At 50.9% G+C, this 538,049-nt stretch overlaps 21 protein-coding genes and 1 long non-coding RNA gene across 50 annotated transcripts in view; 11 read left to right on the forward strand and 11 right to left on the reverse strand.

Annotated features, from left to right (window-relative positions):
• Positions 1 to 28,061: 28,061 nt before the first annotated feature.
• On the reverse strand, positions 28,062 to 36,476 carry LOC122385972. The gene is made up of 2 exons (XM_043374762.1): positions 36,117 to 36,476; positions 28,062 to 28,472 (listed from the first exon to the last, which is right to left on the reverse strand). The coding sequence occupies exon 2, from the start codon at positions 28,437 to 28,439 to the stop codon at positions 28,074 to 28,076; it is 366 nt and encodes a 121-aa protein (XP_043230697.1). The 5' UTR covers positions 28,440 to 28,472; positions 36,117 to 36,476; the 3' UTR covers positions 28,062 to 28,073.
• A 10,786-nt stretch (positions 36,477 to 47,262) lies between these two features.
• On the reverse strand, positions 47,263 to 55,338 carry LOC122386054 (pre-mRNA-splicing factor syf1 homolog). 3 transcript variants are annotated; one of them, XM_043374876.1, is made up of 3 exons: positions 55,019 to 55,338; positions 49,320 to 51,553; positions 47,263 to 48,008 (listed from the first exon to the last, which is right to left on the reverse strand). In XM_043374876.1, the coding sequence occupies exons 2-3, from the start codon at positions 51,513 to 51,515 to the stop codon at positions 47,631 to 47,633; spliced, it is 2,574 nt and encodes an 857-aa protein (XP_043230811.1). In that variant the 5' UTR covers positions 51,516 to 51,553; positions 55,019 to 55,338; the 3' UTR covers positions 47,263 to 47,630. The 3 variants fall into 3 exon arrangements, with proteins under 3 accessions (XP_043230811.1, XP_043230902.1, XP_043230979.1); XM_043374967.1 differs by lacking the exon at positions 55,019 to 55,338 and adding an exon at positions 54,850 to 55,012; XM_043375044.1 differs by lacking the exon at positions 55,019 to 55,338 and adding an exon at positions 54,939 to 54,964.
• A 39,868-nt stretch (positions 55,339 to 95,206) lies between these two features.
• LOC122386411 (single-stranded DNA-binding protein 3-like) lies at positions 95,207 to 145,920 on the forward strand. The gene is made up of 14 exons (XM_043375623.1): positions 95,207 to 95,567; positions 105,468 to 105,540; positions 110,629 to 110,690; positions 115,755 to 115,839; positions 116,374 to 116,418; positions 127,493 to 127,582; positions 128,294 to 128,398; positions 138,932 to 139,006; positions 139,282 to 139,330; positions 140,025 to 140,054; positions 142,130 to 142,344; positions 142,660 to 142,776; positions 143,106 to 143,282; positions 144,880 to 145,920. The coding sequence occupies exons 1-14, from the start codon at positions 95,509 to 95,511 to the stop codon at positions 144,988 to 144,990; spliced, it is 1,293 nt and encodes a 430-aa protein (XP_043231558.1). The 5' UTR covers positions 95,207 to 95,508; the 3' UTR covers positions 144,991 to 145,920.
• LOC122386479 lies at positions 128,314 to 138,597 on the reverse strand. The gene is made up of 4 exons (XR_006257389.1): positions 138,461 to 138,597; positions 130,369 to 130,562; positions 129,189 to 129,267; positions 128,314 to 128,431 (listed from the first exon to the last, which is right to left on the reverse strand). It is a non-coding gene; the product is annotated as an uncharacterized LOC122386479 (long non-coding RNA).
• LOC122386180 (protein HGH1 homolog) lies at positions 145,885 to 153,296 on the reverse strand. Of its 5 annotated transcripts, none has more exons than XM_043375424.1 (8): positions 153,172 to 153,255; positions 152,886 to 152,926; positions 150,113 to 150,198; positions 149,038 to 149,491; positions 148,352 to 148,473; positions 147,849 to 148,039; positions 146,305 to 146,438; positions 145,885 to 146,060 (listed from the first exon to the last, which is right to left on the reverse strand). In XM_043375424.1, the coding sequence occupies exons 2-8, from the start codon at positions 152,909 to 152,911 to the stop codon at positions 145,937 to 145,939; spliced, it is 1,137 nt and encodes a 378-aa protein (XP_043231359.1). In that variant the 5' UTR covers positions 152,912 to 152,926; positions 153,172 to 153,255; the 3' UTR covers positions 145,885 to 145,936. The 5 variants fall into 5 exon arrangements, with proteins under 5 accessions (XP_043231359.1, XP_043231443.1, XP_043231279.1 ...); XM_043375508.1 differs by having other exon boundaries at positions 153,202 to 153,250; XM_043375344.1 differs by having other exon boundaries at positions 153,208 to 153,249.
• A 12,154-nt stretch (positions 153,297 to 165,450) lies between these two features.
• On the forward strand, positions 165,451 to 173,404 carry LOC122387088 (trafficking protein particle complex subunit 1-like). Its single transcript, XM_043376967.1, has 3 exons — positions 165,451 to 165,624; positions 172,068 to 172,277; positions 172,718 to 173,404. Exons 1-3 carry the CDS (start codon positions 165,526 to 165,528, stop codon positions 172,844 to 172,846), a joined length of 438 nt encoding a protein of 145 aa, XP_043232902.1. The 5' UTR covers positions 165,451 to 165,525; the 3' UTR covers positions 172,847 to 173,404.
• A 735-nt stretch (positions 173,405 to 174,139) lies between these two features.
• Positions 174,140 to 178,630, reverse strand: LOC122387014 (elongation factor 1-beta-like). Its single transcript, XM_043376842.1, has 3 exons — positions 178,224 to 178,630; positions 174,629 to 175,023; positions 174,140 to 174,400 (listed from the first exon to the last, which is right to left on the reverse strand). Exons 1-3 carry the CDS (start codon positions 178,487 to 178,489, stop codon positions 174,246 to 174,248), a joined length of 816 nt encoding a protein of 271 aa, XP_043232777.1. The 5' UTR covers positions 178,490 to 178,630; the 3' UTR covers positions 174,140 to 174,245.
• On the forward strand, positions 175,382 to 189,088 carry LOC122386593 (NADH-ubiquinone oxidoreductase 75 kDa subunit, mitochondrial-like). Of its 10 annotated transcripts, none has more exons than XM_043376404.1 (15): positions 175,382 to 175,551; positions 180,540 to 180,706; positions 182,330 to 182,437; positions 183,102 to 183,239; positions 183,643 to 183,728; positions 184,296 to 184,437; positions 184,696 to 184,917; positions 185,134 to 185,220; positions 185,560 to 185,676; positions 185,981 to 186,110; positions 186,624 to 186,775; positions 187,001 to 187,382; positions 187,728 to 187,903; positions 188,182 to 188,316; positions 188,769 to 189,088. In XM_043376404.1, the coding sequence occupies exons 2-15, from the start codon at positions 180,548 to 180,550 to the stop codon at positions 188,922 to 188,924; spliced, it is 2,190 nt and encodes a 729-aa protein (XP_043232339.1). In that variant the 5' UTR covers positions 175,382 to 175,551; positions 180,540 to 180,547; the 3' UTR covers positions 188,925 to 189,088. The 10 variants fall into 10 exon arrangements, with proteins under 10 accessions (XP_043232339.1, XP_043232592.1, XP_043232067.1 ...); XM_043376657.1 differs by lacking the exon at positions 175,382 to 175,551 and adding an exon at positions 178,365 to 178,436; XM_043376132.1 differs by lacking the exon at positions 175,382 to 175,551 and adding an exon at positions 178,837 to 178,951.
• A 260-nt stretch (positions 189,089 to 189,348) lies between these two features.
• LOC122387141 (propionyl-CoA carboxylase beta chain, mitochondrial-like) lies at positions 189,349 to 201,263 on the reverse strand. Of its 2 annotated transcripts, none has more exons than XM_043377089.1 (8): positions 200,965 to 201,263; positions 194,139 to 194,378; positions 193,548 to 193,694; positions 192,986 to 193,105; positions 191,624 to 191,811; positions 190,956 to 191,161; positions 190,426 to 190,634; positions 189,349 to 190,111 (listed from the first exon to the last, which is right to left on the reverse strand). In XM_043377089.1, the coding sequence occupies exons 1-8, from the start codon at positions 201,151 to 201,153 to the stop codon at positions 189,791 to 189,793; spliced, it is 1,620 nt and encodes a 539-aa protein (XP_043233024.1). In that variant the 5' UTR covers positions 201,154 to 201,263; the 3' UTR covers positions 189,349 to 189,790. The 2 variants fall into 2 exon arrangements, with proteins under 2 accessions (XP_043233024.1, XP_043233103.1); XM_043377168.1 differs by lacking the exon at positions 200,965 to 201,263 and adding an exon at positions 195,622 to 196,007.
• On the forward strand, positions 196,638 to 199,772 carry LOC122387233 (E3 ubiquitin-protein ligase CCNB1IP1-like). 3 transcript variants are annotated; one of them, XM_043377390.1, is made up of 4 exons: positions 196,638 to 196,715; positions 198,323 to 198,614; positions 198,773 to 198,982; positions 199,235 to 199,772. In XM_043377390.1, exons 2-4 carry the CDS (start codon positions 198,429 to 198,431, stop codon positions 199,598 to 199,600), a joined length of 762 nt encoding a protein of 253 aa, XP_043233325.1. In that variant the 5' UTR covers positions 196,638 to 196,715; positions 198,323 to 198,428; the 3' UTR covers positions 199,601 to 199,772. The 3 variants fall into 3 exon arrangements, with proteins under 3 accessions (XP_043233325.1, XP_043233242.1, XP_043233393.1); XM_043377307.1 differs by having other exon boundaries at positions 196,670 to 196,794; XM_043377458.1 differs by lacking the exon at positions 196,638 to 196,715 and adding an exon at positions 196,918 to 196,952 and having other exon boundaries at positions 198,322 to 198,614.
• A 30-nt stretch (positions 201,264 to 201,293) lies between the features above and the next one.
• LOC122387386 (peptide methionine sulfoxide reductase-like) lies at positions 201,294 to 218,914 on the forward strand. Its single transcript, XM_043377577.1, is given in 7 exon segments — positions 201,294 to 201,376; positions 201,494 to 201,566; positions 215,345 to 215,520; positions 215,776 to 215,890; positions 216,388 to 216,524; positions 217,491 to 217,598; positions 218,294 to 218,914. Coding segments are annotated over 6 exon segments (699 nt in total). The 5' UTR covers positions 201,294 to 201,376; positions 201,494 to 201,518; the 3' UTR covers positions 218,409 to 218,914.
• An 8,350-nt stretch (positions 218,915 to 227,264) lies between these two features.
• LOC122387456 (GTPase-activating protein skywalker-like) lies at positions 227,265 to 258,821 on the forward strand. The gene is made up of 12 exons (XM_043377707.1): positions 227,265 to 227,419; positions 240,592 to 240,877; positions 250,708 to 250,940; positions 251,730 to 251,877; positions 252,243 to 252,434; positions 252,695 to 252,819; positions 253,084 to 253,233; positions 253,941 to 254,090; positions 254,419 to 254,552; positions 254,808 to 254,916; positions 256,077 to 256,320; positions 257,516 to 258,821. Exons 2-12 carry the CDS (start codon positions 240,610 to 240,612, stop codon positions 257,812 to 257,814), a joined length of 2,052 nt encoding a protein of 683 aa, XP_043233642.1. The 5' UTR covers positions 227,265 to 227,419; positions 240,592 to 240,609; the 3' UTR covers positions 257,815 to 258,821.
• A 766-nt stretch (positions 258,822 to 259,587) lies between these two features.
• On the forward strand, positions 259,588 to 271,540 carry LOC122387979 (ORM1-like protein 2). 2 transcript variants are annotated; one of them, XM_043378819.1, is made up of 6 exons: positions 259,603 to 259,828; positions 261,354 to 261,375; positions 265,449 to 265,644; positions 267,493 to 267,644; positions 268,305 to 268,715; positions 270,464 to 271,540. In XM_043378819.1, exons 3-5 carry the CDS (start codon positions 265,474 to 265,476, stop codon positions 268,438 to 268,440), a joined length of 459 nt encoding a protein of 152 aa, XP_043234754.1. In that variant the 5' UTR covers positions 259,603 to 259,828; positions 261,354 to 261,375; positions 265,449 to 265,473; the 3' UTR covers positions 268,441 to 268,715; positions 270,464 to 271,540. The 2 variants fall into 2 exon arrangements, with proteins under 2 accessions (XP_043234668.1, XP_043234754.1); XM_043378733.1 differs by lacking the exon at positions 261,354 to 261,375 and having other exon boundaries at positions 259,588 to 259,695.
• LOC122388103 (pigment-dispersing hormone type 1-like) lies at positions 271,528 to 362,096 on the reverse strand. Of its 3 annotated transcripts, XM_043378930.1 has the most exons (7): positions 361,945 to 362,096; positions 360,230 to 360,291; positions 280,341 to 280,449; positions 280,220 to 280,291; positions 278,238 to 278,347; positions 272,245 to 272,383; positions 271,528 to 271,911 (listed from the first exon to the last, which is right to left on the reverse strand). In XM_043378930.1, the coding sequence occupies exons 3-6, from the start codon at positions 280,414 to 280,416 to the stop codon at positions 272,249 to 272,251; spliced, it is 393 nt and encodes a 130-aa protein (XP_043234865.1). In that variant the 5' UTR covers positions 280,417 to 280,449; positions 360,230 to 360,291; positions 361,945 to 362,096; the 3' UTR covers positions 271,528 to 271,911; positions 272,245 to 272,248. The 3 variants fall into 3 exon arrangements, with proteins under 3 accessions (XP_043234865.1, XP_043234950.1, XP_043235030.1); XM_043379015.1 differs by lacking the exons at positions 280,220 to 280,291; positions 280,341 to 280,449; XM_043379095.1 differs by lacking the exons at positions 360,230 to 360,291; positions 361,945 to 362,096 and adding an exon at positions 331,026 to 331,043 and having other exon boundaries at positions 280,220 to 280,360.
• On the forward strand, positions 299,739 to 303,678 carry LOC122387727. The gene is made up of 3 exons (XM_043378190.1): positions 299,739 to 301,150; positions 301,255 to 301,993; positions 302,290 to 303,678. The coding sequence occupies exons 1-3, from the start codon at positions 300,678 to 300,680 to the stop codon at positions 303,394 to 303,396; spliced, it is 2,319 nt and encodes a 772-aa protein (XP_043234125.1). The 5' UTR covers positions 299,739 to 300,677; the 3' UTR covers positions 303,397 to 303,678.
• Positions 320,090 to 359,336, forward strand: LOC122387517 (probable chitinase 10). Of its 4 annotated transcripts, none has more exons than XM_043377824.1 (48): positions 320,090 to 320,206; positions 331,063 to 331,252; positions 332,634 to 332,810; positions 333,236 to 333,439; positions 334,321 to 334,607; positions 334,825 to 334,983; positions 335,405 to 335,554; positions 335,731 to 335,986; positions 337,264 to 337,494; positions 337,857 to 338,102; positions 338,940 to 339,113; positions 339,953 to 340,221; positions 340,587 to 340,808; positions 341,472 to 341,667; positions 341,996 to 342,151; positions 342,513 to 342,686; positions 342,982 to 343,335; positions 343,702 to 343,917; positions 344,201 to 344,353; positions 344,589 to 344,936; positions 345,247 to 345,426; positions 345,557 to 345,771; positions 345,992 to 346,270; positions 346,532 to 346,717; positions 346,889 to 347,293; positions 347,472 to 347,648; positions 347,795 to 347,899; positions 348,137 to 348,350; positions 348,486 to 348,700; positions 349,013 to 349,291; positions 349,464 to 349,649; positions 350,679 to 351,065; positions 351,310 to 351,513; positions 351,865 to 352,542; positions 352,794 to 352,935; positions 353,121 to 353,263; positions 353,515 to 354,087; positions 354,319 to 354,543; positions 354,735 to 354,917; positions 355,155 to 355,289; positions 355,482 to 355,696; positions 355,980 to 356,113; positions 356,411 to 356,622; positions 356,862 to 356,997; positions 357,231 to 357,373; positions 357,612 to 357,797; positions 358,143 to 358,268; positions 358,535 to 359,336. In XM_043377824.1, exons 2-48 carry the CDS (start codon positions 331,069 to 331,071, stop codon positions 358,697 to 358,699), a joined length of 10,584 nt encoding a protein of 3,527 aa, XP_043233759.1. In that variant the 5' UTR covers positions 320,090 to 320,206; positions 331,063 to 331,068; the 3' UTR covers positions 358,700 to 359,336. The 4 variants fall into 4 exon arrangements, with proteins under 4 accessions (XP_043233759.1, XP_043233846.1, XP_043234001.1 ...); XM_043377911.1 differs by having other exon boundaries at positions 337,860 to 338,102; XM_043378066.1 differs by lacking the exons at positions 347,472 to 347,648; positions 347,795 to 347,899; positions 348,137 to 348,350; ... (1 more) ...; positions 349,013 to 349,291; positions 349,464 to 349,649 and having other exon boundaries at positions 346,889 to 347,137; positions 350,928 to 351,065.
• Positions 362,097 to 362,196: 100 nt separating the features above from the next.
• On the forward strand, positions 362,197 to 459,339 carry LOC122387793 (transmembrane protein 198-like). 3 transcript variants are annotated; one of them, XM_043378307.1, is made up of 7 exons: positions 362,197 to 362,465; positions 396,615 to 396,687; positions 431,989 to 432,192; positions 445,556 to 445,666; positions 455,894 to 456,346; positions 456,787 to 456,920; positions 457,238 to 458,791. In XM_043378307.1, the coding sequence occupies exons 3-7, from the start codon at positions 431,997 to 431,999 to the stop codon at positions 457,460 to 457,462; spliced, it is 1,119 nt and encodes a 372-aa protein (XP_043234242.1). In that variant the 5' UTR covers positions 362,197 to 362,465; positions 396,615 to 396,687; positions 431,989 to 431,996; the 3' UTR covers positions 457,463 to 458,791. The 3 variants fall into 3 exon arrangements, with proteins under 3 accessions (XP_043234242.1, XP_043234419.1, XP_043234333.1); XM_043378484.1 differs by having other exon boundaries at positions 362,428 to 362,462; positions 396,613 to 396,687; XM_043378398.1 differs by lacking the exon at positions 362,197 to 362,465 and adding an exon at positions 379,752 to 379,882 and having other exon boundaries at positions 457,238 to 459,339.
• Positions 423,468 to 425,126, reverse strand: LOC122387914. The gene is made up of 2 exons (XM_043378611.1): positions 424,595 to 425,126; positions 423,468 to 424,301 (listed from the first exon to the last, which is right to left on the reverse strand). The coding sequence occupies exons 1-2, from the start codon at positions 425,098 to 425,100 to the stop codon at positions 423,812 to 423,814; spliced, it is 996 nt and encodes a 331-aa protein (XP_043234546.1). The 5' UTR covers positions 425,101 to 425,126; the 3' UTR covers positions 423,468 to 423,811.
• Positions 459,340 to 466,376: 7,037 nt separating the features above from the next.
• LOC122388263 lies at positions 466,377 to 469,145 on the reverse strand. Of its 2 annotated transcripts, none has more exons than XM_043379216.1 (4): positions 468,864 to 469,145; positions 467,549 to 467,678; positions 466,963 to 467,249; positions 466,377 to 466,768 (listed from the first exon to the last, which is right to left on the reverse strand). In XM_043379216.1, exons 1-4 carry the CDS (start codon positions 468,896 to 468,898, stop codon positions 466,588 to 466,590), a joined length of 633 nt encoding a protein of 210 aa, XP_043235151.1. In that variant the 5' UTR covers positions 468,899 to 469,145; the 3' UTR covers positions 466,377 to 466,587. The 2 variants fall into 2 exon arrangements, with proteins under 2 accessions (XP_043235151.1, XP_043235235.1); XM_043379300.1 differs by having other exon boundaries at positions 469,009 to 469,027.
• Positions 469,146 to 471,785: 2,640 nt separating this feature from the next.
• Positions 471,786 to 473,462, reverse strand: LOC122391537 (glutamate receptor 2-like). The gene has a single exon (XM_043385606.1). The coding sequence runs from the start codon at positions 473,460 to 473,462 to the stop codon at positions 471,786 to 471,788; it is 1,677 nt and encodes a 558-aa protein (XP_043241541.1).
• A 24,068-nt stretch (positions 473,463 to 497,530) lies between these two features.
• On the reverse strand, positions 497,531 to 520,041 carry LOC122388359 (sodium/potassium-transporting ATPase subunit beta-2-like). Its single transcript, XM_043379426.1, has 6 exons — positions 519,571 to 520,041; positions 503,906 to 504,049; positions 500,807 to 500,926; positions 499,860 to 500,152; positions 499,377 to 499,551; positions 497,531 to 498,433 (listed from the first exon to the last, which is right to left on the reverse strand). Exons 1-6 carry the CDS (start codon positions 519,656 to 519,658, stop codon positions 498,330 to 498,332), a joined length of 924 nt encoding a protein of 307 aa, XP_043235361.1. The 5' UTR covers positions 519,659 to 520,041; the 3' UTR covers positions 497,531 to 498,329.
• Positions 520,042 to 520,297: 256 nt separating this feature from the next.
• The window catches only part of LOC122388439 (condensin-2 complex subunit D3-like), a 22,929-nt gene continuing 5,177 nt past the window's right edge, over positions 520,298 to 538,049 (forward strand). The window contains exons 1-14 of one of the 2 annotated variants that reach the window (XM_043379548.1): positions 520,298 to 520,369; positions 525,042 to 525,252; positions 525,683 to 525,853; positions 526,527 to 527,863; positions 528,280 to 528,447; positions 529,462 to 529,638; positions 531,747 to 531,913; positions 532,120 to 532,273; positions 532,806 to 533,045; positions 534,515 to 534,692; positions 534,975 to 535,179; positions 535,917 to 536,091; positions 537,240 to 537,353; positions 537,624 to 537,795. In XM_043379548.1, the coding sequence (XP_043235483.1) occupies positions 525,048 to 525,252; positions 525,683 to 525,853; positions 526,527 to 527,863; positions 528,280 to 528,447; positions 529,462 to 529,638; positions 531,747 to 531,913; positions 532,120 to 532,273; positions 532,806 to 533,045; positions 534,515 to 534,692; positions 534,975 to 535,179; positions 535,917 to 536,091; positions 537,240 to 537,353; positions 537,624 to 537,795 (3,463 nt within the window). In that variant the 5' untranslated portion in view covers positions 520,298 to 520,369; positions 525,042 to 525,047. Of the gene's footprint in view, positions 520,370 to 525,038; positions 525,253 to 525,682; positions 525,854 to 526,526; positions 527,864 to 528,279; positions 528,448 to 529,461; positions 529,639 to 531,746; positions 531,914 to 532,119; positions 532,274 to 532,805; positions 533,046 to 534,514; positions 534,693 to 534,974; positions 535,180 to 535,916; positions 536,092 to 537,239; positions 537,354 to 537,623; positions 537,796 to 538,049 lie in introns of both variants that reach the window. The other variant, XM_043379623.1, reaches the window with a different exon arrangement.

The raw sequence follows: 538,049 nt of genomic DNA on the forward strand, positions 1-538,049 counted from the left end.
ACACCAACAAATACATCAGATTCAGAATCGCTTCAAGAGCTCCCTAAAGCCAATTAGCCAATTACCTAAAGTTCAATTAGCTGTGGGCGGGGAACACCAGCACAACAATATTTTTAAGTAGCCACCATTCTAGTACCTTTTTATCCCTCAAAAGATTGGACGCGCCAAAACTGCCCCGAGCTTTCGTCTGATCGTTAAAAAAAAAAAAATGGTCGCAGTCGATTCGTCGGATCAGTACCTAACTACAAAACTACAAACTAGCCTCAGCCCCATGGTTACCGTCACAACTAGCTGTACAGTGCAAATGTAGATTGTAGGGGAAAGGGAGTCAGATGAAACCGTCTCGGGCTTTCGCAAAGAAGTCGCGCAAAAAGGAGCCGATTGCAACGAAACTTCCGGTGCGCTCGAGTTAATCACCTACATAAAAATAAATCGATATCCCTGATTCAAATAAAGATGACCTTGGTTCACTTTTTCATAACATGCTTTTAATTTAGGCATATGTAGGATAGTTTTGGAGCTGATTTTGAATTTAGCGCCCATCTGAACATTTAAGAAGTAGTTGTGTTGCTTATACATATGTATAACATGTTAGGAAGCAATCAGTGGTGGTCATCCACTATGACTGGTCGATCTGACCTGACCTGATCTACCCGAAATGCATGGAGTCATCATCTTCGTTCAAAACTAAGATAACATTCGTAATCAGAACCTCGAAAAACCATCACAACTTACATTCGCAGAGTTCTAGCAGGTCCCGAGTTTCCTTACTTATTGGCGATGACCTGAGTCCTGAGATGATCCGAAACCTTGTAAATGGGTATCATCGGCTTTCTCTCGTCACGGGTAGCATGCTCTTTTTTCCGCAAACCTCTAGATCGATCAGGGGTCGAAAGCATACCTCAGCGGTACTTTAGTATACGTTATACGTTAGCGACTGGGAACCCACCAATAGAAGTGCTACAGTGAAGCAGAAAACATATTCGATAGCTCTTTCAACGCTCTTTCGCTAGCTTCGCGTCAAATTTCATCTCAGGTCTATGTTTTGCCCGTAGAAGGCAAACAGCTAACTGGACAGATTCTGCCGAAACATTTGCTTTGCAATAACTTTAGATTTCGTGAATTTGTATGGTATTTACATATGTTGTCTTATCAGTGATAAGACAACATATGTAAATACCATTATCACCACCGTGTTTATCTCTTTGAGACGCGTCACATGAGTTAAAATTTGACCAATCAGAATTAACGTTAAAACGACCTCAGGTCACCGTTATGTCCTCGATCGATCGATCGAAAAAGGACCTCCTGCTGCATATGAATGGATCCGTGTTGTTGAGCTGAACAGTGAACACCTTCCAGGTGCTGTCATCGCTCTACCGCGTCTTCGTCAAAAGTTGTAGAAAAAAATGTTGGTGGCCATCGATGGACATTTCCACTAAGCACCTTTCGAGTCATCACTCGCCATAAGTTGCACCCTGTCCCTGGCAATGATGAGCTGATTTGTCATGGCTCCAAAGATATTTTGCTTTTCTGACGAACCTTTTCAAAGCAGGAGGCATTCGTGCTTTTTCTAATTTCTCATTATTTTCTAATGATGAGGTCACGTATTTGACCTGCCTCCAGATCATAGATGTAAATCCTCAGAATCATGAATTGCTGACACATATAACCCCATACATTAGGTATGCAGTGTACCAAATTTCGAAGTTATGGGAGAAAAGCTACAAGAATGGCGAGAGGGGAAAGTTTGAAAGAGGTATACCGTATAACTGAACTTGACATGGCGACCTGACCTTAAGTGACCAGTGATAATTTTTACGCAAGTGATGTAGGTAGGTATACCTACCTAATAGGTTATACCATATTTCGCGGCGCTGCGCGCCGATTTCTTACACGCGCACACACATACATACGCACGCACAAAACTGGGAAGTGTGGCAAAAAAAAAAACACCCCTACCCATCGGGTGAAGACTGGAAATCCGACCCCCCCACTCAAAAATCCGTGGCGACGCCCCTGGTGCCTGCCTAGACCAATGTCTCCCCCTATATCCTATCATCCTCCCGGCTCTGAAATGGTCTCATTGGACCGAAAGGGCCTAACCCAACAAAACAAACAAACAGCCGTCACCTGAATTGATATCCGTCTGATCACCTGTAGATGCCTTCACGGCTGATCGCGTACACTGTGTGTTGAGAGGCGGGGGTCAGTACTCAGCAGTCGGGCAATCCACCCGGCCGGCTGGCGGCCGCGTGGCTAATACCTAGGTCCTATAGCTCCTTAGAAGTTGACCCTAATAAGTTGACCTCTCCTCGACATTTAAATTATTTTAATAGCCAAATATAAATATATTGATATTTCGACCAACTTCAGAATACGACAGTGTACACAAGTGTACGAGAATACAATAAATGATAAATGATTCATTTATTGTATTCTCGTACACTTGTGTATGTACCTACACTGTCGTATTCTGAAGAAGGCCTGTTGGTCGAAACATCAATACATTTAGATTTGGCTAGGTATTAAAAAATAATTTAAATGTCGAGGAGAGGTCACTACTTCTTACGTAGGTATTATATCTCTAGAATATAGGACCTATGGTTTGCGGCAGTGCGAGTGTAACGTTTCACACGCTGCCCACTGCCCGGGTCAAACGAGGTCACATGTTTACTAGAGGTTTGCAGGGAATGTTGCTGTTTTGTACCGTCTCATGGCTACCAAATTATATTTTTATTACCATCGCTCATGTTTCGTAGATTCAAAAACTGCCGTGCAAGTACTTTTCCACTTGACCCGCAAATGACCTAAGGTCATCGCGTGACCTTCATCGCGTGACCTTACGTGATGTAAAATGGGTAATGGGAGAGTAGATTCAGATCATGGCGAGTAGGTATACAGTAACTACTAACTACTAACTACCAACTCGGCTATTTCGTCTATAGCCGTATCATGGCAGGTAAGAAGGTAAGCATGATATGCTATCTAATTAGGAGCTATGACGTATAGCTGATATTGCCTGCCCCAGTGCAGTCCGTATAACGAGGAAGGCTTGTTGTCGATTGCGTGCCATCTGGAGGCTGATCGGACAGATATTCAGCAGGCGAGAAATCCAGATATCCAATGGTCTGACCTACTGGCCTATACCTAAGGGGTTGTGGGAAAAGCGGCAACACGAGAGGATTTTATAAAATTTCGGCCGCCAGCTGCCGGGCGCGTCACTTCGGCACTAACTGCAGCGCTCCAAACAAACAATTCTATCAGCTTTTAGGTGTCCATGCATATTGTACTTTCCACATGCCTGCATGGTCACCATTGTTTTTATTATCCCATCAGTCATCGTATTCGGTGAAAATAGACCCGAAACCACTAACAGAGTAATTGTTTCAATGCAATTCCCACAAGGACGAACGTAAATAGCTAAAAGCCCCACACACATCATTCCTTTCACTTAACAACAGGTCAATTTTGATTACACCCACATTGGCTAGGGTAGGTAAGGTGGCAATTTTGAACACTTGAACCTAACCCTAGTAGCACACAACATTGATACAACATTGAGATATGTTGAAATCAGGTTGATTGTCAATATTGGTGCTTCAACACGAATTCAACCTTGATTCAACGTTGATATCACGTCGATATTTGGTTGTGCGTTGTCGAATCTTGGTTGAAGTTCAACATTGTAGTTCAACATCGATACAACATTGTCCCAATGTTGAGTTCACAATATCGACAGAGGTAGAATTTCAACGTTGTGACTCAACATTGATACTACATTGTCACGATGTTGATTTCACAATATTGATAAAAGTAGAGTTTCAACATTGTGATTTAATTACTATATTGCCCCGCAGTTGTGTTGACACTTGACAGCATTAAAGGGGGCAAATGCCCCCTCGGGTGTAAGGGGTCCCATGGGCTGGCTCGACAGGTCCTAAGGCGTCAATCGGACTTTAATGGGATCACTGAGGTTCCAAATAGACGAATATGGTCCTATAGAAATAGTACCTATTGGTATTTTATATAGGCATATACGTCTTGAATATGATATAGAGAGTTATAAAGTGAATCGATCCTTAAATAAAGATAGCTCCACTTCATAAAATCATTTTATAACATCCTCAATCTACGTTGAATTAAGCAGCATTACTGCATCGGCATTATTTTATTCGGGTGCCACCGGTGCCATTCAAGTATCACGGTATTTAGTGCCTTGGCTCCCACCAGTCGTGCGCTGTGCTCTTTCAGAGACCGTACCGACTGGAATCTAGCGACCGCTGACCGTTTTGAATACTGTACGCGGCCGGCAGCGGGCGGTCCCATCCTCGCCTCCGGCTAAAGAGGGGGAGACCGCGACAGGGGACCGCGCGTCCCCCGTCCCGTTGTGCCGGCTCGCAGAGTGCGGACGGGTGCGAGCGTGTTGTGTCCAGTGTCGTCTGGCGTCTCCTCTTTCGATCCGACCATGTAGGTTTCCGCCAGTTTCTGCTGGGTGACAATCAGTGCATTTATCCTAGTTATTGCAGTGATAAGTTAAAAAAAAAAACTGGCGCTGAAACGTTCTCTTCAAAATGGTGGCGATCACCGTCGTCACTCACTTGCAAAGAGAAAAAGTGCTGCCGGTGGCGTCATGTAGCGTCATGACTTGAAACAGGGCCCGGTAAGTATAAAAGAATAGATTCATGGTAGTAGGACGTATAGGTATATGCGTGATGCTAAATGCACTTACATAAATATCTATTATCTGAGCTGAAAATGACTGAACTGAATTTACTCAAGAGCCCAATTTATTACAGTTGTTACATAGGAATCTCCGCTTTGTTTCAGGAGTGCGAGGCTCGACAGGCGACTCAACCCCCACGGCCCTGCCTCAACCGCTCAAGATGTGAAGATGGCGGAGACTGAGCGGCGGCCGACGTTGTGTGACGTGATATGTGAAGTGTAACTGACTCGAAAAAAAGTGAAGAGCTGTACATATATCATAGAAATACATTTTTCCCCGAATATTGACTGTGACGGACGGTGACGCTGGAATATTTTAGGTAATTACGGGATACGGGATTTCGTACACAAATAGGTCTCTCCACAACAACATTGAGACAATGTTGTATCAACATCGAGACAATGTTGAATCAACGAAGAATCAGCATCGAGACAATGTTGTATCAACATCGAGACAATGTTGAATCAACCAAAAATCAACATCGAGACAATGTTGTATCAACATCGAAACAATGTTGTACAATGTTGTCCTGTCAATATTGATACGATGTCGAAATTCAACATCGTATCAATGTCGAAAGTGGCTAACAGAATTACATCGATACAACATTGTTGTCAATATTGATACAACATCGATACAATATTGATGTGCTACTAGGGAATATGTAGTGCTGTCTATACGAAATATCCTTTTCCGTTCGGGAGAAGTGATTCGTAATCGCAGTGCTGCCAGATTTGGAGGATTTCCGCAAATCTGGAGGATTTTGAACTCTATTTGCGGACAAATTTCGCTTTTGGAGGATTTTTGATTCTGGAGGAAAATCTGGAGGATTTGTCGCCCGATTATTATATTCAATTTCATGGAAAAATATAACACATTCAAGACTAAAAAGGCATTTTCCTGCCCAGCGTCACCCTACCCGTTAGGATATATCACGTCCTTTATCGCCGTGAGACTGCAGAATGTCTCAGTCTGTAGCTATATCTACGAGGGTGCCAAACTACTGGCGGATCTAAGGGGGACATTTGGGGCAAATGCCCCCGACCCCCCTGCAGCGCCCGATATCGACGAAAATTTTCTTTTTTTAGGATAAAATGAAAACTAAGCAACTTTTATAAGAAAAAGTAGCTTTTAAACTGCACAGCAGTGCAAAAGGATTCGAAATCCGATGAGTTTTTAGAATTTGGTGAAACTTTTTGGGGGTAGGGTAAGGTGCCTAATTAGCGACCCTTTCCGATTTGCGACCAACCTCCCTACAGAAAAACTGGCGGGAGAAAACAGGGTAAAGACATCGTCAAAAGGTCAGCCATACTTCGGTTATCAAATTAAATTATTTTACGGTTGTCGATGTTTCTGGTGGGACGTTTCAGGTGAGTTTAAATGAAAATGACGAGTTTCTTATCCAAAACGTGTGTGTTTGGGCCCTCTCTGATGAAAAGCAATGCACATTAGGATGATGCACCTTTTTTATTCTGAATCGACATTCCTTTTTCAATTGATTGCCGTTTTCCCATAGAGAATCGCTTAACTGTGCACAGCATGGCGGTTAAAAATGTGTCGCAACTCATTTTTCCTATTTGCGCCTGACATGGTCGCAAATAGCTCAAGAAGGGAAAGAAAGGGGAAAAGAGAGAAATGAAAATGAGGTGTTGCTGAAGCTTGCAATGTGTGGCAGGGGATGTCAAATGTCGTCACCGACTGCAGGGGTGCGGAATTCAGCGCGAACCTCGAATATCATACGAGACAGCCCGCAAAATTTGGGTTTCCGCCTTCTTTTCGCCTTCGGTGCATCACGTGATCAGTTTTTACTTACATAAATGTGTTGGATACACGTTCCTGTTCAAGTGATTGAGTGCTTTGCGTATAGGTTACCTTTTTGAGATAATATTTCATCTTTTCAGGCGTCGCATTTTTTGCCGTTTTTAATATGGGGAAACCCATAAACTTATTAGCGACCCTCCCCGGTCGCTAATCGGGAAGAGTTCCCTATTAGCGTTTTTTGCAATGGTTTGCTAAAATGCTCACTACAAATAAGTTAGTGAATATTGGGGCAGAAAACGACTACATTTTAATAGAAAAATGAACGACCTCTCCGAAAATCAAGCCAGTAATACAGTGGCACCCACAGAGCGTGAGCAATGACGGTTCAAATTAAGGGGGTCGCTAATTAGGCACCTTACCCTATAGCACCCCGCAGCGTCCAAGACCGCCTTTTTATATCTACCAATAGGATTTGGAGGAATCTGGAGGATTTTTGTAGCTGATCTGGAGGATTACAGCCTTCCCCATCTGGCAGCACTGCGTAATCGTTCTTTTATAATCATATTTCGGCAATTCGTCCTCGTTATATGCATAGAATAGCGGCAAGAAATGCGAGCGGATATGCGTCTTCTCATTAGCTATGGACGTGCCACGGTAAAATATTTACCGGCGGGCACCTGTCCCCGGCCTGAGCCGACCCAGGCTGGCCGCTAAGGTCAAATGGTCCACGCGGCTCCATCGACATACGGTCCCTCCCGGCGCGGCAGCCGAGAGCGATATTGGCCTGGCTGGGGGGGTGCGGTTATTTTTTCTCATCTTAGTTTGCTATTTTGGCGCGATTTTGACAATTTCTGGCGCATTCCACTTATTTACTTTAGCGGCCATCGGGCAATGGTTTACTAACGGGAGATGTGATGAATTGCAGCAGCAATACTTGAAATATAAGGGAGAAGTGAAGCAATTATGATACCTATTATTTTTTATAATGACAGAAGGAACGTGGAAGAAAAAACATTTTGTGCAGCATGTGAAAACAAGAAAATAGAATGAAAGAAGGGCTGCTACTTTTCATGCTCCCGAAACCAGCCATCTCATCATCATAGCATGGTAATGATAGTTAAAGTTTATGTTAAAAAGAGAATAGAAGGAGCTGCTGCAAAGGTCTTTGTGATGCCTCAAATCTGTAAAGTCAAGTCAGGCATGCTCTTTCAGACTGAACGTTCAAGTTACGAGACCCCATCATACTCCAGTGGCTGCATGGTGCTTGAGCTTGTCAAATACTTAAATGTTTTGCTCAGAAATTGTTTGCTTTATTGGTTTCTTGAGTTTCACCAGATAAAGATACAAGGTTGGCTGATTTTGTGTTAGTTATCCATATTAAAGTGCACTGTTTGTGACAAGATTATGGAAATTGTAACCTCAATAATGAAATTTCATGCTGTCAAAGCTATGATATGTTGCCTTGAGTTTGAAATCAGGCAAACATGAATTGAAGCTGTTTTCTAAAAAAAAAACTGCTTTTTAGTAACTTTCACCCCATAATTTGTATTATTCAATCTCAGAATGGGAGTAAGGCTGAATGACAATTATCTTTTGGGAAATGCTCTACAAAACTGCATTGCTTTTATTTCTGTGGCATAATTTTGTACCTAATACAAAGACTTTCTCTGGTGTAGTTTGTAAGATTGTTTGAACTTCTACTTTCTGACCTGTTTGGTCCCAATAAATCCTGCAACCTATTTGGCTTATTCAGATGCCCATCTCTCTTGCCATTCCTACATATTTCATGTCAGTCTATTGCATAAATATTGTGTAGTTAACATACTTCATGATATACAAATGAATGGTACCTATAGAAGCTCGATGTGGGTAAATGAGAACCAATGAACCTGTTTTTTACAATGGCATAAAGTCCTCTTGTCACGGTCATGGATATCACAGAAGATTTTGCTGAACTGCGCAAGAGAATCCTGTGCAAGGAAATGTTTTGCATGATTTAGCTTAACAGCATAAATTTTATTTTCCCAGTTGCATTGGAGCTCTGCTGGAGTTTGCTGATGACAGGATGCTGAAGGGCTGAAGCTGGTAGCTCTGGCAGGAGTACAAGTGTCCACCAGCTCAAGATCCGACGCCGCCGCGTCGCCGCCGTGCGGCACTCCGCGGAGACGGGGACGGCGGTCATGGTTGAAGACACCGCATTTCCCGCCTGGACTGACCGGTCGGAGACTAGTAATCCCTCCGGTGAGCCGCACACCGTGGAGCTACTGCACCGCGCGTGTCCATCCGCAGCTCAGTGCCAGCAACGGTGCCGTGAGTGCGACATCTGCGTGCATATGACGCAGTGCGACTGTCACGACTCGCGGCTCAGTGTTCTGTCTGTGACAGTGCGGCTCGCGCTCGTTTTAACGTGGTGCTCTGTTGTATATAACCACCTTGATGGAGACCTATGTGCTGCCGCTTGAGTTTCAATGTACAGTTTTATGCATCAAACTAGCGTAAGTAAATGGCTGTCAGAGGTCAATTTGAAGCGCAATTAATACCCATAACCCAGCTGGGTTGAGCGAGTCATGTGACTAGTCCCGATGAACGTACTGTTTCGATGTCGTCAGTCGAAGACTTTTGTAAACCATTCGTTTCGGAGCTCTGTGTTGTGTTGTTCGGGACCGCAGTTGTTTGAGCAGTTTGCTTTATGCGTCGTACGCTGACAGAACGCTGGTCGTACACAAGTCATGTGTTTCCTTTCGCCCCTAATGTGTTACTGCGGTACCTATGCAGTGGAAATGTGTCTCGAGACACTAACTGGTCGCACTTGGTTGTGAAAATGACACTAGTTGGTCGCACTTGGTTTCAAACTGCGCTTGGAAATCGTGCAATTTTATTTGCATTTTGCAATGCAATTTTATTGCCGTTACCGTATTGGTAGATAGTGTCAGAAGTTGGCCATTTGATGCGTTGTCACTTGTCAGGCGTTGTTGCCTTAGTACTGACGAATTGATGGGCCGCGTTTGTGTTCCTGTTAACCCGCGCCCCGTAGGGCTACCGGCGGACCCTACCACCCGTAGGGGGGGGGGGCGTTTCGGCCCCCCCCCCCTAAGATCTCGGAAAGTTACCGGCCGATTTTCAAAATTCAAACGGCGTTCGATATCCCCACCCGGGAACTACCTTGTGACCAAATTTCATTGACCTAGGTCAAACCGATGACGTCACAGGTCAGGTCAAAGGTCAGATTTTCACCGTTCACAGGCAATTCAAGAAATGTGCTGTGAAAGCGAGTAAATTGGTAATTTATTGAAAACCATCGATGGTACATTGTTCGTCAAACACATACTTTGCTATCTGAGGTCACTGATACCAGGTCAGGTCACAGCGAGGTCAGGTCACCGGGGGTCACAATATGAATGTGTCGTGTGATACATGTTTTATGGTCCATTTTGCATGACAAATGCGATTATGTGGGTTAGGCAGCCTTTGGGGCCAGCCTAGGTCACGTTTTGGTGAAGGTCAGGTCAAGGTCAGGTCAAATTAGGTCAAATTTCAAAGTTGATATTTTTGCATAAAATGGGCATCGATTCGATGCAGCTCGTCACGGGGAGTCTAATGGTGGTCTTCGTTTTGCTCTACGAGTTCTAGAATTGCCAAAAATTGAGTTTGAAAATTTGACGTCATCATTTTTGAACAGTTTTTTCGCTATAACTTGGCCAAAAAACGAGGTATCGATCTGAAATTTGGTATGTAGATAGAAGACGGTAGGCACTATCACATATATTCCGGTTTTTTCGAAACTCAAAAAACTTTTTGGATTTTTTGGCTAATATATCCAAAAAATCGCATTTTTGATTTTGGGGGGTTAAAACTCAAAAATTTCAAAAATCCGAGATAGCAGTTTTGTAGCCCTGTCAATTCTACACCTTTTATGTCTTGATCGTTTTTCTGTATCTTCAAAGCTGTAGTCCTGACAGGTCTTCTCGCGAAGGTCTTTTTTCGGTCGAAAATGACAGAACATGACGTCACTCTGACGTCATTTGTGGCCAACCTATCATAGCCTCTGGAAAAATTTTTGGTCACAATGTGTAAAATTGATGCCCGGAGGGGTCCTGAAAGTTTGGTGGCGATATCTCCAGCCGTTTAGGAGATATCGACCGAAAAGGACAGGGGGGGGGGGCCGTTTCGGCCCCCCCCCCCCCTACGGGGCGCGGGTTAAGAAACGGATCTCAATATAAGGTGATTCAGAGGTAGGAACCTGAATGCATTCGTTCAGACTTTTCATTTTATATAGGGATGCACTGCTTCTTGAGCAAGAACGAGCTGGTTGAGCGAAGCGCAATCGATATTTGTTATCGTGGTTGTAGACTGTGGCCATTACATCACTATTCAACTCCACGCACCAGCATTATTTAAACTGCTTGAACCTATACTTCATTTCGCTAAATTTCGGGGTCGTCAACCTTGAACCTACGGTCCGTGGCCGTTACGTTTGGCCAATAACTAGATTTTATACATATTAACTGGTTCATATAATCACAGCATGATGCCCCGGATAATTTTTATTTGATTCACTGATAATGAATGTGTCCCAGTACCGCACAAACTGAGACTGAAACTGGACAACTCGCTTTTCGAGGCTCAAGTTAATTATCTTCAGATGTTATGGTATGGTAAGCATTTAATGATCGAAGAAAATGGTCAGCGTAAGCAGTGCTAATCGAGTATTATGAGCTTTCAGTTATTTCAATATTTGTTTAGGCTATTATTCTTGTGGTATCTCATTCTCCTGTCAATTTCCCGCGGAACATATAGTATTATCTGATACAATGGCGGTAACTACATATTTTCTGCCGGTTACTGTTATTATCATTGATTCGTAATATATATTGGCATTCAAGATTTAAGAATAAAAATCTTTTAATGCATTCCAATTCCATCAAAATGGTAATATGCAAAAAAAAGTTATTAAAATTGCAGCAGTTTTGTGAATCAAAAATAGCTGTAAAATAGGCCTGTATAACTTCAACAACAGTGCGCCGAGAAACGTCTAAAAGCGCTAAACAAAAACTAAGATGTAAAAAAATAACTGCACCCGGCTGGGGAGGCTGGCTGGGGTCCGTGAATTAATACATCCTCCGGCTGCATTCCTGCTTACGTGCCACGCCATCAACCTTGCACGTAGGCACCGGATAACCGTCTAGGGCGTCCTTCTTTGTAAACATCGGGTGTCACCACTAAGCTAGTATTGTTTGCCACATGCTTCAGCTTTTTTTAAAGAAAGCTCATCTTTTAATTATCTGGCAGCGCTGTAGCTGCTAGTGCTGGAGCATCCTCAATCCTGAGCACTGCACTTCCACATAAAGTACCCCAGTCTCTCACAGTCTGTACTTAGGTATATTTTGCAATATAATGATAGAATTTAGTAAATATTAGCCGTTTTCACGACGGCCATCTGGACTCTGGTAGGCATACATTTGGTGCAGATTTGGTGCATATTTGGTGCAGATTTGGTCAAATCAGGTTCAGTGTGTTTTTTTAAGTTATCGTTTCGGGCTGTTCAGATGTGTATATGTCTCATTTTGCAAATTATCACGTTTTTTTCGATAAAAACACCGAAAAGTTCATGTTACAAAAAAAAAATAATGTAAAAGAGATTTGGTGCAGATTTGGTCAAATTAGGTGCATTCGCCGGATAGCCCGTCGTGAAAACGGCTATCCTTGGCTCTTGGTTACCTAAGCCAGAAAAGATTGAGACATTTGACACTTCGACCTTCAGATTTCCGATGACTATTCAGCCATACAAATTCAAGGTAGGTCAAGAAACCAGGTTTCTTGACAACAAACTCGATGCGAAGCTAGGATGCGAAGGTCGAAAATTCGAAACGAAAACGATAAACGACTAGTAGCCGAAAAAAAACGTACCTACCTTGAATTAAGATGTCTATAGTTCGTTTTTTTTTTCAAAAGGACGCTGGCTCCAAGTATGTTTTTCGAACAAGCACGTGTTTTAGCGAGCAAAACGAGCAAAAACTGAACCTGAGAAAATCGAACGTCGACTAATTTTAATATGTGATTTCTTCCCGATAATTTCCATATGTATGTTTTGGAACCATATATGAGAACAGTGGTGACGTCATACTGTCGAACATGTATTGCAATGTAACTTATAACTATCATGGACGGAACCGCTTACTCGATTATAAGCTCGGCAACAGTGAAAAGCTAAGTTTCACCCAAATTCGTGGACACTTGTCCCATTGCACGGACATTTGAGTGCCTGCTGCCACCAGTGACGTCATCATAGTATGTTCATTTTTAAGAAACAATTTCCAGCTACTTACCGTGCACAATTTGAAATCGATTATTTTTTCGGTAAGAAATTCTTGGCCAGACACTGAAGCTGCCAAAACTCACGTGAGAGCTTCGATATTGAACTTTGAGCCAGCGTCCTTTTGAAAAAAAAAAACGAACTATAGTCGTAAAAGCTTGAAATCATATATTCAGCCATACCTCTTCCATCAAAAACATACACGAATAAGGCGAATAATGAATTGCCGGTTGATAATTATTAAATATATATTAAACCGGGAGTAGCCAGAACAAATCTTTTAAACGTCTCGCCTATCGGCTCGACGTTTAAAAGATTTTTCTTCCTACGAGCGGTTTAAGAATTGTATCCCGTAACGCCGATATGTTTCGGGCGCTTAAAGGTAAAAATTACATTTTGAATAAAAAATACGACATAATTCAGCCTTTACGAAATGTCTACTAATTAGGCGTTTAACAGTTTATTGATCGTCTAGACGTTTAACGAATCAGTTAACCCTCGCATGTGTAGGGGGGGGGGGTCGGATGGACCCCCCCCCCCCATGGTTTTTCGCGAATAACTCGCGTAAAAAGCGGCCGATCGCGACGAAACTTTCAGTACCCTCGCATTGATCAATTTGACACCTACCCTGAAAATTTCATGACCCTGACCCAAATGACCTTTGACCTGTGACCTCTTTTCCGAGACCATGTTTGGCCAGAATCGCGATTCGGCGTACGTCGGCTCGCATTAGCCGCGCGTTTGCAAGCTTTTCGTGGTTTCAAACGTTCAAACATGTGATTTGATGTTGCTCCCATGCATTATGGTGGGTGTCAAGGTCACCTGAAGGTCAGGTCAGGTCATTGACCTTTGGTGACCTCGGGTGACCTCGGTTCACTTTTTCGAGTTTTACATGTTTCTAGGCTAGTTTTTGGAGCTGAATTCGAATTTAGCAACCATTTGAACATTTACGAAGTAGTTTTGGTGCCTTCGTAACATGTTACGAAGCTGTCAGAAGCGGTTGACACGTACTACGAATACCCGTCACGACGCCTACTGATTGACCTGACCTGACCTGACCCGACCTGGTCTAAATGCTTAAAGACATCATCTGTGATCAAAACTAACACGATATTCGTGATCAGCACCCCGAAAAACCCCTTAGCAGCCACACTTTACGACTTTCTAATAGGTCCCGATTTTCCCGACTTTGGGTCATTGACCTGACCTGGAAGGTCAACCAATGACCTAGGACCTTAAAATTGGGTATCATCGGCTTCCTCTCGTCACGGGCAACACGCTCGTTTTTTCCGCGAAGCTCTAGCTCGATCAGGGGCCAAACGGCAAGGGGGGGGTCCAACCGACCCCCCCCCCTACACATTAGAAGCTGGAAAACGCCGCACACATGCGAGGGTTAAACGGCATATGATCATTTTCTCTCTTTGCACGTGAAGCAATTGTAAACACAGTCAGTGTCTACGGTGCGGGCTAATTATATTTATCCCGCACCGTAGACAGTGTTTACCATTGCTTCACGTGCAAAGTAAAGTGATTCGTTAAACGTCTAGACGATTAACCCTCGCCCGCACATGCCATTTCCCATCCTAGAACGCACATGGAGGGGGGGGGGGTTGCCACCCCCCGCGCCATTTCGTTCCTGTTGGAGATAGAGCTTAGCGGTAAAGACCAAGAAGATTCTTTGGGAAGAGACAAATCCAATTATACCCAGTTTTACCTTCTCAGGTCAGTCATTGACCTTCCAGGTCAGGTCAAACTAAAAAATATTGCTGTTTTGAGTCACCGTTGGATATCAATTGCGCTGCTTATCATATACCGATGACGATGCCGTTTTCTGGTGCCAAGCCAGCTAGAGCCTCTTTGTCACACTACCCGACCAGGTTTTTGCTGCTGAGGTCATTTCAGGTCAAGTTAGGTCAAGGTCAATGATATGTGTTTGTATGTCTGTGTGTGACTGTGTATATACTGATGTGTGCAACGGTTGTTTATGTGTCCATAATTCCATATTACATGAAATCATGATCTGAGAAGCTTTTACCAAAAATGCAGTCAAAAAAAAAAAAATTCACAAAAAGTAAATTCAGCTTGCCTAAAACGCAATTATCTTAGATGACCTAGGTTGACCTTGACCCTGACCTTGACATCTGTACATCGTCGAACAGCATGTTCCATGATAGGTGGGAGGTAAGACTGGCAAAAAAGGCAGAAATCAGGGTGTCAAAAGCTCACAAGGCCCATAGCCAACGCAGAACGTTGATAATTGGCCATTTGGGTCATGACATGACCTGAAAAACAAGGTCATATCTCCGAAACCAAAAACCACAGAAGCTTGAAATTTTCAGTGGACATCAAGAAAGGATAGAGGAGCAGCTCTACGAAAAATCAGCCTTCTAGCTCTAAAAATATTGAGTGCGGAGCAGAAAGACTACCTGGGGGGGTGGCAACCCCCCCCCCATGTGCGGGCGAGGGTTAAAAAATTGTTAAACGTCTATGTAAGACATTTCGTCTAGTCTGAAATATGCCGTACTTTTTATATAAAATGTATTTTTCACCTTTATCCCGCGCGGGGCTGGGGTCTCCAGCCGAACGCGCGGGGCTGGGGGGGTAAATTTTACCCCCCTTGTTATCTCCCGAACTAATGGTCCGATTTGGAAAATTCAAACGCCAATCGAAAGATCTCATCACGAACAACTAACAACATGTACTTAATTTTAAGTTTGAGGTCAAGGTCAAGGTCAGGTCAAGGGTACAAATTGCAAGTTCCTACAGTATCGGCCTTGCACCGTAGTTGCCGAAGAATGGAGTCATGGACTGAGACTGATCGCCCAAAACGTGTTCTTAGGCTACCAAGACAATATTCTTTACATACAATATCATTCAGAGGTCAAGGTCAAGGTCAGGTCAGGTCAGGTCAGGTCACCAAAAACAAAATATAGAAAAGGGCATGTGCGACACATGTTTTATGGGTCATTTTAATCATAGAATTCAATAGGCACACTCAATAAGTGATATGGACCACCTCTGGATGAATTTTAGGTCGAGGTCAGGTCAAGGTCAGGTCAAGTGAGCTCAAATTTTGAAGTTGGTTGTTAACCCGCGCCCTGGTGGGGTCTGTTTATAACGCGACCTGGTGGGGGGGGGGGGCTATTTTTTGCCCCCCCCCCCCTCGTATCTCCGAAACTACTGGACGGATCCGCAAAATTCAAACGGCGTTCGATAGCCCTGTCAAATTTGTCGAGGGAAACCAAATTTTATTGACCTCGGGGTCACCGATGACGTCACAGGTCAGGTCAAAGATAAAATGTTTCACCGTTCACGGGGCTTCTAGGGAAAGCGCTATAACACCGAGTAAAAGCATTTTGTCGAAAATCAGCGATAAGACGTCAGTTGTCTAGTACCTATGTTGCTATTAGAGGTCACTGGTCATACCAGGTCAGGTCACAGGTCAGGTCACCAAAGGTCACCAAGGGTCACCACATGAACCCAACTTTACTAAGGTTGTGCGATGCATGTTTTATGGCCAGTTTTTCATTTCCAACCCAATGGTGTTGGTTATAAGACCATCAGGTACGGTTTAGGTCACTTTCTGGTGGAGGTCAGGTCAAGGTCAGGTCAAAAAAGGTCAAATTTCATAGTTGATATTTTTGCATAAAAAGGGTATCGATTCGATGCAGCTCGTCACGGGGAGTCTAATGGTGGTCTTTGTTTTGCACTACGAGGTCTAGAATTGCTAAAAATTGAGTTTGAAAATTTGACGTCATCAATTTTGAACAGTTTTTTTCGCTATAACTTCGCCAAAAAAAGAGGTATCAATCTAAAATTTGGTATGTGGATGGAAGGCGGTAAGGACTATCACATACATTCCGGTTTTTGCGAAATTCAAAAAACTTTTTGGATTTTTTTTACTATTATATCCCAAAAATCTATTTTTTGATTTTTGGGGGTCAAAATCAAAAAAATTCAAAAATCCGAGATAGCAGTTTTGTAGCCCTGTTAATTCTACAGCTTTTATGTCCTAAACATTTTTCTGTATTTGCAAAGCTATAGGCCTGACAGCTCTTCCCGCGAAACCCTTTTTTAGGTCGAAAACGGCAGAACATGACGTCACTCTGACGTCATTTCCGGCCAACCTATCATAGCTTCTGGAAATTTTTTTTTGTCACAATGTGTAAAATTGATGTCCGGGAGGGTACTGAAAGTTTGGTGACGATCGGCGCAGCGGTTCTGGAGATATATCGAAAAGTCTGGAGGGGGGGCAAAAAATAGCCCCCCCCCCACCAGGTCGCGGGTTAAGGCCTAAAAAGGTGTCTATCTGATGCAGTTTTTCACGGCAATTCGAATGGTGCTATTTTTGTTTCCGTACGAGGTGTAGAACTTCCAAAAAAGTCATTTTTCAAAAAATTTGTGTGTCGTGACGTCATAAAATTTTGAATAACTCCCACATTTTTGAACCGATTCTTCTAAAAATTGGTATGTAGGTGCACATAGACCACTTCTCTGACATATATTCCGGTTTTTTCGATACACTCAAAATTTTGGATTTTATAATCATTTTCCCAAAAAAGTCAGTTTTTTGGAAAAATTTTGATCAAAATCCAAAATTTTCAACAAACCGAGATAGCCATTTGATAGACAAAGTAGAATTACGTATATCCTTTTTTTGTTACGTCTTGATTCCTTTAAAAATGAAGATGTTAGCGGCGTTTGAACTTTTGCCGTTTTTGAGGCGAAAATGGCGAACATGACGTCACTAAAACGTCAATTTCTCAAAAATTTTCCGACGGATTTCGCTCAAATTTTCAGAGAACGTGTCAAATTGATTTAAAAAAAGGTACTGAAAGTTTGGCGGCGCTGCGCGCCGCCGTTTTTGAGATATTGCAAAAATTCGCGAGGGGGGGTAAAATTTACCCCCCCAGCCCCGCGCGGGTTAAGCGCCCGAAAGATATCGATTGTACGGGATAGAATTATTAAACCGCCCGTAGGTAGAAAAACTTTTAAACGTCTCGCCTGTCGGTTCGATGTTTTAAAAGAGTTGTTCTACGTATATACTTGCGTTTTAATATATATATTAATCAACGACTGTTAGCTTGTTCACCCATAGGGGCATTCATTCCACGATAGATCGTACTGCAGGCCCGTCACCCTCATCTCTCAGATTTTAATGAAAATCCGTCCTAGGGGTAATCATAGGCCCCAAAGACGCCTGGCAAAATATCAGACTTCTCAGATCAAAACTTTTTGAGTTATATTGCATTACATTTTTTTAACTTCGGTTTGTAACGGTGAGTTTGATGGCCTATAACTCAAGAACAGATTAAGCAACCAACAAACAGTAAACAACACTAAGCTTGCGATGAATCAAAAATTAATATTACCATTCAAAAATTCCAAAGAAAAATTTTCTTTGTTGAGCAAAAACCTTAATCTTTTTTCATTTGCCTCTAATGACCTTTGGGACCAAAATTTGTCACATTTTTATTTTTTTCAAAATAAACTTCATGTCATTGCAAATCGACATGCAAAAAATTAGAAAGGTGTTCTTTCTATAAGTTCCTCATTTTCCCGCAAACAAAATGGTTTTCGGAGGGGTTGATACGACCCCAGCACGCCGTTTCGCTTCTAATAGATCTAGAGCCTCGCGGAAAAAACGAGCGTGTGTGCCGTAACAAGTCGCAGCGATTGGTACCCGATTTTAAGGTCTCAGGTTAACCGGTAGCGTCTGAGGTCAGGTCAAGTGACTGAAGTTACGGGTTCGGTTTTTAGTAAATAACTTCGCAAAAAATGGCCGCAGAGCCGCGATTTTGGCATCATTGTGTTCGCCTAGCTCAGGTGCATCGAATGGTGTACTTTTTGCTAGGGTGAGGTCAACTTAAGTAGTTGACCTCGGGTCAAGGTCAGGTCAGAGCCCCTCAGGTCACGAAGCTGGGTAAAGGGTATCATATGGCATATCATTCGATTCGGAAGGTCTTCCCGAGTCCATTGGTGACTTTCCCGACTCTCTAGCTCCATTTGATCGGGAGTTATTGACGAAAAACTCGTACGACCCTAGTGACGTCATAAATGACGTCACGGAAGGTTACCAATGCAAAAGAAAAGCATTGGACTTTGCAAGAAGTGCATGAAATCACGATACCATGTACGTGGGATAGTTTAAGATCATTCTCGGCAGCCAAAATAACAGTTTTTATATTTCCCCATTGACTTATAACAGTGATGTCACGTGACCGACCTGACCTCTTGTAACCTTAAAAATTCCCAGATATACAAGTTGTGAGACCTCTGGAGGACACCTGCGTCCTGTAACTTTCATCTCGGACAGCTATGGTCGTTGGCGTCCAAAACAATGTCAGAACCAAACAGCCTTTTCCACCCTCGCGCTTATAGGGAAGAGGGTTGGATGAACCCTCTTTTCACTTTTTTTCAGATGACTCAGACTTCAATTGAAATTTCAGTAACCCGTGATGTCACTAGGCAGCTTTACCACGCAATTTGTAAGCTCCCCTCCCGAAATCACTATTCGAAACCGTGATCGTGACGTAAAATAAATACATTTATAGAAAGAACACCTTCCTAATTTTTTGCATATTTGTTAACAATGAGCTAAATATTTTTTTTAAAGAAATAAAAATTCAAAAAAATTTGGTCCCAAAGTCCAAAAAATACAAATGAAAGAGAACTCGATATGTCATATGTCAAAAAATAGCGTATTTTTCGAAATTTCAAAAATACATATTAATCTCTGTTTCATTGCAAGTTCAATGTTATATAACATTTGGCATTTGAATAATCCGTCTTAGAGTTACAGCTCGCCAAACATAGCGCTGCAAAGCAAGATCCAAAAAATGTTATACACCATAACTCAAAAAATACTTATCTGATAAGCCTGAAATTGTTTTAGGTGGATTCAGAGCCCCTGATTACCCATGAGACCAACTCTCGTCAAATTCCGAGAGATGAGGGTGTCAAATTGGAAAAAAGTGGTACGATCTATCGTGGAATGCCCCCATAGCGACCTGCCATGGGTCGCTTCTAACAAGGCAATAGCTATTAAACGTCGCTGTCAACCAATGCTCCAGAGAGCAGTGCTTGTTTGTGCGCTAGGCGGCTGCCTGCGCCCTGCAGTGTGTGCTCGGTTACCAAGACAACGCGGTCGCGTGATACTCTACTTGTTTACTTACCTTCTATATACCTGTCTCGGCGGCCCCGAGGCGAGTCTCCGGAGGCTCGCGGGGCGGGGGGAGGGGAGGGGAGTCGCCACCGGGTCGCTGCGCACCAGCCGTAATCAGAAGGGAACGGGAGCGACCGGCGCTACTCCAATCTGGTCGGGGGCAATTACACGGCTCTGGGGCGGGCCGGCGGCGCCCCGGGTCCGAAATGTCAGCCGGACGCGCCGTCAGAGAGCGGGCAACTTGGGCTGGCGCCGCACACTTCCGGCCGGGGGCGCCGGAGAGCGCGCGTCCGGCCCCGTCGGCCGAGCTGGGGCCGACGGACGAACTGCGGCAGAGGCGCCGGCGGAGAGTCCCCGGTGAACAGACCGCCAGCGGCCGACCGGCGCGCCCCGCGACCCGGCACCGCCTATTCAGCAGACTGTCACGATATATTAACCGCAGGCTGCTTGAAATAGACAAACACTATTCGTTAGTATATGTTGGTGCAGCCTGGCGACTAAAGTCACTACCGCTTGGTGACTGTAGACTTTAACGGCTGCCGCCTGGCGACTACATATAGTGACTGCAATCTGGCGGCTTTAGCAACTGCGGCGACTGTGCGACTGTAGTGGCTCATGGCGACTCTGGTGACAATAGCAAGTCAGCGACTACTGCCTCGCGACTGTAGCGACTGTAGCACTAGCGACCGCAGCCTGGCGACTGTAGCGACTGACGACTGTAGCGGAGGCCGCCTGGCAACTAGCGGCTGTAGCGACTACCGCCTGGCGGCTGTATAGTGATGCTAGTGACTGCCGCCTGGCGACTGCAGCGACTGTAGTGACTACCGCCTGCAGTGACTGTAGTGCGACCCATTGGCCATATTCACGTGTGACCCCTGACCTGCGCAGCCATCCCCGCTGGCTGTCTGTACGAGTACCCTGTCCGGTGGCCTGTGCAGTGCCCAGTCTCTCCCTGGCTACCCCCTGCAGCCGGCCGGACAGCCGGGCATACTCCGCTCGCCAGCAGCTCAGCGCCTCCCCGCGGCGCACCATATCGGCACTCAGAGGTCCCCCGCCGAGCGACCCGAGCGGCCCCGTGCCCCTGCGCTACCACCGACCCTGTGCCCCTGCGGGGACCCCCGACCCTGTTCCCTACGCTACCACCGACTCTGTGCCCCTGCGCTACCACCGACTCTGTGCCTGTGCGCTACACCGACTCGGTTCACCTGCGCTACCACCGACCCCGTACCCCTACGCTACCACTGACCCGGTTCTCCTGCGCTACCACTGACCCTGTGCCCCTGCACTACACCGACCCGGCTCGCCGGGTGACCCAGGCGGCGCTGCTCCGGCCCCGACTGACCCCAGCCGACCTGTTATCCTCCGGCGGCGTTGCAAGTGGATATAGTATTATACACGCATGTAAATACCCTGAGAACTTACGCTATGTGGTATGGTGACGAATGGAGAACTTACAACCAGCACAGCCCCTGCATCACTCCATCTAAATATTAGTCACAGAATGTCGGTCACACTAATCAATACGTGTTTCATTTACCTACATATATGTATCATTTTATCTGTTTATAGGTGACAGCCTGGTCAGTGGCTACCGTCTAGGGGCCTTTCTTATATAAGGTATATGTTAAGTTATACCTACCTAAGTACCGAGGCAAATTAATGAGAAATGTATGTGTTTGGTAAAAGGACTTGTTTTCGCGTCATATCGCTGGACGCAAACCGAAGACCTATACACAACAACACAAACACATGCACCGTTTAGGCTTTATCAGCGTCAGCACTGTGTTCCTTATCGACCGGTCCTATACCTCGGTCCCCGGTCAGCGCGGCGGCTCGCGGGGACTCAGTTTGGGACGCCGTGAATCAGCGCAGTGCGGCTGTGGAATTTGTTGGAACGTAGTGCTATGCGATTGCTGCATTTCTTAATGTAGCCCTGCCTATATGAAACACACGCATTCAGTGGCGGATCCAGGGGGGGGGGCAAAATGGGCATTTGCCCCCCCCCCCCCCCCAACGGCATAATTTTAACATTACGCCTATGGACGATGCATGGAAAGAATCGATAAATTGTTATGGTTTGCCCCCCCCCCCCAAAAAAAAAAAACTGAGCTGGATCCGCCTCTGCACGCATTTGCTATTAGTTTAGTATGAGAGTCGTCTCAGTGCACCATAGAACAAAATTGCATCCCAATAATTAAATTCCTGGAAGCTTTACTTTACTGTTACAATCTGTTCCTCCCTAGAAGCAGGGCTGGTCATTCATTTCGCCGCTCTGGCACGTCGTTGCTGTGAAGTGAGTCGTCTTTCGTGAGTCCGCTCCTGCAGTGGGCTCTGTAAAGTTCCGCCGCGGCGCCCGGCGGCCACCAAGTGCCCCTCGGAGTGGCGCTCCAGGACGTGTGACGGTAGGCGCCGCGGCTCCCAGCGGGCCCCGGGGGCACGGCTGGCGTCCGCCGCACGTGCCGCCATCGACTGGAAAGTCGAGAGGTGGGCGGCCATTGGACGGCCGGCCCGGGACGGCCTGATCAGCGCTCATGGCGATATCGGCCCGGGAGGGGGATCAGAGGAAGCCAGCCAGTTCACGGTTCGTCGGAAGGTCATCTCAGGCTCAAAAGAAACGGTATATACCATTCGAAAGCTGACGGAGAGCTGAATCCAAAAATGTAATTTTTATCAAAATCGATCGATGGCCTTTTTTGAAAATTGCGTTTTTGTAAAAACTTAATAACCTTTTATTCAACGGGCTGTGCCGGACATTCTTGAAAACATAAACATGCATTATTGAGTTCCAGTGAAAGCTGAACGCCAAAAGAACAATATTTAGCAAAGCAATATTTCCAAACATTAAAGGCCGCCGTCCACTGCGACGGAATTCCGTCCGGAGTCCGTCCGGAATGTCGCCGCATCCGGTCCGGATGCGGTCCGGATGCGGTCCGGATGCGGAGAGCTAATAAATGTTTCCTATCACTTATTACCAAATAAAATATTGCAAGTAACCAGCAGCGAATACTCTTGCCATTCTAAGGAAATAATTTTTACTTACTTCATGATGATCGAGTTCCAATTCTTCGTACAATTCACAATGTTTGCTTCCGATACGGCCCCAAACCACGTCTGTTCCGGACGTTCCGGATGCGTTTTCCGCAGAAAAGTTCAACGCGTCGGACATCACTCTTCCGTCTCCGTAGCAACCGCATCCGAAACGCATGCGGAGAGCTGACGGAAAATCAACAGCTGATTGCCGTTCGGATGCGGTCCGGACGGAGCGCACACGATTTCCGTACGGACCGGATGCGCCCATAGGGTTCTGTGTTAAATTCCGTACGGACCGCACGCGTTCCGCACAGTGGACGGCGGCCTTAACCCTCGCACGACCAGGCCATTTCTCATAACACGAACGACCAGGGGGGGGGGGGTTGTTACGACCCCCCCCCCCTGGCGTTTCGAAACGGAAGGTCGTAGAGCTTAGCGGAAAAAACCAACGGATTGCTCTCAACGAGATCTCGCGATTGGTGGTATATTTTTTGGTCCTAGGTCAACATTTGACCTACTTATGACCGGTCAAAGGTCAAATTTTCCGAAAAAAATCAAACTTGTTCAACTTTCCGCGGCGATTGCGGCAAAACGGTGGGAGATATCGACTTGAAACCTTCACTATCGTGTTCCTTGATCAATTCTCTATCGTTTGGTATGTATTTCGTTTCCCTAGCTCTAAAAATGGCGCGTTGGGAGCGCCGGAAGTCGGCAAGGTCACAGTCGGCGGCAGAAATTCGAAAAATCAAAATTTAAATTTTTGAAATCTGATTGTATTTTTGGATTTGGGAGGTCCATTTGCTCCCTATAGAAGCTAATATTGCTGCATATTCCCATTGAGGTGACAAGAATTAGCAAAATAGTGGTTCGGGCGCTTTTCAAAAATAGTACCGGACGCTGTTCCTCTTGTGACGTCATAGCTCCGTGACCTGACCTGACCCGGTCAAGTTTCTTATACCATATGATAGCCAATACTTGCCCCAACATGCATGGGAAGTTTCATCACGATCCATCAACCGATGTCCGTACCACCGGCAGGAAACCTCGGGCGTTGGCACTCAGTTTGTGAAAATCCGGCCGGAGGCTGTACCTCTTATGACGTCATAACTCCGTGACCTGACATGACCCGATCAATTTTTTTCGGCAAAAGATGCGCAAAGGTTGCCCCAGAGGGTATTGAAAATTTCAGCCCGCTACGACAAGCCGTTTAGCGTGCACTTCGAAAAAACCTCAGGGGGGGGGTTGATACAACCCCCCCCCCCCCCTAGGCGTTCTAGGGTTAATATGCGTCTCCCACAGCCGAAAATAAGGCGCAATCACACATCTCAGTGTCACGATGGACCAAAGTCAGCCACACAGAAGCGTGAAATGACCCTTATCGACTCGCAGACCCGGCACTCTCGGCCCGCCTGACCGGCCACGAAAAGAACGTTCGGCTCTCGTTCTACTAAACAAATGTCATATTTGTCACTTTAACTGTCCACATCGCTATAAAAGTTATTCAGGATACCTGGGAAGAAAATTCATTGTTCTGCTTGATTTACAACATGCTTTAATTTACATTTTTCTTATACATGTTTTGTTCCATCCAGCTGCGATCAGTGCCCGCGCAGGGGAAGTGAGCGGGGTTTCACTGTCAGAGGCTGTACTGGTGACAGCTGCTCGGCCGTGCGACCGGTCAAAGGTTACCCTGCCCCGCCGGGCGCTACCCCCACTCCACCCGAGCTGAGGCCGGTGCAACCTCTGACATTTCAGCGCGGCCAATTTTCCTTATATGGGCATGATACCAAGCTCAATTGAGCAAAGTAGACATGAACAAATGCAAATTAATGCATGATGTGAAGATGACAGAACAATGAATTTTCTTCACAGGTATCCTGAATAACTTTAACAGCGATGTGGACAGTTAAACTGACAAATTTGACATTTGTTTAGTAGAACGAGAGCCGAACGTTATTTCCGTGGCCGGTCAGGCGGGCCGAGAGCGCCGGCCGGGTCTGCGAGTCGATAAGGGTCATTTCACGCTTCTGTGTGGCTGATTTTGGTCCATCGTGACACTGAGCTGTGTCATTGCGCCTTATTGTCGGCTGTGGGAGACGCATATTAATGTTTGGAAATATTGCTTCGCTAAATATTGTTCTTTTGGCGTTCAGCTTTCACTGGAACTCAAAAATACATGTTTATGTTTTCAAGAATGTCCGGGACAGCCCGTTGAATAAAAGATTATTAAGTTTTTACAAAAACGCAATTTTCAAAAAAGGCCATCGATCGATTTTGATAAAAATTACATTTTTGGGTTCAGCTCACCGTCAGCTTTCGAATGGTATATATCGTTTCTTTTGAGCCTGAGATGACCTTCCGACGAACCGTGAGTTCCCAACCAGCCGATGGAGGCGTCGATCAGTGTTGTGGGCACGTCGGTTTGGCCCGTCTGTGACAACTGACAAGCGCATTGCACATGATATTACCTTATTTAGAATAATATGAAAGATGCATCTAACTATAAATAACACAAATAACACAAGTTTTTATTTCTTGGCTCGGCCTGATTTGTAGTGCGTCCATAAAGGAATGCGTACCACAATATTGGTGCTTGAATCGCATGGTGCATTATAATCGCTGACTAGAACATGTGATTTATTATTGCTTCACTGTTTCTCGTTGGTTAATTAGAGTGTGATGATCGTTTTAGCAACTGATCGCTTCGGAAAACCGATTGATAAACATTTTGGGCAGTTGATTATGAGATTGAGGACTGTTTTTTTTTTTACGCGCTCTGGGTGCTTGTTGCTTAATGACCATTGATCCAGCCAGCTAGAAATATGCCTGAGGTTTCATGGTTGAAACTGTGATCAACCGTTGTAAAGAATCGCTAACATCGTATGACGTACTGGAGTAACGATACATGCTACATCACTACTTTGCGGATTGAGCAACTAGTTCGTCCATATTCCATCGTCATTCTTAGTCTGATTATGGCGAAGCAGTTGTTAGATGCTCGACATTTTCGGTACAATGGGACCGACGACACCATTTTAGCAGGGTCTGAAAGCGTTGGCGCGAAACGTCCTTATAGGGCATTTATCCCGCCCATTGCACGGACAGATTGGTGCACAATTTTAGCAATTCAAAAGACCTCTTTTAATAAAAAGCTGTAAGCATAAAAGCTATAAAAAGCATAAAAGCTGACACAATTCTTTATGCCGGTCTCGAGGGCATAACGGAAAGTGGCCTGGAAGGTGATATCAAGTTCACTTTCGTTGTTGCATAATGCATTGCTTTTCGTTTGGCAGGAGTTGCCCTGAAAACGCTAATGGCTCAAAGGTCTCGTCGGTCTGTGTCTCATCACGATTCTCTTGTGACGTGCGATTGTCCTCACATATACCTAAACTGAGCGCTGGAAAGGAAGAGTCAGCTTCCAGTGAACAGACAGTCCTCGATATGGTTATTGTTTGCATACAGGGTTGCATACCTATAAAATTATATAAAATATGTGTAGTATGTTTGCATATAGAAATACATGGAATAGCTAGAGCATTGGCATGCAAATTGTATAAAACGATGAAACATGACGTCGAACTGATCCGAGCTCCCGCGGTATAAGATTTTTCCTTATTTCCCTGCTTCCTTCCTTCTGTACCTAGCAAATGCGGCAAAACATCTAGGTACAGGTTTTCAATGCATGCACAACGGGAATACATTAACTTCTAATGGAAGCAAAGGTACGTTTTATTTTTATCACAACATGTATTACATGTATTCCAAATCACGTAAGAACAAGAATAGGTGATGTGATGACTGATGAGCCTTTTTGATTTAGTAGGTATAGCTAATCACTACGATTATAGCTAATCGTAGTAAAGGCCACAGCAAAACATCTCGGGTCAATTACAGCAATGCTGAAACATAATCATCCTCACACAGAAAAAAGATAATTATATAAATGGATTCATCCAGGTACATGAATAAACATTTTTACATAAAATTATTCGAGCGGAGCAGGCTTTTTCAAAAAGCGGATGGGCACACGCACACACACGCGCCGAACATATAAACATGCTTCCACACATAGAAAGCACAGCGATTTTGATACGATGTTCCCTGGAGTACACCACAGTTAGGTACGCGGTTCCGAGTCGACATCAGACAGACAGCCTGCTACTGCGGCCCCGGCCGTCTGTTACCAACCGTTTGTCTTGTCCCACCGCTGTCTCCTAAGTGGCGACCGTGTTCCAGCCTCCTATCCTGCCTACCACAGCCCTCCTCTCCCCGAAACCGTCACACGACCGGCCTCTGCCCCCCCCCCCCCCCCCCAGTTAGGTACGGCCCTCGCGAGATTAAGCGGTAGGTTTCGCACTTTTACATTTCCGGTTATATCTCAGAAACTAATCGATCTACGATGAAGCCATTTTACGCTATCATGGCCGGCTTGTGAACCAACAAGTCGATGGCATCTTCAACACTTAAAAGCTTAAGACGAGGAAGATATAGCCTGAAGTACACTAAATTTTCTAGGTGCAAAACCTACCGTTAAAACCCGCGAGACCTGTACATACACGCCCTGCAGATGAACAGAAGCATCTTGCACCGAAATATCTACGCAGGTATACTCGTAGCTGGCAATTTACTTTGTACCGGACACCCAATAGGATCATTATGCCGAGTAGCACAAGGTTTGGGATGGGAACTTGTGGTGCAATATAAATTGCCCTCATAGCTGAGTTTCTATGAATGTAAGCTGTCGATTCTATCTCGTTAGGCATTTTAGTGCAAGCTGCTTCAGCTCTGTTCGGGACGCACCCGTCTCGCAGCGCGCGGACAGCCGGCCCGGCGCGGACAGCCCGCCCGGCGCCCGGCACGGACAGCCGGCCCGGCGCGGACAGCCCGCCCGGCGCCCGGCACGGACAGCCGGCCCGGCGCCCGGCACGGACAGCCGGCCCGGAGCCCGGCACGGACAGCCGGCCCGGCGCGGACAGCCGGCCAGGCGCGGACAGCCGGCCCGGCGCGGACAGCCGGCCCGGCGCGGACAGCCCGCCCGGCGCCCGGCACGGACAGCCGGCCCGGCGCCCGGCGCGCGGTCACACGAAGGTGACCTTGCTGCCCTGGCGGGTGGTCTGCGGCACGGCGTTGGCCATGTTGAGCGCCTGCAGCGCCAGCCGGTTGGCCAGCCGGCCGCGCGAGGCCGTGTGGCCGCTCTGCTGGCGCGCCGTGTGCAGGTAGCGCCGGTACATGTTGGCCTCCTGCTGCTCCTCCCGCTCCTGCTTCATGTACTTCACCATCATGATGACTATGCCGGCCGAGTAGAAGGAGAGCACCACGATGATGTAGATGAGCGCGTGCCGGCTCTCGATGTCGGCCAGCAGCTGGCGCCGCTGGGCGGCCAGCAGCGCCGCCGTGCTGTTGACGGCCGTCTCCAGCGGCGCCGTACAGTTGAGCGCCGACATGACGCCGGGGCGGGCTCGGACGCCGCGCGGGCTCTGCGGACACACGGCAGGGGCAGAGAGGTTAGTCACGGAACGGACTGACGCACTGCACGTGGCTAGTGCTGGTGCGCCTGACGTTCATTGATGGTCGTCGACCTCTCTCGGTTACGGGTGCGACCTGCGGGATCGGGATCAGGCAGTGTGTGTCCTGTGCGCGTGGACACCATCCAGAGGTGGCGGCCGGGGTCACGGTCAGGTCAGCCGGTCACAGCGCCACACCAGGCGTCTCAGCTAGGGAGGAAACTCAGTCAGACTTGACTGCACGAATCGACTATGTAGGAGGGCGTCTCTGAGACAGCTGAGGTCACAAATAACTATCGTGTTGGTGGTGGTGACACTCATGAGACACGTGGTGCATGGTAATGTCAGCCCTCTGTTTTACAATGCCGGGCATGACGAGTCACACTCACATTGTAATCCATACCTGACTTGAGAGACACTTTATGCGCTGACGCTGCTAGACACGCTATTATACTAACAGTGTGTCTGTGTTGAAAGTCCGCGGCCCATCACCATATGCTGAGTGTCAGAGGTGGGCTGCATGATCCCATTCGCATAACCTGGTTTACATATTGTTACATAAAGTCCTTTACCATCCCGGATGGCCTGGCAAGTGCAGTTCTCTCTTGTCAGTTTTGGTGTGGAAACGAAAACAATAAACGACTAAAGTTCGTTTTTTTTAAGTTTGACCCTCACTGTAAACGTCTTTTTGAACATAGCACGAGAATTGCTAGCTGAATTACTGAGAAAACTGGTTGGCGCACACTGATTTAACCAGATTTCACAGACGATCAATTTCATCAAATTTATTTACTATTTCACAGACTCGTAAATCGTATCTGCCAATGCCTACAGCCTCACAGGGATAGACGACTTCTCAGGAACTATGTCTGAACTAATAAATAAATTGCACGGCGCTTAACATAACGTTAAATCGTCGATGTTCAAAACTTATTTTTGAAAATATTATTCATAACTACAATACAATGTGCGCTTACCAGTTTTCTCAGTAATTCAGCAAGCAATTCTCGTGCTGTGTTCAAAGAGACGTTTACAGTGAGGGGCAAACTTAAGAAAAACGGACTATATAGCCGAAATAATGTACCTTGAATGAAGATGTCATAGTTGTAAAAGCTTGAAATCATATCATAGACCCTACCTTGAGCTAGCCTGCTAATATACTCGCAGTAAGCAATCGCCTTGTAGCGGGTAGGGCAGCGCCCGATGGAGATTAGGACCATGCTGACAGAGGAAACAGCCCTTTAAAACTGAAACGTTCACTTCGAAAACATTAACGCAATGATGCTATTTACCCAAAAAATATGTGTTCTTTTAACTGGTTGTATGCATACCTGAACTATTTTATGGTTAAATACGATATAATGATGCTGAACTTTTAGCCGGTAGCGAAGAGAGATTGGCGCTTATTGTTGTATTCAGCTGCTTCCGCCCAGATTTGGTGAATGGTTATTTCGTTAGCCGTTTCCAATGCCTGTCATTTGTACCTGCTGGCTGTCACCACACCACTGCGCCGGAGCGGGGCTGGCCAGGTAATTAAATCAGCCTGGGCTCTGACGTGTCTGATGGACGCTGGTGGCGGCCGCGGACCAGTTCTCACCGGATGGTCCAGTCCACGGAGCGTTCTCACCGGACGGTCCAGTCCGCGGACCAGTTCTCACCGGACGGTCCGGTCCGCGGAACGTTCTCACCGGACGGTCCGGGTCACGGGACGGTCTCACTGCCCACTGGACGGTCCGGTCCGCGAACCAGTTCTCACCGGACGGTCCGGGTCACGGGACGGTCTCACCGGACGGTCCTGTCCGCGGAACGGTCTCACCGGACAGTCCGGGTCACAGGACGGTGTCACCGGACGGTCCGGGTCACCGAACTGACACCGGTCCGGGTTGGAGCTGTTTGACGGACTGAGGGTCTAAGTCCGGCCTGCTGGACGGGTTACGGTTTGTGTTACGACCTGCCGGACGGGTACAGTTTGTGTCACGGCCCGCTGAACGGTTTGGGGGGTCACAGGGCGAGGAGATAGGAGACCGGGTCAGCCACAACTGCGGACAGCTGTACGGTCACAGCCGTGAACGGCATCCGGTGTGCGCCTCAGCGGCTGACCCTCCCAGTATGGCGCACCACGAACCGTGACCTTTACACGCCGACCCGGCTCCCTCGGCGCGATTCTAAATCATGGCTCCGCCGGGCATCGTTTGCTACAAGACGCTGAACTAGGATATATGATCTAACACGGCCGAGAAATTTACGTACAATTTACGCACCCCTAAAATAAGCTGAATTGTAGTCGTATGCATCACTCGAGACCTTCGTGATACCGTTGATTTAAAAATCAAAACACTTTTAAGCTAGCTGCTAAGTGTTTTATTTGCGCACCAGACTTTGTGCTTAGGTGTGAAGTGTTTCTCTCCACAAGCGATATCGTTTAGATACAGGGCGAAATTAAATACCTGTCCTGACTTCTGTTGGTATTAGCAGACGCAGAGGGCAGAGGAGAACACAATCCAGCCTCATCACAGTCCGCGCACGCTACACCCATCTTCTGTCAGGAAACTGAAGCACGCTACGGTCGATGCAGGATGATTAAATATCGAGCCCGTAATCTGTCGTAATTGAACCGTGGCGTCACTGAGCTGTCGACTCGGATGTCATCTGGCCGTACGGGATGCGTCGCCGACTCCATCCGAAACACATCACCGACTCCGTACTTGACGAGAAAAAGACGGGTCACGGACTCAGGACGTAGCGTCCTCCGACTCAGGACTTGACGTGTCGCCGACTCAGGACGTGACGTCCTCTGACTCCGTCCGTGACGGCCAGGTGATGTGCCACCGACTGGAAATCCAGGAGTTCCAACGAATACGGGCCGCGGGCCTGAAGTTTACCTAAAGTTTGAATTGCATACCTACCTTTTTACTGTAATCGCCATTCAACTATGCATTGATTTGCAAGCGGTATTTATAAATTTTATAACGTTTCAACAAAGACAGAATGTAACAGCGCTAAGAAGTAACCGTTTGCTCACTGTCTTCAAAAAGTTACCTAAACCTTAGTCTAAACTTCAAATTTTAAAGCAGTGTGTCATAAGATTATGCCTTTTCGCTACGCCATCATGCTGCTAATTTGATTACTTCGCCACTTTATTACAAAAATTATAATTTAGTCAACGCCCATTTGCATCTTGTATAAAAGCTGATATTTAACGAATATCTCAACTCTCAGACGTTTGCGCCTCTTCGTTTCTTTTACACCGATTCTTTTACACTCAGTCTGCCCATTCGTCACTTTCAATCAATCGTGTGTACCGTGCTTACACCTTTATGGGCGCCGTCATCCATAATTCTAAAGCGCTAAAATCCGACGCAAAAACATGAGCGAAAGCTGCGGAGGTTTCATTCTGCCAGTTTCCTTTCAGGCGCCTGTAATGCGGCACAGTACCTATCCTTTTCAAGCGCCTGTAATGCCGATGAGTATTGAGTATCCTTTCAGGCGTTCATGGGTAATGCGGCACAGTATCCTTTCAGGCGTTCATGGGTAATGCGGCATAGTATCCTTTCAGGCGTTCATGGGTAATGCGGCACAGTATCCTTTCAGGCGTGCATGGGTAATGCGGCACAGTATCCTTTACAGGCGTTCATGGGTAATGCGGCACAGTATCCTTTCAGGCGTTCATGGGTAATGCGGCACAGTATCCTTTCAGGCGTTCATGGGTAATGCAGCACAGTATCCTTTCAGGCATACATGGGTAATGCGGCACAGTATCCTTTATAGGCGCCTGTAATGCGGCACAGTAGGCACAACAGCTTTCTCGGCCAGTTTCAGTTTTCAGCTCAAGTAACAGCGGCGGGGCGGGGGGGGGGGGGAGGAGGAGGATATCCCGGCAGGCGGCGCCGTATTCTTGCTGGAGGTCACAAATCCATCAAAATAGCACATGCAACCTACCCCACACATCTATGATAAGATACTGGTGGGCCGTCTTGGTTTTCGCTCCCCGACGCTTAAACCGTTTCCTCATTTTTTTTCTAATTGATAGCATTTTCTAAAATGGCGTTAAATGTACATTAAAGATGAACTTGCTGTGTATGACATGCTGCAATAGCTACTTTTGATGAGCACTAACTGAAACAATTTTTAAATGTTGCCACTTAACTACGTTCATTGCAATTAGTGGAAGGTATGATTTATTTGTACTATGTCATGTAAATAGGAGGGCAGATATATTTTGATGTTTGAGTACATCTTCCACAGTTACAAATTATGTTATGGTAAAAATTATCTTGAAAAGGCAGCACTAACTAAACCATACGCACGCATAAGCTTAGCATATTGCCGTGTTAGCCCACAGAGGCGTGCCAAACGGAGAAATCATCTGAAACGGTCAATATCGTGGTATAACCCTCCTAAATTCATTAAAATTCCTCGATCGCAGTCATGCTGAGAGGAGGACAAGGCATGCGCCGCCATCAGCCTTCAATCGGATGACATTTCGGGATCAGCCGTCTCCTGATGGTCAGCGATGCCCACCGTTTGACGCATCTGCGCGACGGCCATTTGTCGAGAACGGGTCGCAGCGCTCCGGGTCGACAGCACCGCATGCCGATATTGATTTGATCTTCAGTGAAGCGCCGGCCGACCGAGAGTGCCGCCGACAGCGGCCGTCACGCGGGCGGTCAGCTGTCGGCTTCGTTAGCGGCCAGCTGCGGCAGCCGGCGGCGCCGACAGATCGATCGAGCGCGCCGGGTCGTCATCTCGGCGGGCGCGTCACCGGCCTGCACGGTGTATCGGTGCACGAACGGCCGGCCGTATCGACCCCGCGGCACCTGAGCGCGCGCCTCGCCGCCGCCAGCCCCGCGGGAGCTCGTGTCGCAGAGGACAGCCGTAGTCGCCGCCGGCCGCAATCTGCCCGCCGGCTAATTGTAATGGATGCCGGCAGTGCCGGCGGCGACGGTGGAAGCGGCCTCAGGGGAGCACCGCGGGCGTCCCCAGTACCGCTCGACGTACCTACATATTTGTATACGTGCGGTGCTCCTGGCGGCAGAGGCGGCGATCTGGTGCAATAATGAGACTCCGAGAGTGGTTCCGATGGATGCAGTGCACTGGGGCGGACGCGCAAACATCCATCTGCGTGGGTACGCTAGCCGCGTAACTGGGACCATTGACGACACCGGCCACCAACCGCCGGGGTTTAATCAGGTGCACTTCACGTACGCATTTCATGACCTCGTTCGGGGAAAGTTCGTGGATTTAACGGCGTGGCTCTGCTGTGCTCTCTCTCTCTCTCTCTCTCTCTCTCTCTCTCTCTCTCTCTCTCTCTCTCTCTCTCTCTCTCTCTCTCTCTCTCTCTCTCTCTCTCTCTCTCTCTCTCTCTCTCTCTCTCTCTCTCTCTCTCTTTCTCTCTCTCTTTCTCTCTCCATCTCTCTCTCTCTCTCTCTCTCTCTCTCTCTCTCTCTCTCTCTCTCTCTCTCTCTCTCTCTCTCTCTCTCTCTCTCTCTCTCTCTCCCCGGGGCGGACGCGTGGAATACGCTTTCTCGCGTCTCTGGTTTTAATGAGAAACGTGCGAGAGCTTTTAACTTGCAAGAGGCACTGTTCTGTGAAATGGGCGCATAATATAACCACGAACTCAGGACACTTCCAGCTTCCCGCATGATGATATGAGACTCAATCGTGCTCCTTCGGAGTAAGTTTTAAAAGTTGTACGCCCGAGGTAAGTGCCGCTACCATTCGGACGACTCGGAACAAGATTCTGAAAAGCGTCTGTTGGGGATCACGAAACGTTTTACTATCACCGCATTTTTTCGAGATGTAGCACAAGGCTTGGTAAAATTATTCAACTACCTACCTTCTAATGAGGTGATTTGGTAGCTCTACTCGTAAGTGTTCTTCCAATTCCTCCAAAACAAACAGAAATATTATATATGTAGCATGAGCTTACCGGTTACCCCTTCACTGTCAAAGCATTTGGAAGCATCTTTTAATGTTGTATCTATAGACTTACAGAGCTTCATTAAAGCCTTTTGTTAAAGATCACGTTCGTTTAGAGTCGATCTCGATAGCAAGCGCTAAATGACTTTCTTGAAGAACTTATGGCGTTCAAAGATTACCGGTGCAAAGTCCAGTTACAGGCCGAGCATTAACCTTAATTGCAGATCCGGCGAGTTCAATATTTCTTAGCCCAGTCAGCCGGCCTGCGTCCCAGATGGCAGACTCTGCAAAAGTAATCTTGATTGGAACATTTCACACAACCCGACTGTTGGCTCAAGGCCTGGCTGTTAGCTCAAGGCCTGGCTGTTGGCTCACGGCCTGGTTATAAGAGCATGGTCTAACTGTTAAGCACGACCTGGCTGTTATGGCACGACATTTTAACGCTCGGCGCTTGCGATTGCCAAACATTCTAAAACTCAATAGCCTGTGTCCTATAGCATTGTCGTTTGCCACTTATCATCTGCTGCATATCACCACAGCCGTAATTGTTGGTAATCACATCCTGTTTCGCTCAGATTTTTACCGAATTATTTAAACATCGTCCTATCGTGCCAAATTTCGTGGGAGGAACAACCGCTCGCGCTGGCAAGCTCATCCTATTTGGTTGTTCAGCAACGCCGAGCATCGACCGTACGAAACTGCCACTGTGGGCTTGATAAGATTGGTATAAGTCGACAATCACCGTTGGCTTGTATTAACCCTTAACCCCACACGGCCCACAGGTCACAGCTAACATTTGGCTGACGTTCAACCTCAGTGTCCGACATTGCCCGACAGCGGCTCCGCAGATAATGACGATTAATGAACAGAACATCGTTGAGACTGTTTCTGAGAGGTCCCGAGCACCTCCAGACGAACAATGGATCCCTGAGTCGTTAAGCGGCAGTGAACCGCTATCGGAACGCTTATCGAGGGCTCCAGATATCGCTCTATTGAGTTAGGAACACTACGTGACAGCGATATCTGCAGCACCCAATAAGACTATTATGATTTGTGCGCAATGCACAAAACACATGCGGTATCTGCCACGTCAGTTTATACTGGCCACGCGTCTACGTAATCCAAACTGGCCACGCGTCTACGTAATCCAAACTGGCCACGCGTCTACGTAATCCAAACTGGCCCCGCCTATCAGCGGGATGGGCGTTAGGTAGGTATAGACATGATATTGGATTTTGCGGCCGACAGCCACCGATGTGATAACAGCGCAGCAGCGCCAAACGAGTGTTGACAGTGGTGTCATGCAGCGGCAGTAAACACGGTCAACAGGTCATCTATGCAGGCCATTGCATCACAGAAACAGCAGCACAGATATGTCGGCCACTGCCCATCGGGGGTGCGAAAGTAAAACGCAGTATCAGTCAGCCGTCCTTCTATTACGGGATAAACTCAGTACGCATATTTATCACTTAAATAGGTATGTGTATCAAAAACCTGTCGCATGAATCCCGACAGAGAGAACTAAGATTATTCAATAGGCTGACCAAGACTACCTACTATGCTTAGAGCTGAATGCGTAGGAAAATGCTTTATTTTATAGCCGTGTTCAAGGAAGCCCTCCCTTCTTCATCTCTCGTTTTTTTAGTCACATATCTGGAGAGATCCCATTCACGGAGATATGAAGTATTATCCACTCACCTTACATCTCGGTTGGGTGATCCCTGAGGCCTCCGCCGCTGCACCGGCGGACGATCTGCCAGAAGTGTCAGTGGCCACACTCTGACAGACGGCTGAAACTGTCACGGGCACCCCGGGCTGTCACGGTGTCTATCCCCGGTTCCTGGAACCGTCACTGCCTCTGTCACCGTCAACTCTACGGCGTACCATCCGCGCGGAACCGAGGTGCTCAGCGACACTCCTACGCTCTTCGCCTGGTCCGTACGGGGTGGGGTGCTGCCCCGGATCTCAGCCCTCAGCCGTCCGCCTGCTGAGGCTGCGAGCTACCGCGCAGTGCGGCCGGCACGCCGACTGGTGGGCTCTAGTGTGGGTACCGACGGAGTGCGGGCTCCGACGGCCGGCCGACTGGTGGGGCGCCGCCCGCGCGTGGGTATACCGACGGAACCCGACGGCCGGCCGGGCGCCGACGCCTCGCACCGCGGCGGCCGGACGTGCCACACGGGACGGAAGGGGCAGCGCTACGGGACGGACGGGGCAGAGCTACGGGACGGACGGGGCAGCGCTACGGGACGGGCGGGGCAGAGCTACGGGGGACGGACGTGGGAGACCTAAGGGACGGGCGGGGCAAAGCTACGGGACGGGCGGGGCAGAGCTACGGGACGGGCGGGGCAGAGCTACGGGACGGACGGGACAGAGCTACGGGACGGGCGGGGCAGAGCTACGGGACGGGCGGGGCAAAGCTACGGGACGGACGGGGCAGCGCTACGGGACGGGCGGGACGAGACGACAGGGAACCAGCGGGAGATAGACTAGCAGGACGGGCGGACGTACCGGGCGGGATAGACGGACGGACGAACGGGCAAACAGAATTATCAGATGATGATGGACAGAAGATGAAAAGAACAGAGGTGCTGCGAGAAACCAACAGCCAGACGAAATGACTAGTGGGGTAGAGACGGACTTAAAGATAAAGAGTGGTCAGGATCAGGATTGACTGGACAAGCTTGTCGATCGGAAAAGACGGGCGGAGAACGGACGAGTATGCACGGGTAAAATCGTGAGCAGGCACAGCCCGGACTGGCGCTGCCGGAGCCGTCTGTCGGTCGCCGGCTGCACTGGAGCGCAGTTACGCCGGCCGGCGCCGAGTGCCCTCGAGACCCACTCGAGAGCAGGAGATCAGCGCTAATGTGCGCCGCTGTACGGGGAGACCCTGAGATCAGACCAGCAGTGAGCTGCCGCGCGACCGAGAGCCGCTGAGAGTAGACAGAGCTCAGAGCAGCTACAGCGCTACCGTGTGAGCCGCTGCAGGGAGAGCCAGAGCGTAGACCAGACTGCAACGCTTCCATGTACTGGGCAAGGGCCGCGTAAGACATACCACACACGAACACGCGACGCAGATACGCACATACAATCACACTAAGCAACCGTCAAGACAGCCGTCTCATATACAGAGTGGCACGCCTCCATATGCAAACAAGGCCGCTGTGACAAACGGGCCCGTTGGTCGTTGGCTCGAACGATCGGGTAAATATACAGACGGGACCACTGGCCGCCTCAGAACGACCGAGCTCAGCCGCCCTGCCAGCACTGTCGGGATTCAGAACTGTTCACAGTCGGTCGGCTCTCGTAGTTTAGCTGTCTGCAGCTGGCTGACGGCTTTACCGTTAAGGATAAATGTTTGCATAGACCTCATATATAAATATTTGATAAATATTAACAATATCAAATATTTATTAGGATAAATATTTGATATTGACCTCACCGTATGATAGCTGATTTCACAAAGTAGCATCGTTTGGAACTACACACGAAGGTAAGAGAGTTTTGTTCATCATTGATCACTTCTGTCTTTTTCTTGGTCTGCAAAGTACCACGTCGGGAAAGGTTTAGCCGATGTGATCTAAGTATGGTAAGCAGTCCACACGTGGGAACTGGGCGTTCCATGGTTTCAAAAATCAGAGCCAACGACGGTTGCGCCGATTGCGTGCCGCTCAATTTGCCGTGCATTATCCAGTTGGCCCTACTTGTTATTGGTTCATATATTTGCTTATTAATGTGTATGAAAGCCTTCAGAACTGTCGATACCCGGTCAAAAACATGCAAAGAACCTACAGCTCTAGTAAAATTTGGTAGAATAAAATATAAATAACACATAACCGTTACGTGGAAGTAATTTGGGTAATCCCAAATCTAGCAAAACTATTCTATAAGAGGGCGTTACAACTGAATTCTACGATCCTGGCTTATCATCTCCAACTAGTCTCCCTGAAGCCAGTTCCAGACAGGCAACGCGTGTCCGTTCGGCCATGTAACCAGCTCCCGGACCTGGGAGATTTTCTCCGCACGGCCGGTCGCACTGAGTGGCGACAGATTCCAATTTACCAGTGCGCCGTGCAGATATAGCTACGCCTACATAGGCATCGCACATCAGGAGGCTGGAATTCAGATCAATCAGTGGTGCGGAAACGATTCAGACGTGCGAAGTCGAGCGTCAGAATCCAGAGCTAGCCCTTATACCGGTGCTCGTACTTGACTGGATGATCTACTAGGTCGTTCAATAAGTAAGGTAAAATCACACGTATTTCAGTCCACATTTGGTGCAACGACACAAAACTAGCAACATATGTTTATTGAAATATCGTCTACAAATTGGCTATAAGCATTTGTAAGCAGGTCTCTTCGGCCAGCCTCCCCAGCCTTCGGAACTGGCACCTACATCCAATCGCCGTTCAGGCGCACGCGCTTATCCTAGCACTCCACCCGGCGTTGAAATCCTGCTTGGAAAACTCCTTATTGCTACTCCAAAGCCATGTCTTGATTATTTTATTGATTGCCTGATCAGTTGAGATTCCAACGTACACAGCAGGTTTTCCGGTGGTCCAAACAGATTCAAAAGGGACGGCGCCAGATCACGGCTGTACTTCAGCTTTCCTGTACTGCTAAAGCAAAGGCGATCTCACACTGATGCCTCGCTGGGCGTCTTTCTGTTGTTCAGCGAGCTCTTTCTGTATTAACCTCGTGATGACCTTGTAAATATCAAGCATATCTGATGATGCCTAGAACTGTTTCGACATAACCCTGTTAAGCAGTCACGCAGATGCTTCGGGTCTCCATAATCAGCTCCCCGACTTTACAGATTGTGCTGTGCCAAGTCCAGAGAGCCGTGCGGGCACAAGTCTACCTGCTCTAGAACTTTGTCTCTTACACTGCTGTGTTCTTGTTGAAATCGTACCAGCTGTTCACAAGCAAGCATTGCTAATGGCAAAAGCGTCATCAGCGTCAACTCACTCATTTTGAGGTGAATTTTGGCTCGCGTGACAAACCGGAGATTTTTAGAACGGAACTCTGCTGCATCAATGTTTTCACACCTACCGTGTTCGGACGATGAGCCAAACTCCCAAAAACAGTTTGGATGGTTGTGTAGAAAATTGTTCAAAGATTCAGATGGCATATTTGATTTTGTTTGAATTCCTCATATAAATGAACTATGGTACATTTTACCTTACTTATTGAACGACCTAGTATATTGAAGGGGAAGGCTCAATACTATAAGTTTAACATAAATTTTCCAGGATACTCAGTGCTGTCAGAGTAGTTCAAAAAAGTTAATTGAGGTGACAATTTTTAAAACACCATCTTCTTGGTGAGGGGTCATCAAATTTTAATTGCATTCCATTTAAATCATACATCTTGGCCAGTCTCAGTTCTCCCCATCATCTGTCTCACTTCTCCTGGACGTGTCCCAGTTCCCCCCCCCCCCCATTGTCAACTTTTCTAAAATATAAATTTGAAAAGCAACACGTGAACAAACACGCATAAAAACCGTAAAGAATAAAGTAAAAATAAACCGTTTACCAGTAAATGCAATCAAGTTACTTGAACCTAAAATATTCATTTTTTACGAATTTTCAAAGATGATGTCAAAATAATGTCCCACTTCTCCCCGGTCTCCCCTATGCCTCAGTATGGCCCATTTCAGTCGCGGCGGAACACCTTCAATTAAGGGGGGGGGGGCACTGCCGACTTTTGGTCCCATTCTTTCCATGCAACGCCCATAGGGCTAATGTTAAAATGCCAAAATCAAGGGGGAGGGGGCACGGTGCCCCGGTGCCCTCCCGTTCCACCGTTTATGGCCCATTTGGCCTTTCGGTATGTATGTATGAAGAAAATCAATATGTCCGGCGAGTCATGAACACTTGCAGTGAAATAAGATCGTTGGTCACCTTCTGCATCATTATCTCATTCCGTTCGATGCATCGTTGGATAATGTTTGCATGCAGGGGCGTCGCCGACGGGGGGGTCGGGGGGGTCGTGACCCCCCCACTCTTGAAAACTGGGGGTGTCGACCCCCCCACTTTTTGCGATGCTGAGTATGCTTTTTTAGCTTTTATGTCAGTGAAGCAGGCGTCAGCAACACCAACAAATACATCAGATTCAGAATCGCTTCAAGAGCTCCCTAAAGCCAATTAGCCAATTACCTAAAGTTCAATTAGCTGTGGGCGGGGAACACCAGCACAACAATATTTTTAAGTAGCCACCATTCTAGTACCTTTTTATCCCTCAAAAGATTGGACGCGCCAAAACTGCCACGAGCTTTCGTCTGATCGTTAAAAAAATGGTCGCAGTCGATTCGTCGGATCAGTACCTAACTACAAAACTACAAACTAGCCTCAGCCCCATGGCTACCGTCACAACTAGCTGTTCAGTGCACATGTAGATTGTAGGGGAAAGGGAGTCAGATGAAACCGTCTCGGGCTTTCGCAAAGAAGTCGCGCAAAAAGGAGCCGATTGCAACGAAACTTCCGGTGCGCTCGAGTTAATCACCTACTTGAAAATAAATCGATATCCCTGATTCAAATAAAGATGACCTTGGTTCACTTTTTCATAACATGCTTTTAATTTAGGTATAGGATAGTTTTGGAGCTGATTTTGAACTTAGCGCCCATCTGAACATTTAGGAAGTAGTTGTGTTGCTTATACATATGTATAACATGTTAGGAAGCAATCAGTGGTGGTCATCCACTATTAGGTACTGGTCAATCTGACCTGACCTGATCTACCCCAAATGCATGGAGTCATCATCTTCGTTCAAAACTAAGATAATATTCGTAATCAGAACCTCGAAAAACCATCACAACTTACATTCGCAAAGTTCTAGCAGGTCCCGAGTTTCCCTACTTATTGGCGACGACCTGAGTCCTGAGATGATCCGAAACCTTGTAAATGGGTATCATCGGCTTTCTCTCGTCACGAGCAGCATGCTCTTTTTTCCCACAAACCTCTAGATCGATCAGGGGTCGAAAGCATACCTCAGCGGTACTTTAGTATACGTTATACGTTAGCGACTGGGAAGTGGGAACCCACCAATAGAAGGGCATACAGTGAAGCAGAAAACATATTCGATAGCTCTTTTAACGCTCTTTCGCTAGCTTCGCGTCAGATTTCATCTCAGGTCTATGTTTTGCCCGTAGAAGGCAAACAGCTAACTGGACAGATTCTGCCGAAACATTTGCTTTGCAATAACTTTAGATTCCGTGAATTTGTATGGTATTTACATAGGTTGTCTTATCACCACCGTGTTTGTCTCTTTGAGACACGTCACATGAGTTAAAATTTGACCATTCAGAATTAACGTTAAAACGACCTCAGGTCAACCGGTCCTAATCGAAAAAGGACCTCCTGCTGCATATGAATGGATCCGTGTTGTTGAGCTGAACAGTGAACACCTTCCAGGTGCTGTCATCGCTCTACCGCGTCTTCGTCAAAAGTTGTAGAAAAAAATGCTGGTGGCCATCGATGGACATTTCCACTAAGCACCTTTCGAGTCATCACTCGCCATAAGTTGCACCCTGTCCCTGGCAATGATGAGCTGATTTGTCATGGCTCCAAAGATATTTTGCGTTTCTGACGAACATTTTCAAAGCAGGAGGCATTCGTGCTTTTTCTAATTTCTCATTATTTTCTAATGATGAGGTCACGTATTTGACCTGCCTCCAGATCATAGATGTAAATCCTCAGAATCATGAATTGCTGACACGTATAACCCCATACATTAGGTATACAGTGTACCAAATTTCGAAGTTATGGGAGAAAAGCTACAAGAATGGCGAGAGTGGAAAGTTTGATAGAGGTATACCGTATAACTGAACTTGACATGGCGACCTCACCCTAAGTGACCAGTGATAATTTTTACGCAAGTGATGTAGGTAGGGGTATACCTACCTAATAGGTTATACCAAATTTCGCGTCTTACACGCGCACACACACACATACGCACGCACAAAACTGGGAAGTGTGGCAAAAAAAAACACCCCCACCCATCGGGTGAAGACTAGAAACCCGACCCCCCCCCCACTCAAAAATCCGTGGCGACGCCCCTGTTTGCATGCCTTGCTTTTTTCAAAGGGGCCATTAAACTTTGTTAAATCATCGGATACCATAGGGAACAATGGGCCGTTTTTTAAAGAGTGGGCATTCGACGAGCCTAATAAGGACGGCTGATCCTTCCTTCCTTCCTTCCTTACACCTACAAATGCAATCACCAATTATTATGGTCTTGCGGATTGAGTATTGCGTGATCCACAGAGAGCATAGATCCTTGTCCTTGCTTTACATCCAGATCCTGAGACCACAGATCTAGGATAAATTTACAACGTGAGATCCAGTGGCATTCTACGTCCTAGCATTTAATTTGCTTTTAGATCTGCTGAGAGCTCAGGTCCAGGGTTGTGCTTGACTCATGAGTCGAGTCAGAAATTTGACTCAACTCTGACTCAAATGAGTCAGATTTGAGTCGAGTCGGATAAAAGGTTGAGCTGTTGAGTTGAGTCAGAGTTGAGTCGGACAAAAATATTAAGGTGTTGAGTTGAGTCAGAGTTGAGTCAGTAAAATAACTTTTGATATTGAGTTGAGTCAAGAACATTTAGGAACATGACTCAGCTGACTCAACTTTTTAGAAACAATATATAGTATAAGTTTTTCACTCTCCCCCCGCTTAACAACTTACGCCTGGCCCTGCTGCCGGATTTTTTCACCCCCCCCCCCCCCCCCCGCTCAACAACTTTTTTGTCTGAGTCAATTTTGAGTCAACACACTTGACTCAAAAAAAAATTTGAGTCAAGTTTGAGTCAACTCATATTTTCATTGAGCCGCTTGAGTCATGAGTCGAGTCAAGGGAAAAAACCAGCTCCTTGTTTGAGTCAGAGTTGAGTCAGGGCATTCTGAAGTTGAATGATGAGTCGAGTCGGCAATTTTTTTTTTTTAGTCGAGCACAACCCTGCTCAGGTCAAACAACCCTATCAATGCATCATGCACATGTCTGTTACAACACACTAAAACTATCCCGGTTCCTCACCAGACATGTGCATGGATCCGAGTGATGGATCTATGATCTCAGTGGGTCTGGAAGCAACCTGCAGGTTAGGATCTATGATCCTACCGGATTCGGCGTAAAAAATTATCGGATCTATAAGCTGAGCTCAGATCTGACGAAATCCCAAGAACATGGATCTATGATCTGAGTGGATCCTGCATATGGACAACATTTGAAACCATGTTTCCAAGGGTTTCTTTGTCAATAAGTGCCACAAAGCTTGGATTATGACATGCAATCTCATTAAATCACTAAAACAGAACATTTGGATTTTTTTTTGGGATTTGTGCTGACAAAAAATGAGAAGCTATGATATCATTGGATCTAAAAAAAAACTATAGGTAGGTACCCATAATCGGAGCCGCATCTCCCGATAAAGTAAAAATCTGGATCTATGATCCCATCGGGTCCGAGATCAAGGTCCGTGAGATCAGATCCCAGATCCATTTTCTCGGATCCATGCACATGTCTGCTCCTAACGTTTCCCGCCTGGGCGCGTCAATTGGTAACGGGCAGTGGATGGGCAGTGGGCATTCAGCGCTAGCACTGCAGTAGCTCGAGCGGCAGACCGCAGTTTGAGGTTCACGCTCTCGCCCCTAGATGGCAGTAGCAGTGAATGCCTGTAAGGTAGGCTGTGCCGCATGACATCTAAGCTGAGCGGCGCCGGCCGCGGCCGCCCGGCGTCAGTGAGGACTGGGGAGGGTGAAATCGAAATGGGTAGGGTAGTGGATGGCTCCGGGTCCCCGATATCTCTGGCAAGCATTTTGCAGTCGAAGAGGCCCAGCAGCCTGAACACTGCCTCATCTGAAAGCATGGAGGTTCGACTAGCATTGAACAATCGAACAAACAACTAACAAGCACTGAACGAACTATGCAGGACTCGTTGTTTCGAGATAGTTAGCTCTAGAAGAGAGAGAGGGAGAGAGAGAGAGAGAGAGAGAGAGAGAGAGAGAGGGAGGGAGAGAGAGAGAGAGAAAAAGAGAGAGAGAGTCTTGTCCGTGAATTGCGATGCTGAATAATGATGAACCATTTTCAGCAAAGTAGGTACCTACTATGATTTCCCTGATTGCCAACCTTAGAAGGGACCCCAGTAAACATGCCGACGTCGGCCGACGTCGGGGTGACGTCGGCAACTCGGCATCGGCATGCCGATGTCGGCCCGACGTCGGTCCAACCTCGGCACGACGTCGGCTGGATGTCGGATATGCCCGCATGTTCCGACGTCCAGCCGAGGTCCAGCCGACGTCGGGCCGACGTCGGACCGAGATCAATTGCTGAGGTCCAGCCGAAGTCGGGCCGACGTCGGGGCGACGTCGGACCGACATCGGCCGCTGTTTTGACCGTTAAAATAATATAAAATACATGTCTCATGTTTCATAAAGAGCTTCTGTATTCAAAATATCCTCAGGAAACTCAAATCTTCCTCCAACTCCCTGATCCGGGCTGGACGGGAAACTTTATCCCATTTGGGATTGCCCGTAAGCCGAGCTCGCCCGTAGCCGGGTGCGGTGAGTGCTTGGGGGCTGTTCGGCCTATCCTTTGGTCAGGCTCAGCCCCGGCAACTCACCAGGGCCGGGCCCAGTTCATATAGAAAGGTCAGTCGGCAAGTGTCACTTTGCCAAAGTGCCACTTATCAAAGGGACACTGGGAAACGTTGGTGCAGGTGTGTAAGAGTGGCTATATGAATCCATTGTGGGGTCGCCCTTTCCAATAAGTGTCACGTAACAGCAATGGGACCAGGGACTCTATATGAACTGGACCCAGGGTGCTCGCCAAGAAGACCAATGTCTCCATCCTATGATCCTTCCGGCTCTGAAATGGTCTTGTCAGACCGAAAGGGCATAACTCAACAAAACAAACCGATCTCGTTAGCTGGCTGCGTGGTGTAGTGGTTAGCGCACCAACCTCGTGTTCGAATGACATGGGGTTCGAATCCCATCGCCGGCTGATGCTTTTGGCGTGTTGTCCCAGTAAACATGCCGAGTCCGACGTCGGCGACTGGGGGGCTCGAATCCCGCCGCCGGTTGATATTTTTGGCGCGTTGTCCCAATAAACATGCCGACGTCGGCCCCGTCGGTCCAACGACAAACGATCTCGTCAACCTCGGCAAACGATCTCGGCCCGACGTCGGCTCGACGTCGGCTGGACTTCGGCTGGACGTCGGAACATGCGGGCATATCCGACGTCCAGCCGATGTCGGGCCGAGGTTGAACCGACGTTGGGCCGACGTCGGCATGTTTACTGGGACAGGATGCGTCCTTTTTACCCTCATAGCCAGCTCATCCTCATCCTTCACCGCCCAGCACCCCTCCCGTCCGCGGTCATTGACAGGATGACGTCGCCGGTACTGCAGGCAACTGATACGGACAGCCCGTACTGCAGGCAACTGATACGGACAGCGGGCCACAGCCCGTACTGCAGGCAACTGATACGGACAGCCCGTACTGCAGGCAACTGATACGGACAGCGGGCCACAGCCCGTACTGCAGGCAACTGATACGGACAGCCCGTACTGCCCGTAAAACATCACCATTGAAATCGCAATAAAACTATTCGATCGTGTTAGAAGTCCAACTTCAAAAGTTGACCTAGAGCAGCCTGACATTGACCTAAATGTCATCCAACTTCGATCCAATTAAATAATCGATCTATATATACCGTATTGATGTTACCGGTTAACTGAGAATGGCACATGACACATGCGTCACGCGTCGCATTCCGGAGCTGGTTGTATGAAGTCCTTGGTGACCCGACCTGACGTGACGCTTTATTTTGCATGACTAGCCTACCGACGCGTTCTGGGTTATGCTGTCATTCAACCTTTCGCCACCTGGGCTCCTGAGTCAATAATGTAGATTGTAGATAGTTGTAATATTGATTATTATTTTTGGTCTTTCATCTGACCTGATATTGCGTTGTGGGTTACCTAAACACAAAATTGGCGACAATTAGTTCAGTCTTGTTGGGAATGTCGTTCTTTACACATTTCCACAGACACCCTTAGTAGCACAGAGCGAAGAGTCTGACCCCACGACCGATAAGGTAGGGTACGCTGTGCCGCACGAACTAAGCGGGGCGTGGGGTCAGGTGGATAATGCACTGCAGCGTTCTGTTGAAAGTCCCGGCGGGACGCGGGTCAATCCACAACACGATCATTTTACCATACGGCATACCATAGACCACTGTATTGCTCAGATGAAATAGTCTATGGGCTCAGTTATAGCAAATGAAACGTGTCACAGTAAAAATCAGCGGCGAATTCATCCTATCGCTATTAGAGGAATTCCATTCCACACATTTTAACGCTCTTGCTACGCAAAATTACCTTTTTTGTTTATTTTTCAAGTAGAGGTTTATCTTTCAAGTGGACAAACAAGCAACAAGGAGCCTAACTTGAGAAGGCAACTAAAGTAAGCGCATGGACTACCATCACCGTGGCCGTAAATCTGCAGCGGACCACGGAGATTACGGCTGAACTCCCACCTCAGGGAGACAACTTCGGCTGTAAACTCCAACTCCGCTCGACATCCAGCCAGTTACCGGCGCCGGCCATCCAGTTACTTCACAGCCCACACCAACCATTGAAACTTGCCCAGTTTTCAGACACGGGAGTCGAGACGAGTCCCATTTTATAAAATAATTCGACAGTTGAATGAGCCTCAAAGTGTGATGCCTACCATGTGGTCATTACCCTCGTAGTTCCACAAAAAAAACATCCAAAGTCTAACAATAATCAAATGAGATGAGCTCGTCAAATAACAAATCAGAGAGTAATGATTACATTAAAACAGCCAATGTGATGCATATTTGTATATTAAATATAAATTCGGACCATCTCCACTCTCCATCAATGACCAATCGTCACACCAGCCAGCCGATAAAGGAAAGCAAAACAGTACCTGGTGGTTCGCTCTCATTGTAGACGCCCGGGCTGTCTTCACTATGGGTTCCTGTCTGCGCCCTCGCCGCGACCGGTCAGTCCCGCCCCTCGCCGGGCCGCTGTGCGCCCCCGCCGTGCCCGGTCAGTCCCGCCCCTCGCCGGGCTGCTGTGCGCCCCCGCCGCGACCGGTCAGTCCCGCCCCTCGCCGGGCGGCTGTGCGCCCCCACCGCGACCGGTCAGTCCCTGCCCTCGCTGGGGTGCTGTGCGCCCCCGCCGTGACCGCTCAGTCCTCCTGCTCCTCCTGCTTCCTGGCCAGGCTGCCGAACACCTGCGCCGGCACGGCCTGCTGCGCCACCTCCTCCTCCTCCTCCGCTCCCTCTCCCTCCTCTTCATCGTCGTCGTCGTCCAGCTGGATCTCTGCCGGGTTGGCCACGCGGCCGCCCTCGGCCACGGCTGTCTCCTGCTCGGAGCCAGAGCCGCGCACAAACAGGATCTGACCGGCGCCGGCGGCGGCGGCGGCGGCGGCCGGCCGGTCGGCCGTCTTTTGCGCGGCGCGCGCCTCCAGCATGCGCATGCCGTCGTTGAGTCCGGGCGCCAGGTCTGAGATGGTGCCAGACATGGAGGAGGCGGACGCCAGCATCGCCGCGGACATCATGTTCACCTGGCCGGGGAGAGCAGCACAGCACGCGTCAGTCTCAGTGTCACAGAGGTGGCCACCCAGCCCTGGGTTAACAGCAAAAGAAGGACCACAGGCGACAAAATACAAATAAACTATGCCTGTGCCGAATTAGTGGTGATGATCACTCAAGCCTGTGTTTCAAGCAAACAATTAACAATGCAACGTCAGACATGCAATTGCAGAGTGGTGAAAACGGACAATATCGGGAGAACCGAAAAACCGTGGCCGAACCATTGCAGGCTCCCATCGCTGTACCTACGTATTTTTAGTAAGGCTGTTACGAGAGGAAGCGGCGGCATCAAACATTTGTCCCAAACGCAAACTGCTCTTATATAAAGACCTCTGCGTTCCAGATAACGAGTTTTGGTACCAACCAGATGTTTGTGCACAACTTCTCAATGTTCGATGATTGAAAGTTGAAAGACGATCAGAGCAGACCTCAGTCGCCGCGACCAGTCGGTCTGCTTTAAAGTTAAATTACTTTGGTGAACACGTCAGACAGTATTGGCCAACTGGGAAAACAACTTCTGTTGCGCTGGTGACCGACTAGTCTGGTCCAGGATTACTTTACTTATAAGCCTGGTCGGGATTGCAGATAGGTTCATGGCCATCGGAAACCAGTGCCATCTACAAGGGGACCGTACCAAAGACAGGCGACCTCTGGCCCACTATATGTAGGTGCCAGAGGGACCCCTGACCGGCACAGGCGACCTCTGCCCGGCCCGCGGTACCAGAGGGACCTCTGGCGTCGGTACCAGAGGCGACCTCTGCTTGCCTGACGGTACCAAGGGCGACCTCTCCCTGACGCGGTACCAGAGGCGACCTCTGCCCGGCTGTAAGTACCGGATGCGACAACTGCCCGGAACTCACGGTCGAGTTGACCACAGAAGCGAGCAACATTGTACAATGTACAGCATTGAAAGAGATGACATGAAATGTAGTATGATTGCTTGACAACGCACGGTGTGAATAACAAGCCATAGAATGGATGCTACGCAAAAAACAACGATAATGTATGAAAAATGGTGAGCTATCCAAAATGTGGTGAGAGGAAAAAATTATTTCGTTTCTAAGCGCTTCAAACTAATGCAGGACCACAAATAGGTTGGATTTTAAATGAAATTCGTTCAACATCAAAATTACGAAAACTGCAAAACCACACTGATGGTGAGACAAATCGAAATGACAACCCGACAACGAATCAAATCTAACGCATCCCCCGGCCCGGACACCACCCGGTGCGCCCACACCCCTCGGCCCACACCGCCGCCGAGCGGGCCGCCAGCCGCTCACCTGAGTGTTGTAGGTGGCCTGCACGGAGCGCTTGATCCGCAGCATCTCACGCATGGTGTCCTCGTTCCCGTGCGCCACCTCGAACTCGCGCCAGGTGCTCCAGAACTGGGCGGTGGTGCGCGGGTCGCACATCTGGCTGCAGTGCGCGTAGATGGCGCGCGCCCGGTCGATCTCACCCAGCCGGCGCTCCAGCTCGGCGAAGCGCATACACATGTCGCGCGCCTCGTCGTCGCGCAGCTGCTCGATGGCCTTCTCGTAGATTTCGCGCGTGCGCGTCACGCCGTAGATCTCGGCCGCCTTGCGCGTGTAGATGTCGAACATCTCCTTCTTCTCGTTTTGCGGCACGGCGGCCGTGGCCCGGTCGTAGACGGCCATGGCGTGTCGCGCCAGGCCGTGCTCCTCCTCCAGCTTGGCGTACAGCATGTAGAGCGCCTTGGCGAACTGCTCCGGACAGTGCTCCAGACACTGCTCGAACAGGTCGCGCGCCCGCTCCAGCTTGGTGCCGCCGTAGCGGCCCACGAACTTGGTCAGGTACGTGTTCCAGATGTCGTACACGTACGGCCATTTGAACAGGCCGATGCCCTTCTCGTAGGCCTTGAACGCCTCCTCAAAGTAGTTGCTCTCCTCCAGGAAGAGGCCATAGTTGATGATTATACGCGGCGTGGCGATCTTCAGCTCGATGATGCGATCGTAGACGGCTTTGCAGGTCTTGAACGTGCCGAAGCTCTCCTCGAGATCGGCGTACATGGACCACAGCTTGAGCGACTTGTGGACGCGCATCTGCACCGTCTCGGACTGGTCGTGGTAGGCGACCTTGTGCGGCGGCGGCGCCACGGCGCGCTGCATCAGCTGCAGGGCGCGCTCAAACTCCTCGTGCCGGATCTCCATTTCGGCCCACTCGCACCACACGGCGGCCAGGTCGTCGACGCGCGTGTAGCCCACCTGGCAGCCCTTCTCGAACACCACGCGCGCGTCGTCCAGCTGGTCGTTCTCCTCGTAGAACTTGGCGAAGGCCACCCAGAGAGTGTGCAGCTTGCCGGTGGCCAGCTTGGGGTCCACCGTCTGCACCGCCTCCGTGTACGTGTTGATGATCTCCCGCGGCTTGCCGGCGAACAGTTCCACGCGCTTGTGCCACTCGAGCACATTGTGCGGGTTCTGTCGCAGCAGGACCGAGTTGAGCAGCAGCGGCCGCCGCTGGATCAGCTCCTCGAAGCGCGCCAGCCGCAGCTCCAGCTCAATGTCATCCTCCTCGGAGGGCGTCGCCTTGGCGGCCACCTGCTCCATGCGCTTATTGAGGCTGAGCTCCTCGAACTGGGCGTAGGCGTCGAACACCTGGGTGAAGTCTCGGACCGTGGTCACCGTCTGGATGGCCTCCTCGTAGATGTCTCGCGCCCGGTCGAAGAGCGCGCTGCGTATGTAGTAGTCGGCCAGCGAGCTCCACAGCTGACCCAGCTGGTCTGTGTAGCGGCGCAGGCCGCCGCGGATGATGGCGTTCACGTCCAGCGAGGTCACCTTGTGCGGGTTCTTGCTGATGAGCTCGCACAGCTCGTTCCACAGCTGGTGGTTGGACATGCCCTGCTGCGACACAAAGTGCTCCTCGTTGACGATGCCGGCCAGCCGGACGGCGGCCTCGTCCAGCCGGTCAATGGAGCGCAGATAGTCGATAAACTCCTCCACCTTCTCCGGGCAGAGCTTCAGGTAGCGGCGGAACACGCGTACCGCCGTCTCGGGGATGTCGTGCCGCTTGACGAACTCGATGTAGAGCGGCCACAGCCGGTGGTGCTGAGTGATGGGCAGTGCGCGCAGCGCCCGGTCGAACACGCGCCGCGTGCGCGTGATCTTCTGCTGGTCGATCAGCAGCTGGCAGTAGTCCAGCCAGATGCGCGGCATCTTGTGCATGAACACCAGCGCGCGCTCGAACGCACTGTTGACGTCGTCGAAGGCCGGGTCGGTGATGCAGCGGTTCTTGAGCTGGCGTCGCCGCAGGCGCAGGTAGCTGTGCCACAGCTTGTAGCTGCCGGGTAGCTCGCGCAGCGCCCTCTCGTAGAGCATGTTGACGGCCTCCCGCGGGGCCTCCTTCTTGTGCTCGATGTAGCGCAGCCAGTGTTTGACCGAGTAGGGGTTGCGGAGGATCTCCTCCTCGTACGGAAGGTCGTCATCCCCGAACAGCAGCGGCGCCGGCTCGGCCACCGGCATCTTGGCAGCACACCGCTGAGACGTGCTCGGTAACCAATCTGAAAAAAGAGTGCTGTCAGACAGCGGCAAACGATATAGACATCACCAGCATTACAATCCCCAGAACTATGATTTAACCCTCGCCCCGTTGGGGGGGGGGGCAATTTGCCCCCCCCCCCCTGTGGTTTTTACTGAATAGCAAGAAAACGGCGGCGCGCAGTCTACCGGTTGACCTCGGCCGGGTCGGACGCGCGAGGGGTCGCTCCGTGCGCGTGTGTGGCGGCCGCGGCGGCGGGCGGGCCTGTGCGGCTATTTGTGGCGTGCTATCGGTAGTGCCATGACCAAAAAACGCAAGGCGTGCTCCCCGACACAGGAGGGGCAAAACGATATGTGTGCAGAACTGAAAGCGTTTATAGTGCAAGAAAACGCAAAAAGTGTAAAGGAGATTAAGGACAGCAACGAGAGGCGCCTAACGACTTTGGAAACCTCACTCTCCTTTGCTATGGACTCGATGGCAGCTGTGTCTGAGCGGCAGAGGACAGCCGACTGTAACATCGTGGAGCTCCAAAAGGAGATAAGTGATATGAAACAACGTCTTAAGCAAATGGAGCTCCACGAAGACCGCCGACAGCAGGAGAAAAGGTTAGTCTGTCTCATTTTCTCCGGGCCAGCTCTTCAGGCTCGAACCAGCCGAGAGGACTCAGCCCTGCTGATTCGTGATGTGGTTCAGCGGTACCTCGGGCACAGATTGGATAGTGCGCAGGTCAGAACTACGTTCAGACTCAGAAACGGTAAAGTTCTCGTCGAGTTTACCTCAGCAGGTCCCGGCTCGGACAGAGACCTTCTGTTCAGGGCAAAGTCGAAATTAAAAGGTTCCGGCCTGTTCATCGCAGAGTCGCTGACTCCAAGAAGACAAGCCATGTTTTCTGAACTGTTGCAGCTCAGAAAGGAAGGAAAGCTCTTCTCAGTATTCACCAGGTCTGAAGAAATCCTCGCGTGCAGATCCCGTGACTCTGCCCCGCTCCGGATCGCGGACCCGGAGGCGGTGCGCAGGCTGTCCGAGCCCGGCGCGGGCCGCGGGCCGGCGCAGGGGCGAGCTCAGGTGAAGGGCCCAGTGCGGCCGGTCTCTGCGTCTGTCGACCGCGTGCGGCGGCGCGCTCGGGGTGCGGACTGCGGACGGTGCTTCGCCGCCCGGTCTCGGCGACCCGATCCTGGAGGTGGCGGCAGCCAGCACAGCCAGTTCCTCTGGCCCGTCTCTCCATGACTCATTTTCTGGGCATCGACGTGACGATGCCAGCACCGGCAGTGAGTCTAATCGGGTGCGACATCGATCGTCGATTCTGGACTGTGCAAGTGAGCAGATCAGCCCAGTCCAGCTGTCGACTCCTCTAGAGATGACTCCAGCAGCAGTCGACACCGACGCGATCAGACGGGGGAGAGCACTGGGACTCCCGTGGCAACGGCGGCTGGCGGCGGTGCGGCCCACTCAATGAGTAAGGAGTAATGGAAGTAATGGAAGTTAATGGAAGTACCCCTTTTTCCATATATTCAAAACTTCAAGACTTCAACAAATCAGTAGGTGGAACTATGGTCTTGAGTACCCAAGTATAGGAATGTTCCCATTTTTGGGAACGGAGTTCCCAAATATGGCAACGGGCGTTCCCATTTATGAGAACGGAAGGTACTTTTTCGGCCGTTCGCCCACTTAAACTCATTAGTGCATCACGTCTCAAAAAAGTGCACGTTAATTCAAGTATCTACTAAGTCTCTATAAAATTATCTTTAATCTGACCGTTGAACAAGGAAATTGACCGTCGAATGATATTTTTCATGATTTTCTGAAATGACGGAATGGTGAAAACATGGGTTATACTACATTTAACATGCAATTTTAAGGAAAATGAAGCATTTGTTACATTTTGAGGTCAAGTAGGTATAATAATTTTCGCCTGGTTATGAAGTTTCATACTAGCTACACCAGATGCTGACATATGCAAGCGAACACGCGGACAGTCTCGAGGTAATATTGTTGACTTTTGGTGTCGGGGCGCACGACCGCGTGGAACGTCAGTGATCTTACCGAACTACTGTTGTAAACTCAGTTTCAGTGGTTTAAAATTATTCAGCTGTATTTTATCAGCCCGGAAAAACATATTTTATTTGGATACTAGCTGTTTAGCGTTGTTTTATAAGGAGCGTCATGAGCGTGGTTTTTGTCTTCCGTGTTTCTAAGCATGATCGTTTTGGGGGAATTTCACTTATATAGGTCGCTCTGTGTGGCTTATTTATAATTTTTATGCTGCTTTTGATCATTCCTCGTGCCCATCCTACCAGGCCTTTTGCCACTTACACTCATTAAGAAAGGAAAAAACTAGATTTTCATTGGGACTAGGTGTTTTGAGGGTGTAACATATTCAGCGTTCCCATTTTTGGATACTTCCTTGTGCTCGTCAACCATCGGTGATAAACAGACAGGTGCTTGACATGTCTCCACTGGTCTCCACCCTCGGCGCGGACGGTGGATATAGGTATGGAAGACCTTGTTGAACATCGCTGAGCGTTGTGAATTACCTACGTAATCCTGCAGAGGGGGGCGTGCCCGCTGCGAGATCGACGGGAATAAGAGCGCGGAAGACCCGGCGAAACATGCGGCGGTCTTGCCGGAAAGGTCATCTGATGATTGTTGCGTTAACAATAATTTGCGGCGTTGGACGTGATGCTTGTTAATGAAAAGAGCTCCTGAAAGGCACCGGTGAAATCGTTCCCAATTTTGGGTACGCCGTTCCCATAATAAGGAACGCTTGCGCCAGTGTACGAGTGTTCCCAAATTTGGGCTCGCGGCCCGGATGATGGACTGCTTTAGGAATAGGGGAACGATTTGAAACTACGATGGGCCTTACAATATCAAAGTCTTTCCCAACAATATTGAGACAAATATCAGGTGGTTCACGATCGTTTTATATTTTTTGGACGTCATTTAACGGTTCTTTTCCTTGTTTTAGATAATGCCTACATGGCGTTCCGATATTTGGGTTTATCGTTCCCAAACATGGGAACGAAAATACGTTCCCGAAAATGGGTACGCTTGACCATAGTTCCGCCTACTGAAATGAATCATTAACCACACAACCACTTTTCATGAGAATATATGCTGTTAGTGGAACATGCTTACAATAGTAATTCGTATTCATTTCGGGCTACACTGAGGTAACAAATTGAAATTGTTATTGTAACCACAAATTGTTAAAATTGTGGTTTTTAACGATTTTTTACCTGAGTGTAGCCCGAAACGAATACGAATTACTATCATTTCCTGAGGAAGATTAGAAATGACACTTCGTCAATACATACTTACAAGTTAAATACAAAAATGTCGCTTATTAATTGCTTATTTAATATTTATATCAACTTCCTTGCATGAAAATATGTAAAAAAACTTATTACTCGAGCTAGCTTGCTGGGTTAAGGGACACGCGCAATAAAACGCCCTTCCTGCAGAAAAAAGCAAAATAAAAGTGACCTACCTCTGTAGCCTCTTCACCTTTCGGCTTTCGGACTCTTTACGGCCCGGCCTTGCCTATTCCTACCGGCACCACTTGGTATCTGTACGTGTTTTTGTCAGGATTTATGGAAGCAGGCTGCTAGCGTCTCTTGGCCTCTCATTGGTAGACAGCATAATGCACATGACATCCACCAATGGAAAGCCAAGAAACAAGCAAAGGCTCGCAGCATGCTGATGAATATTCAGTCACCGAGCAGTGCTCTCATTTTATACATATTCTGCGCTTTGAAGACAGTAAAAGAGCGTAACTCTAAGGTAATCGACTACTAAATGTTTGATCTCACCACTCAAATTCAGAGTGCACAAGACCTTCTGGCTCTTCTTTATTATTTTTCTTGCACATGACAAACATGACATGAACCTCCTGTGCAGAGATGGGTGTGGACATGGTGCGGAGAAAGATTGCTCCGCTTCTCCATTATTCCGCTACCTACGGATCTACCTTCATAACTTAGGTACTTTATCCATGCGACCCGCTATATAGCCGACTAGAATGCATTTCGGCTCTGCTTTTCCGCTGCCAAGTGCCAACGACATGCCTATCGAGCTGTTTGCACCACCATGTTGTAGGCAAGACGTGCATGTAGGCACTTCGCCGCACCTGGCACCATAGGCGTCGCCAGAGATTTTCGGTTGGGGGGCAAAATTAACTTTTGTTTTAAAACTTTCCTTTCCCCAGTCGCTAGCGTCCTGGGCTCACCTGCATAGTGCATGATTTATGAACAACTCAAACTAGAACCCTGAGAGCATCAATCTGTCAAAGTTTCACTACTAATATTCAGTTGTTTCACCCCCAAAATACCATTTAAGGTTTGAACCTGCGAATAACGACTTAACTACGGGCATATGCATGGGTGTAGGAGCGCCAAAAATATTGGTGAAGGACATAGGTGTAGCAACGTATCTCTTTGGTGAAGGATACCTTTCACCAAAGTTTCAGATTGGTGAAGGATCCTTCACCAATCTTGGACAATGCAAGGGAGGGTCTTCACCTACCTAGTACCTATGCTTAGAACTACTGGATTCGACGGTTGATCAAATGTCTGTTTTTTAACCCGCGCCCGGCTGGGGGTCCTGGATTTCCACGCCCTGCTGGGGGGGTGTTTGAACCCCCCCCCCCTTCTAACTCGGCTCCTGGGCCACGTAGCGATACGCGGAAGGCGGCGTTCGAAAGAGCGCCAAAAATAATGACGAAATCACTTAGGTCACTTTTTTGGTCAGGTCAAAGGTCAGGTCACCAGAGGTCATTGAAGGCAAAATTTCGCCGATTTCCAGGTCGAATGTCGACAATTTCCAAGAAGCCAACGCATAGCTCGGGAACCAATAGAGCTACAGCGCCACGGAAAAGCGCATTCGATAGCCCTATTAACGCCCTTTCTGAGTAATTCCCTCAGATTTGACCTAACGTCAACGGTTTTGCCTGCAGGGGGCAAAAACGGCCAAAATAGACGATTTTTCGGGAACAGTTTTTCTGCAATAACTTTTGACTCAAGCCTTGCACGAGCTTTCTTTTACCGACATCGTGTTCCTCTTGTCAAGACGCATCGAATGAACTATAATTTGACATTGAAAGTTCAACTTAAAAATTTGACCTCTGGTCAAGGTCATGATTTGACCGGACATTGTCATGTTGCATATTAGTGGATCTGTATCGTCGAGCTGAACATATATAAGGCGTTTTCATCGCTCTAGTATGCCTCTTTCAAAAGTTAGTCGCAAAAAACTGTTAGATACCATTCGTGACCTGAGATGACCTCAGGGGCATAAACAGGGGTCACGGGTGCCGTTTTCATGTTCAGTGTGTCAAAGAGTTACTTGTAATTTAGTGTTTGAGAGTGTTAAGAATGACTTTCGTCCGAAAAAGACGGTTTTGAATTTTCTCCCATTGCCTTAAAATACCTAGAGGTCGCAAAATTGACCCGACCTTAGGTCACCGATATGAAAATTCCGAATTTTGTACATACTGTTGCACTTATCAATTGCTGAAAGCTTCAAAGCGATCCGTCACTTGGTGTAGCTATGGCATACATTGAAACATTTTATGATGTGTTTATGAGGTGAGGTCACTTGTAGCGACCTGGTGACCTGACCTTGAAGGACCCTGGTCTGAAATTTTCACAAAATGTATAACATTGATAGATGATAAGGTGCCGCCGTTTTTCAGATATCCGCGAAAAACCGCAGGGGGGGTGTTCAAAAACCTCCCCCCCCCCCTCCCAGCAGGGTGTCGTACTGGCGCTGTGGGTAGCGCGTGGCTGGACGGACGGTCCGTGACAATCTATTGATCTGTGGCTGATCTATTAGAGTGTCCGTCCGAGAGCCGTACGACGGCTGACAGAGCCTGGGGGTCGCGAACTGGTGTGGTAACCGTTACGCCCACCTGGGACGCCCGAGTCGGTACGGCACTTGCGGTGTCGTAACCGGATCGGCGGGAACCAGCAGAACGCTGTTGGACCGGCGGTGAAAGTCGGAACCGAGCACTCGCCCACCAGTGGGCGTCTGGTCGAGCAGGTCTACCCGCTAAGGCAGCCTGAGCACGAACCAGTGGCAGGGTCCGATCAATGACCGTGGTCCGACCAGGGTGTCAGCGCAATGGCCAGTCAGAGGCGTCTTTAAGGGCGCAGAAGCCCACCTCGGTCGACTGTGGCCGGTGCAACCTAGTCAGGTCGTTTGTGTGAATCTCCGTGTTCTTCCCTCGCCTCAGAGTAGCCGCTCTTCTCCAAATGCCCGAGCCGTTTTCTATGTGTATTTGTCTTGTAGCGAACAGCAGAGTCGAGAAACGAATTGACAATGTCGCCGAAAACCGCGGTCACATGCTGGCCGTCCCTAGTACTACCAATATGCCCGCAGGCGCGGCGAGAGACAAGCTTAACGTATGAGTCACCGTCCGGCTGCCGGGAGAGCCCCTACCGCGACCTTTGCTCACAGGCATGACGTCACGACAATGGGTTCGTAAACGTACGGGCAGCGGCCGCCTCAGGGGTGCCGCCGTGACCTTTGCACGATATGTTCTAAAGCGTATGGCACAGCGGTTACTAGGAAGGTTGAGGCCAGCGGCAGGCCGGTTTACAAATAACAAACAAACTTGACGCGCAATTGACAACAGGTAACAGATTGATTAATAAAGCGGCGACAATATAAATGAAAATGACAACATGAAATGACAAATCGCATAGATGACAAATCGCGTAGATGATCCCTACAGTACCCCCTCGCCAGACATGTCGCGGACAAAAGTGACATGGCGATATCTTACCGGAGGTCGTATGACGCGGCCGGAGCGGGTCGTCCGTAGTATCGGCTGAGGCTGCAATGGTGCAGCGTCAGCCTGAGCGACGGCTGCAGGGCGATTTGGTGCGTCACCGTAGATCAGAAGCTCCGGGCCGCTGGGCTCATTGCTGAGCGGTGGCGCGGCCGGCGGGCCGCTGGACTGAGTACCGTGCGGCTGCACAGTCGGCAGGTCAGGCTGTCGATGACCGGATTCGTCTGGCGTCTCCAGGAAGGCGGCCTTACACCGGTCGATGCTGATGACTTCCTTTTTCTGTCGACGGTCGATGGTGATGGTTTTGGTGGTCCTTTCGGTAACCGGGAACGGTCCGTCGTATGGAGCGTCCAGCGGGTAGCGGTGACAGTCCCTGCGCACGAAGACGTGTGTCGCCGTCTGGAGTGCCGTCGGGACGTACGTGGCGCGCTGGACCGGACGTGGGAGTGTCGGCCGCACCTGAGACATGGCGCGCTTCAGGTCTTGTACGAAACCGGCCGGTGATGCTGCTGAGGCTTGGCTGCTGATGAAGAACTCGCCGGGAAGCCGCAGTGAGGAGCCGTACACCAGCTCGGCTGACGTCGCCTGCAGGTCCGCCTTGATGGTGGAGCGTATGCCCAGGAGCACCAGCGGCAGCACGTCCGTCCATGACGTAGCCTGGTGTGCACGGAGGCTGGCCTTCAGCTGGCGATGCAGGCGTTCCACCATACCGTTGCAGGCCGGGTGGTAGGACGTCGTCCGAGTTCGCTGGCAGCCCAGGAATCGCTGTAGCTCCGACCAGAGGGCCGACTCGAACTGGGCGCCTCGGTCCGTCGTGATGATGGACGGAACGCCGAATCGGGCGATCCAGTGCTCGAGGAAGGCGCGGGCGACCGTGGTGGTGCGGATGTCCGGCAGAGGGATGACTTCTGGCCACCGAGTGAACCGGTCGACGCACGTCAGGAGGTACGAGTGCCCTCTTGACGGAGGCATCGGGCCGACGAGGTCCACGTGGACGTGGTCGAAGCGTTGCTGAGGTGGCTGGAAGGTGCCGACGTCAGACTTGGTGTGCCGGCCGATTTTGCAGCGCTGACAGGCGAGGCAGGTTCGGGTCCAGCGGCGCACGTCGCGATCCATACCGGGCCAGACGAACCGCTTAGAGACGAGCTTGACGGTGGCCTCGACGCCAGGGTGCGATAGGTCGTGCAGAGCCTTGGCGAAGGGCCGGCGCAGCGCCTCTGGGAGGACCGGCCGAGGCGATCCGGTGGACTCGTCGCAGAGCAGACGGAGTCCATCGCCGACCGGGATGTGGCGCAGGCGCATTGAGGTGTCTGAGGTCTCGAGGTCTTCCAGCGAGCCGTCTTCGGACTGGGCCTTGGCGATGGCAGTGAAGTCGGCGAGCGGGGGTCGCGGCTGGGCCACCATCGAGACCGTGCGTGACAGCGTGTCGGCGACCACGTTGTCCTTGCCAGGCACATGGCGGATGTCCGACACGAACTGGCCGATGTAGTCCAGGTGGCGGACCTCTCGTGGCGAGTAGCGGTCGGACGAGGAGCCGATGGCCGTTACCAGTGGTCGGTGGTCTGTGAAAATGATTGCTGACCGTCCTTCGATGGCGTGCTTGAAGTGCCGGACGGCCAGGTAGATGGCGAGTAGCTCGCGCCCGAACGTGCTGTATTTCTTCTCCGCAGGCTGGAGCGTTTTCGAGAAGAAAGCGAGGGGCTGCCACTCGCTGGCGACGTGCTGCTGGAGGACGGCGCCCACTCCGCAGTCCGAGGCGTCGACGAAGAGGGCGAGCGGCGCGTCCGGGACTTGGTGTGCGAGATGTGTCGCCGTGGCCAGGGCGTCCTTGACGTTCTTGAAACGCTGCCGCGCCGAGTCTGTCCACGTGACAGGCGCTCTCGAGCGTTTTGCCTTGTGGGTGATTAAGGCGTGCAGAGGCTGCAGGAGCTCGGCTGCCTGGGGGATGAAGCGGTGGTAGTAGGCTACCATCCCCAGGAACCTCCGTAGCTGGGACTGAGTGGCCGGTTCCGGGAAGTCTTTGATGGCATCGACTCGCTCCGGCAGCGGGCGGACGCCGTCGGCGTCCACCGTGTGGCCGAGGAAGACCACTTGCTCCTGCCCCAGGACGCACTTGTGCCTGTTGACGACGACGCCGTAGGTGTTGAGACGCTGGAGCACTTGGTCCAGGAGCTGTAGGTGGTGTTCGGCAGTCGGGCTGGCCAGCAGAATGTCGTCCAGGTAGACGAAGCAGCCCGGTATGCCACGGAGGACCTCATCCATGAAACGCTGGAAGGTCTGTCCGGCGTTTCTGAGGCCGAACGGCATCCGAACGCATTCGTAGAGGCCGAACGGTGTCGTGATGGCTGTCTTGGGGACGTCGGCAGGTTCCACCGGGATCTGGTGGTAAGCCTTCACCAAGTCAATGGTGCTGAAGACGGTGCACCCATGCAGGTCGGCTGAAAAGTCCCGCAGGTACGGCAGCGGGTAGCGGTCTGGTACGGTGCGGGCGTTCAGCGCTCTGTAGTCGCCGCAAGGACGCCACTCGCCGGGTCTCTTCTTTGGCACCATGTGGAGTGGAGTTGTCCAGCTGCTGCTCGACGGTCGAATGATGCCTTGCTGGAGCATCTTGTTGAACTCAGCACGTGCGATTTGAAGGCGCTCCGGCGGGAGGCGTCGTGGCCGCTGGTACACCGGTGGACCCTTGGTGACGATGTGGTGCGTCACGTTGTGCTTCACCGGTGTTGGTCCAGGTTTTGGTGAGGTCACATCCGGGTACCGGGCGAGGACAACTGCGAAGCGAGCAGCAGCCTGCTCCCGGACGAGACGCACTCCGATGGAGCACAGCCTTGACCGCTCGGCGCTGGCGCAGACGGTGCCGTCCCGCAGGAGACGCTGGTTGGCAACGTCCACGACGAGGTGATGTGCGGCCAGGAAGTCGGTGCCCAAGATGGGTGTGGTGACGTCAGTGACGAAGAATCGATGTTTCAGGCGGTGCTGCTGACTCAAGGTGACGTCCAGCAGGCAGGTGCCGTGCACCGCGATCGGTGAGCCGTTTGCCGCGACGAGCTGCTGGCCGACAGGAGCAGGGGTCAGCGTAGACCCGTTGGGCAGGCAGCGGCGAGGCAGCACGCTGACCTGCGCCCCGGTGTCGACTAGAAATTGCCGGTCCGTCTCCGTGTCCCTCACGAAGAGGAGTGGCGCGGCAGGAGGGGCGCCCGTGCTTTGCGCCATCAGCACGGGGCGCCTCAGTTTTCCGAGGCGATCCAGGAGCACGGCAACTTGCATCGGCGCGCTTGGGCGCCGAATCGCTGGTGGTACCAACACAGCGTGTCGTCGTGCGGCGGCGTTGAAGGACGAGCCGGTGACGGGCGGCGTGACTGGCGAGACGCCTGGCGCGGCCGGGAACGGCTGCGGTCGCGTCGCACGGCGTCCTCGAGTCGTCGGTTGCTGGCCTCCAGGCGCTCCATCTTAGCGACCAGGGAGGCGATGACGGTGTCCAGCGCAGGGGTTGCAGCTGGCGCTGGGGCTGTCACTGCAGCAGCGATGGGCGGTGCCGGCTGTGTGTACGGCTGTGCCGCGATCGCTGATAGCCGTGGGTCCGGTCCGCTAGCTTCCAGGTACCGGTCGGCCGCTTCTGCCAGTGCGTCAAGCGTGCTGTCGGCTGGCAGGAGGGCGAGGGCAGCACGGACGGGCTGCGGTAGCCGTTGTTGAAATAGGGTACGGAAGAGCTCCGTATCAACCGGGGCGTCCCCGGCTGCGGCAAGCTCGTTGCGCATTGAGCGTAACAGCGCCGTCGGCTTCTGATCGCCGAGCTGCTGGCGGCCGAGCAGGGCTTGTAGTCGGTCGGCGCGTGACTGTGCCAGGCGGGCTTGGAGCGCTGCACACAGCACGTCAAAAGACCGAGATGACCGGATGACGTCCTTGACCTGGACGGCGATGTTGGCGGGGAGGTTTGCGACGAGGAGCTTAAACCTCAGCTCGTCGGAGTCGACCCCGCTGACGTCGAAAGCGCACTGCACCTGCAGTAGCCACAGGTCGGGCTCTTCCGGAGAGTATGGTGGTAGCCGGAAGCTAGCCATGGGCCGATGAGTTGACTCGGAGGCTGAAGCTGGAACGCTGGCTGGGTCTTGAGCTGCGGCGCCGGACTGTGCGCTGTCCGCCGGCATGACGAGAGGCTAAGGTCGAACAACGGAGATCACGTCGGGGTCACCAATTGTCGTACTGGCGCTGTGGGTAGCGCGTGGCTGGACGGACGGTCCGTGACAATCTATTGATCTGTGGCTGATCTATTAGAGTGTCCGTCCGAGAGCCGTACGACGGCTGACAGAGCCTGGGGGTCGCGAACTGGTGTGGTAACCGTTACGCCCACCTGGGACGCCCGAGTCGGTACGGCACTTGCGGTGTCGTAACCGGATCGGCGGGAACCAGCAGAACGCTGTTGGACCGGCGGTGAAAGTCGGAACCGAGCACTCGCCCACCAGTGGGCGTCTGGTCGAGCAGGTCTACCCGCTAAGGCAGCCTGAGCACGAACCAGTGGCAGGGTCCGATCAATGACCGTGGTCCGACCAGGGTGTCAGCGCAATGGCCAGTCAGAGGCGTCTTTAAGGGCGCAGAAGCCCACCTCGGTCGACTGTGGCCGGTGCAACCTAGTCAGGTCGTTTGTGTGAATCTCCGTGTTCTTCCCTCGCCTCAGAGTAGCCGCTCTTCTCCAAATGCCCGAGCCGTTTTCTATGTGTATTTGTCTTGTAGCGAACAGCAGAGTCGAGAAACGAATTGACAATGTCGCCGAAAACCGCGGTCACATGCTGGCCGTCCCTAGTACTACCAATATGCCCGCAGGCGCGGCGAGAGACAAGCTTAACGTATGAGTCACCGTCCGGCTGCCGGGAGAGCCCCTACCGCGACCTTTGCTCACAGGCATGACGTCACGACAATGGGTTCGTAAACGTACGGGCAGCGGCCGCCTCAGGGGTGCCGCCGTGACCTTTGCACGATATGTTCTAAAGCGTATGGCACAGCGGTTACTAGGAAGGTTGAGGCCAGCGGCAGGCCGGTTTACAAATAACAAACAAACTTGACGCGCAATTGACAACAGGTAACAGATTGATTAATAAAGCGGCGACAATATAAATGAAAATGACAACATGAAATGACAAATCGCATAGATGACAAATCGCGTAGATGATCCCTACAAGGGCGCGGTTAACACACTTTGACCATTTGCCCCAGTAGTCAAAATTCCTTAGCCGAGGCCCTGATTTACATCTTGCTGTCATGGCAAGATGCACAATTCAATTTTAGGCAGGCATTGAAAATTTGACGGTAATGGGATGATAAGGGCGTAAGATATCTGCGAAAAACAAGGGGTTGGCGAAATTCGCCCCCCCCCCCCTCCGCTTGCACTGTGCGTGTTGGTTGGCACGGTCCTGTCCCTTTTCATAAGGTTCAGGTGGCATCCTTCACCAATATTTTTGGCGCTCCTACACCCATGCATATGCCCGTAGTTAAGTCGTTATTCGCAGGTTCAAACCTTAAATGGTATTTTGGGGGTGAAACAACTGAATATTAGTAGTGAAACTTTGACAGATTGATGCTCTCAGGGTTCTAGTTTGAGTTGTTCATAAATCATGCACTATGCAGGTGAGCCCAGGACGCTAGCGACTGGGGAAAGGAAAGTTTTAAAACAAAAGTTAATTTTGCCCCCCAACCGAAAATCTCTGGCGACGCCTATGGTGCCAGGTGCGGCGAAGTGCCTACATGCACGTCTTGCCTACAACATGGTGGTGCAAACAGCTCGATAGGCATGTCGTTGGCACTTGGCAGCGGAAAAGCAGAGCCGCATGGTGTGTCGTTTCGGGAACTAGCGACCCGCGGCCGGGCGCCGCTGAGAGGTGTCCGCCATAGGGTTTTGGGGCTATTTTTTCACGTTTCGGTCTGAATCGTGAAAAGTACTGGTCGTAGCAAATATGTTCCCTGGTTTCTGAATTTTCAGCCCACGTGGAATGCGATAGGACAAGAGTCATTTTCGTACTGACAAAACTGTGCCCGCGTTTTTTGGTCAAAGTAAAAATGTTCAGCAGCTTTTAACACGTGGGCCGCCGCAAAACAGGGTACACCGGAGGACTTACGATTCGATATCTCCTAAGCCATTATAGATAGCAAATATGTTCCCTGGATCTATGTAGATAATACTTTAGAGAACACTTCAGGCCAAAAATTGTTTCTCGACAACTTACACCCAGCCCGCGTTTTTGGCTTAAATGCAATGCAACACGGCAGCCGACCTTTAGGGCTCAGTTAGCGAGTTCATTTTTTAGCGAGCACTTCGAGCATTTCAGCGTTCGATGAAATGACATATTTTTTCAACGCAGTCGTTACTTCATTTGCATCTAAACGCGACCTATATGATAATGTGCCGGTATCGTCACACTAGAAGGTGTAATTCATCGTAATTTATAGGGCTAATTATCGGCGCACAGCAGCAGACGGACACCGACTGCCCCACCATCTAAAGGCAGTTTGGCGAAGCAGTATCGTGAATCACAGCCGCGAGATGCCCCTAGCGTAGAACACCGTCTGTTTGCCCAGTTTAAATACGTGATGTTTGCCCTCTGTCAACCCCTCAGTCATGGCGCTATGTCCGTGAACTTAGCGACGTATACGTATACGTATTCAGCGACGAATTCCAAATCACTTCAGATTCAGGGCATGGGTTAAGTTGACCATGCTGAACACGAATATGACATTTATTTTAACTTTTGAGCTGATCTTCATGGATAAAATCCGGTTTAAATGACGGGGAACCGCATAACGTCGCGAAAATAAAAACCCACGAATTCCGAAGTATGTGCAAAATGTAGAGCTCATCCAGATCTAACGTCCGTGGCAGAATCCAAGCTCGTGGCTCTTTAACTTCATGGTTAAAATCCGGTTTAAATGACGGGGAACCGCATAACGTCAAGAAAATAAAAACCCACGAATTCCAAAGTATGTGCAAAATGTAGAGCTCATCCAGTTCTAACGTCCGTGGAAGAAACCAAGTTCGTGGCTCTTTAACTTCATGGTTAATATCTGGTTTAAATGACGGGGAACCGCATAACGTCGCGAAAATAAAAACCCACGAAATCCAAAGTATATCCAAAATGTAGAGCTAATCCAGATCTAACGTCCGTGGAAGAATCCAAGCTCGTGGCTCAACGCCTTCATGGTTAAAATCCGGTTTAAATGACGGGGAACCGCATAACGTCGCGAAAATAAAAACCCACGAATTCCAAAGTATGTGCAAAATGTAGAGCTCATCCAGATCTAACGTCCGTGGCAGAATCCAAGCTCGTGGGTCTTTAACTTCATGGTTTAAATCTGGTTTAAATGACGGGGAACCGCATAACGTCGCGAAAATAGAAACCCACGAATTCCAAAGTATGTGCAAAATGTAGAGCTCATCCAGATCTAACGTCCGTGGAAGAATCCAAGCTCGTGGCTCAACGCCTTCATGGTTAAAATCCGGTTTAAATGACGGGGAACCGCATAACGTCGCGAAAATAAAAACCCACGAATTCCAAAGTATGTGCAAAATGTAGAGCTCATCCAGTTCTAACGTCCGTGGAAGAAACCATGTTCGTGGCTCTTTAACTTCATGGTTAAAATCCGATTTAAATGACGGGGAACCGCATAACGTCGCGAAAATAAAAACCCACGAATTCCAAAGTATGTGCAAAATGTAGAGCTCATCGAGATCTAACGTCCGTGGAAGAATCCAAGCTCGTGGCTCTTTAACTTCATGGTTAAAATCCGGTTCAAATGACGGGGAACCGCATAACGTCGCGAAAATAAAAACCCACGAATTCCAAAGTATGTGCAAAATGTAGAGCTCATTCAGATCTAACGTCCGTGGAATAATCCAAGTTCGTGGCTCTTTAACTTCATGGTTAATATCTGGTTTAAATGACGGGGAACCGCATAACGTCGCGAAAATAAAAACCCATGAATTCCAAAGTATATGAAAAATGTAGAGCTCATCCAGATCTAACGTCCGTGGAAGAATCCAAGCTCGTGGCTCAACGCCTTCATGGTTAAAATCCGGTTTAAATGACGGGGAACCGCATAACGTCGCGAAAATAAAAACCCACGAATTCCAAAGTATGTGCAAAATGTAGAGCTCATCCAGATCTAACGTCCGTGGCAGAATCCAAGCTCGTGGCTCTTTAACTTCATGGCTAAAATCCGGCTTAAATGACGGGGAACCGCATAACGTCGCGAAAATAAAAACCCATGAATTCCAAAGTATGTGCAAAATGTAGAGCTCATCCAGATCTAACGTCCGTGGAGGAATCCAAGTTCGTGGCTCTTTAACTTCATGGTTAATATCTGGTTTAAATGACGGGGAACCGCATAACGTCGCGAAAATAAAAACCCACGAATTCCAAAGTATGTGCAAAATGTAGAGCTCATCCAGTTCTAACGTCCGTGGAAGAAACCAAGTTCGTGGCTCTTTAACTTCATGGTTAATATCTGGTTTAACCCTCGCCCGCACATGCCATTTTCCCATCCTAGAACGCACATGGGGGGGGGGGGGGTGGTTGCCACCCCCCCCGCGCCATTTCGTTCCTGTTGGAGATAGAGCTTAGCAGTAAAGACCAAAAAGATTCTTTGGGAAGAGACGAATCCAATGATACCCAGTTTTACCTTCTCAGGTCAGTCATTGACCTTCCAGGTCAGGTCAAACTAAAAAATGTTGCTGTTTTGGGTCACCGTTGGATATCAAGTGCGCTGCTTATCAAATACCGATGACGATGCTGTTTTCTGGTGCCAAGCCAGCTAGAACCTCTTTTTCACACTATCCGACCAGAATTTTGCTGCTGAGGTCATTTCAGGTCAAGTTAGGTCAAGGTCAATTATATGTGTTTGTATGTCTGTGTGTGTCTGTGTGTATACTGATGTGTGCACCGATTGTTTTTGGGTCCATATCACATGAAATCATGATCTGAGAAGCTTTTACCAAAAATGCAGTCAAAAAAACTTCACAAAAAGTAAACTCAGCTTCCCTAAAACGCAATTATCTTAGATGACCTAGGTTGACCTTGACCCTGACCTTGACCCCTGTACATCGTCGAACAACATGTTCCATGATAGGTGGGAGGTAAGACTGGCAAAAAAGGCCGAAATCAGGGTGTCAAAAGCTCACAAGGCCCATGGCAAACGCAAGATGTTGAGAATTGGCCATTTGGGTCATGACATGACCTGAAAAACAAGGTCATATCTCCGAAACCAAAAATCACAGAAACTTGAAATTTTCAGTGGACATCAAGAAAGGATAGACGAGCAGCTATACGAAAAATCAGCCTTCTAGCTCTAAAAATGTTGAGTGCAGAGCAGAAAGACTGCCTGGGGGGGGGGGTGGCAACCACCCCCCCCCCATGTGCGGGCGAGGGTTAAATGACGGGGAACCGCATAACGTCGCGAAAATAAAAACCCACGAATTCCAAAGTATATCCAAAATGTAGAGCTCATCCAGATCTAACGTCCGTGGAAGAATCCAAGCTCGTGGCTCAACGCCTTCATGGTTAAAATCCGGTTTAAATGACGGGGAACCGCATAACGTCGCGAAAATAAAAACCCACGAATTCCAAAGTATGTGGAAAATGTAAAGCTCATCCAGATCTAACGTCCGTGGAAGAATCCAAGTTCGTGGCTAAACGCCTTCATGGTTTAAATCCGGTTTAAATGACGGTGAACCGCATAAGGTCGCGAAAATAAAGACCCACGAAATCCAAAAATTGTGCAAAATATAGAGCTCATCCAGATCTAACGTCCGTGGCAGAATCCAAGCTCGTGGCTCTTTAACTTCATGGTTAATATCTGGTTTAAATGACGGGGAACCGCATAACGTCGCGAAAATAAGAACCCACGAATTCTAAAGTATGTGCAAAATGTAGAGCTCATCCAGATCTAACGTCCGTGGAAGAAACCAAGTTCGTGGCTCTTTAATTTCGTGGTTAATATCTGGTTTAAATGACGGGGAACCGCATAACGTCGCGAAAATAAAAACCCACGAATTCCAAAGTATATGCAAAATGTAGAGCTCATCCAGATCTAACGTCCGTGGAAGAATCCAAGCTCGTGGCTTAACGGCTTCATGGCTAAAATCCGGTTTAAATGACGGGGAACCGCATAACCAGCGGCGTATTTAGAAAATCGCGAAGGGGGGGGCCAAGGGTTTGGAGGGCGCCACCTCACCCAAGGAGGGCGCCATACGGTCGCGAGATAAAAAATCACTCAACGGGGGGGGGGGGGTTGGGAGGTGTTTTTTACCATGCCACCAGTTTTTTTTTTCGCGTAACCTCGTATAGGTCGTGCTGCATTGATTTTGCATCGTGTGTATTCTTTATACTCCAGGTCACAAAAGGTCAAGTGGTCTTGAAATGCTGCGCCGAAGGCGCGCGAAATTTTTGAAAACAACCTTTTCCTCCGCTTTTTAGGCACGCCTTTTATACGATCACTGTTCAAAGCTCCTCTCGCTCTTTTACCAAATTTGAAGGTATAAAAAAATACCTAAGGTTTGGTCGGGCCGCTGCCACACAAACTGTATAGAAAGCTTGGCTCATGGGTGTCGATGTATAAAAGTTTATTGGCGGTGGCATATCTACGCACCAGATCACCGTATCGGATTGATACCGGAGCGCGAGATGCGTAAACATCATCCAAATTACCTCAGACCAGCCTTCATAGCCTTCTCACAGGTGCATACAGTGTACCCACCCAGTTTCAATCACCGAAACTTCAGATGCCTGCTGTTGCGGCCGAACCTGTTGACAATACTTAATCGTAATACATATAGATGCCATGATGCACGTAAAGTAGGATCAATCCGTTAAGACCAACGACGTGTTTTATGCATCGTAGAGCGTAGATAGTTTTGGTAGGTATAGGTACTTCATTCATTGTGCTGAATGCACGTTCATTTGTGGCAGTTTTCACAGGCAAGACATCAACTATGTGCAATAGAACGACTAAGTTGAAGAACATGCCAAAGGAGTAAATAAATGATAGGAGGGCAGCGATCAACGGATGTTGCCAATAGGTAGAAGGGCTGCGATCCACAGGAGGGCGCTAATAGGTAGAAGAGCCCCGATCAACATCCCGAGTTTCGACAGTAGGGCACCGATAGGTAGGAAGTTGGCGAGCAGCAGGAGGGCGCCAATGGATAGAAGGGCAGCGATCAACAGGAGGGCACCAATAGGTAGGAGGGCCCCGATCAACAATCAACAGGAGGGCGCCACCAGGTAAGAGGGTGGCGAGGAACAGGAGAGCACCAATAGGAGGGTGGCGATCAACAAGAGGTCGCCAATAGGTGGGAGGGCGGTCATCAACTGCAAGTCGCCAATGAGCGGAAGGGTGACGATTAAAATGGGGGTGGCAATGGTGAGGAGGGCGCCTTTGCTCAAGAGGATGACACGAACAGGACGGCGTCTGTGCGGAGGGCGCTGGTCAACAGGAAGGTGCCAGTAGATAGGAGGGCGGTGATCAACAGGAGGGTGCCAGTGGTTAGGAGGGCGGCGATCAACACGAGGGCGCCAATAGGAGAAGGGCCCCGATTAGCATTCAACAGGAAGGACTAGGGAACCAATAGGTAGGAGGGCGGCACTGAACAAGAGGGTGCCAAAAGGGAGAAAGGCGGCCTTCAAAATTTCACATGAGGGCGCAATAGGTAGAAGAGCGCCAATAATTATGAGGACGCCGATCAGCAGAAGGGCGGCAATGTGTAGCAGGGTGGCGACCTACAGGAGGGCGCCTTCGGGTGAGAGGGCGCTTATTTACAGGACAGCGGCTTACATAGGCGACCACCGTTACGCTTAGAGAGCTACAGCCTACAAATGTGGTTGGAGGGCGCCCGAGGGAGCCCTCCAACCGTATTTGGAGGGCGTATTTGGAATGGGCGTCCTCCGAGGGCGCCCTCCATCCGTATTTTCCCTGTAAACACATTCGCGATTGGAGGGCGCCCTCCAGTCGCGATTGTTTTTCGATTCGATTATATCACAATTGCATTTGCGATTGGAGGGCGCCTTCGGCGCCCTCCAATCGCAAAGGGCGCCTTCGGCGCCCAAGGGGGGGGGGGCCATGGCCCAGTGGCCCCCCCCCTGCCTACGCCCCTGCGCATAACGTCGCGAAAATAAAAACCCACGAATTCCAAAGTATGTGCAAAATGTAGAGCTCATCCAGATCTAACGTCCGTGGCAGAATCCAAGCTCTTGGCTCTTTAACTTCATGGTTAAAATCCGATTTAAATGACGGGGAACCGCATAACGTCGCGAAAATAAAAACCCACGAATTCCAAAGTATGTGCAAAATGTAGAGCTCATCGAGATCTAACGTCCGTGGAAGAATCCAAGCTCGTGGCTCTTTAACTTCATGGTTAAAATCCGGTTCAAATGACGGGGAACCGCATAACGTCGCGAAAATAAAAACCCACGAATTCCAAAGTATGTGCAAAATGTAGAGCTCATCCCGATCTAACGTCCGTGGCAGAATCCAAGCTCGTGGCTCTTTAACTTCATGGTTAAAATCCAGTTTAAATGACGGGGAACCGCACAACGTCGCGAAAATAAAAACCCACGAATTCCAAAGTATGTGCAAAATGTAGATCTCATCGAGATCTAACGTCCGTGGAAGAATCCAAGTTCGCGGGTTTTTAACTTCATGGTTAATATCTGGTTTAAATGACGGGGAACCGCATAACGTCGCGAAAATAAAAACCCACGAATTCCAAAGTATGTGCAAAATGTAGAGCTCATCCAGATCTAACGTCCGTGGAAGAAACCAAGTTCGTGGCTCTTTAACTTCATGGTTAACATCTGGTTTAAATGACGGGGAACCGCATAACGTCGCGAAAATAAAAACCCACGAATTCCAAAGTATATGCAAAATGTAGAGCTCATCCAGATCTAACGTCCGTGGAAGAATCCAAGCTCGTGGCTCATCGCCTTCATGGTTAAACTCCGGTTTAAATGACGGGGAACCGCATAACGTCGCGAAAAAAAACCCACGAATTCCAAAGTATGTGCAAAATGTAGAGCTCATCCAGATCTAACGTCCGTGGCAGAATCCAAGCTCGTGGCTCTTTTACTTCATGGTTAAAATCCGGTTTAAATGACGGGGAACCGCATAACGTCGCGAAAATAAAAACCCACGAATTCAAAAGTATGTGCAAAATGTAGAGCTCATCGAGATCTAACGTCCGTGGAAGAATCCAAGTTCGTGGCTCTTTAACTTCATGGTTAATATCTGGTTTAAATGACGGGGAACCGCATAACGTCGCGAAAATAAAAACCCACGAATTCCAAAGTATGTGCAAAATGTAGAGCTCATCCAGTTCTAACGTCCGTGGAAGAAACCATGTTCGTGGCTCTTTAACTTCATGGTTAATATCTGGGTTAAATGACGGGGAACCGCATAACGTCGCGAAAATAAAAACCCACGAATTCCAAAGTATATCCAAAATGTATAGTTAATCCAGATCTAACGTCCGTGGAAGAATCCAAGCTCGTGGCTCAACGCCTTCATGGTTAAAATCCGGTTTAAATAACGGGGAACCGCATAACGTCGCGAAAATAAAAACCCACGAATTCCAAAGTATGTGCAAAATGTAGAGCTCATCCAGATTTAACGTCCGTGGCAGAATCCAAGCTCGTGGGTCTTTAACTTCATGGTTAAAATCTGGTTTAAATGACGGGGAACCGCATAACGTCGCGAAAATAAAAACCCACGAATTCCAAAGTTTGTGCAAAATGTAGAGCTCATCCAGATCTAACGTCCGTGGAAGAATCCAAGCTCGTGGCTCAACGCCTTCATGGTTAAAATCCGGTTTAAATGACGGGGAACCGCATAACGTCGCGAAAATAAAAACCCACGAATTCCAAAGTATGTGCAAAATGTAGAGCTCATCCAGATCTAACGTACGTGGCAGAATCCAAGCTCTTGGCTCTTTAACTTCATGGTTAAAATCCGATTTAAATGACGGGGAACCGCATAATGTCGCGAAAATAAAAACCCACGAATTCCAAGGTACGTGCAAAATGTAGAGCTCATCGAGATCTAACGTCCGTGGAAGAATCCAAGCTCGTGGCTCTTTAACTTCATGGTTAAAATCCGGTTCAAATGACGGGGAACCGCATAACGTCGCGAAAATAAAAACCCACGAATTCCAAAGTATGTGCAAAATGTAGAGCTCATCCAGATCTAACGTACGTGGCAGAATCCAAGCTCTTGGCTCTTTAACTTCATGGTTAAAATCCGATTTAAATGACGGGGAACCGCATAATGTCGCGAAAATAAAAACCCACGAATTCCAAGGTATGTGCAAAATGTAGAGCTCATCGAGATCTAACGTCCGTGGAAGAATCCAAGCTCGTGGCTCTTTAACTTCATGGTTAAAATCCGGTTCAAATGACGGGGAACCGCATAACGTCAAGAAAATAAAAACCCACGAATTCCAAAGTATGTGCAAAATGTAGAGCTCATTCAGATCTAACGTCCGTGGAATAATCCAAGTTCGTGGCTCTTTAACTTCATGGTTAATATCTGGTTTAAATGACGGGGAACCGCATAACGTCGCGAAAATAAAAACCCACGAATTCCAAAGTATATGAAAAATGTAGAGCTCATCCAGATCTAACGTCCGTGGAAGAATCCAAGCTCGTGGCTCAACGCCTTCATGGTTAAAATCCGGTTTAAATGACGGGGAACCGCATAACGTCGCGAAAATAAAAACCCACGAATTCCAAAGTATGTGCAAAATGTAGAGCTCATCCAGATCTAACGTCCGTGGCAGAATCCAAGCTCGTGGCTCTTCAACTTCATGGTTAAAATCTGGCTTAAATGACGGGGAACCGCATAACGTCGCGAAAATAAAAACCCACGAATTCCAAAGTATGTGCAAAATGTAGAGCTCATCCAGATCTAACGTCCGTGGAGGAATCCAAGTTCGTGGCTCAACGCCTTCATGGTTTAAATCCGGTTTAAATGACGGGGAACCGCATAACGTCGCGAAAATAAAAACCCACGAAATCCAAAAATTGTGCAAAATGTAGAGCTCATCCAGATCTAACGTCCGTGGCAGAATCCAAGCTCGTGGCTCTTTAACTTCATGGTTAATATCTGGTTTAAATGACGGGGAACCGCATAACGTCGCGAAAATAAAAACCCACGAATTCTTAAGTATGTGCAAAATGTAGAGCTCATCCAGATCTAACGCCCGTGGAAGAATCCAAGCTCGTGGCTCTTTAACTTCATGGTTAAAATCCGGTTTAAATGACGGGGAACCTCATAACGTCGCGAAAATAAAAACCCACGAATTCCAAAGTATGTGCAAAATGTAGAGCTCATCCAGATCTAACGTCCGTGGAAGAAACCAAGTTCGTGGCTCTTTAATTTCATGGTTAATATCTGGTTTAAATGACGGGGAACCGCATAACGTCGCGAAAATAAAAACCCACGAATTCCAAAGTATATGCAAAATGTAGAGCTCATCCAGATCTAACGTCCGTGGAAGAATCCAAGCTCGTGGCTTAACGCCTTCATGGCTAAAATCCGGTTTAAATGACGGGGAACCGCATAACGTCGCGAAAATAAGACCCACGAATTCCAAAGTATTTGCAAAATGTAGAGCTCATCCAGATCTAACGTCCGTGGCAGAATCCAAGTTCGTGGCTCTTTAATTTAATGGTTAAAATCCGGCTTAAATGACGGGGAACCGCATAACGTCGCGAAAATAAAAACCCATGAATTCCAAAGTATATGCAAAATGTAGAGCTCATCCAGATCTAACGTCCGTGGAAGAATCCAAGTTCGTGGCTCAACGCCTTCATGGTTTAAATCCGGTTTAAATGACGGGGAACCGCATAACGTCGCGAAAATAAAAACCCACGAAATCCAAAAATTGTGCAAAATGTAGAGCTCATCCAGATCTAACGTCCGTGGCAGAATCCAAGCTCGTGGCTCTTTAACTTCATGGTTAATATCTGGTTTAAATGACGGGGAACCGCATAACGTCGCGAAAATAAAAACCCACGAATTCCAAAGTATGTGCAAAATGTAGAGCTCATCCAGATCTAACGTACGTGGAATAATCCAAGTTCGTGGCTCTTTAATTTCATGGTTAATATCTGGTTTAAATGACGGGGAACCGCATAACGTCGCGAAAATAAAAACCCACGAATTCCAAAGTATATGCAAAATGTAGAGCTCATCCAGATCTAACGTCCGTGGTAGAATCCAAGCTCGTGGTTTAACGCCTTCATGGCTAAAATCCGGTTTAAATGACGGGGAACCGCATAACGTCGCGAAAATAAAAACCCACGAATTCTAAAGTATGTGCAAAATGTAGAGCTCATCCAGATCTAACGTCCGTGGAAGAATCCAAGCTCTTGGCTCTTTAACTTCATGGTTAAAATCCGGTTTAAATGACGGGGAACCGCATAACGTCGCGAAAATAAAAAAACACGAATTCCAAAGTATGTGCAAAATGTAGAGCTCATCGAGATCTAACGTACGTGGAAGAAGCCAAGCTCGTGGCTCTTTAACTTCATGGTTAAAATCCGTTTCAAATGACGGGGAACCGCATAACGTCGCGAAAATAAAAACCCACGAATTCCAAAGTATGTGCAAAATGTAGAGCTCATCCCGATCTAACGTCCGTGGAAAATGACGGGGAACTGCATAACGTCGCGAAAATAAAAACCCACGAATTCCAAAGTATTTGCAAAATGTAGAGCTCATCCAGATCTAACGTCCGTGGCAGAATCCAAGTTCGTGGCTCTTTAATTTCATGGTTAAAATCCGGCTTAAATGACGGGGAACCGCATAACGTCGCGAAAATAAAAACCCATGAATTCCAAAGTATATGCAAAATGTAGAGCTCATCCAGATCTAACGTCCGTGGAAGAATCCAAGTTCGTGGCTCAACGCCTTCATGGTTTAAATCCGGTTTAAATGACGGGGAACCGCATAACGTCGCGAAAATAAAAACCCACGAAATCCAAAAATTGTGCAAAATGTAGAGCTCATCCAGATCTAACGTCCGTGGCAGAATCCAAGCTCGTGGCTCTTTAACTTCATGGTTAATATCTGGTTTAAATGACGGGGAACCGCATAACGTCGCGAAAATAAAAACCCACGAATTCTAAAGTATGTGCAAAATGTAGAGCTCATCCAGATCTAACGTCCGTGGAAGAAACCAAGTTCGTGGCTCTTTAATTTCATGGTTAATATCTGGTTTAAATGACGGGGAACCGCATAACGTCGCGAAAATAAAAACCCACGAATTCCAAAGTATATGCAAAATGTAGAGCTCATCCAGATCTAACGTCCGTGGAAGAATCCAAGCTCGTGGCTTAACGCCTTCATGGCTAAAATCCGGTTTAAATGACGGGGAACCGCATAACGTCGCGAAAATAAAACCCACGAATTCCAAAGTATGTGCAAAATGTAGAGCTCATCCAGATCTAACGTCCGTGGCAGAATCCAAGCTCTTGGCTCTTTAACTTCATGGTTAAAATCCGATTTAAATCAGGGCCTCGGCTAACATGTTAACTACTGGGGCAAATGCCCCAGTAGAGTCGAGGAATGCCCCAGTAGTGGTCAGGCTTTGCCCAACCTCCACAAAATGAGAATATATCAATATTAACGTACATTCTTTCATTCGGGAGCGGTTGAAGACGTTTGTGGCAAGAAATCAGGGGCGGCGGAAGAGGGAGTGCACGGTGTGCAGCTGCACCCTCAATTTCCATCCAAAAACATAGGCGTACAGCCCACCGCTAAAGTAATGTAGGGTTTTACCAATCTCAACGATTGGCTTTGACTGGCGATTGTTTAATGCGGAGTGATCGAAAAGAAGATGTCAATAGCTAAAATTGCAGCTGCAAGGGTGACGACTGACGATATATATAAGCTACATTCAAAGTTTTATTGTAGTCTGACTAATCGTTCCTAAGCTTCAGAAGCAGAACATACCCATGACTGAAACCGCACATTACTTCTGCTGTGGACTGTACAATGGCAAGCATATCTTTTGACACCCCATAATCCATCTTCGTTGGAAAGAGCGTCAAAAATAATGACGAAATTACTTCAGCCACTTTTTTGGTGAGGTCAAAGGTCAGGTCATGGTGAAGGCAAAATTTCGCCGATTTTCAGGTCGAATATCGACAGTTTACAAGATGCCGACGCATAACTCGGGAACCAATTAGAGCTACAGCACCGCGGAAAAGCGCATTTGATAGCCATATTAGCATGCTTTCTGGTTATTTCTATTAGATTTGACCTAACGTCAACGGTTTTGCCTGCAAGGGGCAAAACGATAGGCGTTATCACAAGTGTATTCGCGGCCATTGGGGCGACGTAAGAAAAGAAGAAACCAACTGGCCCCAAGAACTTTAAACTATCAGTTAGCATGCACCTTTTCCTTGATGTGTAGAGAATTTACCATTACTTGTTACAGAAAATTGCATTTAAAATCTTTCATTTAGGTATGCTTTTTTCATCGTTTGCACAATATGTTCTTTTACTAAGCTAGAAACACTAATTAGAAATAGTTCCCGCATCATCAAGAACAATAGGGAAGGCTTGAAGTGAATAAAATAATTTAAACGGTTTTGTAATCTATGTGAAGGCACTTCTAAAATTGCCTGTAGAAATATTGAAGGCAAAAGTTCAACTTTTTCACAAGACGGATGTCTATAAACCTATTTAACTTGTGACAACTCAGCCGGTATTTCGTCGCCTACAGCCCAGCTTTCCCTAGTGACCGATAGAGGCGCTGCTATCGATGTCCGCCCGTGCCGCCTAACGAACTACTAAAAAGACGATTTAGGGGAAACAGTTTTTCTGCAATAACTTTTGACTCATGCCTTGCACGAGCCAAGGCCCAATGCAAGCGCTTTCTTTTATCCGACATCGTGTTCCTCTCGTCAAGACGCATCAAATTAACTACAATTTGACCTTGAAGGTCAACTTGAAAATTCGACCTCAGGTTCAAGTCATGATCTGACCGGAAATTGTCATGTTGCATATCAGTCGATCTGCATCGTCTAACCAAACACAACTAAGGCATTTTCATTGCTCTAGCATGCATCTTTTTCAAAAGACTGTTAGATACCATTCGTGAACTGAGATGACCTCAGGGGCATAAAAAAGGGTCACGGGTGCTATTTTCATGTTCAGTGTGTCAAAGTCACGTACAGTGTTTTATAGTGTTTAGAATAACTTTCGTCCAAAAGAGGTGGTTTTGAATTTCTCCCATTGACTTATAATAGATCGGTCGCAAAAGTGAGCTGACCTTAGGTCACCGATATAAAAATTCCGAGATATAAATTTTGTACATGCTGTTGCCCTTATCAATCGCTGAAAGTTTCAAAGCGATCGGTCACTCGGTGTAGCTACGGCATACATGGAAACATTTCATGAGGTGAGGTCACTTGAAGTGACCTGTTGACCTGATCTTGAATGACCTTGGTCTGAGATTTTTACAACACGTGTAAAATTGATGGGTGATGGAGCGCCGCCGTTTTTTTAGATATCCGCGAAAAACCGCAGGAAAAACCGTAGGTGTTCAAACACCCCCCCCCCCCCCAGCAGGGCGCCAACACACTTTGACGATTTGCCCCAGTAGTCAAAATTCCTTAGCCGAGGCCCTGATTTAAATGACGGGGAACCGCATAACGTCGCGAAAATAAAAACCCATGAATTCCAAAGTATGCGCAAAATGTAGAGCTCATCGAGATCTAACGTCCGTGGAAGAATCCAAGCTCGTGGCTCTTTAACTTCATGGTTAAAATCCGGTTCAAATGACGGGGAACCGCATAACGTCGCGAAAATAAAAACCCACGAATTCCAAAGTATGTGCAAAATGTAGAGCTCATCCCGATCTAACGTACGTGGAATAATCCAAGTTCGTGGCTCTTTAATTTCATGGTTAATATCTGGTTTAAATGACGGGGAACCGCATAACGTCGCGAAAATAAAAACCCACGAATTCCAAAGTATATGCAAAATGTAGAGCTCATCCAGATCTAACGTCCGTGGTAGAATCCAAGCTCGTGGCTTAACGCCTTCATGGCTAAAATCCGGTTTAAATGACGGGGAACCGCATAACGTCGCGAAAATAAAAACCCACGAATTCTTAAGTATGTGCAAAATGTAGAGCTCATCCAGATCTAACGTCCGTGGAAGAATCCAAGCTCTTGGCTCTTTAACTTCATGGTTAAAATCCGGTTTAAATGACGGGGAACCGCATAACGTCGCGAAAATAAAAAACCACGAATTCCAAAGTATGTGCAAAATGTAGAGCTCATCGAGATCTAACGTACGTGGAAGAATCCAAGTTCGTGGCTCAACGCCTTCATGGTTTAAATCCGGTTTAAATGACGGGGAACCGCATAACGTCGCGAAAATAAAAACCCACGAAATCCAAAAATTGTGCAAAATGTAGAGCTCATCCAGATCTAACGTCCGTGGCAGAATCCAAGCTCGTGGCTCTTTAACTTCATGGTTAATATCTGGTTTAAATGACGGGGAACCGCATAACGTCGCGAAAATAAAAACCCACGAATTCTAAAGTATGTGCAAAATGTAGAGCTCATCCAGATCTAACGTACGTGGAATAATCCAAGTTCGTGGCTCTTTAATTTCATGGTTAATATCTGGTTTAAATGACGGGGAACCGCATAACGTCGCGAAAATAAAAACCCACGAATTCCAAAGTATGTGCAAAATGTAGAGCTCATCCCGATCTAACGTCCGTGGAATAATCCAAGTTCGTGGCTCTTTAACTTCATGGTTAATATCTGGTTTAAATGACGGGGAACCGCATAACGTCGCGAAAATAAAAACCCACGAATTCCAAAGTATGCGCAAAATGTAGAGCTCATCCAGATCTAACGTCCGTGGAAGAAACCAAGTTCGTTGCTCTTTAACTTCATGGTTAATATCTGGTTTAAATGACGGGGAACCGCATAACGTCGCGAAAATAAAAACCCACGAATTCCAAAGTATGTGCAAAATGTAGAGCTCATCCAGATCTAACGTCCGTGGAAAAATCCAAGCTCGTGGCTCTTTAACTTCATGGTTAAAATCCGGTTTAAATGACGGGGAACCGCATAACGTCGCGAAAATAAAAACCCACGAATTCCAAAGTATGTGCAAAATGTAGAGCTCGTCGAGATCTAACGTCCGTGGAAGAATCCAAGCTCGTGGCTCTTTAACTTCATGGTTAAAATCCGGTTTAAATGACGGGGAACCGCATAACGTCGCGAAAATAAAAACCCACGAATTCCAAAGTATGTGCAAAATGTAGAGCTCATCCAGATCTAACGTCCGTGGCAGAATCCAAGCTCGTGGCTCTTTAACTTCATGGTTAAAATCCGGTTTAAATGACGGGGAACCGCATAACGTCGCGAATATAAAAACCCACGAATTTCAATGTATGTGCAAAATGTAGAGCTCATCCAGATCTAACGTCCGTGGAAGAATCCAAGTTTTTGGCTCTTTAACTTCATGGTTAATATCTGGTTTAAATGACGGGGAACCGCATAACGTCGCGAAAATAAAAACCCACGAATTCCAAAGTATGTGCAAAATGTAGAGTTCATCCAGTTCTAACGTCCGTGGAAGAAACCAAGTTCGTGGCTCTTTAACTTCATGGTTAATATCTGATTTAAATGACGGGGAACCGCATAACGTCGCGAAAATAAAAACCCACGAATTCCAAAGTATATCCAAAATGTAGAGCTAATCCAGATCTAACGTCTGTGGAAGAATCCAAGCTCGTGGCTCAACGCCTTCATGGTTAAAATCCGGTTTAAATGACGGGGAACCGCATAACGTCACTAAAATAAAAACCCACGAATTCCAAAGTATGTGCAAAATGTAGAGCTCATCCAGATCTAACGTCCGTGGCAGAATCCAAGCTCGTGGGTCTTTAACTTCATGGTTAAAATCTGGTTTAAATGACGGGGAACCGCATAACGTCGCGAAAATAGAAACCCACGAATTCCAAAGTATATGCAAAATGTAGAGCTCATCCAGATCTAACGTCCGTGGAAGAATCCAAGCTCGTTCCCCGTCCAAGCTCGTTTAAATGACGGTTCCCCGTCATTTAAACCGGATTTTAACCATGAAGTTAAACAGCCACGAGCTTGGATTCTTCCACGGACGTTAGATCTGGATGAGCTCTACATTTTGCACATACCTTGGAATTCGTGGGTTTTTATTTTCGCGACGTTATGCGGTTCCTCGTCATTTAAGCCGGATTTTAACCATGAAGTTAAAGAGCCACGAGCTTGGATTCTGCCACGGACGTTAGATCTGGATGAGCTCTACATTTTGCACATACTTTGGAATTCGTGGGTTTTTATTTTCGCGACGTTATGCGGTTCCCCGTCATTCAAACCAGATATTAACCATGAAGTTAAAGAGCCACGAACTTGGATTATTCCACGGACGTTAGATCTGGATGAGCTCTACATTTTGCACATATTTTGGAATTAGTGGTTTTTTTATTTTCGCGACGTTATGCGGTTCCCCGTCATTTGAACCGGATTTTAACCATGAAGTTAAAGAGCCACGAGCTTGGATTCTTCCACGGACGTTAGATCTCGATGAGCTCTACATTTTGCACATACTTTGGAATTCGTGGGTTTTTATTTTCGCGACGTTATGCGGTTCCCCGTCATTTAAATCGGATTTTAACCATGAAGTTAGAGTCAAGAGCTTGGATTCTGCCACGGACGTTAGATCTGGATGAGCTCTACATTTTGCACATACTTTGGAATTCGTGGGTTTTTATTTTCGCGACGTTATGCGGTTCCCCGTCATTTAAACCAGATTTTAACATGAAGTTAAAGACCCACGAGCTTGGATTCTGCTACGGACGTTAGATCTGGATGAGCTCTACATTTTGCACATACTTTGGAATTCGTGGGTTTTTATTTTCGTGACGTTATGCGGTTCCCCGTCATTTAAACCGGATTTTAACCATGAAGGCGTTGAGCCACGAGCTTGGATTCTTCCACGGACGTTAGATCTGGATTAGCTCTAAATTTTGGATATACTTTGGAATTCGTGGGTTTTTATTTTCGCGACGTTATGCGGTTCCCCGTCATTTAAACCAGATATTAACCATGAAGTTAAAGAGCCACGAATATGGTTTCTTCCACGGACGTTAGATCTGGATTAGCTCTAAATTTTGGATATACTTTGGAATTCGTGGGTTTTTATTTTCGCGACGTTATGCGGTTCCCCGTCATTTAAACCAGATATTAACCATGAAGTTAAAGAGCCACGAATATGGTTTCTTCCACGGACATTAGAACTGGATGAGCTCTACATTTTGCACATACTTTAGAATTCGTGGGTTTTTATTTTCGCGACGTTATGCGGTTCCCCGTCATTTAAACCAGATATTAACCATGAAGTTAAAGAGCCACGAACTTGGATTCTTCCACGGACGTTAGATCTGGATGAGCTCTACATTTTGCACATACTTTGGAATTCGTGGGTTTTTATTTTCGCGACGTTATGCGGTTCCCCGTCATTTAAACCGGATTTTAACCATGAAGTTAAAGACCCACGAGCTTGGATTCTGCCACGGACGTTAGACCTGGATGAGCTCTACATTTTGCACATGCTTTGGAATTCGTGGGTTTTTATTCTCGCGACGTTATGCGGTTCCCCGTCATTTAAACCGGATTTTAACCATGAAGGCGTTGAGCCACGAGCTTGGATTCTTCCACGGACGTTAGATCTGGATTAGCTCTACATTTTGGATATACTTTGGAATTCGTGGGTTTTTATTTTCGCGACGTTATGCGGTTCCCCGTCATTTAAACCGGATTTTAACCATGAAGTTAAAGAGCCACTAGCTTGGATTCTTCCACGGACGTTAGATCTCGATGAGCTCTACATTTTGCACATACTTTGGAATTCGTGGGTTTTTATTTTCGCGACGTTATGCGGTTCCCCGTCATTTAAACCGGATTTTAACCATGAAGTTAAAGAGCCACGAGCTTGGATTCTTCCACGGACGTTAGATCTGGATGAGCTCTACATTTTGCATATACTTTGGAATTCGTAGGTTTTTATTTTCGCGAGGTTATGCGGTTCCCCGTCATTTAAACCGGATTTTAACCATGAAGATCAACTCAAAAGTTAAAATAAATGTCATATTCGTGTTCAGCATGGTCAACCTAACCCATGCCATGAATCTGAAGTGATTTGGAATTCGTCGCTGAATACGTATACGTATACGTCGCTAAGTTCACGGACATCATGGCGCTGGGGTCGCGGATGAATGGGCGACCGCCCGCCGCGCGGGGAGGGGGCTGCTCCCCTGACCCGGACCACACCCGGACCACCACGGCATGGGGACGGTCCCGCACTCGCGTGCCTCACGTCGCCGCCTCACACCGATCAATTACGCTGGTTTTGAGGAACCGCCCATTGTGATGGTGGGTGATCCAACTCACACCTAGCCAGAACCCCACTGAGGGGGTGTCACCCGTGTCAGCTGGCTCAGATCCATGATATCCCCATACCGAAAGCGACGTTCCAAAGAGCAATATGCCTTTAAGTTTAGTGGGTATTATTGATGTTTAATTCGAGAATGTATGCATGCATGTAAGCACATACCTACATGATGTGTTTAAGTACCTGCTCCAACTGTACAACTTTGGCCTCTCAGCTCGAGGAATAACCTTTTTTACTTTAACCCGCGCACCGACGGGGGTCTGCGCCAACTTAGTACCGACGGGGGGGGGGGCGGATGACCACCCCCCCCCCCTGAGATCTCGAGAACGAAGCAAGATAGCGACAAGCGGTAAACGGCATCGGATACGCACGGTCAAGATCTACAATTTTTACTAAGGTCATTTTCAGGTCAGGTCAAAGATGACGTCACAGGGGTCGAAAAAGTCAAAATGGCGGCGCTAAATATGGAGAGAGTTTTTCTCGAATAACTTTCGAATTAGTCAAGATAGGAACAAACTAAGGGCATCATCGTGATCCTCTCGTCAATCCGCATCGAATGATATATATGTTGACCTCGAAAGGTCAAGGTCAAAGGTTGACCTCAGGTCACGTGACCTCGAGGTCATCATGTATATCATTCGATGTGTCTTGACGAGCTGAACACAATGAGACCATCCACGCGTCTGTATCTTGTTCCTGTACGGAGTTATTGGCCAAAAACCTTTGGTGACCTTTGATGACGTCACATGACCTCACAGCTGCCCAACAGCAAAACAGACCTCAAGGTAGTGAAGGTTGATCGTATATGAAGTCATGTATGGTATATGGGGCCATTCCGACCCGTTTTAGTGGTAAAAACAGGGAGTTGATTTTTCCCCCATTGACTTATAATGGGGAGGTCGCGAAATTGACCTGACCTTAGGTCACCGATATCAAAATTCCGAGATATACAAATTGTAGCTACTAATGACCTAATAACACCCTGCGACTTTCAAAGGCCTCCGACATCTACTGTAGCTCTGGCACGGTGACAAAGTTGCAAAAAAGTGACTTGAGGTTGGGTCATTCAAAGTGACCTGGTGACCTGACCTTGAAAGGTAGGAGGTTCAAACTTGCACACCATGTGTAAAATTGATAAGGGAATAGTCATACCAAATTTCGCGGCGCTACGCGCCGCGGTTTTCCCGATATTCGCGAAAAACCTCAGGGGGGCGGATATCCGCCCCCCGTCGGTGCGCGGGTTAAAGACAGCTTTTTAGTGACTAAACACTCGCACTTACATATAGCGGGGTCGAACGAACCCCCTCCCGTTTTTTCGCCAATAATTCGCGCAAAAAGTGGCCGATCGCGACGAAACTTTCAGTACCCTCAAGTTAATCAATTTTACACATACTCTTAAAATTTAATGGCCCTGACCTCAATAACCTTTGACCTGTGGTCTGATTCTCGAGACCATGTTCGACCGGAATCGTAATTGGCGTATGTCGGCTGAGGCTCACATTATCCGCGCAATTTCCAATCTTTTTTGGTGTGGGTTTCAAGGTCTCGTGAAGGTCAGGTCAAGGTCATTGACCTTTGATGACCTTGCTTCACTATTTCGAGTTTTGCATGTTTCTAGGGTAGTTTCTGGAGTTGATTTCGAATTCCCATTTGGAGATTTATGAAGTACCTAGTTTTGGTGCCCTTGTATGCTACGAAGCTGTCAATAGTGGTCAACACCTGCTATGGATGGCCGGCAGGTAACCTACTGGTTGACCTGACCTGACCTGACCCGACCTGGCCTAAATACATTAAGACATCAAAGGTATGTGATCAAAGCTAACATAAACTACGTGTTCAGCACCCCGCAAAATCCCTTTTTCAACCTCACTTTACGAACTTCCAGCAAGTCCCGATTTTTCCGATTTTTGGGTCATTGACCTGACCTGGAAGGTCAACCAGTGACATAAATAAGACCATAAAATTGGGTATCATCGGCTTACTTTCGTCGCGGGCAACGCGCTCGTTTTTTTCTGCGAAGCTCTAGCTCCATCACAGGCCAAACGGCAAGGAGAGTCCAACGGACCCCCCCCCCCCCCCATATACGTTAGACGCTGGCAAACACGAAAACGGGCGAGGGTTGAAACGAAGGAGAAATATACGAGCGAACGAACCGCGCAAGCGAAGCGAAATCTTTTTAACCCTTGCCAGCACAGGCCATTTTGCGTCCTTCGACGGCACACGACCCCCCGACCCCCCTCGCGTTTCGCCCCTGATCGAGCTAGAGCTTCGCGAAAAAAAACGAGCGTGTTGCCCGTGACGAGAGGAAGCCGATGATCCCAATTTTAGGGTCCTAGGTCATCGGTTGACCTTCCAGGTCAGGTTAATGACCCAAAAGTCGGGAAAATCGGGACCTGTTAGAAAGTCGTAAAGCGTGGCTGCTACGAGGGTTTTCGGGGTGCTGATTACGAATATCATGTTAGTTTTGATCACAGATGATGTCTTCATGCATTTAGGCCAGGTCGGGTCAGGTCAGGTCAGGTCAACAAGTAAGGGTATTCGTAGTAGGTAGGTGGCAACCGCCTCTGACAGCTTCGTACCATCTTACGAAGGTGCCAAAACTACTTCGTAAATGTTCATATGGTTGCTATTAAATTCGAATTCAGTTCCATCCAAAACTGTCCTAGAAACATGTTAAACTCGAAAAAGTGAACCGAGGTCATCAAAGGTCAATGACCTGACCTGACCTTCCGGTGACATTGACACCCACCCTAATGCATGGGAGCAACATCATGTCCCATGTTTGAACGCCTAAAACCACGAAAAGACTGCAAACGCGCGGCTAATGCGAGCCGACATACGCCGAATCGCGATTCCGGCCAAAAATGGTTTTGAAAAGTAGGTCACAGGTCAAAGGTCATTAAGGTCAGGGTCATGAAAATTTGAGGGGAGGTGTAACATTGATTAACGCGAGAGTACTGAAAGTTTCGTCGCGATCGGCCGCTTTTTACGCGAGTTATTCGCGAAAAACCTTAGTGGATGGTTGCATACACCCCCCCCCCCCCTCCTTGTGGCGGCGTCCGTCGAGGGTTAAGCAGTCGAAAAAAAGCACTTTTGGACAACTGACATGCGCAAGAGACGTGGAAGAACAGTAAAAACAGCTGCAATGCGTTCAGTTTTACATTAGGCAATCGATTGGGATGCCACATGAGTTTTACCGGTCAGGTCATGAGCTCGACCTTAAAAAATGTTCATCTTTGGAGGTCAAATTACACACCATTCTACACCATTGGACGAGAGAGACATGATGCTAGCAGAGCTGATTGTTTTTAATGCCTATGTACCCACAACAATGACAACAATGCACCGCTGGGCTACGCTTCGCTTGCGTTCCAGGACCGTAGTGACGTCACAGGAAGGGACGCGGGCGGACCGCTGATGACCCGCCCGCTGTCAAAGGGCGGGCTGGGTTTGACGGGCGCACAATAGCGGCCGCGCGCGTGTTCCTGAAAGCGATAGCGAAGGCACGGGCGCCGGAAGGGTTGGACGCTTTGACCCTCTCCCAGACCTCCCGCTGTTACTGCCAAGGTTACTGCTACTGAGGAGGAAAATAAGTGACGGTGGTATTCACACAGGCTTTTCACTAATTTCTGAGGTTTCACACGTGAAGTCAATAATTCTCGTCTCCTACATAGAGATACTTGCACGAACACTAAGGTAACCGGCCTGTTAGCTTGAAACGCCGCCAGGGAAAAACATACTGCTCCATGGTATAATCTCTTCCACGTGTGACCGGTCTGGAGCCTTTTCGCATTAGATCGATGCGTGTTTTTATCGATATAGGATCTCCATCGATCTTAGAATTTGCGATCTGAATGATGGGGTGGAGCAAGATTAGAATGGGTCTGAGGCCAGGACAGTAGAATCGGAGTTGAACCCAGAGTCACCAAAATCTTACTAACTCCGACTCCGGAGTAGAATCGACATCGCTAACTGAATGGCTCAAAGTTATACCCGAAGCGGAAGCCAGTCTGCCGAAAAATAGCCGTTTTCACGACGGGCTTTCTGGCGAGTGGACTTATATGGCAGTGTATCATGGGCTGGGCTAGGTCACGGGCTGGGCTGGGCCCTCAAATATAAATAATCGATGGGCTGTGGTGAGTGTGGATGGGCTGGGACAAGGACTGTAAAGGAGGTTCGCGGCTGAGCTAAAAACAAAAACTAGCTTATTACTGCGCAAGACTAAAAAAACGAATGAAAGCATATATGTGCAATGTGCATTGTGCATGCTGCTCCCAAAAGATTGTTTCTTTGCGCCTATTGGTGACATATGTAATACCTGTTTGGTGTCCATGATCCATTCATTTTTGACGGGCTAGTCCGGGCTGGACGGGCTAGACCGGGCTGGGCTTCAACAATTTTACTATGCATGGGTTCGCGCTGGGCCGGGCTGTCAACCCATGGGCCTGGGTCGGGCTGGACTGGGATTTTGCGGCCCGTGGCGAACACTGTTATATGGACTAAATCTACAAAAATCTCTTTAACAGCAAATATGTTCATATCATGACTTTATTTTAGTGTTTTAACCCTATTCCTGGCGGGCTCCGCCGGGACAAGAAACTGGCGCGGGGGGGGGCCGATTCGGCCCCCCTTCAGATCACAAAAACTACACATCGCAGCGACAAACGGCGAACAGCGTTTGATAGGTCGTTTAAAGATCTACAACTTTTACATTAACTATTCTCAGGTCAGGTCAATATTGAGGTCACCAGAGGTCATCAACGATAAAATGTTTTGGAATTAGTTACCTATATAACTTTTAAACTAAGAAACATAGAGACATAAAACCAATACATTTTTGTTGCTCTCGCCGAGGCGATGCGAAATAAGTATGTGATGACCTTCACAGGTCAATTTGAAATTTGACCTGAGGTCAAGGTCAGGTCATTCATCAATGAGGTTGTGGGGTATGGTCATGCTGCATACCAAACGACGCGCCTTGACCAGGCGAGCAGTTTGGTACCACTTACAAGTCTTTAGCACCATCATGTCGTGATTTATTGACAGAAAAACGATTTATGACGCCACATGACCTCAGATGACCTTTGCCGGTGCCCCTGTCAATTAGCGGCACCAGGATTATCACCGATGAGATCATCTTCCATAATACTGAAAGAAGTGGGTGGTTTTGACTCGTTTACACGAAACAGGAGGCGTTTCAATATTTTCCCATAGGCTTGCAACGTAAAGGTCACGAGTCTGGCCTGGCCTCAGGTCACAGATATGAAAATTCTGAGATATACAAATTGCACATACTGGTACCCTAACTTAAGCCTGAAGAGAAGAAATTGATCGGTCAAAAACTCTAGCTCTGGCGTGGTTGCAAACTTTTATGAGGTAGGGTCACCAAACCGCCTCTAGTGACCTGACCTGAGGTCAGATCAACTCAAAATTTTCAGAAATGTTGCGTAAAAGCCTTTTAGGAAAAGTCAGAAAATTTGAGCTTCCTAGCTCAAAGCGTTTGGGAGAAATAACCAAAAAACCTCAGGGGGGCTCCTGAGCCCCCCGCCAGGAATAGGGTTAACCCGCGCCCCGCTGGAGGGGGGGGGGTAGAATCTGCCCCCTCCAGTTTTTCGCCAATAACTTCTAAACACGGTACGCCAGCGACGTCAAACTTTCAGCACCTTATCAAACATCAATTTGACACGTTCCCTGAAAATTTGAGCGAAATCCGTCGGAAAAATTGAGAAATTGACGTTTTAGTGACATTATATTCGCCATTTTCGCCTCAAAAACCGCAAAATTTCAAACGCCGCCAACATCTTCATTTTTAAAGGAATCAAGACGTAACAAAAAGGTTATACGTGATTCTACTTTGTCTATCAAATGACTATCTCGGTTTTTTGAAAATTTCGGATTTTGGCCCAATTTTTTCCAAAAAGCTGACTTTTTGGGAAAATAATTACAAAATCCAAAAATTTGAGTGCATCAAAAAAACGGAATATATGTCAGAGAAGTGGTCTATGTGCACCTACATACCAATTTTTAGAAAAATCGGTTCATAAATGTGGGAGTTATTCAAAATTTTATGACGTCACGAAACACACAATTTTTGAAAAAAAATGTTTTTTTTAAAGTTCTAGACCTCGTACGGAAGCAAAAATAGCACCATTCGATTTGCCGTGAAAAACTGCATCAGATAGACACCTTTTTAGACCTAAACAACCAACTTCAAAATTTGACCTCACTTGACCTGACCTTGACCTGACCTCGACCTGAAATTCATCCAGAGGTGGTCCATATCACTTATTGAGTGTGCCTATTGAATTCTATGAGTAAAATGACCCATAAACATGTGTCGCACATGCCCTTTTCTATATTTTGTTTTTGGTGACCTGACCTGACCTCACCTTGACCTTGACCTTTGAATGACATTGTATGCAACAAATATTGTCTTCGTAGTCTAAGAACACGTTTTGGGCAATCAGTCTCAGTCCATTCTTCGGCAACTACGTTGCAAGGCCGATACTGTAAAAACTTGCATTTTGTACCCCTGACCTGACCTTGACCTGACCTCTGACCTACTTAAGCCAAAAAATTTGGGCTCTCAAGATCCGCCTTGTTGAGAGCTTTCGATTGCCGTTTTCCCCGCCTTTCTTCAGGGGTAGTTGGATGGACCCGCGTCCCGCCCCCTCGGTTTTTCGCAAATAATCTCGCTCAAAAAGCGGACGATCGCGACGAAACTTTCAGTACCTAAGAGTTGATCAATTTTACACATACTCTTTTTCTTTCATGAACTTGACCCAAATGACCTTTGACCCCTGGCCTTTTTCTCGAGACCATGTTTGACCGAAATCGCGATTCAGCGTACCTATGTCAGATCATATTATCCGCGCGTTTCCAGTCTTTTTTGTGTTGTAAACGTCCAAACATGTCAAATGATGTTCGTCCCATGCGGCATGCATTACGGTGGGTGCCAAGGTCACGTAAAGGTCAGGTAAGGGTCATTGATCTTTGAGGACCTTGATTCACTGTTTCGAGTTTTACATGTTCCTGGCATCCGTTTGAACATTTACTTAGTAGTTACGAGCGAGCGAGCGCAGCGAGCGAAGTGAGTTTTTTCAATATAACGGAAAAATCTCAGTATGAGCGGCCCAGCCCGGCCCGGCCCGGCCTGTAACGCTTTTGAGAGGCTTATATCTCAGCAACCGCTAGACCGATTGGCTTGCGGTCTTTCTTTTTTTTTTTTTGCTGGGTAGCCCCATCCCTTCTACCCCGTAATTGACTACTTTTGATACATCTCAGTGACCGTCGTGGCACGTGCCACGTGAAAAGTCAAGGGTGTTCAAGCTGTCTTGCAAAAGTAGTGATTTTGAGAGGCTCGTATCTCAGCAGCCGCTTGGGCGATTGTCTTGCGGTAATTTTTGTAGGGTAGCTGCATCCCTTCTACCAAAGGTCGGATACTCTTGATCTATGTGAGTGACCCCCACTGCACGTGCAAAATACAAAAAGAAGAGGTGCCAAATTTGTTCCCATTTGCATTCCCAATTTGCAGGATCTAGTATCCATTTTGAGTCTCACAACTTGTATATCTCGGATTTTTCCTAAAGGTCATATGAGGTCAGGTCATTTTCGTGACCCCACCATCATAAGTCAATGGGGAAAAATGAAAACTGCTATTCTGGCGCCGGGAACGATCTCCAACTATCTCAAGCACAGAATCGTGCTTTGATGCACTCCTTGCACGGTAACATGCGTCAGTTTTGCAATGTTGCCTTGCGCGACGTCATTTATGACGTCATTAGGGTCATATTAGTTTTTCGTCAATAAGTCCCGATCAATTTGAGCTAGCGAGTCGGGAAAGCAACAAATGGACTCAGGAAAACCTGCCGAATCGAATGATATGCGATATGACCTACTTCGACCAATGTCGTGACCTGGGGGCGCTGACCTGACCGTGACCTGAGGTCAACACCTTAAGTTGACCTCACCGAAACAAAAAGTATACCATTCGACGCGCCTGAGCGAGCGCGAACACGATGCTGCCAAAATCGCGACTCTGCGGCCGGTTTTTGATAAGTTATTCACCAAAAAACGGAACCGTACCTTGGGGCACTTGACGGTTTCTCATCAATATATTATTCATTCTGAGGGATTACATATTTTTGTTAGTCTACGACAACTGCCAATAGGAATCCGCGCGTCTGAATCTTTTGTCATTTTTCTTCTGATCGTCGACATATTTAACGATATTTATCAGCGTGTTGGGGTGGGCCATCACCGGCCATGTAATAAAATGAATACTGTGTAGGAAGGGGTACCTAATGATAAAAATGTTGCCCTCTGTGACGCCACTGTAGCTCTCGGGCGAACAGTACAGTATGGCCACAGAGAAAGTCACTCAAAACCCCCTGCCAGACCAACACCATCCATATGATATTCAGGTCGACGGCGAAATAAAATTGACCGGGTAGGTACATCGTTGATGTCCTCGATAGCATGCAACTCGGCATCAATCTGCCTCAGGGGCCAGGGCAGCCACCAGGTCCGGGGTCTCGACGTCCTCAGCTCCCCTGACGCAGGCTAAAATAGTGGATGAGCGTTTGGCTAGAAGGGGGCGGATAAGCTCAACTGTCAAGTTAACCCGCGCCGTGCTGATGGTTATAGTTTTCCTGTATGTTTGATGCAGTCTTGCAATGCAATCCAGCCATCCAAGAAACTTTGCGCGAGACGTTTTCTTGGATGGTTTTCTTGGATAGCTTGATTTCACCGAGGGCTTCTGTTTTAAAGAAAATTTGTAAGCTTTGCTGAACTGTTAAGTAATTAGAACTGCCAGTATTTCAGTATTTAACGTGTAGTTAATGTTACTGTATTTTATTTATGCATATTTCGGCCTTTTTTAAGCAAATAGCGAACGATATTAAGAAACATACAGGAAATAATAGGTATCTAGGACTCCAAGGCCGTATAAGTTTTAGGACTCTACCATGACGAAATCTAGTAATCTTGTTCTATCTTGTATGTTCTAGTAATCTTGGACGAAATATTTCTATCTCGAGTTTTCAAAGAATTTCATGCACTCGGCCAAGGCCTCGTGCATGAAATCCTTTGAAAACTCTCGATAGAAATATTTCGTTTTCGCGGTATCGTCCAAGAATGTATATTCCGTGTCGTGCTGAAGGGGAGGGGGCGTTTTCACACGTCTAACTCGGCTCCTGGGCCACGTGGTGACACGCGGTAAGTGGCATTCAAAGCAGCGTCAAAAATAATGAAGAAAATGGTTCATCGTTTTTTAAGTCAGGTGAAAGGTCAAGTCGCCAAAGGTCAAATTTTGCCTATTTCAACATTTTTTCTTCAAAAAGCGGCGCATAACTCGGGAACCAATTGAGCTACCCGACTCAAGAACCAATAGACGCAGCAAAACGGACGATGAGGCAAACGAAAGAACGCGACGAGACACTTACGATGAGCACCTGAAAGTTGAATTCAAGTTCAAGGTCACAGGTCGGGTCAAGGTCAGATCAAACACATGAAATTGGGCTTTCAGTAGCATGGGCCCAAAACACCTCTGGTGACCTGACCTTTGACCTGACCGAAAAAGTGACCTAAGTACAAATTTCGCCATTATTCCTTACGCTTTTTTCGAACGTCGCTTTCCCCGTATCGCTACATGGCCCAGGAGCCGAGCTAAAAGGAGGGTGTTCAAACTCCCCCGCCCACCAGCAGGGCGTGTACCTAATTCCAGGACCCCCAGCGGGGTGTGGGTTATGAAATGCATGCATCATGGTCGTGAAGTAGTCACAAGACATTGCCAAGATTCCATTCAAGATTTTGGAAACCGTAGAACCAGTATAACGCCTTTTGGGGCGACTAACGGAGTGAGCGAGAGGATGACCCTTGCACGTGCGAAATTTCGAGGGGGTACCTCCAGCTGACTTGTGCACGGCACCCTACTAACCGGTCTCTAGCGATGTGCCAAATTTGAGCACAATCGGCCCAGCCGTTCTCGAGATCTGGAAGCGGCACCCTGCACGTGCGCACGTGCAAAATGGGTCCCAACTGACTTGTGCACGGCACCCTACTAACCGGTCCCTATCTGTGTACCAAATTTGAGCGCAATCGGTCGAGCCGTTCTCGAGATCTGGAAACGACCCCTGCACGTGCGCACGTGCAGCAGCACCCCAATTCTGGCACATGGATGTGCATTGCCTAGTGGGTGCCTACCTACATGCCAACTTTCAGCGCAATCGGCCAAGTAGTTACCGAGATATTGCAACAATTACAAAAGTGACACCTCTTCGTTTTGCATGTGGCACGTGCATAAGGGGTCACCCACATGCATCGGGAATAGTGCAATACTTGGTAGAAGGAATGAAGCTACCCTACAAAAATTACCGCATGTAAATCGGTCAAGTGGTTGCTGAGATATAAGCCTCGCAAAAGCGTGACCACGGCCGGCCGGCCGGCCGGCCGCTCATACTCAGAAATTTCCGTTAATCTAAGGAAAGACTACGCTCGCTTCGCTCGCTCCGTAATCAAAAATCGAAGATGGCAGATGGCAATTTCATTGTTCATGGTAGGTATTGGCAGTCCAATGATGTTTACGGCATGTCTGTATGTCTATTCTGTGATTTTATACCCATGATTTTTTTTTTAACATGTGTCGTTTTTTGTCGAAAACTCAAATCATGACGTCACTAAAACCTCGATATCTTAAAAAATTGGACCGATTTTTTGGAAACTTTGTCACAATAAATTTCTACAAATTCCCTACATGTACCTACCTACACAAAATTTGGCACAAAAAAAAACATCGTCCCTATGCTAAAATTCTGCACCAGCAACATTCCAAGTGTTCGTGCTTACAAACGAGCCAATTGTCTATATGGACTCTCAGCTGCTCCCGGGTCATGCGCAGCGCCTCGCCGACTGAGCGTAGCCAGCCAGGCTGAGGCGACAAGCCAGCCCGTCACCGCAAGAACGGCGCTGCCTCCCTCCCCCTTCTCCCGACTCCGTCCCCCGACCGGCGCGGCATTCCTCAGGCCACAATAGTGACTCCCCTCCCTCAGCTGACCCGTCCTCAGGTGCGGTGTACACTGGACAAATACCTCTGCGGGGCTGACGGGGTCCATGTTTGAACAAGGGATTAAGGGAAGCCTTCAAACATCTCAGACGGAGTTTTCGCCGAAACTACCAGCTAGCGCCATCCACTGGTGAACGGCGGTACTAAACTTCATTCGCTAGTTCCCGAAACGACACACCATGGAAATGCATTCTAGTCGGCTATATAGCGGGTCGCATGGATAAAGTACCTAAGTTATGAAGGTAGATCCGTAGGTAGCGGAATAATGGAGAAGCGGAGCAATCTTTCTCCGCACCATGTCCACACCCATCTCTGCACAGGAGGTTCATGTCATGTTTGTCATGTTTCACGGTTCATGTTTATTATAGGTATCTTGGTTCATGTAACCTATACCTACTAAGCCTCTCAAGTTCATTTACCCAACCCCAAGACCGTATATCGACGATTACTTTCTTCGCTCAAGATCAAATATTTGCCTATATGAGACCCCCGCCCAAGGATGCAAAATGAGCTTTATGCCCCCTGCCCAGAGTCTCAATATAGACCCCTGCCTCTAGTCTGCATCAGTTCTGCGCTAGATCTTGCAGCCCACTCGCAGCCTATTTTTGTTGGGTTAGGCCCTTTCGGTCTGACGAGACCATTTCAGAGCCGGAAGGATGATAGGAATTAGGGGGAGACCTGGTCTGGGCAGGCACCCGTGAGTCACCGGGGCTGAGCCCGTCCCGAAAGACAGGCCGACTAGCCCGTAGGATACCTACGCACTGCACCCGGCTACGGGCTACGGGGTGCGTGCGCTCCCTCGGGAGTGGCAGCAGTGCCGCTCCAAGGGAGCAGCCCGCATGAGATAAGCTGCCTGTCCAGTCCGGAGGAGGTTGCGGCGTGGAGGAGAAGGATTTCAGTATCCTGAGGATAGAAGCACGGAACGGCGACTCGCAGCCAGTGGCGGATCCAGGGGGGGGGGCGCAAAATGGGCATTTGCCCCTCCCAACGGCATAATTTTAACATTACGCCTATGGACGAGGTATGGAAAGAATCGATAAATTGTTATGCTTTGACCCCCCAAAAAACTCTGAGCTGGATCCGCCTCTGCTCGCAGCCTACGTCGATAAACGCTTATAAAGTTGTCATCGATATATTTTTTTGGTTCAGCACTATTTCATGCTAACAATATTCTCTCGCTTGTTTTCTCACTTTACTGCTCATTGTATTTCAATTTATTTTTATTAGCCTCCTTGCTCAATCACTCGCTTCCAAAATTTTTGTTCAAGGAAAACAAACTTGTTGAAATATTCCTAGTGCTGTGAAAGTTTCATGAACAGCTGATTGCATTCACTGCCGCCCCGGAAAAACAAAAATCAATAATCCGCCATTAGAGATCATGCGGAATATTCTGTAGTATGTGAGAATCAGGTTGTGCAGGCTGAGTGGGCCGGTTGGTTCAGGCTAAAGCTACTTCAGATGGTATTTATCAATCATTGGGCGCTGTTTGGGCTGCTTTTATTGGACAGTGAGCGGCTGTGACACAGCTCTAGTGCTTGTTCGTCGATAGTGCATTTGTTGTTAGGAAGCGGCGGCGGCCGCTGTCCGTGATAAGTGATTTGGTTCTCCGCAACCGTGGAAAGGAGTGGAGATGTACGCCAAAGGGAAGGGTTCAGCCGTCCCTTCCGATGCACAAGCAGAGAAAAGTGAGTATAAACGCAGTTTTTTATTGCTTCAGCCCCGGCCGCGGCTTTTCGATAAACCTGTGCGCAATATTTTGCCGCGTTTGGGTACGGTAGCTTTCTGTAGTGCCCTACAAAATCGCTGTTTTTTCGCTGCTTGTTTGAATAATCAGAACACTGCCAGATATATAATTATGCATTTTCTTTAAAAGGCAAATTTCCACACAGATCTGATGACACCATGGCAGAACTAAATCCCATCCCAGGAGATCAGGACAGCTTGTTGCCTACCATGTGATTTGTGTCATTATTCATGATTTTTTTATTGCAACTCGGTTACATTTGAGGGTCTTTACATGCATTGTAATCATTTCCAAACTGTCACTTGTCTAATGCTTTTTGGAGCGGTTCACGTTTGATCAATTGCATTTGAACTTATGTATATCAAACAAATGTAGACTGATGGATTGTACTTACTCAATCTTATTCTAAGCTTAGGTAGGTGCCTTTATTTTTGACTTAGTGCTAACATCTTAAGCTTTAATGTATTGATGACAATGTGAAATGTATTGATTGATGATTTATTCAGAATTATGAACTGTTTTAACAATTCACTTCAAATTATATCACTGTGAATGTGAAGCAATAAATTTAGTTAATTTTTTATTCAAAACCAATTGAATCTCATTAAACAATGTTTTTAATGTCTTCCGCAGCCTATAAGAAAAAGTATTAGAACATATGCCAATGACCATGCACACTGATACTGATATACATATACATACATATGTATGTATAGCTTACCAGAATTATGATGTCTTTTTGTGACTTTGCACTTTGCAGTTGTTCATTCTTTGTATTTATGTACTGTCTCACCAAAATATGTAAACTAATCCTTTCTTCCTTCCTTTTTCCTTTTCCTGTATTGTTGGTTTAGATCCACTTCCAACATCAACATAACTCTTTAAGTGCTCTACAAGTACTAAATAGGGATGAATACCTTTTAATATCAAGAGTACCTACTCAAGTTCACTAAGGCAGGGCTGGTGCATATACACTTCATTTTTATGGATTGCAGGATTTTTTTTTTCCAATTTGGCATTGCTTGAACAAACCAGGCTGCTGATAAATACCTGGCAGGGTGCTGCTGCCTGCTGATGTCTACTTGTATGAGGGAATGATCAAAGTTCTTAGTCTGCAGCTAGTCTGAAGAGACCTATTGATTCCTCAGCCTGTCTTCATGCAGGTCTGTTGCACACCTGCCTTCTGCATCACAGTGACAATCCAATGCAGCAATTTTACAGACATCTGCAATCTGCATAGACTACTGGGTTTTAGTTCCAGTACACAAAGCAGATGTAGGACAAGATGTAGCGTCTAAAAAAGCCCACTTATTACTAGCATTTCAGTTGGCAGGAGTCTGCTTTTCAATAGAATCTTCAATGGAGTGCTGTAATATTTTTTTTCTGATTGAGGCTGTTTGGTTTCTCCCAGGTGTCTGTTCGTTAGATAATGTGGTATGTTATGGGGCTCCTGCAGAGGTGGCAAAATGTGGACCCGAGGACCCGGTCCAAGAACCAGTCTGGACCCATATGGGTCCAGACCGGTTCCTGTAAATTTTCTGATGGGTCCAACCGGATCCAACCATAAGGCATAAGCCATACATATTGCACACTACAAATGATTGCAAAATATGAAGTTAATGAAAAGAAAACATTAACTCATGTATGATTCTCTACACACTAGCTCATGAATATTCCCAGTGGGAAAACTGAAAAGGCTGTTTTACATGATGCACCTAATGATACCCACCAATAGTTTGTATAAATTGGCTTTAGAGGAACGGGTCCAACTGGTTCCAATTCCAACTTAGACCGGGTCCGACTGATTCCAGAAATATCCATTCGGGTCTGGTTCGAGTCTGGTTCCCAAAATTTTCACCTTTCGCCGCCTCGTCCTGCTGTACTTATGTTTGTGCCCACTATGCCTCAGACCTCAGACCCCTTGCACTCACTGGCTGTCATGCTGGCATGCCAGCTGATAGATGTGTAGCAGGACAGCAGGTGCAGCTCAGTAGTCAGTACCTTATCTTCTTTAGTTTGTTGGTTGTGATTTTCACAAGTATTCTTACCTCATATTCTTACCTCGTTGGGTTCCATCCTGTCTTGGGCTTCAGGATAGCAAGAAGGAAGACAAATGAGGAATGAGAGAACCCCAAACACAAGAGACGAGCCAGTCCTACATTACATTGGCTGTCTCCTAATTCGTGCAGTTTGACATTTACTGGATTGTGTGTCTCATCGGAGTAAAGCCTTTTGCTTTTCCAATGTTCGGAAAAAAACACACATACAGTATGAGCACATTGTCGCAAGCGTGCAGAAGATGAACACTTAATTCTTGTTACGGTGACAGATAAATAATTTTTGATACTCCTTCAAATTATAAATGCATTTTGAATAAATGCATGTTTGCATCCTGAGATGCACGATAATGCTGCTTAGTGCTTATGATCTTGTCCTGAAAAGGACAAAAGCTCAAAGCTCTATCAACTTCTGTTGATGGATCAACTTCTGTTGATGGAGCTGAGTACCCGTTTATGATAATACCCAATAACGATATTCCCATGTAGGTAAGTGTAATCAGGCTTTTGAACCCTAATGGTTTTCAGCACAATTAGGTAATGTCCACTTTGTGGTATGCTTGTGCTTTGAAGGACCCATTGTTGAGCTGCTGCCTGCTGGTAGAACTTCTTCAATCGTGTTTTATTCCCAGGATTTGCTCATCCAGGTATTTGTTAGTAAGTTAAGTCAGTGATTTGACCTAGATGGAGTGATAAGAGCATGGATAAGCTGTAAACTGATGGCTCAGCGGCAGTGAACATTAGGCTCATAGAGCTCACACCGTATGTCCGACCCTATTATTCAGGGACTGCAGTGTTTGTTTTATTTTCCAAATCATGTTTTATTTTCCAAATCAACAAACAAAGAAACAAGCTTTTCGCGAACAGACGTGTAGGTATACGAACAAATGACGTTATCGGCCGAATTTTCGTAAACAAACAGCGACAGCTCGTGAACGTTTATGAACTGTTCGCAAACATGTTATGGAAGGGGCGAAAGAGACCCATTCATAGCCGTTTTGCCCCTACTTGAACTAGAGTCTTGAGGAAAAGGAGCAGACCTGCTATGTTACCAGACGGCAGGCACAATGACTGGTAACCAATTTTAAGATCTTGGGTCAACTGGTGAGTGCTGAGGTCAGGTCAAGTGTTCGAAGGAAGGGCTTTAGTTTTAAGAAGGGGTGGGTGCACTCTGGCCTTTCAAGATGACGAAAAGTGGCGCTAGCAATGCCATCACCGTTGGTATTCTAAACACCACATACAGTAATTCGACCAATTAGCGTAAGACAATACTCGACGCTCATTGGCTGATAGCTCAGTGACGATTTTAGGGGCCAGAGCATTCGAGGTATCTTATAGCAGCATGGGTGGATCACTGTAGGACTTAATTTTGATACTATTTAGGCTAATCAGATACAAACTTGAGTTATTTCTGAAAATTGCAGTTTAGTCTCCTACTGATCCAATAAATATATTTCCTTTTTTTTAAGTAACTCGTTGAAAATCAAGTGTTCAGGCGAGTAGGGGAGAGTGGGGAAAGATGCCCAGGGTTTTGCTATGTCATATATTATTCGAAAATGACGATGGGAAATCAAAAACTTGGAGTTTCAACGGAAGCCGACATCATTTTTCTCCAAAAATATCACACTTTCGTGCCTGAAATGTTATAACTTTTTTTGTCATTGAGCATTTTCCTGAAGAAGTGAAAGGGGGCATCTTACCCCACGGGGTGGGAAAGACGCCCCCTGACGTTGGGAAAGATGCCCCCTGCACTATAAGTGACATAAATGGGCACGTGAATCGCCTGAACGAATCAGTAGGCCCTTCGAGCCTGCAGTAGACACCAAACGTCATCATAAGGGCCCTCAAAAGTAGTCGTAAGGGGCTTCAGAGGTCATCGTTAGGGCCATCATAGTCCAGCGCGGCCAAACAAGCCTCCGTGGTGGCGTTCGGAGACCACTGTGGGGCTCTTATAGGTCTTCATGATGCTTGAGGGCCCTCGAGCCCATCGTGGGGACCTCCGATGCCAGCGCGGCCCGTGGGGCCAACGTGGGAGCCCTCAAAGGATGTCGTGAGGGGCCCTGGAGCCAATAATGGGGCCCACAGAGGCCGTCGTGAGGGCTCTCAGAGTCAGATGCCGCCCAAAAAGTCGCTATGTGGGCCGAGAGACCGGCATGGGGAGCACCCGACCGTACTGGACTAATAGTCCCAGATCGGCTTTTGTCTACATCACAAGTACCTATGTAATGAATGATTTGACGGGCTGTTTGAAGGACAGCCTACGGATTTAGGGAGCGTCTTTCCCCATCAGGACAGGGGGCATCTTACCCCAAGGTACCGAAGTAACATTAAATCAATACAATTTGTTAGCCATAAAACTACACCCTGAAACAAACTGTTTGGGACACAGTACACGCATGGTAATGTATCACGACTATAGCAAGGGACGCAAAAATTATTTACCTTCTTTGATATTTACAATGTTTTGACACCAAAATATTTTTTGAAAGCACCAAATAAAAAACATGCAATCATCAGCCAGCCGTTGCCCAACTGAGCTTCGCAAATTTTTGTGCAGTTAACAAGGCAGGCTTCTGCTTTACGCTAAGAACATTAATTTCCAGGTCCGATTCTTTGTTTCGCCGCTAGAGGGGGTGGGGCGTCTTTCCCACCCTGGGCATCTTACCCCACTCTCCCCTACTCGTGCTATATTTGCCCCATTACTACGGCAACCCGAGTTTGTTTGGTTCCGAGAATCACGGTTGCTAAATTAATTTTTTACGCCACTTTTTCGTCGGGAGCGTTCTACTTGGTTTACATAGCCTCGGGTTTTAAGCAAATAAATCAAAGGAAACTGGTCGCAAAGTCAGGATTTTGGTACCATCGTGCTCATCCTGGTTAGGCGCGTCAAAATATATACTTTTTGCTTGGGTGATGTCAACTTCTGGGTGTTGACATTAGGTCAAAGTCAGGTCAGGGACGTAGCCAAAGGGGGGGGGGGGGCACGGGGGCCGTGCCCCCCCCCCTGAAGGCCAAAAATAAAGCAAAATTGAATAAAAAATAGAAATAAACAAAAATAACTGCACCACGCCACCGAAAATAGGGGGCCAAATCCCAGGAGTTTTCCTTTTTCTGAGGGGGTACGACCCTAGGCCGCGACCTGTGGCCCCTCCCTGAGAAAAAAAATGCTGGCTACGTGCCTGAGTCAGGTCAAAGTTACTCATGTCACAAGGCTAGTTTACGGAAGTCATTCTGCATAGTGTATGCCACATCATTCGATTTAGTAGGTCTTTTTTAGTCAGTTCGTGGCGTTCGCGACTGGCTTGATCAAATTGATCGAAAGTTGATGACGAAAATGCCGATTTCACCAAGAAACCTGAGGGTCTGACTCTGAGTGACGTCTTATATGACGTCATGCTGGGTCCAAATTGTAGAAGTCATGCTCGAACCTTGCAGGAACTTTTAAAATCACGATTCCATGCCTTTGAGATGGGATAAGTGCATTTTCCACATCCCGAACAGTCATGACACCATGTAGGTATGTGGATGTATAATAATTTAAGTGCGAAAGATGTAAGCAATGATGCCTTGTTCATGACGTTCATGACGTTCAACTGTTCGCGAACAGACCTTAGAGCAGATGACTTTGAATTGAGCATTTCATAAACCATCAAATGAACAAGCGTTTTTCACGAATTGCGCCCTTACCTACTGGCTTTGTAGTAGGTACTTTCGATACGGCCATCCCCTTAGCCCAGGAATGGAGGATTACCTACGCTTAGCTGACCCTATCATGCGGCCTTCCTGACCGATGGTGAGGGGTGAATGAATCCTCTCCGTGACCTCCTGAGGGTCTGGACGCATTTCGAACCAAATTGGAGCCACTCGTGACCTGTGGTTAATCAGTTGCCGAGCAATTTATCTCTGGGATCCGCGGCCCAGCTCGCCGTACGGTGGTCACTTTTTGGCACCATTCGTCACCTCCATACTGGTCAGATTATCAGACTCGTAGGAGCGCGGTAAACCCACCAGGTTCGTCGTCATGATGAATCTGGCGGCACCGCTGTGCTTTCCCTCCTGGTCAATGGTCACCTGCTGACCTCTGAGGTCACGGCAGGTTGACGTTTCGGCGGAAACACTTCGACATCCAGTTTGGATACAACGTTTTAAGGTCGTCATTTCTACTATCCTCTTGTCGAAACGTGTCAAACGATTTATTGTGTTAATAGAAAAACACGATTCATGTTTATCTACTTCGAACAACATGTGGTTATAATGTGACCCTAAGTAGGGATTAATTCCAATCTAATCCTACTCAATACCAATTTCAAAACCATTTCTACATCTTAAGTCTTTAAACATCCTGTCACCTTAATCGCTCACTGAAAGTTTCAAAGCGATCATTCGGTCATTTGATCGGGTTTAGCATTTACTTTTTTAGACGAGTTCAAGCTATGTTCCAGCCATTCTCCAGCTAGGTATTTTCTGGAACAAGTTTCACGTAGCGTTGTGCGTTCACCGCTGGCTATATGAGAAGATGGATCTCATGGCGTATTCTAAGACTGTGGAGTGTGCGATCACAACCGCACGGCCACCCGCCAGCGCCGCCCTAGCCCGCCCTCGGCGCTGTCTCTGTGCTCTCTGCCCTCTCCCGGTCCGTTGGCGGCGCCGCCTCGCCCGGCGCCCACTGTCGTGCTCTGTGCCGTGTACGGGGCGGACGGGCTCTGTGGTCCCGGTGAGCCGGGCGGGCGGCGATGTGTGCCACCGAGCCGGGAGGTCGCCGTGGTGGCCCTCCCTGCACGTGTGCGCGCCTGCACCGGCTGCACGCGGCGCCAGAGGCGCATCCAGGAGACTGGCAGAGGGGGGGGGGCTGCTACCTGTCCGGGCGGGAGATCGGGCGGGGTGGCACACCGCTCTGCTGACGGGGCTGACCTGGGCCGGGGCCGGGGTCGGTACGCTGCGGTGTGGACGGAGCGGCTCCGGCGCGGCGGCGTGTTCCCGACTGGCGCCGGTGCGCCTGTGGGAGGTGTCGCCGCCGGAGGTGGCCCTCCCGGGAGCCGCTCCCTCGGCCGGCGCTGGAGCGGCTCTCTGAACCGCCCGTCACGGCCAGCGCACTTGTGCCAGATCAGCTGGAGCTCTGCCGGCTGTTGTGGTCGCTCCTCCCGGACTCCGGGCACCCCAGCTGAGATGGGACCTGAGCCCGACCACAAGGGTAGCCGCGGGTAGCCGCGCCTCGCTGGGTGCTGCCGACGCTAAGTGGGTGAACCACAGAGATCGACGGTGACGGAGACGACTCGATGAGCGCCAGACTGGGCGGCGCCGCCGCGCTGCGGTCGCTGCCGTGGGTAACGGTCGTCTCGCACGCACCCCGACACGCGTGACGTCACTGTTGGCGACGTCACCGTCTCGTCACCCCCGCTGTGACGCCTGAGCCGGCCTGTGTGACGGGTCCATTCGAGGTCTGCGCCGAGGTTTGGCTCGTGTGGCCGGCGGCGATTCGACATCCGGCTGCTCACCGTTAAACGGCGTCGGCCGGCGGCCGTGCGCCGCTCCACTGCACCGGCCGGCCTGCGTGCGGCGTCCGGCCGCATTCCTGCGGGCCGCCGACCGTTCGCGGCGGCCGTCTGCAGCAGAGACCTGGGCCCGAGTCCGGCAGCGGCGGCAGTCTGCAGCAGAGACCTGGGCCCGTGTCCGGCAGCGGCGGCAGTCTGCAGCAGAGACCTCGTCCCGTGTCGGGCAGGAGCCGGGCGGGGGCGGTGCACGGGCCGACCAGTGACAGCAGTCCGGCCGGGCGCCGCGGTCCCTCTCTCTAACAGAGCCGCTCCCTGCCCCGATGGTAGCGCAGGCAGGCCGTGCGCCGCTGTCCCTCCTGCCCGGATTGCAGCGCAGTCGGGCCGTCCCTCCCTCCCTCTAACAGAGCTACTCCCTACCCCGATGGTAGCGAGCAGCCTGGTGGCCGTCCCTATCGCTCCGGATGCTGCCAACCCGAGCAGGCGGCAGTGTCCGCTGTCGGACCGGCTGCGGCCTCCCTGGACGTGGCTGTCCGCACTCTACTCCTCCGGGGCCCAATGAGACTCGCAAATTAGGCTAGACCACGGGAAAAGCTGGCAGGCGCAGTTTCGATGCTCCATTGACCTATCCTCTTCCGTTTTGTGGATGTTTTTGAAGTTAATTTGGCTACACTTTTGGGGAGCGATGGTTTTACGTATTGTCCGAGGCCACAGGTGTTATTTATTTCGTTGCTGGTGGCTGGCCTTGTAGTGGCGGTACCGGCCACTGCAGTGACTGCTGGAGTGACTCTACCGACCCAGCTGTGGTGGCACTGGCTGCTGGAGTGAAGTAGTACTGTTGGTCACGGTAGTGGCGGTACCGGCCACTGCAGTGACTGCTGGAGTGGTCGCACCGACCCAGCTGTGGTGGCACTGGTTGTTGGAGTGGAGTAGTACTGCTGGTCACGGTAGTGGCGGTACCGGCCGCTGGAGTGGCGCTCCGTGCAGCGGCCGTGCCCCGCGGCGGATCCGACCGATCCGTCCCCTCTCGAGCTGGCGACTCCCGGCGCACGGACGGACCGCGGCGCACGGAGAGACAAGGTGCCGTCCGCCATATCCGGGTCCATCGGCGACCGGCGACGGCACGGTCACGTGACGGGGCTCTGCCGCCATTTGGCAGGGCAGAACGTTTGACACTTCACTGCGCTGCACATCTAATTGGCCAAGAAACTGGGTTTTCACAGGACAATACCATGCATTAATGGGCGCTAGTGAGTGAGCCGAAGACATCCCCTTTCCCTGCGTCTAATATGCCCATTCCGTGAGCAGTCGATATCGGTTTTGTATTACGGGAACCCCGTCTTCGGTAATAAGCTCTGCTCCGGGCGGACTGGTCCGGTCCGGGGTCTCCGGGCTGACCAGTGACCACTGCTCTCGTCTCTCTGGCAACGGTACCCGATATAGCAGCGGGGTACGGACTCCGGGATAGCGGCGCCTACTGACCTCCGGAGAGCCCGATCCTTCACTGACCTCCGGGAGAGCAACCCCCCACTCCCCTATCGGTACACTAATTGGGGAGTGGTGGCGATTTGCCGTCGCCGTCCCAGGCTCGGATGACAGGCCGGGCGGGGCGTTTGCATCTAATGCTGCTGTGCGTGTGTGACGCAACACGCGCGTCATAACGCAACGCGCACGTCATAACGCCATACGCGCGTCAGAGCGCCACGCGCGCGTCACGGTGACGCGGATCCAAGGATCACACCCCTAATGTCCTCCTACATGACTCGCCTGTACCAAGCGCGGTGTGCCGTCCCACTATGGTCTTGGCGTCATCTTACCGCGAGCTATGGAGGCTAACTGTCGTTGGATGGAAAAGGAATGCTTCGTAGTCCATTGCAGAAGCCGTTTCTGGGACTTGTATTTATTTTGTGGTTAGGGAACGAGCCCAAACGCTCTGAATCTCTGAATAGCTGTATCTTAACACTCCAGCGCTGCGTGTGGGCCTTGGGTGAATGTAGAGATGGGTATGCCTGATGAATTATCGCAACGAATGTTCAGGTTTGGTGTCTTCGGGATAATGCGCGGGGGTAATCCCCGTGCAACAGGGGCCAATTGGGGACCCTAGAAACCCCCTTCGTCCTTAGCACATTTCCTTGTCATCGTCATCTGCGACCATGTGCGTTGACTGTTGAACCCCCGTTGCTGTTTTTCGCGTCCCGGCTGTCATTGGCGTGTAGTCGGTCGTGGTATATTATCACGTCTGTCGGTGACAGCCCGGTCGCTGCCAATGTCTCTAACCCAGTGTCTCCGTCTGTTCCAGGTTGGCGTTGTACGTCTATGAATACTTGTTACATGTCGGCGCGCAAAAGGCTGCACAGACATTTTTGTCAGAGGTAAGTGTCCAAACACTTTATATCCAGGTCAGGCGACTGAGCTCACCTTGTCTCCATTTTTTCCTTCCTGTGCCCTTGGCTGAGTGGGTATGACTGGCGACGCCAATGTGCGTATCTGTGTGACCCACGATGGATTAAATGCCACCCGAAATATTCCTTCGGATCGCATTACCATCTAAGTAACTGCTTACCCAAGAGCAAAGTGCTTTGCTCCAGGTTGTTGATATCAACTGGCCGAGGTCACCATTTACCTATCGATCGGGAAACGTGTCACGGTTTTTTTTTCCACTACGCACGAGTAATCTGTATGTATATTTGCAGCGCTTTTAATGCTGGATTTAGTTAGGTAGGTACTCTTACTTGGTTCGATTTTTCACTGGCGCTTTCCAAAGGACTGAGGCACTACTCACTCACCTGCTTGAAACGCGACTATTGAATTGACATTTATTGCATTATATGTGGCTATTTGCTAAACTTGTCGGTGAATTATTTCCCCAGTTAGCGGTGCGTTTGCCCGTTGAGTGGTCGCGGTCGCGGGGAGCGCCGTGTGCCGACCACCTGTAGCCGGCGGCGCCGCCAGGTAGCCACGGCCAGCCTCCTCTGCCGCGACCCGTATCTGCCTAATCGGCTTACATCTGACACACGGATAGAAGCCCCGCTAATCCGGGCCGCCAGTAAGTGGTTTAGATCGTGAATCGGACGCTCATGAACAGTCAATCGTGTTTAATTGGCCCCGTGCGCCGGCGGTGAAAAAGCGCTCCGCTAAGCCAGGCTACAGTAAGTGGTCCGAGCGCCGTGCGGCTTATCCGAACAGATTGGCAGCTGTTACATATGGCTAGACAGAACGCCGCCGCTGCCGGGCCACTCGGCGAGTTGTCAAACCCCGCCGAGAGTGCTGTTCTCGCGTGGATCGTCATACGCGGTTGACGGTATGGGCCGGGCGTTTTTCGCTGTCCCGCCATCCAGCACCACTCAGCTGATTCTTTTGTGGCACAGTCCCAATTAGAGGTGGCAAAATGTGGACCCGAGGACCCGGTCCAAGGAACCAGTCTGGACCCATATGGGTCCAGACCGGTTCCTGGAAATTTTTTGACGGGTCCAACCGGGTCCTACCATAAACTTTACATCTTGCACGCTACACATTATTGCAAAATATGAAGTGAATGAAGTGAATGTTTCTTTGGACACAGTAGCTCATGAGTATTCCCAGTAGGAAATAGGCTGTTGTACATGATGCAAATAATGATGTCCACAAGTAGTTTGTATTAGTTGACTTTTGGGGACCGGGTCCAACTGGTTCCGATTCCAACTAAGACCGGGTCCGACTGGTTCCAGAAATGTCCAGCCGGGTCTGGTTCGAGTCTGGTTCCAAAAATTTTCATCTTTTGCCACCTCTAGTCCCAATGTACTGACGACAATTACTGGTTACAGCACGGAGATGTAATGGATAGCGTGCACCCAAACTATTCGCCTTGGCTTAATCCATAACGCTCTGCAACCAATTAGTGATATTGTGCCTAATGCTTGAACATGTACAAAACACTTCGGCAACGGGTAAAACATTACAGTTTGGTATTTGTGGATCTCTGGGATGACTGAGATCCTTCACAGATTAAAAAATTGCCCGCTAAGCCTAAGCATCATCTAAGTTACGTTGCAACTGTAATAGTCTATGTGGCTTTCACTCTCGTTTGCCGATTTCCAGTGGTTCGTCGAAAGGTTTAAAATCGCCGATGATTGTTGCGTTCGGTGTACTTTGAAACAGATTCCTCCAAAATGTCAACAAAACATTCAGACTAATCAGTATTTTATATGCCATTTCCGAAATGTGTCAATTTGACTGCGCCTGTCATCCACACTGGAGTTGGGACCGGCTGGTGACCTCTGGTAATCAGTGTTACGAGGCGGTCCGTCCTGCGAGCGCCGACTTTACGGCCGCCTGCGCTAGTGCTGAGCCGTGGCGGGGGCTCTAGTGGCGGCGCTCCCGGCCTCTTCCTTGTTCCGCCTTCCGCCCAGACTCATCGCGCGGGTACCGAGGCGCGCGGGTCAGCTGTACAGATACTGTGGCGCGCGGGTCAGCTGTACATGTACCGTAGGTCAGCCGCGGGGTATAGGGGGTCAGCTGCGCGGGTACCGTGAGTCGGCCGTGGTTACCGTCGGTGGGTCAGCCGTGGGGTACCGTAGCGTGTCGGTCAGCCGTGGGGTACCGTGGCGCGTGGGTGAGTCGCGCCAGTCAGCCGGGCGAGTACCGTGGGTCAGTGCAGTGGTGGGGGTACCGTGGGTCAGCCGTGCGGGTACCGTGGGTCAGTCGTGCGGGTACCATGGGTCAGCCATGCGGGTACCGTGTCGCGTGTTCCAGCACGGGCTGACACTGGGCCGTAGGGGCGACAGGACGGCATGTGCTCGGGCGGTAGGCGGGGAACGGAACATGACAATCGTTCATAGTTGTTACGGAGATAATGCGGCTGTGTTTGCACTCGTAATATTTTCCCCCTGTCGCCCGCCCGCCGACACCCTGCGTCTGCGTCATCAACTGACGTGTAATGAACGTGCTCCTCATAGTGTAGATGTGCGGCCGCCTGACTGCCGATTTGAAATCCGGTCCCCTGCAGCCTTCAAACTTTGAAGCACCGTCGGTATTCCGCATTCTGAGGGGATGTGTGTAGGATGCAGTGGAGGATGGACTCACTCGACTGTGTATACCGTGACAGCACCTACCTGTGGTTACGGGGATATACTTCGTGACAGTACCTGTGGTTACCCGCCCGGTTACTGGGGTATGCACCGTGACAGCACCTGTGGTTACCGGCCCGGTTACGAGGGTATGCACTCTGCGGCTTTCACGCATGGCCTGTCGCGTATGAGCCAGCGGGAGGCCGCCAGGGATATTATCGCGCTAAGTCGCGTGACCTTGCACGTACGGGGAAGACGCCGGGATTAGTGTGCCCTTCCGGAACAGCCACTGTTGTGGCGCGGCGCGCAAAGCTGGTACGATCGGCGCCGCCGGGAACTTCCGTACGGCCCAAGTTTGTTCGTTATGGTAATCTCCCCTCGTCCATGCGATGTTTATGATTGTATCGCCCTGCACGCTCCCGTACTAACCGAAAGAATGTCGATCAAAAACGGCCCACGGCAGGGCCCATAGCTTAGCTAACGTGACCATAAATCTGGCTTTAATATGTCACGTCCGTGTTGATGATGCCATGAGGAGACAACTGTTTGAGTTCTGAAATCTGAATTGAGCTGTTTATGTGCCACACTCACGTAAGCTACTCTCGGTCGATTGTCAATGTGCGAGAGGATCCACCAAGCTGCCCAGCGACAGCGGCCGTTCGGCTCCCGCTGAGGCCCGCCCTCAGACTGGACGGCCCCCGGGCCCCTGGCTCCGGTCGTGGTCCGCTCCGAGACCCGGTCCCAGCGGCTCCGGCTTCGACCGTGGTCTGCTCTGAGACCCGGCCCCAGACTGAGCGACTCCCGGCTCCCGCTGAGGTCCACTGAGGCCCACCCCTGGCTCCGGCCGTGGTCCGCTCTGAGACCCGGTCCCAGACTGAGCGACTCCCGGCTCTCGGCTCCCGCTGAGGTCCACTGAGGCCCACCCCGCGGCTCCGGCCGTGGTCCGCTCTGAGATCCAGTCCCAGCGGCTCCCGGCTCTCAGCTCCCGCTGAGGTCCACTGAGGCCCACGCCGCGGCTCCGGCCGTGGTCAGCTCCCTGACCGCGCCGACTGGCGCCGGCCAGGCCGGGGCTCCAGCTCGGTGCGCCGTGCACGGCGGCCTGTTTTTCGGTCCGAGAGCCGCCGGCCGGCCGGGCGATGGCGGTGGTCGTTTTTCTGACGGACCGGACGCCGGCCACTCATCGGTGCCGCCCTGGCCTCTCTCCCCCTCTCCCTCTACTATCTCTTTCACTTCTCTCTCTCTCTCTCGCTCTCATTCTCTCTCTCTCTCTCTCTCTCTCTCTCTCTCTCTCTCTCTCTCTCTCTCTCTCTCTCTCTCTCTCTCTCTCTCTCTCTCTCTCTCTCTCTCTCTCTCTCTCTCTCTCTCTCTCTCTCTCTCCCTCTCTCTCTCTCTCGCTCTCATTCTCGCTCACTCTCTCTCTTCTCTCTCCTCCTCTTCTCTCTTCTCTCTTCTCTCTTCTCTCCTCTGTCCTCTCTCTCTCTCTCTCTCTCTCTCTCTCTCTCTCTCTCTCTCTCTCTCTCTCTCTCTCTCTCTCTCTCTCTCTCTCTCTCTCTCCTACACCCGTACACTCGTCATGCACTTCAATCCCTTCGCCTACTCAGTACTAAAATAATGGGCATCTAGCTCCGTTACTGCTCTTAACGCCAACCAACCTAATTTCTGCGTTCTTGAAGGTGGGTATCGCGATTTATCACAACTGTGTATCATCAACTGCGTGCGTGGTCGGTCTAGGCTACCGACGTCCTCCAGATGAGCACTCGTTTTAATGACTGGGAGCACATAACAGAAACTCTTTGTCAGTGTATTTCACCCCGCTTCACCCGCTCGCCTTGTGTTTTGTTATTGTCAATATATCCCCTCAGTTGCGCTGAGATCTGATTGTGCCAATGATAGCCCAGTGGCCGGCCGGTGATATTGCCTATTGCGTCTGCCGTCCACCCCCCGCCTCCCGGCCGCAGCGGTCGGCCGCTGGGACTGGTGTGTTGTGGAGCGGTGTTGCCCCGTGCGACCGCCGCCGGTGCCGCGGGTCCCGCCGGCCTGCCGTCGGGGTCGGCGCTGACCTGACGACTGGCCGTGGGCCGCCGTTCCCTCTGTGTTCTCTGCTGTATCCTCTCCGTGCGGCCGGACTTCCCTCCCTTCCTTTTAGTGACGTTGAACCGGATCTTCTTCTGAGGCCATGGGCGACGATGACAGTGCATTCATTCCCTCCTAAAACACTGGACATGTGGCGGGGCTGCTGATGCACCGCCGTGTGACTGTGAGCCGATGGGCGCGGCCTGTGCCGTGCCCTCTGCCCATCTGCCACACCGTGGCGCGGCCAGCGCGGTGCCCCCTGCCCAGCTGCCACACCGTGGCGCGGCCAGTGCCGTGCCCACCAGCCGACCCGCTGACCCCGGGTGTGTCTGCTCGTTTCAGATCCGGTGGGAGAAGAATATCACACTGGGCGAGCCGCCCGGGTTCTTACACTCCTGGTGGTGGTGAGTAACCGTCCGGGACGGGACGGGGCGGGACCGGCAGCCGCCCGGGTTCCTACAGTCCTGTCTGTGGTGACTGGATGGCACCCGTCCGGCTGACTGAGTGATGGGACTGGGTCGGTGGTCCGTTACCGCGGCGCTGGATTGCACACTTGACCCGTGTCCGGTGTTTTGGCCGGCGGTCTGATAGCTGTGATATGATCGGCCGGGGGCGGTGATAGTGCAACTGTGGTACAGAGTCCGACGGGTCAGGAGTCCATCATATCGCGACCCGTGGCCGGTTAATGTTTGCCGATACCGGCGGTGACCTTGCGTGCAGGGACGTCCTCCCGTTAGTGGAAGTGTGGTTACTGTGAGCGATGCCGGTGGCTGCGCCGGTCGTTGAAGTAATGCTGGTGATGGTTTGGCGGCGCGGTGGTTTGGCGGTGGCGGCGGCGGTTTGACGGTGATGGTGGTGGGGGTGGCGGTGGTGCTGGCCGCCGAACTGGTAGTGGCCGCGGCGCTCTCCGCGGTGGTGCTGGTGCCCGTGCTGGTGACCCAGGTGCTGGTGCCGCTGACCGTGCTGGTGGTTCAGCTGGTGGTGCTGGTGCTGCCTGTGCTGATAGTGCAGCTGGCGCTGTAAGTCCGGCCGTGGCGGAGATGTGTGTCTGTCCGACTCTGGTGAGGGCGCGGCGGTCCGAGAAACTGCTTCGGTATGGTACCGCCCTGTCGTCTCTGGGACACTGTGCTCCATCAGCGACTCCGTGTGTAATCGGTGACGCTCTGTGTTCTATCGGTGACAAACTGCTGTATTGATGACGCTCTGTGCTCTGATGTTGTTATTGTATATTCTGGCTGTGACAGGGGCAGTGGCACTGTACACTGTGTACAGTTTGCACCCTATCGGTGACACTGCTCTGTCGGTTTTACTCTGCGCTCTGTCGGTTTTACTCTGTGCCCTGTCAGTGTTATTCTGTGATGTGTCGGTGTTACTCTGTGCCCTGTCGGTGTTTCTCTGTGCCCTGTCGGTGTTTCTCTGTGCCCTGTCGGTGTTTCTCTGTGCCCTGTCGGTGTTTCTCTGTGCCCTGTCGGTGTTTCTCTGTGCCCTGTCGGTGTTACTCTGTGTGCTCTGCCGGCGCTCTGGCAGTGGCACTGTGCCCTCTGTCGCCGCCACTGTGCTCGCTCCCCCTGTTTGTTGTGCCAACGAGGCTGCAGCAGCCGACCGTTGTGCAACCTGCGCCGCTGTGCGTGTGTCGGTGCGCGCGTGGGTGGAGCGCCGCCCGGCCTTGAGGACTCTCTCCGAGCCGCGCGGCGTGCCGGTGGCCCGGTGGCCTGTGACGGAGGGACGCGCCGTGCGCAGCGCATCTCGGTCCGCCACTGGAGAACTCGGCAGAGCGGGCTGCCAGGTGTGCCGGCTGGGTGGGTGGAGATCGGAGGGGACCGACCGGGGCTGGACCGGGACTCCGGGTCCGAGAGGAGAGGACAGCGTACAGACCGAGAGCAGACTTTCAGAGCGTCGTGCAGAATACTGATCGAAAATGTGTCCAGGACAGGTCACTTTTGGACTCCGGTTTACCAATCAGCGTCCAATGAGCTGTCATGCCCCAGTTCCAGTACTAGCACTAACTCTCCGGTCAACTCCCTTTGCCTTCTGCGGAGTCTGCACACATTGTTCTGCATTCCTCGATCCGCCCTCCCTCCGACCACCGTTGAGTGCCGGCCGGACGGTGCGGTACTCGGCGTGGTGATTGCAGAGTCGGTTTTCGGCGGGTGGTTTTGGCGCCACCTGTGCTCGGCGCGCGGGCCGCCGCGCCGCCCCGCCGCGCCGGCCCGTCTGCGGTCTGCGGTCACCCGTGTGGTCACAGCGGTGAGCGGCCAGACTGGCTGGGTCACCACCGAGGGAGCTTAGTGTGGCGTGACGGCGGGAAGAGCCCGCAATGGGCCGCTCATAGTGGCTGAGGATGCTGTAAGGCGGCTGGAGCTAGCTCAATGATAGAAGCCAGCGGGCAATGGCAGTATCCATAGCAGTATATTCGGCACGATGTCCGCTGGTGTATTACCTTGATGCTATAAGTGTATATTTTGTCCAGGGATGAGGATGAGTCGAGAAGCATTCGTAGGAGATGGCGTCAGGTGGCTGCATTGCGGTATAGCACCATCAACCTGTACACTTTTTCAAGATTGGTGCTCTGAGCGCGATGAGGCCAATATGCCTGGAGAAGACGAGCCGCCTACGGCCGGCCGCATCCGGGGCTGGAATATATGAAATCCAATAGTATGTGCTGGTGGCCGGCGGTCTGCGCGCGGCGCCCGGAGTGGCCGGGTGGGGGTGCGGGGGCACCGGTCGCCGCCCGGACTGCACCCGGGCCGTCAGCGGCGCTGTACCCGCCCACCGGACCCGTCCGCTGGCGGTCCGAGGGGGGCGCACCCGCCGAGGGACACGGCGGCGGCGGAGACTGCATATCGCCGAGCGCCGCTTACCGCGACACCAACCACGACTCCCCACAGCAGCGCCAGTACCCGCGGCACAGCAGAGCGTGCGCGGTAGTTTTGGGCGCCCGTGCACGCTGCCACTGTTTGACACTCTCTGACACTGTTTGACACCTGCTGACACGCGTTGGTTGGCGTTGACACCGGCCGCCACTGTTTGACACCCGTCGACACGCGGCGGCACGCGCTGCCATGTATTGCCACACGATTGGCCGCACGGTGGTGGCGGTAGCTGCTCCGCGGCTGTGGCGGCGGTGCGGTGCCGTTTTTTTTTTTCTCGCGGCGGCGGTGGCGCTAAGCTGCCCGGCCATGTGACCGCTGCCGTGCCGGAATTTAGTGCCGCCGCCGCCGCCGCGGCTGTAAGATGCAGACCTTGAGCAACAGGTTTCCGTGGCGCTCGGCGGCCACCCGCCGCCGCTGCAGTTGCCGGCCGGCGACGGCGGTCGGATGGCGCGGCCAATGGGACCAGTCCCATCCGGGCGACTGGGATCAGTCCCACTGTGGCGGCTGAGACCAGTCTCATAGGGGCGGTCGAGAGGGCTCATACCGTCAGCGACCTCACAGACCCGTCCGCTCATGGCGGAAGGCCGACTAGTTGCGGGTCGGTGCAGTATTCGATAGTTTGTAAGCTGCCGCATACATTACCAGTAGTTACATAATCTGTATTGTCTGTGGAGTACAGGCGGCGGTGGGATGTCCAGATACGGATCACGCCACGCCAGGAAGTGTACCGGTTAGCCAGCCTTCCAAGAGCCCTTCTGATGGTGTGTAAAGATGCTCGTCATTGGGGTTGGTGTAACCACTGCGCCGGTGTGCAGTTTCGCTGTGTGTCCGTATTGTGTCGTGCGTCTAAAAATAGATCCGCTCCTGCCGACTGACCGGTGTCGGTGTACCGGGTTCCGGGCCACTGCAGCTGGCGGGAGCTGAGGTGACGGCATCCTGGATAAGACCGATAGCGTGCATTTCCGGGTCACGAGCTCACCACTCCCCTCGGCCACACGTGGGACGGATACATCCTGTGCGGAGGCGTATCAGTCACGTGTGCCAAGTGTTGTGGAGGCGTATCAGTCACGTGTGCCAAGTGTTGTGCTGTTCTTACCATACGAGGGGCGTTCAAAAAGTTCTCGGCCCAACCATGAAGGAGTTGGAATTTCGGCCTGCAACGCGGTGTGTTCAATGATGTGTTATTGGGATGTTCACTTACGTAGCCATTAACCAATCTGCCCTGTGATTGGCTCAGGCTGCTAATTAATCGTAACCTAGTTTGCTATTCCCGGTCAGAATGGGTGACGCCCAGAATAGAACAGTGATTTGGTTCATGTATTGCAGAAAAATGCACCAAACGTTATTCACGAAAAGCTAGTGCCAACACATGTTGAGGTTTGTCTTTCTTACAGTAGCGTCAAAAAGTGGGCATCTCTGTTCAATTTTGGTCAACAGATCATTAATGGTCACCCCCGCAGTGGCCAGCCATCAACAGCATTGACTTAAGAAAATATGAAAAATAAGCATTTCTTTGTGAAAAATGACAAATGTTCTGGTCTGAAACAATGCAGCAGAAGCGGAGTTGTCTATCAGGTTCCTCAAAGCCATTCTTCGACAGCGTATTAATATGTTTAAGATCTCTGCAAGATGCATCCCCCGTTTGCTGACTGCAGAGGAAAGGCAAACTCGAAAGGAGGCGTTGCGCGAAAATTTTGGCCCCTATATCAAAGATCCAAAAGAGTTCATTGAAATACTTGTTACCGTGGAGGGATTGTGGGTGTCACGCATTGACCCTCAGGGCGTGACCGAGTTGCACAAGTGGAAGCACACTGAGTAAAGGCCACCAAATGTGTGCGACGTGTTAAAGTCATACGGCAAGGTGACAGTGGTTGCATTTTTGGATGATGGCGGGGCTCTGCTCGTTAACTTTCTAAAACAGGGGCGCACAATTAATGATTAATGCTACACCTCCCTTCGATAACAGTAGCGAGCAGCAGATATCAAGGAGAGACTAGGGAAGCTGACTAAAAGTGTGCGCCTGATCCAGGACCACGCACCAGCACACATGAACAGGGTGACGATCAGCGAAGCAGTGAGCGTGGCTTTGAGTTGTCACAGCTGCACTTTTTTCTCCGTACCTTGCACCCTCAGGTTGCCATCTCTTCCCCAACATCAGGAAATTGCTTAGCAGTGGCAACTTCGCTGACAGCAAGGAGACAAAAGCAGCCGTCTTGGACGTGCCAGATGCGTCCAAAACCCACTTGGCTATGGAGACCCAGGGGCCTCTCGCGAAGCGCTGCGCGAAATATTTTTGTCTTAACGCTGGTTATTTGACTAAATGAACATTTTTGGTCTAATGAGTCGACGTCGTATCTCTGCTCCTTCATGGTCGGGCCGAGAACTTTTTGAACGCCCCTCGTATGTCGCCCAGTCCGAGCAGTTTTAGACACCTTTCCCCTTCAAACCAGCACAAATGCATTGTGGAAGCTTGCGTGGTGTGCTGTGAATGTGTCGTGCCGTGTGTCCCGCGCACTGTGTGTCGATTCCGCACGTGTCTCGGCAGTGCGAACCTGCCACCTCGGCCGGCTCTGACCAGCCTCTCCCGTGTTGCAGCGTGTTCTGGGACCTGTACTGCGCGGCGCCAGAGAGGAGGGAAACCTGCGACCACTCGAGCGAAGCCAAGGCGTTCCACGACTACGTGAGTCCGACATACACACCGACAGACAGACAAACACACACTCATAAACGGACACAGACAGACACACGGGACACACAGAGACGCAGACAGACTTCGAGTGGCGCTACTGATCACTGGCAAGTGGTAGTGGTTACTTGGCGCAATCGTTCTCGGTCCAGTATACAATTAAGCCATTACTCTGTATGTGAGTACATTGTTCGTGGCTAAGAGTCAATTTCTCGCTTATGGCATGTGTTAGAACTGCCCGTACTTTTCTCTTTCAAATCATTGGGATAATATCTGCGATTAATCGGCGGATTTTTCTTTTGTGTTGAACAATCGCAAAGGGATAAGTAACGGTTCTGTGCACTGCAGTCGTATTTTTCACGCACGTAACCGATGCCCCTCTACCCTGGTGGGTGGTTCAGACCGGTCACTGCCGTCAGCTTGCACCATCCCCCGGCGCCCGGCTGCGGCGCTCCACCAGAGCGCCGCCGTCGACCCGCGGCTCCGCTCGACCGACCGAGCTGACCGGTGTTTTTGTGCGTGTTCCAGGGCTTCGTGAACGCCGGCGGCTACGGTGTCAACGGCATCGGCCACGTAAGTACCGCCGCCTGCGCCTCCAGCGCTGCCAGCGCCAGTCTGCCTCCCCTTAGCTCCACTCCGCCACTGTTGCATCAACGGCGCTCCAACCCTCCCCCGCCAGTCCGTCTCCGCCCCCACCCCACCACCTAAATACTTACACCTCTGCGCTGCATCTACCCCAGCCTTACCGCCCCTTCCCAGGCGTTCTTTACCCTCCCCGCCACCTACACGTCTGCATTTACTTACACATCCAGCCCCGCCGCCCCCGACCACCGCCGCTGGGCGGCCGCTCGGTAGTCTGATCGGTCCCCGAGGTCTAGTGTGTCCCATCGCCCGCCCCAGTTTTTATCGGCGGATTATCGCCGGGCGATACATCAATGGCAGAGTTTGAGTAGGTCTCTCAGAAACGGCCTGGGAGGCGGGGATGTCGTTTGACGCTGGAGGCGTCAGCGGCGGCGGCAGCAGCTGACTGCCTCTCCGGGTGGTCTTTATCCACCATCGACGGAGATGAGAGAGTACCACCGGTGGATGGTCGTCTGACGCCGGAGGACACGAATCTGACGGTGGTACACGTGACATGTCTCACTGATGACGAATATGTGGTGTTCGCTGATTGCCCCCCCCCCCCTCCCCCCGGAGCGGTGGCACGGAACTGACCAGCGGGGGAGGAGAGTCGAAGGCTCAGCGTGCGAAGACGGGTGTGCTCCGTTAGAGACCAAAGCTGTGGCCAGAAGAAATAGGGTCCGAGCGGCTGTTTTGTCGTTGGTTAGGGTTCACCCGGCACTCCTGGTTCCATGGAAGAGCTGGGCCTCCGGCGGCGACGGCGGCGGTTAGAGGCCGGTTCATAGCCACTGTGCGCCGTCAGTTCGCCCGTTGGTGGCGGGGCCGGACTGGTTCCTCCCGTCTGTCCGTCCGTCCGCCTGTGGCCGGACCGGGCCGGGTGGCCGTCTCACCTGGCGGCAGGGCATATTTTAAGGATTTTTTACTGCGTCCCAAAGGTGGCATAGGGCACATGCTTCGATCGGAAAGGGCACATACCTTATCCACCTGCTTCTCTGTATCTGCTTACTACCTATATCGACCAGTTACTGCAGCCGTTTTGGAGCGGCTCACGGCCGATAACACACCGGGCGTGCGCTAGCCGCCGGTGCTAAGCGCTAACCACTGAGAGCGCGTGGCCGACTGCCGCCTAGAGCACTTCATGGGCCGGATAAATCCGTTATCCACGGATAAATCCGCGGACCGGATAGGATTGGATTCTAAATTTGTTAAAAAAGAACGGATATGGGCGGGCCGGATTTGGGAATTGAAGGTTGAACCCGGATCAAAACGGATCAAACTTTTGTCGCCGACCCTGACGAGCCTCTGATGGGGGCCGGGACATTTATTGTAGCGGAGGAAAAACTTCGATGAATTTTGAAGAATGTATTGAAGAAATCCGGACGATAGATGATGACGAACGGTAGACGAGGGTGAAATGAGGAGCGCAGAGTAGACAGGTGGACCAGAGAAAAACACAGTGAGCACTGTCGATGAAGTTCACTGTTCAGAGTTCAGATGACACATCGGCGCCGCCGCGGACGGGGCGCCGTCAGAGCCGTTCACTGCACTGCAATACGCCGGCGCTCGTCGGGGCGCCGGCGAATTCGCGCACTGCCACTGAGCTGGGCTCAGTGGCGTTCACTGGGCACACGAACGGGGGTGCCCTCGGAATCGTGCTCGGTGGCACGACTCCGTCACTGTTCACGTTGGCAACCCGCTGGGGGTGCCGTCGGAATCGCGCACGATTCCGTCACGGGTTCACTACACCGGCGCACATCGGGGCGCCGGCGGAGCCGCGCACCGCCACCGAGGACTGTACCCGGTGGCGTTCAAGTGGAGACTGCCCGCAGCGACTCGAGGAGCCGCCGCGGGCACAAAGAACAATCAGTCGTACATCTAAAAGCAATTAGAATATGAAACGAGAAACCTGTGAGAAGAGCCAGAGCAGGCTCGCGCGGCACGTTCGGTTATACGATACGGCGGCGGCGAGCACGAACAGCCGTCAAGTGTGAAGCGATAGCGCGAGTGACAAATTGTAGGCAATTAGAACTTGAGACGAGAAACTAACACAAGAGCTGGTCCAGGCTCACGGGGCATGACCAGTACTGCGATAGATCACGCGTGGCTGTCAAATGTAAAACGAAAGAGAAGAACAACAGGGCAGTTCATTTCGTCGGTGACACACTCCTCCCCTGTGATCGACTTAAGACGGGAGATCACACAACCACTGAACACCGACGGAACATTCTGTACATCCACGAGATTCACGACTTCGCTACGCAGGTTCTCGCGAGTTCTTCCTAAACTACACAAGCACCTATACAGATTTATGGTACACTACCTATATCACTTAGTACTAAATCATAACGAATGCAAACACTTTCGGCACCTTCACAATCGTTCATTGCGCTAGACCTCGTCCCTGGTCATCTGCACATTAGTCCACTGGTCGCGTCACTTTGTCACTTCTGACGCCAGTCTCCGGTGCGCAGTGTTCGGCTACACCAGAAACGCAACGCGAGTGTTCACACGGCTGTTGCCGGTTTCGGTTGTCGTTCTCCAGAATAGCTGATGTGCTGTCCTTCCAGCAGTCAGCTGATCGGTCGCTGCTCTCAGTAGGTCAGCAGGGTCCTTCGTCGCCTCAGTTTCCCTCGGTACTCAAGGTCAGTGTCAACCGGCAGCGCGGCACGCGCCACTCAGCTGAGCTCCCCCACCTCCAGATGTCACTCGTGCCTAATGGCCGGCTGCGCGGACGGGGGAGGGGAAAGCGGTCCATGTGGCGAGCCGGGCTAGAGGGGGACACGGGAAAAGACATAAATCTCGGCGAGTTTGGTGTCTGCTCCACGGGACGGAGGGCGAGATGAAGTTTCAGAAATGGTCTATAGGCCAGGCTCAGTGGGTCAGTGGGAGTACGGTCGAAGTACAGCTGTCAGGATGTGGGAATGATGTGGCGACAAACCCGTTCACTACAGCTGAGCTGCTTCTTCTAGGACAGCGACCACGTGACCGGCCGTGTGTGGGTCGCTCCATTCGCAGTGACGAGTCGTACAGCGCGCACTCGTCTGTCCGGTCCTGGCAGGAGCTCTGTTCTCGAACCAGGGACCAGAGTCCTTTCGATGTGCCAGGTTTTGGGATTTTTTTCTTTCTTCCATCGGCTCCGGATGTGTCGTAGCATCCAGAGTTTCTCCTTGAGGATCTGCACCGTGATCCGATACGGAGCGGCGATCCTCACGGGGTCGAAGATAACCGCAGTTCTCCTGAGCGCTCCTCGTCTGGTCGTCTGCTTCTTACTGTCTCGGAACTGGGCACTCGGCGAGTCTCGCTCTTCGTCCCAGACAGCACCCAGAGCTCCTTCCGCAGGGAGATAGGTGTCATCGTAGTCCGCATCGGGGTGTGCTTGTCTCACATATGGTGTGCTGCTTTGCACTTCACTCGTGTTGTTCATCTGGTTTTCGAGCCGTAAGTTTTCCTTTGTGAGCAGATCGGGACCATCTCTTCTTACTGCTCTGGCGGCCTCTGACACGGTTCGTTCTGGTTGATGGGCGTCGTCCATACAGACACTGCCGTGTCGCGCTTTCGTGGTCTCTGTCTTCAGTTTGACTTGTGCATCTGCATCATGATCGGTGACTGTTTTCTGCGGCACAAGGTCAGCGGACGCCAGCCACGATTCGGTTTTGAAGACGTTTTCTTCCTTCTCGTTCTGGTCTGATTTTTGTCCGTCGTTCAGGTCAGGCGAGAGGCGGTTTTGAGCCGTTCTTTCTTGTCGGATGAACTGTTTCTGATCAGCCGTCTCCTGGATATCCGCTACGCAGGCCACAGCCCTTTCCTGGAATCGTTGCGGGACGTCAGTTTGACTTTTCCGCATGTCTGACTCAGCGAGTGGTCGATTGTTGCACGAGGCGCCAAGCACCTGGGCAGCAGCGTCGGAGTCGGAGATCACCTGGATTTCCGGGTCTTCGCTCGGTTTTCTGGCTGAGGGATGCTGCAGGGATTTTGCTGCCTCAGCTGTTTCACCTGGGTTCACTTTTCGGAGGCGTCCTTCTTTCGAGCAGGATTCTTGAGTCACCTCTTTCAGGTTCTTGTTGCTAGCGAGTTCTTTTTCCGAGCTCAGCAGGTCTGGCCCAGCGGGTAGCTGGTTGTCGAATGAGATGCCAAGTACCTGGGCAGTAGCGATGGAGATCCATCTGGTTGTCACTTTCTGGCTGTCCGTAACTTTCAACTTCTGGACACTTTCTGACGCCGGTATCCTATCTTTGGGTAACTCGTCGATCCACGATGGTCTGCTGATCTGAGGGCTAGCTGGGACGGGGCTAGCAGGGAGAGGGAGAGGACAGTGGAATGATATTTCGGACTGCGGGAGTCTCGTAGTAACCGTTCGCTGTCCTTCCCGTTCAGCTTTCATGAAGTCGTCCCTTCTGCCGGCGTTTCGTCGATCATTCATCTGCTGTCGCCATTGTGCCTCTAGTGCAGCTTGTTCCATTTCATCTTTTGCGATTTGCAGCTCACGTCGTCTTCTCACTTCATCTTCATGACGCTTCAACTCCTCTTGCTGCCGCCTCAACTTCTCTTCTTGTTGCTGCTTTCGCTCCGCTTCCTGTCGCTCCATCTCCAGTCGTTTTTCCAACTGTTTCACATGCAGAGCCCTTTTTCGCGCCGTGAGCTGAGCCTCAGCGGATGCGCGGGATGCTGACGAACTGGAACTCACCTCAGGGCGCGGCTGCTGCAGCGTCGAAACCTCCATGGTTTCTTCAGTTTCTATCGTCACAGGAACTCCGCCGACAGCGCCTTCACTTTGCGGTCTCCCTTCTTGTTTTTCCATTTTCGATGAAGTTTCCTCCGCTTCTGATTTCTTCTGGCCTGATCCGGCCCGGAGGACCATTAAATGTCGCCGACCCTGACGAGCCTCTGATGGGGGCCGGGACATTTATTGTAGCGGAGGAAAAACTTCGATGAATTTTGAAGAATGTATTGAAGAAATCCGGACGATAGATGATGACGAACGGTAGACGAGGGTGAAATGAGGAGCGCAGAGTAGACAGGTGGACCAGAGAAAAACACAGTGAGCACTGTCGATGAAGTTCACTGTTCAGAGTTCAGATGACACATCGGCGCCGCCGCGGACGGGGCGCCGTCAGAGCCGTTCACTGCACTGCAATACGCCGGCGCTCGTCGGGGCGCCGGCGAATTCGCGCACTGCCACTGAGCTGGGCTCAGTGGCGTTCACTGGGCACACGAACGGGGGTGCCCTCGGAATCGTGCTCGGTGGCACGACTCCGTCACTGTTCACGTTGGCAACCCGCTGGGGGTGCCGTCGGAATCGCGCACGATTCCGTCACGGGTTCACTACACCGGCGCACATCGGGGCGCCGGCGGAGCCGCGCACCGCCACCGAGGACTGTACCCGGTGGCGTTCAAGTGGAGACTGCCCGCAGCGACTCGAGGAGCCGCCGCGGGCACAAAGAACAATCAGTCGTACATCTAAAAGCAATTAGAATATGAAACGAGAAACCTGTGAGAAGAGCCAGAGCAGGCTCGCGCGGCACGTTCGGTTATACGATACGGCGGCGGCGAGCACGAACAGCCGTCAAGTGTGAAGCGATAGCGCGAGTGACAAATTGTAGGCAATTAGAACTTGAGACGAGAAACTAACACAAGAGCTGGTCCAGGCTCACGGGGCATGACCAGTACTGCGATAGATCACGCGTGGCTGTCAAATGTAAAACGAAAGAGAAGAACAACAGGGCAGTTCATTTCGTCGGTGACACTTTTAACATTCAACATTGAAGTTAAAAATTAACCTAATGTGTTAAGCGGCAGCAGAGGTTTGATGAAAGTAATAGGCATCATTTTATGATACTCACTTGTCACAAGACTTGTATGGCTGTCTGGTCCCTTAGATTGAATTTGTTAGTCCATTTTTGGGTGAAACCAGTTATTGGTGAAACGGATTATTACGGATATTTTTTGGAAATTTGGCTGCAATACAGGCCATGGGTGGGCCGGATTCTGATATTCAAAGAAAGGCGGATAATGGGCGGATCTGGATATGACTTGCCGGATATGGGCCGGGCCGGATCCTAAAAAGCCTATCCGTGAAGTGCTCTACTGCCGCCCCGATGGCGCTGGCCCCCGACACCGGCGCGGCGCTGCTGACCCATGGAGGGGGGAGGGGGGCTGATAATTAGTTGAGCCGGAATTGGGATAGAAGCCGGTAGATAGATAGATAGATAGATAGATAGATAATGTATTAGGATTGGGATTGGGATATATGGGATGGGATGGGATATGAAATGGGATGGGATGGGATATGGGATATGGGATGTACGGTATGGGATTGGGATAGAAGCTCAGCGAGACTAAGGGATTGTGTGGTGCCTTCGGTACGCCCCTCAAAATCACCCGTGTAGGGCCCTCAGGGCCGCCGGTTATGAAGCCTTTGGAGGCACTGGTGTGGGCCCTCACAGGTACCGGTGTGATGCTCTCAGAGGCATTGGTGCGGGCCCCCAGAGGTGCCGCTGTGGGCCCTCAGAGGCGCCGGTGAAGATCCTGGACCACAGTTGCCGTTGTGGGCCCTCAGAGACACTGCAGTGTGGGGTTGTCACAGTCCGGTGTGGGACCCTTAGAGCTGCTGGCTCGAACCCTTTACAGGCCGACAGGGGCTCTCAGAGACCAATCAAGGGGCTCTCAAGAGGTCTGCGGTGCCTTCGGGAGCCCTGTGGAGTCCTTAGAGACCAGCAAGGTACACTCAGACGCCAGTGGGGCCCTCAGAGTCGTCGGTGTGGGGCCCTCAAAAGTCACCGGTGAGTGGCCATCCGATGCAGCTCCGGCGTTGAGCCCCCCGAGCCGCCGATATATGGTCTTAAGAAGCACTGGTTTCGGGACCTCATTCAGGGGTGCCGGTTGCACTCAGAGGTGGCAGTGTTGGGCCCTCAGCTAGGCACCGATGTGGGGCATTCACAGCCGCCGGTGAGGGCCCTCGCAGGCGGCGTTGTGGGGGCCTTCAACCACTGGTTTAGGGGGTCATCGCAGGCGTGTGTAGAACCCTTAGAGCTGCTGGTCCCTGTAGGCCGGTAAGGGCCCTCAGAGGCCGGCAAGTAGCCCTCAGAGGTCGCCAATAGGCCCTGAGAAGCCGGCAAAGGCCACTCAAAGGCCGACAAGGGACACTAAAAAGCCGGTGTGGGGCTCTTATGGAGTCTGTTGCATAGTAAAAGACCGAGGCATGCTAATTATTATTGCTTGCACTTTTCCGCTGAAACCGTGACATTTCAGTGTGGGACGCAGTGGTCCAAATTTCGCGAGTGCTACGTCCCAAAGGCAGGGGGCTGCGTCCCAAAATGGGACGCAGTCAGTATGTTAAAATATGCCCTGCCTGGCGGTCTCAGCCCCGGCTGTGGCGGCGGCCGGCCGATTTGAATGACCACTCCCCACCGCCGCTCCGCCGCCGCCGCCGCACCGGTGACCTTGCCCAAGGCTGTCGACTGGGAAGCGCCCAAGGTCTCGCGGCAATGCGGCCGTCGGCGCGGCGGGGGCCACGCGTGCACGACACCCCGTCACCGGGCCGGGCCGGGCCGGGCCGGACCGCCGTCAGCGGGCAGGGTCGCGACCGCGGCGACGATGAGTGTTGATTTGAAAAGTTTGCCGCTGGAGTTGGGGGCGTCTGTGGCGCGCGGTGAATGGCGCCCGGCGCGCCGCCGCTCGGTTGTGGGACGGACCGGCACGTGGCCCGGCGGCGGCCGGGTGCGTGCCGGCCGGGCGGGGGCGGGGCGCCAAGTTGTGGAAACTTTGTACGGGAGGGTCACACGGTGTTGGCCGAGGGTACGGGCCGGCAGTTCCGGCATGCGCCTGGGGCGGCCACCGCTCCACCGGCCGACACCGGGCCCTGCAACACAGACGTCGGCGGCGACAAATTTGTCCAGTCTTTTGCCGACATACGCCGTGGAGCCTGCTGGTTAGCGGGGTTTTAATTTAGCGGCTTGCATTTAGGCTCCTAATTATTGAGTTTGAATGTGACTGGGGGATGGTGTGTCGTAGGGACGTTGAGTCGGTGGACGAGAACATCGCCTATGTCATGCCTCTAGCTCTGCGGCTGTCTCCGTGGGCGGTTATGTTTTGGCTGGTATTTGGCTGCTGCACCGTATGCTGGCCAGGTTGGCAGCCGGATAAGTTAGCGAGAGGAAAAGTTTGGCTCGACTATTGACTTGCCTAGTTTTTCGGCGCAGTTTGCTTCAAAGACCATCTAACAGTGGTATGCAGTGAACGATGTGAGCGTTTTGCGCATCTGGGAACCGGCCAGCAACGGCAAATCACAAAATCCAGCATAGAACACGCCGGAAAATCAATAAGGCTGCTGAAACTTGGGGAGCGCGGCGCACGCCATACCCGTCCTTATTGATCGCGGCTAAGCCGGCCTGGGGGCGGGCGGCGTGATGCCGGACGGCCGATAATCGCGTGCCGCACCGCCGGGAGATCCGCGCTGGCTGGTGGCTGCCCAGAAGTTGCGGCGGCTTCCCCTGGCGCGGGCTGTGATGCTGCAGCTCAGGTGGCTGCTCTGGGCTGCCGGATGACCGCCCGCCGACCGACGCACGGCGGCCACCAACTTAAAACGCCATCAACTGGGGCCGGCTGCACGTGGAGCCGGGCGGCGTGCTACCATTTAAATGGTGGCCTCTCGCGCGCGCCGCCGTGCAAGAGGTCACTGCCGGCACTGGGCACTGGTCGGGTTCTTTGTTACCGGCGGGACCGGGCGCGGCCGGGATAGAGTCCCGATCGGCCGACTGCCGAACCTTGCTGCCCTGCCGCCGTCATACGCTGTGTGTCGGCACACGGGGCGCGCACAGTAGGTCAACAGCCTCCCCGCGAGCCGGGCCGACCGACTGACTGGAACAGAGACAGAGAGCGGGAGGGAGGGAACACTCATGGCTCCGGGGAGCCGTGAGGCGCCCTGCGCCGTGTCGCGCTCGGCGGCGGTGGTGACCGTGACGGCGATGGGTCGGTCAGCGGTCAACCGTCACGGTCCGGTCACCGGTCGTGTGCGGAACATTCGGTCCCGGATCTAGCCGGGTCGGACCGGAGCGGCAGCAGATCCCCGGTGAGTCTCCGCGGCCAGCGGTGCGGCAACAGGTGCCGCGCGGCGTGCGTCGGCCCCGACGGCTCGCGAGCATCCCTATCGACCGGTGCACGTCAATAGGGAGCGGGCGGCAGCGGCCGCGGCGCGGCCCACTCGCCGCCGCCGGCCGCGATTTTCCTCACCGGCCGGCCGGACACGCGCGCCGCAGCCGCCGATCAATAGCACATCTTGGGGAAGCCATGGGGAGGCGGCTGTCCGCCTCCGCCCGGCGCGTGCCCTGCCCCCCCCCCCTGCCTCCCTGCCCAGCTGGCTCCGGGTGACGCGTGACGCGCTGTCCGGGGGAGGAGCGGCCCGGAGCCGGAGCCGGAGCCGGGGCCGGGGCCGGGGGAGGCAGAATCGATGTGTACCGGTACTGGTGACGTCAGAGGCCGGCCGCCCGGTCGGCCGGCCGTCGACAGACAAACACGCCCCACGCGCAGCGACGGCTGCCGTCCGCTCTCCCCCGCCCCCTACCATACGCAGGGACGGCTGCCGTCCCCTCCCCCGCCCCCTACCATACGCAGGGACGCCTGCCGTCCCCCTCCCCCGCCCCCTACCATACGCAGGGACGGCTGCCGTCGCCTCTCACATACGCAGCGACGGCTGAGGGATACGCTCTCCGACCCACCTGCTCCCGCCTGAGCGATACGCTTTCCTATCCTCCCACCCCCGGGGCCGGGCTATGCGCCGTCCCACCGTACCGCCCCTGGCCGAGGGATGCGCCGTCCCCCACTCTCCCGCCCCTTGCCGAGGGATGCGCCGCCCACCCTCCAGCCCCTGGCGGAGGGATGCGCCGTCCCCCACCCTCCCGCCCCTGGGCGAGGGATGCGCCTTCCCCCACCCTCCCGCCCCTGGCCGGGGGATGCGCGGTCCCCCACCTTCCCGCGTCTGGCGGAGGGATGCGTCTGTGACTGCTGCTGCCGCTGAGCGCTGCCACGGGGGCTAATTAGTGTCGTCCCGATCAGACACTGACAAGGACCTGCCGCGCTGACCGCGCTGACGCCGTGATCTGACACTGACGAAGTGACGAGGACCTGCCGCGCTGACCGCGCCGACGCCGTGATCTGACACTGACGAGGACCTGCCGCGCTGACTGCACTGGTTGCTTTCAGTGATTCTGCTCCGGCTGTCCCTGACCGTCTCCTGAGACGGCACATCTGCTCGCGCTCCTGCCCCTCATTCCTTCACCGGTGTCCTGACGATCCTCAGCGAAACACGGTACGTATCCGGCACCAGTTCCTACTTCCTTTGACTTTTCATCTCACTCACCCAATACCAACAGTTTTTGTGAGCATTTATAATCCTGTCCTTTTATGTATGTGTGAAATAAGAACATAGAATGCCGTAGAACGTACCGTAGACCTTTACTCCATGCATGCGATGTGAACTTGTGTTGTATACGAGGGGGCATGGCCATGGGTAGTGTACCGATTGATTGAATGCGCATACTTCCTGGACTGATATTTATTTCTGTCGAGATACGTTGCTTCGTAGTGCGATGCAAAGAATCATATTGGATGGGAAACACTCGCTGAAAAGTTCCAGTGTGAAGAATCGAACCTGCGCTCGTTCACTGCTTCCCAGAAATCTAATTCGTGCGCTGCACCGGCTCTATCTGATATGGCTCAATATGTATTATGTATGTATGTATGTTATGTATTATGTATGTCATCTAGGGGCTTATTCACTCGGTTTGCCTCATTCCGACACTGACCTCCCCTACGTCTGGGATCTGATCCAAACTATCCAGTCAATTTACTGGTCGATCATATGGTCTCGGCCAGATGTTTGATTTGGCCGCGATTTGACAACGTTCTCTAACTCGCTCAAATTTCACACCACCGCTACCGTTAAGTGTAAACATCACATGAGCTCGTGTCTTTGAAGTGCGGAGGACCGGAGGTGGTTGGCTGACTGCTGACTGTTGCGTCTCTGTTCCAGAATGCGGGTCCGGCGCCGTCGCCGCTGGGTCAGATGCCGCCTGGTGAGGGTATGGCTCCCCAGGGCGCCATGCCGCCCGGCTTCTTCCCCGTGAGTGTGACGGCCGCCCCGCGAGGGGGTGGGGGTCGAGCGGGGGGTGCAGGCGGGGGTGGGGTCCGGCTCCGCGCGGACTGACACCACTGCACCGCGCGCCAGCCGCCGCCGCCAGCGCGCCGCCCGGCGGCCGCGCGAGTACTCGAGGTCGTCAATCGTAGTAAGAATTCACCGGCGCCCCGGAGCCGGACAGCAGCAGCTGCATCGATAGAAAACTAGTTTCATCTGTCGGCCGGCAGGTGGCAGTAGCAGACGGCGTCGGTGATGTGATGAAGTTGTAGTTGCGCGCTGCTATGCCAGATGGCGTCGGGTGTCCGGGGCCGCGCCGCTCGGTGTTACGCAGCAGTCCGTGTTGATCTCACCGCAGGAGGACCGATCGCGATGGGCGGGCACGACCGAGTCGGGGCGCCGCTCACTATCTGCACTGTCACGTCTGGATGGCACGCCACAGAGACCGATCGCTCAGCGGACCCGAGCCCGCCGCTCGTACAACACACTGACCACTGATAGCGAACACCGGGCTGCCCGTGTTGACCGAGTCGCAGCTATTCGCGGGCGTGCAGGGACACTGTCTCACTGATGTTGCCTCTTGTAAATGCCGTTGGCCGGTTGCGTCGTCCGACCGGGCGGCTGCGGATCGCCGACTACCGACTGCCCTGGCTGACCTCTCCGTCCTCTGGCTGACCTCTCCACCGGCCGGTGTTTCAGAACTCGAACATGCGTCCGTCGCCGCAGTCTCACCCGTCGTCACAGTCGTCCCCGCACGCGCCGCCCGGCCAGCCGGTGCCGCACGGAACCATGATGCCGTCACAGGTGAGTCCCGGCCGGTCTCCGAGGGATCTCCTCCTGGAATAGAGGAGCGGCGGTCAGGCTCTGTGGGTCTCCTCCTAGAACACAGGGGGCGCCTATCAGGCCGGCCGACTGAAGGCGGGCTGTCTGAGGGGTGGGAGCGCTACAACAATTGCAGAAGGAGATGGGGAGAACGGGAGGGGCCTGGTAAACGGCTCTAATGGCAGCGATCACATGTGCATGATGTTGAAGTGGAAGAATGTGTGTCGATGGATATGAAGAGTATTGTAACGGAAGCGTCATTGTTGTTCTTTGCATGCGGTGCTTGGTGAGGTGAACTGTTATTTGGTGGATATAGTAAATGTCAGGACTGCATGCAAGAAAAAGTCACAACACAAGCAAGGAAAATGAACAGTGACGCGCGGATGATGACGATAGTAAGCTGTGAGTACAGCCGGCGGCAGTTGGTGACATCCGGGGCTGGTCGGACAGCTCAGCGGCGGGCGGGGATGCCGACTGTCCGCTCTGTGAGTATCGCCGCCCGTTGGAATGCGCCGGGCGTCTGGCTGCACTGGTATCGGCTCGCTATCGGTCGGTGCTGACACTGAGGCCGCTGTGCCCCGCCGTCCTGTAAGCAGGACACTCGGCCGGCAGAGGCCCCGGGCGACACACGTGAGCTCAACACACACCACAGCCGCAACGCCGAACAAATTGTTTGAGTGCCTCTCCGACTACAAAGAAGCCACTCTAAGCGATTAGGCGAGTATGTGAGCGTCGTTAGACAAGTGTGATGCGCGGCGATGCGCGCACTCACCGCGGGCGGCTTGGTCAGCTCCGGTCGTCAGTGGGGCCTCCCTGTCGTCTGCTCCGCCGTCCCGCCGCGGCCAGATTCGCTGAAACAGACGCCGCCGCCGCGATAAGCGTCCAGCTCCGTATCGGGCGGCTCATAAGGCGATTGGTTTCCCCAGCGTTCGGTTTCTCTGAAGGCTCTGCTGGAGAAGGGGCTGGGTGCATGGGACCGGCGCCGGCCAGACGACTCGGACGCCAGGAAGGTGTCGCCAAACGGGAAAATGATGTCACACAATGGTGATTTCACACCCGTCCGTCCGCGCCTCGGTGCAACACTCCTCATTAGTAAATCAGCAAACACCGGCAATCCGACGGTCACCGAAATAAGCATCCACCGGTACACACCTGCTCAGTTTCACACGCCTCAACACCGGCAATAATACGACAGAGCTCCACAATAAACCTCCGCAAGGAGCCGCGTCGACCCCACATTTATCCAACCAATCACACCCATCGGCTCCCTCCCCCTGGGGGCCGAACGGATCCATCACTCCCCTCCCTCCACACCACCTGATGGCGTGATTGACATCTCTGACCAGCTGCGGGCACCGGCGCAGCCCGGGGCACGTGTGTCGGCCCGTCTGTCCGTCCGTCCGTCTGTCTGTGTTTGTCCGTCCGTCTGCCAGCGGTGTGTGACTGCTCGTGACCGAGCGGCGGCGGCGGCCCGCCTCCGGCCGCGCGGCTCACTCGGTAATTAGTGTGTCGTAAATCAGACCGAGTATTTATTGCGATAAAGTTGGCGGCGGCCGCGCTCTGCCGCGGCGCCCGGCCTGCCCGGCTTTAATTAAGATTCCGGCCCCGCGCGCCGGTGGGCTGGCGAGCGCGGCTGGCAGCGGCCGGGGCTGGCTGTTGAGGAGGCGGGGGGCGGCGCCGGCCTGTGGAGGGCGACTCGGCAGCTCGGCAAGTGACTGACAAACTGGGGCCGCCGGCGGCTGAGGAGGCAGGGGCGGCTGGGCAGATCAGGCAGTGACTGACGGACTGGGATAGCCGGGACAACTGGGACGCGGCGACACACAGCGGCCGGCGCATCAACAGTCGCCGCTGGATGTGGCCCTGAGCAGGAAAAAAACACGGAGCGTATCCAGTACAACTAATGACTGTGGAGTGTTTGTACAGCTGGCGGGTAACGGCGGGCCTGGACTTACCGTCGCGGCGCTGGGCCGGATGGGTCGTCCGGTGGGGGTCGTCCGCCGCCGACGGCAGACGCGCAGTGCAGGGCTGACGTGTGGTGAGCCCGTATCCTGAGGCGGCGCTCTGCAGTCCGCTGGTCGGGTCAGGTCACCCAGCCGCGGCCATCCGACTCCCTGCCGCCGCCGCCAGTGCAGTCGCCGACGATACACTGAAAACGGGACCCGCGTGTTACTTCGCGCTACAAGCCGTGTGTTGTACGAGTGGTATCGGAATGTGCTATTTATTAATCGGGTATTGTACTTCGAAATGCAACAGTAATGAAACGAGCCTAATGCCTATTCCTCTTTATCATTTCATTAGAATTGCAATGTGGTGCACTCATCATATTTTTTCACAATATACAAAGAACATCGATATCACGTGTCATTCCGCGACCAAATGTTTCGCGAGTTCGCCAACTGTGTAGTTTGACGGCAAATGAGTCATTATCGAGCATGGGCACGGTCCAACGCTGAAACAGTGAATCACTAAATGGGAGTTGATGGAGGGTGGGGACACCATTACAGGCAGGCTTTGAACTCAGCCTCTGTGCAAACGTTGACAAAGTTTGTTTTTGTACTAACTCCACTCTAGACCAAACTTTGGGCACATGCGCGTCCGGTTAAAGTGCAAAGTAACGTGCGGAACAAACCTGACGTGTGTTCAACACGCAGTGTCGACCATAGAAACGTGAACGCTGGCCTTCCGCTGGCGCCGCCTTCTAAGAATAGAGCGCAGTATTTGTTTCTCGTAACAAGCCACGTGACTGTACTATGCCCCTTCCAGCGGTTCTTGAAACTGCACAAACACGGCCGTTTCTCGGCCTGTGTCGCGTTACTCGGTCTGTGTTCTGCGCGGCACGAGTCGCATCCACTGCCGGCCGGGCCGGCGGCGCCCCCCTGCCGGAGTGACGCGGCCGACCGCGCGCTGATGGCAGGCCCTCCATGGCGGGCCGGGCCGGCCGGTAATATCTGCATCGTGTGACACATATTGGCGGCGCGCCGCTCCCGCGCCCGTCTTTAATCAGCTGCACCGCCCGGCCGATTGCCATTCGGGAAAGTCGTAAATTTAGTTTGGCAATTGGCACGTCACGCCAGGGCCGGGTTGCAGCCGGGGGAAGTGGGCGAAAAGTTGGCCGATGTGACGGACGGCGCGGCTAGTCTGCCGGTGCAGTGAGCTCACTGCTGCCCCGGCGGGGGCCGGACGGGGGCGGCCTCACCTGGAGTGGCGGCGGAGTGGCCGACAGCACGGGGCGAATCGACCGGTGGACGTTCGAATGAACAGGACAGTGGGCTGACAAAGCCGGCAGAAGGCGGAGCTCGGCCCGGCGCGGGACCCACCCAGCCGTCAGCACCGCTGCGGTCGCCCCTCCCGCCGCGGCACCCCGTCATCAGCGCTGACCGCGCCGGGCGTCATTACACGCCCGGTGCGTGTTTGGCCAACGCCGGTGTAACGGCAATTACCGGGCGGTGCGCGCCACTGCCTCAATGGCCACTTTGACGTCCGACGACAGCGGTGGCGGGGGCGCTCCGTGTGGCTGGCCGGGTCGGTGGGCGGCGGGGGCGGGGCGGCTGAGCACCACCGTCCGCCGCCGCCGGCCGTGAGCGATGAGCGATGACGCGGCCGGTGACGGGCCTGATGAGGACTGGCGGGTCGGACGGTCTGCACCAACTGGTGAGCTGACGTGGGGTCACCGTGGAGTCAGCACCGGCTGCCTACGTTCGCGCACCGTGTGGCCACAGCCCGCGCCCCCGACCAAAGGCCGACACTCTCAACGGACCGATTAACTAGACCGACCAGGGGCCGGGCGGCGCGGCGGGATGGGCGGCGCGTTTGAACGATAGCACGGCGACATGCGACCATTACAGTCAGCCGGCCGGCGCGCACCGGGACCGGACGCGCCCGCTCCGGCCGCGCGTTCGTGACGCCGTCCATGTGCCGCGCCGCGCCGCCCATCGGCCGACCGGCGCGACGCACCGCGGCACGCAACCGGCGAGAACGGCGGCCGGCGGACACTGGCGCGCGGCGCGGCGCCTATCTGATCTGAGACCCGACTGGCGGACACGCGGTCCCGTCCCGCCAGCGCCGGACGGACACAATGGGTCGTGTTCGAGCCGAGCGACATTAGCGGTTCGCTGTTAACACCAGATAGAATCAGTTCGCGGAGCCCCTAATCACCGGCGACGCGTGACTGCCTCGCTGTGTACAATTAATACGTGTCTCGGAATCACTATTTTCCCGGTATTTTTCGTTTGTCCTGCTAATTTGGAACGATTTTTGCTCGGACTGTTTTGGGAAACATATATTGGCGTACATGAAGCGAAGACAATTAGATATCCGAGAATCATTTCAAGCCCTTACATGCAAGTGGATAATGTCAAACCAGCGGGTGTCGCCGCTGGGGCGCTGCGCCGTTTTCCTGTTGGTCATTTGTCGGCGGACGGGTTGGCGGACGGGCTTGCGGACTGACAGGCGGCCGGGGCAGGTCGGCTGCGGGCCGGCTGGTGCACACACCGCGGGTGGCGTGGTCGGTCCGCCGCGGGGCGTCAGGTGAATCAGCCACCTCCGATCGGATAATGCGAATCGGCGCGACGGACGGGGAAATAGCGGGCGCACGGGTCGGGCAGAGAGGCGGCACACTGGGCGCGACAGGAGTCACCCGCTGACGATGGTGTGCCCAGTCAGAGTGACATTGGCATGCTGCCAGCTGCTTCACAGCATCATAAACGCATGTCTCCCAGCGTTCTGTCTTGTATCGTTCCGCCCGGTGGCACTCATCGGCAGACAAACGCTGCGTAACCGCGACAGGCTCCCGAGGAACCACAACAGGCTGCCGAGAAATCACGGTACCGAAGGGTTCTCTGCTGCTGCGACCCACTGAGCGTCTGCCTGCTGTGGCGTCACGGACGGGCGGCGGTGGCCCACCCGGGGGCGGCGCGGGCCGTGACCGGTGGCAGCCGTGGCAGTCCATCTGTCAGGGGCGGCGGACGGCCGGAGCTGCACGGAGGCCCGCCGGCGCGCCGGGCCGAGCGGGGCCGACTTCAGGCCTGACCGGGGGCTCACATAGCCGCCGGCCGGAGCAGCGGAGCCGCGGCGGCCGGCGCGCCGAGACGGGCACACCCCGTCATTAGCTAACGGTAGTGGCGAGTAACGGCCGAGTTTGGGGCGTCCCAAGCACCCCAGCCGAGCCCGCTAAGCCGGCGTGCAGCGCACCGAACACGTGAACCGAGACCGGGGAATCATGGCGCGTCTGAATGCCGTCAGCCGGCTCGCCGCGGCCGTATTATGTCGGCCGTTCACGACTGGCTAACGACGCCGGTATAACACGCCGGCGCCGGTGTAGTACCGCCGGCCAACACGGACCGGGCCGAGATCCGATCGGCCCATCACGGCGCGGACGGGGCGCGGCACGGCGCGGCGCCGGGATGCGCGGCTGCCCCGGCGCGGCTCTCCTGTCCTCGGTCCCTCCGGGCCGTACGGACGGCGCGCCGGTGTGTCGCGGCTCCGTGACCGGTGGATTCCCAGCGCCCGCCGCCGGTCGACACGTGTCGCCGCCGTCATATCGCCGACGGAGCCCGGATGGGACGATGATTCACCGGGCAGAGACAGGCCTTCGACGGTATCAGGGTGTGAGCGGGCGCGCTTATACCGTGTGCCGCGGCCGGCCGGTCGTGCTCGGGCCGGAGCCGGCTGCGTGGCCGGGAGCCGTTCGTTAAACCGACCTCGTTTCGCGATAGGGCCGGCCGGCGGGCTATCGGCGGCGCCGGCGATAGCGGACCGTCCCGTCTCACTAATGACGGAGGGAAGCGGCCGCCGCCAGCCGCCCGGCGCCCGGGGAGGCCGAGCTCAGCCCGCCGCCGGCCCACCGAGCGCGTCATTTATCGCCGCGCGGATCGCAGCGCGCCGCTTTGAGCGCGGCCGCCCGTTCACGCTGCAGGCGCGCGCGGCGAGCTTCGCGTGTCGCCGGCGCGTCAGCCGCGGGTGGGGCTGCCGGCGCCGCCGCCAGCTCGGCGCTCTGCGAAATAGGGCCGGCGCGGCGCGCGTTATGGTTCGACTCTGGTCGGGAGACAGGCCTAATGGGCGGAAAATAGTCACCGGTGCCGGTGGCCGCCGCTCTCAGTCACGGAATGCGCGTTATGTGGGCCGCTGCGCCAGCCGCGGCTGTGTTTAGGCGGTGGCGGAGCGAGTCCTGGATCTACTGCTGATGCTGTGTCCGCTCTGCCCTGCCACAGAGGGATGGGGAGCCGGCACCGTCCCAGTGAAACTCGGCCGACCCACCCGATCAGATTCACGGCCCAGACGTGGCCCGAATGTAGATACCCGCTGCCTGATCGGCAGTGCCCTGCCCGACCCGCTCTGCACCGGCCGCCGGCTCGGGGGAGACATTGACCAGTTGGCGACGGTGCCGACATTCAGAGAGCCCACATACATTCAGGGGCGTGCCGGCGTGTTGGGGCCGCGCCGGTATGCCATTAGGCGCTCGGCGGGCGGGCCGCCCGGTGCCGGTCAGTGCAGGGTCGTGTGGCACACGACACACGCCGTGGCACGGTGGCGGCCGCTCGATCTGAACGGGCCGCTCGATGGCGGTGGGCGCCGCGTGCGGCCTCCGGCCAGCTCACGGACGCCAGCGGCAGCCATCGCTCATGGCGCGCTGACCGGGGGTCTGGCCGCGCTGCAGTAACGGGGCGGCGCTGACGGACGATCGGCCGCGGCATCGCGTGCGCGGTGGCGGAGGCGGTGTGGGCGGCGCTCTATGCCGCTGATGTAAGCCGACACGCGGCACGGGCGGCCCTCAGACGCGCCCGGACGCCGCGGGGGCGGACCGGCCTCCGGCGGCAGTCGCGCCGCTAAACAGACACACAGCCGCGTCAGGGAACAGGCAGACGCGGGCGTGACTCGCCATCGGGAGTCATCATTAGGTCGGTGGGCGGACCTTGACCCGGACCGGAACCGCAGCCGGCTCCAAATCGTCCGACAGACCGGGCCTGCACGACCATTGCTGGCCAAGGGTGTAACAAGCTCGTTATTGGGAGCGGTAACAAGCTGCTTCGATCAGTTTCCGGCGGCAGTAGTGTGTCTACAGTGGCCGACAATGGATGGCCGCGGCGCCAGCGGGCAGTCGGGGGCGGGGTAGGAGTCCGGTGACGGCGTCTTACCCCCGTCCACCGTCCGGTGTATCCACCGCACCACTCCGGACCTTTCCGGCGGCGCGCGCACGCCGAATTAGCGTCCAGCTGAGCGCATTAGACGGCGGCGCGGGCCGACCGCAGCCGCGCCTGTCACAGCCCACTTAAAGCGCCATTAGGCTGCCGAATCACGCCCGGACGCGGCGCGGCGCGCCGGGATGGGGTGCCGACGGCAGGTGCTCGCCGGCCGGCGCCCGCCGCGCCCCGCTCAGCCGTGCACGGCAGGGTCGGCCGGCTGATGGCAGACCTGGGCCGACTAGCGCTGGCGAGGGCAGTCTACGTGCATTGGTGGGGCTGGGCTGCAGGACATTTGTTTAACCTAGATTGTGCGGCTGTCAGATTCAATAGATGGATTAGCATCTTGTCCTGTCATGTCGACATCTTATCATTCAACAACACTCCAGCCATGTGTCAACATGTAGCTTATTTTGGTGACACCGGCTCCGTCAACTCATCATTCAGTCGACAGTCGATGTCCCAGTCTCGGCCCCCCGTGTCCCTGGGATGTCCGTGTCGGCCGGCCGTGTTCTCCGCCGGTCTGACCTGTGTACCGCCGTTAGCGCGCCGGTCTGACCCGTGTACCGCCGTGACCGCGCCGTCCCGGCCCCGTCACCGGCCGGCGGACAGCCCGCTATCTGAGACGGCGCCGGCCGTGTCGCACCCTCAGCCGCCGTGTTATCCAGCGATGGACGGCTGACTAAAATAGACGGCTGGCCGGCCGGCACGGGCCGACTGCTCTGTTGACGCCGCAGCGGCCGCCGTAAATCGGTCCGGTCAGCGCTGGGTCAGGTCGGGCCGGCCGGCGGACCGCCGCGCGCTGACGGCGGTACCCAGTTAGCGGCTGGCGGCGCGGTGTTGCAGTCAGCAGCCGCCGGCCGGCGGCGGGCACTCTGTTTTGGCTGCGCCCGCCGCGGCTCAGATGGCCGCCAGCCGACGACAGATGGGCGGTGGCAGCGGGCTACGGGCGCGGCCACACACACAGACACAGACACTCCCACTGCACGGCGCGGCGCTCCGTCCGGCCGGCGAGACCGGTAATTTGTAACGGGTGAACGGGTGGTCCGGCACCTACTCCGACTGGCTGCAATCGGTCGTTCTCGCCGTCATTATTCGCCAATGATGGCCATTTGGCGCCGTGGACGGCCGGCTGTGTCACAGCGGGGGGTGTGACCGGCGGCAGGGCGCGCGCTGCCTACGACTCCGCGCGCCATTACCGTCCGCCATTAATGTATTCATGCAATTTGCAACAAATCATCGGCGCGTGTATTACGAGTGGTCCGGCGCGGCGGGTCGGCACCGGATGCCGGCGCCGCCGAACTGCGAGTCACGGCTCCCTGCGACTCCGGCCCGGGCCGGCGCCGCCGAAATCGTGAGCCCGCCGATCGGCGCGGCTGCCCTTTGAAACGGAGCCTTCCGCCGGCCGACAGCGGGGCCGACGACCGAGGGCGGCGCTGGCCTGCCGGCCGAGACGGTGGCGGCGGCGGCGTAATTTATGATTAATCCGGCCGATGGCCGATTTGATGCATGGCGCCGGGCGGGCCGTTCCGCTGAATTAGGGACGGACGTCGCCGCCGGACCGCCCGCCGACAGTGGCCGAGCGGTGACGGGCCCGGCCGACCGCCTGCCCTATCGCAGACGGCGCCCGTGTCGGCGCCGCGGCGCCAGATAGGACGTCAAGTGTTTGCTCGTTTGTGTAACTGGCCGCCGCGGTGCCGGCGCGCGAGTGTTGCCGCTTGTTTTTGTCCGTGTGTGAACAGGGGTTCGATCTCTGGCCGTGCTGTATCGCGCTGTCGCCGGCCCGTTTTGGGCTGTGAGGTGGAGCGGCGCCGGCCGGCGGAGCACGCCGCTCGGCGGCCGACCGGGACGGAGCCGCCCGTCGACACCATCGCCGAACACCACAGCCAAACACAGCCGCGTCTGACGGAGCCGCCCGCTTCACAAACACTGACAGGTAGCCGCTGAACACAGCCTCCCGATGCACACAGTCGCGTCTGACAGAGTCGCCCGCCGAACACAGCCGCGTCTGACAGAGTCGGCCGCTGATCATAGCCGCGTCTGTTTCCAGCTTTGAACCTGAGTCTGAGCCGCGGCCGGTGGCAGGTGGCAGTGAGCTGGTCAGCCGGCTGGGCGGCCGGTCCGGGTGCCGCCGTCCGTGTCGCCGGGTCCGTGACTGTATCGGGTCCGTCGGACTGACGGACCAGCTGACCGGACCGGCTGCCACCGGGTCCGTCAGTGACAGCCGGCCGGCATCTGGTGTGTCAGCTCTCAGACGAACCCGGGCGGCGTCCGTCCGCCGCCGACAGCGGACACCGACCCAGCGAACTCATTACGTACCAGTACACATCTGTAAACAGGCGGAGCTGGCCACTGCGGCGGCGCGGATACGGATCTGGCCGTCTGGTCCTGTCGGTTTGCCGGGTTATCTGGCGGCCGTAACTCAGCCCCGGCATTCCGAATGACATTCGTTTGCGGCGCGGGGCATGTCGGGTACGCTGACGACATGCCTAGAGCAGCGCGTTGCGTCAGAATGTGCTGACGGTGACGGCGGTCGGATGCAGTGAGTCGGCCACAGACGGCGGCTGCTCGGTAAATAAGCACGGGCTGGGAGCTGAGCGACCCGGCGCTCCCGCCGGTTGTAGTGGGAGCTCAGTCACCTACATAGCGATCCGCAGTGGGCACTACCTGCCTACCACCTTTGAACCAGAGGTGGGCGGCACTGCTCGAGCGTTCTGCTTTTTGAGACAGTATTGTTCTGGATTGTTATTCCTCTGTTAGTCAACAAAGTCGGACGTCTGCGCCAATTTTGAACAAACCCTGAGCTGTGCAGGACCGCGATGTTTGAAACGGGTACAACCGGGGGAGAGCGGGTCACGGGACTTACCGGGGGCTGCGATACCGCCGTCTCCGCTGCTGCTGTGACGGGGTGCTCCGGCAGTGCCATGGCTCACCGTGCTGCTCGGGGCGGACGGGGTCCCTCCGGACACCCTCACTCCGGGCGGCGGCTGGCGGCCAACTGCCGGCGACGGGCCGCCCACCGCCAGCCGGGCGGCGGGCGGCCCAGCCGGGCCCCCGGCGGCGCCCCCTGCCGGTCCGCCGCCCGAGCTGCCACCTGGCGCCTGTCCGCTCGGTGCCGGCCGCCGGGCTGGGCCGCCATCTGGTGGAGGAGCGCTGTTCACGGCGATGCTGATGTGTTCAGAGCTGTGGGAGCCATCACTGATCACTGACCCAATGTACTGACGTGCTGTTCTGTTTCGTTGCAGTACATGCCGACTCTATATACTGATGTGCTGTTCTGTTCCGTCGCAGTACATGCCGACCCTTGATAATGACGCACTGTTTTGTTTCGTTGCAGTACATGCCGACCCGGTTTCCGGGCGGGCCCCGGCCAGGAGTTCGGATGCCCGGAAACATGGGCGAGTTCAACGGGGTGAGTATGAATGGCCATGCTGCCTGTGTTGGGTCGCCTTTACGGGTCTTCGTCTGATGATTGTTAAGTTGGAATGGAATGGCTGGGGCTCAGCAGCAAACTCTGGTGAGCTGGGTAACTCTGTTATCTGAAGCAATGCGTTTTTGTGTGGAAGGTGAATGATATCCCACCCTCTTTACCTGGATGGGATGATAACCCGGCGATCCCCAGACCCCCCCCCCCCCCCCCACCCGTTTCCCTGCCGTGCGGTCTAACGCGTCCGTCTCCGCCCCCAGCCTCCCGGCCAGCCGATGATGCCCTCCAGTATGGACCCCACTCGACCAGGTGAGTTTCAGTGGCGGCCAGCGCCGCCTCGCCGGTCAGGTCAGGTCGCTGCCACAGGGCCGGGCGGGAGCGCAGCGCCGCGCTGGTGGTGCCACACGGGTAACGGAGAGGGTGGCACTGAGGTAATACTCTGGGGATTAAACATACATTATGCTGAAAATCTGAAAAATATACGAAAAACAAATACTCGGCTGATTTGCGTACTTTGCCCCACCTAACATTTTACGGTACATATTTGTCGAATGCTTTCTTTCAAGTCCATATCTGATTTCTGGGTTTCTATTTTTATTAAAGACTTGATCAACTTCAGTTGCCTATCTATGCACATTTGCAAAAGCAATGATCATCGAAGTGTGGAGGAATCCCAAGATTTGATTGTTTTCCGAAAGGTTTGATATTGTTTTATGCAACTTTGACTTTTCGTTCCCTTGTTTGTTCGCTCGCCCCTTCGTTTTGTTTATTCGCTTGCTAACCAATGCCAGAGCTCACATACTCAGTTCACTGTAATTTTGCATTGTCAAGTAAAGAGCTGCGGGTCACACTCGGCCTAAGTGGCCGTTGGCGCGCCTTTGCCGTGGCGCTGTAGTCTGTACCGCTTGTACCGTCCCAGTAGAGCACACGGCGCGGCGGGCGGGTGATAGCGGTGGCCGCGCGGCCCCTGACGCCCGCCCCTCTGTCTGCCCTTTGTCCGTAGGCGGCGACGGCGAGTATTTAGGTTGGCAAGGTAGGCCGGAGCGGGCGCCGTCGCCCTCCGCCGCCCGCGCTCCCCGCCCCTCTCTCTGTCTGTCTGTCTGTCTGTCTGTCACCCTGTGCCCGGCCGGCCCCTGGCTGCCTACCTCTTTCCGTCTCTCTCTCGCTCTATCTCTCTTCCCCGGCTCTCTCTCTCGGTGTGATGTGGTCCGGTGTCGTTTGTTGCGTGTTGTGCTGCTGTGTTTCGATCACGGCTTGGCTGCGGTACGCTCACCGACACAAACACACAAACATACAAACACGCAGCCCGAGGCCGGGTCAGCTAGCCGGACGGGCCGGCGGCAGGGGCAGCTAGCCGGCTTGGTGGGCGGCGGGTCAGCCGGGCGGGCCGGCGGCAGGGGCAGCCATATTCAGCAGAGGTGGAAGGCTTTGGAAAGCTTCTGGGGGGGGGGGGGGGGGGGATTTGATGGTGGCGGGACTAACCGACATAACCGACTTTTCGGGCGGGGAAGGGCGTGAGGGACGGCACGTCATTTAGCCGGTGCCGGCGCAGTCTGTCGGTCCCCGGGATACCGCTCTCTCACAGACCGGCGCAGCGTGAGAGGCTGGCCTACGCTCAGCTTAACTTTGAGCTCTTAACGACCTTGTGAAACATTCTGCGACACTTGCAAAATATCTTATTTTTATCAGTCACATCGGGTAAATTAGCATGTGTCCTTCAAGCACAGATTGACACAATCCACGACTTTTCGACGTAGGTCTTTTGCTATTTTCTGCTGTGCGAACATTGAACACATTGAGGATCTGACATCATAATGAATACTAGGTGGGTCCGTCTCCATTGCCGCGCCTCCATGCCGCGTGCCGCCCCAATAACCAGCGACCTGACCTGACCTGACCCGCTCTTTACCCACGCCCAAGGGGCCCCCTCACGACCTAGCCGTTTGAGACGCCGCCAGGTGTCGCAACTGAATGTTCACCTTTCAAACATAGATCGCTTTTACTTTAACCAGTAGGCATGTTCGGCTATGTTTTTAGGATGGCTTGATACATCTTTTATTCGTGTAAATCATATTGAGGGCTCATTGCATACTAAGAGTATGCCATACTCGGTTTAGTTACCTTTCAATCGGTGTCGTGCTTTTAAACTTGTTATATGTATACGGCCGTGCGCACTGGTGGATGCTACGAACTGCGGTGGAGCGGCGAATCTCTAAAATACCAAAGAAGTTATAGCGTGCACTTTTTTGCACCTAGATTAGCATTTTGTTTTCATGAAAGTTCCTTCGTTTGATACGAAAGAACATGACCATTGACCATATTTTCAGCGGCTCTGGCCCGCTGATCGCCGCTCGCCGCCTTTGGTCCGCCAGTGCGCCCCGGCACCGTACGTTGTCTGTCGCGGCTCTCCCCGCGCGGTGTCCCTTCGCTCGCCGGTCGTTAGCTAGCCGCCTGTGGACCTCGCGGCGGCCCCTCTGTACATTGGCCGCCCGTCCCCGGTGTGTCTGTGTGTGTGCACGCCGTCCGCCGCACCAGCGCGTCGTCAGCACCGCACCCAGCACTGTGGTCGCCGCCGTCTGTGTGTCTGTGTGCCCGGTGACATGGCGCCGGCTGTATGTCACCGATAGCTGTTGTATGAAACATCCAGCTGCGCCGAACTGTGTCACTTGTTGGATGCTGTAGTGCCGTCGGCGGCCACGCAGCAAGGTTAGCTGTAGATGCTGGTGCGTCTTTTCTTACATGAGCTCGTATATTGTATGACGCCTTCGATGCCACGTCTTTGGCAAAAAGAGATATGCGCAGATCACAAACTGAACACAGTGAAGGGCTCAGTTGAAACCGGTCTTATTCCCGCCGATCGTGAGTCGATGTTCGGGATCGTCTTCCTGTGCCGTGTGATGAGCATACTGATACCTACGTGGCGTCGTGAATTGATTCTGTCCGGTTAGGAAATCCCGCCCGCCGGCTGTCGTCTGTCGCTGCCAATAGACGGCCGTACCGGACAGTTGAGCCGTCAGCGGGGAGATACAATCCGTGGGGAAGTCGGAACACAGTGTCACGGACCTGTCCCCCGGCTCTTCCATTGACGTCCGTCTTGTGTTACAGGAGGACCGCCCGGCATGGGCCCGCGCATGGTCGGCCCGCGGGGCCCCATGGGTCCCGGCATGGGCCCCATGGGCCCTGGCATGCAGTACGGTCCGCCGGGGATGCGGGGCCCGCCGCCGAACACGCTGGGCCCCGGTCCGGGCCAGTTGCCCGCCATGTCGATGGCGGGCCCCGGCGGTGGGCCCCACCGGCCGCCGCACTGGCCACACGGCTCGTCGGTGAGTCAGTCGGACGCGACGGGACGGGCAGGCCGGACGGCCGCTTACAGCAGCGGTGGGGTTCGTGGCGGGAGTGGAGATTTGTGGGCTGCTGTTCCGATGGTATATGTTGGGCAGTACTAGCGATCAGTTAAAGTAAACTCGACACCGTCTGATCTCCAGTGTGAGTGATGTGAGTGCCGCCGTCTCACCCTGTGTTCGTTCTCCTCTGTTATGTGCCGTGCCACCGTTCCGCGCCGTCCGCCGGCGCCAGCCGACCCACCCGGCGCCCGCTGACGCGCCACTGACGCGCCGCGCCCCTGGCCGCTGCCGCAGGTGCCGCCCGGCCCCGGCACGCCCATCATGCCCAGTCCGCAGGACCACGGGCCCGGCGGCGACCCCATGTACGGCATGATGAAACAGGTGCCCGGCGGAGGCCCCTCCATGCACGGCGTACGTACCCGCGCGCGCGCACCGCGCCTGTCCGGGGGGGGGGGGTAGTGTTTTATAGGGGTAGACTGTGAGGAAGAAAGTTGAATGCTTTTCTCAGTTAATTTGTTCATTCGAGAGTTGTTGTCAAACCAAATCGTGACAGGCTTCGTTGAAGTCTCGCCCTATTTATTAATGCATTTAGCTCAATGCTCATGACTATCCGTCTTGAAATAAACTATTCGCCTGAGTAGTTGCGCTCTCGTCCAACGTCTGTTGTCCAACGTCCAACGTTCTCCCTGTCGCCGGCCGTGATCGCCCGTGACTGACGCCGCCCGGTCGGCCGTCCCCAGGAGTACCCGATGACGAGTATGGCGGACGGGCCGCACCCGCCCGGCATGAACGGCGACATGGACGGCATGAAGAACTCGCCGGCCAACGGGCCCGGCACGCCGCGCGACGACGCCAACAACGGCACCCTGCAGGAGTACAGCATCGGCGGCTACGCGGGCGCGCCGCCCGAGAACAATGTGAGTGACGCGCCGCCCGAGTCGCCGGCAGGCCGGGCGGCCGCCGGACGGCCGCGCCCCTGGGACTGGTCGCCGCGCCCCGACGTCTGGGAGTGACGAGCGCGCGCGTGCATGCCGGAGAGCGGCGGCGGCGGCGGCGGCGGATCGCATGCGTCTGCCGGCCGGCCGGCCGCGGCGCCTTGTGACTCCCGCTGTCGCCGTGTCGGCGGCGGCGCGGCGGTGTTAGTGTCTGCGACGACGACGCTCTGTGCGAGGGCGACGCGTCGGACCACCACCTGAACGACGACTGACCTACAACGGACCAGCGGCGGCGTGTCGGACCGCCACTCGGACCACGACTGACCTACAACGGACCGGCTGACCGACCGAGGACCGGCGGCGGCAGCTGACCAGCGGCGGCAGCCCGGCCAGCCACGACCCAGCCGAGCTCGCTGTCAGCCCGAGACAAACTTTTCCGGGCGTGTTTTGAGCGCCGATGGACTTTTATTAGCGTGTTTCGGGCGTCCCGAGACCGTGAATGTCACCGCGGCGGCCGGAGCGAGGCTCTCCGCCACCGGCCGAGGCCCCGAGCAGCCGCGAGCGAGAGCAGCGGTGACTGTCTTATCCAGTGGCGGGCGTGATTTCCATCAAATACACACAGACGGGCGTGGCTGTGGCGTTTCGGGCCGTGCCGGCCCCGGACTGCGGGTGGAGGAGGACTGAGAGCCGGGCCGCGGGGCCGACTGGGGCCGCAGGTGCAGCGGCGGAGCCGGGCCGGCCGCTCGGCAGGTGTCGCTGGCGGCCGGCGGTGCGCCCCGGGAGCCGGAGATTCAGGGGACGCGGGCCGCCACGGAGATAACCGTGGGGCGACACTGGTGTTGGCAGTGGGGCAGCTGGGGACGGTCTCCGCCGGACCGGCAGTTACGGCTACTGATGAGGGTTCCGGGCGGTCGGCCACCCCTGCGCCTGGCTGAATGGCGCACGATAAAACGGTCCGGCCACGAGCCAGCCATCATCAGTGTTACATCTGACCCGCACGATTATTTTTTTCTCTAAATTTGTCCAATAGGATCAATATTGAATCGGATAGATATCTCAGAAATATTCACGCACATGCCACTGGGGCCGACAGCAGCCCTGTCAGCCACGTCAGCTTGCAATCGGCTGGTGTTCAGTGTGGTGACGTCAGCGATAACGGGGTGAATGGCCGGGAACGGTAGCGCGCCACCTAGCACCGGCGAGCGGTGGAGCCTCCCATGCGGCACCGCTGTATCGGGCTGACGGTTGGAGGGTGGGGGGGGGGGGGGGGCGGGGGGGAACACGGGTGATGAGGGTCTGCTTAAATTCATAATTTATAGGACGTGCACACGCGAGTTTCACTCCAGTTCAGTCTCCGCTTTTTTGCGAACGATTGACCAGCAATTCTTAAAACGTTCATTGTTTTATGCAACTATAACAGCAGGGAGTTCGCTGGTAGTCGTACGTTGTGGTTTATTTAACGCGTTCTTATATAGTCTGGTGGAGGTGTGGAGGGACCGTGGTCCACCGCTGGCGGGTGGAGCGTCGCTGAGTGCCCGGGCGCCTGCAGACTGCCGACTGACGCCCGCCCCTCCCGCAGGACTCGAACGAATCAGCGGCCATTCTGAAAATAAAGGAAACCATGCAGGAGGAGGCGAAACGGTTCGAAAAGGAGGGCGACCAACCCGACTACGGCGGCTTCATGCAATAGCCGGGCGGCGCCGCGCCGCCGTCTCAGCCCCCGCCTGTGGTGTGGGGACAGTGTGGCCGCCCGCCGGCCGGCCGCCAGTGAACCAAACGTGTCCATACCGCCGCCGCTGCGCGCGCGCCAGTGTGTCCAGTGACGGACGGCCGCGACCGCCGCCCAATACAAACCTATGTGCGACAGAGCGACTGAGCCTGCGAGCGAGAGAGGGAGCGAGAGAACGCCACGTGCGAGAAACATACCTATCAGTGTTGTGGATCCATTTGGTCCAATATTTATAAGTAAGCGTAGTGTGTTTGTTTTATTTAAATCATTGGACTGGATATTTTCCTCTTTTGTTAAATACTTTACGAATAGTACAATAGTAGGTTTATTTGAGCTATAAAGCGATGTTAACTTGGTAGGTCTGACTGTTTGCGTGTGTGTGTGTGTGTGTGCGTATGTGCGTGCGGCGGCTGTACAGTCTGAATGATGCCGCCGTGCGCTCGACTGACGAGCGCCAGAGAACAGTGCATGCTATTACTGGGAGGACAATACCTTTTGCAGCTCATGAACCATTTTGTGTGTTGTTTTGTGTTCATAACATTCTCATCGGGCTGGCCGGTACTGGCGCGCCGTGGGCTCGTTTCTCGCGCGGCGGCCCCCTGTGTGGGGGAGCGCAGAGTACACGGGGGAGACGGAGACGCGCCGCCGCCGCCGCCACCGCCGCCCGGCCCGCCGAGCTTCTGCCGCCCAGCGCGCGCCCTCGTTTGTGGTGGTGGTCCGGCCACGCGCGGTGCCAAACAGCGCGCGCGCGCGCGGCCGACGCGCCCCGGGCCGACGCCGCGCGGGAGGGAGAGCGAATCAAAATCGTTTCATTCATGGTTTATCCGAGCCTTTCATTTTCATGTACAGCACAAGTCCAAGTTGTTGTAAATATATTCAAAAGGAGGCAGAGAGGGTGTGTGCTGGGTCACGTGGTGTCGGCCGGCAGCGGCTGCTCCGCCGCCGCGGAAGACTCCTTGTGCAGCCGCTCGGCCACGTCGTTGGGGATCTGGACGGCCTTCAGGTCGTCCACGCCAATCTCGTCCTCCGTCCTGCGGGACCAGACGGCTGGATTACGGACCGGGCACTGGGAGGGGGACGGCTGGTTACCGAGCATAACGGGGGAGAGAGCTGTGCATACATCGAGTAAGATCGTTGCTTTTAACGAACCATCAGTCGAAAACGCCCCCCAGACACAATGCACGTCAGATGATGCTACGCAGTTACGATAGAAATCCCTTGTGAGGGACGGCCGGTTTCTGACGCGGCATACACGCCGTTACAGAGTTGACTCACTTGATGAGGATATTGACGAGCTCCTCGCAGAGTTCCAGCGCCGCCTCGTCCGTCTCCCATTTGTGGTACTCACGCAGGATCAGGTAGGCGCCCTGGGCGCGGACCCGCTCTCGGGCAGAGCGTGTGGCGCACAGCTGATGGACGGGAGGGGGGGGGGGCGTCACACGGATACCGGTACAAAACAACGCCGAACTGCTACCCGCAAATACAACGTGTCACTGTGCGATCAGAATGGCAGGAGTAATAAATAGTAGAACGATAGAGGCGGTATTTTTCATCAAAGAAAGGATCAAAGAGCTGATGCTGAACTGCATATTATATGAAACCTTTGAGCATAACTGCCGCGGGTGTGGAGGTTGCTAGTTAAGGTCGTTCTCCACGGTACATGTTTTGCGCGTTTTTAATGACGTTTTAACGCTTTTTTGATGTTTTGCGAGTTTTTCATGATCCGGCGTTGATCTGTACCATTAAATTACACGGTGCCATCTCCACGGCGGAAGATTTGTCAAAAATCGAAAAACGCGTGGCTTCATAAAATTAAAAAAACTGCAAAACTCGTAAAACGCGTCAGTTGTGTCATGCAAAACTCGTAAAACTTTTAAAAAGCGCAAAACTCGCATTTGTAAAAACGCGCGATTTTATCCAAACATTTGGATCGAATGAAAGTTTTCCGGTTTTTGAGAAGGCTAAAGAGGTAATCATTCTGCTATTAATACCATTTTACGGTGAAATAGATGCAATGGAAAGCGTGGAAAGCGATGAAACGCAATTTGATTAAGCCAATGATCATGGCAAGTACTCAGACAACCATACCAATAACTTCTGTTGCTATTCCAACGATGTGGATGTCAAATAATTACATAGTGAGTCTATGGATAACAGATATTACGATATCAGATCATTTCAGATAATTGATAATTAACTGATGTCATAGCGGTGATAACAATAGGGTAACGTGATGATACCCCTTTAACTATCTTTACAGCGTAAATCGAGGGGTTAATAGAAGCCGTGCGCCAGATACCAGTGCCCTGTGGGACAAGAGGGCCACGGCATACAGCGCACGAAGGGCGGAGAACGATGTTCTCACTCTGAAATTGAAATTGTTCTGAAATTGTAATTGTTCTGAAAGACTGACAAACTAAAACCGTAAAAAGCGAAAAACTCGCAAAACTCGCAAAAGCGTCTGTAAAAAAGCGAAAAAAGCGAAAAACTCTCGTTTGCTAAAACGCGTAAAAACCGAAAATGTTTACACGTGGAGACAGTACTTTACAGCCGCCCTAGTCGCTGATGTAACAGCTGAGCACGCTCCACAAGTGGTGACAGCTGTGTGCTGACGCATCATCACCCGACACCTGTGTGGTGTATACCAGGGATCCATCATACGAACCTCGCACATGTGACATGTCTTGAACCGGCGGGATGTCCGTACATGAACCGGTATCAAACTATGCGATGGGAGAGTCGGCTCGCACGGACGTACGACCTGCAGGAACGGGCGTGCCTGACAGGCGGACCGCGGCGGCCGCCGGGCACCGTCCTACCTGAGTGATGGCCTCCAGGAGCATCTTCCTGATGTCGACGTCCGCCTCCCTGGTCTTGGTCTCGTCCATGTACTGCAGGTCCACGGGCAGCTTCTCCATGTCCTCGTCATCGTAGGGCTCTGGCCCGGTCAGCGGCAGCAGCAGGCGCGGCAGAAGGTCCACGTCCGGGCCCAGCAGCCACATGTGACTGTCTGAGGGCCAACAGTAGTGAGCCACGTATGATTGAGGGCCGGCGGACAGTCAGGTAACCAGCAGCTACATATGACTGTCTGAAGGCCAATAGCAACTACATACATGTGGCTGTCATATTACAGAGACCTATCCCACTCGATAAATTAGTAGCGGACCGGCGCAAGCCCAACCATCATCTCCGCTCGATAATTAAGATTCCCAAAAATGTGCCACCACGCTGAAGGGCGCCTCACACAGACGGACCTCGCCCGTTCTGCCCGCCCACCACCCGCCGGCCCACGACACCAGCCGGCCGGCGGCGCGCGCCTCACCGGTCTCGAAGCAGCAGTTTTTGATGGCGCCTATGACGCCGGTTCGCCGCACCAGCGACTCCTGGTAGTCTGTGAACGGCAGCAGTCGCTGGAACACCACCCGGTCCCGGTCCAGCATGTAACTGCCGAAACACGCAACACGCGGATATCAATCACCCCTGAGGCCGTGTACCAGGGTCGCAGTCCGACGGTCAAACATTCAGCTTCAGTTGAGCAGGATAAGGAAACAGAACACGCAGGCATTTATCGTCACAAAACACACAGATCCGCTTTTACTCATTTAGCCTACGTTGAATGAGGAAACTATAAAAAGAAACAGATTATTATCTGTGAATGCGAACTACTAACCTATCATTACTAAGCATGCGTTACGCATAACGAGAAAAAATAACAGTCGTCTTCAAAAAAGTCAGTCATCAGTCATCACAAAGAGAAAAAGAGGTCTTGAGTCAGGATGGACATCAGCGGCCCCAGGGCCCAGGTTGTCGTCGAGTTGGGACCCGCCCTTACCTCCTGGCCCCGGGTAGCTGGGTCAGGTTGGACAGCAGCGGCCCCAGGTAGTCGAGCTGTGAGTTGTGATCCCCCTCCCCCTACATACCTCCTGGCCTCGGGCAGCTGGGTCAGGTTGGACAGCAGCGGCCCCAGGTAGTCGAGCTGTGAGTTGTGACCCCCCTCCCCCTACATACCTCCTGGCCTCGGGCAGCTGGGTCAGGTTGGACAGCAGCGGCCCCAGGTAGTCGAGTTTGCAGCCGACTGTGTTGAAGCCGCGCTGGCAGAGCGCCAGCACCAGCCGCTCGACGGTGACGGCGCCGTCGGCCTCGGCGCTGCCGTCGCGCAGACACCGCCAGATGGCGGCGCAGCCGGCCGGGTGCCGGCTCAGGTTGGAGAGCACCATGCAGCAGGCGTCGGCCAGCCGGCTGTCGGTCTGCACGGCGCGGCGCAGCAGCAGCTCGGCCGTGTTGGGCCCGGGCGCGGCCAGCAGCGGCGCGCCGGCCGCCGCGAACCCCGACAGGTTGAGCAGCGCCAGGCTGGCGTCGTGGCCGGCCGGCGAGCGGTCCTCGGCCACCAGCCGCTTCAGCTGGGCCAGCACATCGGCAGCGGCCAGCAGCTGGCGGCGGCCGGCCTCCGAGCCCGTCAGACCTGCAGTCAATGCACAGAGACCATATATCAGACTTGCAGTCAACGCACAGAGACCATACATCAGACCTGCAGTGAACACGGTGACTATATATCAGGCCTGCAGTAAAGACACAGACCATATATCAGACCTGCAGTGAACACAGTGACCATACATCAGACCTGCAGTAAAGACACAGACCATATATCCAATCTGCAGTGAACACAGTAAACTTGTCATGCCTGCAGTAAAGAAACAGAGACCTGTCAGACTTGCAGTGAACACACAGACACAATTAATGTAGGTAGTGCAGTGAGCACACAGCGTCCCTTCCCTGTATCATACCAGCAGTGAATAGTGAGACCATCACACATGCATTGAACACACTAGCTGACCTGGCCTGCAGTGAACATAGCAAGCCTGTCAGACCTACAATGAACAAATGGCAGCCAGACTAGATCATACCTGCAGTAAGCACACTGGGCCAGTCAGACTTGCAGTCAAAGTACAACAGAGGTGACTGCATCTTAGTTTGGGTGAATGCCCAATGTAATACTTTAATTTTAACATTTGCTCAGTCCTTTACAACAAAGGTTAACAATCAGCCACTGAAGTGACCCTATTCTGTAATATGTAAGACATACCCAGCACATGCTGCAGGGCTGCTGCCTTCACATCAGTTCTGGTGTCCGCCTTCAGGAACTGGGACAGCTCAGATACGGCAGCATCACTGTGGGACAAAACCAACAGGCAGGATCATCAGTGGCCATAAGAGTTTTAACTATTTACAGACTCTGGAAGCAGCCTCTTAAATTGACCCATTGGCCTAAGGTATTGTGATTTTAACAATGTTTAAATCCATGAGCCATGATCATGTCTCCAGATATTTATCATAAAAATGGCTTATCTGTACGACTGCAAGCATCAAAAAGATCAAACAATTAAAGCATTTTATATCACAAATGGCAATTCAACATCATATTGTTAAGAACACGGTTCATAACAACTTCATCCAATGGAACATCCAATGGAACATTTACAGAAGATCCACTTGGAAAAAGTGACCACGCGGTTCTGACTTGGAACTACCAATTTTCTGATGCAGACAAGACATTTGAAACTTGTACCAAACGGAACTTTGCCAAAGCTAACTTTGAGAAAATTAAGGAGTCACTAAGAGAAGTAGACTGGGGATTTCTGGAATCTGCTGGGGTAGAAGTCATGTGGAGCGGTATTAAAAATGCACTAGAGACAAGCCTGAAGGCAAATGTACCATTGCACAAAAAGAGAACCAACAGAAAGACAGCACCATGGTGGAGCAAGCAGATAATCAAGTCAATCAAACTCAAGCACAAAACATTCAAGAAATATTGTGAAACAAGATCAGAGGAGGACTATAAGAGGTATGCCACACAGAGGAATAAGACAACGACCTTGATAAGAGAGACAAGGTATAAATATGAAAGATCATTGCTAAGCAGCATCAAAGAAGACCCCAAGAAACTGCACAAGTATATTCGCATGCAGCATACAACAAGACCTGTAATACAAGCACTAAAAAGTGAAAGGGGACTTACTGAAACCGAGAAGGAAACAGCAGATGTTCTTCAAAAATACTTTACATCAGTGTTTGTAACAGAACCTGGAGATGCAATTCCACTATGTCCTGCCAGGGTGGATGCAGATAATACCATAGAAAATATTGAAGTGACTGAGATAATGGTAAAGAAAGAGCTTGAAAGACAAAACACGAACAAATCAGCCGGACCGGATGGTATCCCAAGCATTATACTTAAGAAATGTGCAGATGAGCTGGCACTACCTCTTGCCAGGCTATTCAACAAGACCCTAGAAGAAGGACGCCTCCCACAAGAATGGAAAAGAGCAAGAGTAGTGCCAATATATAAGAAGGGATCAAAAAGTGAGCCGGGAAACTACAGACCCGTAAGTCTCACCTCACAGGTGTGTAAGGTTATGGAGAAAATTGTTAAACAGGTGTTAATGCGTCACTTCGAAGAAAAAGATCTATTGTCAAATCATCAGCATGGTTTCAGGAAAGGCAAGTCATGTCAGTCAAATTTGCTGGAGGTGCTTGAAGAATGGACAAGAGGAATAGATGAAGGACTCGGGCTGGATATACTCTACTTGGATTTCCAGAAAGCATTCGATAGTGTTCCACACAGAAGACTCGCAGCCAAGTTGTACAGTTATGGAGTTCAGGGAAGTATACTCAACTGGATCAGTGACTTCCTACATGGACGAGAGCAACAAGTAGTAGTGGGAAAAGGGGCTTCTGACTGGGGTCAAGTGACCAGCGGAGTCCCCCAGGGCTCAGTACTGGGCCCAATCCTGTTTCTCGTCTATGTAAATGAAATACCGAGCCTGTTGAAGAGTAAAGTAAAGATGTTTGCTGATGACATAAAGATTTACAGTACTTTACAAGACAGTCATGATCCTCTCAGGCTGCAAGAAGACCTGAATGTGCTGAGTGATTGGTCAAATGATTGGCTCTTGAAACTCAATCCTGGAAAATGCAAGATAATGCACTGTGGAACGGACAATTTAAGGACAGACTACTTTATGAAGGACGCCAATGACACCGTCGTAAAGCTTCAAGAGACCGAAATAGAGAAGGACCTTGGAGTCTTTGTCTCAAATGACTTAAAGCCAAGTAGACACTGTCAATGGGCAGCCAACAGAGGAATGACAGCCCTCCGTCTCCTGAGGAATGCGTTTGACAGGATCGATGTGAAAAATTTCAAGTCACTGTTTACCACTTATGTTCGTCCCCATCTCGAATACTGCATCCAGGCAGTGGGTCCACACACTGTCCAGGATATGAAGACTCTGGAACGGGTGCAAAGACGGGCAACCAAACTGGTAAAGGCAATTAGAAATATGTCGTATGAGGATCGCCTCCGTACATTAAAACTACCCAGTATCGAGGACAGGATACGTAGAGGTGACATGATTGAGACCTACAAGCTCCTGACTGGAAAAGTAGAAGTGAATCATGAGCAGTTCTTTGAGGTGACACATCAGGGCAGAACAAGAGGACATGAACTTAAGCTTGTAAAGAAAAGGGCAAAACATGTTTCAAGACTTAAGTTCTTCTCAAACCGAGTAGTAAACTTGTGGAACCAGCTACCCAAGGAAGTGGTTGAATCTTCAACAACCAACAGTTTCAAAAATAACTTTGATAAGCTGCGCTGGGCCACAGTTTCCTCAACCTGATCCGAAAGTCTTGTCATGATGTGAGCACCAAACAGACCTGGTCTGACACCAGCTCACGAGACTAAACCTAAACCTAAACCTAAACATGAGAACTAAATAGAATCCATGATCCATGAATAGAATCCATGAAGAAAATTGGATCATATTCTGCATGTTGATGTCAATGAAATGAGCATCTCGTACCTTGGTGTGTTTTGGTCAAGATGCATTTCTCAGATTTCTCTCTACAGTGGTGATCGGGCAGAGTCAGAAGTGAGCAGACGATAAATGTTTGGCAAATGATTCAATAGGTTAAACCAAAGCCTTAAAATCGCCAAGTTAACAGACACGACACAACAAATAAAGAGGACTCAGACCAACTCAGACTGATCTAACTCAAACTGGCACTGAAAAATTGTCTTAGATCATTTGCTCTAGTGTAAGCATTCTTGAACAGTTCAGCAATAGCAATAAAAAAACAGTAACAAACAGCAAAACGTGCTCTCGAATTGCTCTTTACTCGCACGTTGTTCTTGTAACGATATTATGTGTGCCTCATACAACCAACGTGCCCTATGCACGTGCCACATCGCGATCGCGACGTGTTTGTTGTGCGTCATGAAAGTAACACCTGCGCAATAAATGCATAGGAGTGAAGGGCGTCTAAAATACAGGAAATTTGTGGACCAACAAAAGAGTCCTGAAAATATACTAACTTCAGTAAAAACACACCATAAATACATCACATAGATGTGTTTTATACATTATTTATACTGACTGAATACAATAGCCTTCATGAATGAAGCATATTTTGAATGCTTTCTAAAAAAAAAAACAGAAAACTCACGGTGACTAAGAAAACTGACAACGGCAAACATGAAACGCTAAAATTAGGTTGTACCTACTCTTTGTCAAAAAAATGATATGTTTCCCCCGTCTCATAAATATTTCAAGCATTTTCACTGGCTCCTATGGCTTTCTTCAGCTGCACAATCCGTTTTGCTTGATGGCTCCCTCAAAACGTTATGCAGTGTTTTAGTCATCATCAGAGACATTTGGCTTGCGCAGTGTATGTACCAAGATACCTATAAATAACAGGTACGGTCAGAGTTTGAGATATGGAAGCATTTTAATCACGACATACATTGCGCAGATGAAACATATCTTGACGCAAATATTCAGCTAGGGTCGCTGTTTAGCATTAGTTTGATTGCGTCATAACAACAATGAGGCTGTGCGACTTACGTGTAAGATATGTTTTATGACGTCAAAATGACGTCATTTTTACCTTGTTTACGAAAATGTAATGCACTAGATCAAATCACGTCGAATGTTTTCGGCAAGGTATATTGGTTTTCGGGACATTTGAAAGTAATTGGGGGTCGCCGCGGATATATTTATTATTCATAGGCGTCGTGGGTTGTTGCGTGGTGCTCATAGGGCATCAGTTGGTGATTTATAACATTTTGCTTTGATTTCTGATTGCTGATGATTTAAATTATATGATGGTTTACTGTGCGGAACCTTCGTGTAGAAATGGGTCCGGGAGGAGAAATAACCAGGCGTCCGGCACCAAATATCATAAGTTCCCAGCGGATGAAGTGATGGCAAGGCGATGGTGGCAGGTCATAAAAAGAGGGGAGCCGTTCCCGAAGAACTTCCGCCAGTATTGTTTGTGTTCTTCACATTTTGTGACTGCTGACTATGAAAGAGACCTCAGGTCAGAACTGCTTAAGTTGTCCCCGCAGTATTCTGCCATGAAGCTGCTGCCTACATCAGTCCCATCCAGGAACCTGACTCGTCCTCCAAGGTAAACTCATCTGACCTCATCTGACATCACACTGTGTTTTTTGCGTGCGGGTTTCGCGAGTTTGCGGGTTTTCAAAGTATTGTTCTAGTAAAAACATTGTTTTTGTGATATGTTTTGGTATTATATTTTAGTTACTATAAGAGTTTTATTAACTTTTGTATATAGCTAATGTAAAAGTTAAATTATTAATTACTTTTCTAGAGCGATATTTCGCAAAACACGCAAACCCGCAAAAAACGCATGCAGAAAACGCATAGGTAGTGTAGCCAGGCGTTAAGTGTGCCCATCAGATATTTATGAGTTTACCTATTGGTTGAATAGCAAATCTGTATACACCTTATGGACAGCTCGCTTTTCAGCTGTCCGGATTGGTGAATAACCCATTTTTGAGGGACCTTTTTTGGCAATACATTAAGCATGTGCTGTGAATGGAAGGCTAGGGTTTTATGAATGGAAAGCTCACCTTTTCCATGATTAGTTTTGTTTTGTTTCCCATACCTAACCTACCAATTTTTGTGCCTGTCTTAGTAAGTTTGATACCAAATGAGTTTCCCACTAGCAGGGACAGGGATGAAGTTGCTCAGCTCAGACCAGATCAGATGGATAGTTGGGTATAGTCGAAATTACCCCATTTTGCCTTTTTTGTTATAAGCAAAGCTCAGCTGAACAAACAACTTAATTTTGAACTTCTTGTTAGCTCTGAGTTACGAGCTAGAATAGGCATCATTAATGTTACCTATGTATTTAGCAGTAAGGGTTTGTTACAAAGTCAGTTATTTTTACAGAGTCACAACACCAAGGAGTGGTGCTGCTACACAGATAGGTGGAGAGGAAGATGAGTCAAGGCAGGTGCAAGAAGAAGGAGAACAAGCAGCTCCCTAAGGCTCATCACTCCAAGCAGAAGAATGCCTGCATTTAGATGCATCTGTACAGACGAAGTGTGAGCCTTCAAAGTACGTCATATTTTATTTAACTTATTTCAGATACATTTCAAGTATGTCATTTATGTGCACATGTCTATGACTTTACTAGGAAATAGGTGCAGTTTGAAACATACGTTTAATTTCTGTCATTGCCCAATATTGGTGGAAGATTGGTTAAGAATATCTTCCCCTCAAGCTCAGTGTTACTATAAAGTCAGGAATAAAAGTTGGTAATTGCTTTATAGCACAGTACCTGCAGATTGTGGAATATTAGTTACAATCAATACTCACACATGAATGAAACACACACCTGCACCTATGCCCTCCCCCCCCCCACCCCACCCATGCTCACATGAATAGCTGAAAGCACCCATGATAGCTAAAATTACTTCTGTATTTTGAAATCCCTTTCTTGTTCTGATGATCCTTTTGTCCTAACAGGTGTACCAGATGCCCAGCACTTGAGGCTGAACTGGCAAGCCTGAAGAGCAAACTGGCAGAGCTACACCAGCTGCAAGCCCCCTCAAGTGCGCTGAAACGACACCTGTTCACAGACCAGCAGGTGCGTACTGTTAGTGATATTGAGGATATTGTTTATTAGGGCTTTAGGGCGCGTTGACTGCGGTGGTCATTATGCATACTGAGAAATTGAGGTTGAGGATATTGAGCCATTTCTTACTATTCATCTTCTATGAATATAATGCAAGTAAAGATTTGTGATAGAGTACTTAAACATCAACATTAACATTAATATGAGTTCTCAGTGTTCTGGTTATTTACCATCATATGCTATAAGGGTGCTTGAGCCTTGAGGTCAGTTTATCCCGCTTTCTGTCTTCCCCTATACTAGCTTAGAAGCATGGGTGTAACTTTGGTATTTCTTTGGTAGGGCCCAGGCTCCCAATGTTGAGTTGAGCCTCCTGCCCTTCCCATCGATATTGGCAGGGCAGTGGGTCATATATGATGGTAAATACACATACATAATGACTTTGATGGTACCCTGAACAGTTTGCACTGAGCCTTTCCCCCAGGCCCCAAATCAGTTTGAAAAGTTACTCTCATGGTTTCTTGATGTCTGGTGATCTGGTCTTCATGTGTTGACTCGATAACTTGATGATTATGATTAGGTCTCTCCACAATGGTTCACATGATTGTGATTAGGTCTCTTCACTGCAGCTGTTCCAGCTGTTTGCTAATATGTTGCTTCTCTGTGTTTTTCAGGCTGAGAACCTCTTCACTGGCAAGGCACCATACCGGTGGGACGACGAATCAGTGTACAAGGCTCTGGAGGTCAGAGTCAACACGTCCAGGGTGCAGTACGAGTGGCTCCGAAACCACTGCTTGCCCCTGCCAAGTCTGTCTACCCTACAGAGGTGGCTCGCTGACTTCGTTTTGGCGCCCAACTCATCTGATGTGCAGGTCAGGATGCTCAGGAGACTCCTCTCGTCCATGAGTGAGCAGGACAGGTGCTGCTGCATCATGATGGATGAAATGGACATCATGGGTGTGGCCACCTATGACAACCAGCTTGATCAGATCTTGGGTCCCCACAAACACCTTCAGCTCTTCCTTGTGAGTGGGATCTTCACGACATGGAAGCTTCCCATGTTGTACGCGTTCGACACGCCTGTGACCAAGGAACTGCTGCTGAAGCTGATCAAGGCTGTCGAAGGAGCCGGCGGCCGAGTCGTCAGCACCGTCAGCGACATGGGCTCGGGCAACCTGGCGCTGTGGCGGAGCCTGGGCATCGGCCACGACGCTGAAGCGTCCATCTGCAACCCCGCCGACCCTTCGAGGTGAGTGGCAAATGAAGGAAGGAATGGAACGAACAGTTCTGAGTTGTTCATGCATAGCATGAACACCATTCGCATGTACTAAGCAATCCAAACGTCCCCAACCTCATGATATATCATATAATAATCAGGTTCAGCTGGTGTCACGATAACATGAATCCTGTTGAACACTTAATAAGATATCAAAATACTTTTAGTGGCCAAGTTTTTGAGCTGCCTGACAAATTGGATGGGTATCAGGTGTCCATGTGGTAATTACATTTCACTTCTTCTGATGTTATATGGTATCGTGCGTTTAGCACTGACATGTTGGTAACTGAACCTAAATCTTGGACTTTTGTGCTGTGTGCAACTGCACACTGCCAACTGCACACTGCACATATTGTGTGCAATGGCCCAACTAACACATTGTCTTGATGCGTGTATGTTTCAGGATGCTTGCACATTGTCATCAGCACCATCATATCCTAACCCATCATTTGATCCTATCCTTCTATACCTGACTACCATATCCAATTCTGTCCTTTCCTCAGACGGATTTGGGTGTTCGCCGACCCTCCCCACATCATGAAGCGTTTGCGTAACCACATCCTCGACAGCGTCATCCACACGAGGCAGGGTGGCCGCGTGGACCGCGCTCTCATCCAGGACCTCCTCGCCATCGACGGAGACTCGGAGCTGAAGCTTCTTCACAAACTACAGCCGGCCACACATGTCGAGGTGAGCGCCGGCTGCACAGCTTATCACCCATGGAGGGGGCCGGGTATGTCTGTGTTCACTTCCAGTGTGATAGCAGGGCTTGTTCAATTGTTTGTTGTTGATGTTTTATTGTTATTTTTCTATTGCTTATTAGATATTATTGTTTTGGCAATCCACTGCTGACTACATCGCGACCCCTGAGGTCAGGTGACATTAGAGTCATTGAGTCAATTAATATGTGTAAACAGTAAAATAATCCACAAAATCAGCGCAATCATATCGCGCCCGGCCGATTAAGTGTGCAGTAGCATTTTAACATATTGTTTCTGTTTCATCAGGTCGTTGGCATGGCTCGGCAGAAAGTGCGCCCAGCCTACCAACTGCTGAGCGCGTCATGCGCCCTGGCACTTCGGCGTTACACCGAGAAGAAAGTGGAGGCAGACTTCTTCAGCATCGTGGACGCCGGGATGGACGTCCTAAACGCAGGTCACCCCGCTGACGTGAAGTTACTCCGGCGTGGCTACTCTGGCCGACCGGAGCAGGAAGACGCCCTGACGGCCCTGGTCGAGGAAGTGGCGGCGTTCCGGGTCGGCAAAGCGGGCTTCCTCTACCCTTTCCAAAAGGGCCTTCTGGTCACCGTCCGTGCAGTGCGAGGTCTGCTGGCGGACCTCCAGGCCAGGTTCGGCGACAACACCTACCTGTTGACGCGACACCTAACGCAGGACCGACTGGAGAGTTTCTTCGGTCTGGTGCGGGGACGCGGCGGTGGGAACCTGAACCCCACGCCCACAGAGGCGAAGGCCCGTCCGTGTCGGGACGCGGCCGGCCGGCCGCGGACCATTTTCAGAAGTGGCGGGTAGACCGTGCGTCGAGTACTTGCTTTCTCGCGCGGCGGTACTGGGGTTCACTAGCATTGTTTAAAATATTTTCATTTGCCATGAACTTGAAATTATACACTGTAATTAACGATCATTTGTCAATTATTACAAGTTCTTCAAAATTCTTCTTTGAAAGCAAATGATTTCATTTCACTCAAGAATTGTCTTGTCCACCACTACAACCGCCACCCAGCCGCCATCCATTGGAAGAGATAGGCTCTGCGGCACAAAGTGTCGTTTTAAACTGGACTGGGAACCAATGTGTGATGACATTTCGAGCTAAATTTATGCTCATTGTGTACCTAGAAGCATTGGGAACAACGCTCTGACTGTACATTTTTAGATTTTTGCCTCTAAATGAAAATATTTACAATCAAGTACTTTGCGAGCGCAGTTTAGAAGCTCCCGTAATGTTAAAGTCCTATCTCCTACAAGTATGTAAATACTGCTCTAGGGAACCAACAGTTTGCATCGTACTAGCTTTAAATTATATCCATATTGTTCCCAGTACTTTGCTGAACACTGTGGTGAGTGTACATTTTTCGTTTTTTGCTTTACAAGCGTAAAATTCGTCTGGTTCTACACCACTTCATTCGCCTCCATAGCCCGGTAACGGCGCCGCGCGGCGCGGCCGGCCGGCGCCCGCTGTAGTTCCAAACACTGCCCGATAGATGGCAGGCGCAGAAGTGGTCCCAGCCGTCCCGGTACGCTGCGGCTGCTGACGCTGCTGCAGCTGACCCGGCACGGCATCAGCCCGAAATGTACAGGTGACGGCGGAGAGACGGACGCCGTGCCTGACGTCTCGCAGCCGGAGCGCGACGCCGTGCCTGCGGCGCAGCCGGAGCCCGACGCCGTGCCTGCGGCGCAGCCGGAGCTCGACGAGGAGCCGCCTCCGCAGCTGCTGGAGCTGGAGGAGGTTTGCCCCGCGCCCACGGAGGAGATCCCGGAGGGGACTGAACACCTGGTGCAGGAGCCGGACGACGAGCCGTCGCCGGATGCTGAGGAGGAGGCAGAACGGGAGCTTCTGGACGCCGAGCTCGGAGAGGCGTGCCATGACACGGGTGAACCTGAACAGGAAATGGAGCCACGTGAACAGACTAGCGAGCTGGTCTCCCTGCTGGCAGAGGCAGGTTCAGTCCACATCCCGGGTCAGCCGTCTGGTGCCCGTGATTGTGAAACCGGAGTGCTGGCGTCCGACAGTGCTCTGGCTCACGTCGCAGGTTACGTTGCGCGAAAGCGCCCGCGATCCCTCGGCGCACCCTCCGCCCATGCCGAGGACGTCCCCGTCCAGGCACTGTGGACGCGGCTGCGCAGTGTTGGAGGTATGACTGTTCCCACCGAGTCTTTCTTGGAACTGTGCAGGGAGCTCGAGACCTGTTTCTGTGCCTACCATGCGATGCACCCCGATGGGCTCAGTCGAGAGCGCGGCGTCATCCGCAACGCCACCCGTATGATGGTCGAGAAATATTCGCGGAGCGTGCCGTGTGACAAAATCCTGAAAGTGTTCGTTCGTGTGCGAACCTTTATCCGCCTGCGAACAGTGAACTCGACTCGACGTGCGGAGACGCTGGCTAAGCGGAAGGTGCGGAAGCTGCGTCACCACGCACAGTAAACAGATTGGCAGAGGCACACATCATTCATTACATCGCGATATTATTTATTGATCTCTTGAGCCTTTCTTTTTTGTTACAGCTGGGTAGTCGTTCAGTTTGTGCCTGAATCGAGTTTCCAGACCTTCTGCTAGCTACCGTCTCCACACGGCGAACTGGGTCCAATTTGTGACAGGTGCTTGAAAATGCGTCCGTGTACAGTGAGGGCGGAAATGATGTGATGTCGCTTAGGAGCCTTAATTGTTCTCGACTGTGTCGTGATGTATCGTTTTCATGATTCATTTTCCTTAAACTAGCTTGACTGTTAGCTGGCAACGTGCCATTTTATGTTGCACACATCTGCGATGATCGACGGCCAGCGCCTGCTGGCGGCACCGCTGCCGCCGCCCAGCGCCGCCTCTGCCCGCCGCCGGCGCCCAGCAGCCACCTGCGGTAGAGGCTGTCCCCGACGCACCCCGACGCTCACGCCGAAGGCGCCTCGCGCGGCGTCGCCTCCAAGTTCGGTGGGGCGCAATCTCTTACCGCGGGCGAGGGGACAATTGAGCTTCATGTTGCACAGTATTTGTTGATTTCCGTTATTGTCCGCAACAATTGTCTCAAGGGAGAGATGTGATGTCGTCTGATGTAAGATGATATGTGATGTGATGGAGATGTGATTTCGTGTACCCACGAACCCCTCCCCTCGCTGAATACAGCTCTGTTCCTGATAACTTTTCTATAATGCGCATTGTGATAATCGATAATCGGACTAATTCAGTGACTTATTAACGACAAAAACCAGAGCAATTGGATGCAAAAATATTGCGTGTGTTCGTGTTTTAGATGCAACAAACGAAGGGCTTGTTATGCCGTACGAGCTAACGTGTAGTTATTGAGCGCGTAATACCTGTACATATACAATACCTGTACAGGTACAAGGCATTAAAAATACTTGTGTCATGTGTATATATATAATATATATATATATATATATATATATATATATATATATATATATATATATATATATATATATATATATATATATATATATATATATATATATATATATATATATATATATATATATATATATATATATATATATATATATATATATATATATATATATATATATATATATATATATATATATATATATATATATATATATATATATATATATATATATATATATATATATATATATATATATATATATATATATATATATATATATATATATATATATATATATATATATATATATATATATATATATATATATATATATATATAACGTATTGCGGCGGCGCCCAATACGTTAATGCGAACTCGATGCCTAAACACGAATGCTGGGCGCCGCCGTCTCTCCGCTATCATAAAAGATACCGAGGGGATGTCCAACCCTGCTTTCGGCATCCGGAAAATCGGGGATAATTAACCGGGATCAGCGAGAATTATCGGGGATCACGTTCGGTATCGCGACAACGAGACATGCTGAAGATAGGCGCTCACCAATAATTTTCCGACGGATAATATCCGAGGGACAATATTTTCCGGATACCGAAAGCACCCCATATATGATATCCCCCTAGCGGCCCCGCGCGGGCCGGATCACGTGACCTGAGTAGGTGACATGAAGCGAAATGAAGCAATGTCAGAACTTTGGTGCAATCTTCCATTGTCCAAACAGTGGTGCCAGAACCGCAAGCACGTAACGCCATGTCCAGAATGAATAAACCCATTAGAACCACGTATGCCCATCTTAAAGGATAGGCGGACTGAGTGTTAAATACTGCGATTTTTTCCCTGTTTGCAATCAAGACATGGCAAAAATCGATACGGATCTGGAAAAAGGACTAATTATGCTTCAATATGCCCCAAATTTCATATTTGTATTCTCAATTTCAAGCAAAATATCTTAAATCGAAGTTGGGCCAAAACTGCCGTTTCCCCCATTGTTAACAATGGTGAAGGGAAAAGTGAAGGGAAAAGTCAAGCGCGCGTGACGTCACCGGCGCTTGACGCTACCAACGACTCTGACTGGGGGCCGGTATGTACATGCAGGGTTACCGCTGCTAGGGAAATTTCCCTTTTCTATGGAAATCAGCGAAGATCTAGGGATATATGGATTTGCCACGAAATCTAGGGAAATGCCACAAACTCGAAAAATTGTTTTTTCAACAATCGAAATCATTGTTGTCATGAATTATTCTTCCGCAGTCCGCACGTCATATGAAATAAATATGAGAACATTTTTCACAAAATTCAGGTTTGATACTCTCGTTTGAAATACTCTCGTTACTCGAGAGTATTTCACTCTCTGAAATACTCTCGAGAGTTTGAATACTCTCGTTGTCAAACTGACGGCATGGGCGAAATAATGCATCGACTGGTCTCTTATCGCCAGCACTACCTATACGGTATTCCAGGCCCATGTCACTCCACTTTTGATGACATCATAAGGGGGCCTCAGGACAATAATGGCGCGGTGCGCCACAATCGCTTCAAAGCTATTAGGTCGTTCAATAAGTAACGAACAATCGGTCATAACTTCTTTATTTCTTTATTTAACATTTTCAAACTTTCACAGATTATAGATCAGACATTTCTGAATGCAGCCTATGCCTCAAACCAGCCGCCGCCCGCCTGCACACACTTCTCCCAGCGTTCCGGCCAACGCCGGAATTCCGCCCGGAAAAGCGCGTTTTCCGTCTTTTTCACCCAGTTCATGACAGCGCACATGACTTCAGCGTCGGTCTCGAAGTGTTCACCATGGAGGCCATCCTTTAGGGGACCAAAGAGGTGAAAATCTGAAGGAGCCAGGTCCGGACTGTAGGGCGGCTGGGGCATGATATTCAGCCCTGTCACGCGATCTCCTCGCGCGTGGCGTGAGACAAGTGCGGTCGGGCGTTGTCATGGTGTATGATGATGTTGTCGACATCCGAGCCGCGCCTCTTCTTCAGGATTGCTTTTCTCAGTCTCCTGCAGGACTGTGGTGTAGCGGCCCGCTGTCCATAGTCCGCCCAGGTTCAAGAAAGCCCACCAGGATGACACCACGACAACGCTCGTCCCCACATGTCTCACGCCACACGCGAGGAGATCGCGAGACCGGGCTGAATATCATGCCCCAGCCGCCCAACAGTCCGAACCTGGCTCCTTCAGATTTTCACCTCTGGTCCCCTGAAGGATGGCCTCCTTGGTGAACACTTCGAGACCGACGCTGAAGTCAGGTGCGCTGTCAAGAACTGGGTGAAAAAGACGGAAAACTTGTTTTTCCGGGCGGAATTCCGGCGTTGGCCGGAACGCTGGTAGAAGTGTGTGCAGGCGGGCGGCGACTGGTTTGAGGCAAAGGCTACATTCAGAAACATTTGATCTATAATCTGTGAAAGTTTGAAGGTGTTGAATAAAGAAATAAAGAAGTTATGACCGATTGTTCGTTACTTATTGAACGACCTAATATTTGCCAACAGTTGCCATTTTTGAAAATGTTATTTTGAAATAAAGTCACAAGTAATAAAAATATTGTAATAAAGTTGATTAAATCGATACCATATCTAAAAACGTACTGAAAAATGATTTATTCGTAAAAATATAAGCTCGATACGTTTTACGTTGCTTTCCTGCAACTGCAGAGGATTTGTAAATCGTCTATATCTTCAAAACCGGCCATTTCTTAGCATATTGTTGCTCTTTTTTATCGCTAGAAAATTAGTTGGACTTTCCAATGACAGCAACGGTTGAGCAATATGTGTCGAGTGTCACCAACAATCTTCAAATGAAGTTAGTCATTTTTACGTTGTAAAGGAATGGAGTACCCCTTGCGAGCATCAGGTCAGGGGTGACGTCACTCAGGATCTGTCTCTGATTGGTCGGCGGGGGAGTGACTGTACCTTCTATAGATGGCCTTGTACGGTATAGTTTCCCGCTTCCTGCAACACACCACAGTTTGCGATATACCACGCACTTATATTAACCCTCGCCCGTATAGGGGGTGTCGAACGGACCCCCCCATGGTTTTTCGCGAATAACTCGCGTAAAAAGCGGCCGATCGCGACGAAACTTTCAGTACCCTCGCGTTAATCAATTTTACACCTACTCTGAAAATTTCATGACCCTGACCCCAATGACCTTTGACCTGTGACCTACTTTTCGAGACAATGTTTGGCCGGAATCGCGATTCGGCGTATGTCGGCTCGCATTAGCCGCGCGTTTGCAGTCTTTTCTTGGTTTCAAGCGTTCAAACATGTGATATGATGTTGCCCCCATGCATTAGGGTGGGTGTCAAGGTCACCTGAAGGTCAGGTCAGGTCATTGACCTTTTGTGACCTCGGTTCACTTTTTCGAGTTTTACATGTTTCTAGGCCAGTTTTTGGAGCTGAATTCGAATTTAGCAACCATATGAACGTTTACGAAGTAGTTTTGGTACCTTCATAACATGTTACGAAGCTGTCAGAGGCGGTTGACACCTAGGTACTAGGAATACCTGACCTGAATACTGGTTGACCTGACCGGACCTGACCCGACCTGGACTAAATGCATAAAGACATCATCTGTGATCAAACCTAACATGATATTCGTGATCAGCGCCCTGAAAAACCCCATAGCAGCCACACTTTACGACGTTCTAACAGGTCCCGATTTTCCCGACTTTTGGGTCATTGACCTGACCTGCAAGGTCAACCAATGACCTAGGATCTTAAAATTAGGTATCATCGGCTTCCTCTCGTCACGGGCAACACGCTCGTTTTTTTCCGCGAAGCTCTAGCTCGATCAGGGGCGAAACGGAAAAGGGGAGGGGACCAACGGACCCCCCCCCCCTTATACGTTCGCGGCTGGAAAGCACCAATACGGGCGAGGGTTAAACCACATACAGTAATTTGCTATATGCCAGCAATTTCATTACAATCTCTTACGTTAACGTAACAGAAATAGAATGTAGTTAATTGCTGTTTACGACGCAGCGGCTATAACACGAATGGTTAAAATGACGAAAGTACGTCAAATTCCAGGAAAATAGCCGCATCTAGGGAAATGATTTTCAAAATAGGGAAATTTTCGTGAGAATCTGGGGAAACCAGCGAGACGCCAGCGGTAACGCTGTGTACATGTTGTGTTTTTATATATCGCTGGGTTACTTTGATACAAAATGACTGTGTACAATCTTTACATATATAATCGGGCTGGAACATTGATATATTATCAAGAATGGTCAAGGAAGAAACCCATGACCATGTCTTTGGAAGAGGTAAGTCGATGGGGTTTACCTATGTGCCATGTATGCCCACCAATGCTGTCAATGCGTGCATGCAGATGCATGCATGAGAATGAGATGCCAGAGGTGACTGAAATAAGTGAAGTCAGTTCATTTTAAGATGAGACTACACTGCGTATACCTGCTATATTTATTTTGTGAAATGGTATAATAAACATTTAGATGAAGCTATTGTTCGGGAGCAACTAATATGCTGCAGTGCAGGGGCGTAGGCAGGGGGGGGGCCACTGGGCCATGGCCCCCCCCTTGGGCGCCGAAGGCGCCCTTTGCGATTGGAGGGCGCCGAAGGCGCCCTCCAATCGCAAATGCAATTGTGATATAATCGAATCGAAAAACAATCGCGACTGGAGGGCGCCCTCCAATCGCGAATGTGTTTACAGGGAAAATACGGATGGAGGGCGCCCTCGGAGGACGCCCATTCCAAATACGCCCTCCAAATACGGTTGGAGGGCTCCCTCGGGCGCCCTCCAACCACATTTGTAGGCTGTAGCTCTCTAAGCGTAACGGTGGTCGCCTATGTAAGCCGCTGTCCTGTAAATAAACGCCCTCTCACCCGAAGGCGCCCTCCTGTAGGTCGCCACCCTGCTACACATTGCCGCCCTTCTGCTGATCGGCGTCCTCATAATTATTGGCGCTCTCCTACCTATTGAGCCCTCATGTGAAATTTTGAAGGCCGCCTTTCTCCCTTTTGGCACCCTCTTGTTCAGTGCCGCCCTCCTACCTATTGGTTCCCTAGTCCTTCCTGTTGAATGTTAATCGGGGCCCTTCTCCTATTGGGGCCCTCGTGTAGATCGCCGCCCTCCTAACCACTGGCACCCTCCTGTTGATCACCGCCCTCCTATCCACTGGCACCTTCCTGTTGACCAGCGCCCTCCGCACAGACGCCCTCCTGTTCGTGTCATCCTCTTGAGCAAAGGCGCCCTCCTCACCATTGCCACCCCCATTTTAATCGTCACCCTTCCGCTCATTGGCGACTTCCAGTTGATGACCGCCCTCCCACCTATTGGCGACCTCTTGTTGATCGCCACCCTCCTATTGGTGCTCTCCTGTTCCTCGCCACCCTCTTACCTGGTGGCGCCCTCCTGTTGATTGTTGATCGGCGCCCTCCTACCTATTGGTGCCCTCCTGTTGATCGCTGCCCTTCTATCCATTGGCGCCCTCCTGCTGCTCGCCAACTTCCTACCTATCGGTGCCCTACTGTCGAAACTCGGGATGTTGATCGGGGCTCTTCTACCTATTAGTGCCCTCCTGTGGATCGCAGCCCTTCTACCTATTGGCAACATCCGTTGATCGCTGCCCTCCTATCATTTATTTACTCCTTTGGCATGTTTTTCAACTTAGTCGTTCTATTGCACATAGTTGATGTCTTGCCTGTGAAAACTGCCACAAATGAACGTGCATTCAGCACAATGAATGAAGTATCTATACCTACCAAAACTATCTACGCTCTACGATGCATAAAACACGTCTTTGGTCTTAACGGATTGATCCTACTTTACGTGCATCATGGCATCTATATGGATTACGATTAAGTATTGTCAACAGGTTCGGGCGCAACAGCAGGCATCTGAAGTTTCGGTGATTGAAACTGGTTATGTGGGTACACTGTGTGTATGCATCTGTGAGAAGGCTATGAAGGCTGGTCTGAGGTAATTTGGATGATGTTTACGCATCTCGCGCTCCGGTATCAATCCGATACGGTGATCTGGTGCGTAGATATGCCACCGCCAATAAACTTTTATACATCGACACCCATGAGCCAAGCTTTCTGTACAGTTTGTGTGGCAGCGGCCCGACCAAACCTTAGGTATTTTTTACACCTTCAAATTTGGTAAAAGAGCGAGAGGAGCTTTGAACAGTGATCGTATAAAAGGCGTGCCTAAAAAGCGGAGGAAAAGGTTGTTTTCAAAAATTTCGCGCGCCTTCGGCGCAGCATTTCAAGAACACTTGACCTTTTGTGACCTGGAGTATAATGAATACACACGATGCAAAATCAATGCAGCACGACCTATACGAGGTTACGCAAAAAAAAAAACTGGTGGCATGGTAAAAAACGCCTCCCAACCCCCCAACCCCCATTGAGCGATTTTTTTATCTCGCGACCGTATGGCGCCCTCCTTGGGTGAGGTGGCGCCCTCCAAACCCTTGGCCCCCCCCTTCGCGATTTTCTAAATACGCCGCTGCTGCAGTGCTATGTTGATGTTGGGTCTGATTTTGTAGTATTTGGTGCTTTACTTGTAAATTTCAATTTATAGAGTTTTAAAAAAATGTCCCAAAAATGTTGCACAAAGTTATCAAGACACTTTAAATTTTACTCATCTAATGAATCATGAATGCCATACACATGTGTAAATATGTGTCATACCTTACCTTACCTTACCTTACGGTATACGGGTTGTGGGAGGCCAATTTGGCCTGTGGGGCCCGGTCTCAGCGAGCTCCCAGTGCTTATCGACAGTCAGCCTCAGGTTGGGTAAGATCGGGTTCAGGTGGGAAGGCTTTGCATGATGTCAGCCCAGTGGGCATCCAGCCTGGTCTTGAATTGGTTGACTGACGTAGCTGATACGACCGCTTGCGGGAGAGCATTCCATGGGTTAATAACACGTGTACTAAAAGAGTGTCTTCGGATGAACGTCGTGGCCCGCGGTTTCGCTAGTTTCCACTCATGGCCTCTTGTTCTTCCTGAAGTTGATCTGGTGAGCAGCTTCTCGGTGGGGACCGCCATGCCACCATGCAGAATCTGATAGACGGCTATCATATCACCCCGTTGACGTCTGTAGTATAGCGAAGGGAGCTTCAGTGCGCGCAACCTCTCTGGATACGACAGGTGTCGGACAGTTTGTACCAGGCGAGTAGCTCTTCGTTGCACCCGCTCAACCTTCTTCTGGTCCAGCTTACTAAACGGTCCCCATACGAGGTTCCCATACTCCAACAGCGGTCTCACCAGTGTCTTGAATAGTAATGGGAGGGTGTTTGAGTCCAGGTTCGCAAATGACCGCCTGATGACCGACAACACCTGAGAGGCCTTCGACACTGCAGCCGCTGTCTGCTCATGAAACTTGAGTTGGTGATCTATGATGACGCCGAGGTCCTTCTCTACGGTCGCCTCGCTGATGGCACTGTCTCCGAGGCTGTAGTGCATGCGAGGGTTTCTGGTCCCAATGTGCATAATCTTGCATTTACTTGCGTTGAAGCGGAGGAGCCACGTTTCCGACCAGCGAAGGAGGGCGTCAAGGTCCTGCTGAAGAGTTGGCATGGAAAGCGCAGTAGGAACGCGGCAGTACATCTTGGTGTCATCGGCGAACATCCGAACGCAGTTCGTTACACATTCGGGTAGGTCGTTAACATAGATAATAAACAAGGTAGGACCCAAGACAGATCCTTGAGGGATTCCGCTTGTAACGGGGGACCAGTCTGATGCGTCTCCCTGGACCTGCACCCTCTGCAAGCGGCCAGTCAAGAATGATCCTATCCACCGTTGGAGTTTGCCGGAGATGCCATATGCCATCAGTTTCCCGAGGAGGCGCTTATGAGGGACCGAGTCGAAGGCTTTTGCAAAATCGAGGTAGCATACGTCGACTGGTTTACCATTCTCAATAGCTGCGCTCCAGTCGTCCAGAACTTCCAAGAGCTGAGAAGTACAAGACCGCTTCGGCAGAAACCCATATTGAGCTGGGTGCAGCAGGTCATTGTCAGTCAGGTGCGAGATCAGTCGGTCTCTCACCATGGACTCAAGTATCTTGGAGGGGACAGAGGTGAGGCTCACCGGCCGGTAGTTTCCCGGGGACCGTTTGTCTCCCTTCTTGTGGATCGGGATCACATTCCCAGTCTTCCAGTCCGGAGGAAGGATTCCGGAGTCCAGCGACTTCCTGAACAGAGTGCACAGCGGGAGAGCAAGGCCGTTTGCAGAATCTCGCAAGGCTCTAGGATGAATGGAGTCCGGTCCTGGGGCACTGGTTGTCTTCAACGAGGAGAGCTTCTCAGCAACAGTCGCGGGCGTGATCTCAATGTCATCAGCTGGTTGACAAACCGGCTCGACTGTCAGTACTGGTAGATCATCGCTGCCTTCCTCTGTGAAGTTACTGGCAAAGAACCTGTTCAATATACAGGCTTTTTCATGATTTGATGTAGCGACTTCGCCCCTTTCGTCCCTGAGGTCACCAACTCCACATCTTGTTTTCAATCTTGATGACGTATACCTCCAGAAAGCTTTTGGATCGTCCTTTATCCTTGATGCTAGTTGTTTTTCGAAGCTCCTACGAAGGTTTCTCGTTAGAGTTCTAAGCCTGTTGCGACACGTTGCGTACCTGGCAAAATCGATCACATCTTTAGACCTTATGTAGATCTTCCATAGCTGGGACTTCTTTTTCTTCAGCTGGATGGCTTGCCTGTCCATGTACAGGTTTCTGGACCTGAGGGCAGTTGGCACTGCTCGGGTGCACAGCTTGACAGCCCAATCCCATTTGCCCTTGAAGAAGGAGTAAGCGTCAGTCAAGTTCATGGAAGTCATATGGCCCCAATCGATGGAGGCTAGGGTAGAAGCCAGTTGATTGAAGTCCACACGGCACCTCTGGTCCTTGGGAAGAATTTTGGCTGCTGAGTAGCATACCAGTGAAAAACGAAGAACTACATGATCACTGTTTCCCAGGCAGGGATGGTATTCAACATTTCTTACCATGCCCTCTTCATTGGTTAGTATAAGATCTAAAGTGCTTGGAGCTTCACCCACTCGGTATCGTGTCGCCTCTCGAACATGTTGGTAAAGAAAGCAGTCGTGAATGCATTCAATGACAGCATGAGAAGGATGAGTCTCAGGGGCTGTGGACACCTCGCTTTCCCAGTTAATTTGGGGGAGGTTAAAATCTCCCGCAATCATCAGGTGGGATGCTCCATGATTACATGCCTCTTTCAATGTACTTGACAGCTGTTCAGTGCTTTCCTGTATGGGCCCGGAGGGACTGCGGTAAATGCATCCAAGCAACAACTCATCCTGTCCATGGAGGCCAACTTTGAGCCACAACTGCTCCACATCACGTTCGGGGAATGGTACTTCATATACAATGAGTGAGCTGGACACATATATGCATATTCCCCTCTTCCCACTTTTTCCAAGCATTGTATGTGAGGGGTCAAAATTGCTGAAAATTGTAAAGCCTGGGATGTGCAACAAAGCAGGTGAGATAGGAAGAGTCTGAGCTTTGGGGATGACTTCCGTGATCATAATTATATCAGGCATATTGTCACAGATAGCCATGCACAGGTCGTCCCGCTTACTAACAAACTGGTCGGCATTTGTGTATAACACCTTGAACTGTGCACTGTCCGCTGAGTCAGTATGTCAATACTGACGTGGTCTGCTTCCGGAAGACCCACTACCAGCATGGCTGGGAGCATTCAGAGCTGGTTGTTCTTGGACGAGAGAGTCTACAGGTTGACTTTGTTGCCTGTTGGAGCTTGAGACTTCTGGTGCGACTGAAGCTTTTTCACCAGTCTTGGCTGCGGTAGTATCTGAGCTGGTCTTGTCATGTGTGATGGGTTTGGCAGATCCCTTCATGATCCTGCCCTTGAAGATGTACAGCTCTTTCTCTCCAGCCATCCTGCGGCTGTTGAGTTCAGCTCTCAATACTCGGTTCGCTTCTCTTTCCTTGAAGGTCAAATCAGGAGAGATATATATGTTGCTCCACCTGGCACTGTCCCTCAACTGCCTCGCACTTTTGAGAAGCTCAATCCTAGTCTCTACGTTTTCCAGTGTAGCAATCAAGAGTCTAGGTTTGCCAGGTTGCACTTTGCCAGCTCGGAAGGCTTTCGTAACTCTGATGTTGAGTTTTAGTTCCTCTCTGACCAGCTTGATGAATTCCACTTTGTCCCTATCAATACGCTCAGCCGGTGTTTGGCCTTGATCGTCTTCTGGCAAGTTGTGGACCACCACATTGCACTTCCTCCTTTCTTTGTCATTGTGGCTGTCAAAGATACTTGCAATCTCCTTGGCTGCCTGAGATCCTATGTTCACTGCTGGTGCTGAAGTTTCAGCTGGTTTGATTTCCCTGACAGATTTGACAACCTCGTCACAGGTACCTTTCACAATCGTCATGTGTGTAATTTGGCTTTACCTTCTAATGCTGATGTTGCCTGTTTGCAGTGTAAATGGTTGTAATCATGTTGCTGTCTTTCTTTTCTTTTTTTATGCTCCTCATCTCATTCATTTGACAATTCTGTTTGTCCTTTGACATTGTCTAGACCGTCTAGACTACTTTGAACCAGGAAAGGAAGGTCAACTGTGCATTGTGCTTCCATTGCAGACTCCAGCCAAATAGGATTACAATAGCAATACCCTGTACTTTCCTGGCTTAGCTGCTGATACTTGTGAGTACCTACTGCCGCCATGTCATGGTCACTGTCTGCTTCTCTTACCCCAGGAGTCTCGCCTGCTGTATGGCATGCTCTTCTCTCTGAAGTCGTTCTCCAACCGGATCTCACCACTGGACGTCCAGGAGGGAGTCCAGTGCTACACCACCAATAAGTACAAGATGACCCTGTTTGAGACGCCCACGTCACTCAAATTCGTGTGCAATACCGATGTGAATGCGCCCGGCGTAAACGAAATGCTGCAGAAGCTGTACACACAGGTGAGCCTCGTTGGCCAGAGCCCAGCGAGGGGGAATGGATGTCAACTCCAGGGATGGTAACCATAGGTCAGTTTTTGTAATTTAAGCTGTTGGTGCAATGATTGTGAACATTATTAGAAAATACGTAATGAATAAGGGATAATTGCCCCGAGATTTGTTTTCCGGTCGGGATCTATATGATCGGGTACCTATCAATGCGAACAAACATTTATTCATTATACATAAATCACCTTTGTATAAGTTGAAATGTAAAACAGAAAACTGTGTTTTTACTGTTTGCATTTATTTCCTGTCCCTCTATGTCGATACCTTGCACGTTAGGATTCCTACCGTAGGAATTTCCATTCCTACCATGGGATTCCCACCGTACGAACAGATAATCGATCGGATCGATCTATTCCGCCTGTTAACTTGTGGCGGTCTCGCTCCGTATATTTCAGGTCTACGTTGAGTATGTGATACGTAACCCGGAGTGTAAACCGGCCGAACCCATCACCAGCGAACTCTTCAAAGCCAAACTCGACGAAACTGTGCGAATGTCACCGGCTTTCTCCTCGAAGGCGGCGTAGAAGCGTGCCAGTCAGGCGAGTGTTGAACTTTGTCGACGGAGTGAAACTGGTCCGCGCTAATGACGTGGCACACTGTTCCGCTGCTGCGAGGTAACTCGGCGACAGACGGTGTACGTTCCTCGCCCTCAGGCGTGCTATGCGCGCTGTGTGGTGGCGCATTGTCGTTTATATGTGTATTCAGTGCGGTCGAGCTGCTGTGCGAGTGAAACCGAAGTGCTGTGTCGCCAGGATGGGAGAGTGCTGACCATTGACATCGATAGTAACCTTTTTGTTATATATTATATTATGGTTATGGTTATTAGAGGTCAGTGGTGCCTCCGGTTAAGTGGGGTGGGTGGAAGATGGAGTGATCATTGAGCCCACCTAAACCAATATGTGGCGACACCTGCCACTGTTGGCCGTCCAAGTATGTAACATAATTGAAAAGAAAATGAAATTATCGTCTTAGAATCATTTCACATAATACCAAAATAGTAATTACTTCTGTGTATAATACGATGCGTTCTTTGCTGATATGTTGAATATACTTGTACTAGAAGTCCTCTAGTCCCCGCCGAGGCGAAGAATTTATCGAGAAGCGAGAGCCTTATTGAATTGTGCGAGCCACTCTTCTGACCGTATCCAAACATACTTGTACGACAGTACACCGAAAAGTTTTCGGCCCAGCTGTTTTTAATTGCCTGTGGAAATGGTTCATGCACGTTTTCACGAGACGTGACATAATCTGGAATCATGTACAATAGCCATTCGCTGTGGATGCTCGCCTATCTTGAAAGTTTCAGCGCAGCCGGCCCAGTCATAGCCGAGTTGTTACACGCATGACACGTGCAGTAATGTGCCAGATTGCTTAGACGAGTGATCTGATGCGCAGTATAGTGTGTTAGTTGTGAAACTACGGAACGTGGAAGACAGCTAGTCACTAGGCCAGGCGGTTGTTGAGGCGTCTGGAGCATGCTCACGGCCGGCCGCCCACACTCTATGCAGTGATTATCGTTTCACTGCGAATGTTTTTTTTTTTGTGGCAGTTTGTAATTTAAGCCATATCATAATTCGAGGGCCACGGAGTTCGTCTCTTAAGGCCCCGCGCATGACCTCACGATACTCGTTTGACCCTCGGTAAATGTTCTACTGGAGTGCCGACCACCTCTGTCCTCTCTCCCCCGTTAAGTTGTCTAGTCATGCTTCTTTCGGTGCTGCCGGTATGCCTCGAATATTCGTTTACCAACACGCATTCGATATAAGGAAAACAGTTCAACGGCTTCACTAGCATTGCATCTCAGAAACAGCACAAAACACTGTAAAATAGGCGTATATTTTGACAGAACAGTAGTATATTTTCAAAACAGTGCGGACCAATGGCTGACTCGGCCACGGCTGGGCCGGAGGTCGGTGGCGGCAGCTAGATCTTGTTGAAGGCAGCGATGTCCACCGACTGGACAAAGTCCTCGTTGGCCTCGATCTTCTCGGTCAGCTCCTCGATGGAGACCTTGTCGTCCTCCACGGTGCACATGATGGTCAGCTTCTTGATGCCGAACGCCAGCGGCACCAGCTTGCCTGAAACACAGAAATACGAGGTCAAGTTACACGGCCTCTATGCTGCTGATGCTGAAGTCATAGATGCTGCATGAGGGATGCCACGTCATAGACGATTACGTAAATCGCTGAACCGAGCCAATCAAACTGCGACATTAACTGCAGCTTAGTCGATTTAGACCGAGACCACGGCTGACTGGGAGCAGTTCTAGCCATACGTCCATTCACCGCGCAGCCACTGATACATACCTGCTCCCCAGACGAGGCCGTCCATCTCGATTTTGCGGACCTCCGCCTCGAGGGCTTTCATGTCGGTCTCGTCGTCCCAGGGCTTGACGTCGAGCAGGACGGACGACTTGGCGATGATGGCGGCCTTCTTGGCCTTTTTGGCGGCGTAGGCGGCCACCCGCTCGGCCTTGACGCGCTCCTTCTCGGCCTCATCCTCGTCGTCCGAGCCGAACAGGTCCACGTCGTCATCGTCATCGGCGGCGGCGGCGGCCGACGGCGCGCTGCCCGGGAACTTGGAGCGCTCGTTGCCGTACGAGCTGATCTGGGTGTACCAGCGCAGCGCGTGCGGCAGACCGGTGGGCGGCGCGCCCTTCAGCGCCTCGAAGGTGACGGTGTCGGCCTTCGACGGGCCGTATCTGGGGAGAACACAGCCTTCAATCAACTTATGCAACATGCAGCTTGAATGGCAAATGGTTCACTCAAGCTCTATACAATTTCAAATGACACTCAACAATCAACATAGCATTTCCAGTGTAACCCAAAACTGTTATTCACAAGTCCACTGTCCAGCTGTGTGATGGGCAAACAAGTGGCTATTTTCATACAATTAAGAAGCATAATAATTGAAGTCATCACATCGAATCATCAAATGACCAAACAGATAAATCCATGCACTTGGAAGAATGTTTAAGTCCACATATTTTCATTCAGAAAGAAGTAGCCAAGCCTGCAAGCCATAACCAATTGACTTTTTTCTAGCCAAGGGTTGGGTGTAGAATAATATGGGAAAGCATAATTCTAGAAAAATGAAGTGTTTGCTGTTTATATATTTTTATAAGCGTGCAGAATGGTCTGAAACATCTAATCTATGACAAGGTTCAAACTTCAAAGTGTAATCAGGGTAAAATATGCAGGCAGCATCAGTGTAGTAAAATAGGATATAGGTAAGAAAACAGATTAAAAGCTGCATGATGGCCAGACCAGAAGTGCACAGTACAAAATTACATTTATGGGTTTGAGTTTACTGATGGACTTTAAGAGGTCTTGGTCTATTCTTGAGTCTACTTCATCCAGCCTCTGTCCTTCCTCATAACTCTATCTGTTGTTTTGAAGTTCCTTTTGTTGCTGATGTCATATCTTAATACACTCTCAGCTATGGAATCAAGGATAGGACTAAGGACTAAGCTAAAGGACAAAGGTGACCTTCACCTTAAGTGACAATGTGGTTGTAGCTTCGAGGATGTGTCATGTGGGAGTCAGTTATCTGGCATCTACATTTTCCATAATGCTTAGTGATATGCATTTTATTTTAGCTCCAAAGATACATACAATGTATCCTGAAAGCAGCCAATTTCATTACTCAATAAGTAGCATGAAACTGTCTCAGAAGTCAGAGACCAAGACTCACCTGTTAGACTCACCTGTTAGGTTTCCACGTCCCGTCCAATGCATGGGGATGGGAAGGAAACCAAGAATGGCAGAGACGCGCCAATACTCCCACGGTAAGATGGAGTAAGGTACACGTGAGAGCTGGAATAGTGCGTCTGCTAACAGATATTCGGGAATGTGACACAGGATTTAATTGAGACATTGCTCGTTGTCTGCCTGGACTCGATGAGCTTCACATGGTGGACTACTTGCTTGAAGCTTCCACCGTGACGCCCTCATGCGTCATATTCAAACAGTCGGCTGCCTAGAGCTTCTGCCAGGCTTGTCTTGAATTCGGATATGGATTCCGAGTTAACGACCTGATTGGGTAGAGAGTTCCATTCGCTGACAACTCTCTCCGAGAAGAAACGCGCCCTGGTATCGAGCTGACAGCGACGAGTCTTGATCTTGTACATGTTGCCTCGGGTGCGATGGTCGGTTGCAATGTCCCAGAGATCTGCCGGTTTTATCGGACAGCGTCCTCTGAATATTTTCCAGCATTTTATCAGATCTGCCCGCAGTAGGCGTCCCTTGACAGAGTACAGGTTGAGTGATCTGAGCCGCTCTTCGTAGGTCTTGCCCTTCAGGTCCTTGACGTGACGAGTCCAGAGTCTTTGCACTGCCTCGAGTCTCTTAGAGTCTTCAACAAAACCAGTGTTCCACACCACCGACGCGTACTCAAGGACAGGGCGAATATGTGTACTGAGGACATGAACCATGAAGTCCGGCTCTCTACAGAGGGTAGCTCTCAGAAAGTTGTGGGCAACTCCACCCGCCTTCCTTGCTGCACCTCTTGCTTGCCCATGGAACTTCAGGTCGTCATCGACAGTGACTCCCAGATCCACATGGGAGTGTGTCCAGGGAAGCAGTTCGTCCTGCAAGAAGTAGGTGGGTCTCAGCGGCGCATGGAATCGTCTCTGGAACCTCATGACGGCGCATTTCTTCAGGTTCATGCTCAGGCCCCATGATGATGCGGTTGTGTGCAGTACGTCGACATCAGACTGAAAATTCGACATGTCGATCTCAGGTTTGGTGATGCACATGTATACCTTCAAGTCGTCCGCAAAAATCTTGTACTGACACCTGAGCTGGGTCGCTAGATGGTTTATATAGATAAGGAAGAGCGCTGGTCCCAGGATGGAGCCTTGCGGCACGCCACTGCGCACACTTCTTGGGGTGCTCAGGGTCTTAGCTGAATTGAGAACATACTTGCTGATGCAGCTTCGCCTGTCTCTTAGAGCAAGTAACAGAACCAAAACTATGGCAACCAGCCTCCAGCCTTTACCCACCTTGAAGAACCAGCCTATAATTATCACTTTGGTTTGCAACTATTGGCCATCAGATTTTATAAATATGTCAAACAATACCGAATAAAAAGAAAACTTGACATTTAAGAAACTGTCCAGTAGTGCAAGAAAAACCCATGTTTGGAATTTTAAAAATAATTGGAGATTTATTTATTTATTTTTAAAATTGTGCTTATCCCAAGTTTCCCCCCCCCCCCCAACCACTGCCCTTGTAGCCACCATCCTAGGTCTGATAGAACCAAGTACCGACATCATGGTTTAACAGACTTGTCAGCTACCATTGACTTTATGAAACAATATTGATATTAATACCCTTGTTATGTCTCTGAATAGGGTTGAGGTGCATATTTTCATGCACTGAAACAAGACCGCAGTGCCTGAGGGGTGTTCACGGCCACTGCAAACTACTGAGTACAGTGTGTGCGGTGTGTGCAGCAGGCGTGGGGGTAGGGGATGGGTAGGCAGTTCTGACGTCACAGCTGCGTGCGGTGGACGGTCAACTGTGGCCCGTCCCGAGCGGCCACAGCGGTTGCCGTGTGCAGTGACGGAAGGCTAGTTGTTGAGGGACGCAGTGGGTGGAGCTTGTAGTTTGTCCGACCGCACACAGGGCCCGTGAACAGCCCTCATGCTTGTCCTTGCACGCCACTTTCAACTACCCTTGCTACATTCTTAGAGTGTGGACAAGTTGAAGTGTAGCTTGCAAAGGGCACAAGACAAGTGAAAAAGTTAGGGGCAGTTTTGAATGGTTGGGTCTGCACTCATGGTGGTTAGAAGTCCAGCTATAGAGCCTCAATACTCATATATCCTCAGCTTCCTTAACTTAAAACGTGTCAAGAGCGCAGGTTTTGCCGCTTCGTAACTAAACTAATGGCTAAACTCACCCCTCGATGTAACTCTTGTCTGCAAGATAGTCATTTAGCTTCTTCAGACCAGCCTCAGATTTCAGGTCGCCAAACTGCATTTTAGTTGCTTGCGAGATGGCAAAAATATAGAAAATAAGGGAGTGAGGCGTGGAGCACACGTCACGGGGAAGACGGCCAGCCGCAAAAGGAGCGAACAAATTGGATTGCCGTAAATTGTCGGTACTAAGTGAGGTAAAAATGATGTAATACTCAATATTATTATTTTGATCACAATAATACTGCATGAAAAGGTAATTTCAGAAATTTTTAGTATTTATTTTTGATATTTAATCAGTTTTAGATGTAGTTATACACCTAAATTTTAGTATTGTAAACTATGATGTAAAATAAGAACGTGTATATGTAGGGGACCAAGGCTATTATGTAAGCTATGTGAAGGACTAAGAAAATTATTTTTTGTCATACTGTTTTTGTTCGAGCGTTTTGCTCATTCAGAATATTTTTTTGTTTCAAATTGAAGCTAAGAATTTCTTTAAAGAAAAAACAGCAATCAAAAATTGCACATCAAAACATAGTTATCAAACGCCCCGCTAGGTGTAGCGTATTAAAATATACTTTTCTATGTACTAGCTAGTACCGAATTGGCGACATTTATGGCGACAAAGTTTTGATCAAAGCCCATTATAGAGTTCAGTATCAAAGCCCTAAATACAGTTAAAAAAAAGATATAAGACTTGTATAAGACTGTGAGGCGCTTTTATTATTTTTCTACTTTGAGAAGGGTTGAGAGTCGTATAAGTTCTATTTTGCTCAGTTATGAGTTAAATATGTCTGTGATTCTCTTAAACCAATAAAGACTGTTGAAGGGACAATAGTTTTCTGTGCCTAATCATTAGAATAAATTGCTAAGAATTAATTTTCACTTCAGTATCTATTTGATAGGATTTCTAAACTTGTCAGTTTTGCTAGGAGCTGCATTGACTGCCTGGGAAATTCTGCGTGAGCTGTGCATTTTGCAGGCACCCGGGGTCAATTATCAGGCAATGCACTGGGCATTGCCTCTGCCTGGCCGCTTGGAACTGTGTGACAGTTTTAGTTAGCATTTGGTGAACTGGATGTGGTGCTGAATCTAAATTATGTCATTGTACATTTTGGCATAATTGAGATATACTTTAAGGATTCCCTTTATATCAGTTTTTGCCTTATTTTCTGGTATCAGCACAGCTTTGCACTAGAATGTTATAGCTTATACTGGCTGATATGTAGTTTGACCTCATTTTTCTTCCTTCTCTGATTGGTGCATTTTAATCCTTTAATTGTCCATAGAAATATTAATAGAATGTTAATTTTAAGTTAAAAATCCAGGAGCTTGGTTTCAACTCCAGTAGTTACCAGTAGTCTGAAGGGTGCAGACTTTGGAAGTCCTTTTGACTGCTGGTGTATGAATCGTTAACAACTGAAATGGATTCCCATCTGAGTTGGATTGTGCACCTACACAGAACTACTTGTAGGCAAAACTGGATGCACACTGGTCCTACATCAGATATTCCATGCCTGATTCTGATTGATCATTAAAAAGTCATACCAAAAGCCTAATAAGAATGGCTGGGCACCACATGTTTGCATGCAAGAAAAAATATTTGAAGGGTTAGGTGTGTTAAGGACTAAGCTACCTAGCATGAACAGTTGTAATGTAACTATGGCTCATACATAATGCATATTTTGCACTAACTAAGTGTGCTAGCAACTGTTCCATGTCACATAAATGTGCAGATTCTGCATAAAAGAAAATCAGTCATAAGCTGGTTATCAGTACCTTGCCTACTGATTACTCTGATTATCCAGCATTCCCTTCTGACATTCCTGGATGCTAGGCATTTCCTAGGTCAAAAAGTTCTGCCATCTGGGATTTTCTTGACTAGCAGTTTGGCTAACAGAATGCAATTTAAATTTGCTGAATTTGATCTGTGAACTGATTTCACATAAAATCAGATGAAATTCAAGGCACACATGAAATTTCCTGAGAATTACACGAAGTGTAGCCTTAGCTTCAGATTCTTCCACCTTAGACAGTGCAGAACTGATTCAGATACAACACCCAATTTGAGATAGGTGAAGTAAGGTGAAAAAATGAAAGTAAAAGCACAAAATTTCTCTGTTTGCATATTATGCAATATGCATGCTGTTTTTATAAGAAAACATATTTAATCAGCATTGATAAGACATCTGTTTGCATACATCTGATTGTCTATCTTTTCTGAATAGCAATTCCTTATTGCCACCTTAGTGTCAGTCCGTGTCTTCATTCTGTGACCATTTCGTCTGTGGTCACAGAGTGAGCCATGCTGCGGGCGCCTGCGATCGCGCGCCTCCTGCGGCCGGCGGCGCTGCGGGCCGCGTCAGCCGGCTCTGCCCGCCAGCAGGGCACCCAGCCGGACAAGATCGAGGTGTTCGTCGATGGCCAGAGCGTGCTGGTCGACCCGGGCACCACGGTGCTGCAGGTACGGACCAGCGTCAGACCCGGGCACCACGGTGCTGCAGGTACTGTCAGTCAGCGGACTTCCGTGGGGTGGACAGGTGACAGCGTGGTCAGTCAGCGGACTACCGTGGGGTGGACAGGTGACAGCGTGGTCAGTCAGCGGACTACCGTGGGGTGGACAGGTGACAGCGTGGTCAGTCAGCGGACTACCGTGGGGTGGACAGGTGACAGCGTGGTCAGTCAGCGGACTACCGTGGGGTGGACAGGTGACAGCGCGGTCAGTCAGCGGACTACCGTGGGGTGGACAGGTGACAGCATACTCAGTCAGCGGACTACCGTAGGCTGGATAGGCTGCAGGGCCAGTTGTGACAGGTGCGGTCAGCTAGTGAACCAGGGACCGCCGACTGGTGGTGGGTAAGGCTAGCTGGCGGCTTTGTTACCGCCGATGTGGATAATGCTATAAGGTTTGTAAGGTCCATACGGATAATTCGTACGGTCATGTTTGTATATAATAACCGACGACAATATTAGTACGATAATGTTCTTACTTCGTAACGGAGACAGTTCTTATCGTCGTAACGGAGACAGTTCTTATCGTCGTAACGGAGACAGTTCTTATCGTCGTAACGGAGACAGTTCTTATCGGATGGCGTTCGTATGCAAAAGGATGTATTTGACCATGCTCGGATATGGTAGATATAAGCGCCGGACGGATTAAAGACATTTCATAGACACTATCAGCTTTATCCTGGTTCTGGGCAATGGTCGCAATGGTCACAAATCTACCAGGTCTCCAACACCGTTCCAGCTTCGTGCGGCATCGATTCTGCAGCTGTTCCTAACCTAAAGTAACCCAACATGATCTGACCTGACCTGACCTGACCTAAGCTAACCTTACCTAAGTTTACCTAACCTGGAAAGTGGAAATGTAAAAACAGCCGTGCTTTAATGCGTGTATTACGAAGTGAAGCACCACTGTATATTCAGTAATCTACAAACCTTTAATACGAACAATGTCCATTACAAAACATTTCAGAAACGAACTTTACAAGCTATCCCTTCTAACGTTAGACATATGAGCTTTATCCGACACGAATTGTTTCCGTCATGAACTTAAGCCACTATAATTCCGCACGAACCATATGCCATACGAACCCTTGCATACGAACCTTTTGCTGTGCCAACCGTTACGAACCTTGGTATACGATGCATCGTGTGCATACCACTTAATTTACGAACCTCCTCCGGTATCTCGTATCCTGGTGATGGCGTTGGTAACGGCTGGCCATCTGTAGTAAGTTCGTCACAAGTCCGCTGTACTATGAAGATCAGTGTTGTTGACGCGCTGTTCACTATTCTCATTGTTCGCTCTGTTAATACCTATCCAGTTTGTTCATAACGTTATCTTTGTGCCGGCTGCTTAGCATGTACGGTGGCCGAGATATCAGATCACTGGGAACCAGAGATCTCGTTCACCGTATATGCTAAGCAGCCGGCACAATGTTGGTGTGTTCAACACAGCTGTATGACGCTATCGCTACGTGATACTGATGCCACCAGGTTCACTAAGATCTCCTTTCTGCCCGGCTTTCCCATTCACCATTGACCGTGTGACTATGTGTCTGATGCCGTGCTCTCCTCACAGGCGGCAGCGATGGTGGGCATCGAGATTCCTCGTTTCTGCTACCACGACCGTCTCTCGGTGGCCGGAAACTGCCGCATGTGTCTGGTCGAGGTGGAGAAGGCCGCCAAGGTAGGCACGCTCGCCGTATGGTGACGCCAAGATAGGCACGCTCGCCGTACGGTATTGGTGGCAGCAGTCTTTACAGTAACGGCGGTAACAGCGACACTAGTCGTTATGGTAACGGCGGCAGCAGTCGTTACAGTAACGGCGGCAGCAGTCGTTATGGTAACGGCGACAGTTGCCGCTATAGCAACGGCGATTGCCGCTGTAGTAACGGTGGCAGTCGCTACTCGCTATAGTAATGTTGACAGCCGTAATTATAGTACCAATGACAGCCGTCATACATATGAAAGGTGACAGCCGAGCGTCCGTGCAACGGCTACGATCTCCAAGGCTGTCTGACGCCCATTACAGCTAAATTAACAATGAATCTAACCGATTTCTAATGCTTGCCATTCCCCTAAATGACTTATGATTGTCCTCGATCTGTCTTATTTGCGATGCTGTTTTCTAATCTGATAAGTATTTCACACTAATGTGAACTTAACGATATGCTTTAAATGATGTGTATCAAAATTGAGCATGATTGTGAATTCCTGCGTCCTGCAGGTATTTTTCGTCAATGTTGAGCGGAAAATCGATGTCACTATTTTACACAATACGCACTATGCCATTGAGGCTATGTAACACTATGTAAAACACTCGGTCACAACGCCTGGTGATTGTGTTTCAGCCTGTGGCCGCCTGCGCCATGCCCGTGATGAAGGGCTGGAACATCAAGACCAACTCTGACATGACCAAGAAGGCGCGCGAGGGCGTCATGGAGTTCCTGCTGGTTAACCACCCCCTGGACTGTCCCATCTGTGATCAGGTGATGTTGACAGTGTTTGGGGTATGTTGATACGTAACCTCACACCTGCTACCATGTGATGTTAGTGATAGTGAGGCTAGCGGTGATCGGAGTATATTGATAAGTGGTATCTCCCACCGCGAGGAACCCCCACACTTCTCTCGATGGAGGCTCGCTCAATTTTTACGGTGTTTCCAATGTTCCCAAGTTTCGCTGATCGGATATTTCCCGACTGTGCATTAGTCTATGGCTGCTACTGGTTCTAGTTCACAGTGATACAGCGGCGCCAGCTAACTGAGTGACGAATGTCCCTCTGTCGTGTGCTCAGGGCGGCGAGTGGGGTTCAGTCTCTGGCTGTTACTGGTCCTATAGTTCACTGTTGTATTACGGCGCCGTTCTGACTTCTTCTGTACCGTGTGCTCAGGGCGGCGAGTGTGACCTGCAGGACCAGAGCATGGCGTTCGGCTCGGACAAGAGCCGCTTCACAGACAACTCCTTCACCGGCAAACGGTAACCGCGCCTGATAACGCGTCGACAATGTCGATAACCCTGTCGATATTAGTAACGGCGCCTGTTATTTGCCGATGTTTTTTTATCACTAAGGATCGTTGTGTGCGGTTGATATAATCTGTGTGCTTTAGACTATAACTATATGTAGGCGCTGGTCCACTACCAAAGAAGCCACTCATCATCGTACCAAGTTTGCGTTTAAGAGCCGTTAGCAGCCAGAGGGACATTGAACGCTATTCCGCTGACATTGTGCCGAATCTAGTCCAATGTCCAGTGCCCATGGCCTGTGAGTTCTCCGTCTCGTGTATCTGTGTCTGACCCGCGTCCCCTGTCGCTGTGTGTCAGCTGACCCGTCTCCCCCTGTCCTCCATTCGTCCGTTACCTACCAGCGTGGTTTGTGTCTGACCCGCGTCCCCTGTCGCTGTGTGTCAGCTGACCCGCGTCCCCTCTGTTCTCTGTTCGTCCGTCACCTACCAGCGCGGTGCGTGTCTGACCCGAGTCCCCGTTCGCTGTGTGTCAGCTGACCCGTCTCCCTCTATTCTCTGTTCTTCCGTCACGTCCTACCAGCGCCGTGGAGGACAAGAACATCGGTCCGCTGGTGAAGACTATCATGACTCGGTGCATCCACTGCACGCGCTGCATCCGGTTCGCCTCCGAGGTGGCCGGCGTGGATGACCTGGGCACCACCGGCCGAGGCGGCGACATGCAGGTCAGAGGGCGTTGGGAGGAGGAAGGTAGGTCAGAGGGGGCATTAGGTGTAGGTCAGCAGCTGTGGGTGTGGGTCTGGCTGGATCAGGTCAGCGTGGCAGTGTGCAGTTCGCGCAGCTCAGTACGGGTCGGATGGTGGTCACTGCGCGCTGGATCGTGCCTTATTCTCAATAGTGTTTCCGCTCGGCTATATGTCTCACTCCAGCCCTCGGTCCCACACTGACCTCGCTCGCTGACCTCCCGCCCCCCCCCCCCTCAGGTGGGCACGTACGTGGAGAAGATGCTGATGTCGGAGATGTCTGGTAACGTGATCGACCTGTGCCCGGTCGGCGCGCTCACCTCCAAACCGTACGCGTTCACCGCCCGCCCCTGGGAGACGCGCAAGACGGACAGCATCGACGTCATGGACGCCGTCGGCTCCAACATCGTCGTGTCGACGCGCACCGGCGAGGTGCTGCGCGTCCTGCCCAGGATGAACGAGGCGAGTCCGCGGCGGCGGTGCCGGGGAGCCCGGTGGAGGGGGATTCTGGCTATTTTCAATGCCTCCATTTGTTTGTTACCTTCCTGTAATAGTCCTTATACAAACAGAGCTGGAATAATGCTACTATAATATGTCCATGTGACCGACCTGGACCCTGTGCCGTCGGCTGACCGTCCCGGACTCTGCTTTTGGCTGACCGCCGTGCGCCGTCGACAGGACATCAACGAGGAGTGGATTGACGACAAAGCGCGCTTCTCGTACGACGGCCTGAAGCGGCAGCGGCTTGTGGCGCCCATGCTGAGGGTGAGTAGAGTGGGAGGGAACGAGGGGTGATGGCTAAGGGCTGAAACGGCAGCGACTCGTGGCGCCCATGCTGAGGGTAAGGGCAGCTGAGGGAGGGGGCGGGGCAGGAGGTGGGACAGGAGTCCGGGGTGAGGGCAGGGAGAATAGGGTAGGGGACGGCAGAGCGAGGGATGGTTTGAGGGTTGAAAACAGAACGAGTACGTATTGTGGGACGTTATATCTGGTCCCATCTGCGCGTCCCCTTCAGTACTTTGCCGGCGCTTCAGTCGGTCGAGCGAGAGGACGCCTTGATATAGCAGTATCTAATTGTCTGACCCCGTACCCCCTCCCCTGCCTCAGATTGACGGCGAACTGCAGCCCGTTGAGTGGGAGGACGCCCTGGTGGCCACGGCCAAAACGCTGCGTGCGTCAGGCGAGAAGACTGCCGTGGTGGCCGGCGGACTCTGCGACGCCGAGGTAGGGCGGCGCGCGGCGTGGGACGCTAATCTGATACGCTATACCGTGGCAGCGACTCAGCGGCGCGTCTCGAATAAAAGTGTATCATCAAAAGCACTTCTCAGAAAGCTCGCATGATCTTCCCGTGCTACCAAACACCATCAATTAAGTGTGACCGCTAATTTCCCGCCATGCCCTCAGTGTCTGACGGCGCTGAATGACTCGGTAATCTGCCTGTGTGTTAGCTGCGTAACAGTCCTCAGGCTGATAGATGTGTGGGTGACGGGTGTCGCTGTCAATATTGAGTTAACCGCCGTGTCCGCAGTGTCTGACGGCGGTGAAGGACCTGGTGAACCGGCTCGGCTCCGAGGCGCTCTGCACAGAGGAGACGTTCCCGAACGCCGGCTCCGGCACCGACCTGCGCTCCAACTACCTGCTCAACTCGAAAATCACAGGTCCGCACGCCAGCTGGGCCGTATCGGCTCAGCGCTCGTCTGTTTGCGGGTGTATAGTTATTGTATAGGGGCGATGGGGTGGTGTTGTTAGATTGAAAAAGCGAGCAAGGTTTGTAAATATTTTCAATATTATCATAAAAAACACAATGCTTCCGACGTTATGACTTATGATGTACTGTGATGTCTTAGATATTCCAGTTATGTAACATACGTGGGTTGCGTAATCTTCGCTATAGTTACGTAACTTTTCTACAAGGGTGACGTGTAATTCGTGTCTTTGTTGTTGTGAAACGCGTTTGTGAAAAGGAAAACCAGATCAGTCAGAAATCGTAAAAACCACCAGCATTCATGATCGTGTGTTTCTCCGCACACTTCGACACTCCCCTGGAGGTCATATGATAGCACCTGTACGCCGGTACGACCTCCCACCACAGCTGTCCCTCCTCTCCGCCGCGTGAGCTTACCTCCGCTCCATGTCGCGTGATCTGACCGCCGTTCCGTGCCACCCGCCAGGTATCGAGGAGGCCGACCTGGTGCTGCTGATCGGCGCCAACCCGCGCTACGAGGCGCCGCTGCTCAACGCCCGCATCAGAAAGTCGTGGATCAACAACGACCTGCAGGTGGCCGTGGTGGGGCCGCAGCTGGAGCTCAACTATCCCACCGAGGTCGGTCTGATACCGGCGGGTGTAGGGCGCTGGGCCCAGTCTTATTGGTGGTGAGAGATGGCACGTAGTTTTTCTTATTTAAATCTCGACGTGGTGCTCATTTCAGTGCGCGGAAAGTTTCCTAGCAATTGCCTCTATCATGACATTTTCTTTTATTGCCGATGGCTGCTGGACAGCTCGCGCCTGTTTCCCGTCTGACTCTGCCCCTCCCGTATCGTCCGACAGCAACTGGGCGACTCTCTGGACACGGTGCGCCAGCTGCTGTCCGGTCAGCACGCGTTCAGCAGCCGGCTGGCGGCCGCCCAGCAGCCCATCGTGGTGCTGGGCGCCGCCGCGCTGGCCGGACCCGACGGCGCCCAGCTGCTGGCGCTCACCCAGCAGCTGGCGCAGCAGCTGCGCGCGCGCGCCACCGCCGCGCCCGACGGCTGGCGGGTGCTGAGTGTGCTGCAGCGGGTGGCCTCGCAGGCGGCCGCGCTGGACCTGGGCTACCGGCCGGGCGCGGCGGCGGCGCGCGGCCGACAGGCCAAGGCGCTGCTGCTGCTCGGAGCCGACGAGGGCACCGTGGAGAGGAGCGACCTGGCCGACAACGCCACCGTCATCTACATCGGTATGTAACGCAAACAGCTATCTTCTTCAGTGGATGATGATTGATGGGCATTGCCCATGCTTATTTCGGCTTGAAGGAAACTAGTTAGGCTAGGCAGTAGGAACGGAGCCCTGGGCAGTCTGTGGACGTGAAGCAATATTGGTGTGCAATGTGCATCGTCAACGATATAGGCGGTGGTGGAGGAGCCGATCAGTCCACTTCATTCAGTTGTGCGCGCTGTTAGTGTGCCTCACTTGTTCTTTTATTTTCAATAGCCGACAGCCGTCCCATCTATAGCAATATCACCAGCGTGCGGCTTCTCTCCCCATCTCCCCTCTCCCCGCTCACGTGACTGACCGTTCTCAGGTCACCATGGCGACGCTGGCGCGGCGTCGGCCGACATCGTGCTGCCGGGCGCCGCCTACACGGAGAAGCAGGCCACGTACGTGAACACGGAGGGCCGCGCGCAGCAGACGCTGACCGCCGTCACTCCGCCCGGCATGGCGCGCGAGGACTGGAAGATCGTCCGCGCCCTCTCAGAGGTCAGTCAAGTTAATAGGAGGGATCTGAAAGGGGAGAGGACAGAATAGGTAAGTCGTAACAAATCGTGTTTGATCATTTGGTGTTTGAGCTGGAATCACGGGGAGGTGTACCCATGCGAATGGTTTGGTCGGTTCTTCACGGTCACACTCGGGACCTGGTCGTCATCTGACTCGTTCGACCTCCGCCGTTACCCAGCGGACCGACCCGTTGGGTTCCAGTGGCTGTCTTATGTTTGACCTGCCCTACAGATCCTATCTGACCTGTGTTTGACCCACAGGTGGTGGGCGAGGGACTGCCGTACGACACGCTGGCAGAGCTGCGCCGCCGGATGACCGAGATCTCGCCCAACCTCACACGCTACGGGGACGTCGAGGAAACAAACTACTTCGCGCAGGCCGCAGAGCTGGCCAAGGTTAGCTAAGGAGTGTGTGGGCCTCTGATCAGGCTGGGTGTAGGCAAGGTTATGGGCGAATAGCCTTACAGCAGCCTGGGGTTGACCTGCCAAGTTTAGCAGCGAATGTGGGTCTATCAGCCGGGCTGGACTTACCTTAGAGCCCCCACCTAGCCGTGGTCGCATTAACTGACAAAGCGTGAAGGTTTAGCATGAGAAGTGGTTATGTAACGTGTAGCCGGAGCGCTAAGATCAACCCTTGGGCAGAAATTGATTTGAGTGGGTTTTTCAACATTCGTTTCCCCCGGGCGTGGCTGAATATCACAAAATAAGGCAATCGTCGTGTTTTTGACGAGTTTGTAGGTCTACCTGTTTCACTCTGTTAGCCAGTGTCACCCAGCGTCGTTTCATGTGTTCGTATTTGCACCATGTTCCGTCGTTCCTCCATTGACCTCGTTCCCTTTCACTCGCAGAGCGTGTCGGCCCAGTCGAAGGGAACCTCGCCGGTGGCGCCCAGTCTGGTCCGGCTCGAGGACTTCTACATGACCAACACCATCTCGCGAGCGTCGCCCACCATGGCAAAGTGCATCCAGGCGGTGGCCAAGCAGCGCGAGTCCAAGTATAACTAGTGAGGTGCGCGCCGCGGAGACTGTGTGAGTGTACAGAGTGCTGCGCCGCCCGGCAGGCACCGGCCGGGGGTGGCAGCGGAACGGCCGCACGGCCGCTGTAGATATAATATTGTGGACGGGGCGAACTGTGCGGTCAATATGTGAATATATGTGTGAGGAGTCGAGATCGGGCTGTGTGGAGGCTCGGCGAGGGACGCGGGGTCGGCGGGCGTGTCGGCGGGTGACGTGGGCGTCTGAAAGTTGGCAGGCGGGCGGGGCCGAAAATAGCCCGACTGACACGGGACAACGTCGCGGACCGCGTGATACTCGACCGATGGAGTGGGGGGGGGGAGGGGGAGCAAAGGCCGTGTGAAGGAGAAACAGGACGGAGCGATATCGCAATGGACATGCTCCATAATCGCCATCGACACGCAAACGCACCATCGACATGTTGCCTTACGTTCTATATTGCACAACAGAGGATTCGTTTCCGCGACACGTCATAAACAAAATAGACTATACTGGACACAGGATGGCCCGGCAGGACGTAAAGGACGTATGGCCCGGCAAACCACCCTGCTAGCCACGAGCATGATTAAGTGAGACACACATGATTACCAACGGCTCCCACCCCACGCCGCGCTACTGTCTTAGAAAAATGAGGGTTCGAAATATCTCCACCGGTCGACCGGGCACCTATCACATTTCACGCTGGATTCGACTGAGCGGGACGCGATGCCGACGTCCTGATACAAATACTCACAGACTGACCCGTGCTTACATCAAACATTGTCCACCTACCCGACCCTCGCCACGACAGGGAATTCTCGTCCTCAGCCCCCGGCCCCGCACTGACACCATCCCAGCCTCGAGCTGGACGGCGCCGATTAGAGCGGAATATTGCCGTGCTTCTTCTCGAGGTTCTTGCGCTTCTTTCCGGCGAGGTTCTCGAGGTCCTGGCAGAGTCGGCGCCGCGTGTGGCGCGGTTCGATAATGTCGTCCACGAAGCCGCGCACGGCCGCCGGGAACGGGTTGCCGAACTTGGCCGTGTACTCGGCCTCGCGCGCGGCCGGGTCCGGGTCGCCCCGGTGCAGGATGGAGACGGCTCCCTTGGCGCCCATCACGGCGATCTCGGCCGTTGGCCAGGCGTAGTTGGTGTCTCCGCGCAGGTGTTTGGATGACATCACGTCGTACGCGCCGCCGTACGCCTGTCGGAGCGCCGCAGACGGACGCGTGTGAGGTATAACTACAGTCTGACGTGGGGAGGCCCCGCGGAGGGCGGGCGTGAGATACGACAGTCGGATAACGGCAGGAGGATACGGCGAATAGCACGAGTCGTGATACGCATGCCGGTTAATATGTAACCATACCTACTTGTCTGAAAACACTCATTTGCGTAACTCGTCTGGACACATACAGTTCAAAGTGAAAAACAGCATTCTCGTTCCCACTGAACTTAATTCCTGAAGTTTACCAGACACAAGCATTCATCTGCCGTTACCCAGCTGATCACCGCCCTTACCTTGCGCGTGATGACGGTGATTTTGGGCACAGTGGCCTCGGCGTAGGCGTAGAGTAGCTTGGCGCCGTGGCGGATGATGCCGCTGTGCTCCTGCGCCGTGCCGGGAAGGAAGCCGGGCACGTCTACAAACGTCACCAGCGGGATGGCGAACGCGTCACAGAAGCGCACGAAACGCGCCGCCTTCACCGACGAGTTGATGTCCAGGCAGCCTGCGGGGGAGAGGGAGGGGTCAGGTGGAGAGTCGATTACCGAAAGGAGAGGGTTCTCCTGAAGTCCGATTGCATCAGACCCAAGCCGAGGCGATTTACTGTCGATACATCAGAGTTTCCTCGGAATATATTCCGAATGTGAAATTGAAACTATTGTAAAGTCGTTCATACTTCATACAAAGAGTTCCACATTGTAGCAATATCTTCCGCCTTTAAACATCAACCGAAAGCCTGTCATTCAAAGGGAAACACATGGACATTCGGGGTCGGTTTGGAAGCCGGAAGTCCTGTAAATCCACGAATACACCGCACGGCACGGACCTGCGGCCACCTTGGGCTGGTTGCCGACGATGCCGACCGTCCTGCCATTGAGCCTGCCGAAGCCGATGAGGATGTTCTTAGCGTAGGCGGGCATCAGCTCGAAGAACTCTCCCTCGTCGACGAGCGATGTGATGACGCTGTGCATGTCGTAGGCGGCCATCGGATCCAGCGGCACCACCGTGTCCAGCCCCGGCACGTCGCGGTCCCTGCGGAGGGGAAGACACGGACGGGCGGGACGGTCAGACAACGTGACAGGGCGGCCGGTCCCTGCGGAGGGGGGACACGAACTGTCAGTCGAGACAGGGGACGGGACGGACAAACAGCCGGGACAGGGCGGCTGGTCCCTGCGGGCACCCGCACAGAAGGGCGCCGGTAGGGACCGGGCCTACAAAACGGGCCTCTCAACGGGCCTACAAAGAAAAAAAAAACTGAAAGCATAGAAAATATCAAATTCATGATGAACTGAACACCTGAGGGTTGAAACCATAAATGACGTAAAAGTTAATTGATTGAAGACTCTTGAAAAATGTCTTAATCAGAACTTCAATCCTTCATCTCGTTTGTTATTTGTCTAGCGCTACGTTCATCGATTCCCTGTCATACCACCACGTAGGCCTCCCCAGCTTCCACCCGTGTGTATCACGTCCCGCGCCACCCCCGGCACGAACCAGGGGTCGTCCGAGGGCCGCACCGGCACCGCCTCCGTGTTGTTCACCGGCAGGAAATTCATGAGCGCGCGCAGCGTCAGAAGCGCGTCCACATCGTTATCGAACGCGTTGTGCGCCACGCCCGAGGTGGAGGTGTGCACACTGGCCCCGCCCAGCTCCTCGAACGTCACGTCCTCATTGGTCACCGACTGAAACCGACGGCCAACCAGAGGTCAGCACAGGGGGTGAGGAGCGCACGATCACTCGCGGAACAGTGAAATGAAGTCTGAGTTCATATTTATGTGGACGATAAGAAACGGCTAATCGAGCTCATGACGCTAGTGGAGCTAAATCTGTCACAAACTCCACCATTGAGATCTCCAGACAGAAACAAATATGATCAATTAAGCACAAGGACATATGGCCTTAAAATCCACAAAGCGCGTCTGAAATAGCTGAAAATATCCGTCTCGCAGACGTAGCGTCTCAATACGCCTGTGGACCATAGTTGACCACAGTGATGCCACCAGGGCCTCGTTTCATAAAGCTCTGCCGTAACTTACACCTTTCCGTAATTCACACCCTTTCAAACTACGGAGCGCAAATGAAGCCGTTTCACAAAGCCACAACTGGAATTGTTTACACCTCCGTAACTATGCACATTTGCGTAGTTACCGTAATTTATCAAGCGTCCTACAAATTACAATTTCATGTCAACACTTACTTTTTTTACGAGAAATCATAAAACAATTATATTTAATTTAAATCTTAAAAATTATTTATGAAAAAACAACATTGATATTGATAACCATCCTTTATTAAATCCACATATTGAAAACAGCAGAAAGCCAGCTAAGCAGAAGTGCCTAACTACGAAAGTGGCGCGGCGCGGCGAATAAACAAAATTCCGATAGTGGCCACAAAAAGCGACTGGTACAGAAGATTTGCAGTTTCTTTTTCTCATTTTGGCTGTTCTTTCTTCCTCACTGGGCTCAATATTATAAAATATATTAAAAATTAGCTTCGAATCTTCACATTAATTCAAATTCACGCAACATTTTTGTGCGTAGTTTACTCCACTGATATCAAGAACTTGATAAAATATTTGGCGTTAATTACGTCGTTTTATGAAACCCAACTGGCATCAATTGGTCCGGAATCGAGCATTTGCCGTAAATGAAGCTCCGTAATTTCGATGGCGTGAATTACTCCGGTCTCCGGCTTTATGAAACCGAATTGGCATCAAATACGCCAAATCTGGCATAATTGACGGAACGCCGTAAGTAATTCCTTTTATGAAACGAGGCCCAGGTCACCGGCTCGCGTGCCGAGCACGGCCCTACCTTGGCCATGTCGGCCCTACATTACCACGTGCGGCCCTACCTTGACGACGTCTGGCCCGGTGATGAACAGGTACGATGTGTCCTTGACCATGAACGTGAAGTCGGTGAGCGCCGGCGAGTACACGGCGCCGCCCGCGCACGGACCCATGATCATCGATATCTGGCGGTCAGACAGCGCGGAGAAGGCGGGGTGATTATATCAGACACGGCATAGGCGGATACATCGAGATCTGACGGACAGACGGTGCCGCAGGGCGGGGTAATTATGAGTTCTGACACGGCATGGGTGGGTCTATCGAGATCTGAGGGACAGACGGCGCCGAGAGGGCGGGGAGATTAGGGATCTGACACAGCATAGGCGGGTCAGCTCGAGATCTGGCGGACGGACGGCACCGCGGGGCGGGTAAGATCGAGATGTTACACGGCATGGGCTAGCTGACGCGAGATCTGGGCAAACAGACGGTACCGCGGGCAGGGTGAACCGAGATCTGACGCGCCAACACTCCTGAGGGACACCACCCCACTGAACTGAGGGACCCCGCACCACTGACCTGAGGGAGCTAACCCACTGACTCGCGGGACCCCGTCCCCACCCTACTGACCTGCGGCACCACCCCCGAGGCCATCACGTTGCGCAGGAAGATGTCAGCGTAGCCGGCCAGCGACTCGACGCCCTCCTGGATGCGCGCGCCGCCCGAGTCGTTCAGCCCGATGATGGGCGCCCCGGTCAGCAGCGCCTGGTCCATCACCTGGCGACAGACGGGGCAGAGGTCAGCGGTCAGAGCCCCGGTCAGCGGTCAGCAGCGCCCCGGTCAGCAGCGCCTGGTCCATCACCTGGCGACAGACGGGGCAGAGGTCAGCGGTCAGAGCTCCGGTCAGCGGTCAGCAGCGCCCCGGTCAGCAGCGCCTGGTTCATCACCTGGAGACGAACCGGACACGTCAGCGGCACGGGCGCCGTTCGGATCGAGGGGAGAGTAGTGGGGCCCAAATCCAACGTTAGTAGGAAGAATGGCATGACTAAATAACAAATCTCCAACCCTGATCATAATGCATTGTAAAAAAATTCGTAAACGTAAAGAAATATGAGTTCAGATGCATACAAAACTTTCAAAAGACTACTTTATGATAACTTTATGCAACTTTATGATAAATATCCATTGAAAAAAGATAGCCCACGTTGTCTCAGCACGGACCTTGCAGATTTTCTTGGCGTGTATGCTGCTGAGGCTGCCGCCGAACACGGTGAAGTCCTGGCTGAAGATGAACACGGGCCGTCCGAACACCGAGCCGCGGCCGGTGACCACGCTGTCGCCGGCCACCCGGTGCTCGGCCATGCCGAAATCGGAGCACGTGTGCTCGGCGAACGCATCGTACTCGACGAAGGTGCCGGCGTCGCAGAGCAGCTCGATCCGCTCCCGGGCCGTGAGCTTACCCTGCCGACGAAAACACGGTCAACATGGATCGGTTATAACAAGATTACTTTACTACTCAGGTTGGTTCACTAGGGAAATAAAGGCGCCGTAGCTACGTCACGGATTTGGTAGCAATCTGGTAGCATTTTTTGCAGACATCAATGGCGCACGTGTTGTTTGATCGTCGCCAATACTATTTTACTGCACTATTTTGTTATTTCACTGCAATGTATTGTACATTACATTTGAAAATTAAAATAAAGAAATATTCGTAACCCAGCAAGTCAGTTATTCTTTGAGGCAGCACTCTGTCAGCATTGAGCCTTCAGAATGTGTTATTTGATAGACTTTCCCACATTTTCTACTCTTGTGGAAAACTTTCTTAGTCATCAAAAATGTATGCACATATGAATAATTAGAACTTCATTTTCAAAGTTTTATAGAAATAAGATTTCACATCACATTATCATAAGGCTACCTGTCCATTTCGTCCTACCAATTAAATATTCATCCAGCAGAAGGCAGGTACTTCTGAGAAGGTACTGATATCTCTTAGGTATCTACACCAATATTTTGATTTCAGGAAAATGACAGAGACTGACAAGCTATTAAAACTTCAGCGTATGAAAGGGATGTTATGACTTATGCACATTGAAAAACATCAGATAATGCTTTTGAACCATCTCATTCACCAGCACACATCAATCCGGCTCCTGGCTTCTGTCAAGGAAACATTCCAAAATAATGCATTATTTTATTTCATTGACCACCTTGCAAAAGACAAACAGCAAACACATCACCACCAAAAACAAAAATAGTCAACAGGTAGGTACCAACTGATCTAGCCGTGCTGTGTCATGTGCCTTTGAAAAACTTGAGCAGTCAGGGTTGAATAAACACCCCAAACTTAGCCATTCATGCATGAACAAGTGCAAATTCTGGTCGAGCATTTTAATAAAAATGAAACTAACAGCATTGTAGGTTACAATTATAAAAAAGACAATAACAAAAAAAACAGCAGAGCTTACTCTACAAGGCATAACCATTAATTTTATAACTGACATCCAAATTCGCATCTCCGAAGTTTAACCCACCTACCAGCCACCTGCACATTTCTGCGCACATGTGCTGCGCAGTGTGCACAGTCACTACACATTACACAATTATGAGAATTAAAATAGTTTTAAACAATCAAGCAAGTCAGGACTGGGATGCAGATTCACAAGTTCTCTCAACATCTTCAATTACCAACAATCGAGAGCACCTTGTGATCTCAGTAACTCCGCAGATCCATCTTCTGTTTTCCATTTTCAGTTTTCAATTGAAACATAAGTTCCATCTGGGAGACACATGTTGCATCATTATGTTTAAACAATTATTATGCTTGAACTTTTGATTTTTCATGTGAACTTCACTTCAAAAGTTGATTCAATTTGATATAATTTGTATCATGCTACGATCACGGCGCACCAAATCACAGATAACTTGAAAATAACCAAGCAAAAGCCACATTCTTCAGCAAACTATGAGAGCTATCTGATCCATGCTGCGTTGAAATAATTGAAAATCGCCAAAATCAGTCAAAATATGACAATTAAATTAATATAAACTTCACAAAACTCTGATTTGTGAGGCAATGCGCAACAGAAATGCGAGGGAATATGGTAGTAATCTGGTAGCAATTATGAAGGATTTCCCCTGTCGCTGATGAAAAAACAATTAAAACAAATTTTTCAACGCAGAGGAAATCCTTCATTATGAGTTGCAGGGACCATTTGATTGGCCCATTTTAGATAAATATAGGCCGAAAGTTTCGATTTCAACCCCATTTATCGTAATGAGACGAATCCATTGGCTTAGTGGTACGTCTTTTGAACACATGTAGGCCTTAGATTTCTCCTTAGCCCGCCTGAAACACACCATGCTTTGCATGCATTTCTATGGGTGAAGGAAAATTCATGCGCCGTGATGACGTCACGGTAAAGGAATTCTGAAGCTCGTGAACGGGGGCTGGGTTATAAGTTACCCGGAACTCCGGAATAATATACGAACATGCACAGCAGTTACGGACGCCGTAACTGCTACAATATTTCAAGCGGCACTAAACACCATATATTTTGCTCACATAATCAACTTTTATGATCTGCAAACACCCTCTTCACGATTGAAGTGAAAGAAAAAAATCCTTTGTGCGTAGAGGAAAAACTTTAAGGTACATTTTACAGCTGTTGCCGACTTCTGCTTCAAAGAAAACAATTCCGGTGGAATAAATACAAAAACGGAAATTACGTAAACAAACCGGTGGAAAGTCGTGGGGGGCGAGGCAAGAGGCAAGAGCGGGGCGATAAAATGTGTAATGTGTGTGCAAGGTGCAACAAGCTGCCCTTTTTATATTTACCGCTGTACCCTACTGAGAAGGCCTAGTCGTATTATAAATGAGTGCTTTGAATGCAACATGAACATTGTTTATAAAACGAGATGAAAGGATACCATGAATATTATCATCTTCATGCTCCGACATATATCTGACATTTTGTTGCATTTGTTGTACTTAAATTGTGCGTTATGATTACAAAAGAAGTGCCTAAATACAGGTAAAAAACAAATATTTGTTACTGTTCATACTACTGTTCCCCTAAGGATGTCAGGGCCAGCAATCCTGAAAATATATTTGAGGCTTAGCTACTATCTACGGTTCACTGTTCAGTGATTGGCACCTTACGATTCCCATGAAAACACTTTTTTCTGGTCAGCGTGGCTACTGTTGCTAGAACCTGTTGTGTCATTGTTGAGTTCACAAATACTTAATGTTTATTTCAGGGGTGCGGAGCCGGAGCCGGGGCCGGAGCCGCCGGAGCCGGCATATTTTACCGGGAGCCGGAGCCGTGAAACAATATAGCCCGGAGCCGGAGCTGGAGCCGGCATATTTTGCCCGGAGCCGGAGCCGTGAAACAATATATAGCCCGCCGCCCGGAGCCGGAGCCGTCAAAAAAGGGGGGCGACTCCGGCTCCTTTTTTGAAGAGGAAAAATTTATTGACCTAGTTCGGTTTGACAGTACAAGGCAGTAAAACATGTGGTATTCAAAATATGAAAATAGCCAAGGCCTTAAAAACAAAAACAGCCTTGTTATGCAAATCCAGAAGCAACGTGTACCAATCCCATCGTCTTTTTTCTTCCACCCGTATTTAATTGCATAGGGGATGTACTGAGTACTGGAGCCGGAGCCGGAGCCGGACCATTTTACTCGGAGCCGGAGCCGGAGCCGCAATGACATTTCACCCAGAGCCGGAGCCGGAGCCGTCTGAAATTTCCACGGCTCCACATCCCTTGTTTACTTTTAATCATTGTAAATGGTACTTCTACTCTGATTTTAAAGGAAATAGTTCACTTTCACGAAATTATTTTTTTTTGCAACGATTTATTATTTTTTATGTTCAAAATAATCAGCAAAGAAAATAAAACCTTTTTATAACAAAAGATTTTTTCTATATTTTGATATAGGAAGAACTTTTCAGTTTCTGTAAGGCACACGCGATCCAGTATGAAAAGAGCATGGGTCCCGAAAATTCTTCAGAAACAGAGAAATTATCGCAGCCACCGGCATTTGGGCGATCTGCTCGATCTGATAATGTTCCCCTGAATGTCCTAATTGATCAGTACGAGAATTTCTCTAGAGTTCTCGTAGATAATTTCTCTAGTTTCTGAAGAATTTTCGGGACCCATGCTCTTTTCATACTGGATGGAAATATATGCAAGGCACACATCCTCAACGCAAGACACCTTTTTCGGGACGAGAAATAGAATATCTTTGCCTAGGGTGATCGTTGGGCTGTAAAAGCTCCTGATTTATGCTCGTCTCAGCCCAAGCTACGGAACTGCTATTCCAGTTCAAAACCCATGTTAAAAAGTGAACTATTTCCTTTAATGCCAACAAAACGATTGACTTTTGAGCTCTTTATCCCAGTTTGCTCAATTGAAGAGCGCCGAAAAAGCCTAAAAACTGAGAAAGGAAGAACTGAATTGACGCTACGCAGAACATCAACATCCAGACACTGTTTGAAACATTAGCCATGACCGAGTCAGGAGAGCTTGTGTGCAACATCAATAAGTGCCGACGTCCGCTGACGTCAAGGGCGTGGGTGACCAGCTGTCTGCACGCCTTCTGCGAGGAGGACGGCGGCAAGTACGTCCACCAGACGCCCGTCAAGTGTCCCGCCTGCGACACCACCCTGAACGACAGCCTAGACGTCATACAGGTACGCTACGTAAGAAAATACGGTAGGTGTTAGAAGTCGGCGCATATTGTGAAAGAATTGCATGAGGAAAAGCGATAAGTGGCAAAGCAGTTCAGGGCGGTAGGGCGCATGAACACCGTTCCCCGCAGTTGCCGTAATGGCGCCGCCCGTGTCGGCAGATCGAGGTGAACCCCAGCGAGCGGTTCAAGTCGATGGTGCTGGCCGGTCTGAAGCCGGACGTCATCTGCGACGTGGCCGGCCGGGCGCTGGCCTTCTGGATGTACCAGATGTCCGAGGACCGCGCCTACCTGGCCGCAGCCGTCAGCCGGGGACGACGCCGCTTCGACGACCTCGAGCGCTACTACGAGAAAAACGTCCGCCAGCTGCAGGTAACTGGGATCGGCGTGCTGATATAGACATCGATGAGCGTTAAATGTTAGTAGGTATTCCTACATTGACTCTTGGAAATCAGCGTAAGACAAAGATGCCTTTAAGTCGGGTTATCGAGCTGATATTCTAATTTCGACTCATTGTGATTTGTGACACGACGCTCCAATTCCATTTGATTCATTTTGTACTGTACCACCAGCATTCACCCATGTCGTACAGTTCTTCAAATGGTGCCGATGGCCTCTCGGCAGACTCAGATTACATCCATGAAGACGCACCTGGACAAGGAGCTGGCGAGCAGCGCGCGCCAGTTGGAGGAGGCGCGCCACGAGCTGGAGGCCAGCCAGCGCCAGGCCGAGGAGCTCTCCGGTCGGCTGGCGCAGCGCAACAAACAGTACCAGCAGCTGCAGCGCGACTACGACGCGCTGCGCGTGCGGACGGCGGGCACGGCGCCGCGCGTGTCGCCGGCCCACTCGCCGGCGCGCTCAGTGTCGGCCACCTGGCACCCGCCCGTCGGCCACCTGCAGCCGTCGCCGGTGCCGCGCCGCGTCTCGCACGTCTCACAGTTTGTGTTCAAACCGGTGACCCCGCAGCCGGTCACACCCAACAAACGGTGATCGTGACGCCAGTCTGCTGTGTCAGTTGTGATAAAACGAGTGGTGTTGCGATGAGCCCAAAATGAATTAAGTATGTCTGTTGATAATTATGTGTTCCCTGTTCCTCCCTTGATCCACATCTGACATAAGATTGAAGCACAAAGCTCAACCCCAGAATATATATCCTGTTAAAGTGATGTAGTTTTCAGCTACAATGACAAGGTATCCACTGAGACCTTAAACAAGTTTTGGGATATTGTTTGATGTTTATTGCCAACTTGTTTAGGTTTGAATTGTGATTGTCCCATACCTATAAGCAGCCAGCAGCACCCCATTAGCACAGCCTCAGCTTCAGGCGCGGATACAAGGGGGGGCCATGGGGGCCATGGCCCCCCTTGGCCGATTTTTTTTCAAAAATAAAATAAAAAGTTAAAAAGTTAAAAAGCTGAAAAGGGGGCCTCCTGAAAATAAAGTGGCCGAAATCCGATGAGTTTTTTTTTTTTAACCTACCCACTTAGTTATTTCTTAGAAGACCAGCTGAGAAGACTTCTTTGTTAGAAGATTGGTAAAGCTTTTCATAACTTGGAGGTCTCTTATACTCACAGAGATGACCACTTTTACAGGGCCTCCTAACCTGCACAGAGGGCCTCCAAGCCTGCACAGATGTTGAGATGTTGCCTGAACAGCTAGATAAGCTCAATAGACGCAGTTTTTTTTTTGGGGGGGGGGGGGGCAACAAGTGGGAAGATGGGGCCTCCAACAGGTGGGATTATGGGGGGGGGCCTCCTGGTTTCTAATGGCCCCTCCCTTGGAGATTTTCTGGATCCGCCCCTGCTCAGCTTGGACCTACCTACCAGATGATGACATCACACTGAAGGGTAGACACTGGGGTCAGAGCTTATTATGTGTAGACAGCAAACTGCAACTCCTAACAGGGGCCAGGTCTTCTATGGGCTAACAGTCCCACCCTGTCACTGCCAGGTGCTGTTAACTGTGGCTGCTAGATGACTCAGACTTAATATGGTAGCAACTGGGAGGTGGATTGGTGGATGACTACGCACCATGAGGCCCAATAGTTTCTTATAATTTATGCAATGTTACTTTAGATCATGTTTTATGTTCCAGTTGAAAGTTCATTTTTAAATGAAGTGCAATGGTAAAACATTGATCAAAATGTGCATACAGTCGGTAGAAATTCAAGCCGAGGGGGCATGAAACGTCCCCAAGGTTAGCACAACACATCTACTGACATAGTGTTGAATAAATTTGCATGGAAAGCACATATGAATTGTTTTAAAGTTGCTCTTCAAATAATTGCGCTCAAAACACACTAAATTAGGATCTCTTGCGTGTTAATGCATTCATGACGCACCGAAGACACTCACCTTTTTATGTTGAACATCGATACGCTTCTGACCCCCGCCTTGCAGCGATTCAGCACGCTTTTTCTTGATTTGCTCTTCAACCGCTAGGGTGTGGGCGGTCCCTTGCCACCGTTTGATGACTGAACATTGCTTTTGGACTAAATTATTCCCCAGACGCAAAAGCCGGACACCGGACATGTAGGCAGCCATGTTGAAATTGGAAGCGAGGAATCGCTACCATATTCCTTTCTCCATGGGCCGGTAAAAAAAAGATCGAAGGCATTCTGTTACCGTGCCCAACCGTGCCGAGGGAGCCGTTTGCTTCGGAAGTCAAGGCCAAATCACCGTGTCAAGCGTGTGTTATGTAACATCAGCTTAGTTCAGTCAGATCAGCATCATCGCTCGAGACAAGTCGGTGACCGCCCACCAAAGTGTAAGGGTGTGCACAAGTGTTGGAGTGACAAGTTACCTATTTGCTATTTGTAGTTGCTATTTGCTGAATTTATATTTTGTGCTGACCCTGCCCATGACCCTGTTTGCATAATTTCAGTTCAAGTTTGCCTTCCACAGTCACTATGAACATTTTGAAGCAGCTGTCAGGACTGATTCTTCGACCCTCAGCTGTAAGATACTAGCTTACTGAGCGTCCTTATGAACTGCACTGAAAAAAAATTTTACTCACTTTTCTGAGTAATGACTGAGTTGCCATTTTGTCCAATGGTAAAACTCACTCTAAATCCGCGTACTCAGGTAAAACTCAGGGCGGAACGCAGGTAAAACTCGGGCAAAACTCATTGCAAGTGAGTAGCATGTGAGTAACAAAGTGAGTTGCCATTTTGTCCGATGGTAAAACTCAGATAAAATTCAGTAAGTACTCATGCGTAACTCATGTCCTACTCAGACAACTCAGGCCAAACTCAGGTATTAGTAAGTCATTACTCATGAAAAACTAGGAAGTAACTCACATGTAACTCAGCTGGTACTAATGTATAACTCAGGTGGTAGTACGGCCATAACTCAGTTGGAACTCATCGGTTATTCAGTGAAAACTAGGGCTGTACTCAGGACGTACTCACGTCGATAACTCATACGATACTCGGGTGTTACTCAGGCGCCGCCTGAAACGGCTGATCTGATTCGTTTTATATTGGCTCAAGCCAATGTATAGGCTCGCCGCCCATGATAACAGCTGCCGCATCAGCATTATGCAATATGCATGCATGATGCTCATACAACAGCCACTACCAGGCAGCTAGTCTATATATTGGGATTGGCCAATATATAACGAATCATTGCCCAAAACCAGCATACATATCTGTATTATACCATGCCCGACCAACGTCTAGTCTTGCACTATTCGCCCCAGCCCTTACAAGAAATACATGTTTGTAGAAACGGTCGCATTGCGCTGTATTTCAATTCTGACACACGCCAAACTGCGTCGGGGGGGGGGGGGATCGACTCCACGTCAGCTCAGCTTCACTCTTTTGCCAGCTTCTCGACCTCAGTCTTCGCGGCTACAGGTGGCTGGCGCTCAGCATTGAATGGTGTGTGGAGCACATGGATACACACAAACCACAGCGTGTTTCGCACTTTGTGCGCCGTTTGTTGACTGAGCACAAAGTGCGCCGTCGCCCACAGCAAAAGACTCCCTTCCAAACCATGGATCCCCACAAGACTTCCGTTCGCTCCACGATGAGGCGGCACCGTTCGTTTTCTTCGGACTTGTTATGATAGGGGTGATCCAAATTTTCGTCACCCGTGTACGCCACCACTGACGCCTTCTCCGCCAAGATGCAGAGGAGGCTCAATGGGCCGTTCCCTGAAAACACAATAAAAAAAGTCAGATTTTCTTTTGCCAGTAAGAGAAACGGAAGTTATAGGGCATGCAAGGTGATTGAAATATCAAAAGTTATCAAGTTACTTCAGCTCAAAATTAATGTTAAACCGCGCCGTGCTGGTGCTCTGAGTTTACCGTGATGTACTGGGGGGAGGGGGTCGTCTTCACGTCCCCTCTTCTAACTCGGCTGTTGGGGTTGGGCCACGTAGCAACACGCCGTAAGCGGCTTTCGAAAAAGCATTAAAGATATTTAAGGAAATACTTGGGTAATTTTAAGGTCAAGTCAAGTGCCAGGTCACCAGAGGTCAGGAAAGGCCAAATTTTGCTTATTTCAATATTTTCGAAAAACTGGTGCTTAACTCGGAACCAAAAGAGCTGCCCGCGGAAAAATGCAGTCAATGCCCTTTCGACTTTTTTTTTGCTGGCGTTTGATCTCAGATTTGACCTCAGGGTCAACAATTAAGCCTCCAGAGAGCAAAAACTCTAAAAAAGCCGTTTTTACCAAAATGTTTTCTGTAATACTTTCCACTCAAGAGTCACGACATTTATTTTGCCGTTAGCATAGTGTTCCTCTCGTCGGGACGAATGAACTATAATTAGACCTTGAAAGGCCATATTTAAAACTTGACCTTAGGTTGACCTGACCAGGTCATGTTGCATATCAGTCGATCCAAACCGTCAAGCTGAACACATATGAGGTGTTTTATTGCACTAGCAAATATATTTTATATGTACATGCCGTAAGGTTGATACTTGAGACATGGTGATGGGACAGTATCAAAAACGCTATACAATGAAATCCGTTCGATATTTTTTTGACATTTTACCTCAAACTGGTGTGAAATCGAGCGGTGAATTCCCTGAGCGAAAATGACAAAAATATCGAACGGTTTCCATGGCACGTTGCGAACGGTGCGATCGTCAGCGACCATTGAAATTTTTCCGATGTTAAGTCATTTGACGTGACCTGACCTTGAACGACCTGGGTCTAAAATTTCTTCACATGGAGAAACAAATGTATGAGCAGGTGTGCCGAAAATGGTGGCGCTGCGCGCCGCCGTTCTTAGATATTCGCGAAAAACCTGAGGGGGCGGGGTGGGGGGCGTAAAACGCCACCCAGCACAGCGCGGGTCAAGGTCGGATGGTCACCTTAACAGTCGGGTTTTAGTCTCGCAAAACACTTCCATGGGCGTCCAATATTAAAATCAGCTTGAAACAATCACATAAAATGTGTTATACTTAACAGTAATGGAAATAAGCATGTCACGTCCAAACGCGTCTCGCCGCGGTATCTAATAATCTAATATGTAAGGAAGGTTGAAAATGCTCGCTGAAATCGAATAGTGTACGAAAATATGTGTGTAGGCATTAAAAAAAAAAACAGTCGGAAAAAATAATAACAGTGGAAAAATAATAAGCACAAACGAGACAAAAGAATCTTAAACGGTTCAGCGAGCGGAATTAAGACCATGGGCTCCACCACCGGGGGGGGGGGGGAAGGGTACGGGGGACGTGTCCCCCAATATTTTACATTTTTAACATTGTGCCTATGGGTGCTGCATGGAAAGAATCGACTTCAAACCACCTTCGCCCCCCCCCCCCAAAAAAAAAACATCGGGTCGTGACGGAGTTCTTGTTTAAAGAAGTAAAAAGGGTCAAATGAACGTTCTTTTAGGATAAGGACAACATTATCCCACAAACATGTTTTTTTAACCCTCGCATGTGTAGGGGGGGGGGGTCGGATTGACCCCCTTTCCCCATGGTTTTTCGCGAATAACTCGCGTAAAAAGCGGCTGATCGCGACGAAACTTTCAATACCATCGCATTGATCAATTTTACACCTACCCTACAACTTTCATGACCCTGACCCAAATGACCTTTGACCTGTGACCTCTTTTCCGAGACCATGTTTGGCCGGAATCGCGATTCGGCGTACGTCGGCTCGCATTAGCCGCGCGTTTGCAAGCTTTTCGTGGTTTCAAACGTTCAAACATGTGATTTGATGTTGCTCCCATGCATTAGGGTGGGTGTCAAGGTCACCTGAAGGTCAGGTCAGGTCACTGACCTTTGGTGACCTCGGGTGACCTCGGTTCACTTTTTCGAGTTTTACATGTTTCTAGGCTAGTTTTTGGAGCTGAATTCGAATTTAACAACCATTTGAACATTTACGAAGTAGTTTTGGTGCCTTCGTAACATGTTACGAAGCTGTCAGAGGCGGTTGACACGTACTACGAATACCCGTCACGACGCCTACTGATTGACCTGACCTGACCTGACCCGACCTGGTCTAAATGCTTCAAGACATCATCTGTGATCAAAACTAACACGATATTCGTGATCAGTACCCCGAAAAACCCCTTAGCAGCCACACTTTACGACTTTCTAATAGGTCCCGATTTTCCCGACTTTGGGTCATTGACCTGACCTGGAAGGTCAACCAATGACCTAGGACCTTAAAATTGGGTATCATCGGCTTCCTCTCGTCACGGGCAACACGCTCGTTTTTTCCGCGAAGCTCTAGCTCGATCAGGGGCTAAACGGCAAGGGGGGGGGGTCCAACCGACCCCCCCCCCCCCCTACACATTAGAAGCTGGAAAACGCCGCACACATGCAAGGGTTAAATTTAAATATAACATAACTCACCTCTTCTTTTTCGAACTATGCCGGGTAGGTATCCCTCAGTTTCTCGATCGATCTGCTCCGCCGTTCACGGTTGGCACCGACCTCCTGACGCCGGCGGGGAATGTCTGCTGGTCCATCAGTTCACCTCCCTGTTCTCCGCGGCGCATGCGATTGATAAAAGCTTCATCGACAATCACCGAGCTCTTCACAGATAACTTACCCGTCCCATCCTTCGCTGCACGCCTTCCCCGCTCCTGCACTCTCCCGCACAATTTCACAATAGCCTCAACAATTCAACGTGAACTACGCGAGTCACCGCGCCACAACGGACTGAAGCGCGCGCCGCGGTTTTCGAACGCAACGGCTATAATACTCATCACGCGAACTCACGCATCACGCAGGACACTCACCCTGCCGCGCATGCGCGCATCTTCAAGCCGGGGGTACCTCACGCACAACTGCACGTGAATTCGCGAGAACTCATGCATTGCGCAGGAAACTAGATTTGCCCAAGCAAAACTCATTTCCGACTCAGTTCGAATTCACGAAACTAAGCACTCAGAAATCACGCATAACGAAGTCACCCTGGTGATGTGAGTTAGATCAGCCAATAAGTGAGCACCACTATCGTATTCACTGAGTTTCTTCATGAGTTATTACTGAGTAATGCCAGGCCTGAGTAAATTTTTTTTTCAGTGTGTTACATGTCATACACAGACTCACAATTGAGATGTGTTTTGCCTTGACGCGTCTGGATCAGAATGACTGGTTTTGTATTTAGTGAAAGAGCCTAGCATTGAACATGAATGCTCTTTAAAACAATAATAGAATGATGACATCAATGACCCTCAGTCATTTATTGCTGAAAAAGGTTTTATTTCTACTTAACTCAGCATTAGACTGTCAGTCTGAGTGTGAGTGTTAAGTTCAAGTTGCATCCACTATGACTGCAATGTGAATGGCAATGCTCAGTCTTTACTGTCACCCCCAGCTAGCCTATAGGTACAGGGATATGAGTGCCACATATTGACCTTTATGAGTGGCCAGTCTTCCTGCAGGCAGCAGGACCCTGAGGGCCAGCAGCCAACCCATTTCTGCAGTCTTCTATGCAGATCAGGTTTGGTGGTCCTAGTGATATGGTCATAACTGACTTCTGAGGCCTTGTGCAATGTGCAGTGGACCTAATGTGCTGTGTGAGGCCTCATTCTTCCCTGAGGTCATATCTTAACCTTTTAATGCCCCTATCTTGTTCCCTAATGTAGTAAGTCAATTTTTTACTATCCTTATAGCTGTTAGGCCACAGGCAGCGTATCCATCAGTCGTGTATTGGTGCTCAATACAGGCATTGCACCAGCAGCAGCAGCACCAGCGGCAGCACCCGCGCGTGGCGGCTCCCAGGTCCAGAATGACCGCCGCCCCCGGCTGCGGCCGTGACCCCGCGCCGCCGGTGGCAGCGGCGCGCCCAGCGGGAGGCGGTCCGCAGTGGCGCGCCCAGCAGCGCGCCGAGAGGTGGCACCGGGCACACAGTGCACTGACACATCCTAACACACCTCCCCCCTAAATAAAAAGTCTCTTATTCTTTGCACTATAAAACAAAACAGAACGCGACGAAACTGCTGCTTCGACCGCGATCGGCCGCGATCAGCTGCAGCAGTGGCATCAGCTGCTCGGTCTGCGGCGCTGCAGTCGGTGACGTCCGCTCCGGTGACGTCCGCCTGGTGACGGCTGCGCTGGCGACATCTGGCGCTGCTGACGTCTGCGCTGGTGATGGCGTCGAAAATCGAGCGCCGCACCTGCGTCTCAGCGGTGGGACGCCACCTCGCGCTTCACCCCCTCGAGGTTCAGGCCTGCCGATGATACATTGGCTCAGCACATGTCGTACACTTTGGTCACACACAATCGAACAAGTCTGACGTGTGTATGCTTATAAAAAGTAGGTACCGTGCGGGAGTACACAGAGATGCAGAGAGTTTGACAACGGTTTTTAATGCAGTCGTTTCAACAAGCGTACCTATTTACAGATCGGGGTATCTTACCGGAGGCCGGGATACTCTCCCGTATCGTGTGACGTATGTGCTCGTCGGTTGTGGCGTTTGTCCCACAGCCGTGTCACTGGGCACCTGCAAAAAGTGTATGAATGGACTACTTTTCGTAATGATGTTAGAGTCCTGAGATACGCGCTCGTCGGTCCCTTGTTTGTGTTCGTCAGGCGTAGTCTCGTCAGTGGTCCGCTGTCCGTGTTGCTCGGGTGCAGCTGGCCGTTCGGCTGGATCGTCTTTCCTCCGAAGTTTCATAGGTTTCAGATGATTGTGATGAACGTTGGTCTCCTTACCACCGGGCATGCTGACCTTGTAGGTGACTCCGTCTCCCTCCGGACCGTGCCTTCTTAAAATGGTCGCAGGGCCTTTGTAATGAAGGGCCAGCTTACGTTTACCTCCGACGTGAGCCGTATGGTCCCTCACCCACACTTTTTGACCTGGCACATATTCAACCTCTCGCGCCGACTCGTTTTGTATTTTTGTCATGTCGTTGGAGGCTTTGTTGATGTTTTCGTGAACCTTGGTGTATGCGTCTCTGAGTTGGCGCAGCCTGTTTTCGACATGTGTGTCGACCATCGACACCTCGCGCCTCTGGTTGAAAAGCTCATCGACTGGCAGGCGTGCCTCATACCCATGCGCCAGAAAAAATGGGGTAAATCCGGTCACCGAGTGTTTGGACGTGTTGTATGCGAAGGTGAGGAAAGCCAAATGTTCGTCCCAATCAGATCCGCAAGGTTTGATAAATTTCGAGCACATGTCCTTGAGCGTGCGGTTAAAGCGCTCCACCATGCCATCGCTCTCAGGCCGATAGGGTGATGTCCGAGTTTTTTCGATTCCTAGTCGTTTGCACAGGGACTGGAAGACCGCAGACTCAAACTGGCGACCTTGATCGCTGTGAAGGCGTTCTGGCACCCCTTGCCGCAATACCATGTCCAGAAGACAGTCAGATACAGTTTCAGCTGTCTGGTTCTGCATGGGGTAGGCAAAGACGTATTTGGTAAAGTAGTCCATTGCTACTAAAGCGTACCTATTACCGCGAGCCGACATCGGCATCTCGGTGATATCGATAGCCACTCTTTCAAATGGCCTCGAATAGGATTCGGTTCGGAGAGTTGCTTGCATCTGTGGTGCTGGGCGACTGCGTCGTTGACAGGTCTCGCAAGTTTCGCAGTAGCGGGCGATGTCCCCGCTCATCCCCAGCCAGAAAAACCTGGTTGCTGCTCTCTCGAGAGTTCTGTCGGTTCCCAGATGACCAGCAGCCTCATCGTCGTGTAGCATGTTCAGGACTGTCTCATGATAGATTTTTGGAAGGACAATGACTGAGCTGTTGCCATGTCGCCTTAGCTTCAAAATCCCGTTTTCCATCGTGAGCTGGTCGAAAAATCGAGCCATGCTACGTAGTGAGCTGTTCTTCTTCTGCAGTTCTTTTTTAGGAGGGAGCTTCTTTGCTTCCAGCCAGTTTCTGACCTCACCCAGTAAGGGGTCGAGCTCCTGCTCCAATTGTAGCTTTTCGAGGGGGATGTCTTCTCGACCGCCCTTGTGGTTGGCGGCCAGCAGCTCTTTGGTCTCCGTCTCAGCTGTGGAGTCAGTGACGTCAAGGACGGGCCTCGACAGAGCGTCAGCATTACCATTGTCGCTGCCCTTGCGGTACTCAACGACAAAATCGTAAGTACTGAGCTCAATGGCCCACCGACCTCTCCGACCGGTGGCATCGCCGTCGACGTTGATAGATTTTGGGACGTTTTTGAGTGGTTTGTGGTCTGTCAGGACAGTGAACTTGGTGGCCGCGAGGTATTGCCGGAAATGTCTGACAGCCCACACGATGGCCCACAGCTCTTTGTCGTATGCGGGCCACCGTCGTTCAGCTTTGCTGAGGACTTTGCTGGCGTATGCAATTACCCTCTCCTCGCCATCGAGCGTCTCTGAGAGCACCGCTCCCACCGCAGTGTTCGAGGCGTCGGTTGCAAGCCTAAACTCCCCTTTGCATGTCGGTAGAGCCAGGATCGGAGGGGATGTCAGCTTGGTCTTGACGTTTTCGAAACTTTTGATCAGCTCGTCTGTCCATTCCAGTTCTCCCTTCTTTTCTGCGGCTTCTCGGATTGGCCGAACCAGGTCGGAGTAGTTTAAAACGAACCTGGAGTAGTAGCCGGCGAGTCCCAGAAAGCTCTTCAGCTCGTCGGCTGTCCGCGGTCTTGTCCAATTACGCACTTTTTCCACGTTGGCTGGGTCGGGTTCCACGCCTCTCCTCCCCACCTTGTGTCCGAGGAACACCACTTCGTCTCGGGCCAAGCAGCACTTCTTTGGTTTCAGCTTCATTCCCGCTGTTCTGATCCTGTGAAATACTTCCTCCAGGTTTTTCAGGTGTTCTCGTTCGGTCTCGCCAAACACAATTATGTCGTCGATATAGACGAGGCAGCTCTTGGAGTCCATTCCAGCCAGCACCAGCTCCATCAGCCGCTGGAACGTGGCTCCTGCGTTCTTCAGACCGAACGGCATCGCTCGGAAGTGGTGGAGACCTTTTCCTGTGCTGAAGGCAGTCTTCTCCCTGTCCTTCTCAGCGACGTCAACCTGCCAGTAACCTGACGCCATGTCGAGGGTTGAGAAAAACTTTGCTCCGGCGAGGCTGTCGAGGCTCTCGTTCACCCTCGGCAGAGGGACTGGCAAGCTTTGTGTGACGGCGTTTACTGCTCGGAGATCGACGCAGAATCTGAAACTGCCGTCTTTCTTTTTTGCAAGGACAATTGGTGAGCACCAAGGGCTGGAACTCTCCTCAATGATCCCTTCTTTCAGCATCTTTTCTTTTTGTCTTTCCACCTCGTCTCTCAGCTTTACTGGGATTCGTCGTGGCCGTTGACGTACTGGCGGTGCACCGCCAGTTTCGATCTGGTGTTGAATGAGAGTCGTTTTTCCGATGTCTGCCTCGCCTTTGCTAAAAACATCACTGAATTCCATCACTAGCTGTCTTAATGAGGTCTTTCCCGTTTTTGAGAGGACTGCCGACTCTAGCTTGAGCTCCTTCACGAGTTCATCGATCGTCCCCTCGTCGACTGCGGCTGAAGCAGCCGATGTGTCGGGAACGTCGTACATACCTCTCCCATTCTCTTGGATTGAGTACAGAAGTCCTATCTCTGTACCTGGAGGGATCGTGACTGCCTGGCTACCGATGTTTGCGATTTGAACCGGGACCTTGGCTTCGCTCGTCACCGCAGTAACCACGCGGGGGATTCTCCATTCCTGCTCGTTCCCTACGGGCTGTGGCTCGAGCACGCCTTGCCAACTGACTTCCCTGGTGACTTTGACACCACCGTCAGGAATCTCGACGTCGACCTGAACGAGCGTCTGAGACTTTGCCGGTATTGTAACGGGCGAGCATGTTAGCACCCTGGCACGCTGGGGTCGCAGCTCAGCGTATGTTGGGAGGGGAATCTCAAGGCTGCTCACCCTGAAGACCCCTGCCTTGTCATCCAGCACTGTTTTGTGTTGGCAGCAGAAGTCTCGGCCGAGAACGACCTGATAAATCAAGCCTGGAATGACCAACATGGGCTGGATGAACTGCAGAGTCTGTATTGAAAAGGACACTTCTGCTTGTGTGTTGACCTGTATTTTCTGTCCACCCGCCTGCGTTATTGTTCCAAAATATCCTTTGTGTGACACTTCTTTCGGTACAGCTGCTTGAGCGAATTCTTGTCCGATCATTGACGCATCGGCTCCGGAATCTACGAGGGCCCATACACTGCGTCCTTCGACTTCGATTTTGATCACTGAAGCGCGTTTGGGGCTTGCTTCCTGACCAGGTACTGCTGCAGTGTTCCCAACAGCGCCAGAATTATCGCGTGCGGGGCTCGAGGGAGCGATGCCCCCTGCCGCGACTGGCGTTCTCCAGCATTCGTGAAGCGCGTGGCCGTGCCTTCCGCAACCCTGGCAGGGAATACCGGGCGGAATCGCGCTCGGTGCTACGGACCGTGTTGTCCGTTTCTGTCGGTTTGAAAACCGCGGACAATCGCGTTTGAAATGGGCGGTATCGCCACACAGGTAACAAACGCCTCGTTTACTGTCGGTTGGTTTGCAGTGCTCGGTCACCTGGACTTTCATTTCATTCAACTCACTCCGGAGTTCTCCAAGGATGGTCAGAATATCTGGTGCCTGTCCACCCTCAATGGGTTGCGTTTCTTTAGCCGATATTGCCACCGCCGTGTCATGACCAGCGGACGCCCGCATAACGGCGAGAGTGAGGTCCTTTTCCCAAAGTCTCTGGACGACTTCCTCCGCTTTTTGAAGCGACAGCACAGTGTGATCATTGTGCAGCTTCTCTTGAAGCTTAAGATCGCTCAGACCACACAGGAAGTGATCTAGCGCTATATGATCCACCTGTTCACTGGGTAACCCCGGGTGTGCCAGGCTTGTGAGTTTTCGTACGCGATCAGCGAATGATTCTATATTCTCTTCAGGCAGTTGACGGATAAAACGCAACTTAGCCCGGGCCCGTCGCGTGTCGCAGCTAGATCCAAATTTATTTTGTAGGGCCCCCTTAAGTTCCTTGTAGTCGCTCCTGGCTCCTTTGTCCAAGTTCCCACAAATGTCCAAAGCAGCACCATCCAGCAAGTCGAGCAGGGCAGTTGCTAGTTTTGTCTTCTCCAAGTCACCAAAACGCGTCTCAAAACGGAAAATCCACGTTTCCCAATTTTCCTCCTCGCGACCGCTAAATTTTGTTGTGCTGTGAATTTTTGAGTACAGTTCGTTCGACATTTTGGGCAGTGTATGAACGACGACTAATAAATATGATCGTATCGTCTAACGATACGGTATGCAATGACCAAACCGGTAATTTGAAAATCGTGTCGTAAAACGACTACGCTATATATGCCCTATCATCGTATCGACCAACGATACGTTATGCAATAACAAAACCAGATAATTTGAAAAAAAACGTGTCGTAAACGACCACGCTATCTGTGCCTAATGAGTTGCAAACGCTGCCAGTGCCTCAGCGTGATTTGATATACACCAACTATAATCGACCGGAAATCAGCAAAAGCCGTGTCAAAAACGACTGCAACTTTCCCAAATTTCAGGTCGTAGGTTTAAGGCTCATGTATCGTGAATCGATAACATAGGAGCTGCTAAAACGGTTACCGTTTAACCGAACATCACTTAAATGTAGGGAGCGTAAATGAGCTTACCTTGACCGCGCCAATGTTAGGCCACAGGCAGCGTATCCATCAGTCGTGTATTGGTGCTCAATACAGGCATTGCACCAGCAGCAGCAGCACCAGCGGCAGCACCCGCGCGTGGCGGCTCCCAGGTCCAGAATGACCGCCGCCCCCGGCTGCGGCCGTGACCCCGCGCCGCCGGTGGCAGCGGCGCGCCCAGCGGGAGGCGGTCCGCAGTGGCGCGCCCAGCAGCGCGCCGAGAGGTGGCACCGGGCACACAGTGCACTGACACATCCTAACATAGCCTTTAGGTCTCTGATGCTCTACACACAGAGATCAAATGCAAGTTTCTCAGAATTCCACCAATTTATCAGGGTTACACATAAAACTTTGAAGGCCCTGAGCATCACCCAGCTTCTGAGGGCCTTACAAGGGACACTGGCTGGCCCTTTAGGGGCTAGAAGGTGATCCTGAAGGCTCAAAGCTGGCTTCATTCCTTTACTGGTCCCTAAGGGCCCCATGCTAATTTGAGAGACCTATTCTGACTTAATTGTCTAACATCACCATCAGCTTCTGACAGCCCCACACCAGTTTCTTAAGAGCCCTGTTGGCCTCTGAGGGCCTCTAGAATCTCCAAGCCAGCTTGTGTGGGCTTCTAGATGACTTCTAAGGCTCCATGCCAGAAGCCAGTGAAGATGCATGAGCTCTCTGAGAGCCCCTATGCAGGCCTGCCAGTCTGAGGGCTCCACACCAGCTTCTGAGGGCTCCCATGGTCCATGGAACTCCCAAAGAGTCACATGTTAACCTCTGAGGGCCCAATGCAGGTTCAGGAAGCCTGAGGATGGGCCTATGCTGATCCCTAGAAGCTTTTCCAACCTTTCAGGGGCCCGATTTCTCTGAGGTTCCCATGCCACTGGGAGAGCCCCGAAACAGTGCTCTTAGCCTTTCTGAGAAGCCAGTGGGCCCCTGGGACTTTTGGAAGGGCTTCTAGGTACTTCGAGCCAGTCTCGAGTGAAATAATGCTATCACATCGACTGCTAGGGGACTTCAGCAGGTCTGAGAGTTAATGCTAGCATCTGAAGGAGTCACGGAGGATTCTTAGGGCCTGCATGTGCCTCCAATGGTCCTCTTACGGGCTTTTGTGAGTCCCGTGCTGATTTAGCTCCATACCTGCATTCCACGCCGTTCTGTGGGTTCGATACCGATATGAGGGGCGTCTGAGGGTTCCCACTGGTTTGTAAGGGCAGTCCATACAGGGTTCTGGCTCCTGAAGGCCCAGCTGGTCTCTCAGTCTCCGTGGGCCCTACACCGAGCTCCGTAAGCTTTACACTGGTCTCTAAGAGCTCCCACCGGCTTTTGAGGTGTAATGCACCTGCCTCTTAGGCTCTTGCTTTATCTAGATATTGTCAGAGAGCTACGCCCATTAGGCAAGACCTGTCCGATATTTTATGTCAAACTCTTAGTTTGAGAGACCCACGATGGGCTTACGCCGGTGTTTTGTGTCCCATGTCTATAAGAACAATTGGAATCGGCCTTTCAGACACTCCTTGAAAGGTTCGATGCTTAGGTTTTGCATTGAGGGCCTTGTATGACGTCTAAGATGGCTTGAAGTCATCGGCGTTTTTCGTCTTCGTCTAACTCTCGATCAAAATGATCGTAGGCAGCGAGTGGGGAAAGCCACCATCGAACTCATTCGGTCAGCTTCGTGACCTGTCCTGAATAGCTTTAAACTGACCTTGACCTGAGGTAATTGGCCTAAGTTGACCTCACCCGAACAAAATGTTTATCATTCGAGGGGCTTGAGGATAACAAGCACGATGGTGCCCGTGCCGAGACTTCGGCGCTGGTCATTTGTTGACCTTTCTAGCCAAGTCAATGACCCAAATGTCGGGAAAATCAGGACCTGATGGAATGTCCTTGTGAAGTTGTTAAGAGAGTTTTCAGGGTCCTGATTTCGAATTTCACATAATGTTTGATCAAAGATGATGTTCCTATTCATGGTGCAGGTGATGCACTTGTAGCCAGCATACTTTATACATCTCTCCCTTGAGAGTCACCGACATTGAACATCCGTAGCATGTTTTCTCACAATCCATTCCGCCCCAGCCGACCCTGATTCTCCGTCTCGCTGTTCCTGCCCCATGTCCGCCGCTATCGGGGTGTATTTCCGTCCAGTCAGCGTGACGGGTAAAAACTGACCGAGACTGTGACGTCACTGGACGGCCGGCCGCGCTGTGCGCCGGCCACCGGTTCCGGTTCCGCTGACGACATTCGGCCCGGAACAGCGCGCGACTGGGAGACGGAATAGGCCGGGGACGGACCGTCGGCGCAGTAGCTCCGCAGCACCGCGCGGGTCAGGTCGACCGTCTGCCCTTCGTGCCGTGTGTTATCGCCAGCGGTCGGAACCGGGTGTCGGGACGAGCTTATTGGTGGTGAGCGTTGTCGCTGTTTCACTCTGCCATTTGCCACTGTGGTCGTGTAAAAGTGTGCCCGGATGGTAAGGATTGCGGTTCGTAGCCACATATGGGGTCGCATCCTCCCCCAATTTGTTTCGCTGATGACCCGTCTGTAACTCTGTAGGTCCCATTCTTTGCGTGCTGCTCTGTCCGTCTGTCTCCGCAGACCCTCTCCGCCCCGAATGTTGGTCGTCTCGCTGACCCTCCCCGTCCATCTATCGGCCGCCGCAGACCCTCCCCATTCGTCCGTCGGTCCCCGCTGACCCCCCCCCCCCCGCCCCCGTCTGTTGGCAGAATCTCGGGACGTGCACGATGCCTCTGTACGAGCCGACGGCAGCCACGCAGCGTGCCACGTTCGGCATGTCGTGATTCTGGTTCCCGGAGGCGCAGTTTGGCTGCGCCCCCGGGGTAGTGCGCACCCGAGTCGGCTACTCGGGCGGCACCAAACGCTGCCCGAGCTACTACGACCTGTGAGTCGCCGCAGGGGACGCAGAGGATTGGCACTGGGGGGCGTGCGGGATGTGGGAGGTGGGAAGTTTTGTAACTCATTGCTTAGATAGTATTTTTCAAAGAAGCATTGGATAGCTAACCACTCTTTCGTTGGTCTGTCGCGGTCGGTTCCTGTGATTTTTGCTGCATCTACGAGCAGTTGCTCTAGCTGGCGTGTGCCGCTGATGTGCATATGAACGGTCTGGTGACGGCGCCTTCCCCCTTGTCTTGGCCAGTGGTGATCACACGGAGACGACCGACATCGAGTTCGATCCGCAGCAGACCAGCTACGAGGCGCTGCTGGGCATGTTCTGGCGCAACCACGACTGCACAGCGCGCTGCAGCCGGCAGGTGAGGTCGGGCGGGCTGAGGCGGGCTGAGGGGCGCTGCTCGGCGGCCGGTCAGCAGCAACCACGACTGCACGGCGCGCTGCAGCCGGCAGGTGAGGTCGGGCGGGCTGAGGGGGGCCGAGGGGCGCTGCTCGGCGGCCGGTCAGCGCTGCTCGGACGCTGACTGGTGTCTCTCTGGGGACGGGCGGGTGGATGTAATCGTGAATACTTCCTCTGAAGGGTGATGAAATAGGAAGTGGCATACTCTGCGGCTTTTTATGGCTGGATGAAGTGTTTAGTGTGTATAAATATGATGAAGGATAGATGTGGCTTTGTTAATTTTTGTATAAATGAATCCATCTTTTTTGGTTGGTATCTGCCCTTGTCAGACTTTTTGTTCGGGTTGTTGGAGAATCACCTTGGTACCCTGTTTTTACATGCCGTGACTGTTGTTCCTTTGTGTTAACATGTTAATACGCTGGGTGTGTGACTATCTATCGCTGTGTCCCGCACTCGCAGTACATGTCGGCCATTTTCTACCATGACGAGGAGCAGAAGGCGCTGGCCGAGCGGACCATGAAGGAGCAGGCTTCCCGGCAGACCAAGAACATCACCACTAAAATCCTGCCGGCCGGGGAGTTCACAGAGGCAGAGGAGTGAGTAGTGCAGAGGAGGGGAGGGAGTAGTGCAGAGGAGGAGCGAGTAGTCACGGAGTCAGACTGTCAGGGGAGCGAGTAGTCATGGAGTCAGTGAGAGGAGTAAGTAGTCACGGAGTCGGAGGAGTGAGTAGTGCAGAGGACAGGAGCGAGTAGTCCGAAGCGGGACGGCTGGCGCGCTAACCCGTTGTTTGATCTGTCATTGTGAAGTGGGCTGGTGACACATTTACTGCTGCTGTGCAGTACCCCCCCCCCCCCCGCCGCCGGGTTTTTGTGCGGTGTTACAATAACACACTCGGTTCTAGCCCACCGCACTGCTGTAGGGGCGCCTACGAGCGAGCGCGGCTCACCTCCGTTCAGGAGAGCGCAGTGCGGCAGCGAAGTTACAGCTGTTTACTAATGCGAAAATAAAGGGCAAATGTGGAATGTTAAAAGAACCAAGCGAGGTGCTACAGTTTGACAGCTATAAACCGGGACTTCGTTTTCCGAACAACACAGAGATAATCGGTTTTATCGACTGTGTTCACAAAAGTAAAGCGATGCGTGGAAAAAGGCGGAGCTGTTCCAATTAAAAATTTGACTGTTAGGGGCTACATCGGCTGTACGATGGACCCCTTGTGACGTCAGACGGGGGTAAAGTGCTGTGTTATTTGTTATTCATTTTTCACGACCCTACAGTTTGGCAGCATCCCGTCTTATTATTCAGACTTCATGTTTAGGTGTGACACGGAACATTTGGACGTTTTTCAGACGGATTGTGATGCAAATCCTTCACAAAAGCCGTCTTCATGCGTATTTCTCTGCTCATTGCTCAATGTTCATGAATCTGCGGCGTGTCACTTCAGCCTCCCCCACCAGCAGCTGGTCGCTGTGTTTACGTGTCGCTGAGCTGACCTCCCCGATAACCACACACTGCGCTGTTCTGACGCCGCCGTGTGCTGTGCTGACGCCGCCGTGTGCCGCCAGCTACCATCAAAAGTACCTGCTGCAGAAGCACGGCGCGCTGCTCTCCTCCCTGGACATCGAGCCCGGTGACGACCTCATCAAGTCACACGTGGCCGCCAGACTCAACGGGTCAGTATTATAGGGGAGGGGAGTCAGACTCAACGGGTCAGTACAGGGTCAGGGGGGGGGTCTAGACTCAACAGGTCAGTACAGGGACAGGGGGCTAGACTCAATGGGTCAGTACAGGGGAGGGGAGTCAGACTCAACAGTCAACGGATCAGGATAGGCCACAGTATAGGCCATAGGGGATGGAGTCAGACTCAACAGTCAACGGGTCAGTATAGGGGAGGGGAGTCAGACTCAACGGGTCAGTGCAGGACAGGGGAGGGACGGGTCAGCGGGGTGAAGGGGGGAACAACAGTCTCAATGCGTTATTTGGGCGCGAGTGTTTTATGCGCTGTTATCGCGGTGGCGTATCATTGGCTTACTTTAAAAAAAAAACGTCAAAGAAGAATTTGTTGACGAAGCATTGCAAATATTAATGAAGTTTTTTTTGGCACATACATTAAGTTTTTCTGGACATAAAATTAGTTGTGGGAAAGTTTTACTTTCATGATAAAAGATGCCGTGTTTTTCTTCCAAATAAGTTATGCCGATTTAAGCAAACCTTCGTGTTTTACCTTTTTTAGAGCAAGTGAATCGCTGCTTTATTTTGAATGGCATGATTATGTTGCGGGTACTATCAAGTCATAGCGTCTAAAAATCATTCTATTTTTCCACGTTTGTTCCACACCACTTTGACCGCTGCCCCCTGTGTCCTCTAGCTATGTGGGCGGCTACGGCAAGCTGCAGGACTTTGACGCCGAGTGGGAGCGACTAGGGCTCAACAATCAGATGGCCGAGTACGTGCGTAATATAATTCGCACGCAGCGCCGGTAGGGGCGCCCCGCGAGCCCGGGGACCGGCGCGGAGCGACACGGGCCGCGGCCGGCACAGGCGGAGAGCCCCGCCGGGCGGACCGCGGCGCGCGCGGCGTATGACGGCGGCTGCTGGAACCCGAGCTTCGGGAGGCGGCCGTCAGAGGGTACTGCGCGCGCCGCGGCCGCCCGACGGACTCGCCAGCCTGGTCCGGCCGCGGCCCGAACTGCTCCATGTCTATGGTCTGCTGTCGGAGGACGCTGGAAACTCCGTGGAGGCTAGATGGCGTCGCAAAATAAATGTATGCCTATTGCGCGATGCTAGTTCACATAATTATGTTTACTGAGTTCGGAGATTCAAATAGTCTGTAGTGGTTCACCGACGGTTGTGATAATGCAGGAGTTTTCAGTACGCCCCGGATTGGTGAATATGACAATAATTGTCGCTATCAGGTGATCCACTCTGGAAATGATATTGCCGCACGTGACACACGATACTAGTTTACAAATATACCGTATAGAATGTTACATGTCTTTCCTCAAACATTTCAGTCTGCATTGGCATTAGCGTTAGTGAATAGTAAAAGTTGAGACAGCTCGTCAATGTCAACGGAACATTTTCTTCTCTTTTTTTTTCTTTTGGTCATTGCGAAAGATGCTACTACAAGTAAGTTCGAACTACTGTGCTGTATACAAGTACTGTAAGTTCGAAAAGTTGCAATGAAACATGAGCATTGAGCTCTGCAGGTCAAAATAACCTAGCCCACCTCGCCGAGTGTTGCTGTGATGCTGGTGGCAGTCTTTAAAGCATATGCAATGCACCGTGCGCAGTACACGTAAAAGTCGTTTCATGATTCTTATGCACGTCCTAAACGGCAGTGGGTATTCCTATTCGTTGTCTGGAACGAACGGGCTAATCGACGGAGAATAAGACGGGTGGGTATCGACATTAAAAACAGAAAAACGTTTCAAATGGACTGACTGAAAAACTACACCCCTTGGTCGCCGAACTCTTCGGTGCTTCTTGCGTTTCCATCACCGGGTTGCGATGCAGCCTGTCTTGCGATGCTGCGAAACTGTGCGAGTTTCAGCTGTCAGCTGTCACAGCTCGCATTCCTGCATCACAGATGCCGGAACATTGAGCTGTCTGTCCCGAACTAAATGCTGCCCTCTTTTACTATCAGGCACGCCACTGCTGGGCGTTCAAAAGTCCGGGCACTTACGGGACACGGCGACACATACTTCTGCTTCATACACTGGCACAGCTTCAGTGCTGCACAAATTATCTTAAGATGTCTGCTGTATTCCTTAGGTAGAGCATCAGCGGCCTCAGAGATGCATGAGCATGCCACAACTGCTGAAAACCGGTTGCCCTTTTCACGAGGCATGACGATGGGGGGCAAAACAACACTCGTACCTGCTAACTATGCAGTGCAATAGCTACATTTCATCTGAAACGAGTGCAATGGGGTCAATTCAGCACCTCCTTAAATTGAACCAATAGTTTTACTAAAAAAAGAAATCCTAGGGCGTTGCATGCAACATGTTGACGGAAACTGTGCTGTGCTTGAGCCTGGCAAGTGGCAGGCGACATTATCTAGGTTACACAGTATAGTCGACTACAGAATGATGTTCTACTTTTCACAGGCAATTATTTGCCTGGAGTGGTAGGCTGTGCCGCATCACACGGGCTGAGTTCACAAATTATAGCATTGTCCCAACCAATGCTCACAATCGACACGCTTAATTGCGTGATAGACGGCACAACTATAGCGCTCCGGTCAACCGATAGCTTCTGAGGAGTGGAACATCATTCTGTAGTCGACTATGCATACCCACACACACCGATACGCTTTGTACAGTATTGCGGCACAGCCTACTCTCAGGCGCTTACTGGTGGTGCCATCTAGGAACAATAAAATCCTCTATATGTCCGCGGCTGGCAAAACACCAATATGGGCGATAATTAAACATTCTATCATGAAAACCGCAGTGGTAAACTTGAAAACAATCTCAAACAAGCGGCTAACGTGTGCATGTGAAGAATGTGAAGGACTTTTCCGTGTAATCGCACAGCATTTTCAGTCTCCCAAGTACGCTGGACCCGTGCAAATATTTACTCAACCGCTCACCTTCAGTGAAGTGCTAGCTAGTTCCTGGTCAGTTAACCGCTTCCCGCTCAGCGGGGTCGACTACTCTGATTTCATCGTAAACAATAGCATGTTGCATGCTAAAATAATTTACATATACGAGTAAAAATATGTATATGTATAATCGTTAAACACGAACGTCCGGGGCAAAATATTTTACCCTTCCATCATATCCTTCCTCGTCGCTCTCAGGACCAGCCCATCCTCATTCCTTATTCTCGACCGTTCAGACATGCTGACACGAGGCGACGGTCACCATGTTCTCGGTTTAGCTGGGAGAAATGTTCAGCGTATACGTACGGTGCACCGGTCAGCGGAGGCGTCTGTGTACTGTACCGCGATCGACACCGCGCCGGGGCGGCCGCAGAGGCACCCCGCCAGTCACGAGCGCCCGGCCCGGCCGGCCACAGCATGGGATGCATGAGGCGGCGACTCCGCCCGAGCGAGCGCCGTCGTTTGCATAGATGCCATCGGCGGTTCGTGCTGCATGCATCAGTCCCTGGCAGGCCAGTCCGCTGCAGTAAACAATGGGCGGCTTCAGCCTTCAGGCGGACACTGTCGAAATTATGTCTGCATTGCTTTTTTACAAAAAGAAATAGTCCTCCCATCATGGCAGTCTGCAGCAAATGTTTCCGTTAAAAAATCAAAAACTCTTTGTTTCGCTGTTGCATCGGCCTAGCAGTCAGCAGACAGCTGCAATACAGTCAGCAGACAGCTGCAATAGAGGCAACATAATCCACAAAGATATTATGTTATCAAAGTCACAATATGTGTGTTTTAGCGAGATTCAATGTTGCGTTATTTACGTTGGCGAAACCGTATTTGATGTTTCATTTTTTGGGAGCGCACATGACTGTGGGATCCACAAATAGGTTCATTTGATTTACAATGCCCCACTTTTCCGCACGTGTCTGCTGTGCATGCCGTGGGGTCATTGCAAAACACCGTGTATCGCCTAGTGTTCCATCAGTGGCGCATGCGGCAGCGGCGGCCACTCACCATTCCGGGAGGGTCGGGTCGGTGTGCCGCGGCCCCTCAGCCGTCAGTCACCGCGCTCCGGGCGCGTCAGATACGGCCGGACGTGCTCCGCGCCAGCCCCGCCCGCCGTATACGATCGGTAGTACCATGGAAATGCGTGGTCCGCTCGTGGTGATCGCCGCTGGATAGCGGGGGCCCGCCGCCGGCCTCTGGGGGCTCGACAGGTCGGCCGGGGGCGCGGCCGGCCACTGGCCCCAGACAGACCCGATAGCAGGCGCATGACTGTGCATGGGATGGAAATGACGCCGCGCGGCCGATCGGGCGGGCAGACAGCGGCCATTTGCGAGACCGGTTGTAGCCAGCATTTGAATAAAACAACATAGTTTGGTATGCAGTCGTTACACGTTCATTTCACTGATGTGAAACAGTTCGACACGTGCACTCAGCACATCGCGGCTCAGTAGCTCCGGCGCGAGCTGTCACTATTTAACACGACAGCCGACCGCCGAGCTGTCGTTCGCTCGCCACACCACTCACCAGTGACTGCAGCACTCGTGAAACCGGTGAATTGTGTTACGGCATCTGAAGCTTGACTTGAGAACGCTAAATCTGGACTTTTTTAGTCTTTTTAAACTTCTTGTTCATCAAACATTATGCCCAATATCAAATATGCCACTGCGTGCACTTGATATATAGAAATGGCAAGTTATCTAGTAAAATGGCCCCTTTCCTCGTCCCGTCCACTTGAAGCAACTCCTGGGGCCCTGATTGTCCCGCCTGATTGACCAATGCATATTTCTCGCTTAGGTATTTTATTTGTCCACAATAACAATTTGGTGAAAACTTTGCTTGAAGCACGAGTAGCCCATGGAATGTTACCACCTTTCGAAAAGACAAGTTCAAGGTAGGATGTTTCTGAGGGCATTCTCTTTCCTAGCTGAGCGCCCCGTGGCGTACAATTCCCGGATAATCCGTCTCTCTCGTGGTGCTTTCCGTGGTTATCTAACCGATCGACAAACGGTGAGGGTAACCGTTCAGCCGCACAGACTCGCGAGGGCAGGGCGGCGGCCTGACCTTCGGTTTAGTCCGACCGCAACACCTTGAAGTCGTGCCGCGACCATCAACAGTCGGATCAGAACGTTTAACGTACCTACATTTCGAGGAAAGCGGAAAAGCTCTCTTCACACCCGAAAAGGCTCTATCAAGATGCTAAATGCAGCACGAAACTGACCCGATTAGCTTCTGTCAGCTCTATATACAGCTTTCGTTTTCTTGGCATTGCTTCTACGCTAATGCATCTAAAACGCAAAAGCTCGGCTTTGCATATATTTACAATGGATTATCGCCCGTTCAAAGCCGAGCGAGAAGGAATTGGCGTGTGCTTTTCCACTCTCCATATCCATATTCTGTCAATGTTCAGGCCGCCTCCATTCTCACGGAATAAGCTGGATCAACAGTAGGTCACTGGGTACCTAACGGGCGGCCTAGAAGTCCCGCCGAGTGCTGAGTGCTGAGTGACCTGGCGCGCCGAGGGCGTCGGCCTCGCGCGCATAATGCGTGAGGTGCCCGGCTGTGCGCACGTGCAGTGGCAGTGGTGGCGGCGGTGGAGCGCGTGTTGCCAGGTGGGCGCGCGGTGGCGGGGGAGGGGTGCTGGTGACGCTGGGGAGGGGCGCAGGGACGGTGGGGATGGAGATTGAGCCGTGCACATCCACGGCCCACGCGCCGCCCCTCTTTTGTGAGCAGTGCCGCGGGATAATCGCCGTGTACGAGAGCGAACGTCGGTCTGCGGAAACGGTGACACTATGCCGAGAACGCTGAACTCGAGCTGGATGCAGGGACTGAATCGGCACTTGTAGGCACCTGTTGAACAGGTATCATGCGTTGACCCTCTTATTATTAGACATCTGTTCATATTGAACCTATGTAAATCATCTATGCGAACTGTCAATAATGTAGGAGCCGCTAGCTATAGTCATTAGTCATTACCTTTGTGCAGATGATCCGCAATTTGAGTACGTCGGGGACTTCCCAGCAATGGCATCAGACGCTGTCCGTCCCACCAGAAACCCGTCTCGACGATACCAGTGGTCGGTTATAGCGGCGAGTGGGACCACGACCCGTCTCGGCGATACGCAGTGCGTGGATATAGAGGCGGGTGGGTCCAAGAGGCCCATTTATTTACAATATGTAATATTATTTTAAAATATTGTATTGTAAAATTGCATTGTATATTACATATAATATAAAATATCATTTATCTAATTATTTATATAATACATTGCCCACGAGACGTGTGATCATCGGACAGTGGGAACTTAGAAGGTAAGGCTTCACGTCTTGGTCACTCAAAACACATCCATGTAAGCAATGTTTTACAAATAATAAAGTGAACTGGGGACAATTTTAAGTTTAGGTCAATGCTTCGGTTAACGACCCAGTAAACGCGGGACAGTATCATATAATATGTGTTCACTAGAAATTGAGACAAAGTTTAACGGACTGTATCTTCAGTAAAAATGTACCGATTTAAACAAACGAGGCATTATTGTAAAGCGCATTGCACCTGCTGCAAGCTGTAGAGCGTCAACAGATTTGCCTAATCCCCATATGTCTCTTTTTGGACATTTGCTTGGAAGTGTTTTCACATGCTCTGGCACCAGTGGGCCGTGAATTTGGCCAATTCATGGCCGTAACGAAAAACCAGTTGATATTTTCTATGAAATTTAAAGACACCAACATACGTTATAGCCTTCGGCAAAACACATTTCATACTCATTTCTTAAATTTCAGGCGTGGCAAACGGCTTATTGGGCCTCGTTCCAAGTGGAATTTTTACATCGGCCGGGGTCCTCAAGGCGCCCCTTGGTTAGTGTGCTGGCGCGAGGTCGGACCAGAAAACCACCTTCTGGTTACATATGTTGTTCTGCATGAACTTCTAGTACTAAATAATACATTTGGCTCCGAAAGTATCATATTATATAGGACCAGCCTGGAGGAATGAAGTCCAACTGTTGATATGCTTTGAAATGACACATACACCATGGCATCCAGCGTAAGCTTGCATACTGACACTTAAATGGACGTTAGCTCTTGTGTCATCGATAGCATCACTACAGAACACTCCATTGTCTAGTTAATTGCCGCCCTTTAACTAAAAACATAACTTTTCTTCCTTATATAGTTCGACCTTTTTCTGAACTTTTTGGCCCTTTCTTGACCATTGCATATTTACGTCTATTGCCTAATGCTGTTCCCGGTCGCTTCGAGAAATCATTTACGCCGTTTGTAACTCAGCCTAGCCTCAGGTGTGTTATATCTTCTTCGTGTTGGTACAACTGATACCTTACTGATCAGCAGCATTGCGCCGTGAGGTGCCAAAAAGCCCCTCCACGTGCATTTTCGGGGCCCCGACCTTTCCCCAGGTCAATATCTTCACAATAACACCACTTCAGCTTTTCGGACTCCCACACCCACATAGAACTTTCTTTCCACCATGCGGTATGTAACTAAGTTCGACATTATAAGTTTTCATCAGGTATTTGTACGTCCGAGACTCTCCCATTGACGCACTATTTTGGGAAAGCCTGCCAATGGGCTTCCGGTGGTCCTTATTTAAAGCGACCTCCTACGCGACTGTTTTGATCATATCCGTGAAATTTTATGCTCCATATGATGAGAAATGTTCCTTTTATCTCTATGGTAAGTTGCATCGAAATAGCTTGCTTCGCTTTTGGTGTGCAGTTATTCAAAGTTTGTGTCAATTTTTAGTGAACACCCTATAGAGACCTGTGTAACTACCTATGTACTAGTTACGTAGTGGTGACAGTTTCAGAAAGTGCATGTCCAATGTCCGTCTAAATTCCGGAATTTTTTGTCGACTGTCTGTCCAAAAATGTGAAACCCAGCCATTTGTCCAAAAATGTCCGAAAACTACGCAATGATCTACACTCAGCACTGTTGCTTTATTTACTGTGTGCTTTTACCAGACCAGTGCAGAAGTGTTTACCATATCGAGAGCTGAGCGATTGGCACCACATAATGGTTACTGTGCCGAGCCGCGTCGTGCAATAAGGGCCACTACCATATCCAGAGGTATGCATAATGCATATTTGAACTACTGCACCGAGCGGCGGCGTGCAGTGCGGCACAGTAATAGTATCATATGCCGAAGTTTAGTATACTGTGCCGCAGGGCACATGGGTCGCTAGCATCACAACACTTACCTACGTCTGGGGCGCAGGAAGAGATGAGCAATTGTTGACGGATCATATTCACATGCGTCGGGGGCGTCAGGAAAATCTGGGGCGAGGTTGGCGAGCAGGGATACAAGTTCAGCAAGTAACGGATTGGTGCTAAGAAAACAGAGCTTGGGGACGTTCAGTGGGACCGGGAAGTCGGGGTGTCGACGGACAGAGAAACGAATACCTATACGACTACGAGTGATTTACATAGACATCGGAAGAAATGGTTCAGCCGCAGTGCAGAAAAACAGTGAACTTGCGCATATTGAATACAGAAACTGTTCACTCACTGAAACTTTGGGTATATGCGTCTCCCTGAAACATTAGATTGAGTTGATACAGACACCGGCTCATTAGGACGTCTCATAAAACGGTGTCAAATAAATTTAGTTCATTTGCATGCATCTTTTTGCCTCGACACATTCTGACGATACGTCTTTCCAGCATCCATATTAGCCTGAGCTTCAAACCTCATATGGTCCGCCGCTGCTGTGATCTCGGCCCCAGAGGCGGACACTACTGCGCATTAGCGTCCTCGCGGTCTCCGCAGTGGCGCCGGAATGGTATGGCCGCCGGGTGACTGCGCCAGGATTGTATGGAAGCCGCGGCTGACGACAGTGTTCGAATTTCCATCACCTGTCGCCGGGTTCCGTATCGCAGCGTGAGAACGAGGCTCCGGTGGCCGCGGGCGGGCGCTCCCCCGTTCGCCGCGGGCAGCCGCGGGCACGCGAGGAATACCAATATCACGAGGCTGGGTGGTTTATGGGCAGCCGACACGACATGAGGCGTCGCTTAGCGCGACCAACCATCATCAGCAGGCTTTCAACGCAGCTGTCCGCCACACTTTCCTCCAAACGTGCCGTGAAAACGAATTCATCTTTTCAAGTCTGTCCGTCCCGGCTGCAGCTGTTTTTATGGTGGTTGAGGTTCCCTTCAGCCGGCTGTGACTGACTGTGGACGAGTCCAAGTTACCTGGATCGTCTCTTCTTAGAGTCTTCCCTCTGTGCCCTGGTCGGCGACATAAGTTTAAACGGCCCGACATACCGCCTGTATCCGTGCGCGGTACCGCGGTACCGCGGCCACCCGGTACCGAGGACAACCCTCGAGGTCGTAGAAAACCGGGGCCCCGGTGTCCCACATGTGCCTCAGGACACCCCAATGTCTCACCTGTGTGCTTAGAATATCTCGGTTTCCCATCTGTGTCCTTACATTCGGTGTCTCGTATGTCCGTAGAACTGACCATTGCCCTGCACCTGTGTCCTTAGAGCAGCCTGATACCTCACCTGTGTCCGTAGGACACCCCAGTGTCCCACCTGTGTCCTTAGGACACCCCAGTGTCCCACCTGTGTCCGTGCAGGGCACCGGGGCACCTCAGCGCACCGCCGACACATTTGGCTCGCTCAGTCGGATAAATTACCGCGGTCTGAGGCGGCGGCTGCCGCGGCTGGTCGCCCCTCTGATTGGTGCCGGTCCTCTCCGGGCGGCCGGCCGTCGCTCCGCCGCGCCGCCGCGCGGCCGTCAGTAGGCGCCGGGCGGTCGGTGAGGGTTGTGGTGCGGGAGCGGAGCGCTGTTCCGAGTCCCTCGACACCGCAGGCAGCTCCGAGTCCCTCGACACTGAACGGGGAGCGGGGCGTGACGACAGTTCCAGTCCGGCGACACTGCAGGTGAGCGCCGGCCACCGAGGCAGCGCCGAGTGGAGCCTGTCTGCGCAGGTGGAACGTTCATCAAACAGGCAACAGTTTTATTGCCCCATGTGCTTACTGTGTGTCGAGACATTTTACTTTTAGGATGAACGAGACTTTTTTCTTGTCCTATTGATGCCTACTGAGCAGACAAACAGCCAATCATCTTTAGATGATTCAGATGCGAATTTCCCTCAAATTCTTGCTGCCTACATGCCTATGCGTAAGTGCCTTGTACGCAAAAAGCATTTCCAGGCTCCTGCTTTTCCTATAACCGAGTTAATGGGATTCGAGTTCGAATTACGTGCTCCATTAGTTCGGTTCACGTGCAACTGTGCATTGCAGCGCTATTTGGTCGCGTGTCTGGGCTCCTCTGTGCCATGCGCCCTACATGCCTAGTGCACTGCCCTGTGCACAGGGTGCGAGCCAGGGCCTATTGTGCCCCAGCGTGTGGCTATATAGTAACAATAGCGCTAAATCTGTTGGAGCCTCTGCGCCCCTGGCATTGTGATGTTGACAGCTGCCTTTGGTTTGGAGCGTAGTTCCGACGCGTGGTTCAACGGCACAATAGCACGATATGCTGCGTGGTACCGACTAATCTGATTGAGGCATGCAGTACCTGATATATGCGTCTGCATAATGTCTGGTGCTTATATTCAGACTGAGATTTGGAACTGACTGCTCTAATGGTCTACGCTGAATTCAATAGTAAACGAAAAATTACGTTTACTTGTAAATTGCAATGCCGTAAAGGTGCTGATATCAAAATAAGCTATTGCTACACGCAGATGCGCGTGCAAGCAATTTTATCGAGGCAGAATAGTTCAGCGTGGTCTAGCTTAATGTCGTCGGCTAATGGACATCTTTTTCATTTTCGTTAACTGACATTCCTAGAAGTGATGGTTTCCGCTTCAAACTAGTTTTTACTTCCTGTTTAACGTCTATCTATGTCACTATAAGAGGGGAATAGAGCTGCCACATGTTACATATGCATGCCTTTATCGATACGACTTCTTATAAAGCGTTCGTGGCGCCACTGCACCCTAACGCCAAACTTGTCTCATCGTCAAACTTTAAAAAAAAAAAACATTGGATAGCTCACTTTTTGAACGGAGGATTGTCGAATGTATCTATTAATGAGCCCCCAGAGTGGCATGCCCATGCCCTTGTCTGGCCGGTCCGGTTAATTATGATAGTCGGTGAACCGAGGGCGCGGCCGGAACGCCTGATCAAAGGCAGTGCCGGCGCAGTTCGGACCGAGACGCCTCCGGCGGTACAGTGGTGGTGTGGCCCCAGTCGTTACCCATCCCTGACGCATGAACAGAGGGGCAGTTTCTAACCACGCGCACCGCCAGCTTCGAGCTCATCAGTCATCAATAATCAGACATGATTGAGTTTTATTCACGATCGATGGCAACACAAGTCAAATTCCTAAAACCAATTCCTAAAACCAATTCCAAAACCAAACCAAAATTCCTAAAATTCCTGGTTTTAGGAATTTGACTTAAGTGTTGCCATCGATCGTGAATAAAACTTTATCAGTCATCGAATGGAAATATGACGACTCAATTTATTGCCTAAGAGAACAATGCACTCCTATCTTCGGAGACACACTGCTAGTAATCATGAGAAGTGATCAGATTGTTAAATTCGAAAATTGGAACGAGGGGTTAAAAGTTTAAATGTGACGAGTCTCAGTGATGGACCATAAGTATAGTTAGGAAAGATTGATTCATGAGCATCATACTGCGTTCACTAGTACACATTCATAGGCCATTGGCGGCTGTTACAGCTCTTTAACATTGTTGAATTTTAGGTTCTTTTTTCTTTCCGCTTTGCTGGTCGTGGGTTTTCTATCTTCTTTGACGCTTGCGCACTTCGTCAAAGCTGGTTTGCGAACAGAGGAACAAACACGATTACAAGCTTGAAAGCTTTGTCAGCCGCCCTCGCTAGTTCTGAATCACATCGAAGCGTAGGCGGCCGCGCTGAAGTTGAAAACCGGCCCAAGAATGAGATTCAAACACTACCAAGCCTCACAACTACAGCAGTGAGTGCGATAAACATCGCAACCGTTCGGCCTCGGTAGCTGGTCAAACCAGCGGCTCCACCGCGATCCTTCGAGGGCGGCAGACGAACGTGTTGGGTCCCCGCTTCACCGCCGTCCCGCACCGTGTTTGCGGCTGGTCCGTCCGGCCCGTCACAGCACAAAAACGGCACCTGTGCGGGGGGCGGCCGGCGGTATATACACCGTGTCCCGCCCGGCTGCCGGGTGGGGGCCGACCTTGTCTGCTATGTCCTCAGCTGCTCGCCGTATTGTCTGCTATGTCCTCAGCTGCTCGCCGTATTGTCTGCTATGTCCTCAGCTGCTCGCCGTATTGTCTGCTATGTCCTCAGCTGCTCGCCGTATTGTCTGCTATGTCCTCAGCTGCTCGCCGTATTGTCTGCTATGTCCTCAGCTGCTCGCCGTACTGTCTGCTATGTCCTCAGCTGCTCGCCGTATCGTCTGCTATGTCCTCTGCAGATGCCCGCCGTATTGTCTGCTATGTCCTCAGCTGCCCGCCGTATTGTCTGCTATGTCCTCAGCTGCTCGCCGTATTGTCTGCTATGTCCTCTGCAGATGCTCGCCGTATTGTCTGCTATGTCCTCAGCTGCTCGCCGTAAGTTCGGCGCGCCCATTCCACTGTCCACCGCGCGGCAATCGCGGTCCATGCAGTCCACTGTCCACTCCGGTGCTTTGGCAGTCGCGCCGCCTCTCAGAGAAAGTGGCACTATCTGCTCCCGGAATCACTGTGCCCTGGGCGGGACAGGACCGGCACCGCCCTGAGCACAGTCTCAGAGGGCCAGGACATCCCCTCTAACAGCGGGTCCATTCGTATAGACTCGGTCCGTCCGCGCAGACAGCGAGTTCGTCCATACAGACAGCGAGTCCGTCCATAAGACAGCGAGCCCGCCCGGCCAGATAGCGGGTCCATTTGCCCAGACAGCGGGTCCATTTGCCCAGACAACGGGGCCGCGGAGCCTCGGCTGTGGCGACGGAAGGAAGTCGGCCGCGGGGTCAGCTCGCTCGTGTATTGTTTTCTTCACGCCAGCCGTGAAGGAATGCGCCCAAAGTCGGGACGGGCTGGCCTCTCGGCTGGTCGGGGAGAGGCAGCGCCGGCCCTACTGCGCAGTGGCCGGGGCCGGGCCACGTTTGGAGCTGCGCCACCGGCCGGGGTCGGCGCTGGGGTCGGGTCGGGTCGGCGCCTGTCCTCCGGAGCCGACAGACCGTGGCGACACTATAGTGACAAGTGGTGCCAGGGAACTGCGCCTGTAAACCGAGATATCGTAGCTTTGGACCGAAGTACTAGCGTTATCTCCTTGGAGCAGCTCTAATTTCCAAGTAAAGTTAATTAGCAGTGATATTGTTTGCCAGACGTCTTTGAAACACCATTATGAACAATTTGAGTATAATAAAACATCAAGTCACCTAACTTGAAAGGCAAAGCTTGTATTGCTGTGTACGAACAATGAAAATTGAAAATATTGAACTGTGCGTGGGCGCTCACGGAAGGACAGAGACAGCCTAACCCCAGTTCACTGGTGCGTTTGTTTGATTTGATCGTCAGTGACCATGGCCACTTCGCAAATTGGTCACTTTAATTCAACAGCGCATCATGTACTAAAAATCTTTTTTTTTCCTTTGCTACGCTGAGGCACAAAATGTGCTGTACTGTTTATTATAGTAACTAATTGGACGACTACTATAGTGCCTAGTCGACATCATGTACTGTTCTGTTGCCTTTATTCGACCATTTAAAATCAACTCATTTGCAAGCTACAGCTAATATCTCGACGTGTATCCTGGCCCGTCCGCTGCATGACCCGCTCAAAAATGTCTTTTTTTATTATACTACCACAGTTTTTCCTCTTTGAACATCATGGGATTCCCTCTTTCACAGCCTTCGTTCAGTTTCAGGAACTGCCTGGCTTATCTCCGCGTCTAGGCGTCTTTAATGGTAGACTTGTATTTATTTCATTCCAGGAATGGAATGGGGGAATTCCACCCGGCTGAATGTCCCGATGGCTTCATCTTCTATCAGTTGACATGGGTCATGTTCAGAGTACCGTTATTGGATCTAACAAACGACCCGCTCTCTGATTAATAAAAAGTCGCGCTCTATATTAGCATTCACCTAAGCATATCTGTCGGACTGTGAACAGTTATTTCATGACCCGCGGGCCTGTCCTCTAATTATAATTGTACCAGAAAGTGCAGGACGGTTTCGAAGTCGCCGGTATTCTCCGAACCAAAGGCGGCGGAGATTCGTTCACGGTTCCCTTTAGTGTCCTCTGTGGAGATAATTGGATGGCTTTGGGGAATTGGTATGCGGCATTTGGTATCGCGAGCGCGGTCCGAGAATATCGATCGGCAAAGCTTCACCAAATATCGAGAGACTCGCTTGATATATAGCTATGAGAATAAAAGTGAAAATCCGTCGTCTAAACCGATATCCATAAAACAAAAAGACCACAAGTTTGTTGATGCTCGTCACTTGTCAGAATTAATGACTTGAGGCTTTCGTACTATTTGAAACTAGAATATATTTATAAGTTGAACATTTTATTGTTCTTTTTTCAGCTGAACACACTTAGACATGTGTATCACCAGCTACCCCAGTTAAACACTTTCTCATACTATTGAAGTATATAAGCGGTCATGACGGGAAAATGCTATTTAGCTATTCAAGTGGTCATGACGGGGAACATGCTCTTTAGCACCTACTCATTTGAGTTTACTACCGCTCAAACATGATAGGGAAGGTGGTTTCACTATGCACAAAAATAGCGATTAGACTAGTGGAACCAATTGTGCATACCTGAGCAGGTCGCTGAGCAACAAAAAGTGTTAACTGACGTAACAAAATGGATAGCTTTAATCGGGAGGGCTGAATGCTAAGCAGTTTCTGTCCGACCGTCTATTAATGGGTGACGGATCATCAGCAATGCACTCTACCGGCTTTGCTAAACATCCCCAATAACTAATCCCAGGTCTCGGTAATCGTCATCTCCAGTTGCCTGTCGGCTGGCGCCCGAAACAGTGACTGAATCGTTATCCATGTCTGGATACGCTACTAGACAGCATTGTCATCCCCCGTCGCAGTGAGTTTTTGACACAGCGACCATCCTGAAAAACACCTTATCACTTGTGGTGCCCGTCATGTATAGACATCGGGCAAAAAGGGCGTTGTCGCCCGCCTCACGCGATACGCTGACTGTTCGTCAGGTCCACACCCCAATTAGGTGTCATGACAGCGGACTGGCTTAGCGGACGGCTCCGAGTTTTAGCGCCAATCTTATTCCATTAGACCATTTCAGTGCATCCGTATCATCCAGTATTACGCATGGTCCTCTTGCCTCTACACAATGACCAATTGTTACAGTCTACATATGTAGTTACGATACAGCCTTGCGGCTATATATAGAGTCTAAATCCAGTAACCTTTGACGAAAATTCACAGCGTCGTCGAAATATTCGAACGCGGAACTGAGTTCCTCCGCCTCTCGGTCCATGTCACCTGAGGAGCTCCACATATGTCCGGCCATATGCGTGCGCTGACAAACAGGTTTTTTGGCGGCCACAGCTGGGAGGCAGGCGGTCGCACGCGGCTCATTGAGGCGGGTCGGCCGGCCGGGCGGACGGGGCGGGGCGGCACTGACCCTCAGAACTGATATACGGCGGTGCACCGGCTCGATGCGATGAGCCAGATCCGGGAGCGGAGAGCGCTCCATGGGCTGGGCAGGACCGGCGGCTGGCCGGGCGCGGCGCCAGAGCTCGGTGGCCGGCAGGGAGGGGGCCTACGGTGGACAGTGTGGCCACAGTGCAGCAGTTTCGACTGTCGGTGCACATACCGTGCAGCGTCCGAACAATGCCCGTAGCGGTGTCACGGGTTGATAGTGGTCACACAGAGGACGTTGTCAGCGCCTGGTTACGCCCTGTGCGCGGCGCTGCGTGTGTGGGCGTGGGGCGGAGCTGCGGAAGGCCGGGCTGAGGACGGGTCCACACACACTGCAGGAGAGTGAGCTGTGACCGGGGAGTGGCAGTGTGTTCCCCCCCCCCCTCCGCCCGGGGCGGTGGCCAGCTCCGCGGCCTCGGGAGGCCACCAGCCCTGCCTTCCACCGCCGGCAGCACGGCCGCCGTCCCCGCTGCCGCGGACAGACTCCGTGTTCCGGGCCTTTGTCGTCTCTGCCGGACGAGGTCGGCCTCCGGAGTGACCGCGGGCGCCCTCGGCCGACAGCCGGTCCCAATCACAGACCCCATCCCCCACAATCCGCTCCCGTTCAGACGCACAAAACAATGGGTATCTGGTGCAGCGGAGAGTGAACCGCCGCAGGGCTTCCGAAATCTCCCACATAAGGCTAACGGCGCTCCTTTGACATTACAGGTAAGCCTCAAACCTTTCGACCAGCCGCTGTCTACAAAACAAAGAGCCCTGACGCGTGGAAGAGTAAACTGTCACCAGGTCGCCGCCATCATCTAATTCACCGGCAGTTTCCTTCTGTAAGAGATTCGCTGTCACAACCCGACCACACAAAGGGCGTCTGTGGTGACAGTCGCAGGGTGATGGGGCCGGGCGGTGGCGGATGCCTGGAACCGGCGCCGCTGTCACCTATCCAGCCGAGCTGCCGCCGGTCCGGGGCGGCCGCTCCCGAACGCACTGGTCTGTCCTTGACGGGAAGGACATCGCCGGCCTGATTGGACCGCCGCCGGAGTCGTCTCATTGGCCGCGCACGCAGCCGGGACGGCCGCACCACGGCTCGGCGCCGACCGGCCGTCTTCCGGAGCCGGGTCACACCCGCTGACCTCGCCGCAGAGCTGTCCGTCTCCGGGAACCAGGCCATCTTTGGCCACTGAGGTGCCAGAGGAACACGGCCCGTAATTAGTTCATCTGTCCTCTACATACCACTTATGCTGGCTTTGTTGTTCTGGTTCTGTCAAATTGTCCCTCGGCTATGGGCCTTTGTTAGAAATCCATTTGGCTCGAGAAGGAAGAATGAAGTGAATATTATGTTCTTTGCTTTAGATACGACATCGTCGTTATAGTCGACTTTCTTTGTTGGAGCGTCGGAACTGTCAAATTATAACACGGAAACGATTGATAAGTGTGACGCGCTCACATTGACAGTTCTCCAAACGCTCATCGTGCAAACTTTGTTTCTTTTTTGCTTTTCGCCTTCTTGAACCACCACTTAACGGTCGTTATGACCGCCGTTGAGTACGACGTCCCAAGACAGTGAACTCCTTCGTCGAAGGACATCATGCGAACAGTACAGATCGTGCTAAAGCTGCAATGAATTTGCACTGTCGCTGTCATTACCGCTGGGCCGTGACGAACAGAGGCGTACGCCATTCTCAGAATGCCGCACGCCAGTCGCGATTTTTAACCACCTCTGCAAAGAATCGCAATATTCCACCGGCTGAGTTGCGGAAGGTGCCTGACATTTGTCACCAGCGCGACGTTTTGTCGGCTGACATTGAATGTACAGCTAAGGCCGGGTTCACACCGGATTCCGGACCGGCAAAATTCCGTCTGCCGGGCCGGAAAAATGGCCAATTCCGTACCGGAAAATTGAAAACTGGTGTGAACCGGCAAATCTGGCAACTTCTTTTGACCGGTCCGGCAGGCCGGAGAGCCAGATTTTCCGGTCCGGCAAGAAGTTGAAATCATCTCAACTTTTGCCTTGCCGGATAGCCACCGTTTGTGATATGAAATTAAGGCACGATGGAAATAATGTTATGTTTCAGCGCTACAGGCCCAATTTAACCAACGGTGCCCTAATAGTCTCGCGATTTTTCACGAGAATATAAAATTCAAGCGTAAATTTGACGGCGTTTCATTTTTATTTCAAAACATTTGCATCTCAAACGGAGTGATAGCTACACTTCTGTTTTTGTATTTCACATGACTCATGGCCTATTCAAATTATAAATTAGTTTTATCGGTTGGAAAATATCCATGAATTTATAATAAGAAAAGATAAATATTATAAGAAAGCGGTGAAAAGGGCAAGTTTGTGGAACAACATTGCGGACGCGCTGGTTGTAGAAGGAGCGGAGCCAGTATCTGCAGAAGAGATTAGCAAGCGCTGGAGCCGGCCGCAGGACAGGTAGCACAATGTACGTATTGCTTATTGCTTAACTTTCGTCGTCTACGAAGTGGAGCCAGCCGAGCAGATTCTGAAATCTACATTCTACAAGACGCGCTGACAACACTTCTCTGCCCTCGATGCCCTCCTACACAAGCACATAGCAGCTCGGGAGGGTGGAGGCAGTTTTGCCATTCAATCGCAAGTAGAAGATTCAGGAAATGCGATGGTACTGAATGCCAAGGATATTATCCCGCGCCCTGTTGGGGATGGGGGTGGGGGTGGGGGTACTTGAAGTGAACCCTCCCTGTGGTTTTTCGCGAATATCTAAAAAACGGCGGCTGTTTTTGGCACACCTTATCATGCATCTTTTCTGCACATGTTGTAAAAATTGTAGACCAAGGTCACTTAAGGTCAGGTCACCAGGTCACTTCAAGTGACCTCACCTCATACAAAGTTTCAACGTCTTCCATTGCTACATCGAGCGACCGACCTCTTTGAAACTGTCAGCGATCGATAAGGGCAGCAATATGTACACAATTTAAATAAATAACTATCTCGTAATTTTGATATCGGTGACCTAAGGTCAGGTCAATTTTGTGACCTCCCCATTATAAGTCGATGGGAGAAAATCGATGCCAAGTTATGCGTTGGCTTGTTGTAAATCGTCGACATTCAACCTGAAAATCGGTGAAATTCGGCTTTCCATGACCTCTGGTGACCTGACCTTTGATTTGACCAAAAAAGTGACCGAATTAATTTCGTCATTATTTTTAACACTCTTTCGAACGCCGCCTTCCCCGTATCGCTACGTGATCCAGGAGCCGAGTTAGAAGGGGGGGGGGTTAACACCCCCCAGCAAGGCGTGGAAATTTAGGACCCCCAGCGGGGCGCGGGTTATGGCGGTAGAGTCAGTGACAGTCAGATGACCGATTTTGAGACCCAGCCATCTACATCAGCAAGCGTAATATCAAGCTCGCCGTCTCTAATGCGCCTTGCCCAGCACTCAATCCCTCTTTGTTCACAAGTGTTTTTAAACCAACAACAGCCAAAGCGCGATTGAAATAAATCAGTGTCTTTTAGTCGATACCTAGCCCTCATGCTGTAAATGTTAAATTGTATTAATGTTGCTAATATACCTACCAGTGAAGGATGGATTATTTTCGGTTGGATGGAACTGCATCAGGGACTTATAAAGCCGTCACACAAGTATGTTCGATTTCAAAATAATTCGCGAGATTTCTTGGTACCTACTTATCGTACTTAGAATGACATCTCCGACTCGACTTTCTGGTTTTCCGGTTCTAGCGACTTTTTTGACATCTAGCGACAATTTCAACATTTTGGTGCCGGCCCGGCAGACGGAATTTTTCCGGACCGGAAAGCCGGTGTGAACCCGGCTTAAGTTCATTGCTCTTCCTGTGAACGGAATATCTGACGTTTGCGCAGAATATATGAGTGATGACATTGAAAGCAAGGTCGGGCCTGTCACCGGGATTACTTTCACGACAAAACCGTAAATCATACTGCGGACCAATTATTCCGCATCTGACACGCATCCCTTGTCGTCGGTCTGTGGTGATCCGGTTTCTGTGCTGTCCTAAACACGCCCGGCCCTGCACTGCTCCGCGGTAAGCTGCTCCGACCGGTGCAGAGGCGGCCGGTCGGTTTGCTCCCCGGCAGGCCGGTCCGGTTTGTGCTGTCCTGTCGTGCCGGCTAGCTGTTGGCTGATTGCTGGTATGCCGAGCTCGGTTTGGGACGCCTCAACAGCTGCAGAGGCTCCCTGCCCTGCCCAGCTCGGCTCTGACGCAACACTGCGTCCACCTCTCGCGCCAAGGTCGCCGATGAGTCGACAAATATCGCGTCTCCGAAGTCCCTGGAGGTTACCGCCCTGGTAGCTGACCAATGGTCAAGCTGACCAGAAACTATCAGGTCGTCGACGCCTGGATGCAGCGAACGACCGCGGAGAGCTCTATCATGTCGGATGGGTTCACGATCCGGGGTGTGCCTCTCATTGGTATTCTCTCGCAGCGCCCCAAAGGCATTTACTACGCTCGGAAGTAATCTCGGATATGGTTGAGTGGGCACTCGTTCAAATTACAGGCCGAAGGAGCGGCATCAGAACTGAACATCTCGACTTTTTATCCGCATTAAGTGTTCTAGTACGTTGTCCCGTTAATAGCTCGGGCGACCTTCTCAGCACCGACGGTCCGCTACCAGTCGCAGATTCGCTGCACGTCTGACACGGCTCTAATGCGGACCGTTCCGTCGCTGAGCGGTACGTGATCTGAGCCCTTCTCGTCAGTCAGCGGTCTGCGGTCGACACTTCGACTTACATCCAACGGGAAACACCGCACTGCGGCACCCCTGAGAACCGACCGCTCAGTCGCCCACGCAGTGTCCCGGCCCGAAGAACTAGAGATGTGAGGGAAAATAATCCCGAAAACCCGCAGATATGAGGGTTTTGTGGGGTAGCTCGCAACTGACAAAAAGAAAAACATTTGGCTAGTTGTGATATTAACTATGAGCGGAGAGCCGCCACTCGCGGGTGCTACCCGGGCCGGCCCGCTGTCGGAGGCATCAGCTGGGCAGCGGCACCAAGCACGCCTGACCCGTGTTCCCAGATCTCAGTGAGCCGCTGTGTTAGCTGGGCGGGACTGCCCGGTATAAGTTCAGTCCGCCACCCCCGCGCCGCCCCGGGACTGCACCTGGTGCTTACCGGACCTCGTGCCGCGGCCGTCTGACGCTCTGACGTCCGTAACAGAGCCACGCGCGCCGCTCACCAGCACTAAAACCGCCACGGTGCCTTAGTTGTCGAAAAGCCAGTAGCAGTTTTCTCAGTACTGAATGAAAGCGAGGCGCTATTTAAGAATAGAAAATGCGCCAAGGTATTTGGGGTTTCCAGAAGCATCCTGGTGTTAACTGCTGGGAATATTTTAGTTACGCATGCAGTAATCCGATTTTAGGATTAACTCTGGAAAAACTCGTTCATTTATGTTCGAAGACCTTCTTATCACAAAGTAGGCGCAACATTGTTTCATGACTGGAAAATATCACCACTGACCACAGTTTAAAGGGACACTCCCACCTTAACATTAGTTTTGAGTTGAGATAGCCAAATTGGTGGCCATGGCCTGCAAATACCGGTTTGGGCACTCACAACATCGACAAATGCTTTAATTCGGAGATATGGAATTTCAAACTTGCAGTTTTCGGATTCTAAGGGGCTAGTGCATTGGTATGCCCCCTTAGAATTTGTGACGTCAGCGGAGATCTAACGATTTTTAAATCTTTTACTAAAACGTTTGGTAGCACGCGGTGGTATATGATGCTTTGCGCGCAACAAATGCCGCACTTTCAAATAAAGTCGCTAGGAACAGCGGAGATCCCAAAAAGTAAACAAAAGTAAAAGTCTAATATCTTGAAAACCGGTGAATATTTTTCGATGAAATTTGGTAGATATTCGTTTTCGCTCTTTCTGAACCGAGCGACATCACTTTCGTGCCAATTCATTAACTTTTTTGAAGGTGGGAGGGTCCCTTTAACCAGGTGGAGCTGCTTTATGCGTCAGGCGTCTGTTGTCACTAAGCGTAGACAAAGACAGCAAGCAGCCTTCGAATTCCGGTGATAATTCGAAGGTAATCAACTAATTGCCAAATATAAATAATGAAGCCGTTGCGCTAACAATTAAAGTTGTTAGGTATTGCTTATCTGCGCTCGGCACTTTTCGATCGTAAGGGAAAAAAAGCATAACACTTCAATGTTTTATTTTGTTCCCGGTAATCAGTTTTTAAACATTTTTATTCTTAGGCGATTTTTGCACTTACAGTCTGTAAGATTACTTGTTTCACAGGCCAACATTTATACAGGGCCATTGATCAATAGGTCAAATGGTACGGATCAGGTGTCAGATGGTATGTGTTGCCGGTAAGAGGCCACCCGAGTAGTCAGTATACCTACAGTCCAGTGAGACCGGGGGACATGAGTCGCAACCTGAGGGTAGAGAATGAGGATATATAGACTCATAGAGCAAGCTGAAGTACTGACAGTGTACCATACTCACACATATATCATAATGGTGGGCTGAGTCGATCGCTTCAGACACGGAGAAAGTATGGAAGGAGAGTGTGGGCTGATGCGACATACCGATCGAGGCTCGGCGGCTGCCTCAAGGCTGAGTGCGGTCACCAGTGTTATTGGAAGTTCCTGTGCATTCCCAGTAACACCTGTGGTTTGCGGTCTAGGTACGTGGTTTCAGGCCGCAAAAGATGTGATGGAGGTATTCCAGGTACACAGTTCAAAACGAACAGATGCCCACAAAAAGTTTGACGGCTCACAGAAAAAAAAAATGTATTCGGTAGGTGTATGATCTGTTTGTTTTTTAGCAGATACAGAACGGTCGTTGGAGACATATTTTAATGAGACAGAAGACAAACTCTCCGTCTCCATTCCAGCGTTACATAATGGCATTCGAACGAATGATGCAAACGCTACGACAGGCTGTCTGATTCTATAGTCAGATCAACAGGCAGTGTAAGCGTTCCGCGATGCATTTGAAGCGACTCTGGAGTGTTCGAGTCCTTGCCTCGCTGTCTCTGCATATCGGCACTCGAGGCCCCCGGACGTATTTTAGGTGTGGGTCTGATCGACTGAGATCAGAGAATGGATGCCTTTGTTCTGCCCCGAATAGCATGGTGTTGGCCGCCTCATGTTTTAGGGACGAGGCGGGGACTGATTAGGGGTGCATCGTAGTAGAACGTGTACGTCGTACGGTGCATCAAGCGTGTGCTGATGCGATGTTCTCAGTACCAGTGGCGACCAAAAGTGGTGGCAACACGTCAGTTTCAGTGATACGGACCGTATCCGATTTGTACCTCTATGGCCTCTGCCATTTTAGTATTACATCTGACCTCTGACCTTTGGTCCCTGACCTCTGATTGGTATGTGTACCTTCTGTCCTCTGACCCTCTACCTCTCTGTATACCCTCTAGTCCCCCTGAGTGTCTGACGTGCTGCCGGCGCCGTTCCAGGTCAGGTCACCACTCGGTATGTCGGTGGCTCTCCAGGTGGGCGGCGCGCCACTGCCGGCCGGCGGCGGCTCCGGCTGGCCGGCCGAGCGGCGCGCGTGCCGCGCCGCCGGCGGGCAGCAGCGACGCGCGCCGGCCCCACCACCCGGCCGACGGTTCTCGCTCATCACCCTAGTGAATGTGATCCACTCGGACCGGGCCGTGTTCGGGACGCACTCGGGGCCGGCGCCGCCGACGACACCGTCACCGCCGCGGCAGCGCCACAAGGCGGACAGCGTCGGCACCTCAGGTGAGCGCGCCGGAGCCGGGGAGTATACGGCACTCTGCCGGTCCCCGGGTACCCCGCTGGACGCGACCCTCTGCCGAACCCCGGGCACTCACAGCCAACGCGGCGCAGGGTAGGCGCGGAGACGGGTAAATAACGTGCCTAATTGATATTCTAACCTAATGCAAACTTTCATCCTTTTGTTGTTCAGTTACGTCTTAACAAAAGCAGTCCTTTATTTATTTTACTTACTTTGCAGCAAGGGGTGATTAAGAACTCTTACCCAGTCAACACTTTTCCTGGACTTCGGATGTGCAATTTGTGACAGACATTTTGTGTTACAAGCATTAAGTCTAGACGCATTGACATTATCTTGGTGGGTATAATCACATATACATACCTGAAAACATATGCTATTTGCGATTGCACTTCATAGTTCCACACAGGTGTGTGGGTGATGGCTATAAAACGTGTCAGGAATTAGGTACTGTACTTCGCACTAGTGTCAAGCCCCGTTATTTTTCCTGGAGTGGATATCCCCAGTCGAGCGAGCAGGTTTTGAATTGTTAGCTAGACACATATGTACGACAGACGTCCAACATGGTCCCTCTATTTACATACATACATACATACATAAAGGTTTATTTGACCACGTGACAGTCAACGACTGGTAAAAAGGCCGTACATGAGCTGTGCAATGGTGGCACCACATGAAGAAGTGAAAAGCATCACAACAATTAAAAACACAGTGCATTTCAAAAGAGCTCCGAACATATCTACGTGGGGATCACATCCTGTTCATTAGATCTATGAGTACAGGCACAGTGGACTTTTTATACCGCTCAGTTTTGGCCCGCGGTACGACAAACTTTCGCTGCCGGCGCAGAGGGCGCCTCACATTTGCCAGCTGCTCGCCCGGGTACAGTGGGTGGGCGGGGTTGGCGAGGATGTCGGCCGCCAGCTTGCAGAGGACAGCATCGCGACGCTCGCTCAGAGTCTCGAGGTTGAGGAGCTGGCAGGCAGAGGCGTAGTCGGTGTAGTTTTCGTATCCTATCATGCTTTTGCAAGCTCTTTTCTGAACTTGCTCGATTGCTTGTGCTTGTTGCTGTGTCAGTCCCGTGTGCCACAGTTGAGAGCAGTATTCCAGACATGGACGAATGAAGCTGATGTAGACGGCGCGGATATCGCTCAGATCTGCATGGAACTGACGGAGGACTGTGAGCATGAACAGCCTGCGAGAGGCGTTTTTTGTGATATGATTTGTATTTGCCGTCCACTTTAAGTCAGAAGTAATATGGACTCCGAGAAGTTTCATGGTAGAGACGACAGGTACTGGCTCGTTGTTAATGATTACTGCGCCGTCCATATCCGTGTTGTGAGAGAAGTTGCAGATGAGTATATGACACTTTTTTCCGTTGATCTTCATGAGATTGTTCTCTGACCATGTTTCCAGAGTGGATGCGGCCGTCTGGGCTTTCTGAAGGACAATGTTTGCATCTCTTGCAGGAGACAGGATGCCGATACTGAGGTCGTCCACATACTTCCATCGATGATCTTCGGTAACTGCGCAGTCATTTATATGAGCCAAAAATGCAATCGGGGCGATTTTTGTCCCTTGGGGCGTTCCACACGTGGAAGTGAGCTCTGATGAGACAGGATTCGAGCCACCAAGTCGAACGACCTGTTTCCGCTCGTTGAGGAAGCTGGCTACTGTAGGCACGATGGAGGGACGAACTTGCTGGTCCAGTAGTTTCCTGAGCACGACATCATGGCTAACCAGGTCGAAGGCCTTGGAAAAATCGATCGCCAGGATGGCCGCAGCGTTTGAAGAGCTGTCTGTGTTCTTAGCCAGGAAGTCATATAGCGAGATCAGGTAATGTACTGTAGAGTAGCCTGGCCTGTTTCCGAACTGGTGTGGGTCAAGTGATGGGGTAATGTCAGCCATGATCCAGGTTGTCAAAAATCCTTCAAAGATTTTGGAGAAGAGCGGGGTGAGTGAAATGGGTCTAAGATCGTTGAAAGAGGTTGGAGGGTTGACCTTGGGAATGGGGGTGATGAAGGATAGCTTCCAAGCAGACGGAAATTTTCCGGAGGATAGCGAGGAGTTGAAGATGTGAGTGAGTGGCTGCGATAATTCGAAGGCAAACTCCTTGACCAGCCGTGCTGGTAGCTCATTCGGTGTGGTGGAGATGTTGGAGCGGATGCTGCTCAGTTCCCTCTGGACGTCAGCTCGTCGGATGACCGGTGGGGGTGCGTCCGCCGGTAGGTAGGCAGGGAATTCCTCCAGGTTGAGTGCCGGCAGCTGGGATGAGATAGATGCGAAGTGCTGGTTGACCGCTTCCGCCAGCGCCCCACCAGTCTCATACTCAGCGAAGTTTAGCTGTTCGTTCTTTACTCGGCCGGTCAGACTCTTGATTTGACGGTACCAAGTAGCCGGCTTTGCTGTCCTCATTCCTCGTATTTTCCTGTCGTAGAATTCCGCCTTGGCTTTGCGGCACAGATGAGTGGCCTTATTTCGTAGATGTCGCCACCGGTCGGACATGCCCTCGAGTCGGAAAACTCTGTGCTTCTGGGCAATGGCGTGTCGGACGGTGGCGGTGATGTGAGGCTTCCCTCGATGTCGCACTGGCAATGTCTTGGTAGGCAGAAACCGGTCTAGAGCAGTGGAGAGCGTTGACTGCAGCACCGCCACCTGTTCATCGGGGGAAGACGCCTCATATACGGGGGTCCAGTCATGTGCTGTGATCCACCTGCCGAATGCTCTAACTCCCGAGTCCGGCAGCATTCGCACGGTCGTTCGTTCCCTCGGTGTCGGCTGGATGGTGCGCGGTCGAGCGTGCACGATGACGTGCTTGGAGCGCCCGAGGGGCGACAGCATCACAGGCTCGTGATAATAGTCACCCAGATCGGTCAGGATGAGGTCCAGAACTGAGTCCCCGTGCGTGGCAAGGCCCTATATACCAGGTAGGGTCGTCCGGCGATTCTACCTGATCGTGACGTCAGCTCGTGACGTCATCTGGGGGCAAGTCTTAAAGTCCCGTTTAAGTCCTATGCAAATGGGCGATTTTTAAAGCTCTGTAGAGCAAACTCTGCTAAAGCTAGCACAAAACTAAGTGCATCATCGGAAAGCCGAGACATTTTTCTTCGAATTATCTAGGAAGCGTTTTTCACTAAACCCATTAGTTTTTCCGAAAATGCGTAAAAAAGCCCCCATGCCTCGGCAGCCTCCCTTCCGCCGGCCGCCGCGCCGCCGCGGTAGTGTAGTGGTTAGGATGCTTGCGCCGTAATCCAAAGATCGTGCGTTCGAATCTAGGCGCGGGTCGTACTTAAATCGAAATTGCAAGCAGATTATGTGTTTTTTCTTGATAAATCACTTATATTACAGCTAACCGTTCATAAAACTATCGATAACAATTGACTGAAACCCAAAATGTAGATTACATTCTAATAAAACAAATTCAAATATGGCGGCCGTTGCGCCAGGCTCCACCCCCGACTCCGCCCCTTCGTGTGACGTCATCTGTGCACCTGGACACACAGGGAGATAGGGGACGACATGGGCCTGGTGCGTGGGGGCTGTTACAATTTGATGCAAACCATTGAGCCGGCAGAGGGACTCAACTGGAAAGCTGTTGAAATCACCGCAGATGATAAATCGAGGGCAGTCATACAGGGTACGGAGCTCATCAATGGCGAACTGAAGGTGCTCCTCGTATTTCACTCGCAGCTCTGCACACGAGCCTGGTGGGAAGTAGACTGTGGCGATGCAGATATTAGATGAACCTGCCGGAAGGTGTTTAGGCCGTAATTGAAGCCATATCACTTCAACGTCTTCCTCAGAGGGTTGGAGGCTATTCAGTAGCTTCACTGGAATAGACTGTCTGACGTAGCAGCCGACGCCACCTCCCCGACGATGCAGTCTGGGTCGCTGAAAGAAGCTGAAGCCGGGGAAATTTGCCTTGTCCTGATCGACCTGCCAGACTTCCGAGATGCAGACAACGTCAGGGGCATACTCCAGTATGTTCGCGTATAGCTCGTCCAATTTATTGTTGAGTGACGTGGGGTTGGTCAGGAAGATGGCAGGTGCTAGCTGTTTCCCTGATCCCAGTACCCTGCGAGTCTCCGCGATGCTGAGTCGGGCTGGGACCGTGATCGTTCGCTGTTGGTATCCTGCATCTCTAATGGCGATGGGACGGGGCCGCCGGTTAGATCCACAAATGGCACGGATTGGCTGATGTGAGCGGCGGACCAAATGTGTCAGGCGCGCTGGGAGACTGCTTCGGATGGTCTGGGCGATTTTGCTATTCGCACCACCCCTCACCCTCTCACGCACCGCTAGAAGGTAAGCCCGGTCGTACGTGTTGTCAGCTGGCTTTCCACTGATGTATGAATGACCGATGCTCAGAGTGTGCCGGGGCAGACATCGGTTGGTTTCACCACGTGAAGGGTGGCGCTCTACACGGCGGGACCCACTGGCCCCAACGCCTTCCTGCCGGCTGCTGTCCGCTGGCAGGCCCGGCCCATCCCGGGGTTCAGCCGTCCGGTCTCGTCCTGCATGGGCGGGTCCACGACAGACGTCCAACATGGTCCCTCTATTTGCTGATTTCGTATTAGAAACGTGTCACGCCGAAAAGCAAATAGCTCAGGGTATACGGTACGGCGGGCGCCTCACTGGACCCGAACACAGTGAGCCATCCCAAAAGGCTTTATTGCAAGACTAAGCTCCCGCCATTTTATATCCCACTAAGATCGCCCCACCGCATTCGGCTTAGCCATGTCTTCCATTTGCATCATCTCCACAACGTGCTAACATCAATGAAAAATAAATATGCTTTCAGCCGAGTGTTGATACCTAAGCGAAGACAGATTGTTGAGTGACTACGGAAGTTTTTTTTTGGCATGACTATAACTAAGTATTTGAGACAACAAAAGAACATTACCTCCTCTGGTGCATGTATGAATCAAGAGAGCCGAATTGGACGTCGCTGAAGTAAAAGGCACCGTTTGCGCGCTTACATGTAGCAGCACGGGTACATCACTGAGATTCTCCCACGCGGTGGCGGCCGTGACGGACACCTCGTTACGGGCCGCCCTCCGTCACATACCGATGTGATGACGTCATGCGCCGGATACGCACGCGCGCACGGGCGGCGGGGTTGTGCGTGAGACGTGAGAAATGGAGGACCAGTCACGTGACCTGCGACGAGATGACGTCATCTGTGGCGACCAGTGGAGTCGGAACGTGCAAGGAGGTAAACGATCGGACAGACAGACATATAGGCAGTCACAGACAGACAGGCAGAGGCTGACTAATGACTATGTATGATCTCTGCTTCTCTTCATTACCATAGCCTACGCGTGTACCGACTTGGACGGTAAATCTGCACCTTTTGGCGTTTAATCGGGTGTCACCAGCCTGCACTGACTAAAGCCGTGAGTCAGCCGTGCGGGATGAGATCGGCTGAGTGTGGACGGGGAGGGTTAGAGCGGCTCTACGGTATCCTCCGGACAGTAACGGACCGTCTGACACCCAGTGGCGGCCGCTGAGACCAGGCGAAGGACGGGCGAGCTGCACAGCGCCCGCCGCCGCAGCGCTGCAGCTCGACAGCTAACAGCGGCGACAGCTCCGTGCGGTTACCGAACTGTGTCGCCTGGCTAGTGGATCTAATAATTTCGCTGGATTAATATGAGCTTTAAACTTGATGCAAAGCAAAGCCAATTACTTGAATGATACTTGTGCTGTGGTTTGGTTAGTATTAGTTAAACAATTGCACTCAAATTGAACTTGGCGCTCATTGCGCGATCAGCTCCGCCGCCGCAGTCGGCCCATGTCGCCGCGCTGTCCCCGACCACTGCGGGTCCCAGTCGGCGGGCGCCGCGCCACCATCAGTCGGTGAGGACGGACGGACGGAGGGACGGACGGGCGGACGGACGGATCACCTCTCACCTCTCCCTGCGTCTGGGTCCTCCCTGACGTGGCCCCTGACCGGTTATATAACACAAACGGGGCCTCCCGAAGCTGCTCAGGCCGCCTGGAGAGTGTGCGGACCACGCCCACGGCCGAGCCCCGGCCTTCAGGCAGAATCGGTTACCTATACCCCTTCACGCTCCACACTATGATTCGGGGAAAATGGGAGGAGGCCTTCTACATCTCAGTGAAACGATGCGTGCGATAATATGAGAGTGAGAGATAAGAGGCGAGGAGAAGCAAGAGAGAGAGAGAGAGAGAGAGAGAGAGAGAGAGAGAGAGAGAGAGAGAGAGAGAGAGAGAGAGAGAGAGAGAGAGAGAGAGAGAGAGAGAGAGAGAGAGAGAGAGAGAGAGAGAGAGAGAGAGAGAGAGAGAGAGAGAGAGAGAGAGAGAGAGAGAGAGAGAGAGAGAGAGAGAGAGAGAGAGAGAGAGAGAGAGAGAGAGAGAGAGAGAGAGAGAGAGAGAGAGAGAGAGAGAGAGAGAGAGAGAGAGAGAGAGAGAGAGAGAGAGAGAGAGAGAGAGAGAGAGAGAGAGAGAGAGAGAGAGAGAGAGAGAGAGAGAGAGAGAGAGAGAGAGAGAGAGAGAGAGAGAGAGAGAGAGAGAGAGAGAGAGAGAGAGAGAGAGAGGAGAGAGAGAGAGAGAGAGAGAGAGAGAGAGAGAGAGAGAGAGAGAGAGAGAGAGAGAGAGAGAGAGAGAGAGAGAGAGAGAGAGAGAGAGAGAGAGAGAGAGAGAGAGAGAGAGAGAGAGAGAGAGAGAGAGAGAGAGAGAGAGAGAGAGAGAGAGAGAGAGAGAGAGAGAGAGAGAGAGAGAGAGAGAGAGAGAGGAGAGAGAGAGAGAGAGAGAGAGAGAGAGAGAGAGAGAGAGAGAGAGAGAGAGAGAGAGAGAGAGAGAGAGAGAGAGAGAGAGAGAGAGAGAGAGAGAGAGAAAGAGAGAGAGTGTACGTGTGTCTTTTTTTATCCCATCAGCCGGCACGTGTGCCGCCCGCCAGTTTCACTGTGTTTAGTAACCCCTGGGGCCGCGTGGTATACGAAATACGAATGCAAAGCGGCTGGTCATTTATCCAGGGACGGAGGGAAGGACCCAGCCGGACAGGCGCGGGAGGGCGGGCGGGCGCGGGAGGTGTGTGCACGCCGCACGCTGCGGTGCACGGGTGGCGGGGTCACCGGCCGTCAATGACCTACCTCAACTGCAGCCGCTCCAGGGGGCCAGCGCGGTGCGCGCAGGTGACGGGGGCGATCCGCCGACTGTGCGGGTGTGCAGCGCTGCAACAGCAGCTTACGGTGCGGGAGGTGCGAGAGACGAGTCAGACCGAAACCGCACAATGCGGCACGGAATAGAGGGAATGAGGCCGTTCAATTTGCTAAATCGGATATAGGTATATAGGAATGTATAGATAAGAAAATTAAATATATGTTTGGATCGTGGTATAACTACTTTTCAAATAAGTAGGTAAGGGCTCTCAGAAGACAAAATTCAATAGATATGCCGATGTATAGCCAGAACAACTTATTGCATCTGCCTTACGTCAGCTCTACATTCACCTTGTGTACCCCGACACCCATAGTAGATCTGATTTTCGATTCCGTCACGACTGCTGCTGTCGTAGGCTCGTATTCGGGCACCCGGCATTGATGGGACCCGATCTCGTAATGCTATGGAAAACATATTCTACGAGCGGCCCATGTCCAAACAGCGCTCGTCACCACGATATACGGTGTGGAGTGGCCTTGCAAGGTGTCTGGCATGAGCTCCATCAGATTGCAGGACGATCTCCAAGTCAATGCGCGCCTATCTCTCCGACCCCGTCAGGACTCGGTGACAACTGGCAGTGGCTCTCATCAAATGGTATTTGGGTGTGCCCAGGATGAGGCGCCTATGTTTTAGCTTGAATCGATGGTGTCAATGATATCGAGCAGCCTTTTCCCTGCCATTAATCTCGGATCACGGGAACAGTTTCCACTTAGCATGGTGCTCTTCTTTCGCTGAGGTTTGGCTGTCTCGTTACGGATCCGCGGTCAGCTGTGCAGTGCACATACACACTACACAGCCCTGCCTGCCGGCTGGGCGGGGTCAGCCAGTGGGGCACTATCGACCCGTCTCGGGCCGGTCGCCGGTCGGTGTCAGCGACAGGATACCGCCACTCTGCAGGTCAATATTGGCTCCGCCGCGCCGGGCGCCGGGCGACGGGCGGTGGGCGGTGGGCGGTGATCCGCTGCAGTCTCCGTGTGCACCCTGCGCAGGACTGCTGTCGGTGGTGGACAGCCGCTGCCGTTCTCACGGCTCTGGGACGCGGTGCTGCGCGCGGCCCGTTGAGGTGTTTGTGCTGAGACAGTGGCCGGCGACGGCGTGATACGAAGCCCGCCGAGCCGCGACCGACTGCCCACGGAGTGTCCGGTCCAACACGGCCTTCTCGGCATCAACTGAGTGCCTAAGGGACTCTGAGTGTCTGTGTGCGCCGCGGTGTCTCCAGTGTCGTCAATGATTGTCGACAGGGCCGTCATTGGGTGCTCCCAGATTTTCTACTATTAGGCCTATGCATATGCAATGCAAATAAGAAGCACATACTAGTTGAGTGCCTTTTTGTGCGGGGAATTATTTGTTGACGTCTAAAAAGCTCCTGTGCTGCCTCTGTTTTGTTTGAACTTTGTACCGTCTATTTAGTCGAACGTTTCCGTTCGACGAGTTTTATCAGCACAGTCCCGCTCTCCTGGCTACCCCATGAACATTAGACAGCGTTTGTACGGGCTTATTTTCGGTCTCATGAACTGCGAACCCGTCCTTTTGGCATTGTGTGTCCTGTTCACGGATTAATGCCAGATCCGCCACCGGTGTCTACTGTCCACTCAATCCTGTGCTCATTTGGCTATGCACAGGAAGTCACTTAGCCACTTCCACTGGCATACGGTTTTGTGAAGGCCATGGATGCTAAGAAGCTAAAATTAAACATCACATTACTGGAGGTTTTGGAATGAAAAGACAATGGGCAATCCGTTTGTTACCTGTTATGAATTAAACTCGACCATATTATGTTTTCAGTTGGCACTATTCTATCATAAATTTAATGTAAACGCAGTCTCTGACACGTATCTCGACTCGTAAAGACAGACGTTACAGCATAGACTATAACATATAGGTATAACGGAGTCTGAGACTAGCTGGCACGTAACAGCTTTTTTCTCCATGCCCAGATGGGCACTCTTCTGAGCCACGGAATAACCGGGCCCTGCTTCGGAGGCGAGTCGCCCGAGCTGGCATGTCGCGATCAATTTCGCGGAGCTATGCATAGTCTGGCTTTGAATGTACCTTTGCTTTGCAGTTGTTGTTGGTATCATGTTATTTTAGTTCAATGTTTGGCAGTGAGTGGTATTGAAGCCATTTGCATTGACTATCGCATAATTTTACTGCACGAAGTCAAAACAACTATCATTTATCAATAGGCCAGTGCTGATATTGTTGTAAGTTTGTGTGCCACCGTTTATATGTCGTGACTGTGAGCATATCGCAAGATTGGCTTGTTTTCATCACGAAGCATCACTCACCATCACGTCCTCGTCAGTTTAGCGGCCTTTGTCTCAGCAGCGCTCGGTGCTCGGTTTAATATGCACAGCAGCCGATTTGTATTCATTCGCTTACCTTGACAACACTAGTCCGAGCAGGTTCTTTGATTTACTGGATCGGTCAACAAATAAAAAACAGGCAGCAGTGTCATAATTCCTTCTCTCTGCATACCTACCCCTCCATGGCCTTTTACTGTGCCTACAAGCGTTCAGTGTGCCTACTGCCTACAAGCCAAACCAATTCAAGCCGCTTGTCCACCCTTCGCTCAGTGGTAATCCAGTGGGGATCTCCTTTCTCAGACACCTCACGAGTCTCTTTTCGTCCACAGGTGGCCACGGACCATGCACACCTGGCGCTCCGGAGGAGACGGCTGGCGCTGCATACCGCGCAAATGGACAGAACTCGAGCCTCAGCTCCTCGCCGCCAGACGGCTCTGCCCTCGGCGAGGCGACCCCGAAGCTCAGCTCACCCACAGATGGGGTGGAAGCGGAGAGTGGGGTCGACTCGCCGGGGCTCGGGGGCGCGCCCAGTCGCCCGCTGCACGAAAACATAAATCAACAGGTTAGGCAAAACCAGCCAATCGGCTTCGCCGTACTACAAAGCACACCTGGGATGTATGCTACCCCAGACTCCCAACACACCTGAGGGTTTGCCGTCCCACAACACACGTCTGAGAGATATGCTATCCCGCAACACACGTCTGAGGGGCATGCTGTCCGGCGACTCACACCTGAAGGGTATGCTGTCCCGCAACGCACACCTGAAGGGTATGCTGTCCCGCAACACACACCTGAGGGGTATGCTGTCCCGCACTACACACTTGAAGGGTATGCCGTCCCACAACACACGTTTGAGAGGTATGCTATCCCGCAACACACGTCTGAGGGGTATGCTGTCCCGCAACACACACCTGAAAGGTATGCTGTCCCGCAACACACACTTGAGAGGTATGCTATCCCGCAACACACGTCTGAAAGGTATGCTGTACCGCAATGCATGGGCAGGAACCGGAATGCACCGCAGATAAACACGGGTTCGTCCGATGCTGCAGTGCCTGGATTATGTACGAGCATGGTCCACAGCATCTACACATTCATGAGAGAAAGCTGTTGGTCATGATGCACGAGGAACAGCTATTGTTTGCCATACACATTGACCAGTTCGGCACGAAATCAATTCGTTGACTTGAATTTATGCATGATCAGGCTTTCCATCACATGCCTGATAATGTGCAATAGTGTAGTTCGAGGTCATTTTAGGTTCAACTGCGCAGTTAACCTTGCCAGCTGATGTTACCGTCACTGCTGACCCATGTCATGACCTCCCTCTGACGGCCGCGCTCCCCGGCAGACGAAGCGCCAGCTGCGGACGGGGCTCACCGTGCTGGACGCGGCGGCTCGCCGGCAGCTCTGGCTGGCCGTGTGTCGCCACCACGGCGCTGAGCTGGAGAATGGCGACGAGTACCGCGACACGGTCGAACAGATGGAGGGGCACTACGGTACGTGGGGGGCGGGGGAGTAAGGACACTACGGTACGTGGGGGGGGGGGGGGGTACAGTGCAGCACGTGATGGAGGGACAGTATGGTACGTGGATGGTACTCAGATACCATGGCTATTGGCTGCGGTCCGCAGGTCTACACAAATCACGATGCCGGATCACCTTCGTTTTATGTTCCTGAAGTCGAGAACTAGCAGTTGTTCATGCACTGTCTGTCTGCACGGATGCCAACATCCTGATTTTATGAGGCCGAACATTACAACCATTAGCCTCACTTCTCTCTCTCTCTCTCTCTCTCTCTCTCTCTCTCTCTCTCTCTCTCCCTCGCTCCCCTCCTCTAACTCGCTCTCCTCTCTTCACTACAGGTCCCGCCACCGGGCCGCAGCTGCCACGGCCGCCTCTGAAGCTGGCCTTTTACTCGAACGACTTTGGTCTGGACGCGGCCGGCGTGTGGACGGCCGAGCGGATTCTGGCCGTGCTGGCCTACAACAACCCGGCCGTCACCTACAGCCCGCCGCTCTTCTCCGTCTGCTGCCTGCTGCTCCGCTTCATGGACGGTGAGCGCGCCGGTCAGGGGGTGGAGGCTCGCGTCGGTCAGGGGTGGAGGCTCGCGTACTTTGGGAGAGAGGGTGAGTACGATTTAGTTTATCCTGTTTGCCTTCAGCTTACGTAATAGTGGTTAAGTAAGCTGGCTAAAACTCGATGCAGTGTCTGTGTCCGTTTAGACAATTATGAATAATAACAAATACTGGTACTAAACGTAAATCACCTTTCCACATTGTCAAAACACAAAGTGAGTTATCGCCCTAATCCACAGAGGAGGACGCCTATAACTGTCTCTGTATGATGCTGAAAAACTCCAAGCTCGGCTACCTGGTCCAGACCAAACGACAGTGTGAAATCTCCTGGAGAACGCTCGTCAAACTCTGCAGAAAACATGCGGTAAGTTCACATAAGCAGACGCTAAGTTGTCATCCAACAGTATCGAGCTCAATCTTCGATGCCTGCATTTTCTTCAAAATATTCGTCTATTCTGTCCGCCTTTTCGCGCTACATTATCTCTGTTCGACCACTGCCAGTCAGCTCGACCTCTCGTCGTATGTAGCTGTCGGACCTTCCTGTGCAGCCGTTTTAACTCTCGGTGTGCAGATAGCTGCCCGCCCTCTCCTCTGCCACTGACCGAGCCTCCACCGCTCGCCGCTGCAGCGGGGCAGCATGCGCTTCCTGCAGCGGTACGCCGGCAGCAGCGAGGCGGTGCGCCGACTGCTGGCAGACTGGATGACCTGGATCTTCTGCTACCTGCCCTTCTCGCACGTGGTGCGCCTCTTCGACTGCTACCTCATGGAGGGCGAAAAGGTACGTCTGTTCGACTGCTACCTCATGGAAGGCGAAAAGGTACGTCTGTTCGACTGCTACCTCATGGAGGGCGAAAAGGTACGTCTGTTCGACTGCTACCTCATGGAGGGAGAAAAGGTACGTAACGTAATGCCTGCCTGTTCGACTGCTACCTCATGGAGGGCGAAAAGGTACGCCTCTTCGACTGCTATCTCAATGAGGGGGACAAGTTACGCTTGTTTCACTGCTACCTCATGGAGGGGGAAAGGTTCGTATGTTCGACTGCTACCTCATGGAGGTGGAAAAGGTACGCCGCCTTCGTACAGCTGTGAGATAGGCAGGTGGATGGACGTGCCTTGACATATAGCCCAATTAACGTGACATTTTCTAATGCGTGAATATTCACGCGTTTTCATTATCAAGGCGATATGTGTTTAACCATTCCATGGTGCTAGGAAAATACAGAAATGACAGCTACACTCTGAGCGGGTGACCCTCACTTACAGCTATGATCCATCTTTATTTGTCCACAAACTCACGCCTATTGCTCCTATTGGCCGTCTCTCTCCGTTCTCGTCCCCGGACCCCACCGTCAAACACCGACGCATCCCCTTCCGTCCCGTCAGGTGCTGTACCGAGCCGCCATGGCGCTGATAGTGCTGCTTCACAAACAGACGGCCCACTGCAGCCGTGTCACCACCTAACACTGACCTCTCCCTGTTCGTCAGGTGCTGTACCGCGCCGCCATGGCGCTGATAGTGCTGCTTCACAAACAGACGGCCCACCAGCCGTGCCGAGACAAGGCCAGCCACTGGGCCACGCTGCTCGAGGAGCAGTCCGTACAGGACGTGATGAAGATCTTTTGCCAGGAAATACCGGTCAGTCAGCGGGAGAACAGGGTGGGAGAGTGGGAGAACGCGAGCTTCATACCACTGCAAAAGAACATATAACGTGCTGCTCTGCCATGGGTTTCCTCCCTATCGGCCATGATATTAGAACTTTAGAAAAACGAAATGCTAGGTCAAGCCCAGATACCTTGTTTCTATCATTTTCAGTTGACTAAGCCGTCAGACGGCAAGCATGCATGCTCTAACATCGCAAATATCACAAAGCACACCGCCCCCTACATCACAGCCTCCATCTCTAACCGAGTGTTTATACTGCTCAGCCTCCATATCTAACCGAGCGTTTATACTGCTGTGGCAGGTGACGCCGCGGAAGCTGCTGAAGACCATGTTCACGATCCGCGCGTTCAGTCGCGGTACGCTCAACTCGTCCTACGTGAAGGCGAGGGAGCAGATCCGCGCCGACGGCGGCCGCATCACCTTCCCAGAGCCGACGTGAGTCGACGGGGTCAATGAGCTGTGGCTGGCTGGTCTGATACTGCGTGAATACACCACACTGGTCTGGGAGGTGGTAGGACTGAGTGCCCTTACTACGACTGTGTCATTAGTGACTTCGACAGAAATATGACTCATGAATTATAAGCAAGACGCTTTCGCTATTTTTTTTAGTTGCCGCACTGGATTGAAAGCGTGACAGCATGTCTCAATGCCACTCCGTGACCGTGTTTGTGTGTCTGTGTGCACCGGCAGACCGGCGGATGAGGCGGGCTGCGGCTCCGAGCTGGCCCAGCAGAACCTCCCGAGTCTAGACTCCCAGCGGCTCCTGGGGCGCAGCTCCAACACCATCGGCGTGAAGGAGGTCAGTGGCGCCCGCTCACAGCAGCAGGGTAGCCTGGTGAAGGAGACTTCTCTAATTTTGTCATCGGTCCTCTCTTGTCTGATGTTTGACGACTTACCTGACTAATGTAGTGCGCTCACAACTAAAAAGCTTCTAATCTTTCCTCATCTTGTGACTCCAAGCGATATAATAGCTCATACCCCAAAAATATCATATAGGCGCTGCATGATCTGCCAGTTTAGCATTTTGTAACTGAGGCCTCAGGGTCATAATTATATGTGTACCTCATAATGCCATTCCGACAAGGAGCCAATGACATGACAAATTATGAGAGGGCTAAGTGGTATTCTGTACTTCCGTGCAAGCAGCCAATGTTTGCTCCACACCTGAAGGATCCCAACTCAGAAATGCTGAGTCTCGCAGAAGTGAGTTAATTTGCAGTTGGCCGGCACGTCATGTAACATCGACAGATGAGACTCCGGCTGCTTTTGACACAGTAAATCTGTTTTCACTGATGCTGGTTCAGTGGTTAGAACTCAGAGCTGAGCTACTGAGCATGCCAACGGGCCTTTGTGTTTGTAACGGTGTCATGCTTGCATGCCATTTAATTTCTGCCGCGTCTTTGTGCTCTCCTTGTTTGCTCTGATCGACATGGACTGTATCTCTTTGTAAGCATGACCACATCCTCAGTTTTACAAACAAGGCTCCTCTGCTGTACGTAGTTGAGCTGTCAGTATTTTTATTTTGCCCAGCCCATGTCCCGGCAGTTGGGTTCCGTGTTTTTTATCCAAAGTTCAGTCACATACATACATTACTACTTAACAAAGGTAAAGGTTAGCAAACAAAAGGGACTTTGACGCAGCGTTCTGAGTTCCGTAAAAAGCCAAAATCACACTGGCTTGAGGCTTCATAAAGTTCTTTGAATCGAAACTATCGGACTCTCATCACATATTCTAGTAAACCTGTTATATTATACTTCAAGCAATGTAACATACACTCGGGTATTATTTTTCCCAATAACTACTGTGACGTTGGCCGCGGGGACTCAAAGTCAATAACCCTTTCATTGCAACGGCGGCTATCATCGTATCACAACCCTTCACTCTTCCAACGACCTGTCTAACCCCTCCCTCGCCCCTCACTCTAACCCCTCTTTCTAACCCCTCCCCCTCCCCCCGCAGCTGCTGCGACTCTGGGAGAGCGTGCCGGCCCGGTTCGCGCTCTGTTCGCCGCTGCTGCTCTACACCTCCAGCGAGCACGGCTTCTCCCTGAAGACGTTCTACCAGCGCGTCGGCACGTTCGAGCCGACCGTGCTGCTGCTGCGCACCACCGAGGGCGAGGTGTTCGGCGCCTACTGCTCAGCCCACTGGAACACGCGCAACCAGCTGCTCGAGGACGGCTCGCGACATGCCTACTTCGGCACCGGTGAGACGGGCGGAGCGGAGGAGCGGAGGGGAAGGGAGGGGCGAGGGGGAATGGAACGGAGGGGTAGGGGGACGGCTCGCGACAGGCCTACTTCGGCACCGGTGAGACGGGCGGAGGGGAGGAGCGGAGGGGAAGGGAGGGTGCCTGTGAGAATAGCACACCTGGAACTCCTAGCTTTGTTTGCCTTTCTTCTGCAATCATCGTTATTCTCTCTAACGCGGGCCCGTCGCTCGAGCCGTGCGGTACAGCCTACCTTCAGGCGCCACTACTAGCGACATCTATGGAGAGAGAACCCCAACCAGGCGCTCGGGCCGTGCGGTACAGGCTACCTTCAGGCGCTACTACTAGCGACATCTATGGATAGAAATCTAACCAGGCGCTCGGGCCGTGCGGTACAGGCTACCTTCAGGCGCTACTACTAGCGACATCTATGGATAGAAATCTAACCAGGCGCTCGGGCTGTGCGGTACAGGCTAACTTCAGGCGCTACTACTAGCGACATCTATGGATAGAAATCTAACCAGGCGCTCGGGCCGTGCGGTACAGCCTACCTTCAGGCACTGCTACCAGCCAGCGACATCTACAGACTACAGATACAAATTTAACCAGGCGCTCGGGCTGTGCGGTACAGCCTACCTTCAGGCACTGCTACCAGCCAGCGACATCTACAGATACAAATTTAACCAGGCGCTCGGGCTGTGCGGTACAGCCTACCTTCAGGTGCTACCACTAGCGACATCTATGGAGAGAAATCTAACCAGGCGCCCGGGCTGTGCGGTACAGCATAGAGTTCAGTGGGTACAGCCTACCTTCAGGCGCTACCACTAGCGACATCTATGGAGAGAAATCTAACCAGGTGCCCGGGCTGTGCGGTACAGCCTACCATCAGGCGCTACTACTAGCGACATCTACGGACATAAATTTAAGAAATTCATCAGTTGCGGGATATTCAAACTAAAATGTTCCTTAATGTTTATTTGCGGTTCAAGCGGTGTTTCAAGTTTAACCCCTCGTCCGCGCATACTGCCGTTATGGCTGTGAACTCCACCGTAAAAGCTGAATATTATGACGCAATACACTTCTGCGTACCTTTCCCTCTGGTGTTTCATAACCTCCAACTACCATAATTTATGACACCATGTCTCACGTCCGTGCCCGACTGCGCCTGCTGACCGTCTCACCCCGTGTCCGGCAGGCGAGACGTTTCTGTTCAGCCTGCGGCCGGAGCTGAGCGTGTACCGGTGGGTGGGCGCGGCGCGGGCCGGCGGCGAGCCGCGCGCCGCGCCGCTGCGCCACGAGCAGCAGCTCTTCCAGGCGGCCGACACAACAATGCTGACGGTGGGCGGCGGCGGCGGCGGCCAGGCCATCTGGCTGGACGAGAGTCTGAGCCGCGGCCGCTCCGACCGCTGCCAGACGTTCGCCAACCCGCCGCTGGCGCCCCACGGCAGCTTCGAGGTCGCCTGCATCGAGGTGTTCGGCTTCGCGCCCTCGTAGAGGCGCCGCAGCCGCAGCCGACGGCCGAACAGTTACCACTGCCGGCGCTCTGAGACAGCAGCGCGACTGTGAGACGGGACAGGACTCCCAAATACCCAACTGGATCTGATAATTGTGTGCATTATTCGCAGGATATTGTTAAGTGTTAAGTATCATTATGTTTCGATGAGTGACGAATGTTTCTCTGAGAAGTATACTAAGTGGGCGCCTCTGCAGACCGACCGGGTGCGGGAGGCTGACGGGTGACCTTTCGGTACACCAGGGAGACTGGGTCAGGTTGGCCGGTCAACCGGGCGGGCTACTGGGGGCCGATCTGACCAGCCAAAATGGTCCGCATTTGACACGGAAACTGCCAATATCTGGGCATGCTCGCCTTGGAGGTGTGAGAGGTTTCAGGTCTCTTGTAGACCGGTATCACCAATATTTACTATGATCCGATTGTTGATCTGCCTCAACGTAAGATGTGTTTTGGCACTGGCTGCCTCGCCTCGGTAAGCAAGTTTGCGGTGCCTATGGTGCATGTCGTACTCGTTTAGCATGCGTTCTATTTATCCCACAATAGCCCAATAATCCCACAACATCATAACAATTTGGCCCGGCCTATAGCCGCGCAATCGGATTCGGGGTTACCTTATGTTGTCAGACCACGAGCTCTTAGAGCGTTGCCAGCAAGGTGCGTGGTGCGCCGTACAAATGTACCGTATTACCAGCATGTAGCCGATCTGAGCCGGAGCCAGGGCAGGCGCTCCGCTGCGTCCGCGTGTGGAGACAATGGATGACGGCGCGCTGTGTGGTTATCTAATGTGCGGAGCGCCTGAGAGGCTTATCTTATGAACGGAGCACCCTGCTCGGAGCCAAATCGGACTCTGAGTCGCCCCGTGGAGAGCTATGTCCGTGTGTTTTTAGTGTATGTTCAAAGTGCTAGTCTGGTGGTCAATACACGAATACTCAGTTCAACGGCAGAGTGTATTTTCGAAGTGCTGTGGTCAATAAACGAAACCTCAGTTCAACGGCAGCATCATTCCGTCGACTGGCTGGACTGGCCATGCATATGACAGCGTAGCTATCCCAACGACTCAACGTCAACGGTATGGTATGGTGGCGTGGTGGCACCTGCCGCATTATGTGCGTGGCTCAATGATTAGGCTCAAGCCGATCGAATCGACTTGCCACTCCAGCTGTCAATCTGAATCAGCAGAGCCTATGTCGGTGATGATTTTGGGGTTTTAGGCACTGAACTCTATAATGGTTTTAGGCCTCTAGCCGAGCCCGGGGCCCATAAGGTCTGCACTCTCGGGCACGACGACGGACGAACACAGGACGGGGCCGAGCCCGAGCAAGGCGGGCCGAGAGCTAACATCCGAAAGTCGCCCTTTCAGCGATTGTTTGATATTCTTCGGTGTGATAAAAAAAACATGCGCCTGGCAGCGACCTTGAGTTGGACCTCATCAGCTGATTTCATTTTGTCTTTGTTGCGCCATTTGTCGAAAAACGTTGAAAAAGTGTTAAAGAAACTTGCGCTATTTTAACTGTAATAATTCCTATGACGTCATCCCATTTAACCAATGAAATATGAGTTGTTTATGCGCTGTTTGTCGATATTTTACAAGTTAAGCAAAATAATATTCTAAGTTTACAATTTTAATTGCATTTCTTAACACCATTTATTATTGAAGGTAATAAAAGCCTTTTAAAAACCTCAACTTATGACAGTTTTGTGACGTCATACTTTACTGCAGAAAATAGGGTCACAGAGCGCACCAAATCCACTAATTTCCGGAGCAATCTATTCACAAACGTATGGCGGCTGCCTTTTTACGTTTTTGCGTTATTTCATTTTCATATTGTCGTAGGGACTTGTGTGTATAAGATATCTATATTGTAAGTTGTTTGGATTGGTAACGTGGAAGTTAGTGTGATCATCGTGGACAGGTTTTGGCCTTTCTCTTCTCATGCCAGGTTTTCGCCATATTTATATCTGAAGTGCAAAGTCGATCAGATAAACTATTTTCAAAACTCAGTAGGCGGAACTATGGTCAAGCGTACCCATTTTCGGGAACGCATTTTCGTTCCCATGTTTGGGAACGATAAACCCAAATATGGGAACGCCATGTAGGCATTATTTAAAACAAGAAAAAGAACCGTTAAATGACGTCCAAAAAATATAAAACGATCGTGAACCGCCTGATATTTGTCGCAATATTGTTGGGAAAGAGTTTGATATTGTAAGGCCCATCGTAGTTTAAAATCGTTCCCCTATTTCTAAAGCAGTCCATCATCTGGGCCGCGAGCCCAAATTTGGGAACGCTCTCGTACACTGGCGCTGCAAGCGTTCCTTATTATGGGAACGGCGTACCCATAATTGGGAACGATTTCACCGACGCCTTTCAGGGGCTCTTTTCATTAACAAGCATCACGTCCAACGCCGCAAATTATTGTTAACGCAACAATCATCAGATGACCTTTCCGGCAAGACCATCGCATGTTTCGCCCGGTCTTCTGCGCTTTTATTCCCGTCGATCTCGCAGCGGGCACGCCCCCCTCTGCAGGATTACGTAATTCACAACGCTCAGCGATGTTCAACAAGGTCTTCCATACCTATATCCACCGTCCGTGCCGAGGGTGGAGACATGTCAAGCACCTGTCTGTTTATCACCGATAGTTGACGAGTACAAGGAAGTATCCAAAAATGGGAACGCTGAATATGTTACACCCTCAAAACACCTAGTCCCAATGAAAATCTAGTTTTTTCCTTTCTTAATGAGTGTAAGTGGCAAAAGGCCTGGTAGGATGGGCACGAGGGATGATCGAAATCAGCATAGAAATTATAAATAAGCCACACAGAGCGACCTATATAAGAGAAATTCCCCCAAAACGATCATGCTTAGAAACACGGAAGACAAAAACCACGCTCATGACGCTCCTTATAAAACAACGCTAAACAGCTAGCATCCAAATAAAATATGTCTTTCCGGGCTGATAAAATACAGCTGAATAATTTTCGACCACTTAAACTGAGTTTACAACAGTAGTTCGGAAAAATCACGCACGTTCTACGCGGTCGTCCGCCTCGACACCAAATGTCAACAATATTACCTCGGGACTGTCCGCGTGTTCGCTTGCATATGTCAGCATCTGGTGTCGCTAGTATGAAACTTCATAACCAGGCGAAAATTATTATACTTGACCTCAAAATGTAAAAAACGCTTAATTTTCCTTAAAATTGCATGTTAAATGTAGTGTAACCCATGTTTTCACCATTCCGTCATTTCAAAAAATCATTAAAAATATCATTCGACGGTCAATTTCCTTGTTCAACGGTCAGATTAAAGATAATTTAATAGAGATTTAGTAGATACTTAAATTAGCGTGCACTTTTTTGAGACGTGATGCACTAATGAGTTTTAGTGGGCAAACGGCCGAAAAATTACCTTCCGTTCTCATAAATGGGAACGCCCGTTCCCATATTTGGGAACTCCGTTCCCAAAAATGGGAACGTTCCTATATTTGGGTACTCATGACCATAGTTCCACCTACTGAACTCTCCAAGGTTTGCTTGTTGTAAGTATATACAGTATCATGTGAATGGCTTGATAAAGAAAGTAAAGGCTTGTTCAAGAAGTTCAATGATGATGTTTCTATTATGTTGCATTCCTATGTCAGTACATACTATATTGACATGAAGTATAATATTCAGGGGCGCCGCCACAGATTTTTGACTGGGGGGGACGGACTGACCGACTGAAAACCCTAAAATAGACATTCTTACCGTGGCTTTTTCGGTCCGACGTATTGAACGTTTAAAGCAAATATGCCACTTATAACAAAGGGTTTTAAACTGAAGTAACAGTTATGTAGCTTGAGCTGAGACAAGAATTAACAAATCAAGAGCTTTTATGGCCCAACGCTCAACCTAGCCAAAGATATCGGTATCGATTTTAGGTTTGAAGACTGAAGTCATTCCCATAGACTACACTTTGTCATTCCATTACCGAGGAATCCATTCCCTTACGGAAAAATGCTAGCCAATCAGCATTCAGCTGGTTTGAACTACGTAATACGAGTATGCTTGGTCAACGCGTAATCAGCTTCCGCTGCAATATAAGTAGCCTCTACGAAAGATGGAAAACAGTTCTTATGTAAAAATAAAATAAAATCCTCTTTGCAAATATTCATTACCTATGTTATTTTCTGACCATTTTAAGCATAAAAACTCATAACTGTGGCAAAACAACTGGTTTGAGGAAAGTAGTTTAGGTATGGCTATAGACCGATTTCCCACCAAGTACCTACCTATATACACATCCGATGTCCGATTCAGTTTGAAACGGCAAAACCTCCAGTGCTCTATCAGGCTATAATTGCTGATGTATGCCACTAATCTGATCGGTAATGCACATTGCATAGGAAATGCATATTACATACCCGCGTGGGGGAGGGGGCGTTGTATAGTAACAATCTGTGTTTTTGGGTTGTGCATGAATCGGCGCGAAGCGCCGCGAAAATTGGCAAAAAACATCAGGCAAAACTGCTCCAAAATATGGATTTTGCAGCCCGTGTAACAAGCTTGATACCAGAAAACCTTAGGTCAGGTCACCAGGTGAAGTAGTCAAGTCGCCTCAAAGTTTTGTTGTCCTCTCAACCGTATAGCTTATTTCTTAGAAGCTGGAAATTTAGTGTCGTGTGACTGCAGAACTGTGGGGTCGGAGCCGAAATCAGTCGGAGTTGATAGTTTTGGCTAGAGTTGGAGTTGAAGTCTTCGAAATTGTTCGGATTTTGACTTCGATGTCGGATTGGTTTAAAGTCATGCTCTCTTGGCTGGTTTGACGAAATATATTAGGCCCATTTTCGACCAGTCGTGTTATACGACACACATTGATCACGATCTCAAAAATCGGCAGTTCCGCGATAACAGGTCGGACAAGAGCTGGAGATTTTGTTGGCCGAGGTGTCAGGGGTCAGACCAATGCATGTAGGCCCACACGCCATATACTGAGTATGTAAACCTCCTGGACCCTCTCAGATTCGGCACCGTTCTATCTCTTCCATCCTCAGGACAGTCAAATCCTTCTCCTCCACGCCGCAACCCCCCTGCTCCGGGCTGGATGGGCAACTATCCCATGCGGAATGGCTCCACTGGAGCTATAGTCCTTTGCCGGGTGCAGTGAATGCCAGTGGGCTGGGCCGCCTGTTCAATTGGTCGGGTTCAGCCCAATTGTGGGTCACTGGGGTGGCTGCCCAGACCAATGTCTCCCACTAATTCTTTCATCCTTCCGGCTCTGAAATGGTCTCATTGGACAGACGGGCCTAAGCAAATTTCGGGTATGGATAACAACCAGTAAAACGCCTTTTGGGGCGACCAACGGAGCGAGCGAGAGGGTGGGCCTTGCACGTGCGAAATTGCAAGGGGGTACCTCCAACTAACTTGTGCACTGCACCCTACTAACCGGTCCCTAACGATGTGCCAAATTTGAGCGCAATCGGCCTAGCCGTTCTCGAGCTCTGGTCTGGAAGCGGCACCCTGCACGTGCGCACGTGCAAAATGGGTCCCAACTGACTTTTGCACGGTACCCTACTAACCGGTCCCTAACCATGTATCATATTTCAGCACAATCGGTTCAGCCGTTCTCGAGATCTGGAATCGACCCCTGCACGTTCGCACGTGCAGCAGCACCCCAATTGTAGCACATGAATGTGCATTGCCTAGTGGGTACCTACCTATACATGCCAACTTTCTTTGCCAAAATTGTTACAAAACTGACACCTCTTCATTTTTTACGTGGCACGTGCATAAGGGGTCATGCACATGCATCGGGAATAGTCCAACACTTGTTAGAAGGTATAAAGCTACCCTACCGAAAATTATGGCATGTAATTCGGTCAAGTGGCTGCTGAGATATAAGCCTCGCAAAAGCGTGCCGGCCGCTCACACTCAGTAATTTCCGTTATCTACGAAAGACTAAGCTCGCTTCGCTCGCTCCGTAATGAGTTTGGGGGGGACGTCCCCCTTCCATTCTGAGAGTGGGGGGGACGCGTCCCCCCCGTCCCCCCCGGTGGCGGCGCCCATGATTCGTAGGTAGTTATCCGTCAGCATAATTTCATGAAAACATATGGCGAGTGCAGCATAGTCGGTTCAGTCTTCAATATCAAACTTGCGGTCAAAGTGCCCTGTTTTAAGTAGTGCCTCCATGATTTCTGCATGCCTAGTTCTTACATTTAATGATGGAATTACTCAGGAAAGGAGAGCTGCTGAAATAATTTAAACCTTAAACTTGATATGAAACGCAATACCTTCTGCCAGTGTTTTTCCATGTTTTTAGAGAAAGAGAAGTTGCTTCAGCTTCTAGTCAAAATGGATGCTAATAAATGGGTCAGGGTGGCTGCTTAGTGCTTAGTAATTCTAAGGCCTGAAAATGACATTCATCATTTTTCAGTGGTAGAATTTGTGATAAATGTGAAGATGAAGTCTGAGTAGATAAAAGCAATCTAACCTTACCTACCGACCTACTAACCTTCAGCCTACCAGCCTACAACCTACAACCTACCAACATCCATTCCCAGTGTCCCAAAATATTTCAATTTGGGTGGGAAACAACATCCAAATAAAAATCATTTTGCACTCTCATCTCTAATATCTAAAAGCAATTTCCCACTCCCAGCCTTACTGAGAATAAGCATTTGCATTGGTCATTTTACATAGGTATTACATTTTACCTCACTTTCATTTTACATATTACATTTTACCTCACTGTATAGAAATGTATGCCATAGATCTCTTTTCCACTCTTTTTGACTGGTAAATTTTCCATTCTTATCCCCCTTTTTGGAGAGGAATTTTCCATCTGACAGCCAAGCCAAATCACAATTTTGGGACACTGTACATTCCACTCAGACTACTAAGAGACTTCATCTTCACATATACTGATTATGCTACTATATGCATTTTTACATGTCCTGGGTATTAAATACCTAGTTGCTTATTAGTGTAGTTAATTTTTCATTAATTAGTGTAATAAGAATATAATTGAGATATCAGCTAGCTGAATCCCAATCTTTGAGTAATCTTTGAGCAAAACTCCTTTTTCTCTACCTATGCTGCTAATGTTACAGTTGTGTCAGATATAATGCTTAAATGGGCATCACTTTCCTTAATTTATTGGTAACTCTTAATAGGTAATTTTAGGATACCAGAGCCATTCTAACCATGCACTGTCATAGGGCTAATGACTAATGTTAAAATTCTAAGTGGCACTGTCATAGGACTAATGTTAAAATTCTAAGTTGTTGGTAGGACTGGGACCCTAACAACCCTACCTACCTATATAAAACTCATGATGTTAAAACAATGAGCAAAATATAATGATAATATAGTTTTGTCCCCTCCCCTGTTCCCCTCTCTTACACATCTTTTCTTTGCTCCATATGATATTCTGCCCCTTCTCATATGCTGTCTGATCTGTCTCCCTCCCCTCAACCTCTGAGCGGAGACCTCCCTCGCCTGTACCATCTGACAGTGACCTTCCCAGTTCCCTGCTTTGCTGTCTGACAGGTGACCTCCCACCGTACTGTACAGTGTGACCAGTGACCTCCCTGCTGCTATACAGTCTGACCGGCGCACCCTCCCGCACCCTCAGTGGTCAGTCAGCAGCGGAAGCAGCGATGTACGCCGGCGCGCGCGGTGAGACCAACCCGAACGTGTCGTGGCTGGGCAGCCGCGGCGTGTGGCTCAGCTACATCGTGGGCGTGACGGCGCTGCACCTGGCGCTGCTGGCCGTGCCCGTCATCAGCGTGGCTACCGCCTGGACGCTCACCAACGTCATTCACAACGCTGTGAGTGAGCCGGAGCCGGGGCGCGGGGGGGGAGAGGGGGAGCGTTTGGGATTGAAAGAGTGAAGAGAGGGGAATGCGCGAGGGAATAGGAGGGGGTGAATGAGTTGAGTGGAAGGGGATTAGTTAGAATGGAATATTGGTAGGGTGTGATTGTAGGCCATCGTGGGGGGGGGGGGGAAGGAATGGAGGGGGCGATGTATGTTAGGGAGACTGAGAAGATAGATTATTGGCGTATGTAATTTAAGAATACTGTCCTTTTACTGGCTTTGTTTCATTTGTTACGCGTTAGACTCGTTATTTTTTCTACACCGGGTCTTCCGGTCTCGATAATTCACCGCCACCGTCTGACCTTTGCGCCCTCGTTACCGTTTTACCGTGTGTTTGTGCCCGTGATTGCCGGCTGCTGTGGTATGCTGCCCCTGGGGGCGGTACGTGCCCCGGCCGTAAGCTGTTTGTACGCCATCTCTCTGATTGTTGACCTCACCGCCGACCGTGTGCCGTGGCACGTGCTCCAACTACCGAGCGCCGTGATTGACCCCTGTCCGCCGGTCTGGGCCGGGCCGGCCCGGTGAGCGGTCAGATGGTCCGGGACCCTGACCCTGGTGTGGCTGTCCGGGACCGTGGTGTGGCTGTCCGGGACCGTGGTGTGGCTGTCCGTGATCCTGGGGCTTTCGGTGACCCTGATCTGATGGTCCGTGACCCTGACCCTGCTGGGACGGTCCATGACCCTGGGGCTGTCGGTGACCCTGACCCTGGTGTGACGGTCCGGGACCCTGACCTTGGTGTGACGGTCCGGGACCGTGGTGTGGCTGTCCGTGACCCTAGTGTGGCTGTCCGTGACCCTGGGACTGTCCATGACCCTGAGACTTTCGGTGACCCTGGCCCTGATCTGATGGTCCGTGACCCTGACCCTGGTGTGACGGTCCGTGACCCTGGGACTGTCCGTAACCCTGACCCTGATATGACGGCCCGTGATCCCTGGTGTTACGGTCCGTGACCCTGGTGTGGCTGTCCGTAAGTTGCCCTGGTGTGACGGTCCGGGACCCTAGTGTGGCTGTCCGTGACCCTGGGACTGTCCACGACCTCAGTCGGCCGCCGAGCTGGCCTGGTCGGGCCGGCCGTCGCGCGCTGATGGCTGAGATTAGCCCGTTACCGGCACCTGTGACTTTAATTCCTCCTGACACGACGCTGATCCGGCAAACGGTCCCGGGTAGACGGCACCGGCGGACGGCCGGATGGCCGGACGGCGCACGGCTAGGCGGACGGGGAGGGCCGGCTGGAGTCACAGATACTTGCCTGTTTTTTTTTTGCATTTGCTTCCAGGCTGTTGTGGATTGCGTCACATTGTCCAGTGCATTGTGAAATGTTGAAAAAAAAACATTACATTATTTTGACTGAGCTCAAATTTAGAAAGGTTGCCGCGCCTTGGATTGTTTGAGTAGGTAATGGTTTGTTCAAGAATTACGGCGGGTTATGGCGGACGAAAACACCAAAACTGCAGTGGGGGACTCGATGAACTGAAGGGCTTTGCTGCAGGCTTGGGTGGACTGAAATATGGCGCTGGGGGCTTTGAACCGTGCCCAGGGACTGACGCAGATGACCAGTTTGATGCATGTCGACATGGTTAGCTGGCGCAGTGAGTGAGTCCGGTACTGTCGGACCCCTATATGAGCTACACATTAAATCAGCATCGCTCGGCATCACACAATAAAAGCAGTCTGTTGTAACGATGCACCTCCCTTCACAGCCGCTGACCAGTGGGGAGCGTTGGGCGATGGTCGGTTTGTTCATACACCACCAATGTCCCGTAATCTGCGCCGCGTCTCACCCTCCCCGCCCTCCCCGCAGATCAACTTTTGGCTGATGCACAGCGTGAAGGGCGCCCCGTGGGAAACGGGCGACCAGGGCGGCTGTACGACCCTGTCTCACTGGGAACAGATTGACGGCGGACGGCAGAACACCCCTACCAAGACGTTCCTCATCACCATACCGGTGGCGCTGTGAGTACAGTACCGGGGGAGGGGGGGGGACGGCAGAACACCCCCACCAAGACCTTCCTCATCACCATACCGGTGGCACTGTGAGTACAGTACCGGGGGAGGGGGGGGGGACGGCAGAACACCCCCACCAAGACGTTCCTCATCACCATACCGGTGGCGCTGTGAGTATACAGTATATACCGGGGGGGGGGGAGGGAGGAGAGCAGCGGCAGCGGCTGGCAGGCTCGGAGAGAAGGAGAGAGCACCTGCAGAGGGAGGGGAGAGGGGGGAGACAGCGGCTGGCGGGCTCTGAGACGGGTACGGGAAAAACGACGGTCGGGATGGGGCAGTGAGATAGTTACTTATTACTGAGTAACCGGTGAATTACTGGGCCCCTTCTGCAGCGTATCAGACGATATCGTGTTTCGTCTTTGGCCGCGGGTGTGATGAGTATCGATATCATATCGGTTTCGGTTTCGTCAGGGGTTCAGCCGCGAACAGCTGAGGGTGCGCTGTCATTAACTTGAAAGTAATTATACCTACCATTTTTACTCGGTGTCAGTGGCGGCTGTGATTGCCCTGCCTACTTTATTCTACCCCCATGACGCAATCGCAGTTGCTGGGGTCACTGCCCCGGCCTCCCCGCCGCTCCTGACTCCCCGTCCCTCCCCCCCCCCCCAGGTTTATCCTGGCCAGCTTCTACACTGCCTACGACACGTCTCACTTCGTGGTCAACTTCGTCAGCCTGCTGTTCGGCCTGGTGCCCAAGCTGCCCTTCTTCAACAAACGGAGGCCGCTGGGCGTCGATGACGACTGATGGTGACGTCACACAGTGATGACGTCAGACGGAAAGACTGGCGGTGGCGGCAGGCGGCCCGGCCGGGTCCGATTCTACCCGTGTTCTCGACTAGGGCGCGGCGAAGGGCCCCGTTGAGCTCTGTGTTATGTTGTGCTGTTCGTGGTCCAGGTTCCACTCCATCCCCGGGAAGGTGAGGGGACGGACTGTAGACAGATGACCCGTAGCGAGCTGGTCTAGCGGGAGGTGCTGGTGTCGTACATTGTCAGCGCTCGTCGTGGCCTTCTTCCGGACAGGTCAAGGGCGGATCTAGGGGAACGTTTTGGGGGGGGTCACCAGTCGGCCGACATGCCAGGTCTGATGAATGAATTCTGACGACCGGGGGGGGGGGGTAGGGAGCGAGTATGTCGAGATCCAATGACATTTGATCTTCGTCGTTTCTGAGTTGAAGTTTTATCGTAAGTCACTCGGCTCAGTAGTTTTAGTTAGTGAAACCCACCTATAGAGGAGCGTCGCCACGGATTTTTTTACTGGGGGGGGGGGGCGGATCGACCGACTTAAAAACCCAGAAGTAGTAGATATAGTTACCTCACTTATGCATTAGTCTAATGCCCAATGCATTAGTAGCATACAGTCACGATCTGTCTTATTGACCTGTGTATGAATCGGCGGCGCGAAGCGCCGCAAAAATTTGAAAAAGTTGTCAAAACACAGCTCTAAAACACAAATATTACAACCCTTTTAGCATGCTAGTACAAGCCGGAGTTCCTTCACAGTGCACATATGAATTCCGATTCAATTTGACACGGTTGGTGTTATTACAGTCACGATCTCTCTTATTGATTGGTGTATAAATCGGCGGCGCGAAGCGCCGAGAACATTTGCAAAAGAATGTGTCAAAACACAGCTCCGCTCCAAAACACAAATTTTACCACCCTTTTAGCATGGCAGTACAAGCCGGAGTTTCTTCACAGTACACATATGAATTCTGATTCAATTTGACACGGTTGGTTTATGTAATTACAGTCACGATTTCATATTGACCTGTACGTATGTACATGAATCGGCGGCGCGAAGCGCCGCGAAAAATTTGCAAAAACATTTGTCAAAACACAGAGGGGGTCTCCTCTCTACAGAGGACCACCGATCTCTACTGCGGGCCTCCTCTTTTCACAGGGCCTCTTAACTACAGAAGGCTTCCTCTCTACAGAGGGCTTCCTCTCTACTGAGGGTCTCTCCCTTTCAGAGGGCCTCCTTTACAGAGGACCTCCTCTCTTCAAAGAGCCAGAGGACCTCATCTCTGCAAAGGGCTTCCTCTCTTCAGAGGGCCTCTTCTCTACAGAGAGCCTCCTTTCTTCAGAGGGCCTTCTCTCTACAGCGGGTCTCCTCTCTTCAGAGGGCCTTCTGCATTCAGGCGGTCTCCTTTCCACAGAGGGTCTCCTCTACAGAGGGCCTCCTACCTACTGAGGAGTCAGAGGGGCCGACACAGACACTAGCGGTTATTCACTGGAGGCCCCAGGAAGTAAGAAGGGCCCTAGCTGTCAGGCTGGTCAGAGTGCCCTGAATGTCCTGACGTGATTTTTGGGATTCCCGTGAATTTCTTTCGCCTCCGACGTGATTTTGACCTGCCAGGGCCCAGGGGCACTAAAAATAAAACAAACAAAATAAAAAAATGGAAATAGGACATCACCAAAATTAAGTGGCCGAAATCCGTTGAGTTTTTAATTTTGCGTATAGGTAGGGGCACCACGAATTAAATTCATGACCATCCCCTTGGAGTTTTCCTGGATCATCCCCTGGTGCTCGCACGGTTGAGACAAAAATGAGTAAGATTCTGGCCTTCAATACGCCTTTTCACGCAACACGATCCAGAAAAACAAAGGTATTAGCTCAGAAGTGTTTGACATGTGATTTTGAGCATGCAAGACGGCGTCTATAGCGCATTTAGGTCTTCGGCTTTTGGGGGGGGTCAAATGACCCTCTCAGACCTTTTGGGGGGGGTCATGACCCCGTGGACCCCCCCCAGGATCCGCCACTGGGACAGGTGCGTAGATTGTCGGTCCGGAGTTGTGAAGGAGGCCCGCAGCTCCCGATGGCTGACTGTAATGGTTGATTACTGACTGAATTTCTGGCTCGGCGGTGATGTGTCGTGGAGGAGTCGTCCAGAGTGGACACTCGGCCGCCTTTATGCCCGCTGCCGTGGACGGTATACTGAAATCAGTCGGCCCGTAACACCCCGTAACACCCTGCCGGTCTGGGACTATGTGATGTACGACGGACACATGCACTGTATCGAGACTCGCCGCCCGGTGCCGGTTCGCTGTGTAAATGCTGTAACCTATTGAGCGAGTGTGAACACGCCTCTTGTCTCTCCTTTGTTCAGGTCGAAACAGAGGTGACATGAGCGCGAGGTGCGGTCTTTGAGCACTCTCCGTAGCCACCTGTTCTCTTATCCAGCTGTCCGTTGGCGCTGTCGAGCTGTTAGCGTGCCACCATCTCCCGGGGGCCCTCTATGTGCCGGAGGCTGCTGCGGGCCGTGTGTGTTCGGCCCCGTGTGTGTGCGTTGTGAGGACTGTCGCGGCCCGTGTGTGTCCCAACTGACTGTGCCTCGGGCCGAGTGTGTGCGCAAGGGGACTGGGGCGGCCGGTGGTGTGCTCCAGGGGACTGAAGTGGTCTGCCTCTGGCCCGTATGTGTTCCGAGGGGCTGTCGCGGCCCATGTGTGTCCCAAGGGACCGTCGTGACCCGTCTCTCGACCCCGTGTGTGCTGAGAGGCTGTCGCGGCCGATGGTGTGCGACTGTGGTGCCGCTGTGATATTGAGTCGGACGGCGCCGCGCCGGTGACTGGTTCGGCCCCGTACGGCGCCCGGCGGGCTCTCCGTGCGGTGAGGATTGTTTAGTGTGTGGGAGGCCGCTCTTATAGGCTCCGGCTGGGGCTCCGGCGCCGCTGGGATGTCGCTGTGTAGACGGATTGTCGTCAGCGCACTGCAGGAGCGCGGGGCGTGTGCGACGGTGAAATGATTATTATATGGTACCGATGACTGGACGGTTCGCCCGAACTGCTAGACGATCTGACACTCGTGGATGCGTTCTGGGTTATAAAGAGCACCTATGATTCTCCAAGCTCTGTATTGGCACGGTTTCAGATCGACGGTCGTGGAACAAATGAACTCATGACAGAGAAAGGAACGAACGCGTCAGTCTCTGACGTCCCTCTCCGACCCACGGCGTCTGGCTGCCCTTGCGGGCGGCTCGGGACGCGGGATTGGATGGGGACGAGCACATATTCTACCGTACGATCGGAGCGGGCTGAAACCGCGGAACACAGCAGCGGAGTGGGTGATTGTGCGGCGGAGCCCGACGGTGGCGCCGCCTATACGGTATGTACACGCGGCGGCCGTCCCAGGTGTCGCCTCGGTCGAGTGGGCGCTGCGCTGGGCTGACCGCCGCCGCCGGAGTTATTGAGCAGCAGGCGCTGGGCCGTCAGCCGGCGACTGAAACAGACGCACCGATGGCGTCAGGCGAGACGATTGCCCTGGGACCGGGCCGGGCCGGATGGCGCCGCCACCGGCCGACAGCCGACACCGGCAAATAACAAACGGTGTGGGCCGGGTCCGCGCGGGCCTCGGCAAACACACAGCTCCCGGGCGGACGGGCCGGCCGCGCAAATGGCACCATTTTTATTCATTACTCTCAGACTGCGGGCGGCAGTGACGGGAGCCGGACGGCGGCGAAAAATCCGAGAGCCGGTGTCATTGCCACCGCTCCCACCCGGCAACGGGCGCTCCCTGATGAGCTCCGCTGCCCTCCCTCTCCCCGGCACTCACCCCTTCACCGGCCGGCCTCGTTCATGATCTTGGGCAGGCCGAGCAGCGAGTTGATGAGCTCCGAGTTGCGTTTCTGCGCGCCCAGGGCGCTGGCGGGGCGGGCCAGGCGCAGGATTCGGCCGGCCAGCTCACCGATCATCTGCCGGCAAACCGGTGACGTGTCACAGTACAGGGCGGACGGCCGTCCATTCAGCCACCCTTCCTCGCATCCTCATATCCAGCAGCGACACAGTCCTGCCGTTTGGTCCATTTGAAAACTCATATCCCCCATCTCCGTGTCTATTTTCGTCCCCTTCACCTTTCCCACTCCACCCCGTATTTTCCGTTATCCCGCTGCGGCCCATGTGGCCAGTCTCGGACCGGCCGGCGGTCTCAGACGGTCGGCCGCTCATACAGTATCCAGAGCAATCGGTCGGAACTGCACGGGCCATAGCGGGCCCAAGTTGGTCGCTGGGGCGGGCCGGCGGCGTTTGGACCCGGCGTCCTCCGGCCCGCCGCGGCGCCGGGCGTTTGGACACACCCGGCCAGACAGGGCCCTGGGGAGAGCGCCGGTCGCCGCCGGCCCGACGCACCGAACCGCGATTGGATGGAGGGAGATGGCGACAGAATCTGGCCCTCGGCGAGTGACCGGCCATTGATTTCATCGGTAGGTAATGTTCATGTTAACTCATGCCCAGTTATTCTTGTGTCCAATATGTAACAGCCAACAAATGATCCCATATTACTTAACAAACTTTAGGTTGGCTAAGCAATGTTTGAAACATATTAAATCAAACCCACCGCAATAACTACAACTAGGCATCTTCTCCAAAGGTCGTATGCTCCGGTTCCGCATGGCTAGGTGACATTTTGTGAACAGATTGCTTCCCGCCGCACCGGCAGACAGAGCACAGCCCTTCCGTTTCCGTCTCTGCGGAGCCAGACATCTACATATTGGAGCGGTTTCGTCCCTCATCAGGTAGCTATGGGAGCCGCTGTGTCCCCCTGTTATACCTCGTCCCTCTCTGCGCGGACGGCGGACGGCCGCTGTTGTCCCCCGATGCCATCTGGGTACGGCCGGCCGGGGCGGGCGGAGCACGGCCGCTCCCAGGACAGGTACACCGCCCCACCCCGAGTCCGCGACAAACGACACCCCGCCGGCCGGGAATGTCTACGGGCGCGGCCAGAAACCTGAGCAGCTCATTATTCCGGCTCGGGCCGCCAGCGACAGATTTACTCAGCGACTCTATTAGGCCGGTAATTGCAGGCACATTAGATGAGAAGGAAACGCTAAAATGCCGTCGTAATTTTGTCAGGCCCCGATTGTCGATATAGTGATTGCTGGGTATGTGTGGGTGGGTATGGTTTTGTGGTGCTTGGACTGAATAAGAGTCGACTGAAGCCCTGATTGCTCAGCATCAATGAAACCCTGGAACTCTAGATGAATGACGCAAAGTATCGTCTGATCGAACATAATATAAGTGGCAAAAACTAAAATTAGACATCTGCACAAAATCTTGTTTGTCTGGAGGTAAATGACAGGTAAGTACCATGCATGACGGAATCTGGGCATAAACGTCAGATGAATAGGCCTAAACGTCGAGAGCCCTGTACTGCATATCAGTAAGATACCTACGGCAAATTACAACAATCTCGAGTCATGAAGATAAATATTTTCGGGAAGTATTTATAGCTGTGGATCGGTCTTGACACAAATAGATGCACGATTTTCTGGAATGAGTGACCTGTATCGACCAGTCGAACAACTGGCTGGCCGGCATGGTCGATACCGTCAACAGGAAACGTTTTTACGGTCCGTTTACGGTCAGACGAGCACAGCCGAAACTGCAGGATAAACACCGGAACCGGACTGACTATCGCTGACTGCTGACCGCCTGACTACTGACTGCTGACTGCTTCTGACTGACCACTGACCACTTACTGACTGAGCACTGAACGCTGACCGCTGAGCCGAATACCACTGGTTACCAACTCTGTGAGCAGCGACTACTGATCACGCTGGAAGCCGGCTTCCCGTGACCGAATCGAGCTGCCGGCCGGTGACCAATTTACACGGTCACCAAACTTCATTCATGTTCTATCCAATTCCATGTAAGCTCTCATCCAAGACTTCGCAGAGCTCACGCAAACCTAGACTTTAACCATGACCCCGCTGTTTTGTCAGCTTTGTTATGGGGCAAGGTCTGGCTCAATTAATTGCCTACAGCTTGAGCTATTCAACAGGCTCCTTTGGCTTTCCTAGCCTTTGAGCTCGGCCTGGGTCCGCTCATTCAACAGTCCCAGCCCCGGCTACACTACACCAGGGCGAGCGGTCGCCCAGATTAGTTGCATATTTCGCCGCCCCCACACGTGGTCCTCAGCAAATCGTCATCCCTGGCTTACTCGGAAATCGGAATCCCCGGAACGAGTGACCACTGGGAAATCACAGGACCGAAAACAGGTACCCGAACAGGACGGAAAATTTCAGCCGTCCGGTCTTTGACCTTTGGCCTAGTATTTAACCATAAAGGTCAACGAAGGTATCATTGAAGCTCGAGGCGGGAAATGCGAGCGGAACATTTGACTGTGTCAACGCCTGGTTACAACTTACAATGGCAATGGGTACAGTGAACAGATTCCCTAGAAAATACCCACACCTAAACTGTCAGTAAATACAACCCAACTGACGGCTTTCAAGAGTTGGAATGGACACCTGGCACACATTAATGAGAGCCTCTGGACTGTTGACGATTTTATATTTCAGCGCCGCCTGTGTAGGTATTTTCCACCCTCCGAAATTTACATTCGTGTGGTGTCCTTTGGCGATTTCTATTTTTTGGCAGTCGCTGAGCGGATCAGCGGCCAGGGACAGTCACCCCGCTAGCGGCCGGGGGCGGGCGGCCACCCCGCCTGACCCGCTGACCGGGGCGGCCTGACCCGCTGACCAGGACGGTCACCCCGCCTGGCCCGCTGACCGTGGCGGCCACCCCGCCTGACCTGCTGACCGGGGGCGGGCGGCCACCCCGCCTGACCCGCTGACCGGGGCGGCCACAACGCCTGACCTGCTGACCGGGGGCGGGCGGCCACCCCCGCCTGACCCGCTGACCGGCGTGGCCACCCCGCCTGGCCCGCTGACCAGGGCGGCCACCCCCTCCTGACCCGCTGACCGGGGGCGGGCGGCCACCCCGCCTGGCCCGCTGACTGGGGTGGCCACCCCGCCTGACCCGCTGACCGGCGCTGACGCCCTGTGACGCCACCGTGTCACCGGAGCGGCGCCGCTGAGCCAGCCACGGTGAGGTCCGCTGACTTTTTACCGCACCACCGCCGGCGGGTTCATTGACTGGCGTCGGCAGCGGCTCAGCGACGGCGCTTTTTGGGCGGCCGGCAGCCAACAGGTCGGCAGCCGGCAGCTCAGCTACGCTCCGCGAGCGGCGTCTTTGAACAGCCGCCACCGGGACCGACCGCGGGCGGACGGGCGACCCGAGACGCTTGATATGCGGGCCACAAGCGCGTCCTCACCGCTCGCGACTAATTCGGATGACAGGTCGGGTTCTCGAGCGTGGCACTTACATATGATGCGTGTCACGAGAAGGCGCTCGGCTGAACGTGTTCCGAGAAAAAAGGTGTCGTCCGTTTCTCCAGAGACAGATTGAATTTGGCTGAGCCGAGAATCTCAACTCGGTCCGCGGCAAAGAGCACCACAAGAGTCGGCATGCCGGCCGTAAGCCATACGGATTTGGTCCAGCTCTGCCTCCTGAAGATAATAGTCTAGCCGGAAGATATTCATTGCTTGGCTTGACGTTTCCTGCCGATTTTATATTACAAGGAACAATATAAACGAAAATTAACGCCGTAGGTTTCGCACACCAGCGTTCATTTCTCATGAGATTCATGCTTAAATTACGAGGCTGAGCCATTGAAATGCCGCAAGCACTGACATTTAGGCCTTATCTATAGCGAGCTAACTCAAATGACTCCCTCAAGTCTCGGTACGGTGGCGAATTTCTGCCAAATTCACTGACCGCCACTGATCCACCAATACCGTCCGTATCTACCTGTTCTGACCTCAGTTCGAGCACGTGTCGCATCAGCCGGCGTCGCAGCCTCTCTGACTGAATCTGAGCGACACTCGGCCGCCTCAGGGGACGCATCTGTCCGCCAGAAGGTCGCAGAGGTCAGCAGCGGGCCAGACAAGTGTCACGGCCCGCCCACTCCTTTCGAGGGACACGCCTTTACCCTGCTCGGTGCTCACCGGCAGAGGACGGGAACAGCCTCGGGAAAGAGCAGATGATGATGGTAGGAAGGCAAAGATGGAGAGGGTAGAGGGACGGAGAACGTGAACTGGAGAGAGACGGGAGAGACGCCGGGAGCAGAGGAGAGGCGGGGCAGGGCAACTCGCGGCTATCGCCCGTGGAAAGTACCGGTATAAACTTGACCCAGCCGTGCTGATACGTGCTACAGCTGAAATAGAGCCCTGGCGCTGGCAGCTGACTCACTTTTCGCCATCAAAGAGTGCTCTGTCGGTTACGACCTCAACACTAGATTACAGGCTTAATTCGGAACGTTGCGTGCCAAACATGAAAACACAGTGAGAGTCCTCCGAACAACGGCAATTAGCATCCGCTTCGGCAAAATCCGCAAGGCTTTAGTCTTTGATTGGCTTGTGGATGATCCTGCATTAAGCAAAAACACATCAATCATAATTTTCACGATCATTACGCTAAGCGAAGGCAATACTCAATTCAGGATCTAATACATTAATAAGTCTCACTCGAGATCCTTTCTCACGAGTTGGCATAATCTTCCTATTCGCGTTCGCAGCTGGGCGTCTGACGTTAATGAGCTTTGAGGCGCTGACCTCGCTGCCCTCACGGACTCCGGGGGGTCATCACTCATCAGTACCTCTATACCCGTGTACTGTGTACCGCGTACCCGTGTAGGTACCCGCCGGTGCCAGTCGATGACACACAGCGGGGACTCGCTCTCACCCGGTAGGCACCTGCTCTCGCCGCGCTCAGCGCAGGCTGTCGGCGATCGTTAGCGTATCCGGAACAATTATACCCGCCGCATTATGCGTTTTCGTGCGGGCTTAGCAGGCGCTTTCAAGTGTAGCGCGGCGGGGAACTTTGCAAATATAACAGGTTGTCGCGAGCTCCTCAGTCGACTGCACAATTTCGCAATTTAGCCCGGAACATCGCGAGCCTTCTCCCGGCCGCCAGATGCTGACACAGAAACTTGTATAAGGGAGCCGGGTAGGCGGACACTGAATGGGCAGTAGATTTAAATACCTGAACTAATAACAAAAGAAAGAGACACGCATTTAACGATATGTCTTGGATGTCTATAACACTTCGATTTTTGTGAATGTTGGAGTAGAAGAAGGCGTATACACGCGGAACCTCCGATTTAGTAGATAACATGCTTGCGGTATTTCACCACATCGCATCGCACATGCATTGAAGCATGACTGAATGATCTTCGGTTATTTAAACCATGTTCAAAAACGGTTTATTATTTCGACCAGAAATGAGCACTGTTGGCGTCTTTTGTTTCTCGGGCATTCGACGGCACAATGAAGCCATTTCTGAGCGTATTCTGATCGGGAACGGAAACGAGTCAACTGTAGTTTGATATCATGTAATGTTCTTGATTACAGTTTTTACGTCCAATGCAGACATTCCTTTAGTGTGTTGGAAAAGGTCACCGAGATCCTGCACTGCAATCAATAAAGCGGGCCGCCATTTTGGCACGTTCGCTCATCTCGCTCGTCTCCTGGTTCCCTTGCCAATGACGTCATATTCTCATTAACGGTAATGAGTTCAGGTGGCGAGTTCTCAGCGCCCCCACACCCTATTGGCACGTGGCGTGACCCCAGGTCCTCCCAGTGGGGCGGGCCCGCGCGTCCACCCGCACCAAAGACCAATCACTGCGCCCTCCGCTCCTCGACCCGGCCGCGTCCCTCCTAGCAGTGTGCCTGGGGCCGCCCGTGGCGCGACCCGGGCCGGGTCACCCACCTGTCGCGTGGCCAGGTCGAGCTCGTCGCTGGAGTACCGGTCGGGCGCGCCGAGGGCGAGGGCGACCAGGGCGCTCAGCAGCAGACAGACGATACCGGTCCTCATGGTGGCTGGGGGTGAGAGGAGAGGGGCAAAGAGCGTCAGACGGACACGGAGACACGGCGGAGAGGGGCACAGGACGTCAGAGGGACGCGGAGACACGGCGGAGAGGGGCACGGGACGTCAGACGGACACGGGGACAGGCGGAGACATGACGGAGACACAACAGATACATGGGGAGGAGACATAGAGAGAGACACGACCATGGAAGGAGACACGACCACAGTTAGACGCGGGCGTGGCAGAGACACGAGAGAGACACTTTCGGAGACGGAGGCATGGCATAAGGAGATTGCAAAGAGCCACCGGGGACGGTGTTTTCTGTTTCGATAAAGCTGGAGCTACGGGATCATCACGTAGGTCGGAACATACTGAATACCTAATGCGAGACATGAAGTCTAAACACGAAACATATAGGAGACGTGTAAATGGATTTACATAAACGTGATAAAGCCACGAAAATTAAGTCGGAGACGGAGCCACGCAGATGTAGGCACGCGGATTGCATAATTCCAACACGAAGCCAGTAAATTGTTCAAATTAAGCATGTCACTCCTCTGCCTAGGCAGTAGGCACCTAAGTATTTGCGGGGACCGGTGAATGCTTTAAAAAAAGGGGAAAGCAGTCAAATAATATTCACAAAATACATACAATGGATTTCCCCTATACGTACGCAAGTGGATGTAATTTTGAAGAGTAGAATTTACAGAACAAACGAAGCGCCTCAGGAGCAGAAAAAACGAATAGGTCGTATAGATGATACGGCAAGGACAAAATGGCGGCAGTCAGGGGAGTTGACACAAGTAAATGACACTGGGTAGACACTGGGCAGTGAACACGAACGCTAAATAGTCGACTGAGACACACTGACAGAAACATGGGCGGTAGCCTAGTGCGTTCAGGTTAGCTCGGTGCACTGCGCAGATGGTATAACATTCTCAATAACAGCACAGAATAGGAACACCCAACTGGAAATGTAATAGCGCTGAGCACGGACAAGTTATTCAGTTCTTTTGTTCGATACATGGACGGGATGAGCCTGGCTGCTTTGTTACTGACTGCTCCAGCTTCATAGGGTAGCGTACAACTTGTAACGTCAAGCACATGAAAAGAATGCATTACGAGCAACCTTTTAGAACAGCGACTGGAGTGAATCTTTGGGATCGATGGTTGCATTGGATACTCCCCGTAAATGCCACAGAAGTCCAGATAATGTAGTGTGGTGGCGACTAACATGCAAATTAGTGGGAAAACTGACGTTTGCTAGATTAATGATTGATCGACCATGATGCTTCAAGAAGTATACGATGTAACGTGTTTGCGAGTGACAGCCCACATTGTAGAATGGAAAGATTTATGGCAAAACTGACGGCCTTTCATGAATAATCGAGATAAGTTTGAAGTAGCTCATGCTAGATAAATATGACTGATACATATGTAGGTACAATCTCCGAACAGGAAGTTAGAAAAATTTGGTATCTGAACAAAGATGAAATGCATTTAACTTCCACTCTCAAAAAGCTGCTTTTAAGATGAGAGAATGAGAGCAATATGCTTTTCACCAAGGCAAAATACATAAGTGTCCCATTATGTATCATTTTGCAACATTTCACTGCATGTGTCTTAACCAATTACATACATACAGGGGGCACCCGCTACTGTCGCTTTGATAAAGGGCCGATAGATACCGCACGAGAGTGGGTGAGTTCGAGGGTTCGCAGATCGGTCTACGTCCACCACCACCTTCACCAGCGTCACCGTCACCAACACCGTCCTGCACCGCCGTCACTGGTGCCGGTCACCAGCTGGTGGCCCGGCCGTACCGCTGCCGGTACCGGGTGCCGAGTACCGGGTACCGGGTACCGCTGGCCCCGCTGGCTCACCTGGTGTGCGGAGGGTGAGTGCGGCTGCGTCCGGAGGCGGATGGTGGGCTGCTCTGGCTCTCGTCGCCGCCGACGCCGCTTTTATACGGCCCGTCGGCGGCGACGGAGCGTCACGCCGCCGCCGATGAATGGCACGCCGGTCTGCCGATGACGGCCGTGACGTGACAGACCCGGTGTGCGGCGGGGGGGGGGGTCATCCTTCCCCCGACAGAGGGACCGCTGCGACCGGCCTGCGGACAGACATAGAGAGACATGGAGAGCGCACAATGGGATAAACATGCCGCTGTTGTGCGCAATAAGAACGCGCTGTGTGCAGACGCTGAATGAGATGTGTTATATAACCGTATATAATTGCAGGTGTGTGCGTGCAGGTCGGGCAGCTGGGTCGATTATATAAGTTTCCGTGTTCACAAAATCTATATCATATGGATTTCTAATGTCAATACATACAGGTTTCTCATTACCTGTTCCTGGGTAAAAGTAACAGCCTGCATTGCCCAAGGGCGCAACAGGCTGTCGCGTATGTTCTATGGAGTTATGACCAGGTGCCTCACAACTTACCGGAGGTTAGTAAGGCTAGTTATAGTTATAGGAAGGCTAGTTATAGTTATCGTAGGTTAGGAATCCATATGATAGACAGTGGCGGATCCAGGGGGGGGGCAAATGGGCATTTGCCCCCCCCCAAACGGCATAATTTTAACATTACGCCTATGGACGATGCATGGAAGGAATCGATAAATTGTTATGGTTTGCCCCCCCCCCCAAAAAAAAAACTCTGAGCTGGATCCGCCTCTGATGATAGAGATTTTGTGAACTTGGACACCATATAATCGACCCAGCTGCCTCAATAATAATGCAGTGGTTAGGATTTATAAACGCCTAGGCGCTCACCGTCATCACTACGATCAGCTGTGAGTGAACTGACCTGCCCTGGCACTACACACTGAGCCGATGACCCCGGCACATCCGCAGGAGCACGCCGCTGCCGGTCATCCGCAGTGGAGGGGCCACTCGACTCCATCGACGGACTGCTGCTGAAGAGGCCACGCGTGACCGGCCGGCCGGGCACGCCGCGTCCCCGGTAGTCCCCGACGGCGACCCCTTCTCCGAGCGGGACGGGGTTCAGAATGGAAGACAGCTTCAGCTTCTCCGCGCAGGTGGCGAGGGAGTTAACTTCCTATATCACAATGTTTGTTTTTATTTTGTTTTGTTTTCTGGAGATGAGGAGATTTTGGAGATAGGGAGATTTTGCAACATACAGCATGAGCATTATGTTATATGTTGCAGGTTATTCATTCTATTTACATCGTTTTGTTTTGTTTTTGTTTGTTTTGTTTTGTTGGGATTCGCCCTATCTTTCCAAGAAGAAGACCAAAACACTGTGAACTTAGCGGAAAAGTTCCGTTTATTTGAAGAGATCGATACAAACCGTAATAAACATTCATTAATCATTCACGTCTTATCCTATATCCTTCGTTCGGGGCACGGTAGGATTTGCTCTCATGGCTAAGAAAAGATCAATATTTATTCGCTAAAGGCATTTAAAGGTTGTCATTTAGTGAATCAAATGCGTCGACCTAAAGTTGATGCCGTAGTGCTGCTAAATCACACAAATTGACAAACACTTACAACAGGAAGAGCTCTCAGCGGTGTCACATCACGCGATCCTTCCAATCCTCTCGATAAGCTGGCGGTGAGCGGCCGCTCGGACGCCGCCGGCCGGCCCCCACCGGGCAGTGGGCGCAGGACCCGGCGGGGCGGGGCGCACACAGGACATTTACAGCCCAGGCGTCAGACGGACCACAGCTTCAGCTCACTGTCGGCGCTGCCGTGTTGTGCTCCGCTCCGTCCTGTAGCGGTGGGAGCTGTGGCCGGATAATACCCGCAGACATTGCGTCCCGCACAACCGCGGCGGTTTAGGATGTTTTACGTTGGTTCGGGCTTAGCAGTGGTACAAACAGCATTCAGAGATAAAAAAGTGTAGGGAGCGGCATTATATCCCTGCCGTATCTTCACTTTTCTACGTGAAGACCCGGCAGAGGGGCTGTTGGGGCACCCGCCCCCGTTCGCCGTTTCGCCCTTAATTTATAACCCTCGCCGGCCGAAGGAGTGGGGGGGGGGGGATAATTTTTCGCGATAGGTCGGAGCACACTGGCGATAAATGGCAGTAAAATTTAGCATATCTGACCTTTGATTCAAGCAGAATCTTGTCCAATCAACAAAATTGTCAGGTATGGTCAGGTCACTTGACGTCATAACGACCACCTCGTAACGACGACCTATGACGTCATAAGTAAACGTCTACTGGTTGTAAAATATCGCAACTTCGCAACGCACTCAGTGCCACATAAGCTTTCGCAGGGAGATGAAACTTACAGAACCTAAAGTATCATCTAGATGTCTCACTACTTGTATGCATATCTAGGATTTTTCCTAGCGTCACCTGAGGTCAGGTCCATCACGTGACCTCATCATTATAAGCTAATGAGGTAAATATGGGAACTGTAATTTTGGTGCCAGGAATGATCTAAAACTACTTCAAGCACATACAATCGTGATTTTATGCACTCTTTGCAAAGTTCGATAATTCACTTTTGCATCGTTGACCTTGCATCGAACTGAAGGTCAGGTCAGGTCAATGACCTTTGATGATCTCGGTTCACTTTTTCGAGTTTTACATGTTTCTAGGCCAGTTTTTGGAGCTGAATTCCAATTTAGCAACCATATGAACATTTACGAAGTAGTTTTGGTGCCTTCGTAACATGTTACGAAGCTGTCAGAGCCGGTTGACACCTACTACGAATATCCGGCAGGACCCCTACTGATTGACCTGACCTGACCTGACCCGACCTGGCCTAAATGCATGAAGACATCATCTGTGATCAAAACTAGCATGATATTCGTGATCAGCACCCCGAAAAACCCCATAGCAGCCACATTTTACGACGTTCTGACAGGTCCCGATTTTCCCGACTTTTGGGTCATTGACCTGACCTGGAATGTCAACCAATGACCTAGGACCTTAAAATTGGGTATCATCGGCTTCCTCTCGTCACGGGCAGCACGCTCGTTTTTTTTCCGCGAAGCTCTAGCTCGATCAGGGGCGAAACGGCAAGGGGGGGTTCAACGGACCCCCCCCCCCCCCTTATACGTTCGCGGCTGGAAAAACACCAATACGGGCGAGGGTTAAAGCGCATTCACTCAAAAGCATCCTTGATGCTTAAAGTTAACCTTGATATCCTGCATCAGATTTTGAAAAGCAGTACAGGTTGATGACATAACCCAAACCAACCACACTGAAATGAAGGGAAGCAATTTTCCTTAAGACCATGTGGTACGTAGATAAAAGCAAATAAATATCGTTGCCCGTATTTTCTCAGATTCCACGTCGGCTAACCTATCTTAACTCAGTTTCAATGTAAAGGTGAGTCTTAATGACCTCCACGTGAAATCGATCTATGGTCGTACCTTACAAATGACCAAATACTCTCTTCACGTTCCTTGAAGCCATTACGGACACCGATTACGGCGTGTCGCTACAAGGCCCAGGAGCCAAATTAAAAGGAGGTGTAAAACCGCCGTTCCCCCGGCTACTATTGTGCTACGATCGAACCACTACCCTGCGGTGCGGGCTAATTTCAGCTTTAAACATAAAAGGAGCCAGCTTTACCTACGCCCAGAGAATACATAGTTCCATTTGCAGATGTATTCTGGATACATCAATCATAGTTTCCAACATAGTCATCTTCCTAAAATATTTGAAAATGATTTTGGAGACCTAAACAAGTTTTTGAATAACCATACATAATGAATGAATATTGCGAACAAGAAGAAGCCGTTCACTGCGCCATATCATGACAGTTTTTTTCTGGTCACAAACTATTTTTTCTTACCGTCAACTTTTACTGAAAGGTTTAACTAGTAGACTTTTTGCATGCACAGCATTGATAGCAATCACATTTTCCGTCTTGTCATTTTGACACGGCAAACACATTTTAGCATGCACAACAGTCTTCTCACTGTCTAAGCTAGATTGGCGTGAGCGTTAATCGGGTTAGTGTTGGCAAATTGAGGCAGTTTGCCGGCTTATCTGCAGCAGGGAGCTCCTCACTGCGGATAACGCTGCAAACCCAGTCAAACAGCGAATCAGACACCACCGAAAAACAATTATCAGGCGGATATTTGTCAATCCAAATGCTACATAAATCTCATCGACCATCGTACAACACTTGGACACGGGCAGTAAAAATGTAAAAGCCTGCGGCACAAAAAATGGAGCTCCGTTCTACAGCCAAAATATGTTAAAATTGTGTAGGTACCAGCGAAAAGGCCTCCACAGTCCATAATCCACATATCGCCTCTCCCAAGTCTGGTTCTTGCCTGGCCAATGTCACACACGAGGTTATGGAAGCCAGCCCAGACTGTCTCCAGGTGGCTTATGCTGGGCGAATAATTAGTTGACGCCTAGGGTGTCAAACTTCAAAGCGCAAGAGCTCCGATTCGGCCGCATTATGCCGTCCGGCGGGCAGCAAATGGGTGTCATTTGCACCGTCTTGGTGTTCGTATATTGTGCTGGCATGCGAGAATCTACACGGATATGATATGACTGTTGGCGCATTTGTTCTTATTGCATCTGCAGTGTGGTGCCGAAATCCGGGCTGCATTTACAGCTCGCAGTGGAATAATCTACCTAAGCACGGACCTTAGAAGTTAGAAGCGAGGCCGAGACGAGACCAGAGGTCATTGTTTCAGATTCCCCGTAATCACATAATCGCTGGTAAACCTGACAGTCGCTGCCGCCAGACCGGCCGGCCGGCGGCTACCTCGGGGGCTGTCGTGTCCGTCAGCTCGGGCCGGTGACCGTCGCGCTGGTCGGTCGGCCGCCCCGGCACCCCGCTGTGTGTGTGACTGGTTTGAGTGGTTAGCTGCCGCTGGAAGGACCAGCGCCAACCAGCACCGACCAGCACCGCGCCAGGGCGGCCACAGAGCGTGACCAGCGACAGAGGCACCGTATCCGCCTGCCACAAATCGACGGACGCTGGGCGCTCGGTACCGCTGGCACCGCGGCTCGGCATCTCTGACCAGCGCTAGAAACCGCCGAGTGACAGCATTTCGACCAGCGCTGGCTACCGTCGGATGGTGACTCTCTGGCCCGCGCTGGTGCAGCAGACCTGCAGCGCCGGCGCCGGTGCCATCGTCCGGTTCGCGCCGGCTGCCGTCTCTCATATGAGGCCGGGGATGGTCCGTTCCCGGCCGGGCGGGCCCCCAATCACTGCTGCCAGAGGTCGCCGATCGGCCCCAAATGACCACTGCCGCGCGCCCATCGACTCTGTATTAAGCAGCCTCAGCTGGGCCGAACGGTAATTAGGTCGGCTTTATGAAATGGTTACACGTCTATTTTGAGCCCGGTAGTGTTGCGGATGCGATGTGTTCCCATGCCGAGTCCACGATGACCTCTGAAAGATGATGCAAGACAAATACTTATACCGTTGATTGTTCGTGCTCTAAGCTGGCTGAATAATCTTTAAGCATGCAGCGACTAACGAAGTTCATTGTGCAATAAGCTGATATCTGATACCTCACCGACGACAAGGTGGAAAAAACCTTCCGAGAGCTTTTGAATAGTTCATTTTACTTGTCTAAAAATGGAATTATAGATATTATCGTTCCCAACGCCACTTATACAATTGATTTCCAAAAAATAACCTACCGCTGGCTTTCAGTAGGTCATTCAAAGCCATATGTGACAGGAGGTTCACACACAAATCAGAGCGAAACGCGACTCGTCACAGAGCAGACTGGCTGGCGGCAGATCCCCGCTGCGGCCCGTAATATCCCCCTGGCCGGCTCGGACTGACGATCATCACATCACGTCAGCATTATCGATGATGATGATAAACCGATGGCGATGGCGCTGCGCCGGCTCACTCCACCGGCTATAAAGCGCCGTCACAAGTGTGGAGCCCCGACTGTATACAGCTGACCGGCACCCGTGTCACAGCCGCCTGCTGAGCTGCTGACGGGTCGGCGCGGCACCGATCAGCGTGCTCTCCGGCGGTTTGGCCAGGCGGACGGTTCGGACGGTGGTCAGCTCAGCAGCAGCGTCCCCCTAGTACGGCGATCTCCCTCCCTCCGAGCACCACCGCGCCGGTCCAGAGACCCAATCTTACCAAATGCCGTGAATGCGCATTCAACCAGTGCCGTAAACTTCGGCCAGTGCTGCCAAATCCTACCGGGAGTTCTTACCGGGAGTTCGGTATTTATGAGATTGATAAGATTAGACCAGAGGCATCCTCCTTCCTCCCCACACCGTCCAGGGATGCTCTCCGCTCCTCCCAGCCCTGCACCGCCCGGAGACCCGGGTCGACGCTCGGGTCCGGGGTGTGGCCCGCTGATGTCCGGCGCGGCGGTGGAGGCCCTCCCCGGAACACACTGGCCACGGCTGTGAGCCCAGTCCAGCCAAGCCGAATGGCCGAGCTGCCGCCCCGCGGGTAAACGCTCTGACCACACCTGGCGATGACTGACTCGGTCCCGCTGGTCTCCACTGCCAGTAAGGATATCACAGGACTTAGCAGTAATTCTCTGTCCTCAAATATCAGTCCCACGCACAAGGGGGAAAAGCTAAAAAAATTGAGCGCTCAAAAAATTGAGCGGGCCCCATTATGAAGGAATAGGCGAAACGATGGTATTTTACAATGCCTTTAGCGTCACACTACGGCAAATATCGTATCCAAATAAGGTATCAATGGCAAGAGAGAGCAACAAGGTTTCTTCTCGAACACTCGCCGTGATAATTTATATCGGTGTTTTTGGAAAGAAAATGCCCTAAAGACGCTCAACTTTTTGAGCGCCACTTGTCGTTCGGGACCGCGATACTCAATAAATTGAGCGCCACGACAGACGACAGTCAGCTGGCGCTCAAAAAATTGAGTGCCGGCCAGCATCTACGCTCAATTTTTTGAGCGTTCTCCGTGACAGGTGAAGCCGGTACTGGCTGCCATTTTTGATGTTGTGTTCGTTGAAATACGTTTAACTGAGTTGAAACAGAAATGCAGGAAGTTACGTGGTACCTAAACTTTTCACAAACCCATGGCATCATGTCACATTTTCCGCTAGTAGTTTTATCGGTCTTTCGGATTCGGCACACCTCAAATAATTATACAAGGCTTGAATAATCCGTATGAATACTGTAATTGATATTCTCTGACTGTACTGGGAAAAGGGAATACGTGAATACAGAGATATCCACCCACCCTTGAATATTGGAGAATTATAGCAGGAAAAACTGTATTGCCACGGTTTCAACTTACAAGGCCATCGGCCGCAAACAAACAAAAATACTATACAATTTGGGTTAGATTCATAAACATCATCAAGTGTGGAACACAGAGACGAGCAAAACAACATCACACTATCGCATGCCAGCCCGACCACATTGGAACCGGGTCCGGGTGACCTGCGACCGGAGCCTGCGTCTTGCCAGCATACATCACAAAAGCAGGAGGCAGTGTCGTTCTGCTTTGATCCAACATATGCCATATAACAAATGATATAAACGACCTAAGCTCGGACTAAGCTTATCATTATCAAATCCTTAACATGTAAAAGACGAATGGAAACATCGAGTCTCAGACCAGCAGTAGCAACGATCACAGTAGCAACATCACAAAGAACACGCGGCATTATCAGACAGCCGTTTTGTTATCGGGCTACAGGCGGCGACGGCGTGGTTGCAGACCAGCTGCGAGGTAGCGGCGTGCGGGCAAAAGGCGCGGGCACACCTCCATGTGGCCGTGCGGACAGTGCGCGGTCGGCGTCGCATAGTGGGCGGCATCGGGCTGTCCCAGGCCGTCGAAGCCGCACAGGTTGTCGGCGCATGTGGGCGCGCGCGGTCACCACGGCCAGCTGCTCACCGCCAGCACAGACTGCGCAGCGTCGCCGCTCCGCCGGCAAGAACACGCAGACAACCCTTCTTGCAGTCGCACAACACGTCGCCAAACTCATTCACCTGCTCCACCATGTTGTTGATGTTACCGAGTCGTTCGAGTTGTGGCTCGTGCCGTCGAGCATGACCTGCCCGATCGGACACGGGTCAGCGGCTTCTGCTCCAGCGAAGTCTTCATCTTAGTGACGTCTTGCTGATCTCCACAAAGGCTGAGCAGATGACCTTACCCACAGGGACGGCCGACGTCCTCGCCAGCTACCGCTTGGTTGTGCAGACCTGCCAGAAAAAGAAAAGCTGTTTGGTGATCTCAAACGATTTTTTTATTTATGCAGTGGAACAAAACGGAAAATATGTCATACCACAGGAACTAAAAAAAAGATGCAGCCTAGGTCGTCTAAGAAATGGGTGCAACATTGATAAAATTCTTCATTGAATGAATTCTGCAAATGCTTTTGATAAAATGTGTGGTGATTATAAGGAGACCACTTTACTATAAAATTGCTCAGGATTCCCTATCTGGACCTGTCAAAAAATCCTGACTGCACACCAACAATGAGCATTAAATCCAAAACCTCTACCAGGCACCTAGGGATAATTAAATTCTGATTCAGGAAAATATTTCACATCATACAAATAAAAACCTTTACTATATTGAAACTGAAAATGTGATGCTGATCCAGTGACCTAAGGGTCTCAAAGTATAATAATGAATTAATATATTATAAATTTGGTGGTGACTGCCGACTGGCGTCTGGCGGCCTAGACCTTGAGGCTTGAAAGTGGCCTTCCTTTTACGTTGACTCCGATCCTCCAGATGGAAATGATATAAAGGATCATTTTTATCTTATTTCATATGAGCGAGCCAGTCAGCAAAGTGGCTATCCTGTTTCAGCATTCACCCACACAATAGTTGACTGTCAGTCTGTCATGCTGTCAGTGTTGTGAAGTAATGAAGGAGTTGAGTTTTGTTGATTATAAATTGTGATGTTATGTAAAGGACTGGAAAATGAATGTGAAAATATGGAAACATATTGGCAGAGTATTGTCACTTACTATCAGGACATATGGATAGAGAATACATTCAAATGAATAAGAAATGCCAAATATCAAGGTACTCAATCACTGATAGCAGTGGACTATCATATGTTTTAATGTCAATTATATGAAAGTTAAGACTGAAACTACCTTTTACCTCATCATAACTAATGAAAAATTGTGTGAAGAAAACATTCACAGCCTCTTTGAAGCACTTAGACCACTAAAAAACAAAAATATTCACGTAAATATGTTGTGTCTCCTTCCTTCAAAACATCATATCGGATGGCGCCACTTTCGTCGACAGTTACTTATCTGCACGCAAATCGAGGAAAACGTGAATTGATTGACGTTTACGTGTTTCCAAATTTAAAATCACAGCATATTCAAACTTTTCAGTGTACCTTTTAACATCTAAGTACAACTAAAACGATAAAAACTTACCCTCAACACAAGGACGACGACAACCACGCGACCGGAGACGTCGCGACGAAATAAACAAACGGCGCCGCCAAATGAAAAATATTCTCCGATATGGGTAATGTGAAATTGAATCGCAATCATTTTGGGTAGTATGAAAAATGCTCTTTCCAACAGAACCCTAGTAAAAAACGTGAATGGACAAAAAATAACTTTTATTTCGACATAAATATTGGCCTGTTTTTAAGTCATCCTGGTATGCCGTAAGATTTCGACCTATAAATTGGTGTTCCCCCAATCATTGAAGCTTGAGCAGTGAAAAATATGAAAGCCTAATCTGTTTTGCATCATTAGTGATTCTCCTAGGGTGTTGCCATTTCTCCCTAGGTGTTGCGAGTTGCTTTTGCAAAACGTGTTCCTGAAACGGCTCAATTTTTTGAGCCCTCAACATTACGCCTATGGGAGCCTCTGACGTCACACGCTCAATATTTTGAGCGCTCAATAATTTGAGCTTTTCCCCCTTGTGCGTGGGACTGATATTGAAATAAGGGTCAGCAGGCAGCAGGACTTCCCGTCTTCGTTTAGCAATTCCAATATCAATCACCAGCACCCGAAGCTTGGTAGCGGAAATAGAGCCGTAGCCCCTTCAAGGCACAAGTTTGGTAGCGGAAATAGAGCCGTAGCCCCTTCAAGGCACAAGTTTTAATATTGTAACACCTATGGCAAAACCACGTTAACATAAAAACCTGGTTAACAATTTTGGCGGTTAGCCCTCCCCGCTACCGTCTCGATTTCACCCGTCGACAGCCATCTATGAAAGGGACCATTCATGAACGAGTCAATGTCTATACTCTATATTACATATTCATATTCGAACATTCAATTGCTAGTTGTCGCCTCACATTGCCTAATACTGCCTAGAACCTACCTACGTAAATAAGTAAATATGCTTATCTACGCATTCATTTAGAATATATTCATTTGACTACTTCGGTAGCTATCACCATCACATCAGCTAGAAGAGAAACGATCTAACCACAGCGGTGTTGTGCCATGTGCATAGCATGAAATAGAGCAACATATAGTCAAAACTCAAACTTAATGGATGGCGGACGAGAAACACCATTGCATACAGTCCCTTATCATTTAATAATACGACTGAAAGGCTGAAGGAAGGTCGCATGAAGACAGGACTTTATTAGGGCTGCAATACCGTACCGGCCACTGTTCGGCGCTAGTTAATGGTCCGCTCATCAGTGACACTGCTCCTTTTGAAAGACCTTCTTCGGTAATCGCAGCACCAACCACCACTTCCTCATGCCCACTTACATCGGATACAGGCGCAGCATCAGACGCAAAACTTCCCCCCTCAACCGCCAGTGTTGTTGGCCAAGTTGAGCGGCATAGCCATGGGCAGTCCACTCAAACATCGCACCCTCGCAACTTTTCCAATCGGCCTAATCTGCGGCCGCTGAATTTATCAGGCGTGCACCTGCTCGGGGCGCCCGAGGCAGCCCAGACGCTCAATAAGCTCGAGCCGAGCGGTCCTCTGCTCAGCGAGCGGCGGCCGTCGGAGCCGTACAAAATGCATGGCGCGGCGTCCGCGGGACATGCGGACCGGGCACCAGACATGTGCACACCGACAGCCTGCTGCCGGACACGAACAGCTGATGAAGGGGGCTACCTAAGCTCGCGGCGTGGTGGCATTCAAAAGATCGAGTCCCAAAAGTGACAGATTGCCATTTATCATCCGATTTAAGCGTTCCGCAAATGCGTGGGAAAAGTTATAATTGTTTCCAGCACCTTTTGATTTTGTGAATCCTTGTGATCCTGACCGTTACACGTTGTGCCAGCCGTATATTATATGTGCATTGTGCAATATGGGTGCTAGATTTTTGGACTCAACAAAGGACGCTTCCAACAATGATCGACACAGGAGTTTAAAACCTGACCTCTGACGTTACATGATCTTTAACTTGAGCTTGGTCAGTTTCTTCATGTCGTAATCAAAATGTTACCTAACTAAATGCAACAGCCAACGTGAGGCACTAGGCAGCGTGAGGATCGTCTTGACCGTATAGAGGGAGGCAGCTGTCCACTGCAGCCGTTTAAATCAACTTATTACGCTTATAATGCGTGGAAGACACTAAACGAGATATGCAGCAGAGGCGTGAGACAGCACATCTAATCCAACATTACAAACGCGCCTAACCATTTGACTCAACTGCTTCGCTCTTGTCCACACAACAAATCTGCGCTGTGTTACGAATATTTGGTGTGGTGACATCGAAAAACTCATAGTCGACAGTTTTGATTGAACGCCATTCGTGAAGTACGATGGACAGAAACAGCGGTTGCTAGGTTGAATCTATAGGTATTAATTAGGTAACCTTTGAGCAGAACTGTCCAGTAAAATTGTCCTGCTGGTTGGATGGTGTAAACCGCACGCAAACAGTACTCCCTGTAAATGCCAGCCGTCACCACCTGGCCGTCTGACGGCACGTGCTACCGTGTTCCCCGGTGGGTGTATTGTAATTGACCTGGTGGGATCCCGCGCTCCGTGAGACCCATTCAGCCGGCAGTTAAAGAAGCTGCTCCGTACGTCCGTGCCCCTCCGCCCGCCCCGTGTGTGTGTGTTCCTCTGCCTGAACTGAACTGCCTACAGCTGTGTTGTGTCTGTGTTCCTCTGCCTACAGCTGTGTCGGTGCCCCTCCGCCCGCCCCGTGTGTCTGTGTTCCTCTGCCTGAACTGAACTGAACTGCCTACAGCTGTGTCCGTGCCCCTCCGCCCGCCCCGTGTGTGTGTGTTCCTCTGCCTACAGCTGTGTCGGTTCTCCCCTGCCCGCCCCGTGGGTCTGTCTTCCTCTGCCTGAACTGAACTGAACTGAACTGAACTGAACTGCCAACAGCTGTGTCTGTGCTCCTCTGCCTACAGCTGTGTCGGTGCTCCTCTGCCTACAGCTGTGTCGGTGCCCCTCCGCCCACCCCGTGTGTCCTTGTTTCTCTGCCCGCTCCAGTGACAGTTGGTGCACTGCTCACCGTGACAGTTGGTGCACTGCTCACCGTGACAGTTGGTGCACTTCTCACAGTCAGTCCTCGCTCGCACTTGAAATGACACAGGCGGGTCCGTCGGTAGCGGGGCAGTGAGACAGACCGTGCGCTGTGTATGGCTCAGTTTTATGAAAAAGCTCAAACAATCGAGAGCAATGTAAGTAACTAGCTGCATATTCCGCTGTGAAGTTATCCGGCCTCAGGTGTTGAGCAGACTTTTCAATTTTCATGACGAAAAAGTCGACTGAAAGGTTTTCACGGCGTTGGAGTCATTAACGTCGTAAAGGCGCTGCATTGACAACGTGATGAGGAAAGAAGAAAAAGCATCCGTCAAACGCAGCAGTCGCTTCCGTTTCCGGTAACACAGCAGATGCTAATGCATCCGAAAAGCAACGGTCGATATTCATTTCGCATGCTGCCAAGCATAAGCTCGCACTTGAACACTCCAAAAGGGTTGTCGGATGTAGGTACCCCATTGATTTTCTAAGAAAACGAAAAACTCGCGTAAAACTGGTGTTTTGCGACGAAGATTAAAGAGCTCGATTTTAACAATTTTACGACTTATCTGATCATTTCGTGACTCTGGTCTCCGACCTACGACACGTGGCATCGGTGGCATCTATCCCAATAATAAATCAGGCTGAAACGAAGATTTGACGCGTAAACGTTAGAACCAATCAAATTGAGTGTGTTGAAAGGGGTGCAGACGGGGGCAGTGGGGATGGAATCTTGTAGGGGCGCGTACGGGGTGTGGTGGGGGTGTTGTACGGGTGCGGACGCGTGCGTTGGGGGTGTTATAGGCCGCAGGGGCGCGGACGGGGGCGGTGGGTGTTATAGGCCGTAGGAGCGCGGACGGGGGTGGTGGGCGGTGGGGTGTTTTAGGCCGTAGGGGCGCGGACAGGGGCGGTGGGGTGTTATAGGCCGTAGGAGCGCGGACGGTGGCGGTGGGGACTGGGGGTGTTATAGGCTGTAGGGGCGCGGAAGGGGGCGGCGGGGGTATTATAGGCCGCAGGGGCGCGGACGGGGGCGGTGGGGTTGGAATGCGGCGGGGGTGGCCGGCGGGGAGCGACTCCGCCGGTCCCGGCTGAGCCACCCGCCCGACTGGTTGCCGGTCGGTCGGCGGCTGGTGCAGGGGGTGACCGGACGGCGCAGTGCAGACTGGACAGTGGACACTGACCCCGCCGTGTCATCGCACCCGCCGCACCGCGGCCCCCGCCGCTGACCCCAGCGGCGTACCGTCACCCCCACACCACACTGTCCCCTACTACTGACCCCGCCACACCGTCCCCTCCAACTGACAACGCAACACCCCGTCCCCTCCCCACCACACTCCTCCCACTGACCCCGCCACACCGTCCGTTCCCCGGCGTACTGTCCCGTCCCCACTAGAGGTGTCAATCGGAACCGAAAATTTTGGAATTCCGAAAATTTCCGAATTCCGATTCGGAAATCGGACGGAAAAAAAGACAAACATATCGGACATATTCGGAAAACTAGTTGAAAGTTACAAATTTCTTAAATAAGCTTAAGTTCAAACTTCTTTGCATTATCAATATCCAAATTGCAAAACATGTCAGCAAAATTGACAGGGGATAGGTGCTTCATACATCATTCATAATTATAGTGCAAGATGAACAAAAACGTGATTGCATGTAGTGGGTAGCACTGAGTCAAATAAGGTACATACCTACATGTACTGTGGCAAGTTTTAACTCTTTTGAAAATGTGTTTACAAGTAGCAATAGCCAATAGGTGAGATTGTTGTCAGCAAGCCCATCATTAGATAACACAGTTATGAATATGATGTACAATTGACCTGTGGGAAGCACCAGACACCGAAGCAGTAAAGTAGGGAATCCAAAAATAGTTTTGCCCCACTGGAAAGTTAACAGAAAAGAGACTGAAGAAAATTGCAAATATCAAGGTGTGCCAAGTAGCAAAAGAGTCTTACCTAGAACCTCCTATCATAAAGTCATCCCCTTCTACCCCTTCCTCCAAAAAAAATATCCGTGCCGAAATATCGAATACAATGCTACATAAAATATTAAAATATGCCGATAGCCTATCTCTGAGCCTATCAATAAACTGAAAACCAAAAGGTGATGAAATGCGGCGAAAGCGTCATAAATGAATGTCACCTAAGGAAAGATGGCCTCCCGATGAGAATCGGAGGAGACAAAAATTGACGTCTAATACAATAAAATAGTTATTTTGCTTTACAATTGAATTATTTTCGAAAGAAATATGATATTTTGTAATACATATTGAATTTAAATCAAACAATTAACGGTAAATGCACTTCAATTGGACAAATTTTATGATAATGACGTCATATTATTGATTTACTTTCACATCATCGACTCAAAGCCGGATACCATGTTCCATGCTACCGAGAATGGTAGCATGAAATGTGTTTTTCATTCTACCAAGGATTTATACAACTTCTTTTTGCTTGTGAATTTCAGTGAACTTGTGCTAAATCATAGCAGGTATTTTTATTTTTGTGCTCGCTTATTCTTTTGGATATTCAGAGATGTGTGGCTCAGTGAAGAGCACGTTTCTTCCAGATGTACCTATCTCACATGTTTCATCTCACATGAACTACTTTGCTTCTACTTTACATCTCAGCCAGTGTGATATAAGATGAAGATATCCATCATTATTGTAAGTGAATAGCTGCTTGCATTATTGCTGTATTAATTCATCATCAAGTGGCTTAGTGTAAGGCCTAAGGGATGTGGCAAGAAGTCAATATTTGAGAACGCAAGTTGGAGGCATAAGGCAATGTTTTGCATTATTCCTGCTTACTCGGCTTCAGTTGTAGGCTGTAGCACATTTTGAAGAGAAGAGGCTTGTCTCAATATGCTGTGTTTGTTTTATATATCAGATTAGGCCTATTGCCCTAATGCCCATTCCCTACTGCAATGTGCATATGATATTTTTTCAACATTTTTAGTTTGCAATATTTTGCACTCAAAACCAGATGGCGGATCTGTTATTTAGTTATCATATGGTACATACAAACATATACCTAATATAGATCAATTCCCCATCCTCTCTTTCCATATCCAGCTTTCGGACAGTTTTCGGACAAATCCATGCCTTGGACATTTTTCGGACAAAAGTGAGCTAGGATTTTGGACATTGGACGGACATCGGACAAGAAATTTCTGAAATTGACACCTCTAGTCCCCACCACACTGCCTCCCACTGAGCCCGTCATACCGTTCCCTCTCACTTATTCCATCCTGTCCCCATTGTCCCATCCCTTCCTGTCCCCGCTATCCCTGTCCTTCCACGTCCTATCGGCATTTCAGAATGGGTGGCATACATGCACATTCGAGCATTGATACTTAGTTTTATGGAATATCTATGCGTGGGAAGCTCATGTTTGTGCACATCAGTGCTGCATTCCTGCTAAAATAAGCAATAAAAACAGGTCAACGCACTCTGAGCAGTATCCTACAGTAATTATTTTCATCTGCAATGCCAAGGTTCGCTCAGCAATGCCAAGGCCGTTTTCTTGCTGCAACCGCGGGCGCATGTGGCCGTTACTGGCACGTCGTTAATCATGGCGCCTCGTTAGGAGCGGGCGGCTCATCAGGCTAATCGGCACACCTATCTGGGCTCTGAGCGGGCCCATTCCGAGCCTTTGAGACGGCCGTCACCTGCGGCCGGGCAGTCTGTCAGACGGCCTGACAGTTTGGCTGCAGGAGGTGACGAGCAGGACAGTCTGCCTGGTGAGGAAATAGCCGGCATGACAGTCCAGGCTTACACAGAAGGCTGGGGATGACTGGACTGTTTAGTGTGAATGGGTACTGCTCGGCGACAGTGCTCCTATTTTGCTCATTCAGTGAAGCTGGGTCATGGATTGCTTATTGTTTACTTGAATAGAGCTGAAAAGCCAGTTTCAGCTCCATAAGTTTCATATGCTCCATAAGTTTCCATTAGCTCCCCAGTTTCAGCTTCAAACGATACGTTCTTTATGTGGACTGCCGCAACACAAACCGCCTTCAGCTAATTCCAGTGTTTATCAGAAGTCGATACCAACGAGTATATATTTGCAGAAAAAGATAAATCGGTAGCAAATAAGAGTCCCAGTCTCGCGCTGTATTTCATTTCAAGCACCTTATTCCTGGAACAAATATACATGCAGTATCACACTGTTGTCTATGAACTGCATCTTTACTGCACTGCCTTTTTTGGGGGGGGGGGCGAATCGGCCACCACCTGTAGTTTTTTTGCTCTCGACGGAAAACGACTTAATCTAGGGGCTCGAAATTTGGTGACTTTTCCTTGCTATTCATTGGGCACATTGTGTCGATTTGTTGAGTTTCTAGCTTGCGCAGAGGCGTCTGCAGGACGAGTTTCTCGGGGGTAGTTTTGGCTCAGATTTGACTGTTTCGACATTTGCCGTTAAGCAGCGACTTACTAATGTTTATACTGGTGACCAGTGACACCACCCGTCATATTTATGCGCCTCAAGACTATGTGACGTCATTTTACAATGAAAATATTGGAATAGGCGGATCTAGGTACTAGAGAAAGGGGGGTAATATCAATGTACTGCCCCCCGTCTTAGTGTGCCTGAATCCGCCTATGCTCAACGAAAACGTGTATTTTGTGCTCACGTTGCATATTTTACATGATATATGACACATCATGTCATAAGACACATGATATGCCATGACAAAAACTCAAAACATCATCCCAAGTTAGCTTACCTGAATCCACCTATGATTTTTGAAATATTCAAAATACCGGAATAAATATGAAGGCCCAGTTCATGAAGAAGGGTTTCCTGAAGTTTAATCAAAATGGGTAAGAAAAAGTTATAGCATTTTTAGTGATGAGGTGTAAAACGCGATTTTTTCTTTTTTTTTGCTTCCAAGACCCCCAATTTTGATTTTTTTTTTTACTTTTTAAAGTCAATCTGAAAGTTCACGATGAGAGCAATCGAATGGCGTTTGTCCCATTAAGATCGGACATTTAATTTTCGAGATAGCAAGATACCGAATCGAGATAGGTACCGAATCGGAATCCCCCGCACCGGCGGCCTCTCAGCATGTGGGAGGACCGCGAATAGATCACGGCTGTTTGTTTTATTCAAACGAGTTGCTGTTTGCAGCTCGATGTGGCTGTTGCTGCTGGACCGGTCACAGGGCGGACATAGTCACACGCCAGGCTTGCAGTCTGAATAATGCAGCCAGCTGCCGCGGCGAGCCCCGTTACCGGCCGCGCCGCGGCGGCCGCTGTCGAAATGAAACGGAACGGGCCACGGCGCCCCTCCAAAGAGCACGGGGGCACGTTCTCGCCCATGAGAAGCACAGAGTAAGTACGACGTTCCGAGTTTTCTGGGAAACATGACGCTAGCCCGAGGCACGCCTTCTGAAGGCGGTTACATCATCTGACGCCGTAAAAGTTACGGCTCGTGCGGACGCGGATGTGTAAAACGATGTGGGTGCCGTCGGGACCTCACAGAGCTTAGGTAGTGGTGGCAGCGGTGTGCATGTATGCAAAACATTATGTGCATGAATACCAGACTGACTTAATGTCCTTGTAACGCATAAAGTGCGCTTCAGTATGCAAGTTATTCGGTCCTGGATGACAAAGGCGCTCAGGTTCAGCACTTGCGTTCCGTGGCGTATAAATACTCGCAGTGTACATAGTTATATCCATCCAGGCAGGGCAGCGCATCATTCGTGGTTCTCAGGCAACCAGGCACGTCTTGATCCGGGAGCAATGGATAGGCAAACTATCGCAGACGACAAATCGGAAACCCAGGAGCGGTAAGCCGATACCTAATCCCTCTAATCCGCCGGGGCAGGCGCCCTCTGCGGCTCGGCCACGCAGCTGGGGTTGGCCAACTGCCAGCAGGGTCACTGACCTTGGACGACACCGGAGATGTGGTGGCAGCTAATTTTCCACCCTGACAGAGGAGAGGCGATCGTGATACGTCGTTAATGATTTATCGACCACCAACCAGATTCACCATGTCATTAAGCATCATCACTTTGGACAAATTATTTTAACAAAGATCGAGTTGGAGATGGAACTATGGCTGTATGCCTAATGGCAGCGGTTTATACCATGAAAACATTATTCGATGTGCTCCAGAAATAGCTTTCGAGCCATAAGCCGCTTACCGATCTCGATCGGTTTCTTTGAGGTTGTGGTTTCTCCTTCCGCCCATTCCACTCATTGATCCAATCGGAGTGACCAAACAGTAGCAATGATCTGCTTGTTGGAGACAACCTAAGCACTTTCACTTCTCCCTCCAATCCGTTAAAAATGAAAACTACAGCCCTGCTCGACGAATGAAAGGATGTCAAACCGACAGGACCAGAAGTAGTGGTCATCGGAACAGTGGTTATGTTACGATCCAGGTGTTCGCCAGCAAGTAACCGCAGGTTATTTGAAACAGACAAACACTATTCGTTAGCATCGTGTTTTTTTTTTCTATTGATGTGTGGGTCTCAGCGTCATTGGCTATTCTACTACACTCGGACCAGTACGTGCGGCATGGGTACGTAAAATACTCGTGCATAACAGGGCACTCATGGTCACCTACTCAGAAATAGGCACACCATCGCTTTCACAATCGCTAGTATAACGCCATCAATGAAAGCACATGAGGTTTGATTACGATAAGATATCAAAGTTCATGTAGGAGGCGCTGGCGCCGGAGGGTCAGAAAAATGCACCTATTTATCCCCCCCCCCATCCAAAAATGAACTTGTCATAGTGAGTGGAAACGCCGGCATACAGAAGTCGATAAACTTAGTTTAGGGACCACAGGGCAGAGCGGTGTCACCTTCCACTGTCTCCACGCCAGACACCACGGGCCAAACGGCCCTGCTAATTACTGCCGAGGGCTCCGTGAGGTGCCGGCCGGGGACTGCAGACAATACTAGCCGTCAGGTGGCATAATCGACATGTCGTGTATTTATCAGCCTGCCTGACGTGATTCATGCACAGCATGCCAAAACAATCATTCACAACCAGCGTTCTTCACCTTCACAGGCGCTACATGACATTGACCCGCTGTGACAGTAGGGTGACCCTTTTTGCAACTTTTTTTGAGAAGCTAGCCAGCACGCCCCTAGATCGACGTGGCTTGATGCCCTGAGCACGAAAATACCATTTTTGACCAGAATTTTTGAATTTGAAAGCCCGCCCCGAAATTTAAAGATGGAAAAATGAGCCTGTTTTTGCGATTCTGACATTTTCGGTGCAGCTATTCAATAGTTTCTATTTAAAGAGCATAGTGAAATGGCATAATATAAGTTACCACACTAATTCTGCGCCGGCATGGTAAGTTTCATACCTCTACTCCCATTTTACCAGTTTTTATCGAAGATTTTCCGATGAGCGTCGGCCGCCCGTTTAGCTCGAGCTTTCAGAACCGGTCAGTAGATGGCTGCACATTCGTACCATGGACGGGACGCCTGTGATTGGCTCTCGACGTGGTTTGTATTATTATTTCCTCTTCAGCAGAAGGAAACTTGTACATTTCGATGTTTACCACATTTCCATCACATTCATTTCACCTTGCATGCATACTGAAGCATGAAAAACACGCGTGCCCGAAAGCGATGATGCGTTTTTACGCTCAATAACGTGTTTTAAAGTGTGTGGATTTTGAGTACCGGCTTTATGGAGGGCTCTCAGTGTGTCTTTTATTGTCATTTCCATATCCGCATTAAAAATTCATATTTTTATGTTTTTGTCTCCATTAGTCTTATATTTTATCCTATATGTATAGTATGTATAACAACTGTTATAGGTACCTATGCATGTTTATTCCCTTTCAACCACTTGCGGGAGCACTCAGTCTGTTACGAGAGACATTGCTACTAGCAAGGTAGATGCTTTGTTCAGATTTAGAAAATTGCGGTTCGTCATAAATAAATCCAGCAGCTCTAGGTCACATGTCAGCGCCCGAGGCGCCGCTCGCACGTAATGGGTCAATCTCATAAAGGGCGGCAGTCGCTGACACAGCTTCGCCATGGCGGGTACTCGGCGGGCTTTGCGATCTACCAAAAAAACACACCATCTCTTTGGCATCAAGCCAGCGAATCTTCCCAAAAATCAGCTTCCGACGTGTCGAGACATAGTGGCCAGAATTTTGTATTTAAGGTCAGATGAGAGAAACGAAAGGGGTGTGGCTGAATCTTGCGTCGCAATGTCACCGTTGTTGGCACAGGTGGGGGACGAGTGCCTCGATATCTGGAGACGCGCATCGCTGCCGACCCTGGCGAGATTCCGGGTTGTCAAGAAGGTTCACACGTTGTGGAAGACGAAGGATATGGTTCGAAAACACGGAGCAAGAAAGGGCAAGCTTGTCACCGCTAAACCAGCAGAGATGAGTCGGCTGTTCGACATCAGGAGCGGGTCGCAGAAGCCCGTGTCGAAGGAAGACCTGAAATTCCTCGAGGACCAGCGCACCAAGCGGCGTCTTTATATTGGACCTGTGGACTGGTAAGTGGCAGATAAATACATGTTTATGATATCTATGTGTTTCGCACCGATATAATCCCCAAGTTTCAATTTCGAATTGACAATTGCGTTTTTCTGTTTCACAGGACCGCAACGATCGCACGGCGGCGTTCCGAGGCACGCCGGGCTGCTGAGGCAAGGCTGCTACAGCGCGGACGCGACACGGCCGGGCCCAGCCGCGGCCCTGACCACCAGAACGCAGCCGTAGCCGTCGCCGACCACACCGCCGGTCGCTGCAAGCGCGCTGCTGCCGTTGCTGCTACGGCGGTCATCGCTGCCGGAGACAGGAGGACGGGGGAGGAGGCCAGCAGCGCAGACTGCTCCAGCGAAGACTCGGACGACAGCTACCAACCTCCGAGAAAGGCCACACAGCAGGGATCGCAGCCTCTCCGTGCAACAGCCGAAGCTCTAGACGCAAGTCACGTGGGGGCTAGGAAAGGATCAAAAATCTTAACAGCTCTAAAGGAAGACCTGGGCCTGTTGGGCTTCCAAAACAGCGGACTTGTAACGAAACGGAAAGTGCAGAACTCGCTGGACAAGTGCCGTGAGGACAAGCTCCAAGGCCTGGCGGCAGACACAGCTGCATGTACGGCCCTGTTCTGCGACGGCCGCCAGGACAAGGAGCTGAGTCCAGGCGGCAGCCGCACTGTTGGCAACGTGACGATCAATATGCACCCCGGCGACATCCACATCGGACATTTCTCCTGCGAGCCGGGAGAAAGACACAGCGGGGAGGTCTACGCCAACAAGCTGCTCGCCTTTTTGGCGGAACGAGGCGTCAGCTGCGAGAGGCTGACCGCCTTCGGTGGCGACGGAGCAAATCAGGTATGAGAAATAATAGATTGCATTTTGCATGCTACGTTTTCAACGCCGAAAACGCACATCAATTATTAATTCACAAATTATTAAGTTCCTAGTATTGGCAGAAATGATCTTTCGTCGAATATAACTGAAAAGGGTACCTATGTACTGTCTTAAAAACTTTTCTTTGTTTAATTTCAGACAAACAAATTTTAAATGGAGCTCGACACCCAAGTTCATTCCACAGCGGTCGAGTTTTTAACTCTAAATAATTGTATAAAACTGTCATAAGCTAACGCGTCACTGGGCCTCATTGGCAGGTCACTGGTTGGAAGATGGGTCAGATGGCCTGTTTCGAGCGCCTGCTGGGCCGTCCGCTGCAACGCCTGGTCTGTCTGTGCCACCACGCCGAGCTGCCATTCCGTGCGCTCTTCCAGCATCTGGACGGCAAGACCACCGGGCCTTCAACCTTCTCCGGACCCATCGGACGACAAATAGCCGGGGACGTCCAGAAGCTGGCTATTAAGAGTTTCCCTCGGCTGGCTTGTCCCGACTTCCCCAGCCTCCCACCGGCTGTGGTTCACAGTCTCAGCAGTGACCTGCGACTGCTCTACGAGACCGCTCGAGCGGTCGTGACGGAGGACGACGTCCCACCACGGGTGGCTGCGGCGGCACACGGCAAGCTCTACGCCGCCCGCTGGCACACCGCCCAAAGTCGCCTCTTGCGACACTACATGGCGCAGGAGCGACCCGGCGATGCTCTGGCGGCCCTGGCGGTGTACGTGTGCTGTGTTTATGTGCCAACGGTGATGGCCATAAAACACAAGTCCGATGCTGTCCACGCTGCGCCACACCTCCACGCCGAGCTCCGCCGCCAGGAGCGCTACTGCCGACCTGAAGACCTGCCGGTGCTCCGGGCCAGCGTGCGCCGCAACGCCTTTATGGCGCATGAAGAGAACGTTTTACTCGCGATGCTCGGCGACGCCGACCCTACCGTTCGGACCGAAGCAGTCGGTGTCATCAAGCGGATCCGAGCGACACGCGAGTCACCAGTCCCGGGCCTCGTGCGGCCCTTCCGAGTCCCTGGGTCCGTGGGCGCCACGACGGCGCTGAACGATTCAGCGGCGACCTACTGGAGCCTGGTGGACCTCGACCGCGCCACGCTGGAGCCGCCGCTGACCCAAGGGATGACCGGAGACCAGTTGGAGAAGTTTTTGGAGACCCCGCTTCTGACCGGACTGCCGTGCCATACGCAGTCCACGGAGCGAGCCGTCAAAGTGACGACGGAGGCGGCCGGGCAGGTCAGAGGGGCTCGGCGACAGGACGGCCATGCGCTAAACAAGCTGGCGTGGAGGAGGCGAAACCCAGGACAGGTGGTGAAGAAGAAGTACCGCCCAGTCAAAACCACAGCAGAGAAGGAGGGATAGACAGCTCGGAGAGCTGAATGCACCAAATTCAGCAGCAGACCGGGAGTCGGGCGCGCCGGTCGGGGCGACAGGAAAAGCCAGGCACGGACGATAAGAAACTTATTTACTGCGCAAAGACCTTGTACATACAATGCTGTGTTTTCCGTCGTCCCGCTGTGATGAGCGCTGCTTGTCTGGCGCTGTGCGTCCGTCGTATTTTATGTGAAGTATGTTATGGGCACACAGTGCGGTAACTCGTGCAATACAGATCTCATTTGTAGACAATTGTCTTTTTCAGGCTGCACAGCGCCGTTAAATGGCCAAGAGACGCTGCAAACTCTCACACTTTCCTGGCAACGTCCATGGGATAATTAGTGTTTATTGTCATAGTTAAAGCGGACACGGTGCCCCAGTGCTCTCATGTTCCATTTCCTAGGTCCCAAAGGTTCCAGAGCCCATGGTCAGACAGCTCTCATTTGCCGTTAGACACGTTACTGGAAACAACCGCGAGTTAAATGCGATTTTTCGCTGAATTGTGTAGTTTTCAAGCTGGAATATATTACAAATGTGATCAAATATAGGGCTAATGGCGACAAAAACATAAAAACATGCCAGTTCCTTCATACTGGAATGGAAACAACACTAAAAGACACTCTGAAAACCTTCCCCAAAGCCGAGACGTGAAGCCCATTGTGCTGCCATCTATGGACAGATCTATGAAACTCGGGAGCTGCGGGCGGCTGACTCTCGTCGGAAAAAACAGCGATAAAAAGCGGTAAAACGGGTGTAGATGCATGAAACTTGCCATGCCGGCGCAGAATTAGTGTCGTAACTTATATTATGCCATTTCACTATGCTTTTTAAATAGCAACTATCGAATACCTGCACCGAAAGTGCCAGAATCGCAAAAATGTGCTCATTTTCCCATCTTTAAATTTTGGGGCGGGCTTCCAAATTCAAAATTTCTGGTCAAAAATGGTATTTTCGTACTCAGGGCATCAAGCCACGTCGATCTAGGGGCGTGCTGGCTAACTTCTAAAAAAAAGTTGCAAAAAGGGTCACCCTACTGTGACAGGCACCGGGAGCCATTTCGAATAGCGCGGGAGTTTTTCGTGCAGCCAACTGTTACCTATACTTCTTTGCTGATGGCGAGTGCTTAATCATTCGCATTGAATAGCAGAAATTACAAAAGCAAACATAACCTAATGCTCATAAATGCAGGCTTTGTAAATCAGGAACATTATGGGCACAGGGTTTATACAAAAATGCATGCCTTCCGGCGCAGCCTCACTTTATGTTGCATGCGAGAAATGCAGCCTCAAAGACATTCTCATTCACAACCAGTTTTGACGACTTTGTTCTTTGTAAGTGTCTAACTAAATAATATCTGGGACAAGCAAACTGCATATCTGTTGGCATGCCGGATAGCATTGTCTTTAACCTTTGCCCTTTCATTATTCGTTGCACCGCTAACACGGTGCAACGTAGTGCCTAAAAGGTATTATATACTGTGTGTCAACTGATCCTTTCTGCGCGAACGAAGCAGACTTCCGCGTCTGTTGTCCGCGCTATTGTGGTAGGAAGCACAAACCATGATGCGCCGTCCTTTGTCAGCATCTGGCACGCCTCACGTCCCGTGTGATAGATCCAGCGGGCTGCATGTTTCCCGTTTTTTGAACATCAGAGGGCCTCTGGAGAGGCGCGACGTCTCCCCTTCCACCTGGCTGGCCAGCGCTGTACGAGGATATTTGGTGGCATCATTTTCTCAGCAGATGCAAGTGACGTACTGCTCGTTGCACCAGTGCCTTCCAACTGCTTTTAGCGGTGAATATTTTTATTTACGGGAACCATGACTGCTATATCTAAGATGGTAAAATGACCCATTAATCAGTACCTATGAAGTATAAATATGAGATGCCCAGAAAGATGACAAATTTCAAGAATACCATTTAAAATGTAAATAAAGACACGCACACATCTCTCTCTCTCCCTCTCTCTCTCTCTCTCTCTCTCTCTCTCTCTCTCTCTCTCTCTCTCTCTCTCTCTCTCCCCTCCCTCCCTCCCTCCCACGCTTCTCCCCGAACTCTCTTGACAGTCATCCGTTCACAATGCACAGTCTTCACCAACAACACACGACCCCACAACACGGTAATTGGTCGTCTATTCAGCCTGCGAGTGCGGGGAGCGGGCCAGTTTGTCAGCCGCCGCGTCCAACACGGTCTCACCGCGCGCGTCGCACTATCGCCGGCAATCTGACGCCCTTCCTGCCGAGATTGAGGGACGGGCGGCGCGTCCACCGCCGGCACACACAGCTCAGCAGAGCGGCACCGGACAGGGGCGTGCCTCCCCGCGCACAGCGTGTTCGACCTTGACTTCAGCACGGCACGTGTCAGCAGCAGACACCCGGTCATCCTCCGTCCACGCGCGTGGCGCAGATAGACGTTTCTCGATCCGGTCAGCAGCGGTCAGATCCGCCGGAGGGGTGCGCAGCACACGGACACTGACAGGTTAACAGAACGTCAGCGGGGGAAACCACGGTGCCGATAGTCGCGTTAGAGACGAGATCTCAATGGAGTTAGGTGTCCCTGTCTTGTGGGATGTCATCTGTCACTGTCACCGTCGTCTGTCATTTGACACAGACGCCACAAAGGTGGAGGAAGCCCCCGGTAAGCAGTTCCCTGACCATCAATACCTTGAGTCACGCAGTGCCCGCGGTTGGTACATACGATATGCGCGGAGTGTTTCAGCCTTCATCACCTCTGGTTCAGAGCGCACCTGTACTAAACCGCGCCTCAGTGATTCACATGGCCCGCGGGTCTTCCGACGCACCCGGCCCAGCCGACCCAGCCCGGCAGACAGGCTCGGATTGAGAGTAACAGCCGCCGGGTGAGGGATAGGCAGGTGCGTCTCGACCAGGTCCCGGCGGACATGGTTCGCAGTAGCTGCACCTGTCTGTGACCCTCTCCCATCGGCGCGGAGCCCTGCGGCCCATCCGGCGCTGCTTTGTTCCAGGTGCACTGCACACCCTGCTCTGGTGTCCGGTACATGCAAATCGAACCGCCCAACTGGCGGCATTTCCGCTGCCTGACGATAAACTGTGCCGAGGGGTTGGTATATCGAGTTTACATGGAATACGCAGTGGGCAAAGCCGACTGAGATCCCCTTCTGAGATATATATAAATGGAACTGTTCTAGATTGTCTTACGTCTTCATTTGACAGTTATCTTCTATTTGACTCACAATGCGTGATTTGTTAGATATCTATGCGCATAGTGGAATAGTGCTTGTCATGTTGCGCCGGACTTTGTTATAAAACGGAATTCAAGTGCAAACGGTATAACTTATTAAACGCAAAATAGCTAATGCGTAAGTCCGAAATGATGTAATAGTACTAACAAATAAAACAATTGATAATGTTTTGCTGAACTTGGTCAGATATTCTTTTATGAATACTAATTAAATTCCGGAAACCGGTAGTGCGCGATAACCAAAGAATAAATACGAACACGTTAAACTTCTATGCTCCGGGTAGTTAAGAAAGGGTAAAAACGAAATAGTGAAATAATTTGTCAAATTAGCATTTAAAAGTTCTTGCGAAGTTCAGCACATTTGCTGGGAAGTTTGCTCTATGCAGCGGATCTGACGTTTACAAAAGTTGGCGCAAATGCTCTCCCCGGCGCGTATTCAGCTTACAACATGTCAGCAGTACGCAACGTCTAAAGGCTCTAAACTAAAAATATTTACAACACGATAATTCAATTGGCATTCATCTGTATTGACGTTGAAGTGTATCACTGTTGCAGGACAGAGTCATTAACAAACATGGTGGTATAGTAAAGATCATTATCTAACAGTAGGTAATGGATATCATAAATAGTCGGCTTCACGTTTTCATATAAAAATAGGAAAACTATATGTTACACGTAAGCGCTAACATGCGTATTGCGTAGGTGTCTTATGAGCAGTTAAAAACGACGCTTTTAGCGAAGATTTCAACCCACGAAGGCCGGATACTTAAAAAACAATACCTCTCCGTAATCATGGCTTAGGATCACTTCGTTATAGCGAAATGGGATATTGAGTCGCTGGTGTTTAGCCCTTGATCAATTAGCAATGCACACTATTATCAAGGCTGTGGCCGATGACCTGTCGATCACTAATCACTAACTGTTGATCACTGATAACTAGCTACTGACCGCAACTAACTAGCCACTGACCGCTGCTAACTAGGCAGTAAGTACTGACGGCCGCTAACTAGCCAGTACCTGACCGCGGACCGGCGGCTCGGCGGCCGCTCTGACAGGTCGGGGACCGGCGGGGTGTCATCTGTCAGAGCCGACCCCGGCTCCCAGCCGGTGACTGACCCACAGTCACCCCTCCGAACACCGGTGGTCAGTGGTCGCCGATCACATCGGATCGCAGAGCTGGGAGCGGTGACCGATACCCACAGAGCGTCTGATTTAGCGGTCTCACCGGGTGAGCAGCCCCCGGGGACGGAACCCCTCTGAGACGGGGTGAGAGGGTTGGAAGGGTACAAGGTGAGATGGGAAGATGTGTTCTGCACAAGAATCACTGTGGAAGCCACCTGTCGCAGCTCACAGCTGTCACCGCGCTGTAGGGAGTGCGGCAGGCGCCACCTCTCCCCGGGCGCGGTCGGCGCTGAGCGGACCCCGTGTTGTCCCCCCTCTGCCGGCTCCTCCCGTCTCACCCGGGCGGTCACGGCACGTTCTGCAGCGGCCGGGACGCAGCGCACGGAGGCCGTGTGCCCGACACAGGGGTCATCCGACAGCGGGGTGGCCTTGGGCGGGATAACGACCCCGCCGGGTGGGGGAGGAGGTGCGTCCGCGGCCGGTCTGACCGGTCACAGCGACTGCCGCGCTCAAACACTTCAACTGCACCGGCCGGTGTACAGACAGCGAGCGTGTCCCGGCAGCAGACTGGTCTCTGAGTCTGCCCTCCTGCCGTCCTCCCCTCACTCGTCTCCACCGCTCTCTAAATCCTCCGCACCTCTCTCCCCAGGAAAGCTGACACCTGCAGGAGGCGGGCCGGGCCGTCGTCGGGCGTGCGGAAATGTCGGTATATTTGCTGACCAGTGTCGGAACCTGACCGGCATACCACGCCAAACCATGCCACTGAGATGCCTGCACAAGAGATTTCACCTTGAAACCATCCCAGTCTCGGGCTGGTTCACATCAGTGAGACGCGGCGATGCGACAGATCCGACGGCATTCGGCCTCTCGCAGGTCGCAGCTGGCGCTGCCAAATGACCTCGGCTGCCAGATGACCGCTGGTGTCAGCGGCGCCGGGACCGGTTTGGCCGTTTACGTCGGTACCCGTCGGCACTCGGCTCCGGCGGGACGCGCGGCTCCAAACAGCGACGGTGAGCCGACAGACACCGGTCCCAAGCCGCCCGGCGCTACCCGGGTCCAGCGGCGGCCGCCAAGCTCTGCACGCCGCGCACGCAGCCGGCCGCGTCACCACCAGGTGCCGATAACTGTCGAGCCCGACACTCAACGACAGTCATCCTCGGAAATCGATTGGACGCTCCATCTGAGTGACCGGGTGGTCCGGGCGGGGCAGCGCGGCGGTGAGCTATGGGCGAATTTATACAGGGCGGTGCGAGTAAGACGCAGAGATGGCCCCGGAATGTTGGGTCACAAGACCATTTAAACTTTTTAGAGAGCCTGCGGCAATGGGCTCGGTGGGCTGGGACTGGCACAGCGAGCTGGGCTGGGATACCTCGGCGATAGGACAGTCAACGGTGAGGATGGTGGGATGCTTGCACTGAAAACAATTTAACCCAAGGCTGGCGAGTAAACCGGTGTTTTACGGGTACCCCTATCCGCAACCATTTTTAACCACCCTCCCAGGAGTAGTGCTAGGTCCCATTGCGGTGTAGTCGTACTTGCTCTGAGCGGATATAACCGCTGTCAGCGAACAAGTCCGCTGAGAGCAGGGACGACTACACTGCAATGGGAACTTACTGTACTCCTGGGAGGGTGGTTAACCCGCGCCCTGCTGGGGGTCCTGGATTTCCACGCCCTGCTGGGGGGGGGGGGTGTTTGAACACCCCCCCTTGTAACTCGGCTCCTGGGCCACGTAGCGATACGCGGAAGGCGGCGTTCGAAAGAGCGTAAAAAATAATGACGAAATCACTTCGGTCAATTTTTTGGTCAGGTCAAAGGTCAGGTCACCAGAGGTCATTGAAGGCAAAATTTCGCCGATTTCCAGGTCGAATGTCGAAAATTTCCAAGAAGCCAACGCATAACTCGGGAACCAATAGAGCTACAGCGCCGCGGAAAAGCACATTCGATAGCCCTATTAACGCCCTTTCTGAGTAATTCTCTCAGATTTGACCTAAGGTCAACGGTTTTGCCTGCAGGGGGCAAAAACTGCAAAAATAGCCGATATTTTCGAAAACAGTTTTTCTGCAATAACTTTTGACCCAAGCCTTGTACGAGCTTACTTTTACCGGCATCGTGTTCCTCTCGTCAAGACGCATCGAATGAACTATAACTTGACCTTGAAAGGTCAACTTGAAAATTTGACCTCAGGTCAAGGTCATGACCTGACCGGAAAGGGTCATGTTGCATATCAGTCGATCCGTATCGTCGAGCTGAACACATCTAAGGCGTTTTCATCGCTCTAGCATGCCTCTATCAAAAGTTATTTGCGAAAAACTGTTAGATACCATTCGTGACCTAAGATGACCTCAGGGCATAAACAAGGGTCACGGACACCATTTTCAAGTTCAGTGTGTCTAAACCACTTGTAATTCGGTGTTTGGGAGTGTGTATAATGTCTTTCATCCAAAAGAGGCGCATTTCAATTTTCTCCCATTGACTTATAATGGGGAGGTCGCAAAATTGACCTGACCTTAGGTCATCGATATCAAAATTCTGAGAGATACATTTTGTACATGCTATTGCTCTTAGCAATCGCTGAAAGTTTCAAAGCGATCGGTCACTCGGTGTAGCTATGACAGACATTGAAAGTTTTTATGAGGTGAGGTCACTTCAAGTGACCTGGTGACCTGACGTTGAATGACCTTGGTCTGAAATTTTCACAACATGTGTAGAATTGATGTATGATAAGGTATACCAAAAACGGCGGCGCTCCGCGCCGCCGTTTTTGAGATATTCGCGAAAAACCACAAGGGGGGGTGTTCAAACACCCCCCCCCAGCAGGGCGCGGGTTAAAATGGTTGCGGATAGGGGTACCCGCAAAACACCGGTTTACTCGCGGGCTTTGGGTTAAATTGTTTTCAGTGATGGACGGGGACGGGCCCAGCCGCGGCCGGCGGTCAGCGGACGGAGGGCCGGCGGACGCGCGGCGGTCGGCGGGCCGAGCTCGGCCGCCCTGCTGACCCGGTGCGGGGCGGGGCGGTCCGTCAGCGCCGCTGCCGGCGGCCCGGCCCGCTGATCGCACCCGCCGCCGATCGGAGCGCGGCGGCCGCTGAGCTGCGGGGCCGGGCGCGGCTGCCTCCCGGCTGCGGCCACCCGCGGTCCCGTTCGCCGGTCCGTCGAGAACTGGTTCTAGTGGCGTCCACCCGTCTGCCGGCGGGGTCATGCGCGGCGCGCCAGGTCCTTGCCCCTTGCCTGCGCCCGGCGCCGGCCGACGGGCGGTGCGGCGGCCGGCGCCGGCCGCGGCCAGGGCCCGCTCAGAGGGATGTGGGCCACCGGCTCAGGGCTACAGGGGGTCACCGGGCCGGCCATGGCGTGCCGGCTCCAACGGGCCGCCGCCACGCGCCGATACCATCCGCACAGCAATTACTGTAATACAGGAATGGTGCGCTTCCTACACATGTAATGCTTGTCATTATCCTGGCGGTGTTGGGGATTGCGGCTGGTCGAACCAGAGCGCCCGTCCGCCGCGCGGCTGTAATTCCATTGCAGAGCAGCGCTGCCTACTGACCAGAGACCGGAATAACACCCTGTAAAACATGTGCCACTGACCGCGGCTGGCGATAAGGGACGCGCCGGCTGTCCCAATCCGAACAGCAGAACAATAGGGCGACGGTAAATACGCCCTCCGAGACATGTTACGTAACTGTCACAGTCAGCAGAACCAGTATGCACGGTCTGCGTGATAGGTCGTTTCAAAAACAGGCGATGATTGATTTCAGGTGTGCAAAACCACCTTATGCATTATGCAATGACTTCTTAACTAGTATATGATACCCAGGACAGCTCCATGAGGGCCTCCACCTTCGCAAGCTCTTGGACCCCTCTCCCCCATACGCACTTATCTCACCCATGCGGGCGCCTCGAAGGCATCTAGACAGACATCTTCTAACCCCAGGTCCATACGGACCGGACAATTTTACCGTTACTTCCACCCGTCCGTACCACGTATAACAAGTCTGTATTGGTCACAATGACCCCGTAACAGTGGATGTCCCGTGCCTTGTTACCAGAATAATGGTCAAACACGGTGGATTTTGTTAATGTAGTATCATCATGACGCAATAAAGACGACTTCATTTTTAACTGTCATTGGCATCTCGACTAACTAGACAACGGATTAAAAGGGTCTTTGGTACTTACAGGGGTCAATATAGGCAGTTTGTTTAATCTAAACTCAATAGCAGCAGCAGCAGAGAAACGTCGAATGATTTTGAACGCTCAGTGACTTGGCACTGCTGGCTGGCTGCGAAACAAATTCGTTTAGTCCGACTTCGAGGCACCGACCAAATTCCACCGAAAGTTCAACAGTCCGGAACCTGTGGATGACACCAACAGGTCAACCACTTAGACTTCGAGCAGCAAAAACGCACGACAAATCTAAGTTCTTTTTCTTCTTTTAAATCCTGAAATTACAACGGCAAAGTTTGCCAAATACCTATAATCCTACAAATTGAATTTGCCTTCTCCTTTGCTGTCAGCTCTTTTCTCATTTCGTAGCGGAAAGTGCACTCAGCAGACGGCTAGCCAAGACGTAATCTCAACTAAGATAAACTAAACACACTTATACGTTAGGCGCCAGGAAAACGGTCGGCCTCAGTTTGTAAAACCATAGACCTATGAAAAGTGTATCCGAAACCACAATTCACACCTGCCTAATAAATGTTATCAGGCAGACGGGTCGCTCTACAGAACCGTGTGATGACACTGCCCAGTCGCGTGATGACACTGCCCGCAGCGCGGTGACACTCTGCCCGCAGCGCGGTGACACTCTGCCCAGCTGTGTGGTGACTGCCCGCAGCGCGGTGACACTCTGCCCAGCCGCGTGATGACACTCTGCCCGCAGCGCAGTGACAATCTGCCCAGCTGTGTGGTGACACGGCGCCCTGCCCATTCTCACCTCCCAGCGGGGCGCTCCATTTTTCATTTCCAATTAGCGTCCGTGTGTTCCCGTGTGTCAGGCTGCCGGACTGGGGACGTCAGAGATCTGTTTGTCATTCCGCCGGACGGTGGCTGCCAAATGTGAATAAATCCCCGCCCACTCCGTCATTTGGGTGACAAGTGTCGTGAATGAACACTTCATAGAAGGCAAAGCTCGCCTCATTACATGAAACAACTGATTTAATGACCCAACTAGGCTACGGTGATGCAAATTCAGCACATAATAGACGATTGTCTTCAACAAACATTTACATAACTATGTCTTTGATTTATTCTTAATGTATGACAGAAGTGTACCCAGGTCCATATATGCATGGTTCAACAAGCACCACACAAGCATCAAGCATCCTGAGAAATAAGAATTATAAGCATTTGCCGCGTTTGGTTTAAAACTGCCGTGATTCACGCCGCTAAAACTGTCTCCAGCTCAGCACCCGGGCAGCTGGTCTCAGCGGTCAGCTGACCGGACGATGAACCACATCCTCAGCGACACCTCAGTGTCACCGCCCCCACCTCCTGTCACCGCGCGGCGTGCACCCGTCACGGCAGTGACACCGCCGGCCGGCCCGTGACGCCGCGTCACATCTGGTGACCGGCGCCCCGCGGCCCAACCGGCTCAGGAAGCCAGTCATCGGCCCGAGCGATGCGGCGACTCCCTGATTCAGAGGAGTCTATCGGGTCCATCCAAACCGCACACTACCGCCGGCACCGCAACAAAGGGACCACCGCGGAGGAGGCCGTGATTCAGCGCCGGCCGGGGCGCGAGGAATCCGTGTCATATCAGGCGTATCCTCCCTCCGACGAGCGGTTCGCTGGTCTGGCGCGGCGCGGGAGGGCTCGTGGTCGGAGCGGTGGACGGGAGAGCTCAGGCACCGCCATCGCTCGCCATCGCCATGACCATCGCCATCGCCCACCGCCACCGTTAGCCGCCGGCCCGGCAGAAGACCCCGGCGGCCATGGCGGCAATGACCTTGGCCATGAGGCGGCGGCCACGGTCGAGCGACCGTACGCGGCGGCCGTTACCCCGCGATTTTTACAGCGCAAGGCCCGCCGCCGCCGTCACTTGCCGCTCGATGATGACAAAAAGTCGGCCGCGGCGATCTAATGGCGCACCGCGGCGCGAGCGGACGCGCCGGGCCGTCACTCACAGACGCAGGTACCGCAGCGCCCGGGCCCAATTAGCACCGCCAGTGCGAAATGTCAGCAGAGTGCACCTACCGTGGGAACAAATTGACATAACACGCAGGCTAGGAACTCAACAGTGGCGGTGCAACAGCGGATTTTTTCTTCTTCAGAAATTAATGCACAAAATCGATCATGTAGAAACTAAAATAAGCAGGCACTGATTTCGAGCGCCAGCCAAAGCACTTCAAAATATATGCAACATTGTGAATACTAAGCATATCGGATTTTTTTTTTACAAATGATCCATGACAATAATTGGCTGAAGGCCTCGTTGTTGATGCGATTAGTTGAAAAACCGTCAATCGACGAAGTATGTAGGATGTATTGGAATTGGTACCTATATCTAAGCTGTATTTTACACGCATATCAAGCAGATTGTCATGAAATCTGTAACTTGGATATAATTTGGTTTTTATCATTTAAGGGTTGTTTTACCAATCCTTTAGTGACGTCCTTATCGGTATTTTTTTCTGAAAATATCTATAGGAAGAAGTGAGCATGCCTACCTATTACTCTACGCTAGTATGAAAATATGTTTATAGTCATGACCTTCCCTTCATTCAAAAATAATAATAGTGAAAAATATGCATATTTTTGTCCTATATATCATTTTAATTTTGTTTTATATTCTATATCTATATAGAACCGAATTGATTAAAATGTGTGTGTTTTGCTCGATTCTTGTAGTAATGCATATCAATGTTGAACACCTAAATGCACTATCTGATGAGATTACTGATGGTAATGAGTTGCAATGCGGTAACGAGTATTGTGGAAGCTGTAGTTCATAGGTCTTCCAACACAGGCTGCCATCGACGACCTTTGATGCCGCTTTTTGTCTCAGAGGCGTACCGTAGTTCGTCAGTGGTGCGCGCGGTTCACTCATACTCTTTGTCCTCAGAAAGTCATTTAGACGAGTTCATCTTTTATGACAGGCAGCTCATTTACACCGGACACCGCCGTGAAGGTTATTTTTGTTCTAAATGCTGTTCCTGACATTAGAAGTTGGACAATGTCAAAGGAGAGGTTGATCACCTAAGGACCTCCTCGCGGGATGGGCAATAGGCATCACTTTTTTAAGGAGCTCGTGCACATTTCTTTATAAAACCAGATATTAAGACGTACACAGATGGATCAACCAGGGCCTTTAATATCGTTATTTACAAGGTTTAAAAACAAGTAGATCCAAATTGAAGCTATATTACTAAGTTATTTGTAACTTTTCAAGGTCATGTGTATTTACTCCTTTACAAAACCAGAGACAATGTAAAGTAGCGGGTTCAAATAGTACCTTTAAATATCGTTTTCGACGAGGCCTAAAAGAGGTAGCTTTAATTTTTAGTTCTAGTTTGGCTTAGATCACTGTAGTGGAGGCGTACAGCTACACCTTGCTCGTCGCTCATTAAATGTGTTTGAACTTGAGTAGCAAGTGGAACATATTTGTCACGAGTTTCCCAGGAGTATTGTGGAGTGTAGAGCTTCAATGCCTCGTGCAATAACTTACTCCGCGAGGCTGAGCAGTCTAGATACTGTCTCCTGTGTCCGCGAAAAGTGTGAATGCTAGCGGACGCGGTTTGATGGTGATTGTCCTCGTTACAAAACCACAATCACAATGTCGCCGAATCCTGAAGGCTGGATTGGGCACTGGCTAGTCGCAGACCCCACCCCGTGTCATCGTGTCTCCATGCTGCTGCACGTGATCGGGAGGACTGGCATAGGGGTCGATCTCTTCTTATTCAGGAGAGATTGCGGTCCATCACATCTCTCCTGACTCTAGAGAGATGTACACCGTTCTCTCTTCTCCATCCCCTGGACAGCCAGATCCTTCTCCTCCATAGCTCAAACGCGGTGATGGAAAAGTCCGGCCTCCACACACCGGGTTTGGTCTGACCCGGTCTGGACGGGCACCTTCTTCCGAAGTTAGTGGTCCTCCAAGAGCAGGCTCATGTGTCCTGTAGCTCAGTTGGTAGAGCGTTGGACTCCGCGTGGTGTGAGCACGCGTTCCCGGTTATAACAGTCCGGGTTCGAAGCGCGACGGGCGCTTGACATTTATGGGCCTCCTGACAGGGATGGTTGCGGTTCGTGGCAGGCCGTAGCCAGGCGAAGTCAGTGAGGGGACCGGCCGTGCGCGGCTATGTGCGCACGTTAAACTTTGGATCCTAGATTCTGCCATAGAACTGGAATTGCGCGATCGGAGGGTAGATCGGAGGTCTTTTTGTCCAGGGTCACCGCAACAAGCTTCGCTTAGCGGTGGCTCTGTCCTTGTGAATCCTTCCTATCAAAAGGTTCGGACTAAATTTATTAAAAAAAAAATGTGTGGTGGGGTGACCGTTAGCGGGGCTGGGTGGCCTGTCCACGTGACGGCCTCAGCCCCAGCGGCGCACCAAGCTAGCCGCCCAGACCAGTGTCTTCCCCTCATTCCTATCACCCTTCTGCCTCTTCAAAGATCTCGCGGGAACAAAAGGGCCTACCCCACAAAAAAAGATCTCTCCTGATCAGGAGAGATGTTACGGCCCACATCTCTCCTAACTCAGGAGGGATGCTGCGGTGCGTCTCGGCTGCTCACGTGTTTCAGGAGCCTAGGAACACGTGAGTCGCCGCAGTGGCCCGCCAGTGCCCCGGGCGAGACCTCTATCGAGTTTGATCGCTTACAGTTCATCTGAACACATTTTTTTTAGCTTGAGGAATACAGGTTGAACCAACAGGAAATACCCAGAATGGGAACTTACATAACCGTGAAACTAAGTCGAGACAAATCTAAGAAGTTACCATGCCCTGTACCTACCAAAGGAGTTATGTGCTATATTGAGATACCTTTTGTATGTTTTCGATTGTGCTTGCTGTTTCTTTTTGTCCATGATTATCTAGCCAGTCCTACTTTTATTCGTGCAATATATTGGTATATATTTTTACGCGTGAAACTACATTGCCAAATAATGTTTAGTTAGCTGTCATTACGATTGATAGGCTAAGTGTAATAACAGTCGTGCAATGACAGGATATTCATAGTGCAAGGAAGTGTAAATTACGATACCTTTTAAGCACGGCGCCCATTGAGCTATTTATATTCTTTGACGGCGAAATAAATGGAGTTTACAGAGGCATTCGTTCGGACCGATCCATACAAGTCACGTAGCTGGCGTAATTACTGCGGCAGTGCAGTGTTACGGCGGCAGCTCCCGGCTCTGATCCGAGCTATCCGGGCCAGTTAGCGGCCGGCCATCACACAGGCCGAGAGCCAATCACCCGACATATCAGGGGAGAACGGAAGATCGATGTGCACTTAAGCCTAGAGACTTCCATCCTATTAGAACAGCCAGCTACCAGAAACTATACCGGGATCATGTTTGGGGATAAAGAGCTACCATAAAAATCAGCACAAGTTCTCCTACTACCTTCTAAATTCAATCGATAAAAACAATTAGTGAACATTTAGAGTAGACATTAAAACATTTAAGATGAAGCGCATCGAAAGGCCTATTCATGGCTGCACTTTGCTATTTAGCATGATCTCGATTTCAGTCATTAATGGACTGTTAGGACTTCCGTGATCCTTTAAATCTCAGCAGCGCCTCGTGTCAGGGATCGCCACCAATTACATACCTGTGACGGGAGCGATTTCACGTGCTCCGTGTCTGGACCCGCACGTCAAGCGGTCAAATCAATATTTCTCTGTGGCCACGCATCGGGATTACATTTCAATCACAGTGCCTCAGTAGCAGGATTTAAGTTCTTCATTTCCTTAGGTTGGAGTATTGTGATGTCCTTGGCTGACAACGTGCACACAGTTTATTTGTTAATAGGAAAATCGGCTTAAAAAATCACGACTAAGCTGTTGACGTTTCATCTAGGATTGAATGAATGATTTTAGACGCCGGATTCGTCGGATTCACCGGATTCTATTCACCTTTTTTCCAAAAAAAATCTAAGATTTGTTGTAAAAATTGTTGAAGATGAAAAATTTATGAAATATTGCAAGGTCTAACTGAACAATGACAAAACCGAATTAGAAATGGTGTACGTAGATTAGCTCAAGAAGTCATCCTTTGCCAAACAATAGTGCTTGACAAATGGCACATTTTTACATGAGATGTTCAATGTATTTTTGCACCAGATTAACCCGCGCACAGACGGGGGGCGGATATCCGTCCCCAGAGGTTTTTCGTAAATAGTGGGAAACCGCGGCGCGAAGCGCCGCGAAATTTGGCATGACTCAACTTCCACCAATTTTACACATTGTGTGCAGGTTTGAACCTTCTACCTTTCAAGGTCAAGTCACCAGGTCACTTCGAATGACCCGACCTCAAATCCCTTTTTTGCAACTCTGTCACCGTGTCAGAACTGCAGTAGATGACGGAGTCCTTTGAAGGATGCAGCATGTAATGAATTCATTGGTAGCTACAAGTTGTATACCTCGGAATTTTGATATCGATGACCTAAGGTCAGGTCAATTTCTTGACCTTCCATTATAAGTCAATTGCGAAAAATCAACTGCCTGATTTTCTCACTAAAACGCGCCGGAATGGCCTGATATCCCATGAACGACTTCATATACGATAAACCTTGAAGCCTTTTTTGTTCTTCGGCAACTGTAAGGTCATGTGAAGTCATCAAAGATCACCAAAGGTTTTTTTTTGCTAATAACTCCTTACATGAATGAGATACAGCCACGCGGATGGTCTCATTGTGTTCAACTCTTCAAGGCGCATCGAATGATATACATGATGACCTTAAGGTCACGTGACCTGGGGTCAGCCTTTGACCTTAACCTTTCGAGGTCAACAAATATGTTTCTATGCGGATCGAGAGGATCACGATGGCGCTATTAGTTTGTTCCTAGCTTGGCTACTTCGAAACTTATTGCAGAAAATTTTTCATATCTAGCGCCGCTATTTTGACTTTTTTGACCCATCTGACGTCATCTTTAACCTGACCTGAAAATGACCTCAGTAGAAATTGTAGACTTTGTCCGTGTGTAGGTATTCCATGCCGTTTAACACTTGCTGCTATCTTGCTTCGTTCTCGAGACCTCGGGGGGGGGGGGGATATCCGCCCCCGTCGGTTTTAGGTTGGCGCGGACCCCCGTCGGTGCGCGAGTTAAAAAACGATTAATTTTGAACAATATTGCTCTACATGCATCATCATTTCTCAACATCAAAAAATGCAATGACACATTTGAGAGGGACACGTCACGCGTTAAATGATGGCTTCAATCAGATCCAGTCTGAAATTCTGCATTATACACAGTCAAGGGCTTTGAAGTGTGCATTTCCGTCCAGCAGCGCGCAATACCTGATCAGGGAGTTCCGCTGTCACCAACATGACCTATCCAGATCGAATAAAGAACCCGCCTCACATGCTGTTTGTGCTGGGCGCCGCCATTACATAATCAATTTAAACTACGCAAGGACGTGTTCAGCGCAACTGGAAACCGTTCGGCATAAGTGAACAACATTATCGCTAGATTTCAAGGCACCAGACTATAGTTTGCTTTGCTGATCGATGTGTCACGTGAAATACATCCCATACTTACTATTAACATCTGAATCAACATTGTAATGGTTATACATCGATTTAGTGACATTGAAAGACAAAATAACTGCATTTAAAGAAACATCATTTCACTGAACAAGAGCAAATTCATGCATGCGTACTTTACACCATAAAACTTGGAACTCGGGGTTAATGAACCATGACATCATGATATCATCGAGGAAATGCTGTTCTTACTTCTCGACATCAATCAAACTGAGTTGCTGAATGTTTGGACACCGGCCAGAGCCAAGTTCAAGGTTTCGGATTTCCTACCGATACTCAGTCAGCCGGTGTAGTGATTCACTGTGATCCGCGCTGATCTCCGCTGATCCGCGCTGATCCCTCTGATCCCCTAGGTAACGGTCTGAGGTCGGCGGCTGCCCCGCGTCCCTCTGACGTCACAACTCGAGACGGTCATGACCCTGTGGCCAGAAAATCCGTCAAAAAATGCCCGTCGGTGGCGGTGGCCGGTGGGCAGCCCTCTCGGCCCGGAGACCGAACCTGCTCGGCAGCAGGAAGCCAGCCGGCGCGAGGGGTCACTGGACAGCCGAGCGGCGGCGCCGATTGGACGCCGGCCGAGCCGGGCCCGCCCCCTGACCGGCCGACCCGCACCATTTTATAAGCCTATACGGCCGAGGGCCGGGGCAAGTCGTCATTTGAGGCCTGGCCGGCGCGCCGAGCGGGGTGGTCATCTGGGACGCTCAGTGAGCCGTGTACCTGTCGGAGACGCCTGGCCAGCACAGCAGCGCCTGGCGCGGCGCTAAAAGGTACGGAGCCGCGGCGCGCGCCGGTCGACCCGGCACAGAGCGCCGGACCGGGTCGATAGCTGGGGTTCGATAGCGCGGGGAGACGGGCGGGTAGAACAGGACAACCCGCAGCCTGCTGAGTGAGCCGATACAATGCCAACTATTGTAGAAAGCCAGATTAGCTGAATACCAATTGCCACACACAACAAATCACATCTCAACGCGTACAAAAACCGCTAAATTGTCACATTGCTATCAACATCAGTGACAGCAAGCGTGGCTGAAAACTATGCGCTGTAAAAGCGACACCTCTTTTGAGTGTGTACGAGTACATTCCCATTCCATTCCAATCGTCCCAGCTACTGTTCCACCGTCCAAGAAGGTCGGAATGGGCCCCGGTGCGGAACGCCGCGTTTTTCGTGCCGCTCGAGCTACCCGGTCGGTCGGTGACCAGACGGGTGCGGACCGTACTTCCGGAGCTGCCGCGGCCGCCGCCGGTGGACTCGGTACCGCCGAGATGTCCCTGAAGGTCGTCTGAGACGAGCGCCGGCCCCCTTGGCCCCAGTCTCTCACACACAGAGTCGGCCCACCGCGGGTAGGTCCGCCGCCGACTGGCGTCATCCATGAGGGTGCCCTGAGTGGGATTCGAGATATTTGGTAATGAGCAGGAGCAGATCACGACGTAAGCTCAAGCGGGTCAGTCGGTGGCTCAAGAAAGGCTCGATTTATTGTTATATAAATATCGATTCGATTTATTGCCCCGATGCCCAGCACGTATCACCTGACCCGATCTGCGGTCAGCTGTGAGAGGCTCAGCTTGGCTCTATGAAGACTCACCCTCCCGCGGTCACTGTGTGTCGGCAGCACACATAGCGCGGCGCCCCGGCCGTTTTCCGGCCTCCGGGAGCCGCTCGGTGCCGTACCGTATGCCCGCTCGGGCGCGCCGTCCGTCTGCCCGGTCCGGCCGAGTTTACTCACCGTCTGTTGACTCCGGCCCGACCTCTGAGGTCAGGGAGGTCAGCTGACCTGTGGCGCCGTCCGGCCGGCGCTGGGTCGGGACGGCAGGAAGTCCGCCCCCGCCGCGCCGCTCGGACGAGACCCACCGCGGACATCGGTCCAGCCGCCAGCGAGTGTGTCGCAGCGCCCGCCGGCCTCGTCAAACGTCGCCACAGCGGCATGTTTTCGGGAGGGCCAGGAGAGTTCAATGGCGAACAAAAACGTACTGCGGCGCCGCGACTTCAACGCCACTAGGCCCCCATTTGACTGAAAGGAAAACAATCGACACACGAGTCTCAGAGACACCTGGCTATTACTGGCACTCCGGTGTTGCAGCTGCTCGTCTTCATTTGGTACAGCTTGTAATTGCACCGACCGTTCCCAGCGGCACCACGCCTGCACCAACTGTCTCACGCGGCACCACACCTGCACCAACTGTCTCACGTAGCACGACTGACGTCGCCCCATCCTACCTCTCCCAGACTGGTGGTGCCAGAACTGAGAAACCCGGCGGCCTCCAGCCGAGGGCCGCCCCCGACTAGTTGACCATGAAACTCTGCTCTAGTAACCTTGTAGTAAAAGCCGGCCCGTGTCGTGACCAGAGACTCGACTTCCTCGCTGTCCAAATCTGGCGGCGATCTGGCCCACTCTCGTCATAACACGGTCCATCAACATCCCACGATACCCCGATAAGGCAGCAGTCAGCAGGTCGCCACGTCAGATTACACCTGTATTTAATGTAATCTACCCTGTAACTACCAAACTATCCACACTACAGTAAGTTGCGGGCGGGATACTGCACTGCTAGTTATGAGCTATTGTAGGGTATTGTGCGCCTAAAGACCGGCGTGGCTAAGTGTTTGTGGCGTGGATTTAAAGCTTTGCATAATGTATGCGTGTTCTGTCGTAAAATAAGTCCGGCTGAGGTCTGTAAATCTTGGACTACCATCAGTAAATCATGCTGTGTTATTCTCCATTCAGCAGAGCGTAAAATGGTAGGTGGAGAGGTGCCATAAGACATGGTGTCGGCAGTCCGACAGTACAGCGGCGCTTTGGACGGCGCTGGGCGCTTGCAGACGGTCTCCGTTGACCCGTCCGGCCAGCTCAGCGGTCATACTTTCCACCAGTCTTTTATAAACCCGGTCAGCTCATAATACATACCACGGCAGAACGTGTTTCGAGACCCAGTTAAAAAGTGCCGAGATTCTCAGTAATTACCTTTCAGTGCAACAAAAACCAGGCTGATCTCCCACCGAGCCGGGGCCCTATCCTTTGGGACGCACATAAACACTGACCTTACCTAATGGGATAGCACCTGTACCGAAGTTAGGCGCCAATTAGGCAGTTTCAAACAGCTCAGAGGTAACCTTCGTTATCCCTGTGCGTGGCTCTCTGTATCTGTGTTACATAGCAAAGTAGATGGCTGAGGCATAAGCCACATCCGTTCTCAAACGATTATTGAAAATGTACGTACATAGGTACTACATACCTATAAACGACTCCATCTATGATTTCTAATTGAATTTCTTGGAGGCTTTAAATGAATGCAGTACAATATTTAAGTGATTACCTTAATAAAACATGCAATTCTAATTTTTGCAACAGCTGTTTTTTTTGCTTATCATAAAATACTAAATAGTTGTGACTTGATGCGACGTAATGCTCACAAGCTCAAAACCAGCCATCTTCAGCACAAGTCCAGCCTTCCTTCCCATCTCCTCTGGTGTACATATGTGTAGCTACATTAAGAATCGCATCCCTGTTGTGGGTGACTCAGACGTGGTGTGCCCTGTCCCGCCGCGGGAGTGTCTGATGTGTGCCCTGTCCCGCCGCGGGAGTGTCTGATGTGTGCCCTGTCCCGCCGCGGGAGTGCCTGCTGTGTACCCTGTCCCGCCGCGGGAGTGCCTGCTGTGTGCCCTGTCCCGCCGCGGGAGTGTCTGATGTGTACCCTGTCCCGCCGCGGGAGTGCCTGATGTGTGCCCTGTCCCACCGCGGGAGTGCCTGCTGTGTGCCCTGTCCCGCCGCGGGAGTGTCTGATGTGTACCCTGTCCCGCCGCGGGAGTGTCTGATGTCCTGTCCCGCCGCGGGAGTGTCTGCTGTGTGCCCTGTCCCGCCGCGGGAGTGTCTGATGTGTACCCTGTCCCGCCGCGGGAGTGCCTGCTGTGTGCCCTGTCCCGCCGCGGGAGTGTCTGATGTCCTGTCCCGCCGCGGGAGTGTCTGCTGTGTGCCCTGTCCCGCCGCGGGAGTGTCTGATGTGTACCCTGTCCCGCCGCGGGAGTGCCTGCTGTGTGCCCTGTCCCGCCGCGGCAGTGCCTGATGTGTGCCCTGTCCCGCCGCGGGAGTGCCTGATGTGTGCCCTGTCCCGCCGCGGGAGTGCCTGATGTGTGCCCTGTCCCGCCGCGGGAGTGTCTGATGTGTGCCCTGTCCCGCCGCGGGAGTGCCTGATGTGTGCCCTGTCCCGCCGCGGGAGTGTCTGATGTGTGCCCTGTCCCGCCGCGGGAGTGTCTGCTGTGTGCCCTGTCCCGCCGCGGGAGTGTCTGATGTGTACCCTGTCCCGCCGCGGGAGTGCCTGATGTGTGCCCTGTCCCACCGCGGGAGTGTCTGATGTGTGCCCTGTCCCGCCGCGGGAGTGTCTGATGTGTGCCCTGTCCCGCCGCGGGAGTGTCTGATGTGTGCCCTGTCCCGCCGCGGGAGTGTCTGCTGTGTGCCCTGTCCCGCCGCGGGAGTGTCTGATGTGTGCCCTGTCCCGCCGCGGGAGTGTCTGATGTGTGCCCTGTCCCGCCGCGGGAGTGTCTGATGTGTGCCCTGTCCCGCCGCGGGAGTGTCTGATGTGTGCCCTGTCCCGCCGCGGGAGTGCCTGATGTGTGCCCTGTCCCGCCGCGGGAGTGTCTGATGTGTGCCCTGTCCCGCCGCGGGAGTGTCTGCTGTGTGCCCTGTCCCGCCGCGGGAGTGTCTGATGTGTACCCTGTCCCGCCGCGGGAGTGCCTGATGTGTGCCCTGTCCCACCGCGGGAGTGTCTGATGTGTGCCCTGTCCCGCCGCAGGAGTGTCTGATGTGTGCCCTGTCCCACCGCGGGAGTGTCTGATGTGTGCCCTGTCCCGCCGCGGGAGTGTCTGCTGTGTGCCCTGTCCCGCCGCGGGAGTGTCTGATATGTGTGCCCTGTCCCGCCGCGGGAGTGTCTGATGTGTGCCCTGTCCCGCCGCGGGAGTGTCTGATGTGTGCCCTGTCCCGCCGCGGGAGTGTCTGATGTGTGCCCTGTCCCGCCGCGGGAGTGTCTGATGTGTACCCTGTCCCGCCGCGGGAGTGTCTGATGTGTGCCCTGTCCCGCCGCGGGAGTGTCTGATGTGTACCCTGTCCCGCCGCGGGAGTGTCTGATGTGTACCCTGTCCCGCCGCGGGAGTGTCTGCTGTGTGCCCTGTCCCGCCGCGGGAGTGTCTGATGTGTACCCTGTCCCGCCGCGGGAGTGTCTGATGTGTACCCTGTCCCGCCGCGGGAGTGTCTGCTGTGTGCCCTGTCCCGCCGCGGGAGTGTCTGATGTCCTGTCCCGCCGCGGGAGTGTCTGATGTGTACCCTGTCCCGCCGCGGGAGTGTCTGATGTGTGTCCTGTCCCGCCGCGGGAGTGTCTGATGTGTGCCCTGTCCCGCCGCGGGAGTGTCTGCTGTGTGCCCTGTCCCGCCGCGGGAGTGTCTGATGTGTACCCTGTCCCGCCGCGGGAGTGCCTGATGTGTGCCCTGTCCCACCGCGGGAGTGTCTGATGTGTGCCCTGTCCCGCCGCGGGAGTGCCTGCTGTGTGCCCTGTCCCGCGGCGGGAGTGTCTGATGTCCTGTCCCGCCGCGGGAGTGTCTGATGTGTGTCCTGTCCCGCCGCGGGAGTGCCTGCTGTGTGCCCTGTCCCGCGGCGGGAGTGCCTGCTGTGTGCCCTGTCCCGCCGCGGGAGTGTCTGATGTCCTGTCCCGCCGCGGGAGTGTCTGATGTGTGTCCTGTCCCGCCGCGGGAGTGCCTGCTGTGTGCCCTGTCCCGCCGCTGGAGTGTCTGATGATCCCCTCCGTCACAGTCGCAGGACGCGCTCCTCCAGCCCACACACGACCGTCGCGCACTCCTTATTTACGAGCCAGCCAGCACATGCACTTCAGAGCACATTTCACGGCATACATCTCAGAGTTGTGCAACTGTGCAGCACTGGAAGCCGCGCCCGTGCATCCAGTCGCCACCGCCCCCCGGGGGCGAGTCATCGCGGCTGAGCACCAGACGCCCTCGTTCACCCGAACTGCATTGTGGCCCGGTTATACGGCTCCATTAGGGAGGGGCGCGCACGGCTCCCGGCTGCTGCGCGGAGCCGCCGCGGCGGACGGGAGCTGTTCGTCTGGCCCGCCACCCGGAGCGAACAGGCCACTGTGCGCTCCCCGGCGGTAGGTTCTCGTGTCATAACTCGGCGGGGGTCGGCGCGGCGTGCCGGCCGCTCCTCCCCGCGCGACTGAGCCGATGGGCGGGATCGGGGCGGCTCGCCGAACCCGGCGTGTTTTGGTCACGTCCGGCACAGGCCGGGAAGCAATGACCGCCGCCCTCGGCTGACGAACCGGTCACATTTGGCTCGCACGCTCCGAATGGGAAGTGCACTTGTAAGTGAATTAGCCCTTTTGTTTTCGGCGACGCAGCTGAACTTCATCCAACCTTGTGAGGCCATTCCATTCTTTCGCGTTCGGAATCCGTAAAAACCTTGTTCGACGTTTTTATATTTGGTCTTGGCCATAAAGAACGGCAAAAGTCCTAACTCAAGCAAAAACAAATATAGCAATCGCATTGCTCGGGCCAAACTCTCTTCCCAGAACAAATTGTTTGGCTTGTTCTTACGATGGACGGTCTCTGTCGGTGTAATGACAAGTCACATTTACCCTAGAGAATTTGTCTCATTAAATTCTTTCCCCAAACTCGGGTCATGTTTAATTGTGCCAAGACGCAGTAGCTTCTCTAATAAATCGGGTAATTGGAAAATTCCATGGGCCACACCTTGGCCACGAAATATTTAATATCGGTGAACTTCGCCAGAGTTTCTCGGTGATGGAAAACGACCGGAGGCAACGCAATCCACGTTCGCTCCGTGACTTATTACATCCCACTGAAAGAGCCCTTCACGCTCAACCTAAAAAACGATCTAAAACGTACTATAAATATCCGCCTTCATGATAAACACATTTGTTTCCAGAAGTCTTGTTGGCCGGTAAATAAGCCCAGCCGCCGGGTGCGGGGGTGGCAAGGAGAGGTCGTTACCACTTTGGCGGCGTGCCTCACCCGGTCCTGGCCGGGCCGGCTGCAGGGTGGGATGACCTAGGCCAGATCGGACGGTCGCCACAGTCAAGGGCAGCGCCAAGACGCCAACAAAACCGGCTTGCCACGTGTCCGCAGCAGAGCAGATAATCGCGATCGTAGCCGCCGGGGTATAGGATACCACGGCCGGTCCAGACGTGACTGTCGAGCGCTAACCCGTCGGCCGCGGGCGTTTGGGATTGTTTCCCAGCGGCGCCGCGGCACCCAGTGCCCCCGGGCGGCGTATTTTGAGTTCCATCTTCGGACGGTCACGACGGGTCGGTGCCGATCGGGTCAGTGACCCCGCTGAGGCCGGCGGCGGCCCCGTTTTACCGTTTGACCTTGTCCAAGGTGAGCCAGCAGCAATCCCCCGGGGCGGGGCCGGCTTTTTATCCACTCTCCGAGCGACCCGCCGCGTCGCCGGGCCGCAGTCACTGCTCAGAAAACGCCGGCGCGCCCTCTGACTCCCGGCCCTCGCGACCGTCCCGACCGTTTTCGACAAAACACGGCCCCATTAGCGGGTCGGCGGCGCTGGGGTCGGGGGGGGGGGAGGTGGCCGCCGGGAGCGCCTCTCGCAGTACCCAGACGCGACCGGAACGCTGTCGCTGGTCCCGATGCCGTCCTCTGTCGTCTTCCTTCCGCTTGGCAGGCGTTCCGTTCCGCCCATCGGAGACAGAATACATTTGACGTCACCGCCCTGCGTCATAGCTCTCGTTAGACCGTGAAGCGTCATGGTACGGGAGCCTGGCACGCTCAGCAGAGGGTGGCACTCCGCCCTCGACATTGCCGCTGGAGGTGGGGCAAGACGATGACACGAGACAATTAGAGACGAATTGTTTTCACGGAAGCAAAACACATTGCACGGCTCAGGGGCGGCGCCTGCGACAGGGCGGCGGCAGGGCGGAGCGGCGCTCACAGCCGCAGAGGCACGAGACCACGGGGTGTGCCGGCGCGCGGCACTTTTGACCGGATCTCACGTGCCGACGTGTCGGGCGGCTCTGCAGCGTCGCTCGGCGGTCGGCCGCAGCCCATGTCGGCGACCGCGGCGCATCCGACCGGCCCGGCCCGGTCGGCTGTTGACCTCGGGACAGTGGCCGATGGTAGCCAGTCAACGGCACCTCCGCACCCGGCCACCCGACCGCCCGACCCGTCCGGTCGGTCGGCCGTCTGAGGCTCCGGCCGGACGCTGCACCGTGTCACGGAGACCCGTCGGGCGGAGCGGAGGCTGGCCGGCGGCAGGGCTGCGAGGCCGCTGAGGATCGAGCAGCATTGTTTTTAACGCCCGGTGCCACCGCTCGTTTATGCGACAATGCGGCTCAGAAGAGCTGCCGGGTGGATTCCTCGGTATCCCTGCGCTGCATCCGGTGAGGAGCGGCTGTCACTCTCGGAGGAGGAGCTATCGACCGCGCTGGAGGCGCGATCCCGCCCAAAGTGGCTCTCTGTGTTCGGTGTCGGCCGTTTCAGATCGGCAGTTAGGTGCGCAGAGTGTCTGGTGAATAGTTAACGCCCTATCGCACGCACCTCGCCGGGGAGGGGAGAGACGGCGCTCGCGCTGCCGGCGCCGTTCCGACGCTCCGCCGAAAGCCGCGCTGTATTCTGCATAAGCCGGGCTGATTCGGAGGGCGCCCGGCGACGGTGAGCGGGTGCAGGTCAGGGGCCGGGGTCAGGGGTCAGCCGCCGCTGCCGGCCGCACTGGGTGAAGGTCAGCGGGTGGTTGGCCTGGCTGGTATTCACCAGCCGCTTCATCAAGGTGAAGTAACGGCGCGCGGCTCCGGTCTTTAGTCAAACCACCTTCCAAAGAGATCGGTGTCGACAGGTTCGTTCGATGTTACACAGATGGCTATTTAAGTGGTTTGGTGACCACAAACGCTGGTTTGCTTGCTTGTCGAGTTGACCAAATGTTTCTCCTCATTCCTCAGCGCCATGGTTTCTCATAGTCAACTTATATCTCAACACAATAAAAACATTACCATTTTTCTACTTTTGGGTACTTACTCAGTACTACTCAGATATACCTAAAACATTTTTACCTGTTGCTAGACTACTGCTATGGCTACCTCAACAATGCATAAATCGTGGGCAAGAGTAGTGCTGACTCATAAAATTAAGACATTGGTTCCCTGTTATATGGTGAAAATTATATTGCTATTTAAGCGGTAGTAAAATTTCTCGTGACACGCCATTACCAAACACAGATGCCTTTCTTTTGACAGCCACTGTCTCAGTCGCGTGCCGCCGCATACATATGGCCGCTCGTTAACATTTTTACGCCTGTTTAAGTACCCGGCACGCAGTCGGTGTGCGCCGGGCAGCGGAGTGACCTCTGAGGTAACCTGTCCCGTCGCGGCGCCTCGCACCATTCCCAGGACCGACGGCCGCAATTCCCGACCGACCACTCGACAAAGTCGGCCTTGAAAGATTCGTTTGCACTGATGCCGGAGATAGCTGGTCCGGTCCCGCGACCTTTGTCGACAACAACACACTCAACAGTTTCGCAATGAGCGCGTTACGAGTGTGACTGCGCCGCACGTCGCCGCAAACTCTGCGACCTGAGGAGGGCACCAGTCTAAAGCTGACAGGCAATTAATACTGGGCTGACGTAGCTCTGGACTCTTGCAGAGCTGTGAACCCGGCGAATAATAGAATGAGGAACCTAAACAAGACATTTCAAACAGCTGAATGAAAGGAAATCGTTACTACATAGGTACGATGATTCAGCTTCTTGCTTAAAGAATCACATTAATTCCTGGCGAAATTTCGTTGCTATACTCGTATAAACAACATCCAATACCGTTTTCAGCACAAATAGCAAAGTAACATCTTTATGCATTCCGCTGATCTTAGCTAATTAGGTAGATTATTGATCGGTGGTAACTAAGATGCAGTGCTTTATATCCGAGACTCCCCAGCTTGCATTAGACTCTCTCATGCCGTGTTGAGCCGTGCACCGCCTGTTGCCCCGGACACTGGCGGCTGCGTGGTATCTGACGGGCGTGGGCCTCTGAGTGCCGCATCTGACGGGCGTGGGCCTCTGAGTGCCGCATCTGACGGGCGTGGGCCTCTGAGTGCCGCACCTGACGGGCGTGGGCCTCTGAGTGCCGCGTCTGACGGGCGTGGGCCTCTGAGTGCCGCGTCTGATGGGTTCGGACCTCTGAGTGCCGCGTCTGACGGGCGTGGGCCTCTGAGTGCCGCATCTGACGGGCGTGGGCCTCTGAGTGCCGCACCTGACGGGCGTGGGCCTCTGAGTGCCGCGTCTGACGGGCGTGGGCCTCTGAGTGCCGCGTCTGACGGGCGTGGGCCTGAGTGCCGCGTCTGACGGGCGTGGGCCTCTGAGTGCCGCGGCGCTCGTTATCGGTCAATGCCAAGGACGCGGCGGCGCCGGTGATTAGGCCGCTCTGAGAACCGGGACGGGCGCGGCTGCACGCTCGGCCCGCTGCGCGCTGCACACAGAGAGAAGCCGCAACACGTGCCGAGCCGCGGTGATTGGACGTGTTAGCAGCCCGAGTATGAGCGCCGGCAGAGCGCTATATGCCGCCCGGCCGGCCAGTTATTGGAACCGGCCCACCCGGACACCAGAGGCTGATTGTGCACAGCTGGCCCCGGGGCACATACAGTGCGGCGCCGAGAGACACGAGCTCTGTTTGTGATCGGTACGGCGCTGGTCTGCAGCCGCCGTTTTGCAAAATGTCCAACATCCTGCAAATTGCAGTGATGTTGTTTTCGGGCAAAAATGCAAAATATGAGAACCTGATACCAAGATTACAGCTCTTCAAAGAGACACGTTTCGCAATCGGAGAACCATTTCAAACTTACAACGTACCTACCGAGTGTGGTGCTATGACAGCTCTAGAGACTATAAATTGGCACGGCGGTTTTTTGTATCTAGCTTACGAAAACACGACATTCCTTATGCCGGCTCATAAAACAAAGCTTTAAAACGGACACACTGGGGTTAAATACAAGCATGTGCCTATTTTAGGTTATTCTGGGTAAGCAAAACACCGAAATCCTTTTAAGGAACATTTTGTGATCTATAAATTGCCACATGGGACACCAAACGGCACACAAAATAAATCGTCTATTCCATCCGCATACCCAATCAAAACCAAGCCGAAAATGACACAAAACTCATGCAGTAAATGAATGTGAGAATGACAGTGTGCTGACCCGCGGAAAGGTATGGAAATAGACGGCAGTCCCAGAGAAAAGCGTGCTCTGCGGGTTGCATACCAGGCCAGTGACTTTCCGCCTGGCCACCTAGTGGCAACGGAGAGAAGCAATACTTACAATCTCCCGCACTATCGACTGATTGGCGTATGTAGCGTGCGCTTTGCGGTCTACTAATTAAATTATTGTTACGCCCATCGGCGTAAAAAGCGGATACGTGTGATTTGATAAAAAGGATCAAACCTCTCCACTGAGCTGAACTAGCCTGCTGTTGACCGGTCCCGAAGCTGACCCGACCCTGCCCCCCCCCCCCCCAAGCTGCTGCCGACCTGCCCCTGAAGCTGCTGCCGACCTGTCCCTGACCTGACGCCGACCTGCCCCTGACCTGACGCCGACCTGCTCTGCCCACAGGCCGTCATGAGGAGTTCCGTGGCCGCCTGCGTCCTGGCGACGCTCGTGGCGCTCGGATGGACAGACACGATGCCGCGAGACCACGTGGAGAGCCCGCCGGACCTGGGCTTCAGCCGCACCAGCCAGCAGACCGTCGCCGCCGTCAGAGAGGGCGCCGTCAGCAGCGAGCTGCGCACACCCGCCGAGAATGGTCAGTGGACGCAGCCGGGTACCACCGCAGGGGGCCGGGGCACCGTCCTGGAACGGGAACTGGGGTACAGGAGAACGGGAAACCACCAACCTCAGCGCTGACCGAGCCCATCGTTATCTTTGGGACACGGTCCACAAGCTACGTTTCGCCAATAATTGGGAATTAACCCTCGCCCTGGCAGGACATTTTTCATAACACGGCCTGGCAGGGGGGGGGGGTCGATGCGACCCCCCCCCTCGCGATTGGCTCCTATGGCACCTAGAAACACCAAATTTGGTAGGTAGGTGGGCCCCCTGGAGTTCTCGCCCCTGTGCAAATTTGGTTGCTCTAGGTCAATATTTAGGGGGGTTTTGGGGGGTATAAATGTAAAAATTTCGCTTAAAACAGGTCAAAAGTTTTTCGCTTATAACTGTTGATCTATTTAGGATAGAGCAAAAAGAAAAGCACCAGTGAACTCAGCACGTCCAGGCGCGTCGAATGATATACTTTTTAGCTTGCTTAAGTGTACTTAAAGTTTTTCTTAAATTTTAAGTAAACTTAAACTTATAAATTAAGTTCAAGTTAACCAAATTGCATCATATCGCATATCATTCGATTCGGCTGATCACCAGGAACACAATAATACCATTTTTAAGCCCTAGCGTCATTATGTGCCAAGTTATTGGCAAAAACGTCATTTGACCTCAGTTGACCTCATTTGACCTGACCCATGGATAAGTACACCAAACAAAGAAGCACCAAGTGACTTGCTGTTAAGTACTGTGGTTTCAAAGCACAAAAGTGATGGAACGAAGCGGATATCTCCAGTATTTTCCGAATTTAGTATTTTCCCATAGGCTTAACATTACGACGTAATGACCTCTAACTGACCTCAGGTCAGTGACCTCAAAAACCCGAACTATATGTTATACAACTCGGTGAACTTAGCACATCCTGAAAGTTTGAAGGAAATCAGTCCAAAACTGTGAGTTGGACAGGTGCAAAAAGAAAATTGAAATTTGACCATGACCTTGTACCGATTTTTCTGACCTGGTGACCTGACCCTAGGTCACTCGGACCTGAAATTTTCAGGTCATATGTAAAAAGGTTGCCCCATAGGCTGTGTCAAATTTGGCGGCGCTGCGCGCCGCCGTTTTTACGCTATCTTCGAAAAACCTTAGGGGGGGGGGTCGCATCGACCCCCCTGCCAGGGCGAGGGTTAAAATGATAAATTAATCAGGAATATATGGACGTTACTTAAAATAGATTAGTAGAGTACGATCAAAGGACGTAGTCGATCCCCTCTATCACCCCGCGGTGCCTATGAGCGTCAGTGTTCCGGCCGCCGATGTCGCCATAATTCCTGTCTCTGGCTGACCGCGGTCCCGGTCCGCCGGCGCAGGTTACAAGATCGTCTGCTATCTGGGCGCGTGGGCCATCTACCGGCCGGAGCCGATGAGTTTCCGGCCGCGCGACGTGCAGGCCCAGGGCTGCACCCATCTCATCTACTCGTTCGCCGGGCTGCATAATTCCACGTTGGAGATGGTCAGCCTCGACCCCACCTTCGATATCAAAAAGGGTAAGCGAAACATGAACGTCGGTGTATTTGTGTTTGCTGTGAGTACACAACGCAGGGAAAGCGAGAAACCCTCTTGAGTTATTCATGCATCGCAGCTTTTAGTTCAAAAAAAGTTAAAGTTTGAAGTTGTTCTTATTATCAATTTAGCAAACACGGAAATATAGAGGAATAATAGAGAAATACATGAAGGCCAATGACCCCTAAAATATAAATAATTAGCTCAATAAGCATGCACTATCGGTTAAAAAAATAAGCCCTCACAATTCGCATAAATGCAAACTAAGAACCGTATAAATATTGTATCTGTAACATAGCATAATTATCATCTTGGGTATTTTTTATTCTAACGGCAGTCCTTTATAACGAAGTTCAATTCAGACCTGCAATCCCTGCCTATTTTTGACATGACCGCGACCTCCCGGCAGGCGGTTACGCCGAGGCCATCGCGCTGAAGAAGAAAAACCCCGATCTGAAGGTCATGATCGCCATCGGCGGCTGGGCAGAGGGCGGCAAGAAGTACTCGGACATGGCCAACACGGCAGAGAGTCGCACCAAGTTCGTCAACTCGGCAGTGGCCTTCATCAAGGAGCACGGATTCGACGGTCTCGACTACGACTGGGAGTACCCAGGTGCGGTACACCACAGCATCTGCACGGCTCAGATCAATGGGGGCGCTCATTTTATTTCACATCTCGCTCCCAAGAGCCCAGTTCTCGAGCTAGCAGTAATTTCCTTACATGAGATGACACAAAAAAAAAAACTTAGAGCTACCAGACTGCTATAGTTTTTAACCAAGCGTTAAATAGCTTGCAGTGGAAAAACACCATCCTGATTGATGTAGGTGGTGAAGTAGATTGTGGATTGTGTAACCTAAAACACAACTGCAAACTTCAAATGAACAATGCATGCAGGGCAAAGGCTGCGCTGGAGCATCCGACTAGTAAATTAATGTCTCTGTCATCGGGTGCGCGGATGAAGCATTGTTCACGTCCCGTGATCCAATTGTGGAAACAAAGGCTGGCGTAACTTGGGCCAGTGACCGATCGCAGCACGGAAAGCCGGCCCGTGACTTTGACCACCACTCAGCTACGCTGTGATAGTCGATATTTTACCTGATAAAACATGAAACGTGCTGGTAAATTGTCGCAATTCATTTCCATTCTACGCACGACGTGCTGAAACGGCAAATGATTTCGCTACGTGCAGACCTATATTCGCTTCGGTTTCCCAGAAAACTGGGGCAGACACCAAACGATACCGATTGTGCAGTAGTTAAGCTTCCAGAGCCACCGGACTCCTAGCATGGGTCAGATGGTCACTGTTCCTGTGCCAGGGATTAGACCAAACTCCCAAATCGCGGAGTTCTATCGCTGTCTAATATCATTTGCATATGGATTTCACACTCACGCACTGCGAACTAGCGCACAGACCGATTCCCCGAACTCTCGCCGTTTCTACCTCGGTCTATTGCCTCCCTGCCCCGGACTCACACCTCTCTCCGCGCCGACAGGCGCTGAGGACCGCGACGGCCGCTGGATCGACCGGGAGAACTTTGCGCTGCTCGTGGAGGAGACGTACGCGGCGTTCCAGCCGCGCGGCTGGCTACTCTCGGCCGCCGTCTCTCCGGCCGAGTTCCGGGTCAAGGCCGGCTACCATGTCAGCCGGCTCTCCGCCAAACTCGACTTCATCAACGTGATGACGTACGACCTGCGCGGCCCGTGGACCGGGTTCGCCGACCACCACGCGCCGCTGAACCGCCGAGAGACCGACAAATGGGACATGAGCAAACTCAACACGGTGAGCGCCCGCCGCCGCCGACTGGTGTCCGCCGCGGCCGCTAGATGGCAGCACGAGAGGCGCCTGAAGTTATGCTGTACCGCACGACCCGTGCTCTGCGCCCACCCGGCCGCTTACAATGCTGTGACCTGTACGCGCTGAAAATGACATTTTCTACAGTGAGACGTCCCGTTTGTTTTCTGCTTCTATGACCTGACGGCTGTATTTTCCACCGCAGCGGGACGGTTTGAAGGTGTGGCTAGATAACGGCGCCGACCCCAAGAAGGTGCTGCTGGGCGTGCCATTCTACGGCCGCTCGTTTGAGCTGCAGGACAGCGGCAGCACGTTGCCGGGAGCGGCCATCAAGGGCCCCGGACCCAAGGCCATGTACACACAGGTCAGTCGGCAGGCTCGGACACTACATTATTAAACGGGAGCCCGTGCTGGTCTATGGGCTCAAATGGAGACCGAGCAGGCAATATTGTTATTCTGAATAAGCCCAACTTAAGCTACGGGGCAGGTTGCGTTCAGTCGAAAACCATGGGTCACATATGAATACATAATAATATACCACACCTTGCCAAGTAATTGTGCTTATTCAAGAGTGACCTCCAGATTCAGATTAATTCATCAAGCTGGAAATAAATGCAGCCTACGCAAATTACCGCAGAGATATTCTTATTTCTACTAGAGGCACTCCAACTGGGTATAAGATCATGCGGCTTTATACAGCGCTGAATCATATTCATAAATCCACGTAGGTATTTCTAGAGCATATTTCACACCATCTAATGAACTCCCCTGTTTTGGCCGCGCAGGAGGAGGGCTACTGGGCCTATTTCGAGGTCTGCAAGAAGCTGGCCGCCGAGTCCGGTTGGACGATCAAGAAGGACACTGCCGGCGGGCCGTACGCCTACAAAGGAACCACCTGGGTGGGCTACGACGACTACGGATACGTGTCGAAAAAGGTGAGGCCCGTTAAAACACCACGGCAGCGGTCCGCTGAAGATAGCATGCATAGACCTAAAACACAAACTCTCACTCAGAAACTATGATCTCAAAAAGTATGGCTAATAAGCGCTATGACATTTGGCATCCTCACATATTTCGTTTCACTCTGACCACATTGTCTCCTCAATCTCAGATGGACCTGGTGAAGGAGCTGGGTCTGGGCGGCGGCTTCATCTGGGCCATCGACCTGGACGACTTCAGCGGCAGCTGCGGCGGCAAGTGGCCCCTGCTGCGGGCCATGAACGAGAAGCTGAGCATGGCCGGCAGCTCGGCGATGGCGGCGCCGACGCCGGCGCCAGTTCCGGAGACCACCACAGCCGCACCAGTCACCACCACCACCACCCCGGCCACCACCACCATGATGGAGAAGCCCTCCACCACCACCAAACGTGAGTTGAAGACCGCCACATGCAGCTGGTACGCAGAATTCCCGGTTCCACTGTGTAGGATACTTCGGCTACTTAAATCAATCTGTGAAATTAATAGGTGCAGGTAGTTCCTGAAAGAAAAAAAATCTGACATTTTTAGATTGTTGTACCGGTCAACGAAGCGTAAAGCGATTGCTTACTAGTCGGAAAAAACGCTTTTGTGATGAAACACTTGTTCAAACATATTTTCTTTTTACAAACAGTAGGATATACACTATAAAGGGGTACCAGCGCATAATTCCGGCCCATTCACGCCCGTCTTGCATATTTTCCTCGTAGACATATCTGCATTCAAAGCAGTAACGGTCTTTTCGCCGACGACAATGGCTGTCGCGGCCAGTTGCGGCCTGACCAGGTGGCCGAAAACATCTCCCGGTGTGGCATTGTCACCGGTGCTGAATACGCGTCCTGTCCTGTCCTGTCGTGTCCTGTCCCGGCGGGATCCGTGTCCGACAGCCGTCCGCACAGCTGACGTCAACACTGTAATCATGCGCGAACACGGCGCCGGAAACAGGCGACAGCGTCTTTTACCGGCCTGCTCCCACCGTCTCCACATGGAGAGCGAAATGGAACAGCGCCACATTCAGACTTATGCAGGCAAAGTCAATAAGGCTGTCGTGATACGGTACACAAAAGCGGTATAAAAATATTCATCTTCTGGACAACATGCACTCCTCCTCTACTTGATGTAGGCACACTGCTGATCCAGGTCGGACCGCTCTGGCCACCGCTGACCGCTGACCGCTCCCTCTCCTCAGCGTTGATGCCGTCTACACCCATGCCGTCTAGTGCCACTCCCCGCTCCCTCCCCACAGCCGCTGCCGTCCAGTGACGCCACTGACACTCCCCGCCCCCTCCCCCAGCGCCGCTGCCGTCCAGTGTCGCCACTGACACTCCCCGCCCCCTCCCCCAGCGCCGATGCCGTCCACGCCGCTGCCGTCCAGTGACGCCACTGACACTCCCCGCTACCTCCCCCAGCGCCGATGCCGTCCACGCCGCTGCCGTCCAGTGACGCCACTGACACTCCCCGCTACCTCCCCCAGCGCCGATGCCGTCCACGCCGCTGCCGTCCAGTGACGCCACTGACACTCCCCGCCCCCTCCCCCAGCGCCGATGCCGTCCACGCCGCTGCCGTCCAGTGACGCCACTGACACTCCCCGCCCCCTCCCCCAGCGCCGATGCCGTCCACGCCGCTGCCGTCCAGTGACGCCACTGACACCCCCCGCTCCCTCCCACAGCGCCGATGCCATCCACGCCGCTGCCGTCCAGTGACGCCGAGTTCCAGTGCCCGTCGGACGGGTTCTTCCGCGACCCGTACAACTGCCAGGTGTACTACCACTGCGCCAGCGGCGTGGCCTTCAAGTCGGTGTGCGCTGACCAGCTGGTGTTTGACTCGGAGAAGAGCGTGTGCAACTGGCCCGGGGATGTGGCCGACTGTCCCTCCGGCACGGCTGCCAACAACGGCATCGGTGGGTGCCAGGGCCGAGGCAGCGGGACGGTCCCATGGGGTACCTACCGAGAGGGACCCGTTTCATCGACCTTAGTTGCTGCCAACTAATAGATTCAGCTGACTCAGATGGTATTCTTAGGGCAGCAAATTAACGAACATTTAAACAAACCAAAATATGTGACTAGTCCAGTGGTTATCCATTTTATCTTACTGCACTAAATGATCGAATCTACCCATTACGATTACCTATTACGATACTATACATAAGTATGGGCCGCCAGCGATAAGAATGACGCTAACGCAATGACAATGACACTGACGTGCGCCTCCTCTCAGCAGTCGGGGGCCTTTTCCCCGACACTGACGTGCGCCCTCTCCCAGCAGTGGTGCGGGAGCAGGCGGCGTTCCGGTGCCCCCGGTCCGAGAGCGGCTTGTTCTCCGACCCAGACGACTGCAGTATGTACACCTGGTGTAACGCCGGGCGCGCCGTCAGACTCACCTGCGGGCCCTACATGCGCTTCGACGCCTCCATCGGCGCGTGCAACCACCCGCGGGCGGTCAGGTGTCAGAGCGGCGTGACCACCAAGGTAGCGCTGGACGTGGCCACCACGCGCGCCGCCACCAAAGGTGAGAGAGCTCAGAGACACACGAGCCGCTTTAAACACGGATGGCAGCATAATTAGCGCCGCAGAATATGTAAATGAATGCGTATCTAAGTGCTCGTGCTGTTGAAAAGACTGCATACGAACATTCACGTCTGCGTGCGGAACAACTCGGGTGTGATTAACAGGTCTAGAATAATCTGGACTCCTTCCTCATATTCAAACAACCTCCTACAAGGCGAATGGTATATTTGATGACTGCAATGGATGATTGTCTATTTTATTTACACATCAAACGACTGTGTAGGCCATCTCAGCCGCTCTATTGGACTCATCGGGCGTTTTTTAATGACTCCCAGGATGTTTTTATGAAGGCGCTGCTCTAACGTGCTCGACCCGGGTATTAAGCAGGGGTCCAAATCTAATTTTGCCGATGACTGACTTTTGACGCAGCGGACCAGCAGCTCACGTCACTAAAAATGTCATCACAGCATTTTCAAATTTAACACCTTGAGGAGTAAAAGAAGAATTGTGTCGCTGATAAACCTAAAGAAAACGTGTCGCATTTTCCATCTGCATCAATTTTCAAGAGTTTGAGCATAAATAACGCCGTGATGGTAACAAATAAGCCAATATTTTGTACCACAATTGTGATCGGTGTAACCAAGGCAATAATCTTGGGTCGAGAATAATGCCTAAGCATGCGACAGCCAGTAAGCGATGCGCAGTTCAGACAAGTGGCTATAGCTCTGAAAGTTGAAATCGTCAAAAATTCCACAGCCCGAACCAACATCTGACGAGTGATTTTGTCCTCCATCTCTCCCTTGCTCTTCCTAAATCTGACGCTCCTTCCCTCCCACAGAGAGCCGCGTGGTGTGCTACTTCACCAACTGGTCGTGGCGCCGCGCCGGAGCCCAGTACGCCCCCGAGAATGTCGACCCGTCGCTGTGCACCCACCTGGTCTACCAGTACGCCGTGCTCGACCCCAACAGCCTGACACTCGAGTCGTTCGACGAGAGGACCGACTTCGAGAGCAGTGAGTGCCGACGGGCCCGCCCCGCTCCTTTGTTTGAAGCACGGTGGTTGACGCACTCGCCGCGGCCTACCGGCTGGCTAGGAACGCCGAGACGTGGAACCAGTCGCCGGCTGATTGGAACGCGACAGCTCAGTGCATTTGTTTGTTTGAGTTGTCGTTCGCAGGTGTTTGTACCAACTTCGAGTTTGTTCTCCGGCCAAATTTCACAGCGACTGCCTCAAAGTTATAGGCTGCTCGACTGACTGGAAGGCCAGTAGAAATGAGAAACCAAATGGTGATCGGGATAGTTGCCCTAGTTGCCGATCGTTACTTAGATAAATATAGTCGTGCCTAAAGCACAAAGCGCTTCGAGTGCCATCTGTTAGCTTTGTTCCGTGATCCTCAATGCTTGCTTCGAGTGAGCCGGATTTGTGGTAACATTGAAACGTCACCTAACAACAGCTGCCAGGAAAACGCTCCACAGCGTACTTGAACAAGTTGATTTGTAATATTTATCTGATGGCGTTAAGGTGGAAACAAAATTCAGCAACATTAAAAATAAATGAGGACTCGGTACGAGTATTTCATCATCAATGAATGGAGTGCCTACAACTTTGCACCGAGTAAAATTTAAGCATTATAAGCCACTCGCGGTAAGCCTTCGCCAAATACCTGCTTCATGCTTACTGAATGACGGTCATATGGGCATTGAGTTTCTGAAGTTGAAACACTTTATAGGAGTTGTTGTAGTGCAAACAAGCTCATTATAATGTCCAACAAAGAGGTTTATTTGTAGACAAAGTACCTCCCATCTTCATGCTCCCTAACCTGATCCCTAACCGACCCTTCTATCCCCGCAGACTTTATCACACGCATGCGCGCTCGTCTGGGCTCGTCTGTGGAGATGCTGCTGGCCGTCGGCGGCTGGACCGACTCAGTGGGCGACAAGTACAGCCGAATGGCCGCCACGGCCGCCTCGCGCGCCAAGTTCGTCCGCTCGGCCGTCCAGTTCGTCACCGAGCACGGCTTCGACGGCCTGGACCTGCACTGGTCGTTCCCGGGCTGTCCGCAGGGCGACTGCCAGGACGGCTCGGCCATGGACCGGGCCAACTACGCCCTCCTGCTCAAGGTCAGCTCAGAGACCGATAGCGCCGGGTCGGTGCCGTGACTGACAGCGCTGATGGATGGGCCGCTGTCGGGACCGATCTGAGAGGGATTTAATAAGGGATAAATAGCGTTAACGATGGGCATTGATAATTCAGCCTTCGTCAGCCTAAGTCGATCAATCATATCGACGCCAACTATTGAAATTGCTATACGCTCGTAAAAACGATAAGAGAACAAGGGATGCAAATAAATTGTCATGCAAACCAGTTTTGTTAATGGTCAACGACCTAACTTGTTTCGGGTGATGATGTCGAGTACCAATACCATCCCGATGTGATCTCCAATCAGACCAGTACCTACTGACACCGTCCCCGCTCGTCCCCGCAGGACCTGCGTGCCGCGTTCGACGCCGAGGGCGGTAACCTGCGCCTGACGGCTGCCGTCGCCGCGCACCACCACATCATTGGCAAGGCGTACGACGTGCAGGCGCTCAACAAGTACCTGGACTTTGTCAACCTGATGGCGTTCGACTTCCACGGCGGCTGGGAGGCCGTCACCGGCCTGGTGGCGCCGCTCTACGGAAAGAACGCCGCCGACCGAGACAGCGTGGTGAGTGGGGCGGATAGAGGTCGGCACGGGCGGCCGACGGGCCGGGTAGGGGACAGCGCGGACGGCGGAGGAGCCACCTAGGTGGCACTAGAGTCCAGGGTGGGTGAGACGTGACTACGCCAAGCGGCGGAGGGTGTGCTAGGTAGCAGCAGTGTCTGGCGCGAGGGATAGGTGGCAGAGCAGGCACAATTAAGATCACGCCGTGCTCACAACATTTGTACCACTGCTCGAGGCTCCTCTCTCAGTTGAGCCCACACACGTAAATGACTACATGACCTCACTCGTGAGTCGTGACTCGTCAAATTCATTGACGTTCATTTCCACCGTTCCATGCTTCTATCCTCAGGATGCAGAAATCCTTCTCCTCCACGCCGCAACCCCCCTCCGGGCTGGACAGGCAACTTTATCTCATGCGGGCTGCTCCCTTGGAGCGGCACCGCTGCTCCCGAGGGAGCGCACCCCGTAGCCGGATGCAGTGAGTACCTTGGGGCTGGCCGGCCTGTCCTTCGGGATGGGCTCAGCCCCGGTGACTCACTAGGGTGCCTGCCCAGACCAATGCCTCCCCCTAATTCCTATCATCCTTCCGGCTCTGAAATGGTCTAATTGGACCGAAAGGGCCTAACCCAACAAAAAAAAGACGTTCATTTCCACAATCCATCGCAGGACGGTGCAGTCAAGACATACTCCCAAATGGGTCTGTCCAAGAGCAAGATCGTCGTGGGCATTCCGTTCTACGGCCAATCCTACAAGCTGGCGACCGGGGGTCACAGTCTGGAGGCGCCGGCCGCCGGGCCCGGCCTGGCCGGGGAGAAGACACAGCAGAGGGGCATGCTCGCCTACTACGAGGTCTGCTTCAGACGTGAGTGGTGATAGGAGTCGCCGTCGGACTGGGTGTGTCTCTGATACTTACGGTATTTGGTAGCATTCCATAATTATTATATCAACCGTGAACAAATCCATCCAACGTAGACACATCTCCTGCAATCGAAACGACGCTGACACTGACACTATCCTCAGCAGTTTGCTTCTGATCTCTGAACGTTTGACGTCTAGACCACTGACTTTTGACCATTGACCTCTGAAGCATCATCTCTGACCTTTGACCAGTGACCTCTGAAGTATCACCACTGACCTCTGACCGGTGACCTCTTAAGTATCCCCGCTGACCTCCGCCCCTGTCGTTGCAGTGCGCACGGGCTGGATGTCGAAGCGCTCGCCGCAGGGCGCGCCGTACATGTACCACAAGGACCAGTGGGCTAGCTACGAGGACGTCCGCTCCATCCAGGACAAGACGCAGTACATCAAGTCCAACGGACTCGGCGGAGCCATGGTCTGGACCATGGGTGAGTAACCGGGTCAGACATCCCGATACAAGACGCCCATCAGTAGCTCGTGAAGCATAGGTTTTTGCCCCAGGATTTTGGCCTTCAGAATCATGCAACTACGAAACATGTTTGAAGTTTTACTTGTTCACCTTCTCATTCAAAAATACTCAGGTTTCTCTACATCGCATAAGGCATTCATGAGCTAAATTTACTCAATACTAAGTAACTACAAAAATAACTTGAGTACAAACACGTTCACGAGCTCTTTGACCTATGATCTAGTTATGACCTGTGAAGAAAATAAATTTCAAACGATCTGTCGAAATTCATCAGCTAGTAATGATCTCTGACCATCTTTGATCGTTCCTCTCGGCGGCAGACCTGGACGACTTTGAGAACGACTGCTGTCTGGAGCCTCAGCCGCTGTTGCGTGCCGTCTCGCGCGGCCTGCGCGGCGTGCCGGCGGCGCCCAGCCAGCCCTCGTGCACCAAGCCGCCGCCAGTGGTGACGCCCGCGCCGCCGCCCATGACTACCACATACGACTCCGGATCCAGTGAGTGGACCCGGCGGAACCCGGCGGAACGGGTCCGAGGGGAAGGAAAAGACTGGGCATATTGGGACATATGATTGGCGCCTCCAATGAAAATGGAATTCAGAGCAAGGCTGAAAAACTATACGCTTCCCACAAAGTTTAAAAAGTAATTTAAACTAAATTCACCAATCATCCAGATCGTTCACCATTTGGAAATAAGGCAAAGCAACATTGCTGATATTTTTATGCGAGCATTGGAGCATAATAAATTGTGCGATGATTACTACTCTTCACTAACGTTGATTTTCTTTTTCAGTTGCAGGTAACAACCCGACCACCTGGCGTCCGAGCTCGTCCACGTCCTGGATGGCGCCCACCACCGCTCCCACCACCACGACCACGACCACGACCACCACGACCACGACTCCTACCACCACCACCACCGCCTCCACGACCACGGCGGCCGCCGTCCCTGAGCCGGGCGCCACCACGCCGCCGCCCAGCAACCTGCAGTTCAACGCGCTCGGTTTCGCGCCGGACCCGAACAGCTGCACGGCCTACTACCGCAACACGCCCGAGGGGCCCACCATGCTGAAATGCTCGCAGCCGCTGCACTTCAACCCGGTGACCAGCCAGTGCGACTGGCCAGAGGCCGTCGGCTGCACCATCGGTGAGTGGAAGACGGGCAGGGAGATGTGGGGTGGACGTGAGAGCAGGGTATTTGTAGGCATGAGGCTAGTTGAAATTCATTCAGGCCGAAGAGACATCGCCTTGGGCTGAAAAGCATAATATATCAACGTCTGCACATTACAATACAAAACCAATGGAAATGCAGGGTTTTATTTGATTGAATGTCACCGAGTCAAATAATTTGTCCCATTCAGTGTGACAGCCAGTAATTTCATCGCTATTTATTGGGTACTGAACGATCTAAGCGTAAGAAGATTGCACAATGCATCCTAAGAAAGCATGAGGATCATTTTTCACCACAGTTAATTTTCAAGGTTAACTCAACTGTCCCGGCTCTGCCCCTCAGAATCGGCGAAGGGCGAGTCTCCGTCGTCGACCACGATGAAAACGATGACCCGCACCATGAGTCCGACGACGACCACCGAGGAGCCGACGACCACCATGAGGCCGATGACCACCCGGACCACCACCATGAAGACCACCACCATGGAGACCACCACCATGGAGGCCATGACGACCACGCCGGAGAACGAGCAGCGCGGCGAGGAGCCCTGCAAGGACGGTGAGCGACACTCACTTCGTCGACCGGCCATACCTAATGACACTCACATTTGTCTGTTTCCGTAATTAACAGCACTGCTACCGAATCGTAAAACAGTGTGAGGTCGAGGACTAAGGACCAACACTAGAGGGAACCGAAGCTTATCGTAAGCTACCCCCAGCATATTGGGAAAATTGTCAGGCATTGTTCTCGCTGACTGCTAAGCCTCCTCGGGCGCCCCAGCTGAACCTCCCGCCGGTGTTCCTCAGGCACCACAGCTGACCCTCCCGCCGGTGTTCCTCAGGCACGTTCATGGCCATACCGGGCCAGTGTTCGGCCTACAAGTGGTGTCTGGGCGGCATGACCTTCGTGCAGCAGTGCGCCAGCGGTCTGCTGTGGAACCCGGACCGGCAGATCTGCGACTGGCCGGACAACTTCGAGTCGCCCTGCAACACCGGTACGTAGCAGGCAGTGGGCTACGTGCGCTGACTGCTGAGGGGCATCAGGCTCGTTACAGTACGCATGCTGTCAAATTTCATACGTACCTGTACTCTGATTTAAATGCAGTTTGCGATGAGCATTTTTCCTATCCGATGACATCAGGCCTAGCGATACTGTTGAATCAGAGACGTGAATAGCATCTTCAGTGCAAACTGCAAAGGGATGTGACCAAAACTTCCTCTTCCCACCAGGCATGGCTTCCGCTATCACCGAGGGACAAATGGCCGAGAGCTCCAAGCCTGCTGGTGAGATGACCGACAGTCAGATGACTGAAGGACAGATGAGCGGAGGTCAGATGTCCGAGAGCCAGATGACCGGTGGCCAGATGACCGGTGGCCAGATGACCGAGGGTCAGATGACCGAGGGTCAAATGACTGGTGGTCAGATGACTGGCGGCCAGATGACCGGCAGTCAGATGACTGGCGGCAGTCAGATGACCGGCAGTCAGATGACTGGTGGTCAGATGACTGGTGGTCAGATGACTGGCGGTCAGATGATGACCACGACCGAGGTGGCCACCACCGGGAAAGATAACACCGGTAAGCGTTACTATGTAAGACCATTCCCGATCACTTCATACCTGATTGTTACGTTTTGACGCTTTTGACTAAACAAAACCAGATGTTTCCACAAAAAATACCTTTTTATCTGTATCATAACTGAACGTTGCAAACCTTTGCAGGCCCAATATGGCATTATTCTCCGTTTAAATGTTGCATGCTTTCACACATACTTGGTACAAGATTGCTGATTTTCAATAGAGAACAAACATACAATAGGGAACATTCGATAGACTTGAATATTTTTATGGTAAAAAACGTGCCCTCAAACCACGTGCTACATTTTCAGAATACAAGATGGTGTGCTACTTCACCAACTGGGCCATGTACCGTCCCGGCATCGGCAAGTACACGCCCGAGGACATTGACCCGTCGCTCTGCACACACATCGTCTACGGCTTCGCCACGCTCGACTACTCCACGCACAAGCTGCGCATCTTCGACCGCTGGGCCGACATCGACAGCCCCAGTGAGTTACATTTGATATCATCAAGGCATGTTTCTGTTTTACTTTGATATAATGAACAACCATAAAAATTAAAGCGTAGAAATGATGCCGTGCTTCGTTTCCGTTCACCAACCCGTTCTTACTCTTACAGACATGATGTACAAGAAGGTAACAGACCTGAAGAAGAAGGGCAAGAAGGTTCTGCTGGCTGTCGGAGGCTGGAACGATTCCCAAGGCAGCAAGTACAGCAACCTGGTCAACAACGCCGCATACAGGAAGATCTTCATTGATGACGCCATCGTGTTCCTGAAGGAGCACAACTTCGACGGTCTGGATCTCGACTGGGAGTACCCCAAGTGCTGGCAGGTGAGTTCGACGGCGCTTTCCTTGAGGCTGCGACTCTTTGAGGTTCTAAAAGCCGCGATACTTATAAACGGTGCGCCTAAATTTCAAAAGCATGATAACCTGCGGCATGACTCAAACGGTCGGAATTCCGGTGCCGACTGAACATGACATGGTATGTCTCTCGCGTACAACACATTTATCTTTGTCTAACTTAGTCTAATTCTTGTGACCATTTCGCCAGGTGGACTGCTCCAAGGGTCCCGACAGCGACAAGGAGATGTTTGCCGCCTGGGTGCGCGAGCTCAAGATGGCCTTCAAGGAGCACAACCTCTTGCTGTCGGCCGCCGTCTCGCCCAGCAAGAAGGTCATCGACGCCGGCTACGACGTGCCTGAGATCAACAAGTACCTCGACTGGATCGCCGTCATGACGTACGATTTCCACGGCCATTGGGACAAGAAGACCGGACACGTGTCACCATTCAAGGCCCATCCTGAGGACGACTACGACTACTTCAACACGGTTAGTCACCGGCAAAAGATACAGAATCTCTGGCTAATATGTAACTATGTTAAGAAAACAGAACGAGCTTAGTGTCGTGCTTCGGCTTTATGACTAAATATATGTAGTGGACATTGGAAAGAATAGGTGCCATAAATATTTTGATTAAACATACCCTCAATAAAAAGCTCTTCAAGATGCTTAATGCTCTCAAGTTTTGATAAAGACCTTTCCGAGTCTACACGGAAGCACTTCTAACCACGGATGCCTTTTTCCCCACAGCAATCAGCTATCGAGCACTGGATCGCCAAGGGCGCGTCCCCTCGCAACATCGTGATGGGCATGCCGCTGTACGGCCAGTCGTTCACGCTGTCCAACCCGTCCAACACCGGACTGAACTCTCCCATCTCCGGAGCCGGAGAGGCCGGCACTCAGACACGCGCCAAGGGATTCCTCGCCTATTACGAGGTGAGACCACACGACAGCTTCGATTTCAATGCTTGCACCACAACGGGACTCAATGAATCATCAGAAAGGTGTTGATGCGCAGCTTGAGGTTATGCATTGAAAGTGAGCGATGTTAGAATAACCCTAATTTATGTAAGCGTTCCTGAACTAATGATATTCTCTTTTCCACAGATCTGCCAGCGCCAGAAGGAGGGCTGGACCACCGTCCAGGACCCGGAGAACCGCATGGGCCCCTACGCCTACAAGGGCAACCAGTGGGTGTCGTTCGACGACAGGGACTCGCTGCGCTACAAGACCCAGTGGATCAAGGAGCGCGGTCTGGGCGGAGGCATGATCTGGGCGCTGGATCTGGACGACTTTAACGGTGTGTGCTCCCAGGGCAAGTACCCGCTGCTGACGGTGATCGCCGACGGCCTCAACATCAAGGCCAACAGCGGAGGCATGAGCTCGGCTGCCTCCGTCTCCGTCGAAGGGGAGATGGGCGGCAGCAGTGGCAGCATGTCAGCCACTGAGACCACGACGACGACCACCACCACGACCACGGCCGCCACCACCTCAGCGCCGCAACAGCCACAGGTGGGTGCAACACTTGACAAAAAGGAGCTTTTCTTTAGTTTCGAACGATATATGTAAAGACGAGAGAGAAGTAAATATCCAACACTTCATTCATGCAGCTTCGCAAGTGTTCTGTAAAACTATCATTCATCAAATTGACCTATAGGTACTTATTCATCTTCTTCATCTTTGCTTTCAGACGGGTGGTAAATGCAGCAACCAGGGCGAGTACCGTCCTCACACCGACTGCAACAAGTACCTGCTGTGCAACAACGGCGAGTACCTGGTGATGTCGTGCGCAGCCGGTCTCCACTGGGATCCCAAGCGGGACATCTGTGACTACGCCGAGAACGTCGACTGCGGAAGCCACAAAAAGGTACGCTCAGAGATATACACGTCACATGCGATGCATAGAAGCGATGCCGATGTGATGTAAGCTCATAGCTAGAGTGTTTTGCAGTAGTGAACTTCATAGCCATTCAAATATTATCTCACCCTAACCTTCCATATTTTCGTTTCCAGTTGGAGGGCAAGGTGGATCCACCGACAACCGAGAGCACAACTGAGAAAATGACCACGAAAATGGCTCAAACTACCAAGGCACCAACTTCCTCACATGAAATGATGGTAAGCAATGGAGAGAACGTTAGACGAAATACCAGGTTTTGTGCTATGTGAAACCATGAAAATAGTCCTAAGATAAGATTTTCGATGTCAAATTATGCGGGTCATCAAACAGTCAGTTTGATCAGTTTGTTTTAGATGACATTCACTTTTCGACACGGAGAAATAATCTGCAGTGGTTAATTGCAGGATGGTTAAGGGGAAGTGGAAAACTTGGTCTGAACCGATCCGTATTTTCAGATGCCAGGAATGGGTGCACAGAAGTCGGAAGGTGGATACATGATGGTGTGCTACTTCACCAACTGGGCCATGTACCGTCCCGGCATCGGCAAGTACACGCCCGAGGACATTGACCCGTCGCTCTGCACGCACATCGTCTACGGCTTCGCCACGCTCGACTACTCCACGCACAAGCTGCGCATCTTCGACCGCTGGGCCGACATCGACAGCCCCAGTGAGTTACTTAGAATATTACCAGTGCATATTTGTGTTTTACTATGATTATATAAACAAGCCGTTGACAAATTTAAAGGCGTGGGAATAGTGCAGCATTTCCTTTTCAATCATCCGCCCGTTCTTACTCTTACAGACATGATGTACAAGAAGGTAACAGACCTGAAGAAGAAGGGCAAGAAGGTTCTGCTGGCTGTCGGAGGCTGGAACGACTCACAGGGCAGCAAGTACAGCAACCTGGTCAACAACGCCGCCTACAGGAAGACCTTCATTGATGACGCCATCGTGTTCCTGAAGGAGCACAACTTCGACGGTCTGGATCTCGACTGGGAGTACCCCAAGTGCTGGCAGGTGAGTTCGACACCAAACTACTGCATGCTCTTCAAGAAGCTATGACGCTAGATTTTTTCTTGGTGGCGGAACAGGATATCCAAGTTTCAGTGGGGAAACATGTCCATTTAACGCAAACTGACTGTTATGTGTGTCACTTTGCCCTGTAGGGTAAAAACATGAAACGCATTTTCCTTGTAGAAATCATCCCTTGTTTGGTCAAAACTACTAATTTCTTAGCCGACACCTCATCAACGTCGAAAAGTGAATCAACGTCAAGCACCTCAACGGGTTTTGCATCACAACTAACCCTTTTCTCGTTGCACCCTATAGGTGGATTGCTCCAAGGGTCCCGACAGCGACAAGGAGATGTTTGCCGCCTGGGTGCGCGAGCTCAAGATGGCCTTCAAGGAGCACAACCTCCTGCTGTCGGCCGCCGTCTCGCCCAGCAAGAAGGTCATCGACGCCGGCTACGACGTGCCCGAGATCAACAAGTACCTCGACTGGATCGCCGTCATGACGTACGACTTCCACGGCCACTGGGACAAGAAGACCGGACACGTGTCGCCCTTCAAGGCCCATCCCGAGGACGACTACGACTACTTCAACACGGTTAGTCACCGGCCATTTTTTCCGAGATTCGAAAAAAAAGCTATGCCGACAATTTCTTCGTAATGTGTCCCATAACTCTGTATCGTGCATAAATGCTAAAGAAGCAAGTTTAATGTCATTAACGGCCGTTTCTCATGAAAGACTAATGATGATTTGATATTTTCCCCCACAGCAATCAGCTATCGAGTACTGGATCGCCAAGGGCGCGTCCCCTCGCAACATCGTGATGGGCATGCCCCTGTACGGCCAGTCGTTCACGCTGTCCAACCCGTCCAACACCGGCCTGAACTCGCCCATCTCCGGAGCTGGAGAGGCCGGCACTCAGACACGCGCCAAGGGATTCCTCGCCTATTACGAGGTGAGACCACAGGACAGCTTCGATTTCAATGCTTGCAACACAACGGGATTCAATGAATCATCAGAAAGGTGTTGATGCGCAGCTTGAAGTTATGCATTGAAAGTGAGCGATGTTAGAACCAGTAAAACGCCTTTTGGGCGAATAACGAGCGAGCGAGATAGTGAGCCCTGCACGTGCGGAAGGGCGAGAGGGTACTTCCAACAGGCCTGCGCAAAGCACCCTTCTAAACGGTCGTAGCGGTGTACCAAATTTGAATGCAATCGGCCCAGCCGTTCCTGAGATCTGGAAGCGGCATTCTGCACGTGCGCACGTGCAAACGGGGTCCAAACTGACTTGCACGGCACCCTACTAACTGGTCCCCAACCGTGTACCAAATTTGAGCGCAATCGGCCCAGCCGTTCTCGAGATCTGGAAGCGCCCCCTGCACGTGCGCACGTGCAGTAGCACCTTAACCGCAACACATGGGAATGCATTGTCTGGTGGGTGCCTACCTGTTTGCCAAGTTTCAGCGAAATCGCCCCGGTAATTACCGAGTTATTAAAATGGGAACAAATTTGACACCTCTTATTGTTGTATTTTGCACGTGCAGTGGGGGTCACTGACATAGATCAAGAGTATCCGACCTTTGGTAGAAGGGATGCAGCTACCCTACAAAAATTACCGCAAGACAATTGCCCAAGCGGCTGCTGAGATATGAGCCTCTCAAAATCACTACTTTTTCAAAACAGCTTGAACACCCTTGGCTTTTCACGTGGCACGTGCCACGACGGTCACTGAGATGTATCAAAAGTAGTCAATTACGGGGTAGAAGGGATGGGGCTACCCAGCAAAAAAGACCGCAGGCCAATCGGTCCAGCGGTTGCTGAGATATAAGCCTCTCAAAAGCGTTACAGGCCGGGCCGGGCCGCTCATACTGAGATTTTTCCCTTATATTGAAAAGACTTCGCTTCGCTCGCTGCGCTCGCTCGCTCGTAATAATCCCTAATTTATGTAAACGTTCCTGAACTAATAATCTTCTCTTTTCCACAGATCTGCCAGCGCCAGAAGGAGGGCTGGACCACCGTCCAGGACCCGCAGAACCGCATGGGCCCCTACGCCTACAAGGGCAACCAGTGGGTGTCGTTCGACGACAGGGACTCGCTGCGCTTCAAGACCCAGTGGATCAAGGAGCGCGGTCTGGGCGGAGGCATGATCTGGGCGCTGGACCTGGACGACTTCAACGGTGTGTGCTCCCAGGGCAAGTACCCGCTGCTGACGGTGATCGCCGACGGCCTCAACATCAGGGGCGGCAGTGGCGAGACTGGCATGGCAATGACTACTGCGGCCCCAGCAACAACGGCCCCGACTACTATGGCTTCCACTACCATGGCCACGACCACCAAGGCGCCGGTGTCCTCAATGACAGAGACAATGGCAGTAAGTCGCAGCATCGTACACAAATGCAGCATTACACTAATACTTCAAAACTATGGCAACTACGTTAATATGCCATATATCAATTACAATGCTTTTTATCTGGAATTACTGCATTCTCAAGACAATCACAGATGCCAATTTGCCAATCATAGACAGCACAGTGAGAGATGCCTACATGTCAAGTGTTACACTTTGAAATAGTCCTGTGACGACTACGTGATTTAATCTGAATTTTCTATTGCAGGCTGGTGGACCATGTTCGAACGTTGGAGCGTACATGCCCCACGAATACTGCGACAAATACATGCTGTGCACACCTGACAAGGTATACGAGACGTTCTCGTGCCCGTCATCCCTGCACTGGGACGCCAAACACGAGGTCTGCAACTTCCCCGAGTCAGCCAAGTGCACTGGCAAACTCTTGGAAACGTCCCAGCCAGAATCAATGGTGAGTATGGCATGTAGCGGCAAGCATGCTGAAACAATATGGGTAAAACATGATTGATAACATACCGTTCATTACTTTTTCCCACTAAAATGAACATTGGCTACGATTTGAAAAAGGCAATGTGTGTGTTAAATTCGGGATTGGCTAGCTTCGCAGATGTAACAAATGGTAAACGGTAGTAGCCAAAAGAAAAAGCATTAACTAGCTTGCAGTCTTCTATGGACCAAAACTTATGTGTTATCTAATCATGCAACTACTTTTCGAGCTATCCCAAAATCTTTATCATTCTAAAGCAGAAGCATTTCTCATTTATCTAACTGCTGATCATATGAATGTCTCGCTCGTTTACAGAAACCGGACATGGGAATGGAAAAGCCTGACATGGGCATGGAAAAGCCTGACATGGAAATGGAGAAGCCTGATATGGGCATGGAGATGGGCATGGAAAAACCCGACATGGGTATGGAGATGGGCGTAGAGAAACCAGACATGGGTATGGAGATGGGCATGGAGAAGCCCGACATGGGCATGGAGAAGCCAGACATGGGTATGGAGATGGGCATGGAGAAACCCGAAATGGGTATGGAGATGGAGTATGAGGGTCCTGTCAAGTTTGGTCCCTTCCCGCCGGCCGCTAAGGATCAGTACATGGTGGTGTGCTACTTCACCAACTGGGCCTGGTACCGGCCCGGCGAGGGCAAGTACAAGCCGGAGGACATTGACGTCAGTCTGTGCACGCACATCATGTACGGATTCGCCGTGCTCGGCCAGAACGGTCTGATCCGTCCGCACGACAGCTGGGCCGACCTCGACAACAGCTTCTACGAACAGGTGACCGCGCTCAAGAGCAAGGGCGTCAAGGTGGTGCTGGCGCTGGGCGGCTGGAACGACTCGGCCGGCGACAAGTACAGTAAGCTGGTCAACAACCCCGAGAGCCGGCGCAAGTTCGTCCAGCATGCCGTCGAGTTCGTGGAGAAGCACAACTTCGACGGTCTCGACTTGGACTGGGAGTACCCCAAGTGCTGGCAGGTGAGAACCGTGGGCATCTCACGTCTTAAAAGACAGGGCAATGCTTTAAAGTTTGTCATTTATCATGAGTCAAAATATCGGCACTCCTCTTAAATAGTGATCTATCTCAGTCACGTCACGATACTTCCTTCCGTGAGATGTTTTTATTCTTCTGGATTTCTGAAGGAGAGAAGTTTTAATTGAATGCTACCATTAATAAGATGCAGAACTTCTCGATGACATCCATATTCACAAACGCCTTTGGGACACAGGTGAACTGCGACAAGGGCCCCGCGTCGGATAAGGACGCCTTCAGCGCCTGGATCAAGGAGCTGAGCGAGGCGTTCCGGGCCCGCGACACCCCGCTGCTGCTGACCGCCGCCGTGTCGCCCAACAAGAAGGTCATCGACCAGGGTGAGTACAGGGCGATGCAGGGATGCATTCGGAGGGTTCAAAGGTGGCAGTATTTACCGTTCTGCAGCGTGCAATTGAAAGCGGCCTTCATAACTGGCGACTGACGTCGTGTGCCCAGTCAATCAGCGTAGCGTTGTGAGGTCGATTAAACATACCACTGACAAAACCTGTCTGCTTGCTTCCAGGATATGACGTTCCGATGCTCTCCAAGTACCTTGACATCATATCTGTGATGACTTACGATTACCACGGTCACTGGGACAAGAAGACCGGACATGTTGCTCCGATGTATCACTATCCGAGCGATGAAGTGGAATTCTTTAATTCGGTAAGCAGGTTCATCAACCATTGGTTCGGAATTCGGATATTGTCTTAAAAACACTAGCTGACCACCGATCTTCTTAATTTAGAGACGTTTTCGTAGCAAGTAGCTTAACGAACCAGATGACAATCCAACCTGTTTGAGCTCGTCTCTGAATGCAATATAATCAGGAATTTTAGGGGGTGGGGGGTGTCAACAAATGACGTACAATCACTCGTCAAGAGCCAACTATAACGGCATTCTGCGTCTTCCCGCAGGACTTCACCATCAAGTATTGGATCGAGCAGGGAGCCGACAGGAAGAAGATCGTCATGGGTATGCCCATGTACGGCCAATCGTTCAGCCTGGCTGATAACAGCGTCAATGGCCTGAACGCTCGCTCTTACGGCAAGGGCGAGGCTGGAAGGTTCACCAGGGCCGGCGGCTTCCTCGCCTACTACGAGATCTGCCACAAGATCAAGTCTGGCGGCTGGACGGTGGTGAAGGACCCCAAGAAGCGGATGGGCCCGTACGCCTACAAGGGCAGCCAGTGGTTCTCGTTCGACGACGCCGACATGATCCGATACAAGTCCGAGTACATCCGCCACATGGACCTGGGCGGCGGCATGATCTGGGCGCTCGACCTGGACGACTTCCGCAACCGGTGCGGCTGCGAGGCGCACCCGCTGCTGCGTACCATCAACCGGGTGCTTCGTCAGGAGCCGGAGCGGCAGGAGGACTGCGACGTGGGCGGCATGGTGGTGCAGGCCGCCGAGCCGCCGCCGCCCGGGTCCCCGGGCGCCACCACCACCACTACCACCACGCCCAAGCCGCCGCCGCAGCCGCCCACGGTTAGTAGAGCGGCACCCACAGCCAGCTACGCAACGGGAGTGTGGTGTTCTGCAGCACGGAGCAGGATTTATGACTTAGAAAATGCTGATCAAGTAGCAGTGCATCAACCTTTGTATTGATGAGTGGGTTTTGAAGTTTACCAAGCCTTTAATGTCTATGACACCATGATACTCTGATGCCAATCGCTCGGTTTTGTGAATGCCTGTCTCATAAACTCATTATTTCCGCAGACCGGTGGCAAGTGCTCACGGCAGGGCGAGTACCGGCCTCACGTCGACTGCGAGAAGTTCCTGGTGTGCAACAACGGCGAGTACTTCGTGCAGTCGTGCGGCGGCGGCCTCAAGTGGAACGCCTTCTCCGACAACTGCGACCACGCCCGCAACGTCGACTGCTCCCGTGGAGACATCGAGGCAGCTAGCGCCGCGGCCGCGTCCACCAAGGCGCCGGACACCGCGGTGAGTGGAAGACGTTTCGCAGGCAACAAATAGTGTCTTTGCCTAGAGTGGCACAAAATACTTTCCTGTCACGATAATCTTTCCCTAAAAGTCGCAACACCATATACAGGAATGTTGCTGTCTACGGTCACCGAACAGAAAACGAGCTTTGCACAATAAACCGTGATTGTGAGATGCCCGATCTTTTCCAGCTCGAAATCAAGGCTGAGCCGTCGACCAGTGACCCGGCGGGTACCCCGGCGTATCCTGCTCCTCCACCGTCGACCACCGAGACGCCCATGCCTTCGACCACCGAGGCGCCCATGCCTTCGACCACCGCGGAGTCCGCCAGGCCGGCCACCACGGCCGCGCCAGCCATGCCCGAGGGAACTAGGGTGAGCTCGCAGCACGTGATCCGGTACAGATTCGATGGTCCGAATAATTGTGAAAACTAGCTTCCCGTATAGGTTACGGTTTATGCTCTCAAGAGACGTGCAAAGTTACCTTTTTCCTTTTGATCTATACATGATCACGAGGAAAATAAATGCAACCTGATCATTTGAATGACAAATTAGTAATCCTTTGCACCCGAGTTAACATTTCATAGCAAAATGACGTGGCTATTTTCTCAGGAGCTGGAGGTCGGAGCCGCGTGTGACAAGGTTGGCGAGAAGATGCCGAGTCAGACCGAGTGTGACAAATTCTTCACGTGCGTCAACAACGAACTCCAGGAGACGTACTGTCCGCCAGGCACTCACTACAACAGGGTACGTAGGCCGCCGCATCGTTCCAGCTTCAGTATAATATCATTTAGCAAACTATATCAGCATCGTAAGACTATTGTCGGCCAAATCCTTCGCACGAATCTGCCGCCAGTACGGTGTCTTCCTCGCGAAACTGTCATATTCATTTGTCTGTGGCCCCTCCGGCGTCTTTCTCACGGACCCCGTCGCCCGCAGGAGACCACGCAGTGCGACTGGCCCGCCTCTGCCAAGTGTCCGTTCGCCGAGCAGCCGGCGGCGCCGGCTGGCGGCAGCGCCCCGGTCCAGTCGGGCGTCTCGCAGGCCATGGTGACCACCACGCCGACCGTGCCGACGAGCTCCACCGAGGCCGGCACCGCCGCCGACACCGGCTACAAGGTGGTCTGCTACTTCACCAACTGGTCCTGGTACAGGTGAGCGCACAGGGCGACGACGGCGCGGCCGGGCCGCAGCAGTAACGAAATCCCGCGAAAGTGGGGTCTGAGAAAGGGCAGTCTGAGAAACTTGCCGCGCTTTCTTGTCACGCAGTTTGCCGATAAAACGATGACAGCCAAATTTGGTGACTATAGTCACTTTACCAACTAATTGTTGTAAGGAGTAGCCGATAGGTTGCCGAGTGAACTCCAACGATCCTAACCAGATTAACAGAATAAGTAACGGTCGTATCTGAACCGTTTCATTTGTTTTTTTTTTCAGACGCGGCAAGGGCAAGTACTCGCCGTCGAACATTGATACGGAGCTCTGCACCCACATCGTGTATGGATTCACCGTCCTGCACCCCACCGAGTACACCATCAAGACTCACGACCCGTGGGCTGACATTGACAACGGTGAGTACTGTACGGTTAGGATTTGTGCGAGGCTATGTGCAAGGCCGGTGGTCCGGGAGGGTGGAGACATATCTGGCATCGGTGCAGAGCTGACAACGTTGCCGGACGTCTATAAGAAAGGCAAACATTTTCATCCGAGAAAAAAAAACGTGAGCAGTAACATGCATCAAAAGTACAATATTTTTAACGTTGTCATGGTTTAAATACTTAAATGCTGCATAAGGCTACATAAAGAATATAATAAGCGTTGCTAATGTGTCACAAATTGAAGGTGACGCTAATCCTTAATTTTGGCAGAATTCTACCTGAAGTTCACGCGCCAAAAGGGCCCGAGGACGAAGGCCATCTGCGCCATTGGCGGTTGGAACGACTCCCTGGGCAACAAGTACAGCGTCATGGTCAACAGCCCGGCGCTGCGCAAGAAGTTCATCCACTCGGTGATGGTGTTCCTGGAGAAGTTCAACTTCGACGGCCTGGATCTGGACTGGGAGTACCCGGCCTGCTGGCAGGTGGGTGGTGTGGTCGAAGCTCTTCCCGGCAGAGCTCCAGGTCTTTGATGACTTACAAACCCGAGGAACTAGGATGTGGCAGATGGCTTTTTGGAGAAATGTGTGCGTTCTTGCAATGAAACTTAAAGAAACCATGGCTATATACCAGTCGTTCTAACAAGCAAAAATGCATCAATATCTAAGCAAGGGTTAGTGACTTCAACATCTTCTTAACACGTTTATTCCCGTTCTGACTTCAGGTTAACTGTGACGAGGCACACGCTTCCGACAAGCAGGGCTTTACTGCCCTAATGAGGGAGCTCAAGGAAGCCTTCGAGCCCAAGGGCTATCTGTTGACGGCTGCCGTCTCGCCCAACAAGAAGGTTATCGATCTCGGTAAGTTAAATGTTCAAGTGAGTTTGAATTTGCGATAGGTCTTCCTTGATAAATACAATTTGCCAGCACAAAGTAAAATTAAATACACATTCCACGATCACTTTAATCTTAGTGATGTCTCGTAGCGAAAGCAATGTAGAACCTTATCCATTATTTTGTCGTTCGATATAAAACTAAGGTATTTTCTATACAACATGCACGAGAACGCCGCTTACCCTAACATTAATTCGTAGGATACGAGGTGCCGATGCTCTCCAAGTACCTGGACATCATCAACGTGATGACCTACGACTTCCACGGTCACTGGGACAAGAAGACCGGACACGTCGCCCCGATGTACTTCCATCCGGAGGACGACGTGCCCCACTTTAACGCCGTAAGTAATGCCCCATGCTTAGACATTCAGTTAAATGAACACTAAGTCGGTAATCGACCGTTAGTTCGACTTCGCTGTTGCTAAGCTTCTTTCCGAAGTTGAGTCATTGCATTAGAAAACAAGTAACTTTCACGTTTTATCAAAAGACCATTGCGACCCAGACAAGTCAAGGGACGGGCATCACTGTAGAGGGTCGCCTCTCAAGTCGCATCTAACCTTCGCCGATTTTCCGCCGCAGAACTTCACGATGAACTACTACATCGAGAAGGGCGCCGACCCCAAGAAGATGGTGATGGGCATCCCCATGTACGGCCAGTCGTTCGGCCTCACCGAGGCCAGCAAGCACGGCCTGAACGCCAAGTCGTACGGCAAGGGTCGGGCCGGCAAGTACACACGCGCCGCCGGCTTCCTTGCCTTCTACGAGGTCAGTACCACCGCCCGAGAGCCAGTGAGGCATACCGGAGAGAAGTACTATATGTGCGAGTCTTTTAGGACTAAGCGATCTCTTTACACCTTATTCTCTTTATATTCTTCAAATGAATATTCAAGTTTTTAAATGCAACGCTAATCCCGAACGACATCCGTACGCACGCACGCCACTGACACTTGGTTATTCGATTAGGCATTCGCTGTCCCGGCGAGCAAGAACAATGCGTTCAGGACCGAGGACGATAAAGATCAACGAGCTTTCCCGGGCTTCCCGGTGACGTTGCTTGAACCTCCCCGCTATTGGTATCTTGGCATACTAACGCGTCTTTTCTTTCCGCAGATCTGCGACAAGGTGCAGAGCGATGGCTTCACTGTGGTCAAGGACCCAGAGAACCGCATGGGACCGTATGCTTACAAGGGACAAGAATGGTTCTCATACGACGACAGAGCCATGGTTAAACAAAAGGTAAGAAAACCACGACAAGCTAGATAACACAGTAAAATCGGTTAGTAATCATTAATGAGTCTAAAATGGTTTAGCTTGCAAGCAACGCTTTAGGGGTTCCGAGTTCTGTGCATTTATTACGTTAATATGCAAATTGCAAAGAATGTCACTTTGCGAGGCATCTGACAAGTAAACAGTCCAGTTTTCACCCATCAAGTGTGACGGCCCTCCCCAACTTCCCGTGCCCATCATAAGCCTCCCTGACCGCGCCCATCTGCTCTCCCCAGTCTCAGTACATCAAGGACATGGGTTTGGGCGGCGGTATGATCTGGGCTCTGGACCTGGACGATTTCCGCGGCACCACGTGCGGCTGCGAGCCCCACCCCCTGCTGCGCACCATCAACCGGGTGCTGCGGGGCTACTCCAGCCCGGAGCCCACCTGCAACGTCTGAGACCCGCTCTGGCGACCCCACGCGCCCTCGGGGGGCCGCCGGCGACCTGACGACCCAGACGGAGTCGCAGGAGCCAGCCGGAGCACCCCGCGGGGCGAGGGGCGGCCGAGGGGCGGAGTGAAACGAAAGGCATTCATACTTACTCAGCGCGCAATGTGTCATGCGACGTGAAGTGACGTGGAACCTGTGGCATTATTACAGCAGGAGGGGGACTGGGGATATGTGGGATTGAGACGAGTGTTGACTGTATCATGAACGACCGCTGTGAGACTATTTCCTGTGAACAATCACTGCTCTTCAGCCTGGCCCCATGGCGCCACTTTGTTACAAAACGGTCGGTGATCAGGGCCGCCGTCCTCCGATCATTGTAAGGTTGAGCGGGCACTGCCATCCACCCAGTCGCCTCTCTCTGTATCACAGTGCAGGGCTTAGGCAATGTGCATCATTACATTCAGCTGTCTGTCTCGGACCTCTTGCGCCCGACAACTCATGTAGCAGTGAAGATATCACCCTAGTGCCCTCGAAAGTGTGTCTCACCAAGACGTTTGTGTTCCTTATGCGACATGATGACAAAAACATGGTGTATGATGTCAGCGAAGTGAGTCGAATAAACGTGGAAGCATCACGACCACAACAATGTTCTTTTGAATGCATTTATGGAGGCAGACACCAAAGAAAACATTACACATAAAATTAAAAAAGCAATTAAGCAGCCAAATGAAAAGGCGACAAAAAGTCGAAACTCGCATGAGGAAAGCAGGCTGAGGCAGCAGTTATCTGCACTATAAAAACCAGTATAGCGCCTTTTGGGGCGAGTAACGGAGCGAGCGAGAGGGTGAGCCTTGCACGTGCAAAATTTCGAGGGGGTACCTCCAACTGACTTGTGCACGGCACCCTACTAACCGGTCTCTAGTGATGTGCCAAATTTGAGCACAATCGGCCCAGCCGTTCTCGAGATCTGGAAGCGGCACCCTGCACGTGCGCACGTGCAAAATGGGTCCCAACTGACTTGTGCACGGCACCCTACTAACTGGTCCCTAACCGTGTACCAAATTTGAGCGCCATCGGTCCAGCCGTTCTCGAGATCTGGAAAAGACCCCTGCACGTGAGCACGTGCAGCAGCATCCCAACTCTGGCACATGGATATGCAGTGCCTAGTGGGTGCCTACCTACATGCCAACTTTCAGCGCAATCGGCCAAGTAGTTACCGAGATATTGCAACAATTACAAAACTGACACCTCTTCGTTTTGCACGTGCCACGTGCATAAGGGGTCACCCACATGCATCGGGAATAGTCCAATACTTGGTAGAAGGAATGAAGCTACCCTACAAAAATTACCGCATGTAAATCGGTCAAGTGGTTGCTGAATAAGCCTCGCAAAAGCGTCCGCACGGCCGGCCGGCCGCTCATACTCAGAAATTTCCGTTAATCTAAGGAAAGACTCCGCTCACTTCGCTCGCTCCGTAATCACACTAAGGTCGACAGTACCGTCAGTGTCAATACAAAACAAATACATATTCACACCTACCTTTGGCGTATGGTAGTCTTCCACAATGCGCGAATGCTTCGCCGAGGAGTCACCGGGGTCACCTGAGGGAAGACAGAGTATATTTGAAGTTGAAACTCGTCACCAGTAATTCAAAGACACGTCGTTGGCTCGGCTTCTGGGTATAGTAGCCAGTAGGTGTACCCAAACTTAGTGGGAAGGAAATGTGTCATCTGTATCACATAGCATATAACCTAACCAGGATTTTTTTCATGGCAACCAGAACAACGATAGGATGATTGAACACTATAACTCTGTGTTCGTGTAAAAATAAGCTATCTGCCACCTCATTTATAAGTTTATTTGATCACTGGACTGCGCATGGTTCATCACACTTTACAGACGGCAACTGTGAACAACTTAAGTTTCGAGCGAATGCGTATCAAGTATTACGGATACCTAGCATACCCACTTTAAATCAGAGGCAGCGAAAAGTATTTTTGATGGTGGCGCAGCAGCTTCTTACAGAACCCGGATATGGCCCCGTCGCCGGACCCCAGATGCCAGCGACGGGGCCTATGAGTCTTGATGTCACGAGAAGCCGGCGTAGTGGTTCAAGAACCAATGTAGAACCGTCACCAGGCCCCAGAAGCCTGCATGGGGACCGTCAATAGCCCCGTGAGGGCCTTCAGAGGCGGTCGTGGAACCCTCAGGGGCCGCCGAAGGGGCCACAGGACCAGGGGCTTCAAAGAGCCGGCTGGGGGGTCTAACAGACGGCGCGGGCCCTCAGGAGCCGGCTTGGAATCCCCCAGACCAAGGAAACCGGCGTGAGGCCTTTGCAGCGGCAGCGGCAGCGCGAGGATCTCAGAGGCCGTCACAAGGGCTCTCAGAGGCCAGCGAAGGGCCTCAACTCAGCAGCCTGCGGGCTGCGCGGGAGCATCAAAAGCAGGTGTGAGGCCCCAGCAACTGGTGTGGGGCGAGAGAGTGAGAGTGAGAGTTAGAGTGAGTGAGTGAGTGAGTGAGTGAGTGAGTGAGTGAGTGAGTGAGTGAGTGAGTGAGTGAGTGAGTGAGTGAGTGAGTGAGTGAGTGAGTGAAAGAGAGAGAGAGAGAGAGAGAGAGAGAGAGAGAGAGAGAGAGAGAGAGAGAGAGAGAGAGAGAGAGAGAGAGAGAGAGAGAGAGAGAGAGAGAGAGAGAGAGAGAGAGAGAGAGAGAGAGAGAGAGAGAGAGAGAGAGAGAGAGAGAGAGAGAGAGAGAGAATGCATTCAATGATAGAACGGGCCCTTTGAAGGTCAGCTTGCGCATTTAGGAAGTGTATGTACAAAGATGTGTTCATCCCACGCTTTCGGATGCGGATGCAGTTGCGGATGCGTATCGCCGCCCCACTTTTATATCATTGTTCCACTGGTAAACTACAGGCTTCTACATTGCAGGAACAAATAACACCCATTTGTGCATGCTCACTGACAGATCCAGAGGGGGGGGGGCAATCTGGGGGGGGACAGATCCATTTGGGGCAAATCCCCCCCCCCCCGCAGCGCAAGCGCCCAAAATCAACATAATGAAAGATTTGCGGTGTTTCGAGGATAAAACGAAAACCAAACAATTTTTATGAGGCAGTGTCTGCTTTGCACTGTACAGCGATGCGTAAGGAACCGAAAACCTATTACTTTTTTAATTTGAATACCCCCCGGAGAGACCAATGCCGCCTTTCCAGATCCGCCAGTGTGCGTGCACATTCGCCAATATGAAGTACTCACGCTTTGACGTTTGGGATCACATCGCGAACTCTAGCCCAACTCCAGCCGACAGCCCAACGCAACACACGTCACCAGTCACCAGCAGTCAACACCAGCACCAACACCCCCAAGCACACGCACAACACAACCGCCGCCCTCGCCACGATCACGCGTATATAGTATTCTATGACCGTGGTATATAGGGCCTTGGATCACGCGTTGCTAGGCGACTGGGGTGATTCCGCGTCCTACGGACAGGTGGCGGCACTTGCCGGCCCTCCAGCACGAGGCGCGGGATGAGGGGTGAGGGGGGACGGGGTGATCGGGGGTGATCAGCTGTTCTCAGGAGACAGGAGCCGGCGCGCTTCGCGCCGTAGGCCTTCCCCGCGCCCGCGCCAGTCCCCCGCGCGGGCTGAGGCGTTGTTGGTGAACGTCGGTCGTTGTGTTGTGGTTGTGTAGTACGATTAGCATCAGGTTGTGCGTGATACCCACATAGCACGGAAGGCGTCAGTGAAGTTTGCGGGCTGAGACGCCATAAAAAGGTGAGTTATTAAACATCCTAGTTTTGTGAGCTCCACTGGCGGATCCAAGGGGGGGGGGGGGGGGCAACCGGGCCAAAATCAGGTTTAGGGGGGGGGGCAAAATGGGATTTGGCCCCCCTTTCTGCAACTGATTTCACCCCTGTAAAATCGCCTCTTGCTCTGGGACGCGATCGGCAACATGTGACAAATAGGGTGGTGGCCCTATCGTAGCACGTTGAGTCGGGAGGTGGACGTTTCGGTAGCAATGACAGAATCGCAAATTTCTTAGAGGCATGAATCATGATTACTTATACTTGATCTGGTGACCTGCCCTTGGGTGACCTAGGGTCAAAATCTTAATTCTTATGCCCGATGGAAAATATATAATCAGCTGTGCTAAGTTTCGCGGAGCTGCATGTTGTTGTTTTCTTGACTTACGTTACGCAAAAACCTGGAGTATGGCCAGATCCCACCCGGCCCTTTCCATCAGGGCGAATATCAACCCAAGATACCTACCTGCTGGGGCTCCTGGATTTCCACGCTATGCTGGGGGGGGGGGGGGGGTGTTTGAACACGGGAAAGGCAGCGTTCGAAAGAGTGTCAAAATAATGACGAAATTAATCTGGTCATATTTTGGTCAGGTCAAAGGTCAGATCACTAGACCCCAGAGGTCATCGAAGGCCAAATTTTCAGGCTGAAAGTCAACAAGTTTTAACAAACCGGCGCATAACTCGGAAACCAATAGAGTTACAGTGCCCCGGAAAAACGTATTTTATAGCCCTATTTGCGCTCTTTCTGGAAAATTCTTTCAGATTTGACCCAAGGACAACGGTTTTACCTGCAGGGGGAAAAACTGGCAAAATAGACGATTTTTGCGGAAACAGTTTTTCTGCAATAACTTTTGACTCAAACTTTGCACGAGGTCACTTTTACGGTGGACGGTGAAAACAGGACGCCGTAGGGTACATACCTACAGTCAATTGACCATCAAGAAGTTCTCTCCCTCCCTATTCCTTCCACACGCCACTTGTCACGTGCTCTATCCAAGTGAATTTCAATAGTCTTGATCAAATCGCCCCAAGCGCCCTGTTTTTACCGTCCACCACTTTTACCGGCATCGTGTTCCTCTCGTCAAGAAACATCGAATGAACTATAATTTGACCTCGAAAAGCCAACCTGAAAATTCGACCTCAGGTTAAGGCCATGACCTGACCGGAAAAGGTCATGCTGCCTTCAGTCGATCCTTATTGTCGAGCTGAATACACCTAAGGCGTTTTCATCGCTCTAGTATGCCTCTATGAAAAGTTATTCGCGAAGAACTGTTAGATTCCTTTCGTGACGTGAAATGACCTAAGGGACATTAAGAGGGGTCACGGGAGCCATTTTCCAGTTCATCGTGGCATGTTTACTTGTAATTCGGTGTTTTAAAGTATTTTGAATGGCGTTCGTCCAAAAGAGGCGCCTTTCATTTTCTTCCGTATACTTATAATGGAGAGGTCGCAAAATTGACCTGACCTTAGGTCACCAATGTCAGAATTTCGAGATGAAAATTTGGTACATACGGTTGCTCTTATCAATCGCTGAAAGTTTCAAAGCGATCTTTCACTCGGTGTAGCTATGGCAGACATCAAAACTTGTTATGGGGTGAGATCACTTCACGTGACCTGGCGACCTGACCTGAGTGCCCTCGGTCTGAAGTTTACACATATGCAGACAAGATGTATGATCAAATTTGCCAGAAATACCAGGAATGCCAGAAATAACCCGCGCTCCAGCATGGCGCGGGTTAAACTTACCATGTAGCATGTTTTTTTTTTTTCGAGGTGGGGTGGGTAATCGGTGCACCCTAAGCCTCAGTATGGAGTTTTGAATGGGCTCGGAAAGTGGCCGGTTTTGGCCCCTCCTTTTGAAAATGGCTGGATCCGCCCACTGAGCTCGCACATTGATATGGCCGCTCAGACCAATCATGAGCCAAACCGCTGTAAGGTCTCGCACAGCGACGGAGGACCGTCTTACGCTACGAACAAAGTGAATGTGTAAAACAGAACAATAAAAACTGCTGATGAATAAATATCCTGATCTTGCTGGAATAGCCCAATTTGCTTTTGCGGTTTTCTTTATAATTTACCTACTGAACAATGGTACAAGGATAGTTGGAAGGTGGCTTGCATGCATACCGCATAGCCACCTTTTTTCCATTCGACTGGTCATGTTTCATACGAGCAATAAAATTGGTCAATGACAAAATTTAGCATCTTGTAAATTGTTGACATGAATGTTTCCATACGTTTGGCTTTCATCATTCATGGCATTATTCTTGTGATCTGTGAAGTTTTGTGGTTCCAAAACATGGCTCGCCTCGGTGATATCCCGGAAGTTCCTCAGTTCGGCAGTAATATTTCCGTCCTTCCGGCGCCCTTTGGGTATTGGGTTACCGAAACCCGCAGTGCAGCGCAACCTTGAGCGCAACTGCCTTTATTGAAGCGGCTCTCAATTTCATGAAGGCTTCGTGCCTGGAGGCAATCAATTGTGTCGTCATGGCAACGCCCGTAGGGCCTGGCGGCCGGATAAGGCGGCAGCTCTTGGGCAGCTCCGATCTCGGTTAGCAGCAGGGTTGTGCTTGACTCATGAGTCGAGTCAGAAATTTGACTCAACTCTGACTCAAATGAGTCAGTTTTGAGTCGAGTCGGATAAAATGTTGAGCTGTTGAGTTGAGTCAGAGTTGAGTCGGACAAAAATATTAAGGCGTTGAGTTGAGTCAGAGTTGAGTCTGTAAAATAACTTTTGACATTGAGTTGACATTGTGGAATTTAGGAACATGAGTCAACTGACTCAACTTTCTAGAAGCAATGTATTTTCATTCCCCCCCGCTTAACAACTTAGCCCTGGCCCTGCTGCCGGATTTTTTTCACCCCCCCCCCCCGCTCAACAACTTTTTTATCTGAGTCAATTTTGAGTCAACTCACTTGACTCAACAAAAATTTGAGTCAAGTTTGAGTCGACTAATATTTTCATTGAGCCGCTTGAGTCATGAGTCGAGTCAAGGGAAAAATCAGCTCCTTGTTTGAGTCAGAGTTGAGTCAGGGCTTTCTGAAGTTGAATGATGAGTCGAGTCGGCAATTTTTTTTAGTCGAGCACAACCCTGGTTAGCAGCCAGTGACGGAGGCGGCGGAACAGGCTGCCGAGCTGGCGCCGTCGGTTCGGCCGGGCCACTAAACCGAGCACGATTGATAGTGCCGGTCGGAGATACCACTGCATGGTAGCGACACGGCCGTTGCGTGTTGCGCGTGGCATAGGGACGAGCCGCAGGTATCTCAGCATACCTACCCTGAGTTAGTTCTGCGCTGGACAAGGTGCTATGTCTGAGACTGTTTGAATTCATTGGCCTGTAGCGGCCCTGAATTTTGATGGGATATGTACTGTGGTAATGTGAATAACGGCTGCTTATTTGAAACTCATGAGGTCCGGCAACGAATTGTGATTTTGCATTGGCTCCGGGCTGTTAACCCTATTCCTGGCGGGGGGGGGGCCTCAGGAGCCCCCCCGCTGAGGTTTTTTGGTTATATCTCCCAAACGCGTTGAGCTAGGAAGCTCAAATTTTCTGACTTTTCCTAAAAGGCTTCTACGCAACATGTCTGAAAATTTTGAGTTGATCTGACCTCAGGTCAGGTCACCAGAGGCGGTTTGGTGACGCTACCTCAGAAAAGTTTGCAATCACGCCAGAGCTAGAGTTTTTGACCGATCAATTTCTTCTCCTCAGGGTTTAGTTAGGGTACCAGTATGTGCAATTTGTATATCTCGGAATTTTGATATCGGTGACCTAAGGTCAGGTCAATTTCGCGACCTCCCCATTATAAGTCAATGGGGGAAAAATCAACTCCCTGTTTTTACCACTAAAACGGGTCGGAATGGCCCCATATACCATACATGACTTCATATACGATCAACCTTCACTACCTTGAGGTCTGTTTTGCTGTTGGGCAGCTGTGAGGTCATGTGACGTCATCAAAGGTCACCAAAGGTTTTTGGCCAATAACTCCGTACAGGAACAAGATACAGACGCGTGGATGGTCTCATTGTGTTCAGCTCGTCAAGACGCATCGAATGATATACATGATGACCTCGAGGTCACGTGACCTGAGGTCAACCTTTGACCTTGACCTTTCGAGGTCAACATATATATCATTCGATGCGGATTGACGAGAGGATCACGATGATGCCCTTAGTTTGTTCCTATCTTGACTAATTCGAAAGTTATTCGAGAAAAACTCTCTCCATATCTAGTGCCGCCATTTTGACTTTTTCGACCCCTGTGACGTCATCTTTGACCTGACCTGAAAATGACCTTAGTAAAAATTGTAGATCTTGGCCGTGCGTATCCGATGCCGTTTACCGCTTGTCGCTATCTTGCTTCGTTCTCGAGATCTCAGGGGGGGGCCGAATCGCCCCCCCCCCCGCCAGTTTCTTGTCCCGGCGGAGCCCGCCAGGAATAGGGTTAAGACGGATCTTTTTAAACGAGTTTTAAGAAGTAAGCATGCCCCTTTGGCCTGGCCCGCTTGGAGTGCTGGATGGGGATGGGAACAGACTGAAAGGCGAGGCGACCTTCGAGTATTTTTAGAGTATTTTTATTTATATGTTTCAATTAATTGATCAGTCATTGATGATACACCGCAACAAATGAAAATAAACATGGAACGCGAACTAGTCAAGGCCCTTGCAACAGGGAAAATGGTGTCCATTGAGTCGTTTTGACGAATCGGTACGTCTTCGTCGCGCCGCGTTTCAAGCAATGTTCAATACTTACAAATCATGATTCCCAATACTTACAAATCATGATGCCCCTTTATTACCTTCGCGGCACCGTCTTTCGTCAGCGTTTCTTCAAGCTTTCAGCTAATATGCTAAGAGCTGAGGATGGCCGAACTATACTGACTGGTGTCCCTCCCCGCGGTCGACCGGTGCCATCACAATGACAAACTGGGTCTCTGAGCGGGCCATCTGGACTCTCCTGCCGGACCAATCACTTTGAGTGAGTCTCCGTCGGCCGCGTCGACCTGCCCACATTTCCGACGACCGCGACGATTTGAAACGACGTGCGGCGGTTCCTGAAACGGAGAAACTTGTTGGATTTGACAGAAGAGCGCCGAGCAGCAGCGACCAAACGGAATGTGCGCCATCCTATGCTGTGAAGAGGCGATGACACAAGCAGCATTGATTCCGACATCCTGGCATTCAGAACACGGCTCTGAATGTGTAGCCACTAGCCACAAACAATGCGCTCCCTGTGGGAGCAGAGCGCGGACCTTGGGCCGGCTTTCTCCTCTGTGACCTACCGCGGGGCGGGGAGGACCGAAGACGCGTGACGGTGTCTCCAGAGACCGGGGACAGCCGTCCCACGGCCCATTTCCTCGGCAGGACAGAGGGAGAGCCGATCGCCGCGCCATCAGACCGCCAGTTTCCGAACAGTAATTGGTCGTACCGGGCCGATGGTGTCCCTCGGGATGACCGCCGTTCGCATGGAAATGTCCGGAGCTAAGGGCGGAAGGGATAACCAAGCCACCGGCTCCGAATTCTACCAGCACGGGTTCGAAGTGCATCCATCTGAAAATGGAGCCCACGTCCCACTAATAAACAAGCATGAAGAGCATGAATCACATGTTTTCTTTATCAGTTTTGATTATAAACTTCTTTAAAATATAATTCCTATTGGTCGTCCAAAATGAGAGTAACTGCAATTTATAGAAGCCGAGGAGCGATACCAACGCCGTGCCATTTCTCCTCCGACTGAGCGCGCGCGTTCGCCATGAATTTTTCACGACCCGCGCGCCCCTCATTGGCGCTGATATTGACTCCTCTCATACGGCGGTGGGCGGACCGCTGAGGTTCCACACAGCAGAGAGGCGCCAGCTTTATTTACGGGGGTAGGCGAGCTTTTACCCGTCGGCGTCACCCAGCGGAGAGACGGTGTGGCGTGCGAGGAGAGCACCTACGAGCACCTTCCCAGAATATCTTCAAATATTGTCTTCCCAGAAGACAATATTGTTGCTATAATACAACAACTGTGGACAACCTTTCCAAAAAGTTTAGTAGTTGGAAGCATTAGGTGCTGGGGAAGAGGCCGATGTCACGCAGTCTCCCAGAATGCATTCCCATTTGGTGAACAGCGTGCTGAGTATTGAATATGGACACGTTTTCTGTTGACGGTCGATATCTCTGATTGCCTCTCGTTGAGCTGGGTACCAACTGTGTGTCGGTGACGGCAGCTGCTGTGCTCCGTACCGACACCGACACTGTGGGTTGTACCGGCCGGCAGACCAGGGGAGCGCTTAATTGGTCCGCCAGGCTCGGCTCCCCTACAGCGCCGACCGTCACGGCGCGTCACGCGTGTCACGTGACGGCGTCACGGCTGGCCGGAGCAGCTGGCGTGTGTCCCCTCTCCCTCTCCCTCTCCCTCGCGGTGTTACACGCTGACGTGGCCAACAGTGCCGGCCCATGTGAATATGCTTCATTACGGAATATTAGACGGTGGTGGAGCCCATGGCCTTTGTGAGGTTTAGCTACGCCACACTAGGTATGGCTAGTGTGGCATGCATATTTATTCGTCATAACATCAAAATATGCGTATTGCCTTGTAAATTTGCATTTTTGCCCTGCTTCTGTGCAATGCAACAGGCATCACTCACTTATATCCCATGGAGATCTCTGTCACAACTCACAAATGCCTCGACACTCGTAGACACTTCCTTCCTCCTGGCTTTTCCACTGGCGAGAGTGTGGCAAATTTGTGAGCTGATGAGCGTATATGGCCATACGAGCGCAATATAGTTTACTGTTACTGCTATCACCAAGTGTTACCACTGAACTCTAATATATACTGGAAGGAGCATTGGTGACTTGTTTTTGTCTATCGATTTCCGCCATGTTGTGTATACCAGACATATAAATTGCATGTACGGTAGCAGAGGTGCAGTTTAGTGAGAGGTACACTACTCAAAAGTGCTGCTGCTTCATGCTTGCAGTTTGATTGCAGTGATCAACTTTTCAAGACTTTGGTATACACAACATGGCGGAAATCGTTAGACATTCTGGCCCATATACGGCCAAGGCGAGTGCCTCCCCCTGAGTGTTACTCACAGCCGCCATAATTCGACACAGCGCTGTACGCTGACACATCCCGCCCCTCTCACTGATCTGCAGAGTGCGTCATTCAATTCAGAGCCGCATTTGTGGTCGGTCGGTGCGACGCAGTGGGTGCCGTGAAATTGCGTCGGAATAACGCAGGGGTGGGCTGGCAGGCATGGTAAATGGGAAGCGCGGTGGATGATTGCTGCTGCGAACTGTATTCTGAGGGGATCACGTGTGATTTAATATGCATGGGTGTGGACCAAGTCGTGGTGGCAAATGGAAGTTCCCAGCAGGAATTGTAGTTATTAGTAAATAATTTGGAATTGGGGTTGTCAATAATTTTTCAGCTTTACTCCTATTTCTAATGATAAATATAGAAACAGAGAAACACATTTTCTGGAGAGTCGCCACTTTTTTTTAAGTTTTAGATATGCTGTTAAAATATGAAATACAGTTGCTTTGGAGCTCTTTTCTTATTCCCTCTCGTATGCCGCACGCGTTATCGTTCTGTCGCCGCGTTTCAAGAGGCATTAGCGATAAGCCTGGCGTCACATTCATCATTTCTCTCTTGAACGAGCGCACCCCACTCTAGTTTTGGCGTGCTCTGAATACCAAACGGTATCTTCTGCAGTCGAATAAAGATGAAATGTGAGCGTTGCAGCCGACGCCATCATTCAAATGTACTTAAATTTGTACCGAAGAGTGGTTTGAAATTACGTGACAAAAATGTGAAGTTTGAATATATTGGTAAGCAGTTTTTCTCACTCTTTAGTATCAGTTGACGGATGGCGCATGTACCTACATACGTGCACCTGACACGATGGCATGTCACATTATTGATGTAATTTTTGAAAGTGGTTCTCGAATTCGCTTTTATATCAAAAAACATTTCTAATCATGTGACATGACGTGATGCATAACCAATTAACCTTTAAATGTGAGCTATTCGACTAACGAGTAAACGCGAAGCCAAATAACTAGTTACCCATCGGTTCACACCAGATCCAAGACCCAAGGCACACCTAGAGCTGGTGAGACCTGATGACCTCACTGGCCCTTGACATAAATTTCATACCAGTCCAACTTCCCAGCTCTCCCAGTCAAAATTCCAGACGGCCACAAACTCCCAACGACCCTCAATAACACCTCGGCTCGGACGGCGCTCTTTGAGCGTCGTCTCGGCACCTCGCCGCATACAGAGCGGTCTCCGAACGACCGCCGCTCCGCCGTCGCGTCAGAACCGACACGTGGGGCGGCCCATTCGTACCGCTTGTTCTCATTCAGCCGATCAGCGCGGCGCGGCGGCGCGCGGGCAAGGTCGAGAGGTCACCGGTCACCGATCGCAGGACCGGCTAGTGGGGAGGAGAGCTGTGGGGCGGACCCGGGGCCCTATTTCATGGGGCGTCGCGAGCGGTCACTGCCGCGTTCGCGAGCTGACGTCATAGAATGTGGCCATCTTGCTTATGATGTCATGCGACTTTGGAGTTGGGAGTTGGGACACAATCATGACTTTTCATTAGCTCTCCAATAGCGTCAACGTAAACTGCTAGAATTATGACCTCAACTTATATCAGAACGTCCGAATTTGATGACGTTTCCATGGAAATTGAAAGTGCCAATAGTGCTGCTGAGCGCTAGTAGCGATCTAGCGCTTACTGGCGTGCCCTGAAAAGGACCCTGGGGCTGTTTGACGAACCCCGGGGCTGTGCGACTGTGGGAGGCCGGCTGTGGAGACTGTAACTGTGGAAGCCGGCTGTGGAGACTGTAACTGTGGAAGCCGGCTGTGGAGACTGTAACTGTGGAAGCCGGCTGTGGAGACTGTAACTGCCGAGACCGGCTGTGGAGACTGTAACTTTGGAGGCCGGCTATGGAGACTGTAACTTTGGAGGCCGACTGTGGATACTATAACTGTGGAGGCCGGCTGTGGAGACTGCAGCTGTGGAGGCCGACTGTGGATACTGTAACTGTGGATGCCGGCTGTGGAGGCCGGCTGTGACTGATGGGCGGCTGTGGAGGCCAGCTGTGACTGTGGAGGCCAGCTGTGACTGTGGGACCAGCTGTGACTGATAGACAGCTGTGGGACCAGCTGTGATTGATGCCCGACTGTTGCCACCCCCCCCCCCCGCGCCATTTCGTTCCTGTTGGAGATAGAGCTTAGCGGTAAAGGCCAAAAAGATTCTTTGGGAAGAGACGAATCCAATGATACCCAGTTTTACCTTCTCAGATCAGTCATTGACCTTCCAGGTCAGGTCAAACTAAAAAATGTTGCTGCTTTGGGTCACCGTTGGATATCAAGTGCGCTGCTTAGCATATACCGATGACGATGCTGTTTTCTGGTGCCAAGCCAGCTAGAAGCTCTTTGTCACACTATCCGACCAGATTTTTGCTGCTGAGGTCATTTCAGGTCAAGTTAGGTCAAGGTCAATTATATGTGTTTGTATGTATGTGTGTGTGTCTGTGTGTATACTGATGTGTGCACCGATTGTTTTTGTGTCCATATTACATGAAATGATGATCTGAGAAGCTTTTATCAAAAATGCAGTCAAAAAACCTCACAAAAAGTAAATTCAGCTTGCCTGAAACGCAATTATCTTAGATGACATAGGTTGATCTTGACCCTGACCTTGACATCTGTACATCGTCGAACATGTTCCATGATAGGTGGGATGTAAGACTGGCAAAAAAGGCCGAAATCAAGGTGTCAAAAGTTCACAAGGCCCATGGCAAACGCAAGAAGCTGAGAATTGGCCATTTGGGTCATGACATGACCTGAAAAACAAGGTCATATCTCCGAAACCAAAAATCACAGAAACTTGAAATTTTCAGTGGACATCAAGAAAGGATAGAGGAGCAGCTATACGAAAAATCAGCCTTCTAGCTCTAAAAATGTTGAGTCAGTCTGTGGATGCCGGCTGTGGAGGCCGGCTGTGACTGATGGACGGCTGTGGAGGCCAGCTGTGACTGTGGAGGCCAGCTGTGACTGTGGGACCAGCTGTGACTGATAGACGGCTGTGGGACCAGCTGTGACTGATGGACGGCTGTGGGACCAGCTGTGACTGATGGACGGCTGTGTGACCAGCTGTGACTGATGGCCGGCTGTGGCGGCCAGCTGTGGGGTCAGCTGTGAAGGTCGGCGGCGGGTGTTGGCCGATGACCCATCGACAGCCGCCGGCGCCGATGGCACTGGCGCCTCACGCCGCGCTGTTACATGGTTCCATCAGGCGCCGGCGGCTCTGTGTCATCAGCCGCCTGCTGCCCCAAAGTGCAGCTGCCCTGTAATGTCGTCGGGCAGAGCGCGGAGCCGACGGGGAGAGTGCCGAGAGCAGCGCATTCCGGGGCAGCGAGGCGTGGTTCCCATCCCACTCAGTCGATGGATGCGCCCTGCGGGCACTGTCACGGAAGAAATGCAGACAAATGATTCGTGCCGGGCGAAGAACATAGTCACCGCCGCACTGACTGATGTTTGATGTCTACCAAAGTCTACCAAAGAGTGACGAGGGATGAAGAAGACTCATGAATAAATAACTTGACGGAAGCAGGAAACAAAGCACTGACTGCCCGACAGCAGGTAGGTCTATTGCCTCTTATCGACGCATCACAGCCTGTACTATTCGCTGATCTGCTGCCATACACACTCAAAGCAGTGTCAAAGCCATTTGTATGTGTATCTGCCGAATAATAGACCACCAACGGCTCCTTAAGAGTTTGAAAATAAGGAAATTCACGAGTCATTAGACTTCAATGGGGCCGCTCCAAGGCCGCATCTTTGTGGCTGGAAGACGCCGGTGGTAACATATTCCTCCAAGGACGGACGAGCCGGGCAGGCCACCCCTGGCGCAGATGTGTGGTGTATTGTGTGCTGGATTATCAACAGAGCGGCCTGCTACAGGCAGCGTTTTATCCCGCTCGGGCCATTCAGCTCACCGGGCTGGGACCTAGCAAAACAATGGAACACTTAGTGGTGACGAAAATGTAGACATGCACAGCGCTGGAAACGGTGTCAAAAATAGTTCTATGTGCATCAGAATCAAGTAGTTACATTATCAGTAATATCATACACACCTCATGCATGTAGCGGGGTAGTCGTTTTAAATGACTCAATTTTCATTTGAAAGTCAAAACTTTGTGAAATACATGCAAACGGCATCGTAGGCTGGTGCGTAGCGCGTGCATGACTTTTCATATAACAGTTATGACAATAGCTTTGTGTTTATGCTGTAGTTTGAACATTGGCCTATAGAAGGCCAATGCCAATGTTATAACATGTGTCAGTGGGTTCTGACGTCTAAGATGAGGTCATTCATCGTGATGCTAAATGGGCGATCACATAATGTGGCGCATGGCGTCTCATTTCCCCTTTTCGACTGCTGACAATGTCCGGCTGACAGTTGTGCCAACATGACTGTTAGAGTGTTATAACATACAGCCCCACCAATCCATGTGACATTTGACCAGAGCTCGGAGAAAGTTGCCTGGCGCGGTGACCTTTGGTCAGTACTTATAGCCTGGTGCTAAGTGCCATCCGGTCGCGCAGAAGCGTGATAGGTTTTGACTCTTCCCACTTATTGGCTCACGTTCCATCACAACAGTCGAGTTGGTATCAGGCTGAGGCCAGAGAACCGACCATCCCCGTCCTGTTGATCGAGTCTGATCCAGTCACGGACAGGCAGATAATGGTGTATGGTAGAGGGGGCGGAGGGTGCCAGGAAGGTTAAAGGGACTATCCCACCTTTAACATGGGGTTTGAGTTGAGATAGCCAAGTTTGCGGCGAGGTTCAGAAACCACTTTCTATCTAGGTGGCAACCCCCGCGGCCTCTTGGTGTTGAAGAAATTCGTTCCCTTCATTTGAAAAGGGGCCTTGTACAAGGCCCTATCTTCAACATGGAGCGACCGTTAGTGTGACGTCACCTCGTTTAGTCATTCTGATTTAAATGGGTTTGTTCGTTGAAAAATCGCTTAAAACTTGGTCTGAACTTTGTTGTGGTGCCTACAGAGTAAAAAGAATCAGCTTTATGACAGTAATGTGGCCTGGGGAAGGTGGTAATTTTGGGCTGTGACGTCACATATTTGAAAGTTTGTGTTTGGAATATGGGAAGCCTAAGATGTTTAATGAAAAAAAATAAATGCCAGAACCGTGTTCCTGGTCATCCAATCTATAAAGTCGGGCACAATTTAACTGGTTTTAACAACATTTTAGAAGGTGGGATAGTCCCTTTAACTAGTGTGGCGAAAGTGCACATTATGAAGCCGCACCAAAGACAGTTAAGCTTACGTGCTTCCTAAAACTTGGGCTATAGGAATATTCAGGTGAATATTCGTCAGGAATTAGCCAGAAGCCAGAATAAGTTATCACACGCAAGGCACACATACATATATGTAAAAGTTCGATCTAACAAAACTACAATGTTTTTCCTGACTGGGTAAATAATTGGTGTGTTGAACGCATCGTTCTGTTCCGGTCTTATCTCCTCATACGGTTATGGCTCTCATGTCATCCGGCCTCCGGCATTCCTCAGACATTCTCTCTCTCTCTCTCTCTCTCTCTCTCTCTCTCTCTCTCTCTCTCTCTCTCTCTCTCTCTCTCTCTCTCTCTCTCTCTCTCTCTCTCTCTCTCTCTCTCTCTCTCTCTCTCTCTCTCTCTCTCTCTCTCTCTCTCTCTCTCTCTCTCTCTCTCTCTCTCTCTCTCTCTCTCTCTCTCTCTCTCTCTCTCTCTCTCTCTCTCCTCTCTCTCTCTCTCTCTCTCTCTCTCTCTCTCTCTCTCTCTCTCTCTCTCTCTCTCTCTCTCTCTCTCTCTCTCTCTCTCTCTCTCTCTCTCTCTCTCTCTCTCTCTCTCTCTCTCTCTCTCTCTCTCTCTCTCTCTCTCTCTCTCTCTCTCTCTCTCTCTCTCTCTCTCTCTCTCTCTCTCTCTCTCTCTCTCTCTCTCTCTCTCTCTCCTCTCTCTCTCTCTCTCTCTCTCTCTCTCTCTCTCTCTCTCTCTCTCTCTCTCTCTCTCTCTCTCTCTCTCTCTCTCTCTCTCTCTCTCTCTCTCTCTCTCTCTCTCTCTCTCTCTCTCTCTCTCTCTCTCTCTCTCTCTCTCTCTCTCTCTCTCTCTCTCTCTCTCTCTCTCTCTCTCTCTCTCTCTCTCTCTCTCTCTCTCTCTCTCTCTCTCTCTCTCTCTCTCTCTCTCTCTCTCTCTCTCTCTCTCTCTCTCTCTCTCTCTCTCTCTCTCTCTCTCTCTCTCTCTCTCTCTCTCTCTCTCTCTCTCTCTCTCTCTCTCTCTCTCTCTCTCTCTCTCTCTCTCTCTCTCTCTCTCTCTCTCTCTCTCTCTCTCTCTCTCTCTCTCTCTCTCTCTCTCTCTCTCTCTCTCTCTCTCTCTCTCTCTCTCTCTCTCTCTCTCTCTCTCTCTCTCTCTCTCCGTTTGTCGACACCTCCGGCCGTTAGCCATCTCCTGTTCATTTGCTCACTTCTCACTGCTCACTGCTCACCCAGCTCAGTGTCCGGCAGCTCCCCGTCTCCGTCCCCTGCGGCCGCTCCCACCAGGCGTGTCGGTCACACCAAACCAACAATCTGAACTTCCGGTCTCACCGCCGGCCGCCGGCGGGCGCCGATCCTCGTCCGAAGGTACTTTGTTACCCGGGCCGCGCGGGTTAGACGTCCTCAACCCGTCCAAAGTTGCCATGACACTTGGGAATGTCTTTAGGCCGCGGCGGGTTAGACGTCCTCAACCCGTCGGAAGATCCATTCTACAGAGTCGTCATGGCACCTCGGACGACTCTGGCACCGCCAGAGTCGTCATGGCGGCATTATCCGGGAAACCTCCATACTTCAATGAATGTGCTGAGTTATCCGCCAGAAACTGCATGCCTTCGACGCGACTACTTGTGTTTCACATTTCCACTCTATGAGCGGCGGCGCAGGCTGGTTCTCACGCCTACACGCTGACTGGCGCCCTCTTCTCCCCGACGGTTTTCCGCCGCGGAGTTTTTGCTTGCCTTGGCTCCCAGGATCTTCCTTTTGAGGTAATGATTCGGGGTGTATCTCGAAGCAGCACTTCCTTAACTGTGCACAATTCGGGAGGTGAGATATTCGGAAGCCAGCCGTCTTCCTCAGATACCTATCCAGAGTCACGACTTCTTACTGGAGAGTGGAAGGGCTGTCACCCTCTGTCGTCGCTGCTCACAGCCTTCACCTGGTAACCGGACTGTAGAGTGTAGAGTATGCGACTCATGTTCTCCCCAACCTTAGTTCGGCAGTTTTAGAATAGGTTTCAACCCGATGTAGTGGTTCGCGATATTGATGAAAAGCGCCGCTGGTTCTGATGCATCGTATTCCGAAACATGGTGTCGTATTCTAGCACTTTTGAGAAGCAATCTCGAGCAGGATATGAGACTGTAACCCTGGCACTATAGGGAGTGGCATGCTGGCCATAAGCAGAAAGAGAGAGAGAGAGAGAGAGAGAGAGAGAGAGAGAAAAAAAAAAATAAAAATGCAAGGCACTAGGCAGTGGGTAAAGGTTCTAAGTTGATTTCATGTAATGTGATTTAGCCCGTTTACATGAGTCAGCAAATCTGACGTTTAGAACGATTTTTTTTCAAATTAGCGCAATGTGCGCAACTATCGACTCTGTCAGCTGTTCTGCGCGCGCTAAAATGATGATTGTAGTGTTGACATTTTTAATACTTTGAGAAGACTATTCAGGATAAGCATAACTTATTTGAAATAGGTATGCATAAACATTCTCAACATTTCGTTAGTTTCGTTAAATTTGCATTCAACAGGAAAACGTTATTCGTTGCGGAAGAGCCAAGTTGATGTCATTCGAAGTACTCGGCAACTGCCCAACTTTGCTGGTGCGCAGTTATTGCACAATGGATTTAGGGTGCTAATAATGGTTCTAGCCTCCATAAGTTAAGCTGTTGAGCATGCAATATTTAAAAATCTTGATTTAAGTAATATAAGGATATTACATAAATAGTTTTACTTATACGAATATACATACATATGCACCAGACTTTCAACTGTATGCACCGTGCGCCCTGTGCACTGCGTTGTTGCTAAACAGCGCTCTCTCCGAAATGCTCCCTGACGATTGCAGTATCTCGCCGGCAGCAGTGTTCAGCTGAACGCCGTGGTCTCAGTCACACACGGAGCTGTGTCACTTCTCAGCCGGCAGCCTCGGCTCTGAGGCGTCTGGATGGTGTTCTGTTCTGAAATAACCCGCGTTCCCTGCAGAGCACCCTGCCGCACTGCGAGGCTTCACCCCTTCGCCTTGAACCCTGCACGCCAGACGCACCGCTCACACTCACTAACACGCACCACAAATATACGTTCCGTGTGACGGGGTTGATAGAACGCGCCTCGGAGTGCCGGCGGCGCCGCCCGTCGCCTCCCATTCAGCCACCGTGGGGAGGGCTGGCGGGCGATCCCGGCACCAGCTGCGTGTCTGTAGCGATTCTGTTCAACAGCTGCACTGCCAGCGTCGGCCGCGAGGAACACGGCAAGTGCGGCGCAATAGAGTCTAGAGGTGATGACTGTCAATAACATAGCGCCTTATGAAGGCACGTGAGCCGTCTGTGAGCCGGAGGGAATGCCATCTGCCCCACAAAACACGAAGTTTTTATTTAATCAAACTGGCAAGCTCTCGCCTCGCAGGCCTAAGGCCCTCAATATTTGCCGTCATATTTTTTTGTAATTAATGCGACCTTTTCAAAACATCAAACTTATATCGCAATGCACATGTATTCACAATGCGCAAAACTGAATCCGTCTCTGCTGTAATGCTTTGGCCATGGCCGGACTTGGTATAGCTAAGCATATTGCATTGATTATTTTTCTCCGTGTAGGTAAACGTTGCCTACATTTATCTCCAATAGCTCGACCAACAGAATGTCTGTGATTATTTTACACTTAAAAAAGGAAAAGTATGGTAGCTTATGTACTGGTATGTTACCAACCATTTGAATGAACCATTTCCATTTCTCCTCTGTACCCGATAAACCATGACCTATTATTTCTGTCTGAAAAGTTTTACTTACTGTTTGCTCAAGGTATAGCTACTGCGTGCTAAGTACAAACAGCATTTAAGTATGAACCATAAGTTACCATCCCGTCACTATTAACATGTCGGTCTGGTTCACTGATTCATCCATAAATATATGTAGCTCGCTGGTTCTAGCCGCTATTGATATGAATATGTGATTTGATTGCCTCAGGGTACCTACATTAAAAAGCCCCCTCCAGTTTAGATGACGTGGCAGCTGCCGGGCTCGGCGAGCCAGGTGCGAGCTCGACACTTGGCGCAGCGCTGGAGTTGAACACTGAACACTGAACACTGAACAGTATGGCGCTCCTGAGCTCTCACAATTCAATGGCGCTGTTAAGCTCAATGTCGACGCAGGCCAAACACGACTCTATATCGCCGAGTCCATGGTGCATATTCAACTGCAATTAGTGCAGCACGACACAGACTGAGAGCGCACTGCGCGGTGATTGAACTTTATCTTGTTCATATGCTGCTGCTGATACAAATGTTAACGTACTATGAGGCAGGAGTTTTACGGGCATGACTGTGTGAGATTGTCCTTTGATCCCTTATCGGCAATATATGTTGTTTTCATTTTTAACAAACCATCACTACTCAACATCGAATTTACTGGCATAAATCGAATTTACCAATTTTATTGGAATTTTCAATAAATGCTTTTATAAGTTTTGTTCTAATTTCTAGACGGTTTTCACTGTAATAACTAACATTAATTACGTTTTCTTGTGCCATGAATGCTTGAAGGTAGGTACTCTCTACAAGCATAATAAGAACGCCGATCAAAGTCGCTATGATTCAAATTGATTTTAATTAAATATCAAATTGATTTTATGAGTTCACGTAGCTTCTTTGGATAATTATATTGTTGACATGAATATTGCATTTGTTTTGTTCTTTCGGTGTCCCACCTTCTCAAACCTCAAACCGGATCAGCCGCCGAAGAAAGCGGCCACATTCACCTTTTTGCCACCCCACGCTTCCCGCGTCCCCGCGCTGCGGTTGCCCACCGTGCCATGTGCATGTGTGTACCGCTCCCCTCCCCTCCCCCTCGGGTGTATCACGGACCGCGGGCCGGTCGTCAGCTGGTGGGGGGGGGCGCCGCTTGGGGGGGGGGGAGTCACGGTCGGCGGCGTCTGGCGGCCGCCCGTCACGGACTCCCAGTATCGACCGGGCGGCGGCGGCGGGCGGACGCGCTCGGGCCGGCTCCGCGGTGACGGTGTAGGTGTGTGTCGGGACGGGACGCGGAGAGGCGCCACGGGATCAGGGCACACGGAACAGGATCCGCTCACGGTGAGTCCAGTCAGCCGGTGGTGACGGGAGAGCGGCCTGTGGGAACGGCGCCCGCGAATTTTACCGTGAACTCCGTGGGTAGGTATGGTATCTCCGTGAGAGATTTCTGGTCGCGGGAGAAGAAAGTGTTTTTGTGGTCGGGTGGTTCCTGGTTGAGAGATAAGGTGCGAGTTGTGAGAGAAGTCCAGGAACATGGTTGCGAGATTGTCAAATCGCAGTCATTCATGCTTGCAATGTAACGATAGCCGCTGAAGCTTTGCGGGATAGTGAAAGGTGTCCAGATTGTGCTGCCTCTCATGTTGAAACAAAAGGGCTGAGTAGTTTCTCTGTCGTGAGATGCAGCCCAGTCCGCTTCCGGAGGAGGTTGAAGCTGCTGAGTAGCGGGTCTTGGTCTGCCTCTGATCGCAGAACTGCGCTCGGTCAGGCTCGGCGACACGATCCCCCCCGGCGGGGCCGCCGTCAGTCTATCTCCCTCTCGTTAGCACGTTACCCGGTCTCCGCGGACCAGCTCCCATAAACAGTGATCAGTCAGCGTGATTTACCAGTGGGGCCCGTCCGACGGCGACAGACACGACTTCAGCGCGGTAAGCGAACATGACGACGTCTCTCCGGACAGGTTGGGAACAGATGAAGAGGCGGACAAAGTACCATGCTGGGTACGAAGGCACTGAGCTGAATCTACGGCTTCTTTCGGTTCTTCGTTTTCAATGAAACTGCGCCAAAATTTTGCTAGGACTCGACTCCGTGATTGAAATACGAGTATCAGACTGTCAAGCTTCGGTCGAAGGTTATTAATTAATTCTTCTCCGGTGGTCTCATGTCAAGAGTTGGCTAGCTCACAACGGCCGTTGCACTGAAGTCGAGCACATGGCTCAACTGATGATGAATCTTGTCTGTCTCTGCTGTCAAAAAATGAATCTTGTCTGTCTCTACTGTCAAAAAATGAATCGTGTCTGTCTTTGCTGTCAAAAAGTGTTTTGCGGAAGCTCATCAAACACTCAGCTATTTTTCTGCAGAGGCATGTCATGTTTTCAGTTTCCTGCACAGTGCACATTTTCAAATGTAAACAAAATCTTACAGTGCAGAGATAAAGATGCTCTGCAGTCTGCAGGGAGGACGTGACGTGATGTAGAAATTCTAGGCTCTCGCTATGTCAAGCAAGTCGTTGTTACAATTACATATTTGCATTCCTCCGGTTTGTTAAATCTCTAGAGGCATCCTTTTTTTATTTCATCATTCGGCTTACCTCATGCATTCTTACTTTCCAGGGATATGCATATAAGCAAGTATGTAAATGTATGTTTTTTTTTTTCCACCATTCCCTAATTTTGTCTGTCATGACCAGATGCATATCCCGTTATAAACAACCGCCCTCCACGCCACAACTGCTCTGGCCTGTTCCGTGAATAGTGGGACGCGCTGTTTTTACTCGTTTTGGGTAAACAAACAGCGAACATCGGAATACCTTCAGACGATAAACATTTGTGTGTATGTAGCCATAGATTCGTCTGGCGGTTGGTGCCTTCTTCGCTGACGGCACCAATTCGTGTCACTCGCATGCCATCCTATTCACAAAATCCCTCGACGTCGGCTGTTGAGCGACGAAATTATGATTGGTGACTTCAGCTTTCTAATAAACTCTGCAATTGAGTCCTCCCATTGTAAACCGCTTCCCTTGTGTGGCCAGTGTCCTCCGGCGCTGCGATCCTCTCTAACAGCGTCTCTTCCGTTTCCACTATCGTCTCCTCCACCTCCGCCACCGCCTCCGGCTCGTCTCCGCCAGCGTCTCCGTGCCCCCCTGCGGCGTCTCTCCCCGTCTCTGGCACCGCCGCTCACTCGGCACGGCCGTTCCCGGCCCATCACCCGTACCCGGCCCACTGTAAACCCGTCTCTCTGCGCGCCGCCCCGCCCCGACCCGCGGGCCCTCCTCGCCCTCTGAACGCGTCGGCGCGCTGCGTCGGCGCCCGATGGATTTAGGTCCGGCCACTGTGCCGACACGCAGCGAGATTGGAGCGACAAATGGCCAGAACGACCCATCGCTCTAAGCCGGCCGGAGCCGCGGCAGAATCGAGAGTATTTTTATCTAACGCGCCGGCAACGGAATTCGGAAACTGTTAGGTGTTAAATTTTAGACAACTGATATTATCCTCATAGCTGCCTTTTTGCAGGGTTTGCCTCTAGTTTTTTCTTCTTCTTTTAAGCTCACAGCTCGCGACCATTCATATATTTCTGACACTCGCTCCTCTCCCAGTAACACAGCTGCCCTCTGCCTCACACAGCCGCATACCGAAGCCGTTTCCTGTCGCGGCCCGACTACAAACGGCGCGGAACGGGCGCCCTTGAGCTGCGTCCGAGCCGAGGGGCGCCGGCTGGCACCCTGCCTGGACCCTGTCGTCGACCGGGGGAGGTGGCGAACGCACACGCGTGTGGTCCGCCGACCACCCAGAGGTGGTGAGCGCAGGATCATACCGGTGGGGTGGGTCTGACCCCCTACCAGTGGCCAGCGGGTCACTGACCGAGGCTCACGGCTCCCCTGATCCAGCTGAGACCGCTCTCAGCAGCTCGTAGCCCCCGGACGGGTCAGATTAGGGCAGCGATCTGCCGCGGCTCTGTACGCGCCAGCGGTCACCAATCGGCTTTTTCACGCCGCCAGTGGCCGCGCCGGAGTAATCAGTGTCGGTTCAGCTCCGGTGCCGGACGGGGTGAACCGTGAACCGTGAACCGTGAACCGTGAACCGTGAACCGAGTCAGCTGGACTGCCGAGAGGGGGCTGGCGGGGACCGGTGAGCGGAACACCTAATCCCTTCCTCGATTGGGAGCATGGCTGCTGTCAGAGGCATAGGTTTTCTTAAAATATCGCTTTCAGGTTAATTCCGCCCGCTTGCTTTTGAAACATTGAGACTGTCATTTCGAGCAGACGTGCTTTTTTGGCCTTCCTTGTTTTAAGAACCAGCTTAGGACTTAAGTCATAAAGGATAACGTTTCGTTTGTACGGGACCAAAATTTGACATATGACGAACTACTCGAACTGTACATATGAAGATACTTCTCGGGGTCAACATGAAGAACTAAAGATAATGCAATATCTGGTCCTCTTTTTTTGGTACTCTGTTTAGCCTTTTTCCGCTCCACTGTTGTGCGTTGAATTTAGTAATCCCATCGGGCGTGATGGGATGACGAGCTCATAACGCTGGCTTTGGTGGGGCTCGCTCGTGCAGTGGGGTCGGTAGTGAGACTGATTACTGCCCGGATAAGTAGCGGAACAGCGCTCCACGGCCCGGCCGTGAGGGACATTGTGAGTCATAGGATCGATCCGGCCATAACACTGCGGCCATGGGACCTATTCACTGTGCATACAGGTCTGGTCGCTCTGTGTGTATCACGTGCGGTCGACGTTCAAGCGAATTTGCCATTTTGTAAATATGATACTTTTTAGTTCAAAGAGTCTAGTTTTATATTGTCTTAGGAATCTTTTACTAACAATAATTCAATGAAGAAGACCTTAAATAACTTAATATTCCCTATGTATGTATTGTATGTATTTACGATCATGGGCGATCCACACATGACGTGGCGATTACTGCCCTCTCTACAATCCGTTTGATCCCAGCATACTTTTGTTCGAAATTAAGATGTTATTACTGTTTTTCGTAGCTGATTCTTATACCTATCAGTGCCCGCTGCCCGGGCAGTTTGGAGCTGAGGTCCGGTCCCAGCCGGCGTCTCTCAGCCATCGGTAGCGGTATCCCGGCGGACCACTGAACGGTCCCTTTACAGGCCAATCCGCCCGGCCCGGATGGGGTGTTTTATAGCGCGCCGGTGACCAAAATGGTGGCCCGGATAGGAGGGGTGGGCACCAGTGGCCCGGCAGCAGCCTGCCCAAAGTGTGAATTTGGGGCGATGTGGGATTTTATTGGCGTTTATATCCGCTAAACACACTGGTAGCGCTGGGTAACAAAGCCAGAAATGGGATTTTTCGGAAACGTATATTTTTTTTCAAGGGTGTCTGCATCTGGACCAAAAAGCCGCCTTTGGTGGTCCGTATTTTTGTCCTCTAGGAAATATAGAAGATAAAACTAAATTGTTTATGCTTCCAGAGATCAACTGGAATTATTCCCTTTTGCTAACTTCAGTGGGAGTTTTTCCACGAGTCCGTACGAAAACGATGTGTTCAAAACAGAGGCACTGCCCGAGTTTACTGCAGTAATTTATGAGCAAACGTCATCTTAACTAGATTTGCAGAACTTATTTACACATGTGCTGCCGTAATAGGATAACAGCGGAACGTAGTCCCGGACTGCAGCATAATGCTGTTCGGCGTCTGATGTATGAAGCCCGTGCATCTTGGGAACGGTTCGCGATAAACAGACGTCGAGACTCGGAATGCCCTGGATGTACGAAGCCTGCGCATCTATTCGACGCTGCCGTATTAGTTTCGGACCCCGTCATTCCGTTTCTCTTCTTGTTGAGAAGTTTGTTTGACCCTCGCTGATATAGCTGTTCACCAAATCCTCTGCTGTGTTCTGTTAGTTTGTGAAAATTCCCTCTTCCCCCATGTTCGACTCCCTCTCGCTGATGACGGCCCGAATGACGTCGGTGACGGCGGCCCTGGTGACGCCGTACACCACCCCGGTCGGCTCGACAGCACTCCTCGGGGAGCCGTAGTTCGCTCTCTGCTGCGGGGTCTCGGTCCGCCGCCCCACACTGCAACTATGTCTGAGGCGGGGGCTGCTGCTGGAGGTTTGTGGGCCGCCGATAGACCGCGCCGCCGACCGTTGCGAACATTACTCAGATCGCTGGAAGTGGCTGTGAAATGTTGCGGCAGTTTGATTTACATTTGTGGGATGCGGGCCGTCGATGGAGGAAATTCAGGGACGCTCGGATGGCGGTGCATTTTTGCAGTGTTGTGGGATGGCTCTGGACATGCTCTGAAATATTAGCGATACAAATCGCGCAATCCGTCGCTGAGATGCTGTCCATCATTCCATGTGTCCCCACAACGACCGATGTATATCGTGACCCTCCTTATGTACATATCGTCGCCGGGCCAATAGAGCTATCGCCGGCGGTTGTCGGATATGTAGGCTGGCAGGGGGGCGCGGGGGGCCACTCTCGCCGAGTAGATGGCTCGGCGGCAGGAAATGGCCAGCCATCGGCAGCATGACGCTGCCAGCTCCCATCGGATGGGCCGCCGGACACGAGATGATGCGACGATAAACCCGCGGCGGTTATATGAAATGCCGGCGGCCGTCCATTGCGGCCGGGCGTGCCCCGACTGACTATGGCTGCAGAGAGGGTCCCGGAGGCCAGAGCGGGCGGCTGCCGGCCGCATGGCAACTGGTGTCGGCGCCACAGACGGCCTTTTGTTCGGTAATTGATGTGATGGGGCTGTTGTCATATCAATACGGGAATGGCGAATGATAGATATGTTACAGTTAGTATGCGAAATCCGTTAGTTTGCAACGCAACTAGTTTCGTTGCAAACTACCTGACCGGCCAGGTAGTTTGCAACGAAACTAGTTCCGTTGCAAACTAACTGACCGTCCAGTTAGTTTGCAACCTAACTAGTTAGGATGCAAACTACCTAGTTACTTTGCAACGGAACTAGGTGTGTTGCAACGGAACTAGTTGTAATGCGAAATCGACGAGGCAGTGGCTCTATTTGTCGGTTATATTTAACTTTGATGTAAATTTTAACATCGGTTGTTAAAACAAAGCTGTGTTTTTCTAGCGGGTGACACTAGACATAAGAGTAGGACGGGTGGTCACATTCATGGATGAAACAGTGAATTAATCAGATTCGACTACATAATGTGACAATCACTATAGCGGATCCAGAGGAGGGGCAGTTCCGGGGGGCATTTTGCGATTTTGATTTTTTTTTTTTGCGACACACACACCAGTCACCACCGCCGCCGCACAGAACAGAACTGAACTGTATTGTCCCATGGCCCGTGGTCCGGGGTAAGCGTCCGATCAAGAATCTGTCTCAACGGCCGACTCCTGCGACTTGCCTAGCCAGGTGACCTAGCGGTGCCGGGCCATTCGGTAACAGCCAATGATCAAAGGGCAGGCTGCGTCACAGACTGATCGGTTGTGGAGGTAGGAGCTCGTCAGCGGCGCGGTTCTGGAATAGGGGAGACCCGGGAGATATGGGCCGGTTTTGTGTAAAGGCAATTTTCTTCCAGTGGGCAGTGGTTAGACCCGGTTTTCACACTGTGTACGTGAAATTGCTTTTCGCCTGCAAAGTGTGCCTGATATTAGGCATCTGGGACCAACTTCGAGATAACTTTCAATAAATCATGCGCTTTTTCGATCCATCAAAATACACCGGGAGGTATGGGCCGGTGCTATGTTTTATATTCTTTTCTCGACAATGAGAACAATACTCGTAGCTGGTATCTACCTTGATCTCTCTTAGAGCCACCGCATAAGCGGCCAACAGCTTACTTCATGGAGGTCACTTGGGCACATAAGTATTTTGGTAAACTCAATCATGCTCCGCGAAATAAGATAAATAATTTTTTTTCTGTTCAAATGAAATTTTTAGTTAAATGTTCGACCTTGTGCGGCAAAAATAAAACTTATTGAAGAGGACATTCAATGAAAGCATCATTTCATTGATTTAGGATCAACGGGGGTGGGTGGCCCGAACCTCTCGGTTAGGACGCCAGAATGTGCGTAGCATCTCATCTCATAATCTTGCAACAAAGCTTCAAATTGTCTATCCAGTACTAATTTGCTTGCTTTAAACTTTATGTTAGAGCTGGTCTGACATCATAAAACGAGCCTGGTTCAAATTTATCACGATTTTTTTTTTGTATGTACCGTATTTTACTCGAAGAGGGCAAAAACGCTTTATCGCCGCTCATTGCCAAGTAAGACTGAGGAAGATTTCGGAAATCACGTGGGTTGTATATTTAACAGAATGGCTGCTACCAGTTTACGCGGTCAAATGTGTAAAAATACGCAACACTTCTTCAAAACTGCGATGGTCCATACCTTCGGGGGGCCCATACCTCCTGGGTCTCCCCTATTCCGAAATCGGCAGCAGAACCTTTCGTTCCGCTTATGTCTACGCAGTACGCATTCATGGTGATCACTAGCGGTTCCAGAAAGATGGTCTTAAACGTTGCGGGAGACATATCCGAAAAAGTTTCTCCTAATTCCAAAAACCTTTCGGATTTTAATCCCAATCCATACACACGGCTGTGCATTCTAAAACAAGTAGGTATTTGATTATAAAAGTTGTTCAGTTTTCGTTTCATTCTCATAATAAGTAAATATTTGTCGCTTTCAAGCGCTGCGTGAATGGCGGAGCGATTTAGAGCGCCCCCCCCCCCACACCTCTGGATCCGCCAGTGATCGTAACGTTATGTAGTCGAATCCGATTAATTCACTGTTTTTATCCAATGTGACCACCCGTCTTATGTCTAGTGTCACCCGTTAGAAAAACACAGCTTTGTTTTAACAACCGTTGCTAAAATTTACATAGAAGTTGAATATAACCGACAAATAGAGCCACTACCTCGTCGATTTCGCATTACAACTAGTTCCGTTGCAACACACCTAGTTCCGTTGCAAAGTAACTAGGTAGTTTGCAACGTACCTAGGTAGTTTGCATCCTAACTAGTTAGTTTGCAAACTAACTGAACGGTCAGTTAGTTTGCAACGGAACTAGTTTCGTTGCAAACTACCTGGCCGGTCAGGTAGTTTGCAACGAAACTAGTTGCGTTGCAAACTAACGGATTTCGCATATACTGTAACAGATATACGCCGTTGACCATGGAACGTTTCAGTTCATGTGGAACGAGGTTGAGACGCTAGGTATTTGCGTTTTTCGGTTGACCAAGCGTTGCATAAGGATTACATTTTGATAGTTAAATGTTCATATAGCAAGCATGTATCGCCTGTTGTACTGAAAGCTCTTCTTTTGCCTCCCATTTCTGGCATGGGCTCCACCAGGGCCCGCACCATACCCTCAGTGACTGCGTGTCCCCGTGGGCGAACACCGTGAGGTGGTTCCCAGGAACTCGGTGACACTTGACCCGAAAACGTCTCAATCGGGCCCCATTCACTGCCGGGAGCCTCAATAACTGGTGTCTGCCTAGATGATGCACTGAGAAAACAGTGTCCCGATTTTCGGGCTCAGAGACCAGTTTTCGGGCTAATGTACCATATTCAAAACAGACAGCACATTTCGAGAATACTTTCTGAGCTAGCGCCACATGGGCTCATACGATCCCTTAAATCGGCATCATTGATCGCAGAAACAGAGCTCAGTCAGTACCCATTATCGGTGTCAAGCTCTAAAACTAGTCTCACTATGATACCAGTTTTCAGCCTGATCCCCATTTTCGAGCTCACCTGATTCCAGTTTGAGGGCTCAAATTGTGTGGTGAAGCCAATATTAGGGCTCACGTCATCGCTTTTCGGGGCTTTGGTAAAAGCTGGATTGCGTCAGCTGGCTGGCCAGCTGGCGACGCACGAAAGGCATTTAATTTTAGATATACCTAAGCGCGGTAGTAGGATGGACATATTCATTTCAAATGGCTTTAAATGAAAAATTGATTGGTAAATATTTATTCTTTTATATCTAGCATTGATATGTAAGAAGCTCTGCTAGCGCCACCATACGGCGCCAGCTGGCAAAAAAATCCAGTTAATACCAGAGCCCGCTTTTCGTCCGATGCAGCCCCTCCTCCCCCCCCTCCCCCGTGTCCAGCAGCTGCGAATAAGACGAAGCCGCGGACAAACTTTTTTTTGCTCGGCCAGCCTAGCGCCAGTCTCGAGCGGTGGGACAGTTAACCCGGCAATTTTGGCCGGGATGCAAAAGTTACGTTAAACCGGTTTATGTTAACCCGGGAGCAAATAACAACGTGGGAGCCTATCTTAGGTGTGGCAAAGCTAACGGATTACTTACTTGTTGCCGAGGTGCCCAAAGAAGGTACTGGAACCGAAAACACAACATTGGTTCATGTATTTATTAACATTCATACACACAGTCATACTTGTGCAAGGTGTCAGTGTTCGGTTGTGGGGTGTAATAGCCAGGGAAAAAGTTCTATGAACTGAAAAACCCGGCGCCTATTACTTCGCAACATGGTTGTGTATTCAACATGAACTGCAAGGAGTGCAGACGACATTGCCTGTGCTAACTTAACGTCTCACGGGCAGCGCCGCGCTCTGACACCTTGGTCCCAGAAGCGGCGGCGTTTCTGACCGCAAATCGCCGGAGAGCCGGTCGACGCCGTTGAGGGGACTGAGCAGGCCGCTGCCAGCTCCACCTTCACGTCCGCGCGGCGCAGCTCGGTGTGCGGCGGCGGCTCATCGCGCGGGCCGCACCCGTCCATCCGCTGCACGAGCCGCTTTTCGATCCGACAGCGCAACACCGGCACGCCATTGTGCTGGCTGAGCGGCGGCAGCGGCACGTAGGCAACAAAACAGTAGAAATCGATGGGCCTGGATCGGCGTTGCCAGCAACGCCGGCAGCGGCGCGGCGGGAGGCGCCAGTGCCGCCGTCGGGGACGTGTGCCCTTCGCTGCGCTCATTCGAGTTGGCCGGCCGGCCGCGCGGCGTAGTCCTTTTGACACGGTGCGAGAAGAGCCGGATGAAGGTGGACTTTTTATTGGCGTTGCTGGTGCTCACGCCGCCGGCGTCCAGTTTAGGCGGCAAGTCCGAGTACCAGGAGTCGGACAAGTCCCGCGCGAACGCCGCCAACCGGTCGTCGTCACTGCTGGCGGCGGCCCGCCGACGGCGCTGCCTCAGAATCGGACGAGTCGGTGGTACTGAGCACCTCGCGGGACGGGTAGCTGGGAGTGGGCCGGCCGCGGCCCCTGCCAGGCCGCGCCACCTTCACCGGCGCAGCCGCCTTCAAACTGCCCTTGCTGGGCGGCGGGTTGGTCGGCGGAGGCGGCAGCAGTGCCTCGACGTCAGTCCGAGTCGCTGTCACTGGGCGGCCGCCGCGGAGACGGCTTCTGTTTGACCCGCAGCCGGCCTGGGCCGGCTCGGCGCCCTCGGCCGGCGGCGCGCGCCGTTTCGAGCGTTTCACCTTTTCACTGTTACTCTCGCCTGGTCCTCAGCGTCGAGCGGCTCGGCGCTGTTCGGTTTCATGTGGCCCATGCTGCTGGGAAACTCGGGTGGGGACAGCTTTCTGACTGGAGTGCCGTCGAAGATGGAGGAGACGGGGGTGCTCGCAGAGTCCTTGCCCAATGCCCATGATAGAGCCGAGGCTCCACTGGACGCCCAGCTTAATCGGGCTATCGCCGCCCTCCTTCTATGGTGGATTCTTCGGCCCCCTACAGCCACTAGGGCCATCATATACTCCCAGATGGCGGCACCTAGGGGATGGGGGGGGGGTGTCTGGGCCACTTGTCCACCTCGTGGCGTCGCCAGCGACGCCTGCGAGTCGGAGCAAATGATTATGGGGTCTTCCTCGAAGGACGGGTGCTTCAGGAGATGTTGCTTTGCCGTCTTGAGCGCCACCATCTCAGATCGGTAAATGGAGCAAATCCTCCCCGCCGCCTCCCGCAGTACCAATGTTGTACTGTCTGGGTGCTCGGTGAGGACCCCAGCGCCGCCTTCCTATTACTCCCCCGGTCGCAGACCCGTCGACCCAGGCCCACGTCGCACGCTGGGGGAGCGCTCCCAGGCACGCCTCCGCAGCACTCCTCCTCGCTGTCGCGGACGCCCCGATCGGCAGCAGGTCCAGGTGGACCGTGACGCCGTCTGTTGGCGTCTACGGGGGCAGTCTCGTGGATAAGCGCGCCTCGGCGGGCAGCGCCACTCCAGTGGTCCCACACCGCTCCCCCGCGCTCTCTCCAGCCGGTCACTGACTTCAGTCACGGTTGGGGGGGGGGGGGGGGCTTCCGCCACGACGCGGCGGGTCCTCCGACGGGAGGGAGAGCGCCTTCGCCAGTAGGCGCGATGCCAGCGCATCCCTCCTCATCTCTCCATCGGCACGACGCCCGCCTCGGCCCTCACGGCGAGTCTTGGAGCATGGAAATCGGGCAGCCAGTGATGACTCATGCCACCATCAGCATCTTCGCCTCCAGGACGCCAAGATGTGTGGCCGCAGCCGCAGGCAGCCACGCCGACCCCGCTGCCCGCATGCCCAAGTAGTCTCGAATCGCTGACATCTCTCCTGAAACAAGAGTGGTGTCGTAAACTTAAACCCCTTGCTGGCGCCCGCCAGCCGCGACAACACCGCCACACCAATTTTTGTGACCCCGGAACTTCCGTCCCGAGCCTTATTTCACGGCACGATGCTACAGTGCGCTACACGTATTGTGGTATTCAGCTTCCATGGAAACATCAACTAATTTGGACGCTCAAACATGGGAGTCAGGAGTGGTTAAGGCCCAGAGCGTTCTGTCTGGTTTATAAAACCTTGGCCAGCAGATGTAAACGTGCTTTTTGTATAAGTGGCTTAATTTTGACGCAAAAGGGCACTAACCTTCGGCGCAAATAATGCAGAAATTTCAGCGCAAATTGCAAAATAGCTTGCGCCGAACTTCGGCGCATGACGGCTTCACGGGCGTCCGGCGTACGATATGGATGTTTTCCAGTTTGGGCTGCAGGTTTTAGCTCTAGGTTTTAGACTGTAGGTTTTGGATTGGGCTGGGCTGGGCTGGGTTGGGCTGGTTGGGGTGGTTGGGTTGGGTTGGATTAGGTTAGGTAAGTTTAGGTTAGTTTAGTTTAGGATAGATATGAATACCTATTTTTTGTAAGTTGAATTACTTTTTTCATTTTGTAGCATCATATGCCTTCCATCTTTGAACTGCCATATTCAAGCACCAGAATAAGTATGGACTTGAACCTTTTCCAGTCTGGATGCCTGTATGGAAGTTGTGCAAAATCATGCAGTTGAAGGTATTGTAACCACAAATAAGAGCTCATGACTCAAGTCTCAACTTGTCCATAATTGGTTATCTTGATGTATACTTGTAGACCCTTCCTCTTACTTGGCACACAGGCATGGTGTCACAGTGTTCTAAAATTGGATTTCAATTGGGTGTCCCAATAAAAAAAAATATGAAGACAAAATGAGATAGATTTAGTCTTTCCGCAAAACTGCATAATGCCATTTTTTACCTCAGATTTTGTCAGAACCTTCAAAGGATCTGAAATGAAATGATGTAGAGTAGATGCATCAACTGTCAAGTCATGCGTAACCTGGCAGCTGGCTGTTGAATCAAACTTTTGACATATTTTTTTTAGCAAAGATTAAATAAAGCCACTTGTCATATTTTTAGGATGAAAATATTTTCCCCATCATGTGTGGTTATTCACCTAAAATTCTGAAACATGGAACACTGTCATACCAGCATTCCATCATGTCAACCAGCATTCCGCAGCATGTTAGCAGAAGCAGCAGCATGTTATAAGTATGTGAAAGATCCAAATAGGTTGTAGGTTGGTAGGTATTGGTACTAAGTTTAACTTAATAGGTTAGTAGGCAAGGTTAGGATTAATTTTAGTTGAGCATCAAGATAACCATTACGAACAAGTAACAAAATCCTTACCTACCCTTGAAAGTATTGCTTCAATCACATCATCACGAAGAACCAGACAAAAATTTTGCACATTCTTACACTATTTGACATCCTGAATCCAGATATGATGCTTTCATGTGGCGCAAATACAAGAAAAACGAATAATCAAACCCGTGCGTATTCGTATCAACGGCGCCACAATTGTAGATCAGACCTTTTCTGAACAAATGCCACCACAATTTTAATTGATAAGGGATTAAAATGGCATGAGCATCAACATCTTGATTTTTTCTAAAAGATAGCGATAACTGATAACTAATAACTTACCATTCATTTTGAAATCACGGCGGTAGGTACACCAACACATGGCACTGAAAACAGCAAAAGACGGAATGGCGGAATGTCGTATGGAGCCCTAAAACGCAGCTCGAATTGAGCCCGAAAAGGAAGACGAACTGATGCCGCTTTCGGGGCTAATGTACTTTGAGCCCGAAAAGGGCGCCTAACTGATCCCGATTTTAAAATCATACAGATTTGAGCCCTGTTTTGGCACTCATATGAGCCCTTATTCAAAAATGTTCTCAAAGTGTTTTCTGAGTGTGTGGTTCGTCCGGTCCTCCGACCCGCAGGGCTCGCTCGCAGGCCTAATGGTCCGCTCACGCTCTTCTGGTCCGCGGTTTTACGGTCCGCTCACGGTCTTCTGGTCTGCGGTCTGCTGACCCGTCACTCTGGTCCAGTGGTCCGGTGGACAGGTGACAGCGGACGCTCTCCAACTCGCCCTAATTGGCCTCGGTCCCGGTCCTTCCGGCCAATTGGCGTGACGGGCAGTGCCGGCGGCGGCGGTCGTCTTGGCACGACCTGACGCTTCCGGCGTCCGGTCCGCGCTCCACGCGACTCCGACCGGATTCCGGCGGCCGGGCCGAGCGGCACATACCCGAGACAGGGGTACGACACGGGGATCAGGTGTAAAGGTCGTTCGTTAGGCGGCACGGGCGGACATCGATAGCAGCGCCTCTATCGGTCACTAGGGAAAGCTGGGCTGTAGGCGACGAAATACCGGCTGAGTTGTCACACGTTCAATAGGTTTATAGCCATCCGTCTTGTGAAAAAGTTGAACTTTTGCCTTTAATATTTCTACAGGCAATTTTAGAAGTGTCTTTAATGGATTACAAAACCGTTTAGATTATTGTATTCACTTCAAGCCTTCCCTATTGTTCTTGATGATGCGGGAACTATTTCTAATTTATGTTTCTAGCTTAGTAAAAGAGCATACTGTGCAAACGATGAAAAAACATAAATGGAAGATTTTAAATGCAATTTTCTCTAACAATTAATGGTAAATTCTCTACATATCAAGGAAAAGGTGCATGCTAACTGATAATTTAAAGTCCTTGGGGCCAGTTGTTTTCTTCTTTTCTTACGTCGCCCCAATGGCCGCGAATACACTTGTGATAACGCCTATCGTTCAATATGGACAAAATCCTAGGATCTATGTAGTTGGTGTTCTGTAACGGAGACGGTTATGTGCATTTTACATTTTTTACATTTTTCATATTGCTTCGCAAGTTTTGGAAAGGTGATGCTTTGCGACGAAGAATTCTCTAAATCAGTTAGTTCAGGCAAAAATCAGATGCGTTTGCGAGAGGCATAATATATCCGGGAAGGGATTTCCGCAGCATTTTCGGTTTGCTTAGACTGAATCTGTTTTGCACTAGAGTTCCCTCCATTCAGCTGCTTTTCTGGCTCGTCACCTATACAGGGTGTCTCAAAAGTTCGTTCACACATTTCCCATGCCAATAAAGCATATAAGAACCGGCCAAAAGTATAAGGTTTTGGTGTCTGTGTGTACACTAGACAAATATGCATGCTTTGACAACTGATTAAGAAGGTTGGAAACCAACCCCTTTGCTGTATCTCCAAAAATATTTGCCCATACCGATTTTTGTTGCTCCGTCAGCTGCCGGAGGCTGATAAAAGGTTACCAGCTTTCAAGCTCTTGCAGGGGAATCCCCTGCAGTTTCTGCGTCGGATTTAGTTTTGACTAGCTCCCCGGCAACATCTGATTTTCCCTGAAAGCCGACAGCTTGCATCGACACCATTCTTGAGTATTTTGTAGGCATTCTCTGGCGCTAACTCCTTCATGAATGACTGGCGCCGACATTCCAAGCGCCATTTTCCTTTTCAAAACGACCCCAGTCCTGAACAAACGGGAAGTACCAGGAGTAAATTTTTCGCATCATATGGTAGCAGAATGTGTCGGACGTCTGTTTCTCAGACACATTGTGCAAATTTTGCAAATTCCAAGCGCTCGTCATTCCCCATGCCAAGACCTTCGCTCGGTTGCGGAGTGTTTTCCTCGGGAGATGTTCTGCTTTGTAAACGGCCCAAACCTGTCCATCGTGTGGTTTTATCGGGATTTTGTGGTTAAAAGAAAATTATTCGCTGCAGATCTGCCTCTTGAAACTTCGTTAGACAAAATTTTACAATAACTGACACTTTTGGAGGGTCAGGTGTCCTTGGCATTGACGATTTTTGTGTTATTGTCCCCAAAAATTAGCGTTATAGATGTTATAAACAATTTTAAATTATGATTTGTCTTTATTTTACGATGACCTGCACTTTTTGAAAATGGGTAACCTCTGTCTGTGACCTTCTTGCCAGTTTTCAATAGTTATGACCGCATTTTCAGCTGCTTTCCGGAACACGAGTCTGCTGTCGTGCGAGGGTCGTTCAAAACGCCGTTAGTCTCGCATGGTTTCGTCCTTCAAAAATTTTAGCCACCGTTTTTATGAGATGATCATCATGTTGCACTCATCCTCGCCGACACTTAGCCATGTGTCATTTCCGACTTAACCATTCCCATTACTCCTGAAACAGAGAGTTTCACGACATACCCGACTTTGCAACCTACATTTTCGTGCCTGACCCATGGTCAGAGGGTGCCTGACCCATGGCCCTTTTTGTGAGCTCCTGAAGGGTCGAATGCACTTGAAAACAATGAGACTGCTTGAGGAAGGTTGTCACCAATGCCCATGCAAAATTTCGACTGTTAATTTCTTGTTGATTCAGAATTATTGACAAAAAAGCATGGCTGGTACCTGTGAACGAACTTTTGAGACACCCTGTAATTGTAGAGTGACCAGCCACGCTGATCGGCTCTCACTTTTCTCGTTTACCAGAGGGTCAATTTCGCTTCGATTGTGCGGGCTGAGGCGGCAGCCAGATGACTGCTCAGTGAACAGTGGTCAGCTGTCTCCTCATGCATTCCCGACCCGCTCTCCTTGCAGCCGCTGTTCTACCGCTCTCCCCAGCCGCTGTTCTACCGCTGTCCTCAACCGCTGTTCTATTGCTCTCCGGCTGTTCTGGGCTGTCTCAGCCGCTGTTCTACCGCTCTCCTTGCAGCCGCTGTTCTACCGCTGTCCTCAGCCGCTGTTCTACCGCTGTCCTCAACCGCTGTTCTATTGCTCTCCGGCTGTTCTGGGCTGTCTCAGCCGCTGTTCTACCGCTCTCCTTGCAGCCGCTGTTCTACCGCTGTCCTCAGCCGCTGTTCTAGCGCCCTCCTCAGACCCTCCTCCTCTACCGCCCTACCGCTCTCCGGCTGTTCTAGGCTGTCTCAGCCTGTCTCTAACCGGCTGAATACCACCCGACAGACAGAGAGACAGCCAGTCTCCGGCTGGGGCTGATCAAACAGCCACACAGCGGTCTCCGGCTGCTGCCCGCGTCAGTACAAATATCCAGGTGCCTATTTCGGTCCGAGTCTCTCCCCGTTGTGTTGTCTTGGCTCTGACTTTGTTGTGTCTCTCGTTATCTCCCCATTTCAGGGGGCACGGGGGCCCGTCCATGGCATCGGCTCGATAAAAGTGTTTTCGAGGTGTCTTGTTCACTTCTCGTTTTGTTTGTTTGCCTTGCTGTGAGTTTTGGATGCCGTGTTAGTTCAGTAAATGCTCTACGAAGTGCAGATACTTGTTGTCTGTCATTCAACTATTCCGTGTTGTTAATCCGTTACTCGTGTGCGGTTTGAGTTTTCCAGGTGGAAAATAATTTGCTGCCTTTTTTAGTTAAATATAGTTCGATCGGACGCAGTGTGCACATAATTTTATAGTGACTGACATCTTAATTTAACCATCACATCTTTTGCCGCTCAGCTAGGCCTTTAACCATGTAACTAGTTGTTTGATCGTCGCCGTCCTGCCACTGTTGCAACTACCATGCGCTGAGAGCCCGCTCCTCTCCGCCAGGTCTGACCGATGATGCCGCTGGCGCGTCTCCGGCTCGGTCTGTGATCTTCCTTTGCCGCCGTCATCTCGAGTGGTAAGTACCCGCTGGCCGCAGCCACGCATAACGGCTCCGAGCCGCCCAGAGCTGTCAACAGTCCTCGGAACTGAGCGCTGCGGCTTAGGATGAAAGCGATCGCTAATGTGCTCCGTTTTGTATCTTGTATGCTGCGGGGCTGAGATGTTTTCCTGCTTTGATGAAATTTCAGCCTGCACATATTTGTCGCTTCTTTAAAGCTAAACGAACACGGCTTGTTTACAGACTAATGTTGCAAGCAGTTGATATTTTCCAAGTTATGTTTAGAGATTGCAGGCAACTTCATACCACAAGCTTTGCAGATATGCACGCCGCACATATCAAAATGAGCAGCGTGTGACGATGAGTTCAATCCTCCCTCGGGCACGCCCCGCCGGATCTCAGTGGAGTGACGTGACGCGCCTGATGAGGAGCCGCTGTGACAGACGCGGCCCTGACAGACGAGGGCGGTGCTGACGGAGCCGTGCGACAGCCCAGGTCGTATGCTTTGTCATCACCCTGCCAGCGACGGCTGTCAGCGGTCAGCATTGTGTCCTGGTGCACGCTGCCAGTGCAGCTTGGCAGCGATGTGTGTATTGTCTCAACAGGCGGTGTGCGGACGTCTGCTCTGGCCGCCGCCGACGGTCGAAGTTTGGGACACAGCTGGCACCGCTCTGAACCGAGTTTAAACACGGGGGCCCGCTAACGAGCTGGGGTTTTCAGTGGCACAGTGCTGACGGCGGCGGAGCTCGGGTCTTGTGTGCCGTCCGGCCCGACCGCCTCTGAATGGCTTCCATTAGACTCCAGTCCCTCTGAGAAACTCTCTGCCAGACTCTGTTGAACAGAGCGGCAGAGACCTGCACTCCAGCGCTGGCGTGTTTGCCCAGGCGGACGCTGCGGGCCGCGACCGACTATTCCGGGCCCGCCTCTGAAGCTCGAACCGCTCAATACGCTCACGTCCATGGACGTCGTCTGGTCGGTCGTCGGCCGAGATGGCTGCTCTCGGCGCGGCCGGAATGCCTTCAATGTCCGCTCCGGTCGCCGGAGAGTCTCCTGAGCGGGGCTGGTGCGAGCCGCGGCGGGGAGTCTGCTGGGCTGCACTGGTGCGAGCCGCGGCGGAGAGTCTCCTGGCCGGGGCTGGTGCGAGCCGCGGCGGGGAGTCTGCTGGACACGGGGCCCGTGGTGCGAGCCGCGGCGGCTACCGGTGGCTGGACCGGCTCGGACTGCACCATTTCTGCTGCACTGAGCCGTAATATCACCGATGGCGGTGTTTAATGAAGTGATTGCCCAGCCGCTCGGCTGAGAATGGTTCTAGTGTTAAATGAACCGCGAAAGTCATGCTATGTGGGCGTTTTCCTCAGTCTCCTCGTCCAAGCGAGAAAAATCAGCGCTTTCGCTGTACGTGCATGACAGGAAAATTGTTCAATTACTATCTAGTCGGGACTTGCCATGCGCTTTTCCTCGACTCATTTATTTTTGCTTGCTCTCCTCGAGACGCTAGCTCATTTATCATGACAAGGCGTGGCGCTAGATTTCCATTGCAAAATCGACGTCATTTATAACCTTTTCAAGCTATCTGTGCGCTTCCTTGTCCGACATGGCATCATCTGCCGACTTCCGACCCATCGCCGGCCTTTCGCCCCCCCCCCCCCGCGCTCTGACCCGAGCTGCTGTAACTGGCACCATATGCTCTCTCCTTTCCCGCCGCCTCCGTCTGGCACCGGTGCCAGGAAATTGGCGCTCCGCCGGAGACATTAATGGCGCTAATGAATACGTTCAGTGGCCCAATGAGGGCGTTCCATGGTGGCTCGGGCGCAGGTCGTGCGATAACGCCCCCAGAGGCTTGGGTTATACGTGTTTTTGCTGTATACGGCGGCTCTGTATGAGAACTCGTGGGAAAGGTTAGCCTGAGAGGCGTCAGTGCGTGGGTAGCCGGTAAAAACAACCCAGTGCTTTCTGAGCATGGAGCTACTGTATCAGGCACCAGATAAGCCTTACACTGCATCATCGGCGGACGTCATAATGACGTCATCAATATGCACTGAGTCAGCGGCAGTCTGCTCACTGCTGAGTGCTGGGCCAGTATCTCGGCACAATCTGCGCTCCGCAGCCATTCAGTCTGTCGGCACAGCACAGCCCGCATCTGCAGTCATGTCGAAGGCACAGCAACAGAACCGGCTGGAAGGAGAGATATAGCGGCGGCTGGGGAACTGACGCCGCCTCGTGGTTATTTGTGTGTCAGAGTGTGTCTCGTATCTTACTCTGACATATGTCCGAGCCGCCGTCCGGCAGGCGGAGGGAGGTGGCTGGTTCGGCGCTCTGTCACATCAGTTATACTCACTGTTTGTTGATTCTGTGACTGGTCCCACTGTCCTACCAGCGCGCTGTCCCTGTACCGCCTCCTCTGAGCTTTAGCACCCCGCTCTACTCGTGGGTGACACATCACGCCCTGGTTCCGCTCTGTGTCTATTATCTTTGAGGCCATCAACCTTCGTCCTCCGTCTTTCTTGACAGCACATCAGTCCCTTTACCTGGAGCTGTGCTCGTGTTATGAGTGGATCGTTGACAGCTCTCGCTTCAGACCCGCTATACGCCCGTCTCCGCGGATTGGACAGCCCTCAGTCCCTCCGTGGCCCATAACCCGCAACTGTCCCATCTCCACTGTCAATACGCGCTGTCCCTGTCTCGTCTGCACCGTTTCCTGTTTGTCTGGCCGGCTTGTTTCTCTGGGCTGACTGGCTCATTGACTGGGGCGGCTCGGTGCAGTTCAGCGCGGCGTGTCCAATTACACAAGCAACTCGCCGATCAGCGGCTGTGCTGCCTATGACCACCATCTGCCGACCGGAGCGGACTCTGCTGTAAGCATAGCTGACCGACAGGGCTCCGCGGGTATTGTGCCACCAATACTCAATAGGCAGGCAAAGACCGGGTGGGCTGAGTGGACTGCTTCTGATCACACCTGCCGACCGGACTATAGGCTGGGAACATGATGGCTGACCGACCGGACTCTGCTGTGACCATGGCTGACCGACCGGACTCTGCGGGTCGGCGGTGACAGGTGACCACCGACCAATGGTCATCAGGGACCGACCGGACCCGACGGATCGGCGGTGACCACTGACCATGGGTGACGACAGGGTGGGCTAACCTGGCGGTGAAAGTGCGTCGTCCGTCGCGACAGACCCTAGCTGCTCTTCGGTAGAGGGGAAATGCCCGAGGGTCTGAACTGAGATAGACATTGGGAGAGCCCGACGGCCTGTCTGGGAACTCAGACCTGGAAAAGGTAGGCAGAGTTTTCGGGGTCTGCTAAGCCGGCTACTGCAAGATATAGAAACTGTCTGGACCAGCAAAGTTGGCTCCGAGAAACATCGGACCGTCTGGGCCCACACAGTTGGACGCTTAGAGACAGTTATTTGGAGGCCGTACAGCTGATCACTGGTCATGGTATACAGTTTATGCCATGTTCTGGAGAACTTTCGCCATCAAATGGCTGCAATGTTATTGATTTGGAAGCTATGAAAACAAATGGCAAATGGAATTCGTAATAAAGGATTCAGGCACCGCTCAATCTCTCATAACTGGTAACTATGAGCAGCTGTTGAGCGCGACCTTCCCAGCCTCCCCGTCCAATGAATATCTGATGTCGGCTGGATGAGCCAGCGCTGGCCGAGCTCAGTCAGTGACCGCCCGGTATATATGTAGCTGGTGAGGTGTCCCGACCCCTGCAGGGGTCCCGACCTCACCGGACAGGGCCCTGTCCGGTGAGCCCTCCCTGGCCGGCGCAGCAGGGCACTGGACGGACACATGCCGCGGGTGCAGCGGCAGCGACACGTCGGGACACTGGCGGCAGCGGAGGGCGGCATCCGTCACCGGCGGCCGTGACGTCAGCACGGAGGCGTCATCGGTCACCGGATGGCGTCATCACGCAATCGGTCACGGCGGCGGTGTCGGCCAGAGTGACCGCCGGGGACGCCTCTGGGGCCCTGGACGGACGGTGTGCACCCAGCAGAGGTTCCGCTATGGTGGGCAATGTTCTCACTTCCCATAGTACGCTGGACGCGGTGCGTTACGAGTAGGGGAGACCCGGGAGGTATGGGCCCCCTGGAGGTATGGGCCATCGCAGTTTTGAAGAAGTGTTGCGCATTTTTACACATTTGACGGTGTTAACTGGTAGCAGCCATTCAGTGATTACATCCCACGTGATTTTCAAAACCTTCCTCAGTCTTCTATGGCAATGAGCGGCGATAAAGCGTTTTTGCCCTCTTCGAGTAAAATACGGTACATACAGAAAATTCGTGATCAATTTGAACCAGGCTCGTTTTATGATGTCAGACCATCGCTAACATAAAGTTTAAAGTATGCAAATTAAGACTGGATAGACAATATGAAGCTTTCTTGCAAGATTATGAGCTGAGATGCTACGCACATTATGGCGTTCTAACCGGGAGGTTTGGGCCACCCACCCCCGGTGATCCTAAATAAATAAAAAGATGCTTTCATTAAATGTCCCCGTCAATAAGTTTTATTTTTGTCGCGCAAGGTCGAGAATTTAACTTCAAATTTCATTCGAACAGAGAAATATTATTCATCTTATTTCATGGTGGCTGATTGAGTTTACCAAAATGCATATGGGCCCAAGTGACCTCCATGAAGCAAGCTGTTGGACGCTTATGCGGTTCCTGGGCTCTAAGAGAGATCGAGGGAAATACCAGCTACGAGTATTATTCTCATTGTCGAGAAAATAATAGGAAACATGGCACCGGCCCATACCTCCCAGGCCATGGCCCATACCTCCCGGTGCATTTTGATGGACCGAAAAAGCACATGATTTATTGAAAGTTATCTCGAGACAAAATAGTTGATCCCAGATGCTTAATATCAGGCACACGTTGCAGGCGAAAGGCAATTTCACGTACACAGAGTGAAAAACCGAGTCTAGCCACTGCCCACTGGAAGAAAATTGCCTTTTCACAAAACCGGCCCATACCTCCCGGGTCTCCCCTACATCAAAAAGGAAAGGATGGGAAGGTCGATGTCGTCCAGGCATATGAATGACACGTCCCAACTGTAGGATGTGATGGAACTGGACCATCAAAGCTGCTGTGGAACGCATGTTGAGGGAAGGCTTTTATATTATTTGATGATGAGAATGAGTGAATGTTTTTATAGGTATTGTTTGATGATGAGAAGGTGTGTTAGTCTGTTGGGCTGTATACCTTCGCAACCTCACTAGGCTGTTGCGAAGATATTGAAGCGACAGCAGCCGCGGGACGAATTTCCCGAGAGAAGACGGTACACCTCCCAAGGACACACGTGTCGGCGTGTGCCGTCAGCTGGTCGTTGGATCGAGGGCGGCGCCCGCCAGATGGGCGTTTATGACACACGCCAGTGTTTGCGCCAAGGTCAGGCGAGCCATCACCGGGGGCGTGGGCATACCCCAGTAATTGAATGGTCAGCGCTGGGCACAGCGGCGCGCCCGATTGGAAAACCGGCGTGTCGCAATTCCACCCAGCCCGCCGAGCTGGTTGAGTTGTCTCGTAACTTGACGCTGTGGCGTGGTTGGAGCGTTTCCCAGCCGCTTTCCGTGTCCATTTTTCGCGGCTGCTCTGCTCCTGCTCTGTCGACGATGGGAACAAATGAGGCAATATGACCACAGTGCGCCGTCCCTGGCGCCCCGCCTATGTTCGGCGGTCGCTGTGGATTATGGTGTTCACCAGTTCAACTCTCCTCTGTCGTAGTATCTAAAAAGAAGCATTCCGATTCCCTCAGACGAGCGGTCTGAAGAAATCGCCTGGCGAAAATTGATCGTGTGTGGATAATTCGTTTTCCGTCATGCGCAGCACATTGTCGATTTATGCCAGAGCAACGTCCCATGGCATGGTTCCTCGCGTGTTGAAATGGCGAGATAAGAGTCCGGGGATGTGAGCCTTGAAGCGTGAGAAATGACTCCGTCACGCTTCATCATATCGCCGCGATATTTTCCACATTCATGAACGAGCTTTCACGTCATGGGTCGTTTAAATTCCTACCGGCATTCTCCCATATGCAATGAATGTCAGCACCAGTCATTAGCCCCAGTGAAATGGCCCTCAATTTCCTCAGAACAGTTCATCATTTATAGAACTCTCATGATTCAACCCAAGCGTCTAATCAGTGGCTTCCGTGTTACGCACGTTCATGTCCGCTGTTACGCCGGTACCGGACGGACCTCTCCCCGCTGTGCGCCGCTCCTTCCGGCCCGGTGACCTCCGGTGACCTCTGGTGACCGTGCTCGCGCGTCGGTGACCCCGCCTGCAGGGAGACTGTCGTTTGCTCCAGAATGACGTTAGCGGGACGGGGATTCTGCTCCATGCGCCGTCTGGCCAGTCTAGGACTGCGTCGGACTATCGTCACATTTCCGGACTGGCCACCATAAATCGCGTTATCCGATGACGGCTGGACGCCGTGCGGTCATTGAGGTCAATGCCGCCGCTGCCGCTGTCCGGACCGGCCGAGGAACCCGCTGCCGGTGTTGCGCGCACCAGCGGACAGCTCTGCGGCCGGTCGGCCATGGGGTAACGATCCGGAACCGGTTGGCGCCCGGCCGCCGCTTCACTGGTGACATCCGGTGCTTTCCCGCAGCGCCGGCGCGTTTGATTGGGTGTTTGCTCAGCGGTCGTCGGTGGGCGCTGCGCCGTCCTCTGCCGACTATCAGCCGCTTTCATCGAGCAGCGCGCCTCGTCGCGCGCCCATTGGGCCCAGTCATTGATTAATCTGAGCGCGCCATGCCCCGAACGGCCGATGACGGGGGTTCGGTCTACGAGCGCCCCTGAGCGGCATCACTCGCTGCCAGGGGCAGGGCCGGTGGTCGTGTTTTGACCATGGACTCATCGATTTTCTGCCGCGCCTCACTGAGCCAATGACGTCACAGGACCAATAACGGAGCCGGCCGTAATCGGGACGGCTGCCGCGACGGCGTCTTTGTGGCTTTGTGGAGGCAGCCGCCCCTCCCCGGGCCGCCCCGTCGACAGCGACGACTGCTCGATGACTCGGAGGAGGAGGTGGCCCATCAGCCGCAGCCGCCCGGGTGACGTGGAAAAGTCGTCGGGAGGCGGTGGCGCTGTCAGGGGCGACGAGCGACGCGGGCTCTGCCGACTGATGCGCCCGCCGTTGAAAGGAGCCTCAGTTGAGGGTGGTGAGAGGGCTGACGGAAACAAGGTGATACAGGATGGGTGTAACTGGAATTCCGAGGCTGCAAAAGCCAGCTCTGTCCCACAAACAATGGCATTTACAACATTCTAATTTTGCATGACATTATTTTACGCCTCCGTGAGCTGCACGTATCGTCGAACGCTGGCGACTCCGCCCCTGTTTACGTACCAGAGACAATGTTTTCTCCATCCGCAGTTCACATTCCCTCCTCGCTGCACTGGTCCTGCTGATTTTCCACTCCAGGTAGGCTGTGGCGAAACGTTCCCCAGGGTCTCATTTTATGTCACTTCAGTCGGCCCGCGCCGTGGGTCGACCTTTAGAGAGAAGCCAGGTGCGCGCTCGGCACGAGGTTCTGTTTCATCCCATCTCTGGTGCCGCCTGGCCCGCCACTCCGTCCCAGCTGGGCGGGGAGCAAACACCATCATTTGTCTGCGGCGGGGAATGCGGCCAGTCGGCGCGGATGTTTCGTCCCGCGCCGGACGCGTCGCCGCAGCTGTCCGTGTCGAGACGCGCTGATCCGCCTGATCCCTTTGTCTCGGCGCCAGCCGGTCCTCCACAGTCCACAGCCCATGGTCCACCTGAAACAGGGCCGCCTGAGTCACCGGTCGGCGCGACGCCCTTGGAGACAGAGCGGTCGGGTGAAGGATGTGTCAGCGTGTGTGTCGGTTGTGTCGGCAGCTGTGTGTCGACAGCCTGTCGACTTTGTCGGCAGTGTCGGCAGTGTGCCGACTCTTCACCTACCCGGGGCGCTCGCGGGCGTCACCACTCGGCACCCACAGGTCGATATGCCGCACTGCTCGCGGTCCCGTCCTCATCTATTGCGCCCACTCGGCTGTGACAGTGTAATTGGTGTCGGGTGCCCTTTGTGCGCCAGTGAAGGAGTTCGGTGCATGCTGCCGAGCGCCGCCAGGTCACCGGGAACAGGGAGCTCGTTAGACGCCGCTCACAGAAGCCGTTCAGTTTTATGTCGAACCAGACGTTTGAAGTTGAAGCTGCCAAGACTTTGAAGAAGTGGTGCGTGTCTAAGTTATTTGGCTGAGTGGATGACGCTACTCCTAAGTCCTCAAAATGAAGAGCCTTTGCTTGCTGAACGTTCCGGGCTATTCCGCTAAACCTGAACACATGTTAACGTGACAGCGCTTCTCAGACGGTAGTTGTTTGCTAAATATTTCTGTGGCGATTAGCGACAGCAAACAGGATTTTGCTGAACGCATGGAGCTTCCTGCTTCTGATCCCTGAGCTCCAGAAGCCCCGCAAAAACCCTCCAAATAATACAGCCCTGTGTGTCAGTGGTGTTCCGGAACAGCACACGACCCAACACACCAAATGTTGCATGTGTGCTAGAGATTTGACCTGCATAACACAACCAAACATTGGTCTGCAAACATAGCAGATTGCTGATTCAAATAACAATCGTAACCACATTTGTGAGGAGTGACTAACACGTCCTGCTACAGGAAAACTGTTCATAACAGAAGCAGTATAGTGTGGAGTAGTAGCTAAGAAGCCAGGAGGAAACTTGTATCGAGGAGGAAGTTGAAGAGTATACCTGTTTAAAATGATACTGTCCGAATTATTAATCTGGTAGACAGCATTGAGTACAAATTACACAATTTTGGATAACTTCAGTCGCCACCTCTGAGCGACCGTGATGTTCACTCTTCGACTGACAGCAGTACCTACCGCCGGTTTCACGGTTGTGTGGTCCGCGGCTCCGTTTGCCGCGGGTTGTGTATCGTCTGACGTACACGCCGTTAGTGTTTGTTTGTCGGTCGGAGCGACTGATGTGCGGCGCGGCGCACACTGGGCCGGGGGCCCGGAAAAGTGCTAGAAATTATCTGTGATTGAGTTGCTGATCTCAGTGGCAAGCAAACATGCTAAAAACGAAGTGGGGCTGCTTAACTCTCGCCGGACCTATTGTCGGACCCCCCACCCCCTCGGCCGGCCGAGGGGGGAGGGTTGGTACGACCCCTTTTCGCCGTTTCGCCCCTAATGGAGCTAGAGCCTCGCGGAAAAAACAAGCGTGTGCCCCGTTTCAAGACGGAACGATTGATACCCGATTTTAACCCAGATCTGCCCAGAACAAAAATGTTTTCAGATTTTTTTGTTACGCTGGTTTTGGGGTACTTTTGAATCACATTGCTTACCAGCATGTGTCATTTGTTGTTGGCTGTACCCGTTTTGTCGGAAATTGCCGTATCATATATGATACGCTGGGCATTTTCGCACTTTTATAGCACCTTAACGAACCTTTGCATTTGCCTATAATTTTACTTGTGAAAACGTCTCAGAATTGCCAGCTTTGAGTTTATTTGTAATAATGACACCAAGGAAACAGTAAATCGTAATTGACCAGACCCATAGATACCTATAGGTGAGTATGTCAACAAGTGCTTTCTGACATAATGCTTACTTTTGGGGCTGGAAGGTATCAAATACAATTTCCGTGGCCAGTTCTTCACTAGTAGACAGTAACTTACCAATTAACGTCTGTCTTCAAGTCACTGGGACTTACCTTGGCAGAGAATCTAGACATTCCAGTAGTGGATGACCATGTTGATGGAGATGATGTTTTCGTAAAAACCACCGGAGGCGTCCTAAGACACGTACGAATACTCTGGTGATAATGAGGATGTCACAAGAAAACGTGATATCAACCGTCATCCTGCTCGGCAGCTGAATGCTCGGGCCGAGGTGCGAGGGAGAGAAAACTTTCCGGGGCACTATTCTGACGGAAAACGTCTCGGAGACCTTCAGAGATGTGAGGTAAAGCGGAAGCGTTGCTGGCCCAGCGTCAGAGCTCGGGAAGGTCCTCGAAGCAAAGAGACGAAAGGTCTGAAATGGAAGCAAGGGCAGTGCCCTGTGATCGTCTTCACCGGTACGCATCTTTCAGACTTCGATTCACACAAATACCGCGATTCTTCTCTAATTGAGACATCCCTTCCTTTATACATGATGAAGTCCTCAAGTTCGTCCGGGAGGTCATGGTGTTTCACGCTTTTGACATCGTCGAAGTCTGACCTCGAGCTCCCTGACACTATAAACAAGGACAAGATATCCTCCTTCGTGACACTGCACTCGACGTCAGACTTCAGGCACGTGCTCCATCTCCTATGGATGTGTTCCCTTTTGTCCACTTTTCATGTCGCTTCAAGGACCTTCTCGACTTCTGTTGCTGGGATGCAACAATGTCGCTGCTTAACCTTGCATCTCTAAAGGTCTCCGAGACGTCTTCTTTCTCGGAATCGCGTTTCGGAAAGTTTATTCCTCCTTGCACATTGGCCCTAACACACAGCTGCCGAGCAGGATGCCGGTTGAGGTCACGTTCTTCTGTGGCATCCTCATCATCACCAGAGTACTCGTCCGTGTCGTAGGACGCCTCCGATGGTTTTACCAAGACGTCACCTCCATCAACATCTACATCGTCATCCACCACTAGAATGTCTAGAATTTGCGCCAAGGTGACTGGAAAACATATGGATTAGGGGCAAGTAATTGTGTAGGCTAATGTGAGAAACTGCCCACCGTATCATATATGATACGAATATGTTGTTATCATTCCTGACACGCCAGCTTTGGCGCAAGAATGTATTCAACCACCTGGTGTGTGAGCTTGAACATTTGGTACTATGCTGCCACAAAATTGAGCAGTTCGGCAGAAAGCACTAGTTAGCATACTAACGTCGGCATTATTGGGTCTGGTAAATTACGACTTCTGTGGGCAGCTGTTTTTGTTTAATCATGCTACACGGAAAATATATGAAATATAGAAAAGGTTACCCACTCTGGAAATAGTACACACGACTGACAACACAACACCCCAAAATAAAGTTTCGGCGTCTTTCAGATGGAAGTCGGTTGCCTAGCAACGGCCGAGCGACTCATCGTATCATAAATGATACGGTGGGCAGATCTGGGTTAAGGTCCCAGGTCAACCGGTAACCTCTGAGGTGAAGTCAAAAAGCCCAAGGTAGGGTTTAGTTTTTGGTAAATAATTTCGCAAAAAAATGGCCGCAGAGCAGCGATTTTGGCACCATCGTGTTCGCCTGGCTCAGGCGCATCGAATGGTATACTTTTTGTCCGGGTGAGGTCAACTTAAGGTGTTGACCTCGAGTCAAGGTCAGGTCAGAGCCCATCAGGCCACGAACTTAATCGAAGGAAGTCGTATTGCATATCATTCGATTCGGGAGGTCTTTCCGAGTCCATTGGTGGCTTTCCCGAGTCGCTGGCTCAATTTGATCATGAGTTATTGACGAGAAACTCATATGACCGCAGTGACGTCATAAATGACGTCACGGAAGGTCAAAAATGCAAAAGTAAAGCATCGAATCTTGCAAGGAGTGTATGAAATCACGATTCCGTGTGCGTGAGATAGTTTGAGATCATTTCATGCGCAAAAACAACAGTTTCCTTATTTCCCCATTTACTTTTAATGGTGAGGTCACGTGACCTCGAAGAGTAGCAGGCATTAGCAAAAATTGCGAGTAGGGCATGACAGAAAGATGATTAGTGGTTTGAATGGCATGGTCATTTTTAGCGGCTCGAAATAACATTTCTCAAAAAGTCTGACTAAAGAGCAAGTTGTTGTTGATTATCACTGACTTGTGTTTGGGGGTTAATAATGACTGAATTTTTTAGTTTGGCCCAAAATTTTTGACAGCATTGTGTGCGTTGATCAATTCTGAGCTCAGGGACATATATTTTATTCTGATTATACGCTTTTGTTTTTCACAACTTCCAGCGCTTTAAAGAGCGCCGGGCCTTCAGTAGAGCGGCGAGGTGACAATTGCCCCTACATCATGTGGTTTACTGGCGCATATCTCGAAAAGTAGCAGGGAAAAGCAGCAAAGCACCTATATGGAACGAAAGATGAGTAATCAGAGGCTAGTATAAAATGTTCATTTTTAGCTGCTCGAAATCACATTTTTATAAAAGTCTAATTAAAAAATTAGATATGATTTTTAATTACGTCTTGCAGCTGCTTGCAAAAAGCTAGCTTATCTTGCAGAAAAGCGATGCAATATGTAAGAATAATGTTGGCACAGTGAACAACAGTGCCCTGAACTAGTCTGACAGGAAATTTCGTTCAAAACAACGATTGGTCAGCTAATAAATTACCACTAAAGATCATCATGAAAATCGGTAAATGTGGTGGCCACTAGAGAGTCTAAATTGTCTTGTGTTTGGTGACAACTGACGACCTCAATTTTGACCTTAGGAAAAAACTGGCATCGGAATCGTATTCTTCGATAAATTTGGGATTAAATGATACCTATTTTGTTCATATTGCGGACAGTCAGTTTGGGGGAATTTCTAGCGCTTTTTCAGGCTGCCGGCCTACAGTGCGGCGTGCGTCTCTCCTGGGTTCTGCTCGGATGGTTAACCCGGTCCGGTGGCGGGGGTGTGCCGGCGCCGCAGCTACCACAGGAGACAGCAGAGCCGGCTTTCTCACCACACACAGCTCCGGCAGCCACACAGCTGCTGCAGCTGCCCAGCCCGCAGCTCCTCCCAGCGGCGTCTGGGACACCACAGACCAGAACCAGAGCTTCTGTTATCGGAGACGGCGACCGCGGCCGAGCTGCCACAGCCCCAGCCTCGGGCCAATTTATCGGCCGGCCGTGGGCTCATGAGCGCGCCAGACCAGTTTCCCATGAGAAATTACTGCCAGCCGGGGACGGCCCCTCCCGACAGACTGAGACCTCCTCAGAAACCAGACGGCTGTGGACTGGATTGGCTAATTATACCCAGTAACCAGACTCCAGGGTGCCCCCGCTCGGCCCTACAGTGATCGAGTAACCATGGGAGTGCAACTCGACGAAGCCGGTGACCGTGTAGCGCTTCCTGGCCAATCAATATTGGCAATCTGGGCGCGCCAGACCTGGCCTATTGGCTCTCAATGTCGTCCGAGTGGTGTCGGCCACTCGGCGCCGGAGTACGGAGCCGGCATATTGGAAAAGTTGGCCCCGAGCGAGCGCCGGGGCGCCCGCTCCGTCCGTGTCGATCTCGGGAGTCTGCCGTATGCAAAGCCCTGGTGTCGGCGGAGAAATACACCTCATCACTCTCCCCATTCCGCCGGCGTCGCCAGTGACCGGTCACTGCAGAGCGGAGGGGGCTGGAGAGAGGGGCTGAGGAGCATCACTCCCCATTTCGCCGGCACCCGTGACCGGTCAGAGCAGAGGGATGAAGGGTGAGGAGCTGGACAGAGGGGCTGAAGAGGGAATGGAAGGAGAGGATTGAGAGAGGGATGGATAACTGTAACGCAGGATTATTTTGCAGCCGAAGCCGACTAGTGAAGCTTTTTTGTCTTATCAGAGACTGTTTTTATCAGTTGTTATTGTTTGTGTTCATACCCACTAGAAATACGTTTTCTGTGTCGTATTCCATTTTAATTTTTTCCTGCTGTTTGTATTTGTTTATTTCTTACTTGTATTGTTTTATTCATTCACAATCAAAGAACACATCTCTTTTGATGTTTTTTTTTGCACTCTGAGAAGCATAGCAATGATAATCGCACGATACTTTTACGCCATTAGCCGTAACATCTGTTACTATAGGTACGCTGGTTTAGTATAGCACCTAAGTAGAGGCATTAGCATGATTTTACTTTGCTAATGCCACTACCAATGCTATACAAGTCTGGTCTTTGTCGGTAATCTATGTAGAAAAAGATTGCGAGCGGCTTTTTTGTCACCAACGATGCAATTCTTCTCCCACAGCACTGTCGAACACCTATACAAAAGACCACTTACGGCATCTAATTCTGCTCTTCAAATAACTCCACTCGAGGGTTCCCTGTAGCTCTCTGTTCCACTGGGGTGGGGTGCGGCAGGGCGCTGGTCGAATGAATGGCCCGTCCCCCCCGTCCTCCCCTCCCCCCTCATCAGCCCTGCCTCGGCACCTGGGTGCCTGCTGTGATCAGAGGAGCCGCCCGATGTCGGTACCACTCAGTCTTCAGTCCAGACAGAGGGGGCGCCCACCCCAGCGGCACTGCGCCGCGCCGCGCGGTGCCGAAAATGGCACACCCGGCGCTATGAATGGCGCACTCCGTACATACACAAGCTGGGGTGAGTGTGGGGTGGGCTCACAAACTGTATACAGAAGACATAGTGAATATCGCATATAGGAGCGTGACTCGATTCTCGGTTTTACCTGTCCAAATAGGCAAGTGCACGGACACATTTTAGTACACACCACCAAGTCCGTACACATGTGTTAGCTCTGGATTTGCTCCCTTGATATATAAAAAAATGAAATGGCTCTTGGTTATGTGATCGTTCATGCAGAGTCCATCGGGCACGATCAACATTATTACTGCCATCAAATTCACCATTGTTTGAATAATGAGCTGTCCAATGGCGTTGAAATGGTGCATTCAGGCGCAATGACTGGCGATTGCTCTCTGCAGCGATCTTACAGCGTTGATCTATTCTCAGCCGTTGATTCGCCTGTGTTCAAGGCCGTCCGCTGGAGGGTTTGTGACGTGTAGACCACCGTCACACGCACCCTATTGCACATACGCACACGCAGCCGCTAGCTGCACCGCCCGTCGCACGAGTCTTTCTGCAATGGTGCATCATTCGCCGCCTCGGATGTTCGCCCCTGGTCCGGGTTTCCCACCTACGCCTACTGACTGAATGACTTCATGTTTGTAAGTCTGTATGACCCTATATGATCGGCACAGTGGCCCGGGCAGAGAACGCATAGGATCTAATTATAAAGTAAAGAAAGGTGTTTCAGAATACGGGTGAAATCGAGGGCACTCGTAGCATTCAGTTGAGTTGTTATTCAGCACGCATCTGATGTATTCGAAAATTGATTTGATCACAAACGCTAAGGTGCGATGAGCGCTTAGCTAGGAACCGATGCACAAACACACATGCACACAATGAGGCAAATCAATGAAAGGTCACGATACATGCAGTTTAAAGTGAATGATTCTGGCTAGTCCAGCACTGTGTAGCGACGCCTGTTCGACATGATTGCAAAGCTCTTGGCTGCTTGATCGTGAAGGATCGTGTCTAATTTGCGAGCCATTATTTTTGCTTGCTTTTGATTTGGCTACAAGGCTTTGATGGAACATGGCTCCTTTGAAAAGCGATGGCCAGCAATAGCAGCATGGCTTACGGTTACCTGTTCAACTCGGTTCACAATTGAATCATAAAAACGATGAAATAAGATCGGTTTTGGTATCATAATATTCCATATGCAGGTAAATCTCCAATCATAATTAAACATATCGGAGCATTACCCCATCGAACCGCCGAACTCCCAGAGTAGGTAGTTAGTGCCGGTGTCCGCCCGCCACAGTTCACTTTCCTCCGGCGCGGCGGCGGGAGGAGAGTTCACTGGGCGACTGTTCCCACGGTGAGAGAGTGGTGGCCAGTATCGCAAACACACCAGGAAAGTGAGCGGTCAGACCGCCGCTGCCCGCCGGAGCGGGGTCACCGCTCTCCGAGATGTCGCCTGGCGTCACACTGGCACTCGCGTCACTCCAGCCGTCACGCTCGAGCCGCCGCGGCGTGACGGCTGGCGTCACGGACGGGGCTGTTCCCATGAGTGACATTCCTCGTGAACAGTCGCCAGACGGAGGAGCGGTCAGCACTCAGCAGAGAGACAGGCCATTTGCCTGGCGGGGGCAGACGCGCTCTCTGAGCTATACCTACAACAATACACACAGTAGCTGAGGGCCGCGGAGGGTCGCCCACGCCCGGCCCCCCAGAGCCGATCGGCGCAGTCGATCCCACCGGGACGTGTGTTCATCGGCGGTGGCTCGTGTCAACTTGGTCGGCGGCCGCGCCGGTGCCTGTCGCCGCCAGCCTGTTTACGAGACGCCAGCAGTGAGCCATCGGGTTCTGTCCTGACCTTTTGTGAGGGCACGGTGCAATGCACTCTGAACTACAGCTACGGTACTGTGGTTCGTGCCATTCTCATAAATATTCGATAAGGCGTGTTTTTAGTGACCGTTCAAAGAATGCTGCTAACACTTTGGCGCGGCGCCATGACCTTATGCACTGCGCCGTATATCTTTTAGTGCTAGGTATACAGTAGAGATGCCACTTTTGAACCCGCGAACCCGCTTTCTGCGGGTTTTCAAAACCCGCAGGGTTTTTGGCGGGTTTGAGAAGCAAAACTTGTCGTGTGGCGGGTATTTGGCGGTCAGACTTAAGAACCTATAAATTTTATTTTTTGATTTTTTTAGATGCAAAACACAATGCCAAGTGCATTTGCTCAGGTTAACAATACAATATTCATCAAAACAACTTTTAAAACAGAACCAAATATAAAAATATATCAAGGAAGCACATTTCAAATGCAAAACTGAAAACAACCAGCAATAGCATCCACAGTCTAGCAATGACCAAACCAGGGTACAAGCAACAAACTACAAAGCATAAATAAATGCTGATGAAAACATTCCATAAAACATAAAAGAACCCGAAGGCAAACTTATAGGAAGCTGAACTGAACTGCAAGGGCGGCGCCACCGTGGGGGCAGTGGGGGCACACTGCCCCCACTGGCAGGAGGCCGTGGGGGCAAGACTATGTTTTTGCCCCCACAAAATTTGGCTGATGTTGAAATGGAAACAGAAGACCGGTGCAACATTCATGATAGGCGGCTATAATAGCACGCCTGTTTTTGACGGTCCCCGTATCAAGTATATCAGCAGAACGTTCGTTCTCGGACCGTCTGTCGCATATCTCCTACTCCCACTCATTCTCCTACTCATTTTCATTCACCAGGATGCTGCCCTCGAGCTTGACCTCGAGGAGGTTGAGAGGCAGGTTGTCAAAATCGGCCAGAGAAGAGATCACCCTCTTTTAGGAACCCTTAGACTGAGACTGAGCTCACGTAGGTATGACAAAATGTGATAGATATGTGTGTCCGAGTTATCTGGAAATGTATTGGATCGCCCTAATGGAGCTCATTCTGGCATATCAATCGTGTGCGAGAGAATCGCACATATAGGTACGCACTACGGGAAAAAGAGAACTACTATGCTTTTCAGACCCCATGAGACCCTAATTTTCGGCGATAATTTATTTACTATTTGTCCAATTTGCTTCAAATTTTCACAATGCACATTTCAGCTCAAGCGCCAATTTTCGCCAATATGGTCTCTTAACAAAATATCAAATTTTAGGGTACTTGTCGTTGCCTCGTAATGTTAAAATCGGCTCCGTAAATCCGTCAGTGGAGTAGAGGCTATCCGTGCGTAGGTGTGACGTCACAAACACGTGACCATTAAGCTCCGCCCTCCTGGCGGACGGGGTAGTGACCTTGGCCGGTCAGTCGGCTGCGTGGAGCGGGCGGGGCAGTAGCTGTCGCACCGGGGCGGCTCGCATGGACCGTAACTGCCGTGCAGTTGTCGTTGCAGTCGTAATTTCATCGAATGAGCTAAATAGCGCGCATAAGTAACGCACCAGCTGAAGCCCTCAACTAATTGTATCTATCACAAATGTAGTCGTACACCTTGTTCAGTCACAAAAAAATATATATTTCCACGCAAGATTCGGGGCTTGTGAAAAAAAACGCGCATAAAAGACGCTGTTGATTTCAAATGATTGCGTAAGATTATGTATCGCGTCAAACTACGTCAAAATTGCTAAACAGAATCACCATTAACATGATGCGATTTATGTGTTTGATATATGAAATTTGATTAGGAATGTATGCCGGCGTGATCGATTTATATCATCCCGGTGCAACTAAGCATTGAACACCTTCAGGATTAATCCATTTGATCATCGACTTAGGTTGAGGAGGTCGCCAGACTAACTTTGCCCCCAGAGCTTGTGTGTTGAAATGCAAACATGAAAAGTAAAAGCCTAGAGATAGTTTCCTCACCATTGAGGACATACCTACTGTTACTTAAAGGGACCCTCCCACCTTCAAAAAAGTTAATGAATTGGCATGAAAGTGATGCCGCTCGGTTCAGAAAGAGCAAAAACGAATATCTACCAAATTTCATCGAAAAATATTCACCGGTTTTCAAGATATTAGACTTTTACTTTTGTTTACTTTTTGGGATCTCCGCTGTTCCTAGCGACTTTATTTGAAAGTGCGGCATTTGTTGCGCGCAAAGCAGCATATACCACCGCGTGCTACAAAACGTTTTAGTCAAACATTTAAGGGACGTTCGAAAGCCTGATGACGTCATCAGATTCCCGTAATGGTTAAGAGATAGGGACCACGCTGGTCCCACCCTGCAAGTAAAGGGAAGAAATTTCTTGAACACCATAAAGCTGCGGGGGTTGCGACCAGGATAAATGGTGGTTTCTGAGCCTGGCCGCAAACTTGGCTATCTCAACTCAAAACTTATGTTAAGGTGGGAGGGTCCCTTTAAGTTTTACAAAAAAGATACGAGTTTATTGATGATTGTTCTCGTGTAGTGCCCAACGTCCGCCTGCCACATTGCTATTTCTTTTTGTGCACGTCTTAACAATATAACACACACATGACACCGCGATAAAGGCCATTTCTACCATACGACACATTACGCTTCTGCCCCACCCGGTGCCCCGCACCGCTTCACGAATCACGAATACGGTCCGGTTTCGCTGGAGCGATGCCCCAGGCAATCGGCCGTGCCCGAGACTCTTCATCCTACTTTGTTGCTTTCTGCGCCTTCCTCAGAAACATTTATTGGCACTGCCAACTATATCAATATTTTTGGGTCAAGCAGAGGCTTACACATGATCTTATAGGTAATCGGGTAGTGACCTGACCCAACCTGACGATGAGATAGGTGCAACTCCGGCTTAAATAAATGTTCAGAGTTCAAGAGTCTATCCATCTTTCCTTCTACGGCCGGTTCCGTTCCAATAGATCCTACCTTGATTCTGATCATTCTGAATATTCTGAGCTGGTTCGACGTTTAAATGCCAAAATAAGGTGAAGAGGATACCAAATGCCCTCAAACGGATAATTGTTTGGCTTTCGTCCCGAAACAACTTTGCCACCTTCACTTGTCTCCAGTATGTGGTCCCGCTCCGACCTCTCCGCGGTGCTGACACCGACTGAAGCGGCATAGACCCATCGCGGTCACGGCCAGTGGGCGGAGTTTAGTTGGGCCCGGCGCAACGTGATTGGCCAGCGCTCCTATCCAATCCGGTGCGGTAGCGAGCGAGCCTCTATCCGGGTGCAAAAACTGATTAACATTACGAGCCAACGACAAGTGCTCTAAATTTTGAGATTTTGTTAAGAGACCATATTGACAAAAATTGGCGCTTGAGCTGAAATATCGTCTGCCAAAATTTCAAGCTAATTGGACAAAAATTGAAGAAATTATCGCCGAAAAGCAGGGTCTCATGGGGTCTGAAATGCATAGTAGGTACTGATTATTGTTTTGAGAAATACACCATTTTACATCTCAACGAACAACATAACGTTTTCACAGGTTTGTGTCTCGCAATCTAATTTTATAGTTTTATTTGCTCGCGACCTTAGCCCGCCCGGGCCGGGGGTAATCCCAACCATCGCAGCCCGGGGGTAACCCCCCCCCCTGTCTAACTCCGTAAATAAGGCAGCTACGGAAACAAAAATGGTACCAAACGAAAGGCATCTACGCGAAGATTCTAAAGCAGCTAAAATTTTTGACCTCAGGTCAGTTTTCAAGGTTAAAAGTCAAGGTCAAAGGCAAAAACCGGCACTTTTGTAGTGGTCTCAAAGTGCGTGTTCCAGGGGCGGCATGGTGCATAAGACCGGCTAAAATGGATTTTAAACGAAAGAAGAGAGTCTGAGGATTCCGATGATGTGGATAACATTCAAATTCAAGGTCACGGTCATGATCAAAATTGACCACAAACTTTGCACTTTTTCTTATATCTTGTATACTAAATTCCGAGATGTTTTGAAATGTTTTGAAGCTTAGCGGGCCCCTATTTGTGCTTTAGCTTACCATACAATGCTGCTACAAGGTCAAAGTCACAAGAGAGTATCTTTGCTAGACTAGGCTATTTCACTTATTCAAGTCAGGAATACCTAATAATTAGACATGTTTTGCCATCCTATCTGAGGCTCCAAATTAATGCTTAGAGCAAAATGAATGCCATAATCGTGATCAGCGGCTACTAAATCATCACAAACGACCTTTTATGTGTCAAAGGTCATTCGAGGTCACATGAGGTCAACATAAAACTTGACCTTTTCCGAACAATATAGGTACATGTCATTCGACATGTCTCGACGAGACGAATGCGAAAGTACCGCTGCCGTAGCTCTAGGACCATTTTTGTTGAAGTTATTTGCGAAAAAAACTAAAGCCCCAGCTTAAGGTCGTTGACCTGACCTCTGACCTCAGGTCACCAAAGTTACTTAAGTATTTTTTCCTAGGTCAAATGCTAGACAACCGTACTCGTAATTTGTCTTATCTCTAAAACTCTATTTTTGGCAGCTGGTGGAAGTTCACGTCTGTGACACCGAAGTTTGCCGTGCAGGAGTTTTGAAAAATCGGCCCTGAGTTATCAAGAAGGCTAGGTCCTTTTTTCTATCAGCATTTCTAACAGCAAGTTTCCTCTTTCTATCCCTAAGCGTTCATGAGGTATCGCAAATATTCGCCTAAGGGGAGGCGAAAAACGCCCCCCGCCCCCTTCCGGGCCCTCGAGGGTTAGTGGTTAAGCTCAATACGTATGCATGACACCTGAAACCAAAATAATTTTGAATGGCAGAATCTAGGGGCAAGGAAGGTGCTCATGGATTTTGCAGATCGAGGTATCAGACAACAGTCTGGTCACCTCAAGCTTGCCCCCACTGGCGAAAATTCGTGGCGCCGCCACTGATTACTGAAGTCTATGTGCAGTGTGCACTAGATATGGAAGAACCCAGAAGAGATGTTGAAAATCAGAGCAAATGCCACATGTTACTTTATTTGCGTCTGGTCGGCATAAAAAGAGCTATCAGCTAAACAAAATTTGATGCAAATTCACTGATTACCTATCCTACTCTATGTTCTGTTCCACCCTATATTACGAAAATTACACACCAATTACCCTTACAAAAAATCAAAATATTGACTGCCATGCGGCCCAAACATAACGCAATACAATACTGGCGCACTTCCGACATTCTGACAAGGATTGGCATTTGACTGCGTCAATTTTGGTCTCTGAGGCGAAGGAAAGCTGTCATTGATGACGCAATAATTTTACAATCAATTTTTCTGTCTTGGTTTTTGAATACCTCAAAATAGCAGTTATACATGTTACAAAACCACGTAGCTGGTCGCATTTATTTGTAAAATAATTTTATCAGAATGGCACATGGATATGCATTATACAACGGTGTTCTCGCAACAAGTTCGCACTAACTACAGCCGCAATAATTTAGTCGCTGTAACATTCCTTACAATCAGCTGTTGGTGACGCTTCTGACGCATGTTTCCACAGAAATGCGTGGTTCATTGGTGGTTAGTTGGGTTTTTTGCTGGGATTTTGCATGATTTTGATTTGTTTTATGTGTAGATCGACTGGATACTCATTATTCACCGTGTCACTATTTATTTTTAACTGGAAATCGCATATCTTTTTATATCAACATTCATTTTGATAACAATATCATTCCAGAAGCCTAACATTGAGAGGGAGCCAGAGTGAAATTTTGATCCTCAGCCAATGCTGAAGGGTAAGGTGAGAGAAAGCTTTTACTGAACTCTTTTCAGAAAGGAATTTCAAATGTATTGATGCATTATTCATTGTCCACTATCCAGTGTGCACTTCCTGAGGACTTAGCATAGCAATTTCAAGTCATTATTTGTTTGGCTGTCTTTTTCTGCACAGCAATGAAGCAAGTAAGGTTTATATAGCTCTACCATTGACCCAGATGTATTTTTTCTTGCAAAAGCAGGTTTTTAAAATTGCGGGTTCGGCTCAGCCAAAATCAGCTTGCGGGTAGTTGTGGTTGGGCAAGGGGTAGCTGCGGGGCGGGGCGGGTAATGAAATTGCAAATTTGTGGCATCTCTAGTATACAGGGTGATCCAAAAAATTGGAAACCCTAACTTAAAATGTCTTTAAGTCAGAAAATTTTCATTTTATTGACAAATTGCAAACACCATTAGAAAGAGCGTTCAATTCTCTATAAAAACCAAGTTGATTGAAGTTCATTATTATTATAAATATTGCCCTAGACATATGCCTTTAAAATTTGTGTCACGAAACTCAGTGAAACGGTTTTTACGGAGCGAGCGAAGCGAGCGGAGTCTTACGTAGAATAACGGAAATTTCTGAGTATGAGCGGCCGGCCGGCCGGCCGGCCGGCCGGCCGGCCGGCCGTGCGGACGCTTTTGCGAGGCTTATATCTCAGGAACCACTTGACCGATTTACATGCGGTAATTTTTGTAGGGTAGCTTCATTCCTTCTACCAAGTATTGGACTATTCCCGATGCATGTGGGTGACCCCTTATGCACGTGCCACGTGCAAAACGAAGAGGTGTCAGTTTTGTAATTGTTGCAATATCTCGGTAACTACTTGGCCGATTGCGCTGAAAGTTGGTATGTAGGTAGGCACCCACTAGGCACTGCATATCCATGTGCCAGAGTTGGGGTGCTGCTGCACGTGCGCACGTGCAGGGGTCGTTTCCAGATCTCGAGAACGGCTGGACCGATGGCGCTCAAATTTGGTACACAGTTAGGGACCAGTTAGTAGGGTGCCGTGTACAAGTCAGTTGGGACCCATTTTGCACGTGCGCACGTGCAGGGTGCCGCTCCCAGATCTCGAGAACGGCTGGGCCGATTGTGCTCAAATTTGGCACATCGCTAGAAACCGGTCAGTAGGGTGCCGTGCACAAGTCAGTTGGAGGTACCCCCTCGAAATTTCGCACGTGCAAGACTCACCCCCTCGCTCGCTCCGTTAGTCGCCCCAAAAGGCGCTATACTGGTGAACATTATGCGCAAATCAGTGATTGGCGGTTTGCTGTTCTGACCATGTCGCTTGTTGGAGGTTCATGAATAAAAATAGCTCATTCACGTGCTATTGTAAGGAAAGGAAAGGCTGACGGCCTGCTGGGACCAGTTGTCCCAGAGACTGCTGGTCCGCGCTGTCGGAGCTGTCCCCAAGCAACTGCAGGCCTGCGTGACGGCCCACGGAGCTCGCATTGAGCACATGCTGGGATGAACAGCGGAAGCTAGGACGCGTGTATCTGTTCTACTGTGTGCTTCTGTGTAAACTTCTATGAGATAAAATTGAATTTGGATGTGGTGTTATTCGCAAAAAGACAACAGATAGAGTGCTAACGGATTTCAGCGCATTGTTAGCATTTGGCGATTTCGTTTCACTCAGTTTTCTGACGCTCATTCCAAAAGCTAATAGTGTGCCAATGCTTCAAAACATACATGCACCAATTTGACGTGTTTTATAGAGCATTTTATGCTTTTTCTAATGGTGTTCGCAATTTGTCAATAAAGTGAATATTTTCGGACTAATAGAAATTTTAAGTTAGGGGTTCCAAATTTTTTGGATCACCCTGTAGGTATGTACTTATCAAGTTCATTTGGTATTTCCTGCCAGAACTTTGTGTATTGTGTACATCCATTGTCCAGCATGTCTAATGTTTGAATGCGTGTAATAAGCGGGCTCACTTTGCCTTTGTCATGTTCGCGTCTTTTTCCTTCACCACATTATACTTTTGTTAAGCACACTTATAAGGCGTGTTGTAAATGAGGGAATCGTTTTCACCTTATACTGCTGGACGACTATGACCCCCATGGCAGTCAGCCGTCCCTGCCCCCGCCACACTGCGCGGTAACTTTTCCCCAGCCATGACCGGATAATAATGCCTGCGGCGTGCCAACTCGGCCAAACTCCCAACTCGGCCCAACTCCCAACTCGGCCAACTCCTTAACTCGGCCCAGTCGGGGCTTTGCCCGGCTGAAAGGCGCTCCAAGGCATTGAAACGTGCTGAAACTTAGTGCAGACGCCATTTCAATTGGCGTCTGAAATAACCAGCGCTGCAGAATTACATTGGCTGACTATAGTCCGTTTTTTTTTAAGTTTGCCCTCGACTGTAAGAGCATTTTTAAAAACAGCATGCGATTTGCAGAGGGAATTACTTGGAAAGCTGATCTTTTCTTTTCGGCGCACACTGCAATAAACACATGAAAAAGCTGTTCAAAAGTTTGAACTATATATACTGCCTTGGTTTTAACCATCAGCGAAATTGTGTAGGTATTAAGCGTAGGTACGCTTTTGTATAATTCTAGCACAACTCAATCAAGGGTTACAACTTCAGCCAAATATGTCTGTAATAGATAGATAAAAGTATCGCTAGCCTGGCTCTAATTATATTAATAGTAAGTGCAAAATTAGGAAAGTTTTATTTTCCCGTTTTGGAATAGAATGAGAGGTAAGCTGGCCATGCTTATAAATTTACATGTCAAGATGTTGTGGGTCTCAGGTTAAATAGGTGCGTGTTCGGAAGAAAGGAAATTACCCACAATGAAAGAACGAAATAAACAGTGAAACGATGGTTAGATATGGGTTGAAACTGGGAGAAAAACGTGAGAAATAAAACTAGGAACTCGTCGAAATACTCAGCCTCTCTGACACTCCGCGTACGATACTAAATTTATATTTTAACTGAGAGCACGTGCCAAAAGCCATAGAGATCAAAACGAACAGGAAGTAAACGGGGGCGGAACTACACAGCCAAAAATTAAAACACTTTTTTACATAATCAAAAACGAATCGAGCATATAGAAACGGCGAAAAGTCAATCTAGAAATTACAACAAATTAAAGCAAGGACAAATATTAAATACGGTTGAAAACTATAAAACAGAAGTGACGATAATAACGAATTTACAATAATATAAAGCAGGAAAACAAACGTTCATGATAAAATAGTAAACACTGCGCGAGGCGGCGATTGGCGGCGCAAAGGGCGGCCGGGCTGGGCGGACACGCCGCAGCTAAATTACCGGCGCTAGCGCGCCACACTGCTCCCCCTCTTAGTCGCGGAGCGCATCACATCACATTACAATTCACAAAAGGGGGCCTGCGCGGTGGTCACCAGTGACCCGGCGGCCGGGAGCGGCGCGACGGCGAGCGGATCGGCGTCCGGTGGCGGCGGTCGCCAGGGACCCGGCCGCCGGGTGTAGCACGGCGGCGAGAGGCTCGACGGCGAGCGGCTCGGCGTCCGGTGGCGGCGCGGTGACCAGCAGCTCGTCGGTCCGGGTCGGTGCGGGCAGCACCGAGTCCAGGTAGTGTCGTTTGCAGGTGTGTTGTAGAGTTGGTACAGGCGGCAGTCATCTTGGGCTGGCACGTTGGAGGCGAGCTGCCGGTGTCGATGTGGTGGCTGGCAAGCATTGGGCAGGCGTCGCAGGTCTCCCCAGGCTGGAACTGCTCCAAGATGGAGGGGTCGCTGGCACAGGAGAGCCTGGACTGGAGGTGGCTGGTCAGGACTGGTTGACCAGGAGCGCACCTTGTCTAGTCAGCCAGCGGAGCTCCTGCCAGGTGCGGCTTGACAGAGGCCCCAGGAGGGGCGGCTGCGTCCTGCGCGGCAGGGTCGTCATCCTGTGCAGCAGGGTCGTGTCGGCTTGTTGCTGGTCGCCTCGTCCTGCTGCTGGTGCTGGTTGACGGCGGGAGGCTGCTCAGCGGAAGTGCGAGACAGCTGGTTTGTCAGGCTGCACACGGGTGCGAAAACAGCACCAACAGCAGAAGGCAGGGCCAGGGACTCAGCCACAAGCACATCATCAGAGTGAGGCATGACGAGTAGGTAGGCAAGGTCAAGGTTAGCAACAAAAAGCACAAAAAAATGGCAACAAAAGCACAGGATATATCAACAGGTTAAACTCATCACTTCAAATCACGTCGGGCTCATCAGAATGTGGGTCTCAGGTTAAATAGGTGCGTGTTCGGAAGAAAGGAAATTACCCACAATGAAAGAACGAAATAAACAGTGAAACGATGGTTAGATATGGGTTGAAACTGGGAGAAAAACGTGAGAAATAAAACTAGGAACTCGTCGAAATACTCAGCCTCTCTGACACTCCGCGTACGATACTAAATTTATATTTTAACTGAGAGCACGTGCCAAAAGCCATAGAGATCAAAACGAACAGGAAGTAAACGGGGGCGGAACTACACAGCCAAAAATTAAAACACTTTTTTACATAATCAAAAACGAATCGAGCATATAGAAACGGCGAAAAGTCAATCTAGAAATTACAACAAATTAAAGCAAGGACAAATATTAAATACGGTTGAAAACTATAAAACAGAAGTGACGATAATAACGAATTTACAATAATATAAAGCAGGAAAACAAACGTTCATGATAAAATAGTAAACACTGCGCGAGGCGGCGATTGGCGGCGCAAAGGGCGGCCGGGCTGGGCGGACACGCCGCAGCTAAATTACCGGCGCTAGCGCGCCACAATGTCAAAGATATCGAAGTGCCGTAGATACTTCTAAAACGTTTAGGTGGCTTCTCGCAAATAGTTTTCTGAGCTTCATTATCTCTCCATTGACATGTTCGATATTATTTTGTCGCGCATCATATATATATATATATATATATATATATATATATATATATATATATATATATATATATATATATATATATATATATATATATATATATATATAATCAAACCAGATCATCGCTTTGTCACAACTGAACTCGTCAAATTAAGATGATATAGACACTTCGTATTCATGTATGGAAACGTATTCAGCGTGACCAGGAACAAGCTTCGACCGTGAATTCGGCGGTAAGGTGAAAGACCAGACGGATATAAAGGACAGCCCAGCTAAAACAGCGAGTCACGAAACACAGACATAAACACATTATATCCGGCGACATAGAACAAACAGACTCACTGGTCCAAAGTAAGCGGACTGACCACCAATGACTAACTGCCCGACGGGAAAAAACAGCGGCCTACTGATCGAACACACAACAAATCGACCAACCAGCCGACTACAAACCAGGCAGAACAACAAAGCGATCGGAACAAGATCACTCAGTCTGGTCGTCGTCGTCGTCGTCGTCGTCGTCGTCGTCGTCGCTGTCCTCGCTGTCGCTGCCGATGTTCACGACTACTGGGTCCAGGTCGTCTAGAAGGCCGTCTTTCCTCCAGTAGTCGTTCTCCAGGTCAGTGACGTGCCGACAGCAACTCTCCCACAGCTGTGGCGTGATGTCTTCGGTGCACTGGACCAGCAATTTTTCCAGCGCCTCCAGCCTTCCTCCCTGGTTCCTCTGACGCATCAGTCCCTTCAGCTGAGACCAGATGAGCTCGATGGGATTAAGGTCGCAGTGATAAGGAGGGAGGCGAAGAATCTGGTGTCCCTTCTCCGCGGCCAGCTCATCGATCACATACTTCTTTGGGAGGTGCAGGCTCTTCACCAGCTGCACGAGCTCCGGCTTGCGCAGGTCGTCGTCGTACTGCAAGCCTCGCTCATCCAGCCAGTCCTGGATGTCCTTTTTTCGCCAGGTGGTTGTGGGGGCTCTGGAAGAACACAATCGGAAAATAAATGAACAAAAAATGTTAAGTCTTAAGAACAGAACGATTGCGGGGTCATGAACACGACTGACTGTTACGAGACAGTTCGCCGCTTAAACCATAGTCTTTTGTCATACTAGAAATGAAATAACTATAAACCACGGACTAATAGTGAATATAGCATTAATATGTTGATCAAATATGTCGTATATCAAGTTAATTGTTTTGTTTTTCCTCAGGCCTTGCACGAAATCTCAGCCGTGAAAACTGCGAAAATGTGGTTAGGGTTAGCTGCTTACCTTTCTTTTTGTCTTGAGTGGTAGGACGCGTTGTCCATGACGATGACACTTCCCGGTTCAATGTTGGGTAGAAGCTGTTCAGAAAACCACTTCTCGAATTTGTCTGCCGACATGTTGGAGTGGTAGTCTGCTGCTTGTCCATCATTTCGTGTGCTGAAGAGCGCTCCGCTAACAAATCCGCGGCTGGATCCCGCGTGCAGAATTACTAGTCTTCGTCCCTTGCCGATTGATGTTTTACGGCCGGTTATCTCAGCTGTGTCCAGCCAACCTCGCTCTTGGACGTCGTTTTGGCTGAACCAGGTCTCGTCAAGGAATACAAAGCGACTGTCAGGTACGGACTGGCGCAAGCGTCTGATAGACCGGAGGTAGGAAGCCCTGGCGGCAACAATCTCTCGCCTTTCTGATAAGAGGCGCCGCTTATCAACTTTACGAAAACGGAAGCCGTTTTGCAGCAGCACCTTGCGTAAACAAGAACGACTCATGTCGATATCCAGATGTTGTTGCATCTCAGCGTTGATGGTGTCGAGGGTTACCCGCTCTGTACCCTGTGGGAAGAGATAAAGAGGGTTAACCCTCGCCGGACCTATTGGTTTTCTACATACGCGCCGGCCGAGGGTGGGGGGTACGACCCCCCTCGCCGTTTCGCCCCTGGTGGAGCTAGCGCGTCGCAGAAAAAACGAGCGTGTGCGCCGTTACGAGACGCAGAGATTGGTACCCGATTTTAAGGTCCTAGGTCAACCGGTGACCTCTGAGGTCAGGTCAAGTGCCCCAAGGTACGGTTCAGTTTTTGGTGAATAACTTCGCAAAAAACGGCCGCAGAGCCGCGATTTTGGCAGCATCGTGTTCGCCTTGCTCAGGCGCGTCCAATGATATACTTTTTGTCCGGGTCAGGTCAACTTAGGGTGTTGACCTCAGGTCAAGGTCAGGCCAGGACCCCCAGGTCACAAAGTTGGTCGAAAGAGGTCATGTCGCATATCATTCGATTCGGCAGGTCTTCCTGAGTCCATTTGTGGCTTTCCCGACTCGCTAGCTTAATTTGATCAAGAGTTATTGACGAAAAACTAATATGACCTTGATGACGTCATAAATGACGTCACGCAAGGTCAACATTGCAAAAGTGACGCATCTAACCTTTCAAGGAGTGCATCAAATCACGATTATGTGTGCTTGAGATGATTGGAGATCGTTCCCGGCGCCAGAATAGCAGTTGTCATTTTTCCCCATTGACTTATAATGGTGAGGTCACGAAAATGACCTGACCTCATATGACCTTTAGCAAAAATCCGAGATATACAAGTTGTGAGACTCATGATCTATACTAGATCCTGTCAGTTTCATTTCCCTGTGACATCTCCTCTGGCAGTGAGAGCGTTGCGAAGTTGCGACATCTGAAGACCGTGCATAGGTTCACTTATGACGCCATAGGTCAGTGACCTGACCTGACCCAAAAATGCGGTTGGTGTCAAAAGATCCGGCTTGAATCAAAGGTCAGGTATGCTAAGTTTCAGCTCTCTATCGCCAGTGTGTTCGGAGCTATCGCGAAAAAAACCCTATGGGGGGGGGGGCGGCACCCGCCCCCCCCCCCCTCGGCCGGCGAGGGTTAAGTCACGCCGCGAAGGAGGCTTTTTGTCAAAACGCATCAAAGGATGTATAATTTGACCTCGAAAGGTCATTTTGAAATTTGACCGCAGGTCAAGGCCACGACCTGCCCGCAACAGGTCATGTTGCATATCATTCGATTCGTCTCGACGAGACAAACATATTGAACTTGTTTTGGAGCCTGTATCTTGTCTCAATCAAAAGCTATTGATACATTTTTTTACTGTTTTGGATGGTGTTCACGCGAATGAACTGAAATTCCCCCCCCTCCCCTCCATTGACTTATAATGGGAGAGGTCACATTATTGACCTGACTAGGTCACCGGTATCCGAATTCCGAGATAAACATTTTGTACATCCTGTCGCCCTTATCAATCACTGAATGTCTAGAAGTTATCGGACAATCGGTGCAGCTAGAACAAGTGTTTTACTTTTTAGGTGAGGCCACACAGGTCAAAGGTCATTTGGGTCAGAGTCATGACATTGTCAGGGTAGGTGTAAAATTCATTAACGCGAGGGTATTCAAAGTCTCGTCGCGATCGGCCGCTTTTTACGCGAGTTATTCGTGAAAAACCGAGGGGGGTCCGTTCGATCCCTCCCCCCCTTCCATATACGGGCGAGGATTAACATCGCGAAATGAAAAGCTAACATTGAATACGATACGTACATACAGCTTTATGACAAGAACAAACAGCTAATTATTATCAGCCTATCTGTGCACATGCAGCGACCAACAATTAATCAGCTATTACAAGATCAAACACAGAAGTAAGCAAACAAGCAGCATTTACCTGAAGGTACATGTTGTGAATTATCCTTCGGAGGGCACCAGCCTGCAGAGAATCCAGGGTCTTCCGCTCCGCCCTGCTCCGTGGCACCGTTCCTGGTGCCTTAACCTGGCCGTTTTGATATTCCCTTCGAATATTTTTGACAGTGCCCTCTGACACACCAGTTGCATCGCATGTCTTTTTTAAAACATTGACTGTTCTTACATCACCCCGTCGGTCAGCATCGTCCCTCTCTCGACAGAAAAATGCGTGAACATTCAATATAATCAGTCGGGCCTGGGCTACCAGCCCTCTACCCCTTTTAAAATCCATCGTTATCCCCGACACAAGTGCACACAAATCCCTCTTGGTATCGAAACTAATATTTCTTTATCAAGCCAAGCCTTGACCCGTAGTGCGTTTTTACGGAACTATTTACAGTTTAGAGAAAATCGTGGCCTAATCACGTGCTATGTTCAAAAAGGCCTTTACAGTCGAGGGCAAACTTAAAAAAAACGGATTATAGTCTGAATCGCTCTATGTTCACCGTCTGAGCCTATCAGCTATATTTAGGTGCGACCTTTTCATATAGAAATGTTCCTTTGAAGCTGTATTCTGCCTTCCATGCTGAGCCCGACCTGGTTGTTAGCGTTCCATCGCGCCATCCAGGGTCGTTTCACTGCAGCTGCGCCACAGCTCAGGCCTGTCTCAGCTGGCTACATTGAATACAGTTGCACAACGACATTGTTAGATCGGTGCAGCTCACCACAAAGGAAGATAGGGAAGACATGGAGTAACCACAGACTAACCAAGGGGTAACCCCGATCCTAGCAACTATAGTGCTACTTCGGGTTTACCACGGGGTACCCAGCTGTGTGGGTGACCGTTTGCACAGTTCGCTGCCCGTTGCCGGCCACCCGCCGTCCGCAGTCTGCCGGGCGTCGGCGGCCCTCCGTCCGCAGTCTACTGAGCACCGGCCGGTCTGCCTCTGTGAGATACCGGCGCCGGCAGTGGCTGACGAAGCGGCCGTGGCAGAGGGGTGCAGTCTGACCTTTGGGCACCAATTATATGACCGTGTTCTGTAACTCGGACTGCAGTCATTACTCGCAGTATACGCGACTGTCAGCACGCCCGCCCGAACAATTGTGCAAATTGATCAGTGCGCAATATCTGTCAAACTGACCAGAATAATGCGTTGCGTTTCGTAAATTTGTGTTGCAACGTCTACGGCAGGCATGGGAAGTTTTCTTACGCCGTGCACCATTCACTAATAGATCATTAGTGAGAAACGTTTGATCGGTCGACCAATCTACTTGGAAAACTTCAGACGTTGGTCGTTCCACGAAGTTTTCTATTGGCTATCGAACAGTCTGATGAGAGCACAGCGATCCACGACTGCCTGTGACGTGCAGCCCTCCCGTAAGGTTTCCATCCGGCAATCGAGCGACAGTGTGTCGTTCGCTGTGTCGATGGTGCTTCGCTCGCTATGTTGATAGCCAATGTCGATGGTGCTTCATCGTTATTGACGGAATTTAATTTATTTGTGAATCGACTCTGCGGAGAAGGCCCATAATTATAATTCGAACGGCTCTAACTTTTGCTTGCAAAGGGTTGACTGGCATGTTAACTTTCAGGACATGTTTACTGAGAGCTACATTTGCTCCATCTTAGAAGTTGGTTCGCTAAGCTTTGGTAGCTTTGGAACAAGTTGTTGCCACAACATCATACCACGCATTGCCACCCCGGCCGCCACCGCGATCCAACTACCAAACGAGCCTCTGGGGCGTTCCACGACAAATCGACAAATAAAAAATTAAATTTGCACCCTCATATTTTATTTTTCATTGAAAACTGGTGTAAGGGGTTGTGATGGGCGGGGAAGTCAGCTGTGGCAAGGATTTTTTTCTTCGAACAACGGTTTCCGAGATATAGCCTCGGGCAATTCCAGCAGGTCGCGCTGCAGCCCTATGTTTGGCGGCCTATAACTCAGAAACTATTGGTTTTCTACGATAAAAAGTTTATATGGTTCAACTCACAATCAGCCAACAAACATTTTGGCTATCTCGGATTTTCAATTTTTGAAAAATTTTGATCACGTGACCTTTTGACCTATTTTTCGAAGAGTGACCTTGATATTTTCCCCACTGAAAGTTGCAATTTTGTCTGATGACGATTAAAGCCTTATCAATTGTCATTCATATGCGAAAATAAAAAAGTGGATATCGCCCTGCGTTGACCTCAGGTCAGGTCATTTTTATGACCTGTCCATTATTACGAGCGGGAGCGACAGCGAGATCTCGAGAATAAAGCAAGATAGCGACAAGCGGTAAACGGTGCAGGGTACAAGTGGATAAGGTCTATAATATTTACTGAAGTCATTTTCAGGTCAGGTCAAAGATGACGTCACAGGAGCAAAAAGGAAGTCAAAATTGCGGCACTGCATATATATGAAGTTTTTCTAGAATAACGTTCAAGGTATCCCAGCTAGGAGCAAACTAATAGCACCATCGTGATCCTCTCGTCGATCCGCATCGAAATATATGTATGTTGACCTCGAAAGGTCGAAAGGTCAAAAGCTGACCTTAGGTTACGTGACGAGCGGGAGCGACAACGAGATCTCGAGAATAAAGCAAGATAGCGACAAACGGTAAACGGTGCAGGGTACACACGGATAAGGTCTATAATTTTTATTCAGGTCATTTTCAGGTCAGGTCAAAGATGACGTCACAGGAGCAAAAAGGAAGTCAAAATTGCGGCACTACATATATGAAGTTTTTCTCGAATAACTTTCAAGGTATCCCAGCTAGGAACAAACTAATAGCACCGTCGTGATCCTCTCGTCGATCCGCATCGAAACATATGTATGTTGACCTCGAAAGGTCGAAAGGTCAAAAGTTGACCCTAGGTCACGTGACAAGGTCAACTTTTGACCTTTCGACCTTTCGAGGTCAACATACATATGTTTCGATGCGAATCGACGAGAGGATCACGATGGTGATATTAGTTTGTTCCTAGCTGAGATACCTTGAAAGTTATTCGAGAAACACTTCATATATATGTAGTGCCGCAATTTTGACTTCCTTTTTGCTCCTGTGACGTCATCTTTGACCTGACCTGAAAATGACCTCAGTAAAAATTATAGACCTTATCCATTTGTACCCTGCACCGTTTACCGCTTGTCGCTATCTTGCTTTATTCTCGAGATCTCGCTGTCGCTCCCGCTCGTAATAATGGACAGGTCATAAAAATGACCTGACCTGAGGTCAACGCAGGGCGATATCCACTTTTTTATTTTCGCATATGAATGACAATTGATAAGGCTTTAATCGTCATCAGACACAATTGCAACTTTCAGTGGGGAAAATATCAAGGTCACTCTTCGAAAAAGAGGTCAAAAGGTGACGTGATCAAAATTTTCAAAAATTGAGAATCCGAAATAGCCAAAGTGTTTGTTGGTTGATTGTGAGTTGAACCATATAAAGTTTTTATCGTAGAAAAACAATAGTTTTTGAGTTATAGGCCGCCAAACATAGGGCTGCAGCGCGACATCCAGGAATTGCCCGAGGCTATATCTCGGAAACCGTTGTTCAAAGAAAAAAATCCTTGCCACAGCTGGCTTCCCCACCCATCACAACCCATTAGACCAATTTTAAGCAAAAAATAAAATATGAGGGTGCAGGGCACTTGTCGATTTGTCGTGGGACGGCGGCAATGCACGGGTCATCTGTTGACCTTGTGGTGGTGCTGGTGCCATGCCGTTTATGCCGTGTCTCGGCGGCACAGGCCGGTGGTCCCCAGCGACTCTATCTATCTCAGTCGTCTGTCCCTGCCGACTCCGTCACAGCCGTCGGCCGTCGGTCGATCCCCAGAGGTCGCCGGCAGATGACCTCTGGGGCGCCCGGGGCGCCGCGCTGCCCGCCCGCCGCGGCGTGTGCCATAGCGCTGGAGGTCTGCGCGCCGGAGCCACAGTGACGAATGGAATACAAATGACAGGCTGCTGCGCCGGTTACTTAGCAGCCGGATCTCTGCGCGCCCAGCTATCGCTGGCAGCCGGTGTTCGTACACAGCTCGAAATGAGGGTCGCAGGGGAGCGCACTGGGGGCGGTGAAGTTCGCCGGGGTCGTTCTCATATTGCCGGCTGAATTTGTAATTTACACGCGTCCCCGCGGAGCGGCCGGGTCGTGTCGGCGACATTGGTCGGGCCGGGTTAGTTTGCTGTCCGTCCACGGGGAGCCGTTGGCCACTGATGGAGCCGGCGCGGCCCGACCAGACCAACGCCGACCAGGGCGGACCGACCACCAGCGGGCCGACCAACAGCGGGCCGACCACCAGCGGACCGACCAACAGCGGGCCGACCAACAGCGGGCCGACCAACAGCGGGCCGACCAACAGCGGACCGACCAACAGCGGGATAACCAGCAGCAGGATAACCAGCAGCGGGTCTGACCTGGTGTGACCCGGTACGACCTGGTCCCGGGCCTGCCAGCTATTTTTTCGCCTACCCCCGGCTCACACACCTGTTGAGGCATTTTCTCTAGATATTGTGGGCGCTTTATTAAGCAAATAAAAATCCTGCTTATGGAACGATTATTGATTGATTGATGAATTGAATATGCTTGTAGTACCAATATAGATACATAGACATCTGACCTATCACCTAGATTTGAAAGCTGGTCAAGCTCCTACAAGAATGCCACTTCTGGTGACGTCCACTGCCCAAAAGATTACGCACACCTTTGGTGTGTCAACTCCCATCAGCAGACTGCTGTCGCCGAGGATCAATCGCTGAGATTATCGGCGAGCGTGACTGCCATCAGTCTTGTGTCAGTAAACCGCGGCACAAATTCCGTCGCGAAATTACATTGCTGTCAACAATCTGGCGATGATACCATTTGTGATTTGTGCGTATGTTTACCTTCTCTTTTTGTCTCCTATTGCAGGTTTACCACGTCATTGGTCTCACCAGTTGTTTTTACTTATTGCATGGTTTAGATGTTCATTGAAATTGACTGGCTCATTTTTCTGCAGGTGCTGCCATGTGCACTCCGGCGCGGTATAACGTCGGTCTGGCGCCGCCCTCTGACGGCGACCTGGACGTGCTCAACTGCACGGAGCTGCCGCCAGATGTCAGGAGCGAGGAGCGCTGCCGCCACCTCAGCTTCGAGTACGAGCTGACCACGTCCGTCATCTGCGGCCTCAGCCTCGTCTTCGGCATCCTCTACACCCTGTTCGGTGAGTACCTACAACTCGGTTTTAAGCAAAACTACCTGATCTTACTATGTAGGTACACCTGAGATTCTCTGTTAGGGCGCTGGTGACCACTGTAGTCCGGGCGCCCAAAAACCCCAATTCATCATCATCATCAGATTCTCCAGAGGCGGATCCAGCTCAGAGTTTTTTTTTGGGGGGGGGGGGGCAAACCATAACAATTTATCGATTCTTTCCATGCTTCGTCCATAGGCGTAATGTTAAAATTATGCCGTTTGGGAGGGGCAAATGCCCATTTTGCCCCCCCCCCCTGGATCCGCCACTGAGATTCTCTGTCGACGGTTTTTGTTTTCCATCTTTGCTTTATGCTGCATTTTTTTGTGACGCAGCGTTACAATTTGGAAGTTTCATGGAGCGGTGGATGTGCTACACCAGCGCGACTACCAAACGATTGTTGCAGTGCGGCATAAATGCATCATATGAGAGCTCTCCTGACGATAAAATCGCCAGTCAGCGGGCTCGTGCGAATCTGGCGCTTTTAACGTTGTAAATGGGCGCGATTTATCATGGGTTAATGTAAGCACTGAAGGCTTCCTTAGTCACCGAGATGGTTCTTTTTACCGGCTGAACCGTTGAATTTCGCGAGTTCAGCTAAGGTGATGATCTGATGTGGAAAAATGAGCCTCATGATGTCCTTATCATACCGTTATTAGCGTGATAAATGGGGGCGAATCTCAACGTCCTACAGCGCTGTGCAGCAGTGACGAATATAGGAATGTAGGATAGGACTTTACATTTTGGACTTTATTTCTTCGTTTTCCCGTTTCGCTAATCAGAGTTTCTTTTGATGCTCTTGCGATTTTTTAACACCCTCTGGTAAAGGTTTACTTCGGAGAGTTATTTTTTTTTTGTCTATCGATTTTCCATAGCTTTCTTTTTAAAACAATCCATTTGTGTTTGTTTTGATCCCTTGCTTACGAAATCAATTGAGTTTAGTTAAACTAGCCATCTCATCAGTGCAAATGATCCAATAGCGATTTGTCCCGAATTACGAACCAGATTGAAATGGTCTAATGTCTCGATATGAGCGGAGGTAAATGGCGAGCTATTGCTCCGTAATCAGATCGTCGATTGGTGCAGATTGGATTTCAGTCCTCATAAACCCCGGTTCAGCGGGGCGGGCGCTCGACGGCCGTCAGTCGCCCACCACTGGCCGGTCGGGTCCGCAGCTCTCGGCAGCCCGGCGCGCGGCTCGATACCAGTAGTGCCGGAGATGGTGCCATTTCCACTGGGCTCTCCGCTCCTGTGGACAGTGTCCACACGGCCCGCCCGCCCCTCCCCCACTCCCTCAGATAGCGGGGCCACCGGCTTTATTGCAGATTGCCTTATCAAATGACCGGCGCGTCAATACCGTCAGCCGCAGGCCCAGTCAGCTGTCACGGCGCCACGGGGCGGGCGCACATGGCAAATATGACGTCATAAGTTCCACCGGGCGGCGGCGGCCGGTTATTCATCCTCCGACCGGCAGCGTTCGGCATCTGCCGGGGTCCGCGGTCCGCCCCGCGCGGCGCCGCCCCGCAGTATCATGCATACAGAGCGGCGCCCCTGTGTTGAACGTCCCCGTCACAGCGATGGATGGCTCGCCCCAAGTATCCTTCTCGCCCGCGCCTCAGCAACTCTGGGCCGCTGTCGCCCAGAGAGTATTCATTTTATGTGGAAAGTTATGCGGCCAGTAAATGTTCCGTAATGTTGAGCTGTGCTCTGGATGGCTGAAATAAATCTGAAGCGGTGGCGCGGGACTCGGCGGTGCTGCATTCTGGTAGTGAGATGTTTTAGTGTAAAAATATGTGTGCTTGTGTGTTGCAAACGAGATGCGAGTGTTCTGAGAGCTTCCCATAAAATAAAGGTGACGCGGCAGCACCTTGCTATCAAAGTTATGAGGTAACGACGCAGCAGATAGGAGGGAAGATCCCATCGCCGGAACCGTTCTGATTCATGTTCTGGCTATCTTTCAGCTGGTCTAGAAAGATGAAAGCCTGTTTGTAATCGGTATTAAGCTTCAGTTTTCGTTATGTGGCTGAAAGATATCTTGTGACGATGGTCAATATTTTGTGGGCACAAATACTCAGTCACAGTCGAACTAATGGCAAACGGTCAGACCGCCTCTTCCTTTGAGTCGCGCGCACTTTCATCGCATCAGACACGGCTCTGCGACTCGCTCAGTTTGTAAGGTTCTGTGCCGGAGTCAGCGGCGGGGACAGGCCGGAGTCAGCGGCGGGGACAGGCCGGAGTCAGCGGCGGGGACAAGGCGGAGTCGGCGGCGGGGACAGGGCGGGGGACCGCTCTGCTCCCCAGCTGGGTCCGACCGGCTGCGGCTGTTAACCCGCGCGGGGCTGGGGTCTCCAGCCGAACGCGCGGGGCTGGGGGGGGGGGGGGTAAATTTTACCCCCCCCTGTTATCTCCCGAACTAATGGTCCGATTTGGAAAATTCAAACGCCAATCGAAAGCTCTCATCACGAACTACTAAAAACATGTACTTAATTTAAAGTTTGAGGTCAAGGTCAAGGTCAGGTCAAGGGTACAAATTGCAAGTTTCTACAGTATCGGCCTTGCACCGTAGTTGCCGAAGAATGGAGTCATGGACTGAGACTGATCGCCCAAAACGTGTTCTTAGGCTACCAAGACAATATTCGTTGCATATAATATCATTCAGAGGTCAAGGTCAAGGTCAGGTCAGGTCAGGTCAGGTCACCAAAAAACAAAATATAGAATAAGGGCATGTGCGACACATGTTTTATGGGTCATTTTACTCATAGAATTCAATAGGCACACTCAATAAGTGATATGGACCACCTCTGGATGAATTTCAGGTCGAGGTCAGGTCAAGGTCAGGTCAAGTGAGGTCAAATTTTGAAGTTGGTTGTTAAGGCCTAAAAAGGTGTCTATCTGATGCGGTTTTTCACGGCGAATCGAATGGTGCTATTTTTGTTTCCGTACGAGGTCTAGAACTTCCAAAAAAGTCATTTTTCAAAAAATTTGTGTGTCGTGACGTCATAAAATTTTGAATAACTCCCACATTTTTGAACCAATTCTTCTAAAATTTGGTATGTAGGTGCACATAGACCACTTCTCTGACATATATTCCGGTTTTTTCGATAGACTCAAAATTTTGGATTTTATAATGATTTTCCCAAAAAAGTCAGTTTTTTGGAAAAATTTAGGCCAAAATCCAAATTTTTCAAAAAACCGAGATAGCCATTTGATAGACAAAGTAAAATTACGTATAACCTTTTTTGTTACGTCTTGATTCCTTTAAAAATGAAGATGTTAGCGGCGTTTGAACTTTTGCCGTTTTTGAGGCGAAAATGGCGAACATGACGTCACTAAAACGTCAATTTCTCAAAAAATTTTCCGACGGATTGCGCTCACATTTTCAGGGAACGTGTCAAATTGATGTAAGAAAAGGTACTGAAAGTTTGGCGGCGCTGCGCGCTGCCGTTTTTGAGATATCGCAAAAATTCGCGAAGGGGGGTAAAATTTACCCCCCCCCCCCAGCCCCGCGCGGGTTAACATTGGCAGACGGTGACGGCTCGTTGGCACCAGCTGCGCTGCCCGACCGCCGCCCCTGATCAGCGCAGACCGGAGACGGAGACACGGCGCGGTCACAGGCAGTGAGGTCACCCGAGCGGCCGACAAACACACTAACACGCGCCGCAACTCATATCGGGCGCCCGTGTGTTTACATCGAACTGTTTGATTTTGATGAGACTCGAGTGGCTCGGAATCCGTGTGGCTTGTGTTGGTCGAGATAGGATAATACTAGGAAGTTTATTGCAGGAATGGCCTCCTTTAAACGCCTTATTATTTGATGATAAAATTGTTGCTAAATTCCTGAATAGTTAATCGGTAAAACTAAAACTACAAGCCTCTCCAGAGCACCATTGTGCCTGAGGACACGGCCAGCGCCTGAGACACGGAATCGGACGTACGCCCTGTGATTGACGACGTGTGCGCCGGTGCCACCTGTGCTCAGCGTGCACCCATCACTCCCCGGCAGACAGCGGCGGGTGTCAGTGGTCCGTTTTCTGTCTGTAGGTGTAGACCGCCCCTCGGGTCGGTGGCTGACGGGGCCCATCTCTCATCGTCAGCTACTCTGTGTGACCCAGATTTGTCGGCGAGGTGTTTGCTCAGGCGATCGGTGCTGTGTTGGGAAGCGCGTCTTTCGTCTTCTTTGTTTTAATCTGGAATATTCCGGTCAGAATTAAAAATTGCGTGCCCGTTTTCAGATATTTGGATTTGTAATGGTCTCGATCGCTGCCCTCGTTGGGCATGCCAACGTCAGTACTGTCTGGTAACTCTGTATTTAGACAGCGATACATGAATGTGTAGACTTCTTGTAAAGCCTCTGCTGAAAATGTGTTCCTCAGTTTATTCTAATTCGTTTTTTTTCTGATTTACTCTTGTTTAGATAAAGCAGACGCAGAGACGACGCACCATGTATCAGGTTCCTGAGTTGTCCTTTGTAAGCTGCCACCCGTATGGTGCCATCCGCCGCGGCACGCGCCTCGCTACGCCGAGCCGACACAGGACACTGTTGCCATTCCAAACACTCCGCGATCCGCCGAAATTCCGGGTTCGTTAGAGTTCCGGATCATGGGGCGTGTTACCGGACGTGTGACTCATTAGCCTAACAGTTCCGCACTTGTTCGCGAGGCTGAGCCGTTTTCACGAGCGCTGCTATACTAGTGCAGCTTTACGGACACATGGAACGAGTTTGCCTTTCGGGAGCTGCGTAGACTCCACTCTAACCAACGACGCAGAAACTCAGGGCAGCTTATTTGCGGAGGAAAGGGTCGCAGCCATAACTTTGCTTTGACAATTGTTTGTCTCAGACGTGCGCCGTTCCTCCGCTGCTTGTTAGAGCGCGGCTGGCGCTGACCATGGACCGTCAGCGGCGACGGTGGCGATGGAGCCACTGACGTCACCAGACCAGCCGGTGTTTGTTGAAAAAGCGGCGGCCAGATCAGACGCAGCTCTGTTTAATGATGCCGCGCCATGTAAATGGTATTTATCCACACTGAAATATGCCGGTCGTTACTTGACTCGTTACCGGGATAATGAGTGCAATATGCACGCACTAAAAGACCTCGGAAGGAGTCTTTTAGACGCCGATAGAGAAGAGATGAATTTATTTTTTATTGCAGTTTGATTTGCCCTTGTTGTTTTTTTCAGCGACGGAACGCAAGAGTAGGAACAGTTTAGGTACACCAGTATAACGCCTTATGGGGCGACTAACGGAGCGAGCGAGAGGGTGGGCCTTGCACGTGCGAAATTTCGAGGGGGTACCTCCAACTGACTTGTGCACGGCACCCTACTAACCGGTCTCTAGCGACGTGCCAAATTTGAGCACAATCGGCCCAACCGTTCTCGAGATCTGGAAGCGGCACCCTGCACGTGCGCACGTGCAAAATGGGTCCCAACTGACTTGTGCACGGCACCCTACTAACTGGTCCCTAACCGTGTACCAAATTTGAGCGCCATCGGTCCAGCCGTTCTCGAGATCTGGAAACGACCCCTGCACCCAACCTTAACACATGCAGATGAATTATCTGATGGAGACCTAACTGTGTACCGAGTTTCAATTCAATCGGCCCAACCGTTGTGCCGTTATTGAGGTTGCAATTTTGGGGGTTCTTAAAAAATGTCCAACTTTACCACGCGCCACGTGCGGTGGTTGGCAAGAACGCATAGTGGCCATCACACCACAGAACTTTAACGTCCAAGTGACATTCAGTAAAGAAGACCGCTTGTCAATCGGATGTCCCGTTCCTAAGATATTAGCTTTTGAAGAGCGTCCCCACGGCCGGCCGGCCGGCCGCTCATACTCAGAAATTTCCGTTAATCTAAGGAAAGACTCCGCTCGCTTCGCTCGCTCCGTAATAATTTTCAAACAGATTCAAGTATGTACGCCCTAATATGTTTTGGTTAACCCCGTAGTGACAGGCTCCTGGTTAAAAGTATTGCTTATCGTCCCGTGCAGGTATGAAGTGGTGGTCGGTATCTTCTTTATCATACCCTATACTAGTGATGTCAATTTCAGAAATTTTGGAAACCAATACCAAACCGATACCGACCAAAACCACTGAGAGTATACCAAAACCGAACCGATTTTCAGAAATAGGGTGAAATACCGACTAGGTACCGAATTGAGGGAACCATCAAACAAATGCTTCAAACTTTCTCAAAACAAATGATAAGCATTAAAAGGTAATAGGGGAGAGTGGGGCAAAGCGGCCACCCTAACGCTTCTCACGATGCCAACGCTTGATTTTTAAACTTGGAAAGATTCTTTCTATACCAATGTGATCCCTATTAAGTTGCCTTTTATTTCAACTGCGTTTTATTTCCAAAGGCGTTCACATATGAAAGATATTGACAAAACTTTAAACCTATGCATATTGGCCACTTTGCCCCATACCCTGGGGCAAAGTGGCCACCGGCGTCTTCTCAAGTCCTGATATGAGAAACAAAATAGTTGCCTCGTGTACGACTAGGGTATTTGATGGTGACAAGGTTAAGCGAGGATGGATGGTTACTTTATCATCTTCCACCTGTAGGTAAACAAAGAAAGGATTTTCATGAAAATAAACATTCAATTGCATTATTTGGTAAATCATGCAGCTGAAAAGTGGCCAAGATGAATGCATGACGACACATTTGAATATAAATAATGTTTTTTATCCAGATGGAAGCAACTTATGGCCAATTGGGGGGTGGCCACTTTGCCCCGGCCACTTTGCCCCGCGCATACCGTCCGAGACAAAAATATTCCAGCTTAGCTATTAGTGGGGTAAAAAAAACATTAAAATTGGTAGAATACATGTACGATAACCATGCAATGCATGGACAAGAACGCTTATAAAAATTCCAAACGGCTATGAAATTACATAACATTTAAAAATTGTAAATATAGTTGGTAACCTGGCAAGAAATGCTTTTCCGTGTTTCACAGAACAATGGTGATGGGCCTGAAACCCCGGTCTGGCTCATTCGAACGACCGTGAAGAGAAGTATAATTGGAAACCATAAATTGGAACTGACGCCAGCTATGAAGGGCTAAAACGATGGGTGGCCGCTTTGCCCCGGGTGGCCGCTTTGCCCCACTCTCCCCTACTCTAAAATAAGGCAACAAAAACAAGTCAGGAAATCTCTAAATTATTTTCACTGCAAAAACATATAATTGTATTGTGTAACTATTAAAAAATATTCAGGTCAGTTACTTAACTGGGATGTGGATTCAAGTCATCTGCATGAGGTGAATAGGACAAGAACTTGAACCCTGAATCTCATCCATGCCTGAACCCAAGTCAATTCAATTCGAGTCCAGTCAAGACAGGGTTACGTATGTTATCATGATCCAAAAATGGAAACCAAATGACAATGATGGGCTGGGCTATACCATTAATGTAAACAAAATCCATGATACCTACAGTTCAACTCTCAAGAAGCGATGGTGACGATAGTGACGCAGCCAATTTTTCATCATAAATAAATGTTTAACACAACAAATCTTAATAAACAATTACTTACGAGGCACACTGATAGATAGCAGACACCACTGTAATGATATCGCGATGAAAGCTAAGTAAAATGTCCATAATTTTACGGAATCATTGACACGTGTCACGTGGCGTCACTTCCACAATGGCAGCCTTGCAGGCGGCGGCCATTTGCATTTAGCACGGAACTGCATAAAATAAAGTTTTTTCTTTTTTGCTTATGTAAACTTAATTAAAAAATATGATGTTCATATTTTGGTATCTTTAAATTAATTCAAGAAAGATTGTACGCCGCTATCACTAAAAAAATGAACCAGAAAACAATGTTGCTCAATTATTTTAAATTAGTTTTGAGCTACATCGAAATTTGGCGCAGCTGCGACATTTAAAAGTTCTTAGATGTGTTCAGTTTTAAACTGCTAATTGCGAATCAAGCCAAGACCCAATTATATTTTAGGAATGCTTTTGATTACATTGCTAGCGGTTTCCATCTGTTGAGGAGAGCAGGAAAGAGAACACTAAGTAAAGAAAATAGATTATCCACAGGATCTTTTTGAAGTTGAACGAAGTTGAGAATTTGTGGGGTGATGGTGAAGTGATGAATGCTGCCTTCAATATTAGATGATATTGGTGAAGCTAGTGCTATAAAAAACAGGGTTTTGACTTTTGGATAAGTAACCGCATTGCAGTGAAATGGAGAGCAAGACAAGGTCAAGATCAATCACAGACTTCTCAAAACAAAGTCAAATTTGTTACCAATGAATGCTTTGGAAATTTTGAGTAAGGTAGTTAGAGTATGTTTTCCAGTATACAGTGAGTTAAACATTGATACATGTTTAATGTAATGTATGTAATATTTAATGTATACATGTCTTGCACATTATCTTTTTTGTAAGATAATTATCCTCATGGTATTGGAATTTGCTGGCACTGATAAGTTGCCCTTTAACATTGGTAGACTGATGTGTTTGATGTTGCAGTTAACGTGTTTGCCCATTTGTTATGACATCATGCATTTGGGAGAAATGTGTCATGATTGTCCTTTTTCTTCATCCAATGTCATTTAGCAAATCAAATTTGAGTTCAGAAGGTTTGTAAAAAATGTTTAAATTTTTTATGACAGTATAGTTGACTTTCATAATACCGACAAAATACCAAATGCTTTTGGTATAAAATACCGAATACCGAATCGGTATCGGTTCGGTATTGGTATACCGAAATTTTGGTAACCGATTGACACCACTAGTCACTACCCTATACCCTTCTACCGAGTCGAGTGTTAACATGGCCGATAACCTTATCTACTATGGTTAGGAGCACTCCGCAGCATCAACTCTATCTCGGTGTTGTAAACATAAAACACCAGTATAACGCCTTATGGGGCGACTAACGGAGCGAGCGAGAGGGTGGGCCTTGCACGTGCGAAATTTCGAGGGGGTACCTCCAACTGACTTGTGCACGGCACCCTACTAACTGGTCTCTAGCGATGTGCCAAATTTGAGCACAATCGGCCCAGCCGTTCTCGAGATCTGGAAGCGGCACCCTGCACGTGCGCACGTGCAAAATGGGTCCCAACTGACTTGTGCACGGCACCCTACTGACTGGTCGCTAACCGTGTACCAAATTTGAGCGCCATCGGTCCAGCCGTTCTCGAGATCTGGAAACGACCCCTGCACGTGCGCACGTGCAGCAGCACCCCAACCTTAACCCGCGCCCCGTTGGGCTCTGCCGAGCAACGCGCCCGGTTGGGGGGGGGGCCATTTTGGCCCCCCCCCTAAGATCTCGAGAACCACGCAACATAGCGACAAGCGGTAAACGGCGTTGGATAGCCCCAACGGGGAACTACCCTGTGACCCAATTTTATTGACCTAGGTCAAACCGATGACGTCACAGGTCAGGTCAAAGGTCCAATTTTCACCGTTTACAGGCACTTCAAGAAATGCGTTGTAAAATCGAGTAAAATGCATTTCATTGAAAATCATCGATGGGGAAATGTTCTTCAAACACATATTTTGCTATTTGAGGTCACTGATACCAGGTCAGGTCACAGAGGTCAGGTCACGGGGGGGTCACAATATGAAAGTGTCGTGTGATACATGTTTTATGGTCCATTTTACATGACAAATGCGATTATATGGGTCAGGCAGCCTTTGGGGCCAGCTTAGATCACGTTTTGGTCAAGGTCAGGTCAAGGTCAGGTCAAGGTCAGGTCAAATTAGGTCAAATTTCAAAGTTAATATTTTTGCATAAAATGGGTATCGAATCGATGCAGCTCGTCACGGGGAGTTCAATGGTGGTCTTTGTTTTGCCGTACGTGGTCTAGAATTGCTAAAAATTGAGTTCAAAAATTTGACGTCATCATTTTTGAACAGTTTTTTCGCTATAACTTGGCCAAAAAACGAGATATCGATCTGAAATTTGGTATGTATATAGAAGAGCGCTGGGACTATCACATATATTCCGGTTTTTTTCGAAATTCGGAAATTTTTTGGATTTTTTCAAAGTTTTTCTAAAAAAATCAATTTTTTGAATTTTTTTGGTCAAAAACCAAAAATTTTGAAAATCCGAGATAGCAGTTTTGTAGCGCCGCTTTTTGTCTACTAGACCATATAAAGAACTTTGAAATTGCTTGATAACTGTAGATTTGGTGAGCGTTTCAAGATTGCATGTTTTTTGCTCATTTTTGCTCGAACATGACCTCAGTTTGACCTCAATAACTCCTGACCTAAGGTGACCTAAGACTTGAAATTTGGTGTGAAGGTGTCAAATTGATGCCCGGGAAGGTACTGAAAATTTGGCGGCGCTGCGCGCCGCCGTTTTCTTGCTATTCAGGAAAAACCACAGGGGGGGCCAAAATGGCCCCCCCCCCAACGGGGCGAGGGTTAACACATGCAGATGAATTATCTGATGGAGACCTAACTGTGTACCGAGTTTCAATTCAATCGGCCCAGCCGTTGTGCCGTTATTGAGGTTGCAATTTTGGGGTTCTTAAAAAATGTCCAACTTTACCACGCGCCACGTGCGGTGGTTGGCAAGAACGCATGGTGGCCATCACACCACAGAACTTTTACGTCCAAGTGACATTCAGTAAAGAAGACCGCTTGTCAATCGGATGTCCCGTTCCTAAGATATTAGCTTTTGAAGAGCGTCCCCACGGCCGGCCGGCCGGCCGGCCGGCCGGCCGGCCGCTCATACTCAGGATTTTCCCTTAATTCAGTATGAGACTCCGCTCGCTTTGCTCGCTCCGTAACACCAGTATAACGCCTTTTGGGGCGACTAACGGAGCGAGCGAGAGGGTGGGCCTTGCACGTGCGAAATTGCGAGGGGGTACCTCCAACTGACTTGTGCACGGCACCCTACTAACTGGTCTCTAGCGATGTGCCAAATTTGGACACAATCGGCCCAGCCGTTCTCGAGATCTGGAAGTGGCACCCTGCACGTGCGCACGTGCAAAATGGGTCCCAACTGACTTGTGCACGGCACCCTACTAACCGGTCCCTAACCGTGTACCAAATTTGAGCGCAATCGGTCCAGCCGTTCCCGAGATCTGGAAACGACCCCTGCACGTGCGCACGTGCAGCAGCACCCCAACTCTGGCACATGTATATGCAGTGCCTAGTGGGTGCCTACCTACATGCCAACTTTCAGCGCAATCGGCCAAGTAGTTACCGAGATATTGCAACAATTACAAAACTGACACCTCTTCGTTTTGCACGTGGCACGTGCATAAGGGGTCACCCACATGCATCGGGAATAGTCCAATACTTGGTAGAAGGAATGAAGCTACCCTACAAAAATTACCGCGTGTAAATCGGTCAAGTGGTTGCTGAGATATAAGCCTCGCAAAAGCGTGACCACGGCCGGCCGCTCATACTCAGAAATTTCCGTTAATCTAAGGAAAGACTACGCTCGCTTCGCTCGCTCCGTAAACACAGCACTCGGTAGCGCTTCACTGTGATATAGCCTTTCACTCACGTAGCTGCTTCAGTCGATATTTGCCCTGCTCCCTGTTATAGACCGTCAATACGTGCCTGGCGCAGCACTGCACCAGAGGCTGGTGGGACACGTGCTCGAAGGGACGTACCGGTCCCGTCGGTCGCTGTCGGTCGTCCTATACTCTGATCAGTGGTCATAGATCGGTCAGTGTTGGCACTGCCGGCACGGACACGGCTTTTTTACGGGAGCGTTAGACGGTAGCATGTGTTGGAAGGCGGGATGTTCGCGGTGGCGCATAGAATTCCTGCAAGGAAGTTTTTTATTATTCGCAGTGCTCATTTGGGAAGCTATTGGTACGAAGCGCATAAAGCACATGCTTGGAATGCAAAAATGGTCGAGAATCTGTATCTTTTTTTCAGAATTCTAATCGAAGAGCTGTGGCAAACTTTGGTATTTTTGTTTTAAAGTTTGGTCCACGCCGCATGTACTTCGTGCAAGTAGCTGAGTCGCTATCAACAACATACCCCAAAATAAGCATTATTCTCAAAACTGGGACGTTGTGTATCATCTTTAGGGAGTAAGCTAGAGACACAGCCGTGTTTAAGTGACCCCCCTAAGGGTCCCGATTTCCATAAATGGCTGCGGACACAGTTTGGTCACGTTTCTGGTCGGCCTTTGCGGATGCGGTCTGGTCGAACTCGTCTGAATCCTAGGCGAGGAATGGTGTTTAGGGAATAGGGGGTTAGCCGCTAGTCTAACAAGGGTCTGAATGAATAGTCGTTGATGAATGTCAGATTAGAATGGACTGCACCAGCGGAGGCGGTCAGGATAGCACGTCTGCAATCAGCATGTTCCCTGATTAAAGGATGAGTCAGCGTTGAATAGCTTCAGTCGCGACTGCTTCGGTTGTGGAAATGAGGTCGATAATCGTTCAGAAAGTTATCAACGCCATGTAGGTGAAAACGTGTTTGAGAAAAACTCACCGCCTTTTCTGTGTATTATTATCTAAGTCATGTTTTAGCAGATCAAGACCATGTTCTAAGGTGTGGTAAAGATATGCAAGATCGGAACTTCTCAGTTTCATCAAAAATCACCTTTTCCTTTTACTGACGTCATTCTGTCCATGGTCGAAATAAAGTATTTTTGCAGCCATTCTGTTTCAAAGTTATCGAAAGTATTTGTGATGACAGTGAGCCCCGTATGTCGACGAGGCCTGGGTGTTCCTGGCTTTCATCGCGCTCACAGATTCTAAAAATCGGTGGACTGGCATGCGTCACTTTCCACGTTTCATTCATCGAACAATCGTTCATTGTTTACTGGGGCCACGGGGATTGCTGGTCACACCTCCCGCGCTGTCAGACAATGATTAATGGTTCCGTGTCACTGGCGAACAGCTGGTGGCGAGTCCATTGTAGTTGGGCATATTCGTATCACTCTGTTACCCTACTGTCCGCACGAATCAATAAGACATACGTTACAACCTGCATAAGGAAGGCGCTAGCTATTGATTGATCAGCGGATTTACTTATGCATTGATGACAAATACCTCCTTCTAACACTGATTCTCTATCTGGGAGCTTATGATGGTGAACTTGTCGGTGACGACGCCTCGGTTTCGATCTGCTTCTTCTTCCGTCCCTTTGCCCTTTGCCCCGTCCTCCCACCCTTCTTCGCTCCCCTTCCGTCGACTCCCGCTCTCTCTCTCTCTCTCTCTCTCTCTCTCTCTCTCTCTCTCTCTCTCTCTCTCTCTCTCTCTCTCTCTCTCTCTCTCTCTCTCTCTCTCTCTCTCTCTCTCTCTCTCTCTCTCTCTCTCTCTCTCTCTCTCTCTCTCTCTCTCTCTCTCTCTCTCTCTCTCTCTCTCTCCCCACTGAGCCGACCTCCTCTGTTCACAGGGTACCGGTGCTTCAAGGCGGTCATGTTTCTCACGGGGTTCACGTTCGGCTCCGTGGTAGTCTACCTGATCTGCATGGAGGAGGCGGTGCTGCCACCTCTCGGCAATGCAGGTAACTAACGGCGCGGGGTGGACGACGCGGTGGGTGCTGAAACACTGAACACGAACAAATGATACCTATGTTTGTTCCAAGCCAAATTAATAAATAAAGGAAGAAGATAAATAAATAACGTATTAGAAGCTGAACAAATCATGTTTCGTGGACCTGAGAACATTTGAAAAATGCCTGAATGAAACTCTTAACTCAGTAAAGTAGGTAAGTGAGCAGTCGGTGTCATGACAACGGCATGTCAATCAGTATGAAGGTTGTCACTTGTCAGTTGCACTGTATGGACATTGGACACTGCACAACCATGCATTGTGTCAGCCACTATAGTTTTCTGTCAACTTCATAAAACACGCTGTGCTGACTGATTAGGTCTGACAGTCCGTACTCGGTAGTCGGTACTACCCATGTCGCTGTGAAACGACTCGCAATGAACGCGCTGCCCTGGCAAACTCGAACGGTGATGAGCCGGCCCCGTTGACCGCGCTGAACCGACTAACCGCAGCGCTCCGATCAGCTGTGGATGACTGAGCGGGCCGGCGGCGCGCGGCGGACCGTGCGGCCGCCGGCAGCCGCTGTCGGGTGATCGGGTGGACCGCTGACGAGTGACTCCTCTTCCGCCCTGTATCTCCGAGTCTCGACATGGGCTGTCGGTCGGTCGGAGATGGGCGGCAGCCGGCAGTCGGTGACGAGTGATTCCCCGCCCCGCATGTTATATCTGTCGACGTGATCCGTCAGTCAGCGGCGCCGGGCGCGATGCGATGGAGATGGATGGGAGCGGCGCCGGTGTGTGGCACGTCGTGCTCTGTCGGTGCAGCTGTCTGGACAGGGCACTGCGCGTGGAGCCGCTCCCCGCTGAATGGAGCGCCGCGTAGTGACAGTGATCCGTGTAGCGACCCGTGCTCAGTCCGCGCGGAGGGCCTATCGGTGGCAGCTGGACGGCTGCGCCCGGCCGCCCGGCCCGCCGCGGCTGTTTGCTTTTCTCGCCGGGACCGTGTTGTAGCTGCTGTCAGCCGGACCTGCACGGTGGTCCGGGGGGTGAACACGGCCCAGACAGCTGCCTATCGCGCCGGCATCTCACCGTACTTCCGGCCCGGGTCTGTCTGTCTGTCAGTCTGCTGGTTGCCGAGCTCCCGACTTGGGTCTCCGTCAGTCTGCATGGTTGGTAAATTCGCTTGTTCTCCTGCCCGGTTCACCTGCTGCTGCCTCTCCAGTCGACACTCAGGCGGCCCAGATCTCCTCTCGCGCCTTCTCTGCGTGCGGGCAGGGCGGTATGAATGGGAACAGGCTCAGCTTGCTGACAGGTCCGGGACATATGTTCACGTGCTCGTTTTTTCACAACTCACCTCACACTGGGCTTTACAGAAGGTGAAATAAAGTGACTCGAAACGGAAAGTAGCCAAGCGCAAAGAAGTTCGAATTCATGCATCATTTATTGAATTAATTGGATCCATAGGTCGACGAATCTTAGTGAGGCAGTGCATTACAAAGTCAACTGAAGAATGTTCATCGCCGGGTTGAATTAGATAAGTCAACCTTCTGTTGACAGTGTCTGACGTCTGTCCCTCCGGCTGTTTTATTCCGCCGGTGACTGACGCTATAACCCACCTGTCCGGAGTGAAATGCGGGCTTAGTATTTGACGCCTGTCCTCCCGGCCTGCTATGTCTTCGGGAACTGACTCTGGTCCCGCCGTTCCGATGTGAACTGTGGGCCAGTGCCGCCGGGACTCCACTAGAGGTCAGTGTCGCGGCGGCCGTGAGCTCCAGCTGTGCCGACCCCCGACGGACCGGCCATCCATCAGCCGGGCCGGCCAGTCCAAACTTATTGCGGCCATGCATCACGCCCTGACGCTGGTCGAACTCCGCAGCGACTTTGCGGCCCACGGCTGCCGGCTGAGACCCCGAACCTCGCTGCTCGAGCGGGCCGTCGTATTCGACGTACCACTGTCTGTCTTCCGTTTTCTGTCGTTTCGGCAGCGATCGACGCCGTGCACTTTTCCTCGGTTCGTATTGTCTATTGTGGAAGGTTATCTCTCGCCCACGGAGGGGTCGTTACCTGCCTGGAAATGCTCGGCCGGTGTTCCACCGGGCCGGCTGACCCGCCTGTGACGTCACCGGCAGACTGTCGTGACGTCACCGCCAGACGCCTCGGGCGCCGTTTGGGGACCAGTCGGCGGCACCTGACCTTTGGCGCCGCGCGGAGCGATGGCGATTGGATCACACTGTATACGAGACGTGACGAGCCAGTTTCAGGGCACAGGGCGGCGGCAGTGTTTGAAAACATCGGCCGCGGCCGGTAATTCGGGCAGATTGTGTTTTGATGCGCCAAAATTGTGATTGCTCGATGCTGGGCCAGTTAAATCTGCCCTGTCAAACTAATTTACCGTCAAACGTTGAAGTGTGGCTGCTCTCCGAAGTCCGATCTATATAATACATCTCTGGTAATTGTATCGACGACTGCGAGTCCTATTGACCACCTGATTACCCACGCTCGCTGGTGCCTCCGGAGTTCAGTTAGCACCGACTGTGAAGCCCGCAGAAACCGGCGTCCGGCCTGCTGCTTACCTCAGGGCTGACACACTCTAGAAACAAACGTGGGCGCCCGCTAATGTGGTCTGACGGCGCTGTTGATAAATCGGATCTACCCCCAGCCGTCTGCCCGCGGCCGCCGGGCCCCGAGGGGTCTGTCCGCGCCCCCATGGCACCGTTCCCGAGCGAATCAGAGGCAGATGAATCACAGGCTATAGACTATACGGCTTGTTTGTTTTCATTTGTAGCATCGCTGGTGATGTTTTACTGTATTTTTACGAGTTTCGTTTCTGTAGCATGATAAAGGCATCAGCGATATTATACACGCTGATGTATGCAAGATAACTTTATTTGCACGCTTTAATCCGGAGTTTGACGATAGGATTTTAAGGGATTTTAAGGACTAGGCGGAGACGGAATGGAAGTAAGTATTATTTACGTTCAGGTGATCCCCATGCCTCCTCTCCGAGTAGATACGTTATCGTTAGCTGTGCTTTATCATTATCTCATTAGGAAAGATGAGCAATGAGGATGTCAAGACCGTTATCATTTGACAATTTGTTTTGAGCATTCGCTCGATTTGGATGCAATGCTACGTTTCTTACGCCTCTTTTCCAATTTATCATCGCAGTAAATGGATATTGATGCGCTTATCGATGTTTTTGTCGACGTTACCAAGTAACGTTTGCGACTACTGACTCGAGGAAACAATTGAGACAAATCGTCAGTTGGACCGACATTGACAGCGCATTTCTCCGAGCCAATTCCACTGAGTGGCGGCGCGCGGCGCGTGCCCCCCCCCCTCCCTAGCGCCTGTGACCTGTCGTGTTTGGATGGCTGGCAGTTGGGCCATTACCGGTGATGGACTGCTCACGAGGAGTCACGGACCGAAACGGGCCGGCTCACGGCTACCTCGCCACGGTGAACTACGGCAAAACTTCCCCTTATGACTACCCAGACCTACTGGTTCGCAGCCAACAAATTATGTGTGAACTGCGGACCGTTGACAATCAGTAATAGGGCCCACCTATTGTCGATTAGGGGCTCGAAGGTCAGTGAGCGGCCGGCAGCAGGCACGAGGAAGGAGGGGAGGGGCAGGGGGGGGGGGCGCGAAGACGGTAGAGACGTGTGTCTGTGGAAGAGGAGAGGGGAAACACGACCCGAGGCAGAGGGGAGGAGGCTGACCCGAGATAAGGCACGCGCAGTAAACAGAGGGAGGGAGGGGTGGGGGGACAGGCCCGGGGAAGAAGCAAACACCACGTGGTCGAACAGTCCGAGACGCGCGCTCAGAGGCGACAGACGGTGTGATGAGTGGGGATTGAGTGACAGGCTGCGAAAAATGAGCGAGCAGGATAAGTGAGAAACGAGAGACGACAGTGAGTGTGGCGCGACGGAGTACCTGGTCCGCAGTGCAGGGGCACATACCTAAGGGGACTGTCATGGCCGGTAAGTCAAGCTAACGTGCTAGCAACAGTAGATATCAGGACGCCCGCCCGACAGTTTAAATTGTTACAACACATGACACATGTAGACATGACGATGTGCGCGACTCGGCTCATGAGACAAGTAGCATCCTTTTTTGTTTGCGCGTGCAATCGTACATGCTCGAATACACGACACGTAACAGTCGCTCCAGTCTGATTACAATCTGTAATTCGGACTCGACTGGCATGAGAAAGTATAAAGCCGCTCCAGTCTGTCTGGGGTTGAACGCCTCACCGACTCGGCTAATCGCATACCGAATGCACGACAACGTAACAGTCGCTCCAGTCTGATTACAATCTGTAATTCGGACTCGACTGGCATGAGAAAGTATAAAGCCGCTCCAGTCTATCTGGGCTTGAACGCTCACCGACTCGGCTAATAGCATACCGAATACACGACAACGTAACAGTCGCTCCAGTCTGATTACAATCTGTAATTCGGACTCGACTGGCATGAGAAAGTATAAAGCCGCTCCAGTCTGTCTGGGCTTGAACGCTCACCGACTCGGCTAATCGCATACCGAATACACGACAACGTAACAGTCGCTCCAGTCTGATCACAATCTGTAATTCGGACTCGACTGGCATGAGAAAGTATAAAGCCGCTCCAGTCTGTCTGGGCTTGAACGCTCACCGACTCGGCTAATCGCATACCGAATACACGACAACGTAACAGTCGCTCCAGTCTGATTACAATCTGTAATTCGGACTCGACTGGCATGAGAAAGTATAAAGCCGCTCCAGTCTGTCTGGGCTTGAACGCTCACCGACTCGGCTAATCGCATGCCGAATACACGACAACGTAACAGTCGCTCCAGTCTGATTACAATCTGTAATTCGGACTCGACTGGCATGAGAACTGAGAAGTATAAAGCCGCTCCAGTCTGTCTGGGCTTGAACGCCTCACCGACTCGGCTAATCGCATACCAGCCGCTCCAGTCGGAGTAAGAACCACATTCCGACTCGGCAATTGCATACATAACAGCCGCTCCAGTCCAGGTGTGAATATCTCACCGACTCGGCTTATGTGACATTAATACCGTACCAGCCGCTCCCGTCGAATTACGTAACTAATACCGACTCGGCTTATGAGACCAGTAGGAGTCGTGCATACATAGCAGCCGCTCCAGTCCAGGTGTGAATATCTCACCGACTCGGCTTATGTGATATTTATACCGTACCAGCCGCTCCCGTCGGATTATGTAACTAATACCGACTCGGCTCATGAGACCAGTAACACTTTTTTTTTGCGCGTACATTTGTACCTACATGCTCGAATACCACGACAACGTAACAGTCGCTCCAGTCTGATTACAATCTGTAATTCGGACTCGACTGGCATGAGAAAGAAAAAAGCCGCTCCAGTCTGGGCTTGAATGCCTTATCGACTCGGGCTAATCGCAGTACCAGCCGCTCCAGTCGGAGTGAGAACCACAGCCCGACTCGGCAATTGCATACATAGCAGCCGCTCCAGTCCAGGTGTGAATATCTCACTGACTCGGCTTATGTGACATTAATACCGTAACAGCCGCTCCCGTCGGATTATGTAAATAATACCGACTCGGCTCATGAGAACAGTAGCATCTTTGTTGTTTTTTGCGCGTGCATTTGTACCTACATGCTCGAATAACACGACAACAACGTAACAGTCGCTCCAGTCTGATTACAACCTGTAATTCGGACTCGACTGGCACGAGAAAGTATAAAGCCGCTCCAGTCTGGGCTTGAATGCCTTATCGACTCGGCTAATCGCAGTACCAGCCGCTCCAGTCGGAGTGAGAACCACATCCCGACTCGGCTATTGCATACCTACATAGCAGCCGCTCCAGTCCAGGTGTGAATATCTCACCGACTCGGCTTATGTGATATTAATACCGTAACAGCCGCTCCCGTCGGATTATGTAACTAATACCGACTCGGCTCATGAGAACAGTAGCATCTTTTTTGTTTTTGCGCGTGCACTCGCACATGCTCGAATGCCACGACAACGTAACAGTCGCTCCAGTCTGATTACAATCTGTAATTCGGACTCGACTGGCATGAGAAAGTATAAAGCCGCTCCAGTCTGGGCTTGAACGCCTTATCGACTCGGCTAATCGCAGTACCAGCCGCTCCAGTCGGAGTGAGAACCACATCCCGACTCGGCAATTGCATACATAACAGCCGCTCCAGTCCAGGTGTGAATATCTCACCGACTCGGTTTATGTGATATTTATACCGTACCAGCCGCTCCAGTCGGATTACGTAACTGATACCGACTCGGCTCATGAGACCAGTAGCATCTTTTTTTTGTTTGTGCGCGTGCACTCGTACATGCTCGAATACCACGACAACGTAACAGTCGCTCCAGTCTGATTACAAACTGTAATCTAGACTCGGCTGGCATGAGAAAGTAAGCCGCTCCAGTCTGGGCTTGAACACCTTATCGACTCGGCTAATCGCAGTACCAGACGCTCCAGTCGGAGTAAGAACCACATCCCGACTCGGCAATTGCATACATAGCAGCCGCTCCAGTCCAGGTGTGAACATCTCACCGACTCGGCTAATGTGATACAGTGCATTTGCGTGCGAACATCATACGTACGAGACTGGTATAACAACGTAACAGCAGATGTAATCTGATCATCTAAGTCATACAGACTCGGTCGGCAGGACCTCGGCATGAACGTTATACCGACTCGGCTAATCGCAGTACTAGCCGACCCAGTCTACGTATAAACCATACCGACACGGCAAGGAACGTCAACAGCAGCCGCTCCTGTCTAGGTGTGCCTACTTCACCGACTCGGCTAATGAGATACGCCAGGTACCGGGCTAACCGCGCATATGATCCTCGGGGCGGCTACGGCACCGCGTCATATTCGCCGTTTTTTTTCACGACCGACATCTGGTCCATTTGGTGCACATCTGGTGCAGGTTGGGTGCAGATTTGGTCAGTTAGTGTCCGTGTGGATCTTAGAAGCTATATCAGCTGGGGCTGCAATGATTGTTGCTATGCCTGCTTTGTCGTTTGTCGTATGTCAGAGAGTATCACCGATTAACTCACTGAAGTAACCTCATGAGAAAGATTTTGCTGTAAAGAGATTGGGTACAAATTTGGTCCTATACTCGCCGGATAGCCCGTCGTGAAACGGTGATTCGCTGCAGGCGGCGGCCTGTGTGCATGGGGGAGAGGGGCACAGCTGCGTGAAACAGAGCACCGGCAATTAGACCGGGCGAGTGGGCACCATGGGGAGAGGGTCCAGCTGCGTGAAACAGAGCGTCGGGAAGTCAACCGAAGCGGATATGTCAACAGGCGCTGAGCGGGCCCATGGCCCCATTAGCCGGGTCCGATGACCCGTGGACGTCGACAAACGAGGGTGTCGGGGACGGGAGGGTGGGGGCCGTGCTCGCTGCTGGCCGAAAGCTGATACGAAAATTGCGTCAATATGGTAAGATGACACGGAATACAATCTGATGACAGCCTCAACAAGGTTTGGCACGATGACTTGGGAAGGTCTGTGACGATGCCTTGGGTCAGGTATTACCCAACGCGATATGGTACGGTGACCTTGGCTGAGGTCTTATATCACGACTCTACAAAGGTCTGATGATGACTTGGAACGGTCTAAGACGATTATCTTGGATGGATCTGATACGATGATCTGGGCTAAAGCCCTCTATCACGACTTTCACAAGGTCTGCCCAAATTGCATGGGAAAGGTCTGTGACGACGATTTTGGCTAACTATTACACAATATCCAGAACGCGGTATTATATTCTGACCTGGGTTGATCCGACACACTGATCTGAGATATTGTCTTATATTACGACCACCACAAAGGTCTCGCACCGTGCCCTGTGAATAGTTCTGATTAGATGACTTTGTTGACTTGTGCTACAATTCCTGGACAAGTTCCATTACGGGATCTGAGGTACCTACGGTCAATGACCAAGGCTATCTGATGACGACCTTCATTAAGGTCTGATATGATGACCAAGAAACGATCTGCGATGATGACTATGGTAAAGCATTATTATTATACAATCACCTGGGCAAAGGTCCAATAAGATGGCCTGGCATCGATCCCACATGATGACCTGGGGTGAAATCGTTATACCTATGACTATCACGACCGACATTCGGAGTCTAAACGGTTCTTCGTTTCAGTGTGACAAAACACCCTAGACCAAGTCTGACACATGATCAGAGTTCAATATGATCCGCTGACCTGGACTGAGGCATGACATGACGACTGACGACCTCCACAAGGTCTCACATGAATCATGATGACCTGAGAAAGGTCTGCGATGATGTCTTTGGTAAGGTATATTATTACACAATCGACTGTTCACAGGTCTCCTACGATGATCTGGGGAAGATCTGATATGGATATGATGACCTATCCATATAAGATATGATGGATATGATATGGATCTGATATGATGAATATGATGGATATGATGTGGATCTGATATGGATATGGATATGATATGATTTTAGAGCTTGACATCGATAATGCAGTACTGCCTAAATCTGTTTCTGCGATCAATGGCGTTGCTCAGAGAGTATTCTCAAAATGTGTCGCCTGGTTTGAATAGGGGACATTAGCCCGAAAACTGGTCTCCGAGACCGAATATGGAGAAACTGTTTTCTCAGTGCTGTAAAGCGATGGGCCAGCCGAGACGGGGCGGGACGGACGGGGGGGGGGGGGACTGCGCGGCCATGGGCCAGCCGGCGGGGGAGGGGTGTCTGTGGCTCACATGTCTAGTTGCAGGTGTCATGGATTGGATTCGAGCCAGCGCCGGCCGGAGCGAGGCGGGCTAGCAGTGAGTGTCCTCCGTCAGGTGAGAAACGACGGGTGTATGACGATTGCCCATATATCTGCCCGCTTTTGTATTGTACATTCTGCTCCGTTGGCGTGTTTGGCGTCTTGTTATCGATCATGATGTGAACGATAACACGATTTGGGTGCAGACGGCCAACAACAGCCAACTCTGTGTAACAGATCAGAGGAGCGAACGGTATGAGAAGCCCTAATCAGTAATAGGGCCCACCTATTGTCGATTAGGGGCTCGAAGGTCAGTGAGCGGCCGGCAGCAGGCACGAGGAAGGAGGGGAGGGGCAGGGGGGGGGGGCGCGAAGACGGTAGAGACGTGTGTCTGTGGAAGAGGAGAGGGGAAACACGACCCGAGGCAGAGGGGAGGAGGCTGACCCGAGATAAGGCACGCGCAGTAAACAGAGGGAGGGAGGGGTGGGGGGACAGGCCCGGGGAAGAAGCAAACACCACGTGGTCGAACAGTCCGAGACGCGCGCTCAGAGGCGACAGACGGTGTGATGAGTGGGGATTGAGTGACAGGCTGCGAAAAATGACCCCACCCCCCGGCCCCTCACTACAACCTTCATTCCTTAACACCATCGACATCGAGACCCTCGTCGTCGGCCCGTCTTGTTATCGATCATGATGTGAACGATAACACGATTTGGGTGCAGACGGCCAACAACAGCCAACTCTGTGTAACAGATCAGAGGAGCGAACGGTATGAGAAGCCCTAATTGGAAATTGCTGATGAGGTTCCAAAGAGGTCCAGTGTGACTCCCGCAAATTGGTCGTCGATTGCCTCTAACAAAAGTTGGCCGCCTTTGCGGTTACGGCTGAAGTTGTTGGCAGAAAGCGGCCCTTCGTTTTGTCAAACGATGTAATACATTTGTCAAAGGTCGGTTTCCAACGAACATTGGTCATGTTTGCGATGATCCAAAAATAATTACCTGAATACTGGGTCAGTTAAAACCATACTGCTTGTAATTGATAGTAGTCAGATATGTGCACAGATACCAAAAAATGGATCTGGGATCTTCTCCCACGGATCTTGACCTGGGATCCGATTTGATCATAGATCCAGCTCTCTCATTTGTTGAGAGATTCCTTGGGCTCATAGAGTTTTTTTTTGTCAATAGTCTTTTTGCCCGTTAAATCCGGCTCTGTGTCCTGCTGTGCTGTGGTCTGTTGTTCAGTGGCCCGCTGCTCTGTGGTCTCCCCTCGCTAACTCTCGCTCCGTCCGCCAGGTGTCTCTCTGGGCGCCGGCTTGCTGTTCTGTGGTCAATGGTCATTAGTCTGCCCTCGCTATCGATAACTCTCGCTCCGTCCGCTAGGTGTCTCTCTGGGCGCCGGCCTGCTGTTGTGTGGTCAATGGTCATTGGTCTGCCCTGCCCCTCGCTAACTCTCGCTCCGTCCGCCAGGTGTCTCTCTGGGCGCCGGCCTGCTGTTCGGCGCCATCACGATGCTGGTGCAGTACGTGGGCCTCTTCATGACCGGCTTCCACACGGGCCTCTACTGCGGCGTCATCAGCCTGGTGGTGGTCGACTTCTTCCACCGTCTGAGCACCGTGTGGCTCTCACTGGCCGTGCTGATGGGCTGGGGCCTGCTGTTCGCGCTGGCCAACCTGCGACTCCAGAAGAGCCTCACTGTGTTCGGCACGAGCGTACACGGCGGCGCCGTCATCATGGTCTCGATGGACTACTTCATCGAGCAGTTTGCGGCGGCGCGCTGGGTGCTGAACAAGGTGCGCCTGCGCGACGACCAGCCGCCCTGCTGGTACTCTTGGGTGGTGCTGGGCCTGTGGCCCCTGATGGCACTGGTCGGACTGCTGGTCCAGAGCCGCCTCACCGGCCGGGGCGTCCACCACAAAGTCGGTGAGTGAGAGCCACTGCTGCAAGGGCTCAGCGAGGGGGTAGGGAGGAGGGTAGGGTGGGGGAGGTTAGCTTTGTCAAAGGTGGAGGATGGGAATCGCGAAATAGACGGAGAACTGACTAAAGTTGTTCTCTTCTCTTAACTGTCTTCACCTTTTAGTATCGCATGATCTCATGCTCGTGCGCCATGTGATGTTTTATATTTTCTCGTTTCATCGTCATGCTTAGTCCCTGGCCGGGCCGTTTCAATCGGTGTGGTTTGTTACTGTAGTCAGTTTCAGCCCCAGTCTCGGTCCCTGACCGGCCTGTTTGAGTGAGCATGGTCCGTTTCAGTTTTTGACCAGTCCGTTTCAGTCACCGTGGTTTGTTTCAGTCAATGCGGTACGTTTATTCCTATGCTCAGTCCCTGATCGGTCCGTTTCAGTCAGTGTGCTCCGTTTCAGTGGTGCCGCACCACAAGTCCCGCACGGTGAACCTGCAGCGGCTCCGCTCGCGGCAGGCGCGGGCCGAGCTGCGCCAGAGAAAGTACCGGTACCTGTACCAGGTGCGCACCGCTCATGGTGACATCATCAGTCAGGTACGGACGTACTCGGTTCCTTCGGCTCTCCCATCACGTCAAACAGGATGATTTGTGGAATCGTGGAATGATTAAAATTCGGCATAGGTTCTGGAATGACTCCCGGGAATTAATGTAGTACAGCCTTGTTTAGGAATAAGCTATCCGGATCAATTATGCATATTTTTTCTCTTCAAAAGATGCCCAGATTTTCAAAATTGAAGCCCAAAAGCCGCTTGTTTCCCTGAACCTTGGATGGTATGCGATTTTTAGAGGAGTTTTCGGTGGATATACAGTTGAACAATCGACTTTATATTGACCTACCTGTTACATTTCAGGAATACGTGCACTCGTTGAACAAGATGGCCCAGCCGGGTGACCAGTCGACCCTACAGTCCAACTGCACCCGGGTCACCTCAGTCAACGACCAGGCCGCGCTCACTGCCCTCTCGGAGTCAGAACACGAAGCCGAGTTTCTCCATCCCACCGACAGTCGGCGCTCGAGCGGCGAGCCCACGCCCGAGCGGCCGCGCCCGGCAGATTACGGGGACCGAGAGCTATGAGATAAGGGGCGCGTGGTGCGTTTTAACGTGTGACCCGGCGCTCGGGAGCTGCCCGTGTTTGTGGGAGGATGCGTTCTGGACTGAGCCGAGGCCAGCCGAGCGGTGGCGGCTCAGTCGTATCTGTGATAGTGTGTGTGAGGCGAGACGAGACGATGACGGTGCCTTTGACGCAGTCAAGAGGTGGCGTTATGACCGGCTCGTGAGCCGTTTCGTGGCACGACGTTTCCAGTGGAGTGGAGGCGCCCAGTGTCTGGCAGTGTTCCCAGCATATACTCGAGGATAGCGTTCCGAAACCACCGCGCGCCCGGTGTGCTCTCTCGTCGCTGCAGCCGCGCCAGTCAGCCGCTGGTGACGGCAGGAACCCGTCTGCAGCGCACCAGGTTACCTACACTCGGTCTGTCAGCCCCGCCAGTCAGCCATACGTGGTGGCAGGGAACCCGTCTGTACCGCCAGTCAACCACGGGTAATGGCAGGAAAACGTCTGCAGCGCACCAGGTTACCTACCTTCGACCTGTCGACCAGACCACCCCACCGTCACCGTCTCTGCTACTGATGGGCCGAGACCACGGCACTTTTCCAGTTGTTCGAGCGCGGAGACTGTACTCATGTGAAGCTGCTCTGCCGTGCCGCATCAGGTTATCGTCCAGAAAAATCCAATAGACTGGATCTGGAGCTTCTAGTGTGACTACAGCACAGGCAGACGGCGGGAGTGTCCGCTGGTGGTCTGTCCGAGTCTCCATTACAGCCTCGTACCAAAGTTCTGTTGGGAGTCATTCCGTACTAGTGATTGTCCGTCGTTGTGTTACACGTACTCACATCTGGCCCATGCCGGGCGAACGGCTCGTACCCTGTGCTCTGTGCTCGCCTGGGCCCGGTCCGCGGAGTCTCTCATCGTGCTGCTGGCTCGACCTGTTCTCTGTCCCAAACCGCTGGTCCGTCCCCTCCCCGTCGCCAGCTCGACAGTCTGGCTGCCGGCCTACCGGTCACTGGCCCAGCTGGTCTGACCGCTGACCCGGCTGGTCTGCTCGCAGACCCAGCCTCTCTGACTGGTCTGACCGCTGACCCAGCTGGTCTGCTTGTCTTGCTATTCGAGCTGGTCTGCTGCTGGTCCAGTCTCTCGACTGGTCTGTCCAGCTGGTCTGTGACAGGCGTCGTTCCACTGGACATAATCACACTCACTCAGTCTCCGCCGGAGTGTAAAACTCCGCCGGAGACCAACCACTCTGCCGCCGTGTTACCCCCCCCCCCCTCCGCCCGCTCCCTTCACTCTACCCTCGCTGCTGTGTCGCAGTTGTCTGAGATCGTTACAATACACAGTCATTGTTGGTACGCGCGTGGTGTTGGCTGCACGATAGTATCTGAGACTCGACGTAGGTTCCGAATCATTGCAGACGTATAGCACAAGATGCGTGAACTGTCCCACGTTGATGTTGGTACATACCTAGCCTAGCTCAATGTTTCGAACACGCGTTTTTGGCATTTATGAATTTGAACTTTGAGCAATAGTACAATAGTTGATAGGGAACCACCGCGGCTCATTGATCGGCGATGGCTCCTGTCGCCGACGCATCGGCGCCGTACTTATAACGCTGCCGGTAGATGTCGCTAGCGATAAGCGCCTGGCCGGTATACTGTACCGCTAGACCCACTATCGAATGTGGTGAACGGCGCGGCGGTGGAGGTCGGGTGGAGACTGGAGACAAGTTTATTTGGTGAATGTGGCGAGTTCAGAGGCATTCTGAACATTCCGAAGACGAGGCAAGCAGAAACATATGTATTTGTGTATTTGTCCATTTTATCTTACATTTACGCATAGACCTCTGTATACAGGGGTCTATGATTTACGTAATATAGTATGAGCCTCTGGCTATTTGCAACGAGCCTTTTTATCTTACATATGCAATTGCCGAATTTAATTTTCCAGTATGGTTTCTAGTCAGAAACAAGATAAGTGATAACGACGACTGCAATCTAAAGGGAACGGGGTCGCTGATTGCCTGGGCACTTGGACAGTAATGACTTGAGGCTCTGAAAAAAAAACTATGGACTGAGTGGAATCCGTAATATAAGCATCTACAATGTAAACGGTGTCTAACATGCTGCACGCCATTACATACCGCAACTACAAAGCAGATTTACCTGACTTAAGATGGGCGCAAAATGACCTTGTATTCGGGCGCCCCTAACCCCCACAAACAAACAAACCTGGCTTTAACCCTCGCATGTGTAGGGGGGGAGGGGTCGGATGGACCCCCATGGTTTTTCGCGAATAACTCGCGTAAAAAGCGGCCGATCGCGACAAAACTTTCAGTACCCTCGCATTGATCAGTTTTACACCGACCCTGAAAATTTCATGACCCTGACCCAAATGACCTTTGACCTGTGACCTCTTTTCCGAGACCATGTTTGGCCGGAATCACGATTCCGCGTATGTCGGCTCGCATTAGCCGCGCGTTTGCAAGCTTTTCGTGGTTTCAAACGTTCAAACATGTGATTTGATGTTACTCCCATGCATTAGTGTGGGTGTCAAGGTCACCTGAAGGTCAGGTCAGGTCATTGACCTTTGGTGACCTCGGGTGACCTCGGTTCACTTTTTCGTGTTTTACATGTTTCTAGGCTAGTTTTTGGAGCTGAATTCGAATTTAGCAACCATTTGAACATTTACGAAGCAGTTTTGGTGCCTTCGTAACATGTTAGAAGCTGTCAGAGGCGGTTGGCACGTACTACGAATACCCGTCACGACGCCTACTGGTTGACCTGACCTGACCTGACCCGACCTGGTCTAAATGCTTAAAGACATCATCTGTGATCAAAACTAACACGATATTCGTGATCAGAACCCCGAAAAACCCCTTAGCAGCCACACTTTACGACTTTCTAATAGGTCCCGATTTTCCCGACTTTGGGTCATTGACCTGACCTGGAAGGTCAACCAATGACCTAGGACCTTAAAATTGGGTATCATCGGCTTTCTCTCGTCACGGGCAACACGCTCGTTTTTTCCGCGAAGCTCTAGCTCGATCAGGGGCCAAACGGCAAGGGGGGTCCAACCGACCCCCCCCCCCTACACATTAGAAGCTGGCAAACGCCGCACACATGCGAGGGTTAAGATAGCATTAACCACCGCGCCTCTGTGCCGATGAAAACTAGCGGGATCCAGTAGATTGCTATTGTATCGACCTGACATTAGCCGCGTTTACATAGGGCTAGTTGCCAGATAGTGGAATTCCGATAACGAGACATTTATTCCACTAACGAGACATTTCAGGCACATTCCGCTGGTTCTGACGACCTATCTATCTGTCCGTCTGGCCGGGTCATCATAACTAGCGGAATGTGCCTGAAATGTCTCGTTAGTGGAATAAATGTCTCGGTATCGGAATTCCATTATCTGGCAACTAGCCCTATGTAAACGCGGCTATTGTCGGCACGATTGCAAAGAAATTCATCCCTCCTGCAATGTCACTCGCGGCTGGAACACCACAATGCTCTCATTTCCTCCCCTCCCCTGGCTCCTGGGGCAGACTACTCTGGTATGTAAATCCGCGGAAGAATCGTTACCAGATATTCCTGCACTGCTATCGGTGGTCTCTGAAGTCGGCCCGGTGTGGATCAGTCAAGTCCCGCAGCGTTTCGGCCGCGGCCAGCGGCGCGCCGGTGGGCCGCGGATCAATGGATCGATGCATCATTTCGGCTCGGTTCAGCCGTTCGGTTTTGTATGGCGTCGAGTGGTCGACGGACGCCGCCCGACTGGACCCCCCCCCCCCTCCCCTCCCGTGTTCAATCGCCGAAGTCGGCCACCGCCCGGCAATCAGCTGACTGCGGTATAGGACAGCTGAGCCCACAATAGCGGGCGTCTCAGGAGTCTATATCCCCGAGCTTAGTACTTGCACTCTTATAGAATCGGGATTCGGGGTAGATCTATTCGATAATGTATGCACTCCTCTCGATCTTGAAACATGCGCTGTTGCATGGCCCAGTTGCACCAAGCTATCTATAAAAAACGAGTGTCACACATTACCTACTCTGCTTCAAGAGTAACGAAGTTATTTATAATTACATGTTCTTGTTATACAATATATATATATATATATATATATATATATATATATATATATATATATATATATATATATATATATATATATATATATATATATATATATATATATAACATATATATATAACATATATATAACATATATATATATATATATATATATATATATATATATATATATATATATATATATATATATATATATATATATATATATATATATATGTTACATATTTGTCTGTAAGATAAACATACATACCTACTGTACAATAAATGCACCTGTCCTACTTGCTCCATACGAAGGGCTCAGTTGATCTTAATGGTCGTAATGCATTAAGATCACAGCTCTCAGCTTAATAATTCCTATCCCTCATTCTCGTACGATATCGGGCAAGTGGATTTAATAGCCCCGCTAGCAATAGTTAATGTTTGTTTTGTGTTTGTTTTGTTGGGTTAGGCCCTTTCGGTCTGACAAGACCATTGCAGAGCCGGAAGGATGATAGGAATTAGGGGGAGACATTGGTCTGGGCAGGCACCCTAGTGAGTCGCTGGGGCTGAGCCCGTCCAGAGGACAGGCCACCCAGCCCCAAGGTACTCACTGCACCCGGCTACGGGGTGCGCTACCTCGGGAGCAGCGTTGCCGCTCCAAAGGAGCAGCCCGCATGAGATATAGTTGCCTGTCCAGCACGGAGGGGGTCGCGGCGTGGAGGAGAAGGATTTCCGTATCCTGAGGATAGAAGCATGGAAAGGTGATTATAGTTAATGCATCACATATTGACTATTGTAAGCACTAAATCCAAATATCTCTCCGTGTCGAGGATCATAGGGCATAGAGATAGAGCATATGTTCCACTTTCTCCGCGTCTTAACACTCAGCCGATTGCTATTAGGGCGATTTAATTCATTCATCGGTATCAGATACCCCAGCTGCGACACGCGAGCTAAGAAGAGCAGCGTCTATTGGTCTGAAGGGCGATCAGCCTCAGGCCGACGCTAGCGCCGCCTGGTTATCGAGCGGTGAACTAGCGCCGGAACAGAGCTCGGCCGTCCGGTCGGCTGGAGCTGCCGAAAGAGGAGGGAGTGGGAGGGAGAGAGGGGACGATCCAGCTCTCACCAGTCTGACACCATTCCGTCTTTTCCATCCTCAGAATAGTCAAATCCTTCTCCACGCCTCAACTCCCTGCTCCGGGCTGGCACGGTTCGTCGGAAGGTCATCTCAGGCTCAAAAGAAACGATATATACCATTCGAAAGCTTACGGTGAGCTGAATCCAAAAACGTATTTTTTATCAAAATCGATCGATGGCCTTTTTTGAAAATTGCGTTTTTCTAAAAACTTAATAATCTTTTATTCAACGGGCTGTCCCGGACATTCTTGAAAACATAAAAATGTATTTTTGAGTTCCAGTGAAAGCTGAACGCCAAAAGAACAATATTTAGCGAAGCAATATTTCCAAACATTAATATGCGTCTCCCACAGCCGAAAATAAGGCGCAATCACACAGCTCAGTGTCACGATGGACCAAAGTCAGCCACACAGAAGCGTGAAATGACCCTTATCGACTCGCAGACCCGGCGCTCTCGGCCCGCCTGACCGGCCACGGAAAGAACGTTCGGCTCTCGTTCTACTAAACAAATGTCAAAGTTGTCAGTTTAACTGTCAACATCGCTATTAAAGCTATTCAGGATACCTGTGAAGAAAATTCATTGTTCTGTCATCTTCACATCATGCATTAATTTGCATCTGTTCATGTCTACTTTGCTCAATTGAGCTTGGCATCATGCCCATATAAGGAAAATTGGCCGCGCTGAAATGTCAGAGGCTGCACCGGCCTCAGCTCGGGTGGAGTGGGGGTAGCGCCCGGCGGGGCAGGGTAACCTTTGACCGGTCGCACGGCCGAGCAGCTGTCACCAGTACAGCCTCTGACAGTGAAACCCCGCTCACTTCCCCTGCGCGGGCACTGATCGCAGCTGGATGGAACAAAACACCGCACAGGCCACATGCTCCTTCATGCGGGCTGCTCCCTTGGAGCGGCACCGCTACTCCCGAGCGGAGCGCACCCCGTAGCCGGGTGCAGTGAGTGCCTTGGGGCTGGGTGGCCTGTCTTCGGACGGGCTCAGCCCCGGCGACTCACTCGGGTGCCTGCCCAGACCAATGTCTCCCCCTATATCCTATCATCCTCCCGGCTCTGAAATGGTCTTACTGGACCGAAAGGGCCTAACCCAACAAAACACAAAACAAACACAAACACATGCTCCTTAGTACACTACCAACTGGGGCATTCCACGATAGATCGACCAAAGCCGTACACCCTCATATTTTATTTTTTGCTTAAAATTGGTCTAATGGGTTGTTATGGGCGGGGAAGCCAGCTGTGCCAAGGATTTTTTTCTGCGAACACCGGTTTCCGAGATATTGCCTCAGGCAATTCTTGGAGGTCATGCTTCAACCCTATGTTTGGCGGCTTATAACTCAGAAACTATTGGTTTTCAATGGTAAAAACTTTATATGATTCAACTTGCAATCAACCAGCGAACGTTTTAGCTATCTCGGATTCTCGATTTTTGAAAATTTTGATCACGTGACATCTTGATCTTTTTTCGAAGAGTGACCTTGATATTTTCCCAACTGAAAGTCGCAATTTTGTCTGATGACGATTAAAGCCTTATCAATTGTCATTCATATGCGACAATAAAAAAGTGGCTTTCGGCCTGCATTGACCTGAGATCAGGTCATTTTTATGACCTGTCCATTATTACGAGCGGGAGCGACAGCGAGATCTCGAGACTAAAGCAAGATAGCGACAAGTGGCAAACGATACAGGATTCACACGGATAAGGTCTACAATTTTTACTGAGGTTATTTTCAGGTCAGGTCAAAGATGACGTCACAGGGGTAAAAAGGAAGTCAAAATAGTTTTGGCTGTACCTTTTGATCTAATAAAGAAAGAGACGTAGAATAGGCACCAATCCGTTTGCTTTCGCCTAGCGCCAGTTCGTTTTGAATTTCGATACCGATGACTTGAGGTCAGGTCAATTTCTTGACCATCCCATTATAAGTCAATTGGGGAAAAATCAGCTCCCTTATTTTTACACTAAAACGCGTCGGAATTGCCTAATATACCATGAGTGACTCCATATGCGACTAACTTTGACTACCTTGAGACCTTTTTTGCTCTTGGTCAACTGTGACGTTGCTCTTGGATCATGTGACGTCATTAAAGGTCACCAAATGTTCTTTGCTAATAACTCCTTACAGGTTTGAGATACGGCCTCGCGGATAGGCTCATTGTGTTCAGCTCGTCAAGGCCCATCGAATGATATATATGATGACCTTAAGGTCACGTGACCTAAGGTCAACTTTTGACCTTGACCTTTCGAGGTCAACATACGCATGTTTCGATGCGGATCGACGAGAGGATCACGATGGTGCTATTAGTTTGTTCCTAGCTGGGATACTTCGAAAGTTATTCGAGAAAAACTTCATATATATGTAGTGCCGCCATTTAGACTTTCTATTTACCCCTGTGACGTCATCTTTGACCTGACCTGAAAATAACCTGAGTAAAAATTGTAGACCTTATCCATGTGTATCCTGTGCCGTTTACCGCTTGTCGCTATCTTGCTTTGTTCTCGAGATCTCGCTGTCGCTCCCGCTCGTAATAATGGGAAGGTCATAAAAATGACCTGACCTGAGGTCAACGCAGGCCGAAAGCCACTTTTTTATTATCGCATATGAGTGACAATTGATAAGGCTTTAATCGTCATCAGACAAAACTGCGACTTTCAGTTGGGAAAATATCAAGGTCACTCTTCGAAAAAAGGTCAAGATGTCACGTGATCAAAATTTTCAAAATTCGAAAATCCGAGATAGCCAAAACGTTTGTTGGTTGATTGCGAGTTGAATCATATTAAGTTTTTACCATAGAAAACCAATAGTTTCTGAGTTAGATATAAGCCGCCAAACATAGGGTTGCAGCGTGACCTCCAGGAACTGCCCGAGGCTATATCTCGGAAACTGTTGTTCGAAGAAAAAAATCCTTGCCACAGCTGGGTTCCCCGCCCATCACAACCCATTAGACCAATTTTAAGCAAAAAATAAAATATGCGGGTGTAAATTTTAAGTTTTTTTGGTCGATCTATCTTGGAATGCCCCAAAGGTCACCGCACTGACCACACGGGCCCGCGTACGGACCGAGCCTGGCGCCGCGGGTGACGGGATGGCACTGGGGACGGAATAGCGCCGGTGACGGGATGGCGCCGGGGGAGGGAGCGCCGGGAGTGGCGCCGGGAAGGGATGGCGCTGGAGATGGGTTGGCGCCGGTGACGGGATGGCGCTGGAGATGGGCTGGCACTGGGGACGGGATAGCGCCGGGGGAGGATACTCCTCCCCGGGACGGCTGGCGGGGGAGGATCCTCCAGAGGAGGGACAGCGCCGTGCCGGTGCTGGGAGGAGGTGGCGCCGGGAGGATGCCGCCGCGGGCGGGGAGGGAGGGCGGAGGGCGGGGGCGACCGGACATCCCGTGCTGTCGCTCCGTTATGCCCTCTCGTTACTGGAAGTGGTGCTCGTTTCGCGATAGAGTCCTCGGCTGACGGCGACTGGTGCGGCCGATCAGCTGTATATCGATCGGCCCGGCCCCGGGCCCGGTCCTCCGTGGGCGGCTTCGGGTCATCGGGCACGCAACACCGGCTCGGCTGGGGCTCTAACTTCTACATACATACCGCTTCTTCTCATACAGGTGCATGGAGGTTGGACACACCACTGTCGCCTCTGTTCATCAAACGTATCAGTTTTACTCGTGAGCCTTGTAAACGTGCGCGCTTCAAGCAATGGCTGTGCCAGCAATAAGAACAAGTTTTCGGTGGCCGCTCATTTATTGATGAAAGCTTGAGGCAGTCAGTCCGCGAGATGCGATCCAATGTCAGTAATTGTTCCATCGGGATAACATTTTGGACAAAGTAAAGGTCTTTTCTAAATAAATACCGGCTGTCCTTTTTATATGACTATTATTCCCCAAAAATAATTATAAGTAGATCCTAGCAAATGCAAATTTCATTTTACAGAAACTAATCAATACTTTTTATGGTGGCGTTAAGATCCATGTCACCAAGTGCCTCTCTCATGGTATTAAAAAGAGCTTTTGAGATGACGGCGGCGATTTTCGTTTTAAGAAGCTTTATAATGCTGTTTATAAGTGGATCCAGAAGGAAGCCAAGAGAGAAGTCCTTGGTGTCGACAGTCACATCTCTGAAACATATTTGAGGTGCGTGTCAACAATGCTTAAGTGGATTTAGACAACATCAAATTCAAAATAACAAGGCAGAAAACTCACAGACATCAGTCATCACGGCTTAGTCACTATTTCAGCCGACTGAGCACGCTTAGGTCCATTTCTGAAAACTGAATTATCTGTAATCGTTCTCCGGCTCCGATCTACTCACCCCATGTCGGTGATTTCAAATCTGTCCAGTCTGGCCTTGAGCGTCTTGGCCGAGATGCTGAGCTGGAAGCGCGCCTCTGTGTCGCACAGCTCGATCAGGACCGAGAGCTCGGCACCGGCCGGCTCCACGCCGATCTCGTAGCTGGCCGAGAGGCGCGAGAAGCTCAGCCCGGCCTGGACCGACACCCACTCGGTCTCGCCGGTACTCAGGTGCGAGTCGCCGCTCCGGTGGATGGTCGACAGGCCCTCCAGAGAGCCCTCCGACAGCGCCACGATGTTACCCAGCACCTGTACGGGAGGAGAGGGGATAGGACAGCGCCACGACGTTACCCAGCACCTGTACGGGAACGGGTGAGGAGACAGATTCGGCGGAGAGAATTGGCGCACGGTATGGGGAGGTCCAGAGTTATATGGACGTATGGTTTTGAGAATGATGTGACAAAAAGTTGGACTGTAATAAGATAATTAAACTTCGCGTAAAACCTCACAGAACCCGGACACAGCAAAAAAAAAAACATCCATAGAAGTCGCTACTTTACAGGCACGAAGCAGGGTTTGGGTCGAGGGGTAGCGGAATGACTGGTTACCTCTGTATCCAGCTCCGGAAGGCTCATTGGATCCAATCCATTCTTGAGGATGTCCTTTCGCAGTTTGGGTGTGAGTCGATCCACGAGTGCGTTAGTCTTCACCGTGCCATGGAGTCTCGTTAAAAGTCGTCTGACAGAATGACACAGCCACGATACGTTCATAAGCCGGATAAGATGGCATCAGAAATTACGAATGTAGTTCACAGCGTGAACGTCATAAAAAACAATGAGCTTAACCCTCGCCCGCACATGCCATTTTCCCATCCTAGAACGCACATGCCCCCCCCCGCGCCATTTCGTTCCTGTTGGAGATAGAGCTTAGCGGTAAAGACCAAAAAGATTCTTTGGGAAGAGACGAATCCAATGATACCCAGTTTTACCTTCTCAGGTCAGTCATTGACCTTCCAGGTCAGGTCAAACTAAAAAATGTTGCTATTTTGGGTCAACGTTGGATATCAAGTGCGCTGCTTACCATATACCGATGACGATGCTGTTTTCTGGTGCCAAGCCAGCTAGAACCTCTTTGTCACACTACCCGACCAGATTTTTGCTGCTGAGGTCATGTCAGGTCAAGTTAGGTCAAGGTCAATAATATGTGTTTGTATGTCTGTGTGTGTCTGTGTGCATACTTATGTGTGCACCGATTGTTTTTGTGTCCATATTACATGAAATCATAATCTGAGAAGCTGTTACCAAAAATTTAGTCAAAAAACTTGACAAAAAGTAATTTCCGCTTACCTAAAACGCAATTATCTTAGATGACCTAGGTTGACCTTGACCTTGACCTTGACATCTGTACATCGTCGAACAACATGTTCCATGATAGTTGGGAGGTAAGACTGGCAAAAAAGGCCGAAATCAAGGTGTCAAAAGCTCACAAGGCCCATAGCCAGCGCAAGATGTTGAGAATTGGCCATTTGGGTCATGACATGACCTGAAAAACAAGGTCATATCTCCGAAACCAAAAATCACAGAAACTTGAAATTTTCAGTGGACATCAAGAAAGGATAGAGGAGCAGCTATACGAAAAATCAGCCTTCTAGCTCTAAAAATGTTGAGTGCAGAGCAGAAAGACTACCTGGGGGGGCAACCCCCCCCCCCCCCATGTGCGGGCGAGGGTTAAAGAAATACTCAATTTATCGTCGATGCAAACCCTAAATTAAAATGCAGCAATTTAATAATTTTTTCTTTCACATCCATTAATGGTATAGGTAAACATCCTCGAAACATATATGGTCATCTAAGCATGCCATTGGTACTGCATGTTTTGCAAGTCGCCGCGCCGAGGCCGCCGTCCAGCTCGGTTATCACTTACTGCAGACCCGTCACGTTGCAACAACACCGGAACATTTCATTGATGTCTAATGTTGCATCGTACGATTTGTCTTGAAGTTTAGCGCATCTCAGGAATATTCAATTATCTGATATGCGATAAATGGATGAAATATAGAAAAAGTTACCATTATTGAAGGACACCTAATTTTCAGTAAACTCTCAGCTTTTGCCAGGTGATAATGGATGTCAAGAAAAAGGCATGGCTGCTTCTTCTAGGAGCACCTGTGACACGTTGTGGCTTCAAATTTCTCAGCTGATTTTCAGGGTTTGATTTTCGTGGGGTGTTTGCTTCATCGTTGCTCGTGACAAAGTTCGCCAGATATCTCACTTGAGATATTGTTTTACGGATGGAGCAGCAGTGAGTCACTTCACATCGGGGCTGTCTCCAGCTCAATAAGAGTCACAGTCAGGAGCTCAGGAGCAGAGAGGAGACGTCAGTGGCAGGAGTGGATGGATCTGGAGCGCCGCCTCGGCTGTCGGTGGCACCGCCAGGAGCGGCGTCACGGACAGTGGACACAGTGGACACTGACTGGCGTGGGTGCTCCCGAGAGCCACCGCTGCACGTCTTTTCTCAGCTGAGACGACTAGCCCAAAGACACGTCATACTGACTTGCCTGAGACTGGACGATAGTGCGAGGTTAGTATGAGCATCTAATCGCTAGTGATACTCGGTGGTTCGGCATTACCAATTGTTTTCGGCGAAGGACAGCTGAAATTTATAAAACAGTCCAACTTATTCTGTTTGCAGAAACTCATAGCTATCCATATGTCCGTGTATTTTTCTCTCATCCTTATACATCTATATATCTATTATGTAAATACATGCGATACAGCTAGCGTAACATTACTTCTAATACATTTTTTTTGTAAATAGTATTTCATAACGCCTTGAAGGTGTTGCCTTCGGCTTCAACCATCTGTCGACAATAGTCACAAAAAGCAAAAAGCATCAACAAAATTAAAGTAAACGTTGATCTTAGATTGTCTTGCTCCATCACAAACATTTTGTGATATGACAAATTTCACACGTAATCGACAAATATACCTAGATATACTGTACTGAATATACTAACAATGTAATCTAATAATGTTTATAATGCTAATAATGATAATAATGATGATAATAACAATAATAATAATAACAATAATAATAATAGTAATAATAATAGTAATAATAATAATAATAATTACGAGCGAGCGAGCGCAGCGAGCGAAGTGAGTCTTTTCAATATAATGGAAAAATCTCAGTATGAGCAGCCCGGCCCGGCCCGGCCCGGCCCGGCCCGGCCTGTAACGCTTTTGAGAGGCTTATATCTCAGCAACCGCTGGACCGATTGGCCTGCGGTCTTTTTTGTTGGGTAGCCCCATCCCTTCTACCCCGTAATTGACTACTTTTGATACATCTCAGTGACCATCGTGGCACGTGCCACGTGAAAAGTCAAGGGTGTTCAAGCTGTTTTGCAAAAGTAGTGATTTTGAGAGGCTCATATCTCAGCAGCCGTTTGGGCGATTGACTTGCGGTAATTTTTGTAGAGTAGCAGCATCCCTTCTACCTAAAAAAGGATACTCTCGATGCATGTGGGTCACCCCCAGTGCACGTGCAAAATACAACAATGAGAGGTGCCAAATTTGTTCCCATTTCAGTAACTCGGTAATTACTGGGGCGATTTCGCTGAAACTTGGCATACAGGTAGGCAAGGCCCTAAATCAGGTAGGCATCCACCAGGCAATGCATTCCCATGTGTTGCGGTTAGGGTGCTACTGCACGTGCGCACGTGCAGGGGGCGTTTCCAGATCTCGAGAACGGCTGGGCCGATTGCGCTCAAATTTGGTACACGGTTGGGAACCATTTAGTAGGGTGCCGTGCAAAAGTCATTTTGGACCCCGTTTGCACGTGCGCACGTGCAGGATGCCGCTTCCAGATCTCAGGAACGGCTGGGTCGATTGCGTTCAAATTTGGCACACCGCTAGCGACCGGTTAGAAGGGTGCTTTGCGCAAGCCTGTTGGAAGCACCCTCTCGCCCTTCCGCACGTGCAGGGCTCACTATCTCGCTCGCTCGTTCTTCGCCCAAAAGGCGTTTTACTGGTAATAATAATAATAATAATAATAATAATAATAATAATAATAATAATAATAATAATAATAATAATAATAATAATAATAATAATAATAATAATAATAATAATAATAATAATAATAATAATAATAACAATAATAATGAATATAATAATAAAAATAATGATAAAATAATGACAATAACTAATAATCGGTATACTGACATGGTAGCACTAACTACTAATGGCGCCTTTTCCGAATCGCTGACTCAAATAATTGGCGGGAAGTTTTCATGACCCAAAGCGTAGTTCATATTGTAACAAAGAACATATTAGAGCAAAACATCAAATTTGTTATTGGCTGTGACAACAGAGCTCGTAAAACATCCAGCGCCAAATAAGTAATTTCCGTGTTTCTCCTACTATAGTTATACTAGCCTACTATAGTTATAATTATGATGTCAAACGGCCGACTTGATCTCAAGTGACCTGTGCAAGAAATTGATACATGTATGGTGCAATGTATGTACCTGGGAGCCTGCTTATTTCTGATAGCTGCATCTTTCTGTGAAATATTTCCCAGTACCTACCGAGAGCGTAGCGATTTGGACCTCTTTTGGAAAACGGTGCATGTGCATTAGATCCCGCCAATGGTCAGGTAGGACACAATTCAGCCCTCTATCTCTGACATACTCAAACAACCGTAAAAATATAAACCAGAAGAAAATATCATTGCTCCCAAACTACCATACCCTTGGAAGCAGTCGCCTCACTTAGCAGCCTTATGCAGATTGTGCTAGTCTATAGCCTATGCATGTGCTTGTGCTAGCCTTATTATGCTAACGGCTCAGTCGTCGAAGGTGGCATCGATGGCGGCGCGCAGTCGCTGTCTCTCGCCGCCGCTCATTTCAGCCAGCTGTGCGCGCAGCTCGCTGAGCCAGCGCCGCCTCCGGCGCAGCTCCGAGCGCTGGTCCGGCAGCTCCGAGTGCTGTTTGGGCAGCTGGTCCGGCAGCTCCGAGCGCTGGTCGGGCAGCTCCGAGTGCTGGTACGGCAGCAGCTCCGAGTGCTGGTCCAGCAGCTCTGAGCGCTGGTCTGTCAGCTCTGAGCGCTGGCCCAGCAGCTCGCCCGTGACCGGCGCTCCCTCCGCGGCGCTGAGCTGACGGCTGGGAGCGGTGCAAGCGGAGACTCTCCACAGCAGGGGCAGCCGCCACCGGCTCCACAGCTGCGCTCGTCCGACGACCGTCTCGACGGCCAGCAGACAGCTGCTGACCAGCACCGCCAGCGGAACGATGGCCAACACCGCCAGCGTGTTGGCGAAACTCAGCGGCCGGTACTGCTGAGACGGCACGCACACCTTGGTGTCGATCTCCACCCATTTGTTCCGCAGCCGTCCCAGTATTCCTGCCTCGTTCATCTTTTGTAGCTCAGCCTCTATGCCCTCCTTCAGGTCAATTTGTCCTTTCGCGATCGGTAGATAACCACTTCCTTTATTGAGCATTGTGTCTGGCGACAGCATCTGGAACTCGCAAGCGTGCTGACCAAACATACGATGCAAAGACTTCTGGTCGCAAGAAATCATTACTTTAGGCTGTAACAAATAACTCTTTTCATTTCCTTCATCCTTTATCCGTATATATTCACCATCATGTATGAGATGGTAGAGTTGTCGTTCATTGTGGCTGCTGCTGGTTTTCCAATGGTTTTCCGCGCTGGTGCCGGGCCGGGTAGCCAGCCTCCAGCCGGGCTGTGCGAAGAACTCGCTCAGACTGCTGATGGGCGCTCGGCTGGTCGGGCTGGCCAGGTGGGAGACCAGCGTGGCCGTGTAGCTGCTGTAGACCAGCAGGCCCAGCGTCCAGCAGCAGACGGTGATGGCGCGGCCGGCCAGCGAGCGGGGCGTGCGCGCCCAGCCCTGGCCCACCATCGCCATGTAGCTGGCCAGCAGACAGGAGCCCCAGCCGAGCTCTGAGACCGTCCGACGCTGCTCGGCCGACCGGCTGGAGACCACCAGCGTCAGCCGCAGCGCCGCCGACAGCGCCACGATCGCGGCCAGCAGCGTCCACCAGACGTCGGCGCCCAGCGGCCGCGTCAGCGCGCTGAGCGACAGCCCGGCCGCGCCCGGCGCGCCGCGGCGCACGAACAGACCCGTCTGGAACGAGTCGATGGGCGCGCTGCTGACAAAGTCGATCACCTCCAAGCGGTCGCCGCTGCGGAACAGCCAGGTGAGCGCCAGGTCGGCGCGCCCGTAGGCCAGCTCGCCCACCAGGCCCGCCCAGGTGCCGTTGGTGGTGAGCGAGCCGAAGGAGCCGTTCACCATCGGAACGAAACGGTACCGCAGGCCGAGCCGCGCCGCCAGGATCGTCCACAGCTCGAACAGAAAACCGCCGTGACTGAAGGAGCCGTCGGCGCGCCGCTCGACAAACAAGTGCGGCGGATCGTGCAGCGTTGCGACGCGGACCTCTCGCTCCAAGAGATCACGCGGCCAGCCTCGGCCAACCGAGACCAGAGAGCTAGTAGGCTCCTCCATGGGCGCATTCGCGATCGTTTGGAACCACACGGTAAACCCGACTCTGAGAAGGCCCGGAGCGCCACTGAGGCTCCGGGCCGGGCCGCACAGAAATGCTGCAGATAATTGCCTTTTGTGTCACTACACAATATCCTTGTGGTGTCTTACTGCGCCAAACCCGCAAGTCGCCTATCGAGCCACACAAACTAGCAATCCCATTAGGCTTTTGCTCGCATTGTTACGGCGTTGACAGCGCTGTTACCATGCCCCGAGAACGTGCGGGGTGCCAGTTGTCAAAGAGCAGGATGTGTGCATTATGGAGATCATTCAGTACGACCTGACAGATGTCAGCGCTTGTTTGAGCTCCTAAAATGTAGACAATGCCAAATGATTGTGATGTAGCTGTTTTGGGAGCACATACCCACTTGAACGTTCGTGTGCACAGACATTGTGCATGCATACGTGACATAACATAACGTAGGCATGCATTCAGTCCTTACAAGCTATGTAAGTTGTAGACATATGCTCACTAGTCACTGGTCGATCCAGAAAGATGGTATTGGAAGCTAGAGTAGACTGAGGTCTATTATTACACGGGACAAAAGTACATGGCGGCTCTACATAGTCTCAAAGCCACCCATGGATTTCAGGAGCGGCACTACGCAATGCACCATCGTAATGTCCTGTGAGCTACCGCCTGTCCTCACAAGGCTGGGGTGCAGAAAGTTTCGGAACAGCTCAGCTAAGGGTGGATTTGCATTTTCAGGGTATTTTGTAGCTTTTTACCTTCGATGTTATAATCATCTCAAACTTCGATGCCAAAAGTTTGTTTTTACCTAAAAGAGTAAAACGTGTGTTTGGACATCATTTCACGGCATTGCCAGTCTCTGCTGACAAATCGTTTCCTTTATATATTCCCGAAAAAAGTGATGCGAGGTCAAAAGTAGCAATAAAATCGGGGACAATGGTAACATGCTACAAATTTAAATCGTAATCAGGTGCACGATGATTCTGCTCTGCCAACATTTATTAGCCTTTTAAGAGGACGAGCGGAGAGGATTTTCGGCTTTCCTAAACTGTGATTAGACTGGACACATATGTCGTATTGTAATGTGCCTTTATTTGTAATGTTACAACTGACCCGGTGCAGCGTTAGGGTTGACCACGAGTACAGAGTCAATAGAAACCTCCGATTTCACTTCCTTATTAGTAAGTCGTTACTGCGTAATTTAACCCATGCCCGGCCACCGGTCAAACACGTTTCCACAACGCGGCCGGCCAGCCGACGCGGTGGTTAAGTGCGATCTTAAGTTAAGTGCGACCCCTGGCGATTGGTTTCCTCATGGTTTCCTCACAGTGTATTATAAATAGGTTTCCTATGGTAGGGGAAGTGACATGCGCACGGCCAAGGGTTAGCCCGCAAACAAGTTTGCAATGAAATGGAAGTTTTTGTGGATTTTTCTAAACCGTTGACACGATTCAACCTAAGATTTTGAAAGACTGCTGTCCAATTCGCCGTTCGAATGTCGGCGACGACCTTTCGTCCGAGCAGACATTGATTCTCATCGTGCGCCGAGTAGTTCCAGATGCTGCCGCTGTGCCCGGGGTGGCGCAGCCCTCGTCCTGAAACAGCGAGGCGAAAGACGCTGCTAGCTGATTGAACCGAACGTACGAAAACGTGAATGCAGCTGCGTACGAATTTCTTTTAAAGTAATGACCGAATGCATCTGAGACCCAAGTCAATCGAGGCCATAGTTAGATGAGGATATGAAGGTCTTTAATTTGAACACATGAAGAGGAGAAGGCGTTTTGCAACCCAAATTGTTCCGGGGTAGTGACCAATTAAGTTCCAGAAAAGAGCTTAAAAGACCGAAGAGAGAATCTTATATCATTTAATTGCAATTACGATGTAACTAAATTACTGAACTTGTCCCCAGGCCGGCTAATGCATAATAACAGAATTACCTTGCTCTGCTTCTGAGCCACGGCCTAGGTATATCATTTCTATAGATTAACAATAGGCATCGTTGATCGTACCATGGTACTTACATGGTTTCGTAGCAGTCGGAAGAGTCGTCAGGAGAGTGAATCCCCGCCAGTGCGCTCGACTGTCTGGCCATGAGACGACGAGGCATCGGGCTCAGCCGCCGTGGGCGAGGTTACAAGAGACGGCAGAGCGGCAGAGCATAATAGTCGTTTTTTACGACGGACATCTGGTACACATTTGGTGCAGATCAGGTGCAGATTTGGTCAAATTAGGTTTAGTGTGTTTCCTAACAGTTATCAGTTTGGGCTACACAGATGCTTATACACCTCATTTTTCAAATTATCAGACAATATTTTCGATATAAACACTGAAATAAATTCATGATACGAAGATATTTATTGTAAAAGAGATTTGGTGGCTGGTGCAAATTTGGTCAAATTAGGTGCATTCGCCACTGTCAGATAGCCCGGCGTGAAAACAGCTATTATAATAACGTGCAACTTGTGCCTCTTGTAAACAAGTGCGGATGGCGCTAAGCAAGGTCACTGTTCCTTTCAGAGAAATATCATCAGCTTCCTCTCTTCGCGGGCAGCCCGCTCGTTGTTCCGCAAAAGCTCCAGCTCTATCGGGGGCCGAATGGCTCATGAAACGGTTCTGATCGAGGACGTATAGACAAAGTCAAGCATGCATTCTTTATGCACTGCCACGCTTATCAGAAACTCAAATAAATTGAGTACTCGATTCCACCATACAATTAAGACGTTACAAAAACAATATACGTAATTTTGCCTTGTATTCACATGTCTGTTTTTGACAATTTTGGATTCCAACAAAAAAAAATAAAAAATAAAGAGGAAAATCGCTGCAAAATCCAAATTTTGACTTTATTGAAGAAAAAAGGAAAAAATGTAAGCGAAGTAAGGCCTCTGCACCCACATTTCAAGTTTTAGATGAATCGTTTAAAAGTGTTATTATAGATATAGAAGATATAGATATAGATATTTATTCACAAAAGGTCCACTCAAAAGTGTGGCTTTTCACTTCCGCACGTCACAAAATAAGACATGAGTAAACATTCACACGCAGCTACGTAAACAGGGTTAAAAGGTTAAAATGAACTAAAAGAAGATAAAGAGCACCAGTTACATAGGAACATCTAAAATTATTCAGTTACCGGACGCCGACCGCTCGGACCTCAGGTGTCTTTTCACGGCTGCCCTGTTCACAGTGCCCTGCGTTCTGCGCACGCTGTTATAGCCCTGCACGGCGCTATAGCACAGCCGATTCCGCCCCGCCTCCGTATGTATGCTCGGCAGTGACAAGCTGTCGGCATCTCGAGTGTCGTGCTGATGCAGCCGGCTCGCTGGGGGACCAATGGTTTCAGCAAGCACCGCTGGCACACGGTGTGTCACAAGTCGATGTACGGACATAATCCTGTGGTACTGAATAAGCTGCTCAGCAGTGAGCCATCTGACATGACAAATGACGTCAGCAACGCGCTGATGTTTGCGTCGCCCACTCAGCACTCGCGCGGCAAAGTTTACCAGCTTTTGTAGCCGACGCTTCTCCGTCTGAACACATACGCCGAACACCGACAGACAGTACCGCATCGCTGACATCACCAACGCGTCGATCAGATACTTGATCGTGCCGCGAGGCAGGACATGTTTTGCATTGTTTAAGGCGAGCAGCATTCCTATGCATTTGTGAACGATCAGGCTGACGTGAGACTGAAAAGACAAGTTTCGATCAAAAATGACGCCTAGATTTCGCACCTCTTTGGTAGCTCGAATGGTCGATGCATTAAATTTCACAGACACATCAGGAGTAAGAGCAAGTAATTGTCTACTCCCAAATACCATTAACTCAGTTTTTGCAGCGTTCACTTTCATTCCATGGTGACAGAACCAGTCAAACAAACACTGCAGAGCAGTTTCGATCCGACTGACCAGGGCAGGTAGGTCGCGTCTCTTTCCACTAGTCCATATCTGTGTATCATCAGCAAACTGAACTATGCGCACTGAGTCTGGAACGTGCAGGCACAGGTCATTGGCAAATATGCACCAGAGAACGCAACTCATCGATCCGCCCTGGTAAACGCCAACCGAATTCTCCCTGATAGACGATCGAGATACGGATCCAAGAGCACTATTTGTAAGTTGTACTTGTTGGGTATGTCCTTCCAGATAATGTTTGATCCAAAAAGTGTCTATTCCGTACAGAGACAGCTTTTCTAATAGCTTATCGTGCGGTACCATATCGAAACACTTTGACAGGTCTACCATAGCCCACAGAGTGATTTCACTTCTGTCCATCGCTCCGAGTATGTCGTCTGTCACCACGTGAAGAGCTGTTTCACACGAATGCTGCCTTCTGTATCCGTGCTGCGCCTCGCTCAGTAGGTGATGTGACTCCATGTATGATGTGAGCTGAAGTTGGGCCGCTCTCTCGGTCACTTTCATGATGGCCGGTAGCAGCGAGATTGGGCGCGTGCCCGACGGATCAGATGGTGCCTGCTTCCCCTTCGGAATTGGTGTGATGATTGCACGTTTCCATGCGCTGGGTACTTGGCCGGTCTCGAGGCTGGCGTTTACAGCATCATGTATGATGTGACCGAGGCCGGGGAAGAAGTCCTGCATCATCCTGACGCTGATGCCGTCGTCACCGGCGAAGGTAGATGGCTTCATACCCTGTACTATCGTCCACAGCGTCTCCATGCTGACGGGCTGAATTCTCAGGGCTCCAGACGTAACCCTCGGCAGTCTGATGGGGACCGACTTCGACGGGGCAGGTAAGGGCCCTGTTTCACCGGTGATAGCAGCACGCTGCTATCAAATTGCGCGAGCTGACGTAATGTGATGACGTCATACTGCTGACGTAAGGGGCAATTCTGGCGCACGATTGCCGCAATATTGTTTTACGTCATCAGCTAAATGTTCGAAGTTAATGTCCAAATTTTTCCTAAAACCAACTCCTTTTAAATACATCATATTGAAAAAATATATATCAAAAATATATATACTATCATGAATGCGTAAACTCTTACTTTTAGGCTCATACGTCACTTAATGCCGCCGCCAAGGTCGCGGCAATCGTGCGCCGGAACTACCCATTACGTCAACAGTATGGCGTCACAACATGACGTCAGCTCGCGAAACGTGATAGCAGCTTGCTGCTATCACCGGTGAAACAGGGCCAAGGTGGAGGCTAGGTCTCGAGCCACCGACGTGTAGTACTCGTTCAGTGTGTCAGCGGTTATACGGCTGATGCCTGACGAGGACTTCTTGGAACCGATGATGGGCCGGAGAACTCTCCACATGTTGCCGGGACCGCTCCTGTGCAGTTTTTCCTGCAGGTCTCTCCGACAGTCAGCTCGAATGGCCGCGCGTGACAGCCGATTCAGCTCTTTGTACTCCTGGTGGCGGCCAGCAGAGAGTGCAGTTCGTCGCTGTGTAAGTAGGTGGCGGGTATCACGGGAGACAGGTGGCGCCCCCTCCGGCCGGAGAACGACGCGTCTCTCGGGCGCCGTCAAGTCGAGAAGTGGTTTGAAGATGTTGATGAAGGCGGTCCACTTCTCCTCAGGTCCGGCGGCGGTGTAGACGGACGCCCAGTTGACGTTCAACAGCTGTCGGTTGAACTGTCCTTTGTCTACGTTCGCTAAACACCTTCGCCGGACGACGGGTCCGGCTCGGACCCTGTCTTCGGTGAGGCGGAGAGCCAGGCGGGTATAGTCATGTGGCGATCCGTAGTGGCATCTGGTGACGCCGGCTCGAGTGACGAGATCGCTCCGGTTTGTGGCCATAATATCCAGGAGACTGCCGGCGGGACGGTAGGTAGGCTCAGTGGTATTACATATCTACAGTCCGTGCTGACAGAGGAGTGAGCGCAGACGGTTCCCTGGACTGCAGCAGTTGTTCGCGGTCTTGAGGAGGCAGCAGTTGAAGTCACCACCGATTATCACCGTCAGTCCGGGCTGCGCGGCGATCAGATGCTGCAGCTGTGCCTCCAGATCGTCCAGATCAGCTGTCAGTTGTTGGCTGGTGTTTCTTGGGGCTCGATAGAAGGACCCGATAAGTAGACGTCGACATTTTCCCACGCGCACGGCCACCCACTGCGCCTCAAGATTGGAATCGCGCATACCCGTCGCGGGCGTAGGGAGCGGCTCTATCTCAAATGACTCTCGGAAAAGAGTCATTTCATGAAAGTCATTCATATTCATGAAAAGAGGTTACCTATTCAAATTCTAGTAACGCCACGACGCCCATAATTTAAAAAGGAATACTTGGGAGTTAAAACATGTTTCGCACACATAACAATCAATTAGTTCGTCTTTGGTGGACTGACCTGACCTAACCTTTGCATGACATTGCATGTAATGCACCTTGTCTTGGTAGGCTGAGGCCTCGTTTTGGGTTATCGATCTCAGTCCATTTTTCACCAACTGGGCTCCAAAGTCAGTGATGAAAAAACATGAATCTTCCCCTGACCTGGCCTTGGCCGACTTGTGGCCTACTCTGGCAAAATGTGTGTGCTCCAAAGATTTTTCTTGTTGATAGATTTCCATTGACGTTTTTTTTCTGCTTCTGCGACCCATTGCCGCTGGTTCGGAGGTTAGACAGGAGGGCGTGGAGTTAGACAGCCATACGTCCCTGGAGCATAGCGTCTATACCTATACGGCTGAATAATGAATATTCCAACAGGGTCCGGGTTAACCCTATTCCTGGGGGGGGGGGGGGCCTCAGGAGCCCCCCCCCCTGAGGTTTTTTGGTTATTTCTCCCAAACGCGTTGAGCTAGGAAGCTCAAATTTTCTGAATTTTCCTAAAAGGCTTCTACGCAATATGTCTGAAAATTTTGAGTTGATCTGACCTCAGGTCAGGTCACCAGAGGCGGTTTGGTGACCCTACCTCAGAAAAGTTTGCAATCACGCCAGAGCTAGAGTTTTTGACCGATCAATTTCTTCTCTTCAGGCTTTAGTTAGGGTACCAGTATGTGCAATTTGTATATCTCGGAATTTTGATATCGGTGACCTAAGGTCAGGTCAGTTTCGCGACCTCCCCATTATAAGTCAATGGGGGAAAAATCAACTCCCTGTTTTTACCACTAAAACGGGTCGGAATGGCCCCATATACCATACATGACTTCATATACGATCAACCTTCACTACCTTGAGGTCTGTTTTGCTGTTGGGCAGCTGTGAGGTCATGTGACGTCATCAAAGGTCACCAAAGGTTTTTGGCCAATAACTCCGTACAGGAACAAGATACAGACGCGTGGATGGTCTCATTGTGTTCAGCTCGTCAAGACGCATCGAATGATGTACATGATGACCTCGAGGTCACGTGACCTGACGTCAACCTTTGACCTTGACCTTTCGAGGTCAACATACATATCATTCGATGCGGATTGACGAGAGGATCACGATGATGCCCTTAGTTTGTTCCTATCTTGACTAATTCGAAAGTTATTCGAGAAAAACTCTCTCCATATCTAGCGCCGCCATTTTGACTTTTTCGACCCCTGTGACGTCATCTTTGACCTGACCTGAAAATGACCTTAGTAAAAATTGTAGACCTTGTCCATGCGTATCCGATGCCGTTTACCGCTTGTCGCTATCTTGCTTCGTTCTCGAGATCTCAGGGGGGGGGGCCGAATCGGCCCCCCCGCCAGTTTCTTGTCCCGGCGGAGCCCGCCAGGAATAGGGTTAAATTAGCATCTCACAGGCTTACAAATTAAATGGAACGGGTCGTCCTCCAATTTTGAGTCGTGTTCTCTAGTGTTGTGCTTTCCAGTGTAAGATAGGGTACAATGCACCTAACGCTACCAAACTGGTTATCCTCTGTATCGGATCACGGCCCGCGGGCAGCCAAGAAGGGAGCGCGGCCCCACGGCCGGTGTATCGATCTCGCCGAGTCGCCGACGGTCGGACCACCGACCCGACGCCGACGGCAGGGAGGGAGGCTCGCCGCCCGGGCGGCCGGCAGCTCCGGGCCGCCCCCGCCCGCCCGGCAGGCAGCCTCCGCCCCCGCCCCCGCCCGGCCGGCGGGCTGCTCCGGGCCGCCTCCGCTGCCTGGACGTTACCACCGCCTTCGGGCGGAGGTCGGCCGCCGGACGCTGCCATCGAGGGCAGAGTTCTGAGTTTGATATGTAAAATTGTAACATTATCACTATCTGCGGGTTTATCAAATTAAGATGAATTCTTTTGCGATGAAATAACCCCGTCTTTTACATAACAACCGAATGTGTAATCACGGGACTGTGCAATTGCAGCCGGGTATCACTTGTTTTAGTTTATCGTCAGCGGCGGTGGGACCACCGCACAGTGGGGATTTTTCCGATCTAGCGCCTATTAATTCAAAAAAATCTTTTTTGGGTTTTTGTTTATTTTATGTGTCAGTGGGGCTAAGAAATGTCTGAATTTTTCATATATGGCATTGTTTTATCTGTATGTCCACAGCAAGACTAGGAAAAATGCGCCCAAAGTTCACACTCATGCGTGATTACTCAATGGGCTCAGTAAGGACCGAAAGTATGGCTCAATTTCATTGTCCTGTCCTGTTGGTTTTATTCTTGCGAGTTCTTAAAGTTGCATATCTTCTGAAAGGCACCTATATTAGGAATGGAATGGCAAACAGAAAGTATGCCACAACCCTACTAAGGTCACAAAAATGTCATTTACAAAAAACCCTTATAGACACCATATTGAAGGAATGGTATTCTAGATAAATGTAGGAAATCAACAATGTTTTCCACACTTTTCCACTCCGAAACATATCCTATCGAATTCGCCACTTTCTCCTGCACAAGACAACGCCTAGTTTGGCTGCCGGAACTTGCCTGAACACGGAATATTCGCATTAGAGTATCTTAAGGGTGCGATGTTAATGTTAAGTCAATGGGAGGTGAAAAACCGCAATATCTTGAAAACCGATTGAGATATTAGCCTCAAATTTGGCATGTACCTGCTCTGTGGGTATACAAAGCCTACTTTGGACAAGTTGTTTGATTCCGTGCAATATTCACGTTGATATTGCACGATAAAGGTGGGAAAACTGAAAAGTTTGAGCCGAAATTCATTAAACGTCATTCAAACTAGGCGCAAAAAATGAATGGCACCCGCATCTCCTCAAAGTTGACAACAATTCTATGTACTCCGATTTTCCATTTTCTTTTTGCAATGTTGCATAAAATGCAAGTAAAACTTTTCTCATCTTTCAATTTTTGTGTGAGGCATAAAACAAAAAACTGGCTACATAGAAATGTGCACAGAACATTTCTTCACACGAAAATGAAGTTTACTTTTCAGAAATATCTGAACTGTGACTGGAATTAAGCCCGATTCATATCCACTTTTTGACGGTTTTGTTGGTTCAAGGGAGTGCCGCTAGATGTCGTATGGGTCTCCGCCTCGGTCCCTGCCGTTCCCCCATGTAATAAAACCCGCGAGTCGCGCCGACCGGCGGGGAGGGACTGTCAACACACGGTGATTTACGGTCTGGGGTTCCCGCGTGTGCCGGTGGCCGTGAAACTCTGCCGGAACAGAAGCGAACTCGGGGTTGTCGGAGGAAAATACGGATGGTGGGTGGATTGAATGAGATTAGTGGATTTTATGTAAGTAGTATATCGATACACAGGTTACCAACTACCAACCTTGGCGCCTATACTTTACCTTCTCCCCTAAATAAACATGGGTATTGCATGTGAACTGTGATGGCATGCTTGAATTTGATTGTGGCCAGTCTGTCTATACGTCAGTAATATCGACATTTTTTTTAACCCCACATTTGTTCTCCCGTGAAGTTCAGACAAGTTGTTTAGAAACCTTCAAAAAGGTACAGTCACTCGATTTTTCTCAAGTTTGTCTGTCTTGGCAGATCAAGCAATGCCAGAGCAAGCTTACGAACACACAAATTTGATCAGGATCGGACGATTGGACACTTCTAAAAAGAGATCTTTCGTGCTTCCCGGAAATTCACCGGAGAACAGATGTGGGGTTTAAAAAAAGGTGTCGATGTTACAATCGCATAGTACCTACTCTGAAGCTGCATTTGTATAGCGATCACAATTCACAAGACGTCGGCAAATAATGTGGTATCGGTATATAGCAACCACATGGTGAAGCTCAAGACCAAGAAGGAACAACCAGTACTACTATGTATTGTAATACTCACGGAAAGTAATAAAACAGTGCATCAGTAGTTATTTATCAGCGATGCATCACACATCAACAGTGGCGGATCTAGGATTTGAGTTTAGGGGGGGCAAACATTGCGCCGCCAGGCAAGTCGGCGAGAATTTCAAATGTCCAGTCTTAGGAACAAAAAAAAAACGAGCTACCCCTATTTTTCTCCTCGGATTTCGGGAATTACTATTTTTTTTATTTTTTACATTTTTGTCAGTCCGGCCAAGCCAGGGCAGCGCAAAAAAATTGCAGCCACCCTGACTCCGGGAGATAGTTAGAGAATAGCTCACCGGCGCTATGGACGGTCCGTCCTCTACCTCCCGCATCACCTCGGCAAGACCTCGTCCGAAAGGTCCGCCCGCGCCGGTTCTCAAGGGCTTCTGTATCCGGAGACCGATAAGGGTGGCAGCAGCAGGTTCATGTGTAAATGCCCACGAGTACGACCAAAGGCCACATCAGCGTACGTACCTGCGATACTATACGCAGTCAGGGTTGCCACGTAGTTAAACGGATTAACAGTTGTTTCCGGTAATAGAAAATGAGATCAGTCGATTAAGAATCCCAACAAGAAATAGACGAACAGCGCATTTGTTTTCGGTCCTGCATTTATTGATGCAATTACAATGAACATTCCTTAACTTTGGGACTAAACTTCGCGAGCTAGCAAAATTATACAATAAGTGTTACTTTCGAGAGGAGATAAACGATGCTTCTACAGACTACATAGGACCACAGCGCAACAGCCAACGGAATCACACTGAACAGCGTTAAGTTCCCACAACATACTGAGCTTCTCGAACACCTCGCAAACCAAAAGCTCTGACTGAGCCCTTCTGTGTTTGTCCCGTTACACGGCCTTTACACTGCCGAATTTTGGTACACGAGTGTGCACGAATATGCAAGTAATCCTATGTCGCGGACCGATTCGGGATCTTTCTTCCACGGTCTTGGCATTTCGCAGACCAGTCGGTGTCCACCGCGCGACTTTTGCGGTTCGTCACGACCGCCACGAATATAGGGTGTTCACTAAAAATTGACACAAACTTTGAATGACTGCACATCAAAAGTGAAGCAAGCTATTACGATGCAACTTAGCATGGAGATAAAAGGGACATTTTTGTATCATACCGAACATAAAATTTCATGGGTGTAATGAAAACAGTCGCGTTGGAGGTCGTTTTAAATAAGGCCCACCGAAAGCCAATTGGCACGCTTTCCCAAAATAGTACGTCAATGGGAGAGTCTGGCACGTACAAATACCTAATGAAAGCTTAAAATGTCGAAATTAGTTACATACCGTATGGTGGGACGAAAGTTCTAGTGGGTGTGGGAGTCAGAAAATCTGAAGTGGTGCAAATGTGAAGATACTGACGAAAGGAAAGGTCGGGGCCCCGAAAATGCACGTGGAGGGGCTTTTTGGCACCTCACGATGCAATGCTGCCGATCAGTAAGGTATTAACTGTGCCTAAGCGAAGAACATATATCACACCTGAGGCTAGGATGAGTTACAACCGGCGTAAATGATTTCTCGAAGCGACTGGGAACAACATAAGGCAAGAGAAGTAAATAAACAAAGGTCAAGAAAGCGCCACAAATTGCAGAAAACGACCGATCTATTTAAGGAAGAAAAATCATGTTTTTGTCAAAGGGCGACAATTTACTAGACAATGGAGTGTTCTGTAGTGATGTTATCAATGATACACTAGAGCTAACGTCCATTTAGCATCCTAGCTAACGCTGGATGCCGTGGTACGTGTGTTATTTCAGAGCATATCATCAGTTCGACTTTATTCCTCCAGGCCGGTCCTTTACAATATGATACTTTCTGAGTCAAGTGTATTATTTAGCACTAGAGGTTCATGCAGAACAACATATGTAACCAGAAGGTGATCTTCTGGTCCGACCTCGCGCCAGCACACTAATCAAGGGGCGCCTTGGGGGCTCCGGCCGATGTAAAAATTGCATGATTGAAACAAGGCCCGATAAGCCATTTGCCACGACTGAAATTAACAAATGAGTATCTAATGTGATTTGCCGAAGGCTATTACGTATATTGGTGTCTTTAAATTTGATACAAAATATCAACTGGCCGCTCATTACCGCCATGAATTGGCCAAATTCACGGTCCACTGGTGCCAGAGCTTGTGACAACACTTCCAAGGAAATGTCCAAAAATGACCTACAGGGATCAGGCAAATCTGTTGACGCTCTACGGCTTGCAGCAGATGCAATGTGCATTACAACAATGCCTCGTTTGTTTAAATCGGTACATTTTTACCGAAGATACAGCCTGCTAAACTTTGTCTCAATTTTTAGTGAACACCCGGTATTTCATGAAAAATGAAAATTTCGTGGCCGTTCGCCGAATTTATAATAAACGAACATGATCGCCAAACAGTCGCCGAGTCGCCGCCGACATGTCGCTGCGTGCGTCGACTTGTTGCCAAGGTATCGCCGACTATTCGCAACAGATTCGCCATTCATTCGCGATGTTCGCCGAATCATGGATCAGCTTCGACCCGCGCACGATTAGGGGGGCCCCCCACCCGTTTTCTGCAAATCGGGCTCTGTCGGCGAACTGTTCGCCTCTGTCGGTAAACTGTTCGCCGATTTCCTACACGACGTGATTCGGCGACAGGGTCGTGGCCAAAATTCGGCAGTGTAACACGGCCTTTAGATAACGGTATGGCTCATGAAAAAGCCGCGATTGGTAATCTTCTTTACGTTATTCCTCTCAGAAACCTATCTCGCACTTGTTCTCAAAGGCACGCAGTACACCGTTCTTTCTGGCCATCACTGAGTGACACAGCGGCAGTAGCTCAACCATATCGTTCAGTGGAAATGCTAGGTACTAATGGATATTTAGACCCACCAATATTTTTTCAGCTCCTACGACCTACACCCATGCTATCTAGCAATAAAATATTATGCAAACACTTCTTATATACCCATGCAAACCCACCACTGTCCAACCGCTCACCAGTTGTGGTGACCCCTGACCCCACTGGCGTCTGGCGGTCTGCTGTTGACGGTTTGTTTACTTGGTTCAAGGTTTCAATAAATCGCGTTATTTTTTTTTTTGGTAGCAGTAGCAGTAGTAGCACTGCTGATGGATGATGGACTGACATTCATGGGGCGGAGGACTTTTTATCAGCTCACAACTTAATATCACGAATATGACAACCTTCTAGTCCTCCATTTATTTCACATTTTCTTTTCAAACACAATATTTTTAGTATTCAAGTTGTAGTTTTTTTAGGGGGGGCAAAAAGATATGTTTGCCCAGAGGTTTTCCGTTTAGGGGGGGCAATTGCCCATTTTGCCCCAACGTAGATCCGCCACTGCACATCAATCCCCAGTATGGCGTCTGCTCTGCTGACACAGTGCAGAGGCGAAGCCAATGAAAACATACCAGTATAACCGGCACATAATATTGCATCCATGACATCATTGGCATATTGCATTCGTACATGACACGAAACTGACACAGATCAAGGAGCACAAAATGAGATCGGCATGATGCTGAGCGAATGCTTCAGTTTTGACACGATTGCTGAAATTACCTTAGCTGATGCGTGGTCGACATCTGAGCCAATGATATGTTACATCGAAGTCTCATTCACTGTTGTGAGTCGCTCCCTTTTTTACCCTTTTTGCCATGATGGGATGAGTGACAAAAAAAAAAGTTTCAGCTTGTTAGATGTGTGGCAGGGCTAGTCGCCTCATCCTGTATGTTTTTTATTCTTCACGTCTTTGCCCTTGGGCTCCCTATACCTTGACCGCTCACGGAGCGGCATGTGTCGTGCTTTGCGGAGATCTATCATTTCAGGCACGATGCGCTCATCATAAAATGCCTTCACTTTTTCCAGTCTGTTTGCGATGAACGTTTCGTCAGCAGCTATGCGCTGACATGACGTTTCGTTTTGTGTCCAGACAAAAAAAGTCACAGAACTTTGCACCAGTGCAAGCCAACTGGCACTGAACTTGGGTGTAATATTCTTGACTCTTTTTTAGCCCAAGTTTGTCGTCAAGAAAAAAAACTAGTTAGTCCACTAGAAGACGCAGCCAGTCTTTCCAGTGAAGTGTTCTCTGCACTTTTGGGACATTTCACTTCTACCAGTATGCTCAATAAGTAAGCTCCGTTTTGATTTAACTCGTTTATTTTTTGGCACATCTCAACCAAACATGGCTCACGGCTCGACGAACTCGCCCTGCAGGCGAACGCATCGTTCCCATCGCTTGGCCAGGTCCCGGATGGCCGCACGGAAGCTTTGAGTGAGGGTCTTTTCGCCATACTGGTAAAAAGCAGACCCGAGTGCAGACCGCGAGCCGAACCTCCGGCCCCGGAGATTTTTATTCATGTCTGCGAACAGCCAATAGTCACTGCGTGCAACGTCTGGACTTGGAGAGTAGGGATGGTGTTAGAGCACCTCGATGCCCTCCGCCTGCAGGGCATCCCTCGCCACGAGGGCACGGTGAGGAGGCGCGCAATCCAGGCACGTACCCAGGATTTCGCCCAGGAGGGGGCCACCTGCTTTCGAAGGGGCCCCCCACAGTGTATAGGGCCCCCCAGGTTCCCCGGGGGCCCCCGGGAGTCATGAAGAACCTTTTGATGGTGTGGGGGGGGGGGCATAGTGGGTCCGGTCTCTCCTGCAGACGTAGGTGAGAAAACGCCACGTGTGTGGGAAAACGCAATTCAGTTCTTTACAACCTAATGGAGCATTTGGTTGTGATTTCTCGCGTTCAACTTCATCAAAGTCAATTAAAACGGTCTCTGTAACGGTCTAAGCCTTGAGAAAATGTGGAAAATTGGAAAGTAAAATATTTTTGCTTGAGGAGTGTGCATGAAACGCACGGCATTTTATGAGTGAGCGCCTCAATTACTGAACATCCTCCAATGCCGGATATGTAGGTATATAATACAATAGTGGGGAATAAATGTCTCGTTATCGGAAATCCACTATCTGGCAACTAGCCCTATGTAAACGCGGCTATTATATGTTTCACTAGGAATCGAGCGCAATTGTACTTTTAGCCAGAAAATAAATGCTTGGGTAATTCTGGGACACTCTGTATTAACCCTCGCCCCGTTGGGGGGGGCCATTTTGGCCCCCCCCTGTGGTTTTTCCTGAATAGCAAGAAAACGGCGGCGCGCAGCGCCGCCAAATTTTCAGTACCTTTCCGGGCATCAATTTGACACCTTCACAACAAATTTCAAGTCTTAGGTCACCTTAGGTCAGGAGTTATTGAGGTCAAACTGAGGTCATGTTCGAGCAAAAATGAGCAAAAAACATGCAATCTTTAAACGCTCACCAAATCTACAGTTAACAAGCAATTTCAAAGTTCTTTATATGGTCTAATAGACAAAAAGCGGCGCTACAAAACTGCTATCTCGGATTTTCAAAATTTTGGGTTTTTGATCCAAAAAATTTCAAAAAATTGATTTTTTTAGAAAAACTAAAAAAAATCCAAAATTTTTCCGAATTTCGCAAAAAACGGAATATATGTGATAGTCCCTGCGTTCTTCTATATACATACCAAATTTCAGATCGATATCTCGTTTTTTGGCCAAGTTATAGCGAAAAAACTGTTCAAAAATGATGACGTCAAATTTTTGAACTCAATTTTTAGCGATTCTAGACCTCGTACGGCAAAACAAAGACCACCATTGAACTCCCCGTGACAAGCTGCATCGATTCGATACCCATTTTATGCAAAAATATCAACTTTGAAATTTGACCTTATTTGACCTGACCTTGACCTGACCTTGACCTGACCTTGACCAAAACGTGACCTAAGCTGGCCCCAAAGGCTGCCTGACCCACATAATCGCATTTGTCATGTAAAATTGACCATAAAACATGTATCACACGACACTTTCATATTGTGACCCCCCAGTGACCTGACCTCAGTGACCTGACCTGGTATCAGTGACCTCAACTAGCAAAATATGTGTTTGAAGAACATTTCCCCATCGATGATTTTCAATGAAATGCATTTTACTCGATTTTACAACGCATTTCTTGAAATGCCTGTAAACGGTGAAAATTGGACCTTTGACCTGACCTGTGACGTCATCGGTTTGACCTAGGTCAATAAAATTGGGTCACAAGGTAGTTCCCTGATAGGGCTATCCAACACCGTTTGCCGCTTGTCGCTACGTTGCGTGGTTCTCGAGATCTTAGGGGGGGGGGCCAAAATGCCCCCCCCCCCAACGGGGCGCGTTGCTCGGCAGAGCCCAACGGGGCGCGGGTTAATTGGAGGAATAGGACTTAGGAGGAAATGCGATTGCAAATCGACCCACATCCCTGTGTTAGCCAATGACGCCTTTGGGGCCAAGGTTGGGGGGTATTCAGTTTAGCCTTTTTGTTTATCTGTGATATCTCCGGCACCGTGAAAGATATTGGCTCCTTCAGATGAGAGCCTACTCCAGTGACTACTTATATCCAGTAGCCAGTAGCCACTCAGATGATTTGGGATCAATCAGGTGATAAGCGTACTTTCAGACGACCAGGGGCCCCCAGTCGACCAGGGGTTCCCAGGCGACCAGGTCCTCCAGATGACTAGGGGCCCCACTGCCCCAGGCGACCAGGGCCCTCCAGGCGACCTAGGGCCAATGCGATCAGGTCCCCAAAGCGATCAGGGCCCCAGGCGACCAGGGGGCCCCCATGCGACCAGGGGGCCCCATGCGACCAGGAACCCCCAGGCGACCAGGGGCCCTCTAGGTGACCAGCGGCCCTCAGGCGATCAGGGGCCCCCAGGCGACCAGGGGATCCCAGGCTTCCAGGGGCCCAAGGCGACCAGGGTCCCCCAGGCGACTAGGGGCGACCGGGGGGGCCCCAGGCAACCAGGGGCCCCATGCGACCAGGCCCCCCCGGCTACCAGGGCCCCCCTGGGCGACTAGGTACCCCCAGGCGATCAGGGGCCTCAATATCATGCAACCAGAGGCCCCCATGCGACTAGGGCCCCCTAGGCGACTAGGGGCCACAGACTATCAAGGGCCCATACGACCGGGCCCCCGGCTATCAGGGCCCCCTAGGCAACTATGGGCCCCCAGTCGATTAGGGGCCTCATGCGACCAGAGGCCCCCCATGCGACCAGGGCCACCTAGGCGACTAGGGGCCACAGGCTATCAGGGGCCCCATGAGACCAGGCCCCCGGCTACCAGAGGCCCCCTAGGCGACCAGGGGCCCAGGAAACTGGGGGCCCTTGGATGACTTCAGGGGCCCCTCGGGTACCCAGGGCACATAAATGAAACTTTAATATCAATTTTTCTTCCGAGTAAAAGACGTTTTATCCAGTGTTTAAAAAATATCCTGGGGCCTGAGGGGCCCCCTGAGCGCCTTCGGCGCTCAGGGGGGGGGCCTTGGCCCCCGTGGCCCCCCCCTTGGGTACGTCACTGGCGCAATCCTGGTGGAGGATGAACCGACCACGGGCCTTCTCGGGGCGGCAACTGGCGATTACTGGCAGGAGATGGTCTCTAATGATCCTGGCGTAGGCTTCTAAGGCTTTCTGTTATCGCCTGGACAGTAATCTTTCTGTTGGCCATCACCATCTCCTCCACTTTGGCGACGTCAGTGGCTGTGACCATCGTCCTCAGCCTGCCTGCACGTGCCAGGTCGAGCACGCTCTCCCTCCCCTCCCCAAACCTTTTCTTCCGCTTCCGAACTGCGGAATCACTAAGAGCATGGCTCCCGTACACATTCACGAAGTTGGCGTGGATGTTAGCCGCCGGCTAGCCCTGGATAGCTAGGAATCGTATCACTGAACGTTGATCCTCTCGGGTGGCCGATGCCATTTCTAAAGCAGTCTTAAAAAATGATGTTATTTGATCTGCTCCATATCGTCACAGAAATGGAATAAGAAGCTGAAAATGCGGTTTATTCGACATAAAGGTCTGAATTATAATCCCTGAAAAAATCACGTGCGTAGACCGCGTGAATTTTATGTAATTGCTCTCCGGAACTTACTTATTGAACGCACCTCGTACTATGATGTAATCACTAATCAGACTCAGCTCAGCAAAAAAAAAAAAAAAATAAACTCAGCAACCGCTGGGCCGATTTACTTGCGGTATTTTTTTAGGGTAGCTTGATTCCTTCTACCAAGTATTTGACTTCTTTCGATGCATGTGGGTGACCCCCTATGCACGTGCCACGTGCAAAACGAAGAGGAGTCATTTTTGTAACAATTGCAATATCTCGGTAGTTACTGGGCCGATTGCGCTGAAACTTTGCATGTAGGTAGGCAGTAGGCACCCACCACTAGGCAATGCATTTTCATGTCCCACAGTTCATGTGCGGTGCTGCTGCACGTGCGCACGTGCAGGGGTCGATTCCAGATCTCGAGAACGGCTGGACCGATTGCGCTCAGATTTGGTTAGCGGTTAGGGATCCGTTAGTAGGGTGCCGTGCAAAAGTCAGTTGGGACCCATTTTGCACGTGCGCACGTGCAGGGTGCCGCTTCTAGATCTCGAGAACGGCTGGTCGATTGCGCTCAAATATGGCACATTGCTAGAGACCGCTTAGTAGGGTACCGTGCACAAGTCAATTGGAGGTACCCCCTCACAATTTCCCACGTGCAAGGCCCACTCTCTCGCTCGCTCCGTTTGTCGTCCTATAACTCGCGCCCCGCTGGGCTATTCAGCCATACGCGCCCTGTTGGGGGAGGGGGGGGGGGGGGCAGATTCTGCCCCCCCTGTCTAACTTCCGAACCGATGGTCGTAGAAAGACGAGGAAAACGGCAATCGAAAGTTCTCCACAAGGCGGATCTTAAGAGCCCAAATTTTTTTGCTTAAGTAGGTCAGAGGTCAGGTCAAGGTCAGGTCAAGGGTACAAAATGCAAGTTTCTACAGTATCGGCCTTGCACCGTAGTTGCCGAAGAATGGACTGCGACTGATTGCCCAAAACGTGTTCTTAGCCAACCAAGACAATATTCGTTGCATACAATGTCATTCAAAGGTCAAGGTCAAGGTCAGGTCAGGTCAGGTCAGGTCACCAAAAACAAAATATAGAAAAGGGCATATGCGACACATGTTTTATGGGTCATTTTACTCATAGAATTCAATAGGCACACTCAATAGGTGATATGGACCACCTCTGGATGAAATTCAGGTCGAGGTCAGGTCAAGGTCAGGTCAAGTGAGGTCAAATTTTGAAGTTGGTTGTTAAGGCCTAAAAAGGTGTCTATGTGATGCAGTTTTCACGGCGAATCGAATGGTGCTATTTTTGTTTCCGTACGAGGTCTAGAACTTCCAAAAAAAATCATTTTTCAAAAATTTTGTGTGTCGTGACGTCATAAAATTTTGAATAACTCCCACATTTTTGAACCAATTCTTCTAAAAATTAGTATGTAGGTGCACATAGACCACCTCTCTGACATATGTTCCGGTTTTTTCGATACACTCAAAATTTTGGATTTTATAATTATTTTCCCAAAAAAGTCAGTTTTTTGAAAAAATTGGGGCCAAAATCCAAAATTTTCAAAAAAACCGAGATAGCCATTTGATAGACAAAGCAGAATCACGTATATCCTTTTTTGCTACGTCTTGATTCCTTTTAAACTGAAGATGTTAGCGGCGTTTGAAATTTTGCCGTTTTTTAAGCGAAAATGGCGAACATGACGTCACTAAAACGTCAATTTCTCAAAAAAAAATCCGACGGATTTCGCTCAAATTTTCAGGGAACGTGTCAAATTGATGTATGATAAGGTACTGAAAGTTTGACGTCGCTGGCGTAACGCGTTAAGAAGTTATTTGCGAAAAACGGGAGGGGGCAGATTCTGTCCCCCCTCCCCCAGCGGGGCGCGGGATAAGGCGTTTTACTGGTAGTATGTGTAGCAATGTGAATCTAGCACTGCATTTCACTAAAACAATGCCGTCAGGTCAATCATGTGAGGATATCAGACGCATTCTTGCGACTAGAGCTGCGGCAGACTCAATATTCGATAACATGTATCCATATCAATTAATCAGTTTCGTTCTAACTGGGTAGTAGGACGTACCTACACCAGGCTAAGGACGGCGCCGGGAAGGCCTGTCGAGAGACGTGTTCCTTCCGCGCGGTGTTTACACACCATGATCTCCCTCAGTCGGCGCCGCCCGCCGCGCCGGCGCAGTAACCAAACGTCGTTATCGTAAGGGCCGTGAAATGAGGAGAGGGAGAAGGTCATTAACGTGGGAAAAAGCGCTCTACCCTGGTGACATCTACTGGCTGAGAATCGGAGTAGTAGTGCTCGGACACCAACGCTGAGCGGAGCCACCTCCGAAGTTAACGCACCCTTAATACCCCACTCTAGGAGCGCTAGGGCAAACAGCACGATATAGGTATGTTCCAGACATAGGCGAATAATTTTACTTCCTGACTTATATGATGCATATTTTCTGAGACACATTCATGAGGAATAGGATCACAGGCGTAAATTATACATACCGTAACCTTATTAACCTTAGCACTAGTGGGGAGGGGGAGGGGGAAGGGGTCGGATAAAACCCCATGGTTTTCCGCAAATCACTTGCGCAAAAAGCAGCCGATCGCGACGAAACTTTCGTTGCCCTCGAGATCATCAATTTTACATCTAACCTAAAAATTTCATGACTCTGACCCAACTGACCTTTGACCTGTGGCATATTTCTCGAGACCATGTTTGGCCGGAATCGCGATTCGGCGTATGCCAGCTCACATTATCCGCGGTTTCCAGTCTTTTTGTGGTTTTAAACGTTCAAATATGTGAAATGATGCTGGTGCCATGCATTATGGTGGGTGTCAAGGTCACGTGAAGGTCAGGTCAAGGTCATTGACCTTTGATGACCTTGGTTCACTTTTTCGAGTTTTACTTGCTTCTAGGGTAGTTTTTGGTGTTGATTTCGAATTTAGCAACCATTTGAATATTTAGGAAGTAGTTCTGGTGCCTTCGTACCATGTTACGAAGCTGTCAGTAGTAGGTGACACCTATTATGGATGGCCGGCAGGACGTCTACTGGCTGACCTGACCTGACCCGACCTGGCTTAAATGCATGAAGACATCGTCTGTGATCAAAACTAACATGAAATTCGTGATCAGCACCCCAAAATACCCCGTAACATCCTAACTTTACGAAGTTTCAAGAGGTCTCGATTTTCCATCTTTAGTTGGGTCATTGACTTGACTTGGAAAGTCAACTAATGACCTTGGACTTTGAAATTGGATATATTCGGCCTCATCTCGTCATAGACAGCACGCTTGATTTTTCCGCGAAGCTCTAGCTTGATCAGGGGCCAAACGGCTGAGCCGGGGGTCCAATTGACCCCCCTATACTATGTTGATTATGCACATTTACAGGTAACACTCTCACCAGAACACACCAGCCAACATCTGTGCACAATCTGGCTACAATACTACCTATGGTTTGCCCTCTACGAATAAATACGTGCTAGATCTGAAAAATCCCCACTGTGCACCGCCCCGGACAGAGAGGATTGGACAGCGACGGGACGGCAGACCTGCAGCGGCAGCGGGTGGGACGAGCGGACAGCGGCCAGCCAGACCCCGGACAGGGTGTTACTGGGACAGTGGACAGTGATCGGACATCACACCTTCAGCGGAGAGCGCTGAGCGGCGATCTGCCGACAAACAAACCACCGAGTCGGCTGCAGTTGTTAAGCATTATCCTCCGGTCGAGATCAACCGAATGACTACTTTTAGCCATGCTTTTAGCGATGAATGTCACCGAAAGTTTGTCGGAAGTGGTCAACTACTGAGTATATGTAGTTGTCCATACCATTTCAAGGTTACCAGATTGTTTAGTGTTGTAAGAAGTTATGCTGAGAGTAAGATGTTTTCCCTTAGATTCTAACCCACCAACCAAACAAGCGCCAACCATTGGAGCTCAGTGTACGGGGAAAAGTCGTGTTTTTAGGTAATATTGCCTATATATTGTATTGCAGTTATACCTAACTGTAGAGTAGGTATATTGTAGTGCTGACGCATTGTGACCTTAAATTATATGGGGAGAAACATTTTATATCATCTGGTTACGAGCGAGCGAGCGCAGCGAGCGAAGCGAAGTCTTTTCAATATAACGGAAAAATCTCAGTATGAGCGGCCCGGCCCGGCCCGGCCTGTAACGCTTTTGAGAGGCTTATATCTCAGCAACCGCTGGACCGAATGGCCTGCGGTCTTTTGTGCTGGGTAGCCCCATCCCTTCTACCCCGTAATTGACTACTTTTGATACATCTCAGTGACCGCCGTGGCACGTGCCACGTGAAAAGTCAAGGGTGTTCAAGCAGTTTTGCAAAAGTAATGATTTTGAGAGGCCCATATCTCAGCAGCGGCTTGAGCGATTGTCTTGCGGTCATTTTTATAGGGTAGCTGCATCCCTTCTACCAAAGGTCGGATACTCTTCATCTATGTGAGTGACCCCCACTGCACGTGCAAAATACAACAATAAGAGGTGCCAAATTTGTTCCCATTTCAGTAACTCGGTAATTACTGGGGCGATTTCGCTGAAACTTGGCATACAGGTAGGCACCCACCAGGCAATGCATTCCCATGTGTTGCGGTTAGGGTGCTACTGCACGTGCGCACGTGCAGGGGGCGTTTCCAGATCTCGAGAACGGCTGGGCCGATTGCGCTCAAATTTGGTACACGGTTGGGGACCGGTTAGTAGGGTGCCGTGCAAAAGTCATTTTGGACCCCGTTTGCACGTGCGCACGCGCAGAATGCCGCTTCCAGATCTCAGGAACGGCTGGGCCCATTGCGTTCAAATTTGGTACACCGCTAGCGACCGGTTAGAAGGGTGCTTTGCACAAGCCCGTTGGAAGTACCCTCTCGCCCTTCTGCACGTGCAGGGCTCACTATCTCGCTCGCTCGTTCTTCGCCCAAAAGGCGTTTTACTGGTTTTAAGGTAAAACATAAAACGGCTCGTTAACTACCGCCATATTATCATTCTGGTTCGGAGAGAGGCACGCTATTGCCGGTGTGTGCGCCATGTCGTGCGGTACAGTATGACTGCAGGCGGGCGCCGTGTCGTGCGGTACAGTATAATTGCAGGCGGGCGCCATGTCGCGCGGTACAGTATAACTGCAGGCGCGCTTTGTCGTGCGGCACAGTATAACTGCAGGCGGGCGCCGTGTCGTGCGGAACAGTGTAACTTCAGGCGCCGTGTCGTGCGGTACAGTATAACTGCAGGAGCCCGCTGCCAGCGCCATCTGTGGACAGCGTTCTCGTTCACGGCCGCCGAGCGGGCCGTCCTCTGCCGCCAGGAGCGCTCAGTCACCCCTCACGTACCCGCCTCCACGGGACACTGATGGTCAGCGGCAGAAATCTGACCCGTCTGGCGACCCAGGTTCAGTGGTTTGTGAGCGGACGTGCCCCGGTTTCAGAATCTGGGGATCCCGGTTATGTCGTGCCTGGCGAGGAGCGCCGGGGTGACTCGTGGGCGGCGTTATGGCCGAGTGGGTTTCAGACTGAACTCAATACTCATGGAACTGGGCTTCTTCTGGCAACTCTGCTGGGTTCCGAGGTGGGTTGGCTTGTTTATATTCCAATAGCGTGGCTCCACGCGCGGTCGGACCGGGCGCTGGCTGTCGGAAGGGGTGGTTCGGCGCCGGCCGCCTCCCTCAGCGCCGTGCCCAGCTCCCCGCTCTGACCCAGAGCTGTCTGGACGGCCTCCATCCAGCATCGATCCCCGCGGCGGCGGCCGGGCGACGGGCGCCTCCCTCCTCTACCCGTGTCACCGCCGGCGCCGCCTCCCCTCTGCCAGCACCGCCGCCGTCTCTGCCAGTCAGAGCCGCCGGCGACACCGCCTTCCCGTCATCCTCTGCCCGCCAGCAGCTCCCACGCTCTCTGTCCCGCCGCCAGCCCCCGCCCCCATTCAGTCACCGCCGTCTTCCCCACTTCATCTGCCCGTCACCATCACGTTCCGCAGCGTCACACCAGTCGGCACATCACCTCCGGGATTTATTCATCGAACACGCGGCTCGGCGGCGCGCCATGCGTCGCTGGAATGCCTTTAGCTGCCACACAGTCACACTACGGCGCCCGGCGCGCGCCCACACGTAGCTGCCTAGTTAACGATCGGGCGGCGGAGGCGCCCTCAGATCTAGCTCCGCCACTCGCCGGCTCCAACTCCGCTGGTTCTAACTACCATAAATGCGTGGAGAGATTCTCTCGATTGTGTGGAATGCTGGACGAATGGCAGGCCTATCGGCGGTGCCCCCTCCCCCTCCCTCCCTTCCCCACCCCACCTATCCAGCAGAAGGGACGGGCATAAGTACATGCAGCGACTCGCACAGCGCTAAAACGGAACTCCGACCGATTGAGCAAACAATTTGACATCTCTGACCGGTCGGTCGCGTCTACGTCACTGTCATTTAGAACAACGAACAAAATGAGACAAACGATAAAACACGGTGAAACAGACGGTCGGCCGCGGCCGGAACACATGTACCCTCTGTCGGCTGACTGACCACTGGCGCTCTGGGTCCGTGCACTCCTACAGAGCCCGCAGTCGGGGCCGGCGCTATCTCACTCCCTCTCGCTCCGGCTCTGTCGCTGCTCCACTCTCTCTCGGCGGCCGGGATGGCTCCCGGCCGCGGTCCGGTCGGATCGAGTCTCGCCGGCGGCAGCTGCGGCCGCCGCCGTCCGGCAGTGCGCCCTCCCTTCCCCTCCTCTCCGCTCGGCTCGGCCGCGCCCGCCAGGTGCTGGCTACGTAGGTCGACTACGGGCGCCGGGCGCGCGGCACTAGTCCACCATCAGCTCAAAGTGCACCGAGCCGCGCCGCTCCTTCCGGTCGTGGTGGATGTTCCTGGCCCAGGCCTTGCACTCGATGTTGATCAGCACACCGGCTGGAAGATGGAGGGGCCGCAGTCAGGAGTGGCACAGCGCGCACTCGAGGTAATATGACACCAATAACACGCCCGAGACTCGGGGCACGGGGTGAGTCGGCGTCGCATACGAGACACAGGACCGAGATGCCCGCCACTCAGGATCAAGACGCCCCTGGCTATAAAGGGTCGAGACGCCCCCGGCATACCGGACCAAGACATCCCCGGTGTACAGGACTTAAAGGCCCTGCTGTACAGGACCAAGACGCCGGGCTATAAGGATCAAGACGCCCCCGCTGGAAGTCAGGAAGCCCCCGCCTATAAGGACCAAGACGCCCCCGATATAAGGACCAGGGCGCCCCGCTATAAGGACCATGGCGCCCCCGCCATAAGGCCCAGGACGCCCCCGCTGCGTCACGGTGCCAGCGGTGCGGGCAGGCGTCCGGTAAGGGGCGAAAGGGAACAATAGACCCCGGCGGCCACCCTAATCTGGCACATCCGGCGGGTCGGGGCGGGCCGAGGCCACGGTTCGGCGGCCGAGTGTCGACGGAAGACGCCGCCGAGCAGACAAATACACAACTCCGCAGAAACACAGAAAAACATACGTCTGTACGGAATTTGCTAGTTAGAATCCGAACTGCAGACGGGCACAAAAACGTCCCTACCAAACCCCAGAGCAGGCAAATGAATATTTTTATCACACACGACACATAGCCACGGAATGTGAGGCCCGATGACCTGGTTTGGGCGCAATAAAGCGTCGCATTATTTTATTTTGATTGTCATACGATTCATTTCTATCCAAAATAAGAAAGCTTTGACAGCAAAAAAAAAAAAAAAACGAAAGAATCAATGAAACTATGTTTTCTCACTGAACCAGAAGCCATGACAAAACATCTCCCATTGGTCCCATGAAAAACTGGCCCTCCTCCCCCCGCCCCAACCGTCCCGTGGAATTACTCACATTTGACGTCGGCGAACTCGACGGCGACCAGCGGACTCTGGTAACCCTGCACGTTGGTGAACGGGTAGTAGTAGGTCGGGAAGCCCGGGTGCGGGTAGTAGTTGACCAGGCCGATGTTCTCAATGTCGGCCGGGTTCTCACCCTCGCACGAGATCCACACGTTCTGTCGGGTGATCTGCGGACGGTAGCGGGGAGGGTGTCAGACGGGACAACAGCTGGTGACGGTCCGCAGTCCCCCAATTAGACCAGCTGGACAAACAGTGTCGGACGTTAGACCAATGTCGACACCACAAATGAGGCCATTAACGGTCCCGAAAACGGTAAAACCTTTGTAGGAACAACGCTGTAGTAAAATATCACACGATATGAACACAGCCGTCCTCATCATTTGTTCCCGTGAGCAGTAATAAGCCCTTCACTGATCACACCAGCCACTGACCCATTCACGCGTGGCCCGCGCGCTCGCCGCGCCTGCACACTCACGTTCTGAGTGACCGGCTCGGCAAAGTCCTTGGCGATGATGTCCTTCACGGCGTTCGGCATGTGTGCCGGCAGGTCCTTGACGCTGGGGTAGAAGTCGGGCAGCCAGTCGTAGATCTTGTTCAGCTTGACGATGATGCACGGGCGGCCCTCCTCGTAGCCAAAGCGGCGCTCCTTGGTGCAAAAGCCGCCGAGCTCGTCGATTTTGAACTCGCAGAACTGGTTCTCGTTGGCCGGCTTGTCGTAGTCGCAGGTGGTCAGCTGGGCGCCGGCGTTCGGGTCGACGAATCGGTACGCTGCCGGGGCGGCACACAGCAGCGGGTCAGTGGAGGGAGCGGTGCACACCGGGCGCTCAGTCTCAGGGGCGGACGGCCACTGGGGCACTTCTGTCGGATTATATTGCACACATAATTGCCACCCTGTGCAGCACTACAACTCATCCATGAAGGCCAAATCCCCTGTTTGGAGTGACTGCGCCCCGCCTCCGCCGCGGGCGATCAGCGATAACTCACTCTGTGACGTTGGTGAGTTCCTTCACCCAGTGTCCCCAGTTCTCCCAACTCACACTCAAAGACGTTGGTGAGCTCCTTCACCCAGTGTCCCCAGTTCTCCTCACTCACACTCAGTGACGTTGGTGAGCTCCTTCACCCAGTGGCCCCAGTTCTCACAACTCACACTCAGTGACGTTGGTGAGCTCCTTCACCCAGTGTCCCCAGTTCTCCTAACTCACACTCAGTGACGTTGGTGAGTTCCTTCACCCAGTGTCCCCAGTTCTCCCAACTCACACTCAAAGACGTTGGTGAGCTCCTTCACCCAGTGTCCCCAGTTCTCCTCACTCACACTCAGTGACGTTGGTGAGCTCCTTCACCCAGTGGCCCCAGTTCTCACAACTCACACTCAGTGACGTTGGTGAGCTCCTTCACCCAGTGACCCCAGTTCTCACAACTCACACTCAGTGACGTTGGTGAGCTCCTTCACCCAGTGGCCCCAGTTCTCAGCCTTGCCGCGGTTGAACCAGATCAGCGTGCTCTCGATGGATTTGGCCGGCGGCCGTGGACGGAAACCGAGACCTGCACGGCAGGACAGAGCGCGGTCAGTTATACAGACGGCAGGACAGAGGGTAGCTATAAAGAGACCGGGAGCACAGGGCAGGTCAGTGCAACAGAGTATCAGTGATACCGCAGTACCTTTACGAACACTTACGAACCGAGCCATAAACATATACTCTTGGTCAACCAGTTCACCTCGCGGCTAGTATATAAGATGCCCGAATGATGACTCGAAGCCGAGAGTCAAATCTAATTGGACGCATGAAACAATCGGATTGAAGTTGTGTAACAACGAGCTTTGAATATGGGAAAGGCAAATGTCAAATCTGTAAGGTGATTTTGCATCGCTGACATATTACGACATCAAACGTCATCAGAATTAAGTTGCATTAAAAGCTGCTTAAAAATCATTACGAATGCAATGTCACACCGATATCAAGCGTGCGGAATTCTGCTGCTCAGTTCTACAGGATAGGTTTTAACGATGGCACACCACACCACTCTTTGGGCGATGTTCAGCCTTTTGTAGGGGATGTTATTAGACTCCAGTAACAGAATGCCGCACTACGGGACAGTGCACCAGTTACTAGCATCAGCACTCCTACTGATTGCCGCCACTCACTTAGGCAATTGTAACAATTAGTTAATTACGACCGAGGTAGTATCGGTACCGGTCACAGGGGACCGATCACACGGCAGGTGGACAATGGTTCGCCAATGGCCACGGCTCATGACCGGGGGATCACACAAACGTTGGTTAATGCGAGGGCAGGAAATCAGACAAATATAGCGTGGCATCATTAATCGTGGTGCTGTGTCATTTTATTTTAGTTCATATATAATTACTTGACCTCAACGAGATCATCTTTAGCCTCGTTTGGGCGGCCGGGTTAGTCGAAGAATCACAGACACAAAGTCGGAGGGACGGACGAGACACGCTTATCTCCCCTCAGTTCTGAGCCGATTGTGGCCAACGTCAGAGGAAGCCGGGATCCTATTGATCAGCGCTCGGGTCCGCTGCCGAGCGAGGGTCGCCGACTCGGGATGGAAATGACGTTCACTGCTCCAAACGAGCATTGTTTCCAGCCTCCAGGCCAAACGGCAAAGTCGTCGTCAGAGAAAAGGAATTTGAGCACTATACACCATGCACTATCTTTTTAAAAGCTCGTTGGCAAGTTTTATGATACCCTGACTCAGAATCTGTGGTACAGTCAGACATTCAGAAAAAAGATCAACGGTTTGGCCTTAAGCACAGATTTTTCTATAGAGAAGTCTGCGCCTCAAGATAAAATTGATGTTTTACGGAAAATATTTCTCTGCTATACCTTTCGGTTCAAAACCGGCACGATGATTTTGGCAGCATTGTGTTTCTCTCTTCGAAACGCGTCGAATGAACTCTAATTTGACCTTAAAAGAACATTCAAAAATGGTCTAAGTTCAAGGTCAAGAAAAAAGATCAACAAGTCAGCACATCAGTCGATCTTTATTGTCGAGCTGAACAAAATCTCGAGCTGAACAAAATCAATGTGTTTTGATGGCTCTAGCATGTCTATCAAAAGTTATTGTAAAAAAACTGCTGCAGACCTTTCATGAACTGAGATGATCTCGGGGGCATAAAGATCATCTTTTGTCAATTTGCGGGGGGAGGAGGGGTCACAAATTGACCTGACCCTAGGTCACCGATATCGAGGTTCTGAGATAAACATTTTGCACACACTGATGCACTTATCAATCTGTAAACGTTTTAAGCAAACGTTCAGTCAGGTAGCTATGGCGAGCGTTGGAACTACAGGGTGATCGAAAAAAGTGTCACCCCTAACTTAAAATCTACATAACTCGCGACTGGTAGGTCGGATTACTTCGCGCCAGGCAGCATCAGAAAGAGCAGGCAATTTTTTTTTCAATTGAATGTATTCATGATTGTTTTCTATTCCAAATCATGTCCCCATGGGCCCAAAAACCAGTCAATGTGCGGCTTTCACGTGAAACGAAATTCACCGAACGGGAACGGACACCGCTGAACGAGAACAATGAGTATCGTAACTCAACATGACACACACCTTACACATTACACATGGAGTGTATGTATGTTGTTCACCGCAGACTGCTTCTCAGCTAACCTTAGACTCGTTTCTCAGCTGACCTTAGGCAAGGCAGACTTTATCAGATCTTCCTTGCAAACATGCGGCCTCATTATTCACAAATTCGCCGGTAACTAGCGAAACATTGCGACAACCTGCACTACCGGATTATCAATTTTATGCAGCGGTAACCATGGAACAGTTAAGAAAAATGCTCACGTGAGCTGTCACGTGAGCTGTCAGATCAAAAACTCTGTCAAAAGTACAAATTCGCACAACCAAACTTTTGAACACGCCAAATTGCGTCCTTAACATACTTTTTAAATAGCTACATCTTCGTTTGCGGCATAAACCATGCATATTTACATCCATTCGAAAGGAAATTGTATGCTCTTTCTTATGCTGCCTGGCGCAAAGTCGCACGACCAACCAATCGCGAGTTATATGGCTTTTAAATTAGGGGTGACACTTTGTTTTCGATCACCCTGTATGAGGTAATGTCACTTGACGTGACTGGTGAGCTGACCTTGGAATACCTGGATCTGATATTTTCACATCTGCAGCTAAGATGCAAGATAAGGTGTGCCAAAGAAGCGTTTTTAGACATTCGCGAAAACCTGCGGGGTGGGGGTGGGGGGGGGGAAGGCGTAAAAATGCCCACCCCCTAGCACGGCGAGGATTTAAGATCAATTTCGTTCTATGTTATATCAACCTCACTATTTTGTGCTGCATTTTTTTCTAAAATTTATTTCTACCCTCTTTTAATATTCCCGTGCTATTGCCGTTTTCTTGTCAATGTGGACATCAGAACAACAATGCGTCTCAGCATCAAAATACAAATGAAGAAAAACACCATTCAATGACAAGGACACATATACAACGAAAGAACAGCGAAGAACAGCACCGAAGCGTTACTGACCTGGGTTGAGTCCTATTAAGCTGCCACTCTTCGCCGTCCACCGTGGTTCTCGGAGATTCAGCGTTTGTAGAAATATCACCAGACATAACACCCAGAACGCCAACAGACACGCGTAGAATATGACGTAGAAGATACCGATCTTCACTGAAAAGGGAGACAGCGTCTCATTAGATGCTGCATACTGCACATACGTCCACATCCAATGTCACGCTGCGGTAAGTGCATTAGACAGATTATCGACAAATTTAGCACATAAATATTTAGACGAGTGCACGGTGAATTATAACGAACAAAATTAACGATATCATTGACTTAGAAATCCAGGCTCAATGAGAGAACACATCAAGCTAATGAAAACTAGCCAGTGACCGATTTCGATTGAGTCAATCTCGTTTCAAGCTGCATGAAATTGCCGTAAGGAGCACCATATGAGAAAAAGGATGGTTGATTTGCTGGGAATGCTGGCATCGTTTGAATATACGTTTATCGTATCAAAGTTCCTTCATTTATGACTTCGGAAAGCCAGTATCATTATTTTAATGACGAGACGCAAATTAGCATTTGGCGTTCCGTCGGGTCAGGCAACCCACGACATCATATGGGACCTATTACATTGTATACAGGTAAGTCAGGTCACCATGTTTCCATTTGTTTGCTAGTAAGGTGCTGTAAAATTGCACAGTTTGAAGCGCTACGGTTATCTTTCGATAGAAACACCGCCACCGAGTATGTAACACTCTCGACTTGGATCAGAAATGGATGCAATAAAAACCCAAAATACAGCACACTCCTCCACAAACACATCTGCTTGCCCGGCCCCGCCTGGACAGGAAGCCCCTCGTCGCCCCCCACCCCCTATCCTTCGTCCATGAGTCATGCAGGCTCAGACGCGGTGTGGCTCTACTGCGCCGTGGTTACACAATGCACCGCCCAGGTGCGGTGCAGGCACGGGCCGCGAGCGGGGGCCCCGTGCAGCCCCGCGCGGCGCCGCGGCGCAGGAAACGGCGCCACCGGATGCCGACTGCATGAGCCAGCCGGGAGCTGACCGGGCCGCCTCCGAGCAATACATACCAGCGGAGGCCCAGACGGCAGGTGGGAGGGGAGTAAGGTGTGTGGGAGGGGAGAGGAGGGGAGGGGAGGTAGGTAGCCCGCGCGCCGCGATGGAGATCGGGTAAACCAGAGGAGGGTGTGTGAGTGAGAGGAAAGGAAAGAATCGGGCGTGTCATTGGTCTGGTGTTGGTGGTGAAAACTGTATCGCCGGCAGAAACTAAATGACATGACAAATGGACGTTTAGCCGTGCATTAGTCGTGGCGTGATCGAACGGACATTCCGAGTGCACGCGGCAGGTTGTAGTATTTCTGCAATTTCAGTACGAGCGTTCAACACGAAGCACATAATGATCCGTCACGAACCGTTAGAGGCTGGCCAACAACGATGTCGTATAAAACGACACACGGCACGGCAAGTGGAAAAGACGACATCGACGGGAGTGGGGCGGTGTTTCAGCCCACCACAGTCCCGCCACCCGTCCCGATACCTTCCGCCGCTCCGGCTGCCAGCGCGTCATTTCTCCCGCCGCGCTAACACGCCGTCCGCCGCTAGACAAACAGACCGTCGGCACCGTCGGCGGCTCGATACTCGATAACGAGCGACTCGTCGGTGTCGACTAACGGCGTCCCACCTCGCGCGCTCCGCCCGGACACCGGCGAGGGGGGGGGGGGGCAAGGAGGAGAACGGGCGACAGATCACAGGCCGGTGGCCGTCACGCAACCACGAATATCAAAACTGTACGAACACAGCAAGCAACTTTATGAGCTAAACACCAACAACTACTCATTTCAAACCCAGGCCATGTCTCGGTCTGGGAGCCACGGGCACTGCTGAGTGCTGGGGATCATTAGCCGGCGCCCGAGGCGGCAGAGAGGGCGGGCGGCGGACCGTCACTGCCAGCACTGGGGCCGAGTCCGCCCCGCGGCTCCACGCTCCGCTGACCCCGAGTGGAGCCGGCACACCAATCAGGCGTAGGCGCCGACGTCAGCCCAAGACAGTGACGTCACACACCGACGGTGACGTCACCCGCCGGCAGTGACGTCGCCGGCTCGGTCCGGATCATTGGGTGGGAGCAGGGATTGGCGGCATAAATCCCCACTGAGGAGAGGCCACTGACATCGCTGACCGGCGTCCGCTATATGTACGAGGGGCGTTCAAAAAGTTCTCGGCCCGACCATGAAGGAGCAGAGATACGACGTCGACTTATTAGACCAAAAATGTTCATTTAGTCAAATAACCAGCGCTAAGACAAAAACATTTCGCGCAGCGCTTCGCGAGAGGCCCCTGGGTCTCCATAGCCAAGTGGGTTTTGGACGCATCTGGCACGTCCAAGACGGCTGCTTTTGTCTCCTTGCTGTCCGCGAAGTTGCCACGCTAAGCAATTTCCTTATGTTGGGGAAGAGGTGGCAACCTGAGGGTGCAAGGTACGGAGAAAAAAGTGGCTGTGACAACAACTCGAAGCCACAGCTCACTGCTTCGCTGATCGTCACCCTGCTCATGTGTGCTGGTGCGTGGCCATGGATCAGGCGCACAATTTTAGCCAGCTTCCCTAGTCTCTCCTTGATATCTGCACTGCTCGCTACTGTTATCGAAGGGAGGTGTAGCTTTCATCATTAATTGTGCGCCCCTGTTTTAGAAAGTTGACGAGCAGGGCCCCACCAGCATCCCAAAATGCAACCACTGTCACCTTGCCGTCTGACTTAAACACGTCGCACACATTTGGTGGCCTTTACTCAGTGTGCTTTCACTTGTGCAACTCGGTCACGCCCTTGGGGTCAACGTGTGACACCCACTATCCCTCCACGATAACAAGTAGTTCAATGAACTCTTTTGGATTTTCAATATAGAGGCCAAAATTTTCGCGTTACGCCTCCTTTCGAGTTTGCCTTTCCTCTGGAGTCAGCAAACGGGGGATGCATCTTGCAGAGATCTTAAACATATCAATGCGCTGTCCAAGAATGGCTTTGAGGAACCTGATAGACACCGCTGCTTCTGCTGCGTTGTTCCAGACCAGAACATGTGCCATTTTCACAAAGAATTGCTTATTTTTCACATTTTCTTGAGTCAATGCTGTTGATGACTGGCCACTGCGGCGTTGACCATTAATGATCTGTGGACCAAAATTGAACAGAGATGCCCACTTTTTGACGCTACTGTAAGAAAGACAAACCCCAACATGTGTTGGCACTAGCTTTTCGTGAATAACGTTTGATGCATTTTTCTGCAATACGTGAACCAAATCACTGTTCTCTTCTGGGCGTCGCTCATTCTGACCGGGAATGGCAAACTATGTTACGATTAATTAGCAGCATGAACCAATCACAGGGCAGATTGGTTAATGGCTACGTAAGTGGACATTCCAATAACACATCATTGAACACACCGCGTTGCAGGCCGAAATTCCAACTCCTTCATGGTCGGGCCGGGAACTTTTTGAACGCCCCTCGTACACAACCATATCGGGGGCCAGCAGTGGCTCGCATGAAAGGGACCCTCCCACCTTCAAAAAAGTTAATGGATTGGCATGAAAGTGATGTTGCTCGGTTCAGAAAGAGCAAAAACGAATATCTACCAAATTTCATCGAAAAATATTCACCGGTTTTCAAGATATTAGACTTTTACTTTTGTTTACTTTTTGGGATCTCCGCTGTTCCTAGCGACTTTATTTGAAAGTGCGGCATTTGTTGCGCGCAAAGCAGCATATACCACCGCGTGCTACAAAACGTTTTAGTCAAACATTTAACGGACGTTCGAAAGCCTGATGACGTCATCAGATTCCCGTAATGGTTAAGAGATAGGGACCACGCTGGTCCCACCCTGCAAGTAAAGGGAAGAAATTTCTTGAACACCATAAAGCTGCGGGGGTTGCGACCAGGATAAATGGTGGTTTCTGAGCCTGGCCGCAAACTTGGCTATCTCAACTCAAAACTAATGTTAAGGTGGGAGGGTCCCTTTAAAAGCGCCATCAAACAAAGTAATCAGTCTTTGTTATATTTTTTGTGGTATGCAAAATCCTCGTCAATGGTTTATTGACACGTGCCCCATTGGGGCTTCTGGATTTTCACGCCCTGCTGCGGGTGGGCTGAGCCGCCACTGGGCCACGCAGCGACACACGGTTGTATACCAATCAAGTCGATTGAATTGATTGATTTGTTTCAACGCGTATTTTGAGTTGATTGGATTGAGTCGATTGACTTTTCGAGATGACTGGTTGACTGACTCGTTTGACTTAAGCGACTGGTTGACTGATTTGATTCCCGAAAATCAGAGTGACTGGTATGATTGAGTCGATTGAATGGAAAGTTCAAATAAGTTTTAGTTGACGAAAAATAATGACACCAATTGATGACATCAAAGATCACAAAACTACACTGAAAACTGCTTGTCATCACAACTGCAATATGCGTTAGGCGGCACGGGCGGACATCGATAGCAGCGCCTCTATCGGTCACTAGGGAAAGCTGGGCTGGAGGCGACGAAATACCGGCTGAGTTGTCACAAGTTAAATAGGTTTATAGACATCCGTCTTGTGAAAAAGTTGAACTTTTGCCTTCAATATTTCTACAGGCAATTTTAGAAGTGCCTTCACATAGATTACAAAACCGTTTGACTTATTTTATTCACTTCAAGCCTTCCCTATTGTTCTTGATGATGCGGGAACTATTTCTAATTAGTGTTTCTAGCTTAGTAAAAGAACATATTGTGCAGACGATGAAAAAAGCATAAATGGAAGATTTTAAATGCAATTTTCTGTAACAAATAATGGTAAATTCTCTACACATCAAGGAAAAGGTGCATGCTAACTGATAATTTAAAGTTCTTGGGGCCAGTTGGTTTCTTCTTTTCTTACGTCGCCCCAATGGCCGCGAATACACTTGTGATAACGCCTATCGGGGGTAGATGGCCAAATAAAGAACAGGGCCTAAACATGAACAGCCAACTTTGACTTTCAACTGCAATAACTGCTCCAATCCCGGTGATAGAACCTGGCGATGCACCTACCTACCTTTCTGCACTCAGCAGGAAACGTTTTTTTTTTTTAATCCAGATGATAAAGTGGAAGGCCCTATATACTAATAAAGTGTGATTAATTAATAATTCACATCTCCACATCTCCTCAGAAACAACCCACTGAAATCTATAAATATCTGAAACCCCTACAAAAATAACTGAAACAAAAGCGCCGTTTTCGTCTCGCTAATTACGTTTACGTACCTAATTAATAGCTAATTTGCTGCATTGTTTAATTTGCAACAGAACGTTTGTTGATGCATTTCTCCTGAGAGCCTAAGCATAATATATTTAATTTAAGATATTCATTTTCCTTAAAATATTTTACCGAATATTATTAAGTGGTTTTATTTCAAATGAAATAATAATTAAAACGAAATTGGTGTTGTACAACCGATTTATCTTATGATGATCTTACCTTACCTTACCTTAATTTGATCGGAATTTAGAGGCTACTATGCCTGTAGGGAACCGTTCTCATCGAGCTCGTAACATGTGGGACTTGTCTAACTCCTGTCAGGTATCAGATACCTGATGTTTGCCCAATGGGCGTCCAGTCTTGATTTGAACTGTTCGACAGAGACAGCTCCGACGACCGACGAGGGCAAGCTATTCCAATCGTTGACAACCCTCACACTGAACGACTGCCTTCTTGGTCGGCTTTCAGCTCTGGGCTTCTGGACTTTGCGCGAGTGGCCTCGGGTACGATCGTCAGTGGCAGTCGAAAAGAAATCCTCCGGAGACAGGTCGACCCCTCCATTGAACAGCTGGTACATCTGGATCATATCTCCACGTCGTCGACGGTAGGACAGTGTAGGCAGTTTTAGGGTTTGCAGTCGTACTTCATAGGGGAGGTGTCTAATCGAGGCCACCAGGCGTGTTGCTCTCCTTTGGACCTTTTCAATAAGGAGTTGATCCGCGCGGTTGAACGGACCCCATGCCACATTTCCGAACTCCAAGTGTGGGCGTACCAGAGTCTTGTACAGCAGTGGGAGTGTGAACTCGTCGATAAGCTCGAATGAACGCCTAATGACTGCCAGGATCTGGTTGGCCTTCGCCGCAGCAGTGGCAGCTTGCTTGCGAAATTTAAGCGAAGAGTCAATGTGGACACCAAGATCGCGTTCTGTTTCCACCGCCTCTAGTTCAACCCCTCTCATGGTGTAGGGTGAAGTCGTATAAGAGTACGCACTTAGTGGATTTCTTGCTCTCATTTGTTTAATATTTGAAGGAAAGAAATCGCAAATAGGGAATATTAAAGTTCATTGAATTAGCCATCAACCCATGGGGCAACGATCCTTCAGCGTAAATGGAAGTGGTCTAAAACTGACATTTTCTGAACCGTTGCACTTGCGTACTCTTACCATATGGGGTGTGTAAGAGTACGCACGCCAGGCGGGTGGAGTACGCAAGCATATGAACACACACCTATGCAGCTTGCACTGTCCAAATGCTTAACTTCAAACTCAGAAGGCATTTAAGTTAATTCTAGTATCGAAAAAGGAAAACATAAAATAATTCTTTCAAGTCTATAAATCAGGAAATAATCATGTCGTGCGTTTCTTAAAAAATGCACAATCAAAAAGGAGAATAACTCGTATTTGGAAGAATTTCGGGTACGCATCTGCATCACAGTGCTCCATTGATGATATACCTACAAAACAAACGTCACTGAGCGATAGATTAATAATTCTATATTTCTGTATATTCGATTTATTGTATAATTCTGCGTACTCTTACCCTCCTGAACAGTGCGTCCTCTTACCGTACATGCAATTCGCGCACAAGCAACCCCGAAACGTTGTGCAAAACTTCGCAAACAGAATATTGCACTGTACAGTATTTCCCCAGATAACCTCACAAGTTTCCCACAACAATCACGGAAATGTACCTTATCTCAACTGCCAAGTATCAAAATTATTGTACCATATCATAATAATATCATAACGCTCGAAAATAATATTCATCGCCTTAAACTCAACAGCGTCGCCGCTCAACGCCCACGTTCCGTTGGTGACATGCACGCACTGGCGGCTTCATGTCACTTCATGAACTCGACAAACCCGCGTTGCTAAGCAACCGAAACAGCTGATGCGTACTCTTATCGCCCGCGTACTCTTACCCGCCCTTACCCTACTTGATTCGAGGATTGTTCCGTCCCAGATGCAGGATCTTGCACTTCCCCTCGTTAAATGGGAGCTGCCATCGGTCAGACCATTCCACCAATATCGCCTTGAAGTGTCGTTACGGCCATCGGGTCTCGCGCCTGCTGCATAGGCGATGGTCGGGCAGAGTGGTATCTGACATCTCTGACATGAGAGACAGCCACCTCTCCCTCTTCATCATCCTCAGGCAGGGCTCCAACCGTGTTCAGACGTCGCTCTTCAGGGGCGCGCTGGGTAAGTTGAGTGGAATGGTTCCTGCCAGCCCTTTGTTGGGCGACAGCCAGTTTCACAACCTCAGCGGCTGCAGAGCTCGAGTCACTGTCATAAAGCGTTGACACGTCCCGATAGAGCTTTGTATCATCGGCGAATATTTTCACAGAACAGTCTACCACAGAGGGGATATCGTCGACAAACAACAGAAACAAGAGGGGTCCCAGGACCGAGCCTTGAGGAACTCCGCTTCTGACAGCCAATGAGTCTGAAAGGCTTCCGTTTACAACGACTTTTTGATTGCGTCCGGAAAGAAATGCCTCAATCCACTTGAGAAGTTTGCCGGATATCCCAGAACACCTCAACTTTTTCAGAAGTCGGTTGTGTGGGACAGAGTCAAATGCTTTTCGGAAATCTAAGTATGCCACGGAAATCTAAGTATGATCTACCATACTACATGATAATCAATGACGTCATCTTACCAAAAAATCAAAAGACGTAGAATAAGGATTTATTAAAGCTTATAGCATACTTATTGGCAAAACATCCTGTGGTTCCAGAGTCCCTGTGGTCCCTGCCCTCTCCATTTCCTTTTAAATATATTTTTAATCCTCATCCCTATCCCCCAGTCCTAACAGTCTCAAATTTTATTGCAATAAAATGTTTTGAATTCTTCACATAGGTACCTAACATTGACATGCCACGTCCAGAGTCGTGGACCGCTAAATACTTCAAATCTCTTCCTTCCCAATCTGACAACATCCCACGTCTCAAATGCACATTGTGTGGAAAGATTTTTCAGGCTGCCCATCAGTCTCTGTCTAACTGAAACCGTCACATGCAGGTAAGATATTTATTTCTATTTCCCTATGGTTAATTACGGAGCGAGCGGAGCGAGCGTAGTCTTTCCTTAGATTAACGGAAATTTCTGAGTATGAGCGGCCGGCCGGCCGTGGTCACGCTTTTGCGAGGCTTATATCTCAGCAACCACTTGACCGATTTACACGCGGTGATTTTTGTAGGGTAGCTCCATTCCTTCTACCAACTATTGGACTATTCCTGATGCATGTGAGTGACCCCTTATGCACGTGCCACGTGCAAAAAGAAGAGGTGTCCGTTTTGTAATTGTTGCAATATCTCGGTAACTACTTGGCCGATTGCGCTGAAAGTTGGCATGTAGGTAGGCACCCACTTGGCACTGCATATCCATGTGCCAGAGTTGGGGTGCTGCTGCGCGTGCGCACGTGCAGGGGTCGTTTCCAGATCTCGAGAACGGCTCGACCGATTGCGCTCAAATTTGGTACACAGTTAGGGACCGGTTAGTAGGGTGCCGTGCACAAGTCAGTTGGGAACCATTTTGCACGTGCGCACGTGCAGGGTGCCGCTTCCAGATCTCGAGAACGGCTGGGCCGATTGTGCCCAAATTTGGCACATCGCTAGAGACCGGTTAGTAGGGTGCCGTGCACAAGTCAGTTGGAGGTACCCCCTCGCAATTTCGCACGTGCAAGGCCCACCCTCTCGCTCGCTTCGTTAGTCGCCCCAAAAGGCGTTATACTGGTATGTTATTGATGCATATTATCCATTAAAATAGACATGGTGTAGGGTAAATGGCCAAATCACGAACACTGCCAAAATCCAAGCAGCCAACTTTCAACTGCAATATCTGATTACGGAGCGAGCGAAGCGAGCGGAGTCTTTCCTTAGATTAACGGAAATTTCTGAGTATGAGCGGCCGGCCGGCCGGCCGTGGGGACGCTCTTCAAAAGCTAATATCTTAGGAACGGGACATCCGATTGACAAGCGGTCTTCTTTACTGAATGTCACTTGGACGTAAAAGTTCTGTGGTGTGATGGCCACCATGCGTTCTTGCCAACCACCGCACGTGGCGCGTGGTAAACTTGGACATTTTTTAAGAACCCCCAAAATTGCAACCTCAATAACGGCACAACGGTTGGGCCGATTGAATTGAAACTCGGTAGACAGTTAGGTCTCCATCAGATAATTCATCTGCATGTGTTAAGGTTGGGGTGCTGCTGCACGTGCGCACGTGCAGGGGTCGTTTCCAGATCTCGAGAACGGCTGGACCGATGGCGCTCAAATTTGGTACACGGTTAGTGACCAGTTAGTAGGGTGCCGTGCACAAGTCAGTTGGGACCCATTTTGCACGTGCGCACGTGCAGGGTGCCGCTTCCAGATCTCGAGAACGGCTGGGCCGATTGTGCTCAAATTTGGCACATCGCTAGAGACCGGTTAGTAGGGTGCCGTGCACAAGTCAGTTGGAGGTACCCCCTCGAAATTTCGCACGTGCAAGGCCCACCCTCTCGCTCGCTCCGTTAGTCGCCCCATAAGGCGTTATACTGGTACTTAGTGTAAATGGACGAATCAGTAGGTACCTAAATGGCCAAATGCAGCGAGTTGAGGGGGGAAGAGGGGTGCGAATAGGTACCTGCCTAGCACAATTGAATTCATTTAAATCAAAATGTATTTTTCAGTGGGTAGGTACCTAGTCAACACACACACAAAGGTGGTGATTTGGGTTATAGGGTCGAGTCAACTACTGGGTTATTTTGCACCCATTAAATGAATCTTCTGCTCCAATTCTACCCATTGAACCTCAATATTATGATCCACCTGTCCATCACTAGGTATCCTTCCTTATTACATAGACGCTTTGAATGGCATGGCAATTTATAATTTTAAATGACAATATTTTTATGTTTCTTCTGTAGGTAGGTAGGTAGGTAGGTAGGTAGGTAGGTACACCAGACTGCCATGGACACTTTTCCAAGTTGGTGGGGCAAAAAACCTAATGTATGTCTTGGTTTGAGTCGTTTGATTGAGTTGATTGATTCCTTTCATTGTCGCGTTTGAGTCGATTGAATCAATTCCCGAAAACTGCTCTGATTTGATTGATTTGATTGGTTTCCCAAATTTGTCGTGATTGAATTGATTGCTATTGATTGAGTCGTATACAACCCTGCACGGTAGGCGGCGTTCGAAAGAGCGTAAAAAATAATGAAGAAATTTATTCTGTTATTTTTTTAAGGACAGGTCGCCAGAGGCCACGGAAGGTCAAATTTCGCCTAGCTAGACAATTTTCGACAAACCGGCACATAACTCGGAAACGGATAGAGCTACAGAACCCAAGAAAAGCGCATATGATAGCAGTCTTTAAGTGACCATCCCGTCCTCACATTAGTGAGTTGAGATATTGGGTTAAGGGCGCGCCGACAACAAGGTCATTTTGCGAGTGAGTTGAGATAGCCAAGTTGGTTCCCTGGCTTGCAACAGTTTGGGCACTCAAACATCACGAAATGCTTTAATTCGGTGATATTTAATGTCAAAGTCTGCAGTTGACCCGTATCGTTAAGCTGAACAAATCTAAGGTGTTTTCATTGATTTAGTATGCCTCATACACAGGTCTATGATGCCTCTTTTAAAACTCTTGGTAAAAAAACTGCTGGAAATTTTCATGACCTGAGATGACCTCAGGGACATAAAGAGGAGTCACGGGTACTTTTTCCGAATCAATGTGTCATGTTTACCAATAAACCGATGTTTGAGTGTTTTGTATGACTTTCTTCGAAAAAAGTGCAATTTAATTTACTCCCATTGACTTACCATGGAAAGGTCCCAAAATTGACCTGACCTTAGGCCACTGAAACAAAAATTCCGAGACATACCCTTTATAAATGCTTATGCTCTTATGTATTGCCGAAAGTTTCAAAGCCATCATTTAGTTGGCGTAGCTTTGGCGAGCAGTAAAACTTTTTTCTGGGGCAAGGTCGCTTGACGTGACATAGCGAACTGACCTTGAAAGGCCTGCGTCGGAAATTTTCACCACATTTGAAGACAAGATGCATGATATTGTGTGCCAAAATGGAGGCGGCGCGTTGCCGCCGTTTCTGAGATATTCGTGGAAAACCGCAGGGGGGGGGGGGAGGGGTTTAACACCTTAAGAAGGGGATGGCTTAACCCTCGCCCGTATAGGGGAGGGGGGGGGGGAAACGGACCCCTTCGGCTTTTCGCGAATAACTCGCGTAAAAAGCGGCCGATCGCGACAAAACTTTCAGTACCCTCGAGTTGCTCAATTTTACACCTACCCTGAAAATTTCATGACCCTGACCCAAATGACCTTTGACCTGTAACCTATTTCTCGAGACCATGTTTGGTCGGTGTCGCAATTGGGCGTATGTCGGCTCGCATTAGCCGCGCGTTTGCAGTCTTTACGTGGTTTCAAGCGTTCAAACATGTGATATGATGTTGCCCCCATGTATCAGGGTGGGTGTCAAGGTCACCTAAAGGTCAGGTCAGGTCATGTCACTGACCTTTGATGACCTCCTTTCACTTTTTCGAGTTTTACATGTTTCTCGGCTAGTTTTTGGAGCTGAATTCAAATTTAGCAGCCATATGAACATTTACGAAGTAGTTTTGGTGCCTTCGTAATATGTTACGAATCTGTCAGAGCGAATGACACGTACTACGCATACCCGGCAGGACCCCTTCTGGTTGACCTGACCTGACCCAGCCTGGCCTAAGTGCATGAAGACATCTGGGATCAAAACTAACATAACATTCGTGATCAGCACCCCTAAAACCCTATAGCAGCCACACTTTACGACGTTCCAACAGGTCACGATTTTCCCGACTTTGGGATCATTGGACTGACCTGGAAGGTCAACCAATGACCTAGGACCTTAAAGGGACCCTCCCACCTTAACATTAGTTTTAAGTTGAGATAGCCAAATTGGTGGCCATGGCCTGCAAATACCGGTTTGAGCACTCACAACATCGAAAAATGCTTTAATTCGGAGAAATGGAATTTCAAACTTGCAGTTTTCGGATTCTAAGGGGCTAATGCATTGAGATGCCCCCTTAGAATTTGTGACGTCAGCGGTGATCTAACGATTTTAAAACCTTATACTAACATTTTTGTAAAGCAGTGGTGGTATATGCTATTTGCGCGCAACATCTGCCGCGAACGCCGCACTTCTAAAATGAAGTCGCTAGGAACAGCGGAGATCCCAAAAAAGTAAACAAAAGTAAAAGTCTAATATCTTGAAAAACCGGTGAATATTTTTCGGTGAAATTTGGTAGATATTCGTTTTTGCTCTTTCTGAATCGAGCGACATCATTTTCATGCCAATTCATTAACTTTTTTGAAGGTGGGAGGGTCCCTTTAACATAGGGTATCATCGGCTTCCTCTCGTCACGGGCAGCATGCTCGTTTTTTTCCGCGAAGCTCTAGCTCGATCAGGGGCCAAACGGCAACCCCCCCCCCCCCCTTATACGTTCGCGGCTGGCAACACACCAATACGGGCGAGGATTAAAATCAATATTTCATTATAGCTTTACCTATTTTCCCATTTTAAAATTTCTTCATTTAGCAATTAGCCCGCGCCGTGCTGGTGGGGAGGCGTTTTTACGCCCCCCCCCCCCAGGTTTTTCGCGAATATCTAAAAAAAAAAACGGCGCCCGTTTTTAGTACACCTGTTCAAACATCTTTTTCACACATGTTGTGAAAATTTCAGAACCGGGACGTTCAGGGTCAGGTCCCCAGGTCACGTCAAGTGACCTTACCTCAGAAAAAGTTCAAAGGTTCGCTACAGCTTCACCGACTGAGCGATCACTTTGAAACTTTCAGCGATTGATAAGAATAACAGTATGCATAAAATGCATATCTCGGATTTTTCTAGCTGTGACCTAGGGTCAGGTCAATTTTACAAACTCTCTATTATACCTAAGTCAATGGGAGAAAACTTTGGCTACAACTTTTGATAGAGACGTGCTAAAGCGGTGAAAACACGTCATATAGGTTCAGCTCGACGATACGGATCGATTTATATGCAGCATGACCCTTTCCGGTCAGGTCATGACCTTGACCTGAGGTCAAATTTTCAAAATGACCGTTCAAGGTCAATTACAGCTCATTCAATGCGTCTCGACGAGAGGAACACGATGCTGGCAAAAGTAATGTGGCTCTGCTAAGTCAAAAGTTATAACCGAAAAACGTGAAAACAGCTATTTTTAGTTTTTCGCCTCTGGAGGCTAAATCGTTGACCTGAGGTCAAATCTGAGAGCAATATTCAGAAAGGTCTATAAAAGGGCTATCGAATGCGCTTTTCCGCGGCGCTGTAGCTCCATTGGTTCCCGAGTTAGCCACTGGCAGTTTCCAAAATTATTGAAAGACTAAATTTCACCTTTGATGACATGTGGTGACTTGACCTTTGACCTGACCTAAAAATGACCAAAATATTTGTCATGATTTTTGACGCTCTTCGATTGCCGCTTACCGCGTGTCACTACGTGGCCCAAGAGCCGAATTACACGGTGGGGACGTGAAAACGCTCCCTCCCCCCCAAAAAAAAACTAGCACTCCACAGAAAACAGTCCACCAGCACGGCGCAAGTTAATGATGCAGTAATCAGTATCACAACTTTTAGCTTACTGGTGCTTCAGCAACACTGGTAGGTGCAAAATAAAAGGCAAATACATGACTAGCACCTGCAAATATTGTGAGCAAGGTTTCAAGGTTAGCTGAGGTCAAATTTGATTTTGGTCTTTTCCAACAAAAAGTAGGTGCATCATTCAGTGTGCCTCATAAAGACTGATCTTTCGGTGCCATTATTTTTTGCCCTGTACGCCCGCTCCGCTTATCTCTCTCCCTCCCACCCTCCCTCCCTCTCCCTCGCTCTCTCCGGCATCTGTCTGCCCTCGCCCAACGCCTCTTAGCCGGGGGCCGCTAAGTTGCCATTGGGCTCATGCCTGACGCCTCCGTGATCTAGACACTCTGTTGGCTGAGTAAAGGCCGATCGCCCACTGGTGGCAGTTCCTGCTCCTGGAACCACCCGCCAAACCCCGCCAAACGGAGCGACCCACGCAATAGGCCACGTAGCTAATTGTAAGCTCCTAAGAGCTTCCACAGCCACTCGTAGTGTTCCCTAGAGTTCGGGACCGGAACTACCTAATACTTTTCATAGAGACTGGGACAGCAAAGAGTTATGGTTAGTGAAATTCATAAGGTTTGGTATCTAGTCTACTGCTCCTGGTTTTAAAGAGAAATGCCAAGAAACTGTAAACCTTCAGCATCCAGCCCAGCTGTGGCTGGGAGACAGGAAAGCACCAACATTAGTGGCTGGATTTGGATGTGGCAGGTTAGACATTCACCATCCAAATTGGATTGGGTCAGATTTTGCTGTGGTGAAAATTGAAAGCATCCTGGTTGATAACCATCAGCCAGGTTAATGAGTGTCTCAGCAAAACAATTGTTATGGAGTTACCCATGATAGGAAATATGAAATCAACTAGACAAATATTTGAAGAGGACAAATAATTTCACATTTAATTTAAAAATCAATTGTTCAGACTCAGACCAGAATATTTAGGTTAGGAAGGAATGACCTCTCGTTTTGTTCTCTACTTCATTAGCTTAAGCTAAAAGGTGCAAACCAAAAGTCCCCAGAAAACAAAATATTCTGGAATGCAATAACATAGGTGGCTATGGATTTGGGCGATACATCAACATTGGGGTGTTTCGCACAGCTGCTGTTTGGTAGGTAGGAAGATCGATAGACCATGAACATAGGCCGGTAAATGTCAAGCTTAAGTACTAAGCAGAGTTCATTGATAAATTTTTCATAGGCCCCCACCCACAAGCTAGGTATCCCTATCTTAGACACTGACCCCTGGCAGATCAAGATCCATAACTCACTCTCTCCAAATCAATGTCTCCAACACTTCTCCAACAAAAAATGAAGATCAAGATTATTATTTCTTTATGGCTTCCTAGTTCCTGCGCACCTTAAAATTAAGAGCTTTAACATTAAGTTTTCTGTCAATGTCAGAAGAACTTACAATTTTTGCAAATTTGAGGTGCTGCAGGAGGGGCAAATTGAAATAATGGACAATTCCCCCTTTTTGTTTTAAGATAGATCAAGATGTCTCCCACTTGCACTGGATCTGCCAGCAGGCAGCCAGTAGCGGCGGAACACCGTCGATTAAGGAGGGGCCCAGGCACTGCCGACTTTTGGTCCCATTCTTTCCATGCAACGACCATAGGGCTAATGTTAAAATGCCAAAATCAAAGGGGGGCACAGTGCCCCGGTGCCCTCCCCGTTCCGCCGCCTATGCAGACAGCGAGACAAACAGACTAAAATTCCTTTTTTAACAGACTCGTGTCGTGGAACTGACTGAACCATGATATAGATCGATAAATAACAATATGTACTTACACCAGCTACCGCCAGTCCGCCCCAAAAACTTCTTTTCATCGCTGTTCCATATGAAGTCTCTTAAGCTTTGATGCGGCTTTGCAGGCATATCTAAAAAGTTTTTAACAGATCGGGAACGATCTGAACACTTCAAAACATATATCACGCACTATACAAAAACACTAGATCATTAAAACCCGTAGCATGGCCACCAAGGAGTCACGCCCTCACGCTCCACACTTCAACCGACAACTACGAAAATACAAATGGGAGTGTTTAAAGAGAAGACGCATAGTATGCTTGATTTATACTCGTGTTTTGCATGTCTTTTGTTGTTTCTTCTAATAAATCAATTATTTTCGCTTCTTTACTATCAATATATTTTCATCTAAATATGTTACGGTTTTTGAATAAAATATTCGATGATTTAATGTAAAAGTCAATTTTTGAAAAAAAATCAATCGAGTACAAAATAGGGAATCATTTTGTCGCCTCTATCAAGAACAACAATAATTGGTTTTTCATGTCACTTTAGAAAAACGTATTATAAAATTCGATTGTTTTCTTCAAAAGCAGCTAGAATAGATGTCAACTATTACTCGTTCTCAATTGACAAAATAAAAATTGATTTGGCTCCCACCGAATCAAATATCAATTTTGATGCCGTAGGCGCGATTTTGGCGCTCTTTATGGCGCCACGTTTGACTACGTAAGCTTGCAATTGTTTGAAATTTGCATTTTTTTTGGTAAATAAGGTTATATGGCCTTGAAGTAGGTAGTTGCACGCCCTAACTCAACAGCTACAGCATTGATAAATACGGTAAATATGCAATATGATGTCAGTGGAATGTCTGATGATAAGTCAATTGGAATTTTGCATACGTTAACCTCTTAGATCGAAAGTCAAACCAGTCAAACTAGGCATAATCAGTCGGGCACACTGTGGTATTTCCGATCCATTTATGGAAACGTTTCCATTTTGGAACAATGTTCCAAAAATGGATACGCCGTTTCCAAAAATAGAAACGATCTGTTCCATAAATGGAGACGCTGTGTGCATCGCTACCTTTAACCCTCGCCCGCACATGCCATTTTCCCATCCTAGAACGCACATGGGGGGGGGGGGGTGGTTGCCACCCCCCCGCGCCATTTCGTTCCTGTTGGAGATAGAGCTTAGCAGTAAAGACCAAAAAGATTCTTTGGGAAGAGACGAATCCATGATACCCAGTTTTACCTTCTCAGGTCAGTCATTGACCTTCCAGGTCAGGTCAAACTAAAAAATGTTGCTGTTTGGGTCACCGTTGGATATCAAGTGCGCTGCTTATCAAATACCGATGACGATGCTGTTTTCTGGTGCCAAGCCAGCTAGAACCTCTTTGTCACACTATCTGACCAGAATTTTGCTGCTGAGGTCATTTCAGGTCAAGTTAGGTCAAGGTCAATTATATGTGTTTGTATGTCTGTGTGTGTCTGTGTGTATACTGATGTGTGCACCGATTGTTTTTGGGTCCATATTACATGAAATCATGATCTGAGAAGCTTTTACCAAAAATGCAGTCAAAAAAATTCACAAAAAGTAAATTCAGCTTGCCTAAAACGCAATTATCTTAGATGACCTAGGTTGACCTTGACCCTGACCTTGACCCCTGTACATCGTCGAACAACATGTTCCATGATAGGTGGGAGGTAAGACTGGCAAAAAAGGCCGAAATCAGGGTGTCAAAAGCTCACAAGGCCCATGGCAAACGCAAGATGTTGAGAATTGGCCATTTGGGTCATGACATGACCTGAAAAACAAGGTCATATCTCCGAAACCAAAAATCACAGAAACTTGAAATTTTCAGTGGACATCAAGAAAGGATAGACGAGCAGCTATACGAAAAATCAGCCTTCTAGCTCTAAAAATGTTGAGTGCGGAGCAGAAAGACTGCCTGGGGGGGGGGGGGGGTGGCAACCACCCCCCCCATGTGCGGGCGAGGGTTAAAGCAATCTGGGCATTGATTGGTGCAATTTGGCATGCGCAGGATGCCACCATCGACAGCCAGCATTCTAGTTTATGTTCTTGTTCTCCCGACTTCCCGATCAGAAAACCGAAAGTTGACGAGCGAGGCGATGCTTATAACGTGTTGACGTGATTAAAAAATTCACACGTTTTTTCTAATCGAAAAAAATAACATTTATGAATGTTTGAACAAAAAATAACGTTTTTAACAGACAATTGAAAGACTGACCCATTGATTGGAACAACCACATCACCGGGAACTTCAGTTTTTCACTCATTTTCACGCTGCGTTTTCCGGTGTACCAGCGGCCTGGTGGTCGTCAATCTTTGATTAAATCGCATGAAAGTTGTTGCAAAGCCCTATTTGGAGACTTAAGTGGGCATTTTATGATATTTCAAATGTGCTGAATATGATCGTAGTCTCGGATCAACGTAAATCTCCGTGCAAATACGTAAAAAGCAGGATGGAAATAAGGTCTGCACCGTCGTCACACCAAATACCGTTGTATTCTGACGATGAATTTATTCATTCTAGCTCATGTGTAACATTGATATTAATTTTATATATTGAAATGATATCTACGCTTTATGTATTGCCCACTTTGGACCACATCTGTCCAGTAGTTTCTGGGAAATCTTAGTTTTAGTTGACTTTTGAATGTGCTCAAGTTGCGGCGCGTAAGGTATTATTATCGAACCCGACGTCCAAGGTAACTGCCGAGAGCCGAGATGCTAAACCAGTCCCAAAACATCAAATTTTTAGTTACATGCGAATTTTAAAAACACATTTAAGCTAAGTTTGCACACATTTGAAGTTCAGCATTTCTATTTTTGGAACATCGGCGTTTCCATTTTTGGAAACTAAGTCTCCATAAATGGATACGATTCAGGAGCATTTTAAAGACGTGAATTTCAATGCATACGACAGCTTTCCATGCAAGAAGACAAGTGCTTTTGGTGTATCTGAGCTTGTTTTACGCGAAACAGTTGTTATACATCGAATCCAGCCACCCTTGGCAAGAAAATACTTGCGGAGATGTTAGCGTTTCTATTTATGGAACGAGCGTTTCCATTTTTGGAACAGAAGAGTAGTCAAAATTGGAAACGTTTCCAATAATAGAAACGTCTCCATAAATGAATCGGAGATACCACAGTGCGCCCGACTGTAATAATGTGTATTGTGACTTGTGTTGCACTTATTGCAATTGTTTCAATTTGATGTTTTTTACTTTTCCTTACCTTACCTACAATTCAAATTATCAGGATTTTGAAAGGCATTACACCTGAAGGTCCGGGTCTCGTTTAGTAGGTTCTGGATAAACTAGGTTGAATCTCAGATTGGCACTGAGTAATGGATGCGTCTCTGCCAGTGCTGGTTGAGTCGGGATTTGAACTGGGTTAGGGTCAGACTGGAAAACATCCATACACTACGTGGGACACCCATGAGACTGTCTTGCATCAAAACTCGGTGCAAGCAATTTTGCACTGAAATCTGCATGATTTGCGTCAAAAGTTGGGTGCCTATTTGTGCCAAAATTAAGTCACTTATATAAAGCACATGTGCTTATCTACCGATAAAGGCTATATGAACCAGACAGAGGTTTCTGGGGCCTTGGACGCTCTCCCATGTTTGAGCGTCTCGATTATCGATAAGTTTTTATTTCCATGGAAACTAATAACTTAATACGCTCAACGCACTGTAGCATTATGCCGTGAAACAAAGCCAGAGCAGGAAGTTCCGAGGCAACAAAAATCGGAGGAGCGGTGTGTTCTAGGCTGGCGAGAGCCAGTGAGGGCCGGGCAGTGGAGGAGCACGTGCTCTGGCACATCAGCCTCTTCTTGGCACACTTGCACTGTGCAGAGCGCTGTGGGGCACTGCTTGTCGGGGCACTGTTGGCAGTTGGCACGCCGCGGAGTGGAGACACCCGAGTTGGTGCACATTCTGGAGCGAGTGCAGTGAGTGGCCCCAGTGGCCCACCTTCATCTGGTGCACCGAAACGGCGTCCTCTCGGTCCTCTCCGGGGACAGGGAGCAGCGGCGTGCTCCCGAGGAGTGGCTTGAATAGTACCTAACTCAGACCATTTGCCGCGCCATTGATGCGAGGCCGCACAGTGAACCGCCCTGGTCAGCGAAGCGGGCGTTTGAGAGTAGGGCGGCCGCTTTTTTGCCACGTCTTCTGCGATCCCATTCCCATTCCCCTAGCTACCGCAGTGGTCAGCTCAGCCGCTCGGCGATGTTTAACAAGGTCTTCCATACATATCTCCACGCCGAGGGTTAAGGGGGCGGCCGCTCCTCCGGCTGAGTTAGACTAAGGGCGGCTCGCCAGTTCGAGCACGTGACGACCGGGGCGGGAACGTGTCGTCTCGAAGCCTCTCCAGAGCCGCCCACAGGGCGAATCTGCTGCTAGATTGACCAGCGTGCCAACTAAATTCGGTGACTGTCTTACGTAAAAAATTATCTGGCCGCCCTGCGCCGAAAATTCAGCCGCCGCGATGCGCTGAATCCGGTGCATGCGACGTGCGCTGAAATTTTCGGCGCAGTTCCGCCACTGCGCCGGACATACCTATTCGGCATAACGTGTATTTTTTTCCAGTCTGGGGTTAGGGTCTTAGCGAGGACATGACACGCTGCTTCGCTAGATTTCCCGCTGTGCCCTCTAGTGGTCGTCATTGAGCTCCTTGCCGCGAAGTCATCGGGGTCGAGGTCGACTCCCGCGTAAATTGGTAGCTGGTTCCTAGTGCATAAATGCGGTATCGGTAATCTGGCGTCACCGTCGCCGCTAACCGGTAAATGTGTAGATGAAGTTAGAGTAAAAAACATAATCTAACCTGAGGGGTGTTCACGGGCACCGCACACTGCTGCGTGCGGTGTGTGCGGTGCGTCCAGCAGGCGTGGGGGTAGGGGATGGGTAGGCGGTTCTGACGTCACGGCTGCGTGCGGTGGACGGTCCGCTGTGGCCAGTCCCGACCGGCCACAGCGATCGCTGTGTGTGGTGACGGAATGCTGACGTAGGGACGCAGTGGGCGGAGCTTCGAGGCTGTGTGCGGTCCGACCGCATACAGGGCCCGTGAACAGCCCTCTGACCTAACCTTAATTACTAACCTACAACCTACCAACCTACACACCTAAAACCTGCCAACCTACAACCTACCAACCTACAACCTACCAACCTACAACCTACCAACCTACAACCTACCAACCTACAACCTACCAACCTGCCAACCTACAACCTAAACTACCTACGTACCGCCGAGGGTGACGCCAGCTTTACCGATGCCCTCAAATGTATTGGTGACCTTGTTGTGAGTACTCGGCCATTTTTAGCTGTTTTGATTCAGCCAGTGATTGATTTTCACAGTTTAAGTTGCATGGCAATGGTCATGATGTGCCTTGTTACCTACCTTGTTACCTTTGGTATTGTTACTCACTTGTTTAATACATACGATTGAGCATATGTATACCTAACTTATATCATCATTTTTTTCAGCAGGTCATCATGAGTGATAATTCAGGCATGGATGCCATCCAAGCTGAAACAGCTCAGCTGCTTGGCTTGCTGAACAAATATGAAACTGAACTGCTGAGCACTGCCTGGGTTGAGGGAGTGATTGACACCGACTACACAGAATGTGAGGCCCTGCCTGCCCGGTTCGAGGAGCAGCACATCCAGACCAACTGGATTTCCCTCCTCACTGAAACTGGTGAGTCAACTGCTTGCTACCAAGGAAGACTTAGACCAGAGACTGCTCATGTAACCCCCTCCCCTTCTTCTGCTAGGTACCCACAGCTGTCAAAAAGAAGGCCAAGTGTTGTAATGTCAACACCTCAGGCTATTGCCTTAGGGCTGTTCATTGTTCTAATAAAGGGGAAAGGGAGAAGTGAGTGCTGATTCCCCCTTTGATTGTGTTTGCATAGCAGTCGTGGTCCTTACCTAGTCAAGCTTAACCCATACCCATAGGCAGCCTTGTACGACCGGCCATCCCTGAACGTGTGGAGGCATTGAGTGTCACAGCCTGACTTGACTTGCTGTTGAGCAAAAATCCCGGGCAGAGCAGAGCAGAGATTCTCCCAGCTGGGCTCCTGTTGTCTGATTCTCTCCTGATGCGCTGCCCTGCCCCCGCCCCACCTCAGGCCGGGTGTGCCGCTCCGTGGTGCAGCAGACGGCGGCACCGTCAGACACCTCTGCGGACGCCTCCGTCCTGGAGAGGAGCAGCGCTCCGAGCGGCTTCTGGACGGCCCTGGCCGAGAGTGGCACCCAGCACAAACACGTCATCTCGCTGCTCTTCTACTTCATGTATTCAGGTGAGAAACTGATAGCTGCTCCTAGTCAGCCTTCCCAGCTAGTGAGCACAGAACAAGTTCAGATGGGCAATCAGACATCGTGGACCCACACACAGCCGAACACAGAGTATGGTCCAGTAAATGCTATTCTTTCTGGTCTTGGGTGAAAATATGTAGCAATTATAGCCTCATTGAGAGGCAAAACTAGTAATTAGTAGTGGTATGCAACATGCTAAGCTCGAAAAGGTCTACATTGACCCCATATGAAAAAAAAGGATTTCATTGAGCCCACATGAAAGCCTGTGCTCTTCTTTATGCATACCCATATTGCTCAGTTTCAGCCCACTTTCAGGCCCCTTCATCCAGAGCTGATATTCTTGTTATTTCTTACATCGACACCTTTTTTTAAACCCCACATCTGCTCTCCCGTGAATTTCCGGGATGCACGAAAGATCTCCTTTTAAAAGTGTCCAATCGTCCGATCCTGATCAAATATGTGTGTTCGTAGGCCTGTTCTGGTATTGCTTTATCTGCCAAGACAGACAAACTTGAGAAAAATCGAGTGATTGTACCTTTTTTGAAGGTCTCTAACCAACTTGTCTGAGATTCACCGGAGAACAAATGTGGGGTTTAAAAAAAAAGGTGTCGACATGATCTTAGCTCATTCCCTAACCGTTGATGCCTACCGTTGCAGGCCAGAAGTCGGACGCCAGTTTTGAGGAGCGCCAGGCCGGTATGCTAGCCGCCTCAGTGTACCTGGACCTGCTGGCCATCCCGGGCAGCAACGCGTTCCGCGTGTTCCACCCGGTGTTGTACTCTCGCGCGCTGGACTCGTTCAAGCTGCTGTCGGCGCTGACGGCGCGGCGCGGCGGCGGCGCGCGGAGGCCGAGCCGCGCCGCCGAGGACGAGCTCGGCGTCGAGGAGGACGAGGAGGAGGTGATGGAGCCGGCCGAGGCGGCGCGCCTGCTGCGTCTGCTGGCCGGCCTGCTGGGCGACCTGCTGCTGCTCACCGAGCGCTTCTCGCTCCGCCACGGCGCCGAGAGTCTGGAGGACACGGTCCAGACGCTGGTCGAGATCACCCGCGCCGACGGCGTCCGGCCCGAGCTGACCCACAACGCGTTCTGCTGCCTGACGAGCATCTGCCGGCCGCTGCACGGCAGTGTCACCCGCAGCGTGGCGCTGGTGCTGCGCGCGCTTATCCCGGCGCTGCTGATGGTCGGCGAGCAACCGCCCCGCGCGCTCACCGCCGGCAGAGACCTGGCCGTCCGCTTCGTGGGCCAGCTGGTGCGCTCTGCCGGCGTGCTGGCCGAGCCGGCGCTACAGACGCTCGTGCAGAACGTGTGTCTGCGCGTGCCGGAGCGGGCCGAGCAGCGACAGCGCGGCGCTCAGGCCGTGATGCGCCTGCTGCGCCTGATGCCGCTGCCGCTCTACACGCAGACGCTGCGCTGGCTGCGCGACTTTGCCAGACACGAGAAGACGGGCCACCGGCTGTTTGCGCTGGAGGTGCTGTCCCAGCTGCTGGCTGAGGGGCTGCGCGGCTCGACCAGTGACTCCGACACGGGTCCGGGGCGCCGCGCCCGCCGCCGCAGCAGCCGGCGCAGTCCCACGCCGGACTCGACCTCCGAGAGCGACCCTGAGGACTGGGAGGCGGCGCAGCGGCGTGAGAGTGCGGAGAACGCCCGCGAGGGCGGCCGGGAGTCGCGCGCCGGCGGGAGGCAGTCCCGCGCCGGCAGGAGAGAGTCCCGAGACGGCGAGCGGGGGTCGCAGGAGTCCAGACCGGAGTCGCAGGAGGCCGGGCCGGAGTCGCAGCCGGAGGGGTCCGGGGGCAGTCAGGAGGACGGCGAGCGCGCCATGACGCACGCGTTCCTGGTGCGTCTGATTTTCGCGCAGTGTCGCGACCCGGCGGCCACGGTGCGGGCGCGCGCGCTCAACGTGCTGGCCGAGTGCACCGTGTCGGCCGACTCTGCCACCCGGGCGGCCGTGCGGCGGCTCTTCACGGCCGGCGCGCGACGACCGTCGGCGGAACGACAGGTGAGGGTAAGGGAGGACAAGGAAGGGTCGTTTGTTAATCGCTACTGGCAGCTGGAGAGGTGGTGGAATGGCAACACAGAATGGGTTAATGGCTGATTAGTCTTACGTCGCATTATTGCTGAATTTGACGGGACGTAAGACATCGACAACTCGATCGCTCCTTCCGTTCACTCTGTGTGAGTAGTATTTTACTACAGCCCATACCTACAGTCAGTCATGCGTGTGTATTCGAGAAGGACTATCGATTGTGGAACGTCTTATCAAAAACAAGCTTGTTTACGGTAGATTGGCTTGCACGTATTAGCTACGCCTGTCTGGCCGTTCTAGGTCACTAACTTTAGCCGTTGCCGATATACCATGTCTACCGACTTCCTCCTGCCTTCACTGACCTGTACTGGTCCTCTCTCGGCCGACAGGAGGGCTCGGGCGCGGAAAATGAGGAGAACGAGGAGCAGGAGGACATAATGGCCATGCTGCGCCGTCGCGCCAAGGATAGCAAGGTGATGGTGCGCAAGTCGTCCCTGCAGGTGATCGAGAACATAATGCGGCTCAACCCGAGCTGCGTAACGCCGGAGAACCTGCAGGTGAGGCACGGGGCGGGCACTGTCGGGAGGGCTGGTCCGTAATGATGTGAGGGGTGGAGACACTGGAGTTAGATAGGTGTCGTGTGACTGGCTAGTGGGTAGGTTCCTGTCCAATTGGAGCTAATGAAGTCTGGTTATGCGTTGTGACGATATCGAGGAATTAATGTACCAATGACCGTCAGTTGTATTTGGTAGTTATTCACCCCCAACACACAGTTATTGAGCAATCGTTCATTTCTTTTCCATCTCGTTGGCTAGCGATATCTCCGAAAACGGTGGTTCTCTGCGATCCCAATACAGTCCATTTTGCCATGTAACATATTATATAAGTTCATTGCCCCATGACCTAAAATTTCACCGGGTTATAACAATGAGCACATTGATTTCCTTTGGTGCTTGTGGGACGCTTATTTGATGCCTTGTTATCTTGCAGAACCACTGTATTAAATCAATGCAGGTGTTATTACGAAGCATCACATGTCTCAATATGCGTAGACAAAAAGGAAAAAATCGTAGCGAAATGCAAGGTGCGTGAACCCTAACGTGATTCTGCTGTTGGCTATTTCATGGAGCTAGATGTAAAAAGTCACTGCTAGGACAAATATTTGTCACAATGGACAAAATGTCTGAAATTGCACCCTAGTCTGTCCTGTTGTGAATCAATCCGTATTTGGTAAGATGAACCCATAATCCTGTTCAAAAGTTCTATAGTGTGAATCTAGTGCCTGAAAACCGCAAAAACCGCATTTTATATCTAGAAATGCTAGGTAACGCTCATGTGAACTCACTTTTACGACACGCCCTAAAGCACTTATAAACAAACGAGAACTCACGTTTACACCATCCTATTATTTTATGTATAATTTAGTGTCGTTGTTTCGTTATTAAATGCCCGTGTCTGACTACTGGTGGTCGTTTCCCCCTCACACTCCAGCATCCCGGCCCCGTCCTGCGGTTGCAGCCCGTTCACCTCGTATACCCACCATTATCTGACAGCCGTCCCTCGGCGCCCAGGTGCTGCTGGAGCACTGCCGTGACCCGGCGCTGCTGGCGCGCAAACAGTGCCAGTCCTCGCTGATTGGTCTGGTCACCCAGTACCCGGCCGACGATGGCGTCTGTGAGGCCGTGGTGCGCGGCCTCCTGCCGCAGATCCACGACCCCGAGAACAAGGTTCAGGAGCGCGTCATTCAGGTGGGTCACGGGCGCCGATAGAGCCCCGGTCACGGGCGCCGCCAGTCCGCCCCGGCCGCCGCTGCCGAGTTATGAGCGTCTGCTGGGGCCCTACCTCCCGCCGGCCGGCGGCGGCGGCTGCGGCGGCGGCTCACAGTGGTGTGTGAGCCGACCGACCGAACAGCTCGGCGGCGGCTCGGAGTGCAGTGTTGTGTGTACTGTGGACCGGGCGGCGGGCGGCGAGTTATGAGCGCCTAGTGGCCAGTACTTCCTGAACGCTCGCCCTTCTTGGTGTAGGACTGGTACTTGCGCTCGGAGCCAGTAGGTACTAGATAGAGTGACGTCGTAGTCCGTGCTATCTGTGGCGGTTGGTAACACATGACGTAGTTAGCCTGATAAGCGCATTGATACTCTGGTGGGATATTATTAGTTCGGGCATTGTGGGTAGGTACTTTATTTAAATAACGTACAATATTTGTTCTGATTTATCGTCCTAGATGGAGACCAAGATTCACTTTTTTTTTGTAATATTGCCATACATTTATAGGCGTCGGAGACTTGCTTTGCCAGCCCCTCTGAGGTTTTAACGTATTTTTATTCCGAATTATGACGACAAATATAACGGAATATGATAACTTTAAAGGATTTGTAAGGAAGGAATCATTATTCAGTTTTACCACGTTTATGCACCAGTCTAGTATTTATCAGTACCAAAGCCGGGCGATTCAGCAGTGTCCGTGCTCTGTCTCAGATAGGGAATACGCAACCGAAGTGTGACGTCATGACTAGTGGCTGGGGCATAATCAGCTGACGGCCCTGTGTTAAAGCAATGGGACGAAATTTTATCGGTATTTTTAGAAAATACTGGACCTAGTTAGATAGTTTGGGGGCCAGTTTCTAAGTAAACTGAGTATATTCTATTTTTCTACGCCTAAAAATGCTATGTTTTAAAGCGGAAAGGGCCGAACTTCGCGAATTTGTTACGGGCGGCGAACTTGACGCACCAAATACATGACCTTGAAGACGCGAACTGCGACCACGTTGTAGGATTTTGGTGCGAAAGGTTTGACATATTTGAGTTTGAGCTGATTGAATATTTTTTATTTGTAAAAAGCAAAGGAGAAAATTAACCATAGGTACTAGTTATTTCGTAAATCTTTTTTATTTTTATCTATGATTTTAAACCTCTTGATTGGAAATGTTTTGTATTTCTGCGTCAACTTCGCCGCAAATTAGGTTTTCACCAAATTTTGTGCTTTGCGTTATTAGATTTTGCAATATTTTTCCATAGAAAAATAGACCATACATCGTTGTCCTATATCCAGCTACTAAAACTATCTAACTAGGTCCAGTTTTTTTTAGGAAAGATCGGCAAAGTATTGCCCCATTGCTTTAACACGGGGCCGTCAGCTGATTATGCCCCAGCCACGTATCGTGACGTCACGACTTTGGTTGCGTATATCGATGCCGTCATATGCCCGGCTGCCAACATACGCTGCTGTCGTGGCGCAGCAGACGGAGCCGCTCGTGTTATGGGCGTCTACTGCGGCCGACACCTTGAGAGCGAGTCGAGATGGCCCGCCGCTGATAAACTCCCCAGATCAGGAGACATTTCCCGGTATTTTAGACGGATTTTGCTGGGAACCGGTTGGTGGATTAGGGATTTTTCGCTTATACTCCAGCTGGAGCGGAGGAATTCTGCAAGGCGATTTCTATGGGTGCCGAGTCAGTTCATCATTATTGAAATATTTCCATTTCGATGTTCAAAGGAATTTTACGTGCTCTATTGTTTGTGTTTATCGTTGGTGTTTAATGAGGCTAGTGTAAAACGGAGGAGATTAGGTATGCGATATTTCAAAGATTTGACAGCGTTGTGAGGAAGATCATCATGATCATTATAAGCATATTTAAGTGACCGAATACTTAATTGAATCTGAATAAAATGACAAACATATACTATCAATACCCGACTGACTCTTGTTATAGTCCGCTGTGCACTGTGTAGTCCGCGGTTCTGCTTATCGCCAGTGAGTTCATTTGTACCTCTGATGGTACCTCTGTACCGCTGATGTGCTGTCGTTCGCTCGCTCGTTTGTTCCACTCTGTGACGCGCCCCCGCCCTTTCCCAGTTTGTCGATCAGACCATCCTGGCCGGCATCCGCCCATTCGAGGAGGGCGCCCTCAGCCGGCCCGACGAACAGCTGCCCTGGAAACTGCTCGACCTCATCGTCAAGTTCTGCTTCCAAAAGTACCTGCACACCATCATGCAGGCCGTCTTCAGCGGACAAAAAATCAAGTGAGTTCATAATAGCGAGAGATGCAGCAAACCCTAGCGTTGAAATGCTCAAACTGATGATTTGTGTAATTTGTGACAAGTGTGTATAGATTCTGTCCCTTCTCCCTATCACTTGTCCATTTTGCGGTCCGACAGTCCCAGCCCTGACAAAAGACCACGCGTGTGTTCCGCCCGACGTGTCCCACTGATCACGTGACCGCCGGCAGGCCGGGTGTGTTCCGCGCGCTGCGCAGTCACGTGGGCACGGCCAATAACGCGCCGGCCTGGATGTGTCTGGCGCTGATTTCTCGGTTCGCGCCGGTCGAGCAGCCACTGTTCGCACTGGACTACTTCACCGAACAGATCCAGAACGAACTGATGGTGAGAGGGGGCAGAACTGATGGAGGACTGAACTGATGGTGTGTGTGAGAGAAGGGGTAGGAAGTAAGTAGAACGGGTCGAGGCGAGGGGGTCTGGACAGCTAGCGGTGATGGACAGACTCCGGTAGGGTGTAATTGACCGAGTATGCCTGCTGATGACCGGGTATTGAAATGAATACGCTGCCCATAACCTGTGTCTTCTCGCATTGGTGGAATGGGGCTTCCAAGGTTTCGCTCATATTCCATTTTTGTAGTTCTTGTGCTGAGGGGATATTTGACATCGTTTTGAGACAATTTTGAGACTGTTTTTGTTTTCTCGATAGGACTGTGATAGGTGATGCCGGTCATTGCTGGCTGACTGGCAGTGTTGATCTGTCTAAGTCTGTGACAGACGGCAATGCGGGTCGTGACCCTCATTGCTGTCTGACCCTCCTCTCCCCTCTGTTACACAGACGGAGGAGGTGTTTGCCCTATAGCAGTGGCTGTTCTGTGACGGTGAGCAGTACTGACCCCCTCTCCCCTCTATCTGTCAGACGGAGGAGGTGTTTGCGCTGCAGCAGTCGCTGCACGTGCTGCAGTTCTCGGCTGCCCGGCTGTCGCCGGAGGCGGCCACCCGGCTGCAGACCCAGCTGACGGGGCTGCTGCGCGCCGCCGCCCTGCCCGTGGAGCTCCTCTCCGCCGCCGTGGACACGGTGGCCATGGTCACCCTGGAGCGGGGCGGAGAGGATGGCTACCAGCAGAGACTCGAGGAGTGGTGCGGACCACTGATAGAGGTGAGGAGTGGTGCGGACCACTGATAGAGGTGAGGACTGGTGCGGACCGCTCATAGAGGCGATGATGACCTGTGAGAGAGGCGCTCATAGAGGCGAGACACGCGTGAGAGGTTAGGGCTTGTTTTTTTTCTGCGGCGTACTGAAAGATGCTGGTCTGCGGCCGCGCGCTGTTGAATTTTTGTCTGTCTCCTTTTGTGCTCGCTCAGATTAACCCGCGCCCCGTAGGGCTACCGGCGGACCCTACCACCCGTAGGGGGGGGGGGGGGGGGCGTTTCGGCCCCCCCCCTAAGATCTCGGAAAGTTACCGGCCGATTTTCAAAATTCAAACGGCGTTCGATAGCCCCACCTGGGAACTACCTTGTGACCAAATTTCATTGACCTAGGTCAAACCGATGACGTCACAGGTCAGGTCAAAGGTCAGATTTTCACCGTTCACAGGCAATTCAAGAAATGTGCTGTGAAAGCGAGTAAATTGGTAATTTATTGAAAACCATCGATGGTACATTGCTCGTCAAACACATACTTTGCTATCTGAGGTCACTGATACCAGGTCAGGTCACAGCGAGGTCAGGTCACCGGGGGTCACAATATGAATGTGTCGTGTGATACATGTTTTATGGTCCATTTTACATGACAAATGCGATTATGTGGGTTAGGCAGCCTTTGGGGCCAGCCTAGGTCACGTTTGGTGAAGGTCAGGTCAAGGTCAGGTCAAATTAGGTCAAATTTCAAAGTTGATATTTTTGCATAAAATGGGTATCGATTCGATGCAGCTTGTCACGGGGAGTCTAATGGTGGTCTTCGTTTTGCTCTACGAGTTCTAGAATTGCCAAAAATTGAGTTTGAAAATTTGACGTCATCATTTTTGAACAGTTTTTTCGCTATAACTTGGCCAAAAAACGAGGTATCGATCTGAAATTTGGTATGTAGATAGAAGACGGTAGGCACTATCACATATATTCCGGTTTTTTCGAAACTCAAAAAACTTTTTGGATTTTTTGGCGAATATATCCCAAAAAATGCTTTTTTGATTTTTGGGGGTCAAAACTAAAAAATTTCAAAAATTCGAGATAACAGTTTTGTAGCCCTGTCAATTCTACACCTTTTATGTCTTGATCATTTTTCTGTATCTTCAAAGCTGTAGTCCTGAGAGGTCTACTCGCGAAGGTCTTTTTTCGGTCGAAAATGACAGAACATGACGTCACTCTGACGTCATTTGTGGCCAACCTATCATAGCCTCTGGAAAAATTTTTGGTCACAATGTGTAAAATTGATGCCCGGAGGGGTCCTGAAAGTTTGGTGGCGATATCTCCAGCCGTTTAGGAGATATCGACCGAAAAGGACAGGGGGGGCCGTTTCGGCCCCCCCCCTACGGGGCGCGGGTTAAAGCACAGTACAACCTTAATTCCTGTTTCATTCCTGGCACCGTGATGCGTCTAACTCCGAGCTTTCTGTGCACCCTGTCGTAGGACTGCGAGGATTTTCTCTCGAAGGAGCTGCTGCAGCCGGGCGGCGGCCAGGGCTCGCTCTGGGAGGACCGGCTGCTGCGTCAGATCCACACGCTCGGCGACCTCGCCCAGCTGGTGCCGCAGCGCGTCAACAAACGCTGCTTCCTCATGCTGCAGAACATCATCTACGTGGAGAAAAGTCAGTGTGAATAGGCCGGCCGGTGGACGGAGAGCGGTGTTGGGGAGAGCGGTGTTTTGTGAGGGAGCTGCTCTGCTGTCACCCTGGCGGGAAGCTCCAACGGTTCGTTGTCTCGGTTTGCCTACCCATCGCTAGCCTCCGGACTGGCAGTGTGATATTTTTCCACTGTCTCTCATCAAACTTGCCGATATTAAACATCTTTATACGTTTAAGTGTCACCACTGAGCACGTTACCCGACCCTGTACACTTGACCTCTGACTCCTCCCTCCGCCGTCCCCCAGATGGCCGGCGGGGCGCCTCGGGCGGCCTCCAGGATCCCTCCGCCCGACTGCGATCGGTCGCCATTGCCACACTCGGCAAACTGTGTCTGCAGCACGAGCAGATGGCCAAACGGGTGGTGCCGGCCTTAGGGAAGATCCTGGACGTCACGGAGGACCCGGCCATCAAGAACAACGTGGTCTTCACCCTATCCGACATGTGTGTCAGGTGAGGAAATGGTGTTGGAGCTTTGGAAGAATTTCGGTGATAAACGCTGGTTATGAAGATGCGCGTCTTTACATTCATAGGTGACAGCGTGCGCCTGCCGATGTTCCAGACCAGACCCAGTGCTGCTCTGGTCTTCTGGTGTTCTGCTCTTCTGCCTGCTGTGCCCTTCTGGATTGCTCTCATCAATATTTGATTGTATGTCGTATCATATGAGCTTAGTTGTGGGCTCGTTATATTCAGGGCAGTGATTTGTATAGTGTTCATGTATTTTATTACGCGTTCTGTGACTTTGCTGTCTGACGGGTCCTCTCCCATCCCGTAGGTACGCGACGCTGGTGGACCCGCTGATGCCCCAGTTCACCTGCTGTCTGTGTATTGTGTCGCTCGTTGGGGTATGTTGTTTGACCGGCTGTCGCTCCCATCCCGTAGGTACGCGACGCTGGTGGATCCGCTGATGCCCCAGGTCACCTGCTGTGTGTTGTGTCGCCCGTTGGGTATGTTGTTTGACCGGCTGTCGCTCTCATCCCGTAGGTACGCGACGCTGGTGGATCCGCTGATGCCCCAGGTCACCTGCTGTGTGTTGTGTCGCCCGTTGGGTATGTTGTTTGACCGGCTGTCGCTCTCATCCCGTAGGTACGCGACGCTGGTGGACCCGCTGATGCCCCAGGTCACCTGCTGTCTGTGTATTGTGTCGCTGTGTGACTGCACTGTCTGACAGGCGGTTACCCGTCCCATAGGTACGCGACGCTGGTGGACCCGCTGATGCCCCAGGTCACCTGCTGTCTCAAGGACCGCTCGCTGGTGGTGCGACGAAACACGCTCATCCTGCTCATACGGCTGCTGCAGGAGGACTACCTCAAACTCAAGGGCACCTTCTTCTTCCGGCTCATACAGTGCCTGCTGGACCCCGAGGTACGTGTGCAATCGGCTGTGGGGAGGACGGGGAAGTGGCGCTGTTTCTAATTACTGGCAGATAGTGTCAGAGGGACGTGCTGTGTGCGACAGAAACCGGCAGATACGGTGACGCATGGCGTCGAATGGAAAAGAGGCCGTGGCAGCTTAATTTTAGCGAGGCCAGTGCTCTTGATGCCAGCGGTCTCGTGCAATCTACCTGACCCGACTCCAGGCCTTAACCCTATTAGTGGCAGAGGGGGGGGGGGGGTTGTTTTTATCCACCCCTCAGGTTTTTCGGGAATATCTCCGAAACCGCTGAAGCTACGATGCTGAAATTTTCTGACTTTTCCTAAAACTAAATTGGGCACATTCCCTGAAAATTTCAAGTTCATAACTTTACCAGGGGCGGCTCCAGAGCACTGGGATTTGGGGGGTCCTATTCGTGAAGCGAGTCATTTGGGCGAAGATCACGATGCTGCACCAGTTTTACGAACAGTGAATGAAAGGTATCATGTGATAACATACACAAAGTTATTGTGTATCCTCTTTTGACACGTTTTTGCTATAATAGGCGGATCCAGGCGTCCAAAAAGGGGGGTTATTTTTTACCTCCCAACATAGGTGCCCTGACACCGCCTATGCATGACCAATACACTTTTAGTCGTTCTCTCATAAGAAAATTGTAACATAACAAGACCATTGCCACCCTTTTTAGAAACAGTACCAACAAAAACCTTATTTACTATACTTTTTGTGTACCCCCAATCTCAATGATCTGTATCCACCTATGATTTTTGAAAATGCATATTTTTAGGATCCATGTGAATTCCTGGTTCATTCTCTATCGATCGGCAAAAGTTGCGTTAAGATTGGTTCAGAAACCTGGCCGTGATAAACAGTCTAAAATGTATCTGCAATTTGCCCGTTTTTACCCCCCTCTACCCCCCTATTGACATTTTTTTTAGAAATGTAGATCTCGTTGAGCGAAATCGAATGCCGTTTGAATGTTGAAAATCGGCCCGTGAGATCTCGAGATATCAAGGGGGGGGGGGGGGGGTCGTAAACAGCCCCCCCTGCCACTAATAGGGGTAGCCAGGAGCCTGCCACTAATAGGGTTAATTAGGTACCTCGACTCCCGCGCATTGACGTCTACTCTCCGTCCCCAGCCGGAGATTCGGCAGCTGATCAGGTTCTACCTTACCGAGAGGCTGCTCAAGCGGCAGCCAAAGGTGTTCTTCCAGCACTTTGTCGAGTGCCTCTTCTTGTACAACGAGTACGAGGTAAGCCATGCAGAAGGAAACACATTCCGTAACGCCTTTATAGAAAACCACGACTCAAGATGACTATTCTACCCTCTCCTGACCAATTTGAAATGGAAATAGTTGAAATAGGTGAAACAAATATGTTGATTTGACATTTTGTAGTCATTATGCTGTGTTACGATTGATAGCATAACTGCAGTTATTGGAATAACAACGGTATTTTATTTCAACTTTTGACTATTCGCTGCGTCTATGTTCTATTACACATCCATCTTTTCTGCCCTGAAGGACCACGAGTCGTATAACAAGCTGGCGCAGACGGCGCGCGAGCGGGAGGTGTTTAGTCTGAAGGGTCCCGAACAGCGGCCTCGCAGGATGCTCGTCTACAAGTTCATGTTGGAGCACATGCCGGACGACCAGCGCTTCCAGATGTCGCACAAACTCTGCCAGGACATTCTTGGTGAGGCCCTGACTGCGCTGTGTCTTTGTTGGTCCAGAGACCGCGTGTGCCTTTGTTGTTGAAGTGGGATGGGTGAGAGGCACTTTGCTCAGATCTTGGATAGTGGTTTGTAGGTGTAATGGTTTTGTGGAAGTAGAGGTGTTACGATTGTTGCGGGGTATCGGAGGGGACTGCTATATCTTAGATGAGAGTCGGATCAATGGCCACCGCAAACACCGATGCAGACGCAATGAAGCTGGTGTTTAACGAAGAAA

The sequence above is a fragment of the Amphibalanus amphitrite genome, unplaced genomic scaffold (assembly GCF_019059575.1).
Source record: "Amphibalanus amphitrite isolate SeventyFive unplaced genomic scaffold, NRLGWU_Aamphi_draft 000001F_arrow, whole genome shotgun sequence".
Taxonomy (NCBI): Eukaryota; Metazoa; Arthropoda; class Thecostraca; order Balanomorpha; family Balanidae; genus Amphibalanus; species Amphibalanus amphitrite.

Excerpts from the sequence above, each read along its gene's own strand:
- LOC122385972 (XM_043374762.1), bottom strand. The coding sequence starts at position 28,439 with ATGTCGGCGCTCAACTGTACGGCGCCGCTGGAGACGGCCGTCAACAGC.
- LOC122386054 (XM_043374876.1), bottom strand. The coding sequence starts at position 51,515 with ATGCCGGTGGCCGAGCCGGCGCCGCTGCTGTTCGGGGATGACGACCTT. Across the intron at positions 48,009-49,319 it reads AGGCCACCTACAACACTCAG|GTGAACATGATGTCCGCGGC; the intron begins GTGAGCGGCTGG and ends CTCCCCGGCCAG.
- LOC122386411 (XM_043375623.1), top strand. The coding sequence starts at position 95,509 with ATGTACGCCAAAGGGAAGGGTTCAGCCGTCCCTTCCGATGCACAAGCA. Across the intron at positions 127,583-128,293 it reads TGCCGCCCGGCTTCTTCCCC|AACTCGAACATGCGTCCGTC; the intron begins GTGAGTGTGACG and ends CCGGTGTTTCAG. Across the intron at positions 142,345-142,659 it reads ACTGGCCACACGGCTCGTCG|GTGCCGCCCGGCCCCGGCAC; the intron begins GTGAGTCAGTCG and ends CCGCTGCCGCAG.
- LOC122386180 (XM_043375170.1), bottom strand. The coding sequence starts at position 153,271 with ATGTGGCACGTGCATAGGGCACGTTGGTT. Across the intron at positions 150,199-153,242 it reads GTGCATAGGGCACGTTGGTT|TGATGCTGCCGTATCTGAGC; the intron begins GTATGAGGCACA and ends TTTGTCCCACAG. Across the intron at positions 149,492-150,112 it reads AGCCCTGCAGCATGTGCTGG|GTCTGACGGGCTCGGAGGCC; the intron begins GTATGTCTTACA and ends CATTGACTGCAG.
- LOC122387088 (XM_043376967.1), top strand. The coding sequence starts at position 165,526 with ATGACTGTGTACAATCTTTACATATATAATCGGGCTGGAACATTGATA. Across the intron at positions 165,625-172,067 it reads TGACCATGTCTTTGGAAGAG|GAGTCTCGCCTGCTGTATGG; the intron begins GTAAGTCGATGG and ends CTCTTACCCCAG. Across the intron at positions 172,278-172,717 it reads TGCAGAAGCTGTACACACAG|GTCTACGTTGAGTATGTGAT; the intron begins GTGAGCCTCGTT and ends CGTATATTTCAG.
- LOC122387014 (XM_043376842.1), bottom strand. The coding sequence starts at position 178,489 with ATGCAGTATTATTGTGATCAAAATAATAATATTGAGTATTACATCATT. Across the intron at positions 175,024-178,223 it reads GACAAGAGTTACATCGAGGG|ATACGGCCCGTCGAAGGCCG; the intron begins GTGAGTTTAGCC and ends TGTTCTCCCCAG. Across the intron at positions 174,401-174,628 it reads CGGCCTCGTCTGGGGAGCAG|GCAAGCTGGTGCCGCTGGCG; the intron begins GTATGTATCAGT and ends TCTGTGTTTCAG.
- LOC122386593 (XM_043376404.1), top strand. The coding sequence starts at position 180,548 with ATGCTGCGGGCGCCTGCGATCGCGCGCCTCCTGCGGCCGGCGGCGCTG. Across the intron at positions 185,221-185,559 it reads TTGTGGCGCCCATGCTGAGG|ATTGACGGCGAACTGCAGCC; the intron begins GTGAGTAGAGTG and ends CCCCTGCCTCAG. Across the intron at positions 188,317-188,768 it reads AGGCCGCAGAGCTGGCCAAG|AGCGTGTCGGCCCAGTCGAA; the intron begins GTTAGCTAAGGA and ends TTTCACTCGCAG.
- LOC122387233 (XM_043377390.1), top strand. The coding sequence starts at position 198,429 with ATGACCGAGTCAGGAGAGCTTGTGTGCAACATCAATAAGTGCCGACGT. Across the intron at positions 198,615-198,772 it reads ACAGCCTAGACGTCATACAG|ATCGAGGTGAACCCCAGCGA; the intron begins GTACGCTACGTA and ends CCGTGTCGGCAG. Across the intron at positions 198,983-199,234 it reads AAAACGTCCGCCAGCTGCAG|ACTCAGATTACATCCATGAA; the intron begins GTAACTGGGATC and ends GCCTCTCGGCAG.
- LOC122387141 (XM_043377089.1), bottom strand. The coding sequence starts at position 201,153 with ATGGCTGCCTACATGTCCGGTGTCCGGCTTTTGCGTCTGGGGAATAAT. Across the intron at positions 193,695-194,138 it reads ACGCCAAGAAAATCTGCAAG|GTGATGGACCAGGCGCTGCT; the intron begins GTCCGTGCTGAG and ends GTCTGTCGCCAG. Across the intron at positions 190,112-190,425 it reads TCACCGTCATCACGCGCAAG|GCGTACGGCGGCGCGTACGA; the intron begins GTAAGGGCGGTG and ends GCGCTCCGACAG.
- LOC122387456 (XM_043377707.1), top strand. The coding sequence starts at position 240,610 with ATGTCGGTGGCTCTCCAGGTGGGCGGCGCGCCACTGCCGGCCGGCGGC. Across the intron at positions 250,941-251,729 it reads ACGAAAACATAAATCAACAG|ACGAAGCGCCAGCTGCGGAC; the intron begins GTTAGGCAAAAC and ends GCTCCCCGGCAG. Across the intron at positions 252,820-253,083 it reads AACTCTGCAGAAAACATGCG|CGGGGCAGCATGCGCTTCCT; the intron begins GTAAGTTCACAT and ends TCGCCGCTGCAG.
- LOC122387979 (XM_043378733.1), top strand. The coding sequence starts at position 265,474 with ATGTACGCCGGCGCGCGCGGTGAGACCAACCCGAACGTGTCGTGGCTG. Across the intron at positions 265,645-267,492 it reads CCAACGTCATTCACAACGCT|ATCAACTTTTGGCTGATGCA; the intron begins GTGAGTGAGCCG and ends CCCTCCCCGCAG. Across the intron at positions 267,645-268,304 it reads ATCACCATACCGGTGGCGCT|GTTTATCCTGGCCAGCTTCT; the intron begins GTGAGTACAGTA and ends CCCCCCCCCCAG.
- LOC122388103 (XM_043378930.1), bottom strand. The coding sequence starts at position 280,416 with ATGACCCCCCCCCCCGCCGCACACCGGGTCTGTCACGTCACGGCCGTC. Across the intron at positions 280,292-280,340 it reads ACCGGCGTGCCATTCATCGG|CGGCGGCGACGAGAGCCAGA; the intron begins CGGCGGCGTGAC and ends TAAAAGCGGCGT. Across the intron at positions 278,348-280,219 it reads ACTCACCCTCCGCACACCAG|CCACCATGAGGACCGGTATC; the intron begins GTGAGCCAGCGG and ends TCTCACCCCCAG.
- LOC122387727 (XM_043378190.1), top strand. The coding sequence starts at position 300,678 with ATGGCGGGTACTCGGCGGGCTTTGCGATCTACCAAAAAAACACACCAT. Across the intron at positions 301,151-301,254 it reads TATATTGGACCTGTGGACTG|GACCGCAACGATCGCACGGC; the intron begins GTAAGTGGCAGA and ends TCTGTTTCACAG. Across the intron at positions 301,994-302,289 it reads GTGGCGACGGAGCAAATCAG|GTCACTGGTTGGAAGATGGG; the intron begins GTATGAGAAATA and ends CCTCATTGGCAG.
- LOC122387517 (XM_043377824.1), top strand. The coding sequence starts at position 331,069 with ATGAGGAGTTCCGTGGCCGCCTGCGTCCTGGCGACGCTCGTGGCGCTC. Across the intron at positions 340,222-340,586 it reads ACTACGCCCTCCTGCTCAAG|GACCTGCGTGCCGCGTTCGA; the intron begins GTCAGCTCAGAG and ends TCGTCCCCGCAG. Across the intron at positions 355,290-355,481 it reads CAGGCACTCACTACAACAGG|GAGACCACGCAGTGCGACTG; the intron begins GTACGTAGGCCG and ends CGTCGCCCGCAG.
- LOC122387914 (XM_043378611.1), bottom strand. The coding sequence starts at position 425,100 with ATGCAACAACATCTGGATATCGACATGAGTCGTTCTTGTTTACGCAAG. Across the intron at positions 424,302-424,594 it reads CACTCAAGACAAAAAGAAAG|AGCCCCCACAACCACCTGGC; the intron begins GTAAGCAGCTAA and ends GTGTTCTTCCAG.
- LOC122387793 (XM_043378307.1), top strand. The coding sequence starts at position 431,997 with ATGTGCACTCCGGCGCGGTATAACGTCGGTCTGGCGCCGCCCTCTGAC. Across the intron at positions 432,193-445,555 it reads CATCCTCTACACCCTGTTCG|GGTACCGGTGCTTCAAGGCG; the intron begins GTGAGTACCTAC and ends CTCTGTTCACAG. Across the intron at positions 456,921-457,237 it reads ATGGTGACATCATCAGTCAG|GAATACGTGCACTCGTTGAA; the intron begins GTACGGACGTAC and ends GTTACATTTCAG.
- LOC122388263 (XM_043379216.1), bottom strand. The coding sequence starts at position 468,898 with ATGTTCCGGTGTTGTTGCAACGTGACGGGTCTGCA. Across the intron at positions 467,679-468,863 it reads TGCAACGTGACGGGTCTGCA|ACGACTTTTAACGAGACTCC; the intron begins GTAAGTGATAAC and ends TCATTCTGTCAG. Across the intron at positions 467,250-467,548 it reads TTCCGGAGCTGGATACAGAG|GTGCTGGGTAACATCGTGGC; the intron begins GTAACCAGTCAT and ends CCTCCCGTACAG.
- LOC122391537 (XM_043385606.1), bottom strand. The coding sequence starts at position 473,462 with ATGGAGGAGCCTACTAGCTCTCTGGTCTCGGTTGGCCGAGGCTGGCCG.
- LOC122388359 (XM_043379426.1), bottom strand. The coding sequence starts at position 519,658 with ATGCCTGCAAAGCCGCATCAAAGCTTAAGAGACTTCATATGGAACAGC. Across the intron at positions 499,552-499,859 it reads CCGAGCCGGTCACTCAGAAC|ATCACCCGACAGAACGTGTG; the intron begins GTGAGTGTGCAG and ends TACCGTCCGCAG. Across the intron at positions 498,434-499,376 it reads CGAGTTCGCCGACGTCAAAT|CCGGTGTGCTGATCAACATC; the intron begins GTGAGTAATTCC and ends TCCATCTTCCAG.